This window comes from Hyperolius riggenbachi, chromosome 2 (assembly GCF_040937935.1).
Source record: "Hyperolius riggenbachi isolate aHypRig1 chromosome 2, aHypRig1.pri, whole genome shotgun sequence".
Classification (NCBI taxonomy): domain Eukaryota; kingdom Metazoa; phylum Chordata; class Amphibia; order Anura; family Hyperoliidae; genus Hyperolius; species Hyperolius riggenbachi.
Genome location: NC_090647.1, coordinates 550735897 through 551312612, shown reverse-complemented (window position 1 = coordinate 551312612; position 576716 = coordinate 550735897). Strand labels below are relative to the sequence as shown.

Here is a 576716-nt window from a genome sequence, read left to right as displayed (position 1 = left end):
CTCCCCCCTCTGTGCTGCCGCAGGTGTTGAGGAAACAGCTGGGTCTGATGAAAATTGGTCCCATGCCTGTTCCTGCCGTAACGGTTCCTGGTCACGCTCATTCGCAGCTTCATCCGCCACTCTACGCACAGCACGCTCCAAGAAGTAAGCGTAGGGAATTAAGTCGCTGATGGTGCCCTCACTGCGGCTCACCAGGTTGGTCACCTCCTCAAACGGCCGCATGAGCCTGCATGCATTTTTCATCAGTGTCCAGTTGTCGGGCCAGAACATCCCCATCTTCCCAGACTGTTTCATTCTACTGTAGTTGTAGAGGTACTGGGTGACGGCTTTCTTCTGTTCTAGCAGGCGGGAGAACATGAGCAGGGTCGAATTCCAGCGAGTCGGGCTATCGCAAATCAGGCGTCTCACCGCCATGTTGTTTTTCCGCTGAATTTCCGCAAAGCGTGCCATGGCTGTGTAAGACCGCCTCAAATGCCCACAGAACTTCCTGGCCTGCTTCAGGACATCCGCTAAGCCATGGTACTTTGCCACAAATCTTTGAACAACTAGATTCATGACATGTGCCATGCAGGGTATGTGTGTCAGCTTCCCCATATGCAAAGCGGCAAGCAGATTGCTGCCGTTGTCGCACACCACGTTGCCTATCTCCAGGTGGTGCGGGGTCAGCCACTCATCCACCTGTTTCTTAAGAGCAGCCAGGAGAGCTGCTCCAGTGTGACTCTCCGCTTTGAGACAAGACATGTCTAAGATGGCGTGACACCGTCTTACCTGGCATGCAGCATAGGCCCTGCGGAGCTGGGGCTGTGTAGCTGGAGAGGAGAACTGCCACTCAGCCAAGGAGGAGGAGGACAGAGAAGAGCATGTAGCAGGAGGAGAGGAGGTGGCAGGAGGCCTGCCTGCAAGCCGTGGAGGTGTCACAATTTGGTCCGCTGCGCCCTGCTTGCCATCGTTCACCACCAGGTTGACCCAATGGGCTGTGTACGTAATGTAGCGGCCCTGCCCGTGCTTGGCAGACCAGGCATCCGTGGTCAGGTGGACCCTTGACCCAACGCTCTTCGCAAGAGATGACACCACTTGCCTCTCAACTACACGGTGCAGTTGGGGTATGGCCTTTCTCGAAAAATAAGTGCGGCCTGGCATCTTCCACTGCGGTGTTCCGAAGGCCACAAATTTACGGAAGGCCTCAGAGTCCACCAGCCGGTATGGTAACAGCTGCCGAGCTAACAGTTCCGCCACGCCAGCTGTCAGACGCCGGGCAAGGGGGTGACTGGCTGAAATTGGCTTCTTCCGCTCAAACATTTCCTTCACGGACACCTGACTTCTGCTGTGGGCAGAGGAGCAGGAACCGCTCAAGGGCAGAGGCGGAGTGGAGGAGGGTGCCTGTGAAGGTGCAAGGGAGAAAGCTGCAGAAGCAGATGATGCACCTGAAGGAGGAAGAGGAGAAGGAGGGTGACTTTTCTTTTGTGTGCTGCTGCTGCTTTTGCTTAGGTGGCCATCCCATTGCTTTTTGTGCCTTTTCTCCAGGTGCCTTCGTAAGGCACTTGTCCCTACGTGAGTGTTGGCCTTTCCACGGCTCAATTTTTGTTGGCAGAGCGAACAGATGGCTTTGGTCCGATCTGAGGCACACACATTAAAAAATTTCCACACCGCTGAGCCACCCTGGGATGTGGGCACTATGGGGACCTCAGCAGCTGATGCTGAAGGGCAAGTTGGCTGGCTGTACATAGGTGGCGATACATGGTGCTGGACACTGCCACCAGCTGTTTCTGACGAAGAGCTGCCCCAGCTTCTTTCAGCAACTTCTCTCCTCCTACTACTCTCTGACTCCCCCTCTGAACTGTCCCCCTCTTCATCTCCTCTATTGGGAACATACAGAGGATCCCTATCATCGTCATCATCGTAATCATCCTGCCCAGCTTCGCTTGCCTCAGAAAAATCCAAACATGCACCATCAGTAGGTCCTTCATCCTCCTTACACGTTACATCCATAGTGTTGCCGCGTAACTCAGACATATGAGCTGGTGAAAATTCATCTGGCTGTAACAACAATGGCTGTGCATCAGTGACTTCAACACTAAATAATTCTTGCGAAGTGTCAAATGCAGCAGAAGTGGTGCTAGTAGTAGCGCTGGTGGCTGAGCAAGATGAGGTGTTCTGTGTCGCTAAATACTCAACCACGTCCTGACAATCTTGGGAGGTGATGGGACGTGCCTTCTTCCAAGCACTGTACTGTGGGCCAGGTCCACACGAAATTACATTTACACGACCTCGCGCAGACCTGCCGGGTGGCCTTCCTCTGGCTCTGGCACTACCTCTTCCTCTACCTGTTTTGTCCATATCGGGTATGCACGGAGTGGTATATCACACTGCGTGCACTCACGTAGGTAGGTGGGTTCACTTAACTGCACAGGTATGCGCACTGATGCGGTGGGTTCACTGAACAGAACAGGTATACAGTGGCGGGTTCACTGAACACAACAGGTATGCAGTGGCGGGTTCACTGAACAGAACAGGTATACAGTGGCGGGTTCACTGAACACAACAGGTATGCAGTGGCGGGTTCACAGAACAGGTATGCAGTGGCATGTTCACAGAACAGGTATGCAGTGGCAGGTTCACTGAACACAACAGGGATGCAGTGGCGGGTTCACTGAACAGGTATACAGTGGCGGGTCCACTAAACAGAACAGGTATGCAGTGGCGGGTTCACTGAACAGGTATGCAGTGGTGGGTTGACTGAACAGGTATGCAGTGGTGGGTTCACAGTACAGGTATGCAGTGGTGGGTTCACAGAACAGGTATGCAGTGGCAGGTTCACTGAACAGGTATGCAGTGGGCTCACTGAACAGAACAGGTATGGTGGGCTCACTGAACAGAACAGGTATGCAGCCAGTAACAAGCTAAGCCTAACTAATCTTTCCCTATAAGAGACAGTCTGCAGCAGCTCGCCCTACTCTCACTAATGCAGGCACACGAGTGACCGTAATGGCCGCCGCTGCCTTATATAAGGGGGGTGGGGCTCTAGGGGCTAGTGTAGCCTAATTGGCTACACTGGGCCTGCTGACTGTGATGTAGAGGGTCAAAGTTGACCCTCCATGGTGCATTATGGGGCGAACCGAACTTCCGCAAACGTTCGCCTGCGGGACGCGAACCACGGAAGTTCGCATGGAACCGTTCGCAGGCGAACCGTTCGGCCCAACTCTAATGAAGACTTTGGAGTGGCCTAATCAAAGTCCTGACCTGAATCCTATTGAGATATTGTGGCATGACTTAAAAATGCGGTTCATGCTAGAAAACCCTCAAATAAAGCTGAATTACAACAATCCTGCAAAGATGAGTGGGCCAAAATTCCTCCAGAGCGCTGTAAAAGACTTGTTGCAAGTTATCGCAAACGCTTGATTGCAGTTATTGCTGCTAAGGGTGGCCCAACCAGTTATTAGGTTCAGGGGGCAATTTCTTTTTCACACAGGGCCATGTAGGTTTTGAGGTTTTTTTCTCACTAAATAATAAAAAACATCATTTAAAACTGCATTTTGTGTTCAATTATGTTATCTTTGACTAATAATTAACGGTTTTTGATGAGCAGAAACATTTAAGTGTGACAAACATGCAAAATAATAAGAAATCAGGAAGGGGGCAAATAGTTTTTCACACCACTGTATATATATATTGTCCATATACCGTATATATATTCTTTTATATATTTTTTTTACATTCTCTGTGTGCTTTACCATCTTGAGCACAACAGGAATAAAATGCGTTGGAAATCATGTTGGGGGGAAAAAAAACCCTGTTTTGAAGATAATAAAAGGAAAACGGATTGATGCAATAACCGGGGCTCCCTACCTGCGATAGCGTCCATAAAAATAAAGAACATGTCACGACTCATAGTAAAGAATGGAACTGCGCGGTCATTGGGCAATAAATCCATATTGCGTACTGTAAGGATAAATAGCGACGCTAAACCCTGGCAGTATTCTTTCAATATGAGAGCGCCGTTTGAGGACGCTGTTAAACGGGAGAAGAATGAACATTACGAGCGATAGATTGTTGTTTTTCCATCTATTGCTGACGAATACAAACCTCCCGAGCTGTCAAGCCGAAAGCGTCTTCATAAAGGGAATATAGACAGCCGTGAAGCCTTCTCGTTGCCGCAAAGGATTGTCACTGTCGGAATTGCTTTAGACAGAAAAATAAGTTATATACCTGAAGGAAATAGACAAAGCTCTTGTTTCCAGTGAAGCATGAAACCGTACAATGACTGTGTCTTTAACGCTTTTGTCCCCTCCTGTTTTCCTTGTCTTGTTTTAGTATTGTCATGTGAGATTATTTTCTATATTTGTGTAGAAGCTACTCGATTGGCTGATCTCAAAACAAATTTTTTTAAAGTACTCTATCGGGGGTCCTTCCTGTAGCACAGACTTCCGTAGCTACAGGCTGCAATGTTCTCAGATGGCTGAGTCTGTGCCCCTCCTCCTTTCACTCTGAACAGCATAATGATGAGATCCTGAAACACAAAATTTTGACATCATTGGAATTGGATGCCCTCATGACCACTGCACAAATAAATTAAAAAGACATTTTTCTACAACAGACAGGGCCGGCGCTGCCATTAAGACAAAGAGGGCAATTGCTCCAGTGCCTCGAAGCTTTTGCTGCCCCCCGCCCCAACCCCCCTTGCACTGCCTGAACCCTGTTACAGGTCACCTTCTCTCCTGTGCCCTCCACATGGTTCACATGCTGATCCATCCATGGTTCCTGTCTTCCTCCCTGGAGCTGGCTGTTTCTTCTCCATGACCGGGTGCATGTCATTATGCACAACATGTGCCAGGTCACTAATGGCCCATACTCACGGGCTACAAATGTCGCCCGTGAGTATGCGGCATTGCCCGGGCGCGCACCCCGAACTGTCGCTCGTCGCTGATGTCGCCGGGCGATTGAACCGCTCAATCGCCTGGCGACAGTCGCCGCCGCAACTCCGCCGCAACTGTCGCTAGTCCGCGTGAGTACGCGGACTAGTGACAGCAACAAGATAAGTATCCATTGGGCTTCCGGTGGGGGGAGGCGCAACAGTGACAGCTTCCGCCGCATCAGTTGCCAGGTCCCTCCGCCGTGTGTATGCGGAGGGACCTGGCGACAAGCTGTCGCTGGCCTGTCGCGCACACGCTCACGTGTGCTGGCGACAGGCCAAAAAGTTGCCCGTGAGTATGGGCCATTAGAAGAGGCAGCCAGTGCTGAGGATGAAGAGCATGCCGGGACAGATGTGTTACAAAACTGCTGAAAATGGTGTGGGGGTCCTGGGGAGCATAGTAGATGGGGGGAGATGGCACCCTGCTTGGGGGCCCTGGGTGCCGACTTTACTGTGGTAGGCCTCAGGTTACCTTTGCCCTGGGGCACCATTGCACCTTTAACCAGCACTGAGGGCAGGGTAGGATTCACCAGACAAGGGATCACTTTAGTGGACTTTGGTCAGCTTATGTGGCGTTACTGGCGTAATCTCGCCACATATCTCCCAAGGCGTAATCATGAAATTACAAAACATAATTTGGTTGTCCACTAAATTAATTACGGATTTGATGGAAATGTCAAATTATGATTTTGCATTGTGATTGCAAATGTTGAGGTAAAATTACGATTGAGCAAAAATCAAGCTGGTCCACACTAATGTGAAGGAGGTTTAGGCTTATCTGTTTAAGTGCTGAACCGATGGCTCTGAAGGCAATAGAATGGGAAGGTTTGCTTATTACTGGCACAGCTGGAGGAGACAGAGTAGACCCATTGAAGATTCCTTCAAAATCAATCCACAATAAACCTAAAAAAAAAAAGTTACAGGATCAGACGGGCCACCTTCAGAAATTTGTAGGCCCCATAAAAAAGGAAGGGGAGGCATAGAGCACAGGTAGCAAGCAGTGCAGATTACGTGCCAAGCAAGCAGGATTCTGTATTCATTGGTATTTGCTGCTGTCAAAGAGCATCTCGGCACACATGTGCAGAAGCTTTGTACTGCTCTGCAGTCTGACCTGTTGCTCAGCTATTAGAAAAACAATTAGTTTATAACCAACACAAAATCTTCCTTCTGTTTACCTATGCTAAACAAGGTATGTCCTGGCCTGGATAACAAGTGAATTAATAAGCTGATAACAAAGGAAATTCAGCTCTGTGACTGAAAAAAAAAATGCACACCATTTGAGTACCTCAGCGTGGAATTTCTTAACTCTGTAGCTGTTTTTCCTGTTCAGTGCAAACTGCTGGAGCCTAAAAACAGTTAAATGTATGTTACTCAGCAGGAAGGGGGATGAGCTGGTTGCCCTGCCCTGTCAGAGGCTCTGGAATCAGAATAGTCTGTTTATCTTCAGCGTTCTTCCAAAGCAAATCACAGCAAAGAGAAAATGAATTTGAAAATATAATTGCCATAAGTAACACAATCTTGGGGATATTTTAAATTTAATGCCGTGTGGAGTTTTCCTTTTTACTCAAAAAATAAATAAATAAATAAATAAATATGAAGAAAATGGTGACAAATAGCCCCATAAGAAAACAAGCCAGCCAAGATATTCATGAAATATAGGGAGCCTTTAAATTTACATTTCGTCTGTCTGCAGTTTTTTTTTCCTATACAAATTGCTTTCATTTCTTGTTTGCCTTTCTTCTCCTGGCTGTTTTTTTCTGCAGTTGGCAAACACTAAAATGAAATAAAATAGCTGAATTATTCAAACACGATTGTTGCTGAATGGGAATCTAAACAGCCAAGGACATTTTTTTGTGCAGTAGAACACCAAACGTCAGCTAAGACAAACACCATTGTAAAGGTAATTTATAAAGCTGTGGAATGGGGGGAGGGGGTCTGAGCTGTCAATCAGTGTCTGTCTCCTGACTTGTCACTGGTACGCAATACGCATGTCACTGACTGTCCTCAGAGGAGCTCACAATCTCACAATCTAATTCCTACCATATGTCCTACCCTAATATTATTATGTATTTATAGAGCACTAACATCTTCTGCAGCACTGTACAGAGTACATAGTCAGTGGCGTAGCTACAAACCTCTGGGCCCCGATGCGGAATCTGGATGTGGGGCCCCCCCCCCCACGGCAACAACAGCCCCCCTCCCCTGGCAACACCCGACGCACACACATATCCAAATCCCTATAGCCAGCTATAGGTCCCCCCAGTATAGGTAGCCAGGCATAGGTAAGCCAGTATAGTTGCCCCCGGTATAGGTTAGCCAGGTAGGTGCCTCCAGCATAGGTAGCCAGTATAGTTGCCCCCAGTATAGGTTAGATAGGCAGGCGCCGCCGGTATAGGTTAGATAGATAGGTGCCCCCAGTACAGGTTAGCTAGTGGGTGCCTCTAATATAGGTAGCCAGAATAGGTGCCCCCAGTATAGGTTAGTTAGGTAGGTGCCTCCAATATAGGTAGCCAGTATAGTTGCCACCTGTATAGGCTAGCTAGGTGCCCCGAATACAGGTTAGACAAGTAAGTGCCCCCAGGTTAGATAGGTAGGTGCCCCCCAGTATAGGTTAGATTAGGTAGCTGCCCCCCAGTATAGGTTAGATGAGGTAGGTGCCCCCCAGTATAGGTTAGGTAGCTGCCCCCCAGTATAGGTTAGGTAGCTGCCCCCCAGGATAGATTAGGTAGCTTTCCCCCAGGATAGGTTAGATTAGGTAGCTGCCCCCAGGATAGGTTAGAATAGGTAGCTGCCCCCCAGAATAGGTTAGAGTAGGTAGCTGCCCCCCGGGATAGGTTAGAGTACGTAGCTGCCCCCCAGGATAGGTTAGAGTAGGTAGCTGCCCCCCAGGATAGGTTAGGTAGCTGCCCCCCAGGATAGATTAGGTAGCTGCCCCCCAGGATAGATTAGGTAGCTGCCCCCCAGGATAGGTTAGATGAGGTAGGTGCCCCCCAGTATATGTTAGGTAGCTGCCCCCCAGGATAGATTAGGTAGCTTTCCCCCAGGATAGGTTAGATTAGGTAGCTGCCCCCAGGATAGGTTAGAGTAGGTAGCTGCCCCCCAGGATAGGTTAGAGTAGGTAGCTGCCCCCCAGGATAGATTAGAGTAGGTAGCTGCCCCCCAGGATAGATTAGGTAGCTGCCCCCCAGGATAGATTAGGTAGCTGCCCCCCAGGATAGATTAGGTAGGTAGCTGCCCCCCCCCCAGGATAGGTTAGGTGGGTAGCTGCCCCCCAGGATAGGTTAGGTGGGTAGCTGCCCCCCCCCCAGGATAGATTAGGTAGGTAACTGCCCCCCAGGATAGGTTAGAGTAGGTAGCTGCCCCCCAGGATAGATTAGAGTAGGTAGCTGCCCCCCAGGATAGATTAGAGTAGGTAGCTGCCCCCCAGGATAGATTAGGTAGCTGCCCCCCAGGATAGATTAGGTAGCTGCCCCCCAGGATAGGTTAGGTAGGTAGCTGCCCCCACCCCCCAGGATAGGTTAGGTGGGTAGCTGCCCCCCAGGATAGGTTAGGTAGGTAGCTGCCCCCCCAGGATAGATTAGGTAGGTAGCTGCCCCCCAGGATAGGTTAGGTAGGTAGCTGCCCCCCCAGGATAGGTTAGGTGGGTAGCTGCCCCCCCAGGATAGGTTAGGTGGGTAGCTGCCCCCCAGGATAGGTTAGGTAGGTAGCTGCCCCCCCAGGATAGATTAGGTAGGTAGCTGCCCCCCAGGATAGGTTAGGTAGGTAGCTGCCCCCCCAGGATACGTTAGGTAGGTAGCTGCCCCCCCAGGATAGGTTAGGTAGGTAGCTGCCCCCCCAGGATAGGTTAGGTAGGTAGCTGCTCCCCCCAGGATAGGTTAGGTAGGTAGCTGCCCCCCCAGGATAGGTTAGGTAGGTAGCTGCCCCCCAGGATTAGGTAGGTGCCCCCCATAGTGAAGGGGGAAGCCGCAGCCGCGGCGAGGGCAGCCCGACCTCTCCCTCCCTTCCTCTCCCTGGCCCCCCCCCTTAAATGCAGAGTGCGCGGCGCACGGAAGCGCTGTAGCAGGCAGAACTCACCTCCATCCCTGCGCCGCTGATCTCCTCCCGCTCTGTATAGATGTTGTTACACACTGCTTCCTGTTTAGCCGGAAGCAGTGTGTATCAGCATCTATACAGCGGGAGGAGATCAGCGGCGCTTGGAACGCAGGGATGGAGGTGAGTTCAGCCTACTACAGCGCTTCCGTGCGCCGCGCACTCTGCATTTGAAGGGGGGGGGGGGGGGGCCCGGGGAGAGGAAGGGAGGGAGAGGTCGGGCTGCCCTCGCCGCGGCTGCGGCTTCCCCCTCCCAATAGCGCGCACGGGCCGCACGGGCACCACAAAAAGACATGGGCCCCCCCGGGCCCCTCCCCCGCCTCTTCAGGAGCCGGGCCCGGTCGCCGTGGCGACCGTTGCGACCACAGGCCCTACGCCCCTGTACATAGTCATGTCACTGACTGTCCTCAGAGGAGCTTACAACCTAATCTTACCATAATTTAATGTCCGACAGTATTATTATTATGTATTTATATAGCACTGACATCTTCTGCAGCACTCCAGTGTACATAGTAATGTCACTGACTGTCCCCAGAGGAGCTCACAATATAATCCTGCCACAGTCATAGTCTAATGTCCTACCATATTATTATATGTATTTATGTAGCACTGATATCTTCTGCAGCACATTACAGAGTACATAGTCATGTCACTGACTGTCCTCAGAGGAGCTCAGAATCTAATCCTACCATAGTCATAGTCTAATGTCCTACCATATTATTATTATGTATTTATATAGCACTGACATCTCCTGCAGCACTCCAGAGTACATAGTTATGTCATTGATTGTCATCAGAGGAGCTCACAATCTTACCTCTGCCAAAGCCATAGTCAGAGTCTAATGTCCTACCCTATTATTATCATTATTTTTACAGAGTACATAGTCATGTAACTGATTGTCCTCAGAGGAACTTAGAATCTAATCCTACCATAGTCATAGTCTAATGTCCTACCGTATTATTCTTATGTATTTATATAGCACTGACATCTCCTGCAGCACTCCAGAGTACATAGTTATGTCATTGACTGTCATCAGAGGAGCTCACAATCTTACCTCTGCCAAAGCCATAGCCAGAGTCCTACCCTATTATTATCATTATTTTTACAGAGTACATAGTCATGTCACTGATTGTCCTCAGAGGAACTTAGAATCTAATCCTTGCCATCGCCATAGTCTAATGCATGCATGTCAAACTCCGGCTTGCAGGCCAAAGCTGTCCCTCAGAGCCATTAAATTTGGCCCACAAGTGGTTTCCCCACTTTGCATTATGTTTGGCCCACTCTAGACTACCAGGGAAGCTATGTATTTCTATAGCACTGACATGTTCTGCAGCACTTTACAGAGTACATAGTCATGTCACTGACTGTCCTCAGAAGAGCTCACAATCTAATCCTTCCATAGTCATAGTCTAATGTCCTACCATATTAGACAAGACAAATAACATTTATATTGCGCTTTTCTCCTTGCGGACTCAAAGCGCCAGAGCAAAGCAGCAGCCACTAGGGCGCGCTCTATTGGCAGTAGCAGTGTAAGGGAGACTTGCCAAAGGTCTCCTACTGAATTAGTGCTGGCTTACTGAACAGGCAGAGCCGAGATTCGAACCCTGGTCTCCTGTGTCAGAGGCAGAGCCCTTAACCATTACACCATCAGCCAACTGCTATTCTGTATTTATATAGCACTGACATCTTCTGCAGCACATTACAGAGTACATAGTCATGTCACTGACTGTCCTCAGAGGAGCTCACAACCTAATCCTACCATAGTCATAGTCTAATGTCCTACCATATTATTATTTACTTATATAGCACTGACATCTTCTGTAGCACTTTACAGAGTGCATAGATATGTCACTGCAAATCTAATCCCTAATCCCCTCTAATCCATTGTGCATGCGTTTTTCATGCGTTTTACATGCGGAAATACATCACAAAACAATTTTTTGCAAAAACGCATATAAAAAACGCATGAAAAGCGCATACCATTGCATTTCCATTGACTTTCATTATGTGCATTTTTTAAACGTTTTTGCACATTATGCAACAAAACCAGCGTTTTTGAAAACGCACGCATAGAAATTGCATATGCTTTTTTATATGCATTTTTCCAGCGGCCCATAGACTTCCATTAGCGGCAAAAACACAGCGTTTTCCGCAACACTAGCGATTCTGCTAAGTGTGCACCTAGCCTGAGTCATTAACTGTGCTCTCATTGGAAATAAAATGAATAAACTGACTGAATAAAATAACTGCTTGTCAGAAAGAAAAACATGGCGAGACACACCATTAATAGCTGCAATATTTTATGACTCTCTCCTAAATGGTGGTGCAATATCAAGAAAAAATAGTCCATCAGTAACATCGAACAGATAAAAAAAAGCTCCAGGAGCAGCTCACCGTAGCCTCTAAAAAATAACCTTTAATGACATCCCATATAAGAACATTGTGTGTGTTAGAACTTAAGTATTATATGATTGAATTCGTAGGCCTCAGTTATTTTAACTGAGTTTATTTAAAAGACTTGATTTGCAGAGTCTCCCTTTAAGAAGCATTTCTAGAAACACTGGAACATGGCTTTGTGTCTTACACAAAACCAGCCAAGGTTAAAGAGTTTATCTAGGCCCGATGGGCAGACATTGAGGCAGTATTTTCTGTAAATATGGAGTGTTTGCATATTTCATGAAGGAAACAAGAGTCCAGTACATTAAATAATGGTTTCCTTAGAACTAGAGAACTAGGTGATAGTTCATGCATGCGCAGTAAAGACCGTGCCTGTCATATAATGACTCATTATATCACAAGGTTTTATCAGCCAATAGCAGGCGATGAGTTGATATGTCTCTGCTCAGATGATGTCACATTTAACTCCTTAGTGGTCGGTTTAAAGCAGCCGACGGGCTCCAGAGAGCCACTTCTGACTACGGCTGCTTCTTCTGACTTCTGACATCTGGCTGATGACCTATTCCTACTTTTATTTGTAATATGTCTTGTCATCTTATCTAACTGTATGCTGTATACAGGCCTACGAGCCACGTAGTATAGCTGTAACATAAGTACATCTGTAACATAAGAGAAAACCTGGTTGCCATACAATGGAACCAAAAGCTGTAACACAAAGAGGACTTACTACAGAACAATTGCTTTGCTGTGTAGGGATAAGCATCTGTATATCTGTTTACTGAACAAACTCCTTGAAACTGTGATGCCGCCTAAGTTCTTCTATCTCCTATGCTGTTGCTGTGATGAGAGTGGAGTTATCACACTTCCTGTGATATGGTGCCGAACGAAGGTGTAGTGTTGTTGCCCATAGCAACCAACGTATAGATTCTTACAGCATGCAGCTTTAAAAAATAAACAGACAGAGATATACAGTGGCTTGCCACAAACATGAATCAATTTTATTGGAATTCCTCGTGAAAGACCAATACAAAGTGGTGTACACATGAGAAGTGGAACGAAAATCGTTCGGGTGGCCCCCCACACCCATGGGGGGGGGGGGGGATTTCTTTGAAGATTGCCTCAGGCGGCAAAAAGTCTAGGGCCGGGCCTGGTGGCAAAATGTGGAAAACTTCAAGGGGGCTGAATACTTTTGCAAGGCACTGTACTTATCAGGTACACGTTACTTTTGAAGAGGTGCAGAGGATAGTCAAAGGCCTTTTGCCCTGCAATCTGGGCTTTCTCGAGACCGGTCTCAAGAAAGCCCAGATTGCAGGGCGAAAGGCCTTCGACTATCCTCCGCTCTCCGCACCTCTTCAAAAATAACGTTGCCTGATAGGTATATCTCTGTCTGTTTATTTTTTAAAGCTGCACGCGATGTTCTTATATGGGATGTCATTAAAGGTTATTTTTTAGAGGCTATGGTGAACTGCTTCTGGAGCTTTTTTTTATCTGTTTGATGTGAATAAACTAACTGATTTAGGGATGGAGCTACCTTGATTTCGTGAAGTAGGGAGTTCCAGGAGGTCAAAGGAACATGATGGAAGGTTCTGTTTCCAATGTGCATTCCCATACATATTACAAATATTAAAAATGAATATATATTGCTAATACATGCAATCATTCGCGGTTGCTGAACTGGGGCTTTAAAGAGAATCTGTACTCTAATATTCTTACACTAAAAAGCATACCATTCTATTCCTTATTTTCTCCTGTGCCCCTCTGTGCTGTTTCTGCCACTCCCTGCTGCAATCCTGGCTTGTAATTAACAGTTTTAGGCAGTGTTTACAAACAAACTAACCAGCTTGTGATAGGCTCACATAAACAGAGTGTGTGAGTCATACAGAGTGTGCAGGGGGCCTGCAGAGGGTGTGTATCGCTTCTAACCAATCACAAGCAGCCCTGCACACTCCACACATTCAAGCCTTAGCCCCACAGACACCACAGAGGAAAGGAGATAAGATTTATTACAGAGACAGTGCAATTAGGAAAGGCTGCAGTAAGCCAGAGCACATTAGAACAGGCATAGGAACTTATAGTATAGAAGAACTAAGGCTGAAAAATTTGTTACAGAGTCTCTTTAAGAAGTTGTACGCAAGGGACTGTCTCTGAAACACTTGGCTTCCTCCTGGAACATCAGTTTACGTTCCTCTTCGTACGATGAAGCCAAATTACGCTGTTGTCATACAAAGTGCTAGTGAGTGTCAGCACGCGGCATCGTGCAATTTGCCTGAGTGCTGTGAGACGGGACCGTTAATCAAACAATCCCTTTTTGTTTGCAGAAACACAATCATTTCTCACGCCAAGAACGCCAAACTGTGGGGATGAAAGACCACAAGCCATTCAGGAAGTCATTTTTCACCCGGACGTTCGAAACACAAGTGGAATAAAATAAGAAAACTCAAAAATTGCTGAGCCAACTTTTTTTGTAGCATTTCTTTTCGCGCTCCTGTTAACCAAGAAAAAAAGAGAGTTGAGCAAGAAATGGCTGCCGTTGTCGGGAGACGCTTTGCGCGCAATCAATAAACCAATAAATAGCTTTTAGGGAGAAGGCTACTATGGTTAAATGTACTACAAGTGATTCCATGAAGTATCGTGCTAACAAGAAAGAGTTTCTTCGCTGGAACGGGAAGGTAGAATGCTCAGCCAAGCACAGCAGGAGATGACCGGCTACAAAAGCCTCCCTTGCGAGGCCCGGAGAGCCATTTCTTAAATCTAACACCACCACCATCACCAGATCGTACTGAGCCCATGGTTGTAACAAAAAGATTTCAGAATTTTTTTTCTTCCTCCTGAGATGTAAGTAACTGAACTTGCTGGGCAATATAGTCTAGTGGCGATGGAGTGGATAGAAATGTTTGCGTACTCCTGATCCTTTTTGTTTCTTTTTTGAACTGTTTGTGGATATGGGTAAGGGGTGCATCTGTACCCCATACTCATTTCACCTTGGGAGGGGGCAAGAATCTGAAGGTCCCCTTGTTAAAAACCCCTTGATAAGGAATTTTGAGGAACTTGCCATAAATCACAGTTGTATGGTCAGTGGGGTAGCAGCTAATCTAGAGGCCCCAGGAAAACTTTGATGGGGTCTATCCATGTTCACACACCCTTATGTCTCTTCTCCTCCCCTCCATGGTGACCTCCATGGCCAGAGGGCTCATCTGCCACAACTCATGGTCACCATACAAGTGTGGTCACAACACCAACCTTGGAGAAGGGTGCCACAGGTATGGATGAAGATGTTCCCTTTTCTCCTAGCCCTTAGTTATTCCCCCCCCCCCCCCCCCAATGGTTACTCCCAGGGCCCATAGCCTGAGATCATATAACAAGTATGGCATAACTATGATTCATGGGGACCCCAGCGCAACCTTGACGGGTGCCCCCAATGTTCTCACCCCTTCCCTTGCCTCCCCTTGGTGCCCTTCACAGCCTGGGGGCCCATCTCACAAGGGTCATAAAGCAAGTGTAGCCACAAAACCACCTGATCTGAAGTATAGTCCCCTGTATCGGCGGAAGGGAAAGTTAGTAGTTGGGACACCCCACAGCTCTGGACCCCCCTGCGGTCACAGGTGCTGCTCCCCTCTAGTTATGCCCCTGATGGCCCCCATGATCCATAACATGTCTGATCACAATAACACCCTATTGATTTCAGGCGCTAGGCTGATGGCTCATTGGAGATTTTGCTCTCTTTATATGCCTGAAGAAGCAGGGGCCTAGTCCAGAGAAACGCGTTGCAATCTATGAGAGTTTTATACATTTGCATCAGTAAAGTTCTAGTCTTTAACTTCCCTATTGAGTTTTTTTTCCCCAGAGAGGAGATAAGTTTCCCTTTTCCTACTCAATTTTGAAACATTTTTTAAATAATTTTATTTCACTTTGGCACCTCTGAGCCACATACATAATAATACCACCTTGTGAGGGGGGCATATCGTTTTGTCCATGATTGCAGAAAGCGACTGTTGTGTTCTCCCCACCAGCCTACTATTGTGCCATTGCTGTGAGTATAATTATTCAAGTCGTCCTTATCCCTGTGTCACAAACTTACGACATCATATTGGCTCTTGGTTTCCTCCCAAATTCCCTTCTCTCTGTTTTTTATTCCTTCGAGACTGAGTGTGTACCAGGCATGTGCATGTTCTCAACTACACATGCCAAGTACAAATGAACTCTCGCATGTTCTCTGGGCATGCGTGAGGTCATAAACCGCACATGCCCAGTTATAGGGATTGCTTGTGCACATGCCATTTCCTTTACTGCACATCTATTGCATGTCAATAGCAGCACATTTTTGTGCACTCCTATGTGATTTCAAAATTAGGAGACAGGTCTGCTTTTTTTTTTTTTTTGCACCTAACTTTCCTACCATTATAAGTGTCTGTTTCGGCCTGCACCTCCAGTACCCATAAATGAAAAAAAAAAAAAGTACGTGGAGGATAACATGAGATTTGCACACTGCGGCCCTGTTTTGAATGGAATTTCCCAAACTAAGGCCCAGTTCACATTAGAGACAGAGTTAAAGGACTACTGTAGGGGGATAAGAGAAAAAAGAGTTGAACTTACCCGGGGCTTCTAATGGTCCCCCACAGACATCCTGTGCCCACGCAGCCACTCACCAAAGCTTCGTTCCCTGCCTCCCGTTCACTTCCCAAATTTGTGACTTTAACGTCGGAAAACCACTGCGCCTGTACGGCCACCTCCTTGCTCCCGCTGACGTCACCGGGAGTGTACTGTGCAGGTGCAGACCGTATTGGGCCTGCCCCGTACACTCCCGGTGACGTCAGTGGGAGCAAGGAAGCACCCGCACAGGCGCAGTGGTTTCCGACTTTAAAGACGCAAATTCCGAAAGTGAACTGGAGGCGGGGCTGGAGCATCGGTGAGTGGCTGCGCAGGCACAGGACATCTGCGGGGGACCATTACAAGCCCCAGGTAAGTTCAACTCTTTTTCCCCTACTCCCCTACAGTACTCGATTAAAAAATGGTCCTTTCCTGAGTCGGAAGGAAATGGAACATAAGGGATGGGAACGGATCCAACGTTAACCTATGGATCTGTTCACATCTGTCCGTTCAAATCGATTAATTGCGCACCATCCGCTGAACGGACTGCAAGTTTCCTGCAACACCAAGCCCAGCGGAGCTGAAACAGAAGCTGAAGCGCTGCATTGGGGCAATGAGAAAACGGGATCCATTGAAAAGGGCGCCTGAGCTGCCTGTATGAAAAGGGCGCCTCCATAGACATCAGTGTTATTTCTGGAATTGTGGGCTACAAGGTGGTGAAAAGGGCGCCCGAGTTTTGATATAGGCTACAAGCAGGCACCCCTTTGTAGCCCATATTTTTTATTCAGCTACAAGATTTTCGACTACAAGGTTTTTGATTCTGCTACAAAAGGGCACCTTTTATAGCTGAGATTTTTGATTGGGGGTACAGAGGGGGGTTACGATTAGGCATCACAAGCGAGTGGGGGGTCTAAGGGTTAGGCACCACCAGGGGAGTCTTAGGGTTAGGCCCCACTTTGGTGGTCTTAAGGTTAGGCACTACCTGGGGGGTCTTAGGGATAGGCACCACCTGGAGGGTCTTAGGGTTAGGCACCACCAAGGGAGTCTTAGGGTTAGGCACCACCTGGGGGTCTTAGAGTGAGGCACTACCAGGGGAGTCTTAGGGTTAGGCACCACCAAGGGAGTCTTAGGGTTAGGCACCACCTGGGGGTCTTAGAGTGAGGCACTACCAGGGGAGTCTTAGGGTTAGGCACCACCAAGGGAGTCTTAGGGTTAGGCACCACCTGGGGGTCTTAGAATTAGGCACTACCAGGGGAGTCTTAGGGTTAGGCACCACCTGGGGGGTCTTAGGGTTAGGCATCACCTGGGGGTCTTAGGGTTAGGCACCACCTGGGGAGTCTTAGTGTTAGGCTCCACCAGGGGGGTTAGAGTTAGGGGAGGGTTCTTTGTGAGAGTAGGGAGAAGTTAGGTCATAGTATCACCAGGGGCTTTCTTAGGGTTAGGCACTACCAGGGAGGGGTTAGGTACCACCAGGGAGGGGTTAGGGTTAGGTACCACCAGGGAGGGGTTAGGGTTAGGCACCACCAGGGGGGTTAGGATTAGGCACCATCAGGGGAGGGTTCTGTGTGAGAGTAGGGAGCAGTTAGGTCATAGTAATCACTTTTCTCAGCTATATCAAGAGCCCCTTTATAGCCCAACCAATTTTACCTATAACAGCATCCTTTTTATAAACTACAACTATATGGCATATATGGGCTACAACAGGCGCCCTTTGTAGCCAAATTTGACATATATGGGCTACACCAGGAGCCCTTTGTTGCCGAATTTGGCATATATGGTCTACACCAGGCGCCCTTTGTAGCCGAATTTGACATATATGGGCTACACCAGGCGCCCTTTGTAGCCGAATTTGACATATATAGGCTACAACAGGCGCCCTTTGTAGCCGAATTTGACATATATGGACTACACCAGGCACCCTTTGTAGCCGAATTTGACATATATGGGCTACACCAGGCGCCCTTTGTAGCCGAATTTGACATATATGGGCTACACCAGGCACCCTTTGTAGCCGAATTTGGAATGTATGGGCTACACCAGGCGCCCTTTGTAGCCTAGGTTGGTATATGGGCTACACCAGGCGCCGTTTTTGTAGCCAAAATTTGGCATATATGGGCCTTTTTTCCAGGCGCCCTTTTCAAATAGACGCTGAGAAAACTGTTAGGAGAACAGAGTGTAGGCAGTGGAACGGAAATGGAGTGTCAACCAAGTGAAAACGGATCCGAGCAACCAGTAATCAGATCCGTTTTCACAGATCCGTTTGCCACTTCAACGCAAGTGTGAACTGGGCCTTGGTGTATGTTCCCTATTACAGTGAAAATCATGTTCAGAAAACACAATCACACACGTGATCTCAGAGTGAATGCAGAGTGCCAAAAACTTGGGATTCACACTCGAAAAAGCTAGGTCAAGTGTGTTTCCTGCCTGATGGGAACCAGCAGGGCCGGCTCTAGCATGAAGCAGACTAAATCGTGTGACTCAGGGCAGCAGACTGTAGGGGCCAGCACCAGCTCTCGACTCAGCTAATCTTTTTCAGTCTCTCTCTCTGCTACTTCCACTTGACTCACGGAGCGGCTGCTGCTCTAGTTATGATGGGTTTTTCAAAACTCAAAAAACAGAGTAACCAAGCAACTCGGGGTGACCCAAACCACTAGGAATGTATAGGGGGATAAAAGAGACCGAAAAGCCCTCCTACTAATAAGCAATGCTTCGTGAAATTTGCCTTCTTAAAACAGAAGGAAATTTGCAATACTTTAGCTATAAGTGAACATTTGTGGTTACCCACAATGCACCACTGCTGAATATACAAATTATCTCTTTATGCCCCTGAAGCCAGGCTTACATCCAGAACCGCTGGTGTATAGCAAGCGTATAGCTTTAACTATTACACAGCCACACCAACCCCACATGTAGACAGCCTGTTTCGGGCTTTTGGTCCTCATCAGTACATGGCAGGGATTGATATGACTGTATGAGATAGGGATTAGACCAGTACAACAGAGTAACCAAGCAGCTCGGGGTGACCCAAACCACTCGGAATATATAGGGGGATAAAAGAGACCAAAAAGCCCTCCTACTATTAAGCAATGCTTGGTGAAATTTGCCTTATTGTTACCCACAATGCACCACTACTGAATATGCAAATTATTAACTAAAAAAAACAAAACACTTCTTCGGCTGGTGGGTGATCAGGCAACCCTGCTGGGACTTGTAGTTCTGGAACAGACACACATCCCGTTTTCCCCTTGTTCAGATCTTGCTGACAGATAAATTGTACAAATTATGCTACGTTATTCTGACACATCAAATATTTCAAATTCTTAACTACGTCGCTCTAAATGAACAAATTAACAGCTGTGAAACAGCGGAAAAAAATGGGATCTTGAAAGCGATGTGAGAAGGAGTGATTGCACCAATAAAGGAGTTGTAAAGTTTGCAGCTGGTTCCAGACTCGTTAATATTATCCCCCTCATATGATTTTATCCATTTAATTAGACGCCGGGAGTTTGAGCCGTGCCGTTCCTCTGTTTTCTCAGGCAAAGTCATTAGCAGCAATTTTTAGCAATTAAAGGATAAAACTCTTATTGTTTGTACAATAACGGCAGGGACTTGTACAGAACAGTTTCCAGACTCCTTAAAGGGTTACTCCACAAATGTATAACATGTACAGTCACTGTTGGAAACTGGAAACAGCCCTTATTTCCCACAATGCAACAAGGCTTACAAACAGGAAACTATCAGGGCCATGGTCATGACATCATTCTGTGGGAGGGATTTCACCACAATGTCAGCCATACAGACGTCCTTGATCTATTCAAGGAAAGGTAAAGATTTCTTGTGGGAAAGGGGGTATCAACTACTGATTGGAATAAAATTCAGTACTGGGTTAAAGTTAAAACAATGCTGCTCTCGTTGCTGCCTAAAGTTGGCCTCACACCATACAAATGTAAAAAATATCTTTTCAATTCAAGAATTGCAATCAATTTTTTTAACCGATTGTAACAGTCTGAAAAATCTAAAGAATGTACCACACACGTGTGGTCAATTTTTACCCAATTATGAGAAAAATGATTGAAAACTCTGATAAAATAAAATTGCTTGGAAATATTTAAGAAAATTGACAATCCACTACACACCATTCAATTTTCATAAAAAAGGATCCGAAAAATCCAGCACTACTGATAGACTTTTCTTGAAAAAAAAACAGGAAATCCGATCGGATTTCTTGTGCGAATAAAAAAAAGCTTTTGTTTCTTTGGAAAATCATTTTTATCGCATTGCCGTAAAAATCAGACCATTTTATTGTATCGTGTGTGGCTACCTTAAGCCTGATGCAGCATAGTTTTAACGATGGTGGCGCACGAGCATGTGACCCAATAGCGCACCCCCGCTGGCACAGATCTCCGCTGAACGCAGAGTTCCGTGCGTCAGCCGTTTTCATTGGCTCCTGGCCTCCTGATCACTGTGAGCCAATCGTAGGCAAGTCAATGCCTGGTGCACCCACCAACGCCCACACAATTAACACACCTCCCTTAGGGCCTATTCACACTAGAGCGTTTTGCCGGCGATTTCGTCAAAACGCTCAAGCACTAGCGCTTTTTAAATGCAGTGATACCCTACGGGCCCGTTCTCACTTGGACGATTTGCGATAATCGCCGGCTATTAACACAAACCGCCAAACGCAAACGTGTAACCTGCACCATTTTCAGGCAATTTCCCGGCGATCGCGTTTCAGTGCTATAGAAGCGCTAAATGCGATCACGGAAAAACCGCTGCAGTGTCCAGTGATTTTTCCACGTTAAATTGTGGAAAAATCACTCCCGCAAAACAAATCGCCGGCGTTTTGCGCTTTTAAGTGTGAATCGGTCCTTGCTGATTCTTGTTGCTAAAACAGCACCCCACAACAGCTCTTTTGAGAGCTAATCTTGTTCTTGTGATCTATTTTGTGTGTGTGTGTGTGTGTGTGTGTGTGTGTGTGTGTGTGTGTGTGTGTGTGTGTGTGTGTGTGTGTGTGTGTGTGTGTGTGTGTGTGTGTGTGTGTGTGTGTGTGTGTGTGTGTGTGTGTGTGTGTGTGTGGTGTGTGTGTGTGTGTCCCATAGACATTTGTGTTGCATAGACAGCCTTGATAATTCATACTGTGTGTGCCACTGCCAGGCCCAGCGGGTCTATATGAAAAGGGCGCCGGTAAAAAAGGGCGCCTGGTGGAGCCCATATATACCAACTTCGGCTACAAAAAAGACGCTTGGTGTAGCCCATATAAAAACTTCGGCTACAAAAAAAACTCCGGGATGTGTTAATTACTATTCCCCCTCCAGGCCGCCATGGATAGTGGGGGAATGAAATAATTCGGCTTCCAGCACTTGTAGCCCATATAAAAACATAGGCTACAAAAAAAGGCAATAATATGGGCTACAAAGGGGCAACTTACTGCAGCCGAAAAAAATATGGGCTACAAAGGGGCGCCCTACTGTAGCCGAAAAAATATGGGCTACAAAGGGGAGCCCGCTTGTAGCCTATATCAAAACTCGGGCGCCCTTTTCTACTCCTTGTAGCTCATATTTCCAGAAATAACATTGAAGTCTATGGCGGCGCCCTTTTCATACAGGCAGCTCGGGCGCCCTTTTCAACCGATACCGGCCCAGCACATTCAGTGACAGGTGCACAATGTAATACCCATTACTGCATATACCTACCTGTTGCTCACAGTGCACCCACCTACCTATGTGAGCTGAGCGCACGCAGTGTCACTGTGCCTGTCCGGTACCTGTCTGTGTGTGACTGACAGGTGCACATTGTAATACCCATTACTGCATATACCTACCTGTTGTTCACAGTGCACCCACCTACCTATGTGAGCTGAGCGCACGCAGTGTCACTGTGCCTGTCCGGTACCTGTCTGTGTGTGACAGGTGCACATTGTAATACCCATTACTGCATATACCTACCTGTTGTTCACAGTGCACCCACCTACCTATGTGAGCTGAGCGCACGCAGTGTCACTGTGCCTGTCCGGTACCTGTCTGTGTGTGACAGGTGCACATTGTAATACCCATTACTGCATATACCTACCTGTTGTTCACAGTGCACCCACCTACCTATGTGAGCTGAGCGCACGCAGTGTCACTGTGCCTGTCCGGTACCTGTCTGTGTGTGACTGACAGGTACACATTGTAATACCCATCACTGCATATACCTACCTGTTGCTCACAGTGCACCCACATACCTATGTGAGCTGAGCGCACGCAGTGTCACTGTGCCTGTCCGGTACCTGTCTGTGTGTGACTGACAGGTGCACATTGTAATACCCATCACTGCATATACCTACCTGTTGCTCACAGTGCACCCACCTACCTATGTGAGCTGAGCGCACGCAGTGTCACTGTGCCTGTCCGGTACCTGTCTGTGTGTGACTGACAGGTGCACATTGTAATACCCATCACTGCATATACCTACCTGTTGTTCACAGTGCACCCACCTACCTACGTGAGTACACGCAGTGTGATATACCACTCTGTTCATACCTGTTAACTGCACCTGTGTGACTTGATAAGGCAGTCAGACATTACCTAACATCACTGAGTGAGGAAGAGCACTCTCGCCATGGTGGTGCGCACCAGTCCAGCACGGCCGTCACTATGCAAACAGCTGTTTGCGGTGTGTTACACAGTGAGTTTGGTGTGTCAGTGTGAAGCAGTACACTAATTACACTCCCTGATTGATGTATACACATGCAAGATGTTTAAAAGCACTTTAGGCCTGTAATTTAGCATTCAATGTGATTTTTGCCCCTAAAACGCCGCTTTGCGGTTTTTGCCATATTTTCCCGCGGGACTTTGGGCATGTATCCCACTCCGCCATGCCCCCCTCCAGGTGTTAGACCCCTTGAAACATGTTTTCCATCACTTTAGTGGCCAGCATAAATGTTTCTAGTTTTCAAAGTTCACCTCCCCATTGAAGTCTATTGCAGTTCGTGAAAGTTTGCACGAATCGAACGTTTGGCGAAGGTTCGCAAACCTAAAATCGGAGGTTCGGGCCATCTCTAGTCCTTAGGAGGAGATTCATTTGAGAAGTTTTGGCAATTTGGTGCACAGCTCAGAGCTCACTTTAAAGGGAAGGTTCAGGGAGGGTATTGAAAAAATAAAAATCTATTTCCACTTACCTGGGGCTTCCTCCAGCCCCTGGCAGGCAGGAGGTGGCCTCGCTGCCGCTCCGCAGGCTCCTGGTGGTCTCCGGTGGCCGACCCGACCTGGCCAGGCCGGCTGCCAGGTCGGGCTCTTCTGCGCTCCAAGGCCCGGCACTTCTGCGTCCCACGCGGGCGTGCTGACGTCATCGGACGTCCTCCGGGCTGTACTGCGCAGGCGCAGAACTACTGCCAATCCAATCCCTGCCATCATGTCACTAACTGTCTTCAGAGGATCTTATAATGTAATCCCTACCATCACTTCACTAACTGTCCTCAGAAACGCCTGTGATCAAATCCCAGCCATGTTGGGGGGAGGTTTAAGATGCTGTTGTCTGGGGGAAGCTGGTGATAGTGGGCCTTGTGCGGTAAAAAAAAGAAAGTACAAATCCGGCCCTGGCTGGCACTTTTTCTATTGCTTTGGCTTCAGGCTGTGTGACAGGTCCTCTTGCTGGCTGGCAAGGACTGTACTCTGAAGAGCGATATCTTCTGTTAAATGCAGACACGGTACACAGAGTCTCGCAGCCCCACCTTCCCTCATTACCATCCCGTGAGCTCAGAACCCATTAACGAGTTGAACCGCAAATGGCTTCTGCATGCTAATTAGCGCCGTAGTCTGTGAGGATATTAATTAGGGGTGACACATTCTCAGCGACTCCATTCTCCCTCCCTCCCCCTCCCATCGCCACTTAAAAGGTGCCACAAGATGCGTAAAAAATACAAATAAAAGCTGGTAGTTGCTCTGGGAGGGGGCAGCCCCGCGCCACGGCGGAGAAGTAAACATTGCGGCGAAGGGGTCAGCGCGCAGTCACCGCTCTGCATTACATTAGACGCGGAATATCAACTTCTGCCTCTTTCTGATTTTTTTTTTTCTTTTTTTTTCCCATCCAGCCGAGTTTATGCAAAAGTAGATTCCAAACGTGACCTGTGAAGTGGGGCATTAAGTGGAACATTGTTTGAGTTTGTTCGGAGAGGGAGAACATTTCATTACGCGCATTTCTTGGCAGGTGAATCATCCGCCGGTGCCGTCGCGGTAATGTGCTGCATTCTTGCGAGTTTTCTGCCTTCCTTTGTTTTTGAGAAATCAAAATGGAAAAAAACGAGCCTTTACCGCAAGACATGTCTACTGCTGTGAAAACATTTAGAGGAGACCCCAAAGCCCTGGATCCGAAAGTGAGATGGGGACATTATTATTTTTTTTATTTATTTTATTCCATTTGCTCGGCTAATCAGTCATGCCTGCAAGAAATGGGTTCCATTTTCACAAGCTGCCCGGCGCCCCTTTTCTGCCTTCTGGAAAACTGTCACTCGGCTGCTGGGTAAATAAATACCGTGGTAATCTACGAGACCGCGAGGCAGAGGTCACATGGTCTTGTCAATGCCGTTTGTTCATTGCCATGGTTACCAAATAGCCTAAAACTATCACAGCTTATGTCTTTTTTAATATTTTTTTTTACAGGGCATTGTTTGATCAGCAGTTTTGTGTGATTTCATGAGATAAAGTTTTTACAAATTTTTACAAATCTATAAACAGCGAGAAAGTGGCGTCCAGGTTGTAATAAAACTGTGTTAAAAGCAATAAAAGGAGAAAAAGGAGGTGACTTATCTCAGTGATGACGCCAGATTAATTCAAAATATTACAATTTTTATTTGCACTCTGGCAACGCGTTTCGTGGGGATATAAAACCGACTTCTTCAGGCCAATTGGGAACAGCCAAGCATTGAGCATCTCTACTTTTGCTCAATTTTTAGTGCTAACTACACTATCTGCAGCCTCCTTGTTTCTGTGTCTATTTTTCAAGGTACAACCTGTCATTTCACTATTGTATCTTTGTAATGGTTCCAAATGTGTGCAGCTATTGTGGCCGGCACCACCGCATTTGTGGCAGGCACCAGGTGGTTCCCATAGTAAAAATATTGGTAATTTATATCACAGATTTATTATACTTGCACTTAACTGGCACCCATTCTCACTTGAACCCACACTCTTTTAGTGCCTAGTGCCTGAACCCAATCTCCATTCTCCCCCCCAACCCCCCTGTGCGTAACACTAACCCTTTTCCAAGTGCCGAACACCAACCTCTCCCCTGACGCTAACAACTGTACCAAACAGACCATCAGCTCCTCTGTTCCTTCCCTACCCAAGTATCCGATTGGCTACTATTGAGTGCCTAACCTCACTGTCTAGGTGCCGGATTCCTGGTACTTCCTACAGGCCTCTATAAGACCCCTGCCAAATCACCTGCTTTGCCAAATGCTGGGTGAAATGAAGGGTAATTCTAAATGAAGAAAAACAAAATTTAAAAAAGGGGAAGGAGGGGCAGTTAGTAACAGTTCAGATGATATGGTGATCGGATGCGGTCAATTTCAGAAGAGTGGAAAAGGAAAGTCCTTGAAGACTCAGTTCGCTCTCTCTGATTTTTCATTGACTTGTGTAACAGGCCGCGTAACGCGAGTTGCGTATTGAGCTACGTTATTTGCTGCAATCCCGGTAAACTTAAACTGCACTGCCCGAGGGTGTTATTTTTATTGGAGTTTAGTGAATATGGCCCCTCTGTTGTTGCTAAGCTCACATAATATTCATATTTGATGCAACCATTCCAGGGAAATTCCAATGGAAATAGTCAATCATGTGACCCAAAGCTAACCTAGCATTCCACATGCAGCAACCGCTCCCAATCCATGTGAAGCCCCCTCTTACATTTGTAACATCCATGTACAGCCCCTTCCCCATACCATATGCAGCCCCCTCTTCCATGTATAATATTTATGTACAGCAGCCCCCCCATACCATGTGCAGCCCCCTCTTCCATGTAGTATATTCATGTACAGCAGCCCCCCCCCATACCATGTGCAGCCCCCTCTTCCATGTATAATATTCATGTACAGCAGCCCCCCTCCCATTCCATATGCAGCCCCCTCTTCCATGTATAATATTCATGTACAGCAGCCCCCCTCCCATTCCATATGCAGCCCCCTCTTCCATGTATAATATTCATGTACAGCAGCCCCCTCCCATTCCATGTGCAGCCCCCTCTTCCTTGTATAACATCCATGTAAAGCAGCCCCCCTCCCATTCCATATGCAGCCCCCTCTTCCATGTATAATATTCATGTACAGCAGCCCCCCCCCCATACCATGTGCAGCCCCCTCTTCCATGTATAATATTCATGTACAGCAGCCCCCCTTGCATTCCATTTGCAGCCCACTCTTCCCTGTATAACATCCATGTAAAGCAGCCCCCTTGCATTCCATGAGCAGCCCTCTCTGTTCGCTCAAATCGGGCCATCTCTACTGACAATATCTGCATTCCGGTCACACCATAGTGGCGTTCTGTCTTCACATCTGTAATATATGGCATCGGACTTTTACCGCTTCCATTTGTTTTAAGATTCATACACTATCTTCTTTGCCTTCTTCATTTTTTTTGTATTTTAGACCCGTCTTTCCCGAGACAAAGGCCTGCCGGGATGAACAGCCTGTGTCCTGGCTGGTGATTTTGTTATGAGAAGCTGTTATTGCTTTAGGGACTTATTCACTTATATTATTGATGACGTTGCCTTCAATTGATGCTAGTTAATTCTATTGTTTTTTTCTAAGAGTACCGGTATATGGCGTTTCACTTAGAAGTAGACTTTCTTTCTTCTTTCCTTGCAGTCGTGCTCCAAAGTGATCATTACTATTTATACAGCTCTGACATTTTCCACAGCACTTTACAGAGTACCCCAAATAATTCATGTCACTAGCAGTGTACAGGAGCTCACAATCTAATGTCCTTACCATCGTAATAGTCTACAGTCCCTACAGCCATCTCGTAGTCTAGTGCCATTTAAAGCAAACCTAAACCGAATAAGAAACTTATGAGATAATGGCCTCAATTCACTAAGATCATGCTGGAGATAAGGCAAGAGAAAACTTGCCACCTCACAGTGAGAGAGTTATCTTATCTCTTCATTCCTTAAATTACCTCCTTTGTAGTTAAGTTACCTCCTCTGTAGTTAAGTTACCTCCTCTGTAGTTATTTTCACACATTGGCCTCAATTCACTAAGATTATCTCCTGTCTTTAATAACTCTTCTAGAGTTGTTACCATGGTGATAAGGCATGTATATTCAGGAAACATTTTACCTCAGGCAAACCTAAAGTTAACTCTTCTGTCTTTAAGTTAACTCTTCAATCCTTAAAATAACTCCAGAGTTAAAGACAGGCTGTTAATTAACTGCATGTAAAAAAAACTACAGAGGAGGTAAATTAACTACAGAGGAGGTAAATTAACTACAGAGGAGGTAAATTAACTACAGAGGAGGTAACTTAACTACAGAGGAGGTAACTTAAGGAACTCTCTTGCCTTATTATCTCCAGCATGATCTTAGTGAATTGAGGCCAATGGCCTCAATTCACTAAGCTTCTCTCCTGTCTTTAAAGAGAACCCGTGGCGGGGTTCTTCCATCGCAATCCATATACAGAGGCTGGGTCTGTCTATAGAGCCCAGCTTCTGTTACTAGTTCGTTTCCTTCAAAGCGCCCCCTGCTCGATGTCAGACCCCATAAAACACAGCCGCGCTGGCGACATGCAGCGTGTCGCAGCCGGCTGTGTTTATCTCACTAATTCCAGTCTCGCCGCTCCCCCGCCTCCTGAATCGCTCCGGTCCCCGCCCACGTCCGTTCCCTCGCCGCTGATTGGAGGGAAGGGACGCGGCCGGGGACCGGAGCGATTCAGGAGGCGGGGGAGCGGCGAGACTGGAATTAGTGAGGTAAACAGAGCCGCAAAGCCCGGCTGTGATTTATGGGGTCTGACAGTGCGCAGGGGGGCTTTGAAGGAAACGAACTAGCAACAGAGGCTGGGCTCTATAGACAGACCCAGCCTCTGTATATGGATTGCGATGGAAGAACCCCGCCTCGGGTTCTCTTTAATAACGTTTCTAGAGTTATCACCATGGTGATGAGGCATGTAGTACTCAGGAAACATTTTACCTCAGGCAAACCTAACATTAACTCTTCTGTCTTTAAGTTAACTCTTCAATCCTTAAAATAACTGCAGGAGACGAGCCAGGAGGACGCTGCAGGACCTCGCCTCCTACCCTGAGCTGGAAGAAGCCGCAGGTAAGTGTATTCTTTTAAATTTGGGCACTCCTCTGAGTCCTTTTAAACAGCAAAGAAACAGTGAGAGAAAGCTTGAGATAAGGTTTTACTGCAGCAAAGTTTAACCTCCTTTGCTGGACACGGGGTAACCCGCCGCGGAGGATTCCTCAGGCCCTGCTGGGCCGATTTGCATAATTTTTTTTTTCAAACACGCAGCTAGCACTTTGCTAGCTGGCGTGTTTGTTCCGATCGCCGCCGCCCACTGACGATGCGCCGCTACCCACCGCGATATAGGGCCCCCCCCCCCCCACATACCCCTTGCGCAGCCCGGCCAATCGCCGCCAGGCTGCGCTATGGGGTGGATCGGGACTCCCTGTGACATCACGACGTTGATGACGTCACTCTGTCCGTCGCCATGGCGATGGGGAAGCCTTCAAGGAAATCCCGTTCAGAATGGGATTTCCATATGGGCAAGCGGCGTCGACGGCGAGCGGAAAATACGGGGGGGGGGGACGCCACAGGGAGGGGGGAAGCATGTAGCTAGGTGAAAAAAACCCTCCCGCGGCCACGCAGCCATGAGAATTATACCGCCAGGGAGGTTAAAGGGTCATTATTTCTGCTTTGCTTTACAGCTTAAAAGGCAGAATGGGGTATCATAACTGCAAATATGACAGATTGATGCAATGTTATAAAAAAAAGTTATATAACTGAAGATAAAAATATGAGACCCTTTTCTTTGCTACTAATGTTCTATTCATTATCTGTACTACGCATGCAATTCAATTGAAAACAAAAACCCAGAGAGCCACCATAAGGAGATGGACCAATCCAAAACTTGTAAGTTGTGTCAGATTTTAACTGCTTAATTTTTCGCTGGAGTGGTGTTTTAAAGAGACACTGAAGCGAAAAAAAATTGTATGATATAATGAATTGGTTGTGTAGTACGGATAATTACTAGAACATTAGTAGCACAGAAAATATTCTCCTATTTTTATTTTCAGTTATATAGTGTTTTTATAACATTGCATCATTCTCTAATATTTGCAGTTTACACACTACTCAGCATTTTAAATGATTTTACAGAGCAGGCCAGTGAACTATTGACCTGTCCTGTGGAAAGAAAAAGAAGACACAATGACTGACAGTTGAGATAACAAGCTTCAGACGACAGAGCTCTCTGCAACTTTGAAAGCTGTGGAGCTTAGTGGCTCTTTTGCAACTGGAGTTTCTTAATTCTTCCTGTACTGGAAACAATATTAGACTTATGTCTCTACTCCTAATGTTTTATTTCTTAGCTGTATTACACATACAAATCATTATATCATAATTTTTTTTTAGCTTCAGTGTCTCTTTAAGTATCTATTTTTTTTATATTATTTGTACACAGGTACACTTTAACAAAATGGTGTAGGAAATTCAACATGACACCAGAAAAAAATAATAATTCAGCTTTTCAGACAACGTTGAGTCCCCTTTGTTTTGTGTATGGCTGAGGTGGAGCTGCCTTGATTGGGTTTGTCGAGTGCGGCGTCTTTTTAAGCAGGCTGTGATGAAACGGTTTGTTGGATCCCCAGTGCCTGCAAACTCCGATAAATCACTGACTGTGGTGGAAGCTGCTAAGGAGAGAATGGGCGCAGGGAAGGGAGGTGGCCCGGCGGTAATGGCCCTCGCGCTGGCGATCACCCGGCCGTACATCTGCGCTCCGCTGCAAGGACAGAATATTAATTAGTTTTATGTAAGAATTAGCATAGGATTAGCAACATTCCGGGGGTGACTTGTAGAGCTTTCTCTGCTTTCTCAAGGTCCAGCGGTTCCAGCTCTCTCTGACTTCACGCTGATGGGAAAGGACACCAGGTGTTCATTGTCAGGCGGCGCCTGTCATAATTAAGCCCTTAAAGAGACCTTGAACTAAACCTGAACTGTATAAACTGAAGGTGTGAGAATAAACCGAGCAATCAGCGGAAAAAGGAAAACTACTAGATACGCATAAAGTTTTACCGGCGCCCACAGACTGAAGGAGATCTAAGAGGAACTGAGAGAACAGTAAAATACACCCTGCAGGACTGAAGAGAGAAAAGGAAAGTCCTTCCTCCTCACATTGGTTGTCTGTCTCCTGGAACTGGAGGTCTTCCTCCTGACATTGGTTGTCTTCCTCCTGGCACTGGTGGACTTTCTCCTGACACTGGGGGACTTTCTCCTGACACTGGAGGACTTATAAGGAAGTCCACTAGTGTCAAGAGAAATCCCACCAGTGCCAGGAGGAAGTCCACCAGTGGCAGGAGAAAGTCCACCAGTGGCAGGAGAAAGTCCACCAGTGCTAGGAGGAAGTCCACCAGTAGTGATGATCATGTCTAGGAGAACTCATGTAGAAGCATGTGATTTGTTTGATCAACAGATAGGTTTGCAAAGTTCTGATTTTCTGTGATCAAATCTTGCTTTAGCACATGATCATGACTAGCAAATCAGAGACTTACATACTTATCTCCCGAGTAAACTAATCACATGCTTCTTCATGAGTTCTCTTAGACTTGACCATCACTATCCACCAGTGTCAGGAAGTCCACCAGTGTCCATTTGTGCCAGGAAGAATTCACTGCCGGACAGTAGTATTTCGGAGTATAGCTATGGAACAGAACAGTTATTTTGATATTTGTCTTTCAGTTTTCATTGAAGGGAAAATTGTCTTTTGAGATAAATAAGTGTATCTGTAAAACTTTTTTTGGTGTCCACACCATCCAATCATCAAAAGTCATTTTTAGGAGAAGGAAGATAGATACAATTGTTTATTTCATTAGTTTATTTTCACCTCAGGTGTCCTTTAATGAAGGATTGTCTTGTCCTGAATATAGCCTCTAATGCTTTGTTGTGATATTTATTAATATTGAACACTTGGATGGAGTACAGTATATTATGAAAAGGATCCTTTTTGCATTTTCGTGTCAATAAAAGTGAATTAAGTTTTCGCTACTGCAATATTTTGTCATGATGCCTTGAAGAACCCCAAGTCCTCATAAAATACATTGAGCGTCAACTTAAAAAGTTGCACAGAAAGCTTCTTTTAACTGTGAAATTCAATTTTCGCAAAAAAAAAGCCAGCTCGCGCCTCTTTAAAAGAAGCAAACATTTTTATCCCAGACGCAATTATTATTATGTTAAACTTCCACTTTGTTGAGAAGGAACGTTTCTACTTCTCCGTTGTACCAAAACTACAAAGTAGCCTCTAAATTACTATATATTGCTCACGCATTGTTAGGCGAAGACACTCCAATTAAAATCTTTATTAAAAGCCCAAACTGTATAAATGACCTTATCCCGCCTGTAATAAATTTCACGCCGCACTAAAAAATTAGTAGCAGTCTTTTCTGTTAGCAGAATTAATCACCTTCTCTCCCCATAAATTGAATTTTCGACTAAAATAAATGTCTGGATTGTGTACGGCTCCGGAAGCCGCGAAAAGGGAACGCCGCGGATAGATTTGCGGTTGGAACGCAGCTCTGAGTATTAAAAAAAAATGTACACGGGTCAGTAAATATTAAAACCCCATATCATATTTTAATGCAGTTCTTTAATTTTACAATCTGAAGGAAGATAAACCAGGGAACAAATTTTATTAATGCCGGGGCCTCATAAAGTACAGTTGGTTTCTTTTTCTCCCTAATTCACTTTTTATTAGCTTTTTTTATTTATTTATTTATTTCAGCTTTTTAGAAGTACAAATGAGAACAAAGCCTGGAACACTCGGGATATCAGCTTTTTTTGTTCCTGACTTTTTTTTTCTGAACTTTTTTTTTTATTTAAAGTGAACATATAGTGAAAATAAACTGTTGAGATAAACAATTGTTTTTATCCTCCTACTCCTCAAAATTACTTTTTTTTTTTAGGTATCCCCTGGTTTTATTTTATATATAAAAATTAAAAAAAAATAGATTGACTGATGTATGTCTCTTCTCAATGGCAATTCACTAAGAATCCCAGAGCGAAATTACGTTAACGTTTTCTATCTCTCCCCTGCCCTCAGAAGTTGTATTCCGCCAGGAAAACGTTTATGGCTGTAATTTGCTTATTAGTGAGGTTTACTATATTCCCGGCAACATAGAAGTTGTCACTAGCATGCCTGAAAATTAACTCTTTCAGGCAGCAAAATAAAAAAAAGAATAACAGCCTGGTTATAAATATGTTTTGCACTGTACATATACATGTTTATCTCATTGTGTGACACTTTAAAGGGTACCTGAAGTGACTTATGAAATGATGACATGCACATGTATACATAGTGCCAATCCTACTTAGAACTTACCTGTGTTCCTTTTATTTATACACACAAAAGGTGCACAGTAAAGGGGTGTACACACGTCCAACTTTACGCCTGATTGTCGTTTAACCTCCTTGGCGGTAATCCCGAGCTAGGATCGGGGTGGAAAACCGCAGCTAAGAGCGGTAATCCCAACCTCTGCTTGGGGTAGCTGCCAGAGGCTGTGTGCAGAGTATAGCGCGCAGAAGGCATTTCTACATACCTCCCGGGGATCCCGACATCGGCCGTCATTCTTCTTCCTCTCCTCCGGGGCTCTGCTTCCTACTGGTGAGATTAGAAAAGGAGACCGAGAGCCCAATATAGTGTAGTATATTATGTAAAGTTGAGGAAATATAAAACGTAAGTATCGTACTTACAAACCTGGGTTGCTCTAAGGCAACCACTGTATATGCAGGTGGGGAGATTATGCCTGACCCCACTCAGGACTAAGATGTCGCTCTCTGTAGACAGAAGAAAGGAGGGTGTGTCACCCTTCCACCAAGGGTGGACAGCTTGATGCGTAAAAATACAGAGGCGCCAATAGGATAAAAATAGATAAAAGGTTTAAAATGGTTTAGGTGGCGGTGGTGGACCGTCCACACACAAACAGACCGAAATGCTGTTGATTGAAGAAAAAACAGTTTATTCACATACTCCTACATAAAAGTGCAACGCGTTTCACGGGCAACATCCCGCTTCATCAGGCAATGAACAATCGGAGTATCACACTAGAAATGACAGAAATGTAAAGCATATCAGGGAGCTGTATGGAAATATAAGGTGTCGCATGAGTATGGAGGCATGAGAACACTTGTTTATTTGGCGTATAACAAATCGACTATTTTAAAAGTATATGTTAAAGGGAGAAACTATTGTGGGATCAGTGTGGTACATGGTAAGGGGGGGGGGGGGGCAACTGTACGTGAAGAGGTGTGGGTGTTGGGGACCCGGTAATAGATGGGTAAAAGAAGATAATGGTACTAGTGACAGGCGGGGGTGAGCAAAAATAGCTAAACTAGGACCAAAAATTGTAATAATGTGTGCCCGGTGTCTGATTAGCATGGGTGGACACCAGGTGTTGAAGATGTTTAGTGCATATTGTAGCAGGAATAGTTCAGGCAGAGCGGGGGCAAGGGGAGATATATATGATAACTAACACTGGCAAAAGTGGAGCCCAAGGTACTGAGAAGCACATAATACAAACAGTAATAGCCATGGTTAAAGAAGAGTGAGGACAACAAGGGATTACAATGATAGTTAACACTTACCAGCTCTGAGTCCAGCAATAGCTTGGCACCTCTGTGCTGGGGTGTCAGCATGTGGGCTTTATATAGGGAGACTAATAGGATTACGAGGTAAATGGATTAATTAGATTGCAGGGTCGGGAGCGAGGGAAGGAGGGGGGGGGGGGGGTGGCTGTGTGTTGTGAGCCGATTTCCAACCAATCGGCGTGACTCGTGGGCGGGGATTGGGTGATGGAGAGAAGTGGAAGCGAATGGGAACGCGGATAATAAGAGAGGGCCGTGTAAGTGGGCGGGTTGGAGAGACGTATGACGCGGACGCTCCGCCGTGCATATGGACGGCGCGATGCGTACGTCATGCCGCATAGGGAGATTGCGCATGCGTACTCTGAGCTTATGACTCGTGTTGGTCTCAGAAGGTAGATGGGGCCTGGGTGGTCCTGTGCGCATGCGCGTGGGTGCGAGGAGTGGTAATGCCGCCATATTTGTTATGGGAAAATGCGGCCAACAGGCATGTCTTTATCAGAACTTTTCTACCATAATACAACCGTAATACTCACACTTAATATGACATTCAATGCAAGAGTACGTGTGTATAGAGAAAGATAAGAAGGTACATGTTAATGTTGATTTTGTTAAGATAACAGTAAATACCAGGGATGTAATATTGCCCCCTGGTGGTGTAAGTGCAGACTTTACAGAATGTCGAGTTGTCTGTACACAGACTGTTATATAGGACCAATATAAGCAAGAATTGAAATAAAAGCACGGTGTATATATATATACATATAAAAGACATAAGATGCAGCACGTATTGTACAAAAACATAAGTTACTAGCAGATAAAATGGTCCACAACAAGGAAATAATAGTAAAAAAAAAAAAAAAAAAAAAATATAAAAAAGAAAGAAGAAATATAAAAAAGATAAAAAAGATAAAAAAGAAGAATATAAAAAAGAAAATATATCTTTTTCTTTAGATACATATGTATAATGTTTAAAAGGTTTAAAAAGAGAGGACAAGGTTAAAAAGAGAAAAATTGCTGCTGGTATAATGAATTAATAGATTTTTTCAAGTATTTCATTTAGACCCCCTGGGGTTAGGGTCTTGAGTATTTGAATCCAGAACATTTCTCGTTTTTTGAGAGAGTCAAAGGAGTCGGAGCGGTTGTGTGGAATAGATTCGATAAAAGTAATACGGAAGAGTGTGGGGTCGCTGTTGTGGTGGGTGGAGAAGTGACGCGAAACACTGTGCAGGGGGTATTTGTTTATTATGTTTCTTTTGTGTTGTCCTATTCTACTTCGTGCTTGTTGGGTGGTTCTGCCCACATATTGCAGCCGACACGGGCACGTAATGACATAGATGAGGTACTTGGTTTCACAAGTAATGGTTTCTGTAATGTGGTATTCAGTTTTGGTGACATGGGAACTGAAGGACGGGGTGTTTAGGACAAATTGGCAGGCTAGGCATTTTTTGTGTTTGCAGGGGAAACTGCCCGGTGTGTTAGTGCCGGGAGTGTGTTTGGTACCTGATGGTAACTGTCTGAATTTGCTTGGGGCCAGTATACTGCTAAGATTGGGGGCGCGTCTGTATGTGATGGTGGGTCTGGGCGGGATGATGGATTGTAACTGGGGGTCTTGGAGGAGAATTTCCCATCTGTTGTTAAGGATACTACGGATTGACTGGTGTTGGGCGCTGAACTTTGTGATGAACCTGGGCATATCTGTAAACTGCGTGCTCGCTTTGGGTTGTGGTGGGTTGTTAGTTGTTGCTTTACGGTGTGCATCTTGTAATAATTTTCTGGGATATTTGCGGTCGGTAAAGGTGATACTGGTGAGATTGCCAGCTGTTGTCATGACGACAGCTGGCAATTTCCCTTTAGAGTTGCAGCACCACCTGGAGGATGGAGGCATAACTGCAGCGCTGGAGCCAGGGAGGTAAGTGATTAAAAATCTGCTACAGATCTCCCTGGCAGAATGATTTTTTCCAGGTTTTAGGGTCTGAAAGGGTGCAAAAAAATTGCACCACTTTTAGACCCTAAAATCTGGAAAGAATCATACCACCAAGGGGGTTAAACCGATTGTTTGAAAGACTTGAAATTCAAACAACAAGTCAGTCAGACATCATGTACACACTGGCCAACAAGCCGTTTGATATGCTAATTTGCCTAAGTTGCATGACGTTTAGCCAACTTGATAATGGATAATGGACTGGATGGAACAATGGTGGCACTCCCTGTTCTTGCCCAGTGTCACCTCTTTGGAAAATGCCGCCTGAACTATGTGGTTCAGGCTGCATCATACATGTTGAAAGACAACAAAAAGGGGTAACACCCTTCCACCGAGGGTGGATTACTGGTAATTGAACAGCTGTCGCACAGAGGTGCCAAACAATAGCATATACTAAAAAGAGTTTAAAACAGGAGGTAGTGGTGGCCTTACCTCTCCCAACAAAGATTTAGAAAGTCGAGATACAGCATAAATCAGACTTTAATCAAAAAACTCCAAACAGGCAACGCATTTCGCAGGTATTCCCCCGCTTCTTCAGGCAACAAAAGGAGCAACTTTGCTGAGCTCAAAGCCAAAAATAGCTCCTCTGTTATCAATAAATGTTTGGCCACCTAAACTCACCCACATTTTATGTCTCTCCCTCTATCCTACATTCTTCAAACGCCTGTCCTTCCCCCCCCCCCCCCTCCTTGGAGTGCTGTGTGTGAGCCAGCCCTGAGCTCCAAAGCTCAGTGCGACCCATGCTTCATTCCGTTCCTTTTCAAATGTGTTGCACCCAAGCTATGCTCAGTAGCAGAACGCAATGGGCGTTAAGGTAAGTGCCTGTTTTTAAATATTGGGAGGTGGGTGCGGACGGCTCTCCCCGGCGCTGGCCACGCTTGGGGGGGTCGCCTGTGCCACCCAGCCTCCCCCCTCCGGGGTGCTGCTGTGGTTCCCAGGCAGTGAGAGCACCTGGGACCCCGAGGTCCCCCCCAGTTGCATGGGGGCATTGGGAATCCTCTCCGTGGCGCTCCTGGATAGTGCTAATTGTAGCATGAACTAATTTCTGCAGGGCAACTGCTTTGCGGCATTGGTTTTTGACCCTGCAAAAGTTGGCATGCGAAAGCGAATGCATATTTGCATGAGCATTGCCTCATGAATAGCCAATTAGGCCAAATTTGCTTAGCCAGTTATGTCAGGTGTTCACTTGGTGTTTAATGCACACATTCAATTCTCTGTGTAGTCCCTAAAAATCAGCAGCCACATATTTTGCTCACCCGGTTATCCTACAATCCCCGTTGTCCGCCTGCCTCACCCGTCCCCGCTGTCTCTTCTGCGATGTGCCATACCCAGCCACATATCGGAAAATTCAATTCTTTGTAATAAAGCCCTTTTTATTATGCCTCGCCTATTTCACAGCCTTCCACGGTGTTAAATAAACATAGATGTGACTTTTTCCACAAATACATGATGCTGACAGTAAACAGAGGGAGAGAACAGAACAACACCAGAAATACAAATCTGATTAACCCTTTCTTTACTCAGTCTACGCCAACAGAACCAATGCTTAATATTAGAAACGTACGTTCTCTTTGGGAAGTGTGACAAGGTGGGAGGGGGTCTATATTTCACCCAGACTCCAGACCTGTATTTTCTAAAAACTCAAGGAAAGTGTAGATCAGGGGTGCCCATTAGGTAGATCGCGATCTACTGGTAGATCACGAAGGCCTTCATGGTAGATCCCGACCCCACTACAGTTTCCATTCTGTATATACAAATGTGCTCCTAAAATTGTACATAGGTAGATCACTTTGACTTGCTAATTTTTAAAAGTAGCTCACAAGCCGAAAAAGTGTGGGCACCTCTGGTGTAGATGATTTTCTTTTATCTGCAAGTTATGTTTAAAAAGGAAATCCAGATAGGGTCCTGGAGTTGGCCAGGGAAGAGTAGGGTGGGTTCCCTGGCCACCAGGTCCAGTCCGGGATGTTACAGGTGTTATTTAGTCTAGCAGGTCTGAGACTGGGTGGGGCTCTGCATTCAGTGTGACACTGAAGGCTAAGAGGAAAGAAGTCCTTGGCCTGCTGTGAGCTGGTGAGAAATTACAGCTGATTGATGTAATTTGCTCTGTGTTTTTTTCCTTTTGCTAAAAAAAAGACTGTTTTGTTTAGACTAGTTAGCATTAACTAGGAGCCAGAAGGCTAGGATTTATTTTGTGTTTATTTTTGCTGAGCAACTAGCTAATAAAGCATTGGCCTGTTTGCACTTGAGCCTGCTGGCAGTATTTGGCCCAGTGCACACCAAAAACCCCTGGCAGATCTGCAAAACGCTAGAGGTTTTTGAAGCAGATTTCAGAGCGATTCTAGGCATGTTTAGAGACATTTTCTAAACATGCCTAGTGTTTTTTGAAGCGTTTTTGTGTAGCAGATTACAAATATTGTTACAGTAAAGCTGTAACTGAACAGCTTCTGTAACAAAAACGCCTGGAAAACCGCTCTGATCTAGCGCTTTTCAGAGCTGTTTTCCACTTTCCTATACTTTAACATTGAGGCTGCTTTCACAGTGAGACGTTACAGGCGCACGTTAGAGCAGCCTGTAACGCAGCCCACCGCACAGTAATGAAAAATCAATGGGCTGTTCACAGTGCCCATGTTGCGTTACATTGTAACGCAGGACGTCAGTTGAATGTGCTGCATGCTACGGCGTTATGTGCGGCTAAGCCGCGTTAGACTGTGCGCACATGCTCAGTAGTGTTGGAGGAGGAGGTCTCTCCTCCTCCTTCTCGGCCAGCCACATGGCTAATTAATATTCACTGCACGGTGTGACGTGCAGTGTTTACTTCCTGGTGCGCCGCTCTGTGCGGCGATTGGCTGGCGGGACCACGTGATGCCGCATGCGCCCAAGAGTACGCATAGCGGCATCACGGACGCCAGAGTGAGCTGCACAATGCGGCTCACTCTGATGTCCACATCTAAGAGCACCAGGCGTTGCGTTAGGGGCACATCGTGCGACCATAACATCCCCTAAACCGCAACGTCTTGGTGTGTAAGTAGCCCGAGGCAGAAACGCCTCAGAAATCTAAAAAAAGCTGCAGCCCCCGAGTTTGCGTTTGTGGAAAAAATGAGCCGCTCTGGTGTGCACCAGCCCATTCACTTTCATTATCCAAGCGTTTTTCCCCCTGCTCCAGAACCGCTCTGGTGTGTACCAGCACTTCCTGTTTCTGCACTCAAGACCCCCTGAGTGTGGCTAGCACCCCACAGAAGACATTGGGCACTTTAGGCAATCGGCTCATTAATGTATTTATTTTTGAGCACACTTAAAAAGGTTGGTACTTATCCGTTAGCCGGGCGCATCCGGCAGGTGGCGCTAATTAGTATTCCCCCTCCAGGCCGCCATGGATAGTAGGGAAAGATGTAACTCTGGTGGAGTTTTGTCGCCACCTAGAGGATGCGCCCGGCTAACAGATAAGTACCAAAAGGTTAAACCTCGGGGTGGGCGGAGCCGGCAATGGAGGAGTGAGGACGTGTTCTCCTGAGCTCCCAGCCTCGTGTGCTTCTAAAGCCTTTCTAAGCCTCTCTCCCTCACCTCATGAGCACCCAGAGGGATAAGAAAAAGAAGAAGGGCGGACAAGCCAGCCAGAAGTCACAGACTCCATCTCAGCGCCCGCTGACAAGATACTTTCAGGCGCAGAACTCTGGGCAAGAAACACCCAAGATGGCGGAGGCCGCGCAGGCAGCAGGCCCAAGCAAAGCCGGTCCGGCAGCTCTTACTAACCTGGAGGATATATGGAAATACCTCCACAGCTTGCCTACGAAGCACGACTTAGATGAGCAGACCGAGCGCATAGTGGCCTCCACGCGCTCAGAAATAGCAGCGATCCGAGCAGACATCTCGGGCCTGGCAGGCCGCGTGACGGCCGCCGAGAACGACATAACGGAACTCCGTGCTGAACTGGCCCGACTGAAAGCGGAGGGAGTCACGCAACGCACTCACACCCAAACCCTGCGGATGAACCTAGAAGACCTACAGAATAGAGGGCGCAGGAACAACATCCGCGTTCGCGGTGTTCCGGAATCGATTCAGGCGGATGATATTTCGCATCAATGAGGGCCCTGTTTAATGGCCTACTAAACCGCCCCGAAAGATCATAAACTGAAGATGGACCGAGCGCATAGGGCCCTTCGGGCCATGCCGAAAGAGCAAGCCCCCCCTCGGGACATCATATGCCGATTGCACAATTTCCAGGATAAAGAACGGATTATGGCAGCAGCACGCACTCATGGATCGGTGAGCTTTGAAGGAGCCCAGGTCTCACTATATCAAGATTTGGCCCCCTCTACTTTATTTCAGCGCCGGGCCCTAAAGCCACTGATACAGGTACTTCAACAGGAGGGTGCGACGTATCGCTGGGGCTTTCCGTTCCAGCTAATTGCGGAAAAGGGGACCCGCTCCTGTATACTGCGCCATCCGCGTGAGCTGCCCGACTTCTTTAAAGAACTAGAAATACCCACTGTAGCTGTTCCGGAATGGGACCCAGATGGCCTACCTACGGCCCGTCCTCAACGTGAACGCAGGCCTCAATGAGAGGAACCTGATGTGAGTACTGTGACATTTCTTTTGTTGCCCTCTTCTACCCCCGCATAGATCCAGACTTTACTTTTTTCATAGTCTACTGCCCCTGCTCCATATAAATATATCCCAGCCACAAGTGCCTTTCGGAGGGGATTGGCGCAACCACATCCGTGACATTTGAATTCGAGCAGCAAGTGTGGTTGGCCCCCTGTCTGGGGGGGTACTGCCCTGCTCCCCCTCCTTGTGATGATGGCTCCTCGGGTCCCCCTCCCGGACCATGCAGTCTCTCCAGTGTTTTTGAAATAAGACTATATGCTTTTACCAGGCCCATTGGGCGAATTTCTCTAAAATCTACTTAATACTGCCTCTTTAAATGTAATTATGCACCGTGGATGTCAGATTTGATAACTTCACAATGTAGCATATATTATGTGTGGTACATGGGAAGACGGAAAAAAGGGGGGGGGCTGTGTGGCTGGCTTGGGGGGCCCGGTTATAGGTTCCGAGCTGGGATCGGGGGGGGCGGGGGGGGGGGCCCCGGGACGGGGGGTTGGCCAAGTAAGGACACAGGAAGGAAGGTATATTTATCTCATGTTGCAATGGAGGTACATCATCAGATAATTTTTAATCAGCTGCTGACACCTCTGGGGGCCTGGACTGGATGTATGGGCTCTGGCGTGTCCTCCTCTTGGGGGGGCATGTACACCCTGTCCTTCGGTTCACGACCTCAGAGGGGACATGGAGATGTGGGTGGGGACATACTTACCCTATATGTGGATTGAGCATCACTCTTTGTTGGGACTTTATATAAAGGAGGGAGAGTGTTAACACTATGAAAATTATAATATTCAACTTTAATGCTTGCACATGAGTGCCTGGGAGGGGAGAGCGCACCGATCCCTATTGGTTGGTCTCCACACCCCAGGGCTTAGTGCCATCTAGTCACTGGGTTGTTTATTCCCCAGTGAGCTAAAGGAATCATTTCCTCATACTACAGACCTACGGTCTGAAGGTGAGTGAAGTATGGTTCGTACTTCACTTAGATGCTATACGTGGTCTTTTACACGTATACATGTGTTTGTTGTCTACTTTGTTCTTACCTATCTATGTTGTTCCCCTCTATCTTACTTTACTTTTTATTCTCCTATAGGGCGGTGGGGTGTGGTGCCCGGGGGGCGGTGGTTGCTGTATGACTCCGCAGTCACTTAAATTTCTGACTCTAAACGTCAGGGGTTTGAATGTTCCTGAGAAGAGAGCTTCTGTCTTACGATTATGCCATAAAGAAAGAGCCAATGTAATCTTTCTCCAGGAAACCCACTTCAAGGGCCCTCAAGTCCCGAAACTGTTTAACAAATATTATAGGTCAGCCTTCTTTAGTACCCCACAAGACACCAAAACTAAGGGGACAGCTATTTTAATCTCCAGAGATACTCCCTTTAGTTTAATGGAGGAATACTGTGATCCTTCTGGAAGATTTAATATCATTAAAGGTACACTGCTGACACAAAAGATTACAATCGGCTCTTTCTATGCGCCTAACTCTCAGCAGGTAACCTTCTTACAGACCTTCCTAAGTAAGCTAAAGTCCTTCGCCGAGGGAAGTATAATACTAGGGGGAGAGCTAAACATAGCACTAGACTTGATGCCTCTTCCCAAAAAAACTCCTATATCTGGGAAATTAATCCGCAAGTGTAGATCACTGCTTCACGACCTACAATTGGTAGATGTTTGGAGGCTTCACAACCCCACGGTGAAGGACTATACCTTTTTCTCATTCCCACACAACTCTTACACTAGGATTGACTATTTATTCATCTCACAAAATTTGCTGTCCATATCCTCATCCTCAACCATTGGCAATATGTCACTGTCTGACCATGCTCCGGTCTGGGTGAACCTTGCTCTGGGGGATAATAGACAAGGCTCTGCTCTCTGGCTTTAAATAACTCCCTGCTTAGAGATAAACAAATAGCTCAGAAGCTTAAGGGGGAACTAGAGGAGTTCTTTAGGATCAATGCACAGGAAGACATATCCCCACAGATAGTCTGGGAGACGCACAAATGCTTCATGAGAGGCATATTAATCAGGGAAGGGGCTAAAAGGAAGAAAATTAGGGAGAAAGAAATGAACGACATATTACTACGTATCAGAGATTTAGAGTTGAAACATAAAAACGACAGGTCCCCTGCGACCTTAGAGGCCCTCACTAAGGAAAGATCTTCTCTTAAAGACTTACTATTTCATAAGGCGCGCTACTCGGCAGACAGGTGCAAACGCTCCTTCTACGAATTTGGTAATAAATGCGGCTCCATGCTGGCCAGAGCCTTAAAGGCACAGCAAACATCTAATTATATATCTAGCATCAAAGATAAACGCTCTGTTCTACATCATAAATACGAAGATATCTCTAGATTGTTCAAAGAATATTATGCTGGGCTATATAACCTCCCACCCTCACAGGGATCTGGGTCAAGGCTAGCCCACCGGAAGCAGATTATGTCTTACCTTAAGGAATCCAATTTACCCTCTCTCTCCAGTTCGGAATCAGAGGAACTAGAGGATCCTTTTACACTAGATGAGCTAAGAACAGCCTTGTCACAGATCCCCTCGGGCAAATCACCTGGACCGGACGGATTCACCCCGGAATACTATAAGATTTTTGGGGGTACCATGTCCACACATATGCTGAACGCTTTTAACTCAATCACAGATTTACCTTTAGATAAGAATTGGTTCTCCCCCCAGATGTTAGAGTCTCATATCTCTGTGTTACCTAAAGAGGGAAAAGACCCCTCCCTATGCCAAAGCTACAGGCCCATCTCGTTATTAAACGTGGACCTTAAATTATATGCTAAGATGTTAGCCAATAGGCTCACCCCCCCGATGCCAAAGCTAGTCCACCCTGACCAGGTCGGGTTTATAATGGGAAGGGAGGCTAGAGACAACACAATTCGCACCCTGGATGTCTTGCATTGGGTGAGGTCCCGGTCCACCCCCACGCTTTTACTCTCTACTGATGCTGAAAAGGCATTTGATAGGGTGGACTGGGACTTCATAGAATGCACTCTACGCCAAGTGGGATTGGGAGGCAAAATGCGCAAGCGTATACTGAACTTATACCCTCGCCCTAATGCTAAAGTTAAGGCCAATGGGGTTCTCTCAGATACATTTGATATACGAAATGGCACCCGACAGGGTTGTCCCCTCTCCCCCCTAATCTTTGCTCTCTCCCTCGAGCCTTTCCTGTGTAAAATTAGAGCCAACCCAGACATAAAGGGTGTGTCTTTTCCTAAATCCTCCCATAAGGTTGCCGCTTACGCAGATGATATGCTTTTCTATCTAACTAACCCCCATATTTCTCTCCCTAATCTTCTAGCAGAATTTACCACTTATGGTCAGCTGTCTAACCTTTCTATAAATTATGATAAAAGTGAAGCCCTTGGGGTGCTCCTCCCTGAGCCCTTAAAATCTCTGCTGAAAAACAATTTTTCATTTAAATGGCCTACACACTCCCTGAAATACTTGGGAGTCCAGATTACCCCCGACCCCAAAGACTTACTAACATATAATTTCATACCGGCCCTAGAAAGGATTAAGAGAGATCTGCAATGTTGGGATAAACCTCAATTCTCCTGGTTCGGGAGAACAAATATTCTAAAGATGACGGTTATGCCCCGCTTGCTCTATCTATTTCAGACGCTACCGATCTTTATACCAGCCCAATACTTCAAAAAGATCACACAATTATTCTCTGTCTTTATATGGAGTGGTCGTAAGCCCAGACTAAAGTACTCTCTCCAAATTGCCCCTAAGGAACTGGGAGGGATGGCTGTGCCAAGTGCTCGTTTTTATCATGTGGCAGCAGTACTAATCAGAGTCATAGACTGGCATAGACATGAAGATCAGAAACTATGGGTGGGCATGGAAAATGAACTAATGTCGGGTAGACTCAAGCTAATCCCGTGGTCGTCGTCCATATTTAAAATAACGGATCCAGCAGCGAGTTTGATCGCACATACCGTTAGGATGCTCGGAAAGTATAGGACTAACCCTTTGATCTCTCCATGGCCTTCCCCACTCATTCCTCTGCTCAGTAATCCAATATTTCCACTAGGTCTGCCTGCTAAGAGTTATGCTCTTTGGCGGATGGATCCCCCGCTTAGGGCCTGTCACCTTGTTGCCAATGGGGACTGGGTCCAATTATCTTGGCTGCGAGTAGTGTTGGGCGAACAGTGTTCGCCACTGTTCGGGTTCTGCAGAACATCACCCTGTTCGGGTGATGTTCGAGTTCGGCCGAACACCTGACGGTGCTCGGCCAAACCGTTCGGCCATATGGCCGAACTAAGAGCGCATGGCCGAACGTTCCCCGAACGTTCGGCTAGCGCTGTGATTGGCCGAACGGGTCACGTGGTTCGGACCCGAACGCGCTCTGATTGGCCGAACTGTCACGTGGTTCGGGTAAATAAATACCCGAACCACGTCATATCTCCGCCATTTGTCTGTGGGTTTAGCTTTGGGTAGGCAGGCAGGGTAGTTCGCGCTCCAGCCACGCTAGCCAGGGTCCCCCCCAGTCATTGTGTGTCGCTGCTGGGAATAGTAGTACACCGCTCGCTCAGCATTCTGTTTACTGCCACTCTGTGTACCTCGCTCAGCCACACTATATAGCATTCTGTTTACTGCCACTCTGTGTCTGCTGGGAATAGTAGTACACCGCTTGCACAGCCACACTATATAGCATTCTGTTTACTGCCACTCTGTGTACCTCGCTCAGCCACACTATATAGCATTCTGTTTACTGCCACTCTGTGTCTGCTGGGAATAGTGGTACACCGCTCGCTCAGCCACACTATATAGCATTCTGTTCACTGTTCTGTGTCTGCTTGGAATAGTGGTACACCGCTCGTTCAGCCACACTATATAGCATTCTGTGTACTGTTCTGTGTCTGCTGGGAACAGTAGTACACCGCTCGTTCAGCCACACTATATAGCATTCTGTGTACTGTTCTGTGTCTGCTGGGAACAGTAGTACACCGCTCGCTCAGCCACACTATATAGCATTCTGTTCACTGTTCTGTGTCTGCTGGGAATAGTGGTACACCGCTCGCTCAGCCACACTATATAGCATTCTGTTCACTGTTCTGTGTCTGCTGGGAATAGTGGTACACCGCTCGCTCAGCCACACTATATAGCATTCTGTTTACTGTTCTGTGTCTGCTGGGAATAGTGGTACACCGCTCGCTCATCCACACTATATAGCATTCTGTTCACTGTTCTGTGTCTGCTGGGAATAGTGGTACACCGCTCGCTCAGCCACACTATATAGCATTCTGTTCACTGTTCTGTGTCTGCTGGGAATAGTGGTACACCGCTCGCTCAGCCACACTATATAGCATTCTGTTCACTGTTCTGTGTCTGCTGGGAATAGTGGTACACCGCTCGCTCAGCCACACTATATAGCATTCTGTTCACTGTTCTGTGTCTGCTGGGAATAGTGGTACACCGCTCGCTCAGCCACACTATATAGCATTCTGTTCACTGTTCTGTGTCTGCTGGGAATAGTGGTACACCGCTCGCTCAGCCACACTATATAGCATTCTGTTTACTGTTCTGTGTCTGCTGGGAATAGTGGTACACCGCTCGCTCATCCACACTATATAGCATTCTGTTCACTGTTCTGTGTCTGCTGGGAATAGTGGTACACCGCTCGCTCAGCCACACTATATAGCATTCTGTTCACTGTTCTGTGTCTGCTGGGAATAGTGGTACACCGCTCGCTCAGCCACACTATATAGCATTCTGTTCACTGTTCTGTGTCTGCTGGGAACAGTAGTACACCGCTCGTTCAGCCACACTATATAGCATTCTGTGTACTGTTCTGTGTCTGCTGGGAACAGTAGTACACCGCTCGTTCAGCCACACTATATAGCATTCTGTGTACTGTTCTGTGTCTGCTGGGAACAGTAGTACACCGCTCGTTCAGCCACACTATATAGCATTCTGTTCACTGTTCTGTGTCTGCTGGGAATAGTGGTACACCGCTCGCTCAGCCACACTATATAGCATTCTGTTCACTGTTCTGTGTCTGCTGGGAACAGTAGTACACCGCTCGTTCAGCCACACTATATAGCATTCTGTGTACTGTTCTGTGTCTGCTGGGAACAGTAGTACACCGCTCGTTCAGCCACACTATATAGCATTCTGTTCACTGTTCTGTGTCTGCTGGGAATAGTGGTACACCGCTCGCTCAGCCACACTATATAGCATTCTGTGTACTGTTCTGTGTCTGCTGGGAACAGTAGTACACCGCTCGTTCAGCCACACTATATAGCATTCTGTTCACTGTTCTGTGTCTGCTGGGAATAGTGGTACACCGCTCGCTCAGCCACACTATATAGCATTCTGTTCACTGTTCTGTGTCTGCTGGGAATAGTGGTACACCGCTCACCCGTCACTGTATAGCATTGTGCTCTGTGTCGCTGCTGGGAATAGTGGTACTGTATAGCATTTCTGTACTGCCACTGTACTGCTGCCAGTCAGCGTGTACTGTAAGGATAAGTGAAATGAGGAAGAAATCCGGTGAAAGAGGGAGGGGCAAGGGAAGAGGTGTTTCCCCTGACGGTTCACGTACAGGCCACAGGGGAGCACCCAAGAAAACCCACTCAATACCACCCATGTTGTCCAGGACAACAACCCTCACAAATCCAAAAGAACAGGACCAGATAATTACTTGGATGACCTCTCAAGCGTCCAGCAGTGGGTTAAGCAGCACCAGCACATCACGCACGAGGTCCGAGTCCTCAGCCAGTTACAAGGAGCCAGTGGGCACAAAGCTGACACAACCGGCAGCGACACCACGCACACAACTGCCAGATAACCAGTCCGATGAATTACCTCAGGACACAATGGGGTATTCGCAGGAGCTATTCCCAGCCCAACAAACTTCCACCTTTCAAAGGTCAATGGAGGAACAGCCAGAAATGTTGTGCCTGGATTCACAACCGTTAACTGTGGGAAATGTACCGCGCACTGAAATACGAGGCGAGTCCGAAGAGGACTCGGAAACCCAAATCCCAGAGCAATTTGGGCAGGAGGGGTTGCAATTGCAGGAGGTCGGCCGACAAGATCTGGAAGACGACGTTGGAGTGTGCTGCGCAGAGGTTGTTGTGGGGAGCTCTACTCCACGGCGGTGGCCCACAATGACATATGACGAGTTTGAGGAGATGGAAGAGGAGGGTATGGACAATGTGGACAGAGACCCAGATTTTGTTTGTGAACGAGAACATCGCCGTCGTAGCAGCAGCACAGATGAGTCTGTTGAAGAACACACTGCTGCACGAGTTCGCCTTGTGCCACAAGGTAGGCGGCGCGCAATTTCAGGCACCACAAGCGTGGAAGTTCAAGTGAGAGGCAAAAGAGGAGCAAACAGAAATCGCCAGCAAGGAGGCAGGTGCTCCAAAGTCTGGGCTTTCTTTGAAGACTGCACTGAGGATGTTACCATGGCGATTTGCAAGGTGTGCAAGACCCGCCTGAGCAGGGGGAAAAATATTAACAACCTCTCCACCACCAGCATGAGCCGTCACATGCTATCCAAACATCCCACTCTTTGGGCAAACGCGTCAGGACAGGGTACCAGAAACAACACTGCCTCCCTTGGGTTCACCAGACCCGCCTCAGCAGCAGCAGTAGCCCAGCCATTGCGTGGTTCACAACATTCACAAACATCAGACGACGCTGACACTGTCACTTTCCGGAGTAGTGCTCTTGAGGTCTCCCAGTGTTCATCAAACACAACAACCAACAGCCCTTCCGTGTGCAGCGCTACGGTTCAGTTGTCTGTGTCGGAGATGTTTGAGCGCAAGAGGAAATTGCCAGCAAATGACCCCCGGGCCGTGGCAGTAACAGCCAGCATAGCCAAGCTTCTGGCCTGCGAAATGCTGCCATATCGATTGGTGGAGACAAACAGCTTCAAGGGCATGATGTCAGTGGCCATCCCACGTTACGTGGTTCCCAGCCGCTACCACTTTGCACGCTCTGCAGTGCCTGAGTTGCATGAGCACGTGGTCAGCAAAATAACCCGAAGCTTGAAGAATGCCGTTGCCTGCAAGGTTCACCTCACCACTGACACCTGGACGAGTGCGTTCGGCCAGGGTAGATACATCTCCCTTACCGCGCACTGGGTGAACCTTGTGGAGCCTGGCAGCGATTCCTCACCTGCTACGGCACGGGTGTTGCCCACGCCACAAACAGCTGCACCGCCGTCCCTCCCACTGGATAACAGCAGCACCTACCTCTCTGACTCCTTCTCCTCCAACGCATCTCAAAGCTGTACCTCATCCGGAAACGCTAACCCAGCAGCAGTAGGATCGTGGAAGCAGTGCAGCACAGCTGTTGGCATGCGTCAGCAAGCGTTGCTGAAGCTAATCTGCCTTGGGGATAAGCAGCACACAGGGGAGGAAATTTGGAGGGGAATAAAGGAACAGACGGATTTGTGGCTGGCACCGCTGGACCTGAAACCGGGCATGGTTGTGTGTGATAATGGGAGTAATCTCATTCGCGCTTTAAGGTTGGCTAAGCTGACACACATCCCTTGCCTGGCGCACGTGATGAACCTAGTAGTTCAGCGGTTCCTGAGGACATACCCAGGCGTGCCCGATCTGCTGTTGAAGGTGCGTCGAGTGTCCAAACATTGTAGAAATTCCAGTACTGCTTCGGGGGCACTCGCCAAGATGCAGGAGCGCTTCAATCTCCCCCACCATCGCTTGCTGTGTGATGTCCCTACGCGCTGGAATTCTACGCTGCACATGCTAGCCCGCTTTTGCGAGCAGAAGAGTGCAGTGGTCCAGTACATGACGGCGCAGTACCGAGGCGCATCCGGCCAGCTGCCAAGCTTCTGTGGATCCGATTGGGCCAACATGTTGGACCTCTGCCAAGTCCTCCAAAATTTTGAGCAATCCACGTTGCTTGTGAGCAGTGACAACTCTTCAGTCAGCATTACCATACCACTGCTGTGTTTACTGAAGAGGTCGATGTTAAAAATCAAGGAAACAGCTGTCATGATGCAACTGGGGGAATCTGAAGGAGAAAACGATCAGCGTGATGGTACCAACATCAGGCCATCCGCCTCAGGGAACGCTGGCCCCAGCAGCTATGACGAAGAAGAGGAGGAGGAACAGCTGGAGTTGGAGCAGGAATTTCATGCCACCACTGACGAGGGCCAGAGCGGTGCACGTTGGACTTCCACAATTCAACGCGAATGGTCAGCAGAAGCAGACCAGGAGGAAGGTGACGACTATGATGCATCACAACAACTATCACAACGCTCACAAGAGGATGATGAGGATTCTGGTAGGACTCTGGCACACATGGCTCAATTCATGCTAGACTGCATTGAACGTGACCCACGCATTGTGCGCATTCTGGACAACACCAATTACTGGGTTTATACCCTTCTGGATCCACGGTACAAACACAATGTTCCAAAACTGCTTGAAGAAAGAGTCAGACAGGTCAAAATGGAAGAATACCAGCAGGCCCTTGTGGAGACTTTAGAGAGGAGATTGACATCCTCCCCCTCCTCTAGCCAGTTGTACGCAGACAGACTGACTTCCGCAAACCCAGGACGACCAGGAGGGCAGCAAACAACGCAAGCCGCAGCTAGTACCCAAAAGGGAATGGTATCGGCAGTGTCCTTGGAGTGGGAAAATTTTCTGACACCCATGCAGCCGCAGCCCACTGAACAGCAAGCGTGCAGATCCACCTCCAACACCGATCGCCTGGAGAAGATGGTCAAGGACTACATGTCAGATGGCGTAGCTGTGTCGAACCATCCATCTGCACCCTTCAACTATTGGGTATCGAAGCTAGACACCTGGCACGAACTGGCAATGTACGCAATAGAGGTGCTGGCTTGCCCGGCAGCCAGCGTTATGTCGGAACGCTGTTTCAGTGCTGCCGGAGGCATCGTCACAGATCGGCGTATCCGCCTCTCTACAGACAATGCAGACCGTCTGACTCAAATTAAAATGAATCAATCCTGGATTGGAAATGACTACGCAACACTCCAGGACCCCAACCAAGTAACATGACCAATGAACATCTGGGATGGTGTTGCGTTTCCGGGCCCTGTTTATTGAACCTCTCATCTGTATTACATTTATGACTGCATGGCGGCAAAAAGCATTGCTGCTATATCCGCACGCTTTTTGTCCACATGCAAGGCCTGGGTTGTTGTGTCTCACAAAGCGTGGCCTTCTCCTCCTGCGCCTGCTCCTGTTCCATCACGTCTGCTGCTGCTGGGTTAGCGTTGCCGCGTGGTCCCTGTTTATTGAACCACTTATCTTTATTACATTTATGACTGCATGGCGGTACAAAGCATGCTATCCGCACGCTTCTTGCCCTCATGCAAGGCCTGGGTTGTTGTGTCTCACAAAGCGTGGCCTTCTCCTCCTGCGCCTCCTCCTGTTCCATCACGTCTGCTGCTGCTGGGTTAGCGTTGCCGCGTGGTCCCTGTTTATTGAACCACTTATCTTTATTACATTTATGACTGCATGGCCGTACAAAGCCTGCTATCCGCACGCTTCTTGCCCTCATGCAAGGCCTGGGTTGTTGTGTCTCACAAAGCGTGGCCTTCTCCTCCTGCGCCTGCTCCTGTTCCATCACGTCTGCTGCTGCTGGGTTAGCGTTGCCGCGTGGTCCCTGTTTATTGAACCACTTATCTTTATTACATTTATGACTGCATGGCGGTACAAAGCCTGCTATCCGCACGCTTCTTGCCCTCATGCAAGGCCGGGGTTGTTGTGTCTCACAAAGCGTGGCCTTCTTCTCCTCCTGCGCCACCCTCCTCCTGTTCCATCACGTGTGCTGCTGCTGGGTTAGCGTTACCGGTCCCTTTTCCTGGAACCTCTTATATGTATTACATTTATGACTGCATGCCGACAAAAAACATGTTACCTGTGCAAAGAAAACAGACATTTCCCGCATTTAAAAGACAGTTTTCCCTTTGAAACTTTAAAATCGATTTTCTCAAAAACTATAAGCTCTTTTTGCTAATTTTTTTTTCCTCTTGTACCCACTCCCAAGGTGCACATACCCTGCAAATTTGGGGTATGTAGCATGTAAGGAGGCTTTACAAACCACAAAAGTTCGGGTCCCCATTGACTTCCATTATGTTCGGAGTTCGGGTCGAACACCCGAACATCGCGGCCATGTTCGGCCTGTTCGGCCCGAACCCGAACATCTAGATGTTCGCCCAACACTAGCTGCGAGCACAGTTTAACTCACCTAATCTAGATGTCTGGAGCTGGAACCAATTTAAACACTTCCTCCGATCTCAAGGATCAAAGGAAAGTCTTAGCAGACCTCTCACTAGTTTTGAACAAACATGTCTGGGTAAAGGAGCACTTAGGGGCATGATCTCATTAGTATACTCTCTTCTGAATTCCTCTCGGTCTCCGGCTGGTGCTCTCAGATCCAAATGGGAGGCAGATCTGGGAGAACAATTCACTGACAAACAATGGAACAAAATCTTGATTTTCTCGCATAGATCATCAATTTCTTCGAGAAATCAGGAGGCAGGTTATAAAATTTTCACTCGGTGGTACTTGACGCCCGCTAGACTTCAGGCAATGTTTCCGGGTTCTGGGGGCGCCTGCTGGAGATGTGGAGCAGAGTTGGGAACTCTCTTGCATGTATTCTGGTCCTGTTCGGGCCTTGCTCGCTTTTGGACGGATGTAAGGGAACTGATGCATGTGATGACTGATTTTCTACCTCCTAATACACCTTCCGTTTTTCTGCTACACCACAACAACTGGTCAATCAGAAGGTACAAAAAAACTCTCACCAGGCATTTGATTAATGCTGCTAAAATCCTCATCGCTAGACATTGGAAATCCACAGAAGTCCCCTCTGTGCGAGAGTGGCTGCAAGAGATTGACCAAATCCAGAAAATGGAGGATCTTACTTCCACTATTTAGGATAGGCATGAGCAATTCTGGAAAACTTGGTACGGCTGGTTCGAGTTCAAAGAAACCCCGCGCTATAGCTCCCTGATACACACTTAAAATATACAGAATGGAATAATACAGGCCCACCCCTGATGTTTTGGAGACAGCTGACAGTGAAGCGGCCGTTCCCCTGGGCCCCTGCCCTACCTCTGCCCTCTTTTCTATGTCTTTTCTCTTTTCCTTTTCCTTTCTTCCTCTCATCTTTCCCTTAAATAACCTTCTATTATTGTTAGTCTGTATCTTTGTTATGTCTTTCTTACCTCCCAGTGTTGGCCATGCCAGGCTGAGTCAGGTAGCTTTTATAGGTTACTATACCTTTCGCTAGGCCGAGTACCAATCTGGTGCTGTGCCTTACAGGTCCTGAAGTACACCACCTAAATTAGTATTAGCGGCAGTCACTGATGTATGTTCCCTATGGGCGCAGGGCTGCATTTCTACATGCGATTACACGGGGTGGAGACTCTGGAACATTTATAGGGACACTCTGAATAATTGAACAGCTTCTTTCTGGCCATCAGATGTTCTAAGATGTCAAATCTAACCACGCTGGTTGGTGGTATAACTTATTTCGCCATGTATGCTGACTTGGAACACTTTTTCTGTTGAAACTCTGTGCCTTTATACTGTCTGTTCCCTGATTATGTGCCTTGCATGGCAAGTAATGTCATTCTATATGTATATTTGTTAATATATGGAAAATATTCTCAAAATAAAAGAATCTTTAAAAAAAAAAAAAGGTTAAACCTCCATTTCTAGAAAAAAAAAAAAAAAAAGTTAGGATGCTGTATAAAATGTAAGTAAACAGAGCAGTGATTTGCAAATTGTGTACGCTACAAATTTAGATTAAAATAGTACAATGGTACAAAGTCAATTCAAATTTGGCTCCACCTGTAACCTCACATTCTGGTCTGTGGCCACGCCCAGTTTTGTGGTGAGGCGCGCATAGTATTATTACCCCCATTTTGTGACGGGGTGCGCTAAACATGCCGCACAGCTTTCCCCCCTGAATCCCCCCTGGAAATTTTTCCACGGACCCCCATGGTACCGACGCTTTCATTTTTGCATGATTGAGAGGCTGATGGGTAAAGCCACTATAAATGCTGCTTTATATTCGTCATGTCAATTCTCTTTCCCACACATTACACTTGATTTTCTGTCTTGTTTATCAAATAGAAAAAGAAAATCAACTTTGACAGGAAAAATTGTGGCAAATGCATTAGAATGATTTTTTTCTGTTTTGAAAAAATAAAAAATGCTGATGTTAACAAAATGCATTTTAGAGGAAAAGCTAAAAAAAAAAAAGACAGAGCAAGAGAGAAGGAAATTTGGGCGCTCGGGGCTAATGGACTATTTGGGCGCCCCAAGGTGCTAAAGCAAATATCAGCTATTGGGTGCCATAAGCAGAAATTTGGGCTCCCAATAAATAGTGGGTGCCGGGCCCATTCAACAGAAAATTTTTGTTTAGACAATTATTGTTTTGAAAAAATATTGTTTTGAAATTATTTTGAGAATTATCATTTTGTACAGTATTATTTTTAATTTATTTATCATTTGAAATTCTTTTTGAGAATTATCATTTCAGGAAATTATAATTGTGAAATGTATTGTCTTAAAAATGTGTCTTTTCTTTTTTTTACGTTATTTGCGGTGGAGGGAGGGGGTTCTAAGGTTCGGAGTCAGGAATGGGGTGGGTCTTGGGGTTAAAGAGAACCAGAGATGAAGCACCAGCTTGTATTTTACCTTATAAATCAGTGGGAACATGACAGTAAACACCTAATCTGCTCTTTGTTTCATTGTTTTCTGTTTAATCCGACTGTTATCACCTCTGATAAGAATCCCCGACTGAGAACTCAGTCTAGCTTTGCTACGGAAAAATTATAGCTGAGTCTGTCTTCTCTGGTGTCTTTTCAAGCCCACGCCTGCCCCCTTGTGGCTCTGCTATAATGACTCAGCTATAATTATTCCCTGCAAAACCAGACTGAATGCTCAGTCCGGGATTCTTATCACAGCTGACACTTTTAGCAGTGAGGATGAAACAGAGAGCATGATAAGTGTTTTCTCTAATGTTCTAACTGATATATATGGTAAAATACACAAGGGTGCTTCGTCTCTGGTTCCCTTTAAGCATTCTGAAGGGGGTCTTTGGGTTAGGTTTAGGTAGGGGGGGGGGGTTAGAGTTAGGCACCACCATGGGGAGATCTTAGGGTTAGGCACCACTGGGGGATGGGGAGATCTTGTGGATAGGCACCACCAGGGGGGGGGGGGGGGGGGCTAGGTTTAGGAATTGGTAGAGGGAGAGTTCTGTGTGAGAGTAGGGTTAGGTTTAGTAAAATATTGGTAATATTTATCAATGTTTTACTATCCTTATTACGACTGAAAATATTTCTCAGTTTACCTTGTTATTGACATTATTTTACAATCTCGGCTTCACCCGGTGCCCTTTTTTTCCTTTCCCCCTTATTTAGTGTAGTGATACCCCGCTGCTGGGGTGGCACAAAGTGGGGCAATTGGGGGAATATTTTCTAGTAGTGGTCAGGGGGGTGGGGCTGTTTATGCTAGCAGGTCCCTAGTTGTCTGCAATATACATTAATTGGTTACTTTATCAGGAACTTTGAGGCCGCAGTGTGCTTAGGGCTGCCCAAACTAGATAGCCGGGGGCTGATCAAAGCTATTCTAAACATAGAAATAAAATCCCCACAGCAGACTAGTGCTGACTAATGCAACACCGATTTGCTAGCCTTACTATTCTCTGCCGCTATTTACTGTAGTGTTTTGTAGGTTAGCCAGGTCTAGTTGCACTCAGTTTAGGCAGCCAGCTATAGGTCCCCCCAGTATAGGTAGCCAGGCATAGGTGCCCCAGTATAATTGCCCCCAGTATAGGTTAGCCAGGTAGGTGCCTCCAGCATAAGTAGTCAGTATAGTTACCCCCAGTATAGGTTAGCTAGTTGGGTGCCTCCAATATAAGTAGCCAGAATAGTTGCCCCCAGCATAGGTTAGATAGGTATGTGCCCCCAGTATAGGTTAGTTAGGTAGGTGCCTCCAATATAGGTAGCCAGTATAGTTGCCACCAGTGTAAGCTAGCTAGGTAGGTGCCCCCAGTATAAGTTGGATAGGTAGGTGCCTCCAGTATAGGTTAGATAGGTAGCTGCCCCCAGTATAGGTTAGATAGGTAGCTGCCCCAAGTATAGATTAGATAGGTAGGTGCCCGCAATATAGGTTGGATAGGTAGGTGCCCCCCTCATAATGGAGGGGGAGTCAGCTACGAGGAGGACGGACCGACTTCTCCCTGGGGCTTGCTGCTGGTCTCCTCCTTTGCACAGCCGAGTATACACACACTACTTCCTGCTAAACAGGAAGTAGAGTGTGTATACGCGTCTATGCAGAGGAGGAGACCAGCGGCAAGTGATCGGCGATTGGAACTCAGGGAGGTGAGTTTCTGTATACAGCCCTTCCTGCTGCGCTCACTCTGCAGTGGAGGGGGGGCACGGAGGGCAGCTCCCCCTCCATCACTGGGCCCAACCCCCCACAGTGCTCAGGGCGACCGCACGCCCCTAGAAATGGGGCTGTTCGATTTACCCTCTGCTCTGTGTTTATTATGTAGTCTATAACCCAACCCTGCATTGCAAGCATTCCAATATAATCATAAATGTTTCTGCTGTAATTAATCTTATCTCACTCAGCCTGGCTTTATTTGATACATTGCCGGATAGAGGGAAGTTTGTTATCTTCCATCCCACATTCCTGCTTCTCGCTGATTCACTGAGACAGGCTGAGGCTGAGAATGCACCTTATCCCCTCTACAAAAGCTGGTAAAATACTATCTATGCTGTGCTCACATGTGTTTACAACGCAAGCTAGAAATGACGGTGCCATTTCTAGGAGAAAAAAAGAGTAAGGGAGGAAAAGACATCAGGATTGGCTTCACTGACTCAGAGGCAGTAAAGATGGAAAATTCCTGAAACAGGTTAGTCTCTTTATTTACTGTATAATATTCACTGAAATCAAAATGTGGACAGTACAATACATATGCAAGTAGAACAAGTATTTACTTATATACTGTATGTGTTGTTTTTTTTCTTGGGATAGTATGGCTGTCTCTGCTGCTTTAAAGAGAACCCGAGGTGGATCTTCTGGGGGCAGATGGGACACAGAGGCATATTCTCTGCCTAATGACATGACTCTGTGTCCCCCAACCGCCTCTCTATGCCCCCCCCCCACAGCCGCGCTATAGCCCCCCGTGTTTAGCGACAAGATTTGTGGGTAACTCGGAGGTAAACACGGGAGAGGAATTCCCTGTTCTAAACACCCACCAGGGGCGTTCCTGCAGGGTTTCCTGAGCTGCCATTGGGCAGCTCTCTCTCCCTGGCCGCACCTCCTGCTGCTTCCCCGCCTCCCTGCACGCTAAGAGAGACACGCAGTATCTCAGTGCAGCGTCGTGACCCAGAGGTCAAGAAAGTGAAAGTGGGCCATTGCGGCACATGGGAGCGACGGTTTTTGTGGCTACCTGATCCACTCAGCCCCGCGGATCAGGTAGCCTACTTTTCTTTTTCTTCATTTTTTTTACCCACCTCGGGCTCTCTCTAAAAGGATCTAATGTAAACGGCTTGCATGTCTGTCTGCTAAGGCCGAACCGGGAAATGTTTTACCCTAGTGTGGAGTGCCTCAAGTAGAGAGCTGAGGGGTCAGCCAACTGTTAGTGAAGCTGGGGGTGGAGAGAACGCCCATATAAGCAAGCAGATTGCTGCACTGAATTCAGACATAGTGACAGTAAGATTTCCAGGCCGACGGCTCGGCTGCACAATTCACTCACACCCAGTTAGACTTTACAACTTTAGACTTTATAATGAATCATAGGTGCTAAGCAGAGATTTAGAACAAGCTGTGAAATACACTCAGAGAAGTATTGTAAAGCGTAGAGCTACACTGCCACCTAGTGGAATTCAGCCAGCATGCAGCTCTAATGTGGAAATGAAAGGGAGAGGCAATTTTTTTTTATGTGAAAAGTAATTTGCTTTTGGTTTGCAAGGATTGCTAGCTATTACCTAGGGGTGTAACTGGAAGGGGGGGGCGTACGTCAAATAAGGGCGTTGGGAAAAAAGGGCGCCTGGTGTAAACCTTATGAGGAAATAACGTTTAACAAAAAATAAAATCTATTTTGACGATTAACTATAAAGTTTATTCAAATTAAATCATTAATTTAAGTTTATCGGGTTCTTAGATGGTGGAAACGCTATTTATCGATTGTTGTAGTGTTAAAAAGCTATTTTCTAATTAAAGTATGTTAAAAAAGGCGACGGGAAAAAAGGGCGCGTGGATTAAACTTCATAATGAAATTCTTTTTTTGAAAAAATTAAATGTTAAAATCATATTTACTTAGATTTAGTTATAACTTTAAAAGTAGAAATGATAGAAAATTAAATTACTATTTACTGTTCTTATGCACCCGTGAATACTTACATTAACGTTTACATGATCTTATTAATAAATCATATTTTAACTATTAGTGAAAACTCACATAAACCATGTTTAATGTTTTTTGAGGAAACATACATTAACCACTTGAGGACCTAGGGCTTTCTACCCCTTAAGGACCGGCCACTTTTTTTCCATTCAGACCACTGCAGCTTTCACGGTTTATTGCTCGCTCATACAACCTACCACCTAAATGAATTTTGGCTCCTTTTCTTGTCACTAATAAAGCTTTCTTTTAGTGCTATTTGATTGCTCCTGCGATTTTTACTTTTTATTATATTCAGCAAAAAAGACATGAATTTTGGCAAAAAAATGATTTTTTAACTTTCTGTGCTGACAGTTTTCAAATAAAGTAAAATTTCTGTATACATGCAGCGCGAAAAATGTGGACAAACATGTTTTTGATAAAAAAAACCCCATTCAGTGTATATTTATTGGTTTGGGTAAAAGTTATAGCGTTTACAAACTATGGTGCAAAAAGTGAATTTTCCCATTTTCAAGCATCTCTGACTTTTCTGACCCTCTGTCATGTTTCATGAGGGGCTAGAATTCCAGGATAGTTTAAATACCCCCCAAATGACCCCATTTTGGAAAGAAGACATCCCAAAGTATTCACTGAGAGGCATAGTGAGTTCATAGAAGATATTATTTTTTGTCACAAGTAAGCGGAAAATGACACTTTGTGAAAAAAAAAAAAAAAAGTTTCCATTTCTTCTAACTTGCGACAAAAAAAAAATGAAATCTGCCACGGACTCACCATGCTCCTCTCTGAATACCTTGAAGTGTCTACTTTCCAAAATGGGGTCATTTGTGGGGTGTGTTTACTGTCCTGACATTTTGGGGGGTGCTAAATTGTAAGCACCCCTGTAAAGCCTGAAGGTGCTCATTGGACTTTGGACCCCTTAGCGCAGTTAGGGTGCAAAAAAGTGCCACACATGTGGTATTGCCGTACTCAGGAGAAGTAGTATAATGTGTTTTGGGGTGTATTTTTACACATACCCATGCTGGGTGGGAGAAATATCTCTGTAAATGACAATTTGTTAATTTTTTTTACACACAATTGTCCATTTACAGAGATCTTTCTCCCACTCAGCATGGGTATGTGTAAAAATACACCACAAAACACATTATACTACTTCTCCTGAGTACGGCGATACCACATGTGTGGCACTTTTTTGCACCCTAACTGCGCTAAAGGGCCCAAAGTCCAATGAGTACCTTTAGAATTTCACAGGTCATTTTGAGAAATTTCGTTTCAAGACTACTCCTCACGGTTTAGGGCCCCTAAAATGCCAGGGCAGTATAGGAACCCCACAAATGACCCCATTTTAGAAAGAAGACACCCCAAGGTATTCCGTTAGGAGTATAGTGAGTTCATAGAAGATTTTATTTTTTTGTCAAAAGTTAGCGGAAATTGATTTTAATTGTGTTTTTTCACAAAGTGTCATTTTCCGCTAACTTTTGACAAAAAATAAAATCTTCTATGAACTCACCATACTCCTAACGGAATACCTTGGGGTGTCTTCTTTCTAAAATGGGGTCATTTGTGGGGTTCCTATACTGCCCTGGCATTTTAGGGGCCCTAAACCGTGAGGAGTAGTCTTGAAACGAAATTTCTCAAAATGACCTGTGAAATTCTAAAGGTACTCATTGGACTTTGGGCCCTTTAGCGCAGTTAGGGTGCAAAAAAGTGCCACACATGTAGTATCGCCGTACTCGGGAGAAGTAGTACAATGTGTTTTGGGGTGTATTTTTACACATACCCATGCTGGGTGGGAGAAATACCTCTGTAAATGGACAATTGTGTGTAAAAAAATCAAAAGATTGTCATTTACAGAGGTATTTCTCCCACCCAGCATGGGTATGTGTAAAAATACACCCCAAAACACATTATACTACTTCTCCCGAGTACGGCGATACCACATGTGTGGCACTTTTTTGCACCCTAACTGCACTAAGGGGCCCAAAGTGCAATGAGTACCTTTAGGATTTCACAGGTCATTTTTGTTTCAAGACTACTCCTCACGGTTTAGGGCCCCTAAAATGCCAGGGCAGTATAGGAACCCCACTAATGACCCCATTTTAGAAAGAAGACACCCCAAGGTATTCCGTTAGGAGTATGGTGAGTTCATAGAAGTTTTTATTTTTTTGTCACAAGTTAGCGGAAATTGATTTTAATAGTTTTTTTTCACAAAGTGTCATTTTCCGCTAACTTGTGACAAAAAATAAAATCTTCTATGAACTCACCATACTCCGTACGGAATACCTTTGGGTGTCTTCTTTCTAGAATGGGGTCATTTGTGGGGTTCCTATACTGCCCTGGCATTTTAGGGGCCCTAAACCGTGAGGAGTAGTCTTGAAACCAAATGTCGCAAAATGACCTGTGAAATCCTAAAGGTACTCATTGGACTTTGGGCCCCTTAGCGTACTTAGGGTGTAAAAAAGTGTCACACATGTGGTACCGCCGTACTCAGGAGAAGTAGTATAATGCGTTTTGGGGTGTATTTTTACACATACCCATGCTAAGTGGGAGAAATATCTCTGTAAATGACAATTGTTTGATTTTTTTACACACAATTGTCCATTTACATAGAAATTTCTCCCATCCAGCATGGGTATGTGTAAAAATACACCCCAAAACACATTATACTACTTTTCCTGAGTACGGCGGTACCACATGTGTGACACTTTTTTGCAGCCTAGGTGCGCTAAGGGGCCCAACGTCCTATTCACAGGTCATTTTGAAGCATTTGTTTTCTAGACTACTCCTCGCGGTTTAGGGCCCCTAAAATGCCAGGGCAGTATAGGAACCCCACAAGTGACCCCATTTTAGAAAGAAGACACCCCAAGGTATTCCGTTAGGTGTATGGCGAGTTCATAGAAGATTTTATTTTTTGTCACAAGTTAGTGAAAAATGACACTTTGTGAAAAAAAACCAATAAAAATTAATTTCCGCTAACTTTTGACAAAAAATAAAATCTTCTATGAACTCGTCATACACCTAACAGAATACCTTGGGGTGTCTTTTTTTCTAAAATGGGGTCACTTGTGGGGTTCCTATACCGCCCTGGCATTTTACAGGCCCAAAACCGTGAGTAGTCTGGAACCAAATGTCTCAAAATGACTGTTCAGGGGTATAAGCATCTGCAAATTTTGATGACAGGTGGTCTATGAGGGGGCGAATTTTGTGGAACCGGTCATAAGCAGGGTGGCCTTTTAGATGACAGGTTGTATTGGGCCTGATCTGATGGATAGGAGTGCTAGGGGGGTGACAGGAGGTGATTGATGGGTGTCTCAGGGGGTGGTTAGAGGGGAAAATAGATGCAATCAATGCACTGGGGAGGTGATCGGAAGGGGGTCTGAGGGGGATCTGAGGGATTGGCCGAGTGATCAGGAGCCCACACGGGGCAAATTGGGGCCTGATCTGATGGGTAGGTGTGCTAGGGGGTGACAGGAGGTGATTGATGGGTGTCTCAAGGTGTGATTAGAGGGGGGAATAGATGCAAGCAATGCACTGGCGAGGTGATCAGGGCTGGGGTCTGAGGGCATTCTGAGGGTGTGGGCGGGTGATTGAGTGCCCTAGGGGCAGATAGGGGTCTAATCTGATAGGTAGCAGTGACAGGGGGTGATTGATGGGTAATTAGTGGGTGTTTAGGGTAGAGAATAGATGGAAACGCTGCGCTTGGGTGGTGATCTGATGTCGGATCTGCGGGCGATCTATTGGTGTGGGTGGGTGATCAGATTGCCCGCAAGGGGCAGGTTAGGGGCTGATTGTTGGGTGGCAGTGACGGGGTGATTGATGGGTGATAGGTGATTGGCAGGTGATTGACAGGTGGTCAGTGGGTTATTACAGGGAAGGACAGATGTAATTAATGCACTGGCGAATTGATAAGGGGGGGGGTCTGAGGGCAATCTGAGCATGTGGGCGGGTGATTGGGTGCCCGCAAGGGGCAGATTAGGGTCTGATCTGATAGGTAACAGTGACAGGTGGTGATAGGGGGTGATTGATGGGTGATTGATGGGTAATTAGTGGGTGTTTAGAGAAGATAACAGATGTAAACAATACATTTGGGAGGTAATCTGACGGCGGGTTTGCGGGCGATCTAATGGTGTGGGTGGGTGATCAGATTGCCCGCAAGGGGCAGGTTAGGGGCTGATTGATGGGTGGCAGTGACAGGGGGTGATTGATGGGTGATAGGTGATTGGCAGGTGATTGACAGGTGATCAGTGGGTTATTACAGGGAAGAACAGATGTAATTAATGCACTGGTGAATTGATAAGGGGGGGTCAGAGGGCAATCTGAGCGTGTGGGCGGGTGATTGGGTGCCCGCAAGGGGCAGATTAGGGTCTGATCTGATAGGTAAAAGTGACAGGTGGTGATAGGGGGTGATTGATGGGTGATTGATGGGTAATTAGTGTGTGTTTAGAGGAGAGAATAGATGTAAACAATGGATTTGGGAGGTGATCTGATGTCGGATCTGCGGGCGATCTATTGGTGTGGGGGGGTGATCAGATTGCCCGCAAGGGGCAGGTTAGGGGCTGGCTGATGGGTGGCAGTGACAGGGGGTGATTGACGGGTGATTGATGGGTGATTGACAGGTGATTGACAGGTGATTTACAGGTGATTGACAGGTGATCAGGGGGATAGATGCATACAGTAAACAGGGGGGTGGTCTGGGGGGGGGGGTCTGGGGAGAATCTGAGGGGTGGGGGGTGATCAGGAGGGGGCAGGGAGCAGGGTGGGGGATAAAAAAAAAAATAGCGTTGACAGATAGTGACAGGGAGTGATTGATGGGTGATTAGGGGGGGTGATTGGGTGCAAACAGGGGTCTGGGGGGTGGGCAGGGGGGGGTCTGATGGGTGCTGTGGGCGATCTGGGGCAGGGGGGGGGGGAATCAGTGTGCTTGGTGCAGACTAGGGTGGCTGCAGCCTGCCCTGGTGGTCCCTCAGACACTGGGACCACCAGGGCAGGAGGCAGCCTGTATAATACACTTTGTAAACATTACAAAGTGTATTATACACTTTGTATGCGGCGATCGCGGGGTTAACATCCCGCCGGCGCTTCCGTATGGCCGGCGGGATGTTGCGGCGGGTGAGCGGCGCCAGGCGGAGGCGGAGGATCGCGTCACTGATGACGCGATCGCTCCGCCCATGCCCCTACAAGGACCGCCGCCAATTGTCAATACGGCGGTCCTTGCGGGGTGCACTTCCCGGCCGCCAATTGTACATACGGCGGTCGGGAAGTGGTTAACGGTTAACCGATTACAAAATTAAAAAAAACTTTTAGATGAAGTTATGAATAAATCACATTATAAGAATTCAGGATAACTCAAATAAACGTTGTTTGATATTTAACGTTTGAAGTAAATCTGAGATAAAGTTTACAAAATCGATATCTTAAAATGTTTATTACTTTTAAACTCAATCTAATATTACAGATCGAACAAGTGTATTAATATGCATTGTAAATGTACTGATAAAAATTTATTTTAATTTTTTTACTGCTGTAAAGTTGTAAGTTAAGGATACTTATCTTAACGTAATCACTTGTGAGTATATTGTCAGTACGCTCTATTTAAGAATTTAAGAATTGTCCGTATTTAAGAATTTAAATCATTAATACCAAATTGGAATAATTGAAATGTACTCCTTAGGGTGGCCAATAAATATTCATTCTTTTTCATCCAATCTTACCAAATCTATGTAGTGTAAGGTGAAATTCACTGAATTAACTGAATAGATACTTCATGCAGATACCTTATATTACATTGAAATAGCAAGATTGTATGAAAAAGATTGGATCATTAGTGGCCAGCTTTAATTGTACTATTTCATACCTTGCACGGTTTATATATTCTCCAATGACTGCTGCTGTGCCTTTTCACTAGTGGATTACTTCTTCGGGTTCTTCTTCTTGACGCCTCATTGCAGCTGACTTGCCCTTAAAAGGGGGTAGGGGGGGTCATGTGAAAATGATTTGAACTTACCCGGGGCTTCTCTTGGTACCACGCAGAGGACTCTGGCCATGCCTCCAGTTCACTTCTGTAATTTCAGACTTTCAAATCTGTAAAGCACTTCGCCTGTGTATCCGGGTCCTCACTCCCGCTGATGTCACCAGGAGCGTACTGCGCAGACACAGACCAAGCCGGACTTGTGCCGTACGCTGCTGTTGACATTAGCAGGAGGGAGTACATGGCAATGCAATCACATTGGTTTTACCACTTTAAAGTCTTAAATTCCATAAGTGGACAAGAGGCGTGGCCTGAGCATCCGTGAGTGGCTGCGCGGGCACAGGACGTCTGAGGGGGCACCATGGCAACACCCAGGTAAGTTCAACTCATTTTTCCCTGACCCCCTACAGTGTCCCTTTAACGTACGCATAGTTTGTTACCTTCATGGCTTGGTTTTCAGCCAACGGACGACTAATTTTCTCATCTTGTATAACACTTGTGAATGTCATGAGGTGCTAATGGTGTGGCCAACTTTTCTGTTTTCTTAATGCTACTTGCTTATGTATTACTTATGAGTTGATATTAACAGTGTTCTGTGTTCTGTAAGGAAAACAGTAATAAAGGTTGTAAAACATGCCACTGACTATATTAGCTGATGACCCTTTTCATCTGAGTAAGGTATTCATTTTCTATAATGGAGCATCAGTGGGCTCTTGAATGCTGTTACAATTAGTTTGGAATTCTTAGATTACACAAGGTACTCGGTGTACAAGCGCACTTAAATATAAACGCATGTACATAGTATACTTAGTACATTTATAGGTATTTGTGTTGGTCCTCTACCACCAGCCCCTGCCATAAGTTTGTTCAACTGTACCTGGCTATCCTTCTCCATGCTCTATTTTTTTGCAAGTAGTTTGCAAGCATTGTCATGGTGTTTTGTGGCCTACCTGTGCTTATGCAACCCCGGCCATGTGTGCACTTATTTGCGTACTCAACTGCATTAGCATACTGCAGTACCACATTATGCTAATGAACATGTTATAGAGAAGAAGGAAACACGTGTACCTGTTATTTAAAGGGACTCCGAGCAGTGCAGAAACTATGGAAAGATGCACATCACTTTAAAGCTCTCTTTCTCCTCTTTCCAATGATATATAAAGTGCCGCCCTACGCCTTTTAGTTTTCGCTATTTTCGCGATTGAAATTGCCGCGGCCGAGATTTCGATCGCGAAAATAGAGAAAAATAAAAGGCGTAGGGCAACTATTTAGGGGTCGTCAGAAAGAGGAGAAAGAGAGCTTTAAAATGATATCCATCTTGCCATAGTTATATTGTATTACACAGGGCGACTTTTTGTCAAAGTCAGCAGCTGCATTCAGCAGAATTGAGCTGCTGACACTGGGGAAAGTGTCGTCCTCTGTAATACAATATAACTATGGCAAGATGGATATCATTTTAAAGCTCTCTTTCTCCTCTTTCTGACGACACCTAAATCGTTGCCCTACGCCTTTTAGTTTTCTCTATTTTCGCGATCGAAATCACGGCCGAGGCAATTTCAATCGCGAAAATAGCGAAAACTAAAAGGCGTAGGGCGGCAGTTTATATATCATTGGAAAGAGGAGAAAGAGAGCTTTAAAATGATGTGCATCTTTCCATAGTTTCTGCACAGCTCAGAGTCCCTTTAAGTAAAATTTTAAAATATTAGTTAGTGTGCAGTCCGACCCGCCACAAAATTGTTTCAATGTACAAAAGTGGTGCTTGGGCTGGTACAAGTTCAAGATATTTTTTATGTAGGCCCTATGGGGATACTGTATGTGATATAGCAGTTGTATGGAATGGTGATTAAAATAAAGTAATAAATAAGTAAGTTTAAATAAAGATATTGTACTGAAGTATGTGTTTCTTTCTAATTCTTGTAGAATTTTTTTTTTTTCACAATTACAATGTAGAGGATTTGAAAAGAAAATATGCAAAAACTGGAAAAAATGTTTAGTACGTTAACAATACTACAATGATAGGCAAAAGCCATAACTGTATCATGTATGAGTACACTGTCAACTAGTCAGCCATTGAAGAGGTCATTTGTGAAAGTGAGTCATGTTAGTATTTAGAATATCAGGCCACACATACACAGTTACATTGTCATAGATGTTGAAGTTCTGGGTAACACTGAAAGGAGAAGAATGTAATTATTTAAAAAAATAGGTTTCAATGTGACACAAAAATGGGAGGTGTACATATATGCTGTAAAGGGACATATAAGGACATGAATTATAGTAAACAGGAGAAACAGACATTAGACAATAATAGAGTAAAAAAATTAATAGAAGGATAAAGCAAATAGTAACAAGTGACACAAGGAGCACAGAGGTTTACATAGAAGATGAACACAGAAGAGAACACAACTACAAAAGGGGTACTAAGAAACGAGGGACATAAGGTGAAGTGACATTAGTAAATTGAAACGTTACAAAGCTGCAATACATGAAAAAAATTAAACACGGAAATGAGATCAACAGAGTTAAAGATGAAAATATTTCTAACAAGAGTGGAAAATACAAGTGTCACAAGAAGAGTGGGCACAGAAAATTAAAAGTTTAGAAAATAATTTTATCACAACTAATATAATACCACGTATTTCGGGAATTATATAATATTGGGTTTGTAATTTATTACAAAAATTTTGGTTACAAAACTTAGATAATGATTTAGTTCTAATTATTCTTTTTAAATCGATTAGTAGCGTACATTTGTGAAATGAAATAGTGATTTATTGTACATTTTAAAAATATAATTAATTGGTGGGCAGATTTTGAAAGTGTTCATATAATGATTAAACAGAAAAAGTATATAAACGTTAAAATAGGTATGTAGTTAAACATATATGTAAATTTGCAATAGAAAATGAGAAATGGGGTGTAAAAATGAATGAAATACAATTTAAGGTTTATTAGTGTTATAAACTTTCTATTAACATCTGCGCCCTTTTTTCACGGTTGAAAAAAAAAATTAAGGTTTATAAAAAAAATGCTTATGAAGTGATTTATAAGGTGTGTTTTAAATCATTAAATGAATATTTGTTAACATGCATGTAAAACTAATTTCACCAAGCATTGCTTATTAGTAGGAGGGCTTTTCAGTCTCTTTTATCCCCCTATACATTCCTACTGGTTTGTGTCACCCCAAGCTGCTTGGTTACTCTGTTATATTTAGAAAAATCGATTTTCTCAATAACTACTAGGTCTTTTTGAACAATTCTTTTTGTAACTTGTACCCACTGTTCTCCTTAACATATGTAGCAATTTTGGTAGCAAAAGCATGCATCGGGACTTTGCAATTTACTGCCAAAGTCGGCACAACATTTTGCGTAAACTATGAATGGTAACAAATGACTATAACTATAAGTACGATTATGATGCGTAATTACGCATAGGCGTAATTCCTGCCCATCGCTAGTGTGAAGGTTATGATGGCCACACTTGTTGTATGAGCCTTGTGAGATGGGCCCCCAGGCTGCGAGGGGCACCAAGGAGAGGCAAGGGAAATGGTTTGAACATGTGCGGGGGGGGGGGGGTATCAAAGACTTTGGTGTCACGTATTGGCATACTTGGCAAACAGGGATGCCACATTTAGGCCATATCTGGTGTGTATGCAGACGCGTTACTACAGGGTTATAACTGGGAGGAAGGAGGCAACCCAGAAATTCATTAAACTATAGGTATAATAGGTAAAAGATAAGATAAAAGGCTTACCTCTAACAGAAGGGGCAATGGCCTCAATTCACTAAGATCATGCTGGAGATAATAAGGCAAGAGAAAACTTACCTCCACATAGTGAGAGAGTTATCTTATCTCTCCATTCCTTACGTTACCTCCTCTGTAGTTAAGTTACCTCCTCTGTAGTTAATTTCACACGCAGTTAATAAACAGCCTGTCTTTAACTCTGGAGTTATTTTAAGGATTGAAGAGTTAACTTAAAGACAGAAGAGGTAACTTTAGGTTTGCCTGAGGTAACATGTTTCCTGAATACGACATGTCTTATCACCATGGTGATAACTCTAGAAACGTTATTAAAGACAGGAGATAAGCTTAGTGAATTGAGGCCAATGTCATCAATAAAAAAAAACCTTTTAATAGTCATACACTATGGATGATAACACGTTTCGTGGAGCACAGTCTGCTTCCTCAGATCAAATAGCAAAACAGTGTCTGATCTGCAGAGGAATTAAGTTCCGAGTGCCTTTTTTTTCCCCCTTAGGTGCTCTAAACTTAAAGAAAACCTGTATTAAGAAAAACCTCCCCGTGGGGGGGGGGGGGGTACTTACCTCAGGAGGGGGACGCCTCTTGATCCTAACGAGGCTTCCCCCGTCCTCCAGTGTCCCAGCAATCTTCTTCTGCAGCCCCCGAAGTGCGGCGATATAAATATTTACCCTCCGTGATCCTGCGCAGGTGCACTAGCCGCTCTTCCTTCAGGTTAAGGCAGAAATAGCCGAACCCGATCCATCCGCTCTACTGCGCAGGAGCGAGTCCTTTTGTGCCTGCGCAGTAGAGCAGATACGATTGGGCTCGGTTATTTCCGCCTAACCCGAACAAAGAACCGCTTCTGCACCTGCGCTGGATCCCGGCAAGGTAAATAAATCACTGCTTGTCAGGCTTGTCGAGGGAGGATTGCAGGAGACTTCGGTGGAGCCAGCGCTGGACTGCCTGCAGCTACAGGGGAGAGGGAAGCCTAGGGTGGCCACTTGCAGAACCCCAAAAAGGAGGACATCACACCCTGAAAAGGAGGACATCGTACCGAGGACAGTGGCGCACAATAGTCCACATGGTGGAGGGCCGGCTGGGCGACCACAAAATGCAATCTTATTGACAGCATTTTTCCCCACAAAATGCAATGAGATTGGCAACAGATTTCCCCACAAATACAATCTTATTGGCATGGCAGCAGATTTCTCCACAAATGCAATGCAAATTGGCATCAGATTTCCCCACAAATGCAATCTTATTGGCATGGCAGCAGATTTCTCCACAAATGCAATGCAAATTGGCATCAGATTTCTCCACAAATGCAATCTTATTGGCATGGCAGCAGATTTCTCCACAAATGCTATGCAAATTGGCATCAGATTTCCCCACAAATGCAATCTTATTGGCATGGCAGCAGATTTCTCCACAAATGCAACGAGAATTGGCAACAGATTTCCCCACAAATGCAATCTTATTGGCATGGCAGCAGATTTCTCCACAAATGCAACGAGAATTGGCAACAGATTTCCCCACAAATGCAATCTTAATGGCAGGCTGGCAGGCAGCACAGCAATTCCCTCACCTTAGTCTCTCTCTCTGGCTGGGTCTGGGTGGAGCTCTGGAGGGAGGAGGATATAGGCAGTGGCTCTGCCTCTGGAGTGGAGTGAAGGAAGATGGCGGTCGGTCGGCCCGGGCGGCGGCACTCACACACTGCAGGGCGGCCTGGGCCTGGCTTTCTCGGGTCGGGTGACAGGTCGGGCGGGCGGCCACAGCACTCACACACTGAGCTGGGCTGGCTGCGTGCGTAAGCGCGTATTTATTGGCTGCGCCTGTGCGTCAGCTCCTCCCCCCGCCAAGCGTCGTGACTGAGGTCAGGTGGGCTGGCTGCCTGTCTCCCGATTGGGCTGCGCCAACGTCTACGTGTGACGTCAGGCACAGCCGCACAAGCGGGCAGGGGGACGGCAGAAAGGAGGACATCTGGCTGTCCGTCCTGCTTTGCGCCGGACGGAGGACAAGAGGTCCAAAAACCGGACTGTCCGGCGCAAATCCGGACGGATGGACACTCATTGGGACCCTGAGGCTTCCCCCTCCCGAGGTAAGGACCCCCCAGGGGAGGTTTTTTTTTTTTAATACAGAGTCTCGTTAATTCTTCTGCAGAGCACACGCTGTTTTGCTATTTGATCTGAGGAAGCGGACTGTGCTCCATGAAATGTGTTGTCGTCCAAAGTGTCTGACTAATAAAACTTTATTTTTGATTGCTGGCATTGCCCCTCAGGGGCGTAACTAGGCCCCACCGGGCCCCCCTGCAGAATTTCTGAGCGGGCCCCCCCCTGGGGCCCGCTCGGGGCCGTTTTGTGGGGGTTGGAGGGGACGCAGCATGAGGGGAAAGCCATGCAGCAATTCGGCGGGGAGGGGGGAAGGTCCCCCCCCTCCCTCACCTCGGGGCTCTCCCCTCTGCGCTCCCCTCCGCCTTAAATCTAAGTCCGGGCAGTGTCTGGGCAGCGGCGGGCAATCTTCGGGTGATCCGGATAGTAGTTATCCGGATGACGCCCAGTACTGCTGTGCTGTGCGGGCTGGGCGGAGGATCAAGCTTACCCTTCTGACGTCTTCTCCGGCCGTCCCTCGGCGCCTCCCACGATGCGTTCCACTCGGCGCTCACGTGACTTCAAACACTTCCTCCTTCAACCCGGAAGGAGAAAGTGTTTGAAGTCACGTGAGCGCCGAGTGGAATGCATCGTGGGAGGCGCCGAGGGACGGCCGGAGAAGACGTCAGAAGGGTAAGCTTGATCCTCCGCCCAGCCCGCACAACACAGCAGTACTGGGCGTCATCCGGATAACTACTATCCGGATCACCCGAAGATTGCCCGCCGCTGCCCAGACACTGCCCGGACTTAGATTTAAGGCGGAGGGGAGCGCAGAGGGGAGAGCCCCGAGGTGGGGGGGGGGAACCTTCCCCCCTCCCCGCCAAATTGCTGCATGGCTTTGCCCTCATGCTGCGTCCCCTCCAACCCCCACAAAACGGCCACGAGCGGGCCCCAGGAGGGGGGCCGGGCCCCCCCGCGGGTGCAGGGGCTGCAGGCCCTATTGTTACGCCAGTGTTGCCCCTTCTTTTCTTTTAGAGATAAGCCTAATATCTTATCTTTTATCTATTATACCTATGGTTTAATCAATTTCTGAGGCGCCTCCTCCCTCCCAGTGATATCATCTTTGTGGGGGTGGTTATCTGAACAGGAACGAGGGTCTTTCTCTTGGAGCACGGCCCATTCATTTTAAGATATAAGAGAAGCCAAGTGAGGACGGGACTTCCTCATCTGCCATTACACCGTAGTTGTCGGTACTTGTTGTGTGTACCTTCTAACTATTTTAATCCTCTCCGGGATTTGATCCTAATATACTACACCATAAGGGCTCCAGGCAGGCCTTGATTTACATCACAGGAGCCTATAGGCACAGATGTCCTGGCACCTTAGACTTCTCCCTCCGTGGATCTGCAAACCCCCACCAAACCACACCACAAGTGTTCTGGCAAGCCCAGCTGTCATCTCACCCCTACTTCCCCTGCCCGGTTTAGGTAGCTAGAGGTACCCCTTAATATTGAGTAGTTAGAGGTGTCCCTGACTGAAGGGAGATCTCATCAGTGGAATGCCGGGAGCCGGGTATGTAGCCTCTCATTTACACTCAGCTCAGGACTCTGTATAGGGAAGGAGGGATAGAGTTACTCAGGTAGGGAAGTGAGTCGCCTTTCCATCATCAGGCGCCTGTAGGCTTATGCCTACAGTGCCTTATGGTAAATCTGGCCCTGGCTCCAGGTGTCTCTGTGTTATTCTTCCTGTCTTCCACTAAAAAAGTCCTTAGACTCCTTTTGGATACAATCCCCTCCTCCTCCCTTCCGCAACTACAAGGGTTCCGCCCGTGCAACTGCAGAGGGGCCCCGAGCTGTAAGTGGGCCCCAACTACTAGTTTACTCCCTCTAATATAGGGGTCCACCCTTCAGATCAGGTGGTTTTGTGGCTACACTTGTTATGGGTGTGAATATCCTGAAGGCCACACTTGTGTTATGATTAGGGATGGGACGAATCCACAATTTCTTCGAATCCGAATCCGGATCCGAATCTAAAAAGGTTCTCGAATATCTCGAACCTTTCGAATCCCGAATCTAACGAATCCTGCACATAAAAATTGTGCGATCCGTGGTATAGTTGCCCGCAGTATAGGTACCCAGGCACAGGTAGCGAGGTAAAGGTGCCTTCAGTATAGCTAGCTAGGTATGGGTGCCTTCAATATTGGTAGCTTTCAGTATAGGTAGCAAGGTATAGGGGCCTTCAGTATAGGTAGCAGGGTTTATGGGCCTTCAGTATAGGTAGCAGGGTATATGGGCCTTCAGTATAGGTAGCAGGGTATATGGGCCTTCAGTATAGGTAGCAGGGTATATGGGCCTTCAGTATAGGTAGCAGGGTATATGGGCCTTCAGTATAGGTAGCAGGGTATATGGGCCTTCAGTATAGGTAGCAGGGTATATGGGCCTTCAGTATAGGTAGCAGGGTATATGGGCCTTCAGTATAGGTAGCAGGGTATATGGGCCTTCAGTATAGGTAGCAGGGTATATGGGCCTTCAGTATAGGTAGCAGGGTATATGGGCCTTCAGTATAGGTAGCAGGGTATATGGGCCTTCAGTATAGGTAGCAGGGTATATGGGCCTTCAGTATAGGTAGCAGGGTATAGGGGCCTTCAGTATAGGTAGCAGGGTATAGGGGCCTTCAGTATAGGTAGCAGGGTATAGGGGCCTTCAGTATAGGTAGCAGGGTATAGGGGCCTTCAGTATCGGTAGCAAGGTATAGGGGCCTTCAGTATAGATAGCACAGTACATGTGCTTTCAGTATTGGTAGGTAACTAGGTATAGGGGCCTTCAGTATAGGTAGCAGGGTATATGTGCCTTCAGTATAGGTAGCAGGGTATATGTGCCTTCAGTATAGGTAGGTAGCTAGGTATAGGGGCCTTCAGTATAGGTAGTAAGGTACATGTGCCTTCAGTGTAGGTAGGTAGGTAAAGGGACCTTCAGTATAGGTAGCAGGGTATAGGGCCTTAAGTATAGGTAAGTATGTAGGTAGGCAGGTATAGGTGCCTTTAGGTAGGTAGGTACGTATAGGGGGCCTGTAGGTAGGTATTGAGGCCTGTAGGTAGGTATAGTGGCCTGTAGGTAGGTATAGGGGCCTTTAGGTAGGTAGGTAGGTATAGGGGCCTTTAGGTAGGTAGGTAGGTACGTATAGGGGGCCTTTAGGTAGGTATAGGGGGCCTTTAGGTAGGTGGGTATAGCGGCCTGTAGGTAGGTAGGTAGGTATAGCAGCCTGTAGGTAGGTAAGGATAGTGGCCAATAGGTAGGTAGGTAGGTATAGTGGCCTGTAGGTAGGTAGGTAGGTATAGCAGCCTGTAGGTAGGTAGGTATAGCAGCCTGTAGGTAGGTAAGGATAGTGGCCGGTAGGTAGGTAGGTATAGTGGCCTGTAGGTAGGTATAGTTGCCTGTAGGTAGGTATAGTGTCCGGTAGGTAGGTAGGTAGGTAGGTATGTATAGGGGGCCTGTAGGTAGGTGGGTAGGTAGGTATTGAGGCCTGTAGGTAGGTATAGTGGCCTGTAGGTAGGTAGGTATAGGGGCCATTAGGTAGGTAGGTAGGTAGGTATAGGGGCCTTTAGGTAGGTAGGTATAGGGGCCTTTAGGTAGGTATAGGGGCCTTTAGGTAGGTATAGGGGCCTGTAGGTAGGTAGGTATAGCGGCCTGTAGGTAGGTAGGGATAGTGGTAGGTAGATAGATAGAACCCCCCTCCCCCGCCAACACCCCCACGGCCCCCTCCGTCCCCCGTGCCTCCTCCGCTCACCCCTGCATAATCTACTCACCTTTCCCGTGGAGCGCAGAGCGGCAGACCTCTTCGTTACTTCCCTGTTCCCTCTAGTGGCCGGACCGGCTCTTACTAATGACGTCATTGTAAGAGCCGGTCACTAGGGGGAACCAGGAAGTCGGCGAGAGGTCTGCCGCTCTGCGCTCCGCTATGGCTAGGTGAGTGGATGCGGGCAGGGGGGGCGAGCGGAGGAGGCGCGGGGGGGTCGGAGGAGGTCGGAGGAGGACGAGTGCGAGCGGCGGATGCGCGGCGATGCGGCGTCGGGATTCGGCGGATTCGTGTAGTGGAAAATGGCGTCGGGATTCGAATCCACGAATCTCGAATATTTCCTAATATTCGAGGGATTCGTGGATTCGCCGGATTCGTCGTCCCACCCCTAGTTATGATCCTTGTGAGATGGACCCCCGAGCTGTCAGGGTCACCAGGGGTTGGCAAGGGAAGGGGTGTGAGCATTGGAGGCCCATCAACGTTTGGTTGGGGGGCCCCCATGTTTTGCAGTTACGCCACTGTGTGCATGGCTATGTGACATTACAAGTCTTGCTCTTTTTCATTGAGGACTGTTCATACTTTGTGAGTGTCCAGCTGAAGGAAAACTCTAGATTCTCACCTGGTATTAAAGTTTAAAGAGAACCTGTACTGAGTAAAATTATTTAAAATAAACACATGAGGTACCTTCAAATAAACATTACATAGTTACCTTTCCATCAATTCCTCTCAGAAGCTCACCATTTTCTTCTGACAATGATCCCTTCCAGTTCTGACAACATTTTGTCAGAACTAAAATATATCAGTTGCTGTCAGTTATATATCAGTTGCTGTCAGTTATAGCTGAGAGGAGAACTGATGTGTCCATGTCTCCCTATGGCTCAAGTGGGCAATGTTACAGTTTAACTGTGTGCTGAGCAGAAAGCTGTTATGGGGTAATAGCCATTTTCAAAATGGAGGACGGAGAATTTTATTGATCACAGTGGACAAACAAGACGCAGGAGAGGAAAAATAAATTGAGGAGTAGACTACACAGGAGGCAAGTATGACTTGTGTATGTTTATTTTGACTTTTAATTTTCAGTATAGGTTTTCTTTAAGTCGGTTGTAACAACAAATGAACATTAAATATAATTATGTGGTGGCTATATCCCCCTCCCCCAGATATATGTCACCGCCCTTTATTTCAACAGAAAAAGTACCATCTGCTTGTACAGGAGCATAACTAGAAATCACTGGGCCCAACTGCAAAACTTTGGATGCCCCCCCCCCCCCCCCTCCGCTTTCAGCACAGGTAAACTGAGAACCAATGATATTAATTTGGCTAGTGCACATTTGAATGTGTTTTTACCCATGCAGATAAAAACAGACAGCAGTGAAGCACTGCAGTCATTTTCTCTTATCTCTTATCAATGACATTAGCTTCTGTGATAAAAACTGCATGTTTTCACACATACAGACACACATGGGGATTAAAGTGAACCAGAGATGAAGCACCCTCATGTATTTTACCATATATATCAGTGGGAACATTAGAGAAAACACCTACCTTGCTTTCTGTTTCATTCTGCAGTGCACAGCTTGCTTCTAATAAGCCCTGATAAAATCTCCGACTGAGCATTCAGTCTGGCTTTGCTCAGGAATATTTATAGCTCAGTCTGTGTTCTCTCATGTCTTTTCAAGTCCAAGCCTGCCCCCTGCTGGCTCTGCTCAGGAATCATTATAGCTGAGTCATTATAGCAAAGCCAGACTGAGTGCTCAGTCAGGGATTTTATCAGGTCTGATAAGAAACAAGCTGTGCAGTGCAGAATGAAACAGAGAGCAGGGTAGGTGTTTTCTCTAATGTTCCCACTGATCTATATGGTAAAATACATGAGGGTGCTTTGTCTCTGGTTCACGTTAAGTCACTAAACCGTGATAACTCAAATATCACACCTTATGAAAAGATATCACACCTTATCAAAGATATCACACTTTATAAAAGTTAATATGCCTTATCAGAGTAGCATAGCGAGCGCCACAAACTTATGCCTGCTAATTGGCAATGACACTCGTCCTGCCCTGAGCCCCTGCGGGTTTGTAGCACTCACTATGCTACTCTGATAGGGCATGTTAACTTTGATAAGGTGTGATATCTTTTATAAGGTGTGATATCCGTTCATAAGGTGTAATCTTTGATACGGTGTGATATCTTTGATAAGGTGTGATATTTGAGTTATCACAGTTTAGTGATTCAAGCCCATGGTGTGTAGAAAATGCACACAGAAAACCAACAAACGAGTGTGCTCCCAGCCTTAGCTTATTACACTCACTCTATCTCTGATGGAGCAGAACTGGCTCTGCAGACTTCTTCAGCATCACTACAGTACAAAGTAGTACAAGGAAGGGAGGGGTAGAGAGGTTGGGGGCAGGGTGCTGTACACAACAGCCTGCTGCACACTGAATAGGGACTGTCTACAAATCTTTGTCTACAAAACTTTGTATGATTACTTATCAGTGGCTGAGCAGAGGCAGTTATTAGAACAAGTGTGCAGAGAGCAGAAAGTTTTTTTTTTCTCCGTGCCCTTAGCTGTCAGTCTCTCTGGACAAGGAAAAGAAACTTCTCCCTCCATGGGGCCCCCTGCAGCTTCTAAGCCCCCCTGCATCTGCATCCCTTGGAGGGTCTATTGTTACACCCCTGTTCTTGTAGTTTGTTTGTAAGAATTGACGTGTTGAACCAGTGATAAGGAAAATGGAAAAGCAGAAAGAGGGGGCGGGGGGCATCATGGCACAAAATATAGGAGACACACGGAAGGGAGGAAGTGATATCATATCCTGGCTTCACTTGTCACGATAGTGCAGGCGCAGAATATAGGAGCACGTGGAAGCGAGGAAGTGATGTCATAGGGTGCTTCATTGTGATGGAGAATTTCAGATAGGGCTGAGAAACAAAAATTTACTTTCTACTTCTTAACTTGAAGGATATCTGAGGAGAGTAATACAATCTAGTTTCTGTTCCTGCTTTTCAGTATTTGTTACTTTGCTGGTCTTGCATCATATATTGGTTCATCGCCAATATATATGCATACTAGCACGTTTTGTTATTTTCCTTGTATTCGTGTTACGTTAATACATCAGTGTCGCTGATATATACGTACACGAACTGTTTATATCCTATGTTCAGTCAGTCAGCTTTCAGCACATTTTGGTAGGTTGCGCGTATCGTGATCACCCGTGCTTAGCTAGTCAGTCCTGTTCCTGTTGCCTTGCGTGGATTGCGCTCGCTTCTGCGTAGAAGTAGCGAATCCTTCCTAGTCCTGCTCCAGTTCTTAGTTAGTGTTCCTTGCTTATGTCATATATCGGTTTATCGCCGATATATACATATGTCAGTTAGTCATGTTTAGTTCATTGATAGATGTAATAATAATACGCTAGGAAATCATACCTATTGTATATTTGTGTGTATTACGTCTGCCTTCTTTGACTCTATTTCCCGACTATTCTGTCCTGTCTTTGTGAGGCACGCCATCGCTGCAATCGCATTGGCTGCCTCATTCCAGTCTGTCTTGTTATGGACACTTGCTGTCACTTAAGCAGTGACTAATTAAGCAAGCGGTCATTCTGTTACCTGTCCTGATCTTCTGTGGTCTGGTTTATGCACTTAGTGCTACCCTGCACTGAGCCACTATAGTGGAAGGATTGTTTGTGGTTGCTCGGATCTACGCCTGCTCTGTGCGCCACATCTCCTGTTGGAGTCAGTCCTCTCCTCCACTAAACTGAGGATATCCTGGTTCCTTGTGCTAGTGTGTGTACTTCCTTCACGTCAGGATATACACCACCTGATGACTGTGGAGAATATACCACCAAGCGTAACAGAGGGGTGGCAATACTTCAGAAGCTGCGCAGGTCCCAGGAGAAGACTGGAGCTGCAGTGAGGGGCACAAATGACTTCTAGGGGCTGAAAGAAGCAAACCTGTGAGGCTTGCATATGCTTTGTTTAGATACTTACCTCGGAAGGGGGAAGCCTCTGGATCCTAAAGAGGTTTCCTCCCATCCTCCTCAGCCAGCCCAATCTTGTACTGGGACCCCCAAACAGTAGTCTCCTTGAACACTTTAGCACCGTTCCACTCGGCTCTGTTAAAAATAACCAAGCCTGATCGGTTACATGCTACTGTGCCGGCACAGACAGCGTTTGCCTGTGCAGTACCGTGGACCTGATGAGGCCTGGCTTTTTCGAGCAGAACAGTGCTAGTGGGCCCACGCGAGCTGCCAACAAGTGTTGAAAAGCTAATTCATTTTTTTTTGGGGGGGGGGGGGGGGGGTCCAAGCACTGGAATAGGCCTGGGAGGAGGATGAAATAAGCCTCTTTAGGATCCAGAGACTTCTTCCTCCCAAGGTAAGGAACCTCTAAGGCAGGACTGAGAAAACTACGGCCCAAGGACCATAATCGGCCGGTTGCTGTTTTGAATCTGGCACGCTGACAGAGGGCCTGATTCCTCACCTCTCTTCTTCCCTGCAAATTGCCTTGCATAGTGATAAGTTTAACTCGTCAAACTGCACTTTCCAGCGGTGGTCTCATTGGCCACAGTGGTGTCATGTGACTCGCCATCAGTACGTGCCAGCATGTCTCATGACGCCGCTGGAAGATGTGATTGAGTTAAACCTATCATTGAGTACCACTCGCAACTCTCCAGGGAGGGAGGGAAGACAGGAGAGGCATGAGGGCCGCTAGAAGAGAAAGTTTGCCCACCCTTGCCCTAGAGGCAGGGCTGTTTCTTGGGCAGTGCAGGCAGGGCGACTGCCCTGGGTGCAGACTGGCAAGTAGAAGAAGGGAGGCGCAGGCAGAAGGACATAACCGCTAGGAAGCTGGTGACATGCGGTACAGCCAAATGGAAGAAGAAGTTTACCAGCAGCGCGATCACTTTCCTTGACTCCTCCTGGGCTGCCTGCGTCAGACGTCAAGTCATTATCATGTCACCAATGTGTGATGACACCTGGTGTCCTGTAGCGGTACTGCAGGCTGTCAGAGTGCGGCGCCCATGGAGGAGTCGACTTTCCGGGCTCTCTTCTCCTATGTGTTTTCCTGGTCCCTGGTTCCTCCTGGATGAGCGGCTGGTCACTAGTAAGTAGGAAGATCTATTTGTGACCTGTGGCTGTGTGACTGTCCCTAAAGAGTAAAGTGTAACGATCGGTGTAACAGAGAGGATCTGATTATTGGCGATCTGCAGTATCACCAAAAATACAGATATATACCCGATTATTGATGATCTGCAGTATCACCGATAATCAGATATATCACTAACCTCTGGACACCTGAGTGATATGAGTGTTTGGTGCAACAGTAATACTTTGAGGACAATACCTGAAGTACAGGTACAAAAGCAGTAAGGAATACTGCACAAGAGAACAAGTTCCTTCCAGTGGCCAGAGACTCTCCCAAAGGGAGGAGTCAGGCTGGGGGTAGGAAGGGCCAGAGCGTGAGTGACACCAAGGAAGGTGTCACTACTGATCTGTGAACTATCTCCTAACTGGGAGATAGTTCTTGAGGTCGGACAAGCCAGGTCGGCAACACACAGACAGATAAAGTACAAAGACAGGAGGCTGGTTCGGTAATCCAAAGGAACGCAGGGTTTGGCAACAGAGTATCAGATATAGCGAAGTACCGAATCAGTGATCAGAAGAGTAGTCAGGAAAGCAGAAAGTCATAACAGATAATAAACAATGCCTAATCTTGGGTGTGAGCTCCGTGATCATCAACACCCTGGAACTAGTCTGGTATATAACAGAATAGTAACTCAAATTCCTAATCTTGGGTGTGAGGTCCTTGATTATCAACACCCTGGAACTAGTCTGAAGTATAACAGAATGGTAACACAGATTCCTAATCTTGGGTGTGAGGTCCTTGATCATCAACACCCTGGAACTAGTCTGAAGTATAACAGAATGGTAGCACAGATTCCAAATCTTGGGTGTGAGGTCCTTGATCATCAACACCCTGGAACTAGTCCACAAGTGTGGGGGAGAAGGGGGCACAATTTTTACATCCTGGGTGAAATTTAGCCTAGAAACTGCCCTGCCCAGGGGCACTACTTTTGCTACAGGTACATGTTAAAGAGTTACTGGGAGACCAGAGTGAGAGAATGAAGAGCAGGCCTCACAGGATTGTTGAGGCTGGACTGTTATATACTGTATGTATACACTTTATAGTGATTAGAAGATAGCCCTCATTCAATTCACTTTTTCTGCAAGAAGATCATTTTTCATCTTGTTTTTAAAATAACTTTTTAGACCTGAAAAAGTACCAGAAACTAGGTTTTGGACTAGTCCATCTCCTCATGGGGGATCCTAACGGCCTGAGCACACTAACGCAGTTGTGTCGACTTTTCAGTTACACATCAATGTTACAGATGCTGAGAAGTGGACAGAAGCGGACACAACTGCGTCAGTGGGCTCATGACTTGTTTTCAAAAGCATTTTCTGAACAGTGGTTGCTACACGTGGATTCTGGATAAAGAAAACTGACTCCAATGAATGCCTATAGGAAATCTGCATCAGAAAAATTGTGTTTAATGGAAACAGGCCCATAGGCAAGAATTCATTGGAGTCAGTTTTTCCATGTGTAGTGGAAACAGCCAAAATAAGTGTGCAAGTGAGTAGGGGGGCTGGCTGGTATCTTACAATTTTGGCAGTTAGACTTAGCAACTGCTGCTCAGGAAATGCTTTTGAAAACAAAGAAAACCCTGAGAATCCCCCGTGAGGAGACGGGCTAGTCCAAAACCCATCAGGTCTGTCAGATTTTTAACTGCGTACATTTTTGCTGTAGTGGTCCTCAGGGATGCTCATCACGAGGTCGTGATCACGAGTCAATTCATAAGTGGGCGGAGTCAAATTTGTGGTCACTCGAATTCGTGATGGGGGTATCCGAGCACCACTGGTGGTCCTTTAACTGAAGTTGGTGTTGCTGTGCAAGATATGAATATACTACTCCCCTTTGATTGACAGCTGTCGGAGGGGGCGGGGTTTCCTCGCAGCCAATGAACTCTGAGGTCCTTCAAAACTCAGATGATGTTTGCGTTATTTACTCAGTTTCAGGACTGGAACCCATTAGCAGCACCTTTCTAAGTCTTTTTTTGTAAGCATTTGAAAAGCTCTTGCTAATGTAATGCTATGTATGTGAGATATCACATAGGAAATGTGATTTTTAAAAAAAATCCCCAATAGCATTACATTAGCAAGAGCTTTTTGAATTGGAAGCACTAGGAAAAGCACTGCTAGTGGGTCCCTGGCCTTAGTCAGGCAAGTTGCAATCACCCTCCCTTGAAATTTGGTCTGCCGTAGGCTATCGCCTTTATTGGGGGTGAAAGTTGTCCACAGTGGTGGGTGGGCTATTTCATAATTGATTGTTCTTCAGTTTTTGTCTTTCTGAAGAAGGTTTATTAGGCAAAAGCTTACTTTTATCTACCTCTAAGTTAGCAAATAAGTGGTATCATCCAGATACAAAACTTCTTGATTATTTAACTTTAGGCTGGTTTCACAGTAGGACGTTGCGTTTTAGGGGACGTTATGGTCGCATAACGTGCCCCTAACGCAACGCCTGGTGCTCTCTGGTGTGGACGTCGGAGTGAGCCGCGTTGTGCAGCTCACTCTGGCGTCCGTGATGCCGTGATGCGTACTCTTGGACGCATGCGGCATCACGTGGTCCCGCCCGGCCAATCGCCGCACAGAGCGGCTGCTCCAGGAAGTAAACACTGCACACTTTACAAAGTGCAGTGAATATTAATTAGCCATGTGCCCGGCCGCTCTCCCCTCCTCCCCAACATTACTGAGCATGTGCAAGCAGTCTAACACGGCTTAGTACGCTGTCTTTACGTGCAGCGTTACAATGTAACGCAACGTGGGCACTGTGAACAGCACATTGATTTTTCATTGCTGTGCGGTGGGATGCGTTACAGGCTGCTCTAACGTGCGCCTGTAACGTCTCACTGTGAAAGCAGCCTAAAAGAACATTTAAATATATGGTTATGTGAATAAAGTATTAAATGGTTATTTTTAAGGAATATACTTTAATTGGAAACCACGATATATAGTGCCTACGACCTTTTAGTATCAATATTTGGGTGTGTTTTCTGGGTTTACTAATAATGTATGTGCATAAACAAATCGTAAATTAATATATAATCAGTCAATACCTAGATGTATACATGTTTAATTGATAGTAAATTATACCAGCTAGAATTGAGATATATCAAGAAAAATATATTAAAAATAAGCTGATGATGGCCAAGAAATCTCTGTCTCTGTGTATTGACGATTGGTTGTTTATGCATTTTTCCACTGATGAACCATCCATGATCTATTAATTAATCAATCTATTACTAATTTATGCATTTGTTTCTTTGCTCGTTTATCTACTATGCATTATCTATTTGTATAGTCATTATTTATTATGAACTATATATTATTTTTTTTTAAATATAACAATTTATGTACAGAGCTCTGAGTATGTTTACTTTGAATATTTGTAGGCACGATTATTGGAAGTGGGCAAGAGCTAGTGTTGGGCGAACAGTGTTCGCCACTGTTCGGGTTCTGCAGAACATCACCCTGTTCGGGTGATGTTCGAGTTCGGCCGAACACCTGACGGTGCTCGGCCAAACCGTTCGGCCATATGGCCGAACTAAGAGCGCATGGCCGAACGTTCCCCGAACGTTCGGCTAGCGCTGTGATTGGCCGAACGGGTCACGTGGTTCGGACCCGAACGCGCTCTGATTGGCCGAACGGTCACGTGGTTCGGGTAAATAAATACCCGAACCACGTCATATCTCCGCCATTTGTCTGTGGGTTTAGCTTTGGGTAGGCAGGCAGGGTAGTTCGCGCTCCAGCCACGCTAGCCAGGGTCCCCCCTGTCATTGTGTCACTGCTGGGAACAGTAGTACACCGCTTGCTCAGCCACACTATATAGCATTCTGTTTACTGCCACTCTGTGTACCTCGCTCAGCCACACTATATAGCATTCTGTTTACTGCCACTCTGTGTCTGCTGGGAATAGTAGTACACCGCTTGCTCAGCCACACTATATAGCATTCTGTTTACTGCCACTCTGTGTACCTCGCTCAGCCACACTATATAGCATTCTGTTTACTGCCACTCTGTGTCTGCTGGGAATAGTGGTACACCGCTCGCTCAGCCACACTATATAGCATTCTGTTCACTGTTCTGTGTCTGCTTGGAATAGTGGTACACCGCTCGCTCAGCCACACTATATAGCATTCTGTTTACTGTTCTGTGTCTGCTGGGAATAGTGGTACACCGCTCGCTCAGCCACACTATATAGCATTCTGTTTACTGTTCTGTGTCTGCTGGGAATAGTGGTACACCGCTCGCTCAGCCACACTATATAGCATTCTGTGCACTGTTCTGTGTCTGCTGGGAATAGTGGTACACCGCTCGCTCAGCCACACTATATAGCATTCTGTTCACTGTTCTGTGTCTGCTGGGAATAGTGGTACACCGCTCGCTCAGCCACACTATATAGCATTCTGTTTACTGTTCTGTGTCTGCTGGGAATAGTGGTACACCGCTCGCTCATCCACACTATATAGCATTCTGTTCACTGTTCTGTGTCTGCTGGGAATAGTGGTACACCGCCCGCTCAGCCACACTATATAGCATTCTGTTCACTGTTCTGTGTCTGCTGGGAATAGTGGTACACCGCTCGCTCAGCCACACTATATAGCATTCTGTTCACTGTTCTGTGTCTGCTGGGAACAGTAGTACACCGCTCGCTCAGCCAGAGTATATAGCATTGTGTTTACTGCCACTCTGTGTACACCGCTCAGCCAGACTATATACCATTGTTTACTGACACTCTGTGTACACCGCTCAGCCAGACTATATACCATTGTTTACTGACACTCTGTGTACACCGCTCAGCCAGACTATATACCATTGTTTACTGCCACTCTGATTCTGCTGGGAACAGTAGTACACCGCTCGCTCAGCCAGACTATATAGCATTGTGTTTACTGCCACTCTGTGTACACCGCTCAGCCAGACTATATACCATTGTTTACTGACACTCTGTGTACACCGCTCAGCCAGACTATATACCATTGTTTACTGAAACTCTGTGTACACCGCTCAGCCAGACTATATACCATTGTTTACTGCCACTCTGATTCTGCTGGGAACAGTAGTACACCGCTCGCTCAGCCAGACTATATACCATTGTTTACTGACACTATATAGCAGACTATATAGCATTGTGTGTACACCGCTCAGCCAGACTATATACCATTGTTTACTGACACTCTGTGTACACCGCTCAGCCAGACTATATACCATTGTTTACTGCCACTCTGATTCTGCTGGGAACAGTAGTACACCGCTCGCTCAGCCAGACTATATACCATTGTTTACTGACACTCTGTGTACACCGCTCAGCCAGACTATATACCATTGTTTACTGCCACTCTGATTCTGCTGGGAACAGTAGTACACCGCTCGCTCAGCCAGACTATATACCATTGTTTACTGACACTCTGTGTACACCGCTCAGCCAGACTATATACCATTGTTTACTGCCACTCTGATTCTGCTGGGAACAGTAGTACACCGCTCGCTCAGCCAGACTATATAGCATTGTGTTTACTGCCACTCTGTGTACACCGCTCAGCCACACTATATAGCATTGCGTACTCTGCCAGTCAGTGTGTATATTGCTGGGATCAGTAATACTCCACTCACCGTCAACCACTATATGAGCTCAACATGAGTTCCCCAGAGACCTCCGCTGTGAGCAGCACTCCCAACAACAGCAACAGCCAACGCCCCACGCAAGCTATAACATCCACCCCAGCAGCCAGTGGTCAGCAGCAGCCCTCCCCGGAGGAGAACGTTGTGTCCATCAGTCCGTCGCCAGAGCGATTAATGAGGGCTGCCATTGAGGAGATGATGGGGCCTGATGTGGAGGAGGAGGTCTGGCTCAGGCCAGCATCCCAAGTTAATGTTGAGGACGATGAGGGGTCTGTGTCTGGGGATGTTGGGGTGGCAGAGGTGGTGGGTGGGTCAGACTCAGGAGAAGAGTTGTATGATGAGGATGATGATCGGGACCATCTGTATGTGCCTCAGAGTCCGACCCCGGAAAACATGTTGTATCGTGTGTTTAGGTACTAAAATCTGCGTTCCCTCCCAGTAGTGTTGGGCGAACAGTGTTTGCCACTGTTCGGGTTCTGCAGAACATCACCCTGTTCGGGGTGACTATATAGCAGACTATATAGCATTGTGTTTAATGCCACTCTGTGTACACGGCTCAGCCACACTATATAGCATTGTGTTTACTTCCACTCTGTGTCTGCTGGGAACAGTAGTACACCGCTCACCCGCCACTGTATAGCATTGTGCTCTGTGTCACTGCTGACAATAGTGGTACACCGCTCACCCACCACTGTATAGCATTTCTGTACTGCCACTGTACTGCTGCCAGTCAGCGTGTACTTTAAGGATAAGTGAAATGAGGAAGAAATCCGGTGAAAGAGGGAGGGGCAAGGGAAGAGGTGTTTCCCCTGACGGTTCACGTACAGGCCACAGGGGAGCACCCAAGAAAACCCACTCAATACTGCCCATGTTGTCCAGGACAACAACCCTCACAGATCCAAAAGAACAGGACCAGATAATTACTTGGATGACCTCTCAAGCGTCCAGCAGTGGGTTAAGCAGCACCAGCACATCACGCACGAGGTCCGAGTCCTCAGCCAGTTAAAGTCTGGGCTTTCTTTGAAGACTGCACTGAGGATGTTACCATGGCGATTTGCAAGGTGTGCAAGACCCGCCTGAGCAGGGGGAAAAGTATTAACAACCTCTCCACCACCAGCATGAGCCGCCACATTCTATCCAAACATCCCACTCTGTGGGCAAACGCGGCAGGACAGGGTACCACCAGCAACACTGCCTCCCTTGGGTTCACCAGACTCACCACCAGACCCGCCTCAGCAGCAGCAGTAGCCCAGCCATTGCGTGGTTCACAACATTCACAAAAATCAGACGATGCTGACACTGTCACTTTCCGGACTAGTGCTCTTGAGGTCTCCCAGTGTTCATCAAACACAACAACCAACAGCCCTTCGGTGTGCAGCGCTACGGTTGAGTTGTCTGTCTCTGAGATGTTTGAGCACAAGAGGAAATTGCCAGCAAATGACCCCCGGGCCGTGGCAGTAACAGCCAGCCAGCATAGCCAAGCTTCTGGCCTGCGAAATGCTGCCATATCGAGTGGTGGAGACAAACAGCTTCAAGGGCATGATGTCAGTGGCCATCCCACGTTACGTTGTTCCCAGCCGCTACCACTTTGCGCGCTCTGCAGTGCCTGAGTTGCATGAGCACGTGGTCAGCTAAATAACCCGAAGCTTGAAGAATGCCGTTGCCTGCAAGGTTCACCTCACCACTGACACCTGGACGAGTGCGTTCGGCCAGGGTCGATACATCTCCCTTACCGCGCACTGGGTGAACCTTGTGGAGCCTGGCAGCGATTCCTCACCTGCTACGGCGCGGGTGTTGCCCACGCCGCAAACAGCTGGATAACAACAGCAGCACCTACCTCTCTGACTCCTTCTCCTCCAACGCATCTCAAAGCTGTACCTCATCCGGAAATGCTAACCCAGCACCAGCAGCAGTAGGATCGTGGAAGCAGTGCAGCACAGCTGTTGGCATGCGTCAGCAAGCGTTGCTGAAGCTGATCTGCCTTGGGGATAAGCAGCACACAGGGGAGGAAATTTGGAGGGGAATAAAGGAACAGACGGATTTGTGGCTGGCACCGCTGGACCTGAAACCGGGCATGAAGCTAGACACCTGGCACGAACTGGCAATGTACGCAATAGAGGTGCTGGCTTGCCCGGCAGCCAGCGTTATGTCGGAACGCTGTTTCAGTGCTGCCGGAGGCATCATCACAGATCGGCGTATCCGCCTCTCCACAGAAAATGCAGACCGTCTGACTCAAATTAAAATGAATCAATCCTGGATTGGAAACGACTACGCAACACTCCTGGACCCCAACCAAGTAATATGACCGATGAACATCTGGGATGGTTTAGCGTTTCCGGTCCCTGTTTATTGAACCTCTCATCTGTATTACATTTATGACTGCATGGCGGCAAAAAGCATTGCTGCTATATCCGCACGCTTTTTGTCCTCATGCAAGGCCTGGGTTGTTGTGTCTCACAAAGCGTGGCCTTCTCCTCCTGCGCCTCCTCCTGTTCCATCACGTGTGCTGCTGCTGCTGCTGCTGCTGCTGGGTTACCGTTGCCGCGTGGTCCCTGTTTATGGAACCTCTTATCTTTATTACATTTATGACTACATGGCGGTACAAAGCATGCTATCCGCACGCTTTTTGTCCTCATGCAAGGCCTGGGTTGTTGTGTCTCACAAAGCGTGGCCTTCTCCTCCTGCGCCTCCTCCTGTTCCATCACGTGTGCTGCTGCTGCTGCTGCTGCTGGGTTAGCGTTGCCGGTCCCTGTTTATGGAACCTCTTATCTTTATTACATTTATGACTACATGGCGGTACAAAGCATGCTATCCGCACGCTTTTTGTCCTCATGCAAGGCCTGGGTTGTTGTGTCTCACAAAGCGTGGCCTTCTCCTCCTGCGCCTCCTCCTGTTCCATCACGTGTGCTGCTGCTGCTGCTGCTGCTGGGTTAGCGTTGCCGCGTGGTCCCTGTTTATTGAACCTCTTATCTTTATTACATTTATGACTACATGGCGGTACAAAGCATGCTCTCCGCACGCTTTTTGTCCTCATGCAAGGCCTGGGTTGTTGTGTCTCACAAAGCGTGGCCTTCTCCTCCTGCGCCTCCTCCTGTTCCATCACGTGTGCTGCTGCTGGGTTAGCGTTGCCGCGTGGTCCCTGTTTATTGAACCACTTATCTTTATTACATTTATGACTGCATGGTGGTACAAAGCATGCTATCCGCACGCTTCTTGTCCTCATGCAAGGCCTGGGTTGTTGTGTCTCAAAGCGTGGCCTTCTCCTCCTGCGCCACCCTCCTCCTGTTCCATCACGTGTGCTGCTGCTGGGTTAGCATTACCGGTCCCTTTTCCTGGAACCTCTTATATGTATTACATTTATGACTGCATGCCGACAAAAAGCATGTTACCTGTGCAAAGAAAACAGACATTTCCCGCATTTAAAAGACAGTTTTCCCTTTGAAACTTTAAAATCGATTTTCTCAAAAACTATAAGCTCTTTTTGCTAAATTTTTTTTTCCTCTTGTACCCACTCCCAAGGTGCACATACCCTGTAAATTTGGGGTATGTAGCATGTAAGGAGGCTTTACAAAGCACAAAAGTTCGGGTCCCCATTGACTTCCATTATGTTCGGAGTTCGGGTCGAACACCCGAACATCGCGGACATGTTCGGCCTGTTCGGCCCGAACCCGAACATCTAGATGTTCGCCCAACACTAGCAAGAGCCAGCGAGACATGTCGTCATTGTTAGATAAATCTTTTTGCATCCTAAGGGCCTGTTTCCACTACACGCAGATTGGATGCAGAACGGATGCAGAAAAACTGACTCCAATGAATGCCTATGGGAAAATCTGCATCAGAAAAATCGCGTTTAGTGGAAACAGGTCCACAGGCATTCATTAGAGTCAGTTTTTCTGCACCCATTCTGCATCCAATCTGCGTGTAGTGGAAACAGGCCCTGAGAGGTAAGAAACCTCTTCCTTTTTATATTTTCTAAGTTTTGAACTCTGTTTTATTTCATCTTTGGTGCTTCTTATCATCTTTTGTGCTTCACACCATCCTGTTGGAGGGAACCTGGTCCCCAGTTTCCCAAGTGTAGCTGGTATTCAGCAGTAGCCCTTTTAGAGAGAGAAACCACACCAGGAATATCCAAGACTACGCAAGTGGGGATGTCAAATCAGAATCTCCACCTGTTCACTTGGTTGGTTGCCTTTTGTTGCAACCCTTCTTTGTGAGGACTACTCCTTTTCTACTGCTCTTTCTATAGCGACGTACTGCACCATATGGGCTCCTGCTCTCGCTATGTTTTTTTTTTTTTCTTTTTTGAAGGTGCTTTGTCATCTTATATACTGTTTTAATGTATGCTTTAGAAATTCCACATACAAATACCACAAACTGAAAGCAATGTAATGAATACAAGTGCAAATGAATATTGTAAAAAAAAAAAAATGATTTAGTCAGTGTTTGCCCATTATAAAAGCATTCCTCTCCCTGATTTACATCTTGACTTACATTCAGCCAGTGAAAATAATATCTGGTCTCCCAGCTGGCCCCCTAAAGTGCAGAGTAGGGAGGGGAACACTGGAGAGCAGTGACTCACCTGTCCAGGACTCCACTGATGATCTCTACCTTGCTACTGGCATCCTTGTATCCATGGTGCTGCAATCATAGTGAGAGGGTGCTGTAATCCTAGTGCTGGGGATGCTAGGAGGAAGGTAGATTGTTGGTGGAGTCCTGGAGAGAGGAGCCACAGCTCTACAGAGCTCTACTTGCTACTCTCCATATGTGTGTGTGTGTGTGTGTGTGGGGGGGAACCTATACTGGGGGGCAACTTCTGGCTACCTTCATTTGGGAGCACATTTGTAAGCCTGATGGGAGAGGGCCTCTTCTCCTCCTACTATATCCTGTGTTCCCCCACCTCTTAGATTGTAATCCTGATGGGAGAGGGCCTCTTCTCCTCCTACTATATCCTGTGTTCCCCCACCTCTTAGATTGTAAGCCTGATGGAGACAGGTCCTCTTCCCCTTCTGCTGCTCCCTGTGTTCCCCCACCTCTTAGACTGGCATGCTAACATTCAGATCTCTACACAACCTAGTCCCTGGATACCTGACGGATTAGTTGCAACTGCATCACACCTCCCACAACCTCAGATCAAAAGGATCCAATATCTTGACCATTCCCAGAGTCCAACTAAAAACCTTTGGAGCCGTCATGCTGCCCCTACCCTTTAGAATGGCTTGCTAAACTTAATCAAGACAGATCCAACCCTGGACAGGTTTAAATTAAAACTGGAAAGCCACCTGTTTAGTGTGGCATATATGATCACATAACGTTTCCCCTGTACACATCATTATGCACTGATCTGAGACAACTTAGGCACTTTAGGTCCTCGGGGAGAAAAGCGTTTTACAAATGTTTTGTCGTTGTTGAAAGAAACGATTAATTTATTTTTATTTCATTTATGTAGTGTATTATACGCTTGTCCAGCACTTTTAACTCCTTTCTCTGCCCGTCTCCTTCTTCTCCGAAAAGCCAAAGTGATTTTTCCATGCAGCCCCAAAAATCCCATCTCCACCCCTCTCATCGACTGCTCTCTATCTGTGTTTTCTCCACTCTCTGAACATTCTATAACCTCCAAATCCCATCTAACCACCTGTTCTTTGGATCCTATTCCCTCCCATCTCATTCTCATTTCGCAGCTATCCCTATCTCTCATGCCTGTACTAACATCGCTGTTTAACCTATCTCTCTCCACTGGCATCCTCCAGTCCCCACTCAAGAAGGCTGTTGTGACACCACTACTTAAAAAAACATCTCTAGACCCCCCCCCCCCCCCCCTGCACTCACCAACTACTGACCTGTGTTACTTCTCCCATTCGCATCCAAATTACATGAATGACCCATACATGCTGAATTAAGCTATTATTTATCTGCTAACTCCCTGCTTGATCAGTTCCAGTTTGGGTTTTGCTCTAACCACTCCACAGAAACAGCTCTTACTAAAGTGGCCAATGACCTTCTTACAGCTAAATCCAAAGGTCATTCTATATTGCTCCTTCTTGATCTGTCATCAGCATTTGATACTGTCAACCACACCTTACGCCTACAGATACTTTCACCTGTAGGAGTAAAAGGCCTCGCTCTCTTCTGGATATCTTATTATCTCTCTGGAAGTTCTTTCACAGTCTCTTACCTCAGAACAGATTTCTTCTCCACATCCTTTGTCTGTGGGGGTACCTCAAGGCTCTGTCCTTGGCCCCCTCCTCTTTTTCATCTGCATGCAAGGTTTTGGTAAATTAATCAACTGTTTTGGGTTTCAATACCACCTATATGCAGATGATTCACAAATGTACCTCTTGGTCCCATACCTTAACTCCCTCCTCACACGTGTTCCTGACTGCTTGTCTGCTATTTTTTCTCATGACCACGTGTTTCTTAAAACTTAATATGAGAAAAACAGAACTTATCATTTTTTCCACTGTCTCTGGCCACCTCTCTGCCTGAAATAACAATGAATGTTAATAACATTCTTATAACTTCAGTTCCCAAATCATGGTGCTTGGGAGTAATATTTAACTCCTCTCTCCTTTATTCCTCACATTCACTCCTTAACCACCCTGGCGTTCTATTAAGATCGCCAGGGCGGCTGCATGAGGGTTTTTTTTAAATAAAAAAAAAACTATTTCATGCAGCCAACTGAAAGTTGGCTGCATGAAAGCCCACTAGATGGCGCTCCGGAGGCGTTCTTCTGATCGCCTCCAGCGGCCAAAAGTAACACGGAAGGCCGCAATGAGCAGCCTTCCGTGTTTGGCTTCTCCTGTCGCCATGGCGACGAGCGGAGTGACGTCATGGACGTCAGCCGACGTCCTGACGTCAGCCGCCTCCGATCCAGCCCTTAGCGCTGGCCGGAACTATTTGTTCCGGCTGCGCGGGGCTCAGGCGGCTGGGGGGACCCTCTTTCGCCGCTGCTCGCGGCGGATCGCCGCACAGCGGCGGCGATCGGGCAGCACGCGCGGCTGGCAAAGTGCCGGCTGCGTGTGCTGCTCTTTATTTGATCAAAATCGGCCCAGCAGGGCCTGAGCGGCACCCTCTGGCGGTAATGGACGAGCTGAGCTCGTCCATACCGCTAAGGTGGTTAACCAGCTCCTGCCATCCCCAACTCAAAAACATATCTCACATCCGTTTTTTTCTCACTCAGGACATGACTAAAATTAATACATGCTCTTATAATACTCTGGGCTATTGTAACATACTACTTTGTGGACTACCATCTAACAGACTGGCACCGCTCCAATCCCCACCTCTTGTGCCCCGCCCCCCCACACCCACACGCGCACACACACATACCTTAAAGAGAACCTATAATGAAAAATTTCCCCTGGGGGGTACTCACCTCGGGAGGGGGAAGCCTCAGGGTCCCAATGAGGCTTCCCCCATTCCTGTAGCTGCAGGCAATCCAGCGCTGGCTCCCCCGAAGTCTCCTGCAATCCTCCCTCAACAAGCCTGACAAGTGCTGATTTATTTACCTATCCCGGCTCCAGCGGGTGGCGCTGTTGTGGCTCTCAGCGCGGAGATAGGCGAAAATAGACGATCTCTGTTGGGTCCGCTCTACTGCGCAGGTGCAGCAGACTTGCGCCTGTGTAGTAGAGCGGGCCAACAGCGATCGGCTATTTCCGCCTATCTTCGAGGCAGAGAGCCGCAACAGCGCTCCCGCTGGAGCCAGGAAGGTAAATATTTACATCCCCGCTGTTTGGGGAGCTTTATCGCCGCCGCCGTGGGACCGAGGAGGAAGGTTTTTTCGTTACAGGCTTTCTTTAAGATGGTAAGCGTGTAAGGGGCAGGCAGGGCTCTCCTCCCACCCTTTTATGTCTTGGAGTTTGTTGTACATTTTTTTGTACTATTCATCATGTTATTTTTGTTACTGTAATTACCAATTCTGTATTTTGTATTGATTGTGCCAATTTTGGGTATCGGTGTATACCATTGTCTGTATTATTATGTACCCCATGTTTGTTTCTGCTTTGTACAGTGTCACAGAATATTTTTAGTATAAAAATACTAAATAATAATAATGCCCATTTATAAAACAATAATAATAATAATGTGCATTTTTGTTTGTTTTTCCCTTTAACCACTAGATGTCCCCACACATTTTATTCTGTGTGCTCTGAGCAGAGTTAAGTTATTTTACCATATATATCAGTGGGAACATTAGAGAAAACACCTACCCTGCTCTCTGTTTCACCTTCACTGCCCAGCCTGCTTCTTATCAGCCCTGATAAAATCCCTGACTGAGCATTCAGTCTGGCTTTGCTCAGGGATCATTATAGCAGAGCCAGAAGGGGGCAGGTTTGGGCTTGAAAAGACATCAGAGAAGACAGACTCAGCTATAATGATTCCTAAGCAAAGCCAGACTGAATGATCAGTCAGGGATTTTATCTGGGCTGATAACAAGCAAGCTGAGCAGTGAAGAATGAAATGGAGAGCAGGGTAGGTGTTTTCTCCAATGTTCCCACTGATATATATGGTAAAATACATGAGGGTGCTTCGTCTCTGGTTCACTTTAAGCCCATATTAGTATTTATGCAAAATTATGGAATGATCCTAACAAATATATTTGCGCCATGGGGTATTTTTAATGAAAATAACAGGGTTACTCACCACACTTTGTAGTTTATAATGGGTATGTGCTGTAATGTTGAGGAACACTGGTGCAAGGCCCCGTTCAAACATAACAGAATTTGCATGCATCCTGCAGGATTATGACTTCATCGTGCATCTAACAATCTGTTTCAACAGCATGACATTTTTGGTGTGTTTTTCTTACTGTTTGGACATTTTTTTCTGCATCTTTAAACTGTGTGACAATGTTGCTTTTTATCTATGTACAATGTGCAATCTGCATGTGATGTAAGTCAATGGAAATACACACACACACGATTCGGAACCTAAAAATCGCAAAATGCAGAATCCCAAATGTAAAAAGAATGCGTAAGGACCCTTTTCCACTAAGAAATGTCAACACAGTCAGGATCGCACCACAATGTGATTTGGTTTTATTTCCATTTTCCACCACTGCAATTCCACCACAATCTGACCGTCATCCGCCGGGTGTACAACACAACTGCGGTAGGTTTTCAATTTCCGATGGGAGTAAAGACAAAAAACAATTTGTCTAAAAACTTACCGGTATTTGAATTTCCGAATTGCGGGAAAATCGCATAACAAGAAAAATGTAGCAAGTTGATGATTGCGTGGATGGATAGTGTACTGATAAGGGCTCTGCCTTTAACATGGAAGACCAGGGTTCAAATGCTGGCCAGGGCCAGTACCTATTCAGTAAGGAGTTCAAGGCAAGACTCCCTAAGGCCCAGTTTACACTTAATCAGTTGGTGTGTGTTTTAAATAGCAGTACATTGGGAAGAAGATTTCAGTTAAAATATGTTAAAGAGGAACTCCAGTGAAAATAATGTAATAAAAAAAGTGCTTCATTTTTTACCATAATTATGTATAAATGATTTAGTCAGTGTTTGCTCATTGTAAAATCTTTCCTCTCCCAGATTCACATTCTGACATGTATTACATGGTGACATTGTTACTGTGGGCAGGTTATGTATCTGTTTCTAGCTGTTCTGACTGTTAGACAGCTCTAAACAGCCATTTCCTGTCTGTGAACATTGTTACATTGTGGCAGTTTGCCAGGAGTACCGCGGTATTCAGAGCCTCTAGTGGGAGTGGTTTCAGCACAAAATCAGTCACACAGCGCCCCCTGATGGTCTGTTTGTGAAAATCATTCTATTTCTCATGTAAAAGGGGGTATCAGCTACTGATTGGGATAAAGTTCAATTCTTGGTTGGAGTTTCTCTTTAAGTGTGAAAGGTGCCATAGGAAAACATTAGATAGGGTAGATAGGGTAGAGATAGGGTAGAGTCGGAGGCGCCCGTGACAAGTAACTAGTGTGTTGTGCACTTCGATAAGTAATGGCTAGCAGCCACGCTGGTGGTAATATATAATATATCTATATATATAAAATCGGATGTATGTGTGTGTGTGTGTGTGTATGTGTGTGTGTGTGTGTGTATGTGCCGCGATCACGCAAAAACGGCTTGACCGATTTGAACAAAACTTGGTATGCAGATCCCTTACTACCTGGGATGATACGTTCTGGGGGTCTCGCGTCCCCCCTGCACACCTGGGCGGAGCTACAAACAGCAAATCAGATTCCACCCATTCATGTCAATGGAAAAAATGTAAAAGGCTGCCATTCTCACAGTAATCAAGCCAGAGTCCCCACACTTGGCACAGTTGGTCACTTGGTGACCGAGGTTACAATTCCAGGAAAAGTGGGCGGAGCATAAAACAGCCAATCCAATTTCAGCCATTCTTTTTAAATGGGAAAATCTCAACTGCAGCCATTCTTACACTCGCAGGGTTTTCAAACTTGGCACACTTGGTCACTGGGTGACTGGGATTAATATTCAGGAAAGTGGGTGGAGCCTACAACAGCCAATCAAAATTCACCTATTGATTTTCAAGGGGAATATTTAAACTGCTGCTATTCTTACACTTTTTAATGGCAGAGACTTCAAACTTGCTACAGTCGGTCATTGGGTGACTGGGGTCCAAATTCACTAAAGGGGCGGGGCCACATACAGCCAATCAGATTTCCTTGGTGGATAAATTGCTTCCATTTACACAAATTTGATGTCAGGAACCTGACAGCTCACAAACATGGTCATTGAGTGACTGTGCGTCAAGGTTACAAAAAAGTGGGCGGAGCCAAAACAGCTTTTACAGGGAAAATATAAACTGCAGCCATTCTTACACCGTTAATGGCAGGGTTCTCAAACTTTGCACAGTTGGTCATTGGGTGACAGATTAAGATTTTGGAAGGTGGGTGGAGCCTACAACAGCCAATAAAAATTCACCTTTTGATTTTCAAAGGGAATATTTCATCTGCTACCATTCTTTTATACTGGTAATAGCAGATGCCTCAAACCTGGTACAGTTGGTCACTGGGTGACTAGGGTCCAAATTCAGGAAGGGGGCAGAGCCACAAACAGCCAGATTTGTTTATTTTTCAATGGGTATATAGAAAGTATTGATACCAAGGACCCCAAAGCTGATAAACTTGATAATTGAGTGACTGTATGTCAAGGTTAGAAAAAGTGGGCAGTGCCAACAACTTTATTTTTTACATTGCAGGGTTCCCAAACTTTACACAATTGGCCACTGTGTGACTGGGATGAATATTCAGAAATGTGGGTGGAGCCTACAACAGCCAATCAAAATGTACCTATTGATTTTCAAGGGGAATATTCACATTGCTACCATTCTTACACTGTTAGTGGCAGAGGCCTCAAACCTGATACAGTCAGTCATTGGGTGACTGGGGTCCAAATTCATTAAAGGGGTGGAGCCACAAACAGCCAATCAGATTTGTTAGATTGATTTCAGCCATTCTGCTATTGGCAGGGTTCTCAAACGTGACACAGTTGGCCACTGGGTGACTGGGACTAATATTCAGAAAAGTGGGTGGAGCCTACAGCAGCCATTTAAAATTCACCTTTTGATTTTCAAGGGGAATATTTACATTGCTGCCATTCATGCACTCTTAATAGCAGAGGCCTAACATCTGCTACAGTCAGTCACTGGGAGACTGGGGTTTAAATTCTGAAGGGAGCGGGCCAAAAACAGCCAATCAGATTTGTTTAATTTCAATGGTAAAATGCAACTTATTGATGCCAAAGACCCCAAAGCTCATAAACTTGGTCATTAAGTGACTGTATGTCAAGGTTAGAAATAGTGGGCGGAGCCAAAAACAACTAACTTTTTACATGGGGAAATGTAAACTGCAGCTTTTCTTACACTGTTAATGGCAGGGTTCTCAAACTTCACACAGTTGGTCACTGGGTGACTAGGATTAATATTTGGAAATGTAGGTGGAGCCTACAACAGCCAATCAAAATTCACCTATCGATTTTCAAGGGGAATATTGAAACTGCGGCCATTCTCACACTGTTAATAGCAGAGGCCTCAAACCTGCTACAGTCGGTCGTTAAGTGTTTGGGGTTCGAATTCAGTAAAGGGGCGGAGCCAAAAACAGCCAGATTTCTTTGCTGGATAAACTGCTTCATTAGCACAATTTTGATGCCAGGAACCCAAAAGCTCACAAACTTGGTCATTGAGTAGTGACTGTGTGTCAAGGTTACAAAAAGTGGGTGGAGTTAAAAACAGATTTTTTTGGGAAATTGTAAACTGCAGCCCTTCTTCACTGTTAATGGCAGGGTTCTCAAACTTAGCATAGCTGGTTACTGGGTGACTGGGATTAATATTCAGAAAAGTGGGTGGAGCCTAAACATGCCAATCAAAAATCACATGTCACTTTTCAAGGAGAATATTAAAATTGCTGCCATTCTTGCACTGTTAATGGCACAAGCCTCAAACCTGGTACAGTTGGTCATTGGGTCACTGGGGTTCAAATTCAGAAAAGGGGACAGAGCCACAAACAGTGAATCAGATTTGTTTCATTTCATGGGAAAATACAAATTATTGATGCCAAGGACCCCAAAACTCACAAACTTGGGCATTGAGTAGTGACTTTGTGTCCAGGTTACAAAAAGTAGGCGGAGCCAAAAACAATTTTCACTGGGAAAGTGTAAACTGCAGCCTTTCTTACACTGTTTATTTCAGGGTTCCCAAACTTTGCCCAGATGGTCACTGAGTGACTGAGATTAATATTCAGGGAAGTGGGTGGAGCCCATAATAGCCAATCAAAATTCACCTGTTGATTTACAAGTGTAATATTTAAATTGCTACCATTTTTACACTGTTAATAGCAGATGCCTCAAACCTGCTACAGTTGGTCATTGGGTGACTGGGGTTCAAATGCTGGAGAGGGGCGGAGCCACAAACAGCCTATCTGATTTGTTTAATTTCTATGGGAATATACAAATTATTGATGCCAAGGACACCAAAGCTCACAAACTTGGTCATTGAGTGTTTGTGTGTTAGGGTTAGAAAGTGGGCGGAGCCAACACCAGTCAAATACATACCCGGGCAACGCCGGGTCATCAGTGGGTGGAGACAAATACAAATTTCACTGGGAAAATGTAAACTGCAGCCATTCTTACACTGTTAAGCGCAGGGTTTTTAAACTTTGCACTGTTGGTCATTGGGTGACTGGGATTAATATTCAGAAAAGTGGGTGGAGCCTACAAAAGTGAATCAAACTTCACCTGTTGCTTTTCAAGGGGAATATTTAATTGCTACCATTCTTGAACTGTTAATGGCACAGGCCTCAAACATGGTACAGTTGGTTATTGGGTGACTGGGGTTCAAATTCAGAAAAGGGGGTGGAGCCACACACAGCCAATCAGATTTGTTTCATTTCAATGCTGATTATTGATACCAAAGACCGCAAAGCTCACAAACTTGGTCATTGAGTGTTTGTGTGTTAGGGTTAGAAAACGTAGGCGGAGCCAACACCAGCCAAATACATACCCGGGCAACGCCGGGCAATCAGCTAGTATATATATATTTTCTTTATATATATATTTTATTCCTCCCGCCCTTTTTTCTACCCTACTATAGTTGCACATAGGAAAACATTGGCATTACTTTGAAAATCAGTTTTCTTTCCGTTTTAACTGAGAGCAACTGATTAAGTGTAAGCGGGCCCTAACACTGGAAGTTGGCCTCTTGAGCGCGTCCCAGTGGCTGCAGCTCTTGAGCGCTTTGAGTCCGACAGGAGAAAAGCGCTATACAAATGTTATTATAATTATTATTTTAAAAAAATTATCACATTAATGGAAAAGGAGCAAAACGATTTATCTGTTAATCACGGTGAGGTTGCAATACGCAAGTGACCAGAAAATTGGATCGCAACGCAGCAAGTGGAAAATGGCCCTAATACCCTGTTCGAAAATCGCAGGGATAAACTATGAACGCTTATTGGTGGTGATTTTTTTTTCTCTCCCTTACCATAGTTGAAACCTTCCACCAGAGGGCAGCAGAGTACACATCATAAAGAAACACACCAAACACAGTTCTCTTCAAGAATAATATTTATGAACTGTTATAATACAGAGCTTAAAACAGGAAAGTCCAGGAAATACTTTTTCTGTTAGTATAATTTTTTTTTTTAAATAATTTCTTCTTTTCTTACAAAATATACAAAATAGTCATCAGTCGTTCCTGGCAAGGGCTGTACATGCTCTAATCATTACATGTGATGAAGATCCCTGATTTAAAGTTTCATGCGCAGTGTACATCCGTAACCCATGACGACCTTCACCGGCCCATAACCAGATGGGCGGGGCGGTCTCGAGAGACCCGCCTACATTCCCAGGAAGAACCCTACTGGTGGAAAGTAGATGGGTAGCGGGCTTTAGTGCTGCTGCTGTTTTTTTATAATTTTTTTCTTAGCCTTGCAATAGACGACTTCTCATAAGTACGATTTGATATAAGATGGTCATATCATCATTATTAAAATTATTATAGATTAACAGCCTTTTCAGTGAAAAAATAAAGTTTTAATGTTACTCCACCATCTCCTTAACTGCCATCCGCACCTGCAGAAATCTACATTTTTGCTACTCAAGAAGAAAAGACTCAGCAGTAAAGCGTAATGTGAGCACTTTTGTACTTTTCTGCTGTGCGCAAACTCTGCTCTCTGCCACTGTGATGTCATAAGTGGAAGATATCGCGCGTTGAAATGTTTTCATTTCACGAGAGAGAAGGCAAAAGTGCGTGTTTGTATTTTGTTTTGTTTAGCCTCCCATTCTTTATGGGCACAAAATAATAAAAATTGCAACAGTTAGCCATGCACAATGTTTTGCGCATTGCACATCTGTACATTTTACAATAAAAACATTTAAATTTCCTGCCTGTCAGAATCCAATAGCCCCTTACTGCCAGTAGGCGTTAGTGTACAAACCACACCCTCTCTTCCTAGGAGTACAGACCACACCTTCTCTTCCTGTGAGTACAGACCACACCCACACTTCCTGCCAGGAGTCTTTGCTTTCTGTAAGAGCAGACCACACCCTCTCTTCCTTTAAATGTAGGCCAAACCCTCACTTCCTGTGTGGACAACCACCACCATCGCTTTCTAAGTGTACAGGCTACACCCTCACTTGTTGTGAGCACAGACCGCACCCTCACTTCCTGTGAGTACAGGCCACACCCTTGCTTTCAGTAAGTGCAGACCGCACCCTCTCTTCCTTTAAATGTAGACCACACCCTCACTTCCTGTGTGGACAAACACAGGCCACAACCAATAGGAGTTTTTTTTTGCTAAGGTTGAAGAAAGGGCCGCTTTCGGGCTAATCTTACAAAATATTTTGAACAGTATAAGTAGTTAAATAATGTTGATAATTAGCAGTGATGATCGTAATTAAGAAATTAAGCACGTTTTCACGTACATTTTTGCAATTATGTCTATACATAATTAAGATTTGTAAATTGAATTGATTTCGCATAGTCATTCATAATTTCGTGTAGAATTTTGCGTAAATTCACGCCGACTTTAGCAGTAAATAGCAAACCCCCCATACATGCTATTGACACCAAAATTGCTACCTATGTTAAGTAGAGATGTCGCGAATGGTTCCTGAACCGTTCGCCGGCGAACATCTCAGTCTCCCTGTGCCCTGTACTACTTCTGAGTCGCTATGACCTGGAGTAGTACGCCTGCGCTGGCCCGGCAGTGTGCATCCTAGTTTGCGCTCCTGTTGCCGCCGGGCACTTTCTGCGCATGTGCGTGACGTCATGAGCGACGTCACACTTATGCGCAGAGAGTGCCCGGCAACAGGAGCGCGATCTAGGGCGCGCACCGCTGGGCCAGCGCAGGTGTACTACTCCGGGTTATAGCGACCCGGAAGTAGTACAGGGCACCGAGAGATTCGCCCGGCGAACGGTTCGGGCCATCTCTAATGTTAAGGAGAATAGTGGGTACAACAAAAAAAAAATGCAAGAATTTTCCAAGAAGACCTTGTAGTTTTTGAGAAAATTGATTTTAAAAATGTGAAGAAAAAGTGGTTTTTAAACTCAGAAAAATGAAAGTTTAAAAAAACATTTTTCTTTCCATTTTAAAAATGAATTTTCTTAAAAACTACAAGGTCTTTTTGAAAAATTTGTGTAACTTGTACCCACTATTCTCAACATATGTAGCAATTTTGGTAGCCATAGCGTGTATGAGGCAAGTCGGCACAAAACGACGCAAAATATTGTTAAAATAATGTGAAAATTTTGCGAAATTGTGTAATAGTAATATTAAATACGAAATGAATTACGATTTGCTCTGAAATTTCGCATTATGATTACGATGGGTAATTGCAAATTTCGATGCAAAATTTCGGCCCGCCACCACTGATAATTAGCAGTTTCCCAGGAGCAATGGATTTCCCACGTACCCACAGGCTTATATTATGTTGCCAGAGGACCGATAGATGCCATGATGCACGATCCATTGTTTCACATAAGAGGAGACATCGTGTAACCAATCAGGAGGCAGGTAGTGTACCCATTGTGTACATGGCACCCTGTGTATATGCCTGGGTCACACAAAACCGGCTCTGGCCCTGGAGAACATAAGTGAATCAAGAAAAGCTAATATAACTTTTTTTTTTTTTTTAAACGTTAATCCTTATTTGGATTTTAGCAGAATATAATGAGTATTGCTGAAATATTAGTGAATTAGAGATTGTGGATAGGATTGTCACTTCCCATGTCATCTATAATATATCAGCACAGATAACAGTTATAGTGGGTGAAACATTTTGTAAATTTACGACTGTGTAAATAAAGTAAACCTGTAACAAAAAAACAAAAACAGAAAAAGGACACTAAAAAAAAAAATTACATACCCAGGTCAGTAGGGGTATCCTCCACTGCCAGGGGGGACCCCTTTTCCTATTCACCCCCATGCTTCTCTCTGTGTACGAGCCTGGCCGCACAGCACAGACACAATGTGGCTACGCTGGCGCACAGAGGGGAGAGATCATTTCACAACTTTATTGTCAAAGATTGTTTAGCGGGTCTCAGAGCAATGCAGAAGGGGCATAGGGAGATCGGGGAAGCATTTGAACTATCTAGAGGCTTTCCCCTACTGACCACTCCCAGAGTTCATCTAAAAACCCAGAGCCAGAGCTTTCTGTCATGCTGCCCCTACCCTGTGGAATGCCTTGCCAAACCAAATCAAGACAGCTCCAACCGTGGATACCTTTAAAGGACAACTGTAGTAGGAGTGATATGGAGGCTGCCATATTGATTTCCTTTTAAGCAATACCAGTTGCCTGGCAGCCCTGCTGATCCTGTGCCCCTAATACGTTTATCCATAGCCCCTGAACAGGCATGCAGCAGATCAGATATTTCTGACATTATTGTCAGATCTGACAACATTAGATGCATGCTTGTTTCTGGTGTTATTCTGACACTACTGCAGCCAAATAGACCAGCAGGGCTGCCAGGCAACTGGTATTGTTCAAAAGGAAATAAATATGGCAGCCTCCATATACCTCTCACTACAGTTGTCCTTTAAATCTAAACTGAAAAGCTGCCTGTTTAGTCTGGCATGTATGATCACATAACTTTTCCCCCTGTACACATCACTATGTACTGATCTGAGACACGCTTATGCGCTTTGGATGCTACGGGAGAAAAGCCCCTTACGAATGTTCCATTTTTTTTATTTTACTTTTAAAAGGTTACAGGTTCCCTTTAAGGATTTTTTTTATTATAAATTCAGAACACCTTGAGGGAAAAAAATCCTGGGTCCCTCTGACAACTTTTTATCCATCACATGCTGTGACAATCCAGCAAACAGTCAGAATCCTGTTTGTGCACATGCAGCTGGCAGATACAGGAATGGAGATCAGATAAATAGTGCAGGCTATAGTTTCAGGCAGACGTTTGGCAGATACAGGAGATCAGATAAATAGTGCAGGCTATAGTTTCAGGCAGACGTTTGGAAAACAGCCTGAACCGCAAATAACAAAAAAGAGGAAAATAATTGTTGGAAGCACTGAGGCTGGGTACACATGTAGCAGAAACGCTAGCGTTGCGTAAAATGCAGCAATGTTAGTCGATGGGACACGGAAAAAAAAGGCATGAGTATTGTACTTTGGCGTTTTTAAAATCGCTAATTTTGTTGCATATTATGCATGAATGCATCAAAAACGCACGTAATGAAAGTCAATGGAAACGCAATGTATTATGTTTTGTATGCGTTTTTGATGCGTTTTTTTTTTTTAAATAAATATTTCTGATGTATTTCTGTTTGCTGTTGTCTTCCTAGTAATTTGCATACATTGAAATATAAAAATTCATACAAACCGCATGTGCGTTTTATATATGCAAACCACAAACGCATTAAAAAAACGCAATCGCAAAACGCACCAAAAATGCACAAAACATTAACAGGACATAAAACGTAGCCTTTCACGTTATGTCTGCACCCAGCCTCAGATGGTAGATGTGTGTTTTTTTATCAGCTTTCCTGGGTGGGCTCCCTGTCTGAAGACTCTCCTCAGATGAGGAGAGAACAGGAGGTACTGTGTGCGATTCTGCTGATGTCACAGTGACATCAGCAGAGGAGGAGCTACAACACCAGGTGCACTGCTGCAAATTAAAACTTACGATATCACCCTAAAACTTAATGTGAGGTGGACAAAAAAAAAATGCCATGCTTTTGTTTATTCTTTGGAAGAAGTTAACGTTACATTTAAGATCAATTTTTCTTAATAAGCCATCAGTCCCATTTTTTTTATTAGGATTTATTAAACTTACCTTGTTTACTGTCATTATACTCCCACTATAAATCTACCTCTAACATTTTTTTTCCATGACTTTTTTTTAAATTAAATATATACTGGTTCAAGGCGGTGTCAGCTCACACGCTGTGGCTCCACACCAATGGCTAGTGACGGGTGCAACAATAGCCCCTGCAAGACATGCACTCGCAGGGGGCCCAGAAGCCGTAGTGGGGGGGCTTCTTTTCCTTGTCGTGAGCGACTGACAATGAGGGGAACGGAGAGAAAAAGCTTTCTGCTCTCTGCACAATTGTTCTAAAGACTGCATCTGCTCAGCCACTGATAAGGAATCATACAATGTTTTGTAAACAAAGATTTGTAAACAGTCCCTATTCAGTGTGCAACAGGCTCTTGTGTAAAGCGACCAGCCCCCATCCTCTCTACCCCTCTCCAAGTGCTGTGTACTGTAATGATGCTGGAGGAGTCTGCAGAGCCATTTCTGCTCCATCAGAGATGGACAGAGTGTAATAAGCTGAGGCTGGGTGCACAATCATCTGTCGATTTTCTGTATGTGTTTTCTGTACACCATGTGTGTCTGTAGGTGTGAAAGCATGCACGTTTTATCACAGTAGCTAATGTAATTGATAGAGAAAATGCATGCAGTGCTTCACTGCTGTCTGTTTTTATCTGCATGGGGAAAACCTATTCAAGTGTGCACTAGCCAACTGAGGAACATTGGTTCTCAGTTTACCTGTGCAGAATGCGGGGGGAGGGGGCTCCATACAAAGTTTTGCAGGGGGGCCCAGTGATTTCTAGTTACGCCCCTGGCTAGTGAGCCAGCATAATTCCGTAATTGGCGGGACAGCGTGGTGCCACAGGGAAAGAAAGTGTCTGTGACGCTGTGATGCAAAATAAGGTGATACCATGCCAGACTAGATCCGGCAACGGCACCCCTAGTGGCTAGCCAATTGAAGCATGTTTTTTCATTAAATTACCAAACTTCTGCTGCATGCGGGAAATCTTAGTGAATTTGGGGGGGGAAAAGTGTAGAGTACCGAATGCGGTATTTTACCAACCTAAATTAATTTACCAAACAGCCCTTAGTGAATTGAGCCCATAGTCCGACATAAATAGGATTGGAAAGGATTTGTCTAGTGTGTGAAAGAACCTCTCAAGTCAGTGGAATTTATAAACACAAATAATCAAAACAAGTTCTTTCCAAAAATGCAAATCTGAAACTGGACTTCACTTCTCCCCCCATCTCCGGGCCTGCAGCAGCCTTAGGAAACGAGTTACACTGAAACTAGAACTTTCTTTAATATAAATGTGTTTGTAGACCTCAAATATCCATCGTTGATAAATCCGCGGCGCCTGCCTGCAGCCTGACAGAATACATTGTGTTCCCCATCGCTGTGTACTCTGCGCGAGGGAATGAGTCTGGCCGATCGTTCATCAAATGTCACCCGTGCAGCAGCTCGGCCTAATCCAATCCCTCCACGGTCTGAATCATCGGCAATAATACAGACAACCCAAAGAACTCACAATCTGCAGCTATCCAACAATGCTGGCTAGTGGTAAATAGACAATGATAACACTTTACATTATGCTAATTTCCTGCAAAGGGGCCAATCTTGAAATAAAACAATCCAAATGCTGCTGTGTTCAATTAGTCCGATTCCAAGCTGCCTATCGTGGAATTACTGGCATTTGATTGGACATTCCTACTAGTTAACTAGTGCATTGATTGGCCGGTCCACCTGCCCCTACATTGGGCTCTATTCTCAAAGAGCCAAATTTTCCGCAAAATGTTACCGCTATATTCCCGCCGGCGGTAAACTCCGCATTTTTTCCACATTCACTAATATTTTCCGCATGTTTTCCGCATGCGGGAAAAAAGATGCGGAAACAGGCATTATTCATGCGGGAATCATGCGGTAAAAAGGTCGCATGAAAAAGTGTTTAAAAAAAAAAAGTTAAAGTCCACCAAGCACAGCCCTTAAGCCTCCACACTTCATTAAAGTCAATGGGATGCGGAATATATCACCTACTACTTGTAGGTGATAAAAAATCGGTAATTAACGAAGAAATGATGCGCCTGAACATCTTTGAGAATTGATCTTTTATTGCGGAAAATACCGACTTTTGCGGAAATTTTCCCGCATGAATCCCGCACTTTTATCACACTTTTTCCGCATGCGGAAAAAACATGCGGAACATTTTGAGAATCCCAACTTGCCGGTATTTTGGGTGCAAACTTCCCGCATGTACTTTACCGCATGCGGGAAGTCTTTGAGAATAGAGCCCTATGTGTTCATTACAGACCATTTTCACCTACATTACTCTTTTTTTTTTGGGGGGGGGGGTGGAGGCACTATAGGCCCGATAGGGGGGTGCAGGGCATCCAATCTATAAAAAATATCCCCAGGCAAACACCTAAGTGCGCACAATGAGTGCATGTGTAGCACTTAAAGAAGGAAGTGCCGGTGGACTTTTGGGTAATTAACCCGCTTGTTTCCCATGCGCACACCAGAGGCAATTAAGCCTCATTTGAATCACGATTGAGGCCTGGAACCCACTGAAAACCGCAGACGCAAAACGCAACCGCTAGCGTTTTGTCTGAGCGGTTTGCAAGCGGATTCATGCGCGTTTTGGGTTGTGTTTTGCAACATTGTATTTTTTTCCCCAGCGGGTGCCTAGCGTTTTGCGTTTTGCGTTTTTATCCTGATTGGTCCTGTGAATTATTTTTCATTTTGTTACAGTGTGCTGAACCGCAAAACGCTAGCAAAACCGCTCAGTTTAGGTTTTGCTGAGCGTTTCCGCTAGTGGTTCAATACTTTACATTGAAGTGCTAACGCTCCCAAAATGCTGCATGTCCTGCGTTTGCGTTTCTGGGAAACGCAAACGCTCCTGTGGAAGTTGCCCCATCCATTAACATCAGCTGAGCGTTTTGGCAAAACGCTAGCGTATCGCAGCGCTGCCAAAATGCTCAAAAAAACGCTCTTGTGGGTTCCAGCCCTTAGAGTGGCTTCCGATTTGGAATCCCATCCCTGCTTAGAACTCTGATTAACCACTTAAGCACCACGGTGTTAAATCCCCCTAGTGACAGGCCATTGTTTACTAATTCGGACACTGCAGCTTTAAGGGCTTGCTGCAGGGCCCTACAACCTAGAACCCGAGTGATCCCCCCTCCCCCCCCCCCCCCCTTCCTTTTCTATCTACCAACAGAGCTCTCTGTTGGTGGGGTCTGATTGCTCCCCAGCTGTTTTTTTTAACAAATATTTATTGTATTTAATTTTTAATAAATGTGCTAATTTTTTATTTATTTGTTTAATTCCCCTCTCCCTCCCTCCCCCACCAGCCAATCAGTGTGATCGGCTGTCATAGGCTTCAGCCTGACAGAGGATCACTTCCCTGCATACATAGGGGACAGCCATGTCACACGGCTGTCCCCAGTAAAGCGCTACCTTAGATCGCAGTGTTGTACAGGGTTATTAGATGGTGGTTTTGCGTCTAACAGTCTCCAAGCGGCTACCGCCGCTGGGAAACCTCATTCCCAGTGATTGACGACAATCGGCGTGGAGTGGTCCTGGGACTGCCGCCGCGTTCACGCCAATTGGCGTGGATCGTCGGCAGGAGGGTTATAGAGTGTATTGTGTAACCATTATAGATTTGCATAGGTTACAGCTGTGTGTGCCTAGTTACAAATTGCAGCAAGGTACTTGTCGTCCTCCAGCTTGTTTACTATCTGTGCACTGCACCTAGTCCTGTGAGAAGAATTGTCACCTGTAACATTCCTTATCCTTGAGTGCTGAGAAACTTAAGGTGGCCATACACTTATAGATTTGCAGCAGATTCGACCATCAGATAGATTTCTGTCAGATGCCTGTTAAGTTGAATCTGACAGGAATCTATCTGATGTGTGCCACACACTAGGAACAGATTTCCAATAGATTTAATTCTGAAATTGATTGAAAATTGATTTAAATACATTATTGCACTATGAGATCCAATGCAACTCTATGGGCCATCGATCTGAAGCCAGCAGCAGATCGACCTAGATTCTCCATCCTGTCAGATCAAATCAATCAAAATCTGCTGCAAATCGATCAATTTGCTGATTTGAAAGTATCGATTCCCGATCGATGGCTGAAATCGACCAGTGTATGGCTCCCTTTAGATAGAACTATGTGTAGATAATTAAATGGAAATTATATACAACTTGGAATGGGGCCACTCCAACTCAGCAGGTAGTGCATTCAACAGGCCCAATGAACTGTGTGTACCAATTGGTTTGGCACTGTACTTCTGCAGGGTCACGTTGCACCTTAACTAGCCGTATTGCACTACTAACATAGAGAACTGTCATTCCTAGGAGATATTGCTTGCTGCTTTTGTAGGTAGCTACATAAGGTGCCCAATAACAATGCAATTATAGTGAACAATGAACCTGCTAATCCAATAACTGTGATCGGAAGGAGACAATCGGAAGGAATCGATTGGGCCCATAAATGGGATATAAAATATAACTATTTCAATCATTTCAAATAGCATCGAAAAACAGACCGATAAAACAGTCAATAAATCGATCGTTTGTTGTTGATGTTTGGCACCATTAACACTGTCCAATCCATCGGAAAGTTGATCGTTTGCCAACATTGTCAATTTTTGGAGCTTTTCCCTCCCCCATTGCCACTGTTACCCTACACACATAGTGGTGGCTCTATCATGTAGAGGGGCTATGCTATTACCCTTTAAAGAGAAACTCCAACCTAGAATTGAACTTTATCCCAATCAGTAGCTGATACCCCCTTTTACATGAGAAATATAATGCTTTTCACAAACAGACCATCAGGGGGTGCTGTATGACTGATTTTGTGCTGAAACCCCTCCCACAAGAAGCTCTGAGTACCGCGGTACTCTGGGCAAACTGCCACAATGTAACAATGTTCACAGACAGGAATTAGCTGTTTACAGATGTCTCTAACAGCCAAAACAGCTAGGAGCAGCTACATAACCTGCCCACAGTAACAATGTCACCATGTAATAAATGTCAGAATGTAAATCGGGGAGAGGAAAGATTTTACAATGAGCAAACACTGACTAAATCATTTATACATAATTATGGTAAAAAATGAAGCACTTTTTTTCACTACATTATTTTCACTGGAGTTCCTCTTTAAAGTCAGCCAGTTGACTTAAATGGTAATTGTGAAAGAGGTTCGACGAAAATTCACTGAACAGTCGGAGGTTCAAGGAACTTCTTGCAAGGCTGCCAGAGGAGTTCTCGTTCATCCCTTCTGGCTGGCATACAAATTTTATGCACCTTGCAAATGGGCCAATCAAAATCACATCCTGTCCATTTTGACCCCTTCCTAACATTAGTCAAATTCCAAGCTCCAGACAATTTTCGTTAAATGGAAGCTGGAATTATTAGAATTTAAGTGGCCATCTCTACTGCATGAATAGCCATCAAATTTGCATAAACCCTTAATTATTTGCATCTTATTGGCCATCCTCCTGGAAGTGGAACGCAGCGTTTCTCAGTGCTAATTAGAAATCTAAGCCTCCTGAATACAAATAGGTAACTTCCAATTAGAATGAAGCTCCACCATTGCTAAAAGTTTGCTACCAGACCTTCTTTTGTTGCAGTAGTATCTGTTGCACAAAGAAAGAGGTCTTGGTGGTTGTTTTCCACACCTCCACTAACTGGGTGACTAGCAGCAATACAGACATTCCCGCGCTGACAGACAGTGTGACATGGTGGAGAGGCTGACTCATTGCGTGTTAAGATTAAGAATCCAGATAATATAAGACGTTTGAAACAGCCCATATCGTTAAACCAAAGGTTTTGTAGAGTTCTACTGAAGGGATGGCTTCTTTTCCAACAAAGGTGGAATCTTACTTGAAACATTCACCAGCCCACTAGAAAAGTAAGAGTTCAGAATGTGGCGATGAGTGCCACTGCCATACTACTGACAAAGTTTCTATCTAAGCCTCTGACCAGAGATGGTCAATGAGATAGGAACTAGGGAGAAGGGAAAGAAGTGTACGCTTCATGGAAAGATAGCTGGAAGTGAATTGAGGGCTGTATTAGAACTGTGATTTTTGGGTGCATTGTCTACTGTGCAGAACCGTTATACAGTAGATTACTAGATTTACATAGGTTAGAGCTAAGTGTGCCTAGTTACAGATTACAGCAAGGTACTTGTCGTCTTCCAGCTTGTTTGCTATCTGTACACTGCATCTAGTCCTGTAAGAAGAGTTGTCAGCCGTGGCATTCTTTAACCTTGAGTGCTGATAAACTTAGATAGAACTACAGTATGTTTTAAAAATTAATGGAAATTGTATACAACTTGGAATGGGGCCACTACAACTCAGCAGGTATGCATTCAACAGGCCCAATTCCAAGCAGACTCCGATTTGCGTGAAATTTGCGCCCAAGTTGGAAAAATTTGCATCTCGTTGACCCTCTCCTCTGCCTGACTTTTAGGAAGCATCCACAACTTGTCCTAGTGATCTGTACATGCGTTTTTACACATGCACAATTCTGCATTTGCAATTTTTCTATTCATTTTTTATTATTTTTTGCATGAATCATCGTGCGGGTTTTTGCAATTTTTACATGCATTTGTATGCAACATTTCACATAGCATTTTTTTTTCAGAAAATTGCAGAGACACAACACAGGAACCCTTTTTAGAAACTGATGTTTGACGGATATGCAGTACGGGCAGGAATCTGGAATTGTGTCAATACAGGGGGCAGGGACACTGGCGATCAGCAAACGCATCGCAATTACCCCCCAGTGTGAACTTGCTCTTTGGCCAAGGCCCAATAAAGAACTTTCAGACTTGATTTAAGCTTTCTAGGAATCGCCAGCGATTTCAAAAATCTCTATGCCGATGAAAATGGGTGAAGGTGAACCCACTGGAACGATTACGATTTGGCCATATCGCAATCGCTCTGCCACCATTTTACTAGCTATCACGATTCAATGTTAAGTATTGGGATGCTGCAAAATTGCATTTAGTCCCTACTATACATCGAAATTTCACAACAATTTTGCACCTCTTGTACTATCCAGAAGCAACCAACTTACCCATAATCCCTTGGTGAACTTTCAGGCTTCTTTTCCTTGGGCAGTTGAACTGTGTGCTAAGCAAACAGTTGCCAGGCAGCAGTGCCAGTTAGCAGTTATCTGGCAACAGCAAGCAGTTGCCAGGCAGCAGTTAACAGTTATCAGACAGCAGTGAGCAGTTACCAGGCAGCAGTGAGCAGTCTGAGAGGCATATCACTGCCTATCAACCTGCCCATGGAAAAGAGGCCTGAGGCCTGGAACCTACTACAAGTCGCAAATCGCTAGCATTTTTAATTAGCGTTTTGTAAGCAATTTTTATGAGCGTTTTCTGGCGATTTTGGTAGCGATTTTAAAAAGTGCAAGCTTTTTGCCAGAGATTGTGATATCGATTTGCGATTAGCGGTTTTAATTCTGATCGGTCCTTTCGAATTATTATAACATTTTTTTTACAGTTTGCAGTAATTTAAAATCGCACACAAATCGCTATGTGTAGCAATTCATGATTGATTTTCCAGTGCTTATATACTTTATATTGGAGCGCAAACGATCCCAAAATGCTAATCGCAATCGCTACTGTGGAGTTTATTACATTTATTTACATTGGCAGAGCAGTTAGGGAAATCACTATCGATTTAAAGCGATCCCTAAACATTCAAAATAATGGGATTGCAAGACCCACCCACCCGCCGGGAGTGACGTGCAGGGCAGAGCCTCTGAGCTTCAATGAAAACAAGACCTACAGAATGTTGACAGTGAATGTGTTGCATTGGGATCCAACGCACTACAGTATACCAACACAGTGCGTTACTGCATAACGCGTGCATTAACAGAGACAGTGAAGCATACATGTCATAGAACATATGCTTCACTGTATGCCACTTACAGGTCGCATAAAGTGGGGTGCGACTTTGTCATTCCGTTGCGTTATACAGGGAACGTAAACGCAACGTCCCACTGTGAACCTAGCCTGAGCAATTGCGACTGCGATCAGCGACCTCTAGTGGGTCTCAGGCTTTAGTGACATTGGGGCTGATTCACAAAGCTTTTCTGTTGAATTATCTCACCGTACTTATTAAAGGGAACCTTAAAGAGGAACTCCAGCTTAAACAAACATACTGTCATTAAGTTACATTAGTTATGTTAATTAAAATAGATAGATATCATCTCTTACCCACACTGTTTTAAAAGAACAGGCAAATGTTTGATTTCATGACGGCAGCCATCTTTTTGGTGAAAGGAAGTGACAGGGAGCGCGAGACACAGTTCCAACTGTCCTGTGTCCTGAGCACCTCTCCCAGTTGCTAGGCAACGTGAATAACAACATAGGAAATCTCATTATGCTCTGCACAGCATCAGGGAAAAAAAGCCCGGGTTTTTTTTCTTTGATGGGTGGAGCTTAGCTAAAAATGCAGCTAAAATGATGCTTTGGTAAGAAAAACAAAGTTCTGATGCTGTGAAACTGTTAAAGAAACACCAAGCCTCTTCAGTTCTGCTGAGTAGATTTTTAGTCCGAAGGTTCACTTTAACTGTAGAAAATGAAAAATGGATTTTACTTACTTGGGGCGTCTACCATCCCCCTGCGGCCGCCCTGTGCCCATGCTGTCACTAAGTATCCCTCCAGTCCCCCGCAGCGACCCTCTTCCAGCCAGACAACTGGCAAGTCAACGGGCCACTGAGCATCCTTGATCACACTCCCATTGCCGGGAGTGTTCTGCGCATATGTAGTAGAGATTTCTCGTACTGCGCATGCGCAGAGCGCTCCCTTTCAGGGGAGCAAAATTAGGAGGCATGCCAAGTGACAGACGGTCGCTGCGGGGGACCAGAGGATTGCTTTGTCACAGCGTGGGCACAGGGTGGCTGCAGAGGCTGGTAGAAGCCCCAGGTAAGTTGAACCCTTTTTTTCCCCCCTACAGTTAAAGGACCCCTGAGGTGAAAATAAACGAATAAAATAAATGATTGTATCTTCCTTCTCCTAAAAATGACTTTTTAAGATATTCTACAGTTTTATATTATGTTTAACTATTTTAACTGTTTTATTGTTTTTTGCTCAATGACACCTTCATTGAAGTATGCCAGAGCTAAAATCTTTGAACTATGGAACCTTTTTATCTCTTTCATGCTCTCAGAAGCCATTTTCTGCTAGGAAAGTATTTTATAGTTGGAATTTCTTATCAGTGAGGGTCATACTGTAGTCACTTCCTGTCTGAGTCAGCCACTTACATACCTGATATTTAACTCTTTCAGGCAGAGAAAGAAAAAAGGGAACACAGCCTAGTTATTTGTGTGCTTGGCACTGTACATACACATGTCTATGTCATCATGTCACATGTCACCTTGGGTATCCTTTAACCACTTCACCACTGAGGGGTTTTACCCCCTGACCACCAGAGCAATTTTCACCTTTCAGCGCTCCTTCCATTCATTCATCTATAACTTTATTATTACTTATCCAAATGAAATGAACTATATCTTGTTTTTTTTGCCACCAATTAGGCTTTCTTTAGGTGGGACATTATGCCAAGAATTATTTTATTCTAAATGTGTTTTAATGGGGAAATAGGAAAAAATGTGGGAAAAAATTATTATTTTTCAGTTTTCGGCCATTATAGTTTTAAATAAAGCATGCTACTGTAATTAAAACCCATGAAATGTATTAACCCATTTGTCCCGGTTATAAAACCATTTAAATTATGTCCCTATCACAATGTTTGGCGACAATATTTTATTTGGAAATAAAGGTGCATTTTTTTCAGTTTTGCATCCATCCCTAATTACAAGCCCATAGTTTATAAAGTAACAGTGTTATACCCTCTTGACATAAATATTTAAAAAGTTCAGTCCCTAAGGTAACTATTTATGATTTTTTTTTTATTGTATTTTTTTTTTTTTAATTACAAAAAAAAAATAAAAATTGGGGAGTGTGGGAGGTAATGAGTTAATTTATTGTGTAAATGTAATGTTTGTATATGTAAAATGCTTTTAGGGTGTAGTTTACTATTTGGCCACAAGATGGCCACAGAGTGTTTGTTTACATGCGACCTGTAAGCGTCCGGAAGGACGCTTACAGGAAGCAGTAGGAGGCTGGGAGACGCACAATGATCTCGCTGTTTCTGAAAGAAGCAGCAGATCATTGCGGGGGCTAGATCAACGAACGGGAATGGATTTTCCCGTTCATTGATCTCCGGGCGAGCGGGCGGCGGTGTGCACGAGCGGCGGGTGCGCGCGCACGAGCGGCGGGAGCGCGGACAGCGGCGGTAGCGCGGAAGGTACGGATTTCTCCGTCCCTGGTTTTTTAGGAGGGAAAAAAGGGGCGGAGAAATTCGTACCGCTGGGGGTAAAGTGGTTAAGGTTCCCTGTAACTCTGTATCTCTTCTTAAATGACTTAACTCATGGCTTATCTCTCTTTATTTGACTTCACTCATGTTTTATCTCTCCTTATCTGTGTATCTCATGCATTAACTCTCCTTATAGTCAAGGTGAAAACTAAAGTACGGTAAGCTTTGTGAAACAGCTTATTATCACTGGCTATAACATTTTACGAAACTTTCAGATCTGTTGCCTCTTTAGGTTAGTAACATTGTTGATGCCATGTCATCCAACTCTACAATCGTACAACCCACAATTTACAATTTCTCCCTACATGTGTGACAGTCTCCTCACTTTGATATTCTGTAAGGCTTAATTGCTTTCAGTAGGAAAAAAAAAAAGATAAACAGTTTCGCTGGGTTGAATTTACTAAAAACCTGGGTTGAATTTACTAAAAACCGCCTTGTTTTCAGATCATTGTGAAAGTTCCTAACTTGACTGAGATCTGTGTAAAAAATCCTGCAGTTGGGCAAAAAGAGTAAGGGCCCATACACACTTTGAAACGCAAAACGCCGACGATTTTTGCTGGTGTTTTGCGGGAGTGATTTTTCCGCTATTTCACGTGGAAAAATCACGGGTCAGTGCAGCGATTTCTCCACGATCGTGTTGAGGGCTTCTATAGCACTGAAAGCAATCGCCGTGAAATCGCCTGAAAATTTTGGCCACTTTACGGCGATTAGCGTAAATCGCCCAAGTAAGAATGGGCCCATAGACTTTTAGACTTATTTTATTACACTATTGCTTTCAAAAGCACTAGCGTTTGAGCGTTTTGCCAAAATCGCATGCAAAACGCTCAAGTGTGAATGGCCCTTACAACTCTTGCCAGGGTACTGGTGGACCATGTCCAAGGTTGAGTAACAATTTTGCTATCATGTGAGCAGTCTAGTGCAGGGGCGCAACTACAGGGGAGCAGTCCCCCAACCGCAGGGGGGCCCAGAGCTGTAAGGGGGCACCAACTACTACTTCACTCCTCTGATAAAATGGTCCATCCCCCAGATCAGGTGTTTTTTTTGCGGAAACACTTGTTAAGGGTATGACAGTTATGATGTCCATGCGTGTTTTATGACCCTTGCAAGAAGCCCCGCCCTGGCTGTTAGAGTCGCCAGGGGTAGACAAGAAAAAGGATATGAACATTGGGTTCTGCCCCTGGTCTAATGGCCTGCAGGATCTCAGTTCTTATGATGTTAGTGGATTTCCAGGCCAAGAGGCCCTTTTGTTAATGAGGATCTTGTACATGAGCCAATTTTTGCAGAATTATTTTTTTATATGGCACTGTCATGAAGATCGTGAATTGCAATAACTCAGCTTGAATTCCATCATTTCTTTTGATAGAAAAAAAAATGGGCGGGAAACCAAAAAAACTTTGCGATCCCAACTTAGCAAAGACTCCTATTCCAAGGTTGCTGCTGAACAAATGTTTCATTCAAACCAAAAGGTACCCAATCCCAAGAGCTGTATTCAAAAATTTTACAAAGTTCTACCATGCAAGCCATACATTATCACGTTAGTGAACTGCCAAGCATTTCGCCCCCTCAATGGGGACCGCCATGTTTTCCGCAAAGCTCTGCTGCAAATATTTTCGGTATTCAAGTCATTAAGAAGATATAAGAATATGCACCTCTGGTATAATAATTCTTATCGTTAATAATATTATATATTTAAGACATTCCTCTGCGGCCAAAATGCATATCTGAAGGATGGATGAGACGTGAAGGAAAATGGGGCAGATGGTATAATATACAGTACTTTTTTTAGAGCAATTTTGCAATTAATTACTACTTTCATAATGCAATACTAAAAGAGGAATCCACCCAAAAATCAGATTTCAGATTTAGGTGGTTGCTGGTGAGCTGATCTAATTACAAGAGTCTTGAGTGTCTTCTGGGTGAAATATCTTGGAATCTCAACTCTATCTAATGTCTTGGACCTTAAAAGAGTCTCATCCTGGTTCCTAGACCTTCTTTTGATGTTGGATGCCACAGGAGGACAGAAGCCACCTAAGCCTGAGGGCCACCATGAAGGAGATCCCACCACTGATCCACCATCTGGGATAAGAAGTTTGTGGTGCTCACCAGCATCCAGCCAAAAACTGAAACGTTAACAATGGATGAATTTGCCCTTTTATTTTATAAACTTTTTATTTAAAAACAAAAAACCCGTTTCAGAAGAATGAAGAATCTTCCCCCAACTGGGACTCATTTAAACATTTTAATGCCTTTCTAGAAAAATGCAGCAGTGGGTAAATTGACATCATAGTTAGGAGGAGGAACAGTTTGCTTGACCTGAAAAAAGAGTTAATACTGTACACGTACCTAAAGCCACGGGCAGATAAACCTTGAGCCATATAGTTCTTAAATCTTAACCTCATCTTAGATTAAAGTACAAAGCCCTATTAGAACTAAAATACAACAAAAAATAATTGGCGGATTTGCTAGTAGACATTTCAGTTTAGAAGTCTACAGCTCAACAGGGGTCTTCAAAATCCCCCCCCCCCCCAAAAAAAAAAAAGCCTCTCACTTCCTTACTGACAGATCCAGCTCTGTCCAACCTCGGAATCCTCTCAAATTTTGCGTCTGGGTTTCACTAACCCTGAAATCATAAAGTGTACTGCTACCGTACAAGTGCACAAAAACCTGGAAAAAAATTAGAACTTGTGAATCTACTATTTTAGGTCTTACAAAATTTGGCTCGTGTGTACGCAGTTTAATTTTCAGGCACATAAACATTCAGTAATTCCAACCCATTTCAAGATTCTGTTTAGCAAACATGGTTATTGGTATTTTGTGTAGAGTCTTCCTTTCTAGGTACAACTTAGATGAAGCAAATAAACACGGATCGGTTGTGTTTGTGTCCACCTACTCCGGTAAAGGTGATGGGTAGCGCCAGCCCTTAACAGAAACCGAATTTTGGAGGTCCGTAATGCATTGATCACCTGAAACTGGTGACTCACCTGTTGTTAAGTAAGGACGTAATCTAAGAGGGGTCCATTGTAAATACTTGGATCTTAAATACCACTAAATTACCTGAAAACGATTACGTCAAGTTATAGACACAGTGCCTTCATGAAGACATCTTGTTGTACCGATACAACTGAAATCGTAGCTTAGGTAAAGCTATAGAACAAATTGCATTACGTGTTTGAGATTCTCATAATAAGTGTTAGGCAATCTATGGTTCTCCTCCTGTAGTAGAACCAAAAAATTGTGAGGATGGTGGTTCCACCACGGCAGAAGAGTCTATGCTTGCGTGCGTCAAGCTAAAGCCAACATGGGACAAAATTAATGAACGAAACACAAAGTGATGTAAAAACATTTTGAGGGAAACGTATAGAAAAGTTTGGCAGGAGACAAAAAAAAACAATGTGTAATGTCTGAAGGTTTGGAAGGGGGATTACTGTGCAACGGCCAAAACTAAGTTAACAAGATAAAAAAAAATATAAAAAAGAAAAAAACACAGAAGGAAATATTACAAATATAACGTTGAATGTAACCTTTGTGAAATAATAAGATAGCAGACTTTACATCTACAACCTAAGAAAACTTTTTTGATTTTTTTTTTAGACATTTTCACCATACTAGAGCTCTAAAAACTTAAGACAAAGTTTCATTTTTCAATTCCATGTGGATGTAGTAACTGTTGTTAGGCAAGTGATGCTGACATTTCCAAAAGGGGCAGTGGGAAAGTGCAGAGTGGGGAAATACTATAGAGGGGTAGCTTCAGAGGTTTTTTAAGCTGATGATCACAGGGATAATTTGGGAGTGTGTGTGTGTGTGCACATGCGCAGGAGTATGTGTGCACATGTGCGGGAGTGTGTGTGTGCACACACGTGTTTATGTTTAGGTGGGAGGGATCTCAGTAGCACCATCGTCATGGAACGAAAAAACAAGATGGTTTCCAAAGTAAACGTTAGAAAAATTAAGACGTAAACGGGGTCATCTGTGAGTAGAACTAATAAAGAAGGTAAAGGGAGGCACATATGCTATTCTGCATTGGAAGCCCCGAGGCTGTGCTTGGCACTGCAAGGATAAGTTTTTTTTTTTTCCTTCTTCTCGGCAAACGGTCCACACTTCCCCCGTGTAATCCTTATCCCAGGGTTTCACATTCTCTCTTGAAAACAAAGGACTGACTGGGTCCAGCGCGTTTCGTGGCTGCCTGGATGTAAGGAGATAACAGAGGAGCAAGGATGATGTACTGTCATCCAACATGCTAACATGGCTCACTATGCCCCCTCGTAGATCTATGCTGTTTTCTATACTAGCGACCCAGCTCTGCTCTGTGCTGGAATCATTACCGGAACGGCCCCTATTCTCTCCAGAGTGGCCTGGCTGACGGCGTAGGACCTAGTTTGAGGAGGTTTGGCTTTTCTGCCAACTGTGCCGTTGCTCCTAACACCAGTCTTAGGAGAAGGGGCTGTGTTGGCTGTGACTATCAATGTCTTTGGAGGACCTGAAGGGGGTTGTCCTCCATTGGCGTATGTTGGCCTCGGGTGGCCTGTGACTGATCTAGAGGTGGAATGGCGGCAGCCATTGCAGTTGTAATGAACGTAGGATCCAGTGGTGTAGTTAGACTTAGAGTTACTCCAGTAGTGACCATTGAAGGTGTTGGTGGCGGATGTCAAAGTGTCGTGCTCAGAGGAGGAGGCATCCGGGTGAAAGACTTTGGTAGACGAAGTGTGCTTGGGGGGAAGATCGTCCTCTCTAGAAAGACAAAAAATATATTAACTAATTGGAGAGAGAACTGTACTATCCAAAATGACAAGATAAAGCTACTGTATATTAACCTAAAAACAGAGATCCCCACATATCCTGTTATCCAACCCACAACAAAAGGAAGTGAAGTCATCTTTCCAAACGAGAGACAGATATAAATATAATCCAAAAAAAAAAAAACACAGCTAAAGCAATATTTAACATCATTTTACATAAAAGGTGGTAATATGGGGAACCAACCAAGACAAATGTCGTCTTCTCCACTCCACCACCAGAGTCTCTTATAAGCAACCGGTAAATTTCTGGTTGAAGTGGACCTGAACTCTTGCACAGGGCAGAAGGAAAACAGAGAAATGCATCCTGTATGTATTTAGAGAGTTTAGTCTGTCTAATCCCCCCTCATCTGTGTCTAATCACAATTGTAGCACGGTGGCGTAGTGGTTAGCTCTCTCGCCTTGCAGCGCTGGGTCCCTGGTTCGAATCCCAGCCAGGGCACTATCTGCAAAGAGTTTGTATGTTCTCTCTGTGTCTGCGTGGGTTTCCTCCGGGCACTCCGGTTTCCTCCCACATTCCAAAAACATACGGATAAGTTAATTGGCTCCCCCTAAAAAAATTGACCCTAGACTACAGTACTTACACTACATAATATATAGACATATGGCAATGGTAGGGATTAGATTGTGAGCTCCTTTGAGGGACAGTTAGTGACAAGATATATATATACATTGTACAGCGCTGCGTAATATGTCGGCGCTATATAAATACTAAATAATAATAATAATCTCTCAGCTGTGTCAGCCAGCTGCCTTGCCAGAGCACTTAATCTGTAAACACAGGTTGTGAACTTTATGCCTGTTTCCATGAAAGCAGGAAGTAGACACACTGCAGATTTATTGCAGGATTTGTATCAGCTGTAACAAAGAAATGTTTTTTCTTTAAAGGTTATTATGCTGGTGCATATCTTTTTAGAGCAGAGAGGGGGTTCTGAGTTCATCTCCATTTTACAAGTGGCACAGGCCAAGTAAGCAGTTGCCTAGGGCACTGCCTGCTGGTGAGGGCAGCAAAGGACCATACCAAACACGCTACTCTCTATGGAGTTATTATACACCACTGCTAGTTACATTATGTGAAGGCAGAGATATGAATTGTGATTTAAAGGGGAACTGAAGAGAGAGGTATATTTACTTTTAGACAATACCAGTTGCCTGGCAGCCCTGCTGATCCTCTGCCTCTAATACTATTAGCCATAGCCCCTGAACAAGCATGCAGCAGATCAGGTGTTTCAGTGGTTCAGACGTATAAGTCTGATCTGACAAGACTAGCTGCATGCTTGTTTCTGGTTTTAATCAGATACTACTGCAGAGAAATGGACCAGCAGGGCTGCCAGGCAACTGGTATTGATTAAAAGGAAATAAACATGACAGCCTCCATATACCTCTCTCTTCAGTTCCCCTTTAAGCACTGGGCAAAAATGTCACAAGGTGTACTTTTATCCACCCGGTAATTTGATAACAGCTAAGTTGGCAACACTAATTTCCATAGTAAAGACGTGACAAATGTTTTAGCAGGCTAATTCAGTTTGTAGTTCTTTTATAAATTTGTACTGTAAAATTCTTACAATAAAAAGCATACCATTCTATTCATTATGTTCTCCTGGGCCCCTCTGTGCTGTTTCTGCCTCTCCCTGCTGCAATCCTGGCTTGTAACTGCCATTTTTATCCAGTGTTTACAAACAAAAGACATTGCAAGTGATATGCTGACAGTAGCTCAGTGTGTGAGTCATACAGAGTGTGCAGGGGGCCTGGAGAGGGTGTGTATAGCTTTTATCCAATCACAAGCAGCACAGCACATTCCAGTCTGACTGCCTCAGCCCGACAGAGGGGAGAAGATTAGATCATATAACATAGATAACACAGCCACTGTGCAAATAGGAAAGGCTGCAGTTAGGGCTGGTGCACACCAAAAACCGCTAGCAGATCCGCAAAACGCTAGCAGATTTTGAAACGCTTTTTCTTATTTTTCTGCAGCGTTTCAGCTAGCGTTTTGCGGTTTTGTGTAGCGGTTTTGGTATAGTAGATTTCATGTATTGTTACAGTAAAGCTGTTACTGAACAGCTACTGTAACAAAAACGCCTGCAAAACCGCTCTGAAGTGCCGTTTTTCAGAGCGGTTTGCGTTTTTCCTATACTTAACATTGGGGCAGAAACGCCTCCGCAATCCAAAATCTGCAGCAGCCCGGGAGTATGCGTTTCTGCAAAACGCCTCCCGCTCTGGTGTGCACCAGCCCATTGAAATACATTACCCTAGCGGATCCGCACCCGCAAGCGGATCGCAAACAGCAGCGGAAACGCTCCGGTATGCACTAGGCCTTAGAGCACATTAGAACAGGTACAGGAACTTATAGGATAGAAGAAATAAGGATGAACATTTTGTTACAGAGTCTCTTTAAAGTAAACTTGAACTGAAAGGAATATAGAGACTGACATATTTATTTCATTTTAAACAATGCCAGTTGCCTGGCTATCCTGCTGATCCTCTGCCTCTAATATTTTTAGCCATAGACCCTGAAAAAGCATGCAGCAGATCAGATGTTCTGACTGAAGTCTGACTGAATTAGCTACTTGCTTGTTTCAGGACAGAACAAAAAAAGCTATTTAGGTGATACCTTTAAAAAAAACTTTAGCCTACAGTGTTGTTCACCTTATGCATTTGAGCAACTTTTACCTCCCATATTTCACCAATAACTAAATCACTACTTATCACACTGAAATGATCTCGCCACCATTTAGGCTTTCTTTGGGTGTTATATTTTGCTAAGAATTATTTTATCCTAAATTCATTTTACCAGGAAGATTAAGAAAGAAATAGAAATAAACATTATTTCTCATTTTTGGCCATTATAGTTTGAAATTAATACATGCTACCGTAATTAAAACCCATGTATTTTTATTGTACATGGCAAGGAAATGAGCAGCGCTACTTAAAAACAGATAAGTGCCTACCTGCAAGAGAGTGCAAGCCCCACTGGTGGGGTAAAATATACACCTAGCATACACATGACCTGTCTACCACTGGAGGATGTTGGTTTCCTGTAACAGCTTGCATGCAACTTGTTAAGTACTCGTCCCTCCCACTGCGGAGAAGTCATCCTCGATGGGAGGGGACCTAACACTAACTAAATCCTAACCTATGCATATGCATAGCCTGGGTGCGCCACCAAGTGAAATTGAAAATTGCGCAAAAGGTGGATCAGCGCATCACCAGGCCGCCTCCAATAGGCCTCCTATCAGAGGTGCGCTGAGCCCCCCTACAAAGGGGAAGGGTTCAAGGTGCGTTTGCAGTTTCTGGGGGGGCTCAGTGCACCTCTGATTGGAGGCCATTCGGAGGCGGCCTGGTGATGCGCTGATCCACCTTTTGCGCAATTTTCAATTTTACTTGGTGGCGCACCCAGGCTATGCATATGCAGTGGTAGACAGGTCATGTGTATGCTAGGTGTGTATTTTACCCCACCAGTGAGGCTTGCACTCTCTTGCAGGTAGGCACTTATCTGTTTTAAGTAGCGCTGCTCATTTCCTTGCCATGTATTTGCCATGTATTTTATTTGCCCATTTGTCCCGGTTATTACACCGTTTAAATTATGTCCTTATCACAATTTATGGCGCCGATATTTTATTTGGAAATAAAGGTGCATTTTTTCAATTTGCGTCCATCACTATTTACAAGCTTATAATATTAATATAAAAAAATTATAGTAGTATACTCTCTTGACATTCATTCAAAAAGTTCAGACCCTTAGGTAACTTAGGTAACTATTATGTTTTTTTTAATTGTAATTTTTTTTATTTATTTTTTTTAATTAAAAATTGTATTTGGGTAATTTTGGGTGTGGGGGGTAAACAGGTGATTTTAAATGTAATATAATTTATTTATTTAATAAAAAATGTATGTGGGTGTAGTTTTACTATTTGGCCACAAGATGGCCACAGTCAAAAAGTCCTGGAAGCGAACGATCTCGCTTCCAGGAAGCATTAGGAGGACAGGAAACTTTTTCTCTCTGCAGAAATACCGTGACCTTTGATAAGAGGCTTTCAGATTTTCTGCTGGGGACATAGATTAATAAATGGGAACTATATTCCCTTTCATTGATCTCGGGGCTAACATTAGCCGGCGGGAGCACGCGCTGCAGCAGCACAGTCTATCTAGATGGATATATTCATTCAGATACACTTAAAGGGAAGGTTCAGGGACGCTGTGAAAAAAACAAAAATCCAAATCCACTTACCTGGGGCTTCCTCCAGCCCGTGGCAGGCAGGAGGTGCCCTCGTCGCGGCTCCGCAGGCTCCCGGTCTCCTCCGGTGGCGTGCCCGACCTGGCCAGGCCGGCTGCCAGGTCGGGCTCTTCTGCGCTCCAATGTGCGGCTCACTGGTGCGCGCTGACGTCATCGGACGTCCTCCGGGCTGTTCTGCGCAGGCTCAGTAGTTCTGAGCCTGCGCAGTACAGCCCGGAGGACGTCCGATGACGTCAGCGCGCACCAGTGAGCCGCACATTGGAGCGCAGAAGAGCCCGACCTGGCAGCCGGCCTGGCCTTCCCTTTAAGTGGTTAATGACTATCTGTACAAGATTTCAAACTTTCAAAACTTTAAGTCTCTTCAGGCATGTTTTGGATCAGAACCATACAAAGTACTGTCACATACAGAAGCTTTATATATGATTTTCAAGGGTGTACAGCAATCTGACACCAGGTTACAGGAAGAGTGTCCTGTTCTACACACATAATATAAGTCAGTAAACAGCAAAGTGTGGCCCTAATATTATGGCTGGATGGTGTAATGGTTAAGGGCTCAACTCTGACACTGGGGACCAGGGTTCAAATCTGACCTCTTCCTGTTCAGTAAGCTAACACCTGTTCAGTAAGGAGACCTTGGACAAGAATCCCTAACACTGTTACTGCCTACTGAGCATGCCCTAGTGGCTGCATCTCTGGCGCTTTGAGTCCACCACGAGAAAAGTACGATATAAATGTTCTGTGTCTTGTCTTGTTAGAACATTAATTTCCCTAATCTTTGTAAGCACAAATTCTTTCTTGATAAAACCATTGCTAGAGTTCCTTTTTAAAAGCCAAGTGTTTTTGGTAGAGAATCAAACAAAAAGAGACTGGTATTTTTGGCACCTTATCTCATTGGGGATTTCTTCTTCTTCCTCTTTGTGTTTGTTCCTCCAGTAGACCAAACCCACCGCGACCACCACAATGCAGATGACCAGGATCAAGATTCCACCGGCGATTGCCCCAACGATTAGGCCTACACTCTGGTGCTGAGCTGTGCACACAAATACAGGTTGTGATTTAGAAAACACTCAACAAGGAAAGTCATTTTTTCACAAACAAGTACAGAGAGCTTCCATCCATGTAGAGAGAGAATCATTTGGACCTTGGATTTCTAAACCACTGTGGTCCATGTAAGGCCAGTTTCTAGAGAGTTCTGCACTTAAAGTGGATCCGAGATGAAAAACTATAACAAGTAAGTTGTCTATATATCTTATCTAAAGTTTAGACAGTTTACACAGCAAATCTGGCTGCAAACAGCTTCAACAGTTTAAAATGATTCATTCCTGTGATACAATGAGAGCGGCCAAGTTCTGTTTGTCATCATTACACAGGTAATCTGCAAATGCATCTCGAACCCCTCAGCTCACTCACCTCTCACTCCCCTCTCCTCCTCCCCTCTGCCTTTGAAATCTCTGGCTAGTAACCTCCTCCTCCCCCTGCCCAGACTGAGCTCCCATGAGCCCTTGCTACAGTGCCAAGGCTCTCTGAAAGGCTGTGGGCGAGGTTTGTTTAGTTTATAGGGAATTAGAGTATTAAAAGAAAAACAAAAAAGTATATGTAATGTAATGTAGAAAAGTTCATCTCAGATCCACTTTAAGTATAGCTTTTTCTCCCGTCATGTTGAGATAGACTATTGGCCAACAAGGATGACCATCAAATGGTAGAATGACATAAATGGTCGGGGTGAAAGGGGGATGGACTCACTTTTTAAAAGTAAATAAGAAGTGAGAATGTTTCCTCTGGTTTACAACAATTTTAAAACCAGGCGCAGATCTGAAAAAAAGTGGCTTGGAACAGGAAACACTGCTGAGTACTTTAAAAAACTAGTTTAGTGGTCACATTAGCACCAGTACTCCTATTGGAGGTAAGCATTTACTTACTCTCCTCAAATTGTATTGTAAAATGAACAGGGGTGCTACTAAGGTTTTTGTGGCCCCAAGCGGCACATAATTTGTGGCTCTTACCCACCTCCTCCCTGTCAGAGGCTCTTTCTCCCATTATAATAGGAAGCCAAAGGTGCCCCCCCCCCAATAGGCAGTACTCAGTTATAGGTAGGTAGCCAAAGGTGCACCTCCCCTATAGGTAGCTACCCCCAGTATAGGTAGCCCCTCCAGTATAGATAGCTCAAGGAGCCTCCTCCCCCTTCCCCCATATAGGGCATTGGTGTCAGTGTGGGGGTATGTAGCGTCCTTCTGGCTCCCCATCCCCAACACTCACACACCTGCAGATTGGCAGTGACCCAAAAAAAGGAGTGCAGTGTATAGTAACCGTGTGGCAAACTTCAAATACAGGAAATGAGCAACGACCTCACTTCCTCATCTGCAGTGGACTCCGTGGTCACTACGCTGCTCTCCCTGTTCACATTGTTGCTGATCTGAGTGTGAGTTACTGGGAGGCAGGGATGGCTGTACAAGTCACATACAGGGCAGCCCTGACAGCATGGGAGGCCCCTGCTGTGGGTGAGGCCCCAAGCCGACCGCTTGGTTCGCCTGGGCCTAGCTGCAAAGGGGGGAAATTAATTTTAATTTATTACATTGGGGCTGGTAATTATGGCCAGTATAAAAAAAAAAACACAACAGAAAAATAAGACCTATATTTCAAAATAATATATTGTCGCCATACATTGTGATAGGGACATCATTTAAATGGTTTAATAATCGGGACAAATGGGCAAATAAAGTGTGTTTGTTTTATCCACAGGAGAATGTTTAATTTTAAAACTATAATGGCTAAAAACTGAGAAATAATGATTTTTTTTTTTTTTTTCAAAAAAAATTCTTAGCAAAGACAACCACAGAAAGCCTGATTGGTGGTGAAAAAAAACCGAGGTATAGATCATTTTCTTGTGATAAGTAGTAATAAAGTTATTAGGGAATAAAAGGGAGGAGCACTGACAAGTGAAAATTGCTCTGGTCCGGAGTAAAAACCCTTGGGAGTGAACTGGTTAATAGCAAATCCCCCATACATGCCATTGTCACCAAAAATGCTACATATGTTAATAGGGGGTACACATCAACTATTCTCCTTAACATATAGTAGCAATTTTGGTGACAATAGCATGTATTTTTCTATTCACGGCTAAAGTCGGCACACAATTACACGAAATTACGTATGATTACATGAAATCAATTGACTTTACAAATCGTAATTGCGTATGGGTGAAAATTTTGCATAATAGCATTAGTTGATTACGATGATCCCTATCTTGTACATATTGCTAAGGTGGAGAAACTCCTTCTGTTAGAGAACTGTGGACCTGGGTTGGAGAAGAGTGTTTGGTGGCTCATAGAGAACTCTGGACCTGGGTTGGAGAAGAGTGTTTGGTGGCTCATAGAGAACTGTGGACCTGGGTTGGAGAAGAGTGTTTGGTGGCTCATAGAGAACTCTTGACCTGGGTTGGAGAAGAGTGTTTGGTGGCTCATAGAGAACTCTGGACCTGGGTTGGAGAAGGGTGTTTGGTGGCTCATAGAGAACTCTGGACCTGGGTTGGAGAAGGGTGTTTGGTGGCTCATATCTTTTTTGTCTACAGTGTTTTGTTTCTCCGGCTTTGTGAAGCACGTGCAGTGAGCTTTCTCCCCTTCCCCCCTTTTAACTACTTACGTGCAACGACTTGCAGGTCTAGAAGGCAGGTCCTGGTTCCCATGAGATTGGAGGACATGCACTGGTATCGCCCTGAGGTTGCCGTGCTGATGTTCTTCAGAAGCATGGTACCTTGAAATTGGTCTGGGAGGAAAACAAGGCACAAGGATGATGAATGACACAAGCTGGACCGGGTGACGGCACAGATGACAGCCAATGATTAATAGCAGGTGTCTATATATCTCTGTGTTATTTGTGCGGACCTATACCGTACATCCCAGTGTGCTGCCGGGCAGCCAAGAAACATCACCTCTGAAGTGCATCTATCTAAACAAGCAGAGTTTGTTTTGAACTCAACTAACTACAGTGTTCTCCCCAGGCTCTTTTAGCCGGGTGCTCCACCCGGCTAAATTTGGTGAGCTCTCGGCTGTCATCAGCTCACCTCCTCGTCCTCCTTCTATACTTTTAGCAGATTTGCGCCGACCCTGCATTCCCTATGTCATGTCCCACCCCTGGCTACTTTTTCATGGCATCCGGCTGGAAAAAATATTCTGGGGAGAACACTGTAACTAGCAGTCTCAGCCAACCAGCACAAATGTTTCTTACAGATTAAAAAGAGCCATAAATTACTTTTCTCCTATGTTGCTGTCACTTACAGTAGGTAGTTGAAATCTGACAAAACCTACAGGTTTTGGGCTAGTCCATTTCTCCATGGGGGATTCTCTGCATGACCTTTATTCTTTATAAAGACACTACCTGAAAAGGCTTTATACAAAGATGCTGGTCAGCCTCCCTGCTCGCGAAACACTTTTTTTTAGCAGCTGGACGGAGCAACCGCCATTCACGAAGTGCTTTTGGGAAAATAAAGAAAACACCTTAAGGAGATAGGCTAGTCCAAAACCTGTTGTTTCTATCAGATTTCAGCTACCTACTGAAAGTGACAGCAAGATAGGAGAAAAGTAATTTATGGCTCATTTTACTCTGGAAGAAATGTACTTCTTATTTGTATGTGTTTACGTGTATTTTACCATTTTCACGATAGTGGTCCTTTAAAGACCGGATTCCTCGGCTCGTCCAACGTTAATCTACTTTCAATTACTGTATTTTAGCATTTATATACTGTACATACCATGAACCCTGTAGTAGAGTGGGGTATAGTACTTTATTAGCTAGGCCTATTTTTCACATTGCGTCTTAAGCAACCAAAAATCACCATTATCCGGCATCAGCCGATCCCCATCGGTGCCAGATAACTGGCATGCTACTGTACTTTGTTTCTTGGATTGGCAGCACCTCTCTGTGCATCGTCATTCATATGAGAATGATATACTTAGGTTGGAGTAGAACATCCAGATAGCCTAGACCCTCTCAGGTAGCAACATTTTGGATCCTTCACCTGGTTTCGTATCTGGACACTGTGAGAATGGGAAAGCCGTGTTTAGTAGTAGATGGACATACAGTGTTTGAGTGCCCAGAGGCGGTGAAATAAGCACAGCTACCACTGTGCCCATACTCTACTGCAAATACTGGGGCTAATGGAGCACAGGACAGGGAACCATTAGACACTAGGGAAGCCATATTGGGGAGGGAGGGGGGAGCCACTAGATACCAGGGAAGCTATGTAACGAAGGGAGGGAGGACCACCAGACACCAGGGAACTTTATAGGGGAGTGGGTGTGGCACATGTAAAATTGGGGAGTGGCTAAAGGTGTTGCCAGGGTGGGGTCATAGTGTCCCATTTTCCTGGCTCCAAAAGTTGGGAGGTATGGGGTTTCTTCCAGACCCCCATGATCTTCATGGCTGCACAGTTGTACCCCTCCATCATGCTACTGTCTTTCCTGTCTTGTGCACGGCAGCTGTGACCACGAGCGTTCTGTGCATGTGCGGTTTGGAGCGAATTGTAACCAAGTATGCACAGAATGAGTGAATTGTAAACTTCTAAGAGCAGAACGCTCCCAGCTGCAGGAGTGCTAATGAAGAGACCTGCCAGCAGGATAGAGCATGCACCATGGCTGAGTCCAGTTGTAGCTATTAATGAGAAGGGAGACAGTGGCACGATAGTGGGAAGGCCAATGAAACTGGGGGGCCGGGAAGATTATGGGGGCTGGAAGAAGCCCCAAGTATGCCAACATCACGGGTTACTTTTTTCAAATCAGGTGTGCTTAAACTCTACCGGTACTCTCAGACGTCGACTATGCATGTAGAAGGGTGGCAGTGAGGAGGAGCATGCTAGAAATTACTCAAAATTAGTTTGATATAATTTGTTTACCTACTTCTTAGTCATTTTAGATTAACAAGTTCTATAAAGTTATTTGTTATTAAAACACAAACATTTATCACCTGGTAGAAGTCTCAGAATAAAAGTAAATTGGAGAAGGGCCCTAAAGGCAGCACGTGCTATATATGAAGACGTAACGGACAAGGGGAGCATAATGTGGGATGTGTTATAAAGGGAGTCATAATGGTGGCACATGTAATGCAGAGGGACAGTATTGTGTTCTTGGTCAAAGCCGGATTGTTCAAGTCCATTGAGGGTCTAATTTGCATTGCATGTTTGGGAATCGGATGCAGATTCTGAAGAACTGACCCAGGCAGGCCTCTAGTAAGGGTGGTCATTGAGCCATGGTCCGAAGCAGGAAGTCCGGCACTAGTCTACTATAGAGGACCGAGCAGGAATCCCCATACACTAGCGCCACCCACTCCACGCATGAATGAATATCTCGCCACCGGAGGCACTAGACTAAATAAAAATTACATAGACCTGTAGTAGACAAGGGGAAAATGATTACAGTAAAGCAAGTAGTTTAAATAATTAAAATATTTAATCAATTCTAAATAGTAATTTAGTGATCCCATTTGCCACCGCCAGGTGGAGAGCTTGAACACTATTTTTTACTCTAGCTACAAATCCTCCAATCAGGAGACAGGAACGGCTCAGCACAACGAGGCAAAAAGGCCGCTGGAGAGGGAAATCCGCCACTCCAGCAGCCATTCACAGTAAGTAGGGGTTTTTTTCAACATTTTTAACATAAATATTTAGGGAAATTTGTCTTCTACAGGTTTATGTAATTTTTGTTTAATTGAATGCAGTGGCTGGACAGTGTACTGCTTAAGGGCTCTGCCAATCCCAATTTTCCTCTTTTGTAGGGAAAGTCTTCCTCACGTGTCCCTCTTACAGGACTGATGTACAGATTTATATAAATATATGTGTCTCCTAAAAAAAAAAAAAGTGAATTATTGACTCTTAAAGGACTTACGAGTCCACATAACAAAAAAAAGTTAAGTACCTGAACTGAATTTGAATGCACGGAGAATGCCCTCCGTGCCATTCCGCCGGGTCCCCGCTGCTTAATGTCCCCCCCCCCGGTCGCTCCCGACTGCACAGTCCAGGTGGGGCTCTCCTGCCTCCACTAAAATGGCCGCCGGAGCTGGTAGCGGCTGCGCAGCCTGCATAGACGCGAGTGCAGCTGCGCAGCTCTAGGGCCTCCCCCCCCGATCCACGCTACATGCTATCTCCTGTAGTGTGGATCGGGGGGGGGGGGAGGCCCTAGAGCTGTGCAGCTGCACTTGCATCTATGCGGTCTGCGCAGCCGCTACCAGCTCCGGCGGCCATTTTAGTGGAGGCAGGAGAGCCCGACCCGGGCTGTGGGGTCGGGAGCGGCCCGGGGGGACATTGAGCAGTGGGGACCCGGCGGAACGGCAAAGAGGGCGCAGATGGCGTCCTCCGTGCATTCAAATTTAATTCAGGTACTTAAAGGGATACTATCGATTAACGTGTTTTTTAACCTGAGTTTGAGAGAGTTGCTGAAGTGCTGGTAAATAATGATGTATACATTTCATTTGCTTATCTCTATTGTTTACTGTAACAAATTCCTTTCACTCTGAACTGAGGGCACTGTTTGCTCATTTCTGACTGGAGTGGAGAGTTAATGAGGGGAGGGGAGTTTCCCTCACAGTGTAGTTAACTCTGTGTAACTGTGTGTCAGAGAGCTCTCAGAAGAAGCTGCATGTTTCTGAGCTGTCTGCAGAGAGCAGAGGAAATGTAACTTGTTTTGAACGTGTAAATTGTCTGTGACAGCACAGCTTTTCATATTTTTTTTTTGGCTTTCAAGGAAGACTACTGTGTAGTGATATATGCAGGGCCGGGCCAAGGCAGAGGCAAGAGAGGCTCCAGCCTCACGGAGCAGTGTAAGAATGGCGCACAACTCACTCAGCTATCATTCCCTTATTGTGTTTGAAGCAGAGAGAAACAAGAAAAGGGGATACATGGCAGTGACTGCAAGCCGGATAGCTAGAGATTAAGGTATTGGGGGCCCTGGGGCGCTCCTTAGTCTAATAGCAATCAGTGTGTGACAGCTGCGGTGGGTGGGAGGGATGGAGGGGCGCACTTTGGTGTCTCAGCCTTGTGTGCTGGAGAACCTTGTCCCGGCTCTGGTGATATGCAAAAAACAACACTGGCTGTGCATTGAAACAGACACCCCTATGCAAATGATTTGTCCCAATAGAACTAAACCCCAGGGCCGGTTTAAGCAACAATGGGGCCCCAGGGCAAAAAAAACCTGGGGGGCCCCCCCAACATATACCCCGGAACAAAAATCGGCATTAGGGGACCTTTTTTGCAGCTGGTATAGTCAGGGTGTGAAGTCCCAATCGGTCGGAGCTCCACATTCTGGCTATCCCAGCCTGCATGGGGGACAAGGGGTTAAAAAGTTTCAGGAGGGGGGACCCCACATAATTTTTTTTTTTTTTTTTAATTCTCACACTCTAAACATAAAAAAAAATTGGGAAAATAGGAAAAAATGCCAGGGATCTTCATACAGCCATATTGCGGCTGTATAGCGATCCCTGGCCAAAGCGCTGCGGCTGCGTATAGACCCCCTGGAAACCCCGTCATGAAATGTATTGCTCTTTCATTTGATGCATGTAAAATTACACTACCGTTAGGTTTGCTACTAAAAGTGACATTTACCGCATTTAAAACTATACTTTTTTCCTTAGAAACTTTAAAATCGATTTTCTCAAAAACTATAAGGTCTTTTAGAAAAATTGTTTTTTCCTCTTATTCCTAATGATCTCCTTAACATATCCTGCACATTTAGGGTTTCTAGCATTTAAGGTGGATTTGTTATTAACCATTAAATTCGGCAGGTTTTTAAATGTGTATTTTTTTTTCCTTTGAAACTTTAAAATCGATTTTCTCAAAAACTATAAGGCCGATTTGAAAAAAAATGTTTTCCTCTTGTAGCCACTGGGGGCCCCTACAAGCTGTGGGGCCCTGGGGCAGCTGCCTCCTTTGCCTTAATGGTAGCGCCGGCCGTGCACACAATGAATTACAGCTTTTGCCTCTGATATTTAACATGAAAAATAGGAAAATGCTTACACAGCTACTTAGACATTATTTGTACATTGTCATTTTATAACACTTGGCTATTGATAGTAGTCCTTTAACTTTTTTTCCATACTATAAATTGATTCATTTCTTATTTTCAAATGTTATTATGAAGAAAAGTGAACCAGGAAAGAAAAGAACATTATGATTTGAATCATAAAACAACATAATTTTCTTATAAAATCATTATGGTATGCTTGACTAGGGGTGTGTCAGGGGTGTGACTGATTAGACGTGTGGCATGGGTGTGGCCTAAGTGTCTTACGTCCTTATCTCAAAAAGTCGATATGGGCTCTGCCTGCTCTGACACAGGAGACCAGTGTTCAAATCTTGGCTCTTCCTGTTCAGTAGGCCAGCATCTATTCAGTAAGGAGACCTTGGGCTAGACTCCCTAACACTGCTACTGCCTACTGATTGGACCCTAGTGGCTGCAGCTCTTGTCTTTGAGTCCGTCAGGTCAAAAAGTGTGATATTAATGTCTTGTATCTAGTCTTAAACAACACGTCTTTAAGTAGAGCTACGGTCCCATGCATCATCTTATGGCCTGAGACCAGCGCATAATAAGGTGTCTTGATGGGTTGAAAATGAATATGCACACCACAAGAAAAGATACCCACTTAACAGACTGTTATATGTAAAAGTCACAACTCCTCACAGCTCAATTATAAAGCAATAAACTATATTTATTATGGACATATCCAAACTCAAAAATAAGTTAAAATCAGTATTTAAAGCCACCTTCCTAATCCAAATGTAATTAGAAATCTCTATTTCAGCAGATCAATAAAAGTGCCACAGTGCAACTGGAGAGGCTCTCCAGAAAAAGCCGCACGCTGCGAACGCGCAAGGCGTCTTTCCCCCTTCTCTCTATATGCAGCAGGCATCTTACACTGGTAAGCACTGCACGATTTTGCACTTTATAATATAACTGTATTCTATAGCAACATTGTTGTTCATTTCTATCAACTTGTATCTACACATATCCTGCACATACCGTACATTTTTTCACTATTTGCACAGCACTTGGTTTTTGAGCCTGTAGGGACTATTTTTGCTATTTTTCTATATTTATTGTTGTGCTGACACCCGATTTTAGATTTTTGTATTTTTAGAACTTGGAGTTGTGGTAGTTTGCAGTTGAACTGTGAGGGCCTGTTCAGACTGTCAGCGTTTGCAGAACACGTATAAATTCAAAGAAACGCAAGTTGAAAAACGCATGCGTTTTTCTTGCGTTCGAATGCGTTTTCTATTGCGTTTTGCACACACACGTGACCCAGGGGGAAAAAAAAAGAATTATGGGAACCGCAGAGAAAAACGTACACTAAAAACGCAATAGTACGCGTTTTTGATACGCGTCCATAGACTTTCATTGCGTCCGTTTCTATGCGTGACGCACAGAACTGCGTGCAGCAATGCGGATGAGAAACGTATGCGTCTCATACGCATACATGTAAACTAGCCCATTCAAAAGCATTAGGAGCCGTTTCTATGCGTTTTTGGTACCCGTACGCGTTCCCTGAAAACAGCTAGGAACGCGCATAGTCTGAACAGGCCCTGACACTTTTATTGATCTGCTGAAATAGAGAATTCCAATTACATTTGGATTAGGATGGTGTTTTTAAATACTGTTTTTAACTTATTTTTGTGTTTGGATATGTCCATAATAAATATACTTTATTGCTTTACAATTGAGCTGTGATGAGTTGTGACTTTTACATATACCGGTAACAGTCTGTTAGGTTGTATCTAGTCTTGTCTATTACGTCAGGAGGCAAGATATTTGTTCCAGCGTGGAGGGAGCGGTGCTATTTTATGGGGATTCCCGCTGCGTCCCCTAAAGTAGACTAGTTCCGGAAGTCCAGCATACAGATGGAATATGGTCACTCCCCCGGGAAGTCTTCAGACACCTTGGGGACCATTTAAAACTTGTGCAGCTGACATATTTTAGAGCTCAAAGATACCAACAAAGTCAGACATCTATCTCGTTCAATGCCTGATCCAGGAAACGTTGAGGGATTCTCCTTTCAGAACAATCGATCACTGTCAGCTAAGCTTGAAGGTACGTATAGAACGTAAACAAAGTATGACAGGTTCCCTTGAAATTGATGAGAGATCTGATTTCTATTTATAACAATTTGGTAAATGACAATGCGATAATAGGGAGCCTACCATAAAATGGAAATAAATTTTGGTGTCGGTCGTTTCCCTCGGAGTGGTCAATTAAAAGAAAGCGCTGCCCGCGGTGGATGAAGGGTAATTATTCAATATCCATCATATCTATTGGCAAAGAGGAGACGCTTAAATCATAAGGTCCTCTAGGAAATAAATAACGTCACGCGGAGTCATTAGACGCCGAGTCCCACACATGATTTATGATTCGCTTATACGCGTTCAATTTACGCCGCGCAAGCTAAATCTCTGTCAGCAGATTCTAGACAACTGGAAATGGACAAAAGCAGAAGTAGGCAATAGTGTTAGTTCATGTGAGGGAAAATATGGAAGGCTAGCAGACGGTATGGCATCCATCTTGTCTCGTTATCAATTAAGTGGACACAAAAAGCATCACTGAAAGGAGGAAACAGGGAATGGACAGGCTGCATTCTCAGTGATGTCACCGGTCTTTAGTGAATGCATAGGCTGCATTCTCAGTGATGTCACCGGTCTCTAGTGAATGGATAGGCTGCATTCTCAGTGATGTCACCGGTCTCTAGTGAATGGATAGGCTGCATTCTCAGTGATGTCACCGGTCTCTAGTGAATGCATCGGCTGCATTCTCAGTGATGTCACTTGTCTCTAGTGAATGGATAGGCTGCATTCTCAGTGATGTCACTGGTCTCTAGTGAATGAATAGGCTGCATTCCCAGTGATGTCACTGGTCTCTAGTGAATGGATAGGCTGCATTCTCAGTGATGTCATTGGTCTCTAGTGAATGGATATGCTGCATTCTCAGTGATGTCTCTGGTCTCTAGTGAATGTATAGGCTGCATTCTCAGTGATGTCACTGGTCTCTAGTGAATGGATAGGCTGCATTCTCAGTGATGTCACTGGTCTCTAGTGAAAGGATAGGCTGCATTCTCAGTGATGTCACTGGTCTCTAGTGAATGGATAGGCTGCATTCTCAGTGATGTCAGGGTCTCTAGTGAATGGATAGGCTGCATTCTCAGTGATGTCACTGCTCTCTAGTGAATGGATAGGCTGCATTCTCAGTGATGTCAGGGTCTCTAGTGAATGGATAGGCTGCATTCTCAGTGATGTCACTGGTCTCTAGTGAATGGCTTGAACAGAAAAACTCCAGTCCCACTGTGAAACATGGAGGAGCATTGGTTATGTCTTGAGGCTACTTTGCTGCATCTGGCGAGAGGTGCTATAAAGAAAACCAGAGATGTCGCATTACAAAGATTTTTTTTACTTACCTGGGGCTTCCTCCAGCCCCACAAGCATGGATGCGTCCCTTGCCGTCCTCCCGTTGTCCTCCGTTCGTCCGCCATCAGCCCAGGTAACTGGCTCAGACGGCTCAAGTCTGGGTCAGCTGGGGGCAATATATCGGTTTAAAGTGTACCAGAGACGACAAATACTTTCCATTTTATACATACCTGGGGCTATGTAGAGAGCACACTTCACTTGCACAGACTGGCCGCAACTGGCCGAAGTAACGGGTCCCGATACCAGAACTGCAAGAGGCGGAGGACGGCGGCGTGGGAGCAATCCGTGAGCATGAGGCTGGAGGAAGCCCCCGGGTATGTATAAAATGGTAAGTATTCGTCATCTCTGGTTTCCTTTAAAGTGAACTAGGGACAAAGCACCCTCATGTATTTTACCATATACATCAGTGGGAAGAAGAGAAAACGGCTACCTTGCTCTCTGTTTCATTCTTCACTGCTCAGCCTGCTTCTAATCAGTCCTGATAAAATCCCTGACTGAGCATTCAGCCTGACTTTGCTCAGGAATCATTATAGCCGAGTCATTATAGCAGAGCCAGAAGGGGGCAGGTTTGGGCTTGAAAAGACATCAGCGAAGACAGACTCAGCTATAATGATTCCTGAGCAAAGCCAGACTGAATGCTCAGTCGGGGATTTTATCAGGGATGATAACAACAAGCAGGCTGAGCAGTGAAGGAGGAAACAGAGAGCAGAGTAGAGGTGCTTACACACATGCGACTATAGTCGTTTGAAACGATCGTTCCCCGATCCTTTCAAACGACGATCGTTTGAAAAAAAAGCAGCCAACGACCATTAAGTCTAATGATGGACGAGCTAGATTGTTCAAAACGAATGATCTAGCTTGGCGGATTTTTCCCAACGACGATCGTTTGCAAAAGTAGTACATCGTTGGAAACGGTCGTTCGTACTAGGCTTGACATGCGCATTTCACTATTTCTCCATGAAACTTTTCATTTTTATGCGCAGGCGCAATAGTTACTTTTACGTGATGTAACGTTCCTTCTAACGATCAGATCGTTACACACCTTTTGAAAATAACTTTACTTAGGTCGTTCTTTCATCAATTAAAAGTTCGTTCGTCGTTGACAACGAACGATCGTTGTTGCATGTGTGTACGTAGCTTAGGTGTTTTCTCTAATGTTCCCACTGATATATATGGTGAAATACATGAGGGTGCTTTGTTTCTGGTTCACTGTATAAGTTATTTTACAGATAATAAGAGTATTATCTCCTAGGAGATAACTCAAGAGAAAAAGTTAATTGCATATGGGCCCAGAGTCTTCCCTCTCCGTAGGTGAGCATTTGACTTTTTTTTTCTAAGTTGGTTCAGTATTGCTTTAAACAAAATCTGAACTTGTTTTGGTAGAACAAACAATATTGAGGTGCCAGTTACTTTAGTTCGTTTTTTAAAAGACACCTGTGGGGTTTTTCTTTTTTTTCATACAGGGATACCAACCCATTTGTCGACAGCTCACCTTGCGTTACAGAGGTTGGGAGAATGGGTCCTTCTAACTTCTCCCAAAGGTAGGTAGGCCTCGGAATTCCCTCCTCCGAGCTGCAGGCTAGCATGATGTCACTCCCAATATCCAGGGAGCCCTGAACGTTGCAAAGTGGGTCAGAAGGAGGCACTGAACAGAGAGAAAGACACCACAAATTAATGTACATGGCTGTTTCAGAGCTCTTATGCATTGCTCATATACAAAATTTGTCACCAAAGACGGTGGAACAGCACCTGACTCCATAACTTACCTAAGACGGTAAATCCCACCACGCCGATATTGCGGGTCGCTCGGTCTGGAAAGTTGTTGACCATGCATTGGTAAGTGCCTGTGTCAGAGAGTTGGGTGTTGTTGATGTATATGGAGGCGTTGGTGCTTGGCATGGTCTGCATGAAGCCCACTCGGCCTTGGTACTGCACCGCCGTCGTGAAAACCTGCCCACCCTGATAGAGTATTATCTGGAAAGAGATTTTAGCAAAGTACCAGCATTTGACTTTTGCATTATGGTAAATTAAAAGAACATTTTCAGAAGTACATTTCTCCTTTCTGCTGGGACGCCGTCTGTATACGCTATGAAGGCGCTACAAAGCTACGGAGGGTGCTGGAACTTTGGAACAGACTGTGGAGGACATCCATATTGATGGATCAGGTCAATTGGGTGTTGCAGTCAGCAGGCACCTGCTAGACCCCTATGTTACTCTTCGGTAATGGGGCACCCAGACGGAATTTTAGCCAATCGGCAACTACACAAAATGTAATGGTACACAATCGACTGCAACTATCGGTTGTTTGGTAGTCCAATTTTAGGCTAGTGTTGGGCACTTATCGGGAGGTAAGGTTGGGGGGGTTAGGTTAGCGATTAGGTGGGAGTTAAGGTTAGGCACTTCCAGGGAGGGGTTGGGTTAAGCAGGTAGTAGGAAGGGGGTCTACGATTTAGGCACTTGTGGTCAAGGTTAGGTTTAGGCATTACTTTGCATGATCAGCTACAACTATTAGCTGTTTGGGTACGCAATTTTAGGTTACAAATAGGCACTTACTAGAAGGTGAGGAAGGGGGAGGGAGAGTTAAGGTTAGGAACTTTCAGGGGGGTTAGGGTTTGGTACTCCTCGGGGGAGATTATGGTTTGGCATTAGGTGGAGTGGAGGGTTAGGCATTAGGCAAGGGGCTAGGGTTAGACACTTACAGCAGAGGGTTCAAGTTAGAATAGGTGCCAGGTAGAGCATAGTAAGATATCGGTCATTTAAATTACCGATATATTACTATTAGCAACACCTCCCGGTGCCCAACTGATGTGGCGCTGCCACAAAAATACATACTTCATATTTATAGGCCTTATTGCAAAACGTCTTGTGTCCACAAATGGCTTCATTTAGGGTTGTTCATAATCGAAATTACAAGTAGCACTTACTGGCCATGGTAGAGGGTGGGGGGTCAACTTACCCATGCTACCGCCTACAGCCGATGGCTCCACTTGCCTTCAACGCTTCTTCCTTCAAGCCAAAAGAAGGAAGCATGGGAGTGATGTGGAAAGCGACATGGAATACGAGTGGAGAGCATCGGCCATAAGCAGTGGCACAGATGAGCTAACCCTCCTCTCCTGCGGCCAGTAGGTAACGTCTCGTAATTTGGATTATGAACAACCCTACTTATTATAACTCTTCAGCTTGTCTCAGTCTTAGGCTCCCTGCACACTGCATGCGATTCCGATTTTTAATCGGTTTTTACATCCGATTACGATTTTTAATCGTTACTGCATGCTGCGTTTTTCCCTCCGTTTTTCTGTTGATTGCATTCAGGGAAAATCGGAATTGCAAATCGGAATCAGAATTGCAAAACGGATTTGCAGTGTGCAGGGAGCCTTAAAGATACACTGTGTAGTACAGCTAAAATATAAAACATTAGGAGCAGAGACATAAGTCTAATATTGTTTCCAGTACAGTAAGAGTTAAGCAACTCCAGTTGTTATCTATGCAAAAGAGCCACTAAGCTCCACCACTTTCAAAGTCACAGAGAGCTTGGTCTTCTGAAGCTTGTTATCTCAACTGTCAGTCACAGTATTTTCTTTTTTTCTCTCCAGAGGACAGGTCAATAGTTTACTGGCCTGCTCTGTAAAAACATTAAGAATGCTGAGTAGTGTGTAAACTGCAAATATTACAAAATGATGCAATGTTATAAAAGACTATAGAACTGAAAATAAAAATATGGGAATATTTTCTTTGGGTTCTTTTCCGTTAGCCGGGCGCAACCACTAGGTGGCGATAAAACTCTGTTAGCCGGGCGCAACTGAACTAAGTAATGTAGAATGTAATCTCCCTCTCCCTAGAATTACATCTTTCCCTACTATCTATGGCGTCCTGGAGGGGAATAGTAATTAATGTCACTGGGATATTGCAGGCCGAGGGGGATTACATTCTACAGTACTAAGCGCCACCTAGTGGTTGCACCCGACTAACGGAATAGTACCATTCTTTGCTACTAATGTTCTAGTAATTATCCGTACTACACAACCAATTTTTTTTTTTCGCTTCAGTGTCTCTTTAAAGAGAACCAGAGATGAAGCACCCTCTTGTATTTTACCTTATAAATCAGTGGGAACATGACAGTAAACACCTACCCTGCTCTTTGTATCATTGTTCTCTGTTTAATCTTCCTGTTATCACCTCTGATAAGAATCCCCGACTGAGCACTCAGTCTCGCTTTGCTACGGAAAGATTATAGCTGAGTCTGTCTTCTCTGGTGTCTTTTCAAGCCCAAGCCTGCCCCCTTGTGGCTCTGCTATAATGACTCAGCTATAATTATTCCCAGCAAAGCTAGACTGAATGCTCAGTCCGGGATTCTTATCACAGCTGATAACAGACACTTTAGCAGTGAGGATGAAACAGAGAGCATGGTAAGTGTTTTCTGTAATGTTCTTACTGATATATATGGTAAAATACACAAGGGTGCTTCGTCTCTGGTTCCCTTTAACTTTCACATCCAAAAACTTTCTTTGCCCTCCAGCAGTTTTGGTACCTGCTCAGGCTGGTTGGCGTTGGACAGCGGCGTCACAGTCCAGATGATGTTGAGGTTCGTAAGTGCCGCATTGGTGGTGAACGTGCATAGAAGCCCCGCCGACTGTCCCCGGGCCACCTGGATGTTCTCTTTGTCAATGACCACCTCCACCGCTGTCACTAAACCTGCAAAATATATATGTATATTAAAAAAAAATGAAATTGGACCTTGGTTATAACCTTGTAACTCGCAATGTATTATCCTTTCTCTCCATACCGTGGCTAAAACACAGACTGTGCTTAATGCATACTTCCACCTTGTCACATGACACCCTGTCCAGGACACAAGAACCCATTATACATATCAAATTATGTAGAGGCTCAGATATTGTCGAGCTCCGGCTAATTGTGCCAAAGTTATTTCAAGTGCAAAAGAGAAAGAGGCAGCAGTTTAATCAAGCTATAAGTTGCAATATAAAAGATAAGGCCTACGCAATGGAAGCAGAGATGGATTAAGATGTATTGGGTCCCTAGACAAGGTAGTAGATTTGAGGAGCCCTTGAGGTCTTTTTGGTAAGCTGAAGTGGAGAGAGGTCTGAGAAGGCGGCTGGTAGACTCCTTGAACCCCACTAGGCCCCAGGCACCTGCTTAGGTTGCCTGGTGGCGGATCCTGAATGGAAGTCATGGTCTAGGGAGACGATTGTCATAGAAAAGTACTATTTTGAGGTGAGATATATATATATATATATATATATATATATATATATATATATATATATATATATAATTAGGAATGGTCATACCGGTAAATGCCGTTTTCCAATTCAGCAGAAATTCCAATTTCCGACAAATTTCAAATTTTATAAAAACATACACTTAACCATGTATTAAAGAGGAACTCCAGTGAAAATAATGCAAAATAAAAAAGTGCTTCATTTTTACAATAATTATGTCACTGATTTAGTCACTGTTTGCCCATTGTAAAAGCTTTCATCTTCCTGATTTACATTCTGACATTTATCACATGGTGACATTTTTACTGCTGGCAGGTGATGTCTGTGGAGGGAGATGCTGCTTGCTTTTTTGGCAGTTGAAAACAGCTGTAAACAGCTATTTCCCACAATGCAATGAGGTTCACAGACAGGAAACTGCCAGGACCATGGTCCTCAGAGTTTCCTGTGGGAGGGGTTTCACCACAACATCAGCCATACAGAGCCCATTTGTGAAAAGCAATAGATTTGTCATGTAAAAGGGGGTATCAGCTACTGATTGGGATGAGGTTCAATTCTTGGTTACGGTTTCTCTTTAAATATGAGGCTTCTCTCGATTGCATTTTTATGAAGATATCAACTGAGACTCTATGGTTCGAGCATGATTGGAATGTGCTCAACAGTAATGGCCAATGAGAGGTTAATAATTGCGTGCTTGCATGCCGATTTACGTAACGCAGATTGTATATCAATCTATCCTATGCATTTGCTGCCAATTTTGATTGGCCCAGTTCCAAGTTTCATATGATGTGCATCAGTTTTGCATGCAAGCTAGAACTATCACCATCACTTCGACCAACTCAAGTGATCATCGTGCTCATCGTCTGATTGCATGGACATCTTTTTAAATTTGGAATTAGGCCGAAGAAACCTGCAAGTCGAGCACTGGATTGGACCAATTCCAAGCTGGGTACACTTTTGCATCAACTATAGTGAAAATAACGGAAATTGTTTTACAATATTAATTTACAGATTATTTAGTCAGTGTTTGGCCATTGTAAAATCTTTCCTCTCCCTGATTTACATTCTGAAATTGGTCACATGGTGGCGACATCTTTCGTCCTGTCCGCAAAGCTCTTCGGTATGTTCGTTTACTGAGAGTTCCAAAAGCAGTAGAAAAAATATCTTGTGTCCCCGAAGCATACATGCAGAAATGACACTGGAAAATTTGGGCGCAGGTTGAAGCCAAAAAACAGCTCACTCGGCTATTGCAAATCTCCCGATCGCGTAGATAACTATTCCCCCTCCAGGCCGGCATGGACTCAGGGGTAAGATGGACACCGCTGCTTCCCCTTCCGGGCTGCTACACCATCTAGGCCAGTGATCTGCAAACGTGACTCTCCAGCTGTTAAGGAACTACAAGTCCCACAATGCATTTGCCTTAATGAATGTGGCTGTCAGACTGCTGCAATGCATTGTTTTACTTGTAGTTCCTTAGCAGCTGGAGAGCCACGTTTGCAGATCATTGGTCTAGGCTACCTATACTAGGGGGCCATTATACTACTTATGGGCGGGGGGCGGCATCCCCGCAAGTTTGCCAAGGTAATTATTAACAGTCGATCCTCCTGGAAACCTGCAATGGTTCCAGCCGATTGTCTCTTCTCTAAATGTCGCCATTTAAAAAGAAAAAATGCTATTTTGGAAAACAACAGCAGCATGATTCACCACTTCATAAACAGAGCCCTTTTATGTGTATTCTGAATGCTGGCCACTAAACTGGGCACTAGGTGGCGACAGCTCACAAGCTTTCACACTCCCAGGCTGGCTGTCAATGCACTACCAGCTGCAGCCCTAAATTCAGCAGTACATGGAGAGAGATCTGATGTGAGGGTTTCTGCTAATGTACCTGTCAGTTGTCTCTGGAGGCGCAGTGTAACTGCCACAGCGCCGGGGACAGATTTGAAGGCGTTAGCACCTGAACACGACTCACTGTGGCACTACATCTTCTGCATAGAGAAGACTTTACCGCTTGCATCAGTTCCTTCTCCTTCCTACTGTAAAGTGTAGGGTCGGCAGTATCGCCAAATCATCACATTAAAGGGAACCTAAACTGAGAAGGATATGGATTTTTCCTTCTAAAATAATACCAGTTGCCTGACTCTCCTGCGGATCCTGTGTCTCTAATACTTTCAGCCACAGCCCCTCAACAAGCATGCAGATCAGGTGCTCTGACTGAAGTCAGGCTGGATTAGCTGCATGCTTGTTTCAGGTGTGTGATACAACCACTACTGCAGCCAAAGAGATCAGCAGGACTGCCAGGCAACTGGTATTGTTTAAAAAGGAAACATCCATATCCTTCTCAATTAAGGTTCCCTTTAAAGGACAACTGGCCTGAGAGGGATATGGAGGCTGCCATATTAATTTCCTTTTACCCCCTGGCGGGATGATTACTTCTGGATTTTAGGGTGTAAAGGCAGTAGTTTTTTTTCCCACACGCTTTTACTCGAGTGATTAGCGGGTTATTCCCTCTTATCGTTTTTAAAGCGCTACCACAATACAAACTATTGGCAGTGATCTCACTGCTGTGATTGCCGCCGATCACAGGCGTTTCGCGATTAGCGTTGCATGTAGCATTTAATCGCGATTCTGGAGCGATCGCGATAAAGTGCTTAAAATGCGCTGATCGCGGTTGCTAGTGAATCCAGAGAGTGTACAGTGATTTTACTGAACTAATCGCAGTAAAATCACGCACGCAAAACGCTAGCACTAAGCACTATATAAGTGTGAATGAGCAGGAATATAGTAAACCTCCCTGATAAGTAAATTACAGCCATAAATGTTTTCCTGGCAGAATACAACATCTGTTATTTTTAGGAGTAGGAGGATAAATACATTAGTTTATTTTGACTTTGTGTTCACTGTAAGCAAGATGTTTGACAGTGAAACCACTTTTACAAAGCCGCAACCCTCAGAGTAACCTCCGATATACATCAATGCCTTCAACTATCTCCCTATACACGGCTTGTTCTGGTCTCCGGGATAGATGTCACCGAAAGGTAAAGCCGCCTTCTCCTCTGAGAGGTCACAGCGCTTAGATCTCCGTGCAGAAAGCAAGTGCTTCATAATTAAACAGCACATAGTTTCTACATATCTGCACATCTGCCCCTGAGGGGGGGCGCGGCCACGAAGAAAGCAGGGGGAAGGGGGGGGGGGGGCGGACTGTCGGGAACTGGGTGTGCTGCTCCTCCGCTGCAGAACCGCGCCAAGTATTTCCTCAAAGTGACTCTTTGTCAAGGCGGCCTTCCATGATAGAATTATCAGCGGGGGGCAGCAGCGCTATGCAATGCTCTATTTTCTCAAGCACAAATAACTCCTCTATTATGTCTTCCATCACGGGATAATGGACTGGCGGTCACATGTCTCCTTTCACTCATTTCGGAACGGTCATTATGGGAGATGTGAGCGGCGGGCTCTGCTAGAGGATTATGAGATAAGGAATAATAAAGATGGACCCCCAGGGCCACTCAGCCTCGCTTTATGATCAATAACAGAACACGGCGCTGGAGCGAAGGGGGAACAAACAGTTTCCCGCCCTTCTTAAGGCTTGTCTCGGAACAGGGCGATAATTACAAGACCAGTAAAACCTACATAACAAATGGCTTCTTGTGAAAGAGTTTTTAAAAAATGGCCCTGCGGCGGGTCCATGCGCATGAATCCACAGGTAAATCTGGTTAATGAAAGCCCAGATGCTGTTTCTTAACCTCGATATTCTTTCATTCCCTCTCGAAGAGGTGAAGGAAATTCGACGGCAGCGATACACTACTGTAGTGCAGTCTAGCATGACTGCTGCTGTCTCCAAGTAATGACTCCTCCCCAGCCCCTCCCTTCTGATGACTCATGCTGTCAGGTCCTGCTAGAATCAGTCTAGCCTAACTGCTGCTGTCTTCAAGTAATCACTCCTGCCTAGCCCCTCCTTTGTGATGACTCATGCTGTCAGCTTTTGCTAGAGTCAGTCTAGCCGGACTGCTGCTGTCTCCAAGTAATGACTCCTCCCCGCCCCTCCCTTCCGATGACTCATGCTGTCAGCTCTGGCTAGAGTCAGTCTAGCCTGACTGCTGCTGTCTCCAAGTAATCACTCCTTCCTAGCCCCTCCCTACCAATGACTCATGCTGTCAGCTCTTGCTAGCCTGACTGCTGCTGTCTCCAAGTAATTACTCCTCCCAAACCCCTCCCTTCTGATAACTCATGCTGTCAGGTCCTGCTAGAGTCAGTCTAGCCTGACTGCTGCTGTCTCAAAGTAATCACTCCTGCCTAGCCCCTCCTTTGTGATGACTCATGCTGTCAGCTTTAGCTAGTCAGTCTAGCCTGACTATTGCTGTCTACAAGTAATCACTCCTGCCCAGCCCCTCCCTTCTGATGACTCATGGTGTCAGCTCTTGCTAGAGTCAGTCTAGCCCAGGCATGGGCAAACTTGGCCCTCCAGCTGTTGAGGAACTACAAGTCCCACAATGCATTGCAGGAGTCTGACAGCCACAGTCATGACTCATAAAGGCAAATGCATTGTGGTATTTGTAGTTCCTTAACAGCTGGAGCCCCAAGTTTGCCTATGCCTGGTCTAGCCTGACTGCTGCTGTTTCCAAGTAATCACTCCTGCCCAGCCCCTCCCTCCTGATGACTCATGGTGTCAGTTCTGGCTAGAGCAGACAGCATGAGTCACCAGCAGGGAGGGGCTGAGTATCCACGAGGTGGGAGCAAGCTGAGTTGAGCTACATGGTTTCACTGAAATTGTAGACTATTAAAAAAATGCCAAAAAAATAGTTAGTGCCCCTAAAATATATAATCCATCTATGTCCCACAATCTTATATTTATTTTTTATCTGATCTGAATGATTTATTTTTCAGTAAATATGGAGTTTCATCCTCCTTTAAATGCTTCTGTTTCAGAATATAATTGAGGATTTTTTAAGCACGGACACCACCCAGGGTCAATTTAAAGTGTGCCTGTCAGGATGGAAGCATGGGAGCGGCCATTGCTAGAGCATAACTGCAATACTAATGCAAAGCACTCCTAGACCATACCTCCCAATTTTTTGAGATGAGAAAGAGGGACACTTAAGCCACAGCCCTGCCACACCCCCTGACCACTCCCCTGCCACACCCCTTGTCACGTATACCATAAAGATATATTTTTATAAGAATAATATGCTGTTTTATAATTTAAACCACACTGGGCCTTTCTATCCTGGTTCATTTTCCTTCATATCAACATTTTAAAATATGTAATATATCAATTTAAAGGATGGTAATAAAGTTTAGAGTCACACATTTTTTAACAGAGAAATATGTATATTTACATAGAAAGAGGGACAAAGTCCTGAAAGAGGGACAAATGAGGAGGAAAGAGGGACAGAGGGACAGGGCTCCCAAAGAGGGACTGTCCCTCCAAAAGAGGGACAGTTGGGAGCTATGCTAGACTACAGTTGCAGAGTATTTATACCACCATTGATAAGCCCTTAGGCGTGGTTCACACTTGCATTGAAGTGGCAAACAGAACAAAACGTATCTGATCACCAGCCGATCGGACCCGTTTTCACTCCGTATCCCTTCCGCTGCTTCCAGGCTGTTTCCCCGCATTCCCAAGATCCCATCACCAAAGTGTATTTTTCTATTTAGAATGGTCAGCCTTCACTACAGTAGTGTGAAGAAACATTCCATTCACCCATTGCCCCCAATGCAGGGCTTCAGCTTCCGTTCCGCTCGGCTCCGCTGTCCAGAAAAATTGCTGCAGAGCCAAAGTTGCAGTCAATTCAGCGGATCGTGCGGAACGGATCTGTTTAAACCAGGGGTCTCAAACTCAATTTACTTGGGGGCCAAAGGAGGCAAAGTCAGGATGAGGCTGGGCCGCATAAGGGATTTCACAATCAGCAGCTCCCGCCACCCAAACCCCCCCCCCCACCCCCCCACCGTCACTTGCATTGATTTTTATTTCAAAATCAAATTCACACTGAAGCTAACTATTTTGCCTATTTTACCTTATAGTTCGCTTCAGTGCTCCCATTACAAGTAATCCGCCATGTCCCTGACTCCCCGCTGCAAAACGAGGGCTGCAGAGCCCCCAAATCGCCCAAGGGGCAATCCGCCGGCATTTCCTGGAAGGGGCAGAGCTTTCAGCTTCAGCTCTGCCCCTCCTGACGTCAATCGCGGCGCATCGCCGCCTCTCCCCGCCCCTCTCACTCTTCCTTCACAGAGAGGGGCGGGGGAAAGGCATCGATCCATGAGGCGATTGACGTCAGGAGGGGCAGAGCTGAAGCTGAAAGCTCTGCCCCTTCCAGGAAATGCCAGCGGATTGCTCCCCCCCCCCCCCCCCTCGCGGGAGATTTGGGGGCTCTGCAGCCCTCGTTTAGCGGCGGGGATGCGGCGGATTACTTGGGAGCACTGAAGCGAACTATAAGGAAGGTTTTGCCGGCGAGGGCCACAAAATATTGTATTGAGGGCCACAAATGGCCCGCGGGCCGCGAGTTTGAGACCCATGGTTTAAAGAGACGGACGTGAACAGATCCATAGGCTAACATTGAATCCCTTCCCATCTGTTACATTCCGTTCCCTTCCGATCCGGGAACGGACCTTTTTTTTTTACTCTAATGTAAACCTGGTCTCATAGTCAGTTATTATTATTATTATTATTTAGTATTTATACAGTGCCAACCTTTTTCTCTGCACTGCACAGTGTACAGTATATTGTCTTGTCACTAAACGGTCCCTCAGAGGGGCTCACAATCTAGCCCCTACCATAGTCACATGTCTGTATGTATCGTGTGTATCGTAGTCTAGGGCCAATTTAGGGGGAAGCCAATTAACGTATCTGTTTGCATTCAAGAAGTGGAAGGAAACCGGAGTTCCTGGAGGAAACCCACACAGACACGGGTAGAACGTGCAAACTCCATGCAGATAGTGCCCTGGCTTCAAACCGGGGACCCAGCGCTGCAAGGCGAGAGCGCTAACCACTAGGGATGCTCATTCCGATTTCACAGAATTTACATTTCTGGAACTCGAAAATCGGATTTTGGCGGAAATACCGCATTACAGAAACTCCGTACTTTCAGACCAATCACAGAGCTTGGAAATATTTGGCCGATCAGAGAAGTCAAAAAAATTACCAAAAAAGGTACACCTCAGAACTCGGAAATAAATCGAAAATCAGGTTTTGGTGTAAATACCGCATTGCAGCAACTCGGTAATTTTAGACCAATTACAGAACTCTGAAGCATTGGACCAATCGGAGACTGCAGAAACATTTCCCACAACCCTTCGCTTTAATTGGCATTGGCGGAAATCATATTTTCTGTGGAATCAGAAATAGTCATTTCTGTCCATCCCTACTAACCGCTACTTCACCGCGCTGCTCAGTTATTTGTGTCACAGCAGCAGAATAACATCCTGAATACATTTTACGGGCCTATTTATGAAAGGCTTAGATTCCCGCCCACTTTCCCATTCACCAACGCACAAACATGGGCTCCACAAGAAGCGCTTTGTATGAAATATGCAACATTTGCAGTTTGCACATTTTGCTCTCTCTACACTTCAGCAGCAGATCACAAGACAGTAAGTGTTTACAGCTCAGCAAAATACAGTACAAAAGGGCATAAAATATACAAATACAAAAAAAGCTTTATTACACACAGATATAAAAATGAACAATATTTAAAGAGAAACCGTAACCAAGAATTGAACTTCATCCCAATCAGTACCTGATACCCCCTTTCCCATGAGAAATCTTTTCCTTTTCTCAAACAGATCATCAGGGGGCGCTGTATGGCTGATATTGTGGTGAAAACCCCTCCCACAGTGTAATGTCAGGACCATGGTTCTGACATCACACTGTGGGAGCCTTGTTGCATTGTGGGAAATAACTGTTTCCAACTGCCGTAAAAGCAAGCAGCATCTCCTTCCACTGACATCACCTGCCAGCAGTAAAAATGTCACCATGTGATAAATATCAGAATGTAAATCAGGGAGAGGAAAGCTTTTACAATGGGCAAACACTGACTAAATCATTTATACATAATTATTGTAAAAATGAAGCACTTTTTTTTCACATTATTTTCACTGGAGTTCCTCTTTAAAACTTGCTGACAGAGCCATTCAGTTGTGTAGGATGTGATAAAGCAGTGTTTCTCAACATTATTGTATTAATATTATTTAGTATTTATATAGTGCTGACATCTTCTGCAGCGCTGTACAGATTATACTGTCTTGTCACTTAACCTGCTGAGCGGTCTGGACGAGCTCAGCTCGTCCATCACCGCCGGAGGCTGCCGCTCAGGCCCTGCTGGGCCGATTTTCGTCAAATAAAAAGCAGCACACGCAGCCGGCACTTTGCCAGCCGCGTGTGCTGCCTGATCGCCGCCGCTCTGCGGCGATCCGCCGCGAGCAACGGCGAAAGAGGGTCCCCCCAGCCGCCTGAGCCCAGCGTAGCTGGAACAAAAAGTTCCGGCCAGCGCTAAGGGCTGGATCGGAGGCGGCTGACGTCAGGACGTCGGCTGACGTCGATGACGTCACTCCGCTCGTCGCTATGGCGACGATGTAAGCAAAACAAGGAAGGCCGCTCATTGCGGCCTTCCTTGTTTATTCTGGGCGCCGGAGGCGATCGGAAGAACGCCTCCGGAGCGCCCTCTAGTGGGCTTTCATGCAGCCAACTTTCAGTTGGCTGCATGAAATAGTTTTTTTTTAATTTAAAAAAAACCCTCCCGCAGCCGCCCTGGCGATTTAATCAGAACGCCAGGGTGGTTAAAGTGGACCTGAACTCGTGTACAGGACAGAAGGAAAATATAGAAAAATGCACCCTGTATGTATTTAGATGAGATTCCCACTCATCTGTGAATAATCACAAGTTGTAATTTGATCCCTTCAGTTGTGCCAGCTGACTGCCACGGCAGAGCAGCTAATTTGTAAATATAGAATGTTAACCCTGTGTGTGCTTCCATGAAAGCAGGAAGTAGACACACTGCAGATTTATTGCAGGATTTGTATCAGCTGTAACAAGGAAATGTTTTTCTTTAAAGGTTATTGTGCTGTTGCTTATCTTTTAAAGGAAAGAGAGGAAGTTTTGAGTTCAGGTCCGCTTTACAGGAAGTAGGTGGCAAGCAATTGAAAGACCACGCCCTTCTCAGAGGAAACTGCCACACTAGTGGCGCTGAATCTGTATGGATGTATGCTGACAGTTGCAAGCAAGCAGAGCTTTACAACAAAGTTTTGAATTTGAACATTTTCGTTCCTGTAGGTCATATGAGTAAATGGACACTAATTAAAACAATCGCTTTGAGAATTTATCTTGTTCAATTTCAGTTCTAGCTAGGCTTCAGCACGATTTGGGAAGCGGTTTCTTTCATCTGTAGAACTGCATATCCCAGCAGGCCCCCGGTAGCCAGATGCAGACAAACTTCTGGGCATTCATTAGAGTTATACAATAGCAAGCCTGGCGTTCTGGTAAACAGGACAGAAGGGAGGAATTCTGTTGACAAAAATGCAAGTCGGCACAGGGGGGACGAGCACAATCTGTTAAGATGTTTAAAAGATGAGAAAAGTGCCTCCACCGCAGCAAAAACTACCTGATTAATATACATGCTGTCTGCCTAAAGCATTTTGCTTAAGGGGGGACTCCGGTTCTATCTCCATAACTTGTTCCTAATTAAGCAAGTTCCCCAAGAACATTCTGACAGCCAGCAAGGGGGAGGCGGGTCAAAAGACGCAAGTTCTGGATCTCAACCACATCCTGTCGTACAATGCTGCCCTCTTACAACACAGGGTGATCAGAGGTCAACATTTCTAGCATGTGTGCTATAAGCAGGACCCCATAATACCTCATTTTAAGACAGCACCGTGAGTGGAAACTGGCAAACCATTACTTTTGCTGTAGTCCAAGCAGGAATCTAGAACCGCCAACGTATAACATACACTGTAGCCATCATTCTTCAGGGTCATTGACTGTAGCTTGTAGACAGCTATTGCAGGCTGTTTGGCCTAATCGGTGGAAGATATGGATCTGTATGACTCAGTCAGTAGGACCAATGAGAGAGGGACAAGGACCACTTCATACATACCTATTTATACCTATCAGTCCTTCCTGTCATCTCTGCGCTGCATTCGGTTAAAGTTATTCGACCTGCCAGCCCTTTGGCACTCTTAAAGGGAACCTAAACTGAGAGGGATATGGATGTTTCCTTTTAAACAATACCAGTTGCCTGGCAGTCCTGCTGATCTCTTTGGCTGCAGAAGTGGCTGAATCACACACATGTAACAAGCATGCAGCTAATCCAGTCTGGCTTCAGTCAGAGCACCTGATCTGCATGCTTGTTGGGGGGCTGTGGCTAAAAGTATTAGAGACACAGGATCAGCAGGCGAGTCAGGCAACTGGTATTAATTTAAAAGGAAAAATCCATACCCTTCTCAGTTTAGGTTCCCTTTAAGGAACAGGGCCGGTTCCAGACTTTTTGATGCCTGAAGCAAACTTGTGAGGATTCACCCCCCTCTTCCTCCACACACACACACACACCACCTGACAATTTGCACCGTAGGTTATGCCCCCCCCCCCCCCAAAAAAAAAATGCCCTCGGTATATATAGGTAGGTATACGTGCCCCAATACAGGTAGCCAGGTATACGTGCCCCCAGTATAGGTGCCCCCAATATAGGAAGCCAGGTATATGTGCCCCCAGTATAGGTGCCCCCAATATAGGAAGCCAGGTATAGGTGCCCCCAGTATAGGTAGCCAGATACTGTATAGGTGCCCCCAGCATAGGTAGCCAGATATAGGTGCCCCCAGTATAGGTAGCTAAGCCAGATATAGGTTCCCCCAGTATAGGGGAATAACAATAGACCCTGCAACAGATGCAGTTGCAGGGGGGCCCAGAGGCAGCAGGGGGCCCCGTGGAAGGAGATGTTTTTTTTACCTTTCCTGAGAGACTGACAACTAAGGACATAGGCCTCAATTCACAGAGCTTTATCAAACACTTTATCAAACGTTTGATAATTTTCCTCATGGGTAAAATCTAAATTTGAATTCACTAAGGTGTTATAGATTTATTGATCATTTCATCAATAAAACATTCGATAAATCTATAACACCTTAGTGAATTCAAAATTAGATTTTACCCATGAGGTAAATTATCAAACGTTCGATAAAGTGTTTGCTAAAGCTCCATGAATTGAGGCCACTGAGAGAAAAAGCTTTCTGCTCTCTCCACAACTGTTCTAATTACTGCCATCAGAGATGGACAGAGTGAGTGTAATAAGCTGGGGCTGGAAGCACACTTGTCTGTCTGTTTTCTGTATGCGTTTTTTGCACACCATGGAGCTTGATTCACAAAGCTGTGATAACTCCTTATCACGGTCGTGTTAGCGTTTTTGCGCGCGCTATAAAGTGCATAACTTTTTCGCGCACAAACGTGAAAACGGATGCGATTTCATGCACAAATTGGTTCTCAGTTTACTTGTGTAGAAAGCGGGGGTGGGGGCCCCATCCAAAGTTCCGAAAGGGGGCCCAGTGATTGCTAGTTAGGCCTCTGGTGTAAATATACAGTATGTAATTTTCTGCTGAAAAATGTGTTTAACTGACTCTAAACTTTATTCCCATCATTTGGCTAGATATATTTCTTATTTTCATTAAATCATTAAATGTTAAAACGAGGACAGCTAGTGACATGACTCTGCCAGATCCTTATGTTCCATATGGCATATCTGAGCAGTGATGCGACTCTGTATGGGTGAGCTATTTGTCCTCCATATAAGGTCTACTCTATACGCGGCTGTCCATGTCTCCCACTCAGCAGTCCCCCCGCCTTCCTGCTAAATCTGCATTTTCTGAATCGATAAAAAATGAGTCTGTCGGGTGGCCGGGATGTCAGCGGTTCTCTGAGTTATACAGACAGCGCAGCAAGATCATTGCCATTAATTACATTAACAAAAGGGGTGAGCAATATCAATGCGAGCCTCATAGCGTATTGATTTTCAGCATGCTCTGCCTGCATCAGCAGCTCCCGTACAGGGGCGGCTTTCATTGGCCTGTCAGCCCCTCTCGCTTCCTTATTAATTACATCAAATGATCTGCAATGAGAACTCAGCAACGCTGTCCAGCGGCCATCACTAATCCCCCTCACTCATCACACTGTCCGGCGGCCATCACTAATCCCTCTCACTCATCACACTGTCCGGAGCCATCACTAAATTCCCTCACTCATCACACTGTCCGGCGGCCATCACTAAACCCCCTCACTCATCACACTGTCCGGCGGCCATCACTAATCCCCCTCACTCATCACACTGTCCGGCGGCCATCACTAATCCCCCTCACTCATCACACTGTCCGGAGCCATCACTAAATTCCCTCACTCATCACACTGTCCGGCGGCCATCACTAAACCCCCTCACTCATCACACTGACCGGCGGCCATCACTAAACTCCCTCACTCATCACACTGTCCGGCGGCCATCACTAATCCCCTCACTCATCACACTGTCCGGGGCCATCACTAATCCCCCTCACTCATCACACTGTCCGGCGGCCATCACTAAACCCCCTCACTCATCACACTGTCCGGCGGCCATCACTGATCCCCCTCACTCATCACACTGTCCGGCGGCCATCACTAAACCCCCTCACTCATCACACTGTCCGGCGGCCATCACTGATCCCCCTCACTCATCACACTGTCCGGCGGCCATCACTACACCCCCTCACTCATCACACTGTCCGGCGGCCATCACTACACCCCCTCACTCATCACACTGTCCGGCGGCCATCACTACACCCCCTCACTCATCACACTGTCCGGCGGCCATCACTAAACTCCCTCACTCATCACACTGTCCGGCGGCCATCACTAATCCCCTTACTCATCACACTGTCCGGCGGCCATCACTAAACCCCCTCACTCATCACACTGTCCGGCGGCCATCACTAAACCCCCTCACTCATCACACTGTCCGGCGGCCATCACTAAACCACCTCACTCATCACACTGTCCGGCGGCCATCACTGATCCCCCTCACTCATCACACTGTCCGGCGGCCATCACTAATCCCCTTACTCATCACACTGTCCGGCGGCCATCACTAAACTCCCTTACTCATCACACTGTCCGGCGGCCATCACTAAACCCCTCACTCATCACACTGTCCGGCGGCCATCACTAATCCCCCTCACTCATCACACTGTCCAGCGGCCATCACTAAACCCCTCACTCATCACACTGTCCGGCGGCCATCACTAATCCCCTCACTCATCACACTGTCCGGCGGCCATCACTAATCCCCTCACTCATCACACTGTCTGGGGCCATCACTAAACCCCCTCACTCATCACACTGTCCGGGGCCATCACTAAACCCCCTCACTCATCACACTGTCCGGCGGCCATCACTAAACTCCCTCACTCATCACACTGTCCGGCAGCCATCACTAATCCCCTCACTCATCACACTGTCCAGTGGCCATCACTAATCCCCTCACTCATCACACTGTCCGGGGCCATCACTGAACCCCCTCACTCATCACACTGTCCAGCGGCCATCACTAAACCCCCTCACTCATCACACTGCCCGGCAGCCATCACTAATCCCCTCACTCATCACACTGTCCAGCGGCCATCACTAAACCCCCTCACTTATCACACTGTCCGGCGGCCATCACTAATCCCCTCACTCATCACACTGACCAGTGGCCATCACTAATCCCCTCACTCATCACACTGTCCGGGGCCATCACTAATCCCCTCACTCATCACACTGTCCGGCGGCCATCACTAAACCCCCTCACTCATCACACTGTCCGGCGGCCATCACTAATCCCCCTCACTCATCACACTGTCCGGCGGCCATCACTAAACCCCCTCACTCATCACACTGTCCTGCGGCCATCACTAATCCCCCTCACTCATCACACTGTCCGGCGGCCATCACTAAACCCCCTCACTCATCACACTGTCCGGCGGCCATCACTAAACCCCCTCACTCATCACACTGTCCGGCGGCCATCACTGATCCCCCTCACTCATCACACTGTCCGGCGGCCATCACTAATCCCCTTACTCATCACACTGTCCGGCGGCCATCACTAAACTCCCTTACTCATCACACTGTCCGGCGGCCATCACTAAACCCCTCACTCATCACACTGTCCGGCGGCCATCACTAATCCCCCTCACTCATCACACTGTCCGGCGGCCATCACTAAACTCCCTCACTCATCACACTGTCCGGCGGCCATCACTAAACCCCTCACTCATCACACTGTCCGGCGGCCATCACTAAACCCCCTCACTCATCACACTGTCTGGCGGCCATCACTAATACCCTCACTCATCACACTGTCCGGCGGCCATCACTAATCCCCTCACTCATCACACTGTCCGGGGCCATCACTAAACCCCCTCACTCATCACACTGTCCGGGGCCATCACTAAACCCCCTCACTCATCACACTGTCCGGCGGCCATCACTAAACCCCCTCACTCATCACACTGTCCGGCGGCCATCACTAATCCCCTCACTCATCACACTGTCCTGCGGCCATCACTAAACCCCCTCACTCATCACACTGTCCGGCAGCCATCACTAAACCCCCTCACTCATCACACTGTTCGGCGGCCATCACTAAACTCCCTCACTCTTCACACTGTCCAGCAGCCATCACTAAACTCCCTCACTCATCACGCTGTCCGGCGGCCAGCACTAATCCCCCTCACTCATCACACTGTCCGGCGGCCATCACTAATCCCCCTCACTCATCACACTGTCCTCGGCCATCACTAATCCCCCTCACTCATCACACTGTCGGGCAGCCATCACTAAACCCCCTCACTCATCACACTGTCCAGCGGCCATCACTTATCCCCCTCACTCATCACACTGTCCAGAGGCCATCACTAATCCCCTCACTCATCACACTGTCCAGCGGCCATCACTAATCCCCCTCACTCATCACACTGTCCAGCGGCCATCAATAACCCCCCTCACTCATCACACTGTCCAGCGGCCATCACTTATCCCCCTCACTCATCACACTGTCCAGAGGCCATCACTAAACCCCCTCACTCATCACACTGTCTGGCGGCCATCACTGATCCCCCTCACTCATCACACTGTCCCGCGGCCATCACTAATCCCCTCACTCATCACACTGTCCAGCGGCCATCACTAAACCCCCTCACTCATCACACTGTCCAGCGGCCATCACTAACCCCCCTCACTCATCACACTGTCCAGCAGCCATCACTAAACCCTCTCACTCATCACACTGTCCAGCGGCCATCACTAATCCCCCTCACTCATCACACTGTCCAGCGACCATCACTAAACCCCCTCACTCATCACACTGTCCGGCAACCATCACTAATCCCCCTCACTCATCACACTGTCCGGCGGCCATCACCACACCCCCTCACTCATCACACTGTCCGGCAGCCATCACAAATCCCCTCACTCATCACACTGACCAGTGGCCATCACTAATCCCCTCACTCATCACACTGTCCAGCGGCCATCACTAAACCCCCTCACTCATCACACTGTCCAGAGGCCATCACTAATCCCCTCACTCATCACACTGTCCAGCGGCCATTCCTAAACCCCCTCAATCATCACACTGTCCGGCGGCCATCACTAAACCCCCTCACTCATCACACTGTCCGGCGGCCATCACTAAACCCCCTCACTCATCACACTGTCCTGCAGCGGCCATCACTTATCCCCCTCACTCATCACACTGTCCAGAGGCCATCACTAATCCCCTCACTCATCACACTGTCCAGCGGCCACCACTAAACCCCCTCACTTATCACACTGTCCGGCGGCCATAACTAAACCCCCTCACTCATCACACTGTCCAGCGGCGGCCATCACTTATCCCCCTCACTCATCACACTGTCCAGAGGCCATCACTAATCCCCTTACTCATCACACTGTCCAGCGGCCATCACTAAACCCCCTCACTCATCACACTGTCCGGCGCCATCACTAATCCCCCTCACTCATCACACTGTCCAGCGGCGGCCATCACTTATCCCCCTCACTCATCACACTGTCCGGCGCCATCACTAATCCCCCTCACTCATCACACTGTCCAGCGGCGGCCATCACTTATCCCCCTCACTCATCACACTGTCCAGCGGCCATCACTAATCCCCTTCTCTCATCACACTGTCCAGCGACCATCACTAAACCCCCTCACTCATCACACTGTCCGGCGGCCATCACTAAACCCCCTCACTCATCACACTGTCCAGCGGCCATCACTAATAAACCCCCTCACTCATCACACTGTCCAGCGGCCATCACTAATAAACCCCCTCACTCATCACACTGTCCAGCGGCCATCACTAATAAACCCCCTCACTGATCACACTGTTCAGCGGCCATCACTAATCCCCCTCACTCATCACACTGTTCAGCGGCCATCACTAATCCCCCTCACTCATCACACTGTCCGGCGGCCATCACTAAACCCCCTCACTCATCACACTGTCCAGCAGCCATCACTAAACCCTCTCACTCATCACACTGTCCAGCGGCCATCACTAATCCCCCTCATTCATTACATCACGGCACTCAATACGGCGTCCGCCCAGGAGAGGGGAAATCAAACAGACTCGGTCAGAAGAGCCCACATTGATGAGACTCGCAATTCAACCACTTAAAGCAGTAGGTTCAGCCATACTATGCTAGGAAAAAAAAACAACATATAGGGCAGCATGGTAGTGAAGTGATTGCCTTGCAGCGCAGGGTCCCCTCTTTGAATCCCAGCCAGGTCAACATCTGCAAGGAGTTTGCATGTTCTCCCTGAGTCTGTGTGGGTTTCCTCCGGGCATTCCGGTTTCCTCCCACATCCCAAAAACATGCAGATAAGTTAATTGGCTTCCCCCTAAATTGGTAATGGGTAGGATGGAGGTGCACAATGTGTGTTCTATTTTAGTGTTTTTAAATAAAAAAATATATAATAAAAAGTGAAGTAATTGCTTACCTCTCTAGAAGATATGGACACCAGTTCAACTGGACAAAAAGTTTTTATTCAAAAAGCAATTCCCCCTAAATTGGCTCTAGGCTATGATGCATGCACTACACGATACATACAAAGACATATGGCTACGGTAGGGACTAGATTGTGAGCCCCTCTGTACAGCGCTGCATAACATATTGGCCAGTGGTGTAGCTAAGGAGCTGTGGGCCCCGATGCACGTTTTACAATGGGGCCCCCCAGGCACTCTATACATAACAATTGATACGGCGCACCAAAACCTGCCAATGGCAACTACAGTGTCAGAGGTGCAAGAAGGGGATGGGGAACAGTTTATGTATGATTATCACTATTCAAAGTATCTATAGAGCACAGGACCAATAGAAATTTAATACTGTAGTTGAGGGGGGGCCCTTCGGGGCCCCTCTGGCCCAAGGGCCCCGATGCAGTCTCTACCTCTGCAACCCCTATTGCTATGCCCCTGATATCGGCGCTATATATAAATACTTAAAATAAATAAATAATAACTACTAGTTCTACTTACATAAGAGATATAGTGTACTGTCCATGTTTTGATTTCAGGTAATTTCATATAGTAAATAGAGTTCTGTTCCTGGTATTTGCCATTTTGATACCCTCTGACTGAAGCCAATCCTGATGTCATTTCCTCCCTTACTTTTTTTTTTCCCTCCTAGAATCTGCACAGTCATAGCTAGATTGCTTTGTAAACGCATGAGAGCACAGGCATAGACTGTATTTCAACTTCACACTGAACCGCCAGTCAGTGAGGAGCAGGAATGTGAGAGGGGAAATGACAAGCTTCCTTCTGGTCGGCAATGTACCAAATAGAGCCAGTCTGACTGAGATAAGATTTATTACAGCAGAAACATTTCTGAATAGTCTGCATTGTGCGACTTAAGGCGGCCATACACTGGTCGATTTGCCATCAGATTCGACCAACAGATAGATCCCTCTCTGATCGAATCTGATCAGAGAGGGATCGTATGGCCACCTTTACTGCAAACAGATTGTGAATCGATTCCAGCCTGAAACCGATCACAATCTGTGGAGCTGCCGCTGCTGCTGCCCGCCCTGCATACATTACCTGCTCCGGCTGGCGCGTGTCCCCCGGTCTCTGCTGTCTTCTTCTCGCTCCAGGCTCCGGCTACTGAACTTCCTGTCCAGGGGAAGTTTAAACAGTAGAGGGCGCTCTACTGTTTAAACTTCCTGCCGGGACAGGAAGTTCTGTGTAGCTGCAGCCGGTCCGGAACCCAGCGCGGAAAGAAGACAGCAGGGACCAGGGGACACGCGCCGGCCAGAGCAGGTAATGTATACCCGCTGTATTGCGTCGGTCGTCGGGCATTCGAACGCCGCTAACGACGCACTCCTGACCCGCCGGCGACCGAGGAAAATCTTCCGCACGGATGGGGCGACGGGAACGATCGATTTCGGACGGAAATCGATCGTTCTGTTAGCGGTGTGCACGGCGATTTCACAGCCGTTTCGATCACTGTGATCGAAACGGCTGTATATCGGCGGGAAAATCGTTAGGTGTATGGGCCCCTTCAGCGTTACTTTATAGTTGAGTTGTGCACCTTTAGCGTCACACAGCAATGCAGCGTCCCACTGTGAACTTAGCCTAAAAGTAAATGTTTAACATTGGGGCAGCAAACTAAAACCACTATGGCTTTATCTTTAACAATGCATAAGACCGCAGATCAAAGTCCACCAGCAGCAGGGCTGAGACACCAAAGTGTGCCCCCCTCCCCATACGTAAGTGCTTGGTCATATTTCCCCCACAGCAAGTGTGGAAGCAGCAGCTGTATTTGATTGGTATAAATTACAGTATAATAGTTTAGTAGATAAGCGGAAGGACGTGCAAAAGGACACAGCAGGAATATCCTGGGTCAGCATTAGTTGGCGGTTGTGCAACAGGTAACGTTGCTGTGAAAAGCTCTTCCAGGCGTGGAACGCGGAGTTATCAGAGTAATTTCTTGGAGTTGTCGAGTTCTGGAGGACAAACAGCTGGAGGCTTCCAGTTCTGAAATCCATCCAGCCCTGGTGCATCTCTGCTGGCTGAGAAGAGTCTTCCCCCAGCAGGGCAGGAGCTGCAGCCATCTGCCTGACCGCCTGTCACAGGCAAGAAGAAGGACGAGGCCACCGCAGAAGCTGGCAGGCCAAGATCAAGGAGTCCAGGACACTTCAGGCATTAGCGAAAAAAGTGGCAGACAGGCAGGGTTCTCCCGTACGACAGCACAAAGAGCAGCCATGATGTGTCCACAGTGATCGAGATCAGCCAATCAGGCTTCAGATTACTGCAGCAGCCTGGGATGTTAAATTAGCAAAAGAGTGGCAGACAGGCAGATCTCTCCTGTACGAGAGCACAAAGAGAGGCCATGATGTGTCCGATGTGTCCGCAGTGATCGAGATCAACCAAAGAGTGGCAGACAGGCAGATCTCTCCTGTACGACAGCACAAAGAGCCGCCATGATGTGTCCGCAGTGATCGAGATCAGCCAAAGAGTGGCAGACAGGCAGGTCTCTGCTGGACAACAGCACAAAGAGAGGCCATGATGTGTCCGCAGTGATCGAGATCAACCAAAGAGTGGCAGACAGGCAGGTCTCTGCTGGACAACAGCACAAAGAGAGGCCATGATGTGTCCGCAGTGATCGAGATCAACCAAAGAGTGGCAGACAGGCAGATCTCTCCTGTACGACAGCACAAAGAGCCGCCATGATGTGTCCGCAGTGATCGAGATCAGTGAAAGAGTGGCAGACAGGCAGATCTCTCCTGCACGACAGCACAAAGAGAGGCCATGATGTGTCCGCAGTGATCGAGATCAACCAAACAGTGGCAGACAGGCAGATCTCTCCTGTACGGCAGCACAAAGAGAGGCCATGATGTGTCCGCAGTGATCGAGATCAACCAAACAGTGGCAGACAGGCAGGGCTCTCCTGTACGACAGCACAAAGAGAGGCCATGATGTGTCCGCAGTGATCGAGATCAACCAAACAGTGGCAGACACGCTGGGCTCTCCTGTACGACAGCACAAAGAGAGGCCATGATGTGTCCGCAGTGATCGAGATCAACCAAACAGTGGCAGACAGGCAGATCTCTCCTGTACGACAGCACAAAGAGCCGCCATGATGTGTCCGCAGTGATCGAGATCAACCAAACAGTGGCAGACACGCTGGGCTCTCCTGTACGACAGCACAAAGAGAGGCCATGATGTGTCCGCAGTGATCGAGATCAACCAAACAGTGGCAGACAGGCAGGGCTCTCCTGTACGACAGCACAAAGAGAGGCCATGATGTGTCCGCAGTGATCGAGATCAACCAAACAGTGGCAGACACGCTGGGCTCTCCTGTACGACAGCACAAAGAGAGGCCATGATGTGTCCGCAGTGATCGAGATCAACCAAACAGTGGCAGACACGCTGGGCTCTCCTGTACGACAGCACAAAGAGAGGCCATGATGTGTCCGCAGTGATCGAGATCAACCAAACAGTGGCAGACAGGCAGGGCTCTCCTGTACGACAGCACAAAGAGAGGCCATGATGTGTCCGCAGTGATCGAGATCAACCAAACAGTGGCAGACAGGCAGGGCTCTCCTGTACAACAGCACAAAGAGAGGCCATGATGTGTCCGCAGTGATCGAGATCAACCAAACAGTGGCAGACAGGCAGGGCTCTCCTGTACAACAGCACAAAGAGCCGCCATGATGTGTCCGCAGTGATCGAGATCAACCAAAGTGTGGCAGTCAGGCAGGTCTCTCCCATACGACAACACAGAGATACCATGATGTGTCCGCAGTGATCGACATCAACCAAACAGTGGCAGACAGGCAGATCTCTCCTGTACGACGGCACAAAGAGAGGCCATGATGTGTCCGCAGTGATCGAGATCAGCCACAGAGTGGCAGACAGGCAGGATCCTCCTGTACGATGGGACAAAGAGAGGCCATGATGTGTCCGCAACGATCCAGATCAGCCAATCTGGCTTCAGATTACTGCAGCAGCTAGGGATGTAAAACGCTGGATTGGATTGGAGGCTGTGACGGAAACTGGAAGGGAGTTACTAACACATCTGCTGAGATTTCTGAGCAACTCCAGGGGAGAGCTATCCCAGAAAAAAATAATTAGAAGTAAACCTGAGACAAAACACAAGAATTTATATTTAGGTTTCCCTCCGGCAGAGCAGGGACGAGGTCCTCCAGCACCCAAGGCTGAGACACCAAAGTGCGCCCCTCCATCCCTCCCACACCTCAGCTGTTACACACTGATTGCTATTAGACTAAGAGGGCCACAGGGCCCCCAACCTCTCCAACACCTTAGTCTCTAGTTATCTGGCTTGCAGTCACTGCTATGTATCCCCTTTTCTTATTTCTTTCTGCTTCATACACAATTAGGAATGACAACTGAATGAATTGTGCGCCCCCTCCTACACTGCGCCCTGAGGCTGGAGCCTCTCCAGCCTATGCCTCGGCCCAGCCCTGCCCTCCAGTCCGTTCTTCCGCTGTCAGCCCCAGTAGTTGCTGACTACTGCACATGCATGGACCTGGTCGCGCACCTCCTTGTTAGCCGGGAGCTTTATGCACCTGCCCAGTTAGTTAAGGCTTTTAACTGCGCAAGTGCAGAACGCTCCAAGCCACTAAGGCATGACTAAGGAGGGGCCTGGCCTGGAACCAGCATGCGCAGTAGGACCCGACTGGCGCAGTCAGGGAATTTACTGGGGCTCACAGCGGGAGAATGGATGCAACCGGCCCCACCTGGAGGAAGTAACAGGTAAGTATAATTCCTTTTATTTTATTTGTCCTAGGTACACTTTAAGTTGAAAAAGATTGCAGCTCTTGTGGAGGGGGGAGTGAAGATTTCAGCATATTAAACAGCCTAGGCTAAGCACTTAGTGGGAGGGCAGGCTACATGCTAAAGAGGAGCTGTCAGCCATACTATCTCAGAAAAAGAAAACACATGTACATTTTTATTTTAGTGATATAGATTTCTATAGTAAAAAAAAGAGAAAACTATTATTTTGAAGTCAATCCTGAAGTAATTTCCTCCCTTACTCTCCTCTGCCTGATTGTGTATGCATTGCCCGCCCTCCTCCCAGTCTTCAGGCACTCTTACCCAGCTCTGCAATAGAAAGTGCATTGTCTCAGCATGAGAAACATTGGCCAATCAGAGAGAAACAGAGGGAGGGGAAAACAGGAGGGGAAGAGGCCTCATCCAATCAGGCTGCATTAGTTAAGTCTGAGAGGGAAGTAAAGAAGCAAAAAAAGACAACCCAGCATGCCCTGCAACTTCCTTTGTGCGGCAATGTACCAATTAAAAGTCAGGTAAACTGGAAAATGATCATTTATCAACCAGAAAAGTAATAGTGATTTTTAACTTTTGGATTGCCTGGTTAGCGTCCTTATTACTTGTTTACCAGATAAAAATAAAGAATTGATTTTTGATTTGATGCCCGACAGTTACACTTAAAGAGGAACTCTGGTGAAAATTATGTAATAAAAAAAGTGCTTCATTTTTACAATAATTATGTATAAATGATTTAGTCAGTGTTTGCCCATTGTATAATCTTTCCTCTCCCCGATTTACATTCTGACATTTATCACATGGTGAAATTTTTACTGCTGGCAGGTGATGTCAGTGGAAGTACCTGCTGCCTGCTTTTTTTGGCAGTTGGAAACAGCTGTAAACAGCTATTTCCCACAATGCAATGAGGTTCACTGCCAGGAAACTGCCAGGAAAACGGTCCTCACAGTCTCCTGTGGGAGGGGTTTCACTACACTATCAGCCATACAGCGCCCCCTGGTGATCCATTTGTGAAAAGGAATAGATTTCACATGTAAAATGGGGTATCAGCTACTGATTGAGATGAAGTCCAATTCTTGGTCACGGTTTCTCTTTAAAGAGGAACTCCAGTGAATAAAATTTAATAAAAAAGTGCTTCACTTTTACAATAATTATGTATAAATGATTTAGTCAGTGTTTGCCCATTGTAAAATCTTTCCTCTCCCTGATTTACATTCTGACATTTATCACATGGTTAATAAAAAGAAAATATTTAGGTAAATAAAATAATATTAGTAATGTAATAATGATAATATTGCTTTGCCATGACACTTTGCTCTGACTCCTGCCTCTATTGCTAACCATCACCTAATGCAGAGGCAATGTAAATATTTCATTTGCAGGCAGTATGTTAGCGTTCGGCTCCCGTTCCTCTGTGCAGACTGCAGAGTACAGGAAGCCAGAAGGCAGCGAACTCAGCATATGAAACTCGTGGAGGCGTAGGACAGACTTGGCTTCACTTCTGCATCTTAACTAATCTGAATCACTGAGAATCCGAAGGGGGGGGGGGGAGGACCTCCACCGGCACAGCTCGTTTATCTTCCCTTACAGTAATTACCAATTTTGGTTCTCTAGATTAGTCTTGTCCTTGCTTGGCCCCTCTCGGCCTCACCCCCTTTTCGGGCTCTTGCTTGAATTAAACCTGTTGGATCTCGACGTGGAGTTTTTACTGGTCAATCAAGCAAGTTTTTAAACAGAACATTGTTCATTTTCCTTTCACCCGCTGTTTCCCCCAAAGGCACTGCTTTGACCTCTCTTCACTTTAGCTTACTAAAAGAACCACAAAAGGGCCTACTACTTTGCCTAGGGCCCCCGTTACATATTAATCCATCTCTATGCAGAAGCCTATAGGCACCACCAGAAATATGCCTTTAGGGAATACCGCGTTACTAAGCGGTATTCCCTGTTTGGCATTTGGCCAACCAGGAAGTGACCCTCACTTCCTGTCGGCCAAGCGGTCATGTGCGCGGAAGTGTATTGCAAAAAAATAAGCTTCTGTGCATGCGCGATGCGTATCACCTGCAGCGAATGTTTACACTTACACGGTCCCCATAGACTTAAATGACATTCGGTCCGATACAGAGTGGCACAAGTACGCGCAGTAACATAGTTTTGGTAGTGCGTCACATTGAGGACTTCTGGCGCACTGCACCGCCACGCAGGTAATGTGATTTCCCTCATAATTTTAAATTGGAGTGCGGTAGCAGTGCGGCAATTTGATGTGCCGCCCCAGTGTGAAAGGGCCCTCGGATGTCCTGGCTTTTTAGACTTCGCCTACCATGAACCTACAGCCCCCTGCCGAACCGCACCGAAAGTGTGCTAGCTGGCCCAACTGCCACATCTTTCTTCCCTTGCCCGTCATAGGTACTACATTTCATTTCCACCCTTACTCTTTTTTTGTCCTAGGAAATGCACAGTCATATATAGCTTGCTTTGAAAATACATGTGAGCACCGCATAGATCGTATTTCAGCAGCTTCTGCAGAGGGGCGGGGTGTATTTCCCTTCTCAGTCTTGTGTCACAATGAACTGCCCTCAGCCAATCAGTGAGGAGCAGGAATGTGGGAAGGGACATAACAAGCTTCCCTCCCTCTGGCAATGTACCAGAAAGGAGCCAGGCTGACTGAGATAAGATTCAGTACAGCAGACACATTTAGGATTATATTGGAATGCTTACAATGCAGGGTCAGGATGTAGACTGCATAATAAACACATAGCAGTGTGTAAATGGAATTTGATTTTGTGACTGACAATCCCGCTTTAAGTAGCTAGAGGTACCCATGACTGAAGGGAGATCTCATCGGTAGAAGGCCAATATCCATGTGAGTAACCTCTCATTCACACTCTCATCAGGACTCTGCATAAGGAAGGAGGGAGGGAGGCGCTGTGGGAGTGGAGAGAGACGCTTTTCCATCATCAGGCGCCTGTAGGCACAAGCCTACTCTGCCTTATGGTAAATCAAGCCCTGAATTAACCTAATGTGACAGTAAGATGCCCACTTTAACGTATATGGATCTTCTTCTAGCTCCCTGTAGTCGTCCTGGTCCCTTCTCTGTTCAGTACAGGGATGAGAAGAAACTACGCCAATGCGAATTTATGCATCGTAGTTTGTAGGTGAAGTTTCAAAAGTACGCTTATGACTTTACGCATAGCGAAGTAATGCTACGCGTAGGTTACGCCCACTATGCGTAGTTATGCTATGATTAAGGGCGTGTAACGCCCGAAACATGTCAGCGTGTGGTGATGGATTTTAGCCTGTCATGTGTTTGATACAATAAAGGTAATTCGACTCTACCTACATCGTGCGGAACTCACTTCCTACAAAACACTATGCGTAGTTAACATGTGTATTGCGTGTTGAACTACGAATGCGTTACTCGCGTCTAATTTTCCGCGTGCGATTGTATGCTTACACATTTACGCATCGGAAAGGGGAATGTACGCATAGAAGAGTTCCCGGTATACGCATTTAAAGAGGAATTAATGCGTAAAATGTTCTGCATACGGGCATAAGCATCCGCATACACTACGCTTTGCACTACGCGTAGTTGCATGTTTTAACGTGTAGTCTACGAAATGCATACTAAGCAAATATTTGATTTCGAAGCCGTAGTATGGCGAAGCGTAATTGCGTAAAACTATGCGTAGTTCCAGCGTAGCGAAGTTGGCTGATTACGACCATCCCTGGTTCGGTAGCTGTGTCCCTGCAAAAGCTGTCCGACAGGGCCAAACGGTGCAAGTTATGGTAGTGCGATTGAGGCAACACGGAGTCACCCATGCAGCTTTCAGGAAGGGACAGTTGCTGAAAAAAGAAAAAGGGGGAACCACTGTGAGGGACCAGGGCCACTACAGGAGGGTGGGAGAAGCCCCAGGTAAGCAGAACTGGGCAACTTACTGTCCCTTTAATATGTTTACAGTATATGCATTTGCATAAAATGAACATAACATTTGCAACAACTTGAACATGATTAGCCCCTTTGCTTTGTAAAGCTGCATCCCAGCACACATATATAGACACAGGAAGTGTTTCTGATGCTGAAGTCAGAATAATTAACATACAAGTAAATATCCTAAATAATGTATTATATTCCAATATATGTTGTTACGGGAAAAGCGGACCTGAACTCAGAACGTCTTCTCTGCTCTAAAATATAAGTAACAGCATAATAATTTCTTTGTTAAAAAATCCTGCAATAAATCTGCAGTGTGTCTACTTCCTGCTTTCATGGAAGCAGGCATAGAGTTAGCATCCTGTGCTTACAAATTATACAATACAATAACATTTAGCCCCTTTGCTTTGTAAAGGTGCATCCCAGCACACATATATAGATACCGGAAGTGTTTCTGATGCTAAAGTCAGAATAATTAATTAACATAAAATTAGCTGCTGTGCCGAGGCAGTCAGCTAAGAGATCAAATTACAAAGGTAATTAGTCACAGATGAGGGAGAATTAAACAGGCTAAACTCTCTAAATATATACAGGCTGCCTTTCTCTAGGATTTCCTTTTGTCCTGTGCAATAGTTCCGGTTTGCTCTAAAGAGACTCTGAAGCCAAATAAAATCAATGCTTTTTATGTTTATTGATGTTAAGCACTATAAATAGTGCTAAAACGCCGCATCCCGCAGCAAAACGAGGGGTTTTTACCCCCAAATCCCCTGTGCTAACTGCGGGGAGCGCTTCCTGAATAAGGCAGAGCTTAGGGCTGTAGCTCTGCCTCTTCACGCGTCAATCCCCGCTGATCACCACCTCTCCCCGCCCCTCTCAATCTTCCTTCACTGTAAACGGTTAATAGATTGTATAAGTCGTGCAAATGGTTTGTTGTGGGGTTGGTCGAGTATACGAACCTTTGATTCTAAAATGTTTTTTTTTCCACCAATGTAAAATTGAATTGATAACTTGGTCTTTGTGTACCAATGTGTGTTTAAGGCTTCTTGCACACCAAGACGTTGTGTTAGGTGGCACGTTAAGGTCGCATAACGTGCACCTAACACAACGTATGGTGCTGCAAAAGCCGACGGTAGAGTGAGCCGCGTTAGGCTGCTCGATGCCCATAATATCTCCCAGAGTGGCGCTGATTGGCCAGCGGGACCACGTGATGCGGAGCGAGACACTCCGCATCACGTGGTCCCGCCGGCCAATCAGCGCCCGCCAGTGCAGTGAATATTAAGTAGCCATGTGCGCGGCTACTGTAGCTGGCTCTCCCCGCCTCCTCCGCCCCCCACTGCGCATGTGCAAACAGTCTAACGCGGCTATAGCCGCTCCAACGCCGTAGCATGCTGCACTTTGCACAGAACGTGCAGCGTTACATGTAACGCAACGTGGGCTGTGTGAACAGCCCACTTGTGTTACATTGCTGTGCGTTGGGGGAGCGTTACAGGCGCACTAACGTGCGCCTGTAACGTCTTGGTGTGCAAGCAGCCTAATAGAACTAAAAATGGAGCCCAGATCAATAACGCAATATACTTGAACAATTCATTTTACCGACACCAACATGTCCCCCTGCTATGTACAGTATAGGAAGTTATACTGCGTTGATACTAAACAAGATGCAGTCTGCGCTGATTTCTGCTTAAATAATTTGTTTCCTGCTGCTCCTTCAGGGTAACATTGACTCCCTGCGTTCATAATTACCTCTCTATTCAAGTGTGGATAATATATGCAAACACTAAGCACCGTAGGGTGGGACTGCTGCTGACTGAGGCATTTTTTTTTTTTGTGCAATAGAAGCAGAACAGTAGATAAGGTTGTATTAGAGAAGGGGAGCACAATCAGTAATGCAAACAGATTGCATTATTGATCAAGGCCTTATTTTAATTATGGCCATGTAACTAACACAGAGGCGCTGAGCTTTGTACCAGACCTGTTTAAAGGGATACTGTAGGGGGGGGGGGGGGGTCGGGGGAAAATGAGCTGAACTTACCCGGGGCTTCTAATGGTCCCCCGCAGACATCCTGTGCCCGTGCAGCCACTCCCCAATGCTCTGGCCCCGCCTCCGGTTCACTTCTGGAATTTCTGACTTTAAAGTCTGAAAACCACTGCGCCTGCGTTGCCGTGTCCTCGCTCCCGCTGATGTCACCAGGAGTGTACTGCGCAGACACAGACCATACTGGGCCTGCGCTATGCGCTCTTGATGACATCAGCGGGATCGAGGACACGGCAACGCAGGCGCAGTGGTTTTCTGACTTTAAAGTCAGAAATTCCAGAAGTGAACCAGAGGCGGGGCCGGAGCATTGGGGAGTGGCTGCGCCAACACAGGATGTCTGCGGGGGACCATTAGAAGCCCCGGGTAAGTTCAGCTCATTTTCCTCCGACCACCCTACAGTATCCCTTTAAGTTTTATGCTCCTTTTATATTTCCTGATGAAGAGGGAGATGCCCGTGAAACATGTTGCACTTGCAGTTTCTGGAGTATATAAATAAATCTTTTGTTGATTAAATATAAACAACACTCGTGTGTGTCTTCTTAGAGGGGGTAGGTCCACCACTGTCTCCTCTCGTTTTAACAATATTAGCATATTTTATCCTTCTGACAGTGATAATCGTAATCAGCTAATTATGATTACGCGAAATTTCACGTACATTTTTTGCATTTTTTAAATTCATTCAATTTAGTATAGTGATTCGTAATTTTGACTAAAATTTGGTAGCAATAGCATGTATGGGGCTTTGATATTAACTGCTAAAGTCAGCACAAAATTTTGCGAAATTGCGCGAAATTATGAAATTTTACTATTACATACAAAATTAATTTCCCCTAAAATTCGCATTATGATTACGATACGTAAATGCGAATTTCAATGCAAACGTTCGTACCACCACTGCCTTCTGGCGCCTCTGTCTGCTTATACAGTTCCTGAGACCACCCTTGGTGGAGGGGTGTTGCCCCTTTTTATCCTGTCTACAGAGAGTGATTTCTTAATCCTGAGTGAGGACAGGTCTAATCTCCCCACCTGCTGATATAGTGGTTACCTAGATGGTAACTCATGTTTGTGAGTATAAATACATACTTACCTGCCATATCCATTTACCAGTACATACCACACTATATTGGGCTCTCATTGTCTCCATTTTTGTGTTAAGGTGGCCATACACTCACTCGATTTTCTCATTTGATTCTTTGCAGACTTGATTCATCTGCTGGGAATCGATCCCCATAAAAGGCTAAATCGATTGATTTTTGAATGATTTTGGACAGGATCAGACAGGGGCATAACTACAAATCATGGGGCTTGCCAGCAAAACTTTGAGGGGACCACCCAATGTTCAAACCCTTTCCCTTGCCAACCCCTGGTGACCCTCACAGCCTGGAGGCCCATCTCACAAGGGTCATAACACAAGTGTGGATATTGTAATCTTCACACCCATAACATGTGTAGCCAGCCACAAACACACCTGATCTGAAGGATGGATCCCTGTATCAGAGGGAGGGAAGTAGTAGTTGGGCCCCCCTTACAGCTCTGGGCCCTCTGCAGTGCCAGGGGCTGCTCCCCTCTAGTTACGCCCCTGGATGGAAAATTTGAAAAAAACAGGGGTGGGGCAAGAGCATTGGCAGATCGATGGGCTATAGTCAGGCCAGGATTACATCACAGGAGCCTATAGGCACAGATGTCCTGCCACCCTAGACTCCGCCCCCCATGAACCTACAAAGCCCTGCCGAACTGCACCCCAAGTGGGCTGGCTGTCCCAGCTGTCACCTCTCCCTTACTTCCCTTGCCCATCATAGGTAGCTACAGGTGCCCCATAGTATTAGGTAGCCAGAAGTACCGTCAGTATTAAGTAGCTAGAGGTGCCCCTGGCTGAAGCGAGATCTAGTCAATGGAATGCCGAGAGCAAGGTAAGTAACCTCTCATTTACACTCTGCTTGGGACTCTGTATAGGGAGGAAGGCATTAGGGATGGGGAATGAGCCACCTTCCATCATCAGACGCCTTTAGGCACGTGCCTACAATGCCTTATGGTAAATCCGGCCCTGCCTATAGCTGTGCACTGCATCGAAATAGTGACCAATGACGACACTGAGAAAATGTCATCAATATACCATAACTTGCGGGTGATAATTAAAACTACAAAAAAAAAGTTTTATATATAGATATATAGATATATATATATATATATATATATATATATATATATATATATATATATATATATATATATATAAAAATAATACAAGAAACATTTTCCAGTTCTCTGTCGCGGAGGAGGTTGTTTTCCTCTGAATTTCCGAATCTCTTTGCGTAACCGTTATAAACGGCCATTTAGAGCCGGCTTGTGCTGCTGTCACCTTCCCAGGGGGGATAAAATCGAGGTCACTTCAATAAGAAAAAAAACAACCACCCTCCCAAGACTTCATGACTCGGTGCCTCTGCGGCGTGGAGGAGGCCGCTGAACCCACTCTGTGAATGGAAAACCGCCTGGGGGGCGCCGAGGCATTCCCATAACCCGTCAAATAGACCAGAAGTGAACCGAGAGGATGATACCAGTAACTGCCGCTCCAAGAACATCGCCGTCTCCCCAGCTGACACCACTCTGGCAATGAAGCAGTTAAATGATAAATTCAACCACCCGCATCCTCCACCAAAAATAAACAAAATCTCTGCACTGCCTTCAAAACACTACAAAATAAGGGAGGGAGAGACCGGGAGCCCCGATGGTGTAGTATGTTATGATAAGGGGAAGGAGAATTAATGTCTCAAATAACACTCACAAATGTCATAGATTGTACCTATTGTACATACTATCAAAATTGTATTGTGTGCAGACTCAGCAAGCAATCCAAAAGGTTACTTTGCCTACAGTGCTGAAAGCCTTCAGAATTCCCTCTGTTGAGGGCTGAATGGTAAGCTGTGGCAAAGGGAACAGGAATTGGAGGTTGATGTCACACAGTTATCAGACGACAATGGGTATTTAAAGGACACATCCCAGCCGTCCTGTGCCAATGCCGCAGCTCCGCTCTCTGCTGGTGGTCCGGGCTTCCCTCCTGTGCAGGATGTCCACTGCAGTAGTTCTGCGCCTACGCTTTACAGTCCAGATGACATCAGTGCGACCAGTGAGACGCATGCTGGAGCGCAGGAGAAGCCGACCCGGAAGCCGACCTGGCGAGGTTAGCTTCTCCACCAGAGGGGACAGGAGCCACCAGAGATGCGGCGAGCGCACAGGATGGATGCAGGGGGCTGGAGGAACCCCCAGGTAAGTGGATTTTTTTTATTATTTAAGTGCTCAGACCTTCCCTTTAACAATCGTTCGGGAGCACTAAAACACGCAAGGCCACATTTTTACTTTTTGTGCCCCTAGGCCAAGTATGTTGGGGTTTCCCTATCTTGTGCAGCACCCCCCACCCATTCCATTTGCAGCCCCCTCTTCCCTGTGTATCACCCATGTACAGCAGCCCCCCCCTCCCATTCCATGTGCAGCCCCCTCGTCCATGTGTATCATCCATGTACAGCAGCCCCCTCCCATTCCATGTTTAGCCCCCTCTTCCCTGTGTATCATCCATGTGCAGCTGCCCCCTCCCATTCCATGTTTAGCCCCCTCTTCCCTGTGTATCACCCATGTACAGCAGCCCCCCCCCCCCCTCCCATTCCATGTGCAGCCCCCTCGTCCATGTGTATCATCCATGTACAGCAGCCCCCTCCCATTCCATGTGCAGCCCTCTCTTCCATGTGTATCATCCATGTGCAGCTGCCCCCTCCCATTCCATGTGCAGCCCTCTCTTCCATGTGTAGCATCCATGTACAGCAGCTCCAATTCCATGTGCAGCCCCCTCTTCCATGCACAGCAGCCCCTTTCTTTCGTAAACAGCCACCTTGAACATCAGTTTCCCTTTTTCATGTGTTGCTTCCTATTTTCATCCTCCTCTTATATATGTAGTAAACCCTCCTTCATGTCCATGTGCCCCCTGGCCTGCAGCCACCCAAGGCCAGGGCCTTAGTGGCCTTTCCTGAAATGTGGCCCTGAAAACACTTTTTTATTGTATAAACAAATGCTGCACATTGCGGCTACTCGGATACCCTAAAGCAGTGATCTGCTAACTTGATTCTCCAGCTGTTAAGGAACTACAAGTCCCACAATGCATTTGCCTTTATGAATCATAACTGTGGCTATCAGACTCCTGCAATGCATTGTGGGACTTGTAGTTCCTTAACAGCTGGAGGGCCAAGTTTGCAGACCATTTCCCTAAAGCATGCTGGCCTAAAATGCTCCTGCTCTTTACTGGCACATTGGCATGAATGGAGATTTTACATCACAATGTTTTTGGGGTGTTTAAGCGCGGCGTTTCAGTGTTTGGAAACCAGAGATGTAAACTAGGCCATGATAGAGGTATTTACCCGGCAAGCACCCCATCGCGTCGGGAAGCAACGCTCGTGTCTGACAACATACATTTTGGAACAGGCTGCCGCTCTGACTCTGGACAGGATCCAGGGATGAAGTGGGAAATTTGTTTCGCACTTTGCATATTTAAAATCTAAATTAACAGTTCTGCCATCGCGCATATGTTTACCAGAAGCACTAGCCATAAGTCTTAAAGGGAACTTGTAGTAAGAGCAGACATATGGCGGCTGCCATGTACCACAAGGAGTCAGTGGGTCGGGCATTAAGTAAGAATAACACTTGGGGTTTATACCTATTGGAAATCTCATGTCTAATTATCAACAGGAAAATGCTTAAAGCACATCCGAGGTGAATATACTGATAATATAAACAATCGTATCTATCCTCCTTCTCCTTAAAAGGACTTTTTTTAAAGATATTCCATGGTTTTATTCTATATTTGAATCTACTTTTTAAGTTTTTACTGTTTTATTGTTTTTGCTCAATGACACATTTATTGCAGTATGCCAGAGCTCAAATTTATGAACTATTGTACCTTTGTATCTCTTTTCTGCTCTCAGAAGCCATTTACTGCTAGGAAAGTGTTTTATGGCTGTAATTCCTTATCAGTGAGGGTTATGCTATAGTCCGACCCAGACAGAAACTGTCACTTGCATACCTGATGTTTAACATTTTCAGGCAGAGAAAGAAAAAAAGGAACTCAGCCTCAGCCTAGTTATTAGTGTGCTTGGCACTGTACATACACATGTCTATCTCATCATGTCACATGTCACCTTGGTTATCCTTTAAAAACTCTGGACCAGGGTACTGTGCGTATGGAGTTTGTATGTTCTTACTGTGTTCATGTGGATTTCTTCCAAGCACACTGGTTTCCTCCTGCATCCCAAAAACTTTAACCTAAAAAAATTACTCAAAAAATTGGCCTTAGCCTACGCTTGGGACTTTAACCCTAGTGCAGATATACATAATAATAATATGGTGGGACATTAGACTGACTATGGTAGGGATTAGATTGTGAGCTTCTCTGAGGACAGTCAGTGACATGCCTATGTACTCTGTAAAGTGCTGCAGAAGATGTCAGTTTTATATAAATGCATAAGAATAATATGGTAGGACATTAGACTATGATTATGGTAGGGCTAGATTGTGAGCTCCTCTGAGGACAGTCATTGACATGACTATGTACTCTGTAATGTGCTGCAGAAGATGTCAGTGCTATATAAATACATACTAATAATATGGTAGGACATTAGACTATGACTATGGTAGGGATTCGATTGTGAGCTCCTCTGAGGGAAGATGTCAGTGCTATATAAATACATAATAATAATAATAATAATATGGTAGGACATTAGACTATGACTATGGTAGGGATTAGATTGTGAGCTCCTAGTGACATGACTATGTACTCTGTAATAATAATATAGGGCATTAGACTATGACTATGGTAGGATTAGATTGTGAGCTCCTCTGAGGACAGTCAGTGACATGACCCTGTACTCTGTAAAGTGCTGCAGAAGATGTCAGTGCTATATAAATACATACTAATAATATGGTAGGACATTAGACTATGACTATGGTAGGGATTCGATTGTGAGCTCCTCTGAGGGACAGTCAGTGACACATGACTATGTACTCTGTAATGTGCTGCAAAAGATATCAGCACTACATACTGTAAATACACAATAATAATATGGTAGGACATTAGATTATGACTATGGTAGGAATTAAGTTGTGTGCTCCTCTGAGGACAGTCAGTGACATTATTATTTACCCTGTATAGTGCTGCAGAAGATGTCAGTGCTATATAAAGACATAATAATTAAAATATTGTAGGACATTAGATTATGGTATGGTAGGTATGGTATGGCCCCTCTGAGGACAGGCAGTGACATGACTATGTATTCTGTAATGTGCTGCAGAAGATGTCAGTGGTATATAAATACATAATAATAATATGGCAGGACATTGGACTATGACTATGGTAGGATTAGATTGTGAGCTCCTCTGAGGACAGGCAGTGACATGACTATGCACTCTGTAATGTGCTGCAGAAGATGTCAGTGGTATATACAGGGCCGGCGCTACCATTAAGGCAGAGGAGGCAGTTACCCCAGAGCTTGTAGGGGCCCCCAGTGGCTACAAGAGGAAAAAAATTTTTTTCAAATCGGCCTTATAGTTCCTGAGAAAATCGATTTTAAAGTTTCAAAGGAAAAAAAAACACATTTAAAAACCTGCCGACTTTAATGGTTAATAACAAATCCACCTTAAATGCTAGAAACCCTAAATTTGCAGGATATATTAAGGAGATCATTAGGAATAAGAGGAAAAAACTATTTTTCAAAAAGACCTTATAGTTTTTGAGAAAATCGATTTTAAAGTTTCAAAGGAAAAAAAAACACATTTAAAAATCTGCCGACTTTAATGGTTAATAACAAATCCACCTTAAATTCTAGAAACCCTGAATTTGCAGGATATGTTAAGGAGATCATTAGGAATAAGATGAAAAAACAATTTTTCAAAAAGACCTTATAGTTTTTGAGAAAATCGATTTTAAAGTTGAGAAGGAAAAAAGTATAGTTTTAAATGCGGTAAATGTCACTTTTAGTAGCAAACCTAACGGTAGTGTAATTTTACATGTATAAAAAGAAAGAGCAATACATTTCCTGACGGGGTTTCCAGGGGGTCCATACGCAGCCGCAGCGCTTTGGCCAGGGATCGCTATACAGCCGCAATATGGCTGTATGAAGATCCCTGGCATTTTTTCCTATTTTCCCAATTTTTTTTTATGTTTAGAGTGTGGGAATTTTTTTTTTTTTTAATTATGTGGGGTCCCCCCTCCTGAAACTTTTTAACCCCTTGTCCCCCATGCAGGCTGGGATAGCCAGAATGTGGAGCTCTGACCGATTGGGACTTCACACCCTGACTATACCAGCTGCAAAAAAGGTCCCCTAATGCCGATTTTTGTTCCGGGGTATATGTTGGGGGGGCCCCCCAGGTTTATTTTGCCCTGGGGCCCCATTGTTGCTTAAACCGGCCCTGGGTATATAAATACATAATAATAATATGGTAGGACATTGGACTATGACTATGGTAGGATTAGAGTGTGAGCTCCTCTGAGGACAGGCAGTGACATGACTATGTATTCTGTAATGTGCTGAAGAACATGTTAGTGCTATATAAATAATATTAATAATAATAATAAATAAATAACAATAATAACATAGGACATTAGACTATGACTATGGTAGGATTAGATTGTGAATAACATGACTATGTATTTAGTAAAGTGCTGCAGAGGAGGTCCATGCTATACTACTACATGATAACAATATGTAATAATATGGTAGGATATTAGACTATGATTATGGTAGGATTACATTGTGAGCTGCTCTGAGGAGGGCTGCCAACAGGACATAGAGAGGAAGTGAACCAAGCAGTCACATGACTGACAATCGCCCTTCCACTTGACCTGACCAATTTCTCCCACAGCTTCCTGCTCGGGCAGAGAAGTGCTGGGGGAGGGGATGAGGGCCGATTCTTGTAGCTGGAAAGCGTGATGTTGACATCGGCCCCTCTCGGAAGAACGCGGGTAGAAAACAGCGGAGGGAAGAGCGCACTCAGTGATTGCTGATTACAGGGGCTTACAGAAAGAGCACTTGCTAATTTCTAAATGATTGCAATTAACGTTTTATCTCTCGAACAGGAAGTGAACCTTGCTGCAGGTGGCGGGAGCGTTTACCAGCGATGAGTGCGCTGCTGAAATCGTTATTTAAAAATGCTAATCCTTCCCCGAGTCCTCCAAATCCATCCCTGGCTCCGGTCCCAGACTTCCAGCAGCAATGACGTCCTTCAAGAATGGGCCTCATCAGATGGGAGGCCGGGCAGTGGTGTCCGTGCGTCCGCTGCCAGCTCGCGGCATGAGAACCGCCGCGGTACAATGAGGGGGGAGGGGCATGGGGGCTGCTGACCCAGAACTGGAAGCCAAGGATAGTCAAAAAAGGGACCCAGATCTGACATGTGACCTTACACAATAACATTTATAAAGCGATTTTCTCCCATAGGACTCAAAGTGCCTAGATAATATGTCCCAGATCAAGATAAGATTGCAGGCTGGACTGTGCAACAGAGGAAATAGTCAAGCGTTCATAAATACCAGACTAAACAGGTGGCTATTCAATTTGGACTTCCAGGGATGGCGAATGTCCTGACTGGGTGTGGCAGGGAGTCCCAAAGTGTAAGGGCAGCATGACAGAAGGCCCTGTCTCCAAGAATTTTGAGGTGGACTCTGGGGGTAACTAAGTTATCAGATCCTTTTGATCTAAGATTGTGGGGGGAAGGGGAGTAAAGATGATTACATACAGGCTGATTGTGGATCAAACAACATGAACAAATTACATGGTTAATATCAATAATCTCTTGATCTCTCTTCTGTTTAACGTCTCACTTTGCAATGTATTGATCTATTGTTTCTCCCTTTTCACTTAAAGCGGAATATAACCCTGCATTTCAACTTTGCTCTAAAACATTATTTACAGTATATTATATGCAACTAGCATTTTTTTTTTTACTAGACCAGCATTGGAAGGGTTACACAGGGCTTTAAAGTTCCTGGAGATTTCTGCAGACGAAGCTGACATAGATACATTTTGTTTACATAAATGTATCTAAAGGTGGCCACTAACTGTCCAATTTCTAGCGAAAAATCGTTTGAGCGATCAGAAATTCTGATCGGACGAAAAATCGTTCACTACACCACCAACTAACCAATCTTTGCTTCCTATCTATCACGACCACCAAGAAAATCCAAATTTTCGTTCGACGAAAATTCATTCGGGCGACATTTTTTTCACTCGTTCATAATCGATTGTGTCCACCAATGGAGATTATTTACAACCAATCCGATCAGAATTTCTGATCGCTCGAATGATTTTTCGCTAGAAATTGGACCGTTAGTGGCCAGCTTAAGTGTTGAATGTGACTCATCTCTCTGACTGAGAAGGAGCTGGAGGACAGCCAAAGAGTGAGTAACATTTCTCAATAGATACATTTAACTAAATAGAATGTAACAATCTGAACTTCTGCATATCTCTCCACAGAACTTTAAACCTCTGTGTTTAACCCTTTCAATGCTGGTCTAGTAAAAAAAAAATACTTTTTGCATACAATATGCTGTAAATAATGTTATAGAGCAAAGTTGAAATGCAGGGTTATATTCCGCTTTAAAGGACATTTATCAAAGTTAACCAAAATTCTAAATACCACATATATTTCCAGTAATTACTAGCAAATAGCAATACAAAGGCTTTTTTTTCATCCTTTAATTTTTTATGCGAAGAAAATATGACATTTACAGAGAACAGTTCACTGTGGGCATTATTATAAAGGACTGTGCCCAGCACATCCAGTATAGAGAAACAGTCCTCACTGGCTGTAACCCTGTGAGTAAAATGTGATAGAAAGCAGAAATATAGCACCAATATAGTAAGTAAATAACTCATCAGCTGTTCCTGTGTGTTTCTGCCTCATGCTGTCTAAAGTAAACAGAGATTACAGACAGGAAGAGCTCATTCTGAATAGGGGTGGTAAGCATCCAAGAAAGGAATAAAGTACAGGTCCTTTTCTTCAGATCCTTTCTCTGCAGCTGAAAAATCTCTCAGCTGTTCTCATATGATCTGTGAGAAAGCAATGTGTGGGGGTAGGGCAGAAACCATTAGTAACCATTACTAGTAAATCGTTCCTCTGTGAATAGTGACAGAGAAGTGGAACCTATCTACGTGGTACAGCTCTAACACTCAACGCCGACATTGTTACTAAAAGCTGATACACAAGGTATTCCTTTCACACAGGCTGCAATGAGAGACCTCTGAAAAACGCTGTAGTGTTGCTGGCTAATAGCTCTATAGGCATGTGGGGTTTACAGAAGGACAGTTTCTTTGATAGTTTCTCTTTAAGTTCCTCTTTAAAATAACATTCTAATAAAAGCGTACAACAAAGCTGTGGCTGCACTGCGGACTTAATGCATTTATATTACACTTATCTTTTAAGCCTAAATTCTTCCTTTGCTTTAGCCCTGTCTGATCCGTCAGCGAAGAAAATATCGCCTTTCTTATAATCCGACTGTCCCCGGCGGGTTTTATATCATCTGCTGCCGATTGCTGCTATTTTTTTTCTTCAAATAATTTCCAGCCTCTCCTTACCTCATTTTCTATTTATATCTCCAACCTCATCGCCGCTTACGTGAGAAAATTAATTCCGTTACACCTTTATGTGTGATCTGCTATCTCTCGTTTTGTGAGCGGCGGTTTGGAGATCGCTTGTCAGAGTCGGCACCCGGCGAGAGGCCGGCAAGGCGCCCCAGACACGAACCGGTAACGTGACATCTGCGAGTAAACACGCTAATTATTGTGTCGAGGACGGGCCTCGCTGCGGTCGCTGGTTAAATTTTTATAGGTAATTAAATATGCATCCCGTCTGGAGCGCTTACAAGTCAGATGCATTATTCAGGGCAAATCAGATTTTTCACTCAGTGTCTTTGGCTATGAGAGTGGCGCCCTACATCAGCAAATACCGGTAATACTCAGCCAAATGCGGTCTGAGGTGAAGACGACTAGCGGTCGGACTGCGCTTCTTACTAAATATTTACAGGGCCTTATAAAAGTATTCGACCCCCTGGGCTTGGTACCTATTTTGTTACATTCCAACCTGTACTTGTAATGGTTCTTGCATTAAAGTGGATACGAGGTGAACTTTTACACATTGCACAATTGTGTTCCTTTCCTATTGTTTATAGGACATTCCTCTAGCCAAATACTTTTTTGTTTTTGTTTTAATACTCTAATTCCCTATAAACTAAACAAGCCACACCCCCAGGTTTTCAGAGAGCCTTGGCAGTAGCAAGGGCTCATGGGACCTCAGTCTGGGCAGGAGGAGGCGGTGTTACTAGCCATTGATTTCAGAGGCAGAGGGGAGGAGGGGGGATTAGGTTTTTTTCACGGGCTGAGAGCTCAAGATACAGATAAGCCTGCCTCTGTGGAATGTTTACAAACAACATGGCTGCTGTCATTGTATCACAGGAAGAAATAATCATTTTCTATTAAAGCTGTTTGCAGCTAGATTTGCTGTGTAAACTATCTAAACTTTAGATAAGATATATAGAGACAAGTTACTTGTTATAGTTAGTTTTTCATCTCGGATCCGCTTTAAGCGCAGTACTTGCGGTAACGCGCTGTTCCCCTTACGTCGCAGGTTTAGCCCACTAGTGTAAAAGGGACCTCAAGGGAATCTGAAGTGAGCGGGATATGGAAGCTGACATATTTATTTCCTTGTAAGCAATACCGGTTGCCCGGCTGTCCTGTGGATCCTCTGCCTCTAATACTTTCAGCCATAGACCCTGAACAAGAATTCCTGCGCAGGTGAGGTCACAGCTTCCATTTGTGTACACCTCAAAAAGGAAATAAAAAAGGAGCAAACTGGATTATCGCAAGCCAGCTGGTCAATTTAATTAAAACGTTCTGCCGTACGTCCGCAGCATCATTTACTGAAACGCATTAATGCAGAGAATGCAAGATCAGAGGACGAGAATCTGCAGCACGCTGCTTCTTTCCCGCTAATTAAAATCCCAATTAATCACGATGCCGGCCGTCAGACAGAGCGTAATTTATTGTCCCGGCTTTAAAGAGGAACTCCAGTGAAAATAATGTAATAAAAAAAGTGCTTTATTTTTACAATAATGATGTATAAATGATTTAGTCAGTGTTTGCCTATTGTAAAATCTTTTAAATCCCTGATTTACATTCTGACATTTATTACATGGTGACATTTTACTGTTGGCAGGTGATGTAGCTGCTGCATGTTTTTTTGGCAGTTGGAAACAGCTGTAAACAGCTATTTCCCACAATGCAGGAAGGTTCACAGACAGGAAACTGCCAAGAGTAGGTACTCAGAATTTCTATGTGGGAGGGTTTTCACCACAATATCAGTCATACAGCGCCCCCTGATGGTGATATTTGAGTTATCACGGTTTAGTGAATCAAGCCCATTATGTGCGTTTTGTAACGTGTTTTAGCATAAACTGTAATCCAGTATTGAACTTCATCCCAGTCAGCAGCTGATACCCCCTTTCCTACTAGAAATCTTTGCCTTTTCTCGGATTGATCATCAGGGGGTCTGCATGGCTGATATTATGGTGAAACCCCTCCCACAGTGTGATGTCATGACCATGGTCCTGACAGCTTCCTGTCTGTGAACCTCGTTGCATTGTAGAAAATAACGGCTTTTTCCAACTGCCAAGATAACAGCGTCTTCCTCTGTGCATAGAACTCTCAGTAACGAACATTCCGTACAGATCACCTGGCAGGACTAAAGAGGACACCACCTGTGATAAATGTCAGAATGTAAATCAGGGAGAGGAAAGATTTTGCAATCAGTGATTGTTATTTTCACTACAGTTCCTCTTTAGGGCCTGTACACGTTTACAAGACAGATGGGACTTGTTCTAATAGGCATCTGTTCATCCGATTATTTTTATAAACGATTGGTTAAGATTATCATGCAGACAGCCGCGCGTCACACAGTGGGTACGTGCCAACTTTATTACCCCGTGCCCAGATGTTGTGCAAGTGGGGCACAACCCCAGGCTGGACGTGATCATTAATTCCAAACACCCCACAACTATCACCCAACAATTTACAGCACAGTTGATGAGCTTTCCATTCTCACCTGAAACCTTGTGACACTAACAAGTCACATGACCCTGGGGAGGGAAAATGCCTAACTGGGCAGAATTGTGACATACTTAGGGGTGTACTTAGGGGTCACTTAGTGTCACTTAGGGGTGTACTCACTTTTGTTGCCAGCAGTTTAGACATTGATGGGACAGCACATTTACCCTGTCATACAAGCTGTACACGGACTGCTTTACATTGCATACAAGTGTCAAATCTTCAGTGTTGTCACATGAAAAGATATAATATTTACAAAAAATGAAAGCGATGTTCTCACTTTTGTGAAATGCTGCAATTCACTTGCAAAATACCTGATCTGGGGCCCAGACACCAGCCACTTCCTGCTCCACTTCTGCTCTATATTCTGCAGTCTCCTCAGAGAGATTCGGTCTGTGCCCTGCCCCTCTGTAGCCTGCACAACAGGATGATGCAATCCGAGCATCAGAAATCCCACCCACAATTTACTGGGATATCTCCCAGTAAAGCTGTCTGGGGGGGGGTGTCAATCTTACCTGTCTGACGTCTTCTTAGGTATGTCCCTGGCGCCTCCCACGATGCGGTCCACGCGGCAGTCATGTGAGTACAAACACTTCCTCCTTCTGGGTTGAAGGAGGAAGTGTTTGTAGTCACGTGATGCGCGTGGACCGCATCGTGGGAGGCGCCGAGGGACATACCTAACAAGACGTCAGACAGGTAAGATTGACCCCCCCCCCCTCCCCCCCGACAGCTTTACTGGGAGATATCCGGATAGCAACTATCCGGCTATCTCCCAGATCGGATTTGAGCAAGCCTGTATATAAGTAGATACATACTTGATCTACTTACATAACACATGTATTGTACTGTCCACGTTTTGATTTCAGTGATTGTTATATAGTAAATGATGAGAATTCTGTTCCTGGTGGGGGGCCATGTCTTTTGCCCATAGTTTAGGCTAAATCCTGATGTCATTTATGTCCTTAACTTTTTTTCTTTTCTCCTCCAATCGCTGAGTCACCTCAGCCTTGCTTGTAAACACAAGTGAGCAGGGGATCATGTTTCAGATAGGCAGCTAGGCAGGGAAATAAATGGAAGAGGAGGTATATATTATAGATAAAAAGAACCCCCAGCATGGAACTGTTTGGCACTGACTACTAAAGGGCCAGTGCTCCTAAAGTATGTGATAACTCCAAACCATAACAGCAGAAAAAGTTTTGAATGCAGGATTAGCATCTTTATCACTTAACCTCCTTAGCGGTAACCCCGTGTGTGACACGGGGTAAGCCGCCGGAGGGTGCCGCTCAGGCCCTGCTGGGCCGATTTACTTAATTTTTTTTTTGCTGGACGCAGCTAGCACTTTGCTAGCTGCGCCAGCACCCCGATCGCCGCCGCCGCGCGCCCGATCGCCACTATCCGGTGCGGCGCGCGGCCCCCCCCCCCCAGACCCCGAGCGCTGCCTGGCCAATCAGTGCCAGGCAGCGCCGAGGGGTGGATCGGGTCTCCCAATGACGTCCCGACGTCGCTGACGTCGGTGACGTCATCCCGCCCCGTCGCCATGGCGACGGGGGAAGCTCTCCAGGAAATCCCGTTCTTTGAACGGGATTTCCTGATCGGTGATCGCCGAAGGCGATCGAAGCGGGCGGGGGGATGCCGCTGAGCAGCGGCTATCATGTAGCGAGCCCTCGGCTCGCTACATGATAAAAAAAAAAATTTTAAAAAAAAACTGCTGCGCTTCCCCCTGGCGGTATTTTTCATACCGCCAAGGGGGTTAATACACTCAGACCAGTTGCTGTTGAAATTAGATTTTTATGGTGACACTCCCGCTTTAAAGTGGCTGGATGGTGTAATAGTTGGCTCTGTCTCTGACACAGGAGACTAAGGTTTAAACCTCAGCTCTTCCTGTTCAGTTAGCTGCACCTATTCAGTAGGAGACCTTGGGCAAGACTCCCTAACACTGCTACTGCCTATAAAGCACCCTAATGGCTGCAGCTCTGGCACTTTGAGCCCGTCAGGAGAAAAGTGTGATACAAATGATCTGTGTCTGTCTGTTACAGCTGATACACATCCTGCAATAAAGCTGCAGTGTGTCTACTTCCTGCTTTCATGGAAGCAGACATATCATTAACATCCTGTGCTTTCAAATGAGCTTATCTGCCGTGGAAGTTAGCTGACACAGCTAAGGGGTTAAATTACAACTTGTGATAAGTCCCAGATGAGGGGGAATTAGACAGGCTAAACTCTCTAAGTACATACAGGGTGCATTTCTCTTCTGTCCTGTTCAGGCTAAACTGTGATGATAGGGGTGAGACACCCTCCCCCAGTTCACGCTTTTAGAATGTGGTCATGAGGATCCGGCCCCCGAGGCCCCCCTTATATCCCCTTCTGTGCGTTTAAACTAATTAGACCCGGCTCTGCGCTGGATTGGAGGGATGCGCCGACTCAACAAAAGACCCGTTCATGTGACATTTCCCACATATCCGTCCGCTGATTCCTTATTTATCTCCGCAGCTACTGGCTGGAAATCTGCATAAGCATTTCAAAAGGTCAGTCCGCCCACCAGTGATCCGTCAGTCGTAGGCGGAGACTAGTGGGGCCTGCTGGAAATTAAAGAGAAACCGTAACCAAGAATTGAACTTCATCCCAGTCAGTAGCTGATACCCCCTTTCCCATGAGAAATATTTACCTTTTCTCAAATAGACCATCAGGGAGGTCTGTATGGCTGATATTGTGGTGAAACCCCTCCTACAGTGTGATGTCATGTTGCATATGTAGCAACTTGTTTCTCCTTCCTTTGTAAAGCGTGACATGCAAATTCACTCGAATGCATGCAGCATGCAAAAAAATGCCGTTTTTTCCCCTAGCAAAGCAATGCGAACAAAATTTGCATGCAATGTAAAAAAAAACCTTTCAGGCCGTTTTCACACTGCAAACTGGCGGCAGCGATGCTGTGCGTCATGCCCATCAAACCGCATCGCACCGCCAGCGTGTTCCTTGTCTGGTCACCAGCCAAGCAGGAAGTGACATGCTCTTGCAGTCACTTCCTGTGCGGGGTATGCGGAAGTGCGCGGAAGCGTAAAAATAGGCTTCTGAACATGCGCGCCACAACGTTAACTTTTTCAAAAACCCCGCGTTGCCAAAGACTTACAACAAAGAAGGAAAGGAACCTGTACATAAATTTGCACCACCAATTAAATGTTTAAAGGTATAAACTTTATTGAACAACGGAAGACCATAAAAACATTTAAAAAGAGGTATAAGCCACTGGAAAAAAAACTTTATAAGACACATGATAATGTCATGATTAACAACGCTTCACCTCTGAAGAATAAGTAGGTGAAAGTGCAAACTGGGGTAATGGATGCCTGGTAACAGTAAGGTGCAGATGCTCAAAAGAAAGAAGAAATGGGTATGACACAAAACAGTGTAAGGCATATGCTCATAGTCAAATAATAAAGTGATGAGTGAGCAAGCTAGCATAAGGAAGCAGGCATACAGATGTAAACAGGGAAATACCAATGGTATGGCATACTATACCGGCCCAGTGTTCCACCAGTGTAACATGGCATGGCAGCGTTAATTCAGGCAGTGGGTGGCACAAGAATGCTCTACACGTGGCGTGGTCCACGTTACCACGTCACTATGAAGTGGTCACGTGGACCACGCCACGCGTGGAGCATTCTTGTGCCACCCACTGCCTGAATGAACGCTGCCATACCCTGTTAACAAACCCTTGTCGTTGGTTTGCGGAGGGGACAGTACCGAAACGACCCAGGGGAGAAGGGCCAGGGAAGCTTCTGGAAGAGCCTCTTTGTTGAGATAAGTACCCTAATTGGGCACTTTTACCCCTACAGGTTTCCTTTTAAAGGTACCCTAGCGCTGTGAAAAATAAAAAAAAAATGGAGGGAGCAGGCATGTGTAGGAACTCATGCCTACTGCTCCCCCCAATTGCCTCTGTTATGTTTTAATAAAGCCCCTAATCTACTTCTGGGTTGGGAGGGTCAGTCAGCAGTGTGCAAGTGCTGCCAATCACTGACGCATGAGGGACACCTAAGCCACGCCCCCGGCACACCCCTAGTCACGAATACCAATACCATAAAGATTTCATAAGAAAAATATATTGTATTATAATTAAAACCACACTGGTCCTTTCTATCCTGGTTCATTTTCCTTCATAGTAACATTTTAAAATTAGTAATATAACAATTTAAAGGGGAACTGAAGAGAGAGGTATATGGAGGCTGCCATGTTTATTTCCTTTTAAGCAATACCAGTTGCCTGGCAGCCCTGCTGATCCTCTGCCTGTAATACTATTAGCCATAGCCCCTGGACAAGCATGCAGCAGATCAGGTGTTTCAGACTTTAACCTCCCTGGCATTCTGGGTTATGCGTACATAAGTACGCATTACCCATTTTGTTAAATATTTTTTTTCCGTGTGCTGTAGCTAGCGGATTGCTAGCTACAGCAGTACGCCACGCTGTTCGCGTCCGCATCCGCCATACTTACGCGTCCGCGATCCCGAGAGAAGCGTGATTTCCTATCGTCGCTTCTCCCGTCGCCATGGTGATGATTGGACATGACGTCATCGACGTCATGAGGTAATGGGGAGCTCCGATCCTTTCCATTCCGCAGCCTGGCGGTGATTCGCCAGGCTGCGCTAGGCGTTTCGGGGGGGGGGGACAGCCCCTTTAGCGGCGCATTGCGGCAGATAGCGGTGGCGATCGGACAGAACATGTAGCTAGCAAAGTGCTACATGTTCTGTAAAAAAAAAAAAGTAAGTAAAAAGACCCCCCAGGGGCTGAGCAATCCTCCTCGTCCAAACCGCCAAGGAGGTTAAAGTCAGATCTGACAAGACTAGCTGCATGCTTGTTTCTGATGTTATTCAGATACTACTGCAGAGAAATAGACCAGCAGGGCTGCCAGGCAATTGGTATTGATTAAAAGGAAATAAATATGGCAGCCTCCGTATACCTCTTACTTCAGTTCCCCTTTAAAAGATGGGAATAAAGTTTAGAGTCAATCACACATATATTTACATAGAAAGAGGGACAAAGTCCTGAAAGAGGGACAAATGAGGAGGAAAGAGGGACATAGGCTTCCAAAGAGGGACAGTTGGGAGCTATGCGGAAGCAGCTTAGGGGCGGCAATTAAAACATAACAGAGGAGAGCGGAGGACCGGTGGGCGTGAAGAGAGGTTCATACACATGCCTGCTCCTCCCATTTTTTAATTTTTCCCAGCACTAAGGTATCCTTTAACATACACATTTTTGCTATGCCAAAATGCAAAAATTTGCATGTTTTGGAAACAACGCCTGAAAGTCGCCAAAGGAATGGCAGCGATCTGACGCCAGTGTGGTGGTGAAATGCCCGCTAGATGCCAGGGCAGAACCGTTCTTGATCTTTAATCTACGGCATAAACATTAACCTTATCGATAAAGGGTTAAACCTAATCCATTAAGCCGGTGCGCCTCGCTCTATTACGAACACTCTCGTAGCGCTCGCATCCACCGCTTCTTTCCGAAGGAATTTAATTAACATTAATGCCGCTTTCAATCTTCTGTTATTAATACTGATGTCATCCAACAAGAGGAGATGTCAGCTTCAAATTAGATTGGAATAAAAAGAGAAATCGAGTGAAGCAAAACGCATCTCCATACAAACAACGCGTGTCTGAGCAGGTATGTCGCCCGGTGCGCCGCCGTAATTAGCGCTGGAGGAGGCCGCCGCTGTTTATCCTGAATGAGTCATCCGCAGGTAGCATGATGGCGGCGGGACTAAAGGGTCCTTTAAGGAAATTGGTATATTTGAAGTGGAAAAGAAGTCATTTCTTAGATTTATATTTAGGGGCCGTCAACAGAACAGGCACTTTATGCTGAGTTTATACTATAAAGGAAACAGCAGGATCAGAGCAAAATCATTCACAAGGCAACTAAAGCAGGTGCCTAGGTCCTCCTTACCCAATAAGCCAGGTGGTCAGCAGAGGCGTTTATTAAAAAATAGCGTCTCAAAAAAATCTTGCTACTAAGGTTATTAAACTTTTAGAAATGCCCTTAAATAACCTTACATGACCTGGTCCCAGCTATCGCATCTCCTCCACTTCCTGGTTAGTTTGCAGGAGTCCTTCATCCAGCCAATCACCAAGCGGGTGACTGAGGCCGCATGGCAGGGCCGGGCCGAGGCAGAGGCTGGAGAGGCTCCAGCCTCAGGGTGCAGTGTAGGAGGGGGCGCAGAATTCATTCAACTGTCATTCCCAATTGTGTTTGAAGCAGAAAGAAATAAGAAAAGGGGATACATGGCAGTGACTGCAAGCCAGATAACTGGAGATTAAGGTATTGGGGAGGTTGGGGGCCTTGGGGCACCTATTAGTCTAATAGCAATCAGTGTGTGACGGCTGGGGTGGGAGGGATGGGGGGGGGGCGAACTTTGCTGTCTCAGTCTTGGGTGCTGGAGGACCTTGTCCCGCCTCTGCCGCATGGTGATTGGCTGGCTGCAGGACACCTGCAGACTAACCAGGAAGTGGAGTAGATGCAATCGCCTAGGATTAAGTAATGCATCCCTTCACCACTGCATACTCTCACAGTGAACTCTCTCTCTACTATACCTAACCCTAAGACCCCCCAGTTGCCCCCATTCCACCCCTATGCCTAACCCTAACCACTCCACCCCCATGCCTAACCCTAACCACTCCACCCCTATGCCTAACCCTAACCACTCCACCCCTATGCCTAACCCTAACCACTCCACTCTCATTACCCTATGGCACTGCCATTTTTATTGGCACTCGTCCTGCGCCATTTTTATCCATCATGTCGCCAGGGGGAGACTGTGATCGAATCTGCGATGGGATGATTCCCCAACATGCCGCTGAAATTGATCAATATTACAGTTCAGACTGGATGTTTTTTGGGTGGTCAAAAGGGGGCAAGTTGGCACAGCATAATCTATAGTATGTGGGCAGCCTGCAGACGGTGACAGCCACCTCTCCCTCCGCTGAAATCTATTTGCAGGCTGGCAGCAATAGATTTATCTTTTTGGGCAAGTAGGGAGAAAGTCTGCCAGTGTGTGGCAGGCTTTTGGCGGAGGTAGGAGGGAGGTTAGTGTTAGACGTAGGTGGGGATGGTTGGGGGGTTAGTGTGAGGTATAAGTAACAAAAGACAACAGTAGAATATCAATAATATTACATTATTGACACTCTAACTATTGGCAAGAGCTGACAATCTCAAAGAGGACTTACAAGTTATAAAAGATATATATATATATATATATATATATATATATATATATATATATATATATATATATATATATATATATATATATACCAGGTCTCCCAGAATGCTCTGGGGGTGAGAATTCCACATAGCTAATCAGCCTAGGCAAAGCGGGGCTACATTACAATATACAGGAAGTGCTTCTGATGCTGAAACCAGGACAATTAATGTGTAAGTGGGTTTGCTGAATAATTTCCTGTATTCTACTCTATGTCGCTACAGGGCCTCTTTAAATTAAATGTATGTCCTTTTGCAATCCTAAGAATGTAAGAAATGCATAATAATAGAGAGGAGTTTTATAAATATCCACCCCATGGCTGTATACAGGTTCCCCATCCTCCATAGAGCGTCTGAGCAGCGAGTGATCATCCATACAGCGGGGGAAGAATGGGGCGCAGCTTGTTGAGTTCCGATGATAGTGGGGACGTGAAAAGCACAGTTTTAGTTGCGGAGAGCTGCGCAGGGGGGGGGGGGATGGGGGGCGTATAAGACGGATGGATGAGCGCTGCCATTAGCGATGAAACAAGTGGGACAAGCAGCAGAAACAGAAAGGGCCATAGGGCTGATAGGATCAAATCCAGAGATTAACGTCTTCTGTAAGGAGATTACCAAAATCCGCCTTGTACATGCCAGGAGTGTAGTGTAAGCTTCTGTTCACCATCGTTAGCAAAATGGAGACAGTAAATCCCCCCGTATGGAGGCACGCAGCGCGAACTGACATAGCCGCCGCCAACGCGCGCTTGCACACATTTCACCACCTGTGCTCTCGTTTTTAGGTTCAAGTCAACCAAACCAAAACTAAGGATTCAGGCCGGCTTTGTAGTTACGGGCGGTTATGAGTGTTTGTCTAATTCTTGGCAGCGAATCAAATCTTAAAGGGAACCAGAGAGGATGAACTATACATACCTGGGGCTTCCTCCAGCCCCATACGCACGGATCGCTCCCACGCCGCCATCCTCCGCTGCCTGGATCCGCCGCCACCGGGTCCCATCATTGCCGCGAGTCGGCCGGCGGACGCGGCCAATTCTCCGCATCACAGGGTGCTCTCCCCGTACAGATACGCATGTGGCCGCTTACTGCGCAGCCGCATGCGTACATGTATGGAGGGAGCCCCTGTGATGCGGACAATTGGCCGCGTCCCGGAAGTGACGGGCCCGGTACCGGCGGATCCAGGAAGCTGAGGACGGCGGCGTGGGAGCAATTCAGGCTTATGGGGCTGGAAGGTATGTATAAAATCTTTGCCTTTTTTCACCCCTCGTTCCTCTCTGGTTCCCTTTAAAAAGACACTGAAGCGGAAAAAAATTATGATATAATGAATTGGTTGCGTAGTACGAATAATTACTAGAATATTAGAAGCAAAGAAAATATCATATTATCATATTTTTATTTTCAGTTATATAGTGTTTTTATAACATTGCATCATTCTCTAATATTTGCAGTTTACACACTACTCAGCATTCTAAATGATTTTTACAGAGCAGGCTGTGAACTTTTGACCTGTCCTGAACTGTTCTCTGCAGAAGAAAAAGCCTGACTGTTGAGATAATAAACTTCAGAAGACAGAGCTCTCTGCGACTTTGAAAGTTTTGGAGCTGAATGGCTTGTTTTGCATAGATAACAACTAGAGTGTCTTAACTCTTCCTGTTCTGGAAACAATATTAGACTTATGTCTTTGCCCCCAATGTTTTATTTCTTAGCTGTACTACACATACAAATCATTATATCATATTTTTTTTTTTTTTGCTTCAGCGCCTCTTTAAAGAGAATCTGTATTGTAAAAATTGCACAAAAGTAAACATACCAGTGCGTTAGGGGACATCTCCTATTACCCTCTGTCACAATTTCGCCGCTCCTCGCCGCATTAAAAGTGGTTAAAAACAGTTTTAAAAAGTTTGTTTATAAACAAACAAAATGGCCACCAAAACAGGAAGCAGGTTGATGTACAGTATGTCCACACATAGAAAATACATCCATACACAAGCAGGCTGTATACAGCCTTCCTTTTGAATCTCAAGAAATCATTTGTGTGTTTCTTTCCCCCTGCATCTCTCATGCACTGAAGTTTCAGGCTGCTCGTTTCTTCCTGCAGAGTGCAGACAGCTTTGCCCTTGTCTATAATTCCTCAGTATGTGAAAACCCAGCCAGCTCAGAGGACGATTTATCCAGCTTGTAAAAGATAAGAGAGAAGCTGCCCTAATCTAAACAATACACAGGCAGTGTGCACAGAGGGGCCTGGAAGGGGGAGTTCATAGCAGAACCACAACACTGAAGAACTTGGCAGCCTTCCAGACACAGGCCGACAAGTCAGACAGGGGAAAGATACATTGATTTATTACAGAGACTGTGATAGTAGAAAGTGCTGCAGTAAGCCAGAACAGATTAGAATAGCTTTTGGAACTTGTAGGATGATAAAAAACAGGATGCAATTTTTGTTACGGAGTCTCTTTAAACGAGGTTCTCCATCGCTCACTTCCTGCGGTGGAAATACGCAAGCAAGTGTATTGACAAAACTCGCTACCACGCATACGCACCGCAAAAAAAATTCAAATATCTTTGGTGTCAGTGACTTACATGCATGACTTCTGGACGACGCACGTCGCCGCAGATGTTGCCCCATAAAGCGCTGATGCTTTTGCGTCTGATGCGATGCTTTCGGCTCCCAAAATGCTCCTAGCACAGCTGGGTGGGAGCGCAAAACTGAAGGAAGCGCGAGTGGATAAAGCATACGCTGAACCACAAGTCTGGCTCCATAACCACCAGACATCGGAGCAACTCCGCAGAGAGGACCCTGTCCTAAGGACTACACATACCCTGGCGTTTGTAGTTTTACTGTCAGTTCGGGCGCCCTCTTATTCTTTAGCAGCCATTTTATTTAGAGACTTGCAAGTGCTCCAGCTCAATGTATTTTAGCAATTTTTTAAAAATGTCTTATTTGTTACATTTCCTTGCTTTTAATTAGTACTGATGCAATGTGTATTTATGGCCACTTGTCACTAGGGGGCAGTGTGAGACAATAACAGAGGGCTTCTGCTTTCAGTTTCTATATTTTTTGCTAGTAGAGAGAGATTAAAAGCGCTCCAAGAATTTACAGCGCAACAAGTTCTGCCGGCTGAGGTCGAAAGCAGTGCACTTATCTCAAACAAGATAACTTTATTGAAGCTACTAATAGATTAAAGCACACCTGAACTGAGAGGCTGACATATTTATTTCCACAGATTGCCTGGCCGTCCTGCTGAGCCTCTGTTTCTAAAGGTAGCCATACATCTAGCGATTTTGCTGTAGGATCAATTACTTGATTCAATCATTTTATCAAATCGGGGGAGAATCAATTATGCTCCATCCTGATCAATGAAAATTGGGCGATATCAGGTCAAATCAACCAACTTTGTTGATCGAGCAGGATGAAAAATATCGGTCAATCGTACAGGAATGAATTGTAATTACAGTCACACAGTTATTTGAGTTGAAAAAAAGACAATCGTCCATCGCGGGATCTCAATCACAGTATAACTGATTATTGTCATATTTTTCTCACAACTTACAGGCGGACATTTATCAAGAGTGTCTGAGACAAAATATGAATAGGTTTTTAGAAATCCTTGCAGAATTGTCTCAGACATCTTAAGAAATCACTAAATAGTGCAGATTCCTTCTTAAACTGTTCTATAATATGAGGAGCTAGGAAGGTGTATCAGACAGTGCAGTGTGTGAGGGAAATTGCTGTTGCTGAGGTAACCAATACATATGCTGTATTGATACTGGCAGGCTCTGAGGAGGAATTCAGCAGGGGGAGGAGCACTTCACAAATCATGTCTAGTCTGCACTGCTGCACTATCTGTAGAACTGCTGTTAAGCACTTCTTAATCTGTGGCAGTTTAGGGATGCATTTGCACTTTTCTTAACTGTAGTGCAGCTATAGAAATTCACGCTAAACTGCCGCTATTACGTAGGATTTAAGAAGTTTCTTATTATCATGCAGAACTGTTCCTCTGCTGGTTAGAACTGTTTAAGAAGAAAAAAACTGTCAGTAATGCTTTGATAAATCTGGCCAATAGTACTTTTGTCACTTAGGTGGTGTCCAAAAAAGTATCGATAAAATGAGAAAACAAGGCTGGCAGGCGAGATCACGGGACGGATGTGATATCCTATGCCGGGGCCTTCTTTATTCTGTGGTGTCCATCCATCAGTTTACTGTAAGGAATTATGGCCCTTATGCTTGGAATACACTATGACATTTTCTGTTAGATAGAGATGGGTCGATAGATAAGTTCCGACATGTCCGATCTGATTTTCAATCGTTTTTCTGATCGATTTCTCATAGAAGTGAATGTAAATCGACCGGACAGTACATCTGCTGAAAAATCTCATTGTGTATTCACAGCAATAGGATCACGATAAGATAAGAAGGCGAAGCAGCAAAACGCACGACAACCTTCCAGACATCCTGAAATTATTGAGAGAAAAAAAATACGCCTCCTCCGATCTTCCCGAGATATCGTATAACTAACAATACCATGAAATGGGGAGATAGTCTGAAAAAAGTAAATAAAACAGGAAAACAACAATCTTTACGTCCCTAACAAGGCCATATAAAAGCTCTGAAGGCTGCATCTACATTTACTGCTCCACCATAAACAGAGGCTCTTATTCAGCGGGTGACTCACAAAGGTCTTCAGATTCTGATGCCACTTTGTAAAGGGCGCAAACCAAAGCCATGAATTTGGCTTTTATGATGTACTTGGTGCTGTACTTGCTTCAACACTAAACTAAAAGTCCTATACGGCTCTGTTACTGTGCTACTCCCACTGATGGAGCAATATCAGTTCTGCCTGCAAGAAGTTTGAATCTGCAATACTAGACCGGGGGGGGGTTGAAAATCAGAGAGACATTCCCTATTACATGACTAGCTGATGGCCCGGCATTGCCCGGGTATGTATTTGGCTGGTGCTGGCTCCACCCACTTTTTCTAACCCTAAGGGCCTGAGCCCACTGACGCAGTTGTGCACAGTTGTGTCCGCTGTTCATCTGTAACATTGATGTTTTGCCAAAAGGCAAACACAACTGTGCACAACTGCGCTAGTGGGATCAGGCCCTAACACACAATTACTCAATGACCTAGTTTGTGAGCTTTGCAGTCTTTGACGTCAATAATTTTCATTGCATTGAAACAAATCAGATTGGCTGTTTGTGGCTTCACCCCTCTTTCTGAATTTGAACCCCAGTCACCCAATAAGCAACTGTACCAGGTTTGAGGCTTGTGCCATTAGCAGTGCAAGAGTGGCAGCAATTAAATATTCCCCTTGAAAATCAACAGGTGAATTTTAAATGGCTTTTGTAGGCTCCACCCACCTTTCTGAATATTAATCCCAGTCACCCAAAGTTTGTGTACAGAGTGTGCAAAGTTTGAGAAACCTGCCATTAACAGTGTAAGAATGGCCGCAGTTTACATTTTCCCAGTGAAATTTGTATTTGTCTCCACCCACTTTTTGGTTACGGGGATGAAAAGTATCCTATATGTTATTCCAGGTAATGTACTATGTGTGTGCCAAATTTCCTTCAAATCCGTTCAGCCATTGTTGTGTGATCGAGTAACAAACATCCAAACTTTTGCATTTATAATATTAGTGAGATAACTTTTATTTGCTGCCTGAATAGATGGGCGAGCTTTCTAGACAGCTTATTCAACTCTCAGCTCTATCTGTGAACATAACACTTTGCCTACTCCTCTCCACTGCTCCCCCTCTTTTATCTTTAGTCACAACTCACCCAACAAGAACTCAGCTCCCTGACGATAAACATAGGCCACACCCCTTCTCTTCTTGTGAGCACAGGCCACACCCCATCTCTTCCTGTTAGTAAAGGCCACATCCCCTCTCTTCATGTGAGCACAGGTCTTATCCCCTCTCTTCCTGTGAGCACAGGCCAGACCCTCTCTATTCCTGTGAGCACAGGTCATATCCCTTCTCTTCCTGTAAGAACAGGCCACAATCCTTTTCCCGTGAGCACAGGCCACACACCCTGTGAGCACAGGTCAGATCCCCTCTCTTCTGCTTTTGCAGGTCATTCTTTGAGGACTTCTCATGAGCATCACCTCTCCTTTGGAACTCTCTCCCACACCCAGTTCAACATGCTTTGAGCCTGGAAACCTTCAAAATGTATTCTCAAAACACACCTGTTCAGATAAGCCTATAATTTGCTATAGGTAGCATTGTAGGATCACTGCCTCATCCTCTAAACCCTGCGTCTCCTTCCCTGTAATTTATCATATGAACGTGTACCAGTAATGAGTACCATACAAACTCACATATAAGCAGACCCGCGTATAAGCCGAGGTACCCGCTTTTCCCTCAGAAACAGGAAAAATTGATTGACTCGCGTATAATCCCCCTGCCCAGTATAGCCCCCTCCACAGTAGCCAGATGTGCCACCAGTACAATGCATCCCCTCTCCCCAGGTAGATGTACCCCAAGGATGATACAGTGGTGTCTCAAGATGCCACTAGATGGCGTCATAGATATGAGACACAGCGATTGTCACACAGGAAGAATCCCCGATCATTGTACCGCTGACACGTTGCTTGCATGCTCTGCTCCACACAAGCCAGGGGACACAGGCAGTCTTGAGCAGCGCACTCTGCACACCATGTTGCAATGGATGGAGGGCCCGGACACAACAAGGAGCCAGCAGGATCACTAGTGCACAATCCTTACACTCCTCTGCCAGTAACAAAGCCTGCTCCACCATCCACTCTGCTCCACTGACTCCCATATAAGCCGAGGGGATAACATTCCAGCACATTTTTTGTGCTGAAAAATTAGGCTTATACACGAGTATATAAGATATGTATCTGTACTTGTATTGCTGGATGTCCTGACAGTACAGGGTCCTGAGTGTCTCATGTATCTATGCTCTACACTATTTGTTTTGTACTACAGTGGGTTGCAAAAGTATTCGGCCCCCTTGAAGTTTTCCACATTTTGTCACATTACTGCCACAAACATGTATCAATTTTATTGGAATTCCTTGTGAAAGACCAACACAAAGTGGTGTACACGTGAGAAGTGGAACGAAAATCATACATCATTCCAAACATTTTTTACAAGTAAATAACTGGAAAGTGGGGTGTGCGTAATTATTCGGCCCCCTGAGTCAATACTTTGTAGAACCACCTTTTGCTGCAATTACAGCTGCCAGTCTTTTAGGGTATGTCTCTACCAGCTTTGCACATCTACAGACTGAAATCCTTGCCCATTCTTCTTTGCAAAACAGCTCCAGCTCAGTCAGATTAGATGCACAGCGTTTGTGAACAGCAGTTTTCAGATCTTGCCACAGATTCTCGATTGGATTTAGATCTGGACTTTGACTGGGCCATTCTAACACATAGATATGTTTTGTTTTAAACCATTCCATTGTTGCCCTGGTTTTATGTTTAGGGTCATTGACCTGCTGGAAGGTGAACCTGCGCCCAAGTCTCAAGTCTTTTGCAGTCTCCAAGAGGTTTACTTCTATAGGCAACTGACTGCACTCAGATCAACGGGGGCCGAATAATTATGCACACACTACTTTTGGGGCCTGATTCACAAAGCGGTGCAAAGTGTTTGCACGCCTGTGAAAAGCCCTTTATCACGCCTAAACTTACTTTAGGCGTGATCTGAAGGAATTCGCGCGAACTCCCGCGCGCAGCGCACCGTGCTTTGCGCAAAGCGCCCATTAAACCCTATGGGACTTTGCACGCGGGAGCTTCGCGCGAATTATAGCACAAAGCGGTGATAACTTTGCTAGTGCAAAGGTTATCACGCCTAAAGTCTTTTAGGCATGATAACTGAGTTATCACCGCTTTGTGAATCAGGCCCATGCAGTTATTGATTTGTAAAAAATGTTTGGAATGATGTATGATTTTCGATCCACTTCTCACATGTACACCACTTTGTGTTGGTCTTTCATGTGGAATTCCAATAAAATTGATTCATGTTTGTGGCAGTAATGTGACAAAATGTGGAAAACTTCAAGGGGGCCGAATACTTTTGCAACCCATTGTATATACAGCGATACGGAAGATGTTGGCGGGATACAAATAAAAAGTACTAAAACCAAAGTCGGTGAGGATTCTGCCACAGGCAGGCCCAGATTTACATCACAGGAGCCTATAGGCACAGATGTCCTGGCACCCTAGACTTCACCCTCCATAAACCCACAAACCCTTGCCGAACCGTACCACCAGGGCCGGCCCGCTCATGAGGCGGGGTGAAACTTTTGCCTCAGGCGGCAAATTTCCAGGGGCGGCAGTGCGGCACCCGCCCGTCCGTGGGTGCGGGGAGCCGGCCCGCCGAGCTGGAGGGGTAGCTGGCAGGACGGGGGTATTGGGCCAGCGGCGGGGAGGGGGGTCGGACCCCCCCCTCCCTCGCCTGGGTCCCCGTCCTCCGCTCCCTTCCAGCCTAAATAGACGCAGCCGAAGTGTAAGAGGCACGGGCGGGGAGGACACTCACCTCCTCCTCGCTCCAGCGTGCGCTCCACTGACATCACTTCCTGCAGGACGCTGCAGGAAGTGACAAGTGACGTCAGTGGAGCGCACGCTAGGAAGAGGTGAGTGTCTTCCCCGCCCGTGCCTCTTACACTTCGGCTGCGTCTATTTAGGCTGGAAGGGAGCGGAGGACGGGGACCCAGGCGAGGGAGGGGGGGGTCCGACCCCCCTCCCCGCCGCTGGCCCAATACCCCCGTCCTGCCAGCTACCCCTCCAGTTCGGCGGCCCCCCAGAGCGTGCCCCCCCCTCTCGGGGGGGGGGGGGGGGAGGGGCGGCGGTGGCAATTTTTTTAAAATTTGCCTCAGGCGGCAAAAAGTCTAGGGCCGGCCCTGCGTACCACAAGTGTGCTGGCTGTCCCAGCTGTCACTTCTCCCTTACTTCCCTTGCCCGTCACAGGCAGCTACAGGTTCCCCCTTATTAGGTAGCCAGAGGAACCCTCAGTATTGAGAAGCTAGAGGTGCCCCAGACTGAAGGGAGGTCTGGTCAGTGGAATGCTGAGACCCCGGTGAGTAACCTCTCATTTACACTCCGTTTGGGACTCTGTATAGGCAAGGCAGGAGGGAGGCACTTGTGGAGGCGAGTGAGTCGCCTTTCCATCATCAGGCACCTGTAGACACGAGCCTACATTGCCTTATGGTAAAACGTCGCTACCTCCCCTTCTTGACGTAACCCGCCCGCCTAATGGACACAGATTTTGTTTTAATTGTTTCATAAAACTGTAAAGGACTCAGTACTTCCTGAAACCACTTATTGTAACACAGCAGCTCCCCCCCCCCCCCCTACAAGCCGCTCGCACAGCAGAGACGCGGCTGGGTCACAGCTGCTATCTCCCACCCCAATTAGCGGTGAGAGCGCGCAATCTCCTGGTGATGAAGCCGTACAGAGAAGGTGAGCGGAGGAACATGCTTTTCACGCACAGCAGAGCGACACCTACACATTTTATTAGCGCGGTATTAACTTCTGCTGCTGCTGCGCGGCGTCACCAAACTAGCAACTATGTCAAGAACAGGAGTGGCGGCTTCAACACTCAAAGCGGAACTCCAGCTATAAAGTTTAAAGTGGTATTATACCCAAATATCAACTATGGTCTAAAGCAGGGGTCAGGAACCTTTTTGGGTGAGAGAGCCATAAACGCCACATATTTTAAAATATAATTCCGTGAGAGTCATACAATATGTTTCAAACTGGGACAGTGCGCATGTGCAGTAGAGGGCTCACGTCCCTGTTGCCATGGTGATGTGTATAGTTGATCCGCCAGGCAGCGGAAGTGTCAGACACGTCTTTAGCTTCTCTTGGTTTTCAGGAACATCAGCACTTTCCCCGAGAGCCAGACAGGAGAAATACTGACTAAGGCCTGGTGCACACCAAAACCCGCTAGCAGATCCGCAAAATGCTAGCAGATTTTGAAACACTTTTTGTTATTTTTCTGTAGCGTTTCAGCTAGCATTTTGCGGTTTTGTGAAGCGTTTTTGGTGTAGTAGATTTCAGATATTGTTACAGTAAAGCTGTTAGGGCTCGTTTCCACTAGTGCGGCGTGCGTCTCGCAGACGCACGCTGGCACTGAGCGGGTGGGCGGGATCGCAGGCGAATCCTATGAGCCGTGCCATGCACGGCTATGGGATTCGCAGCCTCCGCTGCAAATTCTGCGGGGGGTTCCGGCCAAATCGCTCCCGCAAGCGATTCGGCCGTGGCGCCGCTATCCCCTATGGCAGGCTTTCCCCGTGCCATTCATGTGCGGGGAAACTCTGCGGAATCGCGTCGGAAACTGCGATAGTGGAAACGGGCCCTTACTGAACAGCTTCTGTAACAAAAACGCCTGCAAAACCGCTCTGAACTGCCGTTTTTCAGAGCGGTTTGCGTTTTTCCTATACTTAACATTGAGGCAGAAACGCATCCACAATCCAAAAAAATGCCTCACCCTGGGAGCATGCGTTTCTGCAAAACGCCTCCCGCTCTGGTGTGACCCACCCCATTGAGATACATTGACCAAGCGTATCCGCAGCCGCAAGCGACTGCAGAAACGCTGAAAAAGCCGTTCGGTGTGCACCAACCCTTACAGTTTGTACAATTAGCTAGCTGACTTGGGGGTTGATTTACTTTGTAGGATGAGATCCCTGCACTTTGGCCCAATAGGCTGCCTGTCAAGTGGCAGGCAACCAAAAGGGCCAATCAAAGTGCGGGGATCTCATCCTACAAAGTAACTGGACATGACAGGGTCCATAGTGGGACAATTGAAGCAGCTGTTTGTTTTGGGGGGAGCGCGAGTTAGTTAGTAGTGCATGCTACAGCAGTAGCACGCCTACTTGGAAAATTTTATTTCCACTACCACACTAAGCTGTGCTGCTTGAGCAGTGTAGCTTAGTGAATCAACCCCAACTGATTTGTCTGTGAGCCAAATGCAGCCATCAAAAGAGCCCCATCTGGCTCAAGATCCATAGGTTCCCTACTCCTGGTCTAAAGGCTGGCCATACACCCATTGATGTTTCCATTCAATTCCTTGCAGATTCAATTTATCTGCTGGGAATTGATTTCCTAAGTGTCAAATCGATCGATTTTTGATGGATTTTGTCTAAAAATCAATCAAACGGTGAAAAATTTAAAACAATTGGGGGTGGAGCGAGAGCATTGGCAGATTGATGGCCTATAGCTTTGCACTTCATCGAACTCTGCAGTTCAATCGATTTTCAATAGATTCCTAGCTCAAGACTAATGGAAATTGATGTGCAGTAGTGTGTGGTAGGAACCAATTCCTTCTGAATCGATTCTTTTCAGAAAGGAATCTGTTGTTTGTTTTGGAACATTGGGGGGAAATCGGTAAGTGTATGGCCAGCTTTAGTGTGATTGGCAGCAGAAAGGTTAACAGCATCTAAATAGAACAGTTGAGGTTTTCCAATCTCTCACCACCTACTTCCTATGAGCTATGAAATCTTCATGCAGACATGTGGTTTCTGTAAATGCAGGGATACTGGAAAATGTAGTCTGTCACATGGCCACACCTGATAGATCCACCCACCAGCTGCATCTAGAGAGGTCAGGAAGCAGGCTGCACTGTAGTGTATTAGAGCTATTGGAGCTTTGCCTGATTAGGTTTGGGTATAGCTGGGCTTTCATGTTACATAAGGCCGTGTTTCCGCTCAGCCTGGCAGCAGTTGTGGTTCGGGACTGACGACAATGCTGGAGTTAAGTGAGGAGCAGCTTTGCTGTCAGTGCATTGTTGCGTACCGCGATCCCATCAGATGATATTGTTATCAGCCTAATGGTGTTTGCTGGAGCAACGCTAATGCGGTTATTAACACATTGCTGAAATGTCGCACGGTATCTGTGATTCTCGGGACCCGAGGAACGCTGAGTCAGGCGGGGCGACTTATTCCCCTTTGCCAGCTGTGAAAGTCTCTTATCTTATCAAGTATATGTGCCCCCCCCGGCCCGTGGTGAGTATTGATGGCTCACCTGTCATGTCGGTGGTAATACTCACCTCCTCTAATGTCTGGCGTTTTTTAAGGTGCCCATACATTTTTCGACCATCCGATTCAATAATTATTAACGAATCCGATGAAAATCAGCGGATCAGTGAATAATGGCGCACAGCGGCTATGCATGAAAATGGCTCTGCATTAAAAAGATATGCTTATCGCTATTTATCGTTAGTGCTGCATAATAATGGCGCACAGGGAAAAAAAGAAGAAAAACGGCACACAGTAACATTATTTATCAATAGTGCCGTTTATATGCCAAACAGCAGACGTTATTGTGCACAGTAATGTTATTTATCAATAGCGCCCTACATAAGCCAAACTGCAGAAGTTATTTAACTGCAAAACGGTGAATGGATTTAATGTAACACTGTCAAGGTTAGGGTTAGGCACCACCAGGGGAGATTTAGGGTTAGGCGCCAATAGGGGGGTCTTAGGGTTAGGCACCACCAGGGGGGTGGTTAGGGTTAGACACCACCAGGGGGGTGGTTTAAGTTAGGCACCACTAGGAGGGTCTTAGGGTTAGGCACCACCAGGGGGGTGGTTAGGGTTAGGCACCACCAGAGGGGTCTTAGGGTTAGGCACCACCAGGGAAGTGGTTAGGGTTAGGCACCACCAAGGGGGGTCTAGGGGTTAGGGATAGGTACAGAGAGGGTTCTGTGTGTTAACGCTAATTAGCGATAAGGCTTTAACTTTAAATAGCGATAAGCAACAAAAGGATTAGCGGCAACACCGTGCGCTATTTTTCGCAGGCGCCATTTTCAGATGGATCCGAAAATCAGTGCCGCCAAGAACATGCACAATCGACAATGCAACCAATTTTGGGCCAAAATTTGTCCCATGTATTGATGGAACATGCTGCAAGTCGGGCCGCAGTGATTGATCGAGTGCAGGGCGGTAATGGCGAACAATATCGGGATGAGCGATGGTCACAACAAAACCCCCGGTGCTGTTCCCCCAGTGTATAAATGTACCCCCTGTGTTTGCATTTATACATTACCTGTCCTGGGTCACTCATTCCGTTAGCGTTATACACGATGCCAGCAGACGCGGCTGATTCCCGAGAGATTTCAGCATAAAATTGATCAGGAATCAGCCTGTGGAATATGGGCAGCTGACAGATCTCTCTCTAATCAGATTTGATCAGAGAGAGATTTGTCTCTTGGTCCAATCTGCCCATCATTGCTAGATGTATGGCTACCTTTAGAAATGCCACCGCAAGCACTCCACCACGTGACACCGACGCAAGCAGTGACGTAACTTCATTCGCCAGTGTCACATGGTACAGGCGCTCGCACTGGCAAAAAGACACCAAACACTGGAGATGTCGCACCAGCATAACTGGTGAGCCTTCAACACTCACCATGCGCCGCTGGGGGGGTGGGCAAACATAGACTTGGAGGGAGACCGGCTGGGGGTCTGTTACCGCCATGCACCTGATCGAGCCCTTGTGACTGGGATTTTCTAGCATGCCTGATTGATCCTTTTAACCGATTTCAGACAAAAATCAACTGAATCGATTGATCGGGTGGCGGCATTGATATAGTTTGGATATTGATGTCCAAAACGAAGCAGGCAAAAAGAGTGCAGTGAATAAAGGCGCCGCCATAAGTGCCTATTATAAAAGCCGCAATGGCAAACAGTGGAAAATTTGGTGCACGCCGGCTACCGCTATCGGGTGCCTCAATTTACCTTTTTAGCTGCAAAACGTGGCTTTTATAATGGCTGCGATATGCGGGAAAAAAGGTAAATTTCAGCAGCCTGAGGTGCCTAATTAGTGTCACAAAAACTGGTTCGCACGACCGCCCGGGGCCCCCGGCTGTTGTGCGGACCAGTGTTTGTGATGTAAAATGTCTTTTTTACAGCTTCCAGGATGCGGTTGACAGGTGAGTGGTTAGGGAGGGAACCGTGTGGGAGATCTGCCTGCACGCGGCGTCCCTGCAAACGATGTAATCTACGATTACGTCCAATCGAAGTCTCCCACCTGAATGCTACCTAATGCAATTCCTTCTAGATTTGGTGCGGCGGGCAAACGGTGTATAACGGTACACCTGATTGGCTGACGGCGCCTGCTGAACAAATATAGGTTGGAAATTGCTTTAGCTAGGAGTGAAAAATTGTGTGTGTTGCGTGCCTGATTAGTGGCAAGAATGTAAGATCTCGGTGCCCAGAGTCGCTGGGGGCTTGCGGGAATGCAAATTGCGGCATTGCATAGCGGGTGGCGAAATGTTACGTTCTTGCCGCTAATCAGGCCCATCCGCCGGAACTTACCCTCTTTGCCGCATATCATAGCTTTGCTGCGGGAGGGAATGGGGGTACGGATTAGGGTTAGGTGCGACCCGGGGGGGGGGGCTGTATGGGTAGATTTAGGCACAGTGTGATGTGCGCTCCCCGCCCTGTGTTTACATTGCAGTCTGGAGTTTCCCTTTAACCACCTGAGCGGTCTGGACGAGCTCAGCTCGTCCAACACCGCCGGAGGTCGCCGCTCAGGCCCTGCTGGGCCGATTTTCATCAAATAAAAAGCAGCACACGCAGCCGGCACTTTGCCAGCCGCGTGTGCTGCCTGATCGCCGCCGCTCTGCGGCGATCCGCCGCGAGCAGCGGCGAAAGAGGGTCCCCCCAGCCGCCTGAGCCCAGCGTAGCCGGAACAAAAAGTTCCGGCCAGCGCTAAGGGCTGGATCGGAGGCGGCTGACGTCAGGACGTCGGCTGACGTCGATGACGTCACTCCGCTCGTCGCTATGGCGACGATATAAGCAAAACAAGGAAGGCCGCTCATTGCGGCCTTCCTTGTTTATTCTGGGCGCCGGAGGCGATCGGAAGATCGCCTCCGGAGCGCCCTCTAGTGGGCTTTCATGCAGCCAACTTTCAGTTGGCTGCATGAAATAGTTTTTTTTTTATTTAAAAAAAACCCTCCCGCAGCCACCCTGGCGATTTAATCAGAACGCCAGGGTGGTTAACCATTGCTGTTTCAACAACTGGTATTATTAAAAAAGTAAGTGACATCAAACAGCATCAGAAAAAGCCTTGTTTTTTTCCTATTACAATTCAATCAGCCGCTGTTCGGCAATCTCAGATGACATTTGCAGGACACATGACACTCGGTCCTCGCTGTTGTTTTTAATGAAGCTCTGAGCAATCTATAAAGCCTTTACACCCCCATGAGCAAAAAACATATATGTATTCCCCCGGCCTCGCACGGTGCGTGAGCACGGAGCGCTGCGTTTAATTAATATCTGGGTAATTACTATTGATCCGCTCCTTCCCCGGCTGATGCCGGTCACATGATGAATTAAGTTGTGCTCTAACCGGCCGCCCCTCCGGCCAGGAACCGCCGCGCCTTCCCTCCATGACACGGCCGCAGCGTCCCTCTCCTGCCCGCATGTGACAAAGCTGCTCTTCCCAATTATCTTCACTTTTGTAATTAAACGCCAGAGATAGATTCATTTAGGAGGTGATGCCTGCTTTCAGATTGTCCTGCCTTTATTTAATAAACGTCCAGAAGCGTGTCTGCCGGTGACCGGGAGGCTGGAAATTATTAACCTGAAGCAGAGGATTCTGGGTAATGTCTTGGAATTTTTTTTTTCTCCAGTAATTAACTCATGCAAAGACTGAAGTAAAACTACTCAGTTAAAGTAAAAAGGCTGTATTAAAAAATGCAAATTTAAAAATATGACCTAATAGCTTAATGATAAGAGTGTTTAGACTTTACCTTCATTTTCAGTTTGGAATAAGGTATCTGCAGCCAAAAATTTTGTCTCTTTAAATTGTAGGGCGTTGCGATCCGATTTTTGGATCGTAATCAATTTTCTGATTGCAGGGTTACCCTGAATAACATAGCAATCGTGGTGCCCATTTCCCCACCCCATTTCAATTTTACATAAATACTAACGCAATAAGGCCCGGTTCACATATGCGTTTTTTTCCAGAGCGTAACCAAAATGTATACTGTACAAACGGAACTGATGCGAATGGATCCAATGTTAACCTATGGATCCATTCACATGTTCTGTACGTTCCGGCCCCCGGATCGAAAAAATGCCGCAGGCCCTAATTTTCCGGACTGCTTTGCCTAGCGGAACGGATCCGGACAAAAAATACTGCAGCAATGGGAATCGGGACGTTTCTTCACACTAGTGAAAAAACGGACCGTTCTACGGGGCATGGGCCGATGTGATCCTAAGCGATGGGAGGGTGCAACAGCCGGCTGGGCGGGTGGGCTAGGGAGGTTTAATACATACCTTATCTTCTTAGGCAGCCGGCGGTAGAGGCTTCCGTCTTCTTCCGCGTCATGTGACTACATGATGAGTCGGGTGACTAGTCACATGACGTGCTGTGTAGTCACAGCGGAAGAAGAGGAAGCCTCACCGGATCCATTTGGCTGAAAACGCAAATGTGATCCGGGTCTAAGAGCACAAAAAAATTTGCTTAGCAATCGCCGTGCTGGGCAATTTTTTATTTTTATTATTTTTTTTGCAATCCAACAAATTGACATTGTTTGACTGCACTAATATTCTCTGCCTCTGTCAGAAATCATAAACGCTGTGACACCAGTCCAAGCATGTAATAATCTTGTTGCTACAGGGGCATTGAGGAAAAGCGCAAAAACTGAGTTATTTTCAGCCCAGCTGCTGCCTGGATTGCATCATTCTGCAGTTCATTAGAATATTGGTAAAATTAAATATGACGTACTTCCTGCCCAGCAGGAAGTAGGTCGCTAGCCAGGGGATGGGCCTATGCATATGACCCTGTCCCCGCACCTTGGTGCAGCAGAGGCAAACCCAGGATTTTCAAAGGGGGGGGGGGGGGGGATTCCTGAAAGGACTGTCAACGGGATCGATCAGGAGCAGTTTGGATACAGATAATGAGGACAGCCGACATTGGTAATGAAGGAGAAAGTGAAGCATTCACACAGCAGGGCACAGGGCTGTGCTCATTCCCCAGAGCTGCTCCATGCTCTGTACACACGCTGCTGCTCCATGCTCTGCACACATGCTGCTGCTCCATGCTCTGTACACAGACTGCTGCTCCATGCTCTGTACACATGCTGCTGCTCTATGCTCTGTACACACGCTTCTGCTCCATGCTCTGTACACACGCTGCTGCTCCGTGCTTTGTACACACACTGCTGCTCCATGCTCTGCACATACGCGGCTGCTCCATGCTCTGTACACACACTGCTGCTCCATGCTCTGTACATACACTGCTGCTCCATGCTCTGTACACACACTGCTGCTCCATGCTCTGTACACACGCTGCTGCTCCATGCTCTGTACACACGCTGCTGCTCCATGCTCTGTACACACACTGCTGCTCCATGCTCTGCACATACGCGGCTGCTCCATGCTCTGTACACACACTGCTGCTCCATGCTCTGTACACACGCTGCTGCTCCATGCTCTGTACACACACTGCTGCTCCATGCTCTGTACACACGCTGCTGCTCCATGCTCTGTACACACACTGCTGCTCCATGCTCTGTACATACGCGGCTGCTCCATGCTCTGTACACACGCTGCTGCTCCATGCCCTGTACACACGCTGCTGCTTCATGCTCCGTACACACACTGCTGCTCCATCCTCTGTACACACACTGCTGCTCCATGCTCTGCACATACGCGGCTGCTCCATGCTTTGTACACACACTGCTGCTCCATCCTCTGTACACACACTGCTGCTCCATGCTCTGTACACACACTGCTGCTCCATGCTCTGTACACACACTGCTAATCCATGCTCTGTACACACACTGCTGCTCCATGCTCTGTACACATGCTGCTGCTCCATGCTCTGCACACACACTGCTGCTCCATGCTTTGTACACACACTGCTGCTCCATGCTCTGTACATACGCTGCTGCTCCATGCTCTGTACACACACTGCTGCTCCATGCTCTGTACACATGCTGCTGCTCCATGCTCTGCACACACGCTGCTGCGCCATGCTCTGTACACACGCTGCTGCTCCATGCTCTGTACATACGCTGCTGCTCCATGCTCTGTACACATGCTGCTGCTCCATGCTCTGTATACACGCTGCTGCTCCATGCTCTGCACACACACTGTTGCTCCATCCAAAGTCAACTGTAGCAGGGAAAGAAAGGGGGCAGTGCTGTGAGCTGCAGGATACATGGAGATATTCTGGTGTCCCAACTTGTGCCTGTCCTCAGACACTGCACCGGCCCTGGTCTGAGGGGGGATTCTAGGCAGCTGTAATCCCCCCCCCCCCCCGCATTAGCCTATGTGCAGGGTCATGCGAAGCCTCATATCTGCAGAGTGATGTGGTGCTTGCACAGCACAAATCAAGTGTAAAATATGAAAAGGCTGCATATCACATTTACAGTAGTGGTCAGTTATATAGTAGTATTCATATACGTACCTACTTACCATGGGGCTTTCTCCAGCCCCTTGAAGTCTCTGTGTCCCTTGCCGCAGCTCTGCTGGAAGCCACTCTTCTGCGGTCCCCTTGTAGCAGCCAGGCTGGCGCCATGCTGTGCGCAGGCGCAGTACTGTGCAGAGCGCTCCCGATCACATCAGCGCAGGCCCGAGTGTTGCGTGAGCGCGCATGCGCAGAAGCGCCGACCTAGCCAGGTTAGCGGCCACTACAAGAGGACCGCAGAGGAGTGGCTGCCAGCAGAGCTGAGATAAGGGACACAGAGACTTCAATGGGCTGGAGGAAGCCCCAGGTAAGTAGATAAGCATTTATATTTTTTGGGCTCTTGTATTCTTTAAGGGCTCTTTCACACCAGAGCCCTCTTTTGGCATTTTGGCGAGGTACGACGCATCCCGGCGCATTTTATCATCAGGAATCGGCGCTTCCCCTTCGGGTAAATTAACTACTACCGCCGTTACTCAGCGTCGCACCGCAGATTCCGACGACACGCCGCAACGCCTGCAGGAGCCGTTCTCCTGCACGTTTTGAGTGTGTAACCGGCCTAAGGCTAGGTTCACATTGGGACGTTACAGGCGCACGTTAGAGAAGCCTGTAATGCAGCCCAACTCACAGCAATGAAAAATCAATGGGCTGTTCACAGTGCCCACGTTGCGTTACATTGTAACACATCACGTTTAAAGATAGTGCTGCATGCTGTGCATTATACGCGGCTAAGCCGCGTTAGACTGCTTGCACATGCTCAGTCATGTTGGGGAGGAGGGGAGAGCGGCCGGGCACATGGCTAATTAATATTCACTGCACTCAGTGACGTGCAGTGTTTACTTCCTGGAGCGCCGCTCTGTGCGGCGATTGGCCGGGCGGGACCACGTGATGCCGCATGCGTCCAAGAGTACGCATCACGGCATCACGGACGCCAGAGTGAGCTGCACAACGCGGCTCACTCTGACGTCCACATCCAGCACCACCAGGCGTTGCGTTAGGGGCACGTTATGTGCCCTATAACGTCCCCGAAACGCAACGCCCCACTGTGAACCTAGCCTCAATCCATGGAAATGTGCGATTACTAAATTGCATTTCAAGCTGGTCTATACTTGTCCTATCATGACTGAGATACAAGTACCTTTCTGTATTACTGCCTGACAGGATAAGTCCGCCTGCACACCTGTGCTTTCACCTTCACTTACCTGCGCTCTCGTGTGACTGCAGAGTTATGATTAATACATAGATTTATTCTGATGGGAAGCTTGTTATCGCTGTCTGAGTCTGAGGCATGAGCGACAGCTGGGCTTATGCAGCCTCTCCAGAGAAGGCCTGACCTCGGGTCAGAGCAGTTCATGCTAATAGTTCCTACACTGCAGGCACAGGTGATAAATCCTCCACTCTGCACAGTGTAACCGGACTGGGCACAGCATGGGAAAAAGATGTGCCATTTATCTATACCTTTCATGTACTCTGTACAGTGCTGCAGAAGATGTCAGTGCTATAGAAATACATAATAATAATATGGTCGGACATTAGACTATGGCTATGGTAGGATTAGATTGTGAGCTCCTCTGAGGACAGTCAATGACATGACTATGTACTCTGTAATGTGCTGCAGAAGATGTCAGTGCTATAGAAATACATAATAATAATATGGTAGGACATTAGACTATGGTAGGATTAGAGTGTGAGCTCCTCTGAGGACAGTCAATGACATGACTATGTACTCTGTAAAGTGCTGCAGAAGATGTCAGTGCTATATAAATACATAATAATAATATGGTAGGACATTAGACTATGGCTATGGTAGGGATTAGAGTGTGAGCTTCTCTGAGGACAGTCAGTGACATGACTATGTACTCTGTAAAAAGCTGCAGAAGATGTCAGTGCTATAGAAATACATAATATTAATATGGTAGGACATTAGACTATGGCTATGGTAGGATTAGATTGTGAGCTCCTCTGAGGACAGTCAATGACATGACTGTACTCTGTAAAGTGCTGCAGAAGATGCCAGTGCTATATAAATACAGAATAATAATATGGTAGGACATTAGACTATGGCTATGGTAGGATTAGATTGTGAGCTCCTCTGAGGACAGTCAATGACATGACTGTACTCTGTAAAGTGCTGCAGAAGATGCCAGTGCTATATAAATACACAATAATAATATGGTAGGACATTAGACTATGACTATAGTAGGATTAGATTGTGAGCTCCTCTGAGGACAGTCAGTGACATGACTATGTACTCTGTAATGTGCTGCAGAAGATGTCAGTGGTATATAAATACATAATAATAATATGGTAGGACATTAGACTTTGTCTATGGCAGGGATTAGATTGTGAGCTCCTCTGAGGACAGTCAGTGACATGACTATGTACTCTGTAATGTGCTGCAGAAGATGTCAGTGCTATATAAATACATAATAATTATATGGTAGGACATTACACTATGACTATGGTAGGATTAGATTGTGAGCTCCTCTGAGGACAGTCAGTGACATGACTATGCACTCTGTAAGTGCTGCAGAAGATGTCAGTGCTATAGAAATACATAATAATAAAATGGTAGGACATTAGACTATGACTATGGTAGGGATTGGATTGTGAGCTCCTCTGAGGACAGTCAGTGACATGACTATGTACTCTGTAAGTGCTGCAGAAGATGTCAGTGCTATACAAATACATAATAATAATAATAATATGGTAGGACATTAGACTAGGACTATGGTAGGGATTGGATTGTGAGCTCCTCTGAGGACAGTCGGTGACATGACTATGTACTCTGTAAGTGCTGCAGAAGATGCCAGTGCTATACAAATACATAATAATAATATGGTAGGACATTACACTATGACTATGGTAGGATTAGATTGTGAGCTCCTCTGAGGACAGTCAGTGAAATGATTATGTACTCTGTAAAGTGCTGCAGAAGATGTCAGTGCTATATAATTACATAATAATAATATGGTAGGACATTACACTATGACTATGGTAGGATTAGCTTGTGAGCTCCTCTGAGGACAGTCAGTGACATGACTATGTACTCTGTAAAAAGCTGCAGAAGATGTCAGTGCTATAGAAATACATAATATTAATATGGTAGGACATTAGACTATGACTATGGCAGGATTAGAGTGTGAGCTCCTCTGAGGACAGTCAATGACATGACTGTACTCTGTAAAGTGCTCCAGAAGATGTCAGTTCTATAGAAATACATAAAAATAATATGGTAGGACATTAGACTATGGCTATGGTAGGATTAGATTGTGAGCTCCTCTGAGGACAGTCAATGACATGACTGTACTCTGTAAAGTGCTGCAGAAGATGCCAGTGCTATATAAATACAGAATAATAATATGGTAGGACATTAGACTATGACTATAGTAGGATTAGATTGTGAGCTCCTCTGAGGACAGTCAGTGACATGACTATGTACTCTGTAATGTGCTGCAGAAGATGTCAGTGGTATATAAATACATAATAATAATATGGTAGGACATTAGACTTTGTCTATGGCAGGGATTAGATTGTGAGCTCCTCTGAGGACAGTCAGTGACATGACTATGTACTCTGTAATGTGCTGCAGAAGATGTCAGTGCTATATAAATACATAATAATTATATGGTAGGACATTACACTATGACTATGGTAGGATTAGACTGTGAGCTCCTCTGAGGACAGTCAGTGACATGACTATGCACTCTGTAAAGTGCTGCAGAAGATGTCAGTGCTATATAAATACATAATAATAATATGGTAGGACATTAGACTATGACTATCTTAGGGATTAGAGTGTGAGTTCCTCTGAGGACAGCCAGTGACATGACTATGTACTCTGTACACTGCTGCAGAAGATGTCAGTGCTATATAAATACATAATAATAATATGGTAGGACATTAGACTATGACTATGGTAGGATTAGACTGTGAGCTCCTCTGAGGACAGTCAGTGACATGACTATGCACTCTGTAAAGTGCTGCAGAAGATGTCAGTGCTATAGAAATACATAATAATAATATGGTAGGACATTAGACTATGACTATGGCAGGATTAGAGTGTGAGCTCCTCTGAGGACAGTCATGTGAGCAGTAGCTAATTCCTTTTCTATCAGCTGATATTTTCTATCCTCACACATCGAGTAAATTGGTCGATTGGACCAGATATTGCCTAATTTCCCTCGATCGAGCAGAATAAAACATAATCAATTCTTCTCCGATACGATAAAATGATTGAATCAAATGGTTGATGGAACAGGATAATTGAGTCATTTATGGGCAACCTTAAAGCGGAGCTGAACTTAAAACTTCCCCTCTGCTCTAAAAGCTAAAGCTTAATAACCTTTAAAGAAAAACATTTGTTACCGTTTACAGAACACCTGCAATAAATCTTCAGTGTGTCTACTTCCTGCTTGCATGGAAGCAGAGAAAGGGTTAGCATCCTGTGTTTACATATTAGCTGTATCTGCCGAGGACTGATGATTTTCTGTGCTGACGCAGCTGAGAGATCAAATTTTACTTGTGATTACTTACATATGAGGGGGAATTAGACAGGCTCTTCTCTCTAAAACAACACAGGGTGCATTTCTCTCTGCTTTCCTTGTGTCCTGTGCAAGACTTCAGCCTCCCAAAAAAACAGTAGTGGTAATTCCTTAAAGAGAAACTCCACTGAAAATAATATAATAAAAAAAGTGCTTTATTTTTACAATAATTATGTATAAATGATTTAGTCAGTGTTTCCCCATTGTAAAATCTTTCCTTTCCCTGATTTACATTCTGCCATTTATCACATGGTGAAATTTTTACTGCTGGGAGGTGATGTCAGTGGAAGGAGATGCTGCTTGCTTTTTTGGCAGTTGGAAATAGCTGTAAACAGCTGTTATTTCCCACAATGCATTGAGGTTCACAGACAGGAAACTGTCAAGACCATGGTCCTGACATCACACTGTGGGAGGGGTTTCACCACAATATCAGCCATACAGCGCGCCCTGATGATCCGTTTGAGAAAAGGAAAAGATTTCTCATGGAAAAGGGGGTATCAGCTACTGACTGGGAGGAAGTTCAATTCTTGGTTTCGGTTTCTCTTTACAGAGAATTGAACTTTATCCCAATCAGTAGCTGATTCCCCCTTTTACATGAGAAATCTATTCCTTTTCACAAACAGACCATCAGGGGGCGCTGTATGACTGATATTGTGGTGAAACCCCTCCCACAAGAAACTCTGAGTACCGTGGTACTCCTGGCAGTTTCCTGTCTGTGAACCTCGTTGCATTGTGGGAAATAGCTGTTTACAGCTGTTTCCAACTGCCAAAAAAGCAAGCAGCAGCTACATCACCTGCCAACAGTAAAAATGTCACCATGTAATAAATGTCAGAATGTAAATCAGGGAAAGGAAAGATTTTACAATGGGCAAACACTGACTAAATCATTTATACATAACTATTGTAAAAATGAAGCACTTTTTTATTACATTATTTTCACTGGAGTTCCTCTTTAAAGTCCTCAAAGACGAGTTTTGCGAACCAGCCCGCAAGTCCGTTACGGCGCAGAGAAAAGAAGCCAGGAGAAGAGAAGTTAAATTTATGCGTCGCTCATACATAAGACATACATCCTCAATCTTGTTATCTTCATTATTTTGTGGAATAAGGACCTTTGTCCTTCTCCATAGAAACGTTAGACATCTGAGTCATCTGCCCCCAGCGTGGCATCAGCATTGAGTTCTGCAGACGTTACACAAAAAGCCCTCGTTTCTGCCATTTATTATGTGATGTTATTGAAAAGCTGGGGCGAGCGGCGGCGCACCTAGACAGCGCGGCCCTTCTGCGTCCCCTCACAATGGCTCCCCGGCACCCTGCTTCTATAAATAGCCCCGCCGCCTGGCGTGCCAAGCGCCGACGCTGTTACATGCCGCCGCAGCCTCGAACAGATGGAGTTTGTTCCCGCTGCAGCGAAAGCTGGTCGCGTATCGGAGGCGCAGTGCGAAAGATCGTTTTTAATTACGGTGGAACGGTGAGCGATTGTTACGGCTTCAAAGAGGCCACGCGGAATTCATCCCAGCGCGGGGGCGGTAGGTGACCTGCCTGGCGCTTTGAGTTAGCGGGAGAAGAGGTGCCGGATTGTAGCAAGACACTCTGGGCACTCCGGAGAGGCGGGTGGAGGAAGCTCACCAAATACGGATGTTTAAAGTTTATCTCCACAACGGGCGCTGTGTTTTGTTATGGAGAATTACCACACAATTCTAGAAATACAAAACAGCTTGTTTAAAGAGGAACTGCAGTGTAAAAAAAAAGAAAGCAGTTCAAATCTGACAGAACTGACAGGCTTTGGACTAGTCAATCTCCTCATGGGGGATTCTCACAGTTTTCTTTGTTTTCAAAAGCATTTCCTGAAGGACAGATGCTACGTTCAACAGACAAAATAGCAAGATACCAGCCAGTCTCCCTACTTACTTGCACACTATTTTGCCAGTTAGAATCAGCAACTGCTGTTCAGGAAAGGATTTTTAACCACTTTACCCCCCGCGGTACGAATTTCTCCGTCCCTTTTTCCCCCCCTAAAAATCAAGGGACGGAGAAATCCGTACCTCCCGCGCTACCGCCGCTGTCCGCGCTCCTTCCGCTCGTGCGCGTGCTCCCGCCGCTCGTGCACGCCGCCGCCCGCTCGCCCGGAGATCAATGAACGGGAAAATCCATTCCTGTTCATTGATCTAAGCCCCTGCAATGATCTGCTGCTTCTATGAGAAACAGCGCGATCATTGTGATTTTCCCAGCCTCGTAGTGCTTCCTGTAAGCGTCCTTCCGGACACTTACGGGTCGCATGAACACAAACTCACTGTGGCCAAACAGTAAAACTACACCCTAAAGCATTTTACATATACAAATACATTAGTTTTACACAATAAATTAACTCATTACCTCCCACACTCCCCAATTTTTTTTTTTTGTAATTAAAAAAAAATACAATAAAAAAAAAACATAAATAGTAACCTCAGGGACTGAACTTTTTAAATATTTATGTCAAGAGAGTATAACACTGTTACTTTATAAACTACGGGCTTGTAGGGATGGATGCAAAACTGAAAAAAAATGCACCTTTATTTCTAAATAAAATATTGGCGCCAAACATTGTGATAGGGACATAATTTAAACCGTCTTATAACTGGGACAAATGGGCAAATACATTTCATGGGTTTTAATTACAGTAGCATGCATTATTTAAAAACTATAATGGCCGAAAACTGAAAAATAATAATTTTTTCCCACATTTTTTCCTATTTTCCCATTAAAACATTGACAAAATCTTGGCATAATGTCCCACCTAAAGAAAGCCTAATTGGTGGCGAAAAAAACAAGATATAGTTCATTTCATTGCGATAAGTAATAATAAAGTTTTAGACGAATGAATGGAAGGAGCGCTGAAAGGTGAAAATTGCTCTGGTGTTCAAGGGGTAAAACTCCTCAGTGGTGAAGTGGTTAAAACAAAGAAAACTCTGAGAATCCCCCATAAGGAGATAGACTAGTCCAAAACCCATTGGTCCTGTCAGATTTTAACTGCTTACTTTTTTCACAGTAGTAGTCCTTCAACATGTAACTGAAATGATAATTGTTATTTGCAAAATGTATTACTTCCTGCTCTGCTACAGCTGCCCTGCTCCACTCTGCTCCTGCTAAACACTCCAACTCCACCTTCATGTCTCCCCAGCCACTTCCTGCTCTGCTACTGCTTCCCTGCTCCACTCTGCTCCTGCTAACACTCTAACTCCACCTTCATATGTCTTCCCAGCCACTTCCTGCTCTGCTACTGCTTCCCTGCTCCACTCTGCTCCTGCTAACACTCTAACTCCACCTTCATATGTCTTCCCAGCTCCTCCCTGCACTGCCGCTGCTGCCCTGCTCCACTCTGCTCCTGCTAACCCTTCAACTCCACCTTCATATGTCTTCCCAGCTCCTCCCTGCACTGGATGCGGTAATTCATTCAGGATACTACCCACTTTAAGGCTTCTTGCACACTGCAAGCGATTCAGATTCAGATTCCGCTTTTTAATCAGTTTTTTCCTCCGATTCAGATTCAGATTTGCAGTGTGCAAGGAGCAAACTGCAAATCTGAATCGGAAGTAAAAACAGATTAAAAAGCGGAATCTGAATCTGAATTGCTTGCAGTGTGCAAGAGGCTTATGGCGATTTTTCTGGTTTCAACATCAGAAGCACTTCCTATATAATTATGGCGATTTTTCTGGTTTCAACATCAGAAGCACTTCCTATATATATTCATGTCTTATTAATTCAATCTTATGACTTATAATATCCCTCAGGATCATTGGTGATGCCTTCAGTAGATGAGTCCTAAAATGTGTAGTGCTCTGAAAATAATACATAGAAGATTTCATTTAAAGAGGAACTCCAGTGAAAATAATGTATCAAAAAAACAATAATTATGTATAAATGATTTAGTCAGTGTTTTCCCATTGTAAAATCTTTCCTCTCCCCGATTTATATTCTGCCATTTATCACATGGTGACATTTTTACTTCTGGCAGGTGATGTCAGTGGAAGGAGATGCTGCTTGCTTTTTTGGCAGTTGGAAACAGCTGTTTCCCACAACGGAAAAAGGATCCCACAGTGTAATGTTAGGACCATGGTCACACTGTGCGAGGGGTTTCACCACAATATCAGCCATACAGCTCCCCCTGATGGTCTGTTTGTGAAAAGGAATAGATTTTTCATGAGAAAGGGGGTATCAGCTACTGATTGGGATGAAGTTCAATTCTTGGTCACGGTTTCTCTTTAAGAGGATTTTCCGGGCACTTCTGAGTGACACGGAGAACACCAGTCAGGTGAGGTTAGGCCGTGGCAATTATCCGCCTGCTATCGTCTTGCAGGTCGGGGTCAGGACGCCGGTGTGGAGTGAACGCGGCGGTTCAGGTTACAAACACACAACAGGGTCACATTCTCGCTCGCTAACTATTTTTGACCCGTGGCAAACACTTTCCCATTTGGCTATAGATAGAAAGCGTAGAGTAAGCAGCCGCTAATTTATAGGGATTGGAAGGAATGAACCACTCTGCGGGGGAGGAGGAGCACCAGAAAATTCTGCAACTGTCATTACTTCATTTACACCAGTCAGCCACCACATTACAGCCAAGGACAGGTGGAGGGAATTACAAGGATTATGTCATAGCAAGGCAACCTGTCAAGGCGTGGGATCGGTTAGAAAGCAGGTACAGTCACTTAGTGAAGGCCATGTGCTGGAAGCAGGAAAAATGGGCAAACATGAAGACCTAAGTGACTCTGCCCTGGCCACATTGTGATGTCTAGTTGATGACTCCGTCATAGCTCCCAAATGTGTATTCTTCAGAGGGACAGTCATTTGTCTCCAGTGGCGTTACCCCCAGTGAAACCCCCAATGTACTTCCCCTTGGTGCCCTTCACGGCCTTGGGGTCCATCTCACAAGGGTCATTGAACAAGTGTGGCCATCCTAATCATCTCACCCATACCAAGTGAAGCCACAAAAACACCTGCATAGTCCCCTGCATCAGAGGAAGGGAAGGTTAGTAGTTGCCACCCCCCCCCCCCCCCAACACTTGGCCCCCCGTACAATCGATTGAACTGGGTGCCAATCAATCGTTCTATCCAAATTTAATATATATATATATATATATATATATATATATATATATATATATATATATATATATTTTACATTTAGTCTGATCGGTTTGTTTATCATTTTCCACTCCGTTGGAAAGGTGGGGGAGGGAAACGATTTTTCCCAATCAATCTCAACTATCGTTCTGGAAATTAGATTGTTAATGGGTATTTTTACTCTTCTCATTTGCATTGATAAAATATATATATATATATATATATATATATATATATATATATATATATATATATATATATATATATATACATACATACATACACAGTATATATGTTTTTTATTCTCAAATGTTACTATGAAAGTAAACAAATAATACTAGAAAGGACTGGAGTGGTGTAAAAGATAAAACTCTGACTTGAATGGATTGTTTGTGAAACGTGTGACTAGGGGTGTGACATGGACTTCACTAGATTTCAAGGCATAGACTTGACTAGGGGTGTGGCATGGGCGTGAATAGGGTTCAAGGCATGGACTTGACTAGGGGTGTGGCGTGGGCGTGACTAGGGTTCAAGGCATAGACTTGACTAGGGGTGTGGGATGGACGGGACTAGGGTTCAAGGCATGGATTTGACTAGGGATGTGGCAGGGTGGGATTGGAGATGTAGCAGGGGCGTGTTTAAAGGTGTTACTTTTTTTAAAAACTGAAAACGTTGTACGATATAAGAACAGGTCTGGTAGACACCTAGGCTGAAACCATTTGTGACATTGTCCTCTATCAGGTCTTATCCCTATTTTTCTCCCCATCAGTGACTGTCTGTGTCTCAGCCAATAGACAAATCATTATACAATCGCAGCTGAAGTTGTCATTTGCCTCTGAAGAAGTGGATGATATTCCGCGAAACTTGTCAGTGACTATAATTTAGCTTGGAAACAGTTAGTCGTTTGTTAAAGTGATTTAAATTATAGATTTTTATATGTATTATGTATAACTAATAAAAGACTGATTTTATTGTAGCATGAACAGCACTATATGAGTTTATATCTTCAACTGACTATGCCATAAATAGCCCATCTGTCCCTTGTTTATTGTTGATGTTTGTACTTTATTGGGACATCAGTGTTTTACTGTTATTTTTGTATCGCTTCATATGATCTCTGATTATGACATAAGTCTAGGATGTTTATCATCACACGGGGCAGTGATGTCACTTTGTTTCTAGAAACCTGATTTGCCGCCCTTTTCCTGCCGCACTGGTCCAGCCTATGTAACAGCTTGCACATGATGCACTTTAATCTGCGGAGATCACCAATGGCACATCAGTCATGGTGGATTTCCGCCACGTTATCAGCAGCTGTGTCTCTAGCATGCCCCCCCCCCCCCCCCTCCTCTCCTGATCTATGTGCTGCTAATAGGACGCCGAATCCTCCAGCACTTATGCAGACAAATTTACAGCATCTTCATTTAGAAAGTTAATTTAGCGCTCGTCTTGTTTGGTGATTCATGAGCGGCACTGCAGTAAAGTGGGGTGGATAAATGGCAGAAGCATCCGCTGAGCAGGCGAAACGCGCAGTCATGCAAAGGAACCAGGGATGACTGTCCTGGAGCGGGAATTCGAGGCTGCCCGCCAATCAGCTGACCCGGAGAGTGAGCCGCCACCTGGCCAATCTTCAGTTTAGCCTAGTGCCTGAAGGTTCCCACTAACAGTACAATTTTCAGTGAAAGATCTCCCCAGCCATCAGAAATAAAATGTTGTAATACATTGATTATTTCACCATTATCAAACCAATCTGTACTGCCTATCCACCAACAACAACTCTTTATGAGTTGTTGATTTGTCTTTCCATGGCTTTTTCTTTTCAGGTTGTCACAGCATCCGTGGTGGTCGTCTTGCTAGAGGAGGTGGTAGTCAAAGGGACTGATGGAAGTTGGTGGTGGAACACAAGGCAGAACTAGGATAATATCTGGAGGTCCGTTGTCCAGGTTAATATGGTCCTAGTTTTGGTATGTAAACCCATGGAGCCTCCAAGCCACTGAGGGCGGCTGGTGGTCTTTGGTTTTCATCCACAGTTGGTTGGTATTAAAGGGTACCTCTGATGAAACTTGGTCCCTCAGCGTCTCCTCAGGTGGCTCCTGTCCCCCACAGTACCCGTGGGGTACTGTGATAGCCTGGCCGAGACGCGCTTTGGCATGCAGACCACTCCTGGCTACAGGAGCATGACAAGGTTACACGCATGGCCAGGCCGAGCATGAGTGATAAACCGCAACTCGCCTAGGAAACTGGGCCATACTGTGGGGGACAGGAGCCACCTGGGGAGACGGCAAGGTACTGAGTGGCCTCATGGGGGCTTCTACCAGCCCCCCGCAGCCGTCCTGTCCCGTGCCGCTCCTGAATGATTCTCCATTCTCGCGCCACGGCTTAGTTTCGGTTCTGCCGACCGATCAGACAGTGGTCCACTGCGCTTGCACAGCCCTTGCCATGTGTATCCTTGTATGCGTTTATGACAGTGAACGTGTCCTGTGCAGTAAGAGAGTACCGGAACAGGACAGGATGGCTGCAGGGGGGCTGGTAGAAGCCCCAGGTAAGTGAAACTCTTGTAATTATTTTGAGTTGAGGTTCCATAGAGACTCTAAAGCCACATAAAAAAATGGGTTTTTACCCATTAAGCATGTTTGATCCGGCTAAAACTCCGCTATCCTGCGGCAGAACGAGGGTTTTTTACCCCCAAAATCCCCTGGGGCACATTGGCAGAGGCAGAGCTTTGGGCTGTAGCTCTGCCTCTACACACGTCCATCTGCACGGATCTCCGCCTCCTCCCGCCCCTCTCAGTCTTCTTTCACTGAGAGGGGCGGGGAGAGGCGGAGATCCGCCGGCAGATTCACGTGCATGGAGGCAGAGCTACAGCTCAAAGCTCTGCCTCCATGGGCAGCAAAATCCACGACCAAGAATGTTGTGGATTTTTGCTCTAGGATTTGGGGGGTAAAAAAAACCCTCGTTCTGCCGCAGGATAGCAGGGTTTTAGCAGGGGCAAACATGTTTAACCTAAATAAAAGGTAAAAACCCATTGTTTAAGTGGCTTCAGAGTCTCTTTAAGGAAGCCAGAAGGGAGTATAAAACCTGAGATGTGTTTCATCTCAGGTACCCTTTAAAGTGTACCAGAGCTGAGTAAACTTAACAGTATCATACATACCTGTGGCTCCCTCCAGCCCAATCCACTCCGATCGCTCCCACACCGCCATCCTCAGCCTTCTCCTGCGCTGGTACCGGATCCTGTAACTTCAGCCATTTGCAGCCAGTCTGCGCAAGAGAAGTGCGTCCTCTGCGTATCTCTCTCCGGGGGCTGCTGGAGAGATACGTAGAGGGCGCACTTCTCTTGCGTCGGACTGGCCGCGACTGGCTGAAGTTACAGGATCCGGTACCGGCGCAAGAGAAGGCTGAGGATGGCGGTGTGGGAGCGATCGGAGTGGATGGGGTTGGAGGGAGCCACAGGTATGTATAAAACTGTTAAGTTTACTCAGCTCTGGTATACTTTAAGGTGGGTCCTCCTCAGTCACCTCTAGCAAGGGGACAAAGATTGGAATATCTGAAGTTATTTTACAATGTTCTGGTTTTGTTGTTAATTTATATCTTGTTGTTGTAAACCATTTAATTGATTGTTGTCTAAGTGGAGCTGTGGCCTATAGTAAATAAGTATCACTCCAACAGAGGTACCCAGACAATTTTTTGAATGTAGGGTTCATTGGAGTGAGACTGTCTATTTTAGCTGTTGCTGGGGTTGGGTATGACAATATGGGGGGAGGTGTTGGGTCGTCATACTGACCGCAAAGACCCAGGAAGATGGATCCAGTGACGGCTCCCTCACAACGAACCTCCAGCGACGGCAAACCTCACACGACGGCGCGAACAAGACTTACAGCGATCGCTGTACTTTGCACCGGGTCATCGAGGATCTTAAGGATCCACCGTGATGGTCTTTTATCGATGCGTGACGCTAAGCGACGTTCGCGTAATTTTGCACCTGTACACAGGTCATGACGTCACGTAAACTACCGCTCGCCGCTCAAAAAATTGCCGGTCATCCGGAAAATCGTCGGGAGAATCACCCCATGGGTACATAGCTTTAGGTGTGCGTCAGGGCAGGGGAGTGTGTGAGCGCCGAAGGTTCAAGAAGGAACTGCAGTGTTTGCCGAGACAGGTAACTATGAAGGACCATCTGTGCCGCTCTCCATGGCCCAGTCACTGCGGTTCCCGGGGGAATGCTGGAAAAGGGCACTTGTGGGGGGGAGTGTGAGCAGTCAGGTCAGCCCTCAGCCCTGGGACCATCTTGGCACTTGCGTCTCTGAGCCCATCGTGCTGTAAAGGTCGTTCACACAACACCTTTGTTTCCTAGACAGCAGTAACAGCATTACCAGTGTTGTGTGAGATGTAGAACCTTTGTTTATGTCAAACTGCAGCATTTTTAGTCAGACAGTTAATTAATCACTACAAGGAGTCCTCAGTGTAACCGGTAACTACGGTAACCCTGCGCCAAGCATAACAAGCAGACGCCTTGCCCATAATACCTCATGGCAGGCTTTAAGCATTTTTATTTTTTAAAGGGCAACTGAAGTTAGAACAAATGGAGGCTGCTACATTTATTTCCTTTCAAACAATACCAGTTGCCTGGGAGCCCTGCTGGTCTATTTGGCTGCAGTAGTATCTGAAGCACACACCTGAAACAAGCATGCACCTAATCTTGTTAGATCTGACAATAATGTTAAGCCTTGTACACATGCCTGACTTAAGTCGTCTGCCTCAGCCGACAACCAGGCGTGTGTATGGCAGCCGGTGACCCCTGACCCCTAAGCGTTCTGACATCACACTGTGGGAGGGGTTTCACCACAATATCAGCCATACAGACCCCCTGATGATCTATTCGAGAGAAGACAAAGATTTCTCATGAGAAAAGAGATATTGGCTACTGATTGTGATAAAGATCAGTCCTAGGTTAACCTCCTGAGCGATAATCCCGAGCTGAGCTCGGGGTATGTCGCGCAGGAGGATTTCTCAGGCCCCGCTGGGCCGATTTGCATAATTTTTTTTTTTGTTACACGCAGCTAGCACTTTGCTAGCTGCGTGTAACTTCCGATCGCCGCCGCTCGCCGCCGATCCACCGCTACCCGCCGTTCCGCGCAGCCCCCCCCCCTCCCCAACCCCTTGCGCAGCCTGGCCAATCAGTGCCAGGCAGCGCTGAGGGGTGGATCGGAACTCCCTATGACGTCACGACGTCCATGATGTCGGTGACGTCATCCCGCCCCGTCGCCATGGCGACCAGGGAAGCCCAGCAGGAAATCCCGTTCTGAACGGGATTTCCTGCTTACTCTGATCGCCGAAGGCGATCGGAGTGGGTGGGGGGGGTGCCGCTGCGCTGCGGCTATCATGTAGCGAGCCCTGGGCTCGCTACATGATTTAAAAAATAAAAAAAATTAAAAAATAGTGCTGCGCCACCTCCTGGGCGATATAATTGTATCGCCCAGAGGGTTAAAGGATACCCGAGGTGACATGTGACATAATGAGATAGACATGTGTATGTACAGTGCCAAGCATACAGATAACTATGCTGTGTCCCTTTTTTTTCTTGCTCTGCTTGAAAGAGTTTATAATCAGGAATGTAAGTGGCAAATTCTGTCTGGGTCGGGTTCGGGTCGGACTGGGTCAGACTATAGCATAACCCTCACTGATAAGTAATTACAGCCATAAAACAATTTCCTGGCAGTAATTGGCTTCTGAGAGCAGGAAAGAGATAAAAAAGGTTCAATAATTCATAGATTTGAGCTCTGACATACTTCAGTGAAGGTGTCATTGAGCAGAGACAATGAAACCGTAAAAACATAAAAACTACATTTAAATATATATGAGATATCTAAAAAAGTCATTTTTAGGAGAAGGAGGATAGATACAATTGTTTATCTAACCACTTTATTTTCACCTCGGTTGTCCTTTAAAGGATACCCGAAGTGACATGTGACATGATGAGATAGACATGGGTATGTACAGTGCCTAGCACACAAATAAATATGCTGTGTTCCTTTTTTTCTTTCTCTGCCTGAAAGAGTTAAATATCAGGTATGTAAGTGGCTGACTCAGTTCTGACTCAGACAGGAAGTGATTTACAGTGTGACCCTCACTGATAAGAAATTCCCCTTTTTATCTCTTTCTTGCTCTTAGAAGCCATTTTTTCTGCTAGGAGAGTGTTTTATAGTTGGAATTTCTTTATCAGTGAGGGTCACACTGCAGTCACTTCCTGTCTGAGTCAGGACTCAGTCAGCCACTTACATACCTGATATTTAACTCTTTCAGGCAGAGAAAGAAAAAAAGGAACACAGCATAGTTAGTAGTGTGCTAGGCACTGTACATACACATGTCTATCTTATCATGTCACATGTCACCTCAGGTATCCTTTAAAGTTTATCTTTAAGTTAAAAGTGAGCAAAGCCCTTATTGTTTTGGAGGTTTTTTCATACACTGCAGAAGGTAGCCCATAAATACACCCCTGTTTAGCTATTAGTGTGTGGTCTCTTTATTATTGTCCTGAAGTTTGGAGTTCAAGTGCACCTGTCATGAGACAAACAGATACAGATATAAGTTACCATTGCCGACCTCCTTACAGCCAGGCAATTAGCAACTTTTATCTGGTAGTCAGCAACAGGCAGCCTTCACATTCCTCTGAAGAGCAGATGTTCTGTATGACTGTGTGTACTTTAGTGTTAGTTTACAGTCACGGCAGCTTGCAGTGGTGTAGCAATAGGGGTTGCAGAGGTAGCAACTGCACTGGGGCCCACTGAGGCCGGTTTCACACTGCAAACTGGCGGTGCAGCAGCCGCGACGCACAACCAAACCCAGGCCTTTCAGGGAGTTTCGGGGAATACCGCGTTACTACGCGGTATTCCCCATCTGGCATTGGGCCAAGCAGGAAGTGGCGTGCTTGTGGTCACTACCTGCTCTGGGGAATACGGAAGTGCATGGAAGTGCATAATAAAAATACGCTTCCGCGCATGTGCGCCGCAATGTTGCGTCAGTCATTTTTTAAATATCCCTGTGTCACCATAGGCTAACATGACTTCCGGGCCAATGCAGATCGACGCAGCTCCCCACATAAGACGCGCAGTAACGTAGTTTTGGACACTGCTTCGGGGATGCAGCAAAAAAGTCACTTCCGTTGTGTTGCGCCATACTGTGGAAGTATGAAAGCCTCCTTCACCCATCTTATTAGTTTTGCATTGGTGCTATGCTGGTAATAAACATCTCTATTTTTTTTAACTCTTAATACACCTCTCTGATATTGAAGCTGTCCTTGGTAGGTTCTGGGGCTCCATATCAATAAAGCATGTAAAACTCGCACTGGGGCCCCAAGCTCCTTACTAACGGCACTGGCAGCGCATGCGCAGTAGAGCCCGGAGGACGTCCGATGACGTCAGAGCGCCGGCGTGGGACGCAGAAGTTCCGGGCCTTGGAGCGCAGAAGAGCCCGACCTGGCAGCCGGCCTGGCCAGGTCGGGCGCGCCACCGGAGACCACCGGGAGCCTGCGGAGCGGCGGCGAGGGCACCTCCTGCCTGCCACGGGCTGGAGGAAGCCCCAGGTAAGTGGAATTTGATTTTTATTTTTAACCCACCCTCCCTGAACCTTCCCTTTAAGAAACTCCAGTTGTTATCTCTATGCAAACAAGCCATTAACTCTGGACTAAGTTTAGTTGTGGAGAGGGCTGTTATCTGACTTTTATTATCTCAACTGTTTTCTTTTCCTCTGCTAGAGGAGAGGTCATTAGTGCACAGACTACTCTGAAAGACTCATTTTGAATGCTGAGTGTTGTGTAATCTGCACATATTATAGCATGATGCAATGTTAGAAAAAACACTATATACCTGAAAATAAAAATATGAGAATATTTTCTTTGCTGCTAATCTTCTAGTAATTATTCATAGTACACAACCAATTCACTATATCATATATCTTTTTTCGCTTCAGTGTCTCTTTAAACATCAACATTGCATTATTGATCAGAGCCTGATTTTCAAGTTATTTTAGGCGCACTTGAAGAGAAACCGTAACCAAGGATTGAACGACATCCCAATCAGTAGCTGATACCCCCTTTCCCATGAGAAATCTATTCCTTTTCTCAAATGGATCATCAGGGGGCTCTGTATGGCTGATGTTGTGGTGAAACCCCTCCCACAGTGTGATGTCAGCACCATGGTTCTAACATCACACTGTGGAAACCTTGTTGCATTGTGGGAAATGATAGCTATTTACAGCAGTTTTCAACTGCCAAAAAAGCAAGCAGCATCTTCTTCCACTGACATCACCTGCCAGCAGTAGAAATGTCACCATGTGATAAATGCCAGGATGTAAATCAGGGAGAGGAAAGATTTTACAATGGGCAAACACTGACTAAATCATTTATACATAATTATTGTAAAAATGAAGCACTTTTTCTCATTACATTATTTTCACCAGAGTTCCTCTTTAAGTGTAAGCACAGTAAGGCTCTAAGGATAAGGCGATGTCTGAGGAATCCCAAGCATGCCGTGAAAGGGAAACCGAACACCGGTCCCCTCCTGAAATAGGACGTCTTCCCTGCAGCAGACGGGAATTATCTGTGCCTGAGAGATCAGACAACTGTCCACCGGGAGCCGCACTGAATATAGACATTACCATACTAAGACAGGTGCTGCGGGGGGAGCCATGTACTCCTCACAGACCCACCATCAACAGGCCCCAAACTACAGGAGGAGAACCTGCAGGGGGCGCTGCTAGCCCGGAACGCCCAACATCTGTCACCAGCCTGGCTATTCATCCGACCTGGGGAAATTCTTTATTTCTAAGCAGTTTGTATTAAATTTAGGCCCCGTGGTGACATATAGTAGAATGTAGTAATTTATTCAGGATATCCACTTTCATGGTAATCTTCCTGCTTTCAGCTGCAACATCAGGAACACTTCCTATATCTATGTATTGCTGTGTATTGCTATGTAGCCCCGCCTTCCCAGTGATGTCACAGCCCAGGCTGTTTAAACATGCGGAATTCTTCTCTCAGAGAATTCTGGGAGACCAGGTGTTGTTTCTGCTGACTTCAGAATACACAGTAAACAAACATTCTACAGAGATGCACCTGACAGGACTAAAGATGTGGTCGCCTCTGATAAATGCCAGAATGTAAATCAGGGTAAGGAAAGATTTTACTATGGGCAACACTGACTAAATAATGAAAAAAATTAATACTGTAAAATATAAGCAATTTTATTTATTACGCTGGTCCTAAAGCCTGTTACATAATGAGCAACTGCCCTTAACCCTAAAGGCACGCATCCAGCCAAGGCAGAGAATAATTAACATGTTGGTTTTGAAGCGAATGATAACTAGGCTACCGTGTGCCTAGGACTGCGGGCAGAAGAGTGGTCAGAACACAAGGGCAGCACAGTGGCATAGTGGTTAGCACTTGCAGCGCTGGGTCACCAGTTCGCATCTTAGCCAGGGCACTATCTGCATGGAGTTTGTATGTTCTTCCTGTGTCTGAGTGGGCTTCCTCTGGGCACTTCAGTTTCCTCCCACATTCCAAAAGCATACAGATAATTTAATTGGCCCTAGACTACAATACGTCCACCATGGGCGTCCGCAGAAAATTTTCCAGAGGGGGGGGCAAAAAGTGGGGCGGCAAAACCGGCTCGGTGTTGTGTGGCGCGCGTAGCGCGCCCAAAAATGGAGCTACATCATGCCTAAAAATGGGTGTGGTCATGAACCAGAATGTGGGTGTGGTCGTGGGTGGAGACAAGTTTACATGAACTAGATTAGGACAGTGGTGGCGAACCTTTTGGAGGTCGAGTGTCCAAACTGCAAAGTCACTTTACTATCACAAAGTGCCAACAGCAATTTAAACTAAATACAAACGTTTTAACTCATACATGAACATTATGGAAAATTAAGTTGAAAATAAACTGTGAAGATAAACAATTTCATCCATCGTACTCCTGAAAAACTTATTCATTTTTTTTAGAACCTCCCAGTTTCATTTTCTGTTTTAAAAAGCGGAAAAAGTAGGTTTAATGCTATTGTCTCATATGATGATGATTCAGCTTTTTCCATAGTCTCGCAGTTAGCAATCATGTGACCCCCATCAAGACAAATTCAGCAATCATGAGGCCCCCCCCCCAATCAAGACAAATTCAGCAATCATGAGGCCCCCAACATGACCAACTCAGCAATCATGAGGCCCCCAACAAGACAAATTCAGCAATCATGAGGCCCCCAACAAGACAAATTCAGCAATCTTGAGGCCCCCAACAAATCATGAGGCCCCCAACAAGACAAAGTCAGTAACCATGAGGCCCGCAACAAGACAAATTCAGCAGTCATGAGGCACATAAATAGACAGCTTTTCACATAAATAGGCAGAATGCCCCCTTAATATGTAGACACCTCTCACCTGGCAGCAGTTCCCCAAAATACACTCAATCTGACAGCAGTGGTTCCCCAAAAATAGGTAGCCCCAGGTCTATAGGTGTCCCCAGGGCCGGGCCGAGGCATAGGCTGGAGAGGCTCCAGCCTCAGGGAGCAGTGTAGGGGGGGCGCACAATTCATTCAACTGTCATGACTAATTGTGTTTGAAGCAGAAAGAAATAAGAAAAGGGGATACATGGCAGTGACTGCAAGCCAGATAACTAGATATTAAGGTGTTGGGGAGCTTGTGGGCCCTGTGGCGCTTCTTAGTCTAATAGCAATCAGTGTGTGCCGGCTGGGGTGGGAGGGATGCGGGGACGCACTTTGGTGTCTCAGCCTTGGGTGCTGGAGGACCTTGTCCCAGCTCTGGGTGTCCCCAGAATAGGTGGCCAGCGGTATAGATGTCCCCAGAACTGGTAGCCAGGGGTAGAGATGTCCCCAGAACAGGTAGCCAGGGGTATATGTGCCCAGTATATGTAGTCAGGGGTATATGTCCCCAGTATATGTAGGCAGGGGTATATGTCCCAGTATATGTAGGCAGGGGTATATGTCCCAGTATATGTAGGCAGGGGTATATGTCCCAGTATATGTAGGCAGGGGTATATGTCCCAGTATATGTAGCCAGGGGGATATGTCCCAGTATATGTAGGCAGGGGGTATATGTCCCAGTATATGTAGGCAGGGGGTATATGTCCCAGTATATGTAGCCAGGGGGATATGTCCCAGTATATGTAGCCAGGGGGATATGTCCCAGTATATGTAGCCAGGGGTATATGTCCCAGTATATGTAGGCAGGGGTATATGTCCCAGTATATGTAGCCAGGGGGATATGTCCCAGTATATGTAGCCAGGGGGATATGTCCCAGTATATGTAGCCAGGGGGATATGTCCCAGTATATGTAGCCAGGGGGATATGTCCCAGTATATGTAGGCAGGGGGTATATGTCCCAGTATATGTAGGCAGGGGGTATATGTCCCAGTATATGTAGGCAGGGGGTATATGTCCCAGTATATGTAGGCAGGGGTATATGACCCCAGAAAAAGTAGCCAGGGGGATATGTCCCAGTATATGTAGGCAGGGGTATATGTCCCAGTATATGTAGGCAGGGGTATATGTCCCAGTATATGTAGGCAGGGGGTATATGTCCCAGTATATGTAGGCAGGGGGTATATGTCCCAGTATATGTAGCCAGGGGGTATATGTGCCCAGTATATGTAGTCAGGGGGTATATGTCCCCAGTATATGTAGTCAGGGGGTATATGTCCCCAGTATATGTAGGCAGGGGTATATGTCCCAGTATATGTAGGCAGGAGGGGGTATATGTCCCAGTATATGTAGCCAGGGGGATATGTCCCAGTATATGTAGGCAGGGGTATATGTCCCAGTATATGTAGCCAGGGGGATATGTCCCAGTATATGTAGCCAGGGGGATATGTCCCAGTATATGTAGGCAGGTGGTATATGTCCCAGTATATGTAGGCAGGGGGTATATGTCCCAGTATATGTAGCCAGGGGGATATGTCCCAGTAAATGTAGCCAGGGGGATATGTCCCAGTATATGTAGGCAGGGGTATATGTCCCAGTATATGTAGGCAGGGGTATATGTCCCAGTATATGTAGCCAGGGGGATATGTCCCAGTATATGTAGGCAGGGGGTATATGTCCCAGTATATGTAGGCAGGGGGTATATGTCCCAGTATATGTAGGCAGGGGGTATATGTCCCAGTATATGTAGCCTGGGGGATATGTCCCAGTATATGTAGGCAGGGGTATATGTCCCCAGAAAAAGTAGCCAGGGGTATATGTCCCAGTATATGTAGGCAGGGGTATATGTCCCAGTATATGTAGGCAGGGGTATATGTCCCAGTATATGTAGGCAGGGGTATATGTCCCAGTATATGTAGGCAGGGGGTATATGTCCCAGTATATGTAGCCAGGGGGATATGTCCCAGTATATGTAGGCAGGGGTATATGTCCCAGTATATGTAGGCAGGGGGTATATGTCCCAGTATATGTAGCCAGGGGGATATGTCCCAGTATATGTAGCCAGGGGGATATGTCCCAGTATATGTAGGCAGGGGTATATGTCCCAGTATATGTAGGCAAGGGTATATGTCCCAGTATATGTAGGCAGGGGGTATATGTCCCAGTATATGTAGCCAGGGGGATATGTCCCAGTATATGTAGCCAGGGGGATATGTCCCAGTATATGTAGCCAGGGGGATATGTCCCAGTATATGTAGGCAGGGGTATATGTCCCAGTATATGTAGGCAGGGGTATATGTCCCAGTATATGTAGCCAGGGGGATATGTCCCAGTATATGTAGCCAGGGGGATATGTCCCCAGAAAAAGCGGCCATGTGTGCTCCAGCAGGAGGGGAGCAGCGCAGAGAAGAGGGAGAGCTATGGGCACTCACCTTAGGGGGCTCTCCCTCCCTCTCTCGCTCTCCCCTCCGGAGTCCGGAATGAAGTGTGCAGCGGCTGGCAGCGGGCGGAACTTACCTCCTCTCGTCGCACGCGCCGGATGGATTAGCCGCTACTCTGGTCTGATCCAGACCAGAGTGCGGCACCAGAACTTCCGGCGCAGGAGTGAGGCGAGGTAAGTTCCGCCCGCTGCCCAGCCGCTGCACACTTCATTCCGGAGGGGACAGCGGGGGAGAGAGAGCCCCCTAAGGTGAGGGAAGGGGGGGAGTCGTCCGCCCTTCCCCACTGTGCCCATAGCTCTCTCTCTTCTCTGCGCTGCTCTCCTCCTTCTGGCTGCACGGGCACGCGGCCAGGGGGGGGGGGGGGGGCAGCGGGCGGCCAGGCTCGGGCAAATGCCCGGTTTTACCGTATGTGCGGACGCCCATGACGTCCACGATACATACATAGGCATATGACAATGGTAGGGGTTAGATTGTTAGCCCCTCTAAGGGCCAGTTAAAGTGAACCTCCAGACTAAAAATCTACTCAGCAGCACTGAAAAGGCTTGGTGTTTCTTTAACAGTTTCACAGCATCAGAACTTTGTTTTTCTTACTAAAGCCTAATTTTTAGCTGCACAGAAGCTAAGCTCCGCCCCATCAAAGAAAACTGCCTGAGCATTTTCCCCCTGATACTGTGCAAAGCATGATGGGATTTCTGATGTTTTTTGATGGGATTTCTGATGTTGTTTTTCTTGTTGCCTAGAAACTGTGAGGGGTGATCAGCACACAGGACAGTTGGAACTGTGTCTCATGCTCCCTGTTACCTCCTTTCAACCAAAAAGATGGCTGCCCTCATGAAATCACAAACCTTTGCCTGTTCTTTTAAAACAGGGTGGGTAAGGGCCCATTTCCACTACTGTGGAAACGGGGCCGAATTCGGAGAGTTTCCCCGCAGGCGAACCGCGCGGGGAAACTCTGGCATAGGAAACTATGGCGCTGCCGGCTGAATCGCTTACCTTAGTGATTCGGCCGACATTGCCGTCAGTTTCCGTGCGGCAGCCTGTGTATCCCATAGCCGTACATGGCACGGCTTCTGGGAGTCGTCAGCGTACCCGCTGACCAAAAAGTGCCGCCGCGCGTCTCGCAGCCGCGTGCGGTGGAAACGGGCCCTAAGAGATTATATTACCTATCTATTTTAATTAACATAACTAATGTAACTTAATGACAGTATGTTTGTTTAAAGGAAACCTAAACCAATCTAAATTAATTTATTCCATATAACTATTGCATTTATAAGTATAGCAGACACTTACTGTAGTGTCTGCTCTTTCATGTTTTCCCCCGTTCTCTGTATTAGCCTCCGTTGTATCCCCTTGTCATTTTTCACCGACTGGCCAGTCGATGAGCCTGTCACTGAATTTCGGCGAGACCTTCCTGGGTCTATGCGCCGATGGGTCTCCTCAATTTCCCGTCACACACGTGCGGGGCTTTTTTTCCTGTGCGCACGTCAGCGCTCTCACGTGATCGACCAGCGGTGACAGACTCTGTGTTGCAGCGATCCAGACAAAAATGAGCTGGCCCCTTCTCAAAAATACGCATGTGCACGCTGTTCCTACCAAGACAGCCGTGCGCCCGTCATCCAGGCGCTCGTGCACTGAAGATGTACAGTGCACGAGCAGAGAAAAGTATATTCGCGTTCTATCAACGGCTCTGCAAAGCAGAGCGGAACAGGCGCCATATTGACTGTGTGATAGAAAACAAAACCAGGGACAGATACAGCCACAAGAGACAATTTGGAGCGGCAAAATAAAACAAAATAGGCTGGAAAAATGATCTGTGACGTGAAAAGGTATTTAGTTTTATGACTTCATTGTGGTTTAGGTTTCCTTTAAGCTGAAGTTCTTCTTTAAGTGACAGGACAATGTTCAGCGCTGCCGAAGCTGTTGTTGCTAAACATATACTAAAAAATAATAACTGTAAAAATAATATACGGCGCAAGACCATTATAAACACAGTCTTGGTGTGATTTGTCTTCTTAAAACAGAAGGTACTTGCGATAATTCAGCTTTAAGTGAACAGCTGTGGTCACCCACAATGCACTGCTACTGAATATGCAAATGATCTCTTTATGCCCCTGTAGCCAGGCTTACATCCAGAACTGCTGGTGTCTAGCAAGCCTATAGCTTTAAACAAAGTCTGGAATACACATCACAAAGGTCCGATTTTCTGGAAATTACGGCATAAATGCATAACGTTTAAACCCTCCCTTTGACAGTATCTGGGTCACCGCCGGCATTCGACACAGAACTCCATTAAAATAATATTGTCTGTCAGCCTGATTATGCTCTTATTAGGCATTCGCCCCCCGACGCACGCGCTGCAGCACATTACAATACGCGGCGAGCGCTTTCTCGGAGGGGTCCTGCGGGACGCGATCGGCGAACATTACAACCATTCCTCTTTGTGACATTGGCCCATCCCAGACATGAATGATTCATCGACCGCCAGGTCCTCCGAGAACGGCACTTTTGTGATAAATAAGTCATTGGACGGAATAGTATGAAATTAAAATGAAGTTGGACGTTTTATTAGGCTCCTGGGGTGAGTCGAGGGTTCGCGTTCCCCACGCGGACGGGTTATTAGAAATATCTTACTGATGCACATGGGAGGCCGTTTTGAATAAAACTTGTGGATAAACAAAGATATCATGGATTTGAGTGCTGAACATATTTCTGGGGAATCACCAAAAGCACTTGATTAGTCCAATGTCAAGCTGCATACATTTGCATTAAATTTGCATCAACTCCAAACAGGCCCAGATTTACATCACAGGAGCCTGTAGGCACAAATGTCATGGCACCCTAGACTTCATCCTTCATGAACCTACAAACCCCCCACCTAACCGCACCTCCCTTACACCCTTGCCTGGCATAGGTAGGTACAGGTGCCATCTAGTATTAAATAAACCAGAGTTACCCTCATTAACCCTTATTAACCTCCCTGGCGGTAAGCCCGAGCTGAGCTCGGGCTATGCCGCGCAGGGGGAGATCTCAGCCCCTGGTGGGGCGATTTTCATTCTATAAATTGCTGTGCGCGCAGCCAGCACTTTGCTAGCCGCGCGCACAGCTTGATCGCCGCCGCTCTGCGGCGATCGGCCGCACGCAGTGGCTGAAGAGGGCCCCCCCCGCCAGAGCCCTGCGCTGCCCGCCCGGATCAATGAGTTCCGGGCAGCGCTATGGGCTGGATCGGGTGTGCCTGACGTCAGGACGTCGGCTGACGTCCATGACGTCATCCCAATCGTCGCCATGGCGACAGGAGAAGCCAAACAGGGGAACGCGTTATATACGCGTTCCCCTGTTTGCTATAGATGCCGGCGACGATCGGACTAGAGGGCCACATTCGCCCTCTAGTGGTGTTTCATGTAGCTACCACTCTGGTAGCTTTACATGAAACATTAAAAAAAAAATTAAAAAAAAATGGAATTCTGCAATTTTTGCAGAAAAAATTAACCGCCAAGGAGGTTAACCTCCCTGGCGGTATGAATCGTGCGGCTGCGCGGCCGCGGGAGGGTTTTTCTCACCTTTTTTTTTTAGCATGTAGCTAGCCTAGCGCTAGCTACATGCTTCCCCCCTCCCCGCCCGTCCGCCCGTCCCCTCCGATCGCCGTCGGCGCCGCTTGCCCATAAGGAAATCCCGTTCTGAACGGGATTTCTTTGAGGGCTTCTACCGTCGCCGACGTCGTGACGTCACAGGGAATCCCGATCCACCCCATAGCGCAGCCTGGCGCCGATTGGCCAAGGGGTATGCGGGGGGGGCCCATGTATCGTGGTGGGTAGCGGCTCATCGGCGGCGGGCGGCGGCGATCGCAACAAACACGCAGCTAGCAAAGTGCTAGCTGCGTGTTTGAAAAAAAAAGATGCAAATCGGCCCAGCAGGGCCTGAGTGGCACCCTCCGGCGGCTTACCCCGTGTCCAGCACGGGGTTACCGCTAAGGAGGTTAAGTAGCCAAAGTATTAAACTGGAATGAAACCCAGCATTTCTTCTTTGCTCTAAAAGATTATTTACAGCTTATATTTTTTTTTAGTAAAACTGCATTCAAAGGGTTACATCACAGGACTGACTTTTTCTTCTGCAGGGGCTGCCGCGCCCGAACTGGTGATTAGCTTATCTTCTTTACTTGATACAATTAAGTAAACATTCTCTGGCTGTGCAGGAACTTATGCTAATGAGTCCTGGAGTGAAACACAGGTCAGAAATCACTGATGGCTGCATTTACAGTAGAAATACAACAGTTATGAATAAAATGCACCAGCAACTTTCAAAGTAAATAAACTGAACTTTGGGAACTTATAATTTCTAAATGAATTATAATACTTGTGCACAAAAGCAAATATGATAATTGTATTGGTTATAAAAAGTAGGAAAACGCATTTTTATTGAATATTTTGTCAGAGTTTAAAACCGCTTTAAGTAGCTAGAAGTGCCCCCAGTAGAAGGGAGATCTCGTCATTGGAATGGAGAGACTCGGATGAGTAACCTCTCAATTACACTCCACTCGGGACTCTGCATAGGGAAAAGAGGGAGGCACTCGGGGAGGGGAAGGAGACGCCTTTCCATCATCAGGCGCCTGTAGGCACCAGCCTGCAATGCCTTATCGTAAATCCGGCACTGACTCCAAATGAATAGTATCTCACTGATCACAAATCAGGAGAAAAGGGCACAAGAGCCCTTTTAAAAAAAAAAAACTGCACCGCCATAGGTGCCTGTTATGAAAGCTGCGATATGTGACAAAGAACAGAGGTTTACCTTCTGTGCTGCAAATCACAGCCTTTATAATGGACATGTTGTGCGGCAAAGAAAGTAAATTACGGCCTACGGCATGCAAACAGCGTCAAAGAAGCAAATTTCTATCCTATCAGGCAAGAGGGATACAGATATGCTAATTGCGGCATTGCATAGCGGGCACAGAGCTGTGCGGCAGTGCACCCGGGCACCCAAATAGACATTCTTTGCCACAAATCACAGCTCTGCGACCGAGGGGGGTTAAGGGTTAGGAACCCCCCGTGGGAGTAGGGAGTTAAGTTTAGACACATGTGGGGTTAGGGTTTGGAACCACCATGGTGAGTATGAAAGCAGCTCACCTATCTGCCTCCTCTAGTATCTCATCTCCATCGCCACCGCCAACTGAGCCCTTTCGAGCGAAATCATTCCAGCATGCCAGATTCAAAAATTGATATCCATTTTGCAAATCGAGTAATGTAGTACTCTACAGTAAAACCTCCTGAAGTATTCATGGGAACCTGAGAGGGATAAGGAGGCTGCCATGTTTATTGCTTTTAAACAACACCAGTTGCCTGGCTGTCCTGCTGTTCCTCTAGCTCTAATACTTTCAGCCATAGACCCTGGTCAAGCATATACAGAATGATCAGATTTTCTTACTGAAATGGTTCAGAATGGCATGCATAGCTCCCAACTGTCCCTCTTTTGCAGGGACAGTCCCTCTTTGGGAGCCCTGACCCTCTGTCCCTCTTTCCTCCTCATTTGTCCCTCTTTCAGGACATTGTCCCTCTTTCTAAGGAAATATATATATTTATCTACTAAAAAAAAATGTGTTTGATTGACTCTAAACTTTATTCCCATCCTTTAAATTGATACATTACTAATTTTAAAATGTTACAATGAATGGAAATGAACCAGGATAGAAAGGACCAGTGTGGTTTGAATTATAAAATATATTTTTCTTATGAAATCTTTATGGTATGCGTGGCTAGGGGTGTGGCAGGGGCGTGATCAGGGGTGTGGCAGGGGCATGGCTTAAGTGCCCCTATTTCTCTTGAGTGGTATGGTGGCATGCTTTCCCATCAAGTTCGCCGCATCACCAGGTTGCTAAGCAACACCTGTCCAATAAAGAAAAGTCCAAAGCATGTTAGCCCACCGTTTTTTTTTTAAACTGAAGGGCACCCTCCGTGAGCAAAACAACAATTGTCGGCATTGTGTCGGCGCATGCAGTGGCGTACTTACAATTCATGGGGCCCCCTTGCAAAAGTTTGATGGCCCCCCCCAATGGTCACACCCCTTCCCTCGCCTCCCTTTGGTGCCCCTTCACAGCCTGGGGGCCCATCTCACAAGGGTCATACAACAAGTTTGGCCATCATGATCTTGCCACCCATAACAATTGCAGCCACAAAACCACCTGATCTGAAGTATAGTGCCCTGTATGGGAGGAAGGGAAAGTCAGTAGTTGGGGCCCCCCACAGATCTGGGCCCCCCTGCTATAGCAGAGTCTGCTCCACTCTAGTTACGGCCCTGACGCATGCATTGAAGAATTAAACCACTTCAGCTTAAGAAAAAAACTAGTGTAGATTTTCTGATTGAAGTTTGACAAGATTAGCTGCATGCTTGTTTCAGGTGTGCGGGTTCAGACATTGACGTGAGAACGATCATCAGGGCAACCAGGCAAACTGTATGGTTTATAAGGAAATAGATATGGCAGCCTCCATATCCCTCTCACTTCAGGTGTGCTGTAAAGAGGAACTGTTGTGAAAATAACAGAATGAATAAAGTTTCTCTTTTTTTATTTTTTTTACAAAACTACTTTACGGTATTAATAATTTAGTCTGTGTTTGCCCATTGTACAATCTTTCCTTTACCTGATTTACATTCTAAAATGTGTGAATGGTGGTGGCGGCATCTTTATTCTGCCAGGTGATCTGTACGGAATGTTCGTTTAGGGCCCATTCACACCAGAAGAGCTTTTCTGAGCGATTGATTCGCGTTTTTGAAAAAGGCTCCCGTTCACTTTCGGTAAATTCACGGTAAAAATTGCCGCAATTTTTGCGTAAATGATCGCAGCAATTTTTTCCGCAATTTTATTGAAAGTGAATGGGAGCGATTTTAAAAATGATAATCGCAAAACGCTCAGAAAAGCACTTCTGGTGTGAATGGACCCTACTGAGAGTTTTATGCACAGAGGGAGATACTGTTTGTTTGGCAGTTGGAAACAGCCATTATTTCCCACAATGCAACGAGGTTCACAGACAGGAAATTGTCAGGAACCATGTTCATGACATCACACTGTGGGAGGGGTTTCACCACAATATCAGCCATACAGACCCCCCTGATTGTCTATTTGACAAAAGAAATAGGTTTCTCATGGGAAAAGGGGTATCAGCTACTGATTGGGATGAAGTTTAATCCTTGGTTACACTTCCTCTTTAGGGCTCTTTCACACCAAGACGTTGCGTTTCAGGGGACGTTAAGGTCGCATAACATGCCCCTAACGCAACGCATGGGCGGTGCTAAAGTTGGATGCTACATAGAGACGCGTTATGCGTCTCTTGGTGCGCCGTTTTTGTTCGATACTGGTAGAACGAAAACGGCGCATGCGTCAAAAGACTGTGGAGACCACGTGATCGGAACACTCCGCATCATGTGGTCCCACCAGCCAATCTTCGCACAAAGAGGCCGCTCCAGGAAGTAAACACGTGACATCACACAGTGGAGTGAATATTAATTAGCCATGTGGCTAGGCACAATAGCGGACTCTCCCCTCCTCCTCCAGCATCACTGAGCATGTGCAAACAGTCTAACCGCGGCTAAAACCGCGTATAACGCACAGCATGCTGCACTTCCTTTGAACATCCAGCGTTACACTGTAACACAACGTGGGCACTGTGAACAGCCCATTGATTTTACAGTGCTGTGCGGTGGGCTGCGTTACAGGCTGCTCTAACATGCGCCTGTAACCTCCCACTGTGAAAGCAGCCTTAAAGTGATACTGAAGCAAAAAAAAAACTCATGATACAATGAATTGTATATGTGGTAAGTATAGTTAATAGAACATAAGTAGCAAAGAAAATAGTGTCATATTTTTTTATTTTCATATAGTATAGTATATAGCTTTTTTTTTATAACATTGCATCATTTTCTAATAATTGCAGTTTCCACAATACACTCAGTATTTTAAATGATTTTACAGAGCAGGCTATTGACCCTTTGATCTTTTCTGTGCAGGAAAACCATAAATAAAGAAGAAACAATGAGAGACAGTTGAGATAAGTGCTTCAAAAAAAGACAGTGCTGTCCACCACTTTATAAAGTCACAGAGCTCAAAGAAGCATACATAACAACTGAAGTTTCTTAACTCTTCCTGTGCTGGAAACAGTATGAGACTCATATCCGTGCTAATAACGTTTTATTTCTTAGCAGCACTACACATACAAATCATTATATCATAAGTTTATTTTCACTTCAGATTCCCTTTAAGCTTATTAGGGGATTAATAAGCCTCCATGGATGTTGGATGAGGCCTGGACGCCCCTCTCGGGCAGGAAAGGGTGTACGGCGCTCTGCAGGCTTATTAGGCCGCATTTCATGCAAACAATTTTGTCGACAGAAGTGTCCATTCATTTATTCGCGCTCCATTAAACCTGCAATTTATCGGTTAGCGCCCAGCAAGCCGGGAGCTGGAAGGACATTACCTGCGCGGAAAGTCGCTGACGGCGGGATTCCGGCAGTAAGCAGATGCCGACTGTCACCTGAGCGGCGAGAGAGGAGCCGGCGTGTGAGCGATGAAGATATTTCGCATTAATCATTGATGTATCCCCGGGCGGTTGAGCGAGGAGATATGTGCGGTGACTAAAACGCCGTGTCGAGCAGAAGAAGATTAGCGCGACCGCGTTGTGTCCCCTTCACTATCAAAGAGTCCTTTCGCCATTACTCCGAGAGAGTTGGTGTACTTATAGTTAAATGTGGTTAAAATGTCTTAAAGGACAACTGAAGAGAGAGGTGTATGGAGGCTGCCATGTTTATTTCCTTTTAAGCAATACAAGTTGCCTGGCTATCCTGCTGACCCTCTGCCTTTAATACTTTCAGCCATAGCCCCTGAACAAGCATGCAGCAGATCAGGAGATTCTGACATTATTGTCATATCTGACAAGATTATCTGCGTTCTTGTTTCTGGTGTGAGTCAGACACTACTGCAGCCAAATAGACCAGCAGGGCTGCCAGGCAACTGGTATTGTTTAAAAGGAAATAAACATGGCAGCCTCCATAGTCTTCTCACTTCACTTGTCCTTTAAAATGGAGACTTTGGATGGATAACGCGGTTTACTTGTATCATTTTAGCCCTGTTTCGAAAAACTGGCATGTGAGATTGACCGACTGCATTTATACTAAATCACCAGGCGGCTGCGCATCAATATCCCCATTCGACTTCTGGCAGATTGAACTAATTTGGCTGAATCTGTCAGACATATGTCCAATCAAAATTTTAATCCAAAATCAATCAAAACTGTCAAGTGGACAGGACAGAGGCTCCGTCGATCGGGGGCGGGGCAGGTACGGTGGTTGATTGGCCCATAACCCATGTCCTGCTGAAATCCATTGAAAGTCAATGTGCATGTGTGGAAGGAATCAATCAAAAATTCCATTTGGATTCTGATCTGAGAGGATCAATCATTTTATCAATCTGAAAGGAAATGTGTATGGCAAGATGAAGAAATTACATGTCTAGTCTGTGTTCTGTATTCAGTGTTTGCTGAAGTGCAGAAAAGAACTGCAGAGGGATGATAAGCAGTGTGTACAGACAATTTACAACAAGGCAGAATGGGAGAAAAAGTGTGGAAGGGGACAAAAAATATTTTAAAAACACATTTTCAAACAGCGACTAATACTCACTCACTAAAGTCTTACGTTCACAATGGGGACTACTACTCTGTACCCACACCACTTGTCTTGTGTTTCCCTTCATCTGTCTCTCAATTCCTTTCTCTTCCTCCTCTCTTTATCTCTCTGCCCTCCCCCACTTCATCATTCCTCTCTCTTTTCCACTCCGCATCACTACCCTCACTCACTTCCTCTCCTTGTCAGCCCCTCTCACCCTCTTCCACTCTCCATTAGTCTTCCTCACTCGCTTCCTCACCGCATTAGTCCCGCTCATTCTCTTCCACTCCCTATCAGTCTTCCTAACTTGCTTCCTCTCCCCATCAGTCCCTGTCAATCTCTTCCTCTCCCCACCACTCCCCTCTTTCTCTCACTATCAGTCCCCGACACTCTCTTACTCTTCCCATTGCTCTCCTCTGTCTCTCCCTGTCAGACGCTGGCACTCTCCCCGTTATTCCCCTCTTTCTCTCCCTCTTAATCCTCGTCACTCTCTTTCCCTCCCCACTATCTCTCTCTCTGTCAGTCCCCATCACTATCTATCTCTCTCCGTCATTCCCCTCTATCAGTCCTCAGCACTCTCTAGCTCTCCCCATCACTCTTCTCTATCTCTCTCTCTGTCAGTCCTCGGCACTCTCTATCTCTCCCCGTCACTCTCCTCTATCTCTCTCTGTCAGTCTCGGGCACTCTTTATCTCTCCCCGTCACTCCCCTCTATCGCTCTCTGTCAGTCCTCAGCACTCTCTATCTCTCCTCGTCACTCTCCTCTATCTCTCTCTGTCAGTCCCCGGCACTCTCTATCTCTCCCCATCACTCACCTCTATCGCTCTCTGTCAGTCCTTGGCACTCTCTATCTCTCCCCGTCACTCTCCTCTATCTCTCTCTGTCAGTCCCCGGCACTCTCTATCTCTCCCCATCACTCTCCTCTTTCTCTCTCTGTCAGTCCCCGGCACTCTCTATCTCTCCCCGTCACTTTCCTCTATCTCTCTCTGTCAGTCCCCGTCACTCTTTATCTCTCCCCATCACTCCCCTCTATCGCTCTCTGTCAGTCCTCAGCACTCTCTATCCCTCCTAGTCACTCTCCTCTATCTCTCTCTGTCAGTCCCCGGCACTCTCAAGCTCTCCCCGTCACTCTCCTCTATATCTCTCTCTGTCAGTCCCCGGCACTTTCTTTCTCTCCCCGTCACTCTCCTCTGTCTCTCTCTGTCAGTCTCCGGCACTCTCTATCTCTCCCCGTTACTCTCTATCTTTCTCTGACAGTCTCTGGCACTCTCTATCTCTCCTCGTCACTCTCCTCTATCTCTCCCTGTCAGTCCCCGGCACTCTATCTCTCCCCGTCACTCTCCTCTATCTCTCCCTGTCAGACCCCGGCACTCTCCTCTATCTTTCCCTGTCAGTCCCCGGCACTCTCTATCTCTCCCCGTCACTCACCTTTATCTCTCCCTGTCAGTCCTCAGCACTCTCTATCTCTCCTCGTCACTCTCCTCTATCTCTCCCTGTCAGTCCCCGAGACTCTATCTCTCCCCGTCACTCTCCTCTATATCTCTCTCTGTCAGTCCCTGGCACTCTTTCTCCCCATTTCTCTCTCCTCTTCTCCCTCCTCAATATAGTTTTGGCACAGGCAGATTTTGCAGTCCACGACTTAGCTAAGGAGAAGCTTAACTCATGTAGCTGATAATCTCTCATAACCTTCACAAATATTTGCCCCATAGAAAGTCCATTATCACTATTATTATCCACATGCCTCATCCGTGTTGATGTGAAAATCACCATCACTCATCTGAGAGCCCTCATTAGGTGACATGGCCGGAGCCCGAACCTGAGACTCAGCTAATAACTCACAGCTCGGAAAAACGACCGGAGAAATTCAACACAGGGCAGGGATTCAGCATGAGGGTACCAACAGATGATCCTGACGGTGGTCTCACAGCCAATGCAGGTCAACGAAAGGAGTAGAATCACTATAAGGGCCCTTTTCCACTAGCAATCGTTAGCGTTCGCGCTGAACGTGAACGCTAGCGATTGTGATTCAGCAAAAAAAAAAATTCCCGGCGATCTCCCGACATTTGCGATCGCGATTTTGCTATGCTATGCACTGCAATCGCGGCAAAAATCGTTCCGCGGCGCGATCGCGATCAAGTAAAAAACGAATCGCGGTAGTGGAAATTACCTACTTCGATTCCTATGTTAAAAAGCAAACCGTAGCGATTTTAAAATCACTAGCGGTTTGCGGTTTTGCGATTAAGCAATCGCAAAAGCTGTAGTGGAAAAGGGCCCTGAGGGACTCCTGCAGCCATGCTAGCTGGGGTAGTTCAGCAATTTGGATTTTTCTCAGCAACTTTTGCAAGAAAATACAAGAGATAGCAGATGAACATACTGTGAATAGAACCACACCACCATTTAAAGTGGATCCGAGATGAACTTTTACTCATTGCATAATTGTGTTCCTTTTTAGAGAGCCTTGGCAGTAGCAAGGGCTCATGGGAGTTCAGTCTGGGCAGGAGGAGGGGGAGGTATTACTAGCCAGAGATTTCAGAGGCAGAGGGGAGGAGGGAGGAGGAGGGGGGATTAGGTTTTTTTCTCAGAGGCTGAGTGCTGTGTGTAATGTTTAGATACAGAACATGGCTGCTGTCATTGTATCACAGGAAGAAATAATCATATTCTATTAAAGCTGTTTGCAGCTAGATTTGCTGTATAAACCATCTAAACTTTAGATAAGATATATAGACAAGTTACTTGTTATAGTTAGTTTTTCGTCTCGGATCCGCTGTAACGTTATGCGCGTACGGGGACCAAATATCCAATGATTGGCTACTTAAAGTAGGATGTAATTGTGCTATGTAGTGAACACGGTTTCCCAGGAACTGGCATAAATTATACCAATGCCTATGATCTGATCCCTCCACATTCTGGCTTCCGCTTCTTCAGTTGGCTCCGTAGGGGCTGGACGAAGAGCCAGGTAAGTAAAAAATAGATTGTAATCCTCCTCGCCTCGGAAGTCCTATAAGGTTGTCTGTAAGGGCCCATTGACACTTGCGTAATTCGCGGGCGATTGCCGCTAATCCCCGAAGCAGCAATTATAACTATATGGCATTGATCTCACTGCCGCAATTTCCGACGATCACAGGCGTTCCGTGATTAACGAGAATGTGTTGCCTGCAGCATCTTGCCGCCATTTCTTGAGCGATCGTGGTACAGAGCCTAAACAAGCGCTGATTGCGATCGCTCTGAATCGCGGGAGTATACAGTTATTTTACCGAGCTAATCGTGGTAAAATCATCCGCACCAAGCGGTACTAACGTTTTGCGCTTTCACATGAGAATGGGTCCTCAAGCGTTGCAGAAAAAGTGTTGCCGCTATATAAATGCATACTGATAATGAGCTAAAAATATACTAGATGATGCATTCTGTATAAACCCCATAAGAAAGGCGACATAAACCACCACTGATATACAGCCAAGGCCTTCCCGGAAAAGGATGTAGGTGGCGCTGTGGGATAATGTGACCCCCTGACCTCTGGATAGGCCCAGCTGTTTCGCCTGTCCGCTTGGCACTGGTGGACACTTGACTTGTGGCGTTTTTCGACAGCCTGTTCTCGGTTAGCAGAGGGGGCTCACAGCCGCGGTGGGCGATAACGAACCGAGCAGTATTGATTCGGAAGGACAGGCCGCAATCTGCGAGCGTATTTCTCGCTGATGAGGTGGCTGATTGGGATGTGCTTGATTTCACACGGTAAACATTAAACGCAGTCCTCGCTATTAATCTTGACGTGTACAGTCTGCTCGTCAAACATGTATGCCAGTGATGTGCTATCACTCCCTTCTGTACAGATCTCAGGCTGGAGATATCAAGAGCGCGAAAACGTCCATCATTCCCGTGCGGGCCGAGTCCAGGTGCATAGGCTGTGATAGGCTTTTAGAAGAAGAACATGTGACCAGACTTTAACTATGTGGAATCCTAGGTGGGCAAAAAAAGCATTCAGGCTTTATGCTTATTAAGGCCCGGCTGCTCGGTTCACACTGGTACTTTAAAGGCAAACAAATTCGGTAAAGCGAATCTTGTCTCCCCTTCACCAGATCTGTAGGCTTGGTCCAAACTGGCAAACGGATTTGTGAAAATGGATCTGATCACCGGTGGATTGGATCAGTTTTCTCTCCGTCCCCACTCTGGTGTGCTGAGTGGACAGGTGAGGGAGGGAGGGTTTCTTACCCAGGCTTCTGTCTCTTCCCCTTGCGTACCAAGTCATGTCACGTGACTACCACTCTTCCTCTTTCAACCCGGAAGCAGGAAGCGTGGTAGTCACATGATGAGACCTGGGATGCAAGGGTATACCTCCCAACTTTTTGAGATGAGAAAGAGGGACACTTAAGCCACACCCATGCCACAACCCTGACCACGCCCCTTTCGTAACCACAGTCTCGCATACCATAAAGATTTCATAAGAAAAATATGCTGTTAATTCAAACCACACTGGTCCTTTCTATCCTGGTTCGTTTTCCTTCATATTAACATTTTAAAATTAGTAATATATCCATTTAAAGGATGGGAATAAAGTCAATCAAACACATTTTTAGTAGAGAAATATATATATTTACATAGAAAGAGGGACAAAGTCCTGAAAGATGGACAAATGGAGAGGAAAAAGGGACAGAGGGACTGGGCTCCCAAAGAGGGACTGTCCCTCCGAAAGAGAGCTATGCAAGGGGAAGCCAGGGTAAAAAAACCCTCCCTCCCTCACCCGCCCGCTCAGGTACAGTTCCCACATCCCCCCCAGACCCCACCCCCAGTGGAGCTTCCCCACATCTCCCCCAGACCCCACCTAGTGCAAAGAAACATTCCATTCTCCCATTGCCCCCCAATGCACGGCATCATCTTCCGTTTACTGTCCGCTGGGCTCATCAGTCTGGAAAAATTGGTGCTGCAAGAAAGTTCCGAGGACCGGATCCGTTCCAATGGACACATATGAACGGTTTCATAGGTTAACATTGGATCCGTTCTCATCCTTTCCATTTGTACAGTATATGGTCCATTCCATCCAGCAAACAGACTGCTTTTAAACGCAAGTGTGAACCAGGCATAAATGTGGGCAGTGCTATGGCATAGTGATTATACTTACCTTGTAGCCCTGGTGTCCCGCATTCAGTACCAAACCTGGGCCCATATGCAGTCCAACATGTCATCGCAGTGGCCCACTCTCTGAATGTGGCATGTGGCATATGTGTTCCTTGCCCCCTACCTTTTCACCGATTGGAGGAGAGGTGGGATCGTTACGACCACAAAACTCCTCCCCAGTATACTGAATGGTGGTGGGTGTGGCTTGATTGGAAACATGCAACGGGGGTGAGGGATGATGTGGGAGTGGCTTAAAGAATTTCTGACATGCAGGTGCTGGCAGTTGTAAAAATGTGGGGAAACCAGGGCAACACCAGTCAGAATGGAAGTGGATTGGGCTCTCAGATAGCGGAACATCACTCAAAGGTAATCATGGGGGATCTTGGGGGTACACTGTTATATTAGTTGGGGAGGTAGGAAAATAGAGTTTGAAAAACATAGAATTTGGCTTAAAGAGGAACTCCAGTGAAAATGATGTAATAAAAAAAGTGCTTCATCTTTACAATAATTACATATAAATGATTTAGTCAGTGTTTGCCCATTGTAAAATCTTTCCTCTCCCTGATTTACATTCTGACATTTATCACATGGTGACATTTTCACTACTGGCAGGTGATGGCACTAGAAGTAGCTGCTGCTTGCTTTTTTGGCAGTTGGAAACAGCTGTAAACAGCGGTTATTTCCCACAATGCAACGAGGTTCACAGACAGGAAACTGCCAGGACCATGGTCCTGACATCATACTGTGGGAGGAGTTTCACCACACTATCAGCCATACAGCGCCCCCTGATGATCCGTTTGAGAAAGGAATAGATTTCTCATGTAAAAGGGGGTATCAGCTACTGATTGGGATGAAGTTCAATTCTTGGTCACGGTTTCTCTTTAACCCTCCTGGCGGTCTATTAAAAACCGCCAGGGGGCAGCACAGCAGTTGTTTTGTTTTTTAAATCATGTAGTGAACCTAGGGCTCGCTACATGATAGCCGCTGTGCAGCGGCATCCCCTCACCTGCTCCGATCGCCTCCGGCAATCTGCGATCAGGAAATCCCATTCAAAGAACGGGATTACCTGGAGGGCTTTTCCCGTCGCCATGACGCCATCGGGAGTCCCTATCCACCCCTCAGCGCTGCGCAAGGGGTCTGGGGGGGGGGCTTCACGGCGGGCAGCGGCGAATTGGCGCGGAGCAGCGGCGATCGGTGTGCACACGCAGCTAGCAAAGTGCTAGCTGCGTGTAGCAAAGAAAAAAAACTATGCAAATCGACCCAGCAGGGCCTGAGAAATCTTCCTGCGCGGTTACCGCCAGGAAGGTTAAAAGACCACTATCGTGAAAAAAGTAGGCAGTTAAAATCTAACAGGGCCAGTCCATCTCCTCATGGGGGATTCTCAGGGTTTTCTTTGGTTTCAACAGCATTTTCTGAACAGCAGTTTAAATGACAAAATAGTAAGATACCAGCCAACCTCCCTACTCACCTGCACACTATTTGGCAGTTAGACTTTACAACTTCAGGAAATGCTGTTGAAAACAAAGAAAACCCTGAGAATCCCCCATGAGGAGATGGACTGGCCCAAAACCAGTCCTGTCAGATTTTAACTGCCTACTTTTTTCCGCTATAGTGGACACTTAACAAAAAATTGAAGTACATGAGAAGGAAAATTGCTGTATTTTCTAAGTCACAACATTTTTTTACCATCCCCAGAAATGTTTGTCCAGGCCGGGTCTCGTTCAGAGATTGGGCCCTCCGTGGGACTGTTTGGACACCATGGAGACAAATTACCATAAAAATGTCCATTTGGCTGGACACACCCCCGATTGTGCAAAGCGTAATCTCCGCTCAACCGTTTGCCCCCGTCCTGCTAATGAGCCGGGCCCTCTGCGCGGACACAGCGTTCTGCCGCCTCACTGACGGAAGAGATGTCCGCCTGAGCCAGATCGACAATGACAGCACCAATTACCGTGACAGATACGTTTCAGCAAATATTTCCCCTTCAGATAATGTGAACATCAAGCTTCCGCGAGCCGGAATACAATTTAAAGAGGAACTCTAACCAAGGCTTGAACTTCATTCCAATCAGTAGCTGATACCCCCTTTCCTATGAGAAATCTTTACCTTTTCTCAAATAGATCATCAGGGGGGTTTGCATGGCTGATATTGTGGTGAAACCCCTCCCACAGGTGTGATGTCATGACCGTGGTCCTTACAGTTTGCTGTCTGTGAACCTCATTGCATTGTCGGAAATAATGACTTTTTCCAACGGCCAAGCAAGCAGCTTCTCCCTCTCTGTGTGTAGAACTTTCAGAAATGAACATTCCGTACAGATCACCTAGCAGAACTAAAGATGTCACCACCAGTGATACATTTCAGAATGTAAATCAGGGAGAGGAAAGATCTTACAATGGGCAAACACTGACTAAATAATCTATAAATGAATATTGTAAACAATAAGCATTTGTACTCATTATGTTAACAGTTCCTATTTAAAGGATACCCGAGGTGACATGTGACATGATAAGATAGACATGTGTATGTACAGTGCCTAGCCCACAAATAACTAGGCTGTGTTCCTTTTTTTCTTTCCCTGCCTGAAAGAGTTAAATGTCAGGTATGTAAGTGGCTGACTCAGTCCTGACTCAGACAGGAAGTGACTACAGTGTGACCCTCACTGATAAGGAATTCCAACTATAAAACTCTTTCCTAGCAGAAAATGGCTTCTGGGAGCAGAAAAGAGATAAAAAGGTGTGGAATATCTTAAAAAGTCATTTTTAGGAGAAGGAAGATAGATACAATTGTTTATTTCATTAGTTTATTTTCACTTCGAGTTTCCTTTAAAGAGGAACTGTAGTGAAAATAAAGAATAAAATTGCTTCTTTTTTATAATATTCATTTATATATTATTTAGCCACTGTTTGCAGATAGTAAAATCTTTCCTCTCCCTGATTTATATTCTAAACTTTATCACAAGTGATGACATCTTTAGTCCAGTCAGGTGCATCTGTGCGAAATGTTCGCTTACAGGGAGTTCTATGCACAGATGGAGATACAGGTTGCTGGGCAGTTGGAAAAAAGCTGTTATTTCCCACAATGCAATGAGTTCCACACAGCACACTATGGCAGGACCTAGGTCATGACATCACCGTAGATTCCCATGAATGTTGGGTTAACTCACTTAGCATCATTCCCTGCTGAGTAAAGCTGCTGTAAAGCTGTAATTAATACGTCACATATATGTAATGCGTTTTCTCAGTGGCATCTGTCTTTATTTAATACAGAGGAAGTTAAAAGAAAAAACCGCTCTTTAATCTTGCAGATTTATATTGGTTGTCATGGCGCGCCCGGCGGAGGGAATGCGTGGAAGCTCTTCACCTCCTGAAAGCAGGAAGACGCGCTCTTTAAGTAATCACCGCCATTAGGGTGATTGCCGCGCTGGAAGGCTGTATCAGTCTTTACAGCCGCTGTGCAGCAGAATTCAGCTCTCTAGTAATGCTGGGAACTGATGAGCCCAGCGGCAGAACTCCACACAGAGCTGGCCGCACCCCCGGCTGCCCCGGTACAGTCCCCCTGATAAGCCCAGCGGCAGAACTCCGCACAGAGCTGGCCGAACCTCAGGCTGCCCGGTACAGTCCCCCTGATGAGCCCAGTGGCAGAACTCCGCACAGAGCTGGCCGCACCCCAGGCTGCCCCGGTACAGTCCCCCTGATAAGCCCAGCGGCAGAACCCTGCACAGAGCTGGCCGAACCTCAGGCTGCCCGGTACAGTCCCCCTGATGAGCCCAGTGGCAGAACGCCGCACAGAGCTGGCCGCACCCCATGCTGCCCCGGTACAGTCCTCCTGATGAGCCCAGCGGCACAACTCCACACAGAGCCAACCACACCCCAGGCTGCCCCGGTACAGTCCTCCTGATGAGCCCAGCGGCACAACTCCACACAGAGCCAACCACACCCCAGGCTGCCCCGGTACAGTCGCCCTGATGAGCCCAGCGGCAGAATTCCGTACAGAGCCAGTCGGGCCCCAGGCTGCCCCGGTGCAGTCCCCTGTGTGACTGAGCTGCCACAGGCCCCGCCCCTGGCGGAAAGCTGCTCTAGCCCCCGCCCACTGGGGGACAGGCTCAACACATGGAACCCTATAATGGAATTATACAAGAATCTAGAAAATTTGTAAATTAAAATACATACATATAAAATATACATATTTTTCCAAAGTAAAATCCAATAGGAGGAGGCCGAGAGACGTGTTAGTGAGACTGGTGAGAATTTACACTGCACACTTTCAGCAGGGAATACATTTTATACTTGAGGGAGGGACAGAGGCCGGGGGTCCTTTGTGGTATGTTGCCCATCACAATATCGCGTACCGTCACTGCTGCACACCAATCTGACCACTTTCGATCGAGATTTTCGAGCATATGCGATTAATACATTAGACTGATTTCAGCTCAAAAATGGATGGAGCCATCGATTGGGCTTGCTGGTTGTGGTACAGATTTTCATCCAATTCGATAAAATGATCAAATCAGATGGTAGATTGGGCCGCAAAATCAGCAGATTGATAGGGCGTTAAGGGCCCTTTCACACTGGGGCGAGTCGCGGGCGTTTACCGCGCATCTCTGAATCGCCAGCGATCGCTAGCGCTTTTAAAATCGCTAGTGTAATGTAAAGTATTTGGCAGTGATCTCACTGATGTGATTGCCTGTGATTCGCAGTAAACGCAAACGCGGTGCATGCGTTGCTTTTTCGTGATTTTTGAGCGATTGCAATGTTAAAAAAAAGCGCTAACTGCAATCGCTCAAAATTCATAAAAAATACATGTTTACCGCGAAAACATCAATGCTGCAAAACGCTAGCGATAATCGCTACCGTTCTGCGATTCCCAGTGCGAATGAACCCTAAGCATCCCTGCCAAAATAGGTCTCCATCCCCCACCCTATTAAATGGTTCATTGTAAAAGACTATCACCACCATTATGAAAACAGTACACTTACTGTAATCAGCAGCTTCCTTATCCTAGAGCAGGGGTCTCAAACTCAATTTACCTGGGGGGCCGCAGGAGGCAAAGTCAGGATGAGGCTGGGCCGCATAAGGAATTTCACAATCGCGGCGCATCGCCGCCTCTGCCCGCCCCTCTCACTCTTCCTTCACAGAGAGGGGCGGGGAGAGGCGGCGATCCGTGCGGCGATTGGCGTCAGGAGGGGCAGAGCTGAAGCTGAAAGCTCTGCCCCTTCCAGGAAATGCTGGCGAATTGACCCCCGGGCGATTTGGGGGCTCTGCAGCCCTCGTTTAGCGGCGGGGATGTGGCGGATTACTTGGGAGCACTGAAGCGAACTATAAGGAAGCTTTTGCTGGTGAGGGCCACCAAATATTGTATCGAGGGCCGCAAATGGCCCGCGGGCCGCGAGTTTGAGACCCCTGTCCTAGAGCCTTTCTCTAAGCCCTACTATCTGCCAAACTCTGTCCTCATATTTCTTCCCCAGCCACGCAGCAGATTCCTCTGAGTTCCGGGCATTTAGGCAGGGTGCTCAATCACAAGCTTTTACTGAGTTGTAGGGCAGATGCCACCCGCTGCTGACGCCTCATCCCCCATACAGCAAAAAAAAAAAAAAAAATCCTAAAATGTATGATTTTAGTTTTTCCTGAGAAATATTCCACATTTCCGGGCCGGCGTCCATCGGAACGTGGCCTTCCCATGCAAATAAATCTAATTATCTCATTTCACGGGCGAGCGGGTCCTGGTGCCTTTCAGTTCAGCGGGCAGATGTGTGGGAATGGGCAGACAATGAACTGGAAAACCTGGATGAATGCGATTAGTCTTCCAGTCACCCGTCTATTCCCAAAACAGCCAACCACGCTACAAACTCAAAGGCCATCCAGCGACAACCTACGCCACACTATGCTAAACTTTCCGAAGTCAAGGCAATGACGTCACTTTAAAACTTTGACATGGTACACGAGTCCATTGGTGACAAATGTTTTACGCAATCAATCCAATCGATTTTTAAATCGTCAATTGGGAATGCCAAACTTATGCACACACAGACGGTGGCTCTTCTGCTTGGTTTATTGTTGGTCAATGCGACAGCAATATAGTGGCCATTAACCACTTTAGTACCAGCGGTCTCTGCCCCCTTAAGAACAACGGAATCCCGACGAATCGCAGTGCATACCCGCGCAACCATCATCATCACCACACGCCGGGATCCTCAGGAGATAGACGCTTCCGTCTCTCTGACGGCGGAGCCATGTGAGCCGGTCAGGAGCCACTTTTATTGGCTCCTGACCGTGTCTATCAATGTAAGCCAATGGGAGCGGCTTACATTGATAGACATAGCTAGGAGCCAATAAAATAGGCTCCTGTCCTGATCGGCTAACATGGCTCTGCCGTCATAGAGACAGGCAGAACCTGTGAGCTGCAGCGAGAAACGTCGGGTTTGAGCGGCGCGATTGGCAGGGAGCGACGGAAACAGCGAATGCGCGCTGCAGACGGAGATTGATCTCTACGCCCTGCGAGCCAGGAGCCCATCAAAACAGGGTGTAGATTTCAATCACCGCGGCCCGAAAATAGTTAGGGCCCATTTCCACTTGTGCGGTGGGAATCCCCACGGTAAAAATTCGCATGTGGATGCGAATTTCACATGCGGTTATATGCAAATTTTCCCGTGAATTGCCTATTAAATACATTGTATGCGAATCGTATAGTGGTATGCGGTATGCGAATTCTGATGGCTCTGCTGTGCAGATTTTTTCTGCACAGAAAAACGCAAAGGAATCCTGACAAGTGGAAACAGTCCCATCCACTTGTATTGGCTATGCAAATTCGCATGCGGCAAACGCATGCGAATTCGCGATAATGGAAACGGGCCCTCAATTAGGGATCCTCATTCGGATTCCAGGGAAATGCAATTTCCGAAACTCCGATCGGAAATTGCATTTCCGCATCGGAATGCGGAAATCGGTAATGTAAGTTCGGTAGGCGGATTTCCGCCGGAAATTGCGGAGTTTTCCGCCGGAAATCGCGGAAATTCCACCCGACTGTAACATCGATTTTCTCAAAAACTATAAGGTTTTTTTGAAAAATGTGCGTCTTGTTCCCAAGATTCAGTTTAATAAACCATGAAAATTAGTTTTTTCTAGGACTTACGGGGGCTTTGCTATTAACCGCTAAATCCGGTGGATTTTTACTGTAATGTAAAATGCAGAAGATCTGCATCTGCCTATTTTCTGCATTTTACATTACAGTAAAAATCCGCCGACTTTAGCGGTTAATAGCAAAGCCCCCGTAAGTCCTAAAAACACCAAATTTTCAGGGTTTATTAAACAAAATCTTGTGAACAAGATGCCAAAAAAGTTTTCAAAAAGACCTTATAGTTTTTGAGAAAATAGATGTTAAAGTCGGGCGGAATTTCCGCGATTTCCGGCGGAAATTCCGCATTGGAATGCGGAATTTGGTAGCGGAAAGCGGAATCGGTATTTGGCAATGGCGGAATGCGGATTTACTGCGGAATCGGAAATTGTCATTCCGACCATCCCTACCCTCAATGATATCATCCCCCAGACCAGTGATCTGCAAACTTGTCTCTCCAGCTGTTAAGGAACTACAAGTCCCACAATGCATTGCAGGAGTCTGATAGCCACAGTCATGACTCATAAAGGCAAATGCATCGTGGGACTTGTAGTTCCTTAACAGCTGGAGAGCCAAGTTTGCTGAGATCACTGCCCCAGATCATCGATTATCCAATTCGATCGTTATAATCGATCAGAAAGGATTGTTTGGGCCCACTAACGGAGTAAAAATTGCTAACTTATCAGATGAGACTGATGGAATCGATCTAAAAAAACGGATCAATCGTTTGCAGGGTAATGGCCACCTTAATGCTAACTTGCACTGGAAGGGGGAGGGGGGATGGGCGGCACACATGTCACAGACATCCCCGTTCTCTAGGGGGAGAAGCTTGTAAAGGTGGGCTCACACTAAATCCCTTACAAAGGAACCAGCGCCATGGCATATGTTGGCGCTTTTTAAATCAATGATAGTAATAACAAACGTAATGACATATAGTGGAATGCAGTAAATTATCCAGAATACCCACTTTTATGGTCATTTTCTTGCTTTCAGCATCAGAAACACTTTCTATATCTATATATTTCTGTATGTTGGTATGTAGCTCCGCCCTCCCACTGATGCTTAGCCTAGGCTGTTTAGATACATGGAATTCTCCTTCCAGAGCATTCTGGGAGGCCAGGCATTACTTCTCTGGCTTTGGAATTCTCTGTAAACAAACATTCTGTACAGATCCCCTGCCAGCACTAAAGATGTTACCACCTCTGATAGATTTCAGAATGTGAATCAGGGAGAGGTAAAATTTTATCATGGACAAACAGTGACTAAATCATTTTTAAATGAATAATCTCCACTTCAGGATCACAGTGCTAAACCCCCCTAAAGACCAGGCTATTTCTTTCAAAATAGTCCACTGCAGCTTTAAGGCCTTGCTGCAGGGCCACACAACACAGCACACTAGTGATTCCCCCCCCCCTTTTCTCCCCACTAATAGTGCTCTCTGTTGGTGGGGTCTGTGTGTCGTTCCCCCCCCCCCCCCCCCCCCTATGGCTGTCCCCAGTACAGCGCTGCTGCAGATCACAGCGCTGTACTTAGTAAAAAGACGGCAAAGCGCCGTCTAACAGTCTCCCGAGTGGCGATCGCCGATTGTATACTGAAGGCGGGGCAGAGCTCCGCCCCCAAGCAGGAGATGCGCAGGCAGCCTGCGGGTGATCTGCAGTAGCCAGACCCAGGACTTGACGCCAATTGCCGTTAGGCGGTCCTGGGGCTGCCGCCGCGGCCACGCCCGTTGGCATGACGTGGTCTTGAGGTAGTTAAATTAGGACATTACATGGGTGGAGGCAGCAGCGGTGCTAGAAAATTTCCACTAGAGGTCATGCTGAAAGCCACTGGAAATCTGTCTGCAGTGTGTCGGCAGGCAATGGATCCCTCTGTGATCAGACTCGATCAGAAAGAGATCATTGCCAATTTTATTTAAGAGGTGGGATAGCCAGTCTGATGCTGCTTTCTAATCTTATCGTGTGAGGCCCAGTGCACACCAAAAACTGCAAGTGTAAGCACAAACGCTCTTTTGAAGTGATTTTTTCTAGCCGATTTTAGGCATGTGTAGAGTGATTTTCTAATCATGCCTAGCGATTTTGGAGCGTTTTTGTGTAGCGTTTTTTATTTTTTGTTACAGTACAGCTGTAACAAAAATGCTTGGAAAATTGCTCTGATCTAGCGCTTTTCAGAGCGACTTTCCACTTTCCTATAATTTAACATTGAGGCTAAATCGCCTCACAAATCAGCAAAAATGCTGCGAAACCCGTGTTTGCGTTTGGGAGAAACTCACATCACTCTGGTGTGCTCCATCCCATTCAAATACATTAGCCACGCACTTTTCAAAGCGCTGACGTTTTTAAAAGCGCTCAGAAGCGCTCTTGGTGTGCACCAGCCCTGAGTTACAGAAGGTTTGTGAAGGAGGATAAACTGCACGCAGACACCATGATTTGCTTGTTTCAGGAACTCAGACAGTGTTCTTTTTTTTTTCTTTTTCTTGCTCTCTGAATAAACTTTATTTAACACGTCCTGGTTAACAAATAGACAGCATTCTCACGTGATCAGTGGATAAGCTGTATAAGGACATATGAATCTTTACATATCTTAACAGATCTATCTGACGGTCGATCCGGTGGCCATCACCTAATGTATAGCCACCTTAAACGAGAGCGGGATTTGACAATCTGAAGCACAGGAGAGGACCCTCCCAGACTGAAGCTTCGCTTTGTGTGTTTGCGTGCTTTGCGGCTGCCTCTGCTCAATATAAGCATTAATCTATATTTGCTTGGCTATTTAGCATGCCTCCGGTTTATGTCACTTAGGCATTCATACAGAGACTTCACAGCGAGAGGGGGATTAATTGCTGTCTTTGCGCTCAAATTGCTTTAAAAGCTTCTCTCTCCGCCATTGATTATATAACGTGTGCTAAATTTAGAGGAAAGCTGGGCTGCGCTAAATGCCTTTTTTATTGGCGGTATGAATGAAACGGTATGGCTGATATAAGCCCCACAAAGGGGGGTACGTTGTTCCCTGATTTGCGTGCGAATGCTGCTTACAGATACACGTTTCAGCTCTACGGCAGACTAGTTCTCTCATACACAGTCCTTGGGTCTCTAACCAAGTCAACAATTGTTCTACCATTGGCATGTGAGTATACTGTCTAACCACTACAGGAGAGCGCATGCAATCTGTGGAATTCTGAGTTTCGCATTAAGGCTCTGTTCCCACTAAAGCGGAGAACGGACATTTTTTGTGCGTTCTCAGCTGAATAATAAGTCCACAGTGACAATCGCTGCACACTATGTCACAGCATGCCAAAGACTGAGAGGAGCATAACGGAACTGTAAATCTAAAAATGTCCACAGACTGCCTAGCCATTGTCCCCCTACCCCACCAAGATTCATACAGGTATTGCCAAAGCAAGGGGAAAAGGGGCAATACCTGTATGAATCTTGGTCATGCCAATAAAGCTATCTTTGATTTGATTTGAATAAGCAGATAGTGAGCGGATCCTGTGTTATACATAGGAGCCGTTAACACTTGTCACGCTGCAACAGATCTGCGAAAAACCGTAACCCAGGATTGTACTTCATCCCAATCAGTAGCTGATGCCCCCTTTCCCATGAGAAGCCTTTACCTTTTCACAAATAGATCATCAGGGCCGGATTTAAGCCAAGGTCACATAGGCCATGGCCGAGGGCACCACAGAATCAGGGGCGGGTGGGCAGCAGGCTATGTTGGGGAGGAGGGGCAAGGGTCACTTTGCTACCTATAATGGAGGGAGAGGAGGCCATCAGGCTATCTATACGGAAGTGGGGAGGGTCATCTGGCTTCTCATACTATAGGGAAGTATGCTTATCGGTAGTATCCATTTAAATCTCAAAGTGGATCCGAGATGAACTTTTACTCATTGCATAATTGTGTTCCTTTCCTATTGTTTATAGGGCATTCCTCAAGCCAAATACTTTTTTGTTTTAATACTCTAATTCCCTATAAACTAAACAAGCCACACCCACAGGTTTTTAGAGAGCCAAGGCATTTTCAGACAGTAGCAAGGGCTCATGGGAGCTCTGTCTGGGCAGGAGGAGGGGGAGGTATTACTAGCCAGAGATTTCAGAGGCAGAGGGGAGGGGGGATTAGGTTTTTTCACAGAAGATGCAGATAAGCTTGCCTGTGTGTAATGTTTACAAACAACATTGCTGCTGTCGTATCACATCAAGAAATGGAAGCTGTTTGCTGTGCAAACTATCTAAACTTTAGATAAGATATATAGACAAGTTACTTGTTATAGTTAGTTTTTCATCTCGGATCTGCTTTAAAATTGCCACCTATCGCTACTTTGATGCCTGGCACAGACCATGCAATATCCCGTCAGATAGACGGGTTTTATCAATTATTTCCGACAGAACCTATCTGATCCCCAATTGTTTTTTTGATTGATTTTTCAATCACTTCTATACAAAATCGATCAGAAAAACTATCAGAAATCAGATCGGACCTGTTGGAAATAATCGATTAGAGTCATCTATCTGATGGGAAATTCGCATGGTGTGTACCAGGCATTAGGAAACTAGCAAAGTCGTGTAAGGATTCCCTAAAACACAGTGTGCTAAGAATAGCTCTGTCGTGCCCCCTTCTGCAGGTGTCACTTTAGGCATCAGCCTGGCTTGCCTAGGCCTAAAAACGTTACTGGGATCTGCCCAACAAACAAGTCACTGTTGCCACAGTTAAAAAACAACAACAACAAAAAAAAGAAGTGAACTCTTAACTTCCTGGCAATTTTAGAAAAATTGTAGCTGGCTGTTCGTTGAAACCGAAAGGTCATTTTTAATTACGTACATTTAAAAAGTGGCTTGCATAATACTGACAAATGTTGTGCGAACAAGCACACATATACTGTATATGTACTGTATTTTCTCTTACAGAAGTGGAGTCACCCTTTAATTCCTCTCTCTCTTTATATTCCTGTGTTGCTTTGCTCTGGTGTGGCCAGAAAAAAGCGCATCGCTTGTCGCACAAGAGCTCTCTGGCTTCCTAAGTGTGTTGTGCCGCCGTTCGTCCTCAGTGGGAGAGTTCAGGTAATATTGCACGGAATATATTTGTACCCCTGATTGATAGTAACAGTTTTTTAATGCTTTTTGCCATTTTCAGCAGAAACAAGTTTTTTTTTTCTTCTTCTTTTTGCTGATGGGTTGCCATGGAAACAGCCAAGACGGCTACACGGCGGCGTTTAAAGGCATCTTATAATACAGAGACGCTCAGTGACGATCCACTTCTTACTTTGGCTCGCTTTTTTTATTTTTTGCGAGGGAAGGAGGTTCGGAGGTAACCGACTCCACTGACAGTCACTCTACGCGAAACAGAAAATTAATGAAAGTTTGTCCCATAGGAAGTAACAGGACACTGCGAAGACTGCCTCTTACACGCTTTAAACTCATACCGATGTCACCAGGGTAATGACAGAGCAAAATCAGATGGTTCCATGGGCTAGAGCGCTGTACGGACATACAATGATGCTGATGAGCTGACTATTAACTTTAAAAAAAAAGGCAAAAAGTACTTCAAGTGCACATGAGCAGAAAGTTAATCTGTAGCATACGCACACCAGCATGTGTAGTGTCAGTTTGCTTATACCGGTACTTACCTGTCCATCAGTTTGCTTGGGGTCCCCTGCAAATGGAGCTTGTCGCACACAGCAACGCATGGGAAGCAGCTAATTTGGGCGCCTGAGGCTAATGGTTGAATTAGGCGCCCATAGGCGCTAATGCAAATATCAACTATTGGGTGCCCGATAAACAGCAGGTGTAAGGCCCGTCCAACCATAATTATAGTTTTTGAAAATTATGGTTTTGAAATGTATTGTTTTACATTATTTATGGTGGGGGTATGGACGTGGTGGGCTGGTTAAAGGAATTGTCAGGCAAAAAAAAAAAAAAAAAAAAAAAAGTTTCACTTACCAGGGGCTTCTACCAGCCCCATGCAGCCATCCTGTGCCCTCGTAGTCACTCACTGCTGCTCCGGGCCCCCGCCGCCAGCTAGTTTCGTTTTTGCCGACCTCGGGGTCGGCGGACCGCATTGCGTACATTTTTACGCATTGCACCACTAACGCGTAAAAATATATGCGTTAATGTTCCTGCACCAGTGGGAATGCGTAAAAATGTACGTAATGCGGCCCGCCGACCCCGAGGTCAGCAAAAACGAATCTAGCTGGCGGCGGGGGACCGGAGCAGCAGTGAGTGACTACGAGGGCACAGGATGGCTGCATGGGGCTGTTAGAAGCCCCAGGTAAGTGAAACTAATTTTTTTTTTTGCCTGACGACTCCTTTAAGGTTAGGAGCCAGGAAGGGGGGTTTTAAGGTTAGGCGTTAGGAAGGGGAGGTTTAAGGTTAGGCGTCAGGAAGGCAGGGGGGGGGGGGGGGTAGGGTTAGGCCTCGTTCACATCAGGGCCGTTTCTGTGCGCTTTTCACAGCGCACTGCTCTGTGCGATCAGCAAGGTATTCATTTTTCCATGTAACTAAATGTAGCTGGTTCACATCTATGCGCTGCGCTGAGCAGCGTTACAAAAACGTAGTGTTGCATGCATTTCTGTGCGCTGAGCTGTAAAGCGCACATCAATGCAAGTGAATGGGTGCGCTTTTTTAGCGCACAGAAGCGCGTACAAACGCATAGAAGCGCATGCGTTTTTTACCCCTAATTGAAGAAAAAAATACATTTACATACAAAAACAAAGTTTTATTGACAACTGCTGCTGCTACAGTAAGCAAAACATGTTTTAAAGAAGCGCAGCGCAACGCACAGAAACGCGCACTAAAGCGCACACAAGCGCATGCATTTTTTACCACGCGCTTTCACACGTTTTTCAGCGCAGCAGATGTGAACGAGGCCTTAGGCACCAGGAAGGGGGGTTTTAAGGTTAAACGTCAGGAAGGGGAGGTTTAGGGTTAGGCGTCAGGAAGGGGGGCTTTAGGGTTAGCCGTCTGGAATGGGGGTTTTAAGGTTAGGCATCAGGAAGGGGGTATTAGGGTTAGGCATCAGGAAGGGGGTATTAGGGTTAGGCATCAGGAAGGGGGTATTAGGGTTAGGCATCATGAAGGGGGGTTAGATGTCAGGAAGGGGGGGTCTTAGGGTTAGGAGTCAGGAAGGGGGGTTTTAGGGTTAGCCGTCTGGAATGGGGGTTTTAAGGTTAGGCATCAGGAAGGGAGGAGGTTAGTCATTAGGAAGGGGGAGGGTTTAGGTTTAGGCGTCAGAAAGGGGGGTTTTAGAGTTAAGCGTCAGGTTAGGCGTTGTTCAGGGTCTATGGCTAAAACTATTAGAGGCAGAGGATCAGCAGGACAGCCAGGCAATCTGCATTGTTTAAAAGTAAATAAATATGGCAGCTTCCATATCCCTCTCACTTCAGATGTCTTTTTAACTCCTTCAATGTCCTTCAAAAAAATCAAAAACAGCGAGAGGCTGTCGTTGTAGTTGAGGTTCTGTTCTACGAGGACTGGATAAATACTGCAGCGGATAAACACTCTGCAGATAAACACATTTTACCTGGAGGCTGCCCTACACTTCCCTGCGGCCGCAGTGTATGGCCAGACACCAGCTACGTCTAATTGGCCACTGCAGAACGCGGCCACCACTATCACCTATAATAAAACCTACAAACCAAAGACATTCGCACAGATCTTGTTTGATATGTAATGCCTGCCACACACCATGCAATTTCCCGTCAGAAAGACAGATCAAATCGATTATTTCTGACAGGTCCAATCTGATCGATGTTCCAATCACTTCTAGACAATTTTCCAACCACTTCTATATCAATCAGAAAAACGATCAGAAATCAGATTGGACCCATCAGAAATAATCAATTCAACCGGTCTATCTAATGGGAAATTGCATGGTGTGTACCAGGCATAAGTGTGGGAGCAATCAAATAATAAAATAAGGGGGAAAAAATAGTTTACTTTCCAGATAGCCCCCTACTTACAAACTTGAAACAACATTTCAGAAATACAGACAAAGCTGTGTACAAAATATACAAAAATACTAGTTTTATTTTTTTATTACTTATTTTTGTTGTTACATATTGCAGTACAGTATAGACTGTTGTAAGTAGTTTAAAACCAAATAAAAGCACATTGAAAACAGCCAAAAAGTGTTTATTTTATGTCCAGCTCCAGAGTTGTCTAAAAGTAACTCATGTATCCACGTTTCACCATGTTTCAGGGCTGGAACCCACTAGAGCGTTTAGGGAGTGATTCAAACCGCTACCGATTTCCCTAAACGCTCAGCTAATGTTAATGGATGGGCCAAATTCCACTGGAGCGATTACCAAGTCGCAAAACTCAGGACATGCAGCATTTTTGAGAGTTAGCGATTAGCGCTAGCGTTAGTGTTTCTGCAATGTAAAGTATATAAATGCTGGCATAATCGCTTGTCAAAACCTACACAAAGCAATGTTACAAGCATTTTTACATTATTGCACACTGTAACAAAATGAATTGAAATGACCAATCAGAATTAAAAACGCTAATCACTAATCACTACACAACCGCTGGCAAATTACACTTTTTAAAATCACTCCCGAAAATGCTAATGAAATTGCTTACAAACCGCTCATACAAAATACTAGCGATTGCGATTAGCGATAGCGTTTTGTAGTGGGTTCCAGGCCTGACACAGGACTCAACTTACAAACAAATTCAACTTAACTACTTGCTGACTGCTCCACGCCAACTGACGTGAGCGCGGCAGCAGACCCACGACCGCTCAGCGGCAATTGGTGTGCAGTCCTGGGGCGGGGTTTTGCAGGAAATCACGCCCGCGGATGCGCGCACATCTCCACTTGAATAACGAAGCTGCGTTCCGTCATCAGTCTCCGAGCGGTTTCGCCACTAGGAGACTGTTAGACGGCGAAACCGATGTCTATTTACTCAGTACAGTGCTGTGATCTAAGGCACGAGTGACACGGCTGTCCCCCTGGGAGGCACAGAAACAATCGGCTGTCATAGGCTGATGCATATGACAACCGATCGCAGTGATTGGCTGTCAGGGGGAGGGAGGTATTGTAAGAAAGAGAAAAAAAAATACGTAAATTAATTTAAAAAGACAAAAAAAAAAACATCCTGGGAGCGATTAGAGCCCACCAACAGAAATCTCTGTTGGTGGGCAGAAAAGGGGGGAGGGAGAATCACTTGTGTGCTGAGTTGTACAGCCCTGCAGTGAGGCCTTAAAGCTGCAGTGGCCTAAATAGTAAAAAATAGCCTGGTCACTAGGGGGTTTAAGCCTCAAGTCCTCAAGTGGTTAAAGTGATCCCAAGCCGAAACCTGGCATCAAAATCAGATATTTACCTGAAGAGAGGGCAGCCTCAGGATCCTATTGAGGCTTCCCTCGCGCTCTTCCTCTGTTACGAACATGGCTGTGCAGTAGCCAAGCGGGCGCGGCCACGCATGCACAGAAGCACGGAGCTGCTTGTACACAAGCAGCTCTGGCTTGCTGTGCCTGCGCTGGCGAGTTTGTGCAACTACTGCGTGGCCACGCTATAGGAAGAGAAGGTGCGTGGCCCCGATATGATAAGCGACAATGCCTTGCTGCTAATCTTCAGGAGGCCGCACTCAGCGACGATGGATATGAGAGCACAGAGGAAAGCCTCAATAGAATCCTGAGGCTTCCCTCTCTTTAGTTACGTATCTGATTTTGAACCAGAGCTTCAGCTCAGGTACACTTTAACCACTTCAGGACCGTAGGCTTACACCCCCCTAGTGACCAGGCTATTTTACAATTAAGGCTACTGCAGCTTTAAGGCCTCACTGCAGGGCCGTACAACTCAGCACACAAGTGATTCCTTTTCTGCCCACCAACAGAACTTTCTGTTGGTGGGCTCTGATCGCTGATCCTGTGTTTATTTATTTATTTTTTATTTATTAGTGGGAGTTTTTTAAATAAATATTACCATTTTCTATTTTTTTAAACTACTCCCCCCCCCCCCCCACACCCGCTAGCCAATCACAGCAATCAGCTCTCATAGGCGCTTGGCGCTTTGAGTCCGCCAGGAGAAAAGCGCAATATAAATGTTCTGTGCTTGTTTGTTTGTTTGTTTGTTTGTTTGTTCATAGACATCAGCCTATGTCTCCCAGGGCTGTCCCCAGTACAGCGCTGCCATAGATCGCAGCGCTGTACAGTGTAAATAGACGCCGGTTTCGGCGACTAACAGTCTCCTAGCGGCGACCACCACTGGGAGACTGATAACGGAGCTGAGCTCCAGTATCTAAAACCCCGCCCCAGGACTTGACGCCAATTGGCGTTAGGCGGTCCTGGGGCTGCAGCCACGTTCACGCCCATCACCAAACTCCCTGCACGGAACCTGTTTGTAAGTAGGGTACTGCCCCCAAAATAAAACTGGCCCTTGCTAATTGCTATACTGTGCCAGGCCCAGCACATTCAGTGCCTACCTTTTCACTGCACCTGTGTGTGACAGCTGCAAATTGTATTATAATACCAATCACTGCATCTGTCTGACCACACGCTGTTTTATATACCAGCAGTCAGTGCATCCATTTTAAAGGAAATGTCCAAGCAAAATAAAAAAAATGAGTTTCACTTACCTGGGGATTCTCCCAGCCCCATGCAGCCATCCTGTGCCCTCATAGTCATTCACCGCTGCTCCAGTCCCCCGCTGGCAGCTTGACGACCTTGGAGGTCGGCGGGACGCATTGCGTACATTTTTACGCATTCTCGCTAGTGCAGGAACATTAACACATACATTTTTACGCATTACTGGTTCATTGCGTAAAAATTTACGCATTGAACCAGTAACGCGTAAAAATGCATGTGTTAATGTTCTTGCACTAGCGGGAATGCGTAAAAATGTACGCAATGCGTCCCGCCGACCTCCCAGGTCGCCAAGCTGCCAGCGGGGGACTGGAGCAGCAGTGAGTGACTACGAGGGCACAGGATGGCTGCATGGGGCTGGTAGAATCCCCAGGTAAGTGAAACTCATTTTTTTATTTTGCTTGAACCTTCCCTTTAACTGCACCTGCGTGACTGCACATTGTTCTACCAGCAGTCACTGCATACCTTTCACTGCACCTGTGTGACTGCACATTGTTCTACCAGCAGTCACTGCATACCTTTCACTGCACCTGTGTGACTGCACATTGTTCTACCAGCAGTCACTGCATACCCTTCCACTGGCGAACTCAGGGGGCTGTTCCGGGTGTCTGGAACCTCCCCCCTGCACTGAGCTGTGTATTCAGCCAGGGAAGCCCGCATAATATAAACAGCCTCATTCTCCCTCCCTTCTTACTTCTGGTGCTTCCCTCCAGCTAATAGAATGAGAGAGGCAGCCCAGCTTCCCTCACAACCCTCACAAGAAGATGCAGCCTACAGTGAGAGAATGTTGATTATGGAGTCCTGGACTCTCCACAGCACAGAAGTGTCAGACATGATGAAATTAGAGTGCAGGCAAGCTGGTAAATATGCACAGCATGATGCAGAGCTTGCCTGGACTCAGGGTCCGTGTGCAAACATCTGTCTGGTCTCTCCCCATTGTTATAATGACTGCATGTGTGGATAAGGTGTGGAACTGTGGATAACAAGCTGAAAAGTTTTTGACAGTCCCTAGACTCCAGGAGGGCTTCTTTCTGACTTGTGTGAGAGACTGACAGGGACAGGAGTCCGATTACAGGCAAGTAGCCTGTGTGATGTGGGACTTCAATACAGATAAGTTCTCTGCTCCATCTCCGGGGCTATTCTCAATTTCTCCACTCCTCTCTCTGGGTTAGTGCACGCCAAAATGACAATAGCAATCGCTAGCAATTTGTGAGTGTGATTTTGTGAAGTGATTTTCAGAGCGATTTTTGAATGAATTGCTCAAAAACATGCTACATGCAGTATACCTGCGATTTTGAAAAAATCACAACGCTGCTGTGGGAACACCCACATAGGGTAACATTAGCCAAGCGCTTTTCAAATCACTGTTGATTTGAAAAACGCTCAGAAGCACTCTTGGTGTGCACCAGCCTCCCTCATTCACCTTTGTTTCCCTCTTCCCCTAGAGCTGACTGTGTGTTCTTGTCTTACAGGAAAGCTAAATAAAAGTGCAATCCTGGTGAGGCAAAATATTATTATTTAGTATTTATATAGCGCCGCCATCTTCCGCAGATGCATATATCCCTGCATCATATGGGTATCGCTTGCGCTATGTGACACTATGTAGCATATTCCACTGAATTGTCCAAACTAAGTCTATCTGCCGTTTCTCTCTCGTGGAGTTGTTCCAGCGCTGTCCCCCGTTCACATTTGCTGCTACCAGAAGCCCTCAGAAACACTCGTGTCCTTGAGTACTTCCAAAGATAGGCAGCTCCGTAATACGCCAGCGCACTTTTGTGCATGGGCAGTATGGAGCCACCTGTATTCGGAAGCACTCGGGACATACGTGCTTCTGGACCTTTCAGGAACCCCCCCCTTAAAAATCCTGCGTTTGCCCCTGCCTTCACTGCGCCTGTGTGACTGCACATTGTTCTACCAGCAGTTACTGCATACCCTTCACTGCGCCTGTGTGACTGCACATTGTTCTACCAGCAGTCACTGCATACCCTTTACTGCACCTTTGTGACTGCACATTGTTCTACCAGCAGTCACTGCATACCTTTCACTGCACATGTGTGTGACAGCTGCACATTGTATTATAATACCAATCACTGTATACCTTTCACTGCATCTGTCTGACCACACACTGTTTTATATACCAGCAGTCAGTGCATCCATTTTCACTGCACCTGTGTGACTGCACATTGTTCTACCAGCAGTCACTGCATACCTTTCACTGCACCTGTGTGACTGCACATTGTTCTACCAGCAGTCACTGCATACCTTTCACTGCACCTGTGTGACTGCACATTGTTCTACCAGCAGTCACTGCATACCCTTCACTGCACCTGTGTGACTGCACATTGTTCTACCAGCAGTCACTGCATACCTTTCACTGCACCTGTGTGACTGCACATTGTTCTACCAGCAGTCACTGCATACCTTACACTGCACCTGTGTGACTGCACATTGTTCTACCAGCAGTCACTGCATACCTTTCACTGCACCTGTGTGACTGCACAGCTGAGCTCCATTATTTAAAACCCCGTCCCAGGACTTGACGTCAACTGGCATTAGGCGGTCCTGGGGCTGCTGCCGAGTTCACGCCCATCACCAAACTCCCAGCACGGAACATGTTTGTAAGTAGGGTACTGCCAGTATATACTTAAATATGTTGCCCCCAAAATAAAACTCAGCTGATTTAGGTGAATTGCCCCGGTCTCGCACATGACACAGGTTGCTGTGGGCGGTTTGTATGGATATGTTTCTCACTCCAGCTATTAGGGCGTCACTGCCTGTCTCTGCAGCAAAGATGGATTAAGATGAAATGGGGCCCTAGGCATGGTAATAATTTTGGACGCCTCCCCTTACAGCCCTTTTGGTAAACTGAAATGGGAAAAGGGGTCAGAGAAAGTGGCTGGTGGGCCCCCTGACACCCGTTGTGCCCTAGTCACCTGCCTAGGTTGCCTGATGGATTATCCTGCTCTGCTCTGCAGCATCCATTACTCAGCTTATAGTCCAAATACAGCATACACTACAAGCTGACAGGTGGAGACGTTTCATCAGTTTCAGCATAGCTGCATTTAGATTTTTTCCTCAAGTCAACTTTCTTGTGTCTCCCCTTCCATTGGCAGCCCCCTTCTTCTGTATATACAGCAACCACCACTTTTATGTGCAGCTTCCATGTACAGCAGCCCCTCCCATTCCATGTGCAGCCCCCTCATCCATATGTAGCATCCATGTACAGCAGCCCCTCCCATTCCATGTGCAGCCCCCTCCTACATGCGTAACATCTATGCACAGCAGCCCCTCCCATTCCATGTGCAGCCCCCTCATCCATGTGTAACATCCATGTACAGCAGCCCCCCTCCCATTCCATGTGCAGCCCCCTCTTCCATGTGTAGGTTCCATGTACAGCAGCCCCTCCCATTCCATGTGCAGCCCCCTCATCAATATGTAGCATCCATGTGCAGTAGTCCCCTCCCATTCCATGTGCAGCCCCCTCTTACATATGTAACATCCATGTACAGCAACCCCTCCCATTCCATGTGCAGCCCCCTCTTCCATGTGTAACATCCATGTGCAGCAGCCCCCTCCCATTCCATGTGCAGCCCCCTCTTACATATGTAACATCTATGCACAGCAGCCCCTCCCATTCTATGTGCAGCCCCCTCATCCATGTGTAACATCCATGTGCAGCAGCCCCCTCCCATTCCATGTGCAGCCCCCTCTTACATATGTAACATCTATGCACAGCAGCCCCATCCCATTCCATGTGCAGCCCCCTCTCCCATGTGTAACATCCATGTACAGCAGCCCCTCCCATTCCATGTGCAGCCCCCTCTTCCATGTGTAACATCCATGTGCAGCAGCCCCCTCCCATTCCATGTGCAGCCCCCACTTACATGTGTATCATCCATGTGCAGCAGTCCCTCTGTCTCACGTACGTCCCTTCCTCTATCTGTTGTTCCCCATTTTCTGCTTAACAAAAACAAAATCTGAAATGGCAGCTCTCATATTTCTATCATGACAGGTGCACTTTAAGTGAGACCCCTCTTCACATCTCTCCTTGAAATATCCCTGCGTGTGAAACGAGAGGCCGCAGACGATGAGGAGATGGTGAGCGGTGGCGGCAGGTGTCCCCTCCGTACCATGCGTCCCTCGTCACATGTGCAGCAGGCACAGGAAGTGCGAGGGGGAGACGAGTGTCAGTACGGAGCGGAGGAGACATGGGAACGCTCTTCATCACACCTACACCGTCCCATCTGTGGTGCCGCAAAGCCAGCAGATTGCCTTGTTAGTCTGCATCCCGTCAGGAACACAGACGGGTGCATCTAGTAATGGTGTGCGCACGCCAGGTGCACGCTGTTATTTCACCGCATCCCCCAGCAAAGCCCCCGACTTCAAAACGCAAAATTATTTAAAGGACACCGAGGCGAAAAAAAAAAACCGAATGAAATAAATGATTGTATCTATCTTCCTTCTTCTAAAATGATTTTAAGATATTCCACAGTTTTATTTTATGTTTAAATCTACTTTTTAAGTTTTAAAGGGGAACTTCAGCCTAAACAAACATACTGTCATCAAGTTACATTAGTTATGGTAATTAAAATAGATAGGTAATATAATATCTTACCCACCCTGTTTTAAAAGAACAGGAAGATGTTTGTGATTCATGGGGGCTGCCATCTTTGTCATGGGGGCAGCCATCTTTTTGGTTTAAAGGAGGTGACAAGGAGCATGAGACACAGTTCCAACTGTCCTGTGTCCTGATTACCCCTCCCAGCTGCATGCGCTAGGCTTCAAATGTCAAATTCAAAGTGTAAAAAAAAAAAATTGCACCAAAACAGCAGAACGAGAACAACAAAATCAGAAATCCCAACATGCTTTGCACAGCATCAGGGGAAAAAAGCCCGGGCATTTTTTTTCTGTGCAGCTAAAAATGAGGCTTATATAAGAGAAACAATGTTCTGATGCTGTGAAACTGTTGAAGAAACACAAAGCCTTTTCAGTGCTGCTGAGTCGATTTTTAGTCCGGAGGTTCACTTTAACTGTTTTGTTTTTGCTCAATGATACCTTCATTGAAGGATGCCAGAGCTAAAATCTATGAACTATTGACCCTTTTTTATCTCTTTCCTGCTCTCAAAAGCCATTTTCTGCTAGGAAAGTGTTTTATAGTTGGAATTTCTTATCAGTGAGGGTCACACTGTAGTCACTTCCTGTCTGAGTCAGGACTAAGTCAGCCAGTTACAGACCTGATATTCAAAGGAAACCAGAGCTCAGAAAACCACCAAAACATTTATACCTAGGGCTTCCTCCAGCCCCACCCGCTTGGATCGCTCCCACGCTGCTGTCCTCTGATGTCTGCAGCTCTGGTACCAAACTTACGTCAGACTGGCTCCGACTGACAGAAGTGCGGGGACCCGGTACCGGAGCTGCAGACATCTGAGGACGGTGGCGTGGGAACTATTTTCGAGTTTAAAAATATACCTGCGAAAATATTTTCGCAATTTTCATTTTTTCAAAAAAAGTCACCAAACTTTGCCAGAATTTGCGCCATTCACGAGTTAAGAGCAAATCACCTTCTAAAGCTAAAAAACATCAAAAAACGCAAAGAAATCACACCTTATAGGCCCTATTCACACTTGAAAGTGCAAAACGCCGGCGCTCGTTTTGCTTGAGTGATTTTTCAGCGGAGAAATCACTGAACACTGCGGCGATTTTTCCGTGATCGCGTTTAGCGCTTCTATAGCACTGAAACGCGCTCGCCGGAAAATCGCCTGAAAATGGTGCAGGCTACACGGTTGTGTTTCGCGATTTTGAGCGATTTGCGGCGATTACCGCAAATCGCCCAAGTAGGATTAGGCCCATAGGGTTTAATTACACTAGCGCTTTCAAAAGCACTAGCGTTTGAGCGTTTTGCAAAAGTCGCCGGCAAAACGCTCAAGTGTGAATGGGGCCTTAAAGTGAAAAATCATAAACGTATTACAAAATCTTAAAGGCATTTGAGCTCAAAAGTCGAATTTTACATTATTTTTTTTCGCAAAAACTAATGTGAAAAAAATATCAGCATTTTTGCTAATCACTGCCTCCCAGTCCCCTCCTTTCAACTCGCAGTCTGCTCTCCTAGCCTAGTTGCACCAGTGACACGCAACCCCCAATTGTGTTCATGTGGTCGGGAGACTTTTGTGCATGCGCAGCTTACTAAGACTGTAACCGTGCTTGCACAGAACACTCCCAGCCACAGGAGCGCAGTGGCCCACAAACCGGACTCCACTGTAGGAAAACGGAGGGGAATGGAAAGATGGCGATCAAGCAATAAATTATTTATTTGCCCTTGTAAAATCTTTCCCGACCCTGTCTTATATTAAATGTATTTATTTATAGGTGGTGACATATTTAGTCCTGTCAGGTGATCTCTGCGGAATGTTTGTTTACTAAGAGTTCCAAAACCAGTAAAAAGAATTCCAGGCCTCCCAGAAAGATCTGGGAGGAGAATTCCGCATAGCTAAACAGCTTAGGCTAAGCTTCAGTGGGAAGGCGGGGCTACATACCAATATACAGCAATATATAGCTATAGGAAGTGTTTCTTCTGATGTTGAAGCCAGGAAAATTACTGTAAAAGTCAGTGTCCTGAGTAATGTACTGCATTCTCTGTGATGTCACCACAGGGCCTCTAATCTTTGCAGGATGTGAAGTTAAACTAAAGGGTTTCATTTTGTTTCCGCTTTAAAAAAAAATGAGAATTTTGCTTTGAAACTAAATAAGTACCAGTTCGTTAGAAAAAAATCCCTGAATCCGGTTGTTCCGGGAAGCGGGGAGAGGAGCAGATGGCGGCTGGTTCTGGGGAGGAAGGGGCACCGCGGTGGGATCTCCTTAATCCTGTCACAGCCGTCAGGTTTGGCAGAGGAGGGGGCGGCGCTGGCTTCCAGAAGGTGAGTTACCAATCAGGCCTGTGACACAACGCTAGCCTGCACCCCGCTGACTGCCAGAGTCACACAACGCTAGCCTGCACCCTGCTGACTGCCAGAGTCACACCACACAACGCTAGCCTGCACCCCACTGACTGCCAGAGCCACACCACACAACGCTAGCCTGCACCCTGCTGACTGCCAGAGTCACACCACACAACGCTAGCCTGCACCCTGCTGACTGCCAGAGTCACACCACACAACGCTAGCCTGCACCCCGCTGACTGCCAGAGCCACACCACACAACGCTAGCCTGCACCCTGCTGACTGCCAGAGTCACACCACACAACGCTAGCCTGCACCCTGCTGACTGCTAGAGTCACACCACACAACGCTAGCCTGCACCCCGCTGACTGCCAGAGCCACACCACACAACGCTAGCCTGCACCCTGCTGACTGCCAGAGTCACACCACACAACGCTAGCCTGCACCCTGCTGACTGCTAGAGTCACACCACACAACGCTAGCCTGCACCCCGCTGACTGCCAGAGCCACACCACACAACGCTAGCCTGCACCCTGCTGACTGCCAGAGTCACACAACGCTAGCCTGCACTATATAATGAATGCCAGAGCCACACCACACAACGCTAGCCTGCACTATATGACAAATGCCAGAGTCACACCACTAAGAGACCAGCTTCTGATACGCTGAGCAACAGGGCGCCTCGCCTCTGAGTACCCGCGCCTGGGCAAATCTTGCCTGGGGTTATAAAAGTGAACCTGAACTTTTGCACAGGGCATATAGGGGATAAAGAGGCACCCTGGTTGTATAAAATATTTATACAGGCCAATAAAAGTGCCGACAGTCTCTAGACCGCTAACTTAGGGAGGCCAATAAAAGTGCCTTTTATTGGCCTGAGGAAGCGGGCTGAGCCTGAGACCCGTGAAACGCGTTACCTGTGCTTTGTTATTAAAAATTCTTTGTCTAAGAATTTCGTCTCTGAGGTAAGCCACCTCACTTTTTCCTTTTTAGTGGTTTTTAACGTATTTTATACAACCAGGGCACCTCTTTATCCCCAATATGTGCTAAATCTACCCCTCAACGTCCCCCGTTAAAGGGGTATAAGCATTAGCCACGGTGTTTTAACACGAGCCTAGTGCTTCTTTTTATCAAGGAGAGAGACCAGCCGAGGTCCTGACGGACCACCCCGAGTGGAGTCGGGTTCATTGCCTCCACCTGCTGCCAGTGGTCGGTTGCCCCTAGCAACCCACATTTGTGAGTAGACCTTTTGCTTAATTCCTTCCACAAATCGCCTCAATTTACTAAGCTTATCTCCTGTCTTTAATAACGTTTTCTCTTGCCTTATTATCTCCAGCATGATCTTAGTGAATTGAGGCCATTACCACCACACAGGGAAAGAGTTATCTTATCTCTTCATTCCTTAAAGGGGAACTGAAGAGAGAGGTATATGGAGGCTGCCATGTTTATTTCCTTTTAAGCCATACCAGTTGCCTGGCAGCCCTGCTGATCATCTGCCTCTAATACTATTAGCCATATACCCTGAACAAGCATGCAGCAGATCAGGTGTTTCAGACTTTAAAGTCAGATCTGACAAGACTAGCTGCATGCTTGCTTCTGGTGTTATTCAGATACTACTGCAGAGAAATAGACCAGCAGGGCTGCCAGGCAACTGGTATTGATTAAAAGGAAATAAATATGGCAGCCTCCATATACCTCTTACTTCAGTTCCCCTTTAAGTTACCTCTTCTGTAGTTGAAGGGGCACTACAGCGAAAAACAGTAAAATTTTAAATATGTGCAAACATATACAAATAAGAAGTACATTTTTTTCCAGAGTAAAATGAGCCATACATTACTGTTCTCCTATGTTGCTGTCACTTACAGTAGCTAGTAGAAATCTGACAGAAGTGACAGGTTTTGGACTAGTCCATCTTTTTATAGGGCTTTCTCTGGGATATATTTATTTTCAAAAGCACTTGGTGAATGGCAGTTGCTCTGTCCAACTGCCAAAAAACTGTGTAGGGAGCAGCGAAGCTGGCCAGCATCATTGTTTAAATCCTTTTTCAGGAATGTCTTTTTAAAGAATAAAAGCCTTGCTGAGTATCCCCTATGAAGAGATGGACTAGTCCAAAACATGTCACTTCTGTCAGATTTCTACTGCCTACTGTAAGTGACAGCAACATAGGAGAAAAGTAATTTATGGCTCATTTTAGGCTAGTTACACACCAGGATGTTGCGTTTAGGGGACGTTATAGGGCACATAACGTGCCCCTAACGCAACGCCTGGTGGTGCTGGATGTGGATGTCAGACTGAGCCGCATTGTGCAGCTCACTCTGGCGTCCGTGATGCCGTGATGCGTACTCTTGGACACATGCGGCATCACGTGGTGCCACCAGCCAATCGCCGCACAGAGCGGCCGCACCAGGAAGTAAACACTGCACGTCACTAAGTGCAGTGAATATTAATTAGCCATGTGCCCGGCCGCTCTCCCCTCCTCCCCAACATGACTGAGCATGTGCAAACAGTCTAACGCGGCTTAGCCGCGGAGAACGCACAGCATGCAGCACTTTGCTGCGTTACAATGTAACGCAACGTGGGCAGTGTGAACAGCCCACTTGTGTTACATTGCTGTGTGTTGGGGGAGCGTTACAGGCTGCACTAACGTGCGCCTGTAACGTCCCTGTGTGCAAGAAGCCTTACTCTGGAAAAAAAATGTACTTTTTATTTGTATATGTTTGCACATATTTTAAATGTTACTGTTTTTCGCTGTAGTGTCCCTTTAAGTTACCTCCTCTGTAGTTATTATTTTCAGAATTCTGGAGTTATTCTAAAGATTGAAGAGTTCACTTTAGAGATCTCACCTTAACTTAAAGACAGAAGAGTTAACTTTAGGTTTGCCTGAGGTAAAATGTTTCCTGAATACTACATGCCTTATCACCATGGTGATAACTCTAGAAATGTTATTAAAGACAGGAGATAAGCTTAGTGAATTGAGGCCATTGTGTAACTTTGACATACTGCACCATTGGGCTCCCGTTTTATCTCTTGTATCTTTTGCTCCAGGGTGCTCACACACCCCATCCACTTTGTTTTGCACAGGGCAGAAGAAAACAGAGAGAAATGCACCCTATATGTATTTAGAGAGTTCAGCCTGTCTAATCCCCCCTCATCTGTGACTAAGCACAGTGTAATTTGATCTCTCAGCTGTGTCAGCGTAGGAATCTCCTCTGCCACGACAGAGCAGCTAATTTGTAAACACAGAATGTTAACAATGGGCTCTATTCACAATAAGCAGTTCAGTAAAAGCATTTTACACTTTTTTTTCCAAATTCACAAAAGTTTTTCCCCATGAGGCAGAAGTTTGGAAATTTACCGAAAAAACTGCCTCAATTCACTAAGCCCTGCATCATATCATCCCTTTAAATGTGCTGCAGCCACCAGGGGGAGCTCTTCTATATGCTACAATACAAATATTCACATCTAAAGGGATGCAGGGATGCCCGCAGAATTGATAGCTTCTTCTTCTTCGATACACTGAAAGACCCACCGGCATCCCTGCCACATCTAATCACAGTGAGAAGCAGGCTGTGTGGCTCTCCCTATTGCCTGCCTGGCTCTCCCCAAAGGCTGCCAAGTTACCGCACAGAGACAGCAGGGGGAGAGCCAGTTATTGGCTGCTGTGAGCTGGAGAAAAATACCGAACGCTTTTGGCCGGTAATTGAAATGCGGAAATCTTTGTGAATTGATATTTCTTGACATTTCCCGAGGTAATTACCGCACAAGTCGGGAACTCTGATTTTCTGTGTATGAGCTGTAACAAAGAAATGTTTTCATGTAAAGGTGATTATGCTGCTGCGCATCTTTTTAGAGCGGAGTGGAAGTTCTGAGCTCAGGTCCGCTTTACAAAAGCACTGCGGTGACATATAGCAGAACGCAGTACATTATTTGCTCACTTTTACAGTGATTTTCCTAGTTTCAGCATCAGAAACACTTCCTATATATTGCTGCATATTGGTATGTTGTGATGTAACCCCAGCCTCCCAATAATGCTTAGCCTAGGTTGATTAGCTATGCGGAATTCTCTTCCCAGAGAATTCTGAATCAGGCCTGGTGCACATCGAGTGGTTTTTGAAGCGTTCTGCAAACCGCTGCCGCCAGTGAAAACGCTTGGCTAATGTATCTCAATGGGATGGTGCACACCAGCGGTTTGAGGTTTTTAGCAAACCGCAAACGTGGGTCTTGCAGCAGCACTTTTGCGGTTTGCTGATGCGTTTCTGCCTCAATGTAAAGTATAGGAAAAGCTCAAACTGCTCTGAAAAACGCTACATCACAGCTGTTTTCCAGGCGTTTTTGTTACATTAGCTGTTCAGTAACAGCTTCGATGTAACAATATATGACATCCGCTACACAAAAACGCTCCAAAAAACGCTAGGCATGTTTAGAAAACCTCTCTGAGGGCCCATTCACTTTACCCAACCGTGCTACCATGGGAACATATGGAAAATGTGAACAGGGCCTGACAGAGAGTTCTAAACCAGTAGAAAAGATCTTTGGCCTAGGCTGTGACATCACTGGATGGGCGTGGTTACATACCAATATACAAAAAGTGTCTCTGATTCTGAAACCAGAATATTTATCATAAAAGTGGGCAACCTGAATCATTGATTGCACTCTAATATATGTCACTACAGGGCCTCTTTAATTGGGTGGGTGGGTCAGCATGTCTGGCCTGGTAATTATCTATGAATAGTCTAACGATTTACTACTTCATTTCTGTAGATGACTTATCAGTATGTTATTGAGAAGGTGCCTTGCAGTGGCGTAACAATAGGCCCTGCAGCCCCTGGGGCAGTGGCGTAGCTAAGGAGCTGTGGGCCCCGGTGCAAGTTTTACATGGGGCCCCCCAAGCACTGTATACATAACAATTGATACGGCGCACCAAAACCTGCCACGGATTTCCACAGTGTCAGAGGTGTAAGAAGGGGATGGGAAACAATTTGTTAACGATTACTACTATTTAAAGCATCTACAGAAGTGATTATTACCAACACAGGGCCAATAGAGAGCTAATAATGTGCTTGAGGGAGGGTCCCTCGGGGCCCCTCTGACCCAAGGGCCCCGATGCGGTCGCTACCTCTGCAACCTCTATTGCTACGCCACTGCCCTGGGGCCCGCTCGTGGCCGTTTTGTGGGAGCTGGAGGGGTGGCAGCATGAGGGGAAAGCCTTGGCCACAGTCGGCGGGGAGAGGGGAAGTTCCCCCCCTCTCCCTCACCTCGGGGCTCTCCCCTCTGTGCTCCCCTCCAGCTAGTTACAGTGTGTGGGTAGCGGGCAGATACATACCTTCTTCCGTTCGTTCCATCGCAGACTTCTCGCTCTAGGCTAGAGCGAGAAGTCTGCAATGGAACGCACAGAATAAAGTATGTATCTGCCCGCCTCTGCCCACACACTGTAACTAGCTGGAGGGGAGCGCAGAGGGGAGAGCCCCGAGGTGAGGAAGAGGGGGGGAACTTCCCCTCTCCCCGCCGACTGTGGCCAAGCCCCTCCAGCTCCCACAAAACGGCCCCGAGCGGGCCCCAGGGCAGTGGCGTAGCAATAGAGGTTGCAGAGGTAGCGACCGCATCGGGGCCCTTGGGTCAGAGGGGCCCCGAGGGACCCTCCCTCAAGCACATTATTAGCTCTCTATTGGCCCTGTGTTGGTAATAATCACTTCTGTAGATGCTTTAAATAGTAGTAATCGTTAACAAATTGTTTCCCATCCCCTTCTTACACCTCTGACACTGTGGAAATCCGTGGAGGGGGGGGGGGGGCCCGCTCTGAAATTCTGCAGGGGGGGCCCGGTGGGGCCTAGTTACGCCCCTGGTGCCTTCCTTGCCTGCAGCCAGAAACGGCCCTGCAAAACAGCTGCAGACATTTACAATGTCAGATGCAGCCGGCGAGACCGTTTTTGTCAGACGCAGGCGGCGAGGCCGTTTTGTCTGACGCAGGCGGCGAGGCCATTTTGTCAGACGCAGCCGGCGAGGCCGTTTTGTCAGACGCAGCCGGCGAGGCCGTTTTGTCAGACGCAGCCGGCGAGGCCGTTTTGTCAGACGCAGCCGGCGAGGCCGTTTTGTCAGACGCAGCCGGCGAGGCCATTTTGTCAGATGCAGCCGGCGAGGCCGTTTTGTCAGATGCAGCCGGCGAGGCCGTTTTGTCAGCCTGGTTTTGCATCAGGAGATATCCGGGAATCGCCTGTAAGCACATCAGGAAATATGCTCAAAATCAAATCATGTGAGTTTCTGCTTATTTACTAATGACATTTTTGCTGGATGTGCCCTGGAGGCATTGATGTACCGAGATCAGAGAACACCGGACACAACCCGAGGCGGCAGAACTGGGCTGGGCACTTAAAACAGCGTGACACCACTTTGCAATCATGACCTGGGTCATATCAGAGTTCAGCACAAAATTCTGATTGAACTGATTGAATGAAGTGAGTGAATGAGCAGTTGTGCAATGCTCTGTGTGTCCTGCATGTAATGCTTCATACACACTAGAGATAAAAGTCTTTGGAAAATGAAAGATCACAGACCAATCTTACCACCCTTCATGTAGTATGAGAGCCATACCTTCACAGTCTTTTCTATGGAGCTGAACTCCACATCAGACAGAAATCTTTGCAAGATGCTGCACACACAGATGCTGTACAGACACAAAAGATCAGTATCTGCAAAAGATCTGTTCCTGCAAAAGATCCGTTCCTGCAAATTGCATTCATAGTCTATGAGATCTGCAGATCCTCATACACACCTTGTTTAACAGACATTCATCTGCAGATCAGACAATCATCTGCAGATCTGAAAATCCATCCTGGTGGATCTGATCTGCAGGTGAATGTCAGTTAAACAAGGTGTGTATGATGATCTGCAGATATCATAGACTATGAATGCATTTTGCAGGAACGGATCATTGACAGGAACAGATCTTTTGCAAATACTGATCTGTTGAATGTGTACAGCATCTCTGTGTGCAGCATCTTGCAAAGATTTCTGTCTGATGGGGAGTTCAGCTCCATAGAATAGACTGTGTAGGTATGGCTCTCATACTACATGGAAGGGGGTAAGATTGGTCTGTGATCTTTCATTTTCAAAAGACTATAGTCTGATGTGTGTATGCACCTACACAGGGAGGGCCGATCTACATACCAAAATACATCACTACAAAGATACTGTCAGGAGTGTAACTGGGGGCTGGGGGGGTCCAGAGGTGTGAAAGGATTCCAACTACTAACTTTCCCTTTCAGGGCCCGTTTCCACTCTCGCGGAAACGGCCGCGAATCCGCAGAGTTTCCCCGCAGGCAAATCGCGCGGGGAAACTCTGCCATAGGGGACAACGGCGCCGCCGGCCGAATCGCTTGCAGTAGCGATTCGGCCGGAAACCCCCACAGAATTCGCGGCGGAGGCTGCGATTCCCATAGCCGTGCATGGCACGGCTGATGGGAATCGCCTGCGATCCCGCCCACCCGCTCAGTGCCGGCGTGCGTCTACGAGACGCACGCCGCACTAGTGGAAACGAGCCCTCACAGACACTCCTGATCAGGGCCGGTTTTACACTTTTTGCTGCCTGAGGCAAACTTGTGAGGATGCATCCTGCCCCCCCCCCCCCCCCCGATTTTAAATGATCGCCCCCAGCACCTGAAAGTTTACTCTGCATCATTTAATTTGTATGTAGAACAAAGGCGCCAGCAGGATAAAAGTCAATACAATTTTTTAAATTTGCTTGGAGGAAGTGGTGGGCTTGCCTCCCAAAAGCAGACACGAGATCCTGTCTTCATATAAATCAATACATTTATTATACGATACCCCAAAAACAGTGCAACGCATTTCGCAGGCCCAGCCCGCTGCATCAGACAATAAAAGTGGGGACAAAACAGAATTTCGTCAATAGCAGGTGTAGCGCCTCATTTAATTTTCTCACATGACATACTGCAGCTCAACACAGTAGCACACCGGCTGGCTGTGAGTCTGTGACAAACTGCTCACCCTCAGCCACTCCATTCCCCCTCAGTCAGGACAACAGTGCCACCTCCTCCCTTCTGCTGTGCAAGTCACATGAAACACTGCTGCTCTCCTGCCTCCCCCCCCTCCTCACTCACTGTCAGACTCCTCACACAGCACAACAAGCTGCTTATTCCCAATGATGACCTCTTCACCTCGCTCTCCTCTCACTTCTCCTCCTACTCAGAGTGCATGCTATTAGTGTAAACACAGTACAAACATGCCACCCTTGTAATCTCTGCACCTGATGCAAGTGCAGCAGGCAGTGCAGGGGAATGTACTACTTCCTGCAATAGATGTAGCATCCCCACCCCCTTTCCTGTCTAGTGGGCAATGTGTCTCCTCACTCTCTACACAAAACCTGCAGTGAGTGAATGTGCAGAGCAGAAGGGTGAGTAGAGAGAATTATTGCTGTGCTCCAGCTGGGACCAGGGCCGGTTCAAGTACCGACGGGGCCCCGAGGCAAAGTTAACCCCGGGGCCCCCCACCACCTCAGCAAAGTTACATCCTTGTAGATACTGTTTATGTGAATTTTGCTCAGGTATATGCACATGTAGTGCAGGTAGACATCATGTCCTTCATTACACACAATTTCCAGCACTGCAGCATTTTAAGTGCACTCTTTCTGCGTTCATCTCATACCAGCTTGCAATCCCTTAAATGATTATTCATTTCATTTCTCACCCACTGACTTCCCCACCTACTCCTAAACTACCCCTCTTGCAGCTTCAGCCTGACCACAGTATTTCCTGGCGACCTAGTTGCCCCTGGCATAGTGGTGCCTTAGTCCCCGGTGCAGGCACTTTCTCTCTCTCTTTTCCCTCCCTCCTCTCAACTCTCCCCCACCACCACAGAAGCTCCAGCATCCGTACTTATGATGGAGATAAGCGATCCATCCTGTGTGTTACTCCGGCAGCAGCAATTGTACCCTCCTCGCAGGCATTTACGTCCTGACGTGACATCACATGCCTGCTTCACGTCAGGGAGAACGACGGCCGCGGTGCGTGTGACCAGAAGGAAGGAAGGCGGAAGGAAACCATGGGAGCCTGCACGGCGGAATAAGGTAACGTATATCCCTGTCTCTGCCTGCCGCATCACCTGCACACCACATCACAGACATGCTGCAGTATACGGTGGTCCGGGACTGGAAAACTGTGATTTTTCAAAGAGAGACGCTTGGGGGGCCACTATGGAAGCTGGGGCCTGGCTTTTGCCTTCATTATAGCGCCGGCCCTGGCTGGGACATTAGCAGGGAGAGGTGGTAGGATGTGGTTAGTGCTTCAGAAGTCGCCTGTCATTAGTAGCCATGTGCACCGGCTGCTGTAATACCAGAGTGCCCTGGACTATTGCCTATTTATCCTGGTCAGAGTAATAATGCAGGGCAGTCTGCTGTTGCAGAAGGCAGTGATACAGGTGCTATGACAGCTGACTTCTGTAGTGAGCAGAGAAGCAAGCTCCAGGCAATTTAGATTAGCTTGATTGCAGGTAATCTTATCTCTTTTCCCAGTTCCCCCACCCCCCCTGCTGTCTTCCCCATGACCCTTTCCTCATTTCAGATTTCAGTGGCTTCTTTTAACAGCATGTCCCTGCCAAACAGCACTGGTGATGTCGGCAGTCCCGGTGAGAGGTCCTCCTGTCATTTCTCCTCTCCTACCAGGCTCTCTGTCTTGTGTTTCTGCCTCTTTATCCCCCCCCCCCAAGCATCCCCCTCTTTTTTATGTCCCCCTTTTCTGACTGTCCTCAGAGAAGCTCACAATCGAATCATACCATAGTCATAGTGGAATGTCCTACCATATTTTTATTGTGTATGTATATAGCACCAACATCTTCTGCAGCACTTTACAGAGTACATAGTCATGTCACTGACTGTCCTCAGAGGAGCTCACAATCTAATCCTACCATAGTCATAGTCTAATGTCCTACCATATTATTATTATGTATTTATATAGCACTGACATCTTCTGCAGCACATTACAGAGTACATAGTCATGTCACTGACTGTCCTCAGAGGAGCTCACAATCTAATCCTACCATAGTCATAGTCTAATGTCCTACCATATTATTATTATGTATTTATATAGCACTGACATCTTCTGCAGCACATTACAGAGTACATAGTCATGTCACTGACTGTCCTCAGAGGAGCTCACAATCTAATCCTACCATAGTCATAGTGGAATGTCCTACCATATTTTTATTGTGTATGTATATAGCACCAACATCTTCTGCAGCACTTTACAGAGTACATAGTCATGTCACTGACTGTCCTCAGAGGAGCTCACAATCTAATCCTACCATAGTCATAGTCTAATGTCCTACCATATTATTATTATGTATTTATATAGCACTGACATCTTCTGCAGCACATTACAGAGTACATAGTCATGTCACTGACTGTCCTCAGAGGAGCTCACAATCTAATCCTACCATAGTCATAGTCTAATGTCCTACCATATTATTATTATGTATTTATATAGCACTGACATCTTCTGCAGCACATTACAGAGTACATAGTCATGTCACTGACTGTCCTCAGAGGAGCTCACAATCTAATCCTACCATAGTCATAGTGGAATGTCCTACCATATTTTTATTGTGTATGTATATAGCACCAACATCTTCTGCAGCACTTTACAGAGTACATAGTCATGTCACTGACTGTCCTCAGAGGAGCTCACAATCTAATCCTACCATAGTCATAGTGGAATGTCCTACCATATTTTTATTGTGTATGTATATAGCACCAACATCTTCTGCAGCACTTTACAGAGTACATAGTCATGTCACTGACTGTCCTCAGAGGAGCTCACAATCTAATCCTACCATAGTCATAGTCTAATGTCCTACCATATTATTATTATGTATTTATATAGCACTGACATCTTCTGCAGCACATTACAGAGTACATAGTCATGTCACTGACTGTCCTCAGAGGAGCTCACAATCTAATCCTACCATAGTCATAGTCTAATGTCCTACCATATTATTATTATGTATTTATATAGCACTGACATCTTCTGCAGCACATTACAGAGTACATAGTCATGTCACTGACTGTCCTCAGAGGAGCTCACACTCTGACCCTACCATAGTCACAGTCTAATGTCCGACCATATTATTATTAATTATGTATTTATATAGCACTGACATCTTCTGCAGCACATTACAGAGTACATAGTCATGTCACTGACTGTCCTCTGAGGAGCTCACAATCTAATCCTACCATATTCACAGTCTAATGTCCTACCATATTATTATTATGTATTTATATAGCACTGACATCTTCTGCAGCACTTTACAGAGTACATAGTCATGTCACTGACTGTCCTCAGAGGAGCTCACACTCTAATCCTACCATAGTCATAGTCTAATGACCTACCATATTATTATTATGTATATATATAGCACTGACATCTTCTGCAGCACATTACAGAGTACATAGTCATGTCACTGACTGTCCTCAGAGGAGCTCACAATCTAATCCTACCATATTCACAGTCTAATGTCCTACCAGATTATTATTATGTATTTATATAGCACTGACATCTTCTGCAGCACATTACAGAGTACATAGTCATGTCACTGACTGTCCTCAGAGGAGCTCACAATCTAATCCTACCATAGTCATAGTCTAATGTCCTACCATATTATTATGTATTTATATAGCACTGACATCTTCTGCAGCACATTACAGAGTACATAGTCATGTCACTGACTGTCCTCAGAGGAGCTCACAATCTAATCCTACCATAGTCATAGTCTAATGACTGTCCTGCTTGGGCCAAGCAGGAAGTGATCGCAAGCGCTTGTCACTTCCTGCTTGGCCCAATGCCAGATGGGGAATACCGCATAGTAACGCAGTATTCCCCGAAGGCACCACACCACCAGCTTGAAATGTGGAACCGGCCTAAGGGGCCCCATAAAAGTTTGTCTGGGGGGCCCCATGATTAGTCGTTACACCCCTGGACACTGGAAGTGTTTCTGATGCTCAAACCAGAAAAAAACAATCGTAAAAAGTTGGGAATCCTGAATCATTTATTGCATTCTGCTTTATGTCACTACAGTGCCTCTTTAAAATAATGTCATTATTTAATAACACAGATATATCCGCCAAACTGATTTACATGAAGTGTGATTACATCGGCCTCCGCCAGAAATTCCTGAGTCTAAAGAAAAAAGATAAACGCTTCAGCGGCCCAAAAAGTGCTTTGCGTTAATCATAAGACTCTTTTTTTTTGCATAACCTTGCAGATGAGAGGTGGGGGAAAAGGAATAATCAATTTGTAATTTTCACCATCAGTAATAATCATGATCTTCGCAATTGCGCGTAAATAATCTGCGTTATTTAATCAGCCTATGAGGGTTTTCCCGCTGCCGCGGCTCCCGGGATCGCAGACGGCCTCGGTACGAGCCATTGATTATCCGAAGGCAATAAACAATCTAGCCCTTCTACATAGACGCCAAGACGGGACGGGAAAAATATTAAAAAGAGCAGAAAACGATGACAAGACAAGAGCGCAAAAGTCAGATTTATAACCGCAATCACGGGGAAGATGATCCTCGGGGGAGACAAATTGATCCGAGGAGAGGGACGGCGAGGAGGCGGCGGCAGATTAATGCGGAGGGGAAAATGTTGGGCGCTCAGCAAAAGAAAAAAAAAATCCTCACCCCGCAAATCTATATATAAAAAACTACAAGCTGTTATTGCCAAGTTCAATGACGGATTCTGAAAGAAAACTTTTTTATAGCATTTAATGGCGGCGCTGCTTACATTCTAAAATATCGCCGTCGCTTTTCGGTTTCATTCGTCCATTTTCAACCAAAAGCGGCCTCAATTCACGCATGGTTTTCGTAGGTTTTTAATTCGCGCTCATTTAAAACTTATCTTAAAGAGGAACTCCAGCCTCCAACAAACATACTGTCATTAAGTTACATTAGTTATGTTTATTAAAATAGATAGGTAATATCATCTCTTACCCACCCTGTTTTAAAAGAACAGGCAAATGTTTGATTTCATGAGGGCAGGTTCCAACTGTACTGTGTCCTGATCACTCCTCCAAGCTGCTAGGCAATGAGAACAACAACATCAGAAATCCCATCATGCTTTGCACAGTATCAGGGGAAAAATGCCCGGGCAGGTTTCTTTGTTGGGGCGGAGCTTAGCTTCTGTGCAGCCAAAATTGAGGCTTGGATAAGAAATACAAAGTTCTGATGCTGTGAAACTGTTAAAGAAGCATCAAGCCCTTTTAGTGCTGCTGAGTAGCTTTTTAGTCTGGAGGTTCACTTTAAGTGCTTCAGAAAACATGACTGTAGTGGACCCAGTGGAAGTTTTTACTGTACTGGAAATAATATGAGACTCTTTTCTTTGCTACTAATGCTCTATTTATTAGCTGTACTGAACATACAATTATCTCATAAGTTTATTTTATTTTTCTTTAAAGAGGAACTGTGGTATTTACTTTCTGAAATGTATCACATGTGGTAACATCTTTAGTCAGGGGATGATCTCTGCAGAATGTTCGTTTACTGAGAAGTTCTAAAGCCAGTACAAAATATACTTGGTCTCCCAGAATGTTCCGGAGGGAGTATTACGCATAATAAAAAGCCCAGGTAAAGCCTCAGCACTAGGGCTGCACCCACCCTCTAGAATTTGCTTCCTCTAGCCATCCGACTCACTCAGGCACGGATTTACATCACAGGAGCCTATAGGCACAGATGTCCTGGCACCTTAGACTCCGCCCTCCATGAACCTACAAACCCCCACCAAGCTGCACTGCAAGTGTGCTGGCTGGTCCAGCTGTCTCTTCTCCCTTACTTCCCTTGCCTATCATTAGGGCTGCTCATCCTGATCCCGGATATACGGGTAACCCGGATATCCAAACTTTTTTACACTATCCGATTCGGATTCCGGATTATTTTTTAAATCCGAATAGCTATCTGCGGATATTTGGACGCATAACACGGATATCCGCGGATATTGCAGATATCTGGATCTGAAATCGATTACAAAGATAAAATCTCTGCTCCCTCCTCCTCCTCCCTGTTCATGGATCTTGTCTTCCAGGGATTTGTAGGATGTCAAAAGCAAGCTCACATACATTGGCCAGGAATCGACCCCAGTTCAACTGCTTGGAAGGCAGCTATGCTCACCACTATACCACCATTGGTCGGGAATCAAACCCAGGTCAACTGCTTGGAAGGCAGCTATGCTCACCACTATACCACCATTGGTCGGGAATCAAACCCAGGTCAACTGCTTGGAAGGCAGCTATGCTCACCACTATACCACCATTGGCCGGGAATGAAACCCAGGCCAACTGCTTGGAAGGCAGCTATGCTCACCACTATATCACCATTGGCCAGGAATCAAACCCAGGCCAACTAACATTACAGGCTGAAGCCAGCCATTTCACTCATCTCTTCAACTACATGAAATGCCCAGGAGTAGTCTTAGCTACCGTAATATCTATGTTACGGCAGGGCCCTCATTACACTTTCGCTTACCGGGCTATGGAAACTGTTTTGCCCATGTGATAAGGGTGGAGGGAGGAGGGAGGAAGGAGGAGGAGGAGGGGGGAAGGTGGGAGGAGGGGGGAAGGTGGAGGAAAGAGGAGGATGGTGGAGGGAGAAAGGTGGAAGGAGGAGGGTGAAGGGAGGAGGAGGGTGGAGGGAGGAGGATGGAAGGAGGAGGGGGGAGAGAGGGGGGGAGAGAGGGGGGGAGGAGGGTTGGAAGGAGGAGGGTGAAGGAGGGAGGAGGAGGAAGGAGGGTGGAGGGAGGAGGGTGGATATCTAGGTATCCGTATCCGTATCCATTCGGATTTTAAAAAGTACTATCTGAGCACCCCTGCCTATCATATGTAGCTACAGGTGCGCCTTAATATTAGGTCATCAGAAGTAGCCTCAATAATAAGTAGCTAGAGGTGCCCCTAAGTGCAGTGGCGTAGCTAAGGAGCTGTGGGCCCTGATGCAAGTTTTACATTGGGGCCCCCCAAGCACTCTATACATAACAATTGATACGGCACACCCAAACCTGCCAATGGCAACTACAGTGTCAGAGGTGCAAGAAGGGGATGGGAAATAGCTTGTTAATGATTACCACTATTCAAAGCATCTATAGAAGTGATTATTATGAGCACAGGACCAATAGAGAGCTAATACTGTAGTTGAGGTAGGACCCCCCGGGGCCCCTCTGGACGCTACCTCTGCACCCCCTATTGCTACGCCCCTGCCTAAGTATTAGGTAACTAGAGGAACCTCAGTATTAGTAGCTAGAGGTGCCCCTAACTGAACGGAGACCTCGCCAGTGAAATGCCGAGAGCTGGGAGAGTAGCCTCTCATTTACACTCTCATCAGGACTCTGCATAGGGCAGGAGGCACTCGGGGAGGGGAAAGTGAGCCGGCCTTCCATCATCGGGCGCCTTTAGGCACGTGCCTACAGTGCCTTATGGTAAATCCGGCCCTGGACTTGCCCCCACTTTTAATACCTTCAATCGAGACCTCAAGACTCACCTTTTCATGCTCGCCTACCATAATATTTTCTGCTGGGCATCCTCTCAACAGACACACTTATTGTCTCTACCTCACACTCTTTAGATTGTAAGACTCTGGCAGGGACCTCCCCCTTAGTGTTTCCCCTCTCGCGGACTAGAACAGACCATCTATTTTTACCAAAGACACTGAACTGCTGTTAGCAAAGACATTTGCATGATCTTATTTTGTTGTGAACTTCTTGTGCTTGATTCAGAAAGCGGTGCTAACCGTCAGCACGCTTGTGAAAAGCCCTCTATCAATCCTAAACTCAGTTAGGCCGTGATAAAATCAACTCGCGTGCGCACATCGCGGTGTGTGCGAAACGGCCCACCCAATGCGCTTATAAGGTCGCATGGGGTGCGAGCTTAACGTCACATAGACCTTAACGTCGCATAGTGCGATGTTAAAGGAATACTATCAATACCCAAGTGTTCTAAAATGACAATGTACAAATAATGTCTAAGTAGCTGTGTAAACCTTTTCCTACTTTTCATGTTAAATATCAGAGGCAAAAGCTGTAATTTATTGAGGCTAGGATTTAGCTATATTGGGACAAATCAATTGCAGAAGGGGTGTCTGCTTCAATGCACAGCCAGAGTTGCATATCAGACTACAGAAAGCAAATCTCAAACATATCAAACTCTGAAAGCAAAAACAGTATGAAAAGCTGTAACAATTAGTTACATTTCCTCTGCTCTCTTCAGACACTTCAGTGAAAAACACAGGACACAGGAGCTGCAGCTGTTGGGAGCTCTCTTCTCTGTCACACACAGAGCTACACATTGAGTTATCTGATCAAGTGTGAGGGGAATTTCCCCTCTCCTCATGGCTCAGTCAGCCCTCAGTTTTGGCATCAGTAAAGTTTGAAAGTATTTTGATAACAGTAAACAAAGAAGTTGCTACTAAAATGTATACACCAGTACTTAGCAGCACTTCCCAAACAATTCCTGTGTCAATTGAAAAAAATATGTGAACCGATAGTATTCCTTTAAAGAGACACTGAAGCGGAAAAAAAATATATGATATAATGAATTGGTTGTGTACTATGAATAATTACTAGAAGATTAGCAGCAAAGAAAATATTCTCATATTTTTATTTTCAGGTATATAGTGTTTTTTCTAACATTGCATCATTCTATAATATGTGCAGATTACACAACACTCAGCATTCAAAATGAGTCTTTCAGAGCAGTCTGTGAAGTAATGACCTCTCCTCTAGCAGAGGAAAAGTAAACAGTTCAATTACAGTTGAGATAATAAAAGTCAGATAACAGCCCTCTCCACGACCAAGTTAGTCGGAGAGCTTAATAGCTTTTTTGCATAGAGATAACAACTGGAGTTTCTCAACTCTTCCTGTACTGGAAACAATTAGACTGATGTACCTGATCTTAATGTTTTATTTCTTAGCTGTGCTACACATACAAATCATAATATCATAATTTTTTTTCCCCTTCAGTGTCTCTTTAAGGTCGCACCCCGTGCGACCTTATAGGCACATCGGGTGCGCCGTTATCATTTCGCGTGCACCGCGCTGTGGGACTTTGCGCGCGAGTCGATTTTCAAAACGGTGCTAACCTAGTTAGCACCCTACTTAACACGCCCAAAGTCTTTAGGCATGCTAACTAGGCTAGCACCGCTTTCTGAATCAAGCCCCTTGTATGTTGAAGGACCACTGTTGCGAAAAATTGTAGAATTTAGAATACATGTAAATACATACAAATAAGTAGTATGTTTCTTCCAAAGTAAAATGAGATTTAAATTACTTTTCATCTATGTTGCTGTCACTTACTAAAGTTAGTAGAAATCTCATAGAACTGACAGAGTTTTGACTAGTCAATCTCTTCATGTGGGATTCTCAGTATTTCATTTATTCTTTAAAAAGTACTCCCTGGAAAAGATCTATACAAAGATGCAGGCTGCCCCTACCCCCAACCGGCATTAGCTAAGTGCTTTTGACAATACATATATACATATTAGTGACACTTTGAGCCTAGACTTTTGAACATTCTCACAATATTCTAATGGTCTGAGATTTTGATTTTGGGGTTCTCATAAACTGTAAGCCATAATCATCAAAATGACAACAAATAAAGGCTTGAAATATCTCACTTTGAATGTAATAAGTCGTTGTCATATGTTACTTTCACCTTTTAAGTTGAATTACTGAAATAAATTGACTTTTGCACCATTTTCTAATTTTTTGAGTTAGACCTGCAAGTCACATGACAGGTTTGAGCAGATTACATATCTTCTGCTCAGTTGACAGTCTTCCGCATCGACATTCTAGAACTGGGGACGGCGGAATGGTTTAGCCCAAACCGCACGAATATCGACCGTCACCATCACAGCTCCAGCGAGCCCGACACGAGAGGGAATGATGGTCTGTGGCGGCCAGGAGATAGCTATAAAATATGTAAAAGTAAGTCTGAGGATGTCCGCATAGTGCAGAGAACATAGAGGACATCTGGAGGCAGATCTCCTGCTTTATGTGAGTGACATTGGGTGACAGCGGTGACACTGCAATGACACTGCAGAGAGTATGAATATTCCACCTTAGTGCAGCAAAGTAAAAAAAAAGAAGGTGAGTTACACAAAGAAAGCTGCAGCATTGTCAGGAGAGAAGGTGTGGCCTGTGTAGCTACTGTACAAGAGAGGTCACTGAGGGGGCACCATGGCAATACTGGGGGGGGGCGCCATGGCAGTACTGAATGGGGCGCCATGGCAGTACTGAGGGAGGCAACATGGCAGTGCTGAGGGGGCACCATGGCAATGCTGAGGGTGAGGGGGGCAGCACAGCAGTACTGAGTGGGGTGCCATGGCAGTGCTGAGGGGGCACCATGGCAGTACTGAGGGAGGCAACATGGCAGTGCTGAGGGGGCACCATGGCAATGCTGAGGGGGGCAGCACAGCAGTACTGAGTGGGGTGCCATGGCAGTGCTGAGGGGGCACCATGGCAGTGCTGAGGGAGGCAACATGACAGTGCTGAGGGAGGCAACATGGCAGTACTGAGGCAGGTCCATGGCAGTGCTGAGAAGGCCATGGCAGTGCTGAGGGGGCACCATGGCAGCGCTGAGGGGGGCACCATGGCAGTGCTGAGGGGAGCACCATGGCAGTGCTGAGGGAGGTCCATGGCAGTGCTGAGAAGGCCATGGCAGTGCTGAGGGGGCACCATGGCAGCGCTGAGGGGGGCACCATGGCAGTGCTGAGGGGGGCACCATGGCAGTGCTGAGGGAGGTCCATGGCAGTGCTGAGAAGGCCATGGCAGTGCTGAGGGGGGCACCATGGCAGTGTTGAAGAGGGCAACATGGCAATGCTGAGGGAGGCAACATGGTAGTGCTGAGGGAGGCACCATGGCAGTGCTGAGGGGGGCACATGACAGTACTGAGGGAGGCATCATGGAAGTACTGAGGGGGGCACCATGGCAGTGCTGAGGAGGGCACATGGCAGTGCTGAGAGGGGGTCCATGCCAGTGCTGAGGGGGGCACCATGGCAGTGCTGAGGGGGGTCCATGCCAGTGCTGAGGGGGCCATGGCAGTGCTGAGGGGGCACCACCATAGAGAATAAGGTAAATTACAGCAGTATATATCTGTGTTTTCCTGGGGGAAGGGGGCATCCTCACAAGTTTGCATCAGGCAGCAGTGCGTCTAGAACCTGCCCTGAATACCGGCATTAGATTACCGCTCAGCCATTGTGTAGAAGTCACACCAGGTAAGCGCCGTAGCGATGAACTGAATATGTTCTCAGTGACAGTACGCTGTATCCCCCTGTTACTCTCGCCGTCCTCCTCCTTGGACCGCAGCCCGGTGTGAAGAGGAGGCTGTATCCTGAAATCTGCATTCTGCTAAAAATAAACCATTGTCAGGATAATAACCGGTCAGTCCTGGCAGCGCAGAAATGTGTATAATCGCCCCTCTGCAGATTGATGGCTGCGACAGGAAGGGGCGGGGCCTGTGCTGTCAGTTCACCGCACACCGAACGTTAGTCATGGTATAGATTCTCTACACTGTCATTTAAAGAGGAGCTGAAGTGAGAATGAAATAACAAATACAACGGCTTATTATTTACAATATTAATTTATAGATTATTTAGCCAGTGTTGCCCATTGTACAATCTTTCCTCTCCCTGATTTACATTCTGAAATGTATCGCTGGTGGTGACCTCTTTAGTTCTGCCACGTGATCTGTACGGAATGTTCATTACTGAGAGTTCTATACACAGAGGGAAATATTCCTTGCTTGGCCGCTATTTCCCACAATGCAACGTGGTTCGCAGACAGGAAACTGTCAGGACCATGGTCCTGACATCACACTGTGGGAGGGGTTTCACCACAATATCAGCCATACAGACCTTCCTGATGATCTATTCTAGAAAAGGTAAAGGTTTCTCATGTGAAGAGGGGTATGAACTATTGATTTCAATGAAGTTCAATCCTGGGTTAGGGCCCATTCACACTAGAAGCGATTTTCTGAGCGTTCTGCGATTGTTTAGTGTTTTTTAAAATCACTCCCATTCACTTTTATTAAAAATTGCTGTAAAAATCGCTGTGATTTTCGCATACGCAATCGTGAAATCGTGGCCATTTTCCCGCAATTTTTACTGCGATTTTAATGAAAGTGAATGGGAGCGATTTTAAAAACCGCTAATCAATCGCAAAACGCTCAGAAAAGCGCTTCTAGTGTGAATGGGCCCAAAAGATTCCTCTTTAAAGAGGAACTGTAACAACTTCATCCCAATCAGTAACTAATACCACTCTTTCCCATGAGAAATCTATTCCTTTTCTCAAACGGATCATCAGGGGACTCTGTATGGCTGATATTGTGGTAAAACCCCTCCCACAGTGTGATGTCAGCATCTAGGTCCTGACAGTTTCCTGTCTGTGAGCCTTGTTGCATTGTGGGAAATAACAGCTGTGTCCAACTGCCAAGCAACCAGTATCTCTCTCTCTGTGCATATGTATATTTATAAGATAAACGACCTTTTACACCTGGAGTCCCCAAACTTTTTTGGTCAAGGGCCGGGTCAACCTACTTCAGACTGTCGGGGGGCCGGAGTGTACATAAAATGATGTTGAAAAACATTACATTGAATCCAGGTATTGATATCCCCCCAATCATGCCTGGAGGAGACCTCCCAGCAGCAGCCATTCAGTCATGCGGCACCCAAGGAAGGTCTTTGCGCACCAGACAGTGAAGCATACCCAGGTGACAACCTGCCTGCCATTTGGACAGCAGTGTCAGCTGAATTGGATTGGAAGCCAGCAAATGACTGCTCACTGGCTTCTACAGTATGTGGATAGGTGGTGCCAGCGCTGCTATTCTACATATGTGCCGCCGATATTTAAAGGGAAGGTTCAGGGAGGGTGGAGAAAAAATAAAAATCAATTTCCACTTACCTGGGGCTTCCTCCAGCCCGTGGCAGGCAGGAGGTGCCCTCGCCGCCGCTCCCGGTGGTCTCCGGTGGCCGACCCGACCTGCGGACGTCATCGGACGTCCGCCGGGCTGTACTGCGCATGCGCAGTAGTTCTGCGCATGCGCAGTACAGCCCGGCGGATGTCCGATGACGTCAGAGCGCCGGCGTGGGACGCAGAAGTGCCAGGACTTGGAGCGCAGAAGAGCCCGACCTGGCAGCCGGCCTGGCCAGGTCGGGTCGGCCACCGGAGACCACCCGGAGCCTGCGGAGCGGCGGCGAGGGCACCTCCTGCCTGCCACGGGCTGGAGGAAGCCCCAGGTAAGTGGAAATTGATTTTTATTTTTTCTCCACCCTCCCTGAACCTTCCCTTTAAAGGTGCAGTGGGCCACATCTATAAATTATACATTTTGTGTTTGGAGGCCAGTGAAAAAGCCTCGGCGGGGGCCGCATTCAGCCTGCGGGCTGTAGTTTGAGGACCACCATTTTACCCTCTCGCAATGCTAGTGGGTGAGGTTATATAATGGCAGTTAGTGCTGTCTGTTTTTTTTTCATGTCTGCCAGCAGTAAAGATGATCTGCAGGCTGTTTGTGAATCAAACAAAATAAACAAATTACAAATATCAATCATTTCTTCATCTCTCTTTTTTGACTTCTCACTTTGCAATGTATTGATTTGTTTTTTTCCCCCTTTTCACTACAGTTCCTCTTTAAACTGTCAATTCAAAAATGATTTTTTGGTAAAAAGTGATGCCTTTTTATACTATTTGGGGAATCCCCTTGCCAGGTCCCCCCACCGCTGTCCCTGGTTCTGGTCTTGCCCACTTTGGGGATTTGAATTTTCCATCCTCTGTGGGCCGTTTCCAGCCCTCCTGATAGAATGCAAATGACACAAAGCAAAGTGAGCGTTTGCTGAAACAGCTTTTTCTGCGTCGCCAATCGTCCCGTATTGTTTGTAGGCTTGGGCCGCACCACCAGTTCCCCATGCGCTGGATCTAAAAGAGGGAGCCGACTGCGACAAACAAAAGAACGATCTCTACAAACAGCACCATCAGCATCATTCAGTAGTAAACGGGAAAAAACATGACAAAAAAATCCTTTCTTAGTGGAAAGTTAAATATTCAAGAACGCACAAAACCATTGAAACACAAACACTCAGATAAGCCAGATTAAAGCCTTCTACAGTGTTAAAGGGAACCTGAAGTGAAAGGGATAGAGAGGCTGGCATATTTGCAAAGCTGAAGCGAAAATAAACTTATGAGATAATTAATTGTATGTGTAGTACAGCTAAGAAATAGAACATTAGTAGCAAAGAAAATAGCCTCATATTGTTTCCAGTACAGGAAGAGTTAAAGAAAACCTGTAACTAAAAAACATCCCCCGGGGGGTACTCTCCTCGGGTGGGGGAAGCTTTTGGATCCTATCGAGGCTTCCCCCGTCCTCCTGTGTCCCCTGGCGGTCTCTCTGTGCCCCTCCGAATGGCGGGGATGTAAATATTTACCTTCCCGGCTCCAGTGCAGGCGCAGTATTGGCTCTCTGCTCGGACATAGGCAGAAATAGCCGATCGCTTTCGGACCGCTCTACTGCGCAGGTGCAAGTGTCCTGCGCCTGTGTAGTACAGTGAACCCGACAGAGATCGGCTATTTCCGCCTATCTCCGAGCGGAGAGCCGCAACAGCGCCCCCGCTGGAGCCGGGAAGGTAAATATATCAAGCCTTGTCAGGCTTGTTGGGGGAGGACTCCTGGACGCTTCGGGGAAGCCAGCGCTGGATTGCCTGCAGCTACAGGGATGGTGGAAGCCTCATTGGGCTTCCCCCTACCGAGGTGAGTACTCCCCAGTGGATTTTTTTTTTGTTACAGAGTCTCTTTAAGAAACTTCAGTTGTTATCTATGCTTCTTTGAGCTATTAGACGCACTGGGTGGAATACAGTCCTATTTTCTGAAGCAATTAAACAGCCAAGAAGCTAAAGGTAGCATACACTTATAGATTTGCAGCAGATTCGACCATCAGATTTCTATCAGATGTCTGTCAAGTCGAATCTGACAGGAATGTATCTGATGTGTGCCACACAGTAGGAATCAAATTTCATTAGATTTCAGAATAAAATCTATTATCCGTTCTATCCATTATCCGGACTGCACACACAATCTATATATATAAAATCGGATGTATGTGTGTGTGTGTGTGTGTGTGTATGTGTGTGTGTGTGTGTGTATGTGCCGCGATCACGCGAAAACGGCTTGACCGATTTGAACGAAACTTGGTATACAGATCCCTTACTACCTGGGATGATATGTTCTGGGGGTCTCGCAGCCCCCCTGCACACCTGGGCGGAGCTACAAACAGCAAATCAGATTCCACCCATTCAAGTCAATGGAAAAAATGTAAAAGGCTGCCATTCTCACAGTAATCAAGCCAGAGTCCCCACACATGTCACAGTTGGTCACTTGGGGACCGAGGTTACAAATCCAGGAAAAGTGGGCGGAGCATAAAACAGCCAATCAAATTTCAGCCATTCATTTTAAATGGGAAAATGTAAACTGCAGCCATTCTTAGACTGTTAATCACAGAGTTCTCAAACTTGACACAGTTGGTCACTGGGTGAATGTGATTAAGATTCAAGAAAATGGGTGGAGCCTACAACAGCCAATCAAAATTCACCTGTTGATTTTCAAGGGGAATATTTAAACTGCTGCTATTCTTACACTTTTAATGGCAGAGGCTTCAAACTTGCTACAGTCGGTCATTGGGTGACTGGGGTCCAAATTCACTAAAGGGGCGGGGCCACATACAGCCAATCAGTTTTCCTTGGTGGACAAACTGCTTCCATTCACACATTTTTGATGCCAGGGACCTGACAGGTCACAAACTTGGTCATTGAGTGACTGTGTGTCAAGGTTACAAAAAGTGGGCGGAGCCAAAACAACTTTTACTGTGAAAATATAAACTGCAGCCATTCTTACACCGTTAATGGCAGGGTTCTCAAACTTTACACAGTTGGTCATTGGGTGACAGATTAAGATTTTGGAAGGTGGGTGGAGCCTACAACAGCCAATAAAAATTCACCTTTTGATTTTCAAAGTGAATATTTCATCTGCTACCATTCTCTTCTACTGGTAAACGCAGATGCCTCAAACCTGGTACAGTTGGTCACTGGGTGACTAGGGTCCAAATTCAGGAAGGGGGCGGAGCCACAAACAGCCAGATTTGTTTATTTTTCAATGGGAATATACAAAGTATTGATACCAAGGACCCCAAAGCTGATAAACTTCATAATTGAGTGACTGTATGTCAAGGTTAGAAAAAGTGGGCGGGGCCAACAACCTAATTTTTTACATTGCAGGGTTCCCAAACATTACACAATTGGCCACTGGGTAACTGGGATGAATATTCAGAAATGTGGGTGGAGCCTACAACAGCCAATCAAAATTCACCTATTGATTTTCAAGGGGAATATTCACATTGCTACCATTCTTACACTGTTAGTGGCAGAGGCCTCAAACTTGATACAGTCAATCATTGGGTGACTGGGGTCCAAATTCACTAAAGGGGTAGAGCCACAAACAGCCAATCAGATTTGTTAGATTTATTTCAGCCATTCTGTTATTGGCAGGGTTCTCAAACGTGACACAGTGGCCTCTGGGTGACTGGGACTAATATTCAGAAAAGTGGGTGGAGCCTACAGCAGCCAATCAAAATTCACCTTTTGATTTTCAAGGGGAATATTTACATTGCTGCCATTCATGCACTCTTAATGGCAGAGGCCTAACATCTGCTACAGTCAGTCACTGGGAGACTGGGATTTAAATTCTGAAGGGAGCGGGCCAAAAACAGCCAATCAGATTTGTTTAATTTCAATGGTAACATGCAACTTATTGATGCCAAACACCCCAAAGCTCATAAACTTGGTCATTAAGTGACTGTATGTCAAGATTAGAAATAGTGGGTGGAGCCAAAAACAACTAACTTTTTGAATGGGAAAATGTAAACTGCAGCTTTTCTTACACTGTTAATGGCAGGGTTCTCAAACTTCACACAGTTGGTCACTGGGTGACTAGGATTAATATTCGGAAAAGTAGGTGGCGCCTACAAGAGCCAATCAAAATTCACCTATTGATTTTCAAGGGGAATATTGAAACTGCAGCCATTCTCACACTGTTAATAGCAGAGGCCTCAAACCTGCTACAGTCGGTCGTTAAGTGTTTGGGGTTCAAATTCAGTAAAGGGGCGGAGCCAAAAACAGCCAGATTTCTTTGCTGGATAAACTGCTTCCATTAGCACAATTTTGATGCCAGGAACCCAAAAGCTCACAAACTTGGTCATTGAGTAGTGACTGCGTGTCAAGGTTACAAAAAGTGGGTGGAGTTAAAAACAGATTTTTCTGGGAAATTGTATACTGCAGCCCTTCTTCACTGTTAATGGCAGGGTTCTCAAACTTAGCATAGCTGGTTACTGGGTGACTGGTATTAATATTCAGAAAAGTGGGTGGAGCCTAAAAATGCCAATCAAAAATCACATGTCACTTTTCAAGGAGAATATTAAAATTGCTGCCATTCTTGAACTGTTAATGGCACAAGCCTCAAACCTGGTACAGTCGATCATTGGGTCACTGAGGTTCAAATTCAGAAAAGGGGACAGAGCCACAAACAGTGAATCAGATTTGTTTCATTTCATGGGAAAATACAAATTATTGATGCCAAGGACCCCAAAACTCACAAACTTGGGCATTGATTAGTGACTTTGTGTCCAGGTTACAAAAAGTGGGCGGTGCCAAAAACAAATTTCACTGGGAAAGTGTAAACTGCAGCCCTTCTTACACTGTTTATTTCAGGGTTCCCAATGTTTGCCCAGATGATCACTGAGTGACTGAGATTAATATTCAGGGGAAGTGGGTGGAGCCTATAATGGCCAATCAAAATTCACCTGTTGATTTTCAAGTGGAATATTTTAATTGCTGCCATTTTTACACTGTTAATAGCATATGCCTCAAACCTGCTACAGTTGGTCATTGGGTGACTGGGGTTCAAATGCTGGAGAGGGGTGGAGCCACAAACAGCCTGATTTGTTTAATTTCTATGGGAATATACAAATTATTGATGCCAAGGACCCCAAAGCTCACAAACTTGGTCATTGAGTGTTTGTGTGTTAGGGTTAGAAAATGGGCGGAGCCAAAACCAGTCAAATACATACCCGGGCAACGCCGCGTCATCAGTGGGTGGAGACAAATACAAATTTCACTGGGAAAATGTAAACTGCATCCATTCTGTTAATGGCAGGGTTTTTAAACTTTGCACAGTTGGTCACTGGGTGACTGGGATTAATATTCAGAAAAGTGGGTGGAGCCTACAAAAGTGAATCAAACTTCACCTGTTGCTTTTCAAGGGGAATATTTAATTGCTACCATTCTTGAACTGTTAATGGCACAGGCCTCAAACCTGGTACAGTTGGTTATTGGGTGACTGGGGTTCAAATTCAGAAAAGGGGGTGGAGCCACACACAGCCAATCACATTTGTTTCATTTCAATGCAGATTATTGATACCAAAGACCGCAAAGCTCACAAACTTGGTCAGTGAGTAATTGTGTGTTAGGGTTAGAAAAAGTAGGCGGAGCCAACACCAGCCAAATACATACACGGGCAACGCCGGGCAATCAGCTAGTGATTAAATAAAGTATTTGAGCTATTAATACTGAGTGTGGTGCCGATCCTTCGTTGAATACTTACATTAAAATAGATAGGTAATATAATCTCTTACCCACCCTGTTTTAAAAGAACAGGCAAATGTTTGATTTCATGATGGCAGCCATCTTTTTGGTTAAAAGGAGGTGACCGGGAGCATGAGACACAGTTTTAACTGCCCTGTGTCCTGAGCACCTCTCCCAGTTGCTAGGCAACGTGAATAACAAGATAGGAAATCCCATCATGCTCTGCACAGCATCAGGGAAAAAAAGCCCGGGCTTTTTTTCTTTCATGGGTGGAGCTTAGCTAAAAATGCAGCTAAAAATGATGCTTTAGTAAGAAAAACAAAGTTCTGATGCTGTGAAACTGTTAAAGAAACACCAAGCCTTTTCAGGTCTGCTGAGTAGATTTTTAGTCCGGAGGTTCACTTTAAGACATACTTTTAATAAGCCTATGACCTAACCTTTTTCACCCTGGAGGAATCCATAATAAGTTGCACTCTCCTATCCCCGGTGCTTTCAGAACAATAGAAACCCCCGCAGAGTTCCACAATAACAAACCCACCAGCTACAGTAGGACACCATAAAAGACAGCCATGAATCAGCACTACGCCATCATTTTAATTATATTCTGATTGGAAGGCTCTTTGTAACAAGTTGCAGATTTAAATCACAGCGCTAATTGCGATCTCATTTCAGGCATATTTGCCCCCCCCCCATCCTCCCGGGCCGAGGAGCGGAGCGTGAGAATAGGCCGCGGGCTTTGATGAGGTCCCGGCTACGCAGAATTACACCAGCTCTATAAATTATCAGAATAGTCAGGAGTTTTTCCTTTTTCCGAGGGTGAAATTCTTGACAAAAGGGGGATTGTTACCAGGTAACCGAGGCCCGGGCCTTTTCTCAGTGTTTTCTGTTTGGAATAATTGTGCCGGCCGCGCCGTGCGGACAATGGCTCTTCTGTGGCGTCGCCGGCATCACACACTAGGCTGTGTTATTCCGATCGATCGTCGGAGATGGAGAAAAAAGGAAAAAAACAGGTTCCCGAAATAAAACTATTTACAAAGCGGAGATCGATGGTGGCTGGGGGAATTAGTGAGCTGTGGAAATTGTCTCCGAAGTCTCCCGCTTGCTGCTATAGCTCGTCTGGTATGGCCTATTTAAAAAACAGATCTTAAGGGGCCATACACTGCCAGATGGCCGTCCGACGGGCCCAAAAGATTGATTTTACTAGAATTAAAGAGGAACTTTAACAAGGATTGAACTTCATCCCAACCAGTAGCTGATACCCCCTTTCCCATGAGAAATCTTTACATTTCCTCAAATGGATCATCAGGGGGTCTGTATGGCTGATATTGTGGTGAAACCCCTCCCACAGTGTGATGTCATGACTATGGTCCTGACAGTTTCCTGTCTGTGAACCTTGTTGCATTGTGGGAAATAACAGTTTTTTCCTACTGCCAAGCAACCAGTATCTCCCTCTGTGCATAGAACTCTCAGTAATGAACATTCCATACAGAGCACCTGGCAGAACTAAAGCAGGGATACGTTTCAGAATGTATATCAAGTAAAGGAAAGATTTTACATGGGATAAATTCTGATTAACCTCCTTGGCGGTTCATTTTTTTTGCCTAATTGGCAAAAATCCTTTTTTTTTTAAAAAAAAATTTTTTGTTTCATGTAAAGCTACCAGAGTGGTAGCTACATGAAACACCACTAGAGGGCGCATGTGTCCCTCTAGTGCGATCGTCGCCGGCATCTATAGCAAACAGGGGAACGCGTATATAACGCGTTCCCCTGTTTGGCTTCTCCTGTCGCCATGGCGACGATCGGGATGACGTCATGGACGTCAGCCGACGTCCTGACGTCAGGCACACCCGATCCAGCCCATAGCGCTGCCCGGAACTCATTGGTCCGGGCAGCGCAGGGCTCTGGCGGGGGGGCCCTCTTTCGCCGCTGCGTGCGGCCGATCGCCGCAGAGCGGCGGCGATCAAGCTGTGCGCGCGGCTAGCAAAGTGCTGGCTGCGCGCACAGCAATTTACAGATTAAAAATCGCCCCACCAGGGGCTGAGATCTCCCCCTGCACGGCATAGCCCGAGCTCAGCTCGGGCTTACCGCCAGGGAGGTTAAATAATCTATAAATAAATAGTGTAAATTCTCACTGTTATTCTGATTATAGTTCCTGGAAATATATTGAAAACCTTTGGAACTGCCGCAGTAGGGCCAGGACAGGAGCCCCCCAGGTCTCACCCAACTAATAGTGCTCCCCCAAGGGCTGCAGAGCACTCACCTGTCCCTATGCGCTCCCTCGTGTCCTTGGTGCCTGCTCTATGTTACCCGGTGGTATGTACACTACCGTGTTTCCCCCGAAAATAAGACAGTGTCATATTCATTTTTGCTCCAAAATAAATGTGCTAGGGCTTATTTTCAGCGGGTGTCTTATACTTCTATGAAAACACAATTTCCTGTACTGCGTGTCAGGGTCGAGGCAGAGGCCAGAGAGGCTCCAGCCTCAGGACGCAGTGTAGGAGGGGGCGGAGCAGGGCCATGCAGAGGCGAGAGAGGCTCCAGCCTCAGGGCGCAGTGTAGGAGGGGGCGGAGCAGGGCCATGCAGAGGCGAGAGAGGCTCCAGCCTCAGGGCGCAGTGTAGGAGGGGGCGGAGCAGGGCCATGCAGAGGCGAGAGAGGCTCCAGCCTCAGGGCGCAGTGTAGGAGGGGGCGCACAACTCACTCAGCTATTATTCCCCTATTGTGTTTGTAGCAGAGAGAAATAAGAAAAGGGGACACAAGGCAGTAAGTGACTGCAAGCCAGATAACTATAGATTAACCACTTCAGCCTAACTGGACGAGTATACACGTCCAGGGTAATTGTGGAGAGTGCACCACCAGTTTGTTACTAAACGAAGCACATGTGGTATCATTGCATCTGGGACGAGTTGTAGAATACATTTTGGTGTGTTTTAACCTCCCTGGCATTATGATTATTTCCAGATTTAAGGTCTAAAAGCCATACAATTTTTTTACAAGCTTTTAGACCCTAAAAACAAGAAGAAAAACATACCTCAGAGAGGTCTGCAGCAGCTCCTGCATGAACTCCCTCCGGCACGGGACTACCACCCTGTTCTGTGGCTTTCTGTCCTGTGCCTGACTCCGGATTACTGCTAAGGAGGTTAGCTTGGACCCACAATGGGTAGAGACAAACTCAATTCAACATAAAAATACATTTTCAAAATTATTATCAAACTTGGAAAAATATTAGTATAGCTACACAAGACATATTGGGTAAAATTTTAACCATGATAAGTAGTAGAATAGATTTTAGGGTGTTTTATGGTTGAGGCCCATGCCTTGTGTATTCTTTTTAGTAACAAACTGAATCAAAAGCAATAAACATTTTGTATATTCTGTACCAAAGCCACGACTTGTAAAATGAAAACAAATTGAAAAATATATAAAAGAAAATAACTATATTGTTACCTTAGGCACTTGGCTTTTTAAATATGTAAGCCAAGAGGTTATATTACTGTTATTTTTGCAAATAAGGTTTTGCAATCATCGATAGTGTACAGTGAGAAAAGCAAAAAACCCAAAACATAAGAAAGACACCTTTATTTCCAAATACAATAGTGTCACCATACATGCCACTAGGAACATGATCTAAATGTTGTAATAACCAGCATGGATAAGCAAATAAAAAATTGTGGGTTTAACTTATAGCTTGACTAAAAAAACGAATGTGTGGTAGTGGAAATTACCTACCGCGATCCCTATGTTAAAAAGCAAACTGTAGCGATTTTAAAAATCACTAGCATTTTGCGATTTTGCGATTCAGCTTCGCAATCACCGCTAGTGGAAAAGGGCCCTTAGGTGTGATAAGTAGTAATAAAGTTATTGGCAAATGAATGGGAGCAGCGGTGATATGTGAAAATTACTCTTGTCCTGAAGTGGTTAAGGTGTTGGGGGCGCCTCTTAGTCTAATAGCAATCAGTGTGTGACGCTGGGGTGGGAGGGATGGAGGGGGACACTTTGGTGTCTCAGCCTTGGGTGCTGGAGGACCTTGTCCCGGCTCTGCTGTGTGTCCTCCTCCCTTCCCTACTGTGCTGTCTCTTCCCCTGCTGGATCCACCTCTTGAGTGCCCCTGTGTCCCCCTTGTACCTAAAGTGTCGTCCTCTGTCCCTGTGCCCTCCTCTATCCCCTGTCCTCCTGTGTCCCATGTCCCCCATATCCCCCTGGTGTCCCCAGTGTCCTCTGACGTCTCACCGGCATCCTCCTCTCACCCCCAACTGCCTGTCAGGTGGTCTCTGAGGAATGCTTGATCACCCAGAATGCTCTGGGAGGAAAAATACACATAGCTAAACAGCCTAGGCTAAGCATCACTGGGAAGGCGGGGCTACATACCAATATACAGCAATATATAGATATAGGAAGTGATTCTGATGTTAAAACCAGGAAACCTCCAGTAAAAAAGAGGGTATCTTAAATTATTTTCGCATTCAGCTAAATGTCGCTACAGTGCCTTTTTAAGAAAAGACAACATCTCCAAGCACCGGAAATCTTTTCTAACCTGCCGTCCGGGTGGCAGATGTCTGTTCCAAGACTTCGAACCTTAGGTGACACTCCGCTGCGCCCGCACTATAAAACAACACTGCAGAGTCGCAGGGATTACAAGGAGACTTAGAAAGCAGATGGACAGACGATTAAATCCTGTGCGTCGCAGAGATTGTCTCCATCGCTAAGACGTCAACATCTCGCTAAAGTCCAGATGAAGTGTGGGCTAAGAGCGTATGACTTTTTCGGAAAGGCCCAGAACCACCAAGCGCTGAGCGCACGCTCTGAACAAGCCATAAATTACAGACCTTTAAAGGAAGTTTATCCGACAGGAAAAATAAAATGCGTGAAAAACACACAATGGAATCATCTATCAGCTCTCCGGGTTGTCAAACAAAGCGAGGCGGAATTTCAGGGGGGACGATGCATCACCGGCGCCAAACGACTCAACGCAAGTCTCTGCCACGCCGGTGAAATGGAGAACAATGCTGTGCCTGTAATGGGTACAGGGCTATTCTGCGGGGGACTATTTATAAAGATGGCAACAACTGAAATAACCTCTTCCAAGATGCCGTAGTTATAAAGCCCACTGGAGGCTGAATAGATTGACGATTTTTAGCAAGATCGACACTTTATTAAAGCGGTATAAAACCCTGACATAATATTCAATAAAAACATGTTTTCCTACTTTTTACGGTTATCCTATTTGCATTTGTGCATAAGCATTATTATTCATTTAGAAATTACAAGTTCCCAAAAGTACAGTTTTTTGCTTTGAGAGCTGACTTTGTATTTTATTCATAACTGGTTTTATTCATTATGTATTGAAGGCAGAAATGCTTTGAGTGTCTGTCTGTGGCCAGGAGCTTCTCCACAGTCAGAGAATGTGTCACATTGTTCACTTGATACAATTAAGTAAACACAAGATAACATTATCTAAAGTTTGGATGCATCCACAATTTCTCTACACAGAACGTTTAAGTCATGTGTGTAACCCTTTGAATGCTGCTCTAGTAAAAAACAAAATGCTGGTTGTAAATAATATGATATAAATAATTTTTTTAGAGCAAAGAAGAAATGTTGGATTCAATTCCGCTTTTAAAGGCGGATGCAACATCCAAAAATAAAAAAATTGCCTAAAAATATTTAGTGCTGCTTTACGTCGCATCAGATCGACATGGCACATACCAAACCAGCGCCATACCGTTACCTTTATGCAAGAATCACCTGACAGCTGTGATTGCCGTTCTCCACCTTGGTCTGTTCTCATCTTTATATTACTGAAGCTTCTTTTTTTAAAAAAAAATTCAAAATAAAGAACTTTTGAAATAATTTGGTGGCGCACAAAGCGTCATCTCGTCAGCGAAGGGTGCCTCATCGTGTGGCATTCTATTCCTCTGCTTCTTATCGGACCCGCGCGGACGCAGTCTTCATTATAGATATGACAAATGCCTCCTTCCCAGCTGTCCGTCTTTCCACCCCAAATCCCTCTGACGCTCTCTGCTCTGCCGCTGCCGCGCTCCCCTCCGACGCGCTCTGCTCCGCTGCTGCCACGCTTTCCTCTCACAGAAATAAGAGATGCTATCGCAATTCTCATTTTCTTGCTGAATTACTTTTGAAAAATGCAAAAAACTGAAAGCAACGTCTCTCCATGTTTCCTAAAAGATATATAGAGCCACTAACCGCAAAACGCTTGGGATGAGATCGATTTTTTCTGCAAAGTCATTTTTCCATCGCAAATTTGCTCTCTCGTCTGACTTTTCACAAAAATATAATGGATTTTTTGCAAGATATTCATTTGTGTTTTGTAACAACCATTGACTTTCGTACGCCCATCCAGTAGTAGAGCTAAAGTTTTTATGATAAGTGCTTGCGAGCTTCTGCATCTAGGGGCGTGCCCAGGAGGAGGCCACCTTGCTGTGTTAGGGAGTCTTGCCCAAGGCCTCCTTACTGAATAGGTACTGGTCAGCCAGGATTCAAATCCTGGTCAGAGCTAATGCCTTTAAAGGACAACTGAATCCTCCAAATACCTCTTGCTACAGTTGTCCTTAAGGCCTTGTTCACATTGCATTCGGCTCACTAGTCCGTCTGCGTTGGGCTGTTTTTGAGGCATCTATTTTTTTCCGATTCCCGGCGCTGGGGTGGGCGATTCGTTTTTGTGCTTAGCGGTTTTCTAAGCGTTATTTCCAAGCGGTTTTTGTAATTCACTCCCTGACGCAAGTCAGGAAGTGAACTCTTTGAACCGGAAAAGAATAAATACAATGTATTTATTCTTAAAAACGCGAATGCAATCGCTGCACAAAGCGATTTTGTGAGCATTTTGCATCTCTCCTATACCTTCCATTGAGAAAAAATCACCTCAAAAATAGTACACGCACTGCTTCGCTAGCAGCACAGCACACGACCCTCGCTGATTTGAACCTTCTCATAGACATTCATTATCCATGCAGACAGGGGGCGTTTTTTAGAAAACTGCACACTGGCGAAAAAACGCCTGCAGTGTGAGAAAGCCCTTAAAGTGTGCCTGAGTTATAGTACACCAGAGGCTTCTTTCAGCTCCAGGGGGCTTCTTCAATGGGCACCACCATAGGGGGAGGGGGAAACTTCGGGGCCCGTTAATTATTAGGCGCTGAGTCTAGCACCCCATAAATATTGAGCGGGAGCCCCAAATTAGCCCTCAATGCCGCTATTTCAATGGGCACCTATGGCGGCTCATGAAAATGTTTTATTTTATTTCTTGGCAGCGAGTTTAAGCAGGGGGCAGCATTTGGCAATGGGGGGAGGGGGGTTGGGGGTGGTAAAGGTTAGGCGTTAGGTAGGGTGTTTGTGCGAGGAGGGTTCTGTCTTTGAGTAGGGTTAGGTAAAATTTGGACTCGTGTGTGTTCAGTCTGCTATCCTACTTTCAAACTTTTTGTTTTTAAGCAGCTATACCATCAATAAACAGTTACCATGGAGGCGCGAGTTTCCTGGTTGTGGGAAGCCTAGCCCCTCCCCTGGCCTCCGCCCACACAGCCATTTGACCAATGAAAGGTCCAGTCGCTGCCATGTGGCTGCCTATGCAAACTCAGAGACAGGTCACTATTTACATTCTACTCTCAGGCCTTGCTCACACTGCGTTCCGTTCAAGTGTCCGTCCACGTTGGGCTGTTTTTGAGGCATCTTTTTTCCTGATTCCCGGCGCTTGGGTGGGCGATTCATTTTTGTGCTTAGCGTTTTTCTAAGCGTTTTTCTAAGCGTTCACTTCCTGATGCAAGTCAGGAAGTGAACTCTTTGACCCGGAAAGAATAAATACAATGTATTTATTCTTAACAATGAAAGCACAATCGCGTTATTGCACGTTTTTGTACGCGTTCACCGATTTTTCTATACCTTCCATTGAGGCTGAATCACCCCGAAAATGGTACACGCACCGCTTTCCTAGCCGCACCGCGCACGACCTGTGCTGAAATGAACCTTCTCATAGACATCCATTGGTCACGCGGTCGGGGGGCGTTTTTAAAAAACGCAGATAGACGAAAAAAACCTGAAAACGCCTGCAGTGTGGCCAAGCCCTAATAGGCACTGAGAGATATCCTAAAGCAATGCTGAAGCGATCGAAAAACAAAAAAAAAACAAAAAAGAGTTACATACTCACCTGTTAAGGGGGAAGGCGGCTCTGGATCCCATAGAGTCTGTCCCTCTCTCCGTCCCCTCGTTCCCCCGCTGTCCCCCCTTTGTACTTCCTCACCTTTGGGACACCTCGGCAGACCTCACAGTAAACTGTTATTTCTGTCTGCAGGATCCCTTTAGTGCTCGTTCACTCTGAGCGTATTCCACCTTATTTAAGCACAGGTGATTTTCAAAATCTCCCTAAAAACGCTTGTGCAATGATTCCCTATGAGAGAGTTCACAGCTGAGCGGTTCGTTTCTGATCCGCTCAGCAAAGCAATGCCTGTACCATTTTTAAGGGATTTTGCCTCAATGAAAGGTATAGGAAAAACGCAAAACGCTCACAAGATCGCTTTGTGCCGCGATTGCATAAGCGTTTTTCTCTTTTCCGGGTCAAAGAGTTTGCTTCCTGATTTGCGTCAGGGGATGAATTAAAAAAATCGCTCCGAAAAAGGGCTTAGGAAAAAAAACGCTTTTAAACATTTAAAAAAAAAAAAAATTCGCAAAACTCTTGCGATTTCTATTTTAGATCTGAACAAGGTGTTAGGGCTCGTTTCCACTATTGCGGTGCGGAATCGCATGGATTCCACCGCTGATGAAATCGCATGCGCATGCGATTCCCCATGCGTTTTTTGCCGCGAATTCGCATAGGTGAGGGTATATGCGATTTTAACCATGTCACTGCCTGTGTGAATTTACATTGGTACTTATGCGAATTCGCGGCAAAAACGCATGGGGAAACCGCATGTGATTTCCCTATTAAATACATTGCATGTGATTCGCATGCATTCCACTCGCAGGCAAATTCTGCGGCTCTTTTGTGCGTTTTTTCACCGCTGAAAAAAACGCACCTCAACAACGCTACAGTGGAAACAGGCCCATCCACTTGCATTACATGTGCGAATCCGCATGCGTTGGACGCATGCGGATTCGCGATAGTGGAAACGAGCCCTTAAAGTGGACCTGAACTCTTGCACAGGACAGAAGGAAAACATAGAGAAATCCACCTTGTGTGTATTTAGAGAGTTTAGCCGGTCTAATCCCCCTCATCTGTGATTAATCACCACTGTAATTTGATCTCTCAGCTGTGTCAGCTGGCTACCTCAGCAGAGCAGCTAATTTGTAAACACAGGATGTTAACCCTATGTCTGCTTCCCTGAAAGCAGGAAGTAGACACACTGCAGATGTATTGCAGGATTTGTATCAGCTGTAACAAAGGAATGTACTTCTGTAAAGGTTATTATGCTGTTGCTTATCTTTTAGAGCAGAGGAAGTTCTGAGTTCAGGTGCGCTTTAACTTGTTATATGTAAGTAGATTTTGTATATAAAACATCCCTTATACCAGTGATGGCTAACCTTGGCACGCCATCTGTGGTGGAACTACGAGTCCCATGAGGCATTGCAATACCCTGACAGCTCCATGGATAACTCGGGAGGCAGATGCATGATGGGATTTGTAGTTTTGTCACAGCTGGTGTGCCAAGGTTAGCCATCACTGCCTTATACAATGTGTCATCATTAGCAGCAGATCCCCCCCCCCCCCCCATCTCCCTATAATTATTGGCTACAAAAGATCAAGATGGAAAAGCTAACTGTTAATTATCTTGTTAATTATCAATTGTACACGGACTCCATCTGCATTAAAAATAGCCGACCGCCTCTCGTTTTTATGTCTTTTTGAACCAGCGTGACGATGACAAACGAGACTGCCGCTGATGGGGCACTGCAAAAAAACAAAAAAAAAACAAACCTATTGCTTTGAGTTCCTCCACACACCTGTCAGGCTCAAGAGCGCAAATTTACATCCTTAAGGCCTGGAACCCACTAGAGCGGTTTTGTTTTTGAGCGTTTAGGGAATGCTGTAAATCACTAACGATTTCCCTATATGCTTTGCCAATGCAAATGGATGGGACTGATTCCCCTGGAGAGATTGCGATTAGAGAAATTGCAATCGCAGGACATCCAGCATTTTGGGAGCGATTGCGCTCCAAATGTAAAGTACTCAAGTGCTGGCAAATCGCTCATGAATCCCTGCGCACATCGATTTGTGTGTGATTTTGAATTACTGCAAACTGTAAAAAAAATATAATAATTTGAAACAACCAATCAGAAAAGAAACCGCAATCACAATCGCTGGCATAAAGCTTACACTTTTTAAAATCGCTACCAAAATTGCCAGAAAACGCTCACGAAATCGCTTACAGAACACTAATTGAAAACACCAGTGATTGCGATTGCCATTTGCAACTTGTGGTGGGTTCCAGGCCTAACTCTGGTTTGTATAATTCTGTTCAGCCTTACCACATCTGTGTAGTATGAGAGCTTCCTGAAGACTGATCGCATGCATTTTACAATTCTTTAGGAACTACGCATGCGCAGAACGCTCTTAGCTATGGGAGCGCATGTACTGTGGTGCATGACCCAGTTGGGCCAGAGACTTTAGGAACCACACATGCGCAGAACGTGCATGGCTATGGGAGCGCATGTACCCTGGCTTGTGAGCCAGTTGGGCCAGAGACTTTAAGGACCACTCCAGTGAAAGAAGTAGGCAGTTAAAATCTGACAAAACCGAGAGGTTTTGGACTAATCTATCTCCTCAGAGGATTCTCGAGGTTTTCTTTTGTTTTCAAAAGCATTTCCTAAATGGCAGTTGGCTGCTAAATCTGAGGGCCCATTTTCACTATCGCGAATTTGCATGCAAATTCACATAGCAATACAAGTGAATGGGACTGTTTCCAGTTGTCAGGATTCCTTTGCGTTTTTCTGTGCAGAAAAAATTTGCATGGCAGAGGCATCAGAATTCGCATACCGCATACCACTATGCGAATCGCATACAATGTATGTAATAGGAAATTCGCATGAGGTTTGGGTATGCGAATTTTCATGTGAATTTGCATAGAAACAATGGAAAATCACGCCAGCACTGCCATGGTTAAATTCGCAAACATCATCCATGCGAATTCGCATGAAAATTCGCATAGACCCGCATGCAAATTTGCATCCGCATGCACATTTTTCCCGCGACGATTACCACCGCACAAGTGGAAATGCAGCCTAACTGCTAAAATAGTGTTGTTTATAAAGAAAAGGAAAAAATTGCCAGTGCTCCTAATCAGGCTGCAACTGAAATGAAACCAACAGAGGTGTGCAGCGCCCCCCAGGGGCTTAACTACCTGAGGACCGACCCACACCAATGGGCGTGGCCGCGGCGGCAGCCCCAGGACCGCCTGACGCCACTGGTGTCAGGTCCTAGGGCCGGCTACTGCAGGAGATCGCGCGCAGGCTGTGCGTGCATCTCCTGCTTGAGGAGCAGAGCTCCGCCCCACCTTCAGTCTCTGAGAGGCGATCGCCGCTCGGCAGACTGTTAGACGGCGAAACCTAATTAACATGTAGAGCGCTGTGATCAGCAGGCAGCGCTGTACTGGGGACAGCTATGTGACACGGCTGTCCCCATGGGGCAGAAGAGAGCGCTGTGATCATATATATATATATATATATATATATATATATATCTCGAGAGAGAGAGAGAGAGAGAGAGAGAGAGATCTTCCTAATCATGATTGGTTGTCTGCCTCACCTCAGAGCAGCTTCCCGCACCCAGAACATAATGAAGCCCCCCAGCTTGGTGATATAATGAGCGGTGCATCCATGTGGCGTATGAACATTACAACACGTAATATGCCACACAGCAGCCTAATAATGCACAGGCCCGGCCAATTACCGGAATCGCAGCCCTTCCGGGTGCCGGAATCGCAGGAACATATTGCAGAGGAAGCGGATTCTGTCTTGTGCGAACGTCCAGCCAGGAGGCAGATTCACAAGAACGATTATTTAAGGGAGACAAATTCAATTGCTTAAAAAATTGCAATAAAAATATCAGACACTCCAGGCAGAAAATCCAGCTCTACCTCACACCTCTGTGATGTGTGTGTGTGTGTGTGTGTACAGTGTGAGTGTGTGTGTCTGTGATGTGTGTGCAGGGCCGGATTACCGACCAGGCAACAAAAGCAGTCGCTTGGGGCCCCATTCAGAGTCAAAGGGGCCCCATCAGCACATAAACCAGCCCTCGTCATCCTGTCAGCGGTAGCTGGATGGTATAATGGTTAAAGGGACTCTGAGCAGTGCAGTAACTATGGAAAGATGCATATCATTTTAAAGTTCTCTTTCTCCTCTTTTCAATGATATATAAACCGCCACCCTATGCCTTTTAGTTTTCGCTATTTTCGCGATCGAAATCACGGCCACGGCAATTTCAAAAAAATTGCGAAAATAGCGAAAACTAAAAGGCGTAGGGTTGCAGTTTATCTATCATTGGAAAGAGGAGAAAGAGAGCTTCAAAATGATATGCATCTTTCCATAGTTACAGTGTATTACACAGGATGACTTTTCTCCAAAGTCGGCAGCTCGATTCAGCACAATGCAATGAAATATAAGGAACCCAGGGAGATATAATTACAAACATCATGCTGGTAGGTGTGAGGATGTAATTAATTAGTTGTGGGTATGCTTAAAGGCATACCCACAGGCACTGCTCGGAGTCCCTTTAAGGGCTCTGACACAAGAGACCAGGGTTTGAATCTCGGCTCTGCCTGTTCAGTAAGCCAGCACCTATTCAGTAGAAGACCTTAGGCAAGTCTCTCTAACACTGCTACTGCCTATAGGGTGCATCCTAGTGGCTGCAGCTCTGGCGCTTTGAGTCCGCCAGGAGAAAAGCTCTATATAAATGTTATTTGTCTTGTCTTGTCAAATGATGCCGTGCGCTGCTGATTGTCTTCAAAGCCAGGCTCTCCTCCTAGGTCTCCCTCCTGCTACTGTGCGCTCTGCCGCTGACCACTCCTCCCTTCCTTCCCACAGAGAACCACAGCCAGGGGCGTTCCTAGGGTCCTTGAAGATTGGGGGCACCTGTGGGCACAAGGCGAGGGGGGTATGCGCCGCGGCAAAAAATGGGCGTGGTCATATCGTGAGTGGGCGTGGCCATGGGTGGGGCCAAATTTACATGAACTTAGCAGCGGTGTAAGCTACAGATAGCCGGCCTGCCCATCAAAATATTAGATGGAGCCCCATGTCCTTTATTTAAATAATTGACAGCTCCATGTCCTTTATTTAAATAATTGACAATCAGTATAGGCATAAGATGTATACACACATACAATTTTGAATGGTCAATCACTGACCAATTTTACCAACCCCATGCAGTAAGTGGGTCAACAAACAATGAATTTGATGAACAGAACTAAAATTGGCTAATCAAAATTGTATGTGTGTACCAGGCTTTACAGCTAATACTGTACATAATGAAAGTAGCAGGGATAAGCACACACTGCAGCTAGTTTACTATCAGTACAGGCACAGAGTAACGGCTTATACTGTACATACTGGAGGTAGCAGAGATCAGCACACACTGCAGCTAGTTTACTTATCAGTACAGGCACAGAGTAACAGCTTATACAGTACATACTGGAGGTAGCAGAGATCAGCACACAATGCAGCTAGTTTACTATCAGTACAGGTACAGAGTAACGGCTTAAACTGTACATACTGGAGGCAGCAGAGATCAGCACACACTGCAGCTAGTTTACTATCAGTACAGGCACAGAGTAACGGCTTATTCTGTACATACTGGAGGTAGCAGAGATCAGCACACACTGCAGCTAGTTAATGATCAGTACAGGTACAGAGTAACGGCTTAAACTGTACATACTGGAGGCAGCAGAGATCAGCACACACTGCAGCTAGTTTACTATCAGTACAGGCACAGAGTAACGGCTTATACTGTACATACTGGAGGCAGCAGAGATCAGCACACACTGCAGCTAGTTTACTATCAGTACAGGTACAGAGTAACAGCTTATACTGTACATACTGGGGGTAGCAGAGATCAGCACACAATGCAGCTAGTTTACTATCAGTACAGGCACAGAGTAACGGCTTATACTGTACATACTGGAGGTAGCAGAGATCAGCACACACTGCAGCTAGTTTACTATCAGAACAGGCACAGAGTAACAGCTTATACAGTACATACTGGAGGTAGCAGAGATCAGCACACAATGCAGCTAGTTTACTATCAGTACAGGTACAGAGTAACGGCTTATACTGTACATACTGGAGGTAGCAGAGATCAGCACACACTGCAGCTAGTTTACTATCAGTACATGCACAGAGTAACAGCTTATACAGTACATACTGGAGGTAGCAGAGATCAGCACACAATGCAGCTAGTTTACTATCAGTACAGGTACAGAGTAACAGCTTAAACTGTACATACTGGAGGCAGCAGAGATCAGCACACACTGCAGCTAGTTTACTATCAGTACAGGCACAGAGTAAGGGCTTATACTGTACATACTGGAGGTAGCAGAGATCAGCACACACTGCAGCTAGTTTAGTATCAGTACAGGTACAGAGTAACGGCTTATACTGTACATACTGGAGGTAGCAGAGATCAGCACACACTGCAGCTAGTTTAGTATCAGTACAGGTACAGAGTAACAGCTTATACTGTACATACTGGGGGTAGCAGAGATCAGCACACACTGCAGCTATCAGTACAGGTACAGAGTAACAGCTTACACTGTACATACTGGAGGCAGCAAAGATCAGCACACACTGCAGCTAGTTTAGTATCAGTACAGGTACAGAGTAACGGCTTATACTGTACATAGTATGTACAGTATAAGCCGTTACTCTGTACCTGTACTGATAGCTGCAGTGTGCGGATCAGTGAATAATGGCGCACAGCGCCTATGCATACAAATGGCGCCGCATTAAAAAGATACGCTTATCGCTATTTATCGTTAGTACTGCATAATAATGGCGCACAGGGAAAAAAGAATAAAAACGGCACACACTAACGGTATTTATTAATAGTGCTGTTCATTTGCCAAACAGCAGACGTTATTGCCCACAGTAACGTTATTTATCAATAGCGCCCTACATAAGCCAAACTGCAGACGTTATTTAACTGCAAAACAGTGAATGGATTTAATTTAACACTGTCAAGGTTAGGGTTAGGTACCACTGGGGGGTCTTAGGGTTAGGCATTACCAGGGGGGTGGTTAGGGTTAGGCACCACCAGGGGGTGGTTAGGATTAGGCACCACCAGGGGGTCTTAGGGTTAGGCATTACCAGGGGGGTGGTTAGGGTTAGGCACCACCAGGGGGTGGTTAGGATTAGGCACCACCAGGGGGTCTTGGGGTCAGGCACCACCAGGGGGTATTAGGGTTAGGCACCAACCGGGGGGGTCTTAGGGTTAGGCACCACCAGGGAGGTCTTAGGGTTAGGCACCACCGGGGGGGTGTTAGGGTTAGGCACCACCAGGGGGGTGGTTAGGGTTAGGCACCACCAGAGGGGGTTTAGGGGTTAGGGATAGGTACAGAGAGGGTTCTTTGTGTTAACGCTAAATAACAATAAGGCTTTAACGTTAAATAACAATAAGGCTTTAACGTTAAATAGCGATAAGCGGCAAACGGATTAGCGGCAACACCATGCGCCATTATTCGCAGGCGCCATTTTCAGATGGATCCGCAGTGTGTGCTGATCTCTGCTGCCTCCAGTATGTACAGTATAAGCCGTTACTCTGTTCCTGTACTGATAGCTGCAGTGTGTGCTGATCTCTGCTACCTCCAGTATGTACAGTATAAGCAGTTACTCTGTACCTGTAGTACTGATACTAAACTAGCTGCATTGTGTGCTGATCTCTGCTACCCCCAGTATGTACAGTATAAGCTGTTACTCTGTGCCTGTACTGATACTAAACTAGCTGCAGTGTGTGCTGATCTCTGCTACCTCCAGTATGTACTACACTGGAGGTAGCAGAGATCAGCACACACTGCAGCTAGTTTAGTATCAGTACAGGCACAGAGTAACAGCTTATACTGTACATACTGGGGGTAGCAGAGATCAGCACACAATGCAGCTAGTTTAGTATCAGTACTACAGGTACAGAGTAACTGCTTATACTGTACATACTGGAGGTAGCAGAGATCAGCACACACTGCAGCTATCAGTACAGGAACAGAGTAACGGCTTATACTGTACATACTGGAGGCAGCAGAGATCAGCACACAATGCAGCTAGTTTACTATCAGTACAGGCACAGAGTAACGGCTTATACTGTACATACTGGAGGCAGCAGAGATCAGCACACACTGCAGCTATCAGTACAGGCACATAGTAACAGCCTAGACTGTAATGTGACATGGAGGATGGGGCTCAGGCACAGACACACACAATGGGGCACAGACATACATACATACATACATAATGGGACACACACACACACACACACACACACACCAAGCCTGGCAGAGTAAACAGTACATTACTACCTCCTCCCTGGTCTGGAGTCTGCCACGCACCGGGTTATCTAGCTGCCGCCTCCGCGTCTGCATCCTGCCTGTGTCCGGTGTGTCCGGTGGCTCTGGCAGTTCTCCCCCTAACTCTCTGCAGCAGAGGCTTCTTCTTAGACTTAGTCCCTCTTGGTGGCATGGCATGCGGAGGATCAGCGAGGGTCAGCGGGCAATTCAAAAGTGACTCCTCCGAGATGGCTCCACTACACGTGCAGGGGGCGGAGCTACTCACGCTCTCTCCAGCCCCCTGCCTATTCATTCAATCTCGCGCCCCCTGCCTGGTGCTCCTGATTGGGCAGGGGGCGGATGGACATGGGGACCAGCAGTGCTTCTAAGCAGCGAGCACCGCCCACAACATGGCGGCCGCCGTATTGTGTAAACGGCGGCCGCGCAAAGTAAAAACATTCGTGGCACTCCCGTTGGGCACCCCAGAGCAGTCATTAGGGGCACCCCAAAGCCATATCCGTGGCACGTGCCACCGATATGTGACGCTAGCGACGCGCCTGACCACAGCTGCAGCAAGAATGATAGCAGCAGATGGCAAATGCTCACTCACCTATCCCTGGTCCAAGCGATAGAGATCCCCTCATCTGAAACCCATCTGTCTCTTCTACAGTAGTGTTGTCCGGATCATGAACGATTCGGATCTTTGATCCGAATCTATTTTATGAGTCGATCATCTGAATCATCAAAATGAGTGATTCGGATCGCAAAAGGGGCGGGGCCAGGAGCGACACGCCCCCTCTCAGCGGGCAGCGGGGTCTTGGAAGCAGAGCTGAGATGGATCGCTCTGTTGGATGGGAGGCAGCCGTGCAGGGACAGGTAGATGAGAGAGAGGGGACATCGGTGCCACTGCCAGATATGTGTAGAGCACACATACTGGCTGCAATGTGCTGCCCATTATAGGCTGGCTGTTCCGTAGTGCTGCACAGTGATCACATTGGAAACTTTTGGCTCAGCACAGCTCAGTAACTTTGCAGACAGTGTGATTGAAAGGCAATATAATCCTCCTGCACTCGGCACTAAAAACAGCTGCACTTATCTTCTGGGAATGCTTTCTTTCACTGTGCGACCTTTTCTTTCAAAGTGTACAGATGAACATATAGGTGAAATATATGTAAAGCATATGACTTCAGCATGTGGGTATTACGTGCAAACATTTCTGCTCTCTGCTCGTCCCTGCTCCCTTCTCTGTCCACTCCCTGCCCTCTGTCCATCTTCTCCCCTTCTCTGTGTGTCCACTCCCTCCCCTTCTCCTGTCCACAGACCTGTCCTGCTGTTCATTTCACCCCCGAATGCTTCCGGTAGTAAAATGATCCGAGATTCGGATCAAAGATCCGGATCTCTTCAATGATCCGATTCGAATCATCCGGATCATTGAAAAGATCCGAACTTCCCATCTCTATTCTACAGTGCAGCCGCTCGCTCTGAACTTCCTGATTCTCAGATCAGACAGGAAGTAGGAAGTAGTAATAGTAGTAGTAACAGAGCGACAGCACTCTAGAGGAGACAGATGGGCTCCGGATGACGGGACCTCTATTGCTTGGATCGCAATAGGTGAATGTGAGTCATCTGGTGCTGTCATTCTCCCCCGCTGCGGCTGCCTTCTCTGCTGGACTATCGTATTCACTGGGATGGAGGCTGCATGGTGGCTGTCTAGTTTGGGAGGAAATCGGTTGTTCGGTGGTGGGGGTGGTTATGTAATTCTGTCTGGGGAATGGCTTCCGATTTGGCGGTGTCCAGAGCTTTCTGCTATTGCCAGGCTGGAGATGCAGGGGGAAAGTGCTGCTGCTGTGATATCTGGCACCCTCTTCACAGGGGTGCCCCAGCCCCTGAGTGCAAATGTCCCAGCCATTCATCTCTCACTCTGCACCCACAGAGGAAAGCGGGCTGTTGCCCATAGCAACCAGTAGCTCGGCTGCCCCGGTGTGTGCGGCATGTTGCTGTGCAGCTGCATCTTCTGATTCTATTACGACATGATGGGGGGGCCCAAATCAGTTACTTTGCTTAGGGCCCCATTTAGCCTTAATCCGGCTCTGTGTGTGTGTGTGTCTGTGATGTGTGTGTGCTGTGTATGTGTGTATATGGAGTGTGTATATGTGTATGGAGTGAGTGTGAGTGTGTGTGTGTATTTGTGTATGTGGTGTGTGTGTGTGTGTGTGTGTGTATGTGTGTATAGAGTGTGTACAGATCTGTAGCCAGCAGCGCGTTGCTATCTGATGCCAGGGTGTGTAGCAGTTGGCTTCACCGCTGATATGCGAATTTTAACTGCCCATCTTGTAAGTACAAAATTGTCTTGCAAATAAATTTCAACCTTATGATAAGGCACTATGGAGCGCCCCTTTTTTGCCTACATCTGGATACATTGCCTGTGACTGTGGTTTCTGGATTGGAGCGCAAGGATTTTTTGTTTGTTGTATGGAGTGTGTGTGTCTGTGTGTGTATGTGTATGGAGTGTGTATTTGTGTCTGTGTTTATGGGGTGTGTGTATGTGAGTTTTGTGTGTCTGTGTGTGTGTGCCTGTATGTATGTGTGTATGTATGGAGTGTGTGTATGTGTATGGAGTGTGTGTTTGTGTCTGTGTGTATGGAGTGTGTGTCTGTGAGGTGTGTGTGTGTGTATGTGTATGGTGTGTGTTGTGTGTCTGTGTGTGTGTATGGTGTGTGTGTCTGTGCGTGTATGGAGTGTGTGTGTGTGTATGTGTTGTATGTGTGTGTGTGTGTGTGTGGGGGGGGGGGGGTTGTGTGTGTGTGTGTGGGGGGAAGCTGTGCCTTTGGTTATCTGTTCTCCTTAAGCCTGATACACACTTTCATTTATGATTGGTCAATCACTAACAAATTTTACCACCTCCATTAGTACGTCAACAGATATTGAATATTATGAGCAGATATAGGTGGTGTCATTGGTAATTGATTGGTCAGTGATTAGCCAATTATAGCGGAAAATGTGTACCAAACTTAAAGCACAAATTATCAAAGATCCATGACAAAAAATGTACTAAAGGAGTCGTACATACGGTATGTCCAAGTGCACAACCAACACCACGACATGACTCTCCACTATGTGCAAGGCTTATTCACAAAAATATAACATAACAAGCAATGGCCATTCATGGCGACCTATACTGCGTGAGCATAAGATACTTTAGGAACACTTTGGTTTGTTCAGCACGCTCTGTACAGTGCTGCTGAAAGTGCTGGTATATAGATGCACGATAATGATAACAAGGAAAGGAAAAATCCCCACAATGCCATGTGATGCAGCTCACCAGAGATGGTACACTGCAATTTATTAAAGGATGCTTCAGCTAGTGAACTGAGATCATTACACAGAGGTAAAGGTTAAGTGCCTGTACTGAGCATTTAGCACTGATTAATGAATAGTACCAGGATGTAAATACCAGCGGGGAAAAAAGAGCTTCATTACTGCGACTCTGAGGAGATAAAACCGCTTCAGATGAACTCCAGACACTCGCTGAAACACCCACATACAGTGCAGTATACAAGAAGTTTATTCTTCAAAAAGGCCTTGCAGTTTTCGAGAAAATTGATTTAAAGAAAATGTTTTTTTTAAACATTTTGCTGTGGTACATGGGGACAGAGGTGACACAGAGGGGGACACTGGTGGCACAGGGGAACAGAGGTGACACAGAGAGGGGGACACTGGAGGCACAGGGGAACAGAGGTGACACAGAGAGGGACACTGGAGGCACAGGGGACAGAGGTGACACAGAGGAGGACACTGGAGGCACAGGGGAACAGAGGTGACACAGAGAGGGACACTGGAGGTACTGGGGAACAGAGGTGACACAGAGGGGAACACTGGAGGCACAGGTGAACAGAGGTGACACACTGGAGGCACAGGGGAACAGAGGTGACACAGAGAGGGACACTGGAGGTACTGGGGAACAGAGGTGACACAGTGGGGGTGTGGGGCGGGGAACAGAGGTGAAACAGAGGGGGACACAGGAGGCACAGGGGAACACTGGAGGCACAGGGGAACAGAGGTGACACAGAGGGGGACACTGGAGGCACAGGGGAACAGAGGTGGCATAAAGGGGGACACTGGAGGGACAGGGAAACAGAGGTGACAGATAGGGGACACTGGAGGCACAGGGGAACACAGGTGACACAGAGGGGGACACTGGAGGCATAGGGAAACAGAGGTGACACAGGGGGGACACTGGAGGCACAGGGAAACAGAGAGGGGATACTGTAGGCACAGGGGGGCAGAAGTCAGTGGCGTAGCTAAGGAGCTGTGGGTCCTGATGCAAGTTTTACACTGGGGCCCCCCAAGCACTCTATACATAACTATTGATATGGCGCACCAAAACCTGCCAATGACTACTACAGTGTCAGAGCTGCAAGAAGGGGATGGGGAACAGCTAGTTAATGATTACCACTATTCAAAGTATCTATAGAAGTGATTATTATGAGCACAGGACCAATAGAGAGCAAATACTGTAATACTCTGGCCCAAGGGCCCCAATGCGGTCGCTACCTCTGCAACACATATTGCTACGCCCCTGGCAGAAGTGACACATAGAGGGACACTGGAGGCACAGGGGAAAAGAGGTGACACAGAGAGGGACACTGGAGGCACAGGGGAACAGAGGTGGAACAGAGGGGGACACTGGAGGCACAGGGGAACAGAGGTGACACAGAGGGGGACACTGGAGGCACAGGGGAACAGAGGTGGCGCAGAGGGGGACACTGGAGGCACAGGGGAACAGAGGTGGCACAGAGGGGGACAATGGAGGTACTGGGGAACAGAGGTGACACAGAGGGGGACACTGGAGGCACAGGGGAACAGAGGTGGAACAGAGGGGGACACTGGAGGCACAGGGGAAAAGAGGTGACACAGAGGGGGACACTGGAGGCACAGGGGAACAGAGGTGGAACAGAGGGGGACACTGGAGGCACAGGGGAAAAGAGGTGACACAGAGGGGGACACTGGAGGCACAGGGGAACAGAGGTGGCGCAGAGGGACACTGGAGGCACAGGGGAAAAAAGGTGACACAGAGGGGGACACTGGAGGCACAGGGGAACACAGGTGACACAGAGAGGGACACTGGAGGCACAGGGGAACAGAGGTGACACACAGGTTGCGTCCTCCAGTCTGGGGCGCACTGCGCATGTGCAATCTGGCTGTGCATCTGTCGCTATTATGCTACCGTGGCCGAGAGCGCTATGGGGGAGCGTGCAAGACCAAACTGCACCGACTGGCCCCGACTGGAGGACCTTCTGGTGCAAATGATGGACAATCCAGGAAGCAGAGGAGGACAGCGAGGGAGATATCCATTTTTACATTTATACATATACATTTTTTTCTCTCCCCCCCCCCCCATCTCAGGTAACCTTTAATAACAGGTACACTTTATTATCTCTACCCCAATCGCATGGCATTACAAGTGAAAAAAGCGCCAAGCGTAAAGCATTGCTGATGGGTAAGTATTTACTCAATTTGGTGCCAGCTGCCTGGGCTCGGTTCCCTGATGACGCTAGATTGCGAAACCGGTCGGATAGAAGACAGGCGGCACCTTTAAAGCTGACCCAAACCAAAAAATTTTTTAATTCAAAATATTTAGTTGCACCACTCTGACACATACAAATATAAATAAACACTCCTTTAAGCCTATGAGCATTTCAGTGCATGCTTTTCACCCTTCTCTTTTCATAAACTAGGGTTATACAGGTGGCAGCCATTAGCAATTCCTCCTTTGCTGGACACCTCCTACTCCACCAGTCTGCTGGATTCTGTCCCGGCAATATGAAAGGAGGGGAGGGGTTTCTCCAATAAATGTAAAATATTTTATATTTGTCATCATGCAGCTGAAAAAAGGCTGCTATTTATTATTATAATTTAGAAAATAGATTTTATTTCTGAAATCTTGTATTTTTAGTTTGGGTCCACTTTAATGTCTTATTGGCTTTGGACCAGCTTACACACACACGTTTTTATTAGGGGTTCCCAGTTCCTGGCCCTCGTGTGCAAGTTTTTGTTTTATCTTGTTTTTTACGGTCTAATCCGATTGTTTTTACAATAAACGGTTTACATTTAGAGTTGCTGTTTTTTGTCGTGTTTATATATTGGCCTTCCTGGATAGCATACCGTATATCAGAGTGAGGATCCATATCTGCTCGAGGTTCATTAGGATTACCACTGAATGTGAGACATACAACCTTATAATGTGGGTTGTTGGCAGCTGGTAAGCCCTCTTACTCTTTCCTGGTGATGGTTGCCCACGAGACCATGTGAGGTTGGAATATCACCGTGGTGAAGTTTTATTGACTGTATTTATTCCTCTTCGATCTGCTCTGACTTTTTAATACTAAGTATTTACTCCTTACTATGCTGTGCAAAACTACGCGAATGCTTTATTTTTTGACATACAGCTACAACGTGAGCCATGCAGTGACTCCGCCATCAATATTTCAGCACAAGCAAGGTTCAGGTCCGGTCCGAGCTTCCCCGCCAGAGATCAATGACAAATAGATTAGCCTTGCGTATCATCTTACCGAGAAGTGCGCTAAGGGGAATAATGCATTGATCCGGAATTGATCACTGCTGCCTGGCAGAGCTTAGAATAGAGTGCACAGCGTGAGATCCATAGATTGGGAATTGATTAGGCAGGCCTGTCAGCAATTCTAGAGGTACGGAAAAGGCAAGATCTATTAATTGGCTATAGATTGTATGTGTCTGGCAGGAAAGACTATAGATTCCTGGACTACAGAGACAGGCGGGCTTCTATCAGAGGAAATGGCGAGAGCACCACAGTAGTGCAGGTGGCTAATGCTTACTAGCTAGCGAGACAGTGCTGGACAAAGACCTGCAGAATTCAGGGCACAGGACCAATCAGGAGTGTTCAGCTATGTCCAGGAAAAGGCTAAAGATGGTAAAAGCCACCCATTGTTATATAGAGTTCTTACCCATATATCCATGTACTTATACAGCACTGACATCTTCTGCAGCACTTTAGAGTACATAGCCAGGTCACTGACTGTCCTCAGAGGAGCTTACACTCTAATCCTTACTATAGTCATAGCGTAATGTCCTCCCATATTATTATTATGTACTTATATATATAACACTGACATCTTCTGCAGCACTTTACAGAGTACATAGTCATGTCACTGACTGTCCTCAGAGGAGCTCACAATCTAATCATAACATAGTCATAGTCTAATAGACCTTTAGGCCAGAAACCCACTGGGAGCGCTTTTTAAGCGTGAGTGATTTCAAAAAGCTCTTGGTAATGCAATGCTATGGGGGATTTTTAGAAAATCACATCACTCAAGTGGGATCACACCCATAGCATTACATTAGCTAGAGCTTTTCAAATCACAAAGCGCTCAGAAAAGCTCTCCTAGTGGGTTTCTAGCCTTAGAGTCCCGCTCTCGTTTGTTAATTGTGGCCTACCTGTATAGTATTGCTGTATGTTGGTATGTAGCCACGCCAGGGCTGGGCCGAGGCAGAGGCGAGAGAGGCTTCAGCCTCAGGGCGCAGTGTAGGAGGGGGTGCACAACCCACTCAGCTATCATTCCCCTATTGTGTTTGAAGCAGAGAGAAATAAGAAAATGGAATACATGGCAGTGACTGTAAGCCAGATAACTAGAGATTAAGGTGTTAGGGGCCCTGGGGCGCCTCTTAGTCCAATAGCAATCAGTGTGCAACGGCTGGGGTGGGAGGGATGGGGGGTGCACTTTGGTGTCTCAGCCTCGGGTGTTGGAGAATCTTGTCCCGCCTCTGAGCCCCGCCCTCCCAGTGTTGCTTAGCCTAGGCTGCTTAGATACTGTATGTGTAAATTCCCTCCAACCCCTCCAGAGCATTCTGGGAGACTAGGTATATTTTCTACTGGCTTTAGAACTTTCAGTAAACAAACATTCCACAGTGATGCACCTTCATAAATTTCAGAATGTAAATCAGGGTAAGGAGACATTTTACAATGGCAAACACTAACTAAATAATGTATACATTAATATTACAAAATATATATATATATATATATTTATTCATTATGTTATTTTCACAAAGAGTTCATCTTTAAAGAGACACTGAACCGAAAAAAAATTATGATATTATGATTTGTATGTGTAGCACAGCTAAGAAATAAAACATTAAGATCAGATACATCAGTGTAATTGTTTCCAATACAGGAAGAGTTAAGAAACTCCAGTTGTTATCTATGCAAACAAGCCATTAATCTCTACGACTTTCAAAGTCCTGGAGAGGGCTGTTATCTGACTTTTATTATCTCAACTGTAAGTGAACAGTTTTCTTTTTATCTGCCAGAGGAGAGGTCATTAGTTCACAGACTGCTCTGAAAGAATCATTTTGAATGCTGAGTGTTGTGTAATCTGCACATATTAGAGAATGATGCAATGTTAGAAAAAACACTATATACCTGAAAATAAAAATATGAGAATATTTTCTTTGCTGCTAATCTTCTAGTAATTATTCATAGTACACAACCAATTCATTATATCATATATTTTTTTCGCTTCAGTGTCTCTTTAAATGTGCTTTAAGTTACGCTGCCGGAGGATGAAGTATCTGGTAGCAGAGATGCACTGAGCGATGAAAACATACTAACTACTGTACAAGAGTCACACGGTTTCCACTAGGATATATTTTTGGCTGTGATCTGTCATGTTAATTCTCAAGTGTCTGCTCATCTTCTCCCAGCTATTCCGTCCTGAAGAAGATCTGAGCCGGGTCAGTTCCCCCTCAAGTCTCCTGGGCTGGGAACCCGACACCCCCCCATATCATCTCACTGAAGCTGATCACTCAGCGTGCTGGGGGGGGGGGGGGGGGGGTGAGTATAACAAGGAAGGCAGACGTGTGGACAGCCTCTAGGAGGAATCACCCGCACGTATACTCACCTTAGAAGAGAGTAGCCTTGGGATGATCCACAGGCGAGCTCTCCCTTCCTGCGATCGGGCCCTGAACCTCTTCAACAAGAGCTTGTCAATGAGGTCTGCGCTAACGCTCTCATCACCATTTATGAATGAGGTCGCACTGCGCAGGCGCCAGACAGTCTGCACCTGCGCAGCAGTATGGAGCCGCTTGTGCATGGCTTATCAGAGCGACTGGGTTCACGCTACTGCGCATGCACAACTGGTCTCGTTCACATTGCACGCGTTGCCGTCCAGACTTCGGCAACGCGTGCTGGAGGCAGACACGCACGGACATCAGAAGTGCATAGACTTCACAGTCTGATGTTCACACTGCATGTGTTCCGTACCAGTGCAGAGGCTGAACGCATTTTTTAGCAACACGCGCGGCTGACACATTCCCCACAGTGAATGGGATCCGAGATGCAATGCATTGAGACGCAGACGGCGTGCGTTCACACGGCCCTCTGTGTTTGATAATGTAAACGAGGCCTAAATGAGCCTGTGAGTGCAACTGTCCTCCTTGACGGATGGGAGCGTGGCAGCACTCAGAGGGTGCCGGGTAGGGATGCTCAATGACATGCAAATATTTTTGAGTTGATGCAGTATTATGCAAATTAATGTAGTTTGAAAATGAACCAGTCCAACCCTGCTGAGGTAAAATTCAATTGGTCCGTTTTTAAGCTGCATCAATTTGCATAGGACATTTGCATATTGCTGCATCAACTCTATGTAGGACATTACACTAGGGTAGGATTAGATTGTGAGCTCCTCTGAGGACAGTCAGTGACATGACTGTGTACTCTGTACATTGCTGCAGAAGATGTCAGTGCTATATAAATCTATATATATAAAATCGGATGTATGTGTGTGGTGTGTGTGGTGTGTGTGGTGTGTGTGGTGTGTGTGGTGTGTGTGGTGTGTGTGGTGTGTGTGGTGTGTGTGGTGTGTGTGGTGTGTGTGGTGTGTGTGGTGTGTGTGGTGTGTGTGGTGTGTGTGGTGTGTGTGGTGTGTGTGGTGTGTGTGGTGTGTGTGGTGTGTGTGGTGTGTGTGGTGTGTGTGGTGTGTGTGGTGTGTGTATATATGTGTGTGTGTATATATGTGTGTGTGTATATATGTGTGTGTGTATGTGCCGCGATCACGCAAAAACGGCTTGACCGATTTGAATGAAACTTGGTATGCAGATCCCTTACTACCTGGGATGATATGTTCTGGGGGTCTCGCGTCCCCCCTGCACACCTGGGCGGAGCTACAAACAGCAAATCAGATTCCACCCATTCATGACAATGGAAAAAATGTAAAAGGCTGCCATTCTCACAGTAATCAAGCCAGAGTCCCCACACTTGGCACAGTTGGTCACTTGGTGACCGAGGTTACAAATCCAGGAAAAGTGGGCGGAGCATAAAACAGCCAATCAAATTTCAGCCATTCATTTTAAATGGGAAAATCTCAACTGCAGCCATTCTTACACTCGCAGGGTTTTCAAACTTGGCACACTTGGTCACTGGGTGACTGGGATTAATATTCAGGAAAGTGGGTGGAGCCTACAACAGCCAATCAAAATTCACCTATTGATTTTCAAGGGGAATATTTAAACTGCTGCTATTCTTACACTTTTAATGGCAGAGACTTCAAACTTGCACCAGTCGGTCATTGGGTGACTGGGGTCCAAATTCACTAAAGGGGCGGGGCCACATACAGCCAATAAGATTTCCTTGGTGGATAAATTGCTTCCATTTACACAAATTTGATGTCAGGAACCTGACAGCTCACAAACATGGTCATTGAGTGACTGTGTGTCAAGGTTACAAAAAATGGGCGGAGCCAAAACAACTTTTACAGGGAAAATATAAACTGCAGCCATTCTTACACCGTTAATGGCAGGGTTCTCAAACTTTGCACAGTTGGTCATTGGGTGACAGATTAAGATTTTGGAAGGTGGGTGGAGCCTACAACAGCCAATAAAAATTCACCTTTTGATTTTCAAAGGGAATATTTCATCTGCTACCATTCTCTTATACTGATAATAGCAGATGCCTCAAACCTGGTACAGTTGGTCACTGGGTGACTAGGGTCCAAATTCAGGAAGGGGGCAGAGCCACAAACAGCCAGATTTGTTTATTTTTCAATGGGAATATAGAAAGTATTGATACCAAGGACCCCAAAGCTGATAAACTTGATAATTGAGTGACTGTATGTCAAGGTTAGAAAAAGTGGGCAGTGCCAACAACTTTATTTTTTATATTGCAGGGTTCCCAAACTTTACACAATTGGCCACTGGGTGATTGGGATGAATATTCAGAAATGTGGGTGGAGCCTACAACAGCCAATCAAAATGTACCTATTGATTTTCAAGGGGAATATTCACATTGCTACCATTCTTACACTGTTAGTGGCAGAGGCCTCAAACCTGATACAGTCAGTCATTGGGTGACTGGGGTCCAAATTCACTAAAGGGGTGGAGCCACAAACAGCCAATCAGATTTGTTAGATTGATTTCAGCCATTCTGTCATTGGCAGGGTTCTCAAACGTGGGTGACTGGGACTAATATTCAGAAAAGTGGGTGGAGCCTACAGCAGCCAATCAAAATTCACCTTTTGATTTTCAAGGGGAATATTTACATTGCTGCCATTCATGCACTCTTAATGGCAGAGGCCTAACATCTGCTACAGTCAGTCACTGGGAGACCGGGGTTTAAATTCGGAAGGGAGCGGGCCAAAAACAGCCAATCAGATTTGTTTAATTTCAATGGTAAAATGCAACTTATTGATGCCAAAGACCCCAAAGCTCATAAACTTGGTCATTAAGTGACTGTATGTCAAGGTTAGAAATAGTGGGCAGAGCCAAAAACAACTAACTTTTTACATGGGGAAATGTAAACTGCAGCTTTTCTTACACTGTTAATGGCAGGGTTCTCAAACTTCACACAGTTGGTCACTGGGTGACTAGGATTAATATTCGGAAATGTAGGTGGAGCCTACAAGAGCCAATCAAAATTCACCTATTGATTTTCAAGGGGAATATTGAAACTGCAGCCATTCTCACACTGTTAATAGCAGAGGCCTCAAACCTGCTACAGTCGGTCGTTAAGTGTTTGGGGTTCAAATTCAGTAAAGGGGCGGAGCCAAAAACAGCCAGATTTCTTTGCTGGATAAACTGCTTCCATTAGCACAATTTTGATGCCAGGAACCCAAAAGCTCACAAACTTGGTCATTGAGTAGTGACTGTGTGTCAAAGTTACAAAAAGTGGGTGGAGTTAAAAACAGATTTTTCTGGGACATTGTAAACTGCAGCCCTTCTTCACTGTTAATGGCAGGGTTCTCAAACTTAGCATAGCTGGTTACTGGGTGACTGGGATTAATATTCAGAAAGGTGGGTGGAGCCTAAAAATGCCAATCAAAAATCACATGTCACTTTTCAAGGAGAATATTAAAATTTCTGCCATTCTTGCACTGTTAATGGCACAAGCCTCAAACCTGGTACAGTTGGTCATTGGGTCACTGGGGTTCAAATTCAGAAAAGGGGACAGAGCCACAAACAGTGAATCAGATTTGTTTCATTTCATGGGAAAATACAAATTATTGATGCCAAGGACCCCAAAACTCACAAACTTGGGCATTGAGTAGTGACTTTGTGTCCAGGTTACAAAAAGTGGGTGGAGCCAAAAACAATTTTCACTGGGAAAGTGTAAACTGCAGCCTTTCTTACACTGTTTATTTCAGGGTTCCCAAACTTTGCCCAGATGGTCACTGAGTGACTGAGATTAATATTCAGGGAAGTGGGTGGAGCCTATAATAGCCAATCAAAATTCACCTGTTGATTTTCAAGTGTAATATTTAAATTGCTGCCATTTTTACACTGTTAATAGCAGATGCCTCAAACCTGTTACAGTTGGTCATTGGGTGACTGGGGTTCAAATGCTGTAGAGGGGCGGAGCCACAAACAGCCTATCTGATTTGTTTAATTTCTATGGGAATATACAAATTATTAATGCCAAGGACACCAAAGCTCACAAACTTGGTCATTGAGTGTTTGTGTGTCAGGGTTAGAAAGTGGGCGGAGCCAACACCAGTCAAATACATACCCGGGCAACGCCGGGTCATCAGTGGGTGGAGACAAATACAAATTTCACTGGGAAAATGTAAACTGCAGCCATTCTTAAGGTCCGTACACACGCCGGACTTTAGGCAACGACGGGTCCGTCGTTGCCTCCCGCTGGGTGGGCGTGCCAGCGACAGTCCGGCGTGTGTACAGTCTGTCGTCAGACTGATACGGCTGTTTCTGAGCGATCCGCCGGGTGGATCGCTCAGAAACAGCCGTATCAGTCTGACGACAGACTGTACACACGCCGGACTGTCGCTGGCACGCCCACCCAGCGGGAGGCAACGACGGACCCGTCGTTGCCTAAAGTCCGGCGTGTGTACGGACCTTTACACTGTTAATGGAAGGGTTCTTAAACTTTGCACAGTTGGTCACTGAGTGACTGAGATTAATATTCAGAAAAGTGGGTGGAGCCTACAAAAGTGAATCAAACGTCACCTGTTGCTTTTCAAGGGGAATATTTAATTGCTACCATTTTTGCATTGTTAATGGCACAGGCCTCAAACCTGGTACAGTTGGTTATTGGGTGACTGAGGTTCAAATTCAGAAAAGGGGGTGGAGCCACACACAGCCAATCAGATTTGTTTCATTTCAATGCAGATTATTGATACCAAAGACCGCAAAGCTCACAAACTTGGTCATTGAGTGTTTGTGTGATAGGGTTAGAAAACGTAGGCGGAGCCAACACCAGCCAAATACATACCCGGGCAACGCCGGGCAATCAGCTAGTACATAATAATAATATGGTAGGACATTAGATTATGACTATGGTAGGGTTAGATTGTGAGCTCCTCTGAGGACAGTCAGTGACATGACTATGTACTCTGTAAAGTGCTGAAGAAGATGTCAGTGCTATATAAATACATCATCATAATAATAATAACAATACTAATATGGTAAGACAGACTATGACTATGGTAGGATTAGATTGTGAGCTCCTCTGAGGACAGTCAGTGACATGACTGTGTACGCTGTACATTGCTGCAGAAGATGTCAGTGCTATATAAATACATAATAATAATATGATAGGACATTAGACTATGACTATGGTAGGATTAGATTGTGAGCTCCTCTGAGGACAGTCAGTGACATGACTATGTACTCTGTAAAGTGCTGCAGAAGATGTCAGTGCTATTACTGCTATATAAATACATAATAATAATAATATGGTAGGACAATAGACTAGGACTATGGTAGGATTATACTGTGATCTCCTCTGAGGTGTCAGAGACATGACTGTGTACGCTGTAAAGTACTGCAGGAGATGTCAGTGCTATATAAATACATAATAATATGGTAGGACATTAGACTATGACTATGGTAGGATTAGATTGTGAGCTCCTCTGAGGACAGTCAGTGACATGACTATGTACTCTGTAAAGTGCTGCAGAAGATGTGAGTGCTATATAAATACATCATAATAATAATAATAACAATAATAATATGGTAAGACATTAGACTATGACTATGGTTGGATTAGATTGTGAGCTCCTCTGAGGACAGTCAGTGACATGACTATGTACTCTGTAAAGTGCTGCAGAAGATGTCAGTGCTATATAAATACATAATAATAATAATAATAACTAGCCGAAGCCCGCGGCGTACCATACGCCGCATAAGAGGGTAGAGGGCAGGAAGGGGGTATTGGGCACAGCGGCAGGGAGGGGGGTTGGACCCCCCCTCAACTGGGTCCCCCATGTGTGCTCTACCTCCAGCCTAAGCTCAGCAGGAACCCCCCCCCCTCACCTGGGTCCCCCATGTGCACTCCCCCTCCTGCTTAAGCACAGTAGCAGCCGCCACTATTAGTAAGAGGCAGCGGGCGGGGATGACTCACCTCTTCCGTCCGTGTTCCATCGTGCGTTCCACTGTCGTCACTTCCTGCAATGCCGCACACTGTATTGGTGTAATTTGCCTTTTTAAAACAGAAGGAAATCTGCAATAATTCAGCTTTAAGTGAATATTTGTGGTTACCCACAATGCACTGCTACTAAATGTGCAAATTACCCCTTTTCCCCCTTGGTAAGCCAAGCAAGCATCCAGAGCCGCTGGTGTATAGCAAGCATATAGCTTTAAATTTTACAATATCAAACCCACATGTAGACAGCCTGTTTCAGACTTTTGGTCCTCATCAGTACATGGCAGGGATTGATACAGCTGTACGAGATAGGGCTTGGACCAGTACAACAGAGTAACCAAGCAGCTCAGGGTGACCCAAACCACTCGGAATGTATAGGGGGATAAAAGGGACCAAAAAGACCTCCTACTAAAAAAAGCAAAGCTTGATGTAATTTGCCTTCCTAAAACAGAAGGAAATGTGCAATAATTCAGCTATAAGTGAACATTTGTGGTTACCCACAATGCACTGCTACTAAATATGCAAATAATTCCTTTTTTAACCCTTGATAAGTCAAGCAAGCCTATAGCTTTAAGTTTTACACAGTCATATCAAACCCACATGTGACAGCCTGTTTCAGACTTTTGGTCCTCATCAGTACATTGCTTAGTAAGCCAAGCAAGCATCCAGAGCCACTGGTGTATAGCAAGCATATCGCTTTAAATTTTACACAGTCATATCAAACCCACATGTAGACACCCTGTTGCAGACTTTTGGTCCTCATCAGTACATGGCAGGGATTGATACGGCTGTATGAGATAGGGCTTGGACCAGTACAACAGAGTAACCAAGCAGCTCAGGGTGACCCAAACTACTAAGAATGTATAGGATGATAAAAGAGACCAAAAAGCCCTTCTACTAAAAAAAGCAAAGCTTGGTGTAATTTTCCTTCTTAAAACAGAAGCAAATCTGCAATAATTCAGCTATAAGTGAACATTTGTGGTTACCCACAATGCACTGCTACTGAATATGCAAATTATCCCTCTTTGCCCTTGGTTTAATATGACACTACTTCTTGCTTGGACCAGCCCCTTCTTCTTGCTTGGACCAGCCCTGGGGGCAGGGTGCTACTTCTTCTTGTTTGAAGGTTGAGGCACTTACTCTATTATATAATTACTATTCCCCCTCCAGGCCGCCATGGATAGTGGGGGAATGATATAATTCGGCTTCCAGCGATTGCTGGAGGTCAAATTATTGTGTTTTTTAAGCAACTTCGGCTCCGTCTTCTGACGGCGCCGACGTTACTCACTGAGCGCCGCTATAGACTTATTCCCATTACAGTCTATGGCGGCACTCGCTGCGCCCAAATCTAGCAGTGCTGAAAAGCACTGCTCCACGACCGCTTTGCAGTATTGGTTTTTTGACCCTGCATAGTTTGACATGCGAAAGCAAATGCATATTTGCATGAGCATTGCCTCATGAATAGTCAATTAGGCCAGATTTGCAAAGCCAGACTTGCTAGGGTTAAGCCTCCTTTCCACAGACTGTTGATAGGCAGTGAAATGCCTCTCAAACTCTCTCAACTGCTCACTGCTGCCTAGTAACTGCTTGTTGCTGCCTGGTAACTGCTTGTTGCTGCCTGATAACTTCTTACCTGTGCCTGGTAACTGCTTGCTGAGCACACAGCTCAACAGTCCGTGGAAAGGAGGCATCAAACTTGGTCTTTGAGCACGCATACATTTTCTCATGCAAAGTACTTCTTCTTCTTGCTGGAAGGTTGAGGCCCTTATTCAATTATGAATAGCCAATTAGGCCAGATTTGCAAACCCAGACTTGCTAGGGTTAGGCCTCCTTTCCACGGACTGTTAATAGGCAGTGAAATGCCTCTCAAACTCTCTCAACTGCTCACTGCTGCCTAGTAACTGCTCACTGCTGCCTGGTAACTGCTCACTGCTGCCTAGTAACTGCTTGTTGCTGCCTGATAACTTCTTACCTGTGCCTGGTAACTGCTTGCTGAGCACACAGCTCAACAGTCCGTGGAAAGGAGGCCTCAAACTTGGTCTTTGAGCACGCATAAATTTTCTCATGCAAAGTACTTCTTCTTCTTGCTGGACGGTTGAGGCTTTTACTGAATTATATATATAGATATTACTAAAACTCTACCTAACCCTACTCTCACACAGAACCCTCCCTGTACCTACCCCTAACCCCTAGATTCCCCTGGTGGTGCCTAAACCTAAGACCCCCCTGGTGGTGCCTAACCTAAGACCCCCCTGGTGGTGCCTAAACCTAAGACCCCCCCCCCCTGGTGGTGCCTAAACCTAAGACCCCCCTGTTGGTGCCTAAACCTAAGACCCCCCCTGGTGGTGCCTAAAACTAAGACCCCCCTGGTGGTGCCTAAACCTAAGACCCCCCTGGTGGTGCCTAACCCTAAAACCCCCCTGGTGGTGCCTAACCCTAAAACCCCCCTGGTGGTGCCTAACCCTAAGACCCCCCTGATGGTGCCTAAACCTAAGACCCCCTGGTGGTGCCTAAACCTAAGACCCCCCTGGTGGTGCCTAAACCTAAGACCCCCCCTGGTGGTGCCTAAACCTAAGACCCCCCTGGTAGTGCCTAAACCTAAGACCCCCCCTGGTGGTGCCTAGACCTAAGACCCCCCTGTTGGTGCCTAAACCTAAGACCCCCCTGGTGGTGCCTAAAACTAAGACCCCACTGGTGGTGCCTAACCCTAAGACCCCCCTGGTGGTGCCTAAACCTAAGACCCCCCTGGTGGTGCCTAACCCTAAAACCCCCCTGGTGGTGCCTAACCCTAAGACCCCCCTAGTGGTGCCTAAACCTAAGACCCCCCTGTGATAAGCATTAATAATGTTTTAAAAATATATTGTGCTGTTTTTCGTTTAAAAATAATGTTTAAAAAATATATTGTACTGTTTTTCGTTGTTTAAAAAATTATAAATCATTAAATAATGTGTAATCATGAGAAGCAGTTATAAAACATTAAAAGTCTCCGGGCGCCGCTTGTAAAACGTTATATTTCTCCGGCGCCCTTTTTTCCTGTTGGGCGCCCATTAAACGATATTTATTATGGGAGTGAATGGCGGCGCCCTTTTAGTCCACCTGCTTCATGCGCCCAAATTTCCTGCCTCCATGTAACCCCCCTAGGGGCACTTTTTTTAGTACAGGTTCACTTTAAAAGTCTAAGGGCTCGTTTCCACTGTAGCGGTGCTGAATCGCCTGGATTCCACCGCAGAAGAAATCGCATGCGGCTGCGTTTCCGCATGCGGATTTCCCCGTGATTTCGCATGGCAAGGAGCCAGGCGAATTTAACCATGTCACTGCCTGTGCAAAGCTCCATTGCTTTACATGCGAAATCGCATGCAAAATCGTGGGGAAATCCGCATGACAAAGCCGCATGTGATTTCCCTATTGAATGCATTAGCGGCGATTCGCCCACATTCCTGCCGCACGCGAAATCTGACGACCCTGTCGTGCAGATTTTTCCCGCACGCTGAAACGCACCCGCACGACGCACAAGTGGAAACAATCCCATCCACTTGTATTGCCTATGCGAATCCGCATGCGGATTCGCTATAGTGGAAACGAAGAGGTGGGGACCACAAGATACAGCACGAGGGCAAGAGGACCTGTCTGATCAGCTTTACTTACAGTCTATGGGGAATAGGATCAGAACCTGTGATACAGTAGAAGGGGAAGAGGACCTGTCCCATCAGGCTTACAATCTAATATGTGGGGAACACAGGATACAGTAGGAGGGGAAGAGGACCTGTCCCATTAGGCTTACAATCTAAGATGTGGGGAACACAGGATACAGTAGGAGGGAAAGAGGACCTGTCCCATCAGGCTTACAATCTAAGATGTGGGGAACACAGGATACAGTAGGAGGGGAAGAGGACCTGTCCCATCAGGCTTACAATCTAAGAGGTGGGAGATCACAGCAGGATACAGTAGGAGGGGAAGAGGACCTGTCTTATCAGGCTTACAATCTAAGAGGTGAGGAACACAGGACATAATAAGAGTAGAAGAGAAACCTAACCCACCAGGCTGACAATCTAACTCTTCTAAGCAATAAATGAAGCCTGAAGTCTTGACAGAACATATGGTTTATCCAATTGTTATGTGAGGCGATTGCTTGAATGGCATTAGGGGAAGGTACCACCATAAATTGGTCACAATAATACATAATCGTATAGTATTCCAATTTAAAGTCAGTTCAACCTGTATGTGAACATGTTTCAGCACCACCTGGACCATAAGCCACACCACGTCTGTGTGAGTGCATACAATTTTACAACCACCATTGGCGTAGCAATAGGGGGCGCAGAGGTTGCGACCGCACTGGGGCCCCTGAACCAGAGGGGCCCACCTTCATCTATCTTATTAGCTTTTAATTGGTGCTATGCTAGTAATGAACACCTCTATAAGTACATTGCATAGCTGTAATGCTTAATAAACTCTGATTACACCTCTCTGACACTGCGGCTGTCCCTGGTGGGTTTTCTTTGTGAGCTCCATATCAATTGAGTGCATGGGGCCCCATGCAGAACTCGCACTGGGGGGCCCCAAGCTCCTTATTTACAGCACTGACACTGATGGCATTGCGTGGCGGTTAGGGTTAGGTTAGGGTTTCCAACCTGTTTATTTGCATTGTTCTTGCACTATCCCACCCCTTAGAAAACTACACACAATTAAATGGCATTGATAGCGGTCAAAAACATAAACATACACAAAAAATGGTACAGACACGCGGAGTAGAACTGCACATACGCAAATTGGGAGCGTAAAAGAGCCCTTAGGTATAAGCAATTAACAAAATAAACCCAGTCTGTTCAGCTGGCGATCACAATGCAAGCAGCTCAATCTAGTGTCAACGCAGCAATATATATTTCTTTTGTTTATTGCTTACGCCTTGACAAAGAGGCCCAGGTGGCCACGAAACATTGGCCGGCGTTCTCTTCCGAGCAGTAAGCTGCAGCTGATTTGCTTTGACATTTTTTTTTTGGAAAGGCTTTTCTGAAATGGGCCCATCACCAAATGTTTGCAGGAAGATGAACGAAAGGATGACGGGCAGCTAACGGACGCAGATGCGTCTCTCTGCGTAAGCCGGAGGTAAATGGATGTGACGTCTGCCCATTATACAGAGCAGAGCCCATAATCCAGGCTGATGGACTGGCACCCCTACTTAGGCTTACAGAACCAGCTTCATCCGGCTATAAATAGCGACGTGGGCATACATTAATCCCCGCGTCCCCTCCGCCGCACTTCCCGTATCCGTTCATCAGCGGCGAGCTGGCAGTGTTATGACAGACCGCAATCTGCTTTTCATTTTCCATTTGCAGCTGTGTCATCTGTGAAGGCTGTATTAATCGGGACTGATAGCGATCATTAGTCATAGAGAGATTACAGCGCGTATTCCCTGCCAGATCTCGGTGACGCTGATCTTCTATGGGACGCACGGGCGGTTCGCCGACACGCCGGCGAGGAATAACAGGGGCGAGCCAGAATGTAGCATGTACTGATTGTAAAATGCAGGGACTGATTTGCAAACCTCGTCCATGAAAAAGAATAGAAGAGATCCTGCAAACCTGTGGCCTTTATTCAATTCACTTTTTCTCTTTTTCAGCCTTATTTCTTTTATCCTATAAGTTCCTATACCTGTTCTAATGTGGTCTGGATTACTGCAGACTTTTTTAGTTGCACAATCTATGTAATACATCTAATCTTTTCTTTGTCAAGCTTTGTGGATCCAGAGAGGAATGTGCTGCCTCTGCTGTGATCGGGAGAAGTTATGCACGCCCCCTGCAGGCTCTCTGTGGGCTGGTGCACACCAAAACCCGCTAGCAGATCCGCAAAACGCTAGCAGATTTTTAAACGCTTTTTTTTATTTTTATGAGGCGTTTTGCTAGCGTTTTGCGGATTGCTGCTGCGGTTTTCAGTATAGTAGATTTCATATATTGTTACAGTAAAGCTGTTACTGAACAGTTTCTGTAACAAAAACGCCTGCAAAACCGCTCTGAAGTGCCGGTTTTCAGAGCGGTTTGCGTTTTTCCTATACTTAACATTGAGGCAGAAACGCATCCGCAATCCAAAAAATGCCTCACCCAGGCATTTTTCGTTTCTGCAAAACGCCTGCCGCTCTGGTGTGCACCACCCCATTGAGATACATTGACCAAGCAGATCCGCAGCCGCAAGCGGATCTGAAAACGCCCAAAAAGCCGCTCGGTGTGCACCAGCCCTGAGTGTGCTTTGTTTATCCCTCACAGACAGGTCTCTGCTCTCAATTTCAGCTTGTCTGAGGGGGAAGGGAGCTGCCTATGCTGAGAAACTGTGAGAATCCCAGACTGGAGTGCAGATAATTCACTATGTAATAAAAACTTTTAGTATACTGTAACATGATATATAAACTCTTACATCACTTCCTGGTTGGTGGCCATGTTTTTTGTTTGTAAACACTGCGTAAAACTGGCGATTAAAAGCCAGGATCGCGGCGTGGAGCAGCGGAAACGGCAAAGAGGGATCCAGGAGATCACAGTGACTCGATTGGTATTGAAATTGGATAACAGAGGCGCCAGATAGGATAAAATTAATTAAAATCGTTAAAAAGGGGGAAGTGGCTGGACTCGCCTCCCTTCAAAAATTGGCCGGACAATGGGCAGGTTACTAACAATCAAAAGTAACATTTATTAATAACTCAAAAGGTGCAACGCGTTTCGCGGGTATCAGTCCCGCTTCTTCAGGCAAACGAAGGCTATGGTTTTTTTGTACACACTGCCTAAAACTGGCGGTTAAAAGCCAGGATCGCGGCGGAAACGGCAAAGAGGAATCCAGGAGATCACAGTGACTCGATTGGTATGTATTTATTGCACAAATCGGACAGTACAGATTCTCTTTAAGTTTTCTCCCAGGAGATAATTTTTCACCTTCAGTTTAAAATAATGTTTCAGCACTCTGCAATTGAAAAAGTAACAAAAAGCAGTTGAAAAGTGCTGCAAGCAGTTTAGCTTTCCTGGGGCTTCTCGCAGACCACTCCCCTCTGCAGTGCCCGGGCCGTGCTTCCGAGACCCCCCAGCCAGCAGCTCAATCCCCTCAAAGCTGGCCGCCTGGCCGGCCACGCACCTCCTCATCGTGTCCCTGTGCACGCCAGCATTCTGCACATTACAGTACAGGAAAATCGCAGTAGCTGAGTAAGCACAATTCCCTGCGACTGGCCAAGACCGGCCAGCTTTGAAGGATGGCCTAGGGGCTCAGGATGACTGCAGGGGGTTGCAAGAAGCCCCCCCCCCCCCCCCCCCCCCCCACAGGTAAGTAAACCTTTTTTTTTTTCAACTTAAAGTGAAGGTCTGAGGTGATTAGAAAACAAAAATCTACTTACCTCTGGCTTCCTCTAGCCCCTGGCAGCCGTCCTGTGCCCTTGCCACCACAGCTCCGGAGGCTCCGCATTGCGGAATATCCAGGCAACACATGAGCACGGTGAGGGAGTGATTAGCCTGGAGGAAGCCCCAGATATGTATCTCTCTCTCTCTCTCTCTCTCTCTGGGCTGGTGCACACCGAGCGGCTTTTTGGGCGTTTTCAGATCCGCTTGCGGCTGCGGATCTGCTTGGTCAATGTATCTCAATGGGGTGGTGCACACCAGAGCGGCAGGCGTTTTGCAGAAACGAAAAATGCCTGGGTGAGGCATTTTTTGGATTGCGGGTGCGTTTCTGCCTCAATGTTAAGTATAGGAAAAACGCAAACCGCTCTGAACAACGGCACTTCAGAGCGGTTTAGCAGGCGTTTTTGTTACAGAAGCTGTTCAGTAACAGCTTTACTGTAACAATATATGAAATCTACTATACTGAAAACCGCAGCAGCAATCCGCAAAACGCTAGCAAAACGCCTCATAAAAATAAAAAAAAGCGTTTAAAAATCTGCTAGCGTTTTGCGGATCTGCTAGCGGGTTTTGGTGTGCACCAGCCCTCTCTCTCTCTCTCTCTCTCTATATATATATATATATATATATATATATATATATATATATATATATATATATATATATATATATATATATATATATATATATATATATATATATATATATATATATATATATATATATATATATATTATATATCCATATCCATCTCAGGTTCCCTTTAAACACAAATAAAATCAAATAATTTATGAAAAGTTTTGTGCAAACTTTTTAACCTGCAGATAGATGACTGCGGTGGGCAAACACCATGCAATGGCTGAAGACCATCGCCCATCAGAATGCCGTAATACAGTTCTATATACAGGACAAGACTAGGGGAGGGGGGTCAGTTAGTGGTTGTCCATCTATCAACTGCTTGGTAACTGCATGAGCTTTATGCATGAGCGCTAGCCATTGAGCGTTTTGACGAAATTGCCAGCAAAACGCTCAATGGCTAGCGCTTTTTAAGGTGTTAGTTCCATAATACCCTATGGGCCTGTTCTCACTTAGGCGATTTTTGTTAATCGCCGGCGATTAACGCAAATCGACAACCGCAAATTTGTATCCTGCACCATTTTCAGGTAATTTCCCAGCGATCACGTTTAGTACTATAGAAGCGCTAATCTCGATCGCAAAAAAATTACCAAGTGTGAATGGCGATTTTTTTTTAAGTGCTAGCATTTTGCGTTTTTGCAAGTGTGAATGGGGCCTAACCCAGAATTGAACGTCACCCCAATCAGTAGCCGATACCCTCTTTCCTACTAGAAATCTTTAGTTTTTCTCGAATACTGGATTATTATGTCCAGGGGCGTAACTAAGAGCCCCCGGGCCCCCCTGCAGAAATTGTGAGCGGGCCCCCCTCCCCCCAGGGCCCGCTCGTGGCTGTTTTTTGGGGCTGGAGGGGTTGCACCAGGAGGGGAAAGCTATGGCCACACTCGGTGGGGAGGGTGGAAGGTCCCCCCCCCCCTCCCTCACCTCGGGCTTTCCCCTCTGTGCTCCCCTCCAGCTTCTAGCTTTACAAGTGCAGCGAGCGGAGCGGCGGGCAGCGGCAGGCATACATACCTTCTGTGCGTCCGGACGCTTCTCGCTCTAATGACTGACGCGACTTCCTGTTTTATACAGGAAGTCGCGTCAGTCACTAGAGCGAGAAGTGTCCGCGCTGGAACACACGGAAGGTATGTTTGCCTGCCGCTGCCCGCCGCTCCGCTCGCTGCACATGAATAGCTAGAAGCTGGAGGGGAGCACAGAGGGGAAAGCCCTAGGTGAGTGAGGGGGGGACCTTCCACCCTCCCCACCAAGTGTGGCCATAGCTTTCCCCTCATGGTGCAACCCCTCCAGCCCCCCAAAACAGCCACGAGTGGACCCCAGGGGCAGGGCCGTGCAGAGGGTCCTTAAAGGGATACTGTAGGGGGGGTCGGGGGAAAATGAGTTGAAGTTACCCGGGGCTTCTAATGGTCCCCCGCAGACATCCTGTGTTGGCGCAGCCACTCCCCAATGCTCCGGCCCCGAAAACCACTGCGCCTGCATTGCCGTGTCCTCGCTCCAGCTGATGGCACCAGGAGCATACTACGCAGACCAAAGACCATACTGGACTTGTGCAATACACTCCTGGTGACATCAGCGGGAGCGAGGACACGGCAATGCAGGCGCAGTGGTTTTCAGACTTTAAAGTCAGAAATTCCAGAAGTGAACTGGAGGCGGGGCCGGAGCATCGGTGAGCGGCTGCGCGGGCACAGGATGTCTGCGGGGGACTATTAGAAGCCCCGGGTAACTTCAACTCATTTTCCCCCGACCCCCCTACAGTATCCCTTTAAGTGGGGGGTGCTCAAATTTAAAAAAGGGGCCTGGCAATGCCTTCCCCCACATGCCCCCCCCCCTTCCTCGTTTCTGGCTAGGGGGGGTATTGATTGTCATGCTGCTGAATGCAGATGATGGGTGCCATGTGGGTTCTGAGTGTGAGCACAGAGTGTCATGTGGGTTCTGGCTATGGTTAGGTATAGAGTGTCATGCGGGTGTTGATTGCAAGAACTTAGTGCCATGTAAGATATGGGTGCATGAACTGGATGTCATGTGGGTGCTGGGTACAGGTACCGGGTGTGACATGGGTGCGAATACTTGGCGCCATGCCTGTACTGGGTGCTGGCTATGGTGGGCGTTGGGCATCACATGGGTTTTGAATGCAGGTACTTTGGGTGCGGTTACGGGTTAAGTGGATACTTGGTGCAGATAGTGGGTTCCATGTGGAAGCTGTGTGCAGGTGTGAGTACTGGGTGCAATTTTAGGACTGGGTGCAGATACTTGATGTCATGTGAGTGTGAGTACTGGGTGCCAGCTATGAGGGGAAGGGGTGGCTGATGGGAAAAGTAGAGGTCAGTGTGGGTGCTGCAGGAAGGGACAGGGCCATGCAGAGGATCCTCAAGGGTGTGGTGCTCAAATTTGAAATCGATAAATTGTGCTAAATTGTGTATGTAATACATACACATAAAGCATAAGGCAGTCTTATCCCCCCCCCCCACACACACACACCTTTATAGCAGTATCAGGCAGACTGTGTCTCCTTCCAACTCTTTTGGTGCTACCACCCTCACATCAGCAGTGATAGGTGCCCACTGTTAGTGGGTTAGAGTGGGCACAGTGGAGCCCACAGTAGAGGCACAGACTCACCTTTCATTACAGGGACCTCTGTCCCTCTTGATCAGCACCCAAGCCTCTTTTCAGGCAAAGAGGTGGTTACCAATATGCAGTGGTTGCTAAGCATTAGTAGATACAAAACTGCAGTAAGTGCCAAGGTGCAGTGGGTGCCCAGATGCAGTAGATGGTAAGATACAAAGGGTCACTTTGTGCTAAGTTGCAGTGGGTGCCGAGATGCCAACGTAAAGTCTGTCAAGCTGCTTTGGGTACCAAGGTCCAGTTTGTATTGGGTGTTTATTTGCAGTGGGTGCTGTGCAGTATTGGGTGCTGAATGAGTAGCAGATGGTGATAAACAATAGTGGGTGCCATGTGAGTGCTAATTGGTACAGGGAGCCATGTGAGTGTTGGACATGAGTGAGTAGGGAGTGCCATGCGTGGTCTGGATGTGTGCCATGGGAGAGTACTGTGTCTCATATGGGTTTGGACCAAGGATGGGTACTGGGTGCTATTTGGGTGCTGGCCATGGCCGGGTACTAGGTGCATATAATGACTTTGGAACTTGGTGACGCGTGAGTACTGTGCCATGTGGGTGTTGATTATGGGGGTATGTGGGTCTTAGGTGCAAATACTGAGTGCCAAGTGGGTACTGGAAGTGAGTACATGGTGACCTATGGGTGATGGGTGCTGGCTAGTGGGATATTTGTTCTCATGTGGGTGCTAAAGGCAGATGCTGGGTGCCATGTGGGTTCTGGGTGCTGGCACAGGGTGTCATGTGGATTCTGGCTGTATGGGTGTGTATCAACCATCATGTAGGTGTTGATTGCAGGTACTCAGTCCCTTTTGAGTTCTGGGTGCAAGTACTGGATGTCATATGTGAGTGCTTGGTGTGGGTGCTGGGCACTAGTGTTGGGCGAACAGTGTTCGCCACTGTTCGGGTTCTGCAGAACATCACCCTGTTCGGGAGATGTTCGAGTTCGGCCGAACACCTGACGGTGCTCGGCCAAACCGTTCGGCCACATGGCCGAACTAAGAGCGCATGGCCGAACGTTCCCCGAACGTTCGGCTAGCGCTGTGATTGGCCGAACGGATCACGTGGTTCGGGCCCGAACGCGCTCTGATTGGCCGAACGGTCACGTGGTTCGGGTAAATAAATACCCAAACCACGTCATATCTCCTCCATTTGTATGTGGGTTTAGCTTTGGGTAGGCAGGCAGGGTAGTTCGCTCTCCAGCCACGCTAGCCAGGGTCCCCCCCAGTCATTGTGTGTCGCTGCTGGGAACAGTAGTACACCGCTCGCTCAGCCACACTATATATAGCATTGTTTACTGCCACTGTGTACCTCGCTCAGTCACGCTATATATAGCATTGTGTTTTCTGACACTCTGTGTACACGGCTTAGCCTGACTAATATAGCATTGTGTGTACTGCCACTGTGCACCTCGCTCAGCCACGCTATATATAGCATTGTGTTTTCTGACACTCTGTGTACACGGCTTAGCCTGACTAATATAGCATTGTGTGTACTGCCACTGTGCACCTCGCTCAGCCACGCTATATATAACATTGTGTTTTCTGACACTCTGTGTACACGGCTTAGCCTGGCTATATAGCATTGTGTGTACTGCCACTGTGCACCTCGCTCAGCCACGCTATATATAGCATTGTGTTTTCTGACACTCTGTGTACACGGCTTAGCCTGACTATATAGCATTGTGTGTACTGCCACTGTGTACCTCGCTCAGCCACGCTATATATAGCATTGTGTTTACTGCCACTCTGTGTACACGGCTCAGCCAGACTATATAGCATTGTGTGTACTGCCACTCTGTGTACACCGCTCAGCCAGACTATATAGCATTGTGTGTACTGCCACTCTGTGTACACGGCTCAGCCAGACTATATAGCATTGTGTGTACTGCCACTCTGTGTACACCGCTCAGCCAGACTATATAGCATTGCGTACTCTGCCAGTCAGTGTGTATATTGCTGGGATCAGTAATACTCCACTCACCGCCAACCACTATATGAGCTCACCATGAGTTCCTCAGAGACCTCCGCTGTGAGCAGCACTCCCAACAACAGCAACAGCCAACGCCCCACGCAAGCTATATCATCCACTACAGCAGCCAGTGGTCAGCAGCAGCCCTCTCCGGAGGAGAATGTTGTGTCCATCGGTCCGTCGCCAGAACGATTAATGAGGGCTGCCATTGAGGAGATGATGGGGCCTGATGTGGAGGAGGAGGTCGGGCTCAGGCCAGCATCCCAAGTTAATGTTGAGGACGATGAGGGGTCTGTGTCTGGGGATGTTGGGGTGGCAGAGGTGGTGGGTGGGTCAGACTCAGGAGAAGAGTTGTATGATGAGGATGATGATCGGGACCATCTGTATGTGCCTCAGAGTCCGACCCCGGAAAACATGTTGTATCGTGTGTTTAGGTACTAAAATCTGCGTTCCTACTTCCCAGTACTGCCTGCAGTGCCCGGGTCCACGGATCCATATAATTTTTTGGGCAGCACTATCAAACTGTGGTACTATGAGTGAGTTGCCATGGTCCTTCTGTGCTGCCTGTCACACTCACCGTCTGTCTGCAGATGGATTGTTCAACACAGCTACGCCATCTGACATGTAGTCCTGGACCTTGACCATCTTCTCTAGGCGATTGGTGTTGGAGGACGTGGAACTGCCCGATTGCTGTTCTGTGGGCTGCTGCATGGGTGTCAGAAAATGTTCCCACTCCAAGGACACTGCCAATACCATTCCCTTTTGGGCACTAGCAGCAGCTTGTGTTCTTTGCTGCCCTCCTGGGTTTGCTGAAGTCAGTCTGTCGGCGTACAACTGGCTAGAGAAGGAGGAGGATGTCAATCTCCTCTCTAAAGTCTCCATCCTCAAGGGCCTGCTGGAATTGTTCCATTTTTGACCTGTCTGACACTTTCTTCAATCAGTTTTTTAACATTGTGTTTGTATAAACTGGGTATAAACCCAGTAATTGGTGTTGTCCAGATTCCAGAATAATGAATAATAATGAATAGTGAATAATGCGCGGGCCGCGTTCAATGCAGTCTAGCATGAATTGAGCCATGTGTGCCAGAGAGTCCTGCCAGACTCCTCTATCTTCATGTTCTTATAAGCGTTGTGATTGTTGTGATGCACCATATTCGTCACCAGCATCACTTTCTTCCTCTTCTGCTGTCCTTTCCCGCTAAATTGTGGAAGTCCAACGTGCACTGCTCTGTCCCTCGGCAGTGGGGGCATCCAATTCCTGCTCCAACTCCAGCTGTTCCTCGTCCTGTTCTTTGTCATAGCTGGGACCAGCGTTTCCTGAGGCAGGTTGCCTGATGTTGGTATCATCACGCTGATCGTTTTCATCTTCAGAATCCCCCACTTGCATCATGCCAGCGGTTTCCATCTTCAACATTGATTTCTTCAGTAAACACAGCAGTGGTATTGTAATGCTGACTGTAGAGTTGTCACTGCTCAGTCACGCAACGTGGATTGCTCAAAATTTTGGAGGACTTGGCAGAGATCCAACATGGTGGCCCAATCAGATCCACAGAAGCTTGGTAGCTACTAGCTGCTGGAATGCGCCTCGGCACTGCGCAAAAGCGTGCTAGCATGTGCAGCGTAGAATTCCAGCGCGTAGGCAGGGACATCACCCAGCGAGCGATGGTGCGCTAGATTAAAGCGCTCCTGCATCTCTTGGTGAGTCCTTCAGAAGCGGTACTGGACTTTTAACAATGTTTTTTTTTTTTCCCTTCAACAGAAGATCTGCCACGTTGGAGTGAGGAGGACGCCGCCGACCCCGACACCAAGCTGAACCCCGGCGAACTCCAAGCAGAGGATCTTCAGGAACCCTCAAGGCTTTGAGCAAGCTGAGGAGGATCAGCAGTCCCGACGAGACCTCTCCTCATATGCGACTGAGTGCAGTGGAGCTCCCCAGAACAACCTCTCAGTTGTCACTTTGTCACTGGTCACTTTGTCACTTTGTCATTTTGTCACTTTGTCACTGGTCACTTTGTCACTGGTCACTTGTCACTTTGTCATTTTGTCACTTGTCACTTTGTCACTGGTCACTTTGTCACTGGTCACTTGTCACTTTGTCATTTTGTCACTTGTCACTTTGTCACTTGTCACTTCTCACTTTGTCACTTGTCACTTTGTCATTTTGTCACTTGTCACTTGTCACTTGTCACTTTGTCATTTTGTCACTTGTCACTTTGTCATTTTGTCACTTTGTCATTTTGTCACTTTGTCACTGGTCACTTTGTCACTTGGTCACTTGTCCAGATGATCTCGGTACACCTCCTGAGATTCAAATTCCTGCACACATTGCTCTGGGATTTGAGTGTGATGAATGATGCATCTAACTGGCCACCGGAGGCAATTAAGGCCTTCAAAACATTGAAAGCAGCTTTCTGTTCCGCCCCCATTTTGCGTCATGTTGAGTTGTTGACGTCATGTTCATCCTCGGCCTCGCCTTGCATTTCAGTGCGAGGTGCATTTTCCACAGAAAAAGGTTGTGAATCCGGGCACAACATTTGTGGCTGTTCCATTGACCTTTCACAGGTAGAAGATTGTGGGGGTGGGAATAGCTCCTCCGAATAGCCCATTGTGTCCTGAAAACTACTCATTGCATTGCTTTGCGCACACATTTTTTTGTCCTCATGCAAGGCCTGAGTTGCACCTGAAAGCGTGGCCTTCTCCTCCTGCGCCTCCTCCTGTTCCATCACGTCTGCTGCTGCTGGGTTAGCGTTGACGCCCGGTCCCTGTTTATTGAACCTCTTATCTTTATTACATTTATGACTGCATGGCGGTAAAAAGCATGCTATCCGCACGCTTCTTGTCCTCATGCAAGGCCTGGGTTGTTGTGTCTCAAAAAGCATGGCCTTCTCCTCCTGCGCCTGCTCCTGTTCCATCACGTGTGCTGCTGCTGCTGGGTTACCGTTACCGGTCCCTTTTCCTGGAACCTCTTCTCTGTATTACATTTATGACTGCATGGCGACAAAAAGCATGTTACCTGTGCAAAGAAACATGACATTTTCCACATTTAAAAGACAGTTTTTCCTTTGAAACTTTACAATCAATTTTCTCAAAAACTATAAGCTCTTTTTCAAATATTTTTTTTCCTCTTGTACCCACTCCCAAGGTGCACATACCCTGCTAATTTGGGGTATGTAGCATGTAAGGAAGCTTTACAAAGCACGAAAGTTCGGGTCCCCATTGACTTCCATTATGTTCGAAGTTCGGGTCGAACACCTGAACATCGCGGCCATGTTCGGCCTGTTCGGCCCGAACCCGAACATCTAGATGTTCGCCCAACACTACTGGGCACCAAGTGGAGGCTTAGTGCAACTGGAACTACTGCAGATGAAACATGTGGGTGGTGGGTGCAGGTACTGGGTATCACATAAGTGCAAATACTTGGTGCCATGCCGGCACTGGGTGCTAGCTCTGGGTGGGTGTTGTGTGTCACGTGGGTTCTGAGTGCAGGTACTTCGGGTGCTAGTACTGGTTATGTGAGTGGGTGCCATGTGGAGGCTGTGTGCAGGTGTGAGTAGTAAGTGACATGTCAGAGCTGGGTGCAAGTACTGTGCCATGTAGGTGTGAGTACTGGGTGCCAGCTATAGGGTGAAGAGGTGCAGGTATTGGGTGTCTTGTGGCTGTTTGATGCAAGTACTAAGTGCCAAATTAAAGCCAGATGTGAGTATTGGGTGCAGGGTGCTTGGTGCAAGTACTGGGTGCTTGCTATAGTGGGGGTTACTGGTTGCGTGTAATGTGGGTGCTGAATATTGGTGGGATTGCTGTGGGTGCAGGGGGTGGGAGGTCACTGTGGGTACTGCTATGAATGGCATAGTTGCTGCTAGGGGAGGTAGAGGTCAGTGTGGTTGATGGGGGAAGGGTAAGTCACTGTGGGTGCTGGGGGGAGAAGTAACTGTGGGTTCTGTGGAAAGTAGAGGTCAGTATGGGTGCTGGAGGAAAGGGAGGTCACTGTGGGTCCTTTGGGGAGATCACTGTGGGTCTCGGGAGGTAGAGGTCATTGTGGGTGCAGGGGGTGGGAGGTCACTATGGGTGCTGCTATGAATGGCATAGTTGCTGCTAAGGGAGGTAGAGGTCAGTGTGGGTGCTGGGGAAGGGTAGGCCACTGTGGGTGCTGGGAGAAGTCAGTGTGGTTACTGGAGGAGGGAGTGGATGCTGGGTGTTGGGAGAAGCCACTGTGGGCGCTGGCAATGGGAGAGGTCACTGTATGTGCTGCTTTTGGGATGGGAAGTCCCTGTGGGTGCTGCAGGGGACAGGAGGGTAGCCACTGGGGAGGGAAAATAACTGTGGGTGCTGGGGGAGGGATAGGTCAGTGTGGGTGCTGGGGTAGGCAGGATCACTGCTAGAGCTGGGGAGGGAGAGGTCACTGTGGGTGCTGGGGGAGGGAGAGGTCACCAGTGGCGTAGCTAAGAAGCCGTGGGCCCCGATGCAAGTTTTACAATGGGGCCCCCCAAGCACTGTATACATAGTGATTGATACGGAATGGCAACTGTAATGTAAGAGGTGCAAGAAGGGGATGGGGAACAGTTTGTTAATGATTACCTCTATTCAATGTATCTATAGAAGTGATTATTATGAGCACAGGACCAATAGAGAGCTAATATTGTAGTTGAGGGAGGGCCCTTTGGGGCCCCTTTGGCCCAAGGGCCCTGATGCGGTCGCAACCTCTGCAACCCCTATTGCTATGCCCCTGGAGGTCACTATGGGTCCTAGGTGGAGGGAGAGATCACTGTGGGTGCTAGGTGGAGGGAGAGGTCACTGTGGGTGCTAGAGGAGGGAGAGGTCACTGTGGGTGCTGGGGAGGGAGAGGTCACTATGGGTCCCAGGTGGAGGGAGAGGTCACTGTGGGTGCTAGGTGGAGGGAGAGGTCACTGTGGGAGCTAGATGGAGGGAGATGTCACTGTGGGTGCTGGGTAAGAGAGAGGTCACTGTGGGTGCTAGGTGGAGGGAGAGGTCACTGTGGGTGCTGGGGAGGGAGAGGTCACTGTGGGTGCTAGAGGAGGGAGAGGTCACTGTGGGTGCTAGAGGAGGGAGAGGTCACTGTGGGTGCTGGGGAGGGAGAGGTCACTATGGGTCCCAGGTGGAGGGAGAGGTCACTGTGGGTGCTAGATGGAGGGAGATGTCACTGTGGGTGCTGGGTAAGAGAGAGGTCACTGTGGGTGCTAGGTGGAGGGAGAAGTCTCTGTGGGTGCTGGGGGAGGGAGAGGGCACTGTGGGTACTGGTATAGGGAGAGGTCAGTATGGGTCCTAGGTGGAAGGAGAGGTCACTGTGAGTGCTAGGGGAGGGAGTGGTCACTGGGTAGTAGGTGGAGGGAGAGGTCACTATGGGTGCTGGGGGAGGTAGAGGTCAGTATGGGTCCTAGGTGGAGGGAGAGGTCACTGTGAGTGCTAGGGGAGGGAGTGGTCACTGGGTAGTAGGTGGAGGGAGAGGTCACTATGGGTGCTGGGGGAGGGAGAGGTCAGTATGGGTCCTAGGTGGAGGGAGAGGTCAGTATGCCACACTAGGATTCCTGTCTGGGCCTCTTCACTTGAAAGTGTCCCAGGCGGGGGCGGAGCTTCCCACGGATGGGCATGGCTTATCGCGGCCAGGGGCGGAGCTTATTTTGCGCGGCGAGAGGAGTCTTTTTTGAAGATTTTAAAAAGGGGGGGTGCCTGGGCACCCAGAGCACCCCCCTGTGCACGTGCCTGCCCAGGGGGGTGGGGGGGGGGCGCATGGGCTGCATCCCCTATTGTTACGCCCTTGATTACCGGTATGTTGTCTGTAGGACTGATATTGTGTTGAAACCCCTCCCACAGTGTGATGTCAGGGCCATGGCCATGACCGTTTCCTGACTGGGAACCGTATTGCATTGTGGAAGATAACAGCAGTAGCCACTAAATAAACGGCCTTTCAGCCTATTACATTGTTAGCGGGTGTGTTTACAGATGAGGGCAGTAGGTGCTGTCTGCTCCCTCCTCCCCCCTTTCACACCTGCCAGTAATAAAGATGCTGACCTGCAGACTCGTGGTGGATCAAACAACATGCGCAAATTACCAGACGAGTATCAATCATTTTGGATCTATCTTCTATTTATTTTCCTCCTACTACTATCTTTCGGTTAAGTTCCTCGTTAAAATGCTTATAAATGAATTGTCCGGAATACACGGCCTGTATCGCCTGCTGACGTCTTTGGCCGCAGCGTGTGGGTGGTAAGCGGAACTCTTGTCAACAAGGGTTAAATGTTTTGCCCGCAGGCAATTAAACTCTCGCTGTGAGCAGAGAACGCGGAGAGAAATGCTGCGTAAGCACAGGTCTCTATTTGCTGACCTGATTGTCTATCGATTGCCAATCAGTTCTCCCGATAACTGACAAGCTTGTTAACGTTTACTGCAGCAATACAGCCTGCGTTCAGCAAGCAAAGCGTTCTGTCCTGGCGGAGATCTCCGTCACTGTCCCACTGGTGTAGGTAGGGTCCGCCCCCCAATCACATGCAAGGGAAACCCACAGCATCAATCATGTATTATGCCAACCAGAAACACATCATAATCAGTGTCATGTTCTTGTTCTACTGTCAGAGGCCAATTTAAAGCGCACCTGAACTCAGAACTTCCTCTCTGCTCTAAAAGATAATCAGCAGCATAATAACTTTTAAAGAAAAATTTTTGTAACAGATGATAACAATTCTGCAATAAATCTGAAATGTGTCTACTTCCTTCTTTCATGGAAGCAGACATATTGTTAACATCCGGTGTTTACAAATTAGCTGCTCTGCTGAGGCAGGGGAGATTCCGGAGCTGACACAGCTGAAAGATCAAATTACAATTGTAATTAGTCACATATGAGGCGAAATTAAACAGGCTAAACTCTCTAAATACATACAGGGTACATTTCTCTGTCTCATTCATTGTGTCCTGTGCAAGAGTTCAGGTCCACTTTAAGTTCAGAGCCTACAAGAACATAATCGAGAGGATCAAACTATACCTAGTCCTGTAAAAAACAAAAACGAAATTCAAGATAACAGACTGAATACAAAGGTGTGCAAGCTATTAATAATCAAGTTCTTTTGTTTATGCGAATAGCTAATTTGGATTTATTTGCACTTCCGCCCAGGAGACTGACTAAATCCCTGTAGGACACAAGTGTTAAAGAGGCCCTGTAGTGACATATAATGGAATGCAGTAAATTGTTCATAATCAGGGCTGGATTTCTGGCTAGGCCACATAGGCCATGGCCTAGGGCACCAGAAATTGGACCTTGTTTAGGGGTAGCTGAGTGAGCTGTTCTATGCAGCCATCCTTATCTACAAGGACAGCTTTAACCTTGGAACTCTCTGTCCAGAACTTGTGATGGTCCTGCAAGACCTGTAAAGGTGCGTACACACGCACTACTGTAATGGACGACGGGTCTGTCAGACCCTCCTGCTGGGCGGGCGTTCTGCCGACAATAGTGCGTGTATACAGTCTGTCAGACAGACTGCTAAGGCTGTTTCTGAATGATCCGCTCCGCTCTGCTCAGCCACTGATAACGATTCATGCTGGATTAGTCTGGCTCTGTAATATGAACAAGATGACCCATCATTGCATTCCAGCGGATCTGGAGGTGTGTATAGCTATCAGGGACAACAAAAAAGATGATTTGCATATTCAGCAGTGATGCATTGTGGGATACCGCATGTGCTCACTCCAACCTAAATAATTGCAAATACCTTCTGTTTTAAAGAGACACTGAAGCGAAAAAAAAAATGATGATATTATGATTTGTATGTGTAGTACAGCTAAGAAATAAAACATTAAGATCAGATACATCAGTGTAATTGTTTCCAGTACAGGAAGAGTTAAGAAACTAGAGTTGTTATCTCTATGCAAAAAAGCCATTAATCTCTACGACTTTCAAAGTGTGGAGAGGGCTGTTTTCTGACTTTTATTATCGCAACTGAGTTAACTATTTACTTTTTCTCTGCCAGAGGAGAGGTCATTAGTTCACAGACTGCTCTGAAAGAATCATTTTGAATGCTGAGTGTTGTGCAATGTGCACATATTAGAGAATGATGCAATGTTAGAAAAAACACTATATACCTGAAAATAAAAATGAGAATATTTTCTTTGCTGCTAATCTTCTAGTAATTATTCATAGTACACAACCAATTCATTATATCATATATATTTTTTCGCTTCAGTGTCTCTTTAAGAAGGCAAACTTCTGTTTTGGAAAGTGTTTTAATAAGGAGTCCTTTTCAGCCACCTTACACACTCCTAGCAGTTCTGGTTTACTTCAGAGTTTTCTGAGCAATCTTAAGCATGCAGCTAATTCAGTCAGACTTCAGTCAGAAACGCCTGATCTGCAGCATGCTTGTTTAGGGTCTATGGCTAAAAGTATTAGAGGCAGAGGATCAGGATCAGCAGGACAGCCAGGTAATATGCATTGTTTAAAAGGAAATAAATATGGCAGCCTCCATATCTCTCTCTCCTCTGAGCTGTGATAGTCGGGACTACACATTGTCCGCCCTTCTCTCATCTATCAGCGTCTCTCTATGGCCTGGGATAACCTCACTGCTTCTGCGCTGATCCTGTCTTTCCCAGCCAATTAACTGACAGCAGACGTCACGCAGGCGATGGTTACTGCGATGTTTGTTTATGCGCTCCCTCCTAGTTTCCGTAGTCGGCCCCTAGAGGCGGCCGGACGGGTTTTAATTACCAATTAAGTCAGAATTTGTAGCGAGGGAAATTTCAGAGATGGATTTTGAAAGCAGTAGCAGAAGGCCACATTAAATGCGATGTTTTCTCCTTCGATTAACTGCGATTGGCACGACCCTTTGCTGCAAGGAAAAATCACTCTGAGGGAAAAAAGATGTCCGTTTCCTTATACTACAGGTTACCTTCAGATAAAAGATGTGACGTTCAACTGTTGTCCTCTTCAGTCCCGGACTTCCAGACAAGATTCTGCAACTCATGCAGTCCGAGACACGCCCCCTACCATAAAACTGGCAGTAGAAGCGTTATCTTTCTCTGCCTCTTATCTGCTGTGTCTGTGGTAAGTCTTTGGCCTCTTTCACATTACCAAACGCATGCACGAACCGATTTTGTGCACGTGTTATGACCTGCGGCGTGATGTCGGAAAAGTTTCAGCGTGACGCTGAGTAGCGGCGATAATTCTAATTCACCCAACGGAAAAAACACAGGCGCTGGATGTTACGGAGCTCCCAGATGCGTTACAACGTAACGCTCTGGCAGGGGCGTAGCAATAGGGGGTGCAGAGGTAGCATCGGGGCCCTTGGGCCAGAGGGGCCCCGAAGGGTCCACCCTCTATTACAGTATTAGCTCTCTATTGGTCCTGTGCTGGTAATAATCACTTCTATAGATGCTTTGAATAGTAGTAATCCTTAACACACTGTTCCCCAACCCCTTATTGCACCTCTGACACTGGGGTTGTCCTTGGTAGGTTTTGGTGCGCCGTATCAATTGTTATGTATAGAGTGCTTAGGGGGCCCCATGTAAAACTTGCACCGGGGCCCACAGCTCTTTAGCTACGCCACTGCGCGGCTCTGGAACTATATGTCTAATGTGAAAGTTAACATGAAAATCAAATAGACTTCATGTCTTTCTAAACCAATCCTAGGAGTGAATCGCGCGATTCCCGCTCACCGCAAAACCGCTTAGCACATGGTTTGCTATGGCAGTGTCCTCACTCTCACAATTGCAGGCGTTTTGCGAATAGCGATAATCGCAAACGCGTTACATGCAGCATTTTGACGGCAATTCTTGAGCAATCGCATTTAGCATGTATAGAACTGCTAATCGCGATCGCTCGCAAGATGCAACAGTGTCCAGTGATTTTTCCACATTAATCGCGGGGAAAAAAGATCATTTCCGCAAAACGCTAGCGCTAATTGCTAGCGTTTTGCGATATTAGGTGTGAAAGAGCCCTTAGAGGCAAGGATCACACTTGCTCTCTGCAAAAAGAACACATTTTCATATGCTTGCATATTTTTTTTGCGCATTTGCTGTATGATCTGCTCTGGTCAACATGTGTCCCACTCGATTCCTGGCCGCTCGATTATTTCTGAGCATTTCCGAGCGCATTTAGATGATTGTTAGGTCGATTCTCATGCAAAGTATGCCAAATCGACCTAACAATGGCTGCCTGCTGGGGCCCATTTTGGGTGATCAGGCCTCATGTACAGTGGGAGGTTACGTTAAAGTCACAACGCAGCATTACAACGCAACGCAAAAAAAAGGTGGTAACGCACATTAATGCTGCGTGACCATCGCATACAGTATGAACAGTGAAGCATACAGGCAATGAAAAGTATGAAAGTATGCATCCCTGTACCTGGTAACTTGTGCATTTAGAGGTAACACACTGCAGCAGTGCCTTACCATAACACTACAAGTTACAATGCGATGCTAACGTCGCACTGCGAATGCCCCATAGCATTGCAGTGTGGTAAGCTACATTATAAGGCTTTATAACGCAGCTCCGCAACGTCCCACTGTGAATATAGCCTCAAAATCTATGTGTGTATGGCGAGCTTTGGACATTTTTTGACTAACTCAGGTGATAACATTAAAGGGACACTGTAGGGGGGTAGGGGGGAAATGAGTTGAACTTACCCGGAGTTTCTAATGGTCCCCCGCAGACATCCTGTGCCCGCGCAGCCGCTCACCGATGCTCTGGTTCACTTGTGGAATTTCAGACTTTAAAGTCTGAAAACCACTGCGCCTGCGTTGCCGTGTCCTCGCTCCCACTGATGTCACCAGGAGCGTACTGCGCAGTCACAGACCATACTGGGCGTGTGCAACACACTCCTGGTGATGTCAGCGGGAGCGAGGACACGGCAACACAGGGGCAGTGGTTTTCAGACTTTAAAGTCTGAGATTACAGAAGTGAACTGGAGGCGGTGCGGAGCATCGCTGAGTGGCTGCGCTGGCACAGGATGACTGCGGGGGACCATTAGAAACTCCGGGTAAGTTCAACTCATTTTTCCCCGACCCCCTACAGTATCCCTTTAAGGCTAACTAGTTCAGCAATGATAGGAACTAAATGTAATCATCACAAGCAGAACTCAGACTTTTGAGCAGAGAAGATTCTCCAAATGATGGTGCTATTACTGGAGAAAATTTACCCACATATGTACTTGGCTAGTTGGCTGGCATGCATTAGGGCTCATTCACACTAAAAACAACACAGCATTCAAAGAAAAATACCTGCTACCTACAGTAAAATATGGTGGTGGTTCCATCATGCTGTGGGGCTGTGTGGTCAGTGCAGGGACTGCGAATGTTGTCAAAGTTGAGGGACGCATGGATTCCCCTCAGTATCAGCAGATTCTGGAGACCAATGTTCAGGAATCGGTGACAAAGCTGAAGCTGCCCCAGGGCTGGATCTCTCAACAAGACAACGACCCTAAACACTGCTCATAATCCACTAAGGCATTCATGCAGAGGAACAAATACAACGTTCTGGAATGGCCATCTCAGTCCCCAGACCTGAATATAATTAAAAATCTGTGGTGTGAGTTAAAGAGAGCTGTCCATGCTCGGAAGCCATCAAACCTGAATGTACTAGAGATGTTTTGTAAAGAGGAATGGTCCAAAATACCTTCAACCAGAATCCAGACTCTCATTGGAACCCATAGGAAGCGTTTAGAGCAGGAGTCCCCAAACATTTTGGGTCGAGGGCCGGGTCAACATCCGGAGATCAACCTGATCACCTACTGATGAAAACCGGATGCGCACGGAACGGATCCGGGCATCCATTCTGTTTTTTGCAAAAACGCAAGTGTGAACGGGGCCTTAGGGTATAGTGGGTGACCGCAGAATATCGGTAAAATACAGTAACTGATACTCTATCACAAATATTTTGCACCAATTTTTCCTTGCTGCGCTTTTAACCCATCAGCAGCCTCAACAGCGTTATCTCATGTGAGGTAAGTGCCCTGCTTTTGACCTCAGTCGGCAGAACTTGTTGTGCTGTAAATTCTTGGAATGCTTTGATCTCTCTCTGCTAGCAGAAAATATAGAAACTGAAAGCAGAGGTCCTCTGTTATTGTCTTACACTGCCACCTAGTGACAAGTGGCCATAAATACACATTACAGCAGTACTAATTAGACGCAGTGAAAGGTAACAAATAAGAAATAAAAAAAATGTGCTGAAATAAACTGGCCTGGAACACTTTCCATCCTCTAAATAAATTAGCTGCTAAAGGTTTCAACGTTTGCATGTGTATATGAGACTGGGTGCACACATAGCGGAATGTTAGTCATTGGGATGCAGAAAAAGATGCGGAGACCTGCGATTTACAGTATGCGTTTCGCAAACGCTGGTTTTGTTGCATAATATGCAGGATCGCTACCAAAACACACATAATGAAAGTCTATGGTGATGCCTATGCATAGTGTTTTAATGCGTTTTCCATGCTTTTTTATGCGTTTTTTTGGTATGTACATTTTGATGATGTATTTTCGCTTCAGCTTTACTTCCTGGTTACTTCGCATAAAACACAGGGAAAAAAATGCATGCAATACGCATACAAAACGCAAATGCCTTTTCATTTAGCGTACCGGAAACGGCAAAAACGCATTCAAAACGCATGTGCGAGTTTTTAAATGCGTTTTTTCCAGAAACTACTAAAATGATGATGCGTTTCCACTTCCTGCTGACTCCCTAGCGATGAGCCTGCTAGAGAACTATAAAATGTCTGCTGTGAAGTAGCTGGAGGATTTTACTTTCACAGTTGAATCTTTAAATCTTGAAGTTCAAAAATACCCTTTGATCTACGATGTTTCACACAAATCCCACCGTGATAATGGCGAAATGCGAGAAGTCTTCATCAAAACCCCACAGAGAAATGCTGAAAAAGCACTCTTTTATAATGGGCCGAGTGCCAAAAAAGGTAATAAAACAAAACAAAAAAACGCAAGAAAACACAAACGCGTAAGCGCAATGCAAATGCGATACGCACATGCATAGAAACACATAAAAAGGCACCTGCAATTTGCAGCAGCGAAACGCAAATGCAAACAAACGCAGTAAAATCATACCTGCGATTCGCAGATGCGAAACGTAAAACGCAATAGAAATGCAATATAGAAATCGCAACCGCACCTCCATAAAATGGTCTTTTTTACGCTATGTCATGTGTGAACTCAGCCTGAGGTTTTAGTACCTGGGGATGAGGTGGCTGCACTGGCTATAGGGGGTCTAATTTCCTAGAGGTGCACTTTAATTGCTATGGCTATGAGCCTTTATCTTTATGAGTTGGTGGCACAGAATGAGGATACGTGAGCTATAAAAGTGACAACTCTCTCCTGTCTGCGCTCGGAGGCCGTCTGAGGCCATTCAGAATCTCCAGCGCCTCTTACAAGATTACTTTCAGCGCCGTGCCAACTTTCCAAGGGCTGCGTCTGGCCGTCACTGCTGGCAACCCTCTCTCTGCGCCAGTGCGTCAGACGCGGTCTCCGGCAGAACCGACTGTCCCATTGTGTCGCGTCTGCAGCGTCCAACGCGCCCTCGCCTTCCCAGAATCTCATTACCGGGGTCCGAGGCGCATTCGGGATGACAGGCCCCCCGGTCATTTGTACAGATTTGTCCTTCAGATAATGTCAGGCAGACGATAGCCACGGCGCAGAAGTGACGGATCCTTAACCGCTGACCTAAAATCCGCTCTGTGGGAGCGCAGACGCCTCATCGCCGGGCATTAGCCTCCTTTATGCTCTAATTCAACGTGGGCTCCGGAATATTGAGAATCTGAGCGCATTGTCAGCGGCGATCTGTGCCGCATGTGGTCGGACGGAAGTCTGACAGGCGTACACAATATGGTATTCTGCTCCGCCTGAAATAGGATAAAAGGCTTTCCCAGGGCGTCTAGATGGAGAAACGATTGTACCAGAACGTGATTACAGATCTTTACCGGCTTATAACAAACCTGAATCGAAAATAAACTAATGAGATAATAAATTGTATGTGTAGTACAGAATGTACTTCAGCTAACATCTGGATATATGCCTGAAGAAGGGGACTAGATCCCAGAAAGCTTGCATCATTTAACTTTATTAGTTAGCCATTAAGACATCCGAGGTGAAAATAAACAAATTAGATAAATGATGATATCCATCTTCCTTAAAATGACTTTTTAGCTACCCCACAGTTTTATTTTAGATCTACTTTCTAAGTTTTCAACTGTTTCATGGCCTCTTCTCAATGACACATTCATTGAAGTACGCCAGAGCTAAAATCTATGAACGATTGACTTTTTTATCTTTCCTTCTCTCTGAAGCCATTGTCTGCCAGGAAAGTGTTTCATGGCTGTAATTCTTTATTAGTGAGGGTTGCGCTATAGTCCGACCCGGCCCCGACCCAGACAGAAACTGTCACTCACATACCTAATTTTTAACTCTTTCAGACAGAGAAAGAAAAAAAGGAACACAGCATAGTTATTTGTACGCCTGGCACTGTACATACACATGTCTATCTCATCATGTCACATGTCACTTCGGGTATCCTTTAAGTGACAAGACTATATACTCTGTAAAGCACTGCAGAAGATGTCAGCGCTATATAAATACTAAATAATAATTATATTGCAACCCAATAAAAACACAGAAAAAATGCATTAGCGCACAAAAATAAAAACCCCAAAATGTCAATGAACATATACCTGAAAAATCACAAAAACACACATTTGTACATGCTGCTAAATTGCATGTAGAATCCACGAGGACAAGCTTAAAGCTTTTTGTAAGATCCTAAGGGTGCGTACACACATGCGACTATAGTCGTTTGAAACGATCGTTCCCCGATCATTTCAAACGACGATCATTTACAAAAAACATCCAACGATCATTTAGTCAAACGATGGACGAGCTAGATCGTTAAAAACGAAAGATCTGCCTTGGTGGTATTTTTTAAACGACGATCTTTTGCAAGAGTAGTACATTGTTAGAAAACGATCGTTTGTACTAGGCTTGACATGCGCATTTTGTTATATCTCCATAGAACCTTTCATTTTTATGCGCAAGAGAACCAGTTGCTTTTCGTGATGTAACGTTCGTTCTATGAATGTGTCCTGTGACACGTTAATTGCTACATGATTATACCATAATTGTCATTTTAACAGGACAGAGTGTATTTTTGTATGTTTTGTCAACGCTATATAATGTAAATGCTCTACCTACATACCTACAGTATGAGTTCTGGTTTGTAATATACGTAACGTTAGTTTTACAGTGTAACATACATTTTGAACAGCTCATACGTGCGGGCGGAACTTGCTATGATGTCACTTCCAGGAACAGTATGTAACGTTGTTCCGGATCGTTAGTTAACAAACGATCAGATCGCTGCACACCTTTAAAAGCTAACTTTACTTAGGTCGTTCTTTCGTGAATTAAAAGATCGTTCGTCGTTCACAACGAACGATCGTTGTCGTATGTGTGTACGTAGCTCAAGATTCTAAAAAAATCTTGCTTGCATGCAAATGTAATTCAAATTGTGTGCAGCCTGAAATTGGGCCAGTCGAAATCAGGTGGAAATGTCACTCCAATCTGCATGCAATTTGTATGGCACTGGCAAATGCTCCATTCCACAGGCCTGCATTGATCCGCATGTCCGGAGTTCCGGTAAATGATGGCATATAGTCAAGGCCAAGACTTTTTGCCTCGTCTAGTTTCTGCGGCGCTCGGCTTTGGCAAGTCCACTTTGTGCAGCAGCCGCGGCCTGCGGTAAAAGTGCCGCCCTAAATGATTCCGTGTACCTCTTTAGCAGAGGTAAGCGAAAACATTTTATGGAAGGAATAAAAGGGGTCATTAAACATTATAGCGGGAGCCAAGGACTTGCAGCAGTCCGCACAGAGAGTCAAGCGGTTGTTCTATCTGGATTCTTTTTTCTTCATCGTACGCACAGAAGATATTCCATTGAATTCTAAGCGCACTTTTGTATTATTTCATTTTCACCCAACCGACATCTAATCCCCCGCGCCCCAAAAATGGACCTGTAACCCAGGATTAAACTTCATCCCAATCAGTAGCTGATTCCACCTTTCCTATGAGAAACTTTACCTTTTTTTGAATAGATCATCAAAGGTGGGTCTGTATGGCTGATATTGTAGTGAAACCCCTCCCACAGTTGCCTGACAGCCCTGCTGGTCTATTTCACTGCAGCAGTGTCTGAATCACACCAGAAACAAGCAGGCAGCTAATCTTGTCAGATCTGACATTAATGTCAGAAACACCTGGGGCTTGATTCACAAAGCGGTGCTAACCTACTTAGCACGTCTAAAGTCTTTAGACGCGCTAACCAGGGTGCTAAGTAGGTTAGCACCGGATTTCTCAATCAGATCGCGCGCTAACATTACGCGCGTAAAGTTTTACGCGCGCAAAGTTTTACGCGCGCTAAGTCCCATAGGCTTTAATGGGCACTTTGCGCGGTGCGCCCTGCGCTCTGTGCAGTACGCGCGTAAAGTTTTATGCGCGAAAAGCTTGTTTAGACGTGCTAAGGGGGTTTTCACAGGCGTGCTAACAGTTAGCACCGCTTTGTGAATCAAGCCCCTGATCTGCTGCATGCTTGTTCAGGGGCTATGGCTAAAAGTATTATAGGGAGAGGACCAGCAGGATGCCAGGCAACTGGTATTGCTTAGGGCTCTTTCACATTAGGGCAGATTTTCTGCTTTTCAACGCAACGGGTAAAGTTTGCGTTACCCAAGGTGAAATGAAAGTCCATAGACTTTAATTTTAGCTTTCACATATAACGCAGCCTTTTTGTGCGTTGCGTTACACTGCACCCAGGCGCAGTTTTTCGGCCAACGCTAGCTTTGTGCGTTACAATGTTAGTCAATGTAAAACGCATACTACGTTTTTAATCCTTTAACGCAGGCAATCAGTCCCAGAATGCAACAGAGGAACAATGTAGAAAGTTGAAAACTAAAAGAAAAAAAAATTACCTGCGTTTTCCTATGTGCTGTAACGCATTGAAAACGCATTAAAAAGCATACAACAAAACGTATGCTTTGAGCGTTCTCCAACGCAAGCTCTGATGTGAAAGAGCCCTTAGAGGGAAATAAGTATGGCAGCCTCCATATCCCTCTCGCTTTAGTTCAGTTGTCCTTTAAGAACTGCTGATCCTCTTGACATGCACTTTCAACTTTGGATTATGTATGTATGTATTTTTTTTTATTTATTTCTTAGCCAGATGTGACAGTTGTACCTTAACGGCAGAAATGTATGCTTAGATGATCTTTGAGCTCAGGTGTTTTTTCTTTTATTATTTATTTTTTAGTTTAAAGCTTTTCCCGTCTTGCCGATCTTTCTGCCGGCTCGACTCCCGTGGAGTAGGAGGTTGCCATGGAAACTTTGATGACCAAGACAGTCAAGTGTACAATTTCAGCTACTTTGCAATGCCACGCCGCCAAAATCAAGTATCTCTTCGTGAAATATCATAGAGAAATACGACTTGGCCTCGGAATCTGAACCATTACTTTTATTTTTCCACAGATAGATAGGACGCGTTGCATTCCCAGCAGTTTTTTTTATTATTTTTTTTTTTATATACCGTAGGTTGGATTCACACATGTCCAAATTCCCATCCGATTTGCAGTTTTACAAATTTGTAATCGTAAGGTACCATTTGTCCCAATCTTGTGAACAAGAAGATCATAGCTTCCATCAGGGGCGTAACAAAAGATCCTGCAAGGGATGCAGCGGCAGGGGGGCCCAGAAGCCGCAGGGGGCCCACATAAGGGGCAGAAGTTTCTTTTCCCTGTCCTGAGAGACGGACAACTAAGGGCTTGGAGAGAAAAAAACTTTCTGCTCTCTGCACAATTGTTCTAATGACTGCATCTGCTCAGTCGCTGACGCCCCTGATGTATTTTGCAGGCACCAATAATAATATTTTTGTGTTAGGCTATACACAGAAATTAGGTTTTTCAGAATACCATAAATCTATATAGAATACACTAACTATGACCAGGCTAAAGACACCTCACTGGCTAAAACTCAAACAGACCCCTCCAGTTATTGTCATGAGGGGTGTGCAGCCGCTTCATAAAGAATAAAAAATAACCGTGGTGTACAGCCTTGGTTTTTACAACAATTAAAACAGATCAAATGTAACACAATCATTGCTTAAAGTGAACCTGAGATAACGTAAAAACAAGAATTCATACATACTTGGGACTTTCTCCAGCCTGATCCATCCCTCGTCCCCATCCTCCACCTTCTAATCTAGATCATCCGCTATGGCTCCCGGTAAGTTTGCGAGTCGGGGTTACTGCACATGTGCAACCTGACCGGCGCTCTCCTGTAGCCGGGAGTGTTCTGCACCTGCTCAGTACTACTCACAGGCGCAAAGGCGCAGAACAATCCCAGCTGCGGGAGTGTGATGGGGGAGCGTGCGCAGCCGCACTGCGCATGTGAGGACTGGCCACGACTGGAGGAAGTTACCAGGACCATATCGAAGGATCTAGAAGGCGGAGGATGGCGGCGAGGGAGGGATCAGGCTGAAGAGGGCTGGAGGAAGCCGCAGGTATGTATGAATTTTTTTTCTTTCAGGTCATCTGAGGTACCCTTTAATTTGCACACTAATAGTACCTGCCATATCATGGTTATGATATTCCTCCTCTGTTATGCTAATCAGAGAACTAGCAGTTTAGTATAAGGATTTTATAAAGCACTGTGTGCCAAGAATAGGTCTGTGGTGCTCCCGCCTGCAGGTGGCACCCCAGGCATCTGCCTAGCTTGCCTATGCCTAAAAACAGTCCTGTGTAGTGGTTTATGAGTTGGTCATTCTGGTATGATAATTTTTATTTTAAAGAATTGTGAGACTACCTGTTAATTGGCTGAGTGAATCAGCTGATGGAGAGGAGAGCATAGTCATTTTAAAACACTGCTTAAAGAGAAACCGTGACCAAGAATTGAACTTCATCCCAATCAGTAGCTGATACCCCCTTTCCCATGAGAAATCTCTTTTCACAAACGGATCATCGGGGGCTCTGTATGGCTGATATTGTGGTGAAACCCCTCCCAGAGTGTGATGTCATGACCATGGTCCTGGTAATTTCTTCCCTGTGAACCGTGTTGCATTGTGGGAAATAGCTGTTTACAGCTGTTTCCAACTCCTAAAAAAGCAAGCAGCATCTCCTTCCAGTGACACCACCTCCCAGCAGTAAAAATGTCACCGTGTGATAAATGTCAGAATGTAAATCAGGGAGAGGAAAGCTTTTACAATGGGAAAACACTGACTAAATCATTTATACATAATTATTGTAAAAATGAAGCACTTTTTTGTTACATTATTTTCACTGGAGTTCTGCTTTAAGAAGCATTAAAGGGAACCTAAATTAAAAAAAAAGTTTAACTTACCTGAGGCTTTTACCAGCTCCCTGCAGCCGCCCTGTGCCAGCGCCGTCACTGAGCGATCCTCCAGTCCCCCACAGCGCCCCTCTTTCGGCCGGGCGACTCACAGAGCACTCCCGTCAATGGAAGCGCGATCAGAAGACGCGCAGACTATGGCCGCGCCAGTGCAGTTTCTAGGTTAAACTGCTCCCAGGGCGAGTATCAAAAATACGCCCCCCCCCCCCCCCCACCATAAAAAAAAAAAAGTTAAAATGCTGCCAGCTGCACTTAAGTGCACTCCTGTCCGTTTTTTATCAGCACATCAATGTTACGGATTGTTACGTGTTGCTGAAAAGCGGACAGCAGCGCACTAGTGTGTACAGGCCCTAAAGCACTTGTGCAACGCTTTTTTACTCTGTGCACAAGCACTTCATTTTACTGAGCATGTGCGGACCTTGCTTGTGCATGCCCAGTACAGATACATTCGCCCACGCTCGTTTGCGTTCTGAAAGGAAGATACAGGAAACCCCTGGACTATCCTTCCCTTCCATTGAGGCACCACAGCTCCCAGCAAGCCCTACCTCCATTATAGAAGTACCACAGTTTCCAGCATGCTCATCCTCTTCAATGGAGGTACCACAGTTCCCACATAGTTTTGGATTGTCACTAGGGCCTCAAGAGATGGCTGCCCAATGTGAATTGTGGTCCCCTGCAGAACATTTTTCAGTGGAGCGCACTATCCTGTCCGGCTGGCTTGCTCCTCTATGTGCTTCATACTGGTGGGCGCCTCATCTGACCTGACGGCATGAACATACTCCAGTGGTGTCAGAAATGAGGTGCATGTGAAGGTGAAAAGCAAAAAACTCGCAGGGGAGCGCACCATCCAGACAGGTGTCTGTGTGCTCTGCTACGAATATTCAGAAGCTCCAAGGGACCACTATTCACTGGGAGACCAGGAGGGGCTCTAAGGGAAATCACAATACTATATGGAAGAGAAGGGGCATGCTGGGATCTGTGGTGCCTCTATAGAAGGAAGGTGCATGCTGGGACCTGTGGTGCCTCTGTGGAGGAGCATGCTAGGAACTGTAATGCCTCTATAAAGGGGAGGGAGGAAGGGGCTTGCTGGGAGCTTTGATACCTCTACAGAAGGGAGGGAAATGCTGGCAGCTGTAGTATCTGTATAGGCTGGGAGCTGTGGTACCTCTGTATAAGGGGGGCTTGCTGGGAGCACTGGTACCTTTATACAAAGGGGAGGGTGGCTTGCTGGGAGCAGTGGTACCTTTATAGAAAGGGGAGGGGGTTTGCTGGGAGCAGTGGTACCTTTATACAGAGGGGAGGGGGGCTTGCTGGGAGCACTAATACCTTTATACAGAGGGGAGGGGGGCTTGCTGGGAGCAGTGGTACCTTTATAGAAAGGGGAGGGGGTTTGCTGGGAGCAGTGGTACCTTTATACAGAGGGGAGGGGGGCTTGCTGGGAGCACTAATACCTTTATACAGAGGGGAGGGGGGGCTTGCTGGGAGCAGTGGTACCTTTATAGAAAGGGGAGGGGGTTTGCTGGGAGCAGTGGTACCTTTATACAGAGGGGAGGGGGGCTTGCTGGGAGCACTAATACCTTTATACAGAGGGGAGGGGGGGCTTGCTGGGAGCAGTGGTACCTTTATAGAAAGGGGAGGGGGTTTGCTGGGAGCAGTGGTACCTTTATACAGAGGGGAGGGGGGCTTGCTGGGAGCACTAATACCTTTATACAGAGGGGAGGGGGGCTTGCTGGGAGCACTAATACCTTTATACAGAGGGGAGGGGGGCTTGCTGGGAGCAGTGGTACCTTTATACAGAGGGGAGGGGGGCTTGCTGGGAGCAGTGGTACCTTTATACAGAGGGGAGGGGGGCTTGCTGGGAGCAGTGGTACCTTTATACAGAGGGGAGGGGGGCTTGCTGGGAGCAGTGGTACCTTTATACAAAGGGGAGGGGGCTTGCTGGGAGCACTAATACCTTTATACAGAGGGGAGGGGGGCTTGCTGGAAGCAGTGGTACCTTTATACAGAGGGGAGGGGAGCTTGCTGGGAGCAGTGGTACCTTTATACAGAGGGGAGGGGGGCTTGCTGGGAGCAGTGGTACCTTTATACAGAGGGGAGGGGGGCTTGCTAGGAGCAGTGGTACCTTTATACAGAAGGGAGGGGGGCTTGCTGGGAGCAGTGGTACCTTTATACAGAGGGGAGGGGGGCTTGCTGGGAGCAGTGGTACCTTTATACAAAGGGGAGGGGGCTTGCTGGAAACAGTGGTACCTTTATACAGAGGGGAGGGGGGCTTGCTGGGAGCAGTGGTACCTTGAGAAGGGAATAAATGGGCCCCCTAATGCTGTGGGGTGGGGAAGGGGTTGTCAGGACAGAGGAGCAGGACAAGTACTCACAGCATGCAGGCCAGGGGGACACAGGCAGCAGAGACGCAGACACATCCTGTCCGTTTGGCTGAACACTCTCCCCTTCCCCCGACACCATGCTTTGAACTCGGACTCTTGGAGGGGAGGGGGGGGAAGGAAGAAGCTGCCTGGGACACGCTCTTCAGGAAGTTATCCCGGGGCAGGCTGTCAGAGATGAGCTGCAGGCAAGTGTCATGCCTGCAGCTGTGTGTTTGCTCTGCCCAACGCTCTTCCACCAGGAGAGTCTTTCCCTGCCACCCAGCTTCCCTGCACTTAAGAGCCCCCTGCCCGACCAGACCAGCGACCACGCTATCAGTCATTATGGCAGCCAGCAGGAACCTGCGCCTCCCCCCTTCTCACTGACAGCAGCCATATCGGCAGGAGAGCACAGGTCAGATACAAAGGAGTTGAACTACTGACCGGGGGTGGCTCCTGCGGCTGCCTCTGTTGCCACACATCATCCAGGAGCGAGGATGCAGCAGGGATCCAGTCAGGGAAACACACGTGGTCATCTCCTTCCAGGGCGCCCTGACACCTGCAGTACCCCTACTGTACGTCAGTGTCACCACGCATTGGTCATGTGGTGTTCACTTGACGTTGGGCACGGCTGGCAAGGCAACAGGACGCCCAGGAGGAGTGCAGAGCGGTGATCACGCTGGTCTTCCTGGGCTAGGCTGCACTGCGTGTCACTGTCTTACTCTTTCTATTGGTCTGTACTTGCCGGCGCCCCCCTTCGGCCCCCTGCTGCACTGCGCCCCGGGCAGTTGCACGTACCGCACGCCCCAAAAAACGGCCCTGGGCCGCGCATCCAAATGAAAGAGGGGCGCTGCGAGGGACTGGAGGATCGATCCGTGCCGATCACAAAATCCCACCACTTCCACTTGATGTATATCGAAAGAAAAAAATGAAAAAAAATGCGGACCTTCAAGCACATTTCTTGCTCTAAAAAAATGAAATTATTTTTCTGTTTAACCAATCGTTTTTATTGAACATTGGGAAAATCAAATCTTCTCATGTGGCCTCCTTCCTGACAATCTACTCACTGGGCTGGTGCACCCCAAGGGCAGTTCTGAGCATTTTTTGGAAACGATTGCGGTTTGAAGAGAGCTTGACTAATGAATTTCAATGGGTTGGTGCACACCAGAGCGAATCGTTTTTCCCCCAAACACAAACTCGGGTCCTGCAGCATTTTTGCTGATTTCTGAGGCGATTCTGCCTCAATGTTAAGTATAGGAAAGTGGAAAACCGGAGGGCTGGAACCCACCAGAGCGATTTTCGTAGCGTTTAGGGAGCGATTCAAACCACTAGCGATTTCCCTAAACGCTCAGCTAATGGTAATGGATGAGCCAAATTCCGCTGGATCGAGTGCGATTACCAAATCGCAAAACGAAGGACATGCAGCATTTTTAGCGTTAGCGTTTCTGCAATGTAAAGTATATAAACGCTGGCCTAATCGCTCATCAAAACCTACACAGAGCGATTTTGCTAGCGTTTTGAAGTTACTGCACACTGTATAAAAAATAACATAAATTGAAAGAACCAATCAGATTTAAAAACGCTAATCGCTACACAATCGCTGGCAAAAACCTTACATTTTTTAAAATCGCTTCCAAAACGCTCATGAAATCGCTTACAAAACGCTCACACAAAACGCTAGTGATTGCGATTAGTTTTGTAGTGGGTTCCAGGCCTGAAAAATGCTAAATCAGGTCACATTCACACTTGCGTTTTCAAAACGCCGGCAATTTTTGGTGCATTTTGCATTTCTGCGCGGAAAAATCACTGAACACTGCTGCGATTTTTGCCGCGATCACGTTTAGCGCTTCTATAGCACTGAACCACGATCGTTGGGAAATCGCCTGAAATTGGTGCAGGCGACACGCTTTTGGACGATTTGCGGCAATTAGCGCAAATCGCCCAAGTAAGAACGAGCCAATAGGGTTTCATTACACTAGTGCTTTTAAAAAGCGCTAGCATTTGAGCTTTTTGCCGAAATCGCGGCAAAACGCTCGAGTGGGAATGGGTCCTCAGAGTCGTTTTCCAAGCGTTTTTGTTACAGTAGCTGTTCAGTTCCAGCTGCACTGTAACAAAATATAAAAACCGCTACACAAAAACACTCCAAAAACCGCTAAGCAGGTTTAGAAAATCACTCCAAACGTGCCTAGAATCGCTCTGAAAAACCACTTCAAAAACCAGTAGTGTCTGCAGATACTCTATCCTATCGGTTTTTGGTGTGCATTGTCCCAAACTCTTGTCGTTTTCTTGCTGAAAGTTTCTATCATACCGAAACAGCATTTTTTTTACAGCTCCCAGTAGAGGAAACAGCAAAATAATCTGAAACGAAGAGCAGATTATCATATTTGATTTCGGTTTTTATTGCAAAGGTGGACTGAACCTTTATAACGACGCACCGTGTCTTAATTAGAGCAAAATCCTTCTTCTTAGCTCAGCCAATTAGCAAGCGTCAATAAAACTTCTTAATTATTCCGTGTGACAAAGCCTGCTGCCAGTCTCACCCAAATATTTTCCAATGCAAGGGAAAATATGTCACGAGCCATTTTTACTCCTAATAAGCAAATTAGCTAAACCGACGCTGAGACATGAATGTCTTACTCTTTTCCCAGAATCCTCCTCTTTTGCGTCCGCTGTTAGCTTTGTTTAACGGCCTGCCCTGGAGAGGGGGGAGATCAAAGCAGAATTAGCGTTTTTTGTGTTGTTTTACCCATGGCGGTACGGCCTCCCCAGAGGAGCGCCAGGCTTTGTAGTGAGCGCGTTGCGCGGCGAGGAATTTGCGCTCCCTGTGTAAGGATGGTTGGCTTTGAACAGGCAAATTAGCAGGGAAAACTACTTCTAGGAATGAATTTTACATTGGCATAATGAGTCTGATTAATGTGATATTTCATGGATGCCACATACGTGCTGGGGAGTGAAATCCCCCCAGGCCAATCTAGTTTTTCGGGATATATTTGGGGGGGGGGGGGAGACTTTTGAAGTATTTGGCTCTAGCACTTGAGGAACTAAATGATATATACAGGTAGTCAATGGTTAATGAAGACATTTGGGACTGTAGGTTAATTTATAACTTGAGCTGGATAGTGAACTGAGCTAAGGGCTCTTTCACATTAGGGCAGATTTTGTGCGTTAACGCAAACGGCAGCCGTTTGCGTTAACCAAAGTAAGATGAAAGTCCATAGACTTTCATTTTACCTTTCACACCCGACGCTGCGTTTCGATGCGTTGCGTTTCCCACGCACCCGGGCGCAGTTTTTCCTCCAACGCACCCGCGAGCCGGCGTTTTCCGTCGGGTTTAATTACCAGCTACCGCCGCTGATTGCGTCGCACCGCAGATACCCGACGACACGCCGCAGGCAGACAACACGTGCAGGAGAACGGCTCCTGCTCGCGTTGTCTGATGTGAAAGAGCCCTAAGGGCTCTGCCTCTGACACAGGAAACCAGGTTTCAAATCTCAACTCTTCCTTTTCAGTAAGCCAGCATCTGTTCAGTAAGGAGACCTTGGCCAAGGCTCCATAACACAGCTACTGGCCATAAAATGCACCATGGTGTAGACTGAGCACTGGCTCATAAGGGACCACCCACTGACCTCCACATACTCATCTCCCACCATCAGGGCTGGATTTTACATAAGGCATTGTAGGCACGAGCCTACAGGCGCCTTATGTGGGAAAGGTGGCCCCCCTCCTCAGATCACTGAGCTCAAGAGCTTATACCCTATTCCTTGTCTCATGTCACTAAGGATAATATGAGCCAGTGATCAGAGTGTAAGATTCTATGGACAGTTCGTGACATAAAGCAGGAATTAAAGTTCTGAATATTTTTTTTTACTTGGGGTGTGGCCTGTGTTCAGGGGCGGGGCTTAGGGCACCAGAACACCTGTGTCTACAGGGCTCTGAGTTGTAAATCTGGCCCTGCCCACCATGCATTGCCATGTAACAACAGCACCACTGATGCCACTATAATAAATTTGCAGACCCTGAATCACTGCTAGGGCCGGTTCACACTAGAATGGTGCACTTGGTGGCTGCTTTCCACCCATTTTGCATGTGCCTAGAACTAATTCCCTGTCTGGTCCGCTTTCGCTCGTCCACCCCTGCGTTGATCACGTTGTCCTGTACACATAGTCGCTAGCCTGTTCTGTCGGTCCGCCCATATTCAGCCCAGAGGCTCGCAGGAGCATGGCGCTCTCCACTGCCGGCATTAGGCCGATTACTCCCTAGGAATAGGTAGAATTTTCATTGGTCCACCATCATCCAATGAGAATTCTTCCTGTTGCTGAGGATTCCCATTGATCTTTTGCAGCCCACTGGAGATCCCCCTGTTTCTGCCGTCCACTGGGCTGTAGTGATGAGTGTAATGACCAAATCACTATTATGCAAAATTTAGTGTAATTCACGAAATTACGATTACGCCCGTAATTGAAAATTTGCATCTCGCATAGGGATGAGCGTAATGACCTAATTACGAATTTCCGAAATTTCGCGAAATTACTACAATTACGATTTTAGCAGTAATCGAAATTTCGTAATTTTCGCAAATTACGCAAATTTTCGTAATTACGATATTTAGTATTTTAAAGTTTGCAAAGGTTTCTATCCCTCTAGATGCCTTCGTAATCGAAATTTCACTCCCGTAATGACGAATTTCGTGTCTTCAACCGAAATTTTACTGTTTCAGGTTTGTAAGAGTTTCTATCCCTCTAGATGCCTAAAATGAATAGCACAGCCAGCCAGCTCCTCCTCCCTCTCTCTCTCTCTCTCTCTCTCTCCAGAGATCTGTAGTACTTCAAAACCATACTCACATTCATGACATGTCCAGGGATCAAACCCAGGCCAACCACATGGAAGACAGCTATGCTCACCACCATACCACCAAACACACACTAAATAGACTGCTAACCTAAATCTTACTTGTAGACAGTCATATGAGACACATGCTGGGTGCAGGGCTTTGTGATTGGACCATGCGATAGAGTGAGGTGCAAAAATGAAATCATGCCTAGCAGAGGATGGTTTCACAGTGTTAAATGCTAGGCTGGCTGTGGTGCAATTGGTTAGTGTGTCTGGCTGGTAACAGCAAGGTTACAGGTTCAATTCCATCCAGGCATGTCTTTTCCTTTTGCGTTCAACAGTTGTCCAAACAGAGCCAACAGAGCCCCAGATAGCCATGTAGAGTTAGGTCACAGCTAGCCTGGCTGTGGTGCAATTGGTTAGTGCGTCTGGCTAGTAACAGCAAGGTTACAGGTTCGATTCCATCCAGGCATGTCTTTTCCTTTTGCGTTCAACAGTTGTCCAAACAGAGTCAACAGAGCCCCAGATAGCCATGTAGAGTTAGGTCACTGCTAGCCTGGCTGTGGTGCAATTGGTTAGTGCGTCTGGCTGGTAACAGCAAGGTTACAGGTTCGATTCCATCCAGGCATGTCTTTTCCTTTTGCGTTCAACAGTTGTCCAAACAGAGCCAACAGAGCCCCAGATAGCCATGTAGAGTTAGCTCACAGCTAGCCTGGCTGTGGTGCAATTGGTTAGTGCGTCTGGCTGGTAACAGCAAGGTTACAGGTTCGATTCCATCCAGGCATGTCTTTTCCTTTTGCGTTCAACAGTTGTCCAAACAGAGCCAACAGAGCCCCAGATAGCCATGTAGAGTTAGGTCACAGCTAGCCTGGCTGTGGTGCAATTGGTTAGTGTGTCTGGCTGGTAACAGCAAGGTTTGATTCCATCCAGGCATGTCTTTTCCTTTTGCGTGCGCGCGCTGCGCCATTGAACCCCATGGGGTATTTTGCGTGCGTAAAACTTTACGCATGCAAAACTTTGTGCTCGGTGTTTGGACAACTGTTGAACGCAAAAGGAAAAGACATGCCTGGATGGAATCGAACCTGTAACCTTGCTGTTACCAGCCAGACACACTAACCAATTGCACCACAGCCAGGCTAGCTGTGACCTAACTCTACATGGCTATCTGGGGCTCTGTTGGCTCTGTTTGGACAACTGTTGAACGCAAAAGGAAAAGACATGCCTGGATGGAATCGAACCTGTAACCTTGCTGTTACCAGCCAGACGCACTAACCAATTGCACCACAGCCAGCCTAGCATTTAGCATTGTGAAACCATCCTCTGCTAGGCATGATTTCATTTTTGCACCTCACTCTATCGCATGGTCCATGGTCCAATCACAAAGCCCTGCACCCAGCATGTGTCTCATATGACTGTCTACAAGTAAGATTTAGGTTAGCAGTCTATTTAGTGTGTGTTTGGTGGTATGGTGGTGAGCATAGCTGTCTTCCATGTGGTTGGCCTGGGTTTGATCCCTGGACATGTCATGAATGTGAGTATGGTTTTGAAATACTACAGATCTCTGGGGAGAGAGAGAGAGAGAGAGAGAGAGAGAGAGAGAGAGAGAGAGAGAGAGAGAGAGAGAGAGAGAGAGGGAGAGGGAGGGAGGAGCTGGCTGGGCTATTCATTTTAGGCATCTAGAGGGATAGAAACCCTTACAAACCTGAAACAGTAAAATTTCGGTTGGAGACACGAAATTCGTCATTACGGAAGTGAAATTTCGATTACGAAATTGTAAATTACGATTTGAAAATTAATTACGAAATTACGAATTTGGGTCGTAATGTTAAATTTCGCATTCGTAATAAAAGCAGTTCGAAATTTCGAAAATTTCGGCTCATCTCTAATCTCGCACTCCCATGCATGACTGCAGGACTTCACTAGAGCTGCCCCCATCCTGTGGAACTCTCTCCCACTGCCCATCAGGCTCGCTCCCACCTTCAAAAAAGCACTCAAAACTCACTTCTTCAAGGAGGCCTACATCAACTCAACACTACCCTAATCCTTTCTGCCCATAACTTCTTGCTGCACCCTCTGCTTTTGTGTCACCAACCCCTCCCTCTAGATGGTAAGCCTTTGGCAGGGCCCTCTCCCCTTGTGTATCATACATGACTGTGTGCACTTCACCCAGAATTTAGAACTTGTTACCACTACCACTCCAGTTTATGATCTGTCTGCATTGTGTTGTGTAGCTTTTTGCTATTACCTGTATTTAGTTGTATCTATTGTCTATTACCTGTATTGTTCTGTCACCCCTGTTATCATTGTCTGTAACCTTATTTATTGTACAGCGCTGCGTAATATGTTGGCGCTATATAAATCTAATAAATAATAATAATAATTTCACAAAATTATGCAAAATTGTACATTTATGCAGAATTTCGTAATTTCAGAATCAGAATCACTTTATTTCGCCAAGTACAGCAGGGCTATACTCGGAATTGATTGTGGTTCACATGGCATAGACATAGTGTAAGAGGACAGAGGACAATTTCGCAACACATACAGTTAACAATGATACAAGTACAGAAATGCACTAGTGATATAGATATGGGTTTCAGGTGAAAACAGTCCTGAGGCATCAGTTAGTCCAATAGAGCTGCTACTGATAGTGGATGGGTAGTGATGCTACAGTGGTGATAAGAACAGCGACAGAGACCCGGGCAGTGGGGACCAGGCAGGCACGGGCGAGAGCAGGCTGACCGACCCCGCCAGGGCAAGCTAGTGGGCGGGCCTTGTCGGGGGAGGGTTGGAGTAAAGCAACCGAACCGCTTGGGGGAAGAAGGAGTTGTCCCGCCTGGTGGTTTTGGATGTTAAGGACCTGTAGCGGCGGCCCAACGGGAGGAGTTCGAAGTAGCGACTGCCTGGGTGGGAGGGGTCTCGGGAGATCAGGGTGGCTCTCTTCATCATCCTAGCAGAGTGGAGGAGATCAAGGGGTGGAAGAGGAGACCCGATGATCTTCTCTGCATCAGTTATGACTCTCTGCAGTTTGTGCTTGTCGCTGGCCGTTGTGCCCCCGTACCAGACAATGACTGAGGAGCAGAGGATGGATTCTATGGTGGCAGTATAGAAGCTAGTTAGCAGTTTCCGGGGCATGCCGAAGCGCTTTAGCTGGCGCAGGAAGAATAGCCTCTGCTGCGACTTCTTCTGAACTTTGGTGGTGTTCTGCCCCCATTTCAGGTCATTCGTGAGAGTTGTGCCGAGGAACCGTACCGATGACATCGTTTCCATAACGGAAACGAATCTGAATTTTCGTGTTTAACGCGGAAATTCGTCAGTTCTTGAAATTGTGTTCCATTCCAGAGCCTCCTGATACATTTAAGTGACAGCACGTGCAAGGACTTTTGCATTATCAGATATTGCAAGGCCCAAAAACATAGTGTCTCAGCATGCATGACCACTAAGTGCATCTTGGCAAAGAGCACCTGTCTCAGAAGTGGCTGCAGGTGGAGCCTCCTGATACATTTAAAGTGACAACATGTACAGGGACGTACATTATTAGATATTGCAAGGCCCAAAACCAAGTGTCTCAGTATGCATTACCGCTGAGTGCACCTTGGCAAAGAGCACCTGTCTTAGAAATGGCTGCAAATAGAGCCTCTTGTTATATTTAAAGTGACAGCACGTGCAGGGATCTTTACATTATCAGTAACAGCAATCAGTAACTGCAGTTATTAATTAGTAATTTAGGTATTACTTAAATTTGCATTATTACTATTAAAATCAAAATGACGTCCATTTTCGTAATTAAAATAACTGTTTCTGTAAAAAACATGAAATTACGAAATTTTGCATCAAACCAAAACGCAAAATTCCACAACGGAAATTACGTTTACGGAATTCTGAATTGCGGCTTGTATGGCAATTCCGAAATTCCGAATTCGCGTCCATAGTTACCAGAACGCGAAATTACGCAAATTTTGGCTCAACATTACTGGGCTGTATAGGATGGACCGAGCGGCAGCAATCGATAGCGATCGGCGACGGCAATGGAAACGGGCGGAGCGGATGCGGCAGCTAACCTAGTGAGAAGGGACAGTGTCTGTTCCCATAGGCTTTCATTGCACACATTATCCCATTCAAATGTGTCAAGTCCAGACTCTGTGTACCGCCTAGTGGTCCTCGTGAGAGGTGCAGCAAGCAGATTTGTTTCTTATTTTTAACATTAGGATCCGCTTCCTGAGCTAAGTGGAGCTTAAAAAAACAACCCACGTTTTTTAAGCTAGTGTGAACCGGCCTGTACCCTCTGTGACTGTCTGTTAGAGACCACAGCCGCCATAACTGTCCCTTTAAATAAAACTTGTGACTTGGCGGTGTTGGCAGGCTGAGGCGTTGGCGCAGAAATGTTTTCACGCCACAACCTTTGATGCCACCCCAGACATCTAGATGAATCCGGTTTCGCGTGACACAAGCAGAGACTTCACAGCGTAACACTGGAGATCGGGGAAGAATGCCTGTATAATGGTTTGTTGCTCCCCCCCCCATCATACACACAGCCGCCCCTCACATGAAAAGCCCTGAATAACCTACATTCATAGAGCCAGAGAAAACCCCTCGTCAGCACTGGCACGCAGAACAATCGCCTGCACAGACGGAGCCTTGTGCTGCCGAGATGGACAGGGAGCCTTCAGCAGAAACTTGGGCATTCAGATGGAAATGAGCCCTTCGCCCCCCCTTCCCTCGCCCCGGCCTGGTACTCAGCACCGACAAACAAGCTACATGGAAAACAGATTCGCCAGAACACTGGACAATTGATAAACGAGTCATCAATAGACTCGCTAGCTCGGGCCCATTTCTCTCACGCTGCGATCTTGTGTGGGGAACGATACAGAGATATTAGTTTCCGATCTGTGCTGTCCGTCGTTCCATCACCCTTGTCGTTCCATTACTCCTCCACTCACCTCTTCCTAATTAGTTTTATTCGGGGACCTAACTGCAAATCACAAAACAACAACAAATCACCTAGGGCTCCCGGGGTGGGGGGCCCGGGGGTGATTACAGCTGATAGGCGATGATCACTGGCAATCCAAAAAGTGCTCTCAGAGGCGCTGAACTTTGCACCAGATCTATTTGAGTTATATGCTCAGTTTCTACTGCCTGACGAAGCAGGAAATGCCCGCGAAACGTGTTGCACTTGCACTTTCTGGAGTATATAAAAAAAAAACAATTTTTTTGTTTTTTTAATATACACTTGTGTGTGTCTGCTTGGGGGAGGTAAGTCCACCTCTGACTCCTCTCGTTTTAAACATTTTAAAGTATTTTATCCTACTGGCGCCTCTGTCTGCTTATACAGTTCCTGAGTCCACCCTTAGTAGAGGGGTGTTGCCCCTTATTTCCTATCGACAGAGAGCTACTTCTTAATCCTGAGTGGGGACAGGTCTAACCTCCTCACCTGCTGATATAGTGGTTACCTGGACGGTAACCCATGTTTGTGAGTATAGATAGATACTTACCTGTCATATCCATTTACCAGTACATACTACACCATATTGGGCTCTCGGTGTCTCCATTCTTTGTTTATATTAATAACCAGGCTGTCTTATATGTTTTATTTTGATGCCTGAAAGAGTTCATTTCTAGGCATGGAAGTGACAGCTTCTGTCTTGTCGGTACCTTGGAATATAGTAAACCTGAATCAATTTATACTGTGAAATGTATCACTGGTGGTGACATCTTTAGTTCTGCCAGGTGATCTATAGAGAATGTTCGTTACTGAGAGTTCTATGCACAGAGGTAGATATTACTTGCTTGGCAGAAAAAGCGTTATTTCCCACAATGCAACAAGGTTTTATAGACAGCAAACTGTCAGGACCACGGTCATGACATCACACTGTGGGAGGGGTTTCACCACAATATCAGCCATACAGAGCCCCCTGATGATCTATTTGAGGAAATGTAAAGATTTCTCATAGGAAAGGGGGTATCGGCTACTGATTGGGATGAAGTTCGATTCTGGGTTAAAGTTCCTCTTTAAAAATAATCTGTACTGTCCAATTTGTACAATAAAAAAAACATACCAATCGAGTCACTGTGATCTCCTGGATCCCTCTTTGCCGTTTCTGCAGCTCCCGCTGTGATCCTGGCTTTTAATCGCCAGTTTTAGGCAGTGTTTACAAACAAAAAACATGGCCGCTAACCAGGAAGTGGTGTTTGTATATGTATATGTGTAGTGTGTATATATATGATATGTTACAGTATACTACAAGTTTTTATTACATAGGGAATTATCTGCACTCCAGTCTGGGATAAGCATGTGACAAGCAGCAGCCCCCCCCCCCCCCCCCTCCTCAGCCTCACAAACTCAGAAAACTAAGGCCTCTTTCCCACCAGGACGTTGCATTTTAGGAGACTTTATAGGTTGCATAACGTGCCCTAAGGCGACGCCTGGTAATGTTGGAGGCGGACGCTACCTAGAGCTGACCACGTGATCGGCATCACGTGGTCCCGGCAGCCAATCGCCGCACAGAGCGGCCGCTCCAGGAAGTAAACACTGCATGTCACTCAGTGCAGTGAATATTAATTAGCCATGTGGCTGGCCGCAGAGGAGGAGGGGAGACCTCCTCCTCCAACATTACTGAGCATGTGCAAACAGTCTAACGCTGCTTAGCCGCGTATAACGTATAGCATGCAGCACTTTCTTTAAACATGCTGCGTTACAATGTAACGCAAACGTGGGCACTGTGAACAGCCCATTGATTTTTCATTGCTGTGCGGTGGGCTGCGTTACAGGCTGCAGTAACGTGCGCCTGTAACGTCTTACTGTGAAAGCAGCCTTAGAGCAGAGACCCATCTGTGAGGGATAAACAAAGTACACACACAGATCCTGCAGGGGGCGTGGAGGAGGTGTGCATACCTTCTCCCTATCACAGCAGAGGCAGCACATTTCTCTCTGGGCCGAGAAAAGCTCGACAAAGAAAAGAAGATTAGATATACTACAGAGACAGTGCAACTAGAAAAGGCTGCAGTAATCCAGACCACATTAGAAGAGGTATAGGAACTTATAGGATAGAAGAAATAAGGCTGATATTTTTTAAGTCCTGCACTTGCCAGGTACGTGTTCCAGCACCAGGGTTGCAGCCCCAGGGCTTGCTCCTTTAGAAGCAGGAAGGTAGCGGACAGCTCTCACCTCTCCCTCTCTCCTGTCAGGCTGACATTGCGCGCTGGAGATGTGAGCGATCCATTCTCTGCCAGGCCGCGCTGAAGAGGTGCGAGCAATTAAGTTGGTGCGCTCTAATTAAATCCCTGACATACGCACTTCCAGCGACGGCTTTCACATGACAAGAAAGTCAGCTCAGAATAAATTTACACCAAGAGGTACTCAACGTCGCACTTCTCAGGCTGGTAAAAAAAAAATTGTGTTTACTGTTCTTCCCAAATGACGCTTGTTTCTTCCCATTCACAGCCCAGCAGCGCTGATCTGCTGACACCCGTCGTTCTGACGGTGAATGTTTTACAGATACATGGGGGGGGGGGGGGGGACAAGTAGAGTTCAACTTCCAAGCAAGTGAAAAGGAGCGCAACAGCCAAAAGGTTCTAACAAGCGGAGAGAGAACTCGGGGACATGCTTTCTGAACGCAGCTATAAGAAACACAGTTTGCTATTTTGAAGGCTGTCACGGAGGCCAGACCTGAAGCGCACTGAAATCATTTGTGATGAATTAAAACACAGACAGCAGGCCAGGCCCCATCGTCTATCAGGAAAACATTCTCAATTGCTATCAGGGACAACAAATACTTGCATATTCAGCAGTGATGCATTGTGGGACACCTCATATGCTCACTCTAACCTGAATAATCGCAAATACCTGTTTTAAAGAGACACTGAAGCGAAAAAAAAAATATGATATAATGATTTGTATGAGTAGTACAGCTAAGATATAAAACATTTGGAGCAGAGACGTGAGTCTAATATTGTTTCCAGTACAGGAAGAGTTAAGAAACTCCAGTTGTTATCTATGCAAAAGAGCCATTGAACTCCACAATTTTCAGGGTTGGAACCCACTAGATCGATTTTTTGAGCGTTTAGGGAGTGTGATAAATCGCTTGCGATTTCCCTAAACGCTCTGCCAATGTAAATGGATGGTGCAAATTCCACAGAAGCGATTGCGATTAGCAAAATCGCAAATGCAGGACATGCAGCATTTTGTTAGTGTTAGCGCTTCAATGTAAAGTATATAATAGCTGGCGTAATCGCTCATCAAAACCTGCACGGAGCGATTTTGCTACCGTTTTGAAGTTACTGCACACTGTAACAAAATTAAAATTAATTGAAAGGACCAATCACACTTTAAAACGCTAATCGCTAATCGCTACACAACCTTTGGCAAATTGATACACTTTTTAAAATTGCTCCCTAAAACGCTCAGGAAATCTCTTACAAACTGCTCATACAAAACGCTAGCGATTGCAATCAGCGATAGCGTTTTGTAGTGGGTTCCAGGCCTCAAAGTCGCAGAGAGCTCTGTCTTCTGAAGCTTATTACCTCAAGTGTCTGGCACTGTATTGTTTTTTAATCTGCAGAGAACAGTTCAAAAGTTCACTGGCCTGCTCTATAAAATCATTTAGAAAGCTGAGTAGCGTGTAAACTGCAAATATTGGAGGATGATGCAAGGTTTTAAAAAAAAAACTATATAACTATAATATATATATATATATATATATATATATATATATATATATATATATATATATATTATAAAAATATGAGAATATTTTCTTTGTTCTTAAAGGGATACTGTAGGGGGGGTCGGGGAAAATGAGTTGAACTTACCCGGGGCTACTAATGGTCCCCCGCAGACATCCTGTGTTGGCGCAGCCACTCACCGATGCTCCGGCTCCGCCTCCAGTTCACTTCTGGAATTTCTGACTTTAAAGTCAGAAAACCACTGCGCCTGCGTTGCCATGTCCTCACTCCCGCTGATGTCACCAGGAGTGTACTGCGCAGACACAGACCATACTGGGCCTGCGCTGTGCGCTCTTGGTGACATCAGCGGGATCGAGGACACGGCAACGCAGGCGCAGTGGTTTTCAGACTTTAAAGTCTGAAATTCCAAAAGTGAACCGGAGGCGGGGCCGGAGCATCGGTGAGTGGCTGCGCCAACACAGGATGTCTGCGGGGGACCGTTAGAAGCCCCGGGTAAGTTCAACTCATTTTCCCCTGACCCCCCTACAGTATCCCTTTAATGTTCTAGCAATTATCCGTACTACACAACCAATTCATTATATCATAATTTTTTTTTCGCTTCAGTGTCTCTTTAAGAAGGTAAACTTCTGTTTTAAAGGGGAACTGAAGAGAGAGGTATATGGAGGCTGTCATGTTTATTTCCTTTTAATCAATACCAGTTGCCTGGCAGCCCTGCTGGTCTATATCTCTGCAGTAGTATCTGATTAAAACCAGAAACAAGCATGCAGCTAGTCTTGTCAGATCAGACTTATAAGTCTTAACCACTGAAACACCTGATCTGCTGAATGCTTGTTCAGGGGCTATGGCTAATAGTATTAGAGGCAGAGGATCCGCAGGGCTGCCAGGTAACTGGTATTGTCTAAAAAGAAATAAACATGACAGCCTCCATATACCTCTCTCTTCAGTTCCCCTTTAAGTACATAGCATTTTCAGTAAGAGGGCTTTTTGGTACTTTTGAGCCCCTGTACACACTATTAAAAGTTTTGGTTCACCATGAGCTTGCTGGGAAATCCAAAAACATTCTCGACTCGTGTTTGTTTGAAAGAAAATTCATGCAGCCCCGTAACAAAATCTAGTGGAGATCCTCCCAGAGGAGAAGTATTTAGTCAGTGTTTACCCATTGTAAAGTCTTTCTTTTCCCCGATTTACATTCTTCAATCCTATCTCTGCGGAATGTTTGTTTCTGAGAATTCCCGAAGACAGTGAAAATAATACCTGGCCTCTTAAGGTGCGTACACACATGCGACTATAGTCGTTTGAAACGATCGTTCCCCGATCGTTTCAAATGACGATCGTTTAAAAAAAAGCAATCAATGATCATTAAGTCTAACGACGGACGAGCTAGATCGTTAAAAATGAACGATCTAGCTTGGCGGTTTTTTACCAACGACGATCGTTTGCAAAAGTAGTACATCGTTGGAAATGGTTGTTCATACTAGGCTTGACATGCGCATTTCGCTATTTCTCCATGAAACTTCTCATTTTTATGCGCAAGCGCAATAGTTGCTTTTACGTGATATAACGTTCGTTCTAACGATCAGATCGTTACACACATTTAAAACTAACTTTACTTAGGTCGTTCTTTCATCAATTAAAAGTTCGTTCGTCGTTCTCAACGAACGATCATTGTCGCATGTGTGTACGTAGCATCAGAATGCTCTGGGAGGAGAATTTCACATAGCTAAATAGCCTAGGCTAGGCATCACTGGGAGGGCTGGGCTACATACCAATTTACAGCAATATATAAATATAGGAAGTGTTTCTGAAAGCTGATACTAGGAACGTTACCATTAATGTGGTTATCCTGCATAATTTACTGCATTCCAATATACAGTATGTCACTACAGGGCCTCTTTAGAGCAATTTCTGCACCTCCGGTTTTAACTTTTAATACAGATTGGATGTAAACAGCTGCTGATAGATATAAGCCTGGTACACACCTTCAATTATAATTGGCCAATCAATGACCAATTTCACCACCTCCATGGTTGTGCAGATAAGCTCTTGTACAACATGGATGTGGTATAATTGGTCAATGATTGGCCAATTTTAATTGAAGGTGTGTACCAGGCTATAGAAGTTACTAATTAACATGCAATGGGCTTGATTCAGTAAGCAGTGCTAACTGTTAGCACGCTTCTGAAAAGCCCCTTATCACTCCTAAACTCAGTTTAGGCGTGATAACATAAACTCGCGTGCAATGCCATTAAGCTCTATGCGACGTTTAGTGCGCACTGGACTTTGCGAGCGTAAAACTTTACGCGCATAAAACTTTGCGTGTGATCTGATTTTGATCTGAAACGGTGCTAACTTACTTAGCACCCTGGTAACACGCCTAAAGACTTTAGGCGTGCTAAGTAGGTTAGCACCGTTTACTGAATCGAGCCCATGTTATAATGTCACAAGATGTCATTTTTCTTTCCCCAGAAACACAGACCTGGCGGAGTTTAAGATCCCTCCCTGCCTCAGATTCATGACCGCTTTGCCCGGAGCCCTGCCTTAATATATTCCAGCGGGCAGGATTACAGGCAGAGCCGTAAAACACCAAATTAAGCAAGCGAGAAACTTCCAGCGAAAGTCTAAGCAGGAGAAACGCAACGCTCAATTACCTCTAAATAATGCCTCTGTTTAGCCATTACGGTTATTGTCGTTTATGTCCATCGACAGACACATTGCGAGCGTGCTGCAGGGAACGTTTCATGACCGAAATCTCAATTAAAGAAATTGTGTAAACAAGCAGGACAAATGCTGGGGATGGGAATGATACCTGCGGGCGTGAGATGACGGTCGCCCGGAGTGGCGGTTTTATTCCCGCCGACACGACCAAACAAATACTGGCGCATACTGCTCAGGTGGAATGCTTTCCCTGGTTTCTATTGGTGACCCTGCCCTCCCAGGGATGCGTAGCCTAGGCTATATATGCAGCCTACTCCTCCCCGCAGCACGCCAGGGCCCATTCTGAGTTCTCTCCCAGGTGATATTTTCACAAGTGGTAAATAAAATGTCTTTTACACCACTAGTAAGCAAACAAATACTCAAAATAATTTTGACAGTACTTATGCACCTACTTTTTGGCACTTTTTCCACATGTGCGGACTGACAGGATTCCCAGTAATGTACTTTCTGCACAGCAGGAAATAGGTCACTAGCAGGGGGGCGGGCCTATGCATATGACCCTGTTGCTGCACCGTGGTGCCGAGTCATATGAAGCCTAATTTCTGCAGTAATGTGTGAATCACACACCTGAAACAAGCATGTAACTAATCCAGTTAGACTTCAGTCAGAAATACCTGATCTGTTGCATGCTTGTTCAGGTATTAGAGGCAGAGGATCAGCAGGACAGCCAGGCAATCTGCATTGTTTAAATGGAAATAACTATGTCAGCCTCCATATCCCTCTCGCTTTAAGTGTGCTTTAAGTTACATTCAATAAAGTTCCTCTTACTTGTCACCTTTTGGCAGTAAGCGAGTGACCCAGCAGGTCCGAAGCTGCCACTAAGGGTGACAAAATTCAAAGGAAAAAAAAAATCAGAGCAGGATTATCCACCAGGCAACCTAGGAAGGTACTTGGGGCTTAGTGAGAGTTGAGGGGCCCACCTGCTACCATCTTTGACTCTGTCAACATCAACTTATCAAAAGGACCACAAGAAGGCCCCAAATCTACTACCTTCCCTAGAACCTCATTACATCTTAAAGGGACTCCGAGCACCTCTCATGGGCATGCCTTTAAGCCAGATGACTTCCAAGAAAGTGGTGCTATGACCCCTCTCGGGGAGCCTCTTGCAATGGCCATGCGTGTCACTTCCTCTTCCTGCTTCATTCAGCGATGCACTTCCCTAACAGAGAAGACAGGGGTGACCCGGAAGTTATAACATAGCCAAGATGGCAGCCACATTTTAAATTGAAATCGGACGAAAACTATTTGGTGTAGAAAAGCGATTCAAGTACGTACTTTGAAGTACTGGTCAGAGTCTTAAAGGCATACCAGTGAGAGGTGCTCGGAGTCCCTTTAAAGGACAACTGAACGAGAGGGATATGGAGGCTGCCATATTTATTTCCTATTAAGCAATACCAGTTGCCTGGCTGTCCTGCTGATCCACTGCCTGTAATACGTTTAGCCATAGACCCTGAACAAGCATGCAGTAGATCAGGTGTTTCTGACATTATTGTCACTTCTGACAAGATTAGCTACATGCTTATTTCTAGTGTTATTTAGGCTGACCAGGCGTCCTCTTTTGCCCGGACAGGTCCACTTTTTCTGACCTGTCCGGGCGTCCTCCCGGGATTTTGAAATGTCCGGGTGAAGAGAGCCGAACACCAGCGAGCCGAGCAATTAGCCACTTCATTGCGGCTCTTTAGTGAGCCGAACTTCCCATCACTAACCTAACCACTATTCTGGGCTAGAGAGGAGTCTCTGCCAGAGAGTCTCTGGCAGGCTGCTTCTGTGAGTCATCAGTTGACTTATGAGTCAAAGATTGCTGGCCTAGAATCTAGGCCAGTAAACTTTGACTCATGAGTCGACTCATGGGAGCAGCCTGCCAGAGACTCTCTGCAGCACGTGAAACCAGAGAGAGGCAGAGGGCGGAGGCAGAGAAAATCAGCTGGAGGGAGACAGGAGGTGGAACTGGGAACACTCGGAGGAGCAGAGCAGGAGAAGGGTTGTCTATGGAGGGGTGAGTGCTAGATGAGCTCAGAACATCCTCTCTGCCCTAAAAGATAGACAACAGCATGATAACCATTATTAATTAAAGTGGACCTGAACTCAGAACATACCTTCTGCTCTAAAAGATACCTCTGCCAGAGGTAACGGTTCGTGCAGTTATGTGTCGGAGGAAACTGTTGTTGCATTTCATTCCTCAGAGTTAACGGTTGCTGCATTTATCATTTTGACAGCCATTGTTGTCTGATTGCATTTTGTGCTCGGCCGGCCCTCCACCACTATGTGGTCTGGAAAAACAAAACGGCCCTCCATGCCCGCGAAGTTGGACAGCACACTGCTAAGGTCTTGTATATTTGGCCCTACCCATGACCACACCCACATGCTGTTGTGATCGTCCTCTTTTTTGAAAATCAAAATATGGTCACCCTAGTGTTATTCAGACACTACTGCAGCCAAATAAATCAGCAGGACAGCCTGGCAATGTGTATTATTTAAAAGGAAATAAATATGGCAGCCTCCATATACCTCTCACTGCAGTTGTCCTTTAATCCACATCACTACCTACATCACAACGTCCCATCACCCCTCCGCTGTTCCCAGACGAGCGTCAGCCTCTCCGGTTACTCCCAGCCGGGGAGCCATGACAGCCCGGCACTCTCATCAGGTGTCACAGAAAGAATAGGAGCCGCGATGTTACAGGCCTGTAATTACGGCTGATGAACAGACTTGTGTGAGAGGAACGCTGGCAGCCGTGACAAGCTGTCAGCAGATATGTGCAGATCGCTTGCAAAATTACACGCTGCAAATTCTATTACACCCGATCCCTGTGTTTACAGCGGGACAAGCATGTCGCTTTAATACCACGCTAGCTGAACGTCTACCTGCTCCCCGGGCAGCTGACAGAGTTAAAGTGATGCTCCGCTCGCGTTTCACAACCTACTTTAAATGTATAAGTGCGCTGGGCAAGTGCAATTTTAGGTTGTTAAAGGAGTACTGTAGGGGGGTCGGGGGAAAAAAGAGTGGTACTTACCCGGGGCTTCTAATGGTCCCCCGCAGACATCCTGTGCCCGTGCAGCCGCTCACCAATGCTCCGGCCCCGCCTCCCTTTCACTTCTGAAATTTCCAACTTAAGAATCGGAAAACCACTGCGCCCGCGTAGCCGCGCCCTCCCTCTCACTGACATTACTAGAGGCGTACTGAGCAGGTGCAGACCATACTGGGCCTGCAATACACTCCTGGTGACATCAGCAGGAGCGAGGACACGGCAACGCAGGCGCAGTGGTTTTCTGACTTTAAAGTCGGAAATTCTAGAAGTGAACCGGAGGCGGGGCCGGAGCATCGGTGAGCGGCTGCGCGGGCACAGGATGTCTGCGGGGGACCATTAGAAGCCCCGGGTAAGTTCAAATTTTTTCCCCCTACCGGAATCCATCTGAAAATGGCACCTGCGAATAATGGCGCACTGTGTTGCCGCTAATCCGTTTGTCGCTTATCCCTATTTAGTGTTAAAGTCTTATCGTTATTTAGCTCTGTTTATTTTGAATTTATTGAAAATTAGCGTTAACATTGTATCGTTATTTTTCGTTGTAAAAAGCGGTGATATAAAAGATATACCTAACCCTACTCTCACACAGAACCCTCTCTGTACCTAACCCCTAGAGCCCCCTGGTGGTGCCTAACCCTAACCACTTCCCTGGTGGTGCCTAACCCTAACCACTTCCCTGGTGGTGCCTAACCCTAAGACCCCCCCTGGTGGTGCCTAACCCTAACCACCCCCCTGGTGGTGCCTAACCCTAAGACCCCCCGGGTGGTGCCTAGCCCTAAACCTCCCCTGGGGGTGCCTAACCCTAACCACCCCCCTGGTGGTGCCTAACCCCTAGACCCCCCCTGGTGGTGCCTAACCCTAACCACTTCCCTGATGGTGCCTAACCCTTAAGGGCCCGTTTCCACTATTGCGAATCCGCATGCGTTGCCCGCATACGGATTCGCACAGCCAGTACAAGTGGATGGGACTGTTTCCACTTGTGCGTTTTCCTGCACGTTTTTCTGTGCAGAAAAAATCTGCAGGGTAGGGCCCTCAGAATTCGCCAGCGTGTGGAATGCAGGCGAATCGCACGCAATGTATTTAATAGGGAAATCGCATGCGTTTTCCCCATGCGTTTTTTGCCGCGATTTCACATGCGATTTCGCATAGGTACCCATGTTAATTCACACAGGCAGTGACATGGTTAAAATCGCATCACCCTAACCTATGCGAAATCGCATGCGAAATAGCGGCAAAAAACGCATGCGGAACCGCACCCGCATGCGATTTTCCTGCGGTGATTCGCCGGCGATTCCGCAACGCTATAGTGGAAACGGGCCCTAAGACCCCCCTGGTGGTGCCTAACCCTAAGACCCTCCTGGTGGTGCCTAACCCTAAGACCCCCCTGGTGGTGCCTAACCCTAAATCTCCCCTGGTGGTGCCTAACCCTAACCTTGACAGTGTTACATTAAATCCATTCAATGTTTTGCAGTTAAATAACGTCTGCAGTTTGGCTTATGTAGGGCGCTATTGATAAATAACATTACTGTGCACAATAACGTCTGCTGTTTGACATATGAACGGCGCTATTGATAAATAACGTTACTGTGTGCCGTTTTTCTTCTTTTTTCCCTGTGCGCCATTATTATGCAGTACTAACGATAAATAGCGATAAGCGTATCTTTTTAATGCAGCGCCATTTTTTACTGCATAGGCGCTGTGCGCCATTATTCACTGATTATTCACTATTTTCACCTTGGGTTTCTTTTAAACAATCATCACTCGATCATTACAGTGACTTTGCGGGAGATGAGCACTGTACAGACACGCTTCTTACTATAGCTAAGCAGCGAGTATTGTTCAGTGAAGGGGGGTGAGAGGCGGAGTCCTGCGGCACTGGTAAGTACATCACAATGGGCTATTCTGTCTCTTATTGTCAAGCGATGTGCCGACATCATGGGGTAGCTGAACACACGCAAAACTCTTACCCGAAATGGTGCTGGGCGATCGCCTTGCGTTGTGTGCGAGCTTCTAAATCCTCCCCTTTATGCCCCGCTATTATGGCTCAGTCACAGTTATCTATGTCTGCTCCTTGCTGCGTCACCCATAAATTAACAAATACAGTGTTTTAAAACAGCAAAGCAATTAGCCAGCGGTGATGTCATCACACAGCGCGGGTCACAGGAAAAAGGGACACGTAAGCTTCATCTGCGCTATGCTGAGAAAAACAGGTGTTAAAATCAGTAACAACTCAGTGACTCAGTCTCCAGGTGGCGGAGGGGGGGTGGGGGGGAGAGAGAAAGCCACATACAGGTTTGTAATCTTCTATTCCTGGCAAACAGTGGAAGGCTGAGGAAAAGTGTCGCTACTCACAACCGGTATAATAACTGACTAAAGGACCAGTATAGCGGAAAAACTAAGCTGTTAAAATATGACAGAACTGACAAGTTTTGGACTAGTCACTCTCCTCATGGGGGGTTCACAGGATTTCTTTTGTTTTCAAAAGCATTTGGATCGCTTCAGACAGAAGACTGCAAGGAGCTTGTTTACCCAGTGCCAAGCACTTCTCTGCTACCGAAAAGCGTTTAGCAGAAAGGCATTTGGCGTTTGTTCCTAGCTTCTTTGGCAGGTTTTGGTGCTTAACTGTTAGGTATAGAGTACTTGAGGGGGCCCAATATTAAACTCATACCAGGGCCCATAGCTCCTTAGTTATGCCTTAGTTATATCACTGGTCATACACCCTCTACGGCCTGGACTTGGCTCCAGTTCGCAGGTCAGGTTGTGCTCACATAGGCAGGGGAAATAAGCTGAAAGCCAAATCATAGTTTATGACATTTCTCTACTACCAAGGAAACTATGTAATTCCTTAGTTACCTGCTCTCTCCATCCCACACATTCAGATTCATTTCTTATACTAACAGTAACAGAACCAGGAATATCACATCCTCCCTGGTCTACCAAGGAAGTGACATCATCTCATTGCTACCAAAAAAGTGACGTTATTTCAGCTACCAAGGAAATGACATCATCCAGTGGAATAAAAGTAGGGGATGCAGAAGTTGTGACTGCACTGGGGCCCTTGAACCAGAGGGGGCCACTAGGGGGCCTCGGTCAACCACAGTGTTAGTTCTTCAACAGTGCTATGTTGGTAATGATCACTGCTATGTATGCTGTGTATAGTAGTAATCATTAACAAACTGTTCCCCTCCTGTGCTTACACCTCTAACACCGTGACAGTGCTTGGCAGGTTCTTTGGCGCACATGAATTGTTATGTATAGAATGCTTAGGGGCCCAATGTAAAACTTGCACTGGGGCCCAAAACTCCTTACCAAGAAAGTGACATCCTCTCTCTCTGCTACCAAGAAAGCGACATCCTATCCCGGCTATCAAGGAAATTACATCATCTCTATGCTGCTAAGAAAGTGACATCATATCCCGGCTATCGAGGAAAGGACATCATCTCTATGCTGCCAAGAAAGTGACATCATATCCCGGCTACTGAGGAAATGACATCATCTCTATGCTGCCAAGAAAGTGACATCATATCCCGGCTATCGAGGAAATTATATCATCTCTATGCTACTAAGAAAGTGACATCATATCCCGGCTATGGAGGAAATGACATCATCTCTATGCTACCAAGAAAGTGACATCCTATCCCGGCTATCGAGGAAATTACATCATCTCTATGCTGCTAAGAAAGAGACATCATATCCCGGCTATCGAGGAAATGACATCATCTCTATGCTACCAAGAAAGTGACATCATATCCCGGCTATCGAGGAAATGACATCATCTCTATGCTACCAAGAAAGTGACATCCTATCCCGGCTATCGAGGAAATTACATCATCTCTATGCTGCTAAGAAAGTGACATCATATCCCGGCTATGGAGGAAATGACATCATCTCTATGCTACCAAGAAAGTGACATCATATCCCGGCTATTGAGGAAATGACATCATCTTTATGCTGCCAAGAAAGTGACATCATATCCCGGCTATGGAGGAAATGACATCGTCTCTCTACTGCTGCCAAGAAAGTGCCATCATGTCCCGGCTATAGAGGAAATGACATCATCTCTATGCTGCCAAGAAAGTGACATCATATCCCGGCTATCAAGGAAATGACATCATCTCTATGCTACCAAGAAAGTGACATCATATCCCGGGCGGCTATCGAGGAAATTACATCATCTCTATGCTGCCAAGAAAGTGACATCATATCCCAGCTATCGAGGAAATTACATCATCTCTATGCTGCCAAGAAAGTGACATCATATCCCAGCTACCGAGGAAATGACATCATCTCTATGCTGCCAAGAAAGTGACATCATATCCCGGCTATCGAGGAAATGACATCATCTCTATGCTGCCAAGAAAGTGACATCATATCCCAGTTACCGAGGAAATTACATCATCTCTAAGCTGCTAAGAAAGTGACATCATATCCCGGCTACCGAGGAAATGACATCATCTCTATGCTACCAAGAAAGTGACATCATATCCCGGCTATCGAGGAAATGACATCATCTTTATGCTGCCAAGAAAGTGACATCACATCCCGGCTATCGAGGAAATTACATCGTCTCTCTACTGCTGCCAAGAAAGTGCCATCATGTCCTGGATATAGAGGAAATTACATCATCTCTATGCTGCCAAGAAAGTGACATCATATCCCGGCTATCGAAGAAATTACATCATCTCTATGCTGCCAAGGAACTGACATCATACCCCGGCTATCGAGGAAATTACATCATCTCTATGCTGCCAAGAAAGTGACATCATATCCCAGTTACCGAGGAAATTACATCATCTCTATGCTGCCAAGAAAGTGACATCATATCCTGGCTATCGAGGAAATGACATCATCTCTATGCTGCCAAGAAAGTGACATCATATCCCGGCTATCAAGGAAATGACATCATCTCTATGCTACCAAGAAAGTGACATCATATCCCGGCTACTGAGGAAATTACATCATCTCTATGCTGCCAAGAAAGTGACATCATATCCCAGCTATAGAGGAAATTACATAATCTCTATGCTGCCAAGAAAGTGACATCATATCCCAGTTACCGAGGAAATTACATCATCACTATGCTGCCAAGAAAGTGACATCATATCCTGGCTATCGAGGAAATGACATCATCTCTATGCGGCCAAGAAAGTGACATCATATCCCGGCTATCGAGGAAATGACATCATCTCTATGCTGCCAAGAAAGTGACATCATATCCCAGTTACCGAGGAAATGACATCATCTCTATGCTGCCAAGAAAGTGACATCATATCCTGGCTATCGAGGAAATGACATCATCTCTATGCTGCCAAGAAAGTGACATCATATCCCGGCTATCGAGGAAATGACATCATCTCTATGCTGCCAAGAAAGTGACATCATATCCCGGCTATCGAGGAAATGACATCATCTCTATGCTGCCAAGAAAGTGACATCATATCCCGGCTATCGAGGAAATGACATCATCTCTATGCTGCCAAGAAAGTGACATCATATCCCGGCTATCGAGGAAATTACATCATCTCTATGCTGCCGAGAAAGTGACCTCATATCCCGGCTATCGAGGAAATTACATTATCTCTATGCTACCAAGAAAGTGACATCATATCCCGGCTATCGAGGAAATGACATTATCTCTATGCTACCAAGAAAGTGACATCATATCCCAGCTATGGAGGAAATGACATTATCTCTATGCTACCAAGAAAGTGACATCATATCCAGGCTATGGAGGAAATGACATCATCTCTATGCTACCAAGAAAGTGACATCATATCCTGGCTATGGAGGAAATGACATCATCTCTATGCTACCAACAAAGTGACATCATATCCCGGCTATGGAGGAAATGACGTCATCTCTATGCTACCAAGTGACCACTGGAGAGTGAAGCACATCAGAGCGAGGGACATAGACACTTTTAGGAGCTGGATGGAAGAAGCCTCAGGTAAGTAATGCTTTATTGGCACCATTCACTTAAAGCGGACCCACACCATTCATTCAAAATATTTAGTTGCACCACTCTGACACATACAAAGTTAAATAAACACTCCTTCAAGCCTTTGAGTATTTCAGTGCATGCTTTACACCCTTTTTCACCTCCTACTCCACCAGTCTGCCGGATTCTGTCCCGGCAATTTGAAAGGAAGGGAGGGGTTCCTCCAATAAATGTAAAATATTTTATATTTGTCATCATGCAGCTGAAAAAAGGCTGCTATTTATTATTATAATTTATGAAATACATTTTATTTCTGAAATCTTGTATTTTTAATTTGAGTCGACTTTAAATGTATCCTTTAAAGGAAAACTGTAATGAGAGGGATATGGAGGCTGCCATATTTATTTCCTTTAAACTTCTTAGCGGTAATCCCGAGTCAGAAGCGGGGAGGAAATCCGCAGCTCAGAGCTGTAATCCCGTGGCCTGAGTGAGGCCGATCATCCGATCATATTTATCTAAATTGCTGTAAAATCGGATCATTTTATTGTATCATGTGTGGCCACCTTTAGAGTCAGAGGATCAGCAGGACAGCCAGGCAATGTGTTTTGCCTAAAAGGAAATAAATATGGCAGCCTCCATCCCTCTCACTTCAGTTGTCCTTTAAATGTGTGAATATAATGCCATCATTAGACCATGCTGGGCTGCCCTGCTGATTGGTAGTTGGTGTAATCTGAGCGATGGATCCGGGTTCAGTGAGCGCAGAGGAGACAGGAGCAGCGGCTGTACACAGATACACAGAGCCGGCGTGACGGCGTTCACAGGGAAGGCGGTGATTAAACAGTTATCACATGACTCCCGTTCACAATGGTTGCTGCAGCATGACACCCTCTCCCCCCGCCGCCGCAGGGTAATTCAAATGAAAATACTCTATATTTAGTCTGATAGAATAATCAGGGTGGAAGGCCCCATCTGCTTAGAGCTCGCTCCTTTCAGCCAGGCTCATGCAACTTTATTCCTCTTTCTGCTCTATTTTCCACCACGCCTGCATGTATGGCTGGAAACAGAGAGAGAGGAAGAGAGAGTGAGGGAGATGGGGAAGAAGGAGAGGGACAGAGAGAGGAAGAGAAAGAGAGAGATGGAGATGGGGAAGAGAGAGTGGGGGGAGAGAAAGAGGAAGAGAGAGAGAGGTGGAGATAGGGAAGAGGTAGTGGGGGGGAGGAGAGGAAGAGAGAGAAAGGGGGAGATGGGGAAGAGAGGGGGGGGGGAGAGAGAGGGAGATGGGGAAAAGAGAGTGGGGGGGGGAGGAGAGGAAGAGAGAGGGGGGGGGGAGAGGGCGGGGAGATGGGGAAGAGAGAGTGGGGGGGGGGAGAGGAAGAGAGAGATGGGGAAGGAAGGGAGAGAGGGACAGAGAGAGGGAGATGGGGAGGAGAGAGTGTGGGGAGGGGGGAGAAATAGGAAGAGAGAGAAAGAGGGGGGAGATAGGGAAGAGAGTGGGGGGGGGGGAAGAGAGAGAGGAAGAGAGAGAGAGAGGGGGAGATAGGGAAGAGAGTGGGGGGGGGGGGGAGAGGAAGAGAGAGGGGGGGGAGATAGGGAAGAGAGTGGGGGGGGGGCAGGGCCGGATTTACCATAAGGCACTGTAGGCATGTGCCTACAGGCGCCTGATGGTGGAAAGGCGGCTCACTCCCTTCCCCGAGCGCCTCTTCCTTCCTTCCCTATGCAGAGTCCTGATGAGAGTGTAAATGCTCTTGGAATTCCACTGATGAGATCTCTCTTCAGTCAGGGGACCATTAGCTACTTAATACTGAGGTTCCTCTAGCTACCTAATATATGGGGCCAAAAACAAGCTACTAAATTTTGAGGGTACCTCTGGCTCTCTACCTAATACTAAGGAACACCTGTAGCTACCTATGACAAGCAAGGAAAGTAAGGGAGAAATGACAGCTAGGACAGCCAGCAGTTCAGGCTTTGCAGGTTTAAGTAAGGCAAAGTCTAAGGTGCCAGGACATCTGTGCCTATAGGCTCCTGTGAGGTAAATCCGGGCCTGGGGGGGGGGAGAGAGGAAGAGAGAGAGAGAGGGGGAGATAGGGAAGAGAGTGGGGGGGGGGAGGAAGAGAGAGAGGGAGATAGGGAAGAGTGAGTGAAGGGAGAGAGGAAGAGAGAGAGGGACAGAGAAAGGGAGACAGGGAGGAGAGAGTGGGGGGAGAGAGAGAGGAATAGAGAGGTAGATGTGGAAGAGAGAGTGTGTGGGGGAGAGGGAGAGAGAGATGGAAAAGAGAGTGGGGGAGAAATAGAGAGAGATGGAAAAGAGAGTGGGGGAGAGATAGAGAGAGATGGAAGAGTGGGGAGAGATAGAGCAAGAGATGGAAAGGAGAGAGTGGGAGAGAGGGATGGGAAAGAACGTGGGGAGAAAGATGGGAAAGAGATGGGGGAGAGAGAGAGAGAGAGAGAGAGAGATGGGAAAGAGGAGCATGGCTCACAAATTGACCTGCACTCGATTTTTACTGCAATTGTTGCCTGATGAAGCAGGATTGGACCTGTGAAACGCGTTGCACTGTGGAGTACTCAAATAAAATATTATTGTTGAGTAAAAAAAAATCAACAGAATCTGTGTCTACTTACTGGGGAGGTGGGGAGGTAAGTCTACCACTACCTCATGTTTCAATCGGTTTTCAAACATTTTACCCTTATTTTGGCGCCTTTGTTCCAACCAAACAGAAGGTAAGATACAGAGAAAGCAAGGTGTAGAGGGAGAGGAATGGATGGGGAAAGGGGGGGGGGGGTGATACACGGAGTAATGTAAAGGGGGAGACAAAGAAAGGAGAGAGAAATGGTGAAAGAGTGAAGATGGTAAAATTGTAGGAATAGCCTCATGTACTGTACTATGAAGAGAGGAGGAAGGAGAGAGCAGCATGTACTGTATTATGGAAAGGGGAGAGGAGAAGCATGTACTATACTATGGAAAGGAGACGGGAGAGGAGCAGCAAGTGCTGTATTATGGAGAGGGGAGAGGAGAAGCATGTACTGTACTATGGAGAGGGGAGAGGAGCAGCATGTACTGTATTATGGAAAGGAGAGGGGAGAGGAGCAGCATGTACTGTACTATGGAGAGGGGAGGAGCAGCATGTGCTGTACTATGGAAAGGAGAGGGGAGAGGAGCAGCATGTGCTGTATTATGGAGAGGGGAGAGGAGAAGCATGTACTGTACTATGGAAAGGAGAGGGGAGAGGAGCAGCATGTGCTCTACTATGGAGAGGGGAGAGGAGAAGCATGTGCTGTACTATGGAGAGGAGAGGGGAGAGGAGCAGCATGTGCTGTACTATGGAGAGAGGAGAGGAGCAGCATGTGCTGTACTATGGAGAGGGGAGAGGAGCAGCATGTACTGTACTATGGAGAGGGGACTAGGAGCAGCATGTGCTGTACTATGGAGAGGGGAGTGGAGCAGCATGTACTGTACTATGGAAAGGAGAGGGGAGAGGAGCAGCATGTACTGTAATATGGAGAGGGGAGGAGCAGCATGTGCTGTACTATGGAGAGGGGAGAGGTGCAGCATGTACTGTACTATGGAGAGGGGAGTGGAGCAGCATGTACTGTACTATGGAACGGAGAGGGGAGAGGAGCAGCATGTACTGTAATATGGAGAGGGGAGGAGCAGCATGTGCTGTACTATGGAGAGGGGAGAGGCGCAGCATGTACTGTACTATGGAGAGGGAAGAGGAGCAGCATGTGCTGTACTCTGGAGAGGGGAGAGGAGCAGCATGTGCTGTACTATGGAGAGGGGAGGAGCAGCATGTGCTGTACTATGGAGAGGGGAGAGGCGCAGCATGTACTGTACTATGGAGAGTGGAGAGGAGCAGTATGTGCTGTACTATGGAACGGAGAGGGGAGAGGAGCAGCATGTACTGTAATATGGAGAGGGGAGGAGCAGCATGTGCTGTACTATGGAGAGGGGAGAGGCGCAGCATGTACTGTACTATGGAGAGGGGAGAGGAGCAGTATATGCTGTACTATGGAAAGGAGAGGGGAGGAGCAGCATGTGCTGTACTATGGAGAGGGGAGAGGAGGAGCATGTGCTGTACTATGGAAAGGAGAGGGGAGGGGCAGCATGTGCTGTACTATGGAAAGGGGAGGGGAGAGGAGCAGCATGTGCTGTACTATGGAGAGGGGAGAGGAGCAGCATGTGCTGTACTATGGAGATGGGAGAGGAGCAGCTTGTACTGTACTATGGAAAGGAGAGGAGAGAGGAGCAGCATGTACTGTACTATGGAGAGGGGAGAGGAGCAGCATGTGCTGTACTATGGAAAGGAGAGGGGAGGAGCAGCTTGTGCTGTACTATGGAAAGGAGAGGGGAGGAGCAGCATGTGCTGTACTATGGAGAGGGGAGAGGAGGAGCATGTGCTGTACTATGGAAAGGAGAGGAGAGAGGAGCAGCATGTGATGTAGTATGGAGAGGAGAGGGGAGAGGAGCAGCATGTACTGTATTATGGAAAGGGGAGAAAAGAAAATTAACCTGAACCGATTCTATGGTCGATTGGATGACACATTTTTGTTGATCAGAATGTTGGATTTTATAATCGTATCTAAAGAGAGAAAGTACCCTAATGGACCAGTTTATGGGAACACTCGATAGTTTCCTGACAATTACTTACCACCCCACAAATCTATTTGAATGAACACATGCAGGGAATATACTGTCCCGTTAGAGGGCACCTAACTCTACAGTCCCCGTGTTAACCCTGCGGAGTGATGATTGCCCCCGCACGGTGCCGTTAGCGACCTCCCAGGTCTGATCCCCGCTGCGGTGAGACAGGTCTTTTGTCGGAGACGGGATCGGTGTCCCCGCCGAGGAGTAAGAATAGCGGCAGAGTCCCCAGAGGTTAGGGAGGCTGTCAGATACCGAGACGGGCACCATGATTCATCTTAAATAGATTACCGGTATGTGTTACCTTGGCAACCTAACATCGAAAAAGATGCTCAAAGAGGACCTGTCACTAAATTCCACCTCCAGCTCTCAATACAGCTTCAAGAGAAACTGTAGTGAATAAAACGCAACAAATAAAATTGCTTTTTTTTTTTGTTTATAATTTATTGTGCCCATCAACGATTTTTTGCTAGAAATTGGACCGTTAGTGGCCACCTTTAGAAACTGCCGTTCAGAAAAGGCTTATGAAAACAAAGGAAACATCATGAGGAGATGAACTAGTCCAAAACCTGTCAGTTCTGTCTGATTTTCACTGCTTACATTTTTTGCAGTGTTGGCCAACAGCTAGCAGAGTGCAGCTGACTGTCAGCAATAGGGAATCACACGCGTTGTGCGAAATAAAAAAAGAACAAAACAGCAGTGCTAGAATGTTTCCTCATGCAGCGGGAAAACACACATTGCGCCGCTGCACCGCACTTGCACATTGAGGAGCATTGTGTGTGTTTTTCAGTGCATTTTCGTAGTGCGGGAAAATGCATGCAATTTTGTTAATCTTATCATTTTGTGAACCCCGCATTCCGTCACATCTCGCCATCGTATTGCTCGGTGCTCTGGAGCCGTACGGAGTCCTGTAACAAGGACCGCAGAGCTGGCAGCCTCCGCCGTGACAGAGAAGTGGCGGCATCGCCCGCGGGACGCCATCAGACAGCCTGTTACCGTAATTACCTCCCCGCACAATGCAGGAGTCAGCGCTTCGGCCCACTAAAGATTATTGATGGGACATCTGGGGCCGGCCAGGACGCTTTACTAAGAGCGCCAGGGCTTAACGCATAGCAAATCACATAAATCCTCTACTGACTGGCCCAGACCGGCCTCGCGGACAAATGGAGGCGCGGCAGAGGGCTGAGTGGGCGTCAGGCGATTGACCGTTTTTATCGCAGAGGGACAGCAATCTCGATGCACGCATGCGGCCTTCATTATCTTCCCTGGAGCTCAGCAAAAAGCACTTGTTGTACAACTTCCTAATGGTGGCCATACATGGTACAATTTTTTCATACAATCTTACCATTTCTATGTAATATAAGGGAACTGCCTAAATTATCCTCAGTATATTCACTTAATTGAACCTTATACTACATAGAAATGGTAAGATTGTATGAAAAAATTGTACCATGTATGGCCACCATAACTCGTGAAAACGGCCGAGGTGTCGGCTGCAGATATCTGCAAACACATATGAAAACCTCCACGACTGATCAATCGTTTCCGATCGCCGCAGTAATCAATCGTAAATAATCAATCGTGCCCATTGATGGCTGAATTCCCAATAACCAATACGACCAGATTAATGGAATCGATCCATTATTTGTCTCAATCCCATCGATCTGATCGGATTGGTTAGCGGGAATTCGGCTTTTAATTTGCACATTCGTTCATTTCTGATCGATTACCGCAGTGGAAACGTTCGTGCGTCCGGCCACCAAATTGTATCATTAAACCACCATACCTATCTATATATATAAAATCGGATGTATGTATGTATGTATGTATGTGTGTATGTGCCGCGATCACGCGAAAACGGCTTGACCGATTTGAACGAAACTTGGTATACAGATCCCTCACTACCTGGGATGATATGTTCTGGGGGTCTCGGGGCCCCCCTGCACACCTGGGCGGAGCTACAAACAGCAAATCAGATTCCACCCATTCAAGTCAATGGAAAAAATGTAAAAGGCTGCCATTCTCACAGTAATCAAGCCAGAGTTCCCACACATGGCACAGTTGGTCACTTGGTGACCGAGGTTACAAATCCAGGAAAAGTGGGCGGAGCATAAAACAGCCAATCAAATTTCAGCCGTTCATTTTAAATGGGAAAATGTAAACTGCAGCCATTCTTAGACTGTTAATCGCAGGGTTCTCAAACTTGGCACACTTGGTCACTGGGTGAATGTGATTAAGATTCAAGAAAATGGGTGGAGCCTACAACAGCCAATCAAAATTCACCTGGTGATTTTCAAGGGGAATATTTAAACTGCTGCTATTCTTACACTTTTAATGGTAGAGGCTTCAAACTTGCTACAGTCGGTCATTGGGTGACTGGGGTCCAAATTCACTAAAGGGGCGGGGCCACATACAGCCAATCAGATTTCCTTGGTGGATAAACTGCTTCCATTCACACATTTTTGATGCCAGGAACCTGAAAGCTCACAAACTTGGTCATTGAGTGACTGTGCGTCAAGGTTACAAAAAGTGGGCGGAGCCAAAACAACTTTTACTGAGAAAATATAAACTGCAGCCATTCTTACACCGTTAATGGCAGAGTTCTCAAACTTTGCACAGTTGGTCATTGGGTGACAGATTAAGATTTTGGAAGGTGGGTGGAGCCTACAACAGCCAATCAAAATTCACCTTTTGATTTTCAAAGGGAATATTTCATCTGCTACCATTCTCTTATACTGGTAAAAGCAGATGCCTCAAACCTGGTACAGGTGGTCACTGGGTGACTAGGGTCCAAATTCAGAAAGGGGGCGGAGCCACAAACAGCCAGATGTGTTTATTTTTCAATGGGAATATACAAAGTATTGATACCAAGGACCCCAAAGCTGATGAACTTGATAATCGAGTGACTGTATGTCAAGGTTAGAAAAAGTGGGCGGTGCCAACAACTTCATTTTTTACATTGCAGGGTTCCCAAACTTTACACAGTTGGCCACTGGGTGACTGGGATGAATATTCAGAAATGTGGGTGGAGCCTACAACCGCCAATCAAAATGTACCTATTGATTTTCAAGGGGAATATTCACATTGCTACCATTCTTTCACTGTTAGTGGCAGAGGCCTAAAACCTGATACAGTCAGTCATTGGGTGACTGTAGTCTAAATTCACTAAAGGGGTGGAGCCACAAACAGCCAATCACATTTGTTAGATTGATTTCAGCCATTCTGTTATTGGCAGGGTTCTCAAACGTGACACAGTTGGCCACTGGGTGACTGGGACTAATATTCAGAAAAGTGGGTGGAGCCTACAGCAGCCAATCAAAATTCACCTTTTGATTTTCAAAGGGAATATTTACATTGCTGCCATTCATGCACTCTTAATGGCAGAGGCCTAACATCTGCTACAGTCAGTCACTGGGAGACTGGGGTTTAAATTCTGAAGGGAGCGGGCCAAAAACAGCCAATCAGATTTGTTTAATTTCGATGGTAAAATGCAACTTATTGATGCCAAAGACCCCAAAGCTCATAAACTTGGTCATTAAGTGACTGTATGTCAAGATTAGAAATAGTGGGCAAAACCACTAACTTTTTACATGGGGAAATGTAAACTGCAGCTTTCCTCACTGAGGCGCTACACCTGCTATTGCTGGAATTCTGTTTTGTCCCCACGTTTATTGCCTGATGAAGCGGGCTCGGCCTGCGCAACGCGTTGCACTTTTGGGGTACCATATAATAAATGTGATTGCTACTTTTCAGACAGTCTTTCGTGTTTGCTTTAAGGAGGTAAGTCCACCACTTCCTCCTAGCAAATTTTAAAAATGTTATCCACTTTTATTCTGCTGGTGCCTCTGTTCTCCTACTGCAGCTTTTCTTACACTGTTAATGGCAGGGTTCTCAAACTTCACTCAGTTGGTCACTGGGTGACTAGGATTAATATTCGGAAAAGTAGGTGGCGCCTACAAGAGCCAATCAAAATTCACCTATTGATTTTCAAGGGGAATATTGAAACTGCAGCCATTCTCACATTGTTAATAGCAGAGGCCTCAAACCTGTTGCAGTCGGTCGTTAAGTGTTTGGGGTTCAAATTCAGTAAAGGGGCGGAAGCCAAAAACAGCCAGATTTCTTTGCTGGATAAACTGCTTCCATTAGCACAATTTTGATGCCAGGAACCCAAAAGCTCACAAACTTGGTCATTGAGTAGTAAATATTCAGAAAAGTGGGTGGAGCCTAAAAATGCCAATCAAAAATCGCATGTCACTTTTCAAGGAGAATATTAAAATTGCTGCCATTCTTGCACTAATGGCACAAGCCTCAAACCTGGTACAGTTGGTCATTGGGTCACTGGGGTTCAAATTCAGAAAAGGGGACAGAGCCACAAACAGTGAATCAGATTTGTTTCATTTCACTGGGAAAGTACAAATTATCGATGCCAAGGACCCCAAAACTCACAAACTTTGGCATTGATTAGTGACTTTGTGTCCAGGTTACAAAAAGTGGGCAGAACCAAAAACAAATTTCACTGGGAAAGTGTAAACTGCAGCCCTTCTTACACTGTTTATTTCAGGGTTCCCAATCTTTGCCCAGATGGTCACTGAGTGACTGAGATTAATATTCAGGGAAGTGGGTGGAGCCTATAATGGCCAATCAAAATTCACCTGTTGATTTTCAAGTGGAATACTTAAATTGCTGCCATTTTTACACTGTTAATAGCAGATGCCTCAAACCTGCTACAGTTGGTCATTGTGTGACTGGGGTTCAAATGCTGGAGAGGGATGGAGCCACAAACAGCCTATCTGATTTGTTTAATTTCTATGGGAATATACAAATTATTGATGCCAAGGACCCCAAAGCTTACAAACTTGGTCATTGAGTGTTTGTGTGTTAGGGTTAGAAAGTGGGCGGAGCCAACACCAGTCAAATACATACCCGGGCAATGCCGGGTCATCAGTGGGTGGAGACATATACAAATTTCACTGGGAACATGTAAACTGCAGCCATTCTGTTAATGGCAGGGTTTTTAAACTTTGCACAGTTGGTCACTGGGTGACTGGGATTAATATTCAGAAAAGTGGGTGGAGCCTACAAAAGTGAATCAAACTTCACATGTTGCTTTTCAAGGAGAATATTAAAATTGCTGCCATTCTTGAACTGTTAATGGCACAAGCCTCAAACCTGGTACAGTTGGTCATTGGGTCACTGAGGTTCAAATTCAGAAAAGGGGACAGAGCCACAAACAGTGAATCAGATTTGTTTCATTTCATGGGAAAATACAAATTATTGATGCCAAGGACCCCAAAACTCACAAACTTGGGCATTGATTAGTGTCTTTGTGTCCAGGTTACAAAAAGTGAGCAGAGCCAAAAATAAATTTGAGAGACATTGGAGGGGAAGAGGAAAAGGTCGGCACTGCAAAGGATTCACATCTGTTCATGTACAGGACTTGCGGGGCTGTAGTGAGTTGAACTCTTGTGGCGCACTCAGCGTGCTCTGACTGGAATAGGTAGACGTCAGATAGATGCAATAAGGTTACAAAGTCGGCACTGCTGTTGGTGTGTTTATTGCCAGATGGTGCTTACATCATATTGCGTGCAAGATATAAGAAAAACACATACCGTGCAAAAGAGGCTTGTAGCTGTGAGCTGGTGGTGGGCGCTGGGTGCAGGAATAGCCTGACGGCCGTTTCGCGCTGTCTAGGCGCTTCTACGGAGGCTGTAGCCTCCGTAGAAGCGCCTAGACAGCGCGAAACGGCCGTCAGGCTATTCCTGCACCCAGCGCCCACCACCAGCTCACAGCTACAAGCCTCTTTTGCACGGTATGTGTTTTTCTTATATCTTGCACGCAATATGATGTAAGCACCATCTGGCAATAAACACACCAACAGCAGTGCCGACTTTGTATCCTTATTGCATCTACCAAAAATAAATTTCACTGGGAAAGTGTAAACTGCAGCCCTTCTCAGGGCCCGTTTCCACTATTGCGAATCTGCATGCGTTTCCTGCATGCAGATTTGCACAGCCAATACTAGTGGATGGGCCTGTTTCCACTTGTCAGTTTTCCTGAGCGTTTTTCTGTGCAGGATTTTTCTGCACGGCAGAGCCCTCAGAATTCGCCTGCGTGTGGAATGCATGCGAATCGCCGTTAATGTATTTAATAGGGAAATCGCCTGCGGCTTTGGTATGCAAATTTTCATGCGAATTCGCATGGAAATCAATGGAAAAAGCACACCGGCACTGCCATGGTTAAATTCGCATACAGCGTCATCCATGCGAATTTTCATGCAAATTCGCACGAAAATTCGCAAACAACCGCATGCGAAATTCGCATCCGCATGCAAATTTTTACCGCGGCGATTCGCACCGCAAAAGTGGAAACGGGCCCTTAGGGCTTGTTTCCACTATTGCGGTGCGGAATCGCCTGGATTCCACCGCTGATGAAATCGCATGCGGATGCGATTTCCCATGCGTTTTTTGCCGCGAATTCGCATAGGTGAAGGTATATGCGATTTTAACCATGTCACTGCCTGTGTGAATTTACATTGGTACCTATGCGAATTCGCTTGCGAATTCGCATGAAAATTCGCATACCATAGCAGCATGCGAATTGCCTATTAAATACATTAGCGGCGATTCGCATGCATTCCACTCGCAGGCGAATTCGTTGGCTCTTTTGTGCGTTTTTTTCACCGCTGAAAAAAACGCACCTCAACAACGCTACAGTGGAAACAGGCCCATCCACTTGCATTACATGTGCGAATCCGCATGCATTGGACGCATGCGGATTCGCGATAGTGGGAACGAGCCCTTACACTGTTTATGTCAGGGTTCACAATCTTTGCCCAGATGGTCACTGAGTGACTGAGATTAATATTCAGGGAAGTGGGTGGAGCCTATAATGGCCAATCAAAATTCACCTGTTGATTTTCAAGTGGACAATTTAAATTGCTGCCATTTTTACACTGTTAATAGCAGATGCCTCAAACCTGCTACAGTTGGTCATTGGGTGACTGGGGTTCAAATTCTGGAGAGGGGTGGAGCCACAAACAGCCAATCAGATTTGTTTCATTTCAATTCAGATTATTGATACCAAAGACCGCAAAGCTCACAAACTTGGTCAGTGAGTAATTGTGTGTTAGGGTTAGAAAAAGTAGGCAGAGCCAACACCAGCCAAATACATACACGGGCAACGCCGGGCAATCAGCTAGTACGTTAAATAAAAGCGCGTGGAAATAAGGGCGCACAGTAATGTAGTAGTAAAATATTTTTTAACATCGATGATCATTTTTTACAAGGGGAGGTAATAAAACGATATTTAACAATCTATGACCAGAGTGGACAAAATAAAAAATAAGACGATAAACTGGCAACACTAAAATACATTCCCTAGATCTTTCATGTAAAGGGGGAGGGCAGAGGCGAAACAGAAGGTTTTTATTACTACTGGACAACATGATTATATTGCAGTGATCTTTATTTACAAGAGGAGGACATAAAACGGTATTTAACAATCTATGGCTGGAGTGGACAAATTACTTCATTAGACGATATTTAACAATAGCAAGTTGTACAGTCAAAACTACAATATAATTGCTAGATCTCTTCTTTAAAAAACAGTAATCGACGTTTTGAATAGCAGAAAACTATATAACCACTTAAGGGCCGCGGTGTTAAACCCCCCTAGTGACCAGGCCTTTTTTCACTAAATAGGCCACTGCAGCTTTAAGGGCTCGCTGCAGGGCGCACAACTCAGCACACAAGTGATTCCCCCCCTTTTTTCTCCCCACCAACAGAGATTTCTGTTGGTGGGGTCAGATCGCCCCCAGGTGTGTTTATTTATTTTTGTAAATATTTTTGTATTTTTTTTATTACATTTTGCTGTTTGCCCTTTTTATCTCTTTCTTGCTCTCAGAAGACATTTTCTACTAGGAAAGTGTTTTATAGTTGGAATTTCTTATCAGTGAGGGTCACACTGTTGTCACTTCCTGTCAGGACTGAGTCAGCCACTTACATACCTGATATTTAACTCTTTCAGGCAGAGAAAGAAAAAAAGGAACACAGCATAGTTATTTGTGTGCTAGGCACTGTACATAAACATGTCTATCTCATTATGCCACACATCACTTCGGGTATCCTTTAAATAATATCAGTTACCTGGCTGTCTTGCTGATGTTTCATGCATCGTTATTTTCTGAATCACACACATGAAGGGCTTGTCCACACTGCAGGCGTTTTCGGCTTTTTTTTTGCCCCGTCTGCGGTCTTTAAAAAAAAAACCCAACCGCGTGGACAATGAATGTCTATGAGAAGGTTTATATCAGCGCAGGTCGTGCGCTGTGCGGCTAGGAAAGCGGTGCGTCTACCATTTTCGGGGCGTTTCCTCCTCCATGGAAGGTATAGGAAAATCGGCGAACGCGTACAAAAAGCGCATCAAGGCGATTGCGCTCGCGTTTTGAAGAATAAATACATTGTATTTATTATTTTATGGGTCAAAGAGTTCACTTCCTGACTTGCGTCAGGCAGTGCATTACAAAACCGCTCTGGGAAAAACGCTTAAAAAAACGCTAAGCACAAAAACGAATCGCCCACCCAAGCGCCGGGAATCTAAAAAAAAATATGCCTCAAAAACCACCCGAATGGAACGGAATGTGAACAAGGCCGAAACAAGCATGCAGCTAATCCAGTCCGACTTCAGTCAAAGCACCTGATCTGCTGCATGCTTGTTCAGGGTCTATGGCTAAAAGTATTAGAGGCTGAGGATCAGCAGGACAGCCAGGCCATCTGCATTGTTTAAAGGGAAATAAATATGTCAGCCTCCGTATCCCTCTCTCCTCAAGTGTGCTTTAAGCCTGTACGCATGGGCGTAACAATAGACCCTGCAAGGGAGGCCCAGAAGCTGCAGGGGGCCCTGTGAGGGGAGAAGTTTCTTTTCCCTGTCCTCAGAGACTAAGGGCATGGAGACAAAAAAAATTCTGCTCTCTACACAATTTTTCTAATGACTGCATCTGCTCAGCCACTGATAACAAATCATACAAAGTTTTGCAGACAAAGATTTGTAGACAGTCCCTATTCAGTGTTCAGCAGGGTCAAGGGGGGCCTCATCCAAAGTTTTGCAGGGGGCCCAGTGAGTTCTAGTTACGCCACTGCCTGTACGGATAAGTGCACTAGTTGAATTTTTGTCTGGTTGGACTGTAAATACTTGAACCGCTAACCTTGTGATTAGCAGGCAGTGACATTTACCCTCTGGACTATCTCATCCACCTGGTTGGACTGTAAATAAACTTGGTGTGCACAACTTTTCTTTAGGTACTAATATAACTTAACCCCATAAGAATTAGAATAAATAAATTCACAGGCTGATGGGTTGCCATAATTACACACACCAATAACCCTTCTCTGTGCACATCACAGCGGCGTCCATATTTATTTTCCCCAAGTAGCATATTTGTCCAGACTGAGCGCGGTGCGTTCCGCCATGCTTTCTGCCAAATGAGCCAGAGAAATGTTTTCCCTTTTGTGGCTTTGCTGAAATAAGGACGATTAACGTTTTTTATTTTCCCTTCCCAGTTTTTTTTTTTTTTAATAATTAACAACTGAAGCGGTCAAACAGCGAGAATGAGCATCTTTTCATCCAACCGTGCTGCAGATCGTATCCCCACGCTGCTGCTACCAGAGAGGCTAACGGGGGACTCTGTGCAAAAGCTTGTTTTGTTGGTAGTCAGGGTGAGAAAATGTTAGGTTGTTGGGCAAACTCTGATTGATACATAGCATGCAGGATGTGAGTAAAGGTGCGTACACACATGCGACTATAGTCGTTTGAAACGATCGTTCCCCGATCGTTTCAAGCGACGATCGTTTTAAAAAAAAAGCAGCCAACGACCATTAAGTCTAATGGCGAACGAGCTAGATGGTTAAAAACTAACGATCTAGCTTGGCGGATTTTTTCCAACGACGATCGTTTGCAAAAGTAGTACATCGTTGGAAACGGTAGTTCGTACTAGGCTTGACATGCGCATTTCGCTATTTCTCCATGGAACTTTTCATTTTTTTGCGCAAGCGCAATACTTGCTTTACGTGATGTAACGTTCGTTCTAACGATCACATCGTTACACACTTTTAAAAACTAACTTTACTTAGGTCGTTCTTTCGTCAATTAAAAGTTCGTTCGTCGTTCACAACGAACGATCGTTGTCGCATGTGTGTACGTAGCTTAAATCTCTTTATAGACACGGCAGGGCAGGACAGCAGAACCAATGATTAGTGGTAGCTTTACTGGGGCAATGGCATTCATGTTTCTCTCAAAAGGTTCATTCTGACATTATGTGCAGAGTTCTGCTGTAAAGTCTCATTATAGTTACAGTATATTCATGCATCCTTAAAATAATTTCAATTAAAATATACTTGCATTACAGATTTTACAATCATTTTTGAAGAGACAGGCACGTCACCTCCTAGTATAAGCTGTTACTTTGTCCCTGAAGAGGAAAACACAGGACTGAACTTCATCCCAATCAGTAGCCGATACCCCCTTTCCTATGAGAATTCTTTACTTTGTCTTGAATAGATCATCAGGGGGAGGAGGGGGGGTTCTGTGTGGCTGGTATTGTGGTGAAACCCCTCCCACAGTGTGATGTCAGGACCTGGGACCTGTCTGTGAGCCTTGTTGCATTGTGGGACACAACAGCTGTTTCCAACTGCCTAGGAACCAGTATCTCCCTCTGTGCATATGTATATCTAAAAAAAACATAACCTTTTAGTCTATCGCATTGTTAGGGGGTGTGGTTATAGATAATGGCAGTTGGTGCTGCTGCTGTCTAGGTTTTTTTTAGTCTGCCAGCAGTAAAGATGATGGCCTGCAGACTCATTGTGGATCAAACAACATGAACAAATTACATAGCGAGTAATAGTATCAATCATTTTTTGATCTCTCTTCTGTTTTTGTCACTTTGCAATGTATTGATTGATTTTTTTTTTCCCCTTTTCGCTAAAGTTCCTCTGAAACTAATAGTAAACTAGCTGCAGTGTGTGCTGGACTCTGCTATCCCTGGTATGTACAGGATAAACCGTTACCCTGGGCCTAAACTGATAGTAAACTACTGAATATTATTTAATATAAACCGAGAGCTTTTTGGTACTAAAATGCCCCCCAGAGCAAAATCTCGGTTTATACTGGGGTCGGATGTCTTGTGGTTTCCCCTCCCAATTCTTTACAGCGTACCTGAACCCATATGCAATTCACTTTTCCTCCTGAGTTGTCTCCTAAGTGATATGTTTCAAACTTGTCAATAAAATGCCTTTTAAAAGGGACGCCGAGCACCCTTTTAGGGGCATGCCTTTAAAGAGACACTGAAGCGAGAATAAATCTCGCTTCAGAGCTTATATTCAGCAGGGGCATGTGCGCCCCTGCTAAAACGCCGATATCCCGTGGCTAAACGGGGGCCCCTGACCCCCCAAACCCCCCGCAAAACCAACGACCAACTTGGGAGTAGATTTTGCTGCTCTTGAGGCAGGGCTAACGGCTGCAGCCCTGCCTCTAGTCACGTCTATCAGACGCGCATCGCCACCTCTCCCCCGCCCCTCTCAGCGAAGGAAGACAGAGGGGCGGGTGAGAGGCGGAGATACGCGCTGACAGACGCGCTGAGAGGCAGAGCCGCGGCCATTAGCGCTGCCTCACCAGGAAGAGATCCCCGGGCACCACGGAGGGGATTTGGGAGGTAAGGGACCCCCGTTTAGCCGCGTGATAGCGGCGGTTTAGCAGGGGCACACATGCCCCTGCTGAATATAAGAGCTGAAGCGAGTTTTATTCTCGCTTCAGACTCTCTTTAAGCCAGACGACTTCCAACAAAGTCGTGCTATGACCCCTCTGGAGGAGCCTCTTGCAATGGCCATGCGTGTCACTTTCTCATCCTGCTTCATTGAGGGCCCGTTTCCACTAGAGCGAATCTGCATGCGTTTCCTGCATGCAGATTCGCATAACCAATACAAGTGGATGGGGCTGTTTCCACTTGTCAGGAATTCAGTGCGGTTTGCTGTGCAGAAAAAAATCTGCATGGCAGAGCCGTCAGAATTCGCATGCCGCACACCCGCACGCGAATCGCCAGTAATGTAATTTAATAGGAAAACCGCAAGTGTTTTTGTCTTGCGGTTTTCCATGCGTTTTCGCTTAAAAACCCATGTCAATGCTTACCGGCATTGACATGGTTAAAATCGCGTAGAGCAGGCCGCGAGCAAAATCGCGTGAAAAACCGCATGGAAACCCGAACAAATCCGCAACCGCATCCGGATTCGTTGACGCGTTTCCCGCGACGGAATCGCAACGCACAAGTCAGAGATTCACTTCTCAAACAGAGAAGACAGGGGTGACCCAGAAGTTATAACATAGCCAAGATGGCAGCAGCGATTTTTAAATTGAATGAAAACTATTTGGTGTAGATGGCGATTCAGGCATCAAATGAAAGAGGAGAGCACAAGCTACAGAAAGGGATGCATCTTTAAAGTGAACCTCCGGACTAAAAATCTACTCAGCAGAACTGAAAAGGCTTGGTGTTTCTTTAACAGTTTCACAGCATCAGAACTTTGTTTTTATTATCATTTTTTGTTTTTATTGCATTTTTAGCTAAGTTCCACCCATCAAAGAAAAAAAGCCCGGGCTTTTTTTCCCTGATGCTGTGCAGAGCATGATGGGATTTCCTATGTTGTTGTTCACATTGCCTAGCAACTGGGAGAGGTACTCAGGACACAGGACAGTTGGAACTGTGTCTCATGCTCCCGGTCACCTCCTTTCAACCAAAAAAATGGCTGCCATCATGAAATCAAACATTTGCCTGTTCTTTTAAAACAGGGTGAGTAAGAGATTATATTACCTATCTATATTAATTAACATAACTAATGTAACTTAATGACAGTATGTTTAGGCTGGAGTTCCCCTTTAAGCAATTTGCAGTACTGGTCGAAGTCTCTTTAAAATACCAGCAAGCAAAAACAATACTTAACATAGTTTAGTACTTTTCCACCTGCTGAAAAGTTATTTTAAATCGAAGATGAAAAATTATCTCCTAGGAGAACTCTGGAGAAAAAGTGAATTGCATATGGGCCCTGGTGTCTAGCGGTTTCCCCCCTCCCTCTCCCATCGCATGTTTCCCTGGTGTCTATTGGCCGTCCACCCCTCGCCCTCCCCGCATCAGCTTGCAGAGCACTGGCAGCGGCAGGGCCGTTTCTTGGGCAGTGCGGGCAGGGCGACTGCCCTGGGCGCAGACCGGCAAATAAAAGAAGGGGGGCGCAGACAGAAGGACATAACCGCTGGTGATACGCAGTGAAGCCAAATGGAAGAAGAAAGAAGATTACCAGCGCAATCACTTTCTTTGATTCCTCCTAGGCTGCCTGCGTCAGACGTCAAGTCATCATCACGTCACCACCGCGGGATGACACCTGATGTCCTGTAGAGGTACTGCAGGCTGTCAGTGCACGGCGCCCATGAAGGAGTCGGCTTTCCGGGCTCTCTTCACCTGTGTGTTTTCCTGGTCAATGCTTCCTCCTGAATGAGTGGCTGGTCACTAGTAAGTAAGCAGATCTACTTGTGAGTAATGCTGGATACACACTATGCGTTTTCGCGTGCGACGCGGCCGTCGATACGCGTCGATTCGATTATTCCCGAACATTTCCGAACGAATTTCGATGGTTTTTAGGTCGAATGCCATGTAAAGTATGGCAAATCGACCTAATGATCCATCGAAGCTTGAATCGGACATGTCAGTAATAATCGAATCGACGCGTATCGACGGCCGCGTCGCACGCGAAAACGCATAGTGTGTATCCAGCATTAGGGTTCCCGAGTCCACAGGGGTGGGGGGAACAGGGTGCCATTTTTACACCCCCGCCCTGGGTGCAATTTAGCCTAGAAACTGCCCTGGGCAGCGAAGTTGATGGAACAGCAGCATACCCATTCTGGACTGGGCAGGATCTCCATGTCTTCCTTTGCATCAGATTTGGCCATTGGTGTTTGCAACGTATAGATACTAGAGGCCTAAAACCTCTCCTTAAAGAGACTCTGTAATGTCAAAAAGATCCCCTGGGGGGTACTCACCTCGGGTGGGGGAAGCCTCCGGATCCTAATGAGGCTTCCCATGCCGTCCTCTGTCCCACGGGGGTCTCGCCGCAGCCCTCCGAATAGCCGGCGACTGTGCCGACTGTCAGTTCAATATTTACCTTTGCTGGCTCCAGCGGGGGCGCTGTGGCGGCTTTCCGTTCCGAACTACACGGAAATACCCGATCTCATTCGGGTTCCGCTCTACTGCGCAGGCGCAGGAAACTTGCGCCTGCGCAGTAGAGCAGATCCGACGGCGATCGGGTATTTCCGTGTAGTTCGGAGCCGACAGCCGTCAGAGCGCCTGCGCAGGAGACAGGAAGGTAAATATTGACGTCACCGCTGCCCGGACTCCACGGAGGGCTGCAGCGAGACCCCTGACGGATGGAGGACGGCGTGGGAAGCCTCATTAGGATCCGGAGGCTTCCCCCACCCGAGGTGATTACCCCCCAGGGGATCTTTTCATGTTACAGTTCCTCTTTAAGGGAAGTTTGTAAATAGAGGGGGCCATGGGGGGGGGGGGGGGGTATTATAGGCATTACTTACCTTCAGGGGGCTGACCTTCTTCTTACCCTTGTCTATATGCGCTCTGCTATCTTTAAAGCCAGGCTCGAGTTTCCGCTGCAATGCATGCTGGGAGATGTAGTCCTTCAACGTGAGTGCATCTCCCAGCATGTACGGCGGCATCCAGCCACAAGCATGTTATGGAGACACCTGTGGGTGAGGTTGAAGAAGATGGTAGAGTGCATGCAGATGTGGAGCTTAAAGGGGAACTGAAGTAAGAGGTATACGGAGGCTGCCATATTTATTTCCTTTTAATCAATACCAGTTGCCTGGCAGCCCTGCTGGTCTATTTCTCTGCAGTAGTATCTGAATAACACCAGAAACAGGCATGCAGCTAGTCATGTCAGATCTGACATTAAAGTCTAAAACACCTGATCTGCTGCATGCTTGTTCAGGGGCTATGGCTAATAGTATTAGAGGCAGAGGATCAGCAGGGCTGCCAGGCAACTGGTATTGCTTAAAAGGAAATAAACATGGCAGCCTCCATATACCTCTCTCTTCAGTTCCCCTTCAATAGCAGCCCCTAAAGATAAGTAATGCTTGTTATACCTCCCAACAGCAGACTTTATTTACAAACCTTCCATGGGGGAGTTTTGTTTTGTATATTTTACTAATCTAGTGACAAGTTGTCTTAAAAGTGGACCTGAACTCTTGCACAGGACAGAAGGAAAACAGAGGGAGATGCTCCCTGTATGTATTTAGAGAGTTTAGCCTGTATAATCCCCCCTCATCTGTGCCTAATCACAAGTGTAATTTGATCTATCAGCTGTGTCAGCTGGCTGCCTCGGCAGAGCAGCTAATTTGTAGACACAGGATGTTACCCTAGGTCTGTTTCCATGACAGCAGGAAGTAGACACACTGCAGATTTATTGCAGGATTGCTATCAGCTGTAACAAAGACATTTTTTTCTTTAAAGGTTAATATGATGTTGCTTATCTTTTACAGCAGAGAGGAAGTTCTGAGTTCAGGTCCGCTTTAAATGGATGTTCATCAAACCATATAAAGACACAAGATATTTGGAATTCATGGCATATTCTGCATAGTCCAATCCATAATGTCTCTTTCCCATCTTTTGAGAGAACACTGAAACCGTTTTTCACGCTAACATACTTTCCATGTCACATTTCATATACAGTAGACCAGAGGATACAGTATAGCTCACTGTTTGTTTCCAAGAATCTATAAAGATAGTCTTGTTTTCAATCTCTCACTCAGATATGACATTCCCACGCAAAGATAATGGTTCAATTTATTCTCCTACACCCATCGTGTGATCCGCAATTTCAGCAGATATTTGGCTTCACTCTACAAACTGAGAGATTCTACAAACTGAGACATACCGTATTATCTACCTCAAATATGTTCAATTTTGGATAAATTCCAGAAATTATGTAAAGTCTATCCTACGTGACCACATACGTGACATTAAAAGGAACCCAAGCTGTGACATCTATGGAAGCAGCCATATTTATTTCCTTTTAAACAATACCAGTTCCCTGGCAGTGCTGCTGATTTTGCTCGTCATGTAATGTGCTGCAGAAGATGTCAGTGCTATATAAATACATAATAATGATATGGTAGGATATTAGACTATGACTATAGAAGGGATTAGATTGTGAGCTCCTTTGAGGACAGTAAATACATAATAATAATCGCACACACAGGCAATTGTAATAAGACCTGGAACAATGGTGAATAAAATAACATTGCCATGACGATGTACCCAGCACCCATCTCTGCGGCTGGGGAGGGGTTAAGGGAAACATGTGTTGGAGATGCAGAACGCGTGCTGCCTCCAAAACTGATGATGAGGATGTTCTGACCTGTTAATAGACGTAGTGAAGCAAAATGAACACAGCTGCCTGGTATTGGCGGGAGGGAGACGGCGCTGCCAGTTGCAGCCTGGCTACCACAGCGCAAGGGGGCAGATGTGCGGCAGACTGCTGGCGTGTGAGGGGAGCAGGACTCCCGCCTGGTAGTCACACAACGTTTGCTGTGCGAGGCTGCGGAAAAGAGGGCAGACGAGTCGCTGGACACGGCTGATGGCTGCCCAAGACCCAGATGCAGCATGGGAGAGAAGCCAGGACACACGACAGTCACAGAGCAGATAACTTCTTCTAATGAGGCATCAAACTGCTCCTCTCTGCAGAGAGATAATGGCAGCAGACTCCGTCTATTTAAAGGACAACTGAAGTGAGAGCGATATGGAGGCTGCCATATTTATTTCCTTTTAAGCAATACCAGTTGCCTGGCTGTCCTGCTGATCCTCTGCCTCTAATACTTTTAGCCATAGCCCTGAACAAGCATGCAGCAGATCAGGTGTTTCTGGCGTTATTGTCAGATCTGACAAGATTAGCTGCATGCTTGTTTCTGTTGTGATTCAGACACTACTGCAGCCAAAAGACCAGCAGGGCTGCCAGGCAACTGGTATTGTTTAAAAGGAAATAAATATGGCAGTCTCGTTATTCTTCTCACTTCAGTTGTCCTTTAAGGGACTGTATCGCAGACGAGTCATAGTTCAGCTTTAAAGTGTACCCAAGCCCTTCAGGTACAAAATCAGATACTTACCTAAAGAGCGGGAAGCCTCAGGATCCTATTGAGTCTTCCCTCGGTGGTCTGCTGTCCCTCGTCGCTGAGCGTGACCCTCCTCCCCACAATTAGTGACAAGGCATTGTCGCTAATCCTATCAGGGCTGTGTGGCTCCTCCTCCACAATCATGGCAGTCCAGTAGTCACTCGGGCCCGCCCACGCATGCGCAGTAGCACAAAGCTGCCGCCTCCCTACTACTGCGCATGCACAAGCAAGCTTGAGCTTCTAATGCACGGCCATGAATGCGAAGAGGATCCATGTGGCAACGATATGGAGGGGGTGCCTCAGCAACAGGGGGCTTCCGACAACTGAGGGAAACCTCAATATAATCCTGAGGCTTCCCTCTCTTCATGGTATCAGATTTTGAACCCGAGCTTCGACTTAGGTTCCCTTTAAGTAAGTGATTGTGGTTTCCCACAATGCATCACTGCTGAATATACAAATTATCTCTTTATGCCCCTGTAAGCCAGGCTTACATCCAGAACTGCTGGTGTATAGCAAGCCTATAGCTTACAAAATGACAGAGCCACATCAACCCAACATGCAGACAGCCTGTTTCTAACTGATTGATCCTCATCAGTGCATGGCATGGATTAATATGTCTCTATGGGGTAGGACTTGAAACATCCTGAGTTACACATTGCCCAGCAAGATCTTTGGTCTCTTTTAAAGAGACACTGAAGCGAAAAAAAAATGATGATATTATGATTTGTATGTGTAGCACAGCTAAGAAATAAAACATTAAGATCAGATACATCAGTGTAATTGTTTCCAGTACAGGAAGAGTTGAGAAACTCCAGTTGTTATCTCTATGCAAACAAGCCATTAAGCTCTCCGACTAAGGGTACGTACAGACATACGATAACGATCGTTCGTTCTGAACGACGAACGATGTTAAAGGAGGTATCGGCCGATGATCGTTTGAAGAAAGGCCACTTTGAACATCGTTCGTCTACGAACGATCTTGGAACGAGCGTTGCGTGAGCAACATGATGTATAAACTGATTTCAAACACAAGTGTCAAAAAGAACTGTTTGAGCATGTGCAAAGCTTTGAGAACGAACGATCAACGACCGATCGTTGTACAGACATTACTTTTTGAACGATGGTCGTTGGAAAAGATCTGGCAGAATGGATCGTTCTTTACCAACGACATATCTCGTTGGTCGGTCGTTTTAATGATCATTCGTGCACTTTTTACGAACGATCGTCGGGCAATGCCGTCGGCAACGATCGTTTTAAACGACTATAGTCGCATGTCTGTACGCACCCTAAGTTAGTGGTGGAGAGGGCTGTTATCTGACTTTTATTATCTCACCTGTTCCTGGACTATTTACTTTTTCTCTGCCAGAGGAGAGGTCATTAGTGCACAGACTGCTCTGAAAGAATCATTTTGAATGCTGAGTGTTGTGTAATCTGCACATATTATAGAATGATGCAATGTTAGAAAAAACACTATATACCTAAAAATAATAGTATATGAAATTTTCTTTGCTGCTAATCTTCTAGTAATTATTCATAGTACACAACCAATTCACTATATCATATTTTTTGTTTTGCTTCAGTGTCTCTTTAAGCCTTATCTACGGTACAATTTTCCATCGGATCGACCGGTGATCTGATAAGAAATTTCATCGTGTGTAGACGTCCAAATTGTTTCAGATCAATTTTGCGATAAATTTTGCATTGATAAGTAAGTACCCAAAATCTATTGCAAAATCTATCGCAATCCGATTGGACCGGTTGGAAATTATCTAATAGATGTGTGTAATAGATGGGATCTGACGGAAAATTGTACCGTGTAGATGAGGCTTATGATGGGGAACACTGGTTTCATTTTTGCAGGAGGAATCGCTCCAATAGATGCCTTCGATTGATAAATTCCGTCATGTCCGATTCTCCGCTCGATTGTTTTCCGCTCGATTTCTCATAGAAGTGGATGGAAAAAAGATAAGACGAGCGGAAGATAAGAGAATCGTGCCGCGAATCAATTGCGGGGAGAATCGACCGCAAAAAACGTGTGTTCCCAGCATTAAGATCCTTACACACTCCTAGGAGTTTTGGTTCACCATGAGCTTGCTGGGAAATCTGTTACTCTGTAGATAGGAAACAGAGCAACCCTCCGCCAAGGGTGGGCTCAACACTAGTAAGAAACACTTGAACAGAGGCGCCAATCAGAGTAAAATACACTAAAAACTGTTTAAAAAGGGAAGAAGGGAAGTTACCTCCCCAAAGAAGACTCAATTTTGTCGAATTTCAGACAATAATATGCTTTCTTTCACTACTCTACAATGCAACGTGTTTCACTGGTATTACCTGCTTCATCGGGAGAATTAGGGAGTAACTGGAATTAGTGTAGTTCAAAATAGAGATCGCAAGCTAACCAGACGCGAGTCGCGAATCATTTTGCAGACGGATGCCATGGGGCCCTTAGGCCTCAACGACAGATTAGAATTGGCATGCTTTCTTGACCCTTAAGGCATGACGGCCAATCTCTTTTGGGAAGGTCCATACTCGCCCACCCTCTTCCTTTTCCTTGCCAATTGGGACTCCCTTTCCCGCTCCCCTCTCTTCCCCTTGCCTCTCCTCATCTTTTTTTCCCCCCCACTCCCTGACTCCCTCAGTCCTCGCCAATACTCACTATCAAGCCCTGGTCTGTCCTCCCCTTTAGTGAGATCACAGGAGTATTCTCTCCTTTCCTTTTCCATTTTGTTTACATTCCCCTTGGTATTTGAAGACACCTCACCGTACTGGGCTGGACATTCATGCTAATATGAGCCAAAACGGGGCACCCCATAGTAGTAGTGCAATTTGCACTGGGATTTGCCAATAGGCTTTCCCTGTCCCAAGAATTCTTAACGGTGTGGTGTGGGTTCAGGGGTGGTGCATACACGTGGGACAGTCCTGCCCTGACCTGACATATTTGGGAATGTGGTGGCATAATGCCCCCCTCCCTGTAATAAATACGTACTGGTCCCATGGCCCACTTTGGGACATGGGTGGGTCGGTGTAACAATGCTGCCCCACGTCTTATTGCACGCCCCATATCTCCCGCCACACCCCTGGGACCCATGGTGTGGTGCCCTTCTCTCCCCTCGTTGCAGAATGTGGCAAAGGCACATAGTATTTATGTGCTGGAGCCATGTATCCATCCAGAAAAACGGGTGGCAAGTGTCGCCCTGGGTGGCTGATCCAGGGCGACAACCCAGTTGTGTCGCAATATCTCTTTGTACATATAGCTCTGTGGTCCCGCTCCCACAAGTGTACTCTCTTGAAGAATATGCCGCAGTGACGATGGTCAGGCGCCATATCGAGATATTTTCCCGATTTTTATCTCCTTGAACAGTAGACTCCCCGAAGTGTTTTTAGTTTAGGAAATAGGTAATTTAACAATAAAATGGAATGGTTTTAATTTATATTCATATCCACTTACCAGCATGTTATATAGAGTTTGTTGACTGCAGCAGTCATGTGTGGTTTCACGTTTTAATAGATGTGATATAATGATGTATGACCCTTCACTCAACACCCCCACATGTTCTATATATTGGGACAAGTTCCCTCCCATCACCCCATGCACACCCATTCCGCCTAAGGTAATTTATCTATATTTTTATGCATATCCTGCCAGTAATGGCGCACGCATGGACTCTCCGGCGGGCCACTTCCGCCAGTACTGTAGTCCTCTCGCACTCCAACAGGAAGCACTTCACACGACCTCTACCTACGGACCAATGACGCGCGCTGTGGGCGGAGTCTCGGGTCAAGATATCCGAGACTCAGAAGCGCCGTCATTTGCCCGGATACGCACGTGAGCAAGCGCTACAGAGCGCGAAACGGCTGTTGTGCACATCCATCACCCCCTGGTCACCACACCCCTCTGCAGGCCTCACTGGATGTATCCACGATATTTGATGCAAGACTGCTGACAGGTTTGATGTTTATTATTCAATACCACATGTCATCTGGCTGCGGACAGTGAATAAATGCAGTAACAGCCTGGACGGTGCCCGGTCTCTGCATCTTTATGTTTTCATGTAGTTCAAAATAGTATAGACCTAGAGGCGCTTGATTTGCACTACACTCAGTCCAGTTACTCCCTATTTTGCCCGGTGAAGCAGGTCATACCTACGAAACACGTTGGTGGGAGTAGTCAAATGAAATTTGACAAAATTGAGTCTTCTCTCGGGAGGTAAGTCCAAAACCTTTTTAAACTGTTTTTAGTGTATTTTTCTTTATATTTGGAGCCTCTGTTCAAGTCTTTCTTACCGTTTAAAATGTCCTTCATAGAGAAGTGACTTCCAGAGGCCAAGGCGTTTAGCTTTAGGAGTTGGCCGCTCCGTGTAAATATGTGTTTAAGGGGTAAACATTTGCTGCGAATCCGAAAGCTGTAACAGCGCCGCTCATCTCCGACCTGCACTAACGGCTCTCTCCGCGTCCCCCGGCGGTGCTGCATCTGTGTAAACTCGGACAGATTGTGTTTAAAAATGAGGAAATACTGACGGGCTCGCCTGCAGGAACCATCCGCTCGACTCAGCGCAGTGACTCAGCACGAAACGTCATCCTAGAGACAAACTACACACGCCAGCGCTGCCAACACGCATACACCAAATAAAATGCACCCAAATCAAGTATTGCAAACAGCAAAAGTGGTTTTACAACCCTGGTTCATCTATAATGCACGATATCTGTACATCTGCAGTAATATACTGAGAGTACCCAGCTGGCTGCATCCTGTCGCTTCTCCTACTGTGGAGATGCCAGTGCTATAAAGAACGAGGTCCAAACTCATCCCACGTATCTCATCGCAGCCCACACATGTGCATCTGGGAGGGGCCACGCAATGTGTGCCTGGTAAAATGGAGCGTGACCCTAATGTAATTAGCTACACCTAAAGGTTAATCTGAGCTCCTGAGTTTGGCTATTAGACAGCAATGGAACAGAAAGTAGAGGATTGGTGAATCCACTACACTATCAAGAGGCTTTCCTCTACCCAGGTAAGTATACTGTTTGGAGAGGGTTTTTTACCCCCCCCCCCCCCCTTAAATGATTATTTCCGGATATTATGGTCTTTTTAAAAGGTTTCAGACCCTAAAGTCAGGTATAAATCATGCCGCCCTGCACTCACTCACCTCCCTGGGTTCCAGCGCTGCAATTTTCCCTCCGTCTTCAGAGTGGCACTTTAACACTTTGGTGAGATCAATGACGGCGATCTCACCAGAGTGATTCAGAGACTCCGAGGACAGGAAGGAGAAGGGCTACCGAAGTCTGAATCCCCCGGGAGGTGAGTAAAAACACCCGCTGCGCGCAATACTCTGCATAGCTCCCGGTGGCTAGCCCTAGCATAGCTCGGAAAGTCGGAATTACCACCAGGGAGGTTACAGACTTCGAAACGCTTAATAAAAAAAAAAAAGAACAAAAGTTTCAGGCTGGTGGAATTTGTCAATAGATCGGTTAGAGAGAAGAGATACATGCAGTAGCAAACTACAACTCATCATGGGGTCCCCAAGCAAAACTTTGATGAGGCCTCCTAATGGTCACGCCCCTTCCCTTGCCTTGCCTACCCCTGGTGCCCTTCACAGCCTGTGGGCCCATCACTCAAGGGTCATAAAACAACTGTGGCCATGATGATCTTCCCACCCATAACCGGTGTAGCCACAAAACACCTGATCTGAAGTATAGTCCCGTGTATCGGAGGAAGGGAAGGTTAGTACTTGGGGTCCCTCACAGCTCTGGGCCCCCCTGTGGTCGCAGGGGCTCCTCCCCTCTAGCTACGGCCCTCTATACATGACATTACAAATTCCCATCACTGAGCGTCTCTCTGTAAGGTCCATCACCAGATCTATAAATACCGCATAACAGCTGGCCTATCAAAGTGCCGAAATCCAATCCTACAGAATGCCCACTTATTGTAACCACAAGAGTCCTTTACATGTGGTTCAATCAGTCCTCAACAACCCTGGCATAGCCGGCCGTGACAAGAAAGCCGACACGATGGAACTTTTATAGAGAAACATTACTTAAAGTGGTATGAAACCCAGCATTCTTCTTTGCTCTAAAATATTATTTACAGCATGTTATATTCTACCACCATTTTTTTTTTTACTAGAACAGCATTCAACTAGTTAAACACAAGCTCCCTGCAGGGAAAGCTGGACGCATCCGAACTTCAGATAACATTATCTTGTGTTTACTTCATTGTATCAAGTGAGGAATGTAAATACTTCTCTGGCAAGTCAGACACTCCAGAATACAGACAGACACTCAGATAGCATTTCTGCGTGCATTACAATATGAATACACCAGTTATGAATAAAATGCAAAGTCAGCTCTCAGAGCAAAAAATTCTACTTTGGGAACTTGTAATTTCAAAATGAATAACAATACTTATGCACATAAGCAAATATGATAACTGTATGGGATATAAAAAGTAGGAAAACATGTTTTAATTGAATATTATGTCAGAGTTTTATACCGCTTTAATGAATAAAATGGATTATTTTTTACAGTATACCTTTATGAATTATTTAGTCTGTGTTTGCCCTTTGTAAACTCTTTCCTCTCCCTGATTTACATTCTTACATTGATCACAGGTGTCCACATCTTTAGTCCTGTCAGGTGCATGACTGCGGAATGTTTGTTTGTTGTGTGTTCTGAAGTCAACAGAAACAACACCTGGTCTCCCAGAATGCTCTGGGGCAGAATGTTGTGACATCATGAGCCTAGGCTTAGCTTTATTAGTAAGGAGGGGCTAAATACCAATATATAGCATTATATAGTAATATAGGAGGTGTTTCTGATGCTGAAAGCAGGAAAAATAATGTAAAACTGGGTATCCTGAATAATGTTTTACATTCTACTATATGTAGTTACAGCGCCTCTTTAAAGAGACACTGAAGCGAAAAAAAAAATATGATATAGTGAATTGGTTGTGTACTATGAATAATTACTAGAAGATTAGCAGCAAAGAAAATATTCTCATACTTTTATTTTCAGGTATATAGTGTTTTTTCTAACATTGCATCATTCTATAATATATGTGCAGATTACACAACACTCAGCATTCAAAATGAGTCTTTCAGAGCAGTCTGTGAAGTAATGAACTCTCCTCTAGCAGAGGAAAAGTAAATAGTCCAGGAACAGTTGAGATAATAAAAGTCAGATAACAGCCCTCTCCAAGACTAACTTAGTCGGAGAGCTTAATGGCTTGTTTGCATAGAGATAACAACTGGAGTTTCTCAACTCTTCCTGCACTGGAAACAATTAGACTGATGTATCTGATCTTAATGTTTTATTTCTTAGCTGTGCTACACATACAAATCATAATATCATCATTTTTTTTTCGCTTTAGTGTCTCTTTAAGGGGAGGAACAAACTGAATATCCCAAAAAACAACAATTTATTCATGTACCGTTAAAAAAAAAACTTTTGTCACAACTGTTAGAAGACTCGACACGTTTCGTGGACAATGTTCACATCCTCAGGAGTGCAGTCACAGAGGAAGTAACACAGACTTGTGGCAAGTTTAGCATATATAGCATAGGAAGTGGCTAAGTCCAGCAAATTAAATGCTCCCCTAAGGAACATAAAGCAGGCCCATGGAGAAGTATTTTTTATGGTTATGGTTTGGTGGGGTGTCCCGGGGCTCCCAGGATACCAGAAAAAACAAAGGGAGATACCAGGAGCCAATAGTTCCAACTGTATAAGACAACTTTACAGGATGGGGGTTCAGTGTTATACTCACATTTTTGGGGTTGCGAATAAATGGCAAACACTTTGAATGCATACCAGGGGCGTAACAATACACCCTGCAAGGGTTGCAGCCGCAGCGGGGCCCAGGAGCCACAGGGGGCCCCATCCTGAGAGACTGAGAACTAAGGGCAAGTAGAGAAAAAAACTTTCTGCTCTCTGCACAATTGTTCTAATGACTGCATCTGCTCAGCCACTGATCATACAAAGTGTTGTAGGCAAAGATTAACAGACAGTCCCTATTCAGTGTGCAGCAGGCTCTTCTGTACAACGTCCATCCCCCAACCTCTCTACCTCTCCCCGAGTGCTCTGTCCTGGAGGAAGGGGGCCCCATCCAAAGTTTTGCAGGGGGGGGGCCAGTGATTTCTAGTTAAGACCCTGATGCATACTGAAGATTGCCACTTACAATCGAATTGGGGTCTCCACCCCTGGTAGTTGCTCCAAAGACGATTAGGCCCTTCAATGTAGGGCAGGTGCGTCGAACTCAAATACAAAGCGGGCTGAAATTGAGCTCTGGGTCCAAGTCGAAGGCCGACCTCAATGTCTAGTGGCCACCCCTCTATCTTATAAAGTTCCCTGGTGTCTAATGACCCCCTCCAAACCCTATACAGATCCCTGATGTTTAGTGGTCATACCTCCCTCATCTATAAAGTTCCCTTGTGTTTAGTGGTTCTCCCTCCCCTATAAAATTCCCTGTTTAGTGGTCCTCCCTTCCCTACACAGTTCCCTGGTGTCTAGTGCCCCCCTTCCCTCTCCTATACAGTTCCCTGGTGTCTAGTGCTTTCCACCTCCCCATATGGCTTTCCTGGTGATCTAGGGCTTACCCTCCAATATAGCTTCCCTAGTGCATCCATCTGAAAATGGCGCCTGTGAATAATGGCGCACTGTGTTGCCGCTAATCCGTTTGCCGCTTATCGCTATTTAACGTTAAAGCCTTATCGTTATTTAGCGTTAACACACAGAACCCTCTCTGTACCTATCCCTGACCCCTAACCCCCCCTCCCCCCCCCCCGGTGGTGCCTAACCCTAACCACCCCCTGGTGGTGCCTAACCCTAACCACCCCCCTGGTGGTGCCTAGCCCTAAACACGCCCCTGGTGGTGTATATTGTACTGTAACTATGCCTAACCCTACTCTCACACAGAACCCTCCCTGTACCTAACCCTAACCACCCCCTTGGTGGTGCCTAACCCTAAGACCCCCCAGTGGTGCCTAACCTTGACAGTGTTACATTAAATCCATTCACCGTTTTGCAGTTACATAAGTTTGGCTTATGTAGGGCGCTATTGATAAATAACGTTAGTGTGTGCCACTATTGATAAATAACGTTAGTGTGTGCCACTATTGATAAATAACGTTAGTGTGTGCCACTATTGATAAATAACGTTAGTGTGTGCCGTTTTTCTTCTTTTTTCCCTGCGCGCCATTATTATGCAGTACTAACGATAAATAGCGATAAGCGTATCTTTTTAATGCGGCGCCATTTTTATGCATAGGCGCTGTGCGCCATTATTCACTGATCCCTCCCTTGTGGTCTAGAGTGGGCCAAACATAATGCAAAGTGGGGAAACCACCAGAGGGCCAAATCTGAAGGCTCCGAGGGCCAGATTTGGCCTACGGGCCGGAGTTTGACATGTATGATGTAGGGAGTGAGTAAAGACAGACCTCAAACAGGGGGAGAAACTAAAAAAATATAACCTTAGAGCTAATCTGTAAGTTAAACAACTATTGGGAGGCGGCATCCAGAACAATAACATACATTATGAAAATAGAGAGGGAAAGGTATCAAAGAGGCAGGGCTGTGGAGACGGTACAAAAAAAAATCACCCGACTCTAAAGGTGGCCACTAACGATCCAATTTCTAGCGAAAAATCGTTCGAGCGATCAGAAATTGTGATCGGAAGTGAAATATTGTAATATATCGTTCACTACACCATCAACGAACCAATCTTCACTTCCTATCTATCACAACCAACTTGAAAATCCAAATTTTGGTTCGACGAAAATTCATTCGGACAATATTTTTTTTTCACTCATTCATAGTTGATTGTGTCCACCAAAGGAGATTATTTACAACCAATCCAATCAGAATTTCTGATCGCTCTAACGATTTTTCGCTAGATATTGGACCGTTAGTGGCCACCTTTACTCTGACTCCTCAGTTTATGAACCCACCGGCTCTGGGTACCCAAAACTTGTTATTGACTTGAGGAAGTAGGGCCAACCTCCGTAACGCTTAGACCGCCTTTTGTGCAATCATTTTTTTTTCCAGTAGCCATTGTACAACTGGCTTTTCTTTTAGAGAGGTAGACAAACCTTTTCCTCCCTATTTTTATTTTCTCTATTTTATTGTTCTGGGCGCCTCCTGCCAAGTTTTTTATGTACTTTGTTATTCTGCAAATTGGCAAAATATAACTTTTTTTTGAGTGACCCGAGGTTGCTGCAGCAAAAAGTCCTGAATGACAATATAATCAGCATTAGATTATGTGGGTGTGGCTTTGGATAATGCCTGGATTGCACCATCCTGCTTAGACTGCAAGGGGGCGGAGCCCAGACTGAATCCTATTAAAAAGACTGTAGCTTACAGCACAGACAGTCTCATGGGGTGTGGCTTTGGTTAATGCCTGGATTGAACCATCCTGCTTAGACTGCAAGGGGGCGGAGCCGAGACTGAATCCTTTTACGAAGACTGCAGCATACAGCACAGACAGTCTCCTGAACTGATTCAGAATCAGTTTATTGAGGATCTCTCAGACCTGGAACCCACTACAAATCACAAATCGCTAGCGTTTTTAATGAGCGTTTTGTAAGCGATTTCACAAGCGTTTCCCCCTGATTTTGGTAGTGATTCTAAAAAGTGTATTTAAAAAGCGATTGTGATAGCGCTTTGCGATTAGCGTTTTTAATTGCACACAAATCGCTATGTGTAGCGATTCATGAGCGATTTGCCAGCGCTTCAATACTTTAAGCAACACATTGAAGCGCTAACGCTCCCAAAATGCTGCATGCCCGGCAATTGCTTCTGTGGAATTTGTTACATTTAATTACATTGGCAGAGCGTTTTGGATAAGCGCTAGCGACTTCAAGCGCTCCCTAAACGCTCAAAAAAGCGCTCTGGTGGGTTCCGGTCCTGACACAGATAAATACGTTGCTCCGTAGCAGAGTGCCACACAGATCTAGAAGAGCTTTCATACGAGTAATGAGGTTTTCAACTAGCTATGAACTCCGACAGGTTCAAAGTAATATAAAAAAGTAAACTAACAACCTGTTTCTTCCACCAGGATATAATGGTCTCCCGGGTGCACAGGAGAAACTCCCCCGGCAAAAAACTGCGCAGGAAGCCACTTTGTGGCACTAGGAACTTACCAGCTGTGTCACTACCATCAGGTTGCCATGGCGACAGGTTCAATCCAGTCTAGATAAGGAGTCACAACAAACTTCTGTCGTGTCAGGTGACCTGCTGCTTCTTTTCCCCCATTTTTAGAACTGCGAGCACCGCCGGCACGTTTACAGCCTTAAATCCTGTCATTATTATTATTTTATATTTACGGAACACCGTCATCTCTCGCGGAGCTCTGTTACGACGGGCGGCTTAGCGGCGGATCCGCATCGCCGTCTGACGCCGAATTGATTGCTGTGAGAATTTGCTGTAAACAATTTTGGGATTTTATTGCACTTTAAGGCTGTGTGGGCTACGGTGGTGAAGCTTGTGCTATCTGAGTATAAACCCTTTGAATCAGAGCCGGATTAAGGCTAAATGGGGCCCTAAGCAAAGTAACTGATTGGGGCCCCCCCCATCATGTCGTAATAGAATCAGAAGATGCAGCTGCACAGCAATATGCCGCACACACCGGGCAGCCGAGCTACTGGTTGCTATGGGCAACAGCACGCTTTTCTCTGTGGGTGCACAATGCAGGGAATAGCAGCGGCAAAATGCAGAGTGAGAGATGAATGGCTGGGACATTTGCACTCAGGGGCTGGGGCACCCCTGTGAAGAGGGCAGGGCGCCAGATATCACAGCAGCAGCACTATCCCCCTGCATCTCCAGCCTGGCAATAGCAGAAAGCTCTGGACACCGCCAAACCGGAAGCCGTTCCCCAGACAGAATTACATAACCACTCCCACCACCGAACAACCAATTTCCTCCCAAACTAGACAGCCACCATGCAGCCTCCATCCCAGTGAATACGATAGTCCAGCAGAGAAGGCAGCCGCAGTGGGGGAGAATGACAGCACCAGATGAATCACATTCACCTATTGCGATCCAAGCAATAGAGGTCCCGTCATCCGGAGCCGATCTGTCTCCTCTAGAGTGCTGCCGCTCTGTTACTACTACTATTACTACTTCCTGTCTGATCTAAATATCAGGAAGTTCAGAGCGAGCGGCTGCACTGTAGAAGAGACAGATGGGTTTCAGATGACGGGATCTCTATCGCTTGGATCATGGATAGGCGAGTGAGCGTTTGCCATCTGCTGCTATCATTCTTGCTGCAGCTCTGGTTCTCTGTGGGAAGGGAGGGTGGAGTGGGCAGCGGCAGAGCGCACAGTAGCAGGAGGGGGACCTAAGAGGAGAGCCTGGCTCTGAAGACAATCAGCAGCGCATGGCATCATTTGACAAGACAAGACAAATAACATTTATATCGCGCTTTTCTCCTGGTGGACTCAAAGCGCCAGAGCTGCAGCCACTAGGACGCGCCCTATAGGCAGTAGCAGTGTTAGAGAGACTTGCCTACGGTCTCCTACTGAATAGGTGCTGGCTTACTGAACAGGCAGAGCTGAGATTCGAACCCTGGTCTCTTGTGTCAGAGCCCTTAACCCTCCTGGCGGTTTGCAAAAAAATCGCCAGGGGGCAGCAAATCTTTTTTTTTTAATTTTTTTTTTTTTTCATGTAGCGAGACAAAGTCTCGCTACATGATAGCCGCTGCTCAGCGGCATCCCCCCAGCCCCTCCGATCGCCGCCGGCGACGGGGCGGGATGACGTCACCGACGTCATCGACGTCGTGACGTCAAAGGGGATTCCGATCCACCCCATAGAGCTGCCTGGCACTGATTGGCCAGGCAGCGCACGGGGTCTGGGGGGGGGGGCGGCTGCGGCGCGACGGATAGCGGCGGATCGGCGGGTAGCGGCGGCGATCGGGCACTGCACGCAGCTAGCAAAGTGCTAGCAAAATTATGCAAATCGGCCCAGCGGGGCCTGAGCGGTGCCTTCCGGCGGCTTACCCCGAGCTCAGCTCGGGCTTACCGCCAGGAAGGTTAAAGGGACTCCAAGCAGTGCCTGTGGATATGCCTTTAAGCATACCCACAACTAATTCATTACATCCTCACACCTACCAGCATGATGTTTGTAATTATATCCCCCTGGGTTCCTTATATTTCATTGCATTGTGCTGAATCGAGCTGTCAACTTTGGAGAAAAGTCGTCCTGTGGCCGTGATTTCGATCGCGAAAATATCAAAAACTAAAAGGCATAGAGCAGCCGTTTATATATTATTGGAAAGAGGAGAAAGAGAGCTTTAAAATGATATGCATCTTTCCATAGTTACTGCACTGCTCAGAGTCCCTTTAACCATTATACCATCCAGCCACCGCTGACAGGATGGCAAGGGCTGGTTTATGTGCTGATGGGGCCCCTTTGACTCTGAATGGGGCCCCAAGCGACTGCTTTTGTTGCCTGGTCGGTAATCCGGCCCTGCTTTGAATAGCATACGGAAATTAAATCGCCTTTAATGTGGACCTGAACTCTTGCACAGGACAGAAGGAAAACAAAGAGAAGTGAAACCTGTATGTATTTAGAGAGTTTAGCCTGTTTAATTCCCCCTCATCTGTGACTAATCACCACTTTGATCCCTCAGCTGTGCCGGCTGACTGCCTCGACAGAGCAGCTAATTGGTAAACGCAGGATGTTAACAATATGTCTTCTTCCATGAAAGCAGGAAGTAGACACACTGCAGATTTATTGCAGGATTTGTATCAGCAGATGATTTTTACACAAAAAGCTGGTGCAATGAATCTCTATGACAAGGTTCATATCAGTGGGGTTCGTGCCCTGTGCATTCAGCAAAGCGGTGCCTGTACCATTTATAGGAAGAGCAATAAAGGCTCACAAAACCGCTTTATGCGGCGATTCTACGGTTCCATTTACTCTATTGTCTCTGTTACAGCTGTTTACTCCTATCTGTTATTGCCTGATGAAGCGGGTTTGTATCCCGCGAAACGCGTTGCACTTTATTTGGAGTATCCAATAAAATTGTTTTGACTGAAAATCCACAGTCGTGTGTTCTGCTTGGAGGGGGTAAGTCCACCCCTACCTCCTTTATTACCAAGATGGGTTTTTAAGTTCTTTTAGTGTTTTTTATCCTGTTGGCGCCTCTGTTATCCTATTATCTATGCAGCGATTGCGTTCGCGCTTTTGAGAATAAATACATTGTATTTATTCTTTTCCGGGTCAAAGAGTTCACTTCCTGATTTGCGTCAGAGAGTGAATTACAAAACTGCTCTGTAAAAGCGCTTAGAAAAGCGCTTTTATCAGAAACGCAGTGGAGTGCTGGGAGGAAAGGGGGGGGGGAGCGCACAAAAACACAAAACGCTTGCATTTTCGATTTTAGGTGTGAATGAGGCCTAGAGGTTATTATACTGTTGCTTATTTTTTAGAGCAGAGAGGAAGTTGTGAGTTCGGGTCCTCTTTGATGAAGGGAAAGGTTACTTACCTTAAAAAGGCTCTATATCCTCTTCCAGACCGCGGCCTCTCAGTGACACCTTCTTAGAGCTTACGGCTGCACTCCTGTATGTGAACGAGCGCAGCCACACTGCGTTGCCGCAGCACAACTCATACCTGAGCCACTCGGGCTAAGCGGTAACAGCACTGTGCTACTGCACAGGCATGAGTCATCTGCACCTGCACAGTGTGACCGAAAGGGCTGTTTGGGGTGCTTTCACAGCAAATAAGGAACAAGAACACAGGCCTAGCTAATGCTTTCCCTACCTATCTGCAGCAAGTCTGACCCTGCTCTCACTAACAGTCAGCAGCCAGCAGAGAATTAATCCAATATGGCCACCGCAACTGCTTTTTGATCAGGGTTTGGGGAGTCCAGGAGGGGGTGCTAGCTGATTGGCTGCCATGTGCCTGCTGACTGTGAGGTAAGGGGTCAAAGTTTAGTGATAATGTATAGGGGGCAAATCGAACATGCCAAATATCCGCTGTTCGCCGCAAATGTGAACAGCCAATATTCGCAGAATACTGCTCGCCGGCAAACTGTTCGGGCCATCTCTACTCACTGCTGCCTGGTAACTGCTTGCTGAGCACACAGGTCAACTGCCCATGGAAAAACAGCCTCAAACAAGCAGTGAGCTTCCTTATCTCTAAATCATATTCTGATCGACGGGATTTCAAACCTAAAAAAAAAAGTTTGATTTTTTTTTTAAGTAAAAATTCCCTTCGTACCTCTGTTGTACATGATACAATGAGTTTGTTTTCTGTTCTCTCTTATATAGTTCGCAGCCAGCAGGGTAGCCTCCCATGAAGTGTGACGAGAGGACAGAAGGCGCGGTGCAGGGATAAATCCTGCGTAAATATATGTCTAGGGGTTTTTTGCTTCTATTCTTCTTTCCTCTTGGTTGCTCCGGCATCTGCATTGCACTGCGCTTCTCTCCAGTACAGACATAAGATTAATGATCCCCCTCGACATCGCTGGAGCGCCGCTCTTCCCCTCTGCGCTCGCAGGAGAGATGAACTTTTACTCACACTTCCAGCAGAAGAGACTGGATACAGCGAGGGCAGCTGCGGCAAGGCGAACAAAACGCGTAGGAAAAATATCACTTCCCAACAAGGAGCAATAGAGGCACTAAAAAAATATTTGTTCCTACTGAAGCAACGGTGTACTTGTAGTTAAATAAAGAAACAGAGGCACTAGCACGCTCCTTGGTTTTTGTTCAAGTCCAATTTTTCCTGAAAAAGTAGGGTTGCTCACGAAACGCGTTGTTCGATGCTTTGTTAACCCTTTGGGGATCGCTGTTAGTAAATCCTACGCCGCACTTGTGGCTGTCTAAGCCTGATGCGCTATTTCCGCTCCTGACGCACTCGAGAGGGGAGATTAAGCTGACATTACAGCTGACATCTCCCCTCAGTGATCAGGAGCCAACGCGTATGGCTCCTGATCACGTGATCACTACGATCGCCGGCGGATTGTAGTGATCACCATAAGAGCTGCGGCGGTTGGGGGGAAAGAAGAGGATCCACTCACCTTCCTGACGTTCCCCTGGCGATCGGCGCTCCCCGCCGCTCTGGCAGGCTTTCCCGCTCTCTCTGCTATAAGTATTGGGTCCCGACTTGATGACGTCATCAAGCCTCGACCCAGAGCGGGCATGCCAGTGAGAGCTAGGGTGTCCACAGCTGCTCATCTCTGGAGCCTGGGAGGTGAATAAAGGCTGCTGGCTACAGGGGGGACACCTGGGTATCAGGACACCATGCTCAACTAGCAAAAGAGGGGATCTGACTGCCTGGCCTCCCCAAATGTGCCCCGGCATGTAAAATGGCCTGGTTTTTAAGGGGGATAGGCAGCCGGTCCCCAAAAGGTTAAACTTGGAAATGTTTCGAGCCAAATCCAAAACCAAACCCAATCCAGAAAAGAATAGGGAGGCGAGGAACAAGGCTCACAAGCAGAGTATGGTAGTGCTCTACCATATTTAAAGCAGGCCGAACTGCGCCTGCCTAGCTCTGACTTGGGCTATATTGCTGAGGGAAATTATGTTGGGATTATTGCAGGTTACATGTTGTACGTTATCCCTGCACTTTATCCTATGTACGCCTGACGAAGCCCCCTCGAGGTGAAACATGGTGAGTGGGGTGTGAGTGGCACTGCACATATGAGTATGTTTTACTGATTTTTTTTCTCAGCCTTATTAGTGCTAACACCATTAGGCCTCTTTTACAGTGGGACGGTGCGTTTGATGCGACGTTAAGGTAGAGTGAGCAGATTTTTGTGGGTCCAACCTGGGACGGGGTGGGGGGGCGTGGGGGGAGGGGGGCGCCGCGACGAAAAGTGAGGAGGACCGAGGAGTGCGCAGCGACGAACACTGGGGAGGGGCGTGGCCATGCCATTGTATGGGCGGAGCTAACGTAATGATGTAACAGCGAGGCATAAGAAAGCAGTGTTTACGCCATGATGTGGACAAACAAGACTTTGCATCATGGGTGTGCAGAAACTGTGTGATGCTAATAGTATACCGTAACCGCAAAGCAGCAAACATAGCCATCTATGACCATTAAATAATAAATGCAGTAACAGTTACCCCGGACACCAGAAAATAAACGCAATGGGCAACATGTCAGCACAAAATAAACGCAATGCGGGCAACATGTCAGTACAAAATAAATGCAATGCGGGCAAACATTTCACCAGAAAATTAACGCAATGCGGGCAGACATTTCACCAGAAAAGAAACGCAATGCGGGCAAACATTTCACCTGGAAAAAAAAACGCAATGCGGGCAAACATTTCACCTGAAAAGAAACGCAATGCGGGCAAACATTTCACCTGGAAAAGAAAGCATTTACTCACCTGGCAGAAGTCTTCGGCCTCTGGCGCGCTGCTCCCGGGACCACCCTTCTCCTGAAGTCTCCCGCACTGACAGGCAGAGCAGGGCTACGGCAAGATGGCGCCCGAAGCCCTCTACTGGAGACACAAATAGTCTCCAGTACAGGGCTCCGGCAGCCATCTTGCCATAGCCCTGCTCGCCTGCCGGTGTCGGAACACCGGAAGACAGTTAGGCTGGAGCGGGGCTGCGGGCAATGAACTGGCAAGGCGTCTATAGACGCCGCAGCCAGTTCATAAGGATAGAGTGGCCAGAGTCCCGAGGCCAGGACGTCCCGCTGCTGAAAGCGGGACGTTTCCCGGGACCTCATGCAGCCTGGGACAGCGGACCCCAAATCCGGGACGCGTCCCGGGCAATCCGGGACGTCTGGTCACTCTAGTTAAGGTTGCATAACGTGCCCCTAATGCATCGCACTGAAAGACTATAACTTGGATGTTATCATTCTTTAGCCCTGCGTTTGGTGCGCAATTTTCTTTGCACAGTGATGGAACGAAAACGGCGCATGCATTACATTAAAAAAAAAAGAAAATTTACTGAGCATGTGCAACACATACATAACGCAGCAAGTTTATTGCTAAACGCACAGCATGCAGCACTTTCTAAACATTGCTACATGTTACACACAACGCAATGTGTGCACTGTGAATGTTGCACAGACTTACTATTGCTGTGCGTTTGTCCGCGTTAAAACATTTTCTAACGTGCGACTTTAACGTCGCATTGTGAAAGAGGCCTTAAAGGACCACTATTGCGAAAATCATAAAATGTAAGATACAAATAAACACATAGGGCTCGAGTCACAAAGCGGTGCTAACCCAGTTAGAGACTTTAGGCGTGATAACCATTGCACCACGCTGGTGAAAAGCCAGTTTAGGCATGATAAGTTTAGGTGTGATAAGTTTAGATAAGTTTAGATCGCGCGCAAAGTCCCGCACACAAAGCAGCGCCATTAAACTCTATGCGCCAGACTTTGCTAGCGCAAAACTTTTGATCAGCTGTGCACTGCGGTGCTAACCCAGTTGGTGCTATAGTTATCGAGCCTAAACTTATCACACCTAAACTTATCACACCTAAACTTATCACACCTAAACTTATCACGCCTAAACTGAGTTTAGGCGTGATAAAGGGCTTTTCATCAGCGTGCTAACTGTTAGCACCACTTTGTGAATCAAGCCCATACTGTCCAAATATGAAGTATGTTTCTTCTTGAGTAAAATGAGCCATAAATTATTTATCTCCCATGTTGCTGTCACTTACAGTAGGGAGTATAAATCTGACAGAACTATCTTCTCATGGCGGTTTCTCAGAGTTTTATTTTTTTTTCAAGAGCGCTTAGTGAATGGCAGTTGCTCCATCCAACTGTCATAAAATTGTGCAGCGAGCACAGAGGCTGGCTAGCATCATTATATAAAGCCTTTTTCAGGGAGTATCTTTACAAACAATAAAGGCCATGCTGACAATCCCCCATGAAGAGATGGACTAGCCCAAAACCTATCAGTTCTGTTGATTTCTACGATCTACTGTAAGTGACAGCAGCATAGGAGAAAAGTAATTTTTGGATCATTTTACTCTGGAAGAAACCTATTACTTATTTGAATTGTATGTGTTTACATATATTCAAAATATTACCATTTTTCGCCATTGTGTGAGCTGGAAAGAGATTGTGCCGCTGTTCCTTCCTAACAGCAAGCAGCAACAATATAGCACTTCCTCCCCAGACTATCACACACTATAGTTGTGTATCACTTGGGATTGGGGAACAGCGACACCCTCATCCTCCCCCCCCCCCCCAATTGTGTGTAGTGGTGGTGGGGGATCGCCCAGGGTCTCCCTTTAAGACTCCCCACCGACAGATTAGTGACACAGTTAATGCATTATATATGGTGTACACTTTCTTGTTTGATAGTTCATGGAATGAACAGTTACCTTTTAAATATTTGAATAAAGTTGCAGCTTTGAGCTGTCCAATAGGGCGTTTCCGCTCAGACCCAGTTCGCATTTTATTTACCCCGTACATTTCACGGATTGTTTGCACATATATTAATCATTGACAAATTGTAACGTTTCCCTTAAAGGGAGAGGGATATGGAGGCTGCCATATTTATTTCCTTTTAAAGGGGAACTGAAGAGAGAGGTATATGGAGGCTGTCATGTTTATTTCCTTTTAATCAATACCAGTTGCCTGGCAGCCCTGCTGGTCTATTTCTCTGCAGTAGTATCTGATTAAAACCAGAAACAAGCATGCAGCTAGTCTTGTCAGATCAGACTTATAAGTCTGAACCACTGAAACACCTGATCTGATGCATGCTTGTTCAGGGGCTATGGCTAATGGTATTAGAGGCAGAGGATCAGCAGGGCTGCCAGGCAACTGGTATGGTCTAAAAGGAAATAAACATGACAGCCTCCATATACCTCTCTCTTCAGTTCCCCTTTAAACAATACCGGTTGCCTGGCTGTCCTGGTGATGCTTTTCGTTGCAGTAGTGTCTGAATTTCACATGCTTGCTCAAGGTCTATGGCTAAAAGTATTAGAGGCAGAGGATCAGCAGGACAGCCAGGCAATGGGCATTGTTTAAAAGGAAGTAAATATGTCAGCCTCCATATACTTTTAGACATAGACCTTGAACTAGCATGCAGCAGATCAGATGTTTCTGACTGAAGTCTGACTTGATTAGCCTCATGCATGTTTCAGGTGTGTGATTCAGACACTACTGCAGCCAAAGAGATCAGCAAGACTGCCAGGCAACTGGTATTGCTTAAAGAGAACCCAAAACGAAAGGGATGTGGAGGCTGACATGTTTATTGCATTTTAAACAACACACATTTCCAGGCTGTCTTGCTGATCCTCTGCCTCTAATACATTTAACCATAGACCCTAAACAAGCATGCAGCAGATCAGATGTTTCTGACTAAGGCTAATTTCACACCAGGACGTTGCGTTAGAGGGGGCGTTAAGGTCGCATAACGTCCCCCTAACGCAACACCTGGTGCTCTCTGATCTGGACGTCAGAGTGAGCCGCGTTGTGCAGCTCACTCTGGCGTCAGTGATGCCGTGATGCGCACTCTTGTGCGCATGCGGCATCACGTGGTCCCGCCGGCCAATCGCCGCACAGAGCGGCTGCTCCAGGAAGTAAACACTGCAGGTCACTGAGTGCAGTGCATATTAATTAGCCATGTGCCTGGCCGCTCTCCGCTCCTCCCCAACACAACTGAGCATGTGCAAGCAGTCTAACGCGGCTCAGCCGCGCCCAAAGTACTGCATGCAGTACGTTGTCTTGTGACGCAGCGTTACAATGTAACGCAACGTCCGCACTGTGAACAGCCCCATTGATTTTTCATTACTGTGCGGTGGGCTGCGTTACAGGCTGCTCTAACGTGCGCCTGTAACGTCCCACTGTGAAACCAGCCTTAAGTCTGACTGGATTAGCCGCATGCTTGTTTCAGGTGTGTGATTCAGACACTACTGCAGCCAAAGAGATCAGCAGGGCTGCCAGGCAACTGGTATTGTTTAAAAGGAAATAAATATGGCAGCTTCCGTAGGCCTCACACCTTAGGCTCCTTTTTCGTTTATAAACAATGCAAGAACGTTATAAACACCTCTCAGTTTTTGTCGGCCCCAGACAGAGGGAAACGGGGCAGCGTCTGGGCTGTCAGTAATACCGGCGCTCCAGCGCTGTACAACCTTTTAGAGTCCCTGTAAGGCTTGCTAGCCGGAGGCGTACAAAGTAACGCCAAACTAAAAGCTGCCTCGGGGGAGGTGAGGAGAACCATTCCTGCAGGTAAGCTCAGCATTCGCTGCTCCTAACAAAGACTTTGGAGGCTGTTAAGCGATAGCGCCGAGTTTCGCCATGATAGGGGCTTCATCATTCAGCCTAGAATGCGTACATTAGAGCCGCCGCGCAGGGTCAGCGGGCGAGGGACGCCGTGATGGACAGCTGGCAGTCTGGCGGAGCTGCCAATCACCATCATCTAATTATAAGAGAATAAAGAGTCGCTGCAGGGTGGGCCGCGGCACGGGGTAAGAGGTTGCTGATCACGGTGGAAGCGGGAGTCCGAGCGGAGCGCAGGTGAAGAGCGCTGCAGACTGGAGACAGGATGAGCAAAGTGCAAAGCTGCATAATTCCGGCGGCAAGCGGCGAGGAGACGGCAGAGAGATTAATCACGCTCAGGAGCGCTGCGGACGAGACGCGGACAAAAAATAACAGAAAAAGAAAATGGGCTCGGGTTTGTTTTCTAAACTAGAAAATATTTATTTTGAGCTTATTTAACGGAGAATTCCCGTCCACTAGAAAATCTTCCGTATGCATTGCTGATGTGAGACCTGATGTGTAGTTAGGCACTGGAAATAGCTAGTAGAATATAGGTAAAATCACTGATATCATTCTTGCGATAGAAAAATATTAGTAAAGTTTCTAGATATTTAACTATTGTCTAACCTGACGCCATTCTCACTTGAACTCTCCCTCAACCGATGCCTAACCCAAACTGACCCAACAACTGGTGCCTAACCCTAACCAGCCTCCTAACTGAACGCTAACCCTAACTGACCCACCAACCGGTGCCTACCCCTAACCAACCCCCACAACCATTGTCTAATCCGAACGATCCCCCCAACCGATGCCTAACCCAAACTGACCCAACAACTGGTGCCTAACCCTAACCAGCCTCCTAACTGATGCCTAACCCTAACTGACCCACCAACCGGTGCCTACCCCTAACCAGCCTCCTAACTAATGCCTAACCCTAACTGACCCACCAACCAGTGCCTACCACTAACCAACCCCCACAACCGTTGTCTAATCCGAACGACCCCCCCAACCTAGGCCTAACCCTAACTGACCCCCCCCCACCAATGCCTAACTCTAATCAACCCCCCAACCTGTCCCTAAATCTAACCGACCTCCCCAACCTATGCCTAACCCTAACCAACCCCCTAACCTATGTCTAACCCTAATGACCCACTCCAACCTAGGCCTAACCCTAACCGACCCTCACAACCTATGCCTAACTGACCCTCACAACCTATGCCTAATTCTAAAAACCACCCAACTTATGCCTTATCCACCTGTCTGAGATGGTCAGAGCCTGAAACTCTGGCAGTCTATAAAACAAGGAGTGGCTGGTAAAGTTACTGCGAACCTCTAAGTGGTTTATTTAGCAAGACCAAGTGCTGTGTAAGATCAGGAAAGCATTTGTTTCTCAGGTTGAGCTTTGCATAAAACAGACATTTGCTTTCGTTGTACAAGACTGAGAGTCCAATAGGCCAGAAGACATCGTATTGGTCGGGTAATTAGCTCATCTATAATTCGCGCAGACACAGATGAAAGAGTTTCATTATAAGAGAAGAAGAAAGAGGAACGTGGAATTGCGGAATACAATGCGTTCGCCGGGCTGGCTCGCGGCCAAAATGTCCCTCCGGAGGAACGAAACTGCGAGAAGCCGAGATTTCAGGCCTGACAGATCGGCCCTGATCCGGGTACTCAGCCCTCCGCGCAATCATACCTTAATTAGTGGCGCTAATCTGTGTGATGAGGGCAAGAAGCATAAAAGCGATGTTAAAGAGGACCTGTAGTAAAAATAACATGATGAATAAAATTGCTTATTGTTTACAATATTCAATGATAGATTAGTCAGTGATTGCACATTGTAAAATCTTTCCCCAATTTACATTCTAACCTTTATCACTGGTGGTGACATCTTTAGTCCTGCCAGGTGATCTGTACGGAATATTCGCTTACCGAGAGTTCTAAGCACAGAGAGAGATACTGCTTGCTTGGCAGTTGGAAAAAGCCATTATTTCCCACAATGCAACGAGTTCACAGACAGCAAACTGTCAGGACCATGGTCATGACATCACACTGTTTAGAGAGACTATTAGAGAAAAGGTAAAGATTTCTGATGGGAAAGGGGGTATCGGCTACTGATAGGAATGAAGCTTAATCCGGGCAAAAACGCCTCACTATGGTGCAGCACTCACCTCCACAGCTTGCTCTTCTCTGTTAGAAGCTGCTTAATAAGCTGGTAACAAATATATCAATTGATACGACCACTTGCTGTACAACAGACTGTCACTGCTCTGGGTTGTAAACGTCTTGAAGATTCAGTCTGTGCTCCGCCCACTTCCTCCTTACCCTTTCTGTCTGTACAGCAGCAGGATAATGCAATCCAAACGCAGCAGAAGCCCCACCCACTGGAACTAACAAACTCCATTGCTGTTGTTTTTCAGGTGACAGAAAATTGAACGCAGAGTTTTTAGCTGTTAAAGAGAAACTCCGTCCAAAAATTTAACTTTATCCCAATCAGTAGCTGATACCCCCTTTTACATGAGAAATCTATACCTTTTCACAAACAGACCATCAGGGGGTGCTGTATGAGTGATATTGTGGTGAAACCCCTCCCACAAGTAACCCCTCCCACAAGAAAAGTTCAAACTTTTGGCAGTTTCCTGTCTATGAACTTTGTTGCATTGTGGGAAATAGCTGTTTACAGCTGTTTCCAACTGCCAAAAACCATGCAGCAGCTACATCACCTGCCAACAGTAAAATGTTCACTGGAGTTCCTCTTTAATCTATCCATCAGGTGGTATTTTTGGAAGCAGTAGATTTGGGCGCATGAGACAAGTGGACAAAAAGGGCGCCCCATTCACTTTCATTATAAATATCGTTTAATGGGCGCTGAACGGGGAAAATAAGGCGCCGGAGATTTTTAAGGATTTATAACGGCGCCCGGAGATTTTTAAGGATTTATAACTATGTTTGTGATGATTTAAGTTTACAAAATGAGCCCGTGACGAATAACGTTTATGAAGATAATAAATCACTATTTCTAAAACATTTCTAACACATTATTATCCACCCAAAAAAATAATTTACATTTTTTTTCTTTACATTCTTTATTTATTCATGTCTGTAAAACATTATTATCCATAGGGGGTTTTAGGTTTAGGCACCAACAGGGGGGTCTTAGGTTTAGGCACCTACAGGGGGGTCTTAGGTTTAGGCACTAACAGGGGGGTCTTAGGTTTAGGCACCAACAGGGGGGTCTTAGGGTTAGGCACCTACAGGGGGGTCTTAGGGTTAGGCACCTACAGGGGGGTCTTAGGTTTAGGCACTAACAGGGGGGTCTTAGGTTTAGGCACTAACAGGGGGGTCTTAGGGTTAGGCACCAACAGGGGGGTCTTAGGGTTAGGCACCAACAGGGGGGTCTTAGGGTTAGGCACCAACAGGGGGGTCTTAGGTTTAGGCACCAACAGGGGGTCTAGGGGTTAGGGATAGGTACAGGGAGGGTTTTTAATAAACGAAAATATAAGTTTCACTTTACAAACAGGGAAGATTAACGTTTTAAGAATTGCCGATCTCATACACATTATTTAGTGATTTATACATTTTTAAATCACTATTTATAAACGAAATTCTACACAATAATTTCTATAAACGATATTTCCATTTATCGTTTATACCACGCGCCCTTTTTTCCCGACGCCCTTTTCGTACGTACGCGGTATTTTTAGCCTGGAGATGCGTAGAGTTGATCGATGGCATACTAATGTTTCTAAATTGCATGAAATTTATTAAAAAATTGTATGAGATTTAGAATTTAATTAGCTGTGTCTTGAAATCAGAGGTAAGTAAAATTCCAAGTTGAATACAATTTGCAATAAACATGAACGCAAACCAGAGTTTATAGTATCTCACTGGCATAGTCTAGCTGTAAAAGTGCACATGCATCAAATGATGTATGGGCAGATCGACTGAGAGACGGAGCGCTCTCTGATCGAATCTGATTGGAGAGAGATCTGTCAGCTGTCCATACACTGCTGGCTGATTCCCCATTGATTTCTCCATGAAATCTCTCAGGGATCGGCCTTGTGACACCGCAACCTCTGCCTCGCCGCCCCTCTGGGCTCCGTCCACACACACGTGTCCACGTTACCCTGACAACCACGTGGGGCGTGCGGATGAAGAGGGAGCCTGAAGCCAGTGGCACAGACAGGCAAAGTATCCTGCCCCGGGCATTAGGGTGGCACATATTACATTAGAGGGAAAACGCTGGGGGATCTGTTGCGTTCTTGCATGTCCGATATCTCACGCCGTTACCTCCACGAATCTGATCGAGCATGTCGGCGCTACATCTTGAAGCATGTCCGATACATGCGACTAATTTCGGCCCCAAATCGTTCGCATTGTTGATCGGGTATGCTCTTGGCGGTACGAATTTTCATCCGATCCGATTAAAATAATCGAATCTTAAGGTGAATTGGCCGCCAAGTTGCCTGATGTATGGCCACATGAAGTCTTAAAGGGACACTGTAGGGGGGTCGGAGGAAAATGAGTTGAACTTACCCAGGGCTTCTAATGGTCCCCCGCAGACATCCTGTGCCCGCGCAGCCATTCACCGATGCTCCGGCCCCGCCTCCGGTTCACTTCTGGAATTTCAGACTTTAAAGTCTGAAAACCACTGCGCCTGCGCTGCCATGTCCTCGATCCCGCTGATGTCGCCAGGAGTGTGCTGTGCAGGCTCAGTATGGTCTGTGTCTGCGCAGTGCGCTCTTGGTGACATCAGTGGGAGCGAGGACACGGCAACGCAGGCGCAGTGGTTTTCCGACTTTAAAGTCTGAAATTCCAGAAGTGAACCGGAGGCGGGGCCGGAGCATCGGGGAGTGGCTGCGTGGGCACAGGATGTCTGCGGGGGACCATTAGAAGCCCCAGGTAAGTTCAACTCATTTTCCTCCGACCCCTACAGTATCCCTTTAAATTATCAGTCAGGGCCAGTCTGACGTAAGAGAAGTGCGCTGTTTGCGTATCTCTCCAGCAGCTGCTGGAGAGATACGTAGAGGGCGCACTTCTGCGTAGACTGGCCCGACTGACAGAGGTCCGGGGACCCGGTATCGGAGCTGCGGGAAGACTGAGGACGGCGGCATGGGAGTGACTCAGCGCTGGAGGAAGTCCCAGGTATGTATAAAACATTTCCTTTATACCAGCTCTGGTACACATCCTGGCTGACATGTTAAAGGATAGATGTACTTACCACCTATTCGATTTTTGAAAAATGTAATTCATTTTCTTTTATTTATCGTATATATACTCGGTTTGCCTTATGGAGTAGGGGGAAGAGAAGCAGAGGAAGGTCGCCCACGCACCTTAGGACCGTTTACGTCAGTTTTAAAGAGCCAGCGACCGCAGCTCTGAGTAATTTTTGGCACTGCGGAAAAACTACACTCGAAAGTTCAGCTTAAAAAGAAAAAAAGTGACGTTTGGTGTGACAAATAAATTCCGCACCAACATCTCTCTCCCTTATGCCCTTTCTGCCCCCTCAGCCATTTGTTGTGGTCAGATTAAAAGCGCGTCCGCTGTATGGATCACGCCTACATTCATTGTCAAATATAAATGAAAATATGCACATAATAAAAAACATTTTTTTTATTATTTTCCCACGAGACCGTTTTGCTCCCCTGCTCTGCAGAGGTGTCTGGGAAAAAAGACTATTTTGAGTAATACCTCGACCATTATTAGTATCGCCATGGAAACGGGATGCCGTATCGGCGAGGGTCTGTGGCTGCGCACGTCACAGAGCAGAAACGCGCCGGGTGGATGATGAGAGGTTCAGAGATAACTTCACAGATCTGCGCTGCCTTCCTCTAATCGCTTGCCGCGGACGCGTTTAGGCTGGAGATAGCTGCTGAGCAATTGGCTGAAACATAGCTAGGGAAAAAACATCCAATATTTCCCAAGGGGTTAAAGGGAAACTCCACCGCCAGCAAAATCGGTTTGGTTTACCACATTTAAAGTACACTTGAAGTGGGAGGGATATGAAGGCTGCCATATTTATAACATTTTAAGCAATACCAGTTGCCTGGCCGTCCAGCTGATCCCCTGCCTCTAATACGTTTAGCCATAGACCCTGAACAAGCATGCAGCAGATCAGGTTTCTGACATTATTGTCAGATCTGACAAGATTAGCTGCATGCTTGTTTCTGGTGTGATTCAGACACTACTGCAGCCAAATAAATCAGCAGGGCTGCCAGGCAACTGGTATGGTTCAACAGGAAATGAATATGGTAGCCTCCATATTCTTCTCACTTCAGTTGTCCTTTAAAGGGCAACTGTACCAAGGCATGTGGAGTCTGCCAAATATATTTCCTTTTAGGCTAGGTTCACATCGGTCAGTTCCATTACCGATCCATTACTGTGAACAGGCCCATAGAATTGTATGGGGTGTGAGATGACATGTAGAATTATTCTGCAACGCAACTGACCACTGTAAACAGGCCTTACAATACCAGTTGCCTGGCTGTCTTGCTGATCCTCTGCCTCTAATATTTTTAGCCATAGACCCTGAACCAGCATGCAGCAGATCAGGTGTTTCTGACATTATTGTCAGGTCTGGCAAGATTAGCTGCATGCTTGTTTCTGGTGTTATTCAGATACTACTGCAGAGAAATAGACCAGCAGGGCTGCCAGGCAACTGGTATTGCTTAAAAGGAAATAAATATGGCAGCCTCCGTATATTCCTCAGTTAGGTTGTCCTCAGGCCACAGCATTATGGGAACAGCATCACGGATTGGCTGCTCAGACAAAGGAGAGATGCTATAGGTCACAGTGTGGACGGCTTCAGAGCAGCTCAATAGTTTTGTGCTGCGGAGTTCCCCTGTAAAGCTCCAGATCCGTTGCTGCCTAATTCAATTACTTCCCCATGATCTGTTCATTTGTAAGAGCGTCACAGCGCAGCCCTGCCTGCAGAATATCATTCATCTCCTTTATTGAATACCAATCCATGGCGCTTTATTTTAGGAAACAGAATTGTGAGATAATTAAAGTGAGCTGCTCCAAACGCTTATCGATGGGGTCATTACAGAGGAATATTCCCGGGGATAGGCATTAGGTTAATGAGAAAAGCCAGCAAGGTTATCGCTGGAGAGCGCGTTGGGTGATTTCTCTGCGTGGGGTCGCCTGGTCACATGGGCGGAACGCGTGAAACGGGTCAGAATGCTGCCTCCAAGCACAGAGAGAGCGTTCGCGGTGCCCGGTCCGTACGTCTGACACCCGTGCTGCGAATACACTGAGGGCCCTGTTTACAAATGCCAGCGAAGAAGCCACAAGGGGTTGAATACAAGAGCATTGCTATAAAGAGGTAATAAATTGCAATCCTGATGTGGGTCATATCAGAACAATAGTAAGATTTCAGCCTTGCACACCTGCAGAGGTGGAAAAGAGCACATGGGGAGGAGCCCTGCCCAAAAAGCTTACAATCTAAGGGGTGGGATAGAGGGGCACATAAAAGGGGGGGAGGTCAGTCCAAGGCCCAAGGCAGGGGGTGGAGCTACAAAGGTAGCAGTGGGTAAGTGATGGTGAACAGATGGGTCTTTAAAGAGACACTGAAGCGAAAAAAAAATTATGATATTATGAGTTGTATGTGTAGTACAGCTAAGAAATAAAACATTAAGATCAGATACATCAGTCTAATTGTTTTCAGTACAGGAAGAGTTGAGAAACTCCAGTTGTTATCTCTATGCAAACAAGCCATTAAGCTCTCCGACTAAGTTAGTCCTGGAGAGGGCTGTTATCTGACTTTTATTATCTCAACTGTAAGTGAACTGTTTACTTTTTCTCTGCCAGAGGAGAGGTCATTACTTTACAGACTGCTCTGAAAGACTCATTTTGAATGCTGAGTGTTGTGTAATCTTCACATATTATAGAATGATGCAATGTTAGAAAAAACACTATATACCTGAAAATAAAAGTATGAGAATATTTTCGCCACTATAGAGAGAGAAGTGCACAGGACCACTGCAGAGCGACACTCCAGAGTGCTCAAAGCCAAAAAGACATCAGTTCCACGAAGCCAGTCACCATGTAGACAAGAGCGGCTGGGCACATCCAGTAAAAACAGCTTTTATTTGAAACTATTAAAAATTAAGCATCAGCAGCACAATAATGCCAGGAGAGAGAGGGATAAGCATGTAAGAATGGTCAACAGCCGTTTCGCACTATACAAACTAGTGCTTCCTCAGGACAACAAAGCCCCCCAACAACACCCCTTAAATACTGTACCTACTGAAACAGCAGCTGAAGAATGGAGGACGCCCTGCGAGAGCACACCCACGAACGCCGCTTCTGTACTTCCTGAACGCCAGCTGCGTTCCATTCACCGGAAGTCGCGGACCGGAAGTGGTCATCGGAACTGTCTGGGCCAATGGGGTGCGGGCGCTGCCGGCGCTCCGCTTACAGATAGTACCTGTCATTCACATAGGCTTACCCCGCCCCTAGGAGGATCTATACCAAGCGTCTAAAACGCCCCTCCACTATTGTTATATACTGGGGGCACGGAGTTGGACAAAAAGTCCGCCTCCCTGTTGCCAGGGAGAGGCGGCGTGCCTAGCAACTCACCAGACATATGACTGACAGCGAATCTGTCTAAAGCACAGGGGAGAGCAGTGGAGGTAGTGATACCCGAGAAGAGTATCAAAAGGATGAGATACCACCCCCTACATAAAATTAAATTTAATTAACGGGGCCAGTTCACCCAAAAGGCAGTAAAAAACCGACCAACAGGGGCAGGGGCCAATTAAAGATTTACCTCACCCAGACGTCCGATGCCACTGGCAGGTCTACTCACACACGGCCCCCTCCCCTCCTCAAGCAGCCTGAAACAACACAGAAAGGGGGGTAAAAGAAAAGAGTTAGATATAAAATCCAAGTAGTACATATGAACAAAGCATAATTAAAATACCAAACATACACATCGCTTACAAAAATACTGATAAATCATTTCGTTCATTTAGCCCCAATGGACCTACCGCCTCAAAAAAGGATATCCAAAAACTTTCTCTACGTTGTAATTTTTTTACCCAGTCTCCACCTCTAGAGTCCCTTTCCACTACTTCCAAACCAAAGAACCACAACTGAGAGGAATCTCCTGCATGAACAGTGTTCATGTGTTCCATAACCCTCGGACAACCCTTAGCTCGTGGGTTGCCCAGGGATCTGCAATGCTCTTGGTATCTATCCTGCATCATACGTGTAGTCAGGCCAACATAGATACATTGACAAGAACAAGTCAATGCATATATTAATCCTTTGGTTTTGCAATTAATGAACTGTCTAAATTTTACCACTTTGCCAAACCTCAAAAACTGTTTTCCAGTAATCAAAAAGTTGCAGCACGAGCATGAATTACATCTATAATTACCCTTAGGTCTATTGCTGCTCAACCAATTCTGTGTATTTTGACTGATAAACTCACTATGACTCAATTGATCTTTTAGGTTTGATACCTTTTTATAAGAGATGCAAGGGGCCTGCCGACACTTATCGGCTAGGAGCTGATCCTCCTGTAAAATCCACCAATTGTTTTTAATAGATTTTTTAATTTTTTCAAACATGGGTGAGTATGTAAAATGCATAAAAAATCTGTTTTGTTGTTTTTTCACCCTGGGGGTCAATAGAGACCTCTTGTTTCTATTAGCAGCTTTCTGAAAGGCCTCAGCGATAACTGTATCGCTGTAGCCTCTGGCGAGTAACCTTTCTCTCAAATGTTCGGCTTGATCTAAAAAATCCTCCATGGTAGTAGCATTTCTCCTAAGACGGAGGAACTGACTAAAGGGTAATGATCTAATTGTAGATGGGGGATGATAGCTGGAGGAGTGTAAGATAGAGTTTACTGCTGTGGATTTTCTAAAAGTCCTGGTTAACAAAGACCCCCTACTGACATCAATACTAAGGTCTAGAAACTCTATCTGCTCCTCACCCCAGGTGGAGGTAAATGCCATGTTCACATCGTTATCATTGATCTTAACTACAAATTCTTGAAAGGATGCCTGATCGCCATCCCACACCACCAGGATGTCATCTATGAAACGGATCCAGAGTTTGATCCTCCCCAGGAACACGTTCCCCGTAACAAAGACGTGGTTGGCCTCCCAGTGGCCCATGAAGAGGCCGGCATAGGTGGGGGCCACCGGGCTCCCCATTGCCGTGCCGACCTCCTGACGGTACCACTGGCGGTCAAACAGGAACGCATTCCTGGTGAGGACAAACTCCAGACCCGCCAACAGAAACCATTGCTCCTCCTCTGGATACTGCAGTGCTGGCAGAAATTCTGCTACAGCCCGCAGACCATCTCCATGACATATTCTACTGTACAAGGACACAACATCAATTGTCGCCAAATGAAAAGAGGATTGCCATTCAAATGCATTTAAGATGTTCAGTACTTCTACTGTATCACCCACATAGGACGGTAAAGATCTCAGATCTCAAAGAATTTGTAGTTAAGATCAATGATAACGATGTGAACATGGCATTTACCTCCACCTGGGGTGAGGAGCAGATAGAGTTTCTAGACCTTAGTATTGATGTCAGTAGGGGGTCTTTGTTAACCAGGACTTTTAGAAAATCCACAGCAGTAAACTCTATCTTACACTCCTCCAGCTATCATCCCCCATCTACAATTAGATCATTACCCTTTAGTCAGTTCCTCCTTCTTAGGAGAAATGCTACTACCATGGAGGATTTTTTAGATCAAGCCGAACATTTGAGAGAAAGGTTACTCGCCAGAGGCTACAGCGATACAGTTATCGCTGAGGCCTTTCAGAAAGCTGCTAATAGAAACAAGAGGTCTCTATTGACCCCCAGGGTGAAAAAACAACAAAACAGATTTTTTATGCATTTTACATACTCACCCATGTTTGAAAAAATTAAAAAATCTATTAAAAACAATTGGTGGATTTTACAGGAGGATCAGCTCCTAGCCGATAAGTGTCGGCAGGCCCCTTGCATCTCTTATAAAAAGGTATCAAACCTAAAAGATCAATTGAGTCATAGTGAGTTTATCAGTCAAAATACACAGAATTGGTTGAGCAGCAATAGACCTAAGGGTAATTATAGATGTAATTCATGCTCGTGCTGCAACTTTTTGATTACTGGAAAACAGTTTTTGAGGTTTGGCAAAGTGGTAAAATTTAGACAGTTCATTAATTGCAAAACCAAAGGATTAATATATGCATTGACTTGTTCTTGTCAATGTATCTATGTTGGCCTGACTACACGTATGATGCAGGATAGATACCAAGAGCATTGCAGATCCCTGGGCAACCCACGAGCTAAGGGTTGTCCGAGGGTTATGGAACACATGAACACTGTTCATGCAGGAGATTCCTCTCAGTTGTGGTTCTTTGGTTTGGAAGTAGTGGAAAGGGACTCTAGAGGTGGAGACTGGGTAAAAAAATTACAACGTAGAGAAAGTTTTTGGATATCCTTTTTTGAGGCGGTAGGTCCATTGGGGCTAAATGAACGAAATGATTTATCAGTATTTTTGTAAGCGATGTGTATGTTTGGTATTTTAATTATGCTTTGTTCATATGTACTACTTGGATTTTATATCTAACTCTTTTCTTTTACCCCCCTTTCTGTGTTGTTTCAGGCTGCTTGAGGAGGGGAGGGGGCCGTGTGTGAGTAGACCTGCCAGTGGCATCGGACGTCTGGGTGAGGTAAATCTTTAATTGGCCCCTGCCCCTGTTGGTCGGTTTTTTACTGCCTTTTGGGTGAACTGGCCCCGTTAATTAAATTTAATTTTATGTAGGGGGTGGTATCTCATCCTTTTGATACTCTTCTCGGGTATCACTACCTCCACTGCTCTCCCCTGTGCTTTAGACAGATTCGCTGTCAGTCATATGTCTGGTGAGTTGCTAGGCACGCCGCCTCTCCCTGGCAACAGGGAGGCGGACTTTTTGTCCAACTCCGTGCCCCCAGTATATAACAATAGTGGAGGGGCGTTTTAGACGCTTGGTATAGATCCTCCTAGGGGCGGGGTAAGCCTATGTGAATGACAGGTACTATCTGTAAGCGGAGCGCCGGCAGCGCCCGCACCCCATTGGCCCAGACAGTTCCGATGACCACTTCCGGTCCGCGACTTCCGGTGAATGGAACGCAGCTGACGTTCAGGAAGTACAGAAGCGGCGTTCGTGGGTGTGCTCTCGCAGGGCGTCCTCCATTCTTCAGCTGCTGTTTCAGTAGGTACAGTATTTAAGGGGTGTTGTTGGGGGGCTTTGTTGTCCTGAGGAAGCACTAGTTTGTATAGTGCGAAACGGCTGTTGACCATTCTTACATGCTTATCCCTCTCTCTCCTGGCATTATTGTGCTGCTGATGCTTAATTTTTAATAGTTTCAAATAAAAGCTGTTTTTACTGGATGTGCCCAGCCGCTCTTGTCTACATGATGAGAATATTTTCTTTGCTGCTAATCTTCTAGTAATTATTCATAGTACACAACCAATTCACTATATCATGTTTTTTTTTTCGCTTCAGTGTCTCTTTAAGGCCTGCTTTAATGAGTTGAAGGTGGGGAGAGCCTGATGGGGAGGGAGTTCCATAGAATAGGAGCTGCTGGGAAGAAGTCCTGAAGGCTCGCCTGAAGCGAGGGGTAGATATGTGTAGATTGTTGGAAGAGCAGAGGGAGCTGGTTGGGGAATATCTCTGGATAAGATTGGAGATGTATGAAGGGCATCTATGGGTGATGGATTTGTATGCCAGGCAAAGCCGTTTTAAAGAGAAACCGTAACCAAGAATTGAACTTCATCCCATTCAGTAGCTGATACCCCCTTTCCCATGAGAAATCTATTCCTTTTCTCAAACGGATCACCAGGGGGCTCTGTATGGCTGATATTGTGGTGAAACCCCTCCCACAGTGTGATGTCAGCACCTCGCAGCACTGAGGTTCTGACATCACACTGTGGGAGTCTTGTTGCCTTGTGGGAAATAACAGCTGTTTAGAGGTATTTCCAACTGCCAAAAAAAAGTAAGCAGCATCTCCTGTCACTGACATCACCTGCCAGCAGTAAAAATGTCACCATGTGATAAATATCAGAATGTAAATCAGGGAGAGGAAAGATTTTACAATGGGCAAACACTGACTAATTCATTTATACATAATTATTGTAAAAATAAAGCACGTTTTTTATTACAAAATTTTCACTGGAGTTCCTTTATAAATGTAATTTTAAAGTGGGCTCAGGACTGGAGTCGGTGCAGAGAAAGAGCGAAAAAAACAAAGAACAAAAGTATCTAGGAGAAGAGGGGGAATAATATTGCTACATAAACATAATCAATGGGATATTCATGTTAATTAAAGTGGTGACCCTTGTAGTCCTCCAAGAAGAAGCTGCAACCCTCAACAAACACAAAAAAGAGGAGGTGTCATCCTTCTTACATGTATGCAGCCCCTGGAGGTCCATTGTAAGTGGTCTAATAAAGTTGGGTACGTTTTTAATGGACTCCTCTGTTTTGGGACCGGTTATGCAGGCAGAGCGGGGCATCCTCCGGGCCACTGCTGTAATTATATCTCACTGATAGTGCTTATGTAATATTATTACCTGGAAACTCTTGGATACTTTTATTCTTTTTTGGTCAACCTCAAACTCAGTTAAAGTGAACCAGAGTCGAAGCACCCTCATGTATTTTACCATGTATATCAGTAGGAACGTTAGAAAAAACACCTACCCTGCACTCTGTTTCATTCTTCACTGCTCAGCCTGTTTGTTATCAGCCCTGATAAAAAAAAACCCCACTGAGCATTCAGTCTGGCTTTGCTCAGGAATCATTATAGCTGAGTCATTATAGCAGAGCCAGCAGGGGGCAGGCTTGGGCTTGAAAAGACGTCAGAGAAGACAGACTCAGCTATAATGATTCCTGAGCAAAGCCAAACTGAATGCTCAGTCAGGGATTTTATCAGGGCTGATAACAAGCAGGCTGAGCAGTGAAGGATGAAACAGAGAGCACGGTAGGTGTTTTCTCTAATGTTCCCACTGATATATGGTAAAATACATGAGGGTGCTTCGTCTCTGGTTCCCTTTAAAGGACAACTGTGAGAGGGATATGCCATATTAACAGTATTTACTTTTAAACAATGTCAGTTGCCTGGCAGCCCTGCTGATCTATTTGACTGCAGTAGTGTCTGAATTACACCAGAAACAAGGATGCAGCTAATCTTCACAGATCTGACAATAATGTCAGAAACACCTGATCTGCTGCATGCTTGTTCAGGGGCTATGGTTGAAAGCATTAGAGACACAGGATCAGCAGGACAGCCAGGCAACTGGTATTGCTTTAAAGGAAATAAATATGGCAGCCTCCATATCCCTCTCACTTCAGTTGTCCTTTAATGCACAAAATCACGCTGCAAGTTTATGAGAAGTTCAGAGGGCATCTGGTGTGATGCAATTCAATGTACTCCACTGTCTCAGTGCACTGCATTATGGCTTAACGCGTGCATTAAAACTGGCAGTGAAGCATACTTTTCATTGGCTGTGTGCTTCACTGCATGCGATGCAATACTCACCTAACGTTCCCCCTCAGTTGTGTTCCTGCTTTCACAGGGAATGCAACGCAGCTCCACAATGAACCTGGCCTCAAAAGAAACCTGTAATGATTTTAAAAAAGATTTTCCCTTACATGGGGCTTCTGCCAGCCCCCTGCAGCTGCCCTGTGCCCGCGCCGGTACTCAAGGCTCCTCCAGTCCCCCGCCACAGCTCTGTTTCACTTTCACCGACTTGCAAGTCAACGGCCACTAGTCGTACCAGAAATTTTCTGGTACTGCGCCTTCACAGGACGCTCCCAGTTACGGGAGCGTGAATGAGGAAGCATGCGGCCAGGGCCGCGCAAGCGCAGTGGCTGAAGAGAGTGAGACTGAGCCGTGGCAGGTTTCCTTTAGTTTACATTAGAGATGTCGCGAACCTCCGATTTTTGGTTCGCGAACCCCGTTCGCGAACTTCCGCGGAAGGTTCGGTTCGCGTAAAAGTTCGCGAACCGCAATAGACTTCAATGGGGAGGCGAACTTTGAAAAATAGAAAAAATTATGCTGGCCAGAAAAGTGATGGAAAACATGTTTCAAGGGGTCTAACACCTGGAGGGGGGCATGGCGGAGTGGGATAGACACCAAAAGTCCCAGGGAAAAATCTGGATGTGATGCAAAGCAGCGTTTTAAGGGCAGAAATCACATTGAATGCTAAATTGCAGGCCTAAAGTGCTTTCAAACATCTTGCATGTGTATACATCAATCAGGGAGTGTAATTAGAGTACTGCTTCACACTGACACACCAAACTCAATGTGTAACGCACCACAAACAGCTGTTTGCGTAGTGACGGCCGTGCTGGACTGGTGCGCAACATGGCCAGAGTGCAGGCCGTGGCAGTTTTCCAGCCCATATTGTCGCCGGGCTGTGGTAGCTCAATGATAGAACAACAGTGACTGTCCAGCTGATCAAATTTGGTCTTTCCACAATGAAGCAACGACCTTATTATCTTCTTGTATGTAGGTAGGCATAGGTAGGAGTCCCAGTATAGGTAGGTAGGCATAGGTAGGAGTTCCAGTATAGGTAGGTAGGCATAGGTAGGTGCCTCAGTAGTTAGCAAGGCATAGGTAGGAGACCCAGTATAGGTAGGTAGGCATAGGTAGGTGTCCCAGTAGTTAGCTAGGCATAGGTAGGAGACCCAGTATAGGTAGGTAAGCATAGGTAGGAGTCCCAGTATAGCTAGGTAGGTGCCTCAGTAGTTAGCTAGGCATAGGTAGGAGACCCAATATAGGTAGGTAGGCATAGGTAGGAGACCCAGTATAGGTAGGTAGGCATAGGTAAGTGTCCAAGTAGTTAGCTAGGCATAGGTAGGAGACCCAGTATAGGTAGGTAAGCATAGGTAGGAGTCCCAGTATATGTAGGTAGGTGCCTCAGTAGTTAGCTAGGCATAGGTAGGAGACCCAGTATAGGTAGGTAGGCATAGGTAGGAGACCCAGAATAGGTAGGTAGGCATAGGTAGGTGTCCCAGTAGTTAGCTAGGCATAGGTAGGAGTCCCAGTATAGGTAGGTAGGCATAGGTAGGTCCCCTAGTATAGGTAGGTAGGTGTCCCCGTATAGGTAAGTAGGTGCCCCAGTAGTTAGGTAGGCATAGGTAGGTGTCCCAGTATAGGTAGGTAGGCATAGGTAGGTAGGTAGGCATAGGTAGGTGTCCCAGTATAGATAGTTAGGCAGGGCCTGGCTGGCACAGTAATAACAATTACCAAGGTCCAGCTGCAACAGATAGGGCTGTATAATGTCAGTGTCAGTGAGCACTGAGCAAAGTTTAAAATGAAGTGGGCAGTGGTGTAATTACCCCTTCAATGCAGACATGTAAAATTGCTGGTTTCATGTCTCCAGAGGCGCTAAGCTTTGAAACGGACTGTTTGAGTTATATACTCCCTTCCTTGTATTGCCTGAGGAAGTGGGAGATACCTGCGAAACGCGTTGCACCCTTCTGGAGTATGTAAATAAATTTTTGTTGTTGTTGAAACCAGTAATTTTTCATGTCTGCATTGAAGGGGTAATTCCACCATTGCCCACTTCATTTTAAACTTTTTAAGTACTTGTTTTTACTCTTCTGGCACCTCTATACAACTGCATTGTCATTTTTTTTCCCTTTAATTTTATTTACGAGTTTGGCATTGCAGCAACAGCGTGTTGTGGAGTTTCGGTAACAGCGCAATTTACACCGATAAACAGATAGGAATGATCTGGCAGCCATGTCTGACAGCCGCAGCGAACGTCTGCGTTTTAATAACACATCCTGCAAAATATCTGCCGGATTAACATGATTCAGAGACGCTTCAAACAAGACCCAATTTAACTTACAGATTCATTCCCATTTCCTCGAACAATGATTCACTCGCCGCGGCGCTGCAACTAATCCAACGATGATAATGCGCTGTACAAAGAAGGCGCGATAACAGCGAATGTTACCTGTCAGACGAGGGCCGGGGGAATCCTAACGACCCCACTCCTGGGCATCCAGGTCCTATGGGGCTTTAGACTTGAACTCTTGCACAGGACACAAGGAAAACATAACAGAAATGCACCTTGTCTGAGTTTAGCCTGTGTAATCCCCCCTCATTTGTGTCTAATCACAAGTTGTAATTTGATCCTCCCCTGTGTCACATGACTGCAGAAGCAGTAAAGTGTTGTACCGTGTTAGCCATGAGTAAAAACAAGAAGTTTTGAATCAGGATGATACCATTTATTGGCTAACTTAGAGATGAATAAACAGTGAGCTTTCGACTTATAAAAAGCCTTCGTCGGACTGGTTCCTGACCAGAACTGAAAAACACAGCTTATATACACTGACATACAGAGGAGAAACTTTCTTTAGCAAACATAAATGTAATTAGATGCCTTAACTGTTACTGAGGAGGCTTTCCCAGGCATCCTATCTAAATTGATAAGATCAATAGAATCCTCAACATGACATAAAGCAGACTCTAGTGATGAAGAGACATCGTAAATTCCGAATTCAAATGGTAACTGGCCTGGTTACATGCGCCATTAATTCTAAGCTTAAGAGAATTGTGGCATTTAAAGCCAGCACCTGAAAGCAAATAAAATGAATAGTGACAGTGAATTCCATCTTACACAGCATATGGCACAAAAATTAATGAAAAGATAGAAAAATTAAAATTAAAAGAACTGTGGCATTTAAAACCCATCGTACCAGCACAAGAAGTTGGAGTCCTTGTTTAACCCATTTTCTACAGTTTTGAACCAATGTATAAACTTAGTTTCTTGTGTTAGTCTCATGTTTCCCGATTTGAAGCCACCCATTAATACAGTGACGCGAAAATCGTTTAAACTGTGTCCAGGTAAACAAAAGTGTGTTGGTATTGGGAGATCAGTATAATTTGTTATATCCTTTTTCCTGCTGTTAATAGTGGATCTGTGGTGTGTCATGCGATCCCGCAGTGGTTGACTTGTTTCTCCCACATAAATTTTTTTGGGGCATTTTGCACACATGATCAGGTATACCACATTAGATGAGTCGCAGGAAAAGGTGCCTTGTACTTTGTATTCCTGTTGTGTACCCAGTATTAGTATCCTGTCAGTGGAATGGATGTATTCACAGGTCCCACATTTTTTCCCTCGGCAGGGGAATGTTCCATTCTGTTCTTGCCTATTTAAGGCACTCCTCACTATCATCTGCTTAAGATTGGGTGGCTGTCCTGCCCAAAAGTGAAATAATTGTGTGTGAGAACGAATCTCATTAGTCCAGCAATTGATGTTCATCATGTTTTTTTGATGTTCTTCATGTACAGACTCTTATCCCAGAAAAGCCGAGAACCGCCTGCTTTTACATGCTTCCCAAAGTCCACAAAGAGGGGAACCCAGGCAGGCCCATAATCTCAGGGAATGGAACTCTCACAGAGAATATCAGAGTCTGCTTTATGTCATGTTGAGGATTCTATTGATCTTATCAATTTAGATAGTATGCCTGGGAAAGCCTCCTCAGTAACAGTTAAGGCATCAGATTCTAATTACATTTATGTTTGCTAAAGAATGTTTCTCCTCTGTATGTCAGTGTATATAAGCTGTGTTTTTCAGTTCTGGTCAGGAACCAGTCCGACGAAGGCTTTTTATAAGTCGAAAGCTCACATGACTGCCACGGCAGATAAGCCCATTTGAAAGCACAGGCTGTAAACAATATGTCTGCTTCCATGAATCAGGAAGTAGAAACTGGGCAGATATATTTTAGGATATGTATCAGCTGTAACAAAGAAATGTGTTTTGTTTAAAGATTATGATGCTGTTGTGGATCTTTTAGAGCAGAGAGGAGTTCTGAGTTCAGGTCCACTTGAATGTGTACCCGAGGCAACGATGAGATAAACGTGTATGTAATAGTACAAAACATAAGTAACCAGGCTGTTTTACTTGTTTTATTTTGCTTCGTGAGTTAATTTCTAGGCATGGAAGTGACAGCTTCTGTCTTGTCGGGAATATAGTAAGCATCACTGATAAGCAGATTACAGCCATAAAAGTTTTCCTGGCAGTATACAACTTCTGGAAGCAGAGGGAGCTAGAAAAAGGTCAATAGTTCATGTATTCTCATTTAGAGACACTTAATAGGCTGCCACTGAGCAGAGACAACAAAACATTTAATCCATTTTGTACATTTTTAAATATAAAATAAAATCCTGGGGTTTCTAAATAAAGGGTCATTTTTAGGAGTAGGAGTATAAATACAATTGTTTATCTCATCACTTTATTTTCACCTCGGGTTCACTTTAAAATATTTGTTGTATTTATGTAATGGTAGTTTTGTTGTTAAAACTCTTTTTTTATATATTTTCATTTCTTTTGTAATTTAGAACATATAAAAAATAAATGCTTCCAAAGTATTCGGAGGACTCCACCAGCTCATTTGGCAAAGTTTTCTAAGCAGAAAAGGTTCCAGGGTTACTGATATATATTTTTAAATCATTTTTTTAAAAGAGAAAAATATTAAGGTGAACTCTGGACACAGTCATAAACATTTGTGGACACATGATGTTCATTGGTCAGGGGGGTTTTGCTAGGAGGCTGTTTATTGGGGGATATTTTACTGATCATTACAGAAGTGCACGGTGGAATTAAACATGCACTTAAAGTGAGAGGGATATAGAGGCTGCCATATTTATTTTCTTTTTAAAACAAGTCTGATTGACTGTCAATATTAGAAGGTAGCACTGTAAAACATACCATATTTTTCGGAATATAATACGATCCTGACTATAAGACACACCTAGGTTTAGAGGACACAATCCAGGAGAAAAAATATATATATTAAACCTGGTGCATCCATGGTAAAGGGGCATTTTGTGGATTATGACCCCTTTGTACCTCATGCCCCCTTGTACCCCTTGTGTCTCCGTGTGTCCTCCTCTGTCCCCCTTGTGTCCCTCTTGTGTTTGCCGCTGTCCTCCTCGTGTCCTCCTCTACACCCCTTTGTGTCCCTCTTGTGTCCTCTCTGTGCCCCTTTGTGCCCCCTGTGTCCTCCTCTGCATGGGCGCAGCACAGGGAGTCCCTGACATGCTAGCAGGGAGTCCCAAATGATATGCTAGCAGCCCCAGGTTCCCACTGTTTTAATTGTTAGCTAATGGTTAGGTCTCTTCCATGAGGGCACGTCAACATCATGTAAGAGTCTAGTACTAAACAATCTGCGTGCAAACTGTTTTAGAGGCCGGGGTCCTCCTTTGCTGCATCTGTTTAGAATGCAAGTTGTGTAAGTTGTCCATGTATGGGCTCTGCACATCTATGCAGCTGGTCAATTCGGGTGCACCCTTAAAGGATACCCGAAATGACATGTGACATGATGAGATAGACATGTGTATGTACCTAGCACACAAATAACTATGCTGTGTTCCTTTTTTTCTTTCTCTGCCTGAAAGAGTTAAATATCAGGTATGCAAGTGGCTGACTCAGTCCTGACTCAGACAGGAAGTGACTACAGTGAGACCCTCACTGATAAGAAATACCCCTTTTTTACCTCTTTCTCAGAAGCCATTTTCTGCTAGGAAAGTGTTTTATAGTTGGAATGTCAGTTCGGGTATCCTTTAATTTGGAAGCGCTGCCATTTTTTTTCTGTTGTACATATATAATGATATGACTCTTCACAAATTCAGCATTATATGCTGGATAGGGGACAGCCAGACTCACCAAACAATGAGACGTCCAGTATCACTTTGAGACGCTTAGGGACGTCTCCCACCACTCAGGCAAGGCTGGTGTATCTCCAAAATCATCACTTCCTCTTCACCATATAATCAAACTTATGCTTTACCTCCACATTCCATAGTATTCAGAGGTGTATCTAGAGAAAACAGCACCTATGGCAAACACTAAAATACGGCCCTGGAGAACGGGGTGCATCCTCCAAATGTTTAGTGTTAATTGAATTGGTTGTGTCCAAATTGAGGTGAAGCATGACCTGTAAGAATGGAAGAATGGAGTATTGCAATAGGTCAGCCTATACATATCCCCCAAATAATGTAACTAGCTGAATATCCCCAGATAAAAACTAGAATCTGTATGAAGAACACCAGGGTGCTATAGAGCCGCTCCCCCCCCCCCCCCCCCCGGTAAGTGGTGCCCATGGCACATGCCATACTTGCACCCCTGCAGATACGCCTCTGTTAGTATTCCCTCAAAGAGAAGGCTCTCATAGTGTAAAACCGCACCATTTATTAAAAGTATAAAAAAGTATAAAGTCACCATAAACTCACATTTTTTGTAGCATAGAAGTGAAGGCATGGAGTTTAAAACAGGCTCTCCCCTATATGCAGGCCCCAGGCTGGCTTCTAGCTGATCCCCGCACTCCGCTCCTCCACGAGTATGTGGGCTCTCACTTCCACATACAAACTCCGCCCAACATATTTCATCATGAATGACTCATCAGGGGCACCTGAAGAGAATACTGGAGGCTACCACGGGACAACAAAGCAGCAGGGGAGGCTGGAGAGGGAGCCCCTGGACCACATAGGCCTAGAGTAAGCCCCAGGTGAGTATAAATACAGTGGTATGTACCATCTCGGGTACACTTTAAGTACAGTATCTCTGTTCGGCACAGGTACACTTTAAAATGAAATAAATATGGCAACCTCCATATCCCTCTCACTTCAAGTGTGCTCTATATATCTGCTCTCTCACTGATGCTATTATGAGTACAGTATATACATATATATATATTTAATTCTGGTAAGGCAAATTAGTTCTCTATTGTTACTATTAAGGAAGACAGCGCCACAGATTTGTTTTACGTTGACATTTTGTTTTGACACTTCTACTGTGTTACTTTTTCTTTTTTTGTACCTTTTTTCTACAAAAGCATCCAATTATTATTTTTTCCCGCGATTCCATAATAACATAAGCCCAGAAAATGCCACATTTAACATATAAAAAAAGAACTTAACAATAGCTGAGGAAATAGCTGCATTTCTGACAGCAGTTGATGAGAGATCATGTGACTCGTTCCTTTCTTTGCTGCATATTAACACAACTGAAGTAGTGAGTTTGATAGCGGGGAAGGGGGGGGGGGGGGGATATACCAACGCCTAAACGCGCACTCCACAGCGAGCAATCGGTTCATTCTATGATGCGTATAAAATGTAAGAAAGTTGTATATTTATTGTGAGCCTGATTTCTGTGGGTCGGAGGCCACTGGGGAATAGTGATGGCCATGTCTAGAAGAACTCATAGAAAAGCATGTGATCTGTTTGATCAGCTGATGGATTTGCAAAGCTCTGATTTGCTGTGATCACATCCTGCTTTAGAACGTGGTCATGACTAGCAAATCAGAGGCTTTCACATCTATCACCTGACCAAACTGATCACATGCTTCTCCCTGAGTTCTCCTGGACCTGACCATCACTACTTTTGAAATCACTTGAACTTTTGTAACCATCTTTCGATGCAGTTGCTAATTGACTAACCTTCGAAGCAATCCTCTCTATGGTCTGATTTGACCCAAATAACAGTAGAAAATACTGTATTTTAAAGAGAACCAGAGACGAAGCACCCTCGTGTATTTTACCACATATATCAGTGGGAACATTAGAGAAAACACCTACCATGCTTTCTGTTTCATTCTGCACTGCACAGCCTGCTTCTTATCAGACCTGATAAAATCTCCAAGCACATCGCCTCTAGTTAGGACATTAAATAAATTTTTAGGGAAAGGGAGGTGCTGAAGGGGGTGTGGCTAGAAACAGCAAAAATCAATTAACCCTTCGCACACTCACATGCAAATGTTCAAACAAATGCATTCACAGATTTACTCATCCAGGCACAACTGTTATCCCTACTGCTAAATTAAAAGCCAGGGTTTTAGTTCACAGAAGAATGCATTCTTATGCTTAGTCACCTATACTGCGCAGAAGTACCCAGGTAAACATAGGTGTCCTAACTCTGGCCCTGTAACATGCATAGTGCAGACATGCAAACACATTCATTGCATCAAACCTATCAATGGATTAGGAGCACACATCCTAACTTCCTCTCCTGGGAAAGACAGTGCATCTTACCAATCGCACAAGGGAGCTAATTTTATGTGTCCATGTGCACTATGCGCATACACCAGCATAAGCTGTCTGCATGCTGACAAACATACAGGGGAAGGGGGGAGTGCACCGAATTAGACCCTAGCCACAGGGGTCAATGATAAGAATAAACATACAAATATCCAGGCACATCGCCTCTAGTTAGGACATTAAATAAATTTTTAGGGAAAGGGAGGTGCTGAAGGGGGTGTGGCTAGAAACAGCAAAAATCAATTAACCCTTCGCACACTCACATGCAAATGTTCAAACAAATGCATTCACAGATTTACTCATCCAGGCACAACTGTTATCCCTACTGCTAAATTAAAAGCCAGGGTTTTAGTTCACAGAAGAATGCATTCTTATGCTTAGTCACCTATACTGCGCAGAAGTACCCAGGTAAACATAGGTGTCCTAACTCTGGCCCTGTAACATGCATAGTGCAGACATGCAAACACATTCATTGCATCAAACCTATCAATGGATTAGGAGCACACATCCTAACTTCCTCTCCTGGGAAAGACAGTGCATCTTACCAATCGCACAAGGGAGCTAATTTTATGTGTCCATGTGCACTATGCGCATACACCAGCATAAGCTGTCTGCATGCTGACAAACATACAGGGGAAGGGGGGAGTGCACCGAATTAGACCCTAGCCACAGGGGTCAATGATAAGAATAAACATACAAATATCCAGGCACATCGCCTCTAGTTAGGACATTAAATACATTTTTAGGGAAAGGGAGGTGCTGAAGGGGGTGTGGCTAGAAACAGCACCTCCCTTCAGCACCTCCCTTTCCCTAAAAATTTATTTAATGTCCTAACTAGAGGCGATGTGCCTGGATATTTGTATGTTTATTCTTATCATTGACCCCTGTGGCTAGGGTCTAATTCGGTGCACTCCCCCCTTCCCCTGTATGTTTGTCAGCATGCAGACAGCTTATGCTGGTGTATGCGCATAGTGCACATTGACACATAAAATTAGCTCCCTTGTGCGATTGGTAAGATGCACTGTCTTTCCCAGGAGAGGAAGTTAGGATGTGTGCTCCTAATCCATTGATAGGTTTGATGCAATGAATGTGTTTGCATGTCTGCACTATGCATGTTACAGGGCCAGAGTTAGGACACCTATGTTTACCTGGGTACTTCTGCGCAGTATAGGTGACTAAGCATAAGAATGCATTCTTCTGTGAACTAAAACCCTGGCTTTTAATTTAGCAGTAGGGATAACAGTTGTGCCTGGATGAGTAAATCTGTGAATGCATTTGTTTGAACATTTGCATGTGAGTGTGCGAAGGGTTAATTGATTTTTGCTGATAAAATCTCCGACTGAGCATTCAGTCTGGCTTTGCTATAATGACTCAGCTATAATGATTCCTGAGGAGAGCCAGCAGGGGACAGGCTTGGACTTGAAAAGACATGAGAGAACACAGACTGAGCTATGAATATTCCTTATCAAAGCCAGACTGAATGCTCAGTCAGGGATTTTTATCAGGGCTGATTAGAAGCAAGCTGTGCAGTGCAGAATGAAACAGAGAGCAGGGTAGGTGTTTTCTCTAATGTTCCCACTGATATATATGGTAAAATACATGAGGGTGCTTCGTCTCTGGTTCACTTTAAGCCCCGCTATAATAATTTTCTATAACCATTTGCCTCCTGCCTGCTCTGTCCAACACAATGGCTTCAATTTACTAAGCATTACCGCATTGTGTAATGCAGAAAACACCGACCGATCACCTTGCCAAATGCCAATTCACTAAACCTATTACCGCACTCAAAAGTAAAATTACCAACAAGTAAGGTAAATTACTGACATGTGCGGTAAATACCTCAAGATATGTCAAGAAATTGCAATTCACAAAGATTAAAGCATTCGGTAAATAAAGTAAAACTGTTCAGCATTTACCTCCAGCTCTGACCAGCCGTAAACTCAATACTGTCCATGCGGTAACATTGACAGCCAGTAGGGAGAGCCAAACAGCCCTGCTTCTCACCCTATTTGATCCGATACTCTGGAGGGTGGGAATTCAGATTGGCAGAGCAGGACATGGAGACATATAAAAGGGCTTTTCTGTATCCCTTTAGATGTGCATATCTATATATTGGTATACAGAAGAGCTCCCTCTAGTGGCTGCAGCAAATCTAAAGGGGTGTCGGGGATGCACTGGACACCCCACACTACTTTTGGGAAGACTCACAGCATCAGAAGGGCACAGCTGTTATTGGAGCAGTGCAGGATGACAGCAAAGGGACAATTAGGACTTCAGGGGGCTGGAAGTAGCCCCAGGTAAGTTAAACTTTAGGTTCCGTTTAAGTAATTTTGCAGCAATTTTGCAGCGTTTTCCAGAGCGATTTCTGTCGATTCTGAAGCGCTTTTGAATTTAGTGCTAGTGATTTGTATAGATTAAGATTTCCATTAGCGCAAGTCTTTATGGGTACAGCAAGTTGTTTTAGGTATTGAAAGCACTGCAAAAAAACTTTGTACAGCGATTGAAAAGTGATTTTGCAGCGATCCCATACTTTGAAATTCAAGCGCAAATGACCCTTGCCAGTATCGTAGCTTAGGAGCTCTGGGTCCCAGTGCGAGACAGCGGCAGTGTCAGAGAGGTGTAAGCAAGGGTGGGGATAGCCGCAGTGTCAGAGAGGTGTATACAGGAGAGGGACAGCTGCAGTTCCAGAGAGGTGTAAGCAGGGGAGGGGACAGCTGCAGTGTCAGAGAGGTGTAAGCAGGGGAGGGGACAGCTGCAGTGTCAGAGAAATGTATACAGGAGAGGGGACAGCTGGAGTGTCAGAGAGGTGTAAGCAGGGGAGGGGACAGCTGCAGTGTCAGAGAAATGTATACAGGAGAGGGGACAGCTGGCGTGTCAGAGAGGTGTAAGCAGGAGAGGGGACAGCTGCAGTGTCAGAGAGGTGTAAGCAGGAGAGGGGACAGCTGCAGTGTCAGAGAGGTGTAAGCAGGGGAGGGGATAGCTGCAGTGTCAGAGAGGTGTAGGCAGGGGAGGGGACAGATGCAGTGTCAGAGTGGTGTAAGCACGGCAGGGGATATCTGCAGTGTCAGAGATGTGTAAGCAGGGGAGGGGACAGCTGCAGTTTCAGAGAGGTGTATGCAGGAGAGGGGACAGCTGCAGTGTCAGAGAAGTGTAAGCAGGGGATGAAATAGCTGGAGAATCAGAGAGGTGTAAGCAGGGGAGGGGACAGCTGCAGTGTCAGAGAGGTGAATACAGGAGAGGGGACAGCTGCAGTGTCAGAGAGGTGTAAGCTGGTGAGGGGATAGCTGCAGTGTCAGAGATGAGTAAGCAAGGGATGGGACAGCTGCAGTGCCAGAGAGGGGTAAGCATGGAAGGGGACAGCTGTAGTGCCAGAGAGGGGTAAGCATTGAAGGGGACAGCTGCAGTGTCAGAGAGGTGTAAGCAGGGAACAGATTCAGTGTCAGAGAGGTGTAAGCAGGGGAGGGGACAACGGCAGTGTCAGAGAGGTGTAACCTGGGGGGGAGAAGAGTCTATTAATGGTTACAACTAATCAGAGCACATATAAAGGTGATCATTACCAGCCAAACACCAATAAAGAGCTAATAAAATGGACGAGGACCCATAGTGGGCCCCTCTGGTCCAGGGGCCTTGGCAGTTGTTACCTCTGCATTCCCTTTTGCTACGCCACTGCTCCTCCCTACTATGAGATCACATCCATCGACTTCCATTACCCCTACCGCTTCACATTTGCCGGCAATTGCAAAACGCTGCTAAAGGTGCACTAGTGGCCCCGAGCCTAATCCTCTTTCCAAAACTATTTTTTTTTTTTTGGTATTGAATTGGGCTTTAAAGTTTATGCGAGGAAGAGTTGAGAGGCAGAGGGGAGGGGGGTCCGGGAAACTTTCAGCGGGGTCAGAAGCGCGGGTGGAGATGCAGAAGATTTCTTTCTCGACACAAAGAGAAGTTTTGAGAAGAAGTGAAATGATGAATGGCGGTACAAATGTCGCCTTTCAGAACCGCTGAGCGAACGGTTGGTGGAAATCTCGCACATCAGATCAAAGCCGCTCTGTAAAGCAGACACTTGCGTCTCGTAGTGTCTTCGTATTATGCATACGTCTGCCGGCAGCGCGGCGGATCTCATTCATCTGCGAGTCTGAGGCTTTGTACGAACTACTCCTGCGGTCCCATAGCAACCAGCCACGATTATTTCCTTCCTATATACAATCTATTCTGGCAGACCGCTATTCTGCCCGGCGAAGCTTCGAGACATGGAGACAAACGATCGCTGGCTGACCACCGGCGGGCGGATCAAACTGACAGCAGTCATCGTATAACTGTTGTCCTAAATACCGATGGTCCAATAGAGGGTCATAACTCTAGCTTGCATGCAAAGAAAATGCAAACCGTATGCAGGTGGGATAGGGGACAATCGAATGCACCTCCTGATGAATCTTATTAGAGGAATTCCAAGAATGATTGATGTCCCGATTACTATCTCTATTTGGGACCTTTTAACCCATCTGAAAGCTCATCTGAACTCAGACCTCCTCTCTACTCTAAAAGATAAGCAACAGCATACCAACCTAAAAATAAAAACAATATTTTGTTACAGCTGATGCAAATCCTAAAAAAAATATCAGCACTGTTTCTACTTCCTGATTTATGGAAGCAGACATATTGTTAACATCCTGTGCTTTCAAATCAGCTTATCTGCCATCTCTTCCATAGGCGGTCATGTGACACAGGGGGGAGATTAAATTACAACTTGTGATTAGACACAAATAAGGGGGAATTAGACAGGCTAAACTCTCTAAATACATACAGGGTGTGTGTCTCTATGTTTTCCTTCCGCCCTGTGCAAGTGGTCCGTTCCACAGCAGTAACAAGAGGGTTATGGAGGCTGCCATTTATTGCTTTTTAAGCAATAACAGTTACCTGGCTGCCCTGCTGATCCTCTGCCTCTAAGGCCCAGTGCACACCAAGCGGTTTTAGCAGCGATCCACCAACCGCATCCACCTGTAAAAACGCTTGGCTAATGTATTTCAATGGGATGGTGCACACCAGCGGTTTGAGGTTTTTAGCAGAAGCATTTCTGCCTCAATATAAAGTATAGGAAAAAAGCAAACCACTCTGGAAAACGCCAGATCAGAGCAGTTTTCCAGCCGTTTTTGTTACAGAAACTGTTCAGTAACAGCTTTTACTGTAACAATATTTGTAATCTGATACACAAAAACACTCCAAAAATCGCTGGGCATGTTTAGAAAACCTCTCTAAACATGCCTAGAATCACTCTGAAATCTGCTCCAAAAACCGCTAGCGTATTGCGGATCTGCTAGCGGTTTTGGTGTGCACTGGGCCTCACACTTTTACCCACAGACCCTGAACAAGCATGCAGCAGATCAGGTGTTTCTGACATTATTGTCAGATCTGCCAAGATTAGCTGCATGCTTGTTTCTGCCTGGTGTAATTTAGACACTACTGCAGCCACATAGATCAGCAGGGTTGCTAGGCAACTGGTATTGTATAAAAGGAAATAAATAAGGCAGCCTCCATATCCCTCTCACTTCAGTTGTCCTATAAGGAATGATTGACTGTCTGATTGATTTTCGATCGGGGCAGAGCGACTAGCTTAAAGAGAATCTGTATTGTTAAAATCGCACAAAAGTAATCATACCAGTGCATTAGGGGACATCTCCTATTCCCCTCTGTCACAATTTCGCCGCTCCTCGCCGCATTAAAAGTGGTTAAAAACAGTTTTAACCACTTCAGGATTCGGCGTACGCTTAACTACGCCCCTGAATCCTGAAGTGGATTGCATGGCGGCCGTTCCATGTCAGTTCACGGAGGGTGTCTCCGTGAACACCCTGCGAGCCTCCGATCGTGGCTCGCAGGGTAAATGTAAACACACGGGGAAGATCTTCCCCGGTGTTTACATGTATACGGCGCTGCTGCGCAGCAGCGCCGTGGCGGAGATCGGCGATCCCCGGCCTCTGATTGGCCGGGGACTGCCGGCACCTGATAGGCTGAAGCCTATCCTATCCGGCGCAGGACGGAATTCCGTCCTGCGCCGCTCACAGGGGGAGGTAGAGGGAGGGAAGGGGAAGGCGGCCAGGAAGCGCTGCGGAGGGGGGCTTTGAAGAGAGCCCCCCCCCGCAAGCGCAAGCAGCCGGCGGCGATCAGACCCCCCCAGCAGGACATCCCCCTAGTGGGGAAAAAAGGGGGGAAGTCTGATCGGCCTGGCTGCTAGCTGATCGGTGCTGCGGGCTGGAGAGCACCGATCAGCAAAACCACCCGGTATCCGGAAGTGGTTAAAAAGTTTGTTTGTAAACAAACAAAATGGCCACCAAAACAGGAAGTAGGTTGATGTACAATATGTCCACACATAGAAAATACATCCATACACAAGCAGGCTGTATACACCCTTCCTTTTGAATCTCAAGAGATCATTTGTGTGTTTCTTTCCCCCTGCAGCTCACTGAAGAGTTACAAGCTGATTGTTTGTTTCTTCTTGCAGACAGCTCTGCCCGGTTGTCTGTAATTCTGCAGTAGTGTGAACAGAGGATTTATCCAGCTTGTAAAAGATAAGAGAGCAGAGAAAAGCTGGCTTATGTAAATAACACACACACTGGAGTGTGCATACAGGGGGCCTGCAGTGGGGGCATGCCTAGCAGATCACACTGAAGAGTTGGCAGCCTTCCAGACACAGGCCGACACGTCTGACAGGGGAAAGATAAGCTGATTTATAACAGAGATGGTGATAGTATAAAGTGCTGCAGTAAGCCAGAGCACATTATAATAGGTTTAGGAACCTGTAGGATGGTAGAAAACACAATGACATTTTTGTTACAGAGTCCCTTTAAGCGCCCTTTCACACCGGGACAGTGTGGTGGGGTATTTTTACTGCACCCCACCGCCAGGCAATGAAAGTCTATGGCAACTTTCATACTTCCAGAAGTATGAAAGTTCGGAGAGATACGTAGAGAGTGCACTTCCTCTTGCGCAGACTGGCCGCGACTAGAGGAAGTTACAGGACCCGGTACCGGAGCTGCAGGCAGCAGAGGATGGCGGCATGGGAGCGATCTGTGTGCATAGGGCTGGACGAAGCCCCAGGCATGTATAAAACGTTTTTTTCCCTGTCTCTGGTTTCCTTCAAGGCAGGGTTCACACTTAAAATTAAAATTCACATGCGTTTTGCAAATGTGTGAAAACACTCAGGCCTTGTTCACATCTAAAATTGCAATCGCTCACGCAAGCGATTTGCGATTTTGTGCACAATTTTTTCCCCATCCCAGCGCTCTACTGCGCGCTACGCTTCTCTAAGCGCTTTTGCTGAGCGGTTCGTTTTTTGTACTTTTTGACCCCGAAAAGAATAAATACAATGTATTTATTCATGAAAGCGCTCGGGAAATTGCTATACAAAGCGCTTTTTCAAGCACCTTGCAATTTCCCTATACCTTCCATTGAGCAGAAAATGGTACAGGCAGCGCTTAGCTGAGCGGATCGGAAAAGAACCGCTCAGATGTGAGCTACCTCATAGGGAATCCTTGCACAAGCCTTTTAGGGCGATTTTCAAAATCGCCGTCGCTTGAAAAAAAGGGCAAAAGCACCGTAGGTGTGATTAAGCCCTTAGGGCCCATTCACATAAACGTAAAACGCTAGTGATTATCCCTAGCGCTTTCCCCCCGGCGATTTCTATGCGATTCACGCGTAAAAATCACTGGACATTTTTCGCATTTTTGAACGATCGCGATTGAAATACATTGCAATCGCGATTGCTCAAAATACGTTACAAAATGCTGCATGTAGCACATTTTGAGTCTAGCGCTACTTGCGAATCGCTGGCGATCATAGCAGTGTGATCTGCCTATAGGTAACATTGTGGTAGCGCCTTTAAAAAGCGCTATCGATCGCTGGCGCTTCGTCAATTAGCAGCAAACGCCCGCTAATCGCCCAAATGTGAATGGCCCTTACTCCCCACATCCAGTGAAAGTCAATGGGGAATCGCACTATTTTTTGAAAATTCCCATTTTCGCATTCGCGTTTTTGTCCAACCGCTTTTCATTAGCCATTCTGAAATAAAAATGCATGCGAAAATTTGCGTGCGAATGCAAATTTTAGGGCCCGTTTCCACTAATGCGGAATCTGCAACATTTCCCCGCATGCGATGAAAACAGGAAACCGCAGCCTATTCCGTCGGTAGGAATTGTCGTCTGATCGCATGCCGGTGCGATTGGGACGGTATGCTGCAGTGTACCGCAACATGGCATGGCTATAGCAATCCGGCTGCTGCTTCGCAACAGCACAGGTCAGTGGCGTAGCTAAGGAGCTGTGGGCCCCGATGCAAGTTTTACAATGGGGCCCCCCCAAGCACTCTATACATAACAATTGATACGGCGCACCAAAACCTGCCAATGGCAACTACAGTGTCAGAGGTGCAAGAAGGGGATGGGGAGCAGCTTGTTAATGATTACCACTATTCAACGTATCCATAGAAGTGATTATTATGAGCACAGGACCAATAGAGAGCTAATACTGCTGTTGAGGGAGGGCCCCTCTGGCCCAAGGGCCCCGATGCGGTCGCAACCTCTGCACCCCCTATTGCTACACCCCTGGCACAGGTGCCGCGTCCAATTCTGAAACAGACGCGGCACCCCAGAGGAAATAGGCCTTTTATGTGATAAAAAAAATAATTTGAACAAAGTTCAGTTTTCCACAATGATAAGTGTGAACCCTGACTCAGAGCTGGGACCCACTAGAGCAGGGGTCTTAAACTCAATTTACATGGGGGCCGCAGGAGGCAAAGTCAGGATGAGGCTGGGCCGCATAAGGAATTTCACAATCGCGGCGCATCGCCGCCTCTGCCCGCCCCTCTCACTCTTCCTTCACAGAGAGGGTCGGGGAGAGACGGCGATCCGTGCGGCGATTGACGTCAGGAGGGGCAGAGCTGAAGCTGAAAGCTCTGCCCCTTCCAGGAAATGCCGGCGGATTGCCCCCCCCGGGCGATTTGGGGGCTCTGCAGCCCTTGTTTAGCGGCGGGGATGCGGCGGATTACTTGGGAGCACTGAAGCGAACTATAAGGAAGCTTTTGCCGGCGAGGGCCACAAAATATTGTATCGAGGGCCGCAAATGGCCCGCGGGCCGCGAGTTTGAGACCCCTGCACTAGAGCGTTTCTTTGGACGTTTAGGGATCGATTTGAATCGATAGCGATTTCCCTAAACTCTCTGCAAATGTAAATGGATGGGGCAGATTCCACTAGAGCGATTGCGATTAAGGAAATCGCAATCGCAGGATATGTAGCGTTTTGGGAGCGTTTCAGTTCTGAGGCCTGGAACCCACTAGAGCGTTTTTATTAGCTTTTAGGGAGCGCTTTAAAATCGTTAGCGATTTCCCTAAACGCTCTGCCAATGTAAATATATGTAAATGTAGCAAAATCGCAATCACAGAACGTGCAGCATTTTGGGAGCGTTAGCGCTTCAATGTAAAGTATTGAAGCGCTGGCAAATCGCTCATGAATCGCTACACATAGCGTTTTGTGTGTGATTTTAAATTAACGCACACTGTACAAAAAAATTAAAATAAATTTAAAGGACCAATCAAAATTAAAATAGCAAATCGCTATCACAATCGCTGGTAAACAGCTTACACTTCATAAAATCGCTACCAAAATCGCAAAAAAACGCTCATGAAGTCGCTTACAAAACACTAGTGATTGCGCTAGCGATTTGCGATTTGTAGTGGGGTCCAGGTCTAATGTATTGTGTAGGAGCAGGGAAATCGCTCCCAAAATCGCTTGCAAAGCGTTATCACAAATCACTAGTGATTGCGATTGCGCTTTGTGCTATGTAGCGGGTCCCAGGCCTAACTGCCAGGCACAAAATAATGTGCAGATCTCCTATTAAGGCGATTGTGGGGAAGAGTCTAGTAAATTAAGGAAAGGATATTGGTGGTGTCTGCTATTTGCAGCTTGTCCCCCGAGAAGTGCCAGCTGATAGGGATGTAAGGGCAGGAAACAAAGTGCAGACCTGCTTTTAGGCCTCTTTCACAGTAAGACGTTGTGTTTGATGCGACGTTAAAGGGATACTGTAGGGGGGTCGGGGGAAAATGAGCTGAACTTACCCGGGGCTTCTAATGGCCCCCCGCAGACATCCTGTGCCCGCGCAGCCGCTCACCGATGCTCCGGCCCCGCCTCCGGTTCACTTCTGGAATTTCTGACTTTAAAGTCAGAAAACCACTGCGCCTGCGTTGCCGTGTCCTCGATCCCACTGATGTCATCAAGAGGGCACAGGGCAGGCCCAGTATGGTCTGTGTCTGCGCAGTACGCTCCTAGTGACATCAGCGGGAGCGAGGACACGGCAACGCAGGCGCAGTGGTTTTCTGACTTTAAAGTCAGAAATTCCAGAAGTGAACCGGAGGCGGGGCCGGAGCATCGGGGAGTGGCTGCGCCAACACAGGATGTCTGCGGGGGACCATTAGAAGCCCCGGGTAAGTTCAGCTCATTTTCCCCCGACCCCCCTACAGTATCCCTTTAAGGTCGCATAACGTGCCCCCAATGCAACGCATTGAAAGACTATCAGTTTGTCGTTATTTAGCCCTGCGTTGGTGCGCCGTTTTTGTCGCATAGTGATGGAACGAAAACGGTGCATGCGTATAAAAAAAAAAAAAAAAGTAAAAAAAAAAAACATTACTGAGCATGTGCAAACAGTCTTATGCAGCTAAAAACGTGTATAACGCACAGCATGCTGCACCTTCATTTAACGTGCAGCGTTAGACACCAACGCAACATCTGCACTGTGAACAGCCCATTGATTTTTCATTCCTGTAAGTTATTGTGCGTTACATGTTGTTGTAACGTGCGACTTTAATGTCACACTGTGAAAGAGCCCTTAAAGCAGGAGTGGCTGGATGGTGTAATGGTTAAGGGCTCTGCCTCTGACACAGGAGACCAGGGTTCGAATCTCGGCTCTGCCTGTTCAGTAAGCCAGCACCTATTCAGTAGGGGACCTTAGGCAAGTCTTCCTAACACTGCTACTGCCTATAGAGCGCGCCCTAGTGGCTGCTGCTCTGGCGCTTTGAGTCCGCCAGGAGAAAAGCGCGATATAAATGTTATTTGTCTTGTCTTGTCTTAAAGCGGACCTGAACTCTTGCACAGGACAGAAAGAAAACAGAGAAATGCGCCGTGTGTACTTAGAGAGTTTAGCCCGTCTAAGGCCAGAAACCCACTGGCAGCGATTTCTAATCGCTAGTGATTTGAAAAAGCACTTGATAATGCAATGCTATGGGGGATTTTTATAAAATCACATTGCTCAAGTGGGACCACACCCACAGCATTACATTAGTAAGAGTTTTCAAATCGCAAAGCGCTCAGAAAATCGCTCCTAGTGGGTTTCTGGCTTAATCTAATGACAACTGTAATTTGATCTCTCAGCTGTGTCAGGTCAGGAATCTCGGCAGTCCTCGCCAGACCAGCTCATTTGTAAACACAGGATGTTAACCCTATGTCTGACTCCACGAAAGCAGGAATTAGACACACTGAAGATTCGCTGCATCAAATTTCTATCAAAGAAATAGCAACGCGTGCCCATGTGTCGTGAGGCAAGATTTTACAATAGGCAAACACTGACTATGAATATTGCAAAAAAAAAAAAGCAATTTGATTCATTGGGCTTGATTCACAAAAGAGTGCTAACTGTTAGCACGGCCGTTTTCGTGCGAATTTTCGCATTGCGCTCAAAAGCGAATTTTTCCGCGAAATCGATATCGTTTTCGCGCGAAAACATTGCGTTTGCGTGCGAAACCGTTATCGTTTCGCGCAAAAATTCGAGATTGCGCGCAATGCGAATATTCGCACGAAAACGGCCGTGCTAACAGTTAGCACTCTTTTGTGAATCAAGCCCATTGTGTCATTTTCACTACAGTTCCTCTTTTTAGCAAACCTGAAATCAACTTGTGAGATAATGAATAGTATATGTAGTACAGCTAAGAAATAGAACGTTAGCAGCTTCATATTGGTTTCCAGTACAGGAAGAGTTAAAAAAACATCAGTTGTTATCTATGCAAAAGAGCTTCTCTGAGCTATTTGACCCACTGGGTGGAATACAGTCCTGTTTTCTGAAGCGCTTTAACAGCCAAGAAACAGTGAGAGACAGCTTGAGATAAGGTTTTACTGCAGGAAAGTTCAAAGGGCCATTATTTCTACTTAACTTGCTTAAAGCAGACCTGAACTAAGAACTTCCTCTCTGCTCTAATAGATAAGCAATAGCATAATGACCTTTAAAGAAACATGTGTTACAGCTGATACAAATCCTGCAATAAATCTGCAGTGTATCTACTTCCTGCGTTCATGGAAGCAGATATATTGTTAGCATCCAGTATTTACCTATTAGAGCTCTGCCATGGCAGTCAGCTAACACAGCTGAGGGATCAAATTACAGCCGGTGCTTAGTCATGAATCAGGGACAATGAGACAGGCTAAACTCTTTAAATACATACAGAGTGTGGTGTATAAACTGCAAATACAACAGTATGATGCAATATTATAAAAAAAAAAAAAGCTATTTAACTGAAAATAAAAATAGGAGACTCTTTTCTTTGCTGCTAATGTTCTATTCATTGTCCGTACTACACATACAATTCATTATATCATACTGTTTTTTTTCCGCTTCAGGTTTGCTTTAAGGCGTCTTGATAATGAGCGTGTAGAACGACGCAGAGATGACGAGGTGATTGAGCGACGCTGGACGCAGCCAAGACAATGGCAGGAGAGGAGGAAGCAGAGGATAAACCCCTGACGTTGGCGGGGATAAGGCGGCGCCGCGCGCTGCGGGAAGTAAAGGTCGTCGCGGCAGACGGAGCCCAGGCTGCTTATTATAGGAAATCTAATAAACGGCTTCTGAAGGCAAAATAATAGCTCTCGACTAATGAGCGCAGATTAAAACGCTCTTTGTGAAACTAGGCAGCGCCTTGTAAAAAGTGGAGACCTGCCGTAAATTCTGAAGCAGCCGCGGGTCTTTGGGGACGCCGGCGCAAGGAGCCACTTAATTAGGTAACGTCTGATAACGCTGACAGCTCGCCGCGAGAAGGCAGGAGAGCTTCCGCCATTCTCCGCGCCAAAATAAATGTTTAAAAGGGCGGCGGAAAGCCACAGACCAAAGCCACAGACCAAAGCCACAGACTAAAGCCACTGTCCAAAATGGCAACAAAAAATTGCCTATGGGGGCCGGGGCGTAAGTAGAAATCACTGGGCCCCCCTGCAAAACTTTGGATGGGGCCCCCTTCCCCTACACACTGAATAGGTACTGTACTACTGTCTACAAATCTTTGTCTACAAGACTTTGTATGATTCGTTATCAGTGGCTGAGCAGTTGCAGTCATTAGAACAATTGTGCAGAGAGCATAAAGTTTTTTCACTCCTTGCCCTGAGTTGTCAGTCTCTCAGGACAGGGCCCCCTGTGGCTTCTCGGCACCCCTGTAGCTGCATCCCTTGCAGGGTCTATTGTTACACCCCTGCTCCGGGGAGAAGATCACGTACTGAGCTCCGCAGGAAGCCCCCCGCGGATTCAAAGCCCGATGATTAAGACCCCCAAAAATCTCCGAAAAAATGCTTACCTGGCCCTGTCCCTTCATACAATTTTATGGAAACAGCCAATCAAATCCCCAAGTCTCCCCTGAGGCCCGCTTTCACACTGTAGATTGGCGGTGCGGCAAAAACAGGCCTTCTGGGATTATCGCCTTAGTACGCGGTAATCCCCGTCTGGCATCCAGCCAAACAGGAAGTGACGCTCACTTCCTATTCAGCAATCAATGACATGCGCAAAAGCGTTTTTTGTAAAATACACTTCCGCGCAGTTATCTGCGGCGGGTTTTTAAAAAGTATGCGCATTGCCATAGACTTACATGACTTCTGGTCCGTCGCAGATCGCCGCAGGACGCGGAGCGGGCACATTTCCGGTGCAGCGCACCACAACGTGGGGAGTGTGAACTCCTCGATAGAGTAACATTAGGCTGTGATGTGGTGCAGTACATTTACTGCACCGCCTCAGTGTGAAACGGCCCTGTACTGTAAGTGGACCTGAACACCTGCACAGGACAGAAGGAAAACTGAGAGAAATACATCTTATGTATTTAGAGAGTTTATCCTGTCTAATCCCCCCTCGTCGTGACTTATCACAACTGTAATTTGATCTCTCAGCTGTGACAACTGGATACCTCGCCAGAGCAGCTAATATGTAAACAGGATGTTATCCTTATGTCTGCTTTCATGAAAGCAGGAAGTAGACACACTGCAGAATGATTGCAGGATTTGTATCAGCCGTAACAAATAAATATTTTTTTCTTTAATGTTATTATGCTGTTGCTTATATTTTAGAGCAGAGATGATGTTATGAGATCAGGTCTGCTTTAATTAAAATGCACTAAAGCACTCCTAAAATGCATAAATGCATACATGTAAAAAGGGCATACTGGTAATTTGGGCGCCATGGACAGCCAATCATGGACCCGAATTGGGAAGAAGGAGCAGCTGGACACAGGTGAGAGATTGTCACCATAAAAATCAAGTTTCAACAGCAACTGGTATAAAGATGCTAATCCTGCATTCAAAACTTTCAAAACTTTTTATGCTGTTATGGTTTAGAGTTATCACATACCTTAGGAGCACTGGCCCTTTAATTGCCTTTGCCATCAGCTGGCAAAACAGTTGCATGCTGGGGGGTCTTTTTATCTATAACATATTCCTCCCTTTTATTTCCCCCTCCTTCTAATGACATAAGACAGTGCAATTCCTAGTATAGACCTCAGCAGGAGTGTCTGAAGACTCTGAGAGGAGGGCGGGTAACGATAGTGATGTTGCGAACCTCCAATTTTTGCGAACCGCAATAGACTTCAATGGGGAGGCGAACTTTGAAAAAGAGAAAAAATTATGCTGGCCACAAAAGTGATGGAAAAGATGTTTCAAGGGGTCTAACACCTGGAGGGGGGCATGGCGGTGGGATACATGCCCAAAGTCCCGGGGAAAAATCTGGATTTGATGCAAAGCAGCGTTTTAAGGGCAGAAATCACATTGAATGCTAAATTGCAGGCCTAAAGTGCTTTAAAACATCTTGCATGTGTATACATCAATCAGGGAGTGTAATTAGAGTTCTGCTTCACACTGACACACCAAACTCACCGTGTAACGCACCGCAAACAGCTGTTTGCTTAGTGACAGCCGTGCTGGACTGATGCGCAACATGGCCAGAGTGCAGGCCGTGGCAGTATTCAAGCCCATATGGTCGCCAGGCTGTGGTAGCTCAATGATAGAAAAACAGTGACTGTCCAGCTGATCATATTTGGTCTATCCACAATGAAGCAACGACCTTATTATCTTCTTATATGTAGGTAGGCATAAGTAGGAGTCCCAGTATAGGTAGGTAGGGGTAGGAGTCCCAGGATAGGTAGGTAGGCATAGGTAGGTAGGTGCCTCAGTAGTTAGCTAGGCATAGGTAGGAGACCCAGTATAAGTAGGTAGGCATAGGTAGGAGTCCCAGTATAGTTAGGTATGCATAGGTAGGTCCCCTAGTATAGGTAGGTAGGTAGGTGTCCCCGTATAGGTAAGTAGGTGCCCCAGTAGTTAGGTAGGCATAGGTAGGTGTCCCAGTATAGATAGTTAGGCAGGGCCTGGCTGGCACTGTAATAACAATTACCAAGGTCCAGCTGCAACAGATAGGGCTGTATAATGTCAGTGTCAGTGAGCAACACACACAAAAAAAAAAAACACATCAGGAAAACATTAGCTCTCAAAAGAGCTGTTGAGGGGTGCTATTTTAGCAATAACAATCAGCCAAGAGCAAGCCAAGAGCCTAACTAATCTTTCCCTAGGAGAACAAGTCTGCAGCAGCTGTCCCTAGTCTGTCTATTTGCAGCAGGCACACGAGTGAGTGTCATGGCCAGCGAGCCTGCCTTATATAAGGGGGGGGGGGGGGGGGGACTCCAGGGCTTAGTGTAGCCTGAATGGCTACAATGTGCCTGCTGACTGTGATGCAGAGGGTCAAAGTTGACCCTCATAGTGCATTATGGGGCGAATCGAACGTCCGCAAAAGTTTGCCTGTTCCAGGCGAACGCGAACCACTAAAGTTCGCCTGGAACCGTTCGCCGGCGAACCGTTCGCTACATCTCTAGTAACGAATACACAGTTAGCAAGAGGAGAAAAAAGGAGTGAGGGAGGAAATTATGTCAGAATTAGCTTCATTTAAAGGTAACTAAGATGGAAACTGTCTAGAATAGGATTCTCTGCTTTTCCTTTATAAAATTCACAGGAATCATTACGTGGACAGCGCAATACATCTGTTATGTAAGTAGAACTAGTGTTTATCTACTTATATATGTGTTTTTTATTTTAGATTCTAGATTAGCATGGGTGTCACTTGTTCTTTAATACACAGACACCAAGAGATCTGTCTCTTGGTCGATCTGCTCACAGATCGCTACATGTATAAGCCTTCAGAGCCTTCCCACGTCCTCCCAGGACCCCCTGAAAGTTTGCGGCCGCGTTCCCCTTTGTGCATTGGTGTGGCCATACTGCACCTGCGCGAGTATGGCTGCACCTGCGCGAGTATGGCTGCACCTGCGTGAGTATGGCTGCACCTGCGTGAGTATGGCTGCACCTGCGCGAGTATGGCTGCACCTGCGTGAGTATGGCTTCACCTGCGTGAGTATGGCTGCGCCTGCGCGAGTATGCCTGCACCTGCGCAAGTATGCCTGCACCTGCGCGAGTATGGCTGCGCCTGCACGAGTATGGCTGCACCTGCGTGAGTATGGCTGCGCCTGCGCGAGTATGCCTGCACCTGCGCAAGTATGCCTGCACCTGCGCGAGTATGGCTGCGCCTGCACGAGTATGGCTGCACCTGCGTGAGTATGGCTGCACCTGCGCGAGTATGGCTGCACCTGCGCGAGTATGGCTGCACCTGCGCGAGTATGGCTGCACCTGCGCGAGTATGGCTGCACCTGCGCGAGTATGGCTGCACCTGCGCGAGTATGGCTGCACCTGCGTGAGTATGGCTGCACCTGCGCGAGTATGGCTGCACCTGCGCGAGTATGGCTGCGCCTGCGCGAGTATGGCTGCGCCTGCACGAGTATGGCTGCACCTGCGTGAGTATGGCTGCACCTGCGTGAGTATGGCTGCACCTGCGCAAGTATGCCTGCACCTGCGCGAGTATGGCTGCACCTGCGTGAGTATGGCTGCACCTGCGCGAGTATGGCTGCACCTGCGCGAGTATGGCTGCACCTGCGTGAGTATGGCTGCACCTGCGCGAGTATGGCTGCACCTGCGTGAGTATGGCTGCGCCTGCACGAGTATGGCTGCGCCTGCACGAGTATGGCTGCACCTGCGTGAGTATGGCTGCACCTGCGTGAGTATGGCTGCACCTGCGCAAGTATGCCTGCACCTGCGCGAGTATGGCTGCACCTGCGTGAGTATGGCTGCGCCTGCGCGAGTATGGCTGCACCTGCGTGAGTATGGCTGCGCCTGCGCGAGTATGGCTGCACCTGCGTGAGTATGGCTGCGCCTGCACGAGTATGGCTGCGCCTGCACGAGTATGGCTGCGCCTGCACGAGTATGGCTGCACCTGCACGAGTATGGCTGCACCTGCACGAGTATGGCTGCGCCTGCACGAGTATGGCTGCACCTGCACGAGTATGGCTGCGCCTGCATGTGTATGGCTGCGCCTGCGCGAGTATGGCTGCACCTGCACGAGTATGGCTGCACCTGCACGAGTATGGCTGCGCCTGCGCGAGTATGGCTGCACCTGCGTGAGTATGGCTGCGCCTGCACGAGTATGGCTGCGCCTGCACGAGTATGGCTGCGCCTGCACGAGTATGGCTGCACCTGCACGAGTATGGCTGCGCCTGCACGAGTATGGCTGCACCTGCACGAGTATGGCTGCGCCTGCATGTGTATGGCTGCGCCTGCGCGAGTATGGCTGCACCTGCACGAGTATGGCTGCACCTGCACGAGTATGGCTGCACCTGCGTGAGTATGGCTGCCCCTGCATGTGTATGGCTGCGCCTGCATGTGTATGGCTGCGCCTGCGCGAGTATGGCTGCGCCTGCGCGAGTATGGCTGCGCCTGCGCGAGTATGGCTACGCCTGCGCGAGTATGGCTGCGCCTGCGCGAGTATGGCTGCGCCTGCGCGAGTATGGCTACGCCTGCGCGAGTATGGCTACGCCTGCGCGAGTATGGCTGCACCTGCACGAGTATGGCTGCGCCTGCGCGCCTACATACCGCTCTACTCCTGCCCCACCCTTTTTCAACAAAAATGTACCATCCTGTCCGACTTACATATAACTTCAATCCATTTCAGTCGGAAATGACTGTTGATGGCCATGTTGGGGCAACAATTTTTGCCAGATTCACCGTAAACAAATCTGCCGGGAAAAGTCGAATAGTATATAAGCCAACTTTATTTAGATCAAAAATAACACTCATTAATACAGGTAGCGGGGCCTTCCTCTAACCTGTTGTTTTCTAAAGGAGAAAAGGCAGAAACAGCTATCAAGTAGGAGCAAAGAGAGTGCTGATACAGTAAGTTTTCACGATTTAACACAACATTCTCTAACAGTAACAGTCTACTAGATTCCAGCCTTTCCACGTGGAAATAAATACTGCCTACATCTCTGCCCTATAGTCACGCTTTAAGAGCCTAGGCGTCCCGTCCCGTAAATAGAATGTATTGTCCATTAACCCCCTGATGTCAGTGAGATGCAATCTACACACGCAAGCAGGCGGAGGATCGCGCTCCAGGCCTTATCAAGCAGACAAGAGCACTGTTGTTGCTGCTGCTGCAGACGGCCTGTTCTCCTCATCACGCCGTGACGCCTGGCATCACATGGTCCCCGCGATTTCACCGCTCCAGCCACGAGATATATATTCCATTCTGCCTAATTAAGCTCTGCGTGTTAACCCTTTCCCCTCCACCGTTCCCCCCAACCTCCCCTTTCTCCACCCCCAGGGCTGCGGCGCTGAGTGAGATCTAAGCTCGCTGTCGGCAGCTCGGCTTATCGAGTAGGTGTCACTAACTTAAATGGTCCTTAACCACATAAGTCATTACTGAGTAGACTCCTAAATTGCCTCGCCAATTAAGGCGATCGCTGGAGTCCTTGCGGTAGGAAAGTGCAGCCTCAGGGCTCTATGCTTCCCGACCAGGAGCGCGCTGAACAGATTGCGGGGCTGACTTTGTCGCAGGGTGACTTATCCCCCCGCCCGATAACGGGAGGAAGGGGCTGGCGAGATCCTCGGCGTGGGAAAGAAACGATGGGGGGATGGGACGAGGGAAAACAGAATGATCTTTGCGTGATAGGCCTGTGTAGGTCAACGGAGCCGCCGCAACGACGCGAAATGCGAATTCTAAGACGTATTTAATAAAATTATCCCATGAGTTATAGAGACAGTCCCCTACTTACAAACAACTCCAGTTACAGTGTTTCAGAGATACAAACAAAGTTGTCTTTATGTACAAAATACACAATACTCTTTTTGTATTACATATTTTTGTTGCTACGTGTTACAGTACTGTATAAACTATTACGAGTTGTTTAAAAAACTTTACAGGACAACTAAAGAGAGAGGGATATGGTGGCTGCCATATTTATTTCCTTTTAACCAATACCAGTTGCCTGGCTGCCCTGCTGATCCTCTGCCTCTAATACTATTAGCCATAACCCCTGAACAAGCATGCGGCAGATCAGGGGTTTCTGACATTATTGTCAGATCTGACAAGATTAGCTGCATGCTTATTTCTGGTGTGATTTAGCCAAATAAATCAGCAGGGCAGCCAGGGAACTGGTATTGTTTAAAAGGAAATAAACATGGCAGCCTCCGTATACCTCTTACTTGTCCTTTAAGGGCTTGGGACACACTAAAAATAACCAAGCAAAAACGCAATCGCTAGCGCTATGTGTCAGCGTTGTTTTCCAGTGATTGAGGTATCTCATATGCTATGTATTGGAGCCCAAACGCTCACAAAATCCTGCAGGTTCTGCGTATGCAAATTCCAAAATCCCAAGCGCTCAAGTGTACTCAACACCGTAGACTTACACTAGCAAAGCGTTTTTGAAAGCACTAGCGACTGTCGGAGCCTCAAAAACATGCCTAAAATTGCTCTAATGTGTCCCAGGCCTTAAAGGGACACTTAAGTCAAACAAAAAAAATGAGTTTTACTCACGTAGGGCTTCCAATAGCCCCCTGCAGCTGTCCGGTACCCTCGCCGTCTCCCTCCGATCCACCTGGCCCCGCCGGCAGCCACTTCCTGTTTTGGTGACAGGAGCTGACAGGCTGGGGACGTGAGTGATTCTTCGCGTTCCCAGACACATTAGCACCCTCTATGCTGCTATATGGTATATGATATATGCTATAGCATCATAGATGGCGCTATTGTGGCCAGGAATGCAAAGAATCACTCGCATCCCCAGCCTGTCAGCTCCTGTCACCGAAACAGGAAGTGGCTGCCGGCGGGGCCAGGAGGATCGGAGGGAGACGGTGAGGGCACCGGACAGCTGCAGCGGGCTATTGGAAGCCCCAGGTGAGTAAAACTCATTTTTTTTGTTTGACTTAAGTGTCCCTTTAAAGAGGACCTGCACTCTTGCACAGGACAGAAGAAAAAAAAAAAAAAAAAGTCCTGATTTCATGTAATCTACTGCAACATATTTCAGTTGTAATAAAGCTACCATATGCCTATCCTGACCACTCATCAATATGGTCACATGATTACAGTGCCCTGCTCCTCTGTTAAATGATGACATCTAGGCGGAGGGACTGTGCGTGCAGCTAAAAGCCAGGCCCTGCATCTGCTTCAGGCTGGGAATGAGGGCAGGGTTTTTTAGCTGCTTAAAGAGAATCTGTATTGTTAAAATCGCACAAAAGTAAACATACCAGTGCGTTAGGGGACATCTCCTATTACCCTCTGTCACAATTTCGCCGCTCCTCGCTGCATTAAAAGTGGTTAAAAACAGTTTTTAAAAGTTTGTTTATAAACAAACAAAATGGCCACCAAAACAGGAAGTAGGTTGATGTACAGTATGTCCACACATAGAAAATACATTCATACACAAGCAGGCTGTATACACCCTTCCTTTTGAATCTCAAGAGATCATTTGTGTGTTTCTTTCCCCCTGCAGCTATCTTCCACTGAAGTGTCAGGCTATTTCTTCCTGCAGAGTGCAGACAGCTCTGCCCGTATGTAATTCCTCAGTATGTGAAAGCCCAGCCAGCTCAGAGGAGGATTTATCCAGCTTGTAAAAGTTAATAGAGCAGAGAGAAGCTACACTAATCTAAATAACACACAGCAGTGTGCAGAGAGGGGCCAGGAGGGGGGAGATGCATCACAGAACCACAACACTGAAGAACTTGGCAGCCTTCCAGACACAGGCTGACAAGTCTGACAAGAGAGAGATAAGTTGATTTATTACAGAGATGGTGATAGCAGAAAGTGCTGCAGTAAAGCAGAACACATTAGAATAGCTTTTGGAACTTGTAGGATGATAAAAAACAGGATGCAATTTTTGTTACGGAGTCTCTTTAAGGCTCCCTGCCCACTGTAAATCCGATTTGCGATTCCGATTTTCCCTGAATGCTATTAACAGAAAAACGCAGAAAAAATGCAGCATGCAGTAACGATCAAAAATCGGAACCAAAATCCAATGTAAAAAAAAAAATAAAAAATCAGAATCGGAACTTCATGCAGTGTGCAGGGAGCCAGTTGAGAGACGTATGGAGGCAGACAAACAGGGGTCGAGTCCTGCGTGAACGCGGGTGGACGACGTCCACTTACTTTTATTGGAGAGTGGACGTCGTCCACCCTAGCACCCTGGAGGGGAGCAGCACAGTGGAGTGGAGCATTGTGCAGAGCAGCGGGGAAGGGTGGACGTCTCCCCCCCTTCCCTCACCTTGGGGCTCCTCTTCCTGGCTCTCCCCTCCAGAACGTTTGTGGCGGTGGCTGGCAGCGGGCATCAGCCCCAAGGTGAGGGAAGGGGGGGGAGATGTCCGCCCTTCCCCGCTGCTCTGCACAATGCTCCTCTCCACTGCGCTGCTCCCCTCCAGCTGGAGGGACACCTGGCTACCGATTCTGGGGATGACTATAGACTGGCTATACTGGGGACACCTATACACCTGGCTACATATACTGGGGACACCTATACACCTGGCTATACTGAGGCCACTATACACCTGGCTACATATACTGGGGATACCTATACACCTGGCTATACTGGGGGCACCTATACACCTGGCTACATATACTGGGGACACCTATACACCTGGCTACATATACTGGGGACACCTATACACCTGGCTATACTGAGGCCACTATACACCTGGCTACATATACTGGGGATACCTATACACCTGGCTATACTGGGGGCACCAATACACCTGGCTACATATACTGGGGACACCTATACACCTGGCTACATATACTGGAACCACTATACACCTGGCTACATATACTGGGGACACCTATACACCTGGCTATACTGGGGGCACCTATACACCTGGCTACATATACTGGGGACACCAATACACCTGGCTACATATACTGGGGACACCTATACACCTGGCTACATATACTGGGGCCACTATACACCTGGCTACATATACTGGGGACACCTATACACCTGGCTATACTGAGGCTACTATACACCTAGCTACATATACTGGGGACACCTATACACCTGGCTACATATACTGGGGACACATATACACCTCGCTACATATACTGCGGACACCTATACACCTGGCTATGCTGGGGACACCTGAACACCTGGTTACATATACTGGGGCACCTGGCTATACTGGGGACACCCAGGGCCGGGCCGACGCAGAGGCTGGAGAGGCTCCAGCCTCAGGGCGCAGTGTAGGAGGGGGCGCACAACACATTCAGCTGTCATTCCCAATTGTGTTTGAAGCAGAAAGAAATAAGAAAAGGGCATACATTACAGTGACTGCAAGCCAGATAACTAGAGATTAAGGTGTTGGGGAGGTTGGGGGCTCTGGGGCACCTATTAGTCTAATAGCAATCAGTGTGTGACAGCTGGGGTGGGAGGGATGGAGGGGCGCACTTTGCTGTCTCAGCCTTGGGTGCTGGAGGACCTTGTCCCGGCTCTGGGGACACCTATAGACCTGGCTACCTATTCTGGGGACATCTATACACCTGGCCACCTATTCTGGAAATATCTATACACCTGGCCACCTATTCTGAGGAAATCTATACACCTGGCTACCTATTCTGGTGACATCTCTACATCTGGCCACGTCGTATTCTGGGGACAACTATACACATGACTACTTATACTGGGGAAACCTATAGACCTGGCTAGCTATACTGGGGGTACCTATTTTGGGGGAACTGCTGTCAGATCTATATTTTTGGGGAACCGCTGATGCCAGATTACGTGTATTTTGGGGAACCGCTGCCAGATTGTGTATGTTGGGGGACCACTGCTACCAGATTACATGTATTTTGAGTGTTATGTGTATTTTGGGTGATCCACTGCCAGGTTTCGCGTATTTTGGGGAACTGCTTCCAGATTAAGTATATGTTGGGGGAACTGCTGCTGCCAGATTGTCTATTTTGGGGGAACCACTGCCATATTATCTGTATTTTGGAGGAACCTCTGCCAGATTGTGTATTTTTGGTGAAATGCAGTCAGATTACATCTACTTTTTGTGGATACACTACGACAGAGCTCAAACTTCCCCTGGCAGACCTTTTATACCACTGCTAAGGTCATGTATATTTGGCCCCACCCATGACCACGCCCATACTATGCTTAACCACGCCCATTTTTGGTGCGCCGCACGTAGAAATTTTTAAGGTGAGTTTACTCACCTCTTTTTCCAGGGCTAGACCCCTGCTGACAAATGTATTTTATTTTAAACAATGCAGATTGCCTGGCTGTCCTGCTGATTAACAGCCTCGAAAACATTTAGCCATAGTCTAAGAACTTTTAGGTGTATGATTCAGACACTATTGGCCAGAAAGATCAGCAGGGCTGCCAGGCAACTGGTATTGTTTAAGAAAAAATAAATATGGCAGCCTCTACATGTCTCTCTGAAGTTCAGGGGTGTAACAATATGGGCTGCAGCCCCTGCGCCCATGGGGGGGCGCTCAGGATCATTTTGGGGGGCAGGAGGGGTCGCAGCATGAGGAGAGAGCATGGCTGCACATTGGCGGGGAGGGGGGACAGTTTCCCCCCTCACCTCGGGGCTCTCCCCTCAGCGCGCTCCTCTCCTGCAATTATCAGTGGCAGCGGGCGGCGGCAGGAATATAACTCCATGCGTTCCACGCGCCGGAGTTTCAGCTCTCTAAGTGTCTTGACTCTACTTCCTGTTTAAACAGGAAGTAGCGTGAGTCGCTAGAGATCAGACCTCTGCGATGGATGGAGGTATGTGTTCCTCCTGCCGCTGCTGCCAGTGATTGTTGCTGGAGGGACTCCCCCCTCCCCCTGCTGAGGGGAGAGCCCGAGGTGAGGGGGGGACTGTCCCCGCTCCCCGCCGATGTGCGGCCATGCTCTCTCCTCATGCTGCGACCCCTCCTGCCCCCCAAAATGGGGGCATCCAAATTTTTGCAGGGGAGCCTGGTGATTTCTTGTTACACCCCTGGTGGAGTTGTTGAGCTCTGGCTCAAAAGGAGCTGCCTACCGATCGCCATATACTCAACTCCAAGCATGATTTGCAGTGTCCCAACAGCAAGCCAATTACCACTGTAGTAAATCCAGCAGCCATTAGTTACCGCTGTCATGGAGAGATATGGACCAGGAAACAGCTGAGATATCGGGGGAAACCGTGAAGAAAATGTTATTTAGAACCTTATAAGCTGAAGGGAGACATTTAGCAATGCTGACAGCAGCAGATGTGCATTCAGTGTTATATTTTACATCTGCCTGGACTCAAGCATGAAGTAAAGGCCAGATCCCACCAACACACTGTGTCGTGTTTTAAGTGCGTATTTTGCTAGTCACGTGTGTTTTCCCAGAGACAGCAGTTGTAGTTTTCCCCCTTTTGGACGTGCAAACTCGCCGCATGCCGTGTTTTGCGCTTCCATTGTAGCCAACAAAAGTTCACCAAACACACCTAACAATGTGCACAAACGTGGTTCCCGTACGTCTTTTGGTCTTTCCTTAATAGCAACACAAGTGAAAGTACAAACGCACATGAATGCACGCAAGCACAACACGTATGTGGAATACATAACACTGCACACAAAAAAGAAAACTGCATGCAATGTGTTGCACTTTTATTTTATAGCAGACATACTATGTATACTGGGAACAAGCCTAAACTATCTGCTAGTAAGATGTCATGTCTGATCATACTGCTTACATTGTGGAAATGAAGCAAGAACTCCGAGTGACAGCAAGACTTCTTTTCTCACTCTCCCACAATGCATACATCAATCGTGCCACATGCCCCCCATCCTCTGATACATCTGTTGTGCCACATGCCCCCCATCCTCTGATACATCTGTTGTGCCACATGCCCCCCATCCTCTGATACATCATTTGTGCCACATGCCCCCCATCCTCTGATACATCTGTTGTGCCACATGCCCCCCATCCTCTGATACATCTGTTGTGCCACATGCCCCCCATCCTCTGATACATCATTTGTGCCACATGCCCCCCATCCTCTGATACATCATTTGTGCCACATGCCCCCCATCCTCTGATACATCTGTTGTGCCACATGCCCCCCATCCTCTGATACATCTGTTGTGCCACATGCCCCCCATCCTCTGATACATCATTTGTGCCACATGCCCCCCATCCTCTGATACATCTGTTGTGCCACATGCCCCCCATCCTCTGATACATCTGTTGTGCCACATGCCCCCCATCCTCTGATACATCATTTGTGCCACATGCCCCCCATCCTCTGATACATCTGTTGTGCCACATGCCCCCCATCCTCTGATACATCTGTTGTGCCACATGCCTCCCATCCTCTGATACATCTGTTGTGCCACATGCCCCCCATCCTCTGATACATCTGTTGTGCCACATGCCCCCCATCCTCTGATACATCTGTTGTGCCACATGCCCCCCATCCTCTGATACATCTGTTGTGCCACATGCCCCCCATCCTCTGATACATCTGTTGTGCCACATGCCCCCCATCCTCTGATACATCTGTTGTGCCACATGCCCCCCATCCTCTGATACATCTGTTGTGCCACATGCCCCCCATCCTCTGATACATCTGTTGTGCCACATGCCCCCCATCCTCTGATACATCTGTTGTGCCACATGCCCCCCATCCTCTGATACATCTGTTGTGCCACATGCCCCCCATCCTCTGATACATCTGTTGTGCCACATGCCTCCCATCCTCTGATACATCTGTTGTGCCACATGCCCCTCATCCTCTGATACATCTGTTGTGCCACATGCCCCCCATCCTCTGATACATCTGTTGTGCCACATGCCCCCCATCCTCTGATACATCTGTTGTGCCACATGCCCCCCATCCTCTGATACATCTGTTGTGCCACATGCCCCTCATCCTCTGATACATCTGTTGTGCCACATGCCCCCCATCCTCTGATACATCTGTTGTGCCACATGCCCCCCATCCTCTGATACATCTGTTGTGCCACATGCCCCCCATCCTCTGATACATCTGTTGTGCCACATGCCTCCCATCCTCTGATACATCTGTTGTGCCACATGCCTCCCATCCTCTGATACATCTGTTGTGCCACATGCCCCCATCCTCTGATACATCTGTTGTGCCACATGCCTCCCATCCTCTGATACATCTGTTGTGCCACATGCCCCCCATCCTCTGATACATCTGTTGTGCCACATGCCCCCATCCTCTGATACATCTGTTGTGCCACATGCCCCCCATCCTCTGATACATCATTTGTGCCACATGCCTCCCATCCTCTGATACATCTGTTGTGCCACATGCCTCCCATCCTCTGATACATCTGTTGTGCCACATGCCTCCCATCCTCTGATACATCTGTTGTGCCACATGCCCCCCATCCTCTGATACATCTGTTGTGCCACATGCCCCCATCCTCTGATACATCTGTTGTGCCACATGCCCCCCATCCTCTGATACATCATTTGTGCCACATGCCTCCCATCCTCTGATACATCTGTTGTGCCACATGCCTCCCATCCTCTGATACATCTGTTGTGCCACATGCCTCCCATCCTCTGATACATCTGTTGTGCCACATGCCCCCCATCCTCTGATACATCTGTTGTGCCACATGCCCCCCATCCTCTGATACATCTGTTGTGCCACATGCCCCCCATCCTCTGATACATTGTTCATGCATGCCTCCTCATCCTCAGCTACACTGGTCGTGCCTTGTGCCCCCCATCCTCAGCTACATCATTTGTGCCTCGTTCCCCCATCCACTGATACATCATTCGTGCCTTGCCTGGGGCCCCTATCCTTTGATACATTGGTTGTGCCACATGCCCCCCATTCTCAGATACATCAGCCGTGCTACATGCCTCCCCATCCTCAGCTACACCAGTTGTGCCTCGTGCCCCCATCCTCAGCTACATCAGTCATTCCTCGTGCCCCCCATCCTTGGCTACACTGTTCATGCCTTGTGCCCCCATCCTCAGCTACATCGATCAGATATGTCGGGCCCTGTCCCCCCAGCCTTAGCTACATTTGTGGCCACTGGAGTGTGCATGGGGGCCCTGGCTGCATGTGAGCGCAGTGGAGTGTATGATATGCCGGCCTAGACTAGGTGTATATTGGTCAGAGCCATGTATATATCCCTGTGTCGCACAGTTACTCTAGCAAGTTTTTAAAGGAGTTCTTTCGCGAAAAAAGTGTGCAGTTAAAAAATGTGACAGATGACAGGTTTTGGGCCAGTCCATCTTTTTAAGGGGGATTCTCAGGGCTTTCTTTGTTATCAACAGCATTTCCTGAACAACAGTTGCAAAATCTAACTGACATAATAGTGTGCAAGTGATTAGGGAGGCCGGCTGGTATCTTGCTATTTTGGCAGTTAAACTGCTGTTCAGTAAATGCTGTTGAAAACCAAGAAAGCCCTGAGAATCCCCCTTAAAAAGATGGACTGGTCCAAAACCTGTCATCTGTCACATTTTTTAACTGCCTACTTTTTTCGCGAAATAACCCCTTTAAATTGGTTTTAGATGGCTAATTTATGCAGGTAAGTAAACTTATTGTAGTCTTGATAACAGATTGGTTTACCTGGCAACACATTGAGAGCCCTAGCCTTGTATGTATATTTGTTATGTCAAGCCCTGTCCCCCCAGCCTTAGCTACATCGGGCATGCCTCATGTTCTCTGTCCTCAGTTACACTGGTGCCCCCATCTACGCTATTTGTATGAAGTTCTCCCCCTTAGCTACATCGGACATCCCCCCCCCCCCCCCGCCCCCCTTTCGGTATCTATAGCCCGATACAGTCCATGTAGACACTGCAACAATCAGGAACTATTTATAGGAAAATCATTTGGCATCTCCTTACATGAGAACACAATTCTGTGCAATGAGTAATAAGTTCCCCTGTTATTGATCCCCCTTCCCATAGCGCCCAGCCATCTCTGAAAGCTGCAATGTCAGGAGGTCCGGCCTGGGACCGGGGGATGTATATAACCCGATAATCCAATACGCTGTCATTTCCTGAGTCTTCCATAATTTATCAGCCTTGCTAAAGGACGGACGCTTTACTCCCGCGCTGCGAATCCACCCGCGCCGCCCACAGGTTACCAGCCTTCATGCCTGTTAGCTCATCTTTTAAAACGTACAGTGCTTATGGTTAACCCTGTTTAAAATAAATGAAAATGGGTCTCTTGATCAATTATACAAAGTACCTGCATTACTTAGTTCTACAAGCTCGTCATTGACACTGTTTAAGGAGGAACTGAAACCAAGGATTGAACTTCCTCCCAGTCAGTAGCTGATACCCCCTTTCCCACGAGAAATCTTTACCTTTACTCAAATATATCATCAGGGGGGTCTATATGGCTGATATTGTGGTGAAACCCCCTCCTACATTGTGATGTCATGACCATGGTCCTGACAGTTTCCTGTCTGTGAACTTTGTTGCAATGTGGGAAATAACAAGCAACCACATCTCCCCCTGTGCATATGTATATCTATAAAAAAAAAAACAACAACAACCTTTTAGCCTATCGCATTGTTAGGGGGTGTGGTTATAGATAATGGCAGTTGGTGCTTTGTGTTTTTTCATGTCTGCCAGCAGTAAAGATGATGATGTGCAGGCTGATTGTGGATCAAACAACATGAGCAAATTACATGGCGAATATCAATCATTTCTTGATCTCTCGTCTATTCTTTTAACTTCTCACTTTGAAATGTATTGATTTATTTTTTTACCCTTTTCGCCAAAGTTCCTCTTTAAAGTATAAGACCCTCTGGAAGTTCGCTGTGGCGCTCCCATCCGTGAACAAGCATGGCCACACTGCGCAGGCGCAGGGCATCCTGTACGGTGCAGCCATGCTTATTCATGGACGAGAGTATGGCCGAGCTCACCTCTTGTCAAGCGGGTGGATCGGGGGGGGGTCCCAGTGCTGGATCAGTGGAGGCAGGGCAGCCATCAGGGGGGACAACTGACACTGCAGTGAGGGGCCCTGGGCCCCCCAAAGCGCTGGAAGCACATGTGCTGGCTGCGCGCATGTGTCTCACTAACCAGCATACCGTGTCCCAGCACTGACAGAAGAGTGACATTGGCGCTTGAAAGTGGGGAGCAGATGACTGAGCCCGATACAGCGGACTTTCTATAGTGGGGCACCACTTATATCTGGCTACAGGCTACCTATACTGGGCCACCACCTATACCTGGCTACCTATACTGGGCCACCACCTATACCTGGCTACCTATACTGGGGCACCACCTATACCTGACTACCTATACTGGGGCACCACCTATACCTGACTACCTATACTGGGGCACCACCTATACCTGGCTACCTATACTGGCGCACCACCTATACTTGGCTACTTATACTGGAGAACCTATAGCTTGCTACCTATACTGGGGGCACCTGTACCTGACTAACTTATACTGGTGCACAAACCATACCAGGCTACCTATAGTGGGGCACCAGCTATACCAGGCTACCCATACTGGGGTATCTACACCAGGCTATCTATACTGGGGCACCACCTATAGCTGGCTACTTATACTGGGGGAACCTATACCAGGCTACCTATACTGGGGGCAACTATACCAGGCTACCTATACTGGGGCACCAGCTATACCAGGCTACCCATACTGGGGTATCTACACCAGGCTATCTATACTGGGGCACCACCTATAGCTGGCTACCTATACTGGGGCACCACCTATACCTGGCTACCTATACTGGGGGCACCTATACCTGGCTAGGGCAGAGGAATGAGCTGAGACAGAAGAGGACAAGAAGTAACACGGGGGAAAAAAGAGGCACAGGGGGAACAGAGGCAGACAAAAGAGGCACAGGAAGAAAAGAGATGAGACGGGAACATGAGGTCACACAGAGGGACACAAGAGGCACAGACTGAGGTGAGACAGAGGGGGACAAAAGAGGCACAGGAAGAAAAGAGGGGGACAAAAGAGAACGGATAAAGGATAAGAACGGACCTACAAGTCCCTATCTCATTTGCTAACAGTGTACTACCTGTATTTTGCTAGTATTTGACCCCACCCACAACATGCCATGACCACGCCCACTTTTTGCTGCATCGCGCTGTGCATGCCGCTTTCTTCAGTGTCGGAGCCATGCACATTTTTCACCCCAGCGCACTTCACACACGGACACAGGGGTGGGGTGGCTAGTGGGCGGGCACAGCAACCAGTGGGTGGGGCCCAGGCCAAATGATGTTTGAGGGGGCCCAAAATTTCTGGTGGCAGCCCTGAGTGGAGGAGAGGGGGACAGGATAATAAGCCTCTAGATTTTTCAGAGGCTTCCCTCTACTGAGGTATCTAAATGGGGCACTTTTTTCCCTACAGATACACTTTAACCACCCTGGCGTTCTGATAAGATCGCCAGGGAGGCTGCGGGAGGGTTTTTTTTTAATAAAAAAAAAACTATTTCATGCAGCCAACTGAAAGTTGGCTGCATGAAAGCCCACTAGAGGGCGCTCCGGAGGCGTTCTTCCGATCGCCTCCGGCGCCCAGAATAAACAAGGAAGGCCGCAATGAGCAGCCTTCCTTGTTTTGCTTACATCGTCGCCATAGCGACGAGCGGAGTGACGTCATGGACGTCAGCCGACGTCCTGACGTCAGCCGCCTCCGATCCAGCCCTTAGCGGCGGCGATCGGGCAGCACACGCGGCTGGCAAAGTGCCGGCTGCGTGTGCTGCTTTTTATTTGAAGAAAATCGGCCCAGCAGGGCCTGAGCGGCAGCCTCCGGCGGTGATGGACGAGCTGAGCTCGTCCATACCGCCAGGCTGGTTAACTCCCATAGACGCTAGAACAGCTTTATCGGAAATAAATGAGAAATGACAGAGTATCATCTGAAAAAAAAGAGGCACATCCGCCTGTAAAGACACCAAAAAACCATTATTATCAGCCATGTAGACCAACCCCTCCTGGTAGATCCATTGGACGATAATCTCAGAAGTATTTTTAATCGACAAGCATGACTAGGCCGTGCTCGGAATTGGGTGTGGCACATAGAATTGCTCATAGTAGAAGTAAGAGAAAAATAGATAATACAACATGCATACAGGAGAGACAACAGGATCCGAGTACCAACAGTGTTACACTAGACACAGTCTATCAATGCAGCAGCCTCAGCTTTAAGGGAGGGAGGAAATGATGGGGGTGGGAGCTGGAGGTGGGAGTGCCTGAAGGGAGTTCAAGACACTGACCGCGGAGGGGAAAAATGAGTTCCTATGCCTCAAAGTTCTTGTGGAGATGGCCTGAAACCTACAGTGGGATGGGAGCCGGCTGAAGAAGTGGCGTGAGGTGTTGTTGGGGATCCTCAGTGCCAACTATCTGCAATAGTTGGTAGGAAACACAGATATTGGAAGATGATAAACGATTGGGCATTCAAACATTGGTGCATTATGTAGTTCCGATTTCTCTGTTGTGAGCTTCTACGCACGATTCCATCGGTATACCATCCCTGCCCCGTGGGTGATGTTAAATATGCCACGTTGTTCAGCGGCCACGCTGGTACATGGAGGGGGGTGTGACCACGAAGAGAAAGAGAGTTGCAGCCGGCAGTAGAGGGGTCACGGACATCGAGGAAGTCTCTGGAGCAACTACTGGCTCCCCCTACAGACGTAAGGATGAACTATAAATAAAAAAAGCTTCAGGTTGACTTTAGTACTCAGTGTTTGAGCACGTTGATTAGAGTGCAGATTTTGGTGCAGCCGGCATCACCATAACCCGTAATAGGGATTATGGCTACAGTGGCGTACAGTGAGAAACTTTGGTGCCGTCAGAGGAAGGAGCTAAAGTTAGTTTTAAAACACTGTAATTCGGCCACCAGCAATAGCTGACAGCCGAATTACATTATTCCCCACCATCCGCCAGGACTTGTGCAGCAGCACAGCAGCAGGATAAGCCATATACCGTCTGTATCTGGTGCCCAAGTCTCCCAACAGCGATTTCTCTCGTACGCCTCAGTGTTTGCTAATGTTACCAGCTAAGGAATGCAGACAGTCAATATACAACTTAAAAAGTAGTTGGGATAGTTTCAGGACTAGTCTTTCAAACAGGGATCAGTACAACCTACAGCTAGTTTACTGTCAGTATAAAGGCCACCCACTATACGGCAACAGACAAATCTGGCAAAGGATCACTATCTCACTGTACGAAAAAGCGATCTGAGATTGCTGATTATTGCACCATTTATAAGATTTCCAATCAGAAATGATTTAATTGTAAGTATCCAAAGAAGGTCTGCACAACAGGAACTTTTTATTGGTACATCACCATATACACACAATCGATTATAAAACCGACGATTGTTTGAGGGCCAAACAGGGTCCCCCTTTGCCAAGGCACAGTTAACAAACCAACAAACACAGAACACTTATATTGCGCTTTTCTCCTGGCGGACTCAAAGCGCCAGAGCTGCAGCCACTAGGGCACGCTCTATAGGCAGTAGCAGTGTTAGGGAGACTTGCCTAAGGTCTCCTACTGAATAGGTGCTGGCTTACTGAACAGGCAGAGCCGAGATTCGAACCCTGGTCTCCTGTGTCAGAGGCAGAGCCCTTTACTCCATTACTCCATTCAGCCACTGCTTAACACAGTTGTATAGACTGTAGCTACTTGGTCCTGCACCCATCACCTCTGCTGGACGTCGGTGGGCAATCTTTGGGGTTACTATTCATTTAATTGTCACCACCGCTATCCTTGTCCAGTGCAAATCAATACAATTGGTCCCGTTTGATAGAAATCATCATCAAATTTAAATTAAGTCGATCCATTTTGATTTGTTGTTTTTTTTTTCCCATACAAACGTTTTTAGTGAAATAAATCTCTCACCAATTAAAACAATCATAAGGAAAAGTCCTTAAGCAATACCAGTTGCCTGGCAGCCCTGCTGATCCTCTGTCTCTAATACTTTTAGCCATAGACCCTGAACAAGCATGCAGCAGATCAGGTGCTTCTAACATTATTGTCAAATCTGACAAGATTATCTGCATGCCTGTTTCAGGTGTGAGTCAGACACTACTACAGCCAAATAAATCAACAGGACAGCCAGGCAACTGGTGTTGTTTTAAAGGAAATAAATATGGCAGCCACCATATTCTTTTCACTTAAAGCGGACATTTTTTTTTTTTATTCAAAATATTTAGTTGCACCACTCTGACACATACAAAGATACATAAACACCCCTTCAAGCCTATGAGCATTTCAGTGCATGCTTTTCACCCTTCTCTTTTCATAACTAGGGTTATACTGGGGGCAGCCATTACTTCTGAGCTTAGAAGGAGGTTTTAGATCACGGGTGTGTTTGTCATCAGCTACCCTCCCTTACAGGGGCGTGGTCTATGTGAAATCTCACACAAGCCGAGATCACCTCCCCTGTGACATCATCAGTAGCAGGCTGTGTTTTGTTTTTTTATCTCCTCCACTAGTCTGCCGGATTCTGTCCCGGCAATATGAAAGGAAGGGAGGAGTTACTCCAATAAATGTAAAATAGTTTATATTTGTCATCATGCAGCTGAAAAAAGGCTGCTATTTATCATTATAATTTAGAAAATAGATTTTATTTCTGAAATCTTGTATTTTTAATTTGGGTCCACTTTCAGTTGTCCTTCAACAGCCCTGTCCCTTTAAAGGATACCCCAACTGAAATGTGACATAATGAGATAGACATGTGTATGTACAGTGCCTAGCACACAGATAACTATGCTGTGTTCCTTTTTTTATTTTTCTGCCTGAAAGGGTTAAATATAAGGTATGCAAGTGGCTGACTCAGTCCTGACTCAGACAGGAAGTGACCACAGTGTGACCCTCACTGATAAGAAATTCCAACTATAAAACACTTTCCTAGCAGAAAATGGCTTCTGAGAGCAAGAAAGAGGTAAAAAAGGGGAATTTCTTATCAGTGAGGGTCACACTGTAGTCACTTCCTGTCTGAGTCAGGACTGAGTCAGCCACTTACATACCTGATATTTAACTCTTTCAGGCAGAGAAAGAAAAAAAGGAACACAGCATAGTTATCTGTGTGCTAGGCACTGTACATACACATGTCTATCTCATTATGTCAAATTTCAGTTGGGGTATCCTTTAACAGCCTTGTCCCTTTAACAGCCTTGTCCCTCACCCAATTCACGCATGGATCTGACATTTCAGCTTGCAGTCAGACACACAAAAGAAAAACACAACAAAATGAAACTCCAGATTATAATCCCACCAGCCAACACTTACTGACACTTCCTTAAATGACTTTCCCGACGTCTCCAAGGAACAGGATATCAGTATGCTGGGCAGTTCTGCGGGACTGTCGCACATTCCTTCATCTCATACAGGGGGCACCGCATGGAACAGCTCAACTCTACAGAAAACAACTGCAACGTAAGCCAAGTTTAGCAAGCGCTAAAGTGCCTGGGTGCCAACGGTCGCTGGTCTCCAAGGGCAGGCTCAGAAGCCCAGCTGGCACGCCAAGATGTTCAAAACTCACCAACTTCGCAAAATCGCCGTTACTGCAATATGTACTATCCGCTGACTTTCACCATGCCCAACAGGCACCAATCTGCTGATATAAATACAACAGAGCCCCTGGTAACTGGAATTCAGGCAGCCGGAAGTTTCAACCAACTGGCATGCCTGATAAATAACAGGGACCTATTTTTTTCAGGTGTTCTGGGGGCCACTAAATACTCACCGTGCCCCTACTGAACCTACAGCGATGTCCTGCATCACCTCCTGGATTCCTAGCAGCTCTTGGCATCTGTGCATGCAAGTTGTTGTGTCACATGGCCCGATGTGGGTCAGCTGACACTCTGGCTTTGGTGTACTGAGGAAGGCGGAAAGCCGCTAGGAGCAAGTGAGGTGATGCAGGACGTCGCTGGAGGATCAGTGGATACTGGGTGAGTATTTTGCCTGCACCTGAGGGGAGATAAGCACATGTATCCGGCATCAGAAGATCCCCACCAGTGCCAGATACTGGGGACTCTGCAGTATATATTTTCTGTCTATCCATGCGTCAAGGTCCATACACATGCTAGATAAAAATCAGCGGACACAAACAAGCCTTATCACTAAAAACAACATTTCCAGGAAAAAAAATAAACAAGTACTGTATTTTTTGGACTATAAGACTCACTTTTTCTCCCCCAAAAGTGGGGAAAAAAGTCACTGCTTGTTATAGTCCAAATGCCAAATGACTTGTGAACGCTGGCCAATATGAACCTCCAGCCTGCCAGAATGTCCGGGACTCCTTGTACTGTGCCCATGCAGAAGAGGACACGGGGGGGGGGGGGGGGGGGGACAAACTAAGGATACAGGGGGACACAAAGGGGCATAGAGGAGGACACAAGGAGGACAGAGGTGGACACAGGGAGACACAAGAGGTACAAAGGGGGCATAACCCACAAGATGCCCCTTCACCATGGATGCACCAGGTTTAGTATATATTTATATTTTTTTCCCCTGATTTGTGTCCTCTAAACCTAGGTGCGTCTTATAGTCCGAAAAAATACGGTAGTTTAAATGGCGTTCTTCACATACACAACGATATTCCAAACAATTGTGTCATCCAAAAACTGCACACGCCAGTGAAAGTGACATTTCCCACTACATTGGTGCATTCTTGGGAACAATGTCATTCGGACGACTTGTACACATTGGTCACCTTGCACGATATCTGCCCAATAGTCGTTTGAACTGATCTGCCAACTGGATCAAGCAAAATACCGATATCAGTCGGTCATCGTGATTTAGCTAATTTTTTGGGACATTTCAAACTACTTACATCTAACATGTGTACAAGGCTTTAGTGTAGGGCTTCTCCACATCTATAAAGAATCAGAATTTAGCTTCGACTTACAGTTTAAACAAAGGTTTTAATGCCTCATCAGGCTTGGGTACAGACAGCTACAAACACTTTTTAAAAATTTGTTAACACTTACATACGGGCCCTTTTGACAGGGACCCGATACGTTGAAAAAACGTATAGACACAAACAGGCACCGTCACCTTGTCCACCCACCGCTCGCCCAACCGGTTTCGCTATGGCATCATCAGGGAGCTTTTTACCTATTGTTGTGTGAAAAAATGTGCAGACCTTATAACTTGTATCTTACTTCACACCTGAAAAGGTGTATAGACACAAACAGGCACTGTCACCTCCTCCACCGATTGCTCACTCCATTGGTTTCGCCATGGCATCATCTGGGAACCCTCAACCCATCATTGTGGGGAAAACTTGCACACCTTATAACTTGGGTCTTACTTCACACATAGTAAGCCTACACTTCTGCAGGGTGTTGGTGGTGGATGTCCATGGTCTGATCAGTGCCCAAACTAAATTTTGGTTCCTGAAAGATCTACTCTGTGGACCTGAGTTTTGGCGGCTCTTTCAGACTTACATTTCTAGGGCGGATATCTAATCCTATCGCCCAAAATGGCAAAATGTGATTCTTGATGGAGATTTCAAACTACTTTTATCTAACATGTGTATAAGTCATTAGTTTGGTGTTTTGTCAACATCCATAAAGAATATGCCCCTTTATGACAGCACCCCCTATGGTGGGTAGTCCCATCTCATGGATATTTGCTAGGCGTGTAGGACCATAAACGTATGTAAATGCAGTTTTAAATACCTCAACAAAAAGACATACTATCAGGGCTGTGGAGTCGGAGTTGGTATCGGAGCAATTTTGGGTACCCGGAGTCAGAGTTGGAGTCAGTGATTTCATAAACTGAGGAGTTGGAGTCGGGAGTCTTAGTCGGAGGATTTGTGTACAAAATCCACAGCCCCAGTAAGTATTAGACTAAAGCGTCGGAGTCGAGGAGTCGGAGTCTGAGCCATTTTGGGTACCTGGAGTCGGAGTTGGAGTCGGTGATTTCATAAACTGAGGAGTCGGAGTCGGATGATTTGTGTACAAAATCCACAGCCCCAGTAAGTATTAGACTAAGGCGTCGGAGTCGAGGAGTCGGAGCCATTTTGGGTACCTGGAGTCGGAGTTGGTGGTTTCATAAACTGAGGAGTCGGAGTCTGAAGATTTTTGTACCGACTCCACAGCCCTGCATGTTAGCATGTAGATGTTTTACCAATTTTTCATTCTCAGAATGTATTATCATGAACTGAGCATGGCAAGTTCAGGTACTCCTAAAGGTTCAACAGAAGTATCCCCCATGGGTTACGTATTACTGAGAATATAATTAAGCAAGCACAGCTCCCTCCATTCATCAGAGTATGTTTATGTTTAGAGTATGTGCATGAGAGTTTGTTTATCAGCTAACTTCCTCTATAATTCTCAGGTATATAAAAGTTCATTAATGAATCTCAATTAATTACTGAAAATAATACTTGTTTACAAAAAAATTAATTGAGCCGCATTCTCGAAGAATAACAGATTCATATTCATAGTGTGCATCTTTGTGGAAACTAAAACTGTGCCAAGTTTCTCTCACTCTAAATGTAAACAGCCGGGTAAGGGAGGACTAGAAGCAAAGTGTCCCTTGAAATTACTTTAAACCATTGGCAACTCCAGCGTTGTCACTGCAGCAGTCTGGAGGAGACAGACAGCCTGCCTAGTCATTAAGCAGCTTAGGCAGCTTTGTATAGAGAGAGGAAAAGCAAAGTATAGAAACATGTAAACACAAACAGCCAGGGATGTGGGCAAATATTGAGGGGACAACACACAGGGCACTCCCCCGCTGTCATCCTGAGTTTTTTGGGGGGCCCCTCACTTTGTGGGAAAGTCTGAAAAAAGCCAAAGGCTACAGAGAAATCACCATATAATGCATGCTGGGAGTTGTAGTTCCTCAGGGTGGTGTCAGGCAGAAGCCCCACACAGGGCAGAGCCCTTAGAGGTGGGGGGCAGGCAGAGTTTTATGGCAGGTGTTGGGGGGCATAGCTTTGATGGAGACCAGGGAAGACACAGCAAGCATGGGGGTTATTGGCTTACCTCTCAGCCCAGTGACAGCTCCCAGGACCAGCCAGATCCCCCAAGATCCCGAACTCCTCATCCTGCAGGGGGCAGCTGTGCCCGGGGTGGTCGCGTTTCCTGCTCCTTCTGCACCTTCTCAAGTCTCCCCACCAAAAAAAAATCCAGCAGTCAGCAAAATCCACGGAGCATGAAGCTGGCAGCTTCCCCCCTACACGAGGGCTGCGAGGAGGCTTCCTGCGATCCACCAGATCCCTGTAAATCCACCAGGAGCCCCGGCTGGAGAAGAAGGAAGGATCCTGCTACTGCTTGTCTACCCAAACAAGTCCCGGTGCCCCTCCTGCACCAACTCCAGGGAGGATGCGCACTGCAAGCACGTGGAGCCAGGGGGGCACTGCGGGCTCCCGACACCCGACCAGCTGCAGAGGAGACCACCAGGGGGGCAGCCGAGGGGGACACCCTCTCGCAGGTGAGGATCGGCCAGCAGCACGCCCTGGCAAGGCTGGCACCAGAGGACTACTCATCTGCAGCAGGACACGGAGGATGGAGACGTCTGCAGGGTGGCAGCGAGGGGAGATCAGAGTCTGGGTGGCACCAGGGAGGTGGGATGCCAAGGGGTGATGATCAGAGACTGGGTGGCATTAGGGTGAGCTTAGCTGCAGAGGGGAAAGCAATGGTAGGGGGAGATCAGAGGCAAGGAGCACCAGGGTGGGGTCAATGGGGGAGGGTGGGGGGACCACGGGAGGTATATCAGAAGCAGGGGTACACCAAGGAACAGGGAGATCAGAGACCATGTGGCAGCATTGGTAGGGTGGTGGTAGGATGGAGTTGACTAGGGTGAGATCAAAAAGAGATCAGAGGCAGGAGACGTCAAAAGTTCAGGAGGGCACCATGGTGGGATGAAAGGCAGGTAGGCTCCAGGCTCAAATCCAAGACAGAGTTCCAGTAGGTCCAGAGCAGATTAAGATGATATTAAACTTTAGGAACCCAGTAGGATACTGTAGAACCAGCACCCTGAGCAAAAGCATCTCCAGGGGGGCACCAGAGATGTGACATTCTGCAGGAGGGTACCCAAACTTCACACCATCCACAGGAGGGAGCTGTAACAACCAGGAGGAGGGCATCAGAGTTGACTACAACAGGACGTCCAAAGGAGAGCACAGATGGAATGGAGCTGGGGTGTAATAATAACCCGTTCAACACCATGGACTGAGGAACCCAAACATGACCATCTGAAGGTGGACACCAGAGATGAGACAGCAGGAACAGGACATCAAAGCTAAAATAAATAGCAGGTCACCAAAGGTAAAATCATCTGCAAGTCACCAGAGATGTAGATGTTTGCAGGAGGACACCCAGGCTAGTCTTCATCTTCAGCAGGACACCAGTGCTGGAAAACTCTGCAGGAAGGCACCCAGGATTAAATCATCTGCAGGTGGGCACCAGTGATGGCATTATCTGCAGAAAATAACCCAGACATCCTGACATCTGCAAGGAGGGCTCCAGAAATGTAAAAAAAAATGGAAGTGGGCACTACAAACCACCAGAGTACCTGCAGGTGGGAATCACAGCAAACCACCACAGATCAGCTGCAGGTAGGTAGACCATCAGAGATCAGCTGCAGGTGGGAACTCCAGACCACCAGAGAGCAGCTGCAGGTGGGAACTCCAGACCATCAGAGATCACCTTCAGGTGGGAACTCCAGACCACCAGACATCAGCTGCAGGTGGGAACTTCAAACCATCAGAGAGCACCTGCAGGTAGGTAGACCATCAGAGATCACCTGCAGGTAGGTAGACCACCAGAGATCACCTGCAGGTGGGCACCACAGAAGACCACCAGCAAGTGGACACTCAGACCACCAGAGATCAGCTGCAGGTGGGAACTCCAGACCACCAGAGATCAGCTGCAGGTAGGTAGACCATCAGAGATCACCTGCAGGTAGGTAGACCACCAGATATCAGCTGCAGGTAGGTAGACCACCAGATATCAGCTGCAGGTGGGCACCATTGCTGCTGTGATCTTCTGCAGGAGCGCACCAGACATGGAAGGATCTGCAGGAGTATCAGACAGGGGCGCAGCACAGACGGAACCCAGGATGACATCACCCCTATGACATCATCTTGCTGGAGTGGGGATGAGGTCACGCAGTGGTGGAGCGGGCGGGGGGACCGCAGTGCCGGGCAGGGGGGGTAATAGTGCTCACGCTGCCCCTATGCTGGGCGGCACGTGTTCCCTCCTCTCCTCCTTCTCCTCCTCCTTGTCTCTCCCATTGACAGCAGCGCCGTCTCCGAGCAACCCGAGGACGCCACCCGCACTGCAGCGCACTGGTGACACCTAGTGGCGGAAAGCGCTCACTGCAGCTTGAGACAAGGCATGCGACAACGGGACCTGGGTGCAGCCCTGATTTGTATATCTGTGTGTATGCAGTACTGTATATACAGTTTATTATCTATCTATGATCCCTTCCTTTAATTACTGACATATGAATGATACAGGTCTTGTGGCTAATTAGATGCAGTTTACATGCTGGTTATGTGTAAGTAGCCCCAGAACCTGCCTCCCTCTGCAGAGGAGTGCAGAAGTGTTAACAGCAGCAGAACAAGGGGGGCACATCTGGCTAACTATAGGGATTCCATCTGGCTAGCTAAACGTGGGGAAGTGAGGCACATTTGCCTATCTAAAGGGGGCCATATTTGACTATCTAATATGTACACATACACACGTACACACACAATACAACTTCCGGTCATATTACCCGTTGTTCGGACGGGAAATTGCATCGTGTGTACCCAGCATTACAGGCAGAGGATCAGCAGGACAGCCAGGTAGCTGGTATTGCTTGAAGAGGAACTCCAGTAAAAATAATGTAATAAAAAAGTGCTTCATTCATGGGGGAGGGGGACTGAGAGAGCAGAAGTGAGAGAGGGTAAGAGAGACGTCTATTCTGATAATGTCCGCAGGCTGCTTGACCGTTATCCCTTTAAAGAGGAACTCCATTGAAAATAATGTAATAAAAAAGTGCTTCATTTTTACAATAATTATGTATAAATTATTTAGTCAGTGTTTGCCCATTGTAAAATCTTTTAAATCCCTGATTTACATTCTGACATTTATTACATGGTGACATTGTTACTGTTGGCAGGTGATGTAGATGCTGCATGATTTTTTGGCAGTTGGAAACAGCTGTAAACAGCTATTTCCCACAATGCAGCAAGGTTCCCAGACAGGAAACTGCCAGGAGTACCACGGTCCTCAGAGTTTCTTGTGGAAGGGGTTTCACCACAATATCAGCCATACAGCGCCCCCTGATGGTCTGCTTGTGAAAAGGAATAGATTTATCATGTAAAAGGGGGTATCAGCTACTGATTGGGATAAAGTTCAATTCTTGGTCGGAGTTTCTCTTTAAAAGGAAAAACATATGGCAGCCTCCATATCATTCTCAGTTCAGGTGTTTTTCAAAGGGATAATTTAGCAACTGTGTATCTATCATCTTCCCATCTATCTCTATTTTATATGTATCAGTTTTCTGTCTAACCTTCAGGCCGGTTTCAAATTATAAACTGGCGTTAGCGATGTGGTGCTTTGCATCGTCGAAAACAGGCCTTCAAGGATCACTGCACTATTGCGTGGTAATCCCTGTATGGCCGCCGGGCCAAGCAGGAAATGACATGCGCTTGCTGTCACTTCCTGCTTCAAGCACGCGGAAGTGTACGGAAGCATATTGTTAAAATGTGCACTGCACTGCCGCGTCGGTGTTTGTTTAAAGATCTTCACGTCGCCATAGACTAACATGTCTTCTGGGCCAACGCACTACTCTACAGAATGTGTGCTGTAATGTAGTTCTGGCCCTGCACACCGGGGTTACAGTGAAAATGTAATTTACACCATGTCGCATTGTAGCAGTATGAAAGTCTCCATAGAAATTCTTTGCGCGGCGGTGGGGTGCAGATAAAATACCGCACCTCCTCAGTGCGAAAGGACCATTAAAACCCTTTGCGCTCGTATGTTTCGCATAGCAGGACATCGCGAATTCCGCGTTGCACTCGTATGTCCCGCAATGTGGGACATTTGTTCAAGCGCTGTTTGCGGCACACCAGGACCCCCCGAAAACCCCGATCTTGCCTCTCACCTTAGTGGGCATGTAAATCTACATGCCGACACAGTCAGTGCCCCCCAGACCGGAAGTCCGTGATCCCCGCCGGCAGGAAGTGACATTTACATTTAAATGTCACTTCGTTTTCTTTGCTGAATTTTTTTTTTGTTTTTTTTGCAGATGCCATAATAACTGTTTGCTGAATCCTATTTGCAGATTCCGTAGTGCAGATTCCATGCAGATTCTTTGCAGATTTCTTGCAAAGTTGCATAGAGAATCAATGGCATCCTATGGAATGGACTGGGGGAGAGTGTAATTTGTAGCCTTTTTTTATTGCTAATATGCCCAATCGAAATACCAAAGATTGCATTGTGTGTGGGGACAGTAAGACCCCGGGTGGCGGGCATAAAACCACTTATTATTGCGAAACTTGCTCACGCAGGCCCGGATTACGCCCAGCAAACTGTTTTTCAATTTACCATACCTTGGCTTTCTCCTCTGCTACCAGCCAATAGAAAACGCCAAACTGTCCAAATAAGGTATCAAATAAAACGTTAAAATGTGTTCTTTAAAATAAGATATACCATGTTACGGTGTTACGTTCCATGTTAAAATGGGAGAGAGAGTAAGAGGGAGAGCGCATTTCTTTAAAAAAAACCTCAGAGCAGAAACGACTTCCTTTAGGAAAGAACTCCGAGTGGAAAGGGTTAATCTATCTATTTACCATATCTGACTATTTCATATCTTACCATTAGATCGACGGATAATTTCCATCATGTCCGATCATCTGCTTCTGCCAATTTTTTCAGCTTTTTCAATCTTTTATTTTTTCAGTCTTTTCTTTTTTCATAATTAGGTGAGATTGAACACACGTACAATGGTTAGATTTTTGAAATGTTCCAATCAGTCAGAAAAACAGATTGCAATTCTTGAATTGAAAATACATTTTAAATATTGCATGGTGTGTGGTCATTAGCCTCATTCTTAGTAAATACCACAGGTGATCCAGTGAGAATCTAAACTGTACTCCATAAAACTAACTACCACATTAAAGAGAAACTCCAACCTAGAATTGAACTTTATCCCAATCAGTAGCTGATACCCACTTTTACATGAGAAATATAATGATTTTCACAAACAGACCATCAGGGGGCGCTGTATGACTGATTTTGTGCTGAAACCCCTCCCACAAGAAGCTCTGAGTACCGCGGTACTCTGGGCAAACTGCCACAATGTAACAATGTTCACAGACAGGAAATGGCTGTTTACAGCTGTCTCTAACAGACAAAACAGCTAGGAGCAGCTACATAACCTGCCCACAGTAAAAATGTCACCATGTAATAAATGTCAGAATGTAAATCGGGGAGAGGAAAGATTTTACAATGAGCAAACACTGACTAAATCATTTATACATAATTATGGTAAAAAAATGAAGCACTTTTTTTTACTACATTATTTTCACTGGAGTTCCTCTTTAAGTGGTTAAGATTTGTCAAATTGGTCATATCAGATCCTAGTCACAGTTGCTGAGAAGGGTGTGAACTATTGGCTGGCTGTGTGATTAGGGTTCCATTTTCCACAGCAAGATATTTCTTTTTTAATAAATCCAGAACAAGCTTGCTTGTATTAATGTCCTCATGGGACTGCAGAAACCCAACTACTAACTTAGCTTACTTTCAAGCAATCCCCACTATGTTACAATATGTCCCAATCTTTCAGCACCTACAAGCAGATAACTTGTGAAGAAATCCACTTCAGGTTTGCCGGATCGCTTCAATATTCCCACTGGAGACACTCGGAGTTGTCTTAATAAATTAGGGTCATATATTGTTTTCAGTCTGTGGATAGGAAGGAGGCTGGGATACCTCCAGGCAATATCCAAGGAGTGAATGAATCCAGTGTTGGTATCCAGGCAGGGATACACGTGTACCGTGTGTACGGAGGGGTCCTGCTGTCTTTAGATAGGTAGGTGCCCCACAGCAGCGGGGGGAAGGGGGCATAGTAATTACAACACGCCTTCCGCCTCTGATCCCCCACAGGCAGCCTCTATCTCCTTCCTCTCCCGGAGTCTGTCGCATTGGTAACAGCGCCCCCTGTGAGGACATGCGGTCACCTCATCACAGGGGGCGCTGTTACCAACGCGATGGACACCTAGGAGAGAGGAAGGAGATAGAGGCTGCTGGGGATCAGTGGCAGAAGGTGATTTGTAACTACTATGCCCCCCTCCCCCCACCGCTGCGCCCCCCCTCCCTGCCTCTCAGTGGTGCCAGGGGCAGGCCCCCTACTGACTACGGGCCCTCGGTCCATGCCCAGGTGCCCTAGTGGTCAGTCCATCCCTGTAATTAATAACACCGGACCAGAGCTGGTCGGAATTGCTGAATTCTGAATCTGCCAAAATTCTGATATTTTTCACAGAATTCCGAATGGAAATGAACCCGAGGTGAGAGGTATATGGAGGCAGCTATAGTTATTACCTTTTAAACAATACCAGTTTCATGGCAGTCCTCCTGATCCTGTGTCTCTAATACTTTTAGCCATACACCCTGAACATGCATGCAGCAGACCAGGTACTCTGACTCAGCTGACTCTACCATGCGCTTGTTCCAGGGTTTTAACTCTAGTTATGCCAGAAGATCAACAGGACTGCCAGGCAACTGGCATTTTTTATAAGGAAAACAAATATGGCAGCCTCCATATCCCTCTCACCTCAGGTTCCCTTGAATTCTAAACTTTGCAAAATCTGAGTTTGCATTGTAATTTATTGCGAATATATATATTTCTGTGCTATCATGGGGTAAAGGGGCGCTATGACACCCCTTATCGGCACTGAACTACCATCACTGGAACCCTTGTAAAAGACTTGCTGTATGAGAAGGGCCAAAAACATTATCAGGGACAACAGTCACCCCGGAAACGCCTTGTTTGAGCTTCTTCCATCAGGTAAACGTTTTAGATCAATCAGCATACAAACAAACAGACTGAAAACCAGCTTTTCCCATCTGCCATAAACTTGATAAACTCTGAATCCTCTCTGAAATAATGAAATTGTTTAAATATTAGAAATACCTGGCATCCTACCTAATAAAAGCTAACTGTCGCTGCGTCCAGCAGTTTTGTCCCTGTGTCCCAGGATTTTTGTTACTGCGGCTGCGCATGTGCGGAGTAACGGACAGCTGGGACCAGAGAGCTGGACGGGCGAGCTGCGTTGGGCGTGCCGGGCGCGCGCTCGGCCTGTGGCAGCTGCGCACGTGACGTGCAGCGGCGGCCGCAGACCTAGAGCCCGTTTATATACAGGCTGTGTCGACTAGTACATGTATAATGCCTCTATTTCTATTAGTTTGTGACTATTCCTATTTTTGCAGTACAATGTCAATAAAGTGCTTGACTTGAAGAAAAGTTGTAAAATTTAAAAAATATGTTTATGCACATGTGTAAAATGTACATTAGTTCCAGAGTAAAATGCACCATAAATAACTTTAAAGGGCCATTTCCACTTGTGTGGTGCGGAATCGCCGCGGATCCCCTGCTGACGAAATCGCATGCGGGTGAGATTCCGCATGCGTATTTTACCGCGATTTCGCATGAATAGCTTAGTAGTGATGCGATTTTAACCATGTCACTGCCTGTGTGATTTAACATTACTTTCTATGCGAAATCGCATGCGAAATCGATGTAAAATACGCGTGCCAAAACCGCATGCGATTTCCCTATTAAATACATTAGCGGCGATTCATACTCACCTTGCGACCCAGAAAAATGGATCCTGGCAAAGCCCTACGATGACGAGCGATCCCCCAATTCATTCACTGGTCGGTGAGTATGCGCGACGGCACATGACGGGCGCAAATGAGACTTCAAGCGATCGTGGTACTTTGCATGGGAGTCATCAGGGATCTTAAAGATCCGATCCGCCGTGACGGTTCGTTATTGCCGCGTGACGCTAAACGACATTTGTGTTATCACGTGCCTGTACCCATGTCGCTCAACGACCACTCGTCCCTCAAAGTATTGTCGGTCTTCAGGAAAATCAAAGGAAAAATCATAAAGTGGGTACAGGCCTTTATAGTAGCACAAGACGGATCAGATCTTCAGAACATCAGGTCTTCTCATGAACTAAGCAGAAGACAAAATGTAATGTTTTCACAACAAATGTGAGGTCAGAACATAGAAAAGCACAAAGAATATTTATAATAAACTCCAAATCTTTATCAGTAGGGGTCTCCCGAGGATGTTAAAGACATGGTGGCCGAAAACAATTAGCAGTAATAACAGAGCACAAGGAATACACAAGAGTCAATATCGACCTCTGTAATGTGTGAGAAGGAGAGAGGTCAAACGTCTAGAAAACATTCCGCTGGCATTACTCATCAAGCAATTCAAATGGAAGCCGCAGGGTAAAAGAGGTAGAGGCCAACCATGGAGTACCTGGGATACAAGAGTAAAGGAGGAACTCGGGAAATTAGACTGATATGGGGAGATTTATGACCCCTTTGCTTTTCAGCAATGAAGAGGAGTGAGGGCAGATGATTCATGATATCGACTTTGTTAAGCACATGGCCCCCCAGGAACCCAGGAAGGCGTATATAGAGAAATGATGCATGGAGATTTGGGCACCCTGTAATCCCGATAGTAAAATATCAGTATTAAATACCAATATTTTACTATGGCTAAACCTAACCCTACTCTCACACAGAACCCTCCCCCCGACGTCTAACTCCACCACACAAACTTCCTACCGCCTACCTCCTACCTATCTGACGCCTAACCCTAAATCACCATCTCCCCCCCCCCCCCCTCCCCACAAACTACCTACTTTATGCCTAATCCCAAAACCCCACACACACTACCTACCTGACGCCTAACCCTAAAGCCCCCCCATACAAGAAGCTACCTGTCACAGGGCCCCTAGTGGCCGGACCGCACAATGCCTTCCAATCGGTTTCAGCACACGGATCATGCAATCTGTGGTCGCAATCGGTGCGCCCAAACCGTAGCAATTTTGGCAGCAGACCGACTAGAAGGGAGCCTGTGAGTTACGGTAATACAAATTATACACTATTTCAGTGTATAACTGCCACCACTTCTGCTATCATGGGACAGAGGAACCCACTGACTGACTGACTCTAGACCGGCAAATAGAAGACGGTTAAACACACTATTTTATCTAGCAATCAACAATAGTAGTGACTCTTCAGAAACCAGGGTTCAGTTTGTGCGGCTGAATAATAGGGTAGCTGAACAAATAAAGGACATTAGCGCCGTTTATTAAATATGCAATATAAATAGTTAATATATACAGAAATTCGTTAAAATCAACAATTATAGAGACAAATAATAGCACAGTATGAAATTAAAAAAATGGAATAAAATACTTAGGTTCGTGTAAATATGTCCCTTCTGGGAAAACTCGTAAAGTTCCTTTGTTTCAGTTCAGGAGCAAAGTTCAGAAAAGATGGCCGCTAACCACATGGTTCTCTGGCTAGCAGCAGCATGCTCTCGCGAAGATGGGATTTGGAGGACTGGGGTCCGCCTGCTGGCAATGTGCTTTTGATGAAGCTGGTTTGGGGGCGTGCCAAAGCCTGCCCCCTCTGAATTACCCACCAATGACAGTTCATTCCCTCTGAGAGAGATTTTAGGTTTAAACGTATAAAATTCTGTAACTCATAAACGATACATGTCATATTTAGGTGGATAGCAGATTCATAATTGTCAGAAAATACCGATTAATATGACATCAGACATGATTAGGGCAGATGGTCCCGTTCCTGAGAAGGGTCATACACCAATAACCGGACGGGTTATTGCGATGAATTTTATATCAGCACATTGGGCAGATTTTAACGAATAAGACTATATGAATTTCATAACTGTGCTATACATGGTCTCCATGTAACAGACAGAAATCATACAACACATGCATTCAAATCTGCCCCCATCGGTGCCACACTGGCTAGCTCTTCCATGGCCACCTGGGGAGCTAGCTTCCTGGCTTCCTTTCAGGAAGCCATATGGCTTAAGCAATTGACACCTCTGCTATGGCCCAGATTCCAGTCACATGCTAATTACAAATCACAGGCACCTTGTATGTTAGGTTACTGAACTATTTCTCTGCTGAGAGAAGGAGACACTACCTAACTGACGCCTAACCTTAAAAGGATACCCCACACAAACTACCCATCTGACGCCTAACCCTAAATTCCCCCCCCCTCACACACACACACACTTCCTGCAGCTCCCAGCATCCTCCCTGCGTATATGTATAAGTTATGGCATGTCATGTGGCCCACATGTCATGTGACCCGCAGGAACGCCACTGGAAATTGCAGGAAGTGCAGAAGACATCACCCGGAGTTTTGTTCTATTTTCGGCCAGTTGCTCAAGCATCCAGTAAGCATACATATCGGGCATCTGTGCCAGATATTGGGGGTCTATATATATACATGCAGGTTGTCCCCGATTAACGGTTCGTTCTTAACCTGAATCTGTTGTTCTTAAGTCAGAACACTGGGCCATCTCTCTCCCCTTCCTCTACCCCCCCCCCCCCCCGTGCCTCCAGTGTCCCCCTCTGTGTCACCTCTGTTCCCCTTTGCCTCCAGTGTCCCCCTCTTTGTCACCTCTGTTTCCCTGTGCCTCCAGTGTGCCCCACTATGTCACCTCTGTTCCCCTGTTCCTCCAGTGTCGCCCTTTGTGTCACCTCTGTTCCCCTGTGCCTCCAGTGTCCCCCACTATGTCACCTCTGTTCCCCTGTGCCTCCAGTGTCCATCTCTGTGTCACCTCTTTTCCCCTGCACCTCCAGTGTCCTCTTCTATGTCACCTCTGTTCCCCTGTGCCTCCAGTGTCCCCCTCTGTGTCACCTCTGTTTCCCTGTGCCTCCAGTGTCCCTCTCTTTGCCACCTATGTTTCCCTGTGCCTCCAGTGTGCCCCTCTGTGTCACCTCAGTTTCCCTGTGCCTCCAGTGTCCCCCTCTATGTCACCTCTGTTCCCCTCTGCCTCCAGTGTCCCGCTCTGTGTCACCTCTGTTCCCCTGTGCCTCCAGTGCCCCCCTCTATGTCACCTCTGTTCCCCTGTGCCTCCAGTGTCCCCCACTTTGTCACCTCTGTTCCCCTGTACCTCCAGTGTCCCCCTCTGTGTCACCTCTGTTCCCCTGTGCCTCCAGTGTCCTCCTCTATGTCACCTCTGTTCCCCTGTGCCTCCAGTGTCCCCCCCCCCTGTGTCACCCCTTTTTCCCTGCGCCTCCAGTGTCCCCCTCTATGTCACCTCTGTTCCCCTGTTCCTACAGTGTCGCCCTTTGTGTCACCTCTGTTCCCCTGTGCCTCCAGTGTCCCCCACTATGTCACCTCTGTTCCCCTGTGCCTCCAGTGTCCCCCACTATGTCACCTCTGTTCCCCTGTGCCTCCAGTGTCCATCTCTGTGTCACCTCTTTTCCCCTGCGCCTCCAGTGTCCTATTCTATGTCACCTCTGTTCCCCTGTGCCTCCAGTGTCCCCCCCCCCCCCTGTGTCACCTCTTTTTCCCTGCGCCTCCAGTGTCCCCCTCTATGTCACCTCTGTTCCCCTGTTCCTACAGTGTCGCCCTTTGTGTCACCTCTGTTCCCCTGTGCCTCCAGTGTCCCCCACTATGTCACCTCTGTTCCCCTGTGCCTCCAGTGTCCCCCACTATGTCACCTCTGTTCCCCTGTGCCGCCAGTGTCCATCTCTGTGTCACCTCTTTTCCCCTGCGCCTCCAGTGTCCTCTTCTATGTCACCTCTGTTCCCCTGTGCCTCCAGTGTCCCCCTCTATGTCACCTCTGTTTCCCTGTGCCTCCAGTGTCCCTCTCTTTGCCACCTATGTTTCCCTGTGCCTCCAGTGTGGCCCTCTGTGTCACCTCAGTTTCCCTGTGCCTCCAGTGTCCCCCTCTATGTCACCTCTGTTCCCCTCTGCCTCCAGTGTCCCCCTCTGTGTCACCTCTGTTCCCCTGTGCCTCCAGTGCCCCCCTCTATGTCACCTCTGTTCCCCTGTGCCTCCAGTGTCCCCCACTTTGTCACCTCTGTTCCCCTGTACCTCCAGTGTCCCCCTCTGTGTCACCTCGGTTTCCCTGTGCCTCCAGTGTCCTCCTCCGTGTCACCTCTGTTCCCCTGTGCCTCCAGTGTCCCCCTCTGTGTCACCTCTGTTCTCCTGTGCTTCCAGTATCCCCCTCTTTGTCACCTATGTTCCCCTCCCCTGTGCCTCCAGTGTCCCCCTCTTTGTCACCTCTGTTCCCCTGTGCCTCCAGTGTGCCTCTCTATGTCACCTCTGTTCCCCTGTGCTTCCATTATCCCCCTCTTTGTCACCTCTGTTCCCCTGTGCCTCCAGTGTCCCCCTCTTTTTCACCTCTGTTCCCCTGTGCCTCCAGTGTCCCCCTTTTTGTCACCTCTGTTCCCCTGTGCCTCCAGTGTCCCCCTCTATGTCACCTCTGTTTCCCTGTGCCTCCAGTGTCCCTCTCTTTGCCACCTATGTTTCCCTGTGCCTCCAGTGTGGCCCTCTGTGTCACCTCAGTTTCCCTGTGCCTCCAGTGTCCCCCTCTATGTCACCTCTGTTCCCCTCTGCCTCCAGTGTCCCCCTCTGTGTCACCTCTGTTCCCCTGTGCCTCCAGTGCCCCCCTCTATGTCACCTCTGTTCCCCTGTGCCTCCAGTGTCCCCCACTTTGTCACCTCTGTTCCCCTGTACCTCCAGTGTCCCCCTCTGTGTCACCTCGGTTTCCCTGTGCCTCCAGTGTCCTCCTCCGTGTCACCTCTGTTCCCCTGTGCCTCCAGTGTCCCCCTCTGTGTCACCTCTGTTCTCCTGTGCTTCCAGTATCCCCCTCTTTGTCACCTATGTTCCCCTCCCCTGTGCCTCCAGTGTCCCCCTCTTTGTCACCTCTGTTCCCCTGTGCCTCCAGTGTGCCTCTCTATGTCACCTCTGTTCCCCTGTGCTTCCATTATCCCCCTCTTTGTCACCTCTGTTCCCCTGTGCCTCCAGTGTCCCCCTCTTTTTCACCTCTGTTCCCCTGTGCCTCCAGTGTCCCCCTTTTTGTCACCTCTGTTCCCCTGTGCCTCCAGTGTCCCCCTCTGTGTCACCTCTTTTTCCCTGCGCCTCCAGTGTCCCCCTCTATGTCACCTCTGTTTCCCTGTGCTTCCAGTGTCCCTCTCTTTGTCACCTCTGTTTTCCTGTGCCCCCAGTGTGCCCCTCTGTGTCACCTCTGTTTCTGCATCGGCGGGTCGTTTGTAAGTCAGGCGTTCGTAAGTTGGGGACTACCTGTGTGTGTGTGTGTATATATATATATATATATATATATATATATATATATATATATATATATATATATATATATATATATATTCACTGGCCATCATGTAGTGTTTATGCACTATATTAATACACTCAGTGCTATATTTATGTACTATATTAATACTAAATACTGTAGCTGCTATAAATAACACTGGATGCTATATATATACACTGGGCACTCTATACACTGGGTTTTTCTGTATACATATACACACTGAGTCCTTCTATATACAGACACATACAACACGCACCTGGAGAATGACTATTCTGCATTACCTGGCATGCTGTGTATAGATTTATAGGCACATGTTTGGTGCTGTTTATACATCAGGGATTGTACATTTGCATATATATTAGATGCTGTCTTTGAACTTGTGAATTGCATGCTGCTGCTTACATTATTGTACACTGACTGGATATGTGAATGTAGAAGGCATCAGGGCTGGTTTAGGCGAATGTTTGGACGGGGTGGTGACTGTGCCGTTCAGCTGCCAGCAGCCAGGATTGGACATCGTAACTCTTCTATGTACAGACAAGTGGGGCTAACTGCCTCCAGCTGCCAGTGAATTCCCCATACACAGATGCCAGTCCGTCATTCATCTGTGGCACCTGGCAATTGAAAACAGTCCAAAAATGGGTCAAGAATTAATATCAAACTTAATCTGAGTATTTTCCTGCTTTATTGATAATCTCCTCTGAGGACAGTTAGTGACATAATGGCAGGGATTACATTATAAGGTCATCTGAGGACAGTTAGTGACATGATGGCAAGGATTAGATTGTAAGATCCTCTGAGGACAGTCTGTGACATGATGGCAGGGATTACATTATAAGGTCCTCTGAGGACAGTTAGTTACGTGATGGCAGGGATTACATTATAAGATCCTCTGAGGACAGTTCGTGATGTGATAGCAAGGATTACATTATAAACTCCTCTGAGGACAGTTAGTGACATGATGGCAGGGATTACATTATAAAATCCTCTGAGGACAGTTAGTGGCATGATGGCAGGGATTACATTATAAGATCCTCAGAGGACAGTTAGTGACACAATGGCAGAGATTACATTATAAGGTCCTCTGAGGACAGAAGGTGACACAATGGCAGGGATCACATTATAAACTCCTCTAAAGACAGTTAGTGACATGATGGCAAGGATTACATTATAAGATCCTCTGAGGACATCTAGTGACATGATGGCAGGGATTAGATTGTAAACTTCTTGGCGAGCGGCACATTCGGTGACTAGTGACAGGCACCATAGAGATCACTGTATGCGCCCGTTCGCTGCCCCTTCTTCCCACAAGTCCCAGATCTGGCTGTTGGTAGCCACCCACCCCTATGTGCAAACTCTGTGTAGCAGGACCAATGCTCAGCAGCCTAACTGCTACTGCCACCCTGCTGCCCACAGCCTGCCCATTGCTTTCCTGGTGCTCTAGGCCATGGCCTTTGTGGCATTGCCTGAAATCTGGCCATGTGTGGAAATATCGCCTGAGAAAAATTATTGGTGTGCCCCTTTAGTGCAAACACACTTCCCTCAGGGGAGTTCAAAGGCAGTGGTAACCTTTTACTATCTGCAGCAAGTTTAGTCAGAGGCGTATCTAGAGGTGTGCAGGCAGGGCTCATGCCATGGGCGCCACAATACCATGGGCGCCATGCCTGCCCCTGTACTGCATCACCATGCCTGCTCCTGTGCCTCCCTGTCACTCAGACCTCAGATCAGATTAATTATGTTATCTAGCAAGCATAAACTTAACTTATATAAGTAGGGCACACTTGGCTTAGTGTTAAAAAAGAGGACAGGCAGGGAATAAGAAGAGATATTTCCCAAAAATTCAAGCAATATCACAAGACCAAAAGCACAGGCAACCATAACACATGTACACGGGGAAGGATGCTGTTTTTAGAGGGGAGGGAGGCTCGGACCCAGAGGGCGCAATTTCAGTGTTTGCCATAGGCTCTATATTACCCAGATACGCCCCTGAGTTTAGTTCAGGTTTGCTTTATACACAGAGAGATTAAAATGCTATTTTTTTTTAGAGAGAGAAAGTAACTTTGTAGCAAATTGATGATCTCTAATCCTGCACTGTAGAACAAGAACAGGAGAAGTTTGTAGGGTGACTTCAATCTCCGGCCAGAAGTCATTCAGGGCCATTACTTCGCCAGTAATGTTTATCACCTGCCCTGCTCATTTATACTGGCCAGTCACAGGGTAATGAAGGTCGCGATATTCAGAGAGACGGAGATCAGAATCTAATAGAAGGATCACAGCAGTAATTGGTAAATGAGCTCATTAGAACACGCCGAGACATTTGCTTAAAATAAAAAGTAAAAATAAAAGTCTGGCAAAACTTAATTTTAAGTTTTGAAAAGAATGGAGAAGAGTCAGAACTTTTGTCAACTTGTTGGTGCTTAATGGGAAAAACTGCTGACTTTATGTCCTAAAGACAGATTTGGGGGACATCTCTCCAGGCAGGGCTGGATTTAGGCCAAGGCCTCCTAGGCCATGGCCTAGGGCACCACAGGAGGAAGGGCACCAAAGCAGCAGGCTAAACTGTTGCAGCATTTGCAAGCTTGCAAATGATGCAATGCAGGAAGATCAGGCAAGCGCCTGACCGTGGTACTCTGCTGTTAGCCACCCGTGCAGCAGCCACCTTGCTCTCTGTGCATGTTTGCATTGTGACCTGTGGCTATGGGCTTGGGCAGCATTTGAGACAGAGAGGAAGAGGAAGCTTCTGCACTGGAGATGAGTGGAGAAATGAGTGACACTGATGGCTGCTGCGGTGTGAAGGCGAGCTGCCTACCTATACTGAAGGGGGGGAGGGAGGAGAGAAAAGGAGGGATTAAGGGAGTCATCTTGCTACCTACCTATACTGGAGGGAAAGGGGGAGGAGTCATCTGGCTACATATACTAGAGGGAAGGGGGGAGGGTCATCTGGCTACCTATACTGGAGGAAAAGGGGGGAGGAGTCATCTGTCTACCTATACTGGGGAAGGGGGGGTCATCAGGCTATGTATACTAGAGGGAAGGGGGGAGGGGTCATCTCGCTACCTATACTGAAGGGGGGTGGCTGGTGACAGTCGCCTAGGATGGTAAAGAGTACAAATCTGGCCCTGCAGGCCTTCCCACCTTTAAAGGGAACCTGAAGTGAGAGATCTTCAGTTGCTGCCATATTTGTTTCTTTTTAAACAATACCCGTTGCTGAAAGCCCTGTTGATCATCCTGGCATCAGTAGAGTCTGAATCACATACCTGAAACAGGCATACAGCAAATCCTGTCACACTTTTTATTATTATTTAGTATTTACATAGTGCCAACATCTTCCGCAGTGCTGTACACAGTATATATAGTTTTGTCACTAAATGTCCTTCAGAGGGGATCCCTACCATTGTAGTCTAGGGCCAATTTAGGGGAACACCAATTAACCTATCTGTATGTTTTTAAGGTGTGGAAGGAAACTGGAGTGCCCAGAGGAAACCCACACAAACACGGGAAGAACATACAAACTCTGTGTAGATAGTGTCCTGGCTGGGATTCAAACCAGGAATCCAGCGCTGCAAGGCGAGAGAGAGCTATCCACTATGCCACCATGCTGCCTACTTCAGGCAGACATCTGATCTGCATGCTTGTTCAGGGTCTATGGCTTTTTTGAGGCAGAGGATCAACAGGACAGCCAGGCAATGTGCATTGTTTAAAAGGAAATAAATATGGCATCCTCCATAGGCAACTCTCTTCAGAACGTGGTCGGCCGATATGTCTTTTGTGAAGCCACCTGTTACCTTGTGACAGTGTGCTATAAATAGTCCTTTTCACTCCTACGACCAGCCTGTGCCCCAAGGATGCATTTGCTAGAACAAAAGTGGAGTTTCTCTTTAAAGGGAACCAGAAGAGAGTTGCCTATAGAGGCCACAAGATGGCGCTATACACTATCCTGGGTTACCAGGAAATGTTTGATTGCTTTTTCACTACACTTTTTACTTTCATTCGTATGGATGAACATGGCTCCTGATTGGAGTGGTGTTTATTCATATAAAGGCACTTTGATTGGCTCAGGCAACACACGTTCCCATTCACCAATCTCCCAAGTGTAAAGCCCCATCTACACAATACAATTCCACGCGCCATCGATTGAATTCGATCTGATCGATTAAATCCGACATGTCCAATCGGGACTCAATCAATAGTGTGGTCGATTTTGCATTGATAACTAACCAAAATCAATCGCACTATCGATTGAGCCCCGATCGGACATATCGGATTTAATTGATCCAATCGAATTAGATCCGATTGCACATGGGATTGTATCGTGTAGATGGGGCTTAAGTCCCGCTGTGAACGAGTGGTAGGAGCCCACTAACACCCACCGCTGATTGACAGGATGTACCAGTATGTCCGGTCTGTGTTAGTGAGGCTCAAACTGGATACATATAAACGTTTGTACATGGCGAGGAAAGGAACAGCGCTACTTAAAACCAGATTGCATCCTTATGACTACCTGCTTGAGAGTTCAAGCCCCACTTTGCTTTGATCCACCTTTGCACAATTTAGAATTTTTACTTGGTAGCGCGCCCAGGCTATGCATATGCATAATTTAGAATTAGTGTTAGGGCCCCTCCCATGGGGGATGACTTCTTCACAGTGGGAGGGACGAGTACTTAATAAGTTGCATGCAAGCTATTACGGAAACCAACATCCTCCAATGGTGGACAGGTGCATTTTATTTGAATGCTAGGTGTGTATTTTACCCCACTAGTGGGGCTTGCACTCTCAAGCAGGTAGTCATAAGGATGCAATCTGTTTTTGTTCCTTTCCTCGCCATGTACAAATGTAAGTAACTTTGGTCAGCTGCTCCCATGTAATAGCATTACTTATTGATGTATATGCAGAGCTTCTGATAGGCCTGGAACCCACTGAAATCCACAAATGCTAAACGCAACCGCTAGTGTTTTGTATGAGCGGTTTGCAAGCTGATTCATGCTTGTTTTAGGGAGCGTATTTAAAAAGTGTATTTTATGTGTCAGCGGTTGTGTAGCGTTTAGCGATTCGTGTTTTAATCCTGATTGGTCCTCTCAATTAATTTTAATTGTTACAGTGTGCTGTAACTTCAAAACGCTAGCAAAACAGCTCCGTTTAGGTTTTGATAAGCGATTAAGCTAGCGTTTGTATACTTTGCATTGAAGCGCTAACGCTCCCAAAATGCTGCATGTTCTGCGTTTGCGTTTTTGGGAAACGCAAACGCTCCTGTGGAAGTTGCCCCATCCATTAACATTAGCTGAACGTTTTGGCAAAACGCTAGCGTATCGCAGCGCTGCCAAAATGCTCACAAAACCGCTCTTGTGGGTTCCAGCCCTTTGGGTTCAAGGTGCGTTTGTAGTTTCTTGGGGGGGGCTCAGCGCACCTCTGATTGGTGGCCATTCGGAGGCGGCCTGGTGATGCGCTAATCACCTTTGCGCAATTTTGGATACATATAAAAGTTCACTTTGAGTTAACTAGTTAAATATATGTATTGCAAAAACACAGACTTGCAAAGCAGAATACCTTGTACATTGCTAATAAATGCAAATTTACTATTATATAAATCCAAAAATGGTTGACCGTACCAGGGCTTCATAAATGCATAGTACAAAGATCAAGTAGATGAATGGACACTGTGTCCAGCTTTACAGTTACAGTCACATAGTGCAATGTTCTTCGCTTTTATGGTTCGTCTGCTTTGACCCAGGAAGCCTCTTCAGAGTGAATCTTATAAAAATGCTCTTGGACATGGTGCGTATTCATTTATTTTATCTCTGGATTATGCCCTTGGGATTAATAAATATTAATAAGAATGTAATGTTCCACATTCATAGTGTGTGACTGCTAAATGTGATATTTTAATAGTTGTGCTCCAACCAGTGTTCGGACAATGTTACCAAAGTTACAGAGTCTCTTTAAAAAAAGTCACAGGTTTGCTTTAGAATCATAGTTCAAGAAGACAGGGCAGGCACAGATGTTATTTCACCTTAAAAAGTTTATTGGCAGCAGATGTAATAGCCCGATGGGAAGCGCTCCTTCCTGTCTTGAACTATATGCAAGTAAAGAATGGGAGACTGCTACACTCACGTGTGCTGCCCAAGTGGGAGCAGGGAAATCAAGTGCCAAAAGTCCAAAAATAGTCAAGGAATTCCCGCTGCACCAGATAGTAGGGTAAAGTAGAAAATCTTTATTCTTTATTCTTCAATCCATATCAGTGTTACAGATAAAAGCTCACGCGTATCGGAGCAGTAAATGGCTCCTTAATCACCTCCTCTCACTCTCGCATCCAAGACTTCTCACGGGTTATCCCTCTCCTTTGGAACTCTCTCCCTCAGCCGGTTCGTCGTGCCACGAGTCTGGAAACCTTCAAACGTACTCTGAAAACACACCTGTTTAGACAAGCCTATAATTTGCTATAGGCAGCACTGAAGGCACACTGGCTCACCCACTAATCCTTGTGTTTCCTTCCCTTTTGTTTTCTCCCCACTACCCTCTAGATTGTAAGCCCGCAAGGGCAGGGACCTCCTCCTAGTGTTTTTCATACTGCTGTTATTTTAACATATGTACATGTACCAACTACACATCAACTATGTATGTATCTGTATTTATTCTATTCAATGTCATGACTGTACAGTGTCTTGTATTTCTTATGTATATTTGTTCCCCATTATTTGTTTGTACTATGTACAGCGCTACGGAAGATGTTGGTGCTATATAAATCAAAAATAATAATAATAATAAGCTATGATTAAGGAACCAATTACTCCTATACGCGTGAGCTTTTATCTGTAACGCTGATATGGATTGAGGAATAAAGAATAAAGATTTTCTACTTTTCCCTACCTTCTTGAACTATGTTTGGATGTATCCCTTTGGCAGAGGCACGATGTATTTGTAACCTGTGAACGGCAATCTTGGTCATTCCACATATGCTTAAGTGCTGGTTGTTTCTTTCTATACAAGTAAAAATCGCTTTAAAACCAAATTTAGGTTTAGAAATGAAAATAATGGACAAGTCTTGAATCTGTTGATCTTGCAGGTCGCAGTGGTTTGCGTCTGGTGCAGGTACTGAATGGTACTGGCATGGTGGACGCAGGCAAATGCTGTCTCCTAGCAACGTAAAGTTCTGACTCGCACTTGAACTTTCTGTGCCTCGGTATCCCCGCCCCTCCAGTCTCCCGTGTTTTGGAGCACGCTGGCGCTCTCGTCTCTGGATGGGAATAAACTTTGGCCGGTGTTGCGTGAGCCTCATCTCGCGGATAATAATATTACCGTCACAGAGATGAATGCTCGCGAATGATAACTGCGCGAAATCAGGTTATACGGCTGCCTCTTCCCAGACTCGCTCAACGTTCCCTCCTAGAGAAGAAAACATAAATAACGCCTTTGATTCACCGCTCTGCCGCTTTTGGGTTATTTTTACCCGGACTTTATGAGATTTGCTGGAAGATACAGACAGATCCGATGGAGAAAATGGCAATTTTCGGAGCGAAAAATAGAAAACAAAAAAAATCGAAGATGCATTTTCTTCAGGCATCTGTGGTAGATGAGTGTAATTGTGTACAGGGGGATTGCAGAAGGTTTTGTAGCCATTCTCGCTCTTGTCTCATCCTATAAAACACGTTTTCCCTCATGATTGTACAATATTATCCTCCTTCTCGTTTTCAGCCCAGAAAATTAAAACACAAACACAGCGCCTGAAATACCGACTATACATGACTTGTAGAGGATGTACAACACTCAAAGTTTGTTTTTGTTTTTTCAAAAAGTGAGGGCTAAAAGTTTTTGGCCAATGTTTGTGCATCAAGCTGCCTTTACACTTGGTGCAATGTGATATGCGCACAGTAAAATAGCAATCGCAATGCATCGCACTGCAGCATTACGACTGGAACCAGGGCCTGATTTACCATAAGGCACTGTAGGCATGTGTCTACAGGCGCCTGAAGATGGAAAGGCGGCTCAGTCCCCTCCTCCAGTGCCGCCCTCCCTCCTTACTGAGCAGAGTGTAAATGAGAGGTTACTCACACAGCTCTCGGCATTCCACTAATTGGACCTTAGTTCTCCAAACTGGCGGCAACCTGCCTTCATAAAGTCTCACCCTTCAGTCACGTTTATATTGTTAGGCAGGAAACACGTCATGTGAAACTCTGGATCTGCGCGTGCGCACTGCAAATGCTCAAAAAATACAAATTTTGCATGTTACCATTTACTTTCATTGCTTCCAGTCCTGCGCGCGGCGCGCAATGACGCACTACATCTTCTACGTCAGCTGGCGCACTTCTGTCAAATCACATCTCAGGAAGTGTGTAATGTGCTTTTAGTTTTAATGGCTACAGCAGTGAGGTGCGCTGTTTGGAGGCAACACAGTGAGATGCAGCACATTAAAGGGAACCAAAGACGAAGCTAATGAAAAAAAATGAAAAACCTTTTATACATACCTAGCGCTTCCTCCAGCCCCATAAGCCTGGATCACTCCCACGCCGCTGTCCTCCGCTCCCTCTATCGCCGCTACCGGTTCCCGTCACTTCCGGCGGACACGGCCAATTTTCCGCATGCACAGGGGCTCCCTTCACATGCTTGCGCATGCGCCTGCGTAGTATGGAGGCGCATGCGTTAGGATATGGAGGGAGCCCCTGTGCATGCGGAAGATTGGCCGCGTCTGCCGGCAGTGACGCACTGCGCTTGCGTCGACTGGCTCGACTGGCCGAAAGTACGGGACCCGGTACCGGCGGATAGAGGCAGCGGAGGAGGGCGGCGTAGGAGCGAACCAGGCTTATGGGGCTGGAGGAAGCCCCAGGTATGTATAAAATCTTTTTCCCAACGTCTCTGGTTCTCTTTAACCACTTGCCGACCAGGGGATTTTTCTGTGATCGGTGCTGCGTGGGCTCTACAGCCCGCAACACCGATCAGGAGTGCAGCAGGGCGATCAGACTACCCCCCTTTTTTCCCCACTAGGGGGATGTCCTGCTGGGGGGGTCTGATCGCCGCCGGCTGCATTTGCTTAGCGGGGGGGGGGCTCTTCAAAGCCCCCCTCCGCAGCGTTCTCCGCCGTCTTGCCCGCTCCCTCCCTCTCCCTCCCCCTGTGAGCTGCGCAGGACGGATTTCCGTCCTGCGCATTGTAGGATAGGCTTCAGCCTATCATATGCCGGCGATCCCCGGCCAATTAGAGGCCGGGGATCGCCAATCTCCTTTACGACGCTGCTGCGCAGCAGCGCCGTATGATGTAAACAGCGGGGATTTCTTCCCCGCCTGTTTACATTTTGCCGGCGAGCCGCGATCGGCGGCTCTCCGGCAGTTCACGGTTTCACGTTTCCATGGTAACCCGCAGACGACCAGTTTACGCCAATCGGCGTTAGCTGGTCGTCAAGAGGTTAAGTGTAAAAGGGCCATATATGTTTAGCGTGCAAATTTGTGTTTACTCTGAATACAACAGCGTGCAATGCCAATCTGCAACTTCTAAAGCTACCAAGATTCTTGCGCGTATTAAAAAAACACACATATAATACCTCGCAGAAACACAGAACATTTATATCACGCTTTTCTCCTGGCAGACTCAATGTGGCAAAGCTGCAGCCACTGGGCGCATTCAGTAGGCAGTAGCACTGTAAGGAAGTCTTGCCCAAGGTCTCCTTACTGAATAGGTGCTGACTTACTGAACACTGCCACTGAATACAGTATATATATATATATATATATATATATATATATATATATATATATATATATATATATATATATAAGCCAAGGGATGAGCAGCACAAACCGAATTTTATGCAATACTATGCAAAGCATGCACGCAGCACTGGAGAACCCCAATCTCCATAAGAAATATATAAATACAGAGGGTGCTGCAGCACACAACAGGAAAATAGTGACAGGGGCTCTTGGTTACGCTTTAACGCGTTTAAGCTCACCAACTGCGCCAAAGTGTCCCCGATCTGGGGAAAGCGTAACCAAGAGCCCCTGTCACTATTTTCCTGTTGTGTGCTGCAGCACCCTCTGTATTTATATATTTCTTATGGAGATTGGGGTTCTCCAGTGCTGCGTGCATGCTTTGCATAGTATTGCATAAAAATCGGTTTGTGCTGCTCATCCCTTGGCTTATATTATTTTCCCCTGTGAGCGTGCATAACCACACCCATCTCTAGCACAGTTAAGCATATAAATGAGCGGTGCTCATAGTTCAGTTAGTAGCTAGTAGAAGGTGAGGTGTTTTTAATTTCATTTCTCCCATTTAGCTGACCCCTGGGCTTTTGGCATGGTTCCCACTAGAACGCTGATAAAAACGAGCATTTTTGCCTGGTTAGAGTAGGACTCACCAGATCGGGGACACTTTGGCGCAGTTGGTGAGCTTAAACGCGTTAAAGCGTAACCAAGAGCCCCTGTCACTATTTTCCTGTTGTGTGCTGCAGCACCCTCTGTATATATATATATATATATATATATATATATATATATATATATATATATATATATATATACACATATATATATATATATACAGTAGATATATATATATATATATATATATATATATATATATATATATATATATATATATATATATATATACCGTGGGATGCGAAAGTTTGGGCAACCTTGTTAATCGGCATGATTTTCCTGTATAAATCGTTGGTTATTACAATAGAAAATGTCAGTTAAATCTATATATAAAATCGTGTGTGTGTGTGTGTGTGTGTGTGTGTGTGTGTGTGTGTGTGTGTGTGTGTGTGTGTGTGTGTGTGTGTGTGTGTGTGTGTGTGTGTGTGTGTGTGTGTGTGTGTGTGTGTGTGTGTGTGTGTGTGTGTGTGTGTGTGTGTGTGTGTGTGTGTGTGTGTGTGTGTGTGTGTGTGTGTGTGTGTGTGTGTGTGTGTGTGTGTGTGTGTGTGTGTGTGTGTGTGTGTGCCGCGATCACGCAAAAACGGCTTGACCGATTTGAACGAAACTTGGTACACAGATCCCTTACTACCTGGGATGATATGGTCTGGGGGTCTCGCGGCCCCCCTGCACATGTGGGCGGAGCTACAAACAGCTAATCAGATTCCACCCATTCAAGTCAATGGAAAAAATGTAAAAGGCTGCCATTCTCACAGTAATCAAGCCAGAGTCCCCACACTTGGCACAGTTGGTCACTTGCTGACCGAGGTTACAAATCCAGGAAAAGTGGGCGGAGCATAAAACAGCAAATCAAATTTCAGCCGTTCATTTTACATGGTAAAATGTAAACTGCAGCCATTCTTAGACTGTTAATCGCAGGGTTCTCAAACTTGGCACACTTGGTCACTGGGTGAATGCGATTAAGATTCAAGAAAATGGGTGGAGCCTACAACAGCCAATCAAAATTCACCTATTGATTTTCAAGGGGAATATTTAAACTGCTGCTATTCTTACACTTTTAATGGCAGAGACTTCAAACTTGCTACAGTCAGTCAGTGGGTGACTGGGGTCCAAATTCACTAAAGGGGTGGGGCCACATACAGCCAATCAGATTTCCTTGGTGGATAAACTGCTTCAAATCACACATTTTTTATGCCAGGAACCTGAAAACTCACACACTTGGTCACTGGGTGACTGTGTGTCAAGGTTACAAAAAGTGGGCGGAGCTAAAAACAAATGTCACTGGAAAATATAAACTGCAGCCATTCTTACACCGTTAATAGAAGGGTTCTCAAATTTTGCACAGTTGGTAATTGGGTGACAGATTAGGATTTTGGAAGGTGGGTGGAGCCTACAACAGCCAATAAAAATTCACCTTTTGATTTTCAAAGGGAATGTTTCATCTGCAACCATTCTCTTATACTGGTAATAGCAGATGCCTCAAACCTGGTACAGTTGGTCACTGGGTGACTAGGGTCCAAATTCAGGAAGGGGGCGGAGCCACAAACAGCCAGATTTGTTTATTTTTCAATGGGAATATACAAAGTATTGATACCAAGGACCCCAAAGCTGATAAACTTGATAATTGAGTGACTGTATGTCAAGGTTACAAAAAGTGGGCGGTGCCAACAACTTCATTTTTTACATTGCAGGGTTCCCAAACTTTACACAATTGGCCACTGGGTGACTGGGATGAATATTCAGAAATGTGGGTGGAGCCTACAACAGCCAATCAAAATGTACCTATTGATTTTCAAGGGGAATATTCACATTGCTACCATTCTTACACTGTTAGTGGCAGAGGCCTCAAACCTGATACAGTCAGTCATTGGGTGACAGGGGGCCAAATTCACTAAAGGGGTGGAGCCACAAACAGCCAATCAGATTTGTTAGATTGATTTCAGCCATTCTGTTATTGGCAGGGTTCTCAAACGTGACACGGTTGGCCACTGGGTGACTGGGACTAATATTCAGAAAAGTGGGTGGAGCCTACAGCAGCCAATCAAAATTCACCTTTTGATTTTCAAGGGGAATATTTACATTGCTGCCATTCATGCACTCTTAATGGCAGAGGCCTAACATCTGCTACAGTCAGTCACTGGGAGACTGGGGTTTAAATTATGAAGGGAGCGGGCCAAAAACAGCCAATCAGATTTGTTTAATTTCAATGGTAAAATGCAACTTATTGATGCCAAACACCCCAAAGCTCATAAACTTGGTCATTAAGTGACTGTATGTCAAGATTAGAAATAGTGGGCGGAGCCAAAAACAACTAACTTTTTACATGGGGAAATGTAAACTGCAGCTTTTCTTAAACTGTTAATGGCAAGGTTCTCAAACTTCACACAGTTGGTCACTGGGTGACTAGGATTCATATTTGGAAAAGTAGGTGGAGCCTACAAGAGCCAATCAAAATTCACCTATTGATTTTCAAGGAGAATATTGAAACTGCAGCCATTCTCACACTGTTAATGGCAGAGGCCTCAAACCTGCTACAGTCGGGCGTTAAGTGTTTGGGGTTCAAATTCAGTAAAGGGGCGGAGCCAAAACCAGCCAGATTTCTTTGCTGGATAAACTGCTTCCATTAGCACAATTTTGATGCCAGGAACCCAAAAGCTCACAAACTTGGTCATTGAGTAGTGACTGTGTGTCAAAGTTACAAAAAGTGGGTGGAGTTAAAAACAGATTTTTCTGGGAAATTGTAAACTGCAGCCCTTCTTCACTGTTCTAGATTACACGCTGTGTATTGCTCCTGTCCTTTATTGCCTGAAGAAGCGGGTCTATACCCGTGAAACACGTTGCGACTTTTTTATTGGGAGTAATTGAATAAATTGCATATTCTTGAATTTCGACAGCATTGTTGTCTGTTTTTGGTTGGCTGGTCCACCACCGCAACCGAAACAATTTTAAACCTTTTAGCAACTTTTATCCTACCGGCGCCTCTGTACATCTTTGCGCATCCAGAAGTCCACCCTTGGTGGAAGGGTGATCCGCCCTACAGTTTCCTCCTATCCCCAGAGAGCGACGTCTTAATCCTGAGTGGGGACAGGCTTGTTCTCCCCACCTGCCTGAACAGTGGTTGCTTTGGAGGCAACCCTGGTTTGTGAGTATAATACTTACACTTCATAATACATTCCACTCCCTTTTAATACATACTACACAATATTGGGCTCTCGGTCTTCCACCTTCTTCACTGTTAATGGCAGGGTTCTCAAACTTAGCATAGCTGGTTACTGGGTGACTGGGATTAATATTCAGAAAAGTGGGTGGAGCCTAAAAATGCCAATCAAAAATCACATGTCACTTTTCAAGGAGAATATTAAAATTTCTGCCATTCTTGCACTGTTAATGGCACAAGCCTCAAACCTGGTACAGTTGGTCATTGGGTCACTGAGGTTCAAATTCAGAAAAAGGACAGAACCACAAACAGTTAATCAGATTTGTTTCATTTCATGGGAAAATACAAAATATTGATGCCAAGGACCCCAAAACTCACAAACTTGGGCATTGAGTAGTGACTTTGTGTCCAGGTTACAAAAAACAAATTTCACTGAGAAAGTGTAAACTGTAGCCATTTTTACACTGTTTATTTCAGGGTTCCCAATCTTTGCCCTGATGGTCACTGAGTGACTGAGATTAATATTCAGGGAAGTGGGTGGAGCCTATAATAGCCAATCAAAATTCACCTGTTGATTTTCAAGTGGAATATTTAAATTGCTGCCATTTTTACACTCTTAATAGCAGATGCCTCAAACCTGCTACAGTTGGTCATTGGGTGACTGGGGTTCAAATGCTGGAGAGGGGTGGAGTCACAAACAGCCTATCTGATTTGTTTAATTTCTATGGGAATATACAAATTATTGATGCCAAGGACCCCAAAGCTCACAAACTTGGTCATTGAGTGTTTGTATATTAGGGTTAGAAAGTGGGCGGAGCCAACACCAGTCAAATACATACACAGGCAACGCCGGGTCATCAGTGGCTGGAGACAAATACAAATTTCACTAGGAAAATGTAAACTGCAGCAATTCTGTTAATGGCAGGGTTTTTAAACGTTGCACAGTTGGTCACTGGGTGACTGGGATTAATATTCAGAAAAGTGGGTGGAGCCTACAAAAGTGAATCAAACTTCGCCTATTGCTTTTCAAGGGGAATATTTAATTGCTACGATTCTTGCACTGTTAATGGCACAGGCCTCAAACCTGGTACAGTTGGTTATTGGGTAACTGAGGTTCAAATTCAGAAAAGGGGGTGGAGCCACACACAGCCAATTAGATTTGTTTCATTTCAATGCAAATTATTGGTGCCAAACAATGCAAAGCTCACAAACTTGGTCAGTGAGTAATTGTGTGTTAGGGTTAGAAAAAGTAGATGGAGCCAACACCAGCCAAATACATACCCGGGCAACGCCGGGCAATCAGCTAGTATATCATAGGAGACACACACAATGATATTTGAGAAGTGAAATGAAGTTTATTGGATTTATAGAAAGTGTGCAATAATTGTTTAAACACAATTAGGTAGGTGCATAATTTTGGGCACCACAAAAAAGAAATGAAATCAATATTTTGTAGATCCTCCTTTTGCAGAAATTACAGCCTCTAAACGCTTCCTGTAGGTTCCAATGAGAGTCTGGATTCTGGTTGAAGGTATTTTGGACCATTCCTCTTTACAAGACATCTCTAGTTCATTCAGGTGTGATGGCTTCCGAGCATGGACAGCTCTCTACAACTCACACCACAGATTTTCAGTTATATTCAGGTCTGGGGACTGAGATAGCCATTCCAGAACGTTGCACTTGTTCCTCTGCATGAATGTCTTAGTGGATTTCTGAGCAGTGTTTAGGGTCGTTGTCTTGTTGAAAGACCCATCCCTGGCGCAGCTTCAGCTTTGTCACTGATTCCTGGACATTGGTCTCCAGAATCTGCTGATACTGAGTGGAATTCATCTGTCCCTCAACTCTGACAAGATTCCCAGTCGCTGCACTGGCCACACAGCCCCACAGCATGATGGAACCATCACCATATTTTACTGTAAGTAGCAGGTTTTTTTCTTGGAATGCTGTGTTCTTTTTCCTCCATGCATAAAGCCCCTTGGTATACCCAAATAATTAAATTTTAGTTTAATCAGTCCATAGCACCTTATTCCAAAATGAAGCTGGCTTGTCCAAATGTGCTTTAGCATACCTCAAGAGGCTCTGTTTGTGCTGTGGGCTTCTTCTGCATCACTCTCGCATACAGCATCTCCTTGTGTAAAGTACGCTGAATGATTGAACGATGCACAGTGACTCCATCTGCAGCAAGATGATGTTGTAGGTCTTTGGTGCTGGTCTGTGGGTTGACTCTAACTGCTCTCAACATTCGTTGCTTCTGTCTATCCGAGATTTTTCTTGGTCTGCCACTTCGAGTCTTAACTTGAACTAAGCCTGTGGTCTTCCATTTCCTCAATTTGTTACTAACTGTGGAAACGGACAGCTGAAATCTCTAAGACAGCTTTCCGTATCCTTCCCCTAAACCATGATGGTGAACAATCCTTGTCTTCAAGTAATATAGACAGAATAAAAAATGCTGTGGTTCCACCTCTCAATATACAAAAACAGATGAAAAACTGTCTTTTCTAAGAACCAATATTCTCTTATTTATTCTTCATTAATAATCTCTTCAAATTGCGGACAAGATGTGTGGATACAACACCAGACCTCCAATTTACATAAAGAGACTGCCTGACATGTGTTTCACAGACAAAAGCCGCTTCCTCAGAGGCACACCGTATACAAACATCCATGGGCCAAGCAACACCGCAATCTGAAGTTTAATGAGAAGCTGCGATCAGAGACGATCCCATGTGTGTATGGGCTGCAAGAGACCTTTGTCTTCAGGTCATTTGAGAGTTGTTTTGAGACCCCCATGTTGCTACTCTTCAGAGAAAATAAAAAGAGGAGATAAACTTACAATTTACCCCCTTAAATACTCTTTCTCATAATTGGATTCACCCGTCCATGTATGTAGGTCAGGGGTCACTGAGCTTACCAAGCCGATTTGAGTTCCAATAATTAGTTCTAAAGGTTTTGGAATCAATAAAATGACAACAGTGGCCAAATTTATGCACCTGCCTAATTTTGTTTAAACAATTATTGCGCACTTTCTGTAAATCCAATAAACTTCATTTCACTTCTCAAATATCACTGTGTGTGTCTCCTATATGATATATTTAACTGAGATTTCTTACCATAACAACCAACGATTTATACAGGAAAATCATGATGATTGACAAGGTTGCCCAAACCTTCACATCTATATATATATATATATATATATATATATATATATATATATATATATATAAATACAGAGGGTGCTGCAGCACACAACAGGAAAATAGTGACAGGGGCTCTTGGTTACGCTTTAACGCGTTTAAGCTCACCAACTGCGCCAAAGTGTCCCCAATCTGGTGAGTCCTACTCTAACCAGGCAAAAATGCTCGTTTTTATCAGCGTTCTAGTGGGAACCATGCCAAAAGCCCAGGGGTCAGCTAAATGGGAGAAATGAAATTAAAAACACCTCACCTTCTACTAGCTACTAACTGAACTATGAGCACCGCTCATTTATATGCTTAGCTGTGCTAGAGATGGGTGTGGTTATGCACGCTCACAGGGGAAAATAACATAAGCCAAGGGATGAGCAGCACAAACCGAATTTTATGCAATACTATGCAAAGCATGCAGGCAGCACTGGAGGTCCCTAGACTCCATGAGAAATATATAAATACAGAGGGTGCTGCAGCACACAACAGGAAAATAGTGACATTTCTCCCATTTAGCTGACCCCTGGGCTTTTGGCATGGTTCCCACTAGAACGCTGATAAAAACTAGCATTTTTGCCTGGTTAGAGTAGGACTCACCAGATTGGGGACACTTTGGCGCAGTTGGTGAGCTTAAACGCGTTAAAGCGTAACCAAGAGCCCCTGTCACTATTTTCCTGTTGTGTGCTGCAGCACCCTCTGTATTTATATATTTCTTATGGAGATTGGGGTTCTCCAGTGCTGCGTGCATGCTTTGCATAGTATTGCATAAAATTCGGTTTGTGCTGCTCATCCCTTGGCTTATATATATATATATATATATATATATATATATATATATATATAGTGAGGCATGTAATCACACATGGAGAAAAGCAACAATGCTGTAAATGTCAGCAATCCTTGGATCATTTACATGTATGCAAGAGTGAACCAGGCTCATCCATGTGGTCAAGCGCAAGTTAGCGTAACTGGCATAATTGATGATAGCCCATCGCTAGACTAAACCTAATTATCTTCATTCTTGATCAGAAAACAATTTGGGGTTGATTAGCATACTTAGGGCAGGTTCACACGGGTGACTGCCGGGCGTTACACGGCTTGTCGGTCAAATGCTTTTGCAGAAAAGCATTTGATGGTTTTCTGCGCCTTTCTGTGGCAATCAGCATTTTTTAACACACACCCCTCCCCCACCCTCAGGAGGATACAGAGAAATGTCAGTTAAAGGGAACCTAAACTGAGAAGGATATGGATTTTCCTTTTAACATAATACCAGTTGCCTGACTCTCCTGCTGATCCTGTGTCTCTAATACTTTCAGCCACAGCCCCTGAACAAGCATGCAGATCAGAGGCTCTGACTGAAGTTAGACTGGATTAGCTGCATGCTTGTTTTAGGTGTGTGATTCTGCCACTACTGCAGCGAAAGAGATCAGCAGAGCAGCCAGGCAACTAGTATTGTGTAAAAGGAAACATCCATATCTCTCTCAGTTTAGGTTCCTTTTAAGTGACCCTGGAAGCTGCAAGTTGGGTAGGGCGAAACGGCAGGAATAATCGGGAACGGAATGCTGCATTCGTGCAAACGACGGTAAAAGTACAGAACAAGCGCTGCCATTTGCTTGAAAGGGCAGCACTTAAAGCCAGCGGTTACCTATATAAAAACCAAAAAGTCAGATACTCACCTAATGAGAGGGAACTCTCGGTCCTAATGAGCCTTCCCTCTCCTCTCCTGGTGCCCTCGGTGCTGCGCTGGCTCCCCCGTTCGCGTCCGCCACCGCAGGGACTTCGGAGGTCTTCGGGAGCACTCGGGCTTCCAAAGACAGGCCGCTCCATACTACGCACGCGCGAGTGCGTCATAGAGGGCGCTTGCGCATGCGTAGTATGGAGCAGCCCCGTCCTCGGGAGCCCGAGTGCTCCCGAAGGCTTCCGAAAGCTCCCTTCGGCAGGCGGAAGTGGCAGTATTTGACCGAACTGGTCGAATACTGCCACGGGGGATCCTGCGCGGGACCGGGCACCGGGAGAGGAGAGGGAAGGCTCATTAGGACCGAGCCTTCCCTCTCCTTAGGTGAGTATCTGACTTTTTGGATTTTAAATAGGTAAACATTCACTTTAACCGACAAGCGTCTCGGCCGACAGGAAAACGACCCACAATCTCCCGTGTGAACAGGCCCTTCTATGGTAAATAATTCAGTAATCCTTTAAACAAACATGTCCTTTAGCAGGGTGACACCGCTCCGAACGTCCATAATGAGAGATGTTGCGAATCCACGGACACCGCCAGCATTGGACCTGTGATCGGATTACCATTCATCCATTGTGCTCCCTATTGTATTTTGCCGGGGGTCACGTCCTCTCTGGGGATTTCAAATTATCTCATTGCTGCTTCTACTTCGTCTTCCGCTAACAAGAAAAGTCCCATCTCCGTGCATTTCCCCTCCGCTGATACACTCCAGTATTAAATTGCTGCTTGGCTGACCACTTCAGAGATATTGCCGGGACTGGGGCGCAGTTATAAGCTTCATTTAAATGCTAATGCCGGAATCCTTCAAACAGTTAATTAGGAACGATTGGAGCTTCCCCTTCGGCACTGTGCTTAAAAGACATGTTATTAATGTGTCGGGTGTAATGGTGTTGTCACAGCACTGGGGAAGAAGGCTGGATCGTTATCGTAAAATAGGTACTCTACCCAAAACTAGAAAACAGATTTTGAAATATATAAAGCCTACTGAGCCCATGTTCCTTGCTGTCAAAGGTTTTTTTTCTCATTTTTTACAGTGGCGTACTAGGCGGGTGCAGAGGGGAGGGTGCACACTGGGTGTCACCATGGAAGTGGTGACACCTGGGCAGAAGCGATCGAGGCTCTGATTGGTGCGGCCAGTTAGCATTGGGGAGTCTGAGGAAGTGGGAAGGGGGGCCAAAACTATTCCTCCCTTTTCTTCAGGGGCCCCCCTCCTGTGTCCCCCTGCAGAGTAGGGTGCAGCGATGCAGCTTGTGAGTGGATCCCACCTGATCCCAATGCATCCATGCTCCTCTATTTCTTGTTTCCAGCATGTTGCGTGATTACATGTGATGTGCAAAGATCATACAGGCAGACAGTGGCCTGTTGCTAAGGAGCATGGACACATTGGGAGAGAAAAAAGTGTGTGGTAACCAAGTAACCAAGGGATCTGAAGACCTTGCCAAAGTATACAAAAGGGGAGACAAGGACACCAGGAGCCCCTAGTAGTGTTGGGGTGTCAGATATGTCCCACACACACAGCCGCTACTATGTTACTTAACATACAGTGGTGTGAAAAACTATTTGCCCCCTTCCTGATTTCTTATTCTTTTGCATGTTTGTCACACTTAAATGTTTCTGCTCATCAAAAAGATAACATAATTGAACAGAAAATGCAGTTTTAAATGATGGTTTTTATTATTTAGTGAGAAAAAAAACTCAAAACCTACATGGCCCTGTGTGAAAAAGAAATTGTCCCCTGAACCTAATAACTGGTTGGGCCACCCTTAGCAGCAATAACTGCAATCAAGCGTTTGTGATAACTTGCAACAAGTCTTTTACAGCGCTCTGGAGGAATTTTGGCCCACTTATCTTTGCAGAATTGTTGTAATTCAGCTTTATTTGAGGGTTTTCTATCATGAACTGCCTTTTTAAGGTCATGCCACAACATCTCAATAGGATTCAGGTCAGGGCTTTGACTAGGCCACTCCAAAGTCTTCATTTTGTTTTTCTTCAGCCATTCAGAGGTGGATTTGTTGGTGTCTTTTGGGTCATTGTCCTGCTGCAGCACCCAAGATCGCTTCAGCTTGAGTTGCCGAACAGATGGCCGGACATTCTCCTTCAGGATTTTTTGGTAGACAGTAGAATTCATGGTTCCATCTATCACAGCAAGCCTTCCAGGTCCTGAAGCAGCAAAACAACCCCAGACCATCACACTACCACCACCATATTTTACTGTTGGTATGATGTTCTTTTGCTGAAATGCTGTGTTACTTCTACGACAGATTTAACAGGACACGCACCTTCCAAAAAGTTCAACTTTTGTCTCGGCGGTCCACAAGGTATTTTCCCACAAGTCTTGGCAATCATTGAGATGTTTTTTTAGCAAAATTGAGACGAGCCTTAATGTTCTTTTTGCTTAAAAGTGGTTTGCGCCTTGGATATCTGCCATACAGGTCATTTTTGTCCAGTCTCTTTCTTATGGTGGAGTTGTGAACACTGACCTTAATTGAGGCAAGTGAGGCCTGCAGTTCTTTAGATGTTGTCCTGGGGACTTTTGTGGCCTCTCGGATGAGTTTTCTCTGCGCTCTTGGGGTAATTTTAGTCGGCCAGCCACTCCTGGGAAGGTTCATCACTGTTCCATGTTTTTGCCATTTGTGGATAATGGCTCTCACTGTGGTTCGCTGGAGTCCCAAAGCTTTATAAATGGCTTTATAACCTTTATCAGACTGATAGATCTCAATTACAGTACTTTTGTTCTCATTTGTTCCTGAATTTCTTTGGATCTTGGCATGATGTCTAGCTTTTGAGGTGCTTTTGGTCTACTTCTCTGTGTCAGATAGCTCCTATTTAAGTGATTTCTTGATTGAAACCGGTGTGGCAGTAATCAGGCCTGGGGGTGACTACAGAAATTGAACTCAGGTGTGATAAACCACAGTTAAGTTATTTTTTAACAAGGGGGGCAATCACTTTTTCACACAGGGCCATGTAGGTTTTGAGTTTTTTTTCCTCACTAAATAATAAAAACCATCATTTAAAACTGCATTTTGTGTTCAATTATGTTATCTTTGACTAATAGTTAACGGTTTTTGATGAGCAGAAACATTTAAGTGTGACAAACATGCAAAAGAATAAGAAATCAGGAAGGGGGCAAATAGTTTTTCACACCACTGTAGTTAATGTAACATAGTAGCATCCGCTAGTGAAGTATTGCGGTCGTGATACTTCACTAGACCGCCCACAGTTACGCTTGTTGCTATGTAAGCAACAGGCGTAACTAAAAAAGGCATGCATTATTGGGACAGCTTTGGACTGTAGCTCTGCCTCTACATGCATCCAGCTGTGTGTATCTCCGCTGCTCCCTGCCCCTCTTAGTCTTTTTTCACTGAAAGGGGCAGGGGAGAGGTGGAGAGACGCGTGGATAGATGCGCATGGAGGCAGAGCTAAAGCTCAAAGCTCTGCCTCCCTGGGCAGCAAAATCCATGACCAAGAAAGGTTTTTGCCCCGGAAAGTTTGGGGTGATTTAGTTAGTGTTCAGCCACGGGGATGCAGTGTTTTAGTTAGGGCATTAACATTAAAGAGGTTTTTAAAAGAAAAACCTGTATTTTGAGAGACTGCAGAATCTCTTTAAATCCCCATCTGAACAAGGTCAATTCTTATAGCAATTCAAGCTTAAAGAAAACCTGAGGTGAGGGAAAAAGTGGAATTTTCCTTACCTAGGGCTTCTTCCAGCTTATTCTACTGTGCTGAATGCTGCACTGCTGTCCTTGGTGCTGAACAGGACTCTCACAGTAATGTGACTGCTCTGCTGTGCTGAATGCTGCACTGCTGTCCTTGGTGCTGAACAGGACTCCCACAGTAATGTGACTGCTCTGCTGTGCTGAATGCTGAACTGCTGTCCATGGTGCTGAAGAGGCTTCACACAGTAATGTGACTGCTCTACTGTGCTGAATGCTGCACTGCTGTCCTTGGTGCTGAACAGAATGCTGACCTTACACTGTAATGTGACTACTGTGCTGAATGCTGCACTGCTGTCCATGGTGCTGAAGAGACCTCACACAGTAATGTGACTCCTGTACTGTGCTGAATGCTGCACTGCTGTCCGTGGTGCTGAAGAGGCCTCACACAGTAATGTGACTCCTGTACTGTGCTGAATGCTGCACTGCTGTCCATGGTGATGAAGAGACAGATATATATATATATATATATATATATATATATATATATATATATATATATATATATACACTAGCTGATTACCCGGCATTGCCCGGGCATGTATTTGGCTAGTGTTGGCTCCGCCCACTTTTTCTAACCCTAACACACAATTACTCAATGACCAAGTTTGTGAGCTTTGCGGTCTTTGGAATCAATAATTTGCACTGAAATGAAAAACATCTGATTGGCTGTTTGTGGCTCCACCCCCTTTTCTGAATTTGAACCCCAGTCACCCAATGACCAACTGTACCAGGTTTGAAGCCTGTGCCATTAACAGTGCAAGAATGGCAGCAATTAAATATTCCCCTTGAGAAGCCATAGGTGAAGTTTGATTCACTTTTGTAGGCTCCAACCACTTTTCTGAATATTTAACCCAGTCACCCAGTGACCAACTGTGCAAGGTTTGAGAACCCTGCCATTAACAGTGTAAGAATGGCTGCAGTATACATTTTCCCAGTGAAATTTGTATTTGTCTCCACCCACTAATGACGTGGAACTGCCCGCCTGTGTATGTATTTGACCGGTTTTGGCTCTGCCCACTTTTTCTAACCCTAATGCACGAACACTCAATGACCACGTTTGTGAGCTTTGGGGTCTTTGGCATCAATAATTTGTATATTCCCATAGAAATTAAACAAATCAGATTGTCTGTCTGTGGCTGCACTCCTCTCCAACATTTGAACCCCAGTCACCCAATGACCAACTATAGCAGGTTTGAGGCATCTGCTACAGCCTTGTTTCTATGGGCGTGCGATACGTGCAATCGCCCGGGGCGCTTTATTGTACGGCAGGAGGGGGGCGCCGGAGCGGGGGAACGGACATAATAGTTATAACTCACCTTCTTCATCCGTTCCCCCGCAGTTTCAATATCTTTCCTCTCCCGGCGTCCATCGCCTGGTAACAGCGCCCCCTGTGATGACATACCGCATGTCATCACAGGAAGCACTGTTACTAATGAGATAGATGCCGGGAAAGGAAGGACATTGAAGCAGCGCAGGTTCGGCAGAAGCAGGTGAGTTATTACTATTATGTTCGCTCCCCCGCTCCTGCGCCTAACTCATGCCGCCCATACCAACTAACCTAAACTGCGGGAACCTACCTAACACCTACATTGCGGGGCACCTACCTAACTAACCTAAACTGTGGGAACCTACCTAACTAACCTAAACTGCAGGAACCTACCTATTTAACCTAAACTGCAGGAACCTACCTACCTAACTAACCTATACTGCGGGAACCTACCTAACTAATCTATACTGCGGGAACCTACCTACCTAACCTATACTGCGGGAACCTACCTAACTAACCTATACTGCGGGAACCTACCTAACTAACCTATACTGCGGGAACCTACCTAGCCAAGCTATACTGTGTTAACCTACCTAACTATCCTATACTGCGGGAACTTACCTAACTAACCTATACTGCGGGAACCTACCTAACTAACCTATACTGCGGGAACCTACCTAACTAACCTATACTGCGGGAACCTACCTAGCCAAGCTATACTGCGGGAACCTACCTAACTATCCTATACTGCGGGAACCTACCTATATAACCTAAACTGCAGGAACCTACCTATCTAACCCATACTGGGGGACCTACCTATCTAACCTATACTGGGGGACCAACCTATCTAACCTATACTGGGGGAACCTACCTATCGAACCCAAACTGGGGGAACGTACCGATCTAACCCATACTGGGGGAACCTACCTATCAAACCTATACTGCGGGAACCTACCTATCTAACCTATACTGCGGGAACCTACCTATCTAAACTATACTGGGGGCACCTACCTCTCTAACCCACACTGGTGGCAACTATACGGGCTACCCTATACTGGAGGCACCAACGTAGATAACCTATAAAGCAGGCACCTACCTATCTAACCTACACTGGGGGCAACTATAAAGGCTACCCTATACTGGAGGCACCTACGTAGCTAACCTGTTCAACCTGTACTGCGGGCACCTATGCCTGGCTCCATGGGGGTGGGGGGGGGCGATTTTTACACCCTCACCCTGGGTGAAATTTAGCCTAGAAACTGCTCTGATCTGCTATTACCAGTGTAAAAATGGCAGCAATTTAAATATTCCCTTTGAAAATCAACAGGTGAATTTTGATTGGCTATTATAGGCTCCACCCACTTCCCTGAATATTAATCTCAGTCACCCAGTGACCATTTTGGCAAAGTTTGAGATCCCTGCCATTAACAGTGAAGAAGGGCTGCAGTTTACATTTTCCCAGTGAAATTTGTTTTTGGCCCCGCCCACTTTTTGTAACCTGGACACACAGTCACTCAATGACCATGTTTGTGAGCTTTGGGTCCTTGGCATCAATAATTTGTATTTTCCCAGTGAAATGAAACACATCTGATTGGCTGTTTGTGGCTCTATCCCAGGCATGGGCAAACTTGGCCCTCCAGCTGTTAAGAAACTACAAATCCCACAGTGCATTTGCCTTTATGAGTCATGACTGTGGCTGTCAGACTCCTGCAATGCATTGTGGGACTTGTAGTTCCTCAACAGCTGGAGGGTCAAGTTTGCCCATGCCTCCTCTATCCCCTTTTCTGAATTTGAACCCCAGTGACCCAATGACCAACTGTATCAGGTTTGAGGCCTGTGCCATTAACAGTGCAAGAATGGCAGCAATTTTAATATTCCCTTTGAAAATCAACAGGTGATTTTTTTTTTAAGGCTCCACCCACTTTTCTGTATAATAATCTGTGCCATTAACAGTGCAAGAACAACTGAATGTAGACAGCACCCCAGTGATCTTCACATTCGATGTGCCAAGGCTAGTGGAGATCCAGCACTTCCATCTCCAAAGTCATGTCAGAAAATAATCGCCGGCACCATCTATTTATCAGCTCTTTTATTGGTTAAAAAGACACATGACAGCAAACAGCAACGTTTCGGAGAACCTCCTTTCTCAAGCTCTATCAGTGTCTGCAATAAACAACCTATAATCACTTCCTTTTATATCTAGCTGGATGGAGAGCCAGCCAATCACATGTCACTGCCACCTTGTGGTGACCAATCCCCGTCCGTCTTACCATGCGGACTTGATGGGGAACTTATTTTCAGAAAAGCGGATATGGTAGGCGTGACGGAGGGGTGTTGACACCGTCTGCCTTGCGCCCATTGGTCGGCGTTGCACTTGGCGTCGGGCCTGCTCCCGCCCCGCTGCATGGGATGACGCATCCGCTTGTACGCATATCCGCTTTTCAGAAAATAAGTTCCCCATCAAGTCCGCATGGTAAGACGGACGGGGATTGGTCGCCACAAGGTGGCAGTGACATGTGATTGGCTGGCTCTTCATCCAGCTAGATATAAAAGGAAGTGATTATAGGTTGTTTATTGCAGACACTGATAGAGCTTGAGAAAGGAGGTTCTCCGAAACATCGCTACTAACTGTCATGTGTCTTTTTAACCAATAAAAGAGCTGATAAATAGATGGTGCCGGCGATTATTTTCTGACATTAACAGTGCAAGAATGGCAGCAATGTAAATATTCCCCTTGAAAATCAAAAGATGAATTTTGATTGGCTGCTGTAGGCTCCACCCACTTTTCTGAATATTAATCCTAGTCACCCAGTGGCCAACTGTGTCAAGTTTGAGAACCCTGCCAATAACAGAATGGCTGAAATCAATCTAACAAATCTGATTGGCTGTTTGTGGCTCCACCACCTTTAGTGAATTTGGTCCCCAGTCACCCAATTACTGACTGTATCAGGTTTGAGGCCTCTGCCATTAACAGTGTAAGAATGGTAGCAATGTGAATATTCCCCATGAAAATCAATAGGTGAATTTTGATTGGCTGTTGTAGGCTCCACGAACATTTCTGAATAATAATCCCAGGCACCCAGTGGCCAATTGTATCAAGTTTGGGAACCCTGCCATGTAAAAAATTAAGTTTCTGGCACCGCCCACTTTTTGTAACCTTGTCATATAGTCACTCAATTATCAAGTTTATCAGCTTTGGGGTCCTTGGTATCAATACTTTGTATATCTGATTGGCTGTTTGTGGCTCCACCCCTTTCTGAATTTGAACCCCAGTCACCCAGTGACCAGCTGTACCAGGTTTGAGGCATCTACTATTAACAGTATAAGAATAGTTGCAGTTTAAATATTCCCTTTGAAAATCAAAAGTTGAATTTTGATTGGCTGTTGTAGGCTCCACCCACTTTCCAAAATCCTAATCACATTCACTCAATGACCAACTGTGCAAAGTTTGACAACCCTGCCATTAACAGTGTAAGAATGGCTGCAGTTTATATTTTCCCAGTAAAATGTGTTTTTGGCTCCACCCACTTTGTGTAACCTTGTCACACAGTCACTCAATGACCAATTTTGTGAGCTTTCAGGTTCCTGGCATAAAAAATGTGTGAATGGAAGCAGTTTATCCAGCAAAGAAATCTGATTGGCTGTTTTTGGCCCCGCCCCTTTAGTGAATTTGGACCCCAGTCACCCAATGACTGACTGCAGCAAGTCTGAAGCCTCTGCCATAAACAGTGTAAGAATGGCAGCAGTTTAAATATTCCCCTTTAAACGCAATAGGTGAATTTTGATTGGCTGTTTTATGCTGCGCCCACTTTTCCTGGATTTGTAACCTCGGTCACCAAGTGACCAACTGTGCCAAGTGTGGGGACTCTGGCTTGATTACTGTGAGAATGGCAGCCTTTTACATTTTTTTCCATTGACTTGAATGGGTGAAATCTGATTTGCTGTTTGTAGCTCCGCCCAGGTGTGCAGGGGGGACGCGAGACCCCCAGAGCATATCATCCCAGGTAGTAAGGGATCTGTATACCAAGTTTCGTTCAAATCGGTCAAGGGGTTTTCGAGTGATCGTGGCACATACACACACACACACATACACACACACACACACACACACACATACATCCGATTTTATATATATAGATATATATATACAGAGGGGCTGCAGCACACAACAGAAAAGCAGTGACAGGGGCTCCTGGTTTCTACTAGCGGAGCTCATAGTTCAGTCAGTAGCTAGTAGAAGGTGTGGTGTTTTTAATTTCCTTCTTCCCATTTAGTTGACCATTGTGCTTTTGGCATGGTTCCCACTAGAACGCTGATAAAAAAAAATGGCAGCACACAGTAATTCCTGTACTGTGCTGAATGCTGCACTGCTGTCCATGGTGCTGAAGAGGCCTCACACAGTAATGTGACTCCTGTACTGTGCTGAATGCTGCACTGCTGTCCATGGTGTTGAAGAGACCTCACACAGTAATGTGACTCCTCTACTGTGCTGAATGCTGCACTGCTGTCCTTGGTGCTGAACAGGACTCTCACAGTAATTGGTGCTGAAGAGGCTTCACACAGTAATGTGACTGCTCTACTGTGCTGAATGCTGCACTGCTGTCCTGAAGAGGCCTCACACAGTAATGTGACTCCTGTACTGTGCTGAATGCTGCACTGCTGTCCATGGTGCTGAAGAGACCTCACACAGTAATGTGACTACTATGCTGAATGCTGCACTGTTGTCCATGGTGCTGAAGAGACCTCACACTGTGATGTGACTACTATGCTGAATGCTGCACTGCTGTCCATGGTGCTGAAGAGGCCTTACACTGTAATGTGACTACTATGCTGAATGCTGCACTGCTGTACAGGGTGCTGAAGAGACCTCACACAGTAATGTGACTACTATGCTGAATGCTGCACTGCTGTCCATGGTGCTGAAGAGACCTCACACAGTAATGCGGCTGTGCTGAATGCTGCACTGCTGTCCATGGTGCTGAAGAGACCTCACACAGTACTGTGACTCCTCTACTGTGCTGAATGCTGCACTGCTGTCCATGATGCTGAAGAGGCCTCACACAGTAATGTGACTGTTCTACTGTGCTGAATGCTGCACTGCTGTACATGGTGCTGAAGAGGCCGTACACTGTAATGTGACTACTGTGCTGAATGCTGCACTGCTGTCCATGGTGCTGAAGAGACCTCACACAGTAATGTGACTCCTGTACTGTGCTGAATGCTGCACTGCTGCCCATGGTGCTGAAGAGACCTCACACAGTAATGTGACTCATGTACTGTATATATATATATATATATATATATATATATATATATATATATATATATATATACAGAGGGGCTGCAGCACACAACAGGAAAGCAGTGACAGGGGCTCCTGGTTTCTACTAGCGGAGCTCATAGTTCAGTCAGTAGCTAGTAGAAGGTGAGGTGTTTTTAATTTCCTTTCTCCCATTTAGTTGACCATTGGGCTTTTGGCATGGTTCCCACTAGAACGCTGATAAAAAAACGAGCATTTTAGCCTGGTTAGAGTAGGACTCACCAGATTGGGGACACTTTGGCGCAGTTGGTGAGCTTAAACGCGTTAAATCGTAACCAAGAGCCCCTGTCACTGTTTTCCTGTTGTGTGCTGCAGCCCCTCTGTATTTATATATTTCTTATGGAGACTGAGGATCTCCAGGCTGCGTGCATGCTTTCCTTGTTTATATATATATATATATATATATATACACACATATATCTCATGCTTTGAATTCCTGTAATCAATTGAAAATGACAGGTGCAAGTACCCCCTACAACCATCCCAAGTACCCTCAGGGGTGAACTCGAGGTGAAAATAAACTGATGAGATAAGCATTTTTAATCTGTCTTCCTACTTCTAAAATCACTTCTTTTTTTAAAAAAATTTCTTATGGTTTTATTTTAAACATTTACAAAATAGATTGAATGTTTAATTGTCTCTGATGAATGGCAGTCTATAAAGTGTGCCAGAGTTAAAATACATGAACTTTTTCTTCCCCGCCCTCAGAAGTTGTACTCTGCCAGGAAAACTTTTATGGCTGTAATTTGCTTATCAGTGATGCTTACTATATTCCTGACAAGGTACCAACAAGACAGAAGTTCTCACTCCCTTGCCTGAAAATGAACTCTTTCAGGGAACAAGATAAAAAAAGTAAAACAGCCTGGTTATTCATATATTTTGCACTGCACATACACATGGTTATCTCATCATGTCACATGTCACCTTGGGTACACTTTAAAAACCGAGGTTCTACACTCACCCAGGACCACTAGGAGCTAAAAATTAACAAAAAAGCCCACTTACTATATTCAGGAATGATGCATGATGGGAAACCACACTTGCTAATTTGAAGCTACATTATTGCAAATACCTTCCGTTGTAGTACTATACCTCAGTAGGGGGAAGCGTCTGTATGGTCCAGAGGCTTCCCTGGTCTCCCTAAATCCCTTCTGCACTGCGCTAAGGCCCACCAATCTTGGACAATAAAGTCAACGATTGCTCTTTGCCATGCCTCCTTCCACACACAATTGTGGCAGACTTTGCTTCCCTCCGTGCTCAAGCATGGTAAACTTCACTTCCCTCCATGCACAAGCGTGGCAAACCTCGCTTCCCTCCATGCACAAGCATGGTAGACTTCACTTCCCTCCATGCACAAGCGTGGCAAACCTCGCTTCCCTCCATACACAAGCGTGGCAGACCTCTCTTTCCTCCATGCACAAGTATGGAAGACATCACTTCCCTCCATGCACAAGCGTGGCAAACCTCGCTTCACTCCATACACAAGCATGGCAGACCTCACTTCCCTCCATCACAAGCATGGCAAACCTCGCTTCCCTCCATCACAAGCATGGCAGACCTTGCTTCTCTCCATGCACAAGTGTGGCAGACCTCTCTTTCCTCCATGCACAAGTGTGGAAGACATCACTTCCCTCCATGCACAAGCATGGCAGACCTCGCTTCCCTCCATGCACAAGCATGGCAGACCTCGCTTCCCTCCATGCACAAGCATGGCAGACCTCGCTTCCCTCCATGCACAAGCATGGCAAACCTCACTTCCCTCCATGCACAAGCATGGCAGACCTCGCTTCCCTCCATGCACATGCATGACAGACCTCACTTCCCTCCATGCACAAGCATGGCAGACCTCGCTTCCCTCCATACACAAGCATGGCAGACCTTCCTTCCCTCCATGCACATGCATGGCAGACCTCACTTCCCTCCATGCACAAGCGTGGCAGACCTCCCTTCCCTCCATGCACAAGTGTGGCAGATCTCACTTCCCTCCATGCACAAGCATGTCAGACCTCACTTCCCTCCATGCACAAGCATGCCAGACCTCACTTCCCTCCATGCACAAGCATGGCAGACCTCACTTCCCTTCATGCAAAAGCATGGCACACCTCATTTCCCTCCATGCACAAGCATGACAGACCTAACTTACCTCCATGCACAAGCGTAGAAGACCTCACTTCCCTCCATGCAAAAGGATGGCAGACCTCACTTTCCTCCATGCACAAGCAAAGCAGACCTCGCTTCCTTCCATGCACAAGGGTGGCAGATCTCACTTCCTTCCATGCACAAGCATGGCAGACCTCACTTCCCTCCATGCACAAGCATGGCAGACCTCCCTTCTCTCCATGCACAAGTGTGGCAGATCTCACTTCCCTCCATGCACAAGCATGTCAGACCTCACTTCCCTCCATGCACAAGCATGGCAGACCTCACTTCCCTCCATGCACAAGCATGGCAGACCTCACTTCCCTCCATGCAAAAGCATGGCACACCTCATTTCCCTCCATGCACAAGCATGACAGACCTAACTTACCTCCATGCACAAGCGTAGAAGACCTCACTTCCCTCCATGCAGAAGCATGGCAGACCTCACTTTCCTCCATGCACAAGCAAAGCAGACCTCGCTTCCCTCCATGCACAAGCGTGGCAGACCTCTCTTCCCTCCATGCACAAACATGGCCGACCTCACTTTCCTTCATGCACAAGCATGGCAGACTTCACTTCCCTCCATGCACAAGCATGGCAGACCTCACTTCCTTCCATGCACAAGGGTGGCAGACCTCACTTCCTTCCATGCACAAGCATGGCAGACCTCACTTCCCTCCATGCACAAACATGGCAGACCTCGCTTCCCTCCATGCACAAACATTGCAGACCTCGCTTCCCTCCATGCACATGCATGTCAGACCTCACTTCCCTCCATGCACAAGCGTGGCAGACCTCCCTTCCTTCCATGCACAAGCGTGACAGATCTCACTTCCTTCCATGTACAAGCTTGGCAGACCTCACTTCCTTCCATGCACAAGCATGGCAGACTTCACTTCCCTCCATGCACAAGCATGAAAGACCTCACTTCCCTCCATGCACAAGCTCATTAGACCTCACTTCTCTCCATGCACAAGCATGGCAGAACTCACTTCCCTCCATGCCCAAGGGTGGCAGATCTCACTTCCCTCCATGCACAAGCATGGCAGACCTCACTTCCCTCCATGCACAAGCATGGAAGACCTCCCTTCCCTCCATGCACAAGTGTGGCAGAACTCACTTCCCTCCATGCACAAGCATGGCAGACATTGCTTTCCTCCATGCATAAGCACGCCTGCACTGCACATGTACACGGACAGACCTCTCCTGTGCAGTAGCATAGAGAGGCCCGTGCATGGCTTTTTGTCTGTGCTCAGGCGGCCTCAACTAGGAATTAAAATGACAACTTCCATCTTCCTCTGCTGTCAGGATTTTACAACACTGCAAAAAATACAGTTTATAATAAATACATCAATGGATCAAATAGCATATTTCTTTTCCTTTTTCGGTAAAAAGCTCTTGGGCTTTCGCAGCGGACTGTAACCTCATTCAGCCCTTCATTCATCCCTCTCCCTGTATCTGCCGTAGGGACGGAGTTTGAAGCAATAGACAATCCCCGATGACTGCGTCTCCTCCGTGTCTTCTGCAGGGGAAATTTCTAGGATAAGGGAGTCACTGCCAGCGATAGACACAATACTGAAGTCATTAATAACGCCAAGGTCAGCGGTTTACACCGCGCGTCGCCAGGATGCTGTCCAGGTATTTTCTGATGTCCTGAACGAGTGAAATGTAAATTTTTGCTGACGGTGTTGAATTTAAAAATTCCATCTATTTTCCAGGCTATGAGTATATTAAAAGTGATAGAAATATACACAGAGGCATTCGCTCCTACCACGTTCTCTTACATCATATCCACTGGCATTTTAGAGGTCCGAACTGACCATTCTAAATGTTTTTATGGTGACCTTAAAGGCACAGTCTACTCTCCTTCAAGGTGACTCTGCAGGGAGTCCATGCATAATCAATAGTTATATCCAGGAACAGAATTGTTTAATGAAACTGCACTTGCTGCTTGTGAACCTGACAATGTATCCTTGTAGCCATAGCCACTTCAAAAATTTGTGTAAATGGTCTAATGTAGCTCAGTCTAGCATGACTGCTTCTGTCTCCCTTATGATCACTCCTCACCATTCCCTTCTGATGAGTCATGCTGTCTGCCTTCTGAACTCTTGCTAGAGAAGACAGTGTAAGTAATCAGTAGGGAACCAGAAGGGAAGGGCTGAACAATGATTGATCACCTGAGAGCAAGCTGAGTTGCACTGCACAGTTTGACAGCAATTTTGATTTGACCTTACAAATGAGAGACATCAACATATTCAGCATCAAATAAAGCCAGAGCTCTCATAGAGGTAACCTAAGAAATTGCTCCAGGGCCCCTGAGCACTGCCTGGCCTCCCCAGGTCTCCCCCCAACTTTATTTTGACCCCCAGACCCCTTGTAGTGTAGTGGGCCACCTGCTCTGTACCTCAGTGCCTCCGTTTTCATCCTCGCTGGGGTCGTCTTTCCTACATGACCAGGCACATGCTATATGTTGGCCTCTGGCCCTGCAGCCTGACCTTCTGCAGTGGCATTTAGGAGGCAATGTTTTAAACACGTGCACCAGTCACCCCTCCTGTTACCACTGATTTTAAGGGACATGTGGCTATAACCACCAAACAGTAGGCAGTGGCCCCATACTGACCCTTCTCCAAAACTGAAAACCCCTACAATGACCACATGAGCATACAAACAGCAATGGAATAAGGTGACCGGGTCTGATGAATTATATCTTCTTTGACCTCAAAATTCTCCAAGATTTCAATCCAAATGAGCAACTGTGGCATGTGCTGGTAAAATAACTCCAAGTCATGGAGGCCCAAACTCACGACTTCCAGGACTCTCAGGAGCTGCTGCTTACATCTTGATACCAGATACTTCAGAACACCTCCACAGGTCTTGTGGAGTCCAGGCCTGTATGGGGTAAAAAAGATAAGAATGAAGCTCTCCTTGTGTTTAAAAGTATGAATTAGGCATACGTATAGGTACGCCGCTGGTGAGTTGGGCACTAGAGATGGGCCGAACGGTTCGCCGGCGAACGGTTCCAGGCGAACTTTGGTGGTTCGCGTTCCCCTGGAGCAGGCGAACATTTGCGGAAGTTCGATTCGCCCCATAATGCACTATGAGGGTCAACTTTGACCCTCTGCATCACAGTCAGCAGGCACATTGTAGCCAATCAGGCTACACTAAGCCCTGGAGCCCCCCCCCCCCCTTATATAAGGCAGGCCATTGCCGGCCATTACACTCATTCGTGTGCTTGCTAGAGACAGACTAGGGACAGCTGCTGCAGACTTGTTCTCCTAGTGAAAGATTAGTTAGGCTCTTGGCTTGCTCCTTGCTGATTGTTATTGCTAAAATAGCACCCCGTAACAGCTCTTTTGAGAGCTAATGTTTTCCAGATGTGTTCTTTTTTGTGTGTGCTCACTGACATTATACAGCCCTATCTGTTGCAGCTGGACCTTGGTAATTGTTATTACTGTGCTAGCCAGGCCCTGCTTAACTATCTATACTGAGACACCTACCTATGCCTACCTAACTACTGGGGCACCTACTTACCTATACGGGGACACCTACCTACCTACCTATACTAGGGGACCTACCTATGCCTACCTACCTATACTGGGTCTCCTACCTATGCCTAGCTAACTACTGGGTCTCCTACCTATGTCTAGCTAACTACTGAGGCACCTACCTATGCCTACCTACCTATACTGGGACTTCTACCTATGCCTACCTACGTATACTGGGTCTCCTATCTATGCCTAGTTAACTACTGGGACACCTACCTATGCCTACCTACCTATACTGGGTCTCCTACCTATGCCTAGCTAACTACTGAGGCACCTACCTATGCCTACCTACCTATACTGGGACTCCTACCTATGCCTACCTACCTATACTGGGACTCCTACCTATGCCTAGCTAACTACTGGGACACCTACCTATGCCTACCTACCTATACTGGGTCTCCTACCTATGCCCAGCTAACTACTGGGACACCTACCTATGCCTACCTACCTATACTGGGACTCCTACCTATGCCTACCTACCTATACTGGGACTCCTACCTATGCCTAGCTAACTACTGGGACACCTACCTATGCCTACCTACCTATACTGGGTCTCCTACCTATGCCCAGCTAACTACTGAGGCACCTACCTATGCCTACCTACCTATACTGGGACTCCTACCTATACTGGGACTCCTACCTATGCCTAGCTAACTACTGAGGCACCTACCTATGCCTACCTACCTATACTGGGACTCCTACCTATGCCTACCTACATACAAGAAGATAATAAGGTCGTTGCTTCATTGTGGATAGACCAAATTTGATCAGCTGGACAGTCACTGTTGTTCTATCATTGAGCTACCACAGCCCGGTGACCATATGGGCTGGAAAACTGCCACGGCCTGCACTCTGGCCATGTTGCGCACCAGTCCAGCACGGCTGTCACTACGCAAATAGCTGTTTGCGGTGCGTTACACAGTGAGTTTGGTGTGTCAGTGTGAAGCAGAACTCTAATTACACTCCCTGATTGATGTATACACATGCAAGATGTTTTAAAGCACTTTAGGCCTGCAATTTAGCATTCAATGTGATTTCTGCTCTTTAAACGCTGCTTTGCGTCACATCCAGATTTTTCCCCGGGACTTTGGGCATGTATCCCACTCCGCCATGCCCCCCTCCAGGTGTTAGACCCCTTGACACATCTTTTCCGTCACTTTTGTGGCCAGCATAATTTTTTCTATTTTTCAAAGTTCGCCTTCCCATTGAAGTCTATTGCGGTTCGCGCAAACCGAAAATCGGAGGTTCGGCCCATCTCTATTGGGCACAGGGTGAGCCAAATGATGGCTCACCATGCTGCTGCTCATATCCCCGGTGGCGTTAAATACTAAAACCCCTCCAAGTTGTAGCAACTCAGAGGGAGGAGTCCGGCAATCTCCGGAACCCCAGATTACTTTTACGCGCCCCATGCAGTATAACATTACTGCCAGGGTGGCACCTAGCTCCGGTGCTTGGCGCTGAGCAGCACCTTGCACTGAAACCACCAACTTTGTAAACTAGATCCTCGCCTAAACTTAGTAGATGGCTGAAAATGCCAATATTGGCTGTTCAGCATACAATCGTATTAGTGGATAAACCACTGTTGATCTGTCCTCGATCATCCTTTCTGTGTAGAAGCACTATCCAAGAATCTAATATGGAAGCCATTGACGTTCTCCTAATGGGTCTTTGGCCAGATCGGGATAATAGTAAACCACAGACTATTTTTGCCTATAGGTAAGTTACACACATTTATTAGTCAGAACAACAAATCACAATGAATGCAGCGTCTGACGCGTTTCACAAGGATCCCCCTCGCTTCATCAGAGGCAGTTTGGTAATGATCCCAGATGGGTCAGACGTGTGTTGGTGGACTGACACGATCATACACAGGTGAGTGTAACGTTTTGTCTGATCAGTATAAATGGTACATTACGATTTTCGAACTGAGATGCAATATTGTATCATTTCTACTTTGTTTCTCTTCATCCCACCCAGGTGAAACATCAACAATCCTGAGGTCTCCTGATGGTTCTATTTGGCAGAAGTCTAAGCTTTTGTTTCGAGGACTTGTAAGCTCTCCTTGGCTGGTCAGGCTTCCTGCAGTTGGTGGGCAATGATAATGAGCCTTCCTCTCCGGCAAACACTTTACCGTTTGATGTGTTCGGTGAAATATTCCGCTATCGGAGCCATGGCTCAAAGCGTTCGTTTGACCTGCCAAACCTTCCCGCGATAAAACTATATGTAGGTTACAGGTCCTCCTCGTCGGTGTGGATTTATCCCTTATTACCTAGAGACACAGAAGAACGCACGGTAGGCGCTGAGCTGATAAAGCGTACGGAGTCACCTGACACCCTCTTGCTTTCGTACCAGGCAGTTGAAAGTTCCACCAGACTTCAAAAGAAAGATGAGAGATTCTCATGTTCCTGTTGCGGCAACTGAAGCCCACGCCCCCCTCCCATCCCGAACTCCTCTCACCGTTGGAATGGCTTTAAACAGAGAATTAGCGGCTGAAAAGCGGCGCTCTATAATCCTGTTTAACAGCTGTCTTATTAGCTATAGTTGGAAACAATACAGCCAGCATGAAGCTCGATATCTTTCATTTCCATCCACCAGCCCGATGCGGACATAAAAGAACTCCAGAATGCATTAAATAAAAGAGTCTGCCAAGTTAGATCGGTGATTGAATCCATTTTTAAATACCTCTTTTGCTCTGGATCTGCTTTGAAAAGATGGTTTAAACAGGGCTGTCCAGTGTGTTAGGGGAGAGAGGAAGAAGCTTTTTATTTTTCGGATGACTAGCCGAGGTGAGGTGGGATTTCTGTTGGCCGCTACCCACTCGGTTATCTACGACCATGGCCGATTTCTCATCAGGGAATGTAGACATGGGCCTAGAGGTGCCTCTATTGAAGGTATGCCTGATGGGTCCTCCCCTTAGTGTTTCCAGCTTGGTCATGCACCCCTATTGTAGACTAAAACATACTCTGTTTTTACCAGAGACACTGAACTACATTTACCAAAGACATTTGCATGATCTTGTTTTATTGTGATCTCCTTGTATATCCTACCTTGTATGTTAACCCCATTTATCTATTGTGTAGTGCTGCGTAGTATGTTGGCACTTTAATAATACAATAAATAATAATAATATAATAAATACCAGTGTGGACCACTCACACTTGTCCATAGGCTTGCAGATGAAGTGCAGGCATCTATAGCTCAGTCTCAATGCATTTTAATACAGATAAACTGAATACAAACAAGTTGGTCCAGTTTGCCAGCAGTGTAATAGGGGTGTGGCTTGGGGCTGGTGTACCGATGGGTGTGGTTTAACAGCATTTTGGCTGTTTTGTGCCCATATGGCTTCTAAATGTAAATCTGGCTCTGACCATATTTGAACCCAGACGACGTGCTGAGTTTTGTATCCTCAACAACTTGTACCCACAAACGATCAGAATTCCCTGGGGATCACTGGCATGTCACAAGAAGCTGAGTGTCATCTTTGTCACCTGAGCCTGAGTGAACCCTGCTGTGACATTGGTGGCTGACTTATTTTCGCTGTGTCACAAAATGCTAAGTGTCCATTGCCATATGACAGGACACTAACCGCTGTCAGCGCACACATTTTACCTTTTATCTCACGAACTATCTCTCCTTAAAGAGAAACTGTAACCAAGAATTGAATCCCAATCAGTAGCTGATACCCCCTTTCCCATGAGAAATCGTTACCTTTTCTCAAACGGATCATCAGGGGGCGCTGTGTGGCTGATATTGTGGTGAAACCCCTCCCACAGTGTGACGTCAGGACCATGGTCCTGGCAGTTTCCTGTCTGTGAACGTCTTTGCATTGTGGGAAATAACAGCTGTTTACAGCTGTTTCAAACTGCCAAAAAGTAAGCAGCACCTCCTTCCATTGACATCACCTGCCAGCAGTAAAAATGTCACCATGTGATAAATGTCAGAATGTAAATCAGGGAGAGGAAAGATTTTACAATGGGCAAACACTGACTAAATCATTTATACGTAATTATTGTAAAAATGAAGCACTTTTTTTGTTACATTATTTTCACTGGAGTTCCTCTTTAAAGACAATCTGTATTGTTAAAATCGCACAAAAGTAAACATACCAGTGCGTTAGGGGACCTCTCCTATTACCCTCTGTCACAATTTCGCCGCTCCTCGCCGCATTAAAAGTGGTTAAAAACAGTTTTAAAAAGTTTGTTTATAAACAAACAAAATGGCCACCAAAACAGGAAGTAGGTTGATGTACAGTATGTCCACACATAGAAAATACATCCATACACAAGCAGGCTGTATACAGCCTTCCTTTTGAATCGCAAGAGATCATTTGTGTGTTTCTTTCCCCCTGTTCTCATGCACTGAAGTTTCAGGCTGCTCTTTTCTTCCTGCAAACAGCTCTGCCCTTGTCTGTAATTCCTCAGTATGTGAAAGCACAGCCAGCTCAGAGGACGATTTATCCAGCGTGTAAAAGATAAGAGAGAAGAGAGAAGCTGCCCTAATCCTAAATAATACACAGGCAATGTGCATAGAGGGGCCTGGAAGGGTGAGTTCATAGCAGAACCACAACACTGAAGAACTTGGCAGCCTTCCAGACACAGGCCGACAAGTCTGACAGGGGAAAGATACATTGATTTATTACAGAGACTGTGTTAGTATAAAGTGCTGCAGTAAGCCAGAACACATTAGAATAGCTTTTGGAACTTGTAGGATGATAAAAAACAGGATGCATTTTTTGTTATGGAGTCTCTTTAAAGCTGAGGTGAAACATAAATATTATGAAATAGGTTTTGTGAATCAGCCCCTACAAGGAGTAGGGAAGGAAGAACAGAAACATGGGAGGAAGGAAGGAAGAATGGAAGTAAGAGAGAGGAAGGGAGGGTGAAACCAACGAATATCCACACCAATTCCCTGTAAGGTCTTGATTGAGAATCTTTATGCTAAACTATAGCAAGCCCCGACCAATGGGGAATGCCAGGACTCATTGGTGACTTAAAAGGCCAATAGGAATGCGTCTTAGTGAGGATACTGGCGTGGGACATTTCCAAGGATACTGGTGTGGAAGTAAATGATGAAATTCCACAGAATAGTCAATTGAGAATTCTGAATTCCAATGCAAAATTCGAAATTCGGGGTTCGACTGCTCATGCCTAGAAGGGAGGAAGTAAGCAAGAGAGGGAGGGAGAGATGAAGGAATGAAGGGTGGGAGGAAGGAAGCAAGAAAGGGAGGGAGAGATGAAGGAATGAAGGGTGGGAGGGAGGAATAAAGAAAGGGGGGAGAGAGAGATGAAGGGTGGGAGGGAGGAATAAAAAAAGGGAGGGAGAGATTAAGGAATGAAGGGTGGGAGGGAGGAATAAAGAAAGGGAGGGAGAGATGAAGGAATGAAGGGTGGGAGGGAGGAATAAAGAAAGGGAGGGAGAGATGAAGGAATGAAGGGTGGGAGGGAGGAATAAAGAAAGGGAGAGAGAGATGAAGGAATGAAGGGTGGGAGGGAGGAATAAAGAAAGGAAGGGAGAGATGAAGGAATGAAGGGTGGGAGAGAGGAATAAAGAAAGGGAGGGAGAGATAAAGGAATGAAGGGTGGGAGGGAGGAATAAAAAAAGGGAGGGAGAGATGAAGGAAAGGTGGGAGGGAGGAATAAAGAAAGGGAGGGAGAGAAGAAGGAATGAAGGGTGGGAGGAAGGAAGCAAGAAAGGGAGGGAGAGATGAAGGAATGAAGGGTGGGAGGGAGGAATAAAGAAAGGAAGAGAGAGATAAAGGGTGGGAGGGAGGAATAAAGAAAGGGGGGAGAGAGAGATGAAGGGTGGGAGGGAGGAATAAAAAAAGGGAGGGAGAGATTAAGGAATGAAGGGTGGGAGGGAGGAATAAAGAAAGGGAGGGAGAGATGAAGGAATGAAGGGTGGGAGGGAGGAATAAAGAAAGGGAGGGAGAGATGAAGGAATGAAGGGTGGGAGGGAGGAATAAAGAAAGGGAGGGAGAGATGAAGGAATGAAGGGTGGGAGGGAGGAATAAAGAAAGGAAGGGAGAGATGAAGGAATGAAGGGTGGGAGAGAGGAATAAAGAAAGGGAGGGAGAGGTAAAGGAATGAAGGGTGGGAGGGAGGAATAAAAAAAGGGAGGGAGAGATGAAGGAAAGGTGGGAGGGAGGAATAAAGAAAGGGAGGGAGAGAAGAAGGAATGAAGGGTGGGAGGAAGGAAGCAAGAAAGGGAGGGAGAGATGAAGGAATGAAGGGTGGGAGGGAGGAATAAAGAAAGGAAGAGAGAGATAAAGGGTGGGAGGGAGGAATAAAAAAAGGGAGGGAGAGATGAAGGAAAGGTGGGAGGGAGGAATAAAGAAAGGGAGGGAGAGAAGAAGGAATGAAGGGTGGGAGGGAGGAATAAAAAAAGGGAGGGAGAGATGAAGGAAGGGTGGGAGGGAGGAATAAAAAAGGGAGGGAGAGATGAAGGAATGAAGGGTGGGGGGGAGGAATAAAGAAAGGGAGGGAGAGATGAAGGGTGGGAGGGAGGAATAAAGAAAGGGAGGGAGAGATGAAGGGTGGGAGGAAGGAAGCAAGAAAGGGAGGGAGAGATGAAGGAATGAAGGGTGGGAGGGAGGAATAAAGAAAGGAAGGGAGAGATAAAGGGTGGGAGGGAGGAATAAAAAAAGGGAGGGAGAGATGAAGGAAAGGTGGGAGGGAGGAATAAAGAAAGGGAGGGAGAGAATAAGGAATGAAGGGTGGGAGGGAGGAATAAAAAAAGGGAGGGAGAGATGAAGGAAGAGTGGGAGGGAGGAATAAAGAAAGGGAGGGAGAGATGAAGGAATGAAGGGTGGGAGGAAGGAAGCAAGAAAGGGAGGGAGAGATGAAGGAATGAAGGGTGGGAAGGAGGAATAAAGAAAGGGAGGGAGAGAAGAAGGAATGAAGGGTGGGAGGGAGGAATAAAGAAAGGGAGGGAGAAATGAAGGAATGAAGGGTGGGAGGGAGGAATAAAGAAAGGGAGGGAGAGATGAAGGAATGAAGGGTGGGAGGAAGGAAGCAAGAAAGGGAGGGAGAGATGAAGGAATGAAGGGTGGGAGGGAGGAATAAAGAAAGGGAGGGAGAGAAGAAGGAATGAAGGGTGGGAGGGAGGAATAAAGAAAAGAAGGGAGAGAAGAAGGAATGAAGGGTGGGAGGGAGGAATAAAGAAAGGAAAGGAGAGATGAAGGGTGGGAGGGAGGAATAAAAAAGGGAGGGAGAGATGAAGGAATGAAGGGTGGGAGGAATAAAGAAAGGGGTTGAGAGAAAGCAAGGAAGTAAGGAAAGAAAGCAGGGGCATAACAATAGGGGATGCAGCCCCTCCACTAACAGGGGAGTCCACTCAGGGCCGTTTTGTGGAGGCAGGAGGGGTCGCAGCATGAGGGGAGAGCATCGCACCTCGGCGGGGAGGGGGGACAGGCCCCTTCCCCTTTCACCTCGGGCTCTCCTCTCAGAGCTCCCCCTCCATCATCTATCACTGGCAGCGGGGGCGGCAGCAACACATACTGTACCTCCATCCACAGTGGAGGTCTGCGATCTCTAAGTGCATCATGCTACTTCCTGTTTAAACAGGACGTAGCGATCTCGAAGTGTGTCACGCAGCTCACGCTACAGGAAGTATCGTGAAGCACTTAGAGATCGGAACCTCCAGCAGTGGATGGAGGTATGTGTTGCTGCCGCCGCTGCCAGTGATAGATGCAAGAGGGGAGCGTGCTGAGAGGAGAGCCCGAGGTTGGGGGGGGGGACTGTCCCCACTCCCCGCCGATGTGCAATGCTCTCACCCGGGGAGGGGGGCTAATCCAAATCTTGCAGAGGGGGGCCCGGTGATTTCTAGTTACGAGGAAAGAAAGAGAAAGAAAGGTAAAATAATATGAAAGGAAGGTAAGGTGACAGTAAGGCAGTGAAAACAGACATATAACATGAGAGAAGGGAGGATGGGGGGAATCAGACAGGAAGCGTGTAGAGAGCTGGCTGCCATAGACGGTGAGATCACACATATATTGTCTAATTGCGATTGGCGCTGTTCGGCGTGGAAGGAGAAACATTTATTCTTGTCATATTGTATCACAGATTAGCACTTGTAAAGTTCAGCGTGGATATGGGTGTTTCCATGGCGACCGGAGAAGTATTCCTGGATAACCAGGCTGGGTTTCAGCAATAATTAAGTGTGCTTATTTTTACCGCCACAAACCAGCCGCATGTCAATGCTCGAGACATGCCGCCACAGCGGAAACCGCTCAATTATTTGTATCTGTGATGAAATGGTAATGAGTCCCCCCCCCCTCTGTGGCAGGCGGGTGTGCGCACTAATCTTGTCCCCACCCGCTCGCCCACTTGTCAGACAGGAAGTCAGTATTGTTGTATTCTGAGGGCTTCCTGGGATTGTATCAGATGAAAAGGTGGTTCTGAACGGACAATGGGGTACCGGGACTTCTCATGCTGCTGTTGCATACTTCATTGTGCCATCACTAGCGGTAGACTTAAAACTTTGACATGAGTTGTGTAGCTGAAAGAGAACCAGTCCTCTGGAGGAATCTCACTCTCTACACTGAAACTCATGTAAGTGGGAAAAGTTCCCAGTCAGGGATTGTTTTCTGTTCTGTTATTTGATTGTAAAGTTTTACAAACTTTTGCCCATTTCAGGCTGAAAGCCATATGGCATGAATTCTAGACAGCCAGTGAATATGAATATTCAGCAGTGCATAGATATTTCTAAATAAAAGCAAGAAGTTTTGAATCGAGATGATACCATGTATTGGCTTATTTAGAAGAATAAGAGTAAACTTTTGGCTGTGCAGCCTTCTTCAGACTTCAAACCTGCTTGCTTATAAGATGTTGGAGCAGACAGCTATATACCTGTAACATCAGAAGTGAGACATAGATTGTTTGCAAGCATAAATACATGTCATTAAGATGCCTTAAATGAAACAGAACATGGGGGTAGAGGATGTTAGCTGATTTATGACTAATAGATAAGATCCCTTGTTTACTCAATCCTCACACAATTGGGACTCCGACTGTCAGAGAGGCATCCTGGGATTGTGGCAGATGAAAAGGTGGTTCTATACCAACAATGGGCTACTTCATTGTGTACTCTACTGCTGCTACCTAAATGAGTAATGATTATCATTGAACTGCACACTTTGTTGCAGTTTGTTTGCAGCTTGATATTGTACCAAATTTCGATGGTTGAGTTTGGACCATTTGTAAGTTAGATACAAACTGCAACAATTTGCTATTTTTATTGATTTATCATGTGCCAACACATTCCGTGGAGCTGTACAGAGTAAGAAACAAACGTGGGGTACTTAGTGGCATGCACAAAAATATGGTACATAAAACAGGAATTGGCAGACATAGGGGTTTATCCACAAAGTGAAGTGACAGTCAGGCTATTGGGCCAATCAAAGTGCAGGAATACTGTTCTTTAAAGCTACTGGACCCGGTCGGGTTTGGTGGAGCGCTTGTTAAGTTTAATGAACCGCACGTTAAACTAACAATGAAGAGCAAAATTTTGCAGCGCTATGACTGCATAGCGTGCGCGGAAAAATATTAACAAGCGATGTAGTCATTAAAGAGACACTGAAGCGAAAAAAAATATGATATAATGATCTGTATGTGTAGTACAGCTAAGAAATAAAACATTAGGAGCACAGACAGAAGTCTAATATTGTTTCCAGTACATGAAGAGTTAAGAAACGCCAGCTGTTACCCATGCAAAAGAGCCATTGAGCTCCACGACTTTCAAAGTCGCAGAGAGCTCTGTCTTCTGAAGCTTGTTATCTCAACTGTCAGACACTGTATTGTTTTTTTTTTTTCCTGCAGAGGACGGTTCAAAAGTTCACTAGCCTGCTCTGTACTTAGAATGCTGAGTAGTGTGTAAACTGCAAATATTGGAAAATTATGCAATGTTAAAAAAGAACACTACATAACTGAAAATAAAAATATGAGAATATTTTCTTTGCTACTAATGTTCTAGTAATTATCTGTACTACACAACCAATTTATTTATATTATATATATTTATTTTTTTTCCGTTTCAATGTCTCTTTAAGCTGCTCTGCTGTTGCAGCGCAGCTTTGTGAATCAATCCCTTAGTAATTACAATGACAAATGCAACACGATTATCAAAATGTATTGCAAATTCAAAGACACATAATGAGAGAGCACTGCCCTTGCGACCTCTGGCTACATTGTACTCCTACTAGATAGCTTAAGACACACTGGCCCATACGCAATTCAGTTTTTCACCTAAGTTCTCTCCTAGTTGATATTTTTCGTTTTGATAGTACTTTTTCCACTACTTTTGGTACTTTTTTTGAATTGCAAAATGATGAAAAGTTATTTTAAAGAGAATATGTAAAATGATCGCCTAGGAGAAAACTTAGGTGAAAAAAGAAAATTGAATAAGGGCAACTGCCTCTAAGTATGCATACTGTATAATACCCCACCCCTTGTTCCCCCTCCTATACCATTAGATTGTAAGCTTGCGAGGGTACGGCTCTCAGCTTTTTGTGCCTTGGAATTTGGTGCACATTTTATTCATGTTACTTTTGTCACTATAATTACCATTTCTGTATTTTGTACTAACTCTGTATTTTGTGTATTGGTGTAAATCATTGTCTGTATTATTACGTACCCCGTGTTTGTTTCTGGAAGAGAGGTGAATTAGGCGTGTAGCAGAGTTCATGATGGACTGTAGCGCATACCTCCCAACATTTCAATGTCCCAAAACCGGACAATTAGGCCACACCCCTGGTCACACCCCCAACCCCCTAGTCACTCCCACCCCAGGAAAAAAAAGGTTTTTTTTAATAATTGTTAAATTACTCCCAAATGGGAGGGTGCCGGGGTGGTGGTGGTGAGGAGAAGGAGGAGGGGGGTGGCCAGGCAGAGAGAGGGGGGGGGGAAAGCCGATCGAGGCAACAGCCCGCCCGGTATGCGGCATGGGTGGCCGCCGCCGCCATCATTATCCTTCTCCCTCCTCCTAATATGTCCCCTTCCCCCCGCACAGTAATATGGGCAGCGGAGCGGGCAGTAAGTCTTACCACTGCCTCTCCGCTGCGTACTGGGATCTCCTCTGATCTTCTCGCTTCCTGTGACATCACAGGAAGCAGGAAGATCAGAGGAGATCCTGGTACGCAGCGGAGAGGCAGTGGTAAGACTTACTGCCCGCTCCGCTGCCCATATTACTGTGCGGGGGGAAGGGGACATATTAGGAGGAGGGAGAAGGATAATGATGGCGGCGGCCATCCATGCCGCATACCGGGCGGGCTGGTGCCTCGATCGGCTTTTTCCCCCCTCAATCCCCAGCGGCCGGGACCAGGGGGGGCAGCGCGGGACAGCGGGACGGCCCCCCAAAATCGGGACCGTCCCACCGAAAACGGGGCGGTTGGGGGCCCTGGTAGCGGGGCCAATCGGTAAGCAGCTAGGCCACAGAGCCGAGAGATGCTATAGTCTAGACGTGAGATAATCAGGGCGTGCACAAGAAGTTTGGTAGTCTCCTGAGTTAGAAAAGGGTAGATGTTTTGTAGTGTAGCCACAAATGCATATTTACCCCCTTGGCAAGCTCTGCCATGCTTATCTACACCCCTTTAAAATTCACCTGAGTCACAGGGGCGTAGATAAGCAACTCCTGTTTATTTTGCCACTGCATGCGCGTACGTGCCTGGCACCCGCTGATCCGCGATTGGCTGATGTGAACATGTGTTCACAAAGCCAATCAAAGTGCTTACAAGTTTGAATGAGCACTGCCAAAGCCAATAGCAATGCTCATTCATTCAGAATGTGTGTAAACATCAGTCACTATTCTATGCCGTTACAGTTACTGAGATCACTCGTGAGAGGATCTCAGATAACTAGCACAGCATAAGCAACTGATCAGATCAGCATCAGCGAGGTTTTTTTTTTTTTAAATAAACTATACCCCCCATTAAACCTATTAACCCTTGCCTCCCTGAAATGTGAAAATTGCTGTGGTTTTTAGGCGAAAACCCCTGTGGTTGAGAAGTGGTTAAAGGGAATCTGAAGTGAAAATAAACTTATGATACAATGATTGGTATGTGTAATACAGCTAAGAAATAGAACATCAGAAGCAGAGATATGAGTCTCCTATTGTTTCCAGTACAGGAAGAGTTAAGAAACTTCAGTTGTTATTTATGCAAAAGAGCTTCTCTGAGCTCTCTGACTAAGCTGCTTGGCCCAGTACAGTGCTGTGTTCTGAACAGGGCCGGGCCGAGGCAGAGGCGGGAGAGGCTCCAGCCTCAGGGCGCAGTGTAGGAGGGGGCGCACAACTCACCCAGCTATCATTCCCCTATTCTGTTTGAAGCAGAGAGAAATAAGAAAAGGGGATACATGGCAGTGACTGCAAGCCAGATAACTAGAGATTAAGTTGCTGGGAGGTTTGGGGGCCCTGGGGCACCTCTTAGTCTAATAGCAATCAGTGTGTGATGGTTGGGGTGGGAGGGATGGAGGGGCTCACTTTGGTGTCACAGCCTTGGGTGCTGGAGGACCTTGTCCCGGCTCTGGTTCTGAAGTACTTATCTCAACCTGTCTCTCATTGTTTCTTGTTTGTTTGTTTAAGGTTTTACTGCAGGGTAGTTCAAATGATCAATTGCTCTGCTCTGTTTCATAGTTTAAAATACAGAGTGTAGTTTATAAACTGCAAATACTAGAGAATGAGGCGATGTTATAAAAAAAAGCTATAAGACTGAAAATAAAAATATGAGACTTTTTTCTTTGCTACTAATGTTCTATTCGTGATCCATACTACACATACAATTCATTATATCATAAGGTTTTTTTTTTTTTTTTTTTTTGCTTCAGTGTCCCTTTACCGAATTCTTCTTATTCAGGGGGACCCAACATTGGAATAGAGGGGTTGTGGAAGATCGAGAAAGTCATCCAGACCAGAGGCTTCCTACCAATGTAAGTATCTAGTCTTCAGATTTTATTCTGCTTTATCTGCATTACAAGTCAATGTTTAGCCAATAGGAAACACTACTCAGAGCTGCTTAGAAACTCCACAGAACAATATATGAAGCACATGTAATGGTTTTACTCTCAAGCTTCAGAGTATATATACACAGCGAACACAATCGCAAATTAGAGACGGCTTGGCATGTTAATGTGGTCCTAACAGCCTATTTCTTTGTTCCCCTGAAGGCTGCGAAATTAAATAAACATATGCAGAAAGCAGTCTGATGTTAGGCCATATAGATGTTTAATTATTTAAGATTAAATTCTTCTGAATACCGAGCAGACATCATAAATATTCTCTTTATGTCTGACGAGTCAAATGCTTGGCGGCCGATATAAAAGGAAGATCAGAAATGGAATCTGCGTGGTGGAAAATAGCAATCTTGTCCTGTGCTGGGATGTCCTTAACCACTTAATGACACCAGGACGTATATATACAGTACGTCCAGTGTAGTTGAGGAGAGTGCACATCCAGTGTGTTACTCAGCAAGGCACATGTGGTATTTTGGGTCTGGTGTTTTAAAGCTTTGACCCACGTCACATAGAAAATAGGTAGGGACAAAATTATGATCAAACTTGGGAAAGTTTTAGCAAAACTATGAGCGACATATGTGGTAACATTTTAACCTTGATAAGTAGTAGAATAGAGTTTAAAGAGTTTTAGGGTTGAGGCCCATATCTTGTGTATTCATTTTAGTCACAAATTGAATCAAATTAGTCACAAATTGAATCAAAAGCAGTTACATTTTCTCACATTCTAGACCACAATAAGACTTGTAAAAAGAAAACAAAGTGACAGAACATAAAAGAAAATACATATATTGTTACCCAAGGAACTTGGTTTCTTAAATATGTATCCCATGAGGGTATATTACTATAATTTTTGCAAATAAGATCTTCTAATCCTTGTGTAGTAGTGTACAATGAGAAAGCAAAAAACAGAAAACAAGATACTTTATTTCCAAATACAATCTTGTCACCATACATTGTACTAGGAACATAACCTGAATGTTGTAATAAACCCCATAGGATAAGCAAATAGAATGTGTAGGTTTAACTTATAGTTAGCACGGTTTATTGTACAGCTATAATGGGTGTAAATGTAGAAATAGTGTGTTTTTTTGTATTTTTTCCCTTCTTTTCCCTTTAAAATGTATAGAAAATAAAGTTATTATTAAACAAAATTATCACACACAAAAAGCCTCATTTGTCCTGAAAAAAAACAATATATAGATCATGTAGGTGTTATAATTAGTAATAAAGTTATTAGTGAATGAATGGGAGCAGCGCTGATATGTGAAAATTGCTCTCGTCCTGAAGTGGCTAAAGTCTCATCTATGTGGTCTTCATGCTGCCTCCGCCGTACAGACTAGAACATGTCAGAAAAACGTTAAAGAAAATCCACGGTGAAAAAGTAGTACAGATCTTGTATAACAGAGGGGAAGGAAGAGAAGGGCCAGTTAGCCACAATAGGGCACAGGTCCGGATTTCTGCAAAGGCCCCAAAGGCCCGGGCCTTGGATGGCTGCAGCCCAAGGGAGCACCTGGACATGAAATAGGGGTTGCTGCATATTGAAAGTGAAGAGAGCAACACATGAAAATGGAAACTGACACCTTAGAGAGTTGAACATAAAAGAAAGAGGCTGCAGTACATGGATGATACACATGGATGAGGGGGCTGCATATGTAATGGGAGGGGCACAGCTGCACATGGAAGGGAAGCCCCAAAGTACTTGGCCTAGGGGTGGCAAAAGTATAAATCCAGCCTTGATGGGGCAACATTAACCTGCCCCCTGGGCCCCCAAGTCTGCTACTGCTCCCTCCCTCCCCAGTTCTCTTCCTTCAATTTTGCTATGCTCCCAGGCATCCCTGCGCTCTCATCTTCATCCTTGTAGGGGTGCCTCTTGTCTGTGACCTGGCACGTTATTGCGTTATGACATGCAATGGGTCCTGGAGAAGAGGTAGCCAGGGATAAGGATGGGGAGCATTGATGGAGCAGCCCACCAGGACCAGAAAAGGATTAAGATGAAATGAGGCCCTAGGCAAGATAGCATTTTATGCCCACAGCTGATGATCACCTGGTTTAAAGAGAAACTCTGACCAAGAATGAACTTTATCCCAATCAGTAGCTGATACCACCTTTTACATGATAAATCTATTCCTTTTCACAAACAGACCATCAGGGGGTGCTGTATTACTTATATTGTGGTGAAACCCCTCCCACAAGAAACTCTAAAGACCATGGTACTCCTGGCAGTTTCCTGTCTGTGAACCTTGTTGCATTGTGGGTAATAGCTGTTTACAGCTGTTTGCAACTGCCAAAAAAGCATGCAGCAGCTACATCACCTGCCAACAGTAAAAATGTCACCATGTAATAAATGTCAGAATGTAAATCAGGGATTTAAAAGATTTTACAATGGGCAAACACTGACTAAAGCATTTATACATAATTATAAAAATGAAGCACTTTTTTTTATTACATTATTTTCACTAGAGTTCCTCTTTAAAGGGATAACCGTCAAGCAGCCTGCAGACATTATCAGAATAGACTTCTCTCTTCTCCTCTCTCAGTCCCCCTCCCCCATTCTCTCTCATTCATCGCCCCTTTCAATCTCTCTTTCACCCTTCTCTCTATTACCTCTCTCTCTCCCTCCTCCTCTCTCACTCCCCCTTTACCCCCCTCTCTCTCTCTCTCTTGAGCATCCTTTATCTCAATCCCACTTTCACCCGCCTCGCCCTCTCTCAGTCATGCTCCCCTCTTTTTTTCTCCCAATTAATTTTGAAAAAGCTTTATTGGCAGCACCAAACACATTTAACATTGCCATCTCCTCTCTCCCTCTCAGTGTTTCCCCCCAAGTTTCACTCTCTCTCTTTGTTTCTCTATCTCTCTCTCTCTATCTCTCTTTCTATCTCTCTCTCTCTCTCTCCTCTCAGTTTCTCTCTCTCAGTTTTTCTCTCTCTCTCCCTCCCTCCCTTTCGCCTCGCTCTCAGTTTCTCTATCTCTCTCTCTCTCTCTCTCTCTCTCCCTCTCTCTTTGTTTCTCTTCACTCTCAGTTGTTCTCTCTCGCTCTCTCGCTCAGCTTCTCTCTCTCTCCCTCCTCTCTCTTCTCTCTCTCCCTCTCTCTTCTCTCCCTCTTCTCCTCTCTATCTCTCTCTCAAAGTTTCTCTCTCTCCCTCCTCTCTCTTCTCTCTCTCGGTTTCTCTCTCTCTCTCCCTCTATCTTCTCTGCCTCCTCTCTCTCCCTCTTCTCTCTCTGTCTCTCTCTCTCCCTGTGAGAAAACGCGGAAAAGCCGCCACGAGTACTCAGAGTAAGGTGGCTAATTCCGCGTCCAACATGGCATCCACTAGCCTGACGGAGCGCGGAGAAACCGCTGCATGCCCAGTGAACAAGGAGGCTGATTCCGTGTCCGACGCGGCGGTTTGCACGCATGGGCCTACCACTAGCAGTATGGCTGAACGCGGGGAAACCGCCGCATGCTCTGACAGCGGTGCGGCTGGCCCCACGTTCAAACCAGCAGATACATTACAACACATGTCTGGTGTGACTGGGACTGATAGTCCACACAGGTTCAGAAGGACGCACGCGCGTGTTGAGAGGCAGAGCCTTTATGACAGTCAGAAGGGTGTCAGCTGATCCAGCCGATCAGCTGACAATTCTATCAGGTTTCATTGGTCCAGCACTTAGGGGAGGCGCCGGAGAGCGCTTGTGTATATATACTGGGTGCTGGTCATTTCTCTGGTGTCTGGCGTTGCGATCACTACGTGGTAGCACTCAGACCTTGTCAGTATCTGTGATATTTTCTGTGTTATTACTTCAGGCTAGTTCCAGGGTGTTGATGATCAAGGAACTCACACCCAAGACTAGGGAACTGTATTACCATTCTGTTATTACTTCAGACTAGTTCCAGGGTGTTGATGATCAAGGAACTCACACCCAAGACTAGGGAACTGTATTACCATTCTGTTATACTTCAGACTAGTTCCAGGGTGTTGATGATCAAGGAACTCACACCCGAGACTAGGGAACTGTATTATCACTCTGTTATATATCAGACTAGTTCCAGGGTGTTGATGATCACGGAGCTCACACCTAAGACTAGGCATTGTTATTATCTGTTATGACTTTCTGCTTTCCTGACCACTCTCTTGATCTCTGATTTGGTACTTCGCTATATCTGATACTCTGTTGCTGAACCCTGCTTGTCTTTAGATTCCGAATCTGTCTCCTGTCTCTGTATCTGATCTGTCTGTCTGTTGCCGACCTGGCCTGTCCGACCTCGAGAACTATCTTCCCTGTTTGGAGATAGTTCACAGACCTGTCAGTGACACTTCACCATTGGTGTCACTCACTCGCTGGTCCTTCCCATTCTCAGCCTGGCTCCGCCCCTTGGGGAGCATCAGACCATTGGAAGGAACCTGTTCTCTGAGCAGTATCTCTTACTGCCTGGCACCCTTTATACGGGTGCTTTCCTCAAAGTATTACTGTTGCACAAACACTCATATTACTCAGGTGTCCAGAGGTTAGAAATATATCTGATTATCGGTGATACTGCAGATCATCAATAATCGGGTATATATCTGTATTCTCGGTGATACTGCAGATCACCAATGATCAGATCCTCTCTGTGTTACACCGATCGTTACACTCCCTCTCTCTTCTCTGCCTCCTCTCTCTCCCTCTTCTCTCTCTCTTCTCTCTCTCTCTCTTTCTCTCTGAGTTTCTCTCTCTCCCTCCTCTCTCTGTTTCGCTCTCTCTGAGTTCCTCTCTCTTTGTACATCCAGCAGTACAGAGTGATTTTGTTCTCCTTGGACAGATGCAGAGCCACCAGAGAGGAGCAGTGACAGCGCTGACAATTCTCACACGCCACGTCTCTAATCGATCTTGTCTGTGACAGTTCCTGTCTTCACCGCCGCCCGGGAGAAGAGATAAACTCACCGCTCACCGCCTGCGAGTCTCTTAGCAACCCCGTCTCTTGCATCAGTCTGTATTAGCAACAGGTCCAACTCTATGCTGCCCTTCTGAAAGTTTTCCGGACCCCTGGGGGGGGGGCAGCAGCTGTCACCGTTTACTATCTGCCGGCCGCTATTAATGGGGGCCAGGCGTGTCATCAGCGATCTGACCGTTCCTGTGCTGCTATAATTACACCCGCACCGGCGCCGACACTACATCCGCGGAGCTCCACGCTGTAACAGCAACGGCCAAACTGCGGTGGATTTTTCTGAACGCGGATATCATTCACATCTAATTAACACACCAGTTCAGGCACTGATTATTTTTTAACCTTGAATACATAAAGAACAATATTTATTTATTTATTTACTACACATAAAAGGGTTTTGTTAAAAAAAAAAAAATGTTGTATTTCCTTCTAAAATAAATTAATAACTGCTCATCCCCTCCCCAGTGACCACCAGTTGCCTGCTCACTGCTCCCCTGCCAGCAAGTCTGAAGCCACGTCCCTCCACTACATACTGACTCCGGTAGTTGGCTGTCAGTAAAGAGGCGTGGCTTCAGCTGACTGAGCAATCATCCCCCTCTTTCCCCCCAGTTCATATAGAGCAGGGGTCAGGTACATTTTTGGCTAAGAGACAAAAACGCCACATACTTTAAAATGTAATTTCGTGAGAGCCATACAATATGTTTCAAACTGGGACAGTGCGCATGCGCAGCAGAGGGCTCACGTCCCTGTTGCCATGGTGATGTGTACACAATTGATCCTCCGGGCAGTGGAAGTGTCAGACACGTCTTCAGCTTCTCTTGGGTTTCAGCAACATCAGCAATTTCCCCTGAGAGCCAAACAGGACAAATACCGACTAACAGCTTGTACAATTAGCTAGCTGACTTGGGGGTTAATTCACTTTGTAGGACGAGATCCCCACACTTTGATTGGCCCAATAGGCTGCCTGTCAAGTGACAGACAGCCTCTTGGGCCAATCAAAGTGTGGGGATCTCGTCCTACAAAGTCACTGGACCTGACAGGGTCCAAGGTGGGACAATTGGAGCAGCGATTAGTTTTGAGGGAGCGTGAATTAGCGGTGCATGCTACAGCAGTAGCGTGCCTACTTTGAAAATTTCACTTGCACTGCCACACTATGCTGTGCTGCTTGTGCAGTGTAGCTTAGTGAATCAACCCAACCCCTACTGATTTGTCTGCGAGCCAGATATAGCCAATAGAGCTACAGCACTAATGGGATTGCTGAGACTGAATTATCGAGTGTATGATTTATGACTATGGTACTGCTAGTGTGTTCTGTGTTACAGCCCTTCTCAACCAGGCCACCATTACTTCAGACCTCTCCCATCAGGCCAGAGGCTTCGGACCATCTCCACCAGGACCGCTAGGCATAGGAACACTTACTTCGCCTCAGCTGTCAGCCTCTTGAACTCCTTCCACATACTCCCATATGCTGGAGCCCGTGCTGTGTTTCAGTCAACCAGTAAACCTGCCCACAACACTAAATGTATGAGTCTTTTTGTGTCACAGTTTAGAACTATCCTGTATGATGTATATTGTTGTTCTTTGCTTTTGTTAACTGCATGTTTGAGTGTCTATCTATCTATCTATCCCTATCTTCCCAGTCATGCTTGGCAAAGTAAACGATTCTGATTCTGAGGATGGTACTTATCTTTCAGAAAATGCTGTCCCAAAGCAGATCTTGGTCTGGGAGCCAATGAGCTGTGGCTTGAAGATGATTGGTGCTCAGAGGCGTAGCAAGGCTTTTCAGCGCCCGGGAACAAACCGCTCCCCCTCCCCCCCTGGACAAATTGGGAATGGCCATTCATCAGAATGTGGGAGTAATCATGGGTGGAGCCAAATGTAAAAATGCTGTTTATATAGCCAGATGTGCCTCCCTTCCCCCCATTTAGACAACCAAATGTGCCCCCCTTTAGATAACCAGATGTTTCCCTTCCCCACCTTTAGACAGCCAGATGTACCCCCTATAGATAGCCAGATGGGCCTCCCTTGTTCGGCTGCTGTTAATACTTCTGCACTCCTCTGCAGAGGGAAGGAGAGAAGCAGGGGCACTTCGGGCAGCCAGCGAGCTTCTTCTCACTCACTTGGGGGCGCAGTGGCCATGCTCTGTGCCCCCTTTCAGTGCTGCGCCCACCCATAGCTACGCCTCTGTTGGTACTTGTACTTCCCCTCTGAGTAAAACTCTGCTAATGGGGTATGGTATGAGCTCCTGTGACAGACAATGATGGACTTGGTGTGGTGTGATTGGCAGAGCCCACAGGCCAGCAATTGTTTTCGCGTGATGTTTTACAACTGCCTGGTGTCGTTGTGTTTCATTTAGTGGTGAGTATTATTGAAGTGAATGCTGAATGCATTCCCATGGAAACGCAGTAAGAAGCTAAAAACATTAGGTAGAACTCTGGGAAAAGATGAGCTATATTTACATTCTAGTGGATGCACACAAGGGATTTGTTTTATACCATTGCCCTGTGCCTGCATGCTGTGTGCTTGTCTGCTACTTTGTTTTAAATACTTTCCCCAGCGTGTTTATAAATGATCCATTTACTTTTTATAACCTGGTCCCTGACCTGCCTGCAATGAGTTTTTATTGCTTTTATATATTTTTTTTCTGTTTGTACATCATTGAGGGTATCAGAAGGGTAAATTCCTAATTAGCTGCTGAGTAGGGGCATCTAGTCAGGAATTGATGATGCGATTTTGCAGAGTTGCAGCAGTACTGGCCGCAATGAGTTATTCTCTCAGCAGCATAGGGTGGAAGTGGGTGGGATCAGATAAAAAAAACACCTAACGTACTGTTGTCCCCATGTGTCTATACTGAGACATGACCACTTTCTGCTCTGTAAAACCACTTTCGTTTAACCTCTTGCTCAGTGCCAGATCTGTGACCATACTTTTCTTTGAGTGGTGTTCCACTTAATAAATAGCCCATTATGGAAAACATGCTGCCACTGTTATATTTAAACAAAAAGGGGAAAAAATAAGAGATCAAGAAATGATTGATATTCTCCATGTAATTTATTCATATTGTTTGATCCACAATTAGCTTGCAGGCCGTCATCTTTACTACTGGCTGACATGACTATAACCACACCCCTAACAATGCGATAGGCTGAAAGGTTGTTGTTTTTTAATATAGATATACATATGCACAGAGGGATATGCTGGTTGCTTGGCAGTTGGAAACAGCTGTTATTTCCCACAATGCAATACGGTTCACAGACAGGAAACTGTCAGGACCATGGTCATGACATCACACTGTGGGAGGGGTTTCACCACAATAACAGCCATACAGAAGTCCCTGATGCTCTGTTTAAGAATTTTTTATGGGAAAGGGGGAACCACTACTGATTGGAATGTAGATCAGTCCTTGGTTACAGGTCCTCTTTAAGGATTATTGACGTCACCTGGGATCCTCTCCAGTGTCTGCTCCCCCCGGTTCTCCTCTGATTTCCGATGGATGCCGTCAGTAGTCTGAATCCTCCGCAGAAGGTTTCCCTTGATGTAAACATGAGCTTGCCCATTACCGCGCAGCCGGGGCAGACAGGCTATTTATCAGAGCCTCATAAAGGCCATCTTGTTTTGCTGATCACATTAAACAAATGAATCTGGAAGAAGGAAAAAAATGCCATCAGCAGCGGTACCTGGAAGGTAATGTATAGCGATGCTGCTTAGTTTGCATTAGCCAAATGAAACGGTCAGTGTGGGCCTGACGTGATAAAAGCATGTCCATGATGGATGCAATAGAAGATACTCTTGTCCTTTACTGTTAGTATTCCACTACAATGCTTAAAGGATACCCAAAGTGACATGTGACATGATGAGATAGACATGTGTATGTACAGTGCCTAGCACACAAATAACTGTGCTGTGTTCCTTTTTTTCTTTCTCTGCCTGAAAGAGTTAAATATCAGGTATGTAAGTAACTGACTCGGTCCTGACTCAGACAGGAAGTGACTACAGTGTGACCTTCACTGATAAGAAATTCACCTTTTTTTTATCTCTTTCTTGCTCTCAGAAACCATTTTCTGCTAGGAAAGTATTTTATAGTTGGAATTTCTTATTAGTGAGGGTCACACTGTGGTCACTTCCTGTCTGAGTCAGGACTGAGTCAGCCACTTACATACCTGATATTTATTTATTTACTAAAACTCCATGCAAAACACAGTAGAAAAGCATATTATTTAGTGGGCTGTGTGCAAAATGAAATCATCATTTCTAAAAACCTCTTATGACTAACAAATATAGATTAAAAGAAAAACATTTTTCAATATGCCCTTAAATTAGCAGGCACCAGAAGCTCCTCCAATCTCATCACAGCTCTCTGTGATGCTGCAGTATACAGAACAGGAAAGCAGAGCCAGAAGGGGGCAGGCTTGGGCTTGAAAAGACATCGGAGAAGACAGACTCAGCTATAATGATTCCTGAGCAAAGCCAGACTGAATGCTCAGTCGGGGCTGATAACAAGCAGACTGAGCAGTGAAGGATGAAACAGAAAGCAGGGTAGGTGTTTTCTCTAATGTTCCCACTGATATATATGGTAAAATACATCAGGGTGCGTCGTCTCTGGTACACTTTAAAAAGTTGTTCAAGGGTCCTAGAAAATCCTAATTTTGCATTCCTACCCCTCTTCTGAGCAGGGTAACTTTAAAAAATAAATTTAGCAGACACCTTAAAACCAGACCAGTAAGAAGAACTCACATGTGCATCCGGAAAGATCTCTGAAGGCGATTCACACTGGGGCGGTGCGTTTTTTTTTACCACACTCCACCGCCGTGCAATAAAAGTCTAAGGAGACTTTCATACTTACGCATTACCGCGCGTTGTGAACGAAAGGGACATTTTCGCTGCATCCCTGTCACAGGTCCAGAACTACATTACCGCGCGTCTTATTCGGGGAGCTGCGGCGACCTGCATCGGCCCAGAAGTCATGCTAGTCTATGGCGACGCAGAGATTGTTAAGAAAATTACCGATGCGGCGGCGCGCATGCGCAGAAGCGTATTTTTTCAATACACTTCCATGCACTCCTGCATACCCCAAAGTAGGAAGTGACCACAAGTGCTTGGCCCAATGCCAGATGGGGAATACTGCGTTACCATAAAGGGAATACTGTGTAGTAACGCAGTATTCCCCAAAGGCCTGTTTTTGGTGGTGTGGCGCGGCTGCAGCACCGCTCCGCCGGTTTGCAGTGTGAAACCGGCATCACAGGTTTCCTACTGCCGAGCAAGACACATCTCTGTCTGTGCATGGAAATCTCAGTAATAAACATTCTGCAGAGATCCCCTGGCAGCAACAAGCATGTCGCCACTTGTGATAAGGTTCAGAATGTAAGTTGGGTTATGGGAAAGATTTAACAATGTGCAAACACTAAGGCCTCATTCACATTAGGCAACGCAGATGGTCGTGCGTTCAGAACGCAATCGCATGCCCTCTGCTTTGCCGTGTGTTGTGGCGCTGATCTCATTCATTACAGTGAGTGAGATCAGTGCTGCATTTTGCCGAAAATGCTTGCACCGGAGTAATAGCGTATTGCACCGCTGCGCAACGCATATAGGGCTTGTTTCACTAAACCGTGATAACTCAAATATCACACCTTATCAAAGATATCACACTTTATCAAAGTTAACACACCTTATCAGAGTAGCATAGCAAGCGCTACGAACCCGCAGGGGCTCAGGGCAGGTCATAGTGCTCGCTGTGCTGCTCTGATAAGGCGTGTTAACTTTGATAAGGTGTGATATCTTTGATAAGGTGTGAGATATTTGATAAGGTGTGATATTTGAGTTATCACGGTTTAGTGAATCAAGCCCTACATGTGAAGAAATTAGGGCTGCTCAAATCCAGGAGAAACCCAAATAGTTGCTATCCGGATATCTCCCAGTAAACCTGGGCAGGGTGGGCGGGGGGTCAAGCTTACCTGTCTGACGTCTTCTTCGTCCGTCCCTGGCGCCTCCCACACGATGCGATCCACCCGGCGGTCACGTGACTACAAACACTTCCTCCTTCCGGGTTGAAGGAGGAAGTGTATGTAGTCACGTGATGCGCGTGGAGCGCATCGTGGGAGGCGCCAGGGACGGACGAAGAAGACGTCAGACAGGTAAGATTGACCTCCCCCGCACAGGTTTACTGGGAGATATCCGGATAGCAACTATCCGGGTTTCTCCCGGATCCGGATTTTAGCAGCCCTAGAAGAAATAGTGTGAGATTTCCATGGACACAAGTGTGGTCCCAGCCTAAGTGATGATTTGTATTAGACTGTAGATGGGTACGGGGTCCCACTTTAAGAGACCGCATGTGTGTAGCACAGGTGCTCCCACTACGCCATATTCCTTATAGATTGCTAGCTCTTGCTCCTGTCTGTGGTTTTCCTCACACTCTGTAAAGGTAACCATACACTGGTCGATTTGCCATCAGATTCGACCAAAAGATAGATCCCTCTCTGATCGAATCTGATCAGAGAGGAATCGTATGGCTACCTTACTGGCTGCAAACAGATTGTGAATCGATTTCAGCCTGAAACCGATCACAATCTGTGGAGCTGCCCCCCCCCCCCCCCCTCCCCTGCATACATTACCTGTTCCGGCCGGCGCGAGTCCCCTGGTCCACCGCTGTCTTCTTCTCCGCCTGGTCCCGGCATCTTCTCCGCATCGGCTCCGGGCTGGCATCTTCTCCCATCACCTTCCGCATCACACATCCGGCATCCGCGTATAACTTTCTGTCACACTAGTGACAGCGGAAGTTCAAATAGAGCGCCCTCTATCTGTACTTCCGCTGTCACTGCAGTGACACAGGAAGTTATGCCGGATGTCGTGATGCGGAAAAGATGCCAGCCGGGATTCGGGAGGTGACAGCGGTGACTCGCGCGGGCGGAGCAGGTAATGTATCTCCGCTGTATTGCGTCGGTCGTCGGGCATTCGAACGCCGATATCGACGCACTCCCGACCCGCCGGCGACCGAGAAAAATATTCCGCACGGATGGATCGACGGGAGTCGACGGGAACGATGGATTTCGGACGGAAATTCATCGTTCTGTCAGCGGTGTGCGCGGAGATTTCACTGTCTTTTCAATCACTGTGATCGAAACGGCCGTATTTCGGCGGGAAAATCGTTAGGTGTATGGGTCCCTTAACACAGTGAAGCCGGTTTCACACCAGCAACCTGCATTTTAGTTGCGGTGCAATTGGACAAGTGCATCGAATTGCTAAAAAAGTGGCTTTGTATTTACCTGTGGTAATGGGCTTACATGGGCTTAAGATTCAAATTTTAAAGAGAAACCGTAACTAATAATTGAACTTCATCCCAATCAATAGCTGACACCCCCTTTCCCGTGAGAAATCTTTTCCTTTTCACAAATGGATCCACAGGGGGTCTGTATGGCTGATATTGTGGTGAAACCCCTCCCACAGTGTGATGTCAGGACCATGGTCCTGACAGTTTCCTGTCTGCGAACCTCATTGCATTGTGGGAAATAACAGCTGTTTACAACTACCCAAAAAAATCAAGCAGCATCTCCTTCCACTGACATCACCTGCCAAGAGTAAAAAATGTCACCACGTGATTAATGTCAGAATGTAAATCGGGGAGAGGAAAGATTTTACAATGGGCAAACACTGACTAAATCATTTATACATAATTATTGTAAAAATGAAGCACTTTTTAAATTACATTATTTTCACTGGAGTTCCTCTTTAAGTGAGGCTCTCTAGCTCTTACTTCCTGTGGCGGAACTACGCATTGAAAGGAAGTGTATTGACAAACTTGCAAACTAACGCAAACGCAAATATTTTAAAGTATCTGCAGCGCCATTGAAATACATTAATTGTGATCAACGCACGTTGCCGTGCATGTTGACCCATAACGCGCTGATGCTTTCACATCAGATGCGAAGCTTTCGGCGCATCGCTCTGCACCGCGTCAGTTATAAAATGTTCCATTGCTTTAGTGTTACCCTGTGGTAAAAAGGAGTAATGTAACCAGAGGCGGGACAAGGACCTCCAGCACCCCCCAAGGCTGAGACACCAAAGTGCGCCCCTCCATCCCTCCTATCCCAGCCGTCGCACACTGATTGCTATTAGACTAAGAGGCGCCCCTGGGCCCCCAACCTAGTGATGGGCGAACACCTGGATGTTCGGGTTCGGGAAAGTTCGCCGAACATGGCCGAGATGTTCGGCATGTTCGGGCCGAACCCCGAACTTCCCGAACATCCTGCTTTTGGGGGCCCTATGGGGTCGCAGGCATAAGGGGGGAGCATGCCCCGATCGCGGGGGGGGGGGTCGGAAATTCCCCCCACCCCCTCCGCTAGCGCTCCCCCCTCTGCCCGCTTCCCCATACAAAAGTTTAAGCAAAGTACCTGTAATAGTGGATGGCCTGGCAGTGGCACTGTGGAGTGAGGAGGAGGAGTCCGGAGAGTGACGCGTTGAGGGAAGCCGGGCAGCGGGCGGTTCAGCGGTAGTACCCTTGTGGTACTTCCGCCCTTTCTCTGACCTCACGCTCGCTGCCCGGCCTCCCTCAACGCGTCACTCTATGGACTCCTCCTCCTCACTCCACAGTGCCACTGCCAGGCCATCCACTATTACAGGTACTTTGCTTAAACTTTTGTATGGGGAAGCGGGCAGAGGGGGGAGCGCTAGCGGAGGGGGTGGGGGGAATTTCCGACCCCCCCCCCCCCCCCCGATCGGGGCATGCTCCCCCCTTATGCCTGCGACCCCATAGGGGGGACGTATTCGGCCGAACAGGGCCCTGTTCGGCCAGGAATTGAGCCGAACACTACCCCAACCCCACCAACACCTAAATCTCTAGTTATCTGGCTTGCAGTAAGAGCCACGTATCCCCTTTTCTTATTTCTCTCTACTTCAAACACAATAGAGGAATAATAGCTGAGTGAGTTGTGCGCCCCCTCCTACACTGCTGCCTGAGACTGGAGCCTCTCTCGCCTCTGCCTCGTCCCGGTCCTGAATGTAACACAATTAAAACGCGCTAGTGTGAAAAGGGCTTCAGTCAGAAGGTATTCTGTGACCGCGATGCCCTGCTGAAGAGTCCTCACCGTGAAGGGTTACGCAATAACCCTCCTCTCTCACGCAGTCACCTATCCGTTTAAATGCCGATCTTAGCTGTCCTCTTTCTGAGTCTCTCTGCGGCAGAAGTCCCTGATTCACCCTGACACATCCTTCAGTATACATAAAACTGCTGCTCCAGAATGGGGTTGGCACGCCGCTTGGCAAGCATACAGGACGCAGTGGCGGCGTATAGCGCGCCCTTCACCGGGCTGCGCAAGGATCCAGGAATTACGGAATGCCTAATGAGCTCCCCGATGTGGGAAGGCAGCAGAGGTGCATTGGCTGCAGTGCATTGCTGCTTCGCGTGACTCAGCTGCATTGCAGTCACTCTACGCTGTGCCATTGTTTTTACTCGCTTGTTTATTGTACTGAGGCTGAAGCTGCTGCTTCTGCTGTTACATAAAACCTGAATATCCTAAGCCAGCATGTGTCTAAAGCAAGAGCTCCAAGAGCCAGAAGAGACTCCAACATGTACAGGATAAAAGCAGCTCTTATGTACTTATAATAATTCTTTCATTTCCACTTTCTCCTTGTTTATAAATTGCTTTAAGATTTGTAAAAGGAGAATTCCTGCACATATTAGCACAGTCATGTAGTGGATAGCACCCCGACAACCAGCTTTGACCAATTTACATTTGTTCAGTTCAAGTGACACTCTCACAGCGCTTTCTCTTGTGACAATCAATACTGGACACCTTCACCACACTCAGCTTAGCATCACTCACCAAATGATGACACCATCAGGGTCTATAATCGTCTTGGGGATATTAACAGGTCACCCCTCACCATACACATCCAATTTCAATCCAACCTCAGTGCAGAGACACTGGCAGGAAAGCAGCATGGCAGCACAGTGACACTGGCAGAAAGGTGGCATGGCAGCGCTGAGATACTGGCAGGAAGGTGGCACGGCAGTGCAGAGACACTAGCAGGAAGGTGGCATTACAGCGCTGAGACACTAGCAGGAAGGTGGCACGGCAGTGCAAAGACACTAGCAGGAAGGTGGCATGGCAGCGCTGAGATACTGGCAGTAAGGTGGCATGGCAGTGCAGTGACACTAGCAGGGATGCAGCATGGCAGTGCAGTGACACTGGCAGAAAGGCGGCATGGCAGGACAGAAACACTGGCAGGCAGGTGGCATGGCAGTGCAGAGACACTGATAAGAAGGTGGCATGGCAGTGCAGAGACATTGGTAGGAAGGTGGCATGGCAATGCAGAGACATTGGTAGGAAGGTGGCATGGCAGTGCAGAGACACTGATAAGAAGGTGGCATGGCAGTGCAAAGACATTGGTAGGAAGGTGGCAGTGGCAGTGCAACTCTAGATACTTAATACTAAGGGTAGCAGGCTTTGCCTAGCTAATACTAAGGGGCATCTGTAGCTACCTATGAGGGGCAAGGGAAGAGTGACAGCTGGGACAGCCAGCACACTTGTGGTGCAGTTCGCTGGGTGTTTGTGGGTTCGTGGAGAGCAAACGTGCCAGGACGTCTGTGACTATAGGCTGCTGTGATATAAATCTTGGCCTGTAGGCGGCACAGCAGAACAAATATAATTTATTGGAAACTCAAGAATAGCAGGGTCGTCTTTTTAGAGGAAATTAGAGAAAAAAACGGTGTTACAGACAATTCGTCTAACATAATGTGCTATGACTCAAGATAGGCAAGAATATATATAAAAGTTTCTTCCCAGTTCTTCCCAACCCCTAAGTTATAGCACACTGTGTAAGACGGACTGTTGGTTACGCACTGTTTCTCTTGAAAGACGTTCTCGCTGTTCCCATAAAGACGTATGTGTTCTGCTGTGCCGTATGGCTGAGAAGTTGCTGCTGCCGTCAACCTGAACCTTTTCTGTTGTAATTCAGCTGAATATGAAGACTAGAAAAGAATCCAGGAGCAACACACTGTGATAAATGTAAATAAACTTCCAAACCTTTAATCCAATCTTCAAAAAGAAAAAAAAAAAAAAACAGCATATAAAAAAACCCATATACTTATCAGCACATGCAGTGTAGAAGGAAGTGAGGAGGAGGGTCGACGATCATTTCGCCCTGTAATGTTGGCTTTCTCAAGACAATATGGTTGTAACGAGTGGCGGGGACGCCGTTTCTTCCATCCCCGCCACTCTCTCGGTCTCCCCGTATTTACACCTCTAGGAGGCAAGTCAGCTGACATCACAGGGAGCGCTCCTCGCCCCTGATTGGCCGGATGGCGGGGGCGTGACTCAGGGCTCCCCTGTCGGCATAAAGACAGCGAGCTGTCAGTAGCCCGCTGTCTGTTGTCGTGAATACCTGTGTGTTAGCGCTCAGACCATAGACTAGATCCCAGGTGTTGATGCCAAGAACTTCACACCTAGACTAGGATATTGATTGTATTGTATTATTTACCTGTTTGACCTTGCTCGTTCCTGACTATTCTCTCGCTCTCTGATTCTGTACTTACGCCTATCTGATACCGTTGCCGAACCTTGCCTGACCTCTGACTCTGAGCCTGATTTCTGATTCTGTACTTTAGCCATCTGATTCTGTTGCTGACTATCCGCCTGCCCCTCACTCTGATTCTGCTTACCGATTTTGTATCTATCTGCCTGTGTGTTGCCGACCTATTTCTGTCTGACGCTTCTACTCACCAGTGGGCCGATTGCCAATGGTGAGGTTACTCCTGAAGTCCTCAGCTGATCTCTCCCGCCTGGGAGGTTAGTGTGGGAATCTTCAGAGTACTACTGTGTGCACCAATCACCCCACACACACACACTATTAAAGTTGGTAGCCTTGTCGTTCTGCTCTATAGCTGTATTATTGGTGATTCTGCAGATCACCTAATAATCAGATATAGTATCTGCATTATTGGTGATACTGCAGATCACCAGTACTCAGATCCTAGTTGCTACACACCATTACAATGGTCTTGAGAAAGCCCACATTGCAGGGTGAAACTATCGCTTTTTACTTTTAATATAGGGTGTTGCTCCTGGATTCTTTTTCTATTTGAAAGCATGTATTGACTTAAATTTCATCCGGATGTTGCACTGCAATGATGTATGGGTTAATTGTATCAGGCATAAGTTTTGGTGTGCACTCACTTTCTCCTTGGTTGCACATTTGAATATGAACACTAACTCAGTACACACAAGACAAGGATGACTTGAGCTCAACCAACTGCAAATGATTCTTCTTTCATCATGAGGAGCACATGTAGGAAACCAGCACAACATTTCGGGCCAATGTCCTTTCTTAACCCCTTCCGTACCAGTAGTCTCTGGCCCTTTAAAGGGTTTACTGTAAGTCATAAGAAGAAGTTAAAGAGGAACTTCAGCCTAAACAAACATACTGTCATTAAAGGAAAGGTTCAGGGAGGGTGGGCAAAAAATAAAAATCAAATTCCACTTACCTGGGGCTTCCTCCAGCCCGTGGCAGGCAGGAGGTGCCCTCGCCGCCGCTCCGCAGGCTCCCGGTGGTCTCCGGTGGCGCGCCCGACCTGGCCAGGCCGGCTGCCAGGTCGGGCTCTTCTGCGCTCCAAGGCCCGGAACTTCTGCGTCCCACGCCGGCGCTCTGACGTCATCGGACGTCCTCCGTGCTCTACTGCGCATGCGCAGTAGTTCTGCGCATGCGCAGTAGAGCCCGGAGGACGTCCGATGACGTCAGAGCGCCGGCGTGGGACGCAGAAGTTCCGGGCCTTGGAGCGCAGAAGAGCCCGACCTGGCAGCCGGCCTGGCCAGGTCGGGCGCGCCACCGGAGACCACCGGGAGCCTGCGGAGCGGCGGCGAGGGCACCTCCTGCCTGCCACGGGCTGGAGGAAGCCCCAGGTAAGTGGAATTTGATTTTTATTTTTTACCCACCCTCCCTGAACCTTCCCTTTAAGTTACATTAGTTATGTTAAAGAGAACCCGAGGTGGGTTTGAAGAATATTATCTGCATACAGCGGCTGGGACTGCCTATACAGCCCAGCCTCTGTTGCTATCCCAAACCCCCCTAAGGTCCACCTGCACTCTGCAATCCCTCATAAATCACGGTCACGCTGCTGACAAACAGTTTGTCAGAGCTGGCTGTGTTTATCTCTATAGTGTCAGTCTGCTGCTCTCCCCGCCTCCTGCAGAACTCCAGTCCCCGCCTGCATCCCTTCCCTCCCTGCTGATTTGAGGGAAGGGACGGGGGCAAGGACCGGAGCTATGCAGGAGGCGGGGGAGCAGCTGAGACTGACACTACAGATGTAAACACAGCCTCACAGCATGGCTGTGATTTATGAGGGATTGCAGAGTGCAGGGGGACCTTAGTGGGGTTTGGGATAGCAACAGAGGCTGGGCTGTATAGGCAGATCCAGCCTCTGTATGCAGATAACATTCTTTAAACACACCTCGGGTTCTCTTTAAAGGAATACTATCGATTCACATATTTTTTTCAATTGACACAGGAATTGTTTGGGAAGTGCTGCTAAGTACTGGTGTTTACATTTTAGTAGCAACTTCTTTGTTTACTGTTAGCAAAATACTTTCAATCTTTACTGACGCCAAAACTGATGGCTGACTGAGCCACGAGGAGAGGGGAAATTCCCCTCACACTTGATCAGGTAACTCTATGTGTGACAGAGAGAGAGAGAGCTCCCAACAGCTGCAGCTCCTGTGTCCTGTGTTTCTGACTGAAGTGTCTGAAGAGAGCAGAGAAAATGTAACTAATTCTCACAGCTTTTCATACAGTTTTTGCTTTCAGAGTTTGATATGTTTGATATTTGCTTTCTGTAGTCTGATATGCAACTCTGGCTGTGCATTGAAGCAAACACCCCTTCTGCAATTGATTTGTCCCAATATAGCTAAATCCTACCCTCAATAAGTTACAGCTTTTGCCTCTGATATTTAACATAATGAGCAAGAAAATGTTTACACAGCTACTTAGACATTATATGCACACTGTCATTTTAGACCTTGGGTATCGATAGTATTCCTTTAATTAAAATAGATTGGTAATATAATCTCTCACCCGCCCTGTTTTAAATGAGCAGGCAAATGTTTGTGATTTCATGTGGGCAGCCATCTTTTTGGTTGAAAGGAGGTGGCAGGGAGCATGAGACACAGTTCCAACTGTCCCGTGCCCTGATTACCCCTCCCAGTTGCGCATGCTAGGCTTCAAATCTCAAATTAAAAAAAAAATTGCACCAAAACAGCAGAACGAGAACAACAACATCAGAAATCCTATCATGCTTTGCACAGCACCAGGGAAAAAATGCCCTGGCAGTTTTCTTCTGTGCAGCTAAAAATGAGGCTTGGGTAATAAAAACAAATCTGATGATGTGAAACTGTTAAAGAAACACCAGGCCTTTTCTGTGCTTCTGAGAAGATTTTTAGTATGGAGATTCACTTTAAGGACCAGAGACTGCTGGTAAAAAAAAAAAAATGGTGCTTACTGACTAGTGTTGGGCGAACAGTGTTCGCCACTGTTCGGGTTCTGCAGAACATCACCCTGTTCGGGTGATGTTCGAGTTCGACCAAACACCTGATGGTGTTCGGCCAAACCGTTCGGCCATATGGCCGAACTAAGAGCGCATTATTTATTATTATTATTATTATTATTTATTTATAAAGCGCCAACATATTCCGTGGCGCTGTACAATGTAAGAAAACAAACAAGGGATACATAATGATACAGACAATGATATACATGAAAATATGAACACTGATACAAGATACAGCACTGCTGATTACAATTTGATTTAACAGGATGACTAAAATGTATACATTTCTAACAGTGTGCAAGCAATCGAATTAATAACATTCCATGACACAAAAGGGTGAGAGCCCTGCCCTTGCGAGCTTACAATCTAAAGGAATGGAGTGGAAACAAGAGGTGGGGGAAGTATACAGTATATGTACAGGCAGTGCGTAATTAGGTTATTTAGTGGGTGCATGGCCTAAGCTAGAGAATATGCTTGTCGGAAAAGGTGGGTTTTGAGGGAGCGTTTAAAGATTTCAAAGGTGGGAGAGTGGCGGATGTGTTGTGGATGTGTTGTGGCCGAACGTTCGGCTAGCGCTGTGATTGGCCGAACGGGTCACGTGGTTCGGACCCGAACGCGCTCTGATTGGCCGAACGGGTCACGTGGTTCGGGTAAATAAATACCCGATCCACGTCATTTCTCCGCCATTTGTCTGTGGGTTTAGCTTTGGGTAGGCAGGCAGGGTAGTTCTCTCTCCAGCCAGGCTAGCCAGGGTCCCCCCAGTCATTGTGTCGCTGCTGGGAACAGTAGTATACCGCTCACCCACACTATATAGCATTGTGTTTACTGCCACTCTGTGTACACCGCTCACCCACCACTGTATAGCATTGTGTTTACTGCCACTCTGTGTCTCTGCTGGGAACAGTAGTACACCGCTCACCCGCCACTGTATAGCATTGTGCTCTGTGTCGCTGCTGGGAATAGTAGTACACCGCTCACCCACCACTGTATAGCATTGTGCTCTGTGTCGCTGCTGGGAACAGTAGTACACCGCTCACCCACCACTGTATAGCATTGTGCTCTGTGTCGCTGCTGGGAATAGTAGTACACCGCTCACCCACCACTGTATAGCATTGTGCTCTGTGTCGCTGCTGGGAATAGTAGTACACCGCTCACCCACCACTGCATAGCATTGTGCTCTGTGTTGCTGCTGGGAATAGTAGTACACCGCTCACCCACCACTGTATAGCATTGTGCTCTGTGTCGCTGCTGGGAATAGTAGTACACCGCTCACCCACCACTGTATAGCATTGTGCTCTGTGTCGCTGCTGGGAATAGTAGTACACCGCTCACCCACCACTGTATAGCATTGTGCTCTGTGTCGCTGCTGGGAATAGTAGTACACCGCTCACCCACCACTGTATAGCATTGTGCTCTGTGTCGCTGCTGGGAACAGTAGTACACCGCTCACCCACCACTGTATAGCATTGTGCTCTGTGTAGCTGCTGGGAATAGTAGTACACCGCTCACCCACCACTGTATAGCATTGTGCTCTGTGTCGCTGCTGGGAATAGTAGTACACCGCTCACCCACCACTGTATAGCATTGTGCTCTGTGTCGCTGCTGGGAACAGTAGTACACCGCTCACCTGCCACTGTATAGCATTGTGCTCTGTGTCGCTGCTGGGAATAGTAGTACACCGCTCACCCACCACTGTATAGCATTGTGCTCTGTGTCGCTGCTGGGAATAGTAGTACACCGCTCACCCACCACTGTATAGCATTGTGCTCTGTGTCGCTGCTGGGAACAGTAGTACACCGCTCACCTGCCACTGTATAGCATTGTGCTCTGTGTCGCTGCTGGGAATAGTAGTACACCGCTCACCCACCACTGTATAGCATTGTGCTCTGTGTCGCTGCTAGGAATAGTAGTACACCGCTCACCCACCACTGTATAGCATTGGGCTCTGTGTCGCTGCTGGGAATAGTAGTTCAAGAGGGCGTGAAACCGTTAGCGTTACCGGTCCCTTTTCCTGGAACCTCTTATCTGTATTACATTGATGACTGCATGGCGACAAAAAGCATGTTACCTGTGCAAAGAAAAATGACATTTTCCGCATTTAAAAGACATTTTTTCCTTTGAAACTTTACAATCAATTTTCTCAAAAACTATAAGCTTTTTTTCAAATATTTTTTTCCCTCTTGTACCCACTCCCAAGGTGCACATACCCTGTAAATGTGGGGTATGTAGCATGTAAGGAGGCTTTACAAAGCACGAAAATTCGGGTCCCCATTGACTTCCATTATGTTCGGAGTTCGGCTCAAACAGGCCGAACATCGCGGCCGTGTTCGGCCTGTTCGGCCCGAACCCGAACATCTAGATGTTCGCCCAACACTATTACTGACCACAACCCACACTGACCCACCTCTACCTCCGTTCATGCTGATGTCCTGTCGCTGTAGCTCCCTTACTCTGCCGTCTCTATGACGGCAGAGCTCCCTGCGCCGGTCAGGACACGATTTCATTGTCTCATGTCCCTGTTATCAATGTGAGTCAATGTGATTGGTTCACTGTGATCACGGGGTCATAAGCCAATGAAATCAGCTCCTGACTGGCTCAGGGGGTGCAGCGGCATGACATCGGTGCAATAAGCGGAATGATTGAGATATAAGCCCCGGCAGAGATATCAGTTGCAAAAGGTGTAGATTTTAATCAGTGTGGTCCAGAAGCAGTTAAAGTGAACCTCCGGACTAAAAATCTACTCAGCAGAACTGAAAAGGCTTGGTGTTTCTTTAACAGTTTCACAGCATCAGAACTTTGTTTTTCTTACCCAAGCATCATTTTTAGCTGCATTTTTACCTAAGCTCCACCCATCAAAGAAAAAAAGCCCAGGCTTTTTTTCCCTGATGCTGTGCAGAGCATGATGGGATTTCCTATGTTGTTATTCACGTTGCCTAGCAACTGGGGAGGGGTGATCAGCACACAGGACAATTGAAACTGTGTCTCATGCTCCCTGTCACTTCCTTTCAACCAAAAAGATGGCTGCCATCATGAAATCAAACATTTGCCTGTTCTTTTAAAACAGGGTGGGTAAGAGATTATATTACCTATCTATTTTAAATAACATAACTAATGTAACTTAATGACAGTATGTTTGTTTAGGCTGAAATTTCCTCTTTAAGAAAGGGTGTTGACCCAAAATGTCCCTGCTGTCTAAAAATGTAAGTTTACTTTATGACTAGCTGCACCCATTTGCAAGCTCCAATCCCCCCTCCTCCCCCCCCCCCCCCCCCACCACCACCACCACCACCACCACACACACACACACACACCAAAATCTCCCTTCTGAACTGTACAATGCTCCCCTGGGGCCCCTGCTCAGATTGTGGCAGCATTGTAACTCACCTGTTCCGAGTCGCTGCTCCATCCATGCTCCTGGTCTGCATCCTGCTGTCTGTCTCTTCTCGGTGACCTGGAGAATGTTATGCATAATGACATGTGATTGGTCATGGAGAAGAGGTAGCTAGCAGGGATGAAGAGGAGAAGCACGGATGGAGAATAGCGCCGGGACAGGTGAGTTGCCAAACTTTCCCAAAGCATTGCTGGGCCCCCGGAGCACATAAGTTGGGGGAAGCACTCAGGGGCCCTGGGGCAAATTCCTCCATTGCCTGAGTGGTAGCGCCGGCCCTGAAGAGAGAGAGAGTAACAAAGTGAAGCAGCAACTTCTGCCACTGTCATTTAGATTGCAGCACAGCACCAAATCAATAATTAGAACTTTTCATCCTGACAAGTAATTGTCTCAAATTTTTGGGTTTGGAAGTTTGAGGAAGGCAGATGATCACTGTCTGTATCAGTCAGGATTGATCTATTTACTTACCAAACTTTTGTTGGGTATAAAAAAACGCATACGGTAGAGATATGCCCCTGCCCCAAGCTCAGGTTACAAGGAGGGTGCATAATTCCAACCACAGGTCGACCGCCAAGGTTATTGGCAGAAGGTTTTAGTGAAAACCACACAACACAAAATGACACATCTCAGGAAAGTGTTGCCTTAAATTTAGAATATATACTAACGTACAATAGAATGGATTGTAGACAATACTTACCTGGAGGAAGACAAAGGGTAGGCAAAATGCTTTGTGTTGTGTTGTTCCCAATAAAGCTTTTTGCCAGTAATCATGGTCAGCGGCCTTACATCAGAGGTAAGCACCTCCATAACCATTTTGTTTTTGGGATGTCTCTTTGCACTAAATTCAGCAGGATTAACTACTGTATTTTTGTACTATAAGACTCACCTTTTCTCCCCAAAAAGTGGGGGAAAAAGCCATTGCGTCTTATAGTCCAAATGCAGGGAATTCCTGACTTGTGATCGCCTGCCAATACAAGCTTCAAACCCGCTGCAATGTCGGGGACTCCCTGTACTGTGCCCATGCAGAGGAGGACACAGGAGCAGCGCTGGCTGGGCTGAAATTACGCATGAGCATAATTACGCATTGTAATTCACTACAAATTTACGCGTAAGTGTTACGCGTAAGACCGTAACTTACGCGTAACGCTTTGTACTTATTTACGCGCAAGCGGTATCGTAATTATGCCGTGTACCGTAATTGCGTAGGTATGCGTAATTGTACGCTAACTTACTCGTAATTTTACGCGTAATTACTAACGTACAACTCCCCTTTTCTAAGAGTAACCAATCAGTCAACATGTTTGGTTGGGAGCTACATCCTGCGCAACCAATAGTAGCTTCTTCCGCCCTTCAGTATATAAGCTGTCAGCCATGATCTGTGTTCTTTGTGGGTTGCGTGCCCGGAATGCATACGCACGCGTACGTTTTGACGCATACGGATGATGCGTACGTAATAGTTGTCAGTGACGTCTATTGCGTACACATCATCCGTGCATGCGTCAAAACGTACGTGTTAATGGGTATTACGACACTACGCATAACATCGCAGCGTAAGCACCTACATTACGGTATCCTTACGCGTAACTGCGTAAGTTAACGCGTAATTACAGTGATGACCTGTAGATAATTTCCTATGCCGTAACCGTAATTGCGTAATGCATAATAGCGTACAATTACGCGTAATGATGCGTAAGCGTAGATTTTTCCATTACGACCAGCACTGCACAGGAGGACACAAAGGGGACAGAGGAGGACACCGGGAGACAAGTGGTAAAAGGGGGCATGAGTTACAAAGGGGGCATAATCCACAAGAAAGATGCCCCTTCCCCATGGATGCACCTGGTTTATTATATACATTTTTTTAACCTGTTTTTTTGTCCTCTAAAACGTAGGTGCGTCTTATGTTCAGGAGCGTTCTACAGTCGAAAAGTACGGGTAACGTTAGTAAATGCGTCAATGGGACTTAACCCTCCTGGCGGTTTGCAAAAAAATCGCCAGGGGGCAGCAAATCTTTTTTTTTAAATTTTTTTTTTTTTTTCATGTAGCGAGACAAAGTCTCGCTACATGATAGCCGCTGCTCAGCGGCATCCCCCAAGCCCCTCCGATCGCCGGCGGCGATCGGAGATCCGGAGATCCCGTTCAAAGAACGGGATCTCCCGGAGGGCTTCCCCCGTCGCCATGGCGACGGGGCGGGATGACGTCACCGACGTCATCGACGTCGTGACGTCAAAGGGGATTCCGATCCACCCCATAGAGCTGCCTGGCACTGATTGGCCAGGCAGCGCATGGGGTCTGGGGGGGGCGGCTGCGGCGCGACGGATAGCGGCGGATCGGCGGGTAGCGGCGGCGATCGGGCACTGCACGCAGCTAGCAAAGTGCTAGCTGCGTGCAGCAAAAAAAAAATTATGCAAATCGGCCCAGCGGGGCCTGAGCGGTGCCTTCCGGCGGCTTACCCAGAGCTCAGCTCGGGCTTACCGCCAGGAAGGTTAAAGAGACATCGTAACAACATAAATCAGAATGTAATACATAATTCATATAATAACCAATTTTACATTGATTATGTTGGTTGCTGCATTAGAAATGCTTCTTAAATCTATATATCCCAGTGATGTTTAGCCTAGCCTATGATGTCATGCAGCCTTCTGCCCCAGAGCACTCTGAGAGACG

At 46.3% G+C, this 576716-nt stretch overlaps 1 protein-coding gene and 1 long non-coding RNA gene across 4 annotated transcripts; one reads left to right on the top strand and one right to left on the bottom strand.

Moving 5' to 3' along the window:
• Positions 1 to 115764: 115764 nt before the first annotated feature.
• IGSF11 (immunoglobulin superfamily member 11) lies at positions 115765 to 492087 on the bottom strand. 2 transcript variants are annotated; one of them, XM_068270864.1, is made up of 7 exons: positions 490448 to 492087; positions 139238 to 139401; positions 136476 to 136683; positions 136202 to 136354; positions 125919 to 126041; positions 123162 to 123309; positions 115765 to 117980 (listed from the first exon to the last, which is right to left on the bottom strand). In XM_068270864.1, the coding sequence occupies exons 1-7, from the start codon at positions 490506 to 490508 to the stop codon at positions 117533 to 117535; spliced, it is 1305 nt and encodes a 434-aa protein (XP_068126965.1). In that variant the 5' UTR covers positions 490509 to 492087; the 3' UTR covers positions 115765 to 117532. The 2 variants fall into 2 exon arrangements, with proteins under 2 accessions (XP_068126965.1, XP_068126963.1); XM_068270862.1 differs by lacking the exon at positions 490448 to 492087 and adding an exon at positions 360675 to 360887.
• LOC137545122 (uncharacterized) lies at positions 203405 to 224968 on the top strand. 2 transcript variants are annotated; one of them, XR_011025996.1, is made up of 3 exons: positions 203405 to 203645; positions 217926 to 218032; positions 224557 to 224968. It is a non-coding gene; the product is annotated as an uncharacterized lncRNA (long non-coding RNA). The 2 variants fall into 2 exon arrangements; XR_011025995.1 differs by having other exon boundaries at positions 217926 to 218066.
• Positions 492088 to 576716: the final 84629 nt, after the last annotated feature.

Coding starts and splice junctions, on each gene's coding strand:
- IGSF11 (XM_068270862.1), bottom strand. CDS start 360,762: ATGGTGTCGGGGGAAGGGGAGAGTGTTCAGCCAAACGGACAGGATGTG. Junction 136,355..136,475: donor GGTGGGATTTACCGTCTTAG/GTAAGTTATGGA, acceptor CTCTCTGTTCAG/TGCCTCCTTCTGACCCACTT. Junction 123,310..125,918: donor AGACCTGCAAGTCGTTGCAC/GTAAGTAGTTAA, acceptor TTGTGTGCACAG/CTCAGCACCAGAGTGTAGGC.